At 42.2% G+C, this 576,716-nt stretch overlaps 6 protein-coding genes across 13 annotated transcripts in view; 3 read left to right on the top strand and 3 right to left on the bottom strand.

The window, feature by feature from the left end:
- The window catches only part of LOC140210901 (dynein axonemal heavy chain 8-like), a 1,093,299-nt gene extending 991,383 nt beyond the window's left edge, over positions 1–101,916 (top strand). The window contains exons 81-94 of the mRNA XM_072280167.1: positions 3,925–4,046; positions 19,085–19,203; positions 22,931–23,133; positions 25,791–25,864; positions 34,016–34,168; positions 47,866–48,021; positions 61,897–62,013; positions 74,120–74,221; positions 81,149–81,309; positions 85,969–86,125; positions 89,609–89,761; positions 97,403–97,592; positions 100,353–100,474; positions 101,536–101,916. Of these exons, the coding sequence (XP_072136268.1) occupies positions 3,925–4,046; positions 19,085–19,203; positions 22,931–23,133; positions 25,791–25,864; positions 34,016–34,168; positions 47,866–48,021; positions 61,897–62,013; positions 74,120–74,221; positions 81,149–81,309; positions 85,969–86,125; positions 89,609–89,761; positions 97,403–97,592; positions 100,353–100,474; positions 101,536–101,823 (2,117 nt within the window). The 3' untranslated portion in view covers positions 101,824–101,916. The remainder of the gene's footprint in view (positions 1–3,924; positions 4,047–19,084; positions 19,204–22,930; positions 23,134–25,790; positions 25,865–34,015; positions 34,169–47,865; positions 48,022–61,896; positions 62,014–74,119; positions 74,222–81,148; positions 81,310–85,968; positions 86,126–89,608; positions 89,762–97,402; positions 97,593–100,352; positions 100,475–101,535) is intronic.
- Positions 101,917–109,993: 8,077 nt separating this feature from the next.
- Positions 109,994–130,114, bottom strand: mad2l1bp (MAD2L1 binding protein). 3 transcript variants are annotated; one of them, XM_072277663.1, is made up of 3 exons: positions 130,016–130,114; positions 118,694–119,387; positions 109,994–112,402 (listed from the first exon to the last, which is right to left on the bottom strand). In XM_072277663.1, exons 2-3 carry the CDS (start codon positions 119,210–119,212, stop codon positions 111,866–111,868), a joined length of 1,056 nt encoding a protein of 351 aa, XP_072133764.1. In that variant the 5' UTR covers positions 119,213–119,387; positions 130,016–130,114; the 3' UTR covers positions 109,994–111,865. The 3 variants fall into 3 exon arrangements, with proteins under 3 accessions (XP_072133764.1, XP_072133757.1, XP_072133771.1); XM_072277656.1 differs by lacking the exon at positions 130,016–130,114 and adding an exon at positions 128,084–128,291; XM_072277670.1 differs by lacking the exon at positions 130,016–130,114 and adding an exon at positions 119,889–120,223.
- A 2,088-nt stretch (positions 130,115–132,202) lies between these two features.
- On the top strand, positions 132,203–155,032 carry dnph1 (2'-deoxynucleoside 5'-phosphate N-hydrolase 1). The gene is given in 5 exon segments (XM_072248636.1): positions 132,203–132,462; positions 132,465–132,624; positions 133,312–133,383; positions 138,731–138,841; positions 154,767–155,032. Coding segments are annotated over 5 exon segments (603 nt in total). The 5' UTR covers positions 132,203–132,315; the 3' UTR covers positions 154,880–155,032.
- Positions 154,637–487,614, bottom strand: LOC140191307 (cullin-9). Of its 5 annotated transcripts, XM_072248616.1 has the most exons (41): positions 487,520–487,614; positions 462,293–462,464; positions 454,128–454,745; positions 427,827–427,981; positions 423,831–424,349; positions 400,425–400,566; positions 384,925–385,115; positions 382,768–383,161; positions 378,288–378,688; positions 371,012–371,202; positions 370,337–370,560; positions 367,537–367,774; positions 334,952–335,057; positions 333,531–333,758; positions 332,318–332,447; positions 314,608–314,779; positions 306,263–306,368; positions 287,551–287,646; positions 287,171–287,346; positions 284,045–284,178; positions 283,275–283,460; positions 271,897–272,018; positions 247,259–247,441; positions 241,297–241,454; positions 240,481–240,682; positions 225,904–226,075; positions 222,423–222,568; positions 221,538–221,667; positions 220,444–220,646; positions 218,789–219,057; positions 210,336–210,699; positions 208,558–208,698; positions 206,864–207,028; positions 197,723–197,886; positions 185,835–185,928; positions 184,878–184,952; positions 184,247–184,357; positions 179,347–179,464; positions 177,690–177,823; positions 170,575–170,672; positions 154,637–156,928 (listed from the first exon to the last, which is right to left on the bottom strand). In XM_072248616.1, exons 3-41 carry the CDS (start codon positions 454,732–454,734, stop codon positions 156,739–156,741), a joined length of 7,635 nt encoding a protein of 2,544 aa, XP_072104717.1. In that variant the 5' UTR covers positions 454,735–454,745; positions 462,293–462,464; positions 487,520–487,614; the 3' UTR covers positions 154,637–156,738. The 5 variants fall into 5 exon arrangements, with proteins under 5 accessions (XP_072104717.1, XP_072104708.1, XP_072104689.1 ...); XM_072248607.1 differs by lacking the exon at positions 462,293–462,464 and having other exon boundaries at positions 487,520–487,612; XM_072248588.1 differs by lacking the exons at positions 462,293–462,464; positions 487,520–487,614 and adding an exon at positions 487,361–487,442.
- On the top strand, positions 339,047–347,799 carry LOC140194177 (cullin-7-like). The gene is made up of 4 exons (XM_072251684.1): positions 339,047–339,232; positions 340,814–340,996; positions 346,802–346,959; positions 347,574–347,799. Exons 1-4 carry the CDS (start codon positions 339,047–339,049, stop codon positions 347,797–347,799), a joined length of 753 nt encoding a protein of 250 aa, XP_072107785.1.
- A 13,529-nt stretch (positions 487,615–501,143) lies between the features above and the next one.
- LOC140191293 (serum response factor-like) lies at positions 501,144–566,887 on the bottom strand. Of its 2 annotated transcripts, XM_072248571.1 has the most exons (8): positions 566,245–566,887; positions 554,456–554,722; positions 515,013–515,253; positions 513,001–513,168; positions 510,264–510,410; positions 509,643–509,834; positions 504,643–504,719; positions 501,144–503,822 (listed from the first exon to the last, which is right to left on the bottom strand). In XM_072248571.1, exons 1-8 carry the CDS (start codon positions 566,734–566,736, stop codon positions 503,721–503,723), a joined length of 1,686 nt encoding a protein of 561 aa, XP_072104672.1. In that variant the 5' UTR covers positions 566,737–566,887; the 3' UTR covers positions 501,144–503,720. The 2 variants fall into 2 exon arrangements, with proteins under 2 accessions (XP_072104672.1, XP_072104679.1); XM_072248578.1 differs by lacking the exon at positions 513,001–513,168 and having other exon boundaries at positions 566,245–566,885.
- Between the last annotated feature and the right edge of the window lie 9,829 nt (positions 566,888–576,716).

The following is a 576,716-nucleotide window of genomic DNA, read 5'->3' as shown; positions in this document are numbered from 1 at the left end:
ATATCCTCATAATTCATGCTTTCCAATCCAGGAAGCATCTGGTAAACTTCCTCTGCACCCTTTCTAAAGCTACCATATTCTTCCTATAATGAGGTGACCAGAACTGAATATAATATTCCAAGTATGGTTAAATCAGGGTTTATAGAGCTGCAACATTAAGTCGTGTCTCTTATACAATCTAAACTGAATGCCAACACAACATACGCCTTCCTAACAATCCTATCACTTGCAGAGTGACTTTGAGAGATCTATGGATGTGAACCCAAGATCCCTCTGTTCCTCCACACTGCTAAGAATCCTATCATTAACCCTGTATTCAGCCTTCAAATTTGACCTTCCAAAGCGAATTACTTCACACTTTTTGGGTTGAAATCCATCTGCCACTTCTCAACCCAATTCTGCATCCTATCAATGTCCCATTTTAACTCTTGACAGCCTTCTACACTATCCACAATATCTCCTGATTTCATGTTTTCTGAAAACTTACTACCCCCCCCTTCCATTTCCTCATCCAAGTCATTTATAAAAATCACAAAGAGCAGGGATCCCAGGGCAAATACTTGCAGAACACCAGTGGCAGGCAGAATATATTACATCAACAACCACCCTTCGCCTTCTATGGGAAAGCTAATTCTGAATCCATACAGCCAAGTTCCCTGGATCCTATGCCTCCTGACTTTCAGAATGAGCATACCATTGGGAACCACATCAAACACCTTACAAAAATCCATACACACCATACTCTACCTTCATCAATATGTCTTGTCATATCCTCAAAGAATTCAGTTAGGTCCCTCACAAAGCCATGCTGACTTTCCCTAATCAGACTCTGACATACCAGCATTGGGAGAAGCATGTCTTTAAGAATCTTCTGTAATAATTCCCAACCACTGAACTGAGACTCAACTGGTCTATAATTCCCAGGATTAACTCCTGATTTCTTTCTTGAACAAAGCAATAACATTTACCACCTTCTATTGACCTAGTACTTCTGCAATGGCCAGTGAGAATGTAAAGACCATCACCAAAGGCATAGCAATCTCTTCCCTTGCATCCCATAATAACTTGTAATATATCCCTTCCTGCTCCAGGAGCTTACCTATGGTTTTCAGAAGCACCAGCACATTCTCTTTCTTAATGTCGATATGTTCTAGCTGTTTTATGCTGTCTTCACAAATGGCAAGGTCCCTCTCACCAGTGTATACTGAAGTATTTATTAAGGATCTCCCTACCTCCTCCAACTCCATGCACATTTCCTCTTCTTTCACTGATCAGTCCTACCCTTACTCTAGACATCCCCCTGTTTTTCACATATATGTAGAACACTAGGGTTTTCCTTAATCCTACTTGCCAAGACTTTCGTATGCCACTTATTACTCTCCTGTCCATTCTTAAGGTCCTTTCTAACTGCCTTGTAATTCTCTGTAGTTTGTCTGATCCTTGCTTCCTAAACCTCAAGTTGCTTTCTTCCTCTTGACTAAGTATTCCACATCTTTAATCAACCTTGGTTGCTGCACCCAACCAACCTTTCCCTGCCTCAATGAGACAAACATCAAGCACCCCATGCAAATACACCCTAAACAACCTCATTTATGTTGTGCATTTTCTTGAATACACCTGTTCCCAATTTACACTCTCATTCCTGCCTAATAGCATCATAATTTCCCCCTCCCCCAATTAAATACTTTTCCATAACCATCTGCTACTATCCCTGCCAAGGCTATGGTAAGTCATGGTGTGTTGTGGTGACTGGCTCTGAAATATTCACCCACTGAAAGATCTGACACCTGGCCAGCTTCATTACCTGGTACTAGATCTAGTATGGCCTTCCCTCTAGTCAGCCTATCTACATATTGTATCAGGAATCCTTCCTGGAAACACTTAACTAGTTCCACCCCACCTAAACCTTTTGCTCTGAGGTGCCAATCAATATTAAAATCAACCATTATAACAAGTATGTTATTTTTGCATCTTTCCAAACTCTGCCTCCTGATGTTCCTCAATTGCTATTGGGGGACCTATAGAATACGCCTAATTGAGTAATTACTCCCTTGCAGGTTCTGACTTCTACTCACTCTGTAGACAGTCCCTCCATGATGTCTTCCCTTTCTGTAGTTGTGATACTATTCCCGATTAGCAATGCTACCCCCTACCTCTTTTACCTCCCTTCTGTCCCTTTTGAAACCTCTAATCCCCAGAACATCCAGCAGCCACTTCTACCCCTGCAACGCAAGTCTTTGTAATGGCCACAATGTCATAGTTCCCTGTACTGACCCAATCTCCAAGTTCATTGCCCTTGTTCTTGATACTTCTTGCACTGAAATAGACAAACTTCAATCCATCCTGCAATTTTGCCCTATCAACTGTCTATCCTCCCTCACAGTCTCTCTACATGTTGCATCTACCTGCACACCAACTGCCCCATCCTCTCACCTATCACTTAGGTTCACAGCTCCCTGCTAACCTAGTTTGAATCTTCCCCATCAGCTCTAACAAATCTGCCCACAAAGATATTGGTCCCCCTCAAATTCATGAATTTATTTTTTGTACAGGCCATACCTTCCCCAAAATAGATCCAAATGAGCCACAAATCTGAAACCTAGTACCTTGCACCTATTCCTCACCCATCTGCCAAACCGCTGCCCCTCACTGGTGCATGGCACAGGCAGCAATCCTGAGATTTCTACGTGAGGTTCTATTGTTCAGCTTCCTACCTAGTTCCCTGTATCCTTTCTTCAGGACCTCACCCCCTTTCCTACCTGTTATTGTTAAATATAACCAACTTCTAGCTGCTCAGCTTCCCCCGTTTAGAATGCCATGGACCCAATCTGAGAGGTTCCTGCCCTACCATCTGGGAGGCAACATACCACACAGGAGTTCCTTTCACATCCACAGAATCTCCTGTTTCTTCCTCAAACAATTTAATTCCTTTTCTTCCCTCCTGAGCCACAGAGCCAGACTCACTGCTAGAGACCTGGATGGAGTTCTCCTAGTAGATTGTCTCTCCGCCCCCCCCCACCCCCAACAATATTCAAAGTGATATACCTGTTATTGAGGGAACGGCTACATAGTACTCTAGTTAAAATAATGTTCAATGCAAAAAAAAACACAATCTGAACTATTTCTAATCATCTTAAAATGCATAATGCTGCACTATTTTGAAAATATGCAGGAAAGCAGAAATTCTGACTGTAACATGACAGAGCTGAGCTGTTACTGATCTTCAAGTATTCTCCCCCTCCCCCACACACCCTTTTTTCCATTTAATGGTATTCCCTTTTTTAAAAAAAATCCCTGCTCAGCATACATTTTTAATTAAACATGCACCACTTATAGCCTGTATCTGCTTTTGTCCCCAGTAGAAAGGACAGGCATTGCAAAGGTTTCCCTTGACATTTGAATAACACCATTATTCAGAAGCGAATGCAGCCTCTGCCTAGCTTAATGTTGTGCACAACCGAAGAGTACAACTTTTTTTGTACTCTAAGAAAATTTCAACCATACTGTTATTTATACTGTCTCCCAAAGTCATTCATTTTGGAGGAACCAAGCCTCCATCTCATCTACCTGCCTCTGTCTCCCACCACAACTCCTCTCTCCGCACACCCCCCCCCCCAAACCTAGCTTGGTCTGTTTGTGATCTTCATCTCTCCTCAGTTCACCAAAGAGTTACTAATTGCTGTCTCACCACTCCATCTTTCTTTATACTGGATATCTCCACTCTTAGTGCTGATGTAGAGTTTTAACCCAAAATGTCAATAATTCCTTCCCCACACCCCATGTCTCCCCTTGTGAGTTATGCAGCTGATTGATTGTTGCTCCAATTTCCAGTATCAGCAGACTTTTGTTGTATTCGATGAAAAAAGAATTATGTCAATAAATTGGACATGTGATTAACTACGAACATTCTCCCTAATTGTGCAGGAGGAGCAGCTCTTGATCTTAAAACCAGTCCACAGAAGCCTTTCCATTGGATCCTTGATTTGACTTGGTTGAACTTGGTGGAGCTGAGCAAACTCCCACAGTTTGCAGAAATATTGACCCAGGTATTGTATCCATTTTGTGTGTGTTTGTGCACACACACACCATGACTAGGTTCACCAAACAGGGGGAAAAAAGCAAAACAGAACAAATAAAAGACAAAGCACACAATCTGCCGGGGGAACTCAGCAGGTCAAGCAGCATCTTTAGGGGGGAGGGTGGAAATCCTGCCTCCTATCTCCATCCTTCCCCCTCCAAAAGGACACAGTAAATCCTCAAAACAAACAATGCTGTTTCTAATGGCTTCATATGGGAACCTTGACCACAATTATAGGAATCTACAGAGCAAGACAATGCGCCATATTTTGTCAACAAAATCAGTTATAAAACATAGAAAAGACAGAGTGAAAGGAATAATAAATTTAGCAATGACTTAAATTAACTGTTAACTCTGATTAGAAATAACAGTCTCCCTATCTAAAATGTGAAAAAAAAATTAAAGCAAATATAAGTGTAGAAAACTAGTATGATTCAGTTCACAATTCACATAAAGGTTTAGTTCTAGAGCACAAGGCTGATATTGCCAGCTCAACATCCTCATTATGTAAGGTTGATTTGCAAACAATAGTTTTCACAGATGCCAGTTTAAGTGATGTTAGTTTAGTCCTCAACTCAGGACGTGGGTCAGCAATGCTCTAAATGTAATTAAAGTTGGTTACAAACTGGCTATGTCCTGGGTATGACGCTAAACTGCAACCGGTGATGAGGCTCTGATTGGGGACTTTCAGAGCTTTGGGGAAAGTGGAGTTACCCCTTAGTCATTCATTGCTCCCAGGGCCGCTCTGACTCAGAACGGTAGCACCTGCAAGGGTTCCTGCTCAGGATACAAACGAAGGCCAACGGCAAATCCAGCAGGTTCAGTAACTGAACTTATGACAGAGAAGGCGGTTGAGCTAGGACCTCAAATGTCAACGGCTATAGGAGAGGCGGATGAACACTTGGGAAGAGAAATGGCAATTTCTTTAGTTCACCCAATGGTAGGCAATAGCAAACCACCATTGCTAGATACTAGGTTTCCTAGAATCTATTTGCTAAGAAAACCATAGTCAAACTCACAAAATGTATCACACAACAACAGCGTCAAGAGGATCTTCAAGACAATTTTGAAGATGCTGCGCTTGGTAGAGTTGATTCTGGTCAGCAGGGGATCCCCGACCATCAAGCTACTGCTCATAAAATTCAAGTAACACAAAAGAAAATTATTGCCACTTGGAATGTAAGAACCCTATATCAAGTAGGAAGATTGGACAATGTGATAAATGAAATAGAAAGACTAAAGTTTATCATGGGAATTAGTGAAATTTGTTGGATAGGTACTGGAACATGTCAGAATAGAGATAAAACACTAATTTATTCTTGTGGAACATCCCATACTAATGGAGTAGGAATTCTTATGGATGAAAACATGGCAAAAAGTGTTTTAGGACATTGGGCAATATCAGAAAGAGTGCTCCTTGTTAGATTCAGAGGACAACCTTTTGATTTAGCAATTATACAGGTATATGCACCAACAGATGGAACAAATGATTTAGATAAATTTTATGAAGAGCTTAAACAAACAAAGAATGGATGCAAATCTCAAGATATTCTTATTGTCATGGGAGATCTAAATGCTAAAGTAGGACAAGGTGCTGATGGAAATACCATAGGAAAATTTGAACTAGGGTATAGAAATGAGGGGTGAGAAATGGGTAGAATGGTGCAAGATGAATAATCAGGTCATTATGAATGCCTACTTTAAAAACCTTTCAAGAGGCTTGTGGACCTGGAAAAGTCCAGGTGATAATCAAATTGAATTTATTACTATAAAACAAAGATTTAGAAACTCAGTGACACAATGCAAAACATATCCAGGTGCAGACTGTAATAGTGACCATAACCCAGTAGTATGTCATGTAAAAGTAAAAAACTAAAGCAGCAAAAACCTGAACAATTCCTTGACTACTTGCAATTAAAGAAGAAAATTAAGACAAAAATTTACAATTCAAGTAAGGAAGAAGAAAGTCTAGAAATAGAATCTGTTGAAGATGATAGCAATCATGTAGGAATTAAATTTAACTCTCTAAAGGATGCCTTGGTAGAGTCAAAGTCAGTGATTCCTAAAAAAGAAAAAAGCACAAAGAATAAATGGATGACAGATGAAATCAAAAAATCAAAAATCTAATGGAAGAAAGCAAATCCTATAGAATATAAGTCCTTAGATAAAAAAGTTAAAAGCTTATGTCAAAAAGCCAAAGAAGAATGGTTAAACCAGGAATGTGAGCAAATAGAAAGAATCCCTATAACTGATCCAAAAAGGTTACATCAACAAATCAAGAATATCACTGGTTAAAAAGCTCCTGTTCTTCAGGTGGATGTTTGAAAGTAAAGGACGGTACTATTATTATGGAAAAAGAAGAGATTATGAACAGATGAACTGAGCATATTCAGGAATTGTTTGAAGATGATCAAGGCGAAAAACCAGAAATTAAGAAAAACATTGAAGGTCCAAGTATTTTAAAATCTGAAGTTCGTAATGCAATAAATAAGATGAAGGAAAGGAAAGGCAGCAGGTCCTGATGAATTAGTAATAGAACAAATTATCACCCTTGAAGATTATGGAATTGAAAAACTTATTGATTTAATCAATGACATTTGAGACTGGAATAATACCAGAAGAGATGGAAAAAAAAAAAAAATCAGTATTTATCACTCTTCCTAAGAAATTTGGAGCAATAGAATGTGAATTACATAGGACCATAAGTTTAATGAGTCATATCACCAAGATACTTCTAAGAATTTTGACAACAAGAGCTAAAAGTAAGATACAAGCTGAAATAGGTAAAGAGCAATGTGGTTTTGTGAAAGAAAAAGGTACAAGAAACGCAATATTGATGTTAAGGGTACTATCGGAACGAGCTATTCAAGTGCAAAAAGATTTGTTTGTTTTATCGACTACACAAAAGCATTTGATAAAGTGAAGCACAATAAGTTATTTGAAATATTACAGAAAACTCTAGATCTGGATTCGAAAGACTTCCATCTAATCAGAAATCTGTACTGGGAACAAACTGCCGCTGTAAGAATAGATGGAGAAGTGGGTCAGTTTACAAAAATCAAGAGGCGTTAGACAAGGGTGTGTTTTCTCCCCTGATTTATTTACTGTGTACAGTGAAGCAATATTACAAAAAAAGGGACATCTTGGGAATCAAAGTTGGCAGTGAAAATATCACTAATTTCAGATATGCAGATGACACTGTTAATCGCAAGTACAGAGGAAGAACTACAAAACTTAATTGATATAGTTGTTGAAGAAAGTGCAAAAATGGGTCTATCAATTGCAAAAAGACAATGTATGGTAATATCCAAAAAGAATCCTATCTGCAGGCTGAGAATAAACGGGGAAGAACAAGTACAGAACTTTGGCTACTTAGGAAGCTGGGTGACATCAGATGGCAGGTGCGACATGGACATCAAAAGAAGAATAGGGATGGCAAAAGACACCTTTACAAGAATGAAGAGTATACTGACCAATACTAAACTAGGCATGACAACCCACCTCAGAGTACTGAAATATTACATTTATCCAGTTATATTATATGGCTCAGAATGTTGGACAATATCTAGTAACATGAGGAAACGAATTGAAGCAGCAGAGATGTAGTTCTTGAGGATGCAAAGAATATCATGGACAAAACGAATATTTAACGAGGATGTCATGAACAGAGCAAACACAAAAAGTGAAATAATGTATGAGATCATGAAAAGGCAACGTAACTTCATTGTACATGTGATTAGGAAAGAGGAGTTAGCACGCACGGTAATTATGGGAAAGGTCAAAGGGAAGAAAGCAAGAGGAAGACAAAGACAAATGATGGAGACAGCAGCCAGAGAACTGGAAATGAATACCAATGAATTGATCCACTTGACCCGAAACAGGAGTGTGTGGGCCATGGCAGTCAAAGCTCAAGCTGGGCACGGCACCTGATGATGATGATGATGACGATGACGACAAACTGGCTATCAAAGTTTGTAATCAGTTGAATGAGGAATCAGTGTTGTGCTAGTCTTGAGAATGGGGACAGGAGAGCTCAACTTTCATTCCCTTGTTCCAGATTACTCAAATGAGTGCAAAATTGCTCTGCATACCTGGGAAGATAGTTCAAGAGAATGAAATGTGCTGCATTTAGTAATACTGGTGGAAATGAAGTACCCAGAATACTTAAAAATTTTCACAATCAGATATTCATAATAAGAAAGCTTAAGTGAGAAATTGCTTAGTAGATAGTTTTCAGTAGGAAACTAATAGAAAGTTGAAAATAATAGGATGGATTCCACCCCCTGCCCCCCAAAATTTGTTGGCCTAGTGCTTAGTTTCTTACTGAAAATTTATTGTTTTTTTAAAAAAACTGGGTTTCATTTGCATTCGGGTAAGGTAACTTAGTGGTTAGCATAACACTACTACAGTGCCAGTGACCAGGGTTCAACTCTACCACTGTCTATAAGGAGTTTGTACATTCTCTCCTGACTGTGTATGTTTCCTCTGGGTGTTCTGGTTTCCTGCCACATTTCAAAGGTGTGCAGGTTAGTAGGTTAATTGGTCACATGGGTGTGATTGGGCAGTGCAAGCTCATTGGACTGGAAGGGGCTGTTACCATGCTGTATCTATAAATACATACATATGTACTGCCAGGAGCAGAATCTGAGGATAGCTCTAGGTCACTTAAATATTGAGCATCTAGGCTAGGTTCCAATGGCAGCAGTTCAGTTTGCTTTGATGATCTAAAGGGCTGTGAGAAGCAATTCACAGGGGAAGATAAAGCTTTTCCCAAGCTCTTTTGCCAAGCCATCAGCTCCTACCAGTCAGATTGAAGTCATGGGAAAGAAAACTGTTCATTCAATATGAAATAAACATCTTATGGTCTGTGGCCTTATCAGACAGAAGCAGAATTGGGCCATTCAGCCTATCAAGTCTGCTGAGTCATATAATCATGACTGATTTATTATCCCTTTCAACCTCATTCTCCCCATAACCTTTGATGCCCTTACTGATCAAGAACCTAGCAACCTCTGCTTTAACTTGATCTCCACAGCCATCTGTGTCAGTGAGTTCCACAGGTTCACCATCTTCTGGCTAAACAAATTCCTCCTCATCCCTGTTCTAAAAGGACATCTTTGTACTCTGAGTCTGTGTTCCCCCATTATTGGAAACAGCCTCTCAATGTCCACTCTATCTGGGCCTTTCAATATTCATTATGCCCCCTCATTCTTCTATACTGTAGCAAGCACAGGCCCAGTTATCAAATACTTCTCACACATTAAACCTTTTATTTTGGGATAATTCTCGTGAACCTCCTCTGGAGTCTGCCCAATATTACCATGTTCTTTCTTAGATATGGGGTCCAAAACTGCTCACGTACTCCAAATGCAGTTTGACCAATGCCTTAGAAAGGCTCTGCATTACATCCTTTCTTTTATATTCTAGTCCTCTTGAAATGAATGAATAACATTTCATTCGCCTTCCTTACTACCGATTCAGCTTGCAAGTTAACCGTTAAGGAGCTTCCAAGTCTCTTTGCACCTCCAATTCTTGAATTTGCTCCCTGTTTAGAAAATAGTCTACACCTTTATTCCATCTACCAAAGTGTATGACCAGATACTTCCCTACACTGCATTCAATCTTCCCCGTCCAGGTCCATCTGCAGACTCCTTGCTTCTTCAACACTGTCTGCCTTTTCACCTCCCTTTGTATCATCTGCAAATGTGGCCACAAAACTATCAATTCCTTCATCTAGATCATTGATGTGTAACATGAACAGAAGCAGCCCCAAAACAGACCCCTGCAGAACACAACTAATTACCAGAAGCCAACCAGAAAAGGTCCCCTTTGTTCCAATTCTTTACTTCCTGACAGTCAGCCAATCTTCAAAGTTAAAAATAAATTTATCATATACAACCCCGGGATTCATTTTCTTGTAGTCATACTCAATAAATCTATCGAATAATAACCATAATAGAATAAATGAAAGACCATCCAACTAGGTGTTCAACCAGAGTTCAGAAGCCAACAAACTGTGCAAATACAAAAGAAATACTACTAATAAATAAGCAATAAATATCAAGAACATGATATGAAAAGTCTTTGAAATGAAAGGGCCTTGAAAGTGAGTCTATTGGTTGTTGGAACATTTTAATGTTGGGGTTGAGGGGCAGTAACTGTTCCTGAACCTGGTGGTGTGTATCCTGAGGCTCGTGTACCTACTTCCTGATGGCAGCTGCGAGAAGAGAACATGTCCTGGGTGGTGGGGGTCCCTGATGCATGCTGCTTTCCTGCAACAGCATTTCATGTAGATGCGCTCAATGGTAGGGAGGGTTTTACCCGTGATAGACTGGGCTGTGTCCACTACTTTTAGTAGGAATCAGAATCAGGTTTATTATCACCAGCATGTGACATGAAATTTGTTAACTTAGCAGCAGCAGTTCAATGCAATACATAATCTAGGAGAGGAAAAAAAAATAAACAAGTAAATCAATTCAATATATTGAATAGAATAAAACATGCAAAAACAAATACTGTATATTTTAAAAAGTGAGGTAGTATCCAAAGATACAATGGCCATTTAGGAATTGGATGGCAGAGGGGAAGAAGCTGTTCGTGAATCACTGAGTGTGTGCCTTCAGGATTCTGTACCTCATATCTGATGGCAACAGTGAGAAAAAGGACATGACCTTGGGTGCTGGAGGTCCTTAATAATGGACGCTGCCTTTCTGAGACACCACTCCCTGAAAATGTGCTGGGTACTTTGTAGGCTAGTACCCAAGATGAAGCTGACTAGATTTACAACCTTCTGCAGCTTCTTTCAGTCCTGTGCAGTAGCCCCTCCATACCAGATGGTGATGCAGCCTGTCAGAATGCTCTCCACGGTACATATATAGAAGTTTTTGAGTGTATTTGTTGACATGCCAAATCTTCTCAAACTCCCAATAAAGTATAGCCGCTGTCTTGCCTTCTTTATAACTTTGTCAATATGTTGGGACCAGGTTAGATCCTCAGATCTTGACACTCAGGAACTTGAAGCTGCTCACCTTCTCCACTTCTGATCTTTCTATGAGGATTGGTATGTGTTCCTTCATCTTACCCTTCCTGAAGTCCACAATCAGAATTTTCGTCTTACTGATGTTGAGTGCCAGGTTGTTGCTGCAGCACCACTCCACTAGTTGGCATATCTCACTCCTGTGCACTCTCTCATCACCACCCAAGGTTCTTCCAACAATGGTTGTATTATCAGCAAATTTATAGATGGTATTTGAGCTATGGCTAGCCACACAGCCATGTGTATATAGAGAGCAGAGCAGTGGGCTAAGCCCACACCCGAGGTGTGCCAGTGTTGATCGTCAGCGAGGAGCATATGTTATCACCAATCCACACAGATTGTGGTCTTCCGTTTAGGAAGTTGAGGATCCAATTGCAGAGGGAGGTACAGAGGCCCAGGTTCTGCAACTTCTCAATCAGGATTGTGGGAATGATGGTATTAAGTGCTGAAGATTTTCCATGCTAATATCTTTCCTGTAATACCATAGTTTCTTATTGTGTCTAGCAGCCTCATCTGTCACACCATGTTAAAGGCCTTCTGAAAAACTAAGTAAACAACATCCACCAACTTTCTTTTGCCTATCCTGTCTGTTATTTCCTCAACAAATTCCAACAGATTTGTCAGGCAAGATTTTCCATAAAGGAAACCATGTGACTTTGGCCTATTTTATCATGTGCCTCCAAGTACCCTGAAACCTTGTCCTTTATAATGTTCTCTCAGATCTTCCCAACCACTGAAGTCAGGCTAACTAGCCTAAAATTCCTATCTCTTACTTCCCTCTCTTCTGAAAGAGTGGAGTGACATTTGTGATTTTCCAGTCCTCCAGAAACATTCCAGAACCAGGAGGTACATCGTCCACTGAGGGCTAGAGCTGTCGCATTTAAGTCTGGCGACTTAGCTCTGTATGAGAAAACCAAGTATGACTTGTGGAGGGCTATTTCAAGAGCAAAGAGACAATTGCAAGTGAGATTGGAGGACATCAGATGCACATCAACTCTGGCAGTGTTTGCAAGACATTACTTCCTACAAAGCGAAATCCAATAGCATGAATGGCAGCAATGCAGCACCACCAGATGAGCTCAATGCCTTCTATGCCCACTTTGAAAGGGAGAATATAACTATAGCTGTGAAGATCCCTGCTGCACCCAGTAACCCTGTGATCTCCATCTCAGAGGCCAATGTTAGACTGTCTTTAAGGAGGGTGAACCCTTGCAAGGTGGCAGGCCCTGATGAAATACCTGCTAAAGCTCTAAAAACTTGTGCCAACCAACTGGCAGGAGTATTCAAGGACATTGTCAGCCTCTCAATACCACAGTTGGAAGCTCCCACCTGCTTCAAAAAGGCAACAATTATACCCAAAATAATCTGCAGATGCTGTAAAAGATCAAAGCAACACTTTCAGTACACTGGATGAACTCAGCAGGTCGGGCAGCATCAGTCAGAAACGATGAGTCAACGTTTCGGGCCGGAATCCTTCATCAGGACTGAAGAATGAAAGATGGGGAAGGATTTGAAGAATGCTTGTAGCTTCAGTTGAAAGACCAGTAATTTGAAAGACAAAGGGGTGGGGGAGGGGAAGCATTGACATCATAGCGCTGAAAACAATGGGTGGTAGAAGGAGGCAGAAACATGAGGGAGCTGGGGGAGAGGGTAGAGTGAAATAGGGATAGGGGAAGGGAGGGGGAGGGAATTACCGGAAGTTGGAGAATTCTATGTTCATACCAAGGGGCTGGAGACTACCTAGACAGTATATGAGGTGTTGCTCCTCCAACCTGAGTTTAGCCTCATCATGGCAGTAGAGGAGGCCATGTATGGACATATCTGAATGGGAATGGGAAGCAGAGTTGAAGTGGGTGGCTACCGGGAGATCCTGTCTGTTGTGGCGGACAGAGTGGAGGTGCTTGATGAAGCGGTCCCCCAATCTGCGTCAGGTTTCACCAATGTAGAGGAGGCCGCACCAGGAGCACCGGATGCAATAGATGACCCCAACAGACTCACAAGTGAAGTGTTTTCTCACCTGGAAGGACTGTTTGGGGCCCTGAATGGTTGCAAGAGAGGAGGTGTAGGGACAGTTGTAGCACTTACGCTTACAGGGCTAAGTACCGGGTGGGAGATCAGTGGGGATGGACGTGCGGATAAGGGAGTCGCGGAGGGACCGATCCCTGCAGAAAGCAGAGAGGGGTGGAGAGGGAAAGATGTGCTTAGTGATGGGGTCCTGTTGAAGGTAGTGGAAGTTGCGGAGGATAATGTGCTGGATCCGGAGGCTGGTGGGGTGGTAGGTAAGGACAAGGGGAACTCTGTCCCTGTTGTGGTTGTGGGAGGATGGGGTGAGGGCTGAAGTGTGGGAAATGGAGGAGATGCAGGTGAGGGCATTGTTGATGCGGTAGAAGGGAAACCACGATCCTTAAAGAAAGAGGACATTTGAGATGTCCTGGAACGGAAAGCCTCATCCTCGGAGCAGATGCGGCGGAGACGGAGGAACTGGGAATAGGGAATGGCATTTTTGCATGTGGCGGGGTGGGAAGAGGTATAGTTGAGGTAGTTTTATGGGAGTCAGTGAGCTTGTAGAAGATGTCAGTGGACAGTCTGTCTCCAGAGGTGGAGACCGAGACATCGAGAAAGGCGAGAGAAGTGTCCGAGTTAGAGTAAGTGAATCTGAGGGCTGGGTGGAAGTTTGAGGTAGTGTCAAAATTGATGAGCTCAGCATGGGTGCAGGAAGCAGCACCAATGTAGTCGTCAATGTACCAAAGGAAAAGTTGGGGAGCACTACCAGAATAGGTCTGGAGTATAGACTGTTCCACATAACCAACGAAGAGGCAGGCGTAGCTGGGTCCCATGCGAGTTCCCATAGCTACACCTTTAGTCTGAAGAAAGTGGGAAGAGCCAAAAGAGAAGTTATTAAGTGTGAGAACCAGTTCCACCAACCGGAGGAGGGTAGTGGTGGTGGGGAACTGGTGAGGTCTATTATCCAGGAAGTAGCGGAGGGCTTTGAGGCCTTCTTGATGGAGAATGGAGGTGTATAAGGATTGGACATCCATAGTAAAAATGTAGCGGTTGGGACCGGGGAATTGGAAGTTATTGAAGAGGTGGAGGGTATGGGATGTATCCCGGATGTAGGTGGGGAGGGACTGAACTATGGGTGACAAGTAGGCAGATACAAGTTCAGTGGAACAGGAGCAGGCAGAAACTGTGGATCTACCAGGACAGTCAGGCTTGTGTATCTTTGGGAGGAGGTAAAACTGAGCGGTACGGGGTGTGGGAATAATGAGTTTAGCAGCAGGATGGAAGGTCTCCTGAGTTGATAAGTTAATGCCATTCCCTATTCCCAGTTCCTCCGTCTCTGCTGCATCTGCTCCGAGGATGAGGCTTTCCGTTCCAGGACATCTCAAATGCCCTCTTTCTTTAAGGATCGTGGTTTCCCTTCTACCGTCATCAATGATGCCCTCACCCGCATCTCCTCCATTTCCAGCACTTCAGCCCTCACCCCATCCTCCCACAACCACAACAGGGACAGAGTTCCCCTTGTCCTTACCTACCACCCCACCAGCCTCCGGATCCAGCACATTATCCTCCGCAACTTTCACCACCTTCAACAGGACCCCACCACTAAGCACATCTTTCCCTCTCCACCCCTCTCCGTTTTCTGCAGGGATCGGTCCCTCCGCGACTCCCTTATCCACACGTCCATCCCCACTGGTCTCCCACCTGGCACTTATCCCTGTAAGCATAAGTGCTGCGCCTGTCCCTACACCTCATCTCTTGCAACCATTCAGGGCCCCAAACAGTCCTTCCAGGTGAGATAACACTTCACTTGTGAGTCTGTTGGGGTCATCTATTGCATCCGGTGCTCCTGGTGCGGCCTCCTCTACATCGGTGAAACCCGACACAGATTGGGGGACCACTTCATCGAGCACCTCCACTCCGTCCGCCACAACAGACAGGATCTCCCGGTAGCCACCCACTTCAACTCTGCTTCCCATTCAGATATGTCCGTACGTGGCCTCCTCTACTGCCATGATGAGGCTAAACTCAGGTTGGAGGAGCAACACCTCATATACCGTCTAGGTAGTCTCCAGCCCCTTGGTATGAACATAGAATTATCCAACTTCCAGTAATTCCATTCCCCTATCCCTATTTCACTCTGCCCCCTCCCCCAGCTCCCTCATGGTTCTGCCTCCTTCTTCTACCACCCATTGTTTTCAGGGCTATGACGTCAATGCTTCCCCTCCCCCACCCCTTTGTCTATCGACTGACGCTACAAGTATTCTTCAAATCCTTCCCCATCTTTCATTCTTCAGTCCTGACGAAGGGTTCCGGCCCAAAACGTCGACTCATCATTTCTGACTGAAGCTGCCCGACCTGCTGAGTTCATCCAGCGTGCTGAAAGGGTTGCTTCAACAATTATACCAATACCTAAGAAGAGTAGTGTGAACTGCCTTAATGACCATCACCCAGTAACACTCACATGAACGTGATGAAATGCTGTGAAAGGTTGGTCATGGCTAGAATGAACTCCTACCTCAGCAAGGACCTGGATCCACTACAATTTGTCTATTGCAGGCACAATCTCAATGGCTTTTCACACAGCCTTAGATCACCTGGACAATACAAACACCACGTCAGGATGCTGTTCATTGACTATAGCTCAGTGTTTAAGACTATCATTCCCACAATCCTGATTGATAAGCTACAGAACCTGGGCCACTGTACCTCCCTCTGCAATTGGATCCTTGACTTCCTCACCAGAAGACCACAATCTGTGCAGATTAGTTATAGTATCTCCTCTTCACTGACAATCAACACTGGTGCTGCTCAGGGGTGTGTGCTTAGCCCACTGCTCTGCTCCCTCCACACCCATGATTGTATGGCTAAGTACAGCTCAAATACCATCTCAAATAGCAACTTTGATGAAACAACCAACAGGAATTCTGCAGATGCTGGAAATTCAAGCAACACACATCAAAGTTGCTGGTGAACGCAGCAGGCCAGGCAGCATCTGTAGGAAGAGGTGCAGTCGACGTTTCAGACCCTGACAAAGGGTCTCGGCCTGAAATGTCGACTGCACCTCTTCCTACAGATGCTGCCTGGCCTGCTGCGTTCACCAGCAACTTTGATGTGTGTTGATGAAACAACCATTTTGGTAGAATCTAAGATAGAGATGAGAGGGCATACAGGAATGAGATGTACGAAATAGTTGAGTGGAGCTGCAGCAACAACCTTGCACTCATTGCCGGTAAGACAAAAGAGCTACTTGTGGACTTCAGGAGAGAAGATGAATCAATCCTAATAGAGGGATCAGATGTGGAGAGAGCGAGCATTTTCAAGTTTTTGGGTGGCAAGATCTCTGAGAATCTAACCTGGTCCCAACATATCAATGCAGCTATAAAGAAAGCAAGACAGCAGTTACACTTCATTAAGAGTTCAAAGAGATTTGCTTTGTCACCCAAAACACTCAAACTGACAGGGTGTGTGTGTGTGTGTGTGTGTGTGTGTGTGTGTGTGTGTGTGTGTGTTACTGCAAAGCACTGAAATAAGCTACAGAAAGTTGTAAAGTTAGTCAGCTCCATCTTAGATACTAGCCTCTGTAGTACCCAAAACATCTTCAAGGAGTGGTGCCTCAGAAAGCAGGTGTTCATTAGAGATGCTCTTCTGCACACTACTGTTGTAACTCGTGGTTATTTGAGTAACTGAGTCCTTCCTGTCAGCTTGAACCAGTCTGGTCATTCTCCTCTGATCTCTCATATTAACAAGGTTTTTTCACTACTATACATCTTGGTTCCTTTATCTTAAAGCTCCCTAATCAAAGCTGGTTCATTACACAACACCCAATCCAAAATTGCCTCTTCCCTAGTGGGCTCAACCACAGGCTACTTTTAAAAGCCATATCACAGACACTCTACAAATTCCTTCTCTTGAGATCCAACACTAAGCTAAACTCTATTTAGTTCGAAGACCTTTCCACAGCAATTCCACTGTTAAACCTGCACTCTCTTGATCCCTCCTTCCCAATATGGTGCCAATGTCCATCAAATTCAATCCCTGAAGGTTGATTTGCAGGTTGAATCGGTGGTGAGGTAGGCAAATGAAGTGTTAGGCTTCATTTTGAGAGCACTAGAATATAAAAGCAAGGATGTAATGTTGAGGCTTTACAAGGCACTGGTAAGGCCTCACTTGGAGAATTATGAGCAGTTTTGGGACCTTATTGAAAAAAGGATGCACTGATATTGGAGAGGTTTCAAAAGGAGGTTCACAGAACGATTCCAGGAATGAAATGTCTGTCGTATTAGGAGCAATTTATGGCTCTAGGCCTTTACTCGCTAGAATTTAGAAAGATAAGGAGGATCTCATTGAAACCTATCAGATGTTGAAAGGCTTAGATAGAGTGGATGCAGAGAGGATGTTTCCTCTGGTGAGGGAGTCTAGGACCAGAAGGCACAGACTCAGAATAGAGGGAGGTCCATTTAGAATGGAAATGAGAAGGATTTTGTTTAGCCAGTGGGTGGTGAACCTGTGGAATTCATTGCCACACACAGCTGTGGAGGCCAGGTCATTGGGTATATTTAAGGTGGAGATTGATAGGTTCTCGATTAGGCAGAACATGAAAGGTTGCAGGAAGAAGGCAGGAGAATGGGATTGAGAAGGAAATAGATCAGCCGTGATGAAATGGCAGAGCAGAACATAGTTAAAGCCCATCTACTTCCATATAGCTATAGTCCACCAAGAGAAATTGAAGGTAGATATCCTTGGGCATGGCAAACAGAGTCTGTCAAGTATTTAACTACATAACACCTCATAGGCCTGATTTTTATTCTCATAAGTCAATATGTTGTAAAAAGATCTCTCCCTACTCCGTACATAGTTTTCTTTTGATTGTTCCTTCTTTCCTCTCCTTTCTATAAGTGTATACTTCAGATGAATATTATGTGGAGATTTGTGACAAATATGACTATATGATATATAGGTACAATATCTGAAATATATCTTATAGAAATGTTTGTTTGATGATGAACTTCAATAAAAAAAAATTTACAAAAGAAATTTTTTTAAATGGTAGAGCGGACTGGGTGGGCTGAATGGTCTAATGGCCTCAGAAGGCAGTGGAGGCCAGTTCTCTGGATTCTTTCAAGAAAGCGTTAGATAGAGCTCTTAAAGATAGCAGAGCGAAGGAATATGGGGAGAAGGCAGGAAAAGGGTACTGATTGTCGATGCTCAGCCATGATCACAGTGAATGGTGGTGCTGGCTGAAAGGGCTGAATGGCCTATTCCTGCATCTATTGTCTAATTCTGCTCCTCTGCCTTATGGCTTTAAACTCCACCAGACAGACAACGCAGCCTTCTTGACTCTCTATCCTTGCAACAGAAAATTATGTCTACTCCACTGAATATACTATCCACAATTAAAACTGTTTCTTCTCTCATCCCACCCACCACTCTTAAATGGCTCCATGAACTATGATGCTATAGTTAAGTTGCTCATTCTTCCTAAGGCGCCCCCCCCCCCCCAACAACTCGCATCCTCACAGGAAGCAGCAATCTCTGACCTGTTGGGCAAGGTCAAAGGCTGAAGCTCCTGCAGCACTACCTTTTTAATCCCCCTACCTGCCTCACTCTCAGTTAAACTCTCTTGTCCCTGGCCACAGACTGAATTTTAAAGTAGTTAATCTAATGGGTGTGACTGCCTCCTGAAACACATTATCCATATTCTAAACTCTGGAAGTTCAAATTAGGCCCTAGAAAACACTGTCAGAGAAGTGGAGGAAGACTGATGGCCATCATTTTTTGTATGTTGCTGTAATGCACTAAATGACTTCCTTCTGTACCTGAACTTCCTTTGTGGTTAATCTAGGAAATTATCTGCAAATTTAAATTTAAAATGAGTTTCAAAATAGTTATATTTTATTGGTGATAAGATGTATTCTATCTTCATATTATGTTTTCAGTTGATTTTACAGTTTAGAATATTGTTATAGGTAACTAAGCATGAGAAGGCTTGGAAAGTCTGGTTTGATGCAGAAACTCCAGAGCTGGCAATAATTCCTAATGGGTACAGCGACTCTTTGGAGTCATTTGGCAAGCTGTTGCTGATCAGGTGAGATTAACACTAACTGCAGTACAGTTAATACTTTGCTTCCTATATACAATTTATGGTAAGGATATGGTAACGTAGGAATATAGAAATAGATCTGACTCTTCAGACCTCAGCCCAGCTCTGCTATTCAATTATTCTGTGGGTAACCTACAATAATTTCAAGCACATTCTTTGGTTCCTTTCCTTGTATAACCGATGCTAACAAAAATCTCCCAATCTTGGTTTTGAAATTTGAAATTCATGTTACATCAGTAGCTTTTTAGGAGAAGATTGCCAGTATCACTTTAAATGAAGAAATACCTTAGTTTAGTTAGTTTGGCATAATATAATGGGCCAAAGGGCCTGTTGCTGTGTTCAATACTGTATCTCTTGATTGCTCATGGACAGCCTATTAAAGAGACTTACCATGGGAGGAAATAATTTCTATCTACCACACTATGTACTTTAACCATCCTAATTACATTAAACCTTAATTTTCTGTATACATTATTCACAAACTAAATCTAATTATTGCCTCTACAAATTCTCTAAATTACAGTACACATTCTTAAATTGGAAATACATTGGCTTTCTTTCACCATCACTGAATCATAACATTGAAGCTCAATATCTGTAGAACCAAATTTTTTTTCTTTCTTGTTAATTTTGATTGCATGTGTACATTTTTGCACTTTGGCCCCAGAAATACGCTGTCTCATTCAGCTGTATCCATATATGGTTTAAACGACAATTAAACTTGATTTGATTTTGAGCACCCCACTTTTCTGCAAAGAGCAATTATTAATGTATTAAAAACATAAAATCTATGAGATGTTTAATCCATTATATAAAATAGATCAAAAGATCTTGAAGGATACACTTCTTCTAGTTTATATCCCAAGTAACTATCCTCAAAGATGCTACATTTATTAGGATCTTCCTAACCTAATAATAAAACTTAGAGATATAGAGCAGGGTTTCTCAACCAGGGTTCCACAAGAGGTCGCTAGGGTTTCCATGAGAGAACATGATTAAAAAATAATAAACGTTTTTTGAACTACACAACGCGCAATACTAGTGCTCACAGTGGTGGGCAGTGACTGATCAGCCCTGTTAGCAATCTCATTAGAGGTCTCTCAGCGCAGTAGGACCATGTTTATTCTGTTTTTGACATAAGATAGGGGAGGCTGTTGATAATTGGTGAGCTCTGTATTGCATGGAGGGGAGGATGTGTGTTTTCTGAGTATTGAATAGACTTGCCCAACTTGGGCTGTGACATCAGCCTCTCCCTCCCAAATTACCTCCCCAACTTCCCCTTGCACGCTGCCAACTGATTTATGGGAGCAAACAAACTTTACCGGTGTCGTAGAAAGTTGGAGGGAAATTTTAATTCTAAAGGAATTTTTGTGTGCCACGATTCCACTGCTTGCCTGCCACTTTGCTGTTGTTGTAAACATTATAGGTTAATTGTGTTAGTTAGAAATGAATTGGAATTTTTTGGTTTATTATGCCATTGTTTCATATTTTATTAACCCGTGCTTTACAGTCATGTCATAGTACGATTTTTCACGTCATTTCACTGCACTAGTGCCACAATGGCCACAAAAAGAAAGTCCATCTTTACAATGAAAGCAACTTATCAACAGATTTTATATAGACTTGCTCTATTCCAACATGCCTGGTTCGTGGCAAACAACTTACAAATGGCTCCAGGAAAATTAAAAAGACATTTAACTACAAATCACAGCCATATAACATGTAAAGGAGCTGATTGTTTTAAACAACTATTGGAATATCAAAACAGAGTGAAGCTTTCATTAATGAAGTTAGTCAGTAAAAAAAGATAAGTTATTGGTAGTAGCAGGACTTCTTTTCTGAGTAATAAGTCACACAGCTGGTGAGAACCTAATAATGCCAGCATGAAAATTATAGTGGGTAAAATGTAGTATGAGAAATTGAAAAGGGTTTCACTCTCAAACAGTATGATAAGTCAACATATGATGACATGTTACATGATGCTGAAGAGGTTTTTTGTGATAAACTGAAAAACAACAGCTTCTCTGTCCAAGTTGTTGAGTTATCAGATTTCACCAGTAAATGTCATGTAGCATTTGTAAGATTTGTAAATGATGAAATACAAGAAAACATTTTCTATTGCAAAGAGCTGCCCAAACAAAGGTCAAGATATATTTAACGTTTTGTCTTCATATCTGGATAAAAAGGCCCGTCTTGGAGGAGCTGTTTTGGCAAATGTGTTGCTTGGCTTATAGTTTTTAGTAACTTTACTATTCAACATTGTCAATAAATTCTCATGTTGTAAATAGCATCAATTAAAATCAATTTACAACGTTGATTTAAATTAAATTAAATTCTATGTTTCTATGTAAATCTACCAAGCCTACCTTTAGACAAAATAAATCCCATATTGGCTAGTTATTTAACAGAAATTTATTATGTTTGCCTCATGAGTTTAAAAATTATGAAAGATTAATTTCAAGTAAGGTAAGCTAAGCTTAACCACGGATGATTAAACTTAATCATGTCTATAAAGGTTGGCTAAAAATTCATTCTCTACTCAAAAGAGCATTGACAATTATTTTTGGATTATTATATCCACAACTTACTGATCACACCAACATACTGTGAGCTGTAGATGCAATAATTTTTACACAAGGGTTCCCTGAGACCTGAAGATTATTTCAAGGGCTTCTCCAGGGAAAAAAGGTTGAGAAAGTCTGACATAGAGCTTGGAAGTAGCCATTCAGCCTAGCATATTAATCTCAGTCATTGGGCATCTTTCCATATTAGTCCCATCTTGTGGTACTTGCCCTATTGCCTGCACACAGGCATTCAAGTGTTCTCTAAACACTTCTTAAATGCTGTCAGCAAGTCCACTTCCACCTCCTTCTAAGGCAGTGACTTTTAGATATTCACCACTCTGGGTTAAAAAAAAAAAGGTCTTGCTCCAGTCTCCTGTAAATCTCTTTCTCCTCATCCTAAATACGTTTTCCAGTTTTAATTGCCACTGATAAAGGGAAAAGATTCCTGCTGTGTGCCTTATCTATAGCCCACATCATTTTATGTGTGTCCATTGTGTCCTCTCTTAACCCAGTCTGTTCCAGGGAAACCTGCCCCATTTTCTCTAGTCTCTTATTATTAAAATGCTCCATCCCAGTCAACGTCCTGGTGAATCTGCTTTGCATCCTTTGCTATAGTGTGAAGACCAGAACTGCTCACAATACTCCAGCTGAGGTTTGAGTAATGTTCTATAAAGTTTGAGCATAATTTCCCTGCTTTTGTATTCACTACCTGGACTAATAAAGGCCACCATCCCTTATCAACCACTTTATCTGCCACCATTGAGGACCTTTGGACTTGTACAAGATGGTCCATCTATTCCACAGTGTAACCAAACTGCCCCTCATTCTTTCCCATATATATTCCAAAATCTATGATTGTTATTCCCCAAGTAATTTTTCACCAATACTTAATCCCTAGATTCAGGTACATAACACTACTCATGAAAGTTCCTCCTGTTTCCCCACACCATTGCCCTATGCATTATTACAATCTTGACATGCTGGAATTATGACATGCCCTCACTTTTCTATCGTCTTGGATCTCCTTGCAATTTTCCCACAGATTTGTTCTGCAATATTCCTTTTGCTGTAAAATATACCTAATGGTTCTGTTGAACTTCTACTGCTCCTGAACAGTAACACAGCAGCATTTGTTCTCTATTTCTCAGGTCATGGTGTCCTGATAGAATTTTATCACAAGCTCGACACTACATTTCTGATGCAATGGGATCAAAATATGCTGAGCCGGTGATTCTAAACCTGGAGACAACGTGGGAAGAAAGTGACATACTAACTCCTCTCATCTGTTTCTTGTCCATGGGATCAGATCCCAGCAATCAAATTGAAGGATTGGCCAAGAAACTTGAAATTGGTATGGATATTGTCTAAATACATCTGCTTGGGATGGCAGTATTTCATATGCTCATCTGATTGTTTTCAATATTTTAAACTTTTTTCCAGGTTGCCACTAATAAGCCCCCTTTAAATGTTTTTAATATAACAACTGTCAAAGCTGTGCCAGTGTGATCTTGTTTGGGGTTAAGTAAACTCCTTTAATCATTTCCTGTTGACAATGTCAGTAAACCACTGTGTGTGCACCTGTTTTACAGAGTTAGACCACAAGACATAGGAGCAGAATTAGGCCATTTGGCCCATCAAGTCTGCTCCACTATTCAATCATGGCTAATCCTTTTTCCATCCCTCCTCAGCCTCACTCCCCAGCCTTCTCCCCATAACCTTTGATGCCATGTCCAATCAAGAATCTATCAAGCTCTGCCTTAAATGTACTCAACAGCCTGGCTTCCAGCTTCTGTGGTAATAAATTCCACAAATTCACCACACTGTGGCTAAATAAATTTCTCCGCGTCTGTTTTAAATGGACGTCCCTCTATCCTGAGACTGTGCGCTCTTGTCCTAGACTTTCCACCATGGGAAACATCCCTTCTACATCTACCATGTCTAGGCCTTTCAACATTCAAAAGGTTTCAATGAAATCCCACCCCCCCCCATCCTTCTAAATTCCAGCAAGTACAGACCAGAGCTATCAAACGTTACTCATATGATAACCCTTTCATTCCTGGAATCATCCTTGTGAACTTGCTCTGAACCCTCTCTCATGCCAGCATATCTTTTCATAGATAAGGAGCCCAAAACTGTTCACAATACTCAAGGTGAGGCCTCTCCAGTGCCTTTAAGAGTCTCAGCATCGCATCACTGCTCTTGTATTCGAGACCTCTTGAAATTAATGCTAACATTTCATTTGCTTTCCTCACCACTGACTCTACCTACAAGTTAACCTTTAGGGTGTTCTGCACAAGGACTTTCAAGTCCCTTTGCATCTCAGATTTTTGGATTTTCTCATTTAGAAAATAGTCTGCACCTTTATTCCATCTACCAATGTGCATAACCATGCATTTTCTGACGTTATATTTCATTTGCTACTTTTTTGCCTACTCTCCTAATCTGTCTTAAGTCCTTCTGCAGCCTACCTGTTTCCTCAACACTACTTGTCCCTCCTCTGATCTTTATATTATCTGCAAACTTGGCAACAAAACCATCTATTCCATCATCTAAATCATTGATATACAGCATAAAAAGCAGTCCCAACACAGACCCATGCAGAACACCACTAGTCACTGGCAAAAGAAAAGGATCCTTTTATTCCCATTCGCTGCCTGCTACCAATCACCCAACGCTCTAACCATGCCAGTAATTTTCCTGTAATACCATGCGCTCTTAACTTGGTACGCAGCCTCATGTGTGGCACCTTGTCCTTAACAATTGACTCCAATGTCTTCCCAACCACTGAGGTCAGGCTAACTGGTCCACAGTTTCCTTTCTGCTGCCTTCCCCCTTTCTTAAAGAATGGGGTGACATTTACAATTTTCCAGTCCTCTGGCACCATGCCAGAGTCCAATGATTTTTAAGGATCATTACTATGCTTCCATAATCTCTACCACCATCTCTTTCAGAACCCTAGGGTGCAGCTCATGTGGTCCGGGTGACTTATGTACCTTTAGGTCTTTCCTGGTAGTTTATGGCAAGTAGTCTCTTCTGCTTCACTCTTCTGCCTGTCCAGTACTTTTCCTCTTTCCTTTCAGCAATATAAACTCTTCTTCCTTTGATCTGCCTTTATCTTTTGTTTTTATTGAGAACAATTAATGAAAGGCCAAGTCACATGAGCCAGACTATAAAAAGGGTAAGCTGGTTGTCCACCACCAGAGTCAGCTAAACTTCCAGATCCTCTTCCAGCATGAGTGAAAGGGATAGGTAAATTAAACCACTTGGATGGATATTTTGAACCTGCCGGGCTTACTTACATCTTTTTAAATTCCTTAGAGTTTCTTCAGTTGGAATAAGTAGTGTACAATTTATCCAACCCAGAATCCTTCTTCATCTTGTGACTGCCATGTTTTTTTGATTCACCTATACAGCCTGAAATTTGAATGGGAAAACAGTGGAAGATTTGAAATGCCCACTCTTGCTCCACCTGCTTTGAATGGTCATTATCAGAGACTCTCAGAAGATACAGATGGAAACAGAGCCTTCAGCCCACCAGGTCCACACCAAACATCCATCACTCATTTATGCTATTCCTGCTTTCATCTAATGTAATTTTCTCCACACTCTCATTAATTTCCCCAAATCTACCACTCACCTACACGCTCAAGGCAATTTCCACTAGTTCATTACCTCATCAATTTGCATGCCTTTGGGAAATGGGATGAAGCTGGAGCACCAGTAGGAAACACACGATTAGAGAAAATGTGAATACTCCATTCAAACATCATCTGACGGTTAGATCAAACCCAGATCTCTGGCACTAAAAGGTATAGCTCTACTAGCTGTGCTGCCCATAATCTCCTTGTGAAATGAGATTGGACATCTTACTTGGCATTCTTTAAATCTCATGCATCTTGCAGAGTGAAGGTAGGCAATCATTTTAAGCCATAACCACTTTAACATTTAATATAGTGAACGGCAATTGATACTTAAGTATGTGAAGAGTAAATAATATTATTTCTATAGATTGTCGGGCAATATCCATGGGTCAGGGACAAGAAGTTCATGCCAGAAAGCTGGTGGCAATGTCCATGCAAAAGGTCAGTAAACAAAAAATCTATGAATAGTATAAAATCAAAAATAAATTTCATGCCATGTCATCAATTTTCATTTTCAGGATTCCAAAGATTATCATGAACTTTATATATCCTTAAATTATCCCAGCATTCTCATTAATCAAAACACAGTGTGGTAATTTTTGATTGTCTTGTTACAGGAAGGCCTCTCCCCAAATGCAGTAGGACGTCAGAAGTTAGCAGGTCCATTTCTGTGGTATTGGCTAAAAAAAAAAAACTGAGTCAATATTTTTGTTAATACTATAAGTTGCAATTGTTTCCAATTTTCTATTGTGAATCAAGTGCATATTTTTAATGTAGCTTCTATTACAAAGTCAGTATGGCAGTGGTAGCCAGTTACATGAATTTTGATTTAATGAGAACCATGTCAAATACAACAATCTAGTGACAACTTATTTAGCATTCACAGGATATATATGATCCACCTTTTCCTCTGCTCATACTGTCCTATTTAAAGTATCCTGAGTGACATGCAGTTTTGTTGGGGAGTTGTACATTAATATCTAGACCTTTGTTTGCAGCAGTTTAAACTTACATGGCAACATTGAGATTATATGATAAAGTCAAATCTTCCAATACAACACTGGATGGCTTTTGTCTGTGCTGTATTGGAACAGAAACACTGGTCATCAGACACTGCATTCAAATTGAGATGTAGAAGATCCAGGGTTTAACTGTACATTGTAGGAATTGTATTTCCCCCCTGTCTGCACATTCCAGGTAGAGTTTCAGTTTGGTCTGTCAGCTGTTAGATTGTCACAAACAGTCAAGGCATGGAGAATCTTATGATCATATCAGAAATAAGAAAAATAAGAAAGGTGGAGGGCTGGATTAATAGAGAGAAAGAGACAACAATAGGTGCATACTTGCATCATTTATGTAAAAAGATATTATGATGGTGGGCCAATTAGGATTTTAGAAGACAATTATCAAAAATGATCTCTGTATCACTGTTCTAGTATTTATCAGCACACTTTTCTTAACCTACCTGTATAATTAATGATCATGAGCTACTCCCTCCCATGACAGCCCTCCACCTCTCCAACCACCAATTGCATTTTCTTGGATAGTGTGTCTGATAACAAGTGCAAGCTTTGAGCAGCAGTGTGAACCTTGGAGTGTTGGTAAAAATGTATGCATGCAGGGCACATGAATCTTAAGTGGGAGGGTCCTTACTGATAGAGATATGTAGGTTGGATTGATTCTTGGGTTTTGATGCAGAGTTCTTTATGCTCATCTCCCTAGCTGTGTTGGACAGTCAGGATACTTGCTCTCTGCACTGTTCCTGTATTCCTTCAAGCAAAGTCTTCAAACCCTTGAGGTGATTTTCAGCAGCTTTAATCACTGTCAACAGTGCTTCAGTGTTACCAGCCATCACTAAACTGCACCCTTAGATGAACATGAATGTAATGAAGTGTTTAGCATTGCTGGATGCTATAATCATAATAATCAAGTGAGAGCATGGATTATACAGTGTGTGATCCCTATTGTGCACACTTCCTGTACAATCCACTTTCTTCACAAGTGTACACTTAATTTAAATACCATCTAAAATATCCTCAATATAATGTAGCAATATCATTCTTCTGCCCTTTTTTAACATATAGGTGTTTGATATTCTAACATATAGCATTCATATGGATTATATGCCATCAAGAACCCAGTCATTAAATGTATTATATCCCTTGTTTGTCATGAAATATTTCAGAATTTTGTTTTGAGTCTATTACATATGTGCAGAGCAAGAACAACAATGGAGAAGTGGGATTAAATGTTTTTACTGAGTTATGGTAGCCACTGTACACACTGGGCAATTTAATTTGGGAGCTAGAAGCTGGGCCCTCAGAGACGAAAACATGCACACTCGAAGGCCCCTGCGAAAAGAGGGAGCCCTCAGTGCATAGGAGACCCAATCTATTCACTACATGATCAATCAGATCGCTTGCATACTTGCCACGTTCACGAAATGATCCAATACAGTTCAGGGTCTACCATGGGCATGATGCACACACAGGTTATCAGCTAACATAGCAAGGTCCAAAGATCTGTACATGTTTTGACTTCAAATGTGCAACCAGAACTGTGTACAGCATTCAAGCTATGTCCAAATCAATATTTATATAGTTGTACCACAACTTACCTGCTTATATATTCTATTCCTGGTTAATTAAAGCCTTCTTTACTGCCTTATAAGACCATAAGATATAGGAGCAGAATAAGTAGTTTGGCCCATCAAGTCTGCTCCTCTCAGCCCCAATCTCCTGCCTTCTCCCCATATCTCTTCATGTCCTGACCAGTCAAGAATCTATCAACCTCTACCTTGAATATACATAAAGACTTGGCCACAGCTACCTGTGGCAAAGAATTCCATAGGTTCACCACTCTGGCTAAATAAATTCCTCCAAATCTCAGTTCTAAAAGGACACTCCTCTATTCTGAGGCTGTGTCTTTTGGTCTTAGACTCTCCCACCATAGGAAACATCCTCTCCGCATCCACTCTATCAAGGCCTTTCACCATTCAATAGGTTTCAATGAGGTCACTCCTCATTTTTCTGACTTCTAGTGAATACAGGTCCAGAGCCATCAAACATTCTTCATATGACAAGCATTTCAATCCTGGAATCATTTTTGTGAATCTCCTTTGAACCCTCTCTAGTTTCAGCACATCCTTTTTCAGATAAGGGGCCCAAACCTGCTCACTGTACTCCAAGTGAGGCCTCACCAGTGCTTTATAAAGTTTCGATATTACATCCTTACTTTTATATTCTAGCCCTCTTGTAATGAATGCTAACATTGTATTTGCCTTCCTCACCACAGATTCAACATGCAAATTAACCTTTAAGGGATCATGCACAAGGTCTCCCAAGTCCCTTTGTACCTCAGTTTTTTTTGTATTTTCTCTCTATTTAGAAAATAATCAACCCTTTCATTTCTTCTACCAAAGTGCATGACCATACAATTCCCTGACACCATATTCCATCTGCCCCTTCTTTGCCCATTCTCCTTATCTGTCCTTCTGTAGACTCTACTTCCTCAAAGCTACCTGCCCCTCCACCCACCTTCATAACTTCTGCAAACTTTTCAAAGCTATCAATTCCATTATCCAAATCACTGACAAATAACACAAAAACAGTCAGACCCAACTCAGACCCCTGTGGAACACCACTAGTCACCAGCAGCCAGCAAAGGCTCCTTTTATTTCCACACTTTTCCTCCTGTCAATCAGCCACTGCTCGTAGCTTGTTAAGCAGCCTCATGTAACATCTTGTCAAAGGCCTTCTGAAAATCCAAGTACACAACATAAACCAATTCTCCTTTGTCTATCCTGCTTCTTATTCCTGCAAAGAGTTCCAACAGATTTGTCAGGCAACATTTTCCCTTGAAGAAACCATGCTGACTATGGCCTATATTATCATGTGCCTCATAATCATCTCCAGCACCTTCTCAACCGATTAGGTCAGATTAACTGGCCTATAGTATCCTTTCTTCTGCTTCTCTCCCTTCTGGAAGAGTGGAGTGACATTTGCAATATTTTTAATCTTCCAGAACCAGTCCAGAATCTAGTGATTCTTGAAAGATCATTACTAATGCCTCCATGATCTCTTCGGCCACCTCTTTCAGAACTCTAGGGTGTACACCATCTGATCCAGGTGATTTATCTACCTTCGACCTTCCAGTTTCCCCAAGAACCTTTTCTCTAGTTTCAGACATTTTCTGCCCCTGACACCTGGAATTTCCACCATACTGCTCATGTCTTCAACAGTGAAGACTGATACAAAATACTTATTCAGTTCACCACCATTTCCTTGACCCCATTACTACCTCTCCAACATTGCTTTCCAGCAGTCTGATATCCACTATTGCCCGCCTTATGCTTTATGTATCTGAAGAAACTTTTGATATCCTCTTTAATATTATTGGCTAGTTTATTTTCATATTCTATTTTTATCTTAATGACTTTTTTAGTTGCCTTCTGTTGCTATCTTCTAACTTTCCACTAATTTTTGCTCTATTATATGCCCTCTTTGGCTTTTATGTTGGCTTAGCCACGGTTGTGTCATTTTTCCTTTAGCTTCTTCCTCTTTGGGATGTATATATTCTGTGCCTTCCGAATTGTTTCCAGAAATTTTAGCCATTGCTGCTTTGTTGTCATACCTGCCAATGTTCTTTTCCAATCAATTCTGGCCAACTCCTCTCTCATGCCTCTGTAATTCCTTTTATTCCACTGTAATACTGATACATCTGACTTTAGCTTCTCCTTCTCAATTTTCAGGGTGAATTTGATCATATTATGATCACTTGCCCCCAAGAGTTCATTTACCTTAAGCTCTCTAATCAATCCTGGTTCATTGCACAACAAAGCCATAAGAGCTGAACCTTAAGTGGGCTCAACCATGAGCTGCTCTAAAAAGGCATCTTGTAGGAACTCTAGAAACACCCCCTCCTGTTATCCAACACCAACCTGATTTTCCCCAATCTACCTGCATATTAAAGTACCCCATGACTATTGTAACATTGCCCTTTTGGCATGCTTTCTCCATCTCCCGTTGTAACTTGTAGACCACATCCTTATAACTGCTTGGGATCTGTATTCATCTCCCAACAGGCTCTTTACCCCTGCAGTTCCATAACTTTATCCACAGTTATTCTACACCTTCTGACCCTATGTCACCACTTGCTAATGATTTCATTTTTTTTTTTTTTTAAAAACAAACAGAGCAACAGCACCCTTCTGCCTTCCTGCTTATCCTTTCAATACGGTGTGTACTCATGGACATTAAGCTCCCAGCTATAATCTTTCAGCCATGAATCAGTGATGCCTACAACATTATACCTGCCAATCTGCAACTGTGCTGCAAGTTCATTACCTTATTCTGTATACTGCACACATTCAAATACACCTTCAGTCCTATATTCACCCTTTGCAATTTTGTCCACCTTTTACGTTGCAACTCATCCTGTTGACTGCAATTTCGCCTTATCATCAGCCTCACCTCACTACACATTGCCTCCGTTTGTAATCCAGCTATCTCACCTTCAACACTATTATCTGCCTTTGCTTCTTGTGTTGAAATTTAGGCAGCTTAGGACACTAGTTGCACTAGCTCAACCATTTGATTCTTAACTTTGTCTGAGGTCTTAGCAACATCTACCTTCACAACCTCTCCTGTAACTATTCTGACACTCTGGTTCTCATCTCCTTGCAACTCCTGTTTAAAGTCCACTATGCAGCATTAACAAACCTTCCCACTCAGATATTCGTCCACCTCCAGTTCAGATGCAAACCATCCCTTCTGTACAGGTCCCACCTTCCCTGGAAAAGAACCAATGATCCAAAAATCTTATGCCCTCCCTCCTACACCAACTCCTTAGCCACGTACTAAACTGTATAATTTTCCTAATTGTAGCCTCAGTAGCACGTGGCATGGGTAGCAATCCTGAGATCACAACCCTGGAGGTCTTGCCCTTTAAATTAGCACCCAACTCCCTCTGCAGAACCTTGTCACTCGCCCTACCCACATCATTGGTATCTACTTAGACCACGACTTCTGGCTGTTCACCCTTCCACTTAAGAATGCTGAGGACTCAGTCCAAGATATCATCCTGAGGACCCTGACATCCGGGTGGCAACATACTATCTGGGAATCTCATTCTCAACCACAGATCCTCCTGTCCGTTCCCCTAACTAACGAATCCCCCATCACCACAGCATGCTTCTTCTCTGCCCTTCCCTTCTAAGACTCAGAGGCAGACTCAGTGCCAGAGACTCTTCTCTGTCAAGTCATCTCCCACCAACAGTATCCAACGTGATATTCTTGTTGAGGGGGATGGCCACAGTGATTCTCTGCACTGGCTCCTTAACCCCCTTTCCTGACTGTCACCCATTTTCCTGTATCCTGCACCTTGCGTGTAACTACCTCTCTATACGTCCTATCTTTCACCCCTTCAGCCTCCCAAATGATCCAGAGTAACTCCAACCCCCAAACTCCTTAATGTGGTTTGTTAGAAGCTGCAGCTGGATGCACCTCTCATAGTTGTAGTCATCAGGGACACTGGAGGTCTCCCTGCCTTCCCACATCCCGTAGGAGCATTTCACTATCCTGCTTGTCATCCCTACTGTCCCTAGCTGAGCAAATATAAAGCAGAGAATGGGGAAAAAAAATTTGACTTTTTCTTTGCTTTCAGCGTGAAGCCTCTCTTCTGAGAATTCAAAGAGCTAAAGCCTCAATATCACCACGCTGTCTATGTCCACTCAGACAATGGCCGCTGCGCTTGCCCCTACCTTCCTTTAATTTGTATTTACTAATTCCATATGCCTATTGGTAAAGATCTATTATGCTTTAGCTACCTGCTGCCTTTTATCCTCAGGCAGTGGACCTGATTAAAGGCCCCTCCTCTCCAAATTTTCGATGTCCAGATTGGCCGCTAGTCTAAGCTCTATTACGCTACCTGTGCTGCCACAATCAGAGATCCTTGGACTTATTCACCAAGATCCCTCTATTTCTATACTTCCTATCAGTATAAAAAAAAACTATCTTCTCCCATCACCTCCTGCCTCTCTTAAAAGCACTTGTGGGTCCATTTTGCCAACATGCATTACTAAAGTACATTGAGACAATATCAGCTGTATTGTCCTCATCAGTACAGTTTCCTTTTGATAAAAAGCTTCAAACTTGACCAGACATATTTCTCCCTAAGAAAGCTATGCTAACCATTTTGATTAATCCCTGTTTCTTTTAAAAAACATTGGACATGCTATAGCTGGAATATTGTGTGCAATCCTGCTTATCGTACTGTAGGAAGGACATGAATACAGTGGAGATCATTGCAAAGAAATTCACAGGATATAGAATGGAACATTTCATTTTTAAGAGAGATTTAAGAGGTGTTTAAGAGGTATTTAAACAGACATGTAAATAGGCTATACATCAAAGGATATGTTCCTAGTGAGAACAAACGGGATTAAGTGGAGACAGGCAGGTGACTTGGACGTGATGGGCCATAGAGCCTGTTTCTGTGCTGTACAACTGACTGCAACTATGAGACAGGATAGGCTGGGTTTTTCTTAGATCAGTGGAGGCATAGATAGGGTACAAAGTGAGAAACTGCTCTCCATGGTATAAGATTAAAAGCATAAATTAAAGGTGAGCAGTTACAAGTTTGGAGAGGACTTATGGAAGGAATTTATCATCCAGAAACTGGTTAAAGTGGAATGTACTGCTTGATAACAAATATTCTCACTTTTAAGAATGCTTGGATGACCAATCAAATCAAGGCATAATGGGCTACAGTACAAATTCTGATAAATGAAATTAGTACAGATACTGTAGATACTTGATGTTGACAAAGACATGGCACACCAAAAGGCATTTCTCTGTGCAGCATGGCACTATTACTATAACAGTAGATTAATTATGTTCCTTAGAATATTTTTGGTTAGGTTTCCTAATCTGACGATAGACTTATTGGCTATCAAGTTACTGGCGTATCTATGTTGCTCTTCTTGAATGAAAGTAACATATTTGCTGCCCTCCAGTCAACTGGTACCTTGCCTGTGGCAAGCAATTATTTAAAAATCTGTGACAAAGCCCAAACAAACTCCTCACCACCCACCTTCTTCCCGTAATGCTGGTTGTCTGGATCCTGTTACCTACACAGATGCTGTATGCGCTGTACTTTATAAAGCATTTCTGTCTTTATTTCAGGTTTGCAGCATGTACAGCAGTTATTAATTTTTGGGAGACTTGGTCCAGGAAAATCCTTGAAGCTGCTGCAGCTCCACTCACTTACTTTCCTGGATGTTTGCGGAAAACCCTGTTTCCGTCACCTCCAGGGATAAGATATCAGTCTGATAGGAGCTCCTCAGGGAAATTCCTAGCTTTAGTTATTTCACAAAAAAGTGGCTTTTCTCTTTACACAATATAACCCTTTCAAAACGTCATTCACCAAATCAATCAATTCATCCAAAACTCTAACATTCTGCAGGTTTCAGCATAGTACCACATGCTCTCTTTTTTCTAATCTTTATAGTCATTGAAGTGTTATGAGTGATATACGGTAGTTCCCAAAGTTTTCTTAGTCTGGATAAACTTACTCTTGTTTTACACACCACAGGGTGGATGGGTCTTGCTGCAAAACTGCCACTTAGGTCTGGAGTTTATGGATGAGCTCTTGGAGATTCTGAATACAAGCGAGAATGTGAATGAATCTTTCCGAGTGTGGATCACCACTGAACCACATCCGAAGTTTCCCATCACACTGCTACAGGTTAGTGGCTGTACTGTTAACTAGCTGCAGGTTGGGGAGCAAATAAAGTGAATTAGATTCGCAGTTGCCTTAGATTGCTCTGAGATGTAACCTCTGGTTCAGAATGATATGGAATTTGTTTCTTAAATTTGCTGAGCATCCAAGATACTTGTGTAACCTACGAACCACCAATGGAATTCCAGTTACAACCATAACTGTGGGATTATTTACAGGGCCAAGAGATGCATTAAGGCAGAGTCAAAGGGGTGTCCTTTCCTCAATTCTCATTTGCTCTCACTGGTCAATATAGGGATTATAGTAAATTATACAATTCTAAGAATCCTTCTATTAACCTGGTATTCCCAACTTCAAAGTTTATCTTCCAAAGTGCATCATTTCACACTTTCCTGGATTAAACTGTCTACCATTTCTTTGCCCAACTCTGCATCTTATCCATGTCCCTTTGTAGCCTACAACAGGGGTCCCCAACCCTTTTTGCAGCACGGATCAGTTTATTATTGACAATATTCTCGCGGACCGGCTGACCCAGGGGGCGGGGTAGGGTTGCCAACGGACAAGAGTAGCAGTCAAATACATTATGTTTACCCCGAGACTACAATGACCATGAAGCCTTGCGCGGGCACTAGTGCATGCGTTACCTGCGCATGCATGTATGTGCCGATGTTTTTCTACAAATCGTTTTTGGCCATTCTGTTCAGGGGGTGGGGGGAGAAGGTAGTGATGTTAATCACGACCGGAATATGAGTGATAAGTGGCTAATACACTCAGTTTCATTTCCAAAAGGGTTTATCTGACGAATTTAATATTAAACACACAGCGCATTTTTTCCTCGCATAAATACAGTGATAGGTCAATTATCAGGGGAGGACAGGGGAGCTTGAAGTAAGTGTTGAACGAACTTCCAGTAGAAGTGGTAGAGGCAGGTTCGATACTATCATTTAAAAAAAAAAAAAAATTGGATAGGTATATGGACAGGAAAGGAATGGAGGGTTATGGGCTGAGTGCAGGTCGGTGGGACTAAGCGAGAGTAGCATTCGGCACGGACTAGAAGGGCAGAGATGGTCTGTTTCTGTGCTGTAATTGTTATATGGTTATACAAGTCAATAGCATCATAACATTTTAAATAACGTTTGGATATTAAACACGCAGCACATATTTTCCCCGTATGAACATATAAAATCATTGCAACACACCAATATCGCTGAATCAGTGGGAGCCCTGGGCTGAATACTTGTTCCCTGCAACAAGACGGTCCCATTGAGGGGTGATGGGAGACAGCGATACTCGAAGGGGGTTCCTTATGTCTAATCTATTCTGCAATTTAGCTTTCGTTGCATTCATTGCAGAGATATGTTGGAAATGGAAGCAATGTTTTCAGTGCTTTCATGGCTATCTCAGGGTATTTAGCCTTGACTTTGATCCAGAATGCCAGCAGAGATGTTATGTCAAACATACTTTTCAGCCCGCTGTCATTTGCAAGCTCAAGGAGTTGATCTCCTTCCCGTGCTGACATGGATGACGTGTGGGTAATGACTTCGCGTGCGTTCAAGCTCAACAGTGCGTGACAGGGAATGAGGAAAGGTGCAGCTGACTCCTATCGTTTCCTCGCAGCCTGGTAGCACATGCTTTACAGCCCGGCACCGGTCTGTGGCCCGTTGGTTGGGGACCGCTGGCCTACAACAATCTTCCACATCATCAGCCATATTATCTGCAAGCTTACCAATCCATCCTTCCATATCCAAGTCATTTACAAATATCAGAAAGAGTAGGGATCCCAGAACAGATCCCTGCGGAACAACACTAATCTCCAATCGCCAGGTAAAATATGCTGCATCTATTACCATCCTGTATCCTGTGGGCAAGCCAATTCCAAATCTACACAGCCATGTTTCCATGGACCCCATGCCTCTTGACTTTCTGAATGAGTCTCAAAGAATTCAAGCAGGTTCATGAAGCACAGCCTGTCCTTCACTAAACTATGTTGACTATCTCTCATAAGACTGTGCTTCTCCAAATGCTTGTATACTCTGTCTCTAAGAATCTTCTCCAATAATATGCCCACCACTGATGTTTGGCTCACTAGTCTGTAATTCCCAAGGTTGTTCCTACTCCCTGTCTGGACAAAGGAACTACATTTTCCACCTTCCTTCCAATCATCTGGTACTACTACTGTGGCCAGTGAGCACTCAAAAGTCATCACTGAAGGCTTCCCTCACTTCCCATGATAATCTGGAGTGTATCTAGCCTGCCCTTGGGGACTTAACTGTCCCAATGTTTTTTTCAGAAGCTCCAATACTCCTTCTATTAACCTCAGTATGATCCAACATATTAGCTTGTTCTATGTTGACCTCACATTCAAAGACCCTCTCCCTGGTAAACACTGAAGCAAAGTATTCATTAATGGCCTCCCTGTCTCCTCTTCCTCCAGACACATTTCCTCTTTGAGGTTGCAGTGTTCGCCAAGCTTGGCAATTAGCTTGCAGACATTTCATCATCAGTGGTGATGACATCCCCATAGAAACTATAGAAAAACTACAGCACAGAAACAGGCCTTTTGGCCCTTCTTGGCTGTGCCGAACCATTTTCTGCCTAGTCCCACTGACCTGCACACAGACCATATCCCTCCATACATCTTCCATCCATGTCTCTGTCCAATTTATTCTTAAATGTTAAAAAAGAACCCACATTTACCACCTCATCTGGCAGCTCATTCCATACTCCCACCACCCTCTGTGTGAAGAAGCCCCCCCCCCCCAATGTTCCCTTTAAACTTTTCCCCCTTCACCCTTAACCCATGTCCTCTGGTTTTTTTTCCTCCCCTTGCCTCAGTAGAAAAAGCCTGCTTGCATTCACTCTATCTATACCCATCATAATTTTATATACCTCTATCAAATCTCCCCTCATTCTTCTACGCTCCAGGGAATAAAGTCCTAACCTATTCAACCTTTCTCTGTAACTGAGTTTTTCCAAGTCCCAGCAACATCCTTGTAAACCTTCTCTGCACTCTTTCAACCTTATTAATATCCTTCTTGTAATTTGGTGACCAAAACTGAACACAATACTCCAGATTCGGCCTCACCAATGCCTTATACAACCTCATCATAACATTCCAGCTCTTATACTCAATACTTTGATTAATAAAGGCCAATGTACCAAAAGCTCTCTTTACGACCCTATCTACCTGTGACGCCACCTTTAGGGAATTTTGTATCTGTATTCCCAGATCCCTCTGTTCCACTGCACTCCTCAGTGCCTTACCATTAACCCTGTATGTTCTACCTTGGTTTGTCCTTCCAAAGTGCAATACCTCACACTCGTCTGTATTAAACTCCATCTGCCATTTTTCAGCCCAGTTTTCCAGTTGGTCCAAATCCCAGTGCGCAGTTGTTGGTGTTTCTCTCTGGGAGTCCTCACATTTATATATGCCCCCATTCAAATGCCTCATCCCGAGCTACCAAATTTCACCATCATCCTAAACACATTTTCCCCTTTAGTTTTATGTGATCCTCCCCTCAATCTAGTCATGTTCTGTTCCTCATGTGTAGAACAGCTTGGGGTTTTCCTTAATCCTTCTCCCTCCCCTTCTCAAACCACATGCAAGGAGTCACTAAACAACCTTCACATTTCTGCTGTGTATTTCCTTAAGAACATCTGTTCCCAATTTATGCTCCCAAATTCCTGCCTATTACCATCATAATTTGCCCTTCCCCAAGTAATCACCTTTCCATATCGTCTGTTCCCATCTTTGTCCATAGCTTCATGTGTCTCCATGTGCTTAAGTTCAGGGAGTTGTGGTTACCATCTCCAAAATGCTCTCGCACCAAGAGCTCTGTAATCTAGTACTAGATCCAGTATGGCTTCACCTATTATTGGCCTATCCACATATTTTGTCAGGAATCCTTCCTGGACACGCCTAACAAATTCTGCTCTATCTAAGCCTTTTGAGCTAAGGAGGTGCCAATCAATATTAGGGAAGCTGAAGTCACCTATGACATCAACCATGTTATGTTTGCACCTTTGCAAAAATCTGTTTACTTAGTGCTTCTTCCCGTTTCAGTGACTATTGGGGTGCTATAGAACCCCAATTGCACCCTTCCTATTTCTGACTTCCACCAAAAATCCCTCAATAGATGTTCCTTCTATTATCCTCCCTTTCTGCAGCTGTGATACTATCCCTGATAAGCAATACCACTCCCATCTTCTTTACCTCCCTCCCTATTCCTTTCAAAACATCTAAACGATGAAAATCAAGCAGCCAATCCTGCCTGTGACAACTAAGTTCCTGTATTAATCCATGCTCTCAGTTCACTTTTACTCTTAATACTTCTCACATTAAAGTAAACAATTAAACCCATCCAAATGACTACATTTATGCCCTATCCACATTACATCTACCTTTACCACATCTGTTTCAGCACTTGAACTAACACTATTGTTTCCATCCCTATGACAATCTTGTTTAAAACCACCCCATTAGCTCTAATAAACCTGACCAAAAGGACTTTGGTCCCTCTTTGAATTTAGGTGGAACTTGTCCCTTTTTGTACACGTTATATGTCTTCGCCAGAAGAGATCCCAATGATCCACAAATCTGAAACCTGCACCAAAATCTGGAGTAACTTCTGAAATGCCTGCTTCGCTGCCGCTGCTACTGTGCGATCAAGAATCTCCGGAGACGAAGGCCCCAAATCCTCGGCTTTGCGAATCACCCGTTGCCGGGGCCAGGTTCAAAACGCTCGGCAGAGATGATGCTCGGTGTCGAAGAGCTGGTCGGAGGCTCGGAGTTTTTCGGACGGACTCCGAGTCGGACTATGGTCGGATACTTCCGGGATGCTGCATCGGCAAGATGGCGGCACTGGAGGTTTACCGTCTGCGTGAGATGATGGAACTTGCAAGAGACTTTGAGACTTTTACTGTGCCATGGTCTGTTCTTATCAAATTTCGGTATTGCTTTGCACTGTTGTAACTATATGTTATAACTATGTGGTTTTTGTTAGTTTTAAGTTGGTTTGTCATGTGTTTTCATGATATCATTCTGGAAAAACATTTTCATCATTTCTTAATGCATGCATTACTAAATGACAATAAAAGGGGACTACATGTCCTCATAATCATAAAATTCCCAGCCACATATTTATCTAGCATATAATCCTATTCTTACCCTCACTAGCATGTGCCACAGGCAACAATCCAGAGATTACTACCCTTGAAGTCCTGCTTTTTTGGATTCCTTCTTGACTGCACAACACTCACTCTTCAGGACCGCACAGCTTTTTTTTAAAAAAAAGCAATGGCATTGGTAATGTTGTTTTCTACAACTTTTGGCTGCTTACCCAACCCCTTCTGAATACCATAGACCTCCCACAAGAATATAAGTTTACTTCCATGTCAGGTGCAAGCCATCTCATCTCAACACACCCACCTTCCCTGGAAGAGAGCCTAATGATCCAAAAACATGAAGCCCACCCTCCTGCACCATCTCATTAAACCATAAAACTGTATTAAATGTGTTGAACTGTATTATCTTCCTATTTCTAGTCTCACTAGCACATGGCACATACTCACAATCCACAAGCCAATGGCACTCACAGTCTCAAGCCTGCAAATATCCCACTTGGCCCCAGTTGCTTTTTCAAATCTCATACTCACAATCCACAAACCAACAGCTCTCACAATCTCAAGTCCAAACAGGACACCAACAATCTCCCTGATTTCCCACATCTTGCAAGAGAAACATACCATTGCAATACAAAAGAGACCTCAATTTACCCCTCACTTAGTTAGTTAGTTAGTTAGTTAATTACTTACTTACTTCACCTCATCTTACTGAAACCTCTTGAACCAAAACCTCGGGGCCCCACTCTTACACCAAACCACTCCAACTGAGCTTGTTTTCTTCTTATTGGCATCTGCTGCCCAATTAGCCAATCACCAAGGCTTGGTCTTTTAACTATTTCCTGTTCATGCTCCTGAAGCTTACCAGCAACAAGACTTGCTCATTTAAATGCTACCCGCTGTCACTCACCAACAATGAGAGCAATTCTTTAAATCTTTTCCACTCTTGTTCCTGTGTAGTATGGAACTCACCAGCATCAAAACTTGTTCTTTAACTCCTTCCTGCTCTCACTCTTGCTCCTATCTGCAAGAAATTTGAGCTCCATAAATTTCTAGACCTTAATCTCTAGGATTCAGTAAAGCTAATCACAGAAATCTTTCTTTCTTTTCAAATCTCTTTATTAATTTTCAAAATTATAAACTCAATAACAAAGTTGGTACAAAGAGATTGGAATAATCTTAATCAGCATATACAAAAAGGATTTTAAGTAACATAGGTATAATAGACTTCCAAACTCATAATGAAATTAGTCATAAAAAAAAGAAATAAAAAGAAAAAATATATATATAATCAAAGAAAAATCCCCAAAAGACAAAGAAAAAAAAAACAAAAAGAAACAGAACAAAACAGGGCTAGACCAATATCTTGAATCAGATACGTTCAGTAATGGTGTCAGCTCCGCTCTTCTATTCATATAATTTAAGTTTAAAAAAAGATTCAGAAAGGTCAGATTACATCATATGAAAATGTTGCATAAAAGGTTTCCAAGTTTCTTCAAATTTAACCGCAGGATCAAAAATATCACTTCTAATTTTTTCTAAATTTAAACTTAATATAGTTTGAGAAAACCATTGGAATGTAGTAGGAGGATTAATTTCCTTCCAGTTCAACAAAATAGATCTTCTAGCCATTAAAGTAACAAATGCTATCATCCGACAGGCTGAAGAAGACAAAGATCTATGTTCTACCACTGGCAATCCAAAAATTGCCGTAATAGGATGGGGTTTTAAATCAAAACATAGAACTGTTGAAATAATATCAAAAATATCTTTCCAATATTTTTCCAAAAGAGGACAGGACCAAAACATAGGAGTTAAAGAAGCCACCTCAGAGTGACATCTATCACAAGTAGGGTTTATATGGGAATAAAAACGAGCTAGTTTATCTTTGGACATATGGGCTCTGTGTACTACTTTGAATTGTATTAATGTGTGTTTAGCACATATAGAAGAAGTACTAGCTAATTGAAAATTTTTATCCCATTTCTCTATAGGTAGACAAAGTTGAAGTTCCCTTTCCCATTCATTTTTAATTTTATCAGATATACCTGGCTGTAATTCCATAATTATATCATAAATAATTGCTATTAATCCCTTCTGAAAAGGATTTAAACCTAAAATTTTATCAATAATACCAGCAGGATTTGAAGTCGAAAAGGTAGGCAACATAGTATTTTAAAAAATTCTTATTTGTAAGTATCTAAAAAAATGGGATCTAGGCAAATCAAATTTCTTAGATAACTGCTCAAAAGACATAAAACAGTTATCCAGAAATAAATCACGAAAACATATTATACCTTTCGTTTTCCATATCAAAAAGGCTTGGTCCATTACCGAGGGTTGACAAAAGAAATTAAATATAATAGGATTTGATAACGTAAATTCATTTAGGCCAAAAAATTTACGAAATTGAAACCATATTCACAATGTATGTTTAACTATTGGATTAACCATTTGTTTATTCAATTTAGATAGTACAAAAGAAAGTGACGTTCCTAAAATGGAAGCTAAAGAAAACCCCTGTACAGAGTGGCCTTCAAAGTTTACCCAATATGGGCTTGGAGTTATATTCCAATCTTGCGTTCAAAATATTAAATATCGAATATTAATTGCCCAATAATAAAATCTTAGGTTAGGCAATGCCAAACCACCCTCTTTCTTAGATTTCTGTAAGTATTTTTTACTTAATCTGGGATTTTTATTTTGCTATATTTAAGAGGAAATTTTAGAATCAATAGTATCAAAAAAGGATTTAGGAATAAAAATTGGTATCGTTTGAAATAAATATAAAAATTTAGGTAAAATAATCATTTTAATAGCATTGATTCGGCCAATCAATGATAGAGACAATGGGGACCATTTAGTAATCAGTTGTTTAACCTGATTAATTAATGGTAAAAGGTTAAAATTGAATAGATCCTTATGTCTTTTAGTAATTTTAACTCCTAGAAAAGTAAAATAGTCTTTAGTCATTCTAAATGGAGAATTGCTATATGTGGCAACCTGCATATTTAATGGAAAAAGTTCACTCTTACCTAGGTTCAATTTATAACCAGAAAAACTACTAAACTGAGCAAGCAAAGTTAATACTGCTGGAATAGATTTTCCTGGGTTAAAAATATATAATAGTAGATCATCTGCATATGGTGATAATTTATGAGTCTCATTTCCATGGGTAATGCCAAATATATTAGGGGAGTCACGAATGGCAATAGCTAGCGGTTCCAAAGCAATATCAAATAGTAGTGGACTAAGAGGACAGCCCTGCCTAGTACCATGGAATAGATGAAAAAGAGGAGATCTTTGATTGCTAATAAGTACCAAAGCCAAAGGGGTGAGATATATCAGTTTAATCCAAGATATAAATATTGAACTAAAATTAAATTTCTCAAGGGTATTAAGTAAATATGTCCATTCAACCCTGTCAAAAGCTTTCTCAGCATCCAATGAAATAACACATTCTGGAATTTTGGGTGAAGGCATATAAACAATATTCATTAATCTCCTAATATTAAAAAAAGAGTAACGATTTTTAATAAATCCAGTCTGATCAGCAGAAATAATTTGAGGTAATACATTTTCCAATCTCATTGCCAATATTTTAGAAAAGATCTTAGAATCCACATTCAGCAATGATAAAGGCCTATAAGATGCACATTCAGTAGGGTCCTTATCTTTTTTAAGAATTAGGGCAATAGAAGCTCAATAAAAAGATTGTGGTAATTTACCTATAGATACTGCATCCCTAAAAACACTACATAGCCAAGGAGTCAGTGTAGTAGGGAAAAATTTTAAAAATTCTACTGTAAATCCATCTGGGCCAGGTGCTTTACCTGAGTTCATCGAAAAAATAGGGTTCTTTATTTCCTCTACTGTAATAGGTGCATCTGGTTTTGAACATTCATTAGATGATAATTTTGGAATATTCAATTTCTTTAAAAATTCATGCATTATATTAGGGTCATCAGGAAATTCTGATTGATATAGGGAGGTATAGAATTTTTGAAAGGATTTATTAACCTCGTCATAGTCAACTGTCAAAGTGCCATCTTGTTTATGAATCTTAAGAATCTGTCATTTAACCGAGGCCGCTTTCAATTGATTAGCTAAAAGTTTCCCAGTTTTATCACCGTGTATATAAAATTGACTCTTAGTTTTGATTAATTGAAGATGATAATAAGAGATTATGTTCCATTTGAAGTTCAACTCTCTGTTTATAAAGTTCCTGATTAGGAGCTATAGAATATTTCTTATCAACTTCTTTAATCTTGTCAACCAGTCTAAGTATTTCCTTATTATTTTGCTTTTTTAATCCAGCAGTATATGAAATAATTTGTCCACGAATATATGCTTTAAAAGTATCCCAGAGTGTCCCACTGGAAATATCCTCTGTAGAATTCATTGTAAAGAAAATATTAATCTATTCCTCAATAAACCTAACAAAATCTGAGTCTTGGAGCAAAGTGGTATTAAATCGCCATTGTCTAGAATTAGTAAATGTATCCCTTAAGTTAATAAATAATTTCAACGGTGCATGGTCAGAAACAGCAATAGAATCATATTCGCAACCAGTAACAAGAGGAATTAATCGAGAGTCGATAAAAAAATAGGCAATTCTTGAATAGTGCTGATATACATGTGAAAAAAAATGAGAACTCTTTCTCATTCGGATGCAAGGATCTTCAAATTTCTGAGATTCCAGAGTTGGTCATAAAAGAGTTAATAAGGGTAGCCGATTTTAGATTATGAAGACACGTAGTCCTCTTTTATTGTCATTTAGTAATGCATGCATTAAGAAATGATACAATATTTCCTCCGGTGTGATATCACAAAACACAGGACAGACCAAGACTGAAAAAACCGACAAAACCACATAATTATAACATATAGTTACAACAGTGCAACAATACCATAACCTGATGAAGAAGTCCATGAGCACAGTAAAGTTCAAAGTCTCTCAAATGTCCCACATCTCATGCAGATGGGAGAAGGAAGAAAAACTCTCCTTGCCATGCCGACCACAATCCGACTCTGAGTCATCCGAAAACTTCGAGCTCTGATCAGCTCTCCGACACCGACTACTGAGCACCATCTCTGTCCGAAAGATTCGACCTCCTTCTCTGTCGCCAAAAGCAGGCAAGGCTGGGGATTTTGAGGCCTACCCTCCGAAAGGTTCCTGACCACACAGTAACAACAGCAGCGAACGAGCGTTTCAGAAATTTCTCCAGATGTTCCTCTGTGCTTTCACGTCCATTCTCCATCAAATCAGAATTGTCCACGGCCCCTATTTATCAGATACGACATCATTTTTCTCCAGAGGGCTGCGATTTGTTCGGAAGTACTTGATTGGACTTGGATCTATTCATCAAAGGATTTAAACAACAATTGAAATCTCCACCCATAATCAGCATATAGTCATTTAAGTTAGGAAGAGATGTGAAGAGATTCTTAAAAAAATCAGGACAGTCAACATTTGGGGCATAAACATTAAGCATAGCAACTTTTTTGTTAAATAGCAAGCCAGTAATTAACAAAAATCTGAAATTGTCTCATAATGCAGAAATGAAATTGACAGATCTATAAAAATAGAAATGCCTTTTATTTTAGCCTGTGAGTTCGAGTGGTACTGTTTTTCCTTCCAGAATCTAAAAAAATGCTGATTATCCTCTTTCCGGACATGAGTTTCTTGTACAAAAATAATATGAGCATTCATCCTGTGGAATACTTTTAAAATTTTCTTCCATTTAATCGGGTGGTTTAAGCCATTTGTATTCCAAGAAACCAAATTAATAATCTTATCCATCGTAATGAGCTCGAGCATAAAGGGTTAACTAGAGTACTGACTCATGACCCCGGAAGAGGGAGAAAGGTCCAAAGAGGAACCGGAAATTACAACATTTCAGACATTTTAGTAGTTTCAGGCCAGCCCGTTTAAAAAGCAAAAATGAATTAAAATTAAGAACAAAAGTACCACCCACCTCCCACAAAAACCCAGAAAAAAGCCAGACAGTGGCCAATGTTAAATCTAAAGTTAATCCTAACCCCATCTTTCCAGAAGGCAACCCAAAAGAAATATGCTTATCAAAAAAAGATACCACCCATATTCAAATAAAAGTAAAAAATAGCTATAACAGTAAGAAAAAGCTTACAACGATTATAAGCATTGAATAGTTCCTTCTTACTCATATTTCAAAGAACATCAAACATTAGATCATATTACTATATTAATTTTTCATATATAAATGATCGGAAGTGACGTTAGAGACAGAAAGGATTCTGGGGAGAAGAAGAAAACAATCCACCATATTAAAATATAATATTCCAGTAACATTTCAGAAAGAAAGCAAGCATTAAGGTTGTAACTAAATAACTTTCAAAAAGTATTAAGAGTAAGATATACAAGATCACTAACAGAAAAGCATAATATCATTTAACAATATAAAGTGAACCTACACTGCAAGATCAAGGAAAAAAAAACCCTCGAACTATACAAATCAAAGGCAAGAGAGAAAACAAAACGATACTTTAATTAATCCTCCCCAGAGGGAGGCAGATCATCGAGAAAACTTTGGGCTTCCATCGGATTTTTAAACAGGCTACGCGAGTTGTCCCGCATAGCCACTCTCAGACGGGCTGGAAACAGTAATGCTATTTTATAGCCCCGATGATAAAGTTCTCCCATCTGTGGTTTAAAAGCCATTTGTTTTTTCAGTACGTCTTCGCTGTAGTCTTCAACAATCCTGAACTTGAATTCTCAAAACTGCATCATACCTTGCTTCCGAGCAGCTCGAATAACTCGTTCCTTATCATGGACATAACGAAACTGAATGATGATTGGTCTCGGTCTGGCCACATTTTCTGGATTAAAACGAAAAGAACGATGTGCACGATCTAATAGTGGGGGCTCCTCCAATATATCGGAGCCAAACACATCCAGGAATCTATAATTCTTAATCAAATTTAGTTTTTTTTTTAAACTGTGGGACAGTCCAGATGAGTTCTTGAGTTGGATTCTCTTTTGTGATCTCAGGATACAGACAGGATAATGTTAGTGAATGAGACAAAATTGTCAGTGAAATGCATCAACATTTCACCAGATCAACTTGGAATTTTGTCTCTTCTTGTCCTGTACCATTGCAACCAAATGTTACTCAGCTCATAACATGGTAATCCTGGAGGGAACCACTACCTCCATTCATGAACTTTTCTCTCCTAACCCCACAAAATTGTAGATTCAATGTGCTTGTGCCTCCTCTGGACCTTGAAAGGCTTAAGTTTGTAGCTTCAAGAATGTAAGGCAGTAGATGTGGTCTATATGGACTTAAGTAAATCCATTGATAAGATTCCACGTGATAGGCTGCTATGGAAAGTTATATTTCCTGGGATCCAGGGAGAGCTAGCTAATCGGAACACAATTGGTATGATGGTTAGAAGCAGAGAATGATGATGGAAGGTTTTTTTTGGACTGGAGGCCCATGACAAGTGATGTTCCCCAGGGTTTGGTGATAGGCCTATTGCTACATGTCATGTACCGTATATCAATGATTTAGATGAGAATGTGAATAGCAAGTTTGAAGGTGGCACTAAAATAGGTGGTGTCATTGTCAGTGAAGATGGTTAGGCAACTTGATCAGCTGTGTATGTGGGCTGAGGGATGGCAAATGGAGTTTAATTTGGATAAATGTTGTATTTTGGCAAGACAAATTAAGGTAGAACATTCACAGTGAACAGTAGGGCACTGTGGAGAATTATTGGACAGAGGGACCTTGAGGTGCATGTTTCCTTGAACGTGATTCACAGGTAGAAAGAGTGGTGAAGAAGACCTTTGGCATTCTGGTCTTCATCAGTCAGAGCATCAAATGTAGAAGTTTGAATGTTATGTTACAGTTGCACAATATGTTGGTGAGACCACATTTGGAATATTGTGTTCAGAGGAGATTTATGAGGATGCTGCCAGGACTTGAGGGGCTAAGTTATGAAGAGAGGTTGAGCAGGTGGAGCATAGGAGAATGAGGGGTGATCTTACACAGGTATATAAAATCATGAGGGCATAGATAGACAGGGTGAATGCATATTTTTCCCAGGGTTGAGGAAACAAGAACTACAGGACAGAAGTTTAAGGTGAGAGGGGCAACCTTGACTCAGACAGTGCTTGATATATGGGATGAGCTGTCAGAGGAAGTGGTTGAGGCAGGTAGAATGACAACTTTTAAAGGACAGGAACATGGATGGCAAAGGTTTAGAGGGATAGGGCCAAATGCAAGCAAATAGGAGGAGCTTGGATGGGAATCTTGGTCAGCATGTAGCAGTTGAACTGAAGGGCCCTTTTCCAAGATGTATGACTCTGTAATTCAGTGGTAGCAGTCTCACATTTGAGTCAGAATGAGAGGCTCATAAGATTCAGCTCTGATGAAAAAAATCATAACAAATATTGTTAACTTCATTTTTTCCTCTACTAATGGCGCCTGACCAAGTTTTAAGGATTTTTTTAAATTTCAGATTTCTAACATCTGCAGAATTTTGATTTTGTGCCATCGCTTTCATTGTTAACTGATTTTTAATTTATTTTTTCTATTTTGCAGTCTTCTATCAAGTTCACCAATGAACCGCCTCAAGGTGTGCGTGCAGGACTGAAAAGAACATTTACTGGAATCACACAAGACCAAATAGAATACTCCAACCTGCCCATGTGGAAACCACTACTGTATGCAGTCGCTTTCCTACACACCACTGTCCAGGTAACTGAGCCCACACACAACTGTATTGTACTCTGATTATGTATTCCACATGTACACTTATTGGTCACATTCCTGAAAGCCTACGATTTCATACCGTGAAATATAGTTGGTGGTGTTAAGTGTTTCTGCATATGAAAGCTAATCAGGTGGCTATTACCCACCTACTTCCACTTAATGTGCCTTTCTTGGTTCTGAATATCTAACTGACCCTTCCTTCTATTTGATAACCTAGTTGTACCAGACAGAAAAAAAAAAATAAAATTAGATCATTTGTTCTAAGATAAAATTGCCAACACATTCTAGAAATTCTTTGGCTTTTCCCAGTTACCCCAGTCAATGTGAAATCTTCTATTATAACAACGCTGTTTTCCAGCACATGTTCTATTAATCTCTGCAAATGTGCATACTTTCCATTACATCGTAATTATTATGAGGTATATTGATAACTTCCATCAGAATTAGAAATCTGTCTGTGTTTTTTAACTCTGTCCAAGCTATTGTCACTGCCAAGCCACCTTCATTGAAAGTTTATCTTTCTACTACACAATTTAGTCATCTATTAATATTACAATTACATCAGGTGTCACCACAAATAACACAGGTGTGGGCACAGCATTCATCAAATCCACCAAGATTCCCATGTGCAAATACTGAATTAAGGAAGTTGTCCAATCCTACATGCAGCAGACCTGCATAATGTTTAGGTTTAGATATTGAAGTAACATTTGCAAGCCAAGTGCTGCATAATGATCATTTTCAATACCGCTTCCTTTAACAGTACTCCCATTGCCAGTCCCCACAATTGACCAGAGGCTTATAAAAACCATGGCCTTGGAGTGGTTAAGTGCTAGATATCCTGTAATGAAGGACTTTGATACTGTTTTCTCTATGCCTTCACATTGTTTCCAAGGTACATAGAAGAGAAGTAATAAAATAGGAGCACGTCTTATGAGGAAAGGTTGAGCAAGCTAGCACTTTTCTTTTTGGAGTGAAGTAAGATGAGAGGTGACTTGATAGAGTTTTCTGGAGGCCTTTGTTCTACCTCAGCTTCCAGTGTGTCCAGTTTGACTCCTATAACAAAGCCAGCCTTTCTAATCACCTGTTGGTATCACCCATGTTGATGCCATTGCCCCAGCACAAAACTGCATAGAAGATTGTACTGGTGACAACAGACTGGTAAAACATGTGAAGGAGAGGCCTGCATACTCCAAAGGACCTCGGTCTGCTCAGGAAGTAGAGGCCACTCTGGCCCTTCTTGTACACAGACTCTGTGCTGGTGCTCCACTCAAGTCTGTCATCCAGGTGCACCCCCAGGTACTTGTAGATCCTCACCACATCCACATCCTCATTATCAATAGTAACAGGGAGCAATGCAGGCTTAGCCTTCCTAAAACCTATCACTACCTCCTTTGTCTTACTAATGTTGAGCTGCAGATGATTCAGCTTGCACCATTTGACAGAGTCCTCCACCAGGGCCCTCTATTCATCCTCCTGTCCTCCCTTTATACACCCAACTATTGCTGAGTCTTCAGAGAATTTCTGCAGATGACATGACTCAGTGTTTTATCTAAAGTCTGAGGAGTATAGAGTAAGCAGGAAGGGAGCCAGTACAGTCCCTTATGGGGCCCCAGCACTGCTTATAACCATGTCTGACACACAGCTATGAAGCCACACATGTGGTGGTCTGCCAGTCAGGTAGTCCATTATCCAGGATACAATGTGGCCTAGTGGTCTCGTATTCTAATGTGTTGTAGTTTCTAGTGCAACAGGGTTACGTGCTGGTGATAATTGGGCAGGGTTTTCTTCAAACAACCCTGGTCAAAGTTGCTGACTGTAATTTGAAATGTGTCGGGATGGGCCATTTCTTGCCTGCAGACATCATGCAGTTTCACGAGTGCTTGCTTATAATTGGCCACTGGTGGTACACAAACTACAGTCAGGATCACGGATGAGAACTCCCGAGGCAAGTAGAATGGTCTACATTTAATCATTCAGTGTTCTAAGCCAGGGGAACAAGAAGTAAAGCAACCTTGCCCTGAGATTATCAAGCAACACACATAAAAGTTGCTGGTGAACGCAGCAGGCCAGGCAGCATCTCTAGGAAGAGGTGCAGTCGACGTTTCAGGCCAAGACCCTTCGTCAGGACTCACTGAAGGAAGAGTGAGTAAGGGATTTGAAAGTTGGAGGGGGAGATCCAAAATGATAGGAGAAGACAGGAGGGGGAGGGATGGAGCCAAGAGCTGGACAGGTGATTGGCAAAAGGGATACGAGAGGATCATGGGACAGGAGGTCCGGGAAGAAAGACAGGTGGGGGGGGACCCAGAGGATGGGCAACTTTTATGTGTGTTGCTTGAATTTCCAGCATCTGCAGAATTCCTGTTGCCTGAGATTATCAATCTTATTTTCCAGCAACTATACATTCGCCAACAAGATACTGGGTAGAGGAGGCCTTATCCCTCTGTACTTCAGCCTGGTCAGAATTCCACATCTTCTGCTGCGTTTCCAGCCATGGCAGTAACTTAAAGGCACTGCACTTAACTGCTCCACAGGAGCTCATGACTTTTGCTTTGTATTTGATCGTCAGTCGTGAGATCTAAAGATCATTGATGTAATTTTGTAGCCCATTGTTAAAATGAGATTTACATACTGCAGATTGCAGCAAAAGTAATTCAATCAGTGAATACTTTAGAAGAAAACTGATACAGTTTTCTGCAGCCCACAGAGAGTCATCGATGTACACTGGCACCATCTTCTGAGTCTTTTCCCCCCTTATGGATTTTTAGTTGCCTACTGTTCATTTTAAAAAGTTTCCACTGCTCGAACTTCCCATTAATTTTTGCTCTATTATATGTCCCCTCTTTTGCTTTTTTGTTGGCTTTGACTTCCCTTGTCAGCCATGGTTGCATCATCCTGCCTTTAGAACACTACTTCTTCTTTGGGATTTATCTATCCTGTGCCTTTCAAATTGCTCCCATAAACTCCAGCCATTGCTGCTCTGCCATCATCCTTCTAGTATCCCTCCCAATCAGTTTTAGCCAACCCCTCTCTCATGCCTCTGTAATTCGCTTTACTCCACTATAAGACTGATAGATCTGACTTTAGCTTCTCCCACTCAAATTGCAAGGTGAATTCTATATTATTATGATCACTGGCTCCTAAGGGTTCATTTAACTAAAGTTCCCTAATCAAATCTGGTTCATTACACAACACCCAATCCTGAATACTTTATACTTTATTGTCGCCAAACAAATTGATACTAGAACGTACAATCATCATAGCGATATTTGACTCTCTGCTTCCCGCTCCCTGGATTACAAATCAATAGTAAATATTAAAAATTTAAATTATAAATCATAAATAGAAAATAGAAAAATGGAAAGTAAGGTAGTGCAAAAAAACCGAGATGCAGGTCCGGATATTTGGAGGGTACGGCCCAGATCCGGGTCAGGATCCGTTCAGCAGTCTTATCCCAGTTGGAAAGAAGCTGTTCCGAAATCTGGCCATACGAGTCTTCAAGCTCCTGAGCATTCTCCTGGAGGGAGGAGGGACGAAAAGTGTGTCGGCTAGGTGGGTCGTGTCCTTGATTATCCTGGCAGCACTGCTCCGACAGCGTGCAGTGTAAAGTGAGTCCAAGGACGGAAGATTGGTTTGTGTGATGTGCTTCGCCCTGTTCACGATCTTCTGCAGCTTCTTCCAGTCTTGGACAGGACAACTTCCATACCAGGTTGTGATGCACCCGAGAAGGATGCTTTCTACGGTGCATCTATAAAAATTAGTGAGGGTTTTAGGGGACAGGCCAAATTTCTTTAGTTTTCTCAGGAAGTAAAGGCACTGGTGGGCCTTCTTGGCAGTGGACTTTGCTTGGTTGGACCAAGTCAGATCATTTGTGATATTGACCCCAAGGAACTTAAAGCTTTTGACCTGTTCCACTTGCGCACCACCGATGTAAATTGGGTCGTGCGGTCCGCTACTCCTTCTGAAGTCAACAACCAATTCCTTTGTCTTGCTGACGTTGAGAGATAGGTTATTGTCTTCGCACCATGCCACCAGGTTCTTAATTTCCTCTCTGTACTCAAACTCATCATTACCCGAGATACGGCCTACAATTGTTGTGTCATCAGCAAACTTACATATTGAGTTCGATGGAAACTTGGCTACACAATCATGGGTGTACAGTGAGTACAGCAGAGGGCTGAGTACACAGCCTTGTGGGGCACCGGTGCTCAGAGTGATTGTAGAGGAGAGCTTGTCCCCTATTTTTACAGCCTGGGTCCTGTCTGTGAGGAAGATGAAGATCCAGCTGCAGATCTGAGTGCTAAATGGCGGAGCAGACTCAATGGGCCGATTGGCCGACTTCTGCTCCTTTGTCTTATGGTCTAAGGCCCAGGTTCCGGAGCTTAGGAATCAGTTTATTTGGAATGGTGGTATTAAAGGCAGAGCTGATCCCCTAATGAGCTTAACCACAACTTGCTCTAAAAAGCCACCTTGTAGGCATTCTACAAATTCTCTCTTGGGATCCAGCACCAACCTGATTTTCCCAATCTACCTGCATATTGAAATCTCTCATGACTATTATAACTATTATTATGACTGTTATTATAAGCAGAGTGGTCAAAAGAGACGCAGTGTATATCATTTACTTGGATTTTCAGAGGTGCCACACATGAGGCTGCTTAACAAATTAAAATCCTATGGCTTTACAGGAAAGACACTGGCATGGATGGCTGACAGGCAGGAGGCAGCGAGTGGGAATAAAAGGGGTCTTTTCTGGTTGGCTGCCGATGACTAGTGGTGTTCCTCAGATGTCAGTATTGGGACCGCTGTTTTTCACATGTTTGTCAATGACTTAGATAATGGAATTGACGGCTTTGTGGCAAAGTTTGTGGATGATACGAGGGGTAGGTAGTGCTGAGGAAGCAATGCAATTGCAGCAGGACTTGGACAAATTGGAATAATGGGCAAAAATGTGGCAGATGGAATACAGTGTTGAGAAATGTATGATAATGCTTTTTGGTAAAAGGAACAATAATGCAGACTATTATATAAATGGGGAGAAGGTTCAAACATTAGAGATGCAGAGGGACTTAGGGGTCCTAGAGCAAGATTCCCAGAAGATTAATTTACAAGTTGAGTCTGTGGTAAAGAAGGCAATTGCAATTTTGGCATTTATTTGAACGCAGGGGAGGAGAAGATGGCAGCGCAACGCAGCGCACGCGGCTGCTCCAAAATTATATTGTATTTGTAAGTAGGGGCCGTGCACAACCCTGATTTGATGCAGACAGACGTGAGGAGCATGGAGAAACATCTGGAGAAACTTCTGAAATGCCTGCTTTGCTGCCGTTGCTACTGTCCAATCGAGAATCTCTGGAGGGGAAGGCCCCAAATCCTCAGCCTTGCCTGTTGCCGGGGCTGGGGTCGAAGCGCTTGGCAGAGATGGTGCTCGGTATCGGAGGGCTGGTCGGAGGCTCGAAGTTTTTGGACGGACTCAAGAGTCGGCTGTGGTCGGGTGCTTCCAGGGTGCTGCATCGGCAAGTTTGCAGCACTGGAAGTTCATGGCAGGAAGGGAGTTACTCTTCTCTTCCTTCTACCGTCTGCGTGAGATGATGGGACTTTCGAGAGACTTTGAGACTTTTTTTTACGGTGCCCATGGTCTGTTCTTCATCAAATTATGGTATTGCTTTGCACTGTTGTAACTATATGTTATAATAATGTGGTCTTTGTCAGTTTTTTTAGTCTTGGTTTGTCTTGTGTTTCTGTGATATCATTCTGGAGGAACATTGTATCATTTCTTAATGCATGCATTACTAAATGTCAATAAAAGAGGACTGCATATCCTTATAATCTATCTACTTCAAGGGGGATAGAATATAAAAGCAAGGAGATACTGCTGAGCCTTTATAAGACACTAGTCAGGCCACACTTAGAGTATTGTCAACAGTTTTGAGCCCCATATCTCAGAAAGGATGTGTTATCATTGGAGAGAGTCCAGAGGAGGTTCATGAGGATGATTCCAAGAATGAAGGGGTTAACATATGAACTTTGGGCCTGTACTTACTGGAATTTAGAAGAATGCGGGGGAACTCATTGAAACCTACCGAATGTTGGAAGAACTAGATAGGGTGGATGTGGAGAGGATGTTTCCTATGGTAGGCATATCCAGAACTAGAGGGCACAGCCTCAAATTTTTTTTAGCCAGAGAGTAGTAAATCTGTGGAATGCTCTGCCACAGACTTTGGTAGAAGCCAAGTCCGTGTGTATGTTTAAGGCAGAAGTTGATAGTTTCCTGATTGGTCAGGGCATCAAAGGATATGGTAAGAAGGCAGGTGTATGGGGTTGAGTGGGATCTGGGATCAGCCATGATGGAATGGCAGAGCAGACTCGATGGGCTGAATGGCCTAATTCTGCTCCTATGTCTTATGGTCTTATGGTCTTATAACACCGCCCTTTTAACATGCCTTTTCTATCTCCTGTTGTAATTTGTAACCTACATCCTGACTACTGTACTGTCATTCTTTTCGATTTTGTCCCTCTTTTACACTGCAACTCATCCCACTGTCTTCAAATTTGCCCTGTCATCTGCCTGTCCTTCCTGACAGTTTCACTACACACTGCCTCTGACTCTGACAGTCCTCTCACTCTGATTCCCATACCCTTACGAATTTAGTTTAAACCAGGGGTTCCCAACCTTTTTAATACCATGGACCCCTACCATTAACTGAGGAATCCATGGATCCCAGGTTGGGAACCTCCGCTTTTAAAGCTCCCCAACAGGTAGCAAACTTCCCCATAGGGATATTGGTCCCCCTCAGGTTCAGGTGTAACCCACCCATTATTTTAGTGGCCATACCTTCCCCAGAAGAGATCCCAATGATCCAGAAAACTGAAACCCGGCCCCCAGCACCAGTTTCTCAAACACATATTCATCTGCCAGATCATCCTATTCTTAACCTTAACAGTGCATAGCACAGGCAGTGACCCAGAGATTGTTACCTTGTAGGTGCTGCTTTTCAGCTTTCTACCTAGCTCTCTAAATTCACTCTTCAGCACCTGCTCGCTTTTCCTACCTACAGTGCCGACAAAAATTATTCACCCCTCTTAGAAGGTTTCAGGTTTTATTGTTTGACAACATTGAATTACAGTGGATTTAGTTTGGCTTTTTTAACACTGATCAACAGAAAAAGTCTCCTTCGTGTCAAAGTGAAAATGGATCTCTAAGACGTGATCTAAATTAATTACAATTATAAAGCACATTATAATTGATTGCATAAGTATTCACCCCCCTTTAATATGACACACCAAATCATCACTGGTGCAGCCAATTGGTTTAAAAGTCACATAATTAGTTAACTGGAGATCTGCTTTTGGAGAGCCTTTGTGCAGTCAAGGTGTTTCAATTGATTTTAGTAAAAATACACCTGTATCTGGAAGGTCCAACTGCTGGTGAGTCAGTATCCTGGCAAAAACTACATCATGAAGACAAAAGAACACTCCAAGCAACTCCATGAAAAGGTTATTGAAAAGCACATGTCAGGAGATGGGTACAAGAAAATTTCTAAGTCATTGAATATCCCTTAGAGTACCGTTAAGTCAATCATTAAGAAATGGAAAGAATATGGCACAGCTGTAAATCTGCCTAGAGCAGGCTGTCCTCTAAAACTGAGTAACCATGCAAAAAGGGGACTAATGAGAGAGACCACCAAGAAACCTATGACAACTCTGAAGGAGCTACAAGCTTTGGTGGTTGAGATGGGGGAAGACTGTGCATACAACAACTGTTGCCTGGATGCTTCACCAGTTGCAGCTTTATGAGAGATGGCAAAGAGAAAATCTCTGTTGAAAAAAAAACTCACATGAAAACAAGGCTAGAGTTTGCTAGGAGGCATGTGGGAGACTCTGAAATCAGCTGGAAGAAGATTGTATCATCTGATGAGCTTTTTGGCCATCCAACTAAATGCTATGTTTGGTGTAAGCCAAACACCGCACATCATCAAAAGCACACACCATCCCTACCGTAAAGAATGGTGATGGCTGCGACTTGGGAGAAGATTTGTTTTCCAGCAAAACAATTACCACAAGCATAAAGCCAAAGCTACACAGGAATAGCATAAAAATAACTAAGTTGGCATCCTAGAGTGGCCAAGTCAGAGTCCAGACCTCAATCCAATAGAGAGTTTGTAGCTGGACATGATCCCTGTGCAATCTGACAGAGTTGAGCAGTTTTGTAAAGAAGAATGGGGAAAAATTGCAGTATCCAGATGTGCAAAGCTGTTAAGAGACCTATCCATATAGACTCAAGGCTGTAATTGCTGCCGAAGGTGCATCTACTAAATATTGACAAAGGGCGTGAATACTTATACAATCATTTATTTTGGGTTTTATATTTGTAATTAATTTAGATCACCTTGAAGATGTCTGTTTTCACTTTGACACAAAACATTATTTTTCTGTTGATCAGTGTTAAAAAAACAAAATTAAATCCACTTACAGCGGGACATTGATAGGATGCAAAACTGGGCTGAGAAGTGGCAGATGGAGTTCAGCCCAGATAAATGTGAAGTGGTTCACTTTGTTAGGTCAAATATGATGGCAGAATATAGCGTTAATGGTAAGACTCTTGGCAGTGTGGAGGATCAGAGGGATATTGGGGTCCGATTCCATAAGACACTCAAAGCTGCTACGCAGGTTAACTCTGTGGTTAAGAAGGCATACAGTGCACTGGCCTTCATCAATCGTGGGACTGAGTTTAGGAGCTGAGAGGTAATGTTGTAGCTATATCGGACCCTGGTCAGATCCCACTTGGAGTACTGTGCTCAGTTCTGGTTGCCTCACTTCAGAAAGGATATGGAAACCATAGAAAGGGTGCAGAGGAGATTTACAAGGATGTTGCCTGGATTGGGGAGCATGCCTTATGAGAATAGGTTGAGTGAACGTGGCCTTTTCTCCTTGGAGTGACGGAGGATGAGAGGTGACCTGATAGAGATGTATAAGATGATGAGAGGCATTGATCGTGTGGATAGTCAGAGGCTTTTTCCCAGGGCTGAAATGGCTAGCACAAGAGGGCACTGTTTTAAAGTGCTTGGAGGTAGGTACAGAGGAGACGTCAGGGGTAAGTTTTTTACACAGAGTGGTGAGTGCGTGTAATGGGCTGTCAGCAATGGTAGTGGAGGCGGATATGATAGGGTCTTTTAAGAGACTCCTGGATAGGTACATGGAGCTTAGAAAAATAGAGGGCTGAGCGTAACCCTAGGTAATTTCTAAGGTAAAGACGTGTTCGGCGCAGCTTTGTGAGCCGAAGGGCCTGTATTGTGCTGTAGGTTTTCTATGTTTCTATGTTTCACTGTGATTCAATGTTGTAACACAATAAAACATAAAAAACTTCCGGGGGGGGTGAATACTTTTCATAGGCACTGTATATCATTGGTACCAATACATCCCAAGACTTTGGCTGCTCACCCTCCCACTTTAGAATGAAGTGGATCCGATCTGAGTCATCCCTGACCCTGGCACCTAGGAGGCAACTTACTATCCATCTGGTTGTCTCTGTCACATCCACAGAATCTCGTGTTTACTTCTCTAACTATTGGAAGCCCCTATCACTACTACAGTCTTCTTCTCCCCCACCCCTCCCTGGATAGGTCATCCCCCTCAACAGTATTCAAAATGGTATACTTATTATTGAAGGGAATGGCCACAGGGGTACTCTATGCTCCCTGCCTATTTCCCTTCCCTTTCCTGACAGTCACCCATTTTCCTGCCTCCTGCAACTTAGGGGTGACTACCTCTCAGTAGCTCCTATCTATCATCTCCTCAGTTTCCCGCGTGAGCCGAAAGTCATTGAGCTGAAGCTCCAGTTCCTTAATATGTTCTCTGAGGAGCAGCAGCTTGGTGCACCTGGAGCAGGTGTGGTTATCTGGGAGGCTGGAAGTCTCTGAGAATTCCCACATCTTACACAAAGAATACACCTCCCCGGAGCCATTCTCACTACACTAATTATGCACTAACAGACAGAGAATGAAGAGGGAATAAGAAGAAACTTATCAGATACTTACCTTGCCCAAGTCTCCCCACTCTAACACTGGGTTTAGGCTAGGGTTAAATAGGTAGCTTGTTGGGACAGTTGGGTCTATTCTGCGCTGTGTCTATAAATAAAATAAATGCAGGGTTGATTTTTTTTACCTTGCTTGTGGTGTGTAGAATTGGGGGTTCTAAATAAGGAGTTGATCATTTAGGATCACATTAAGAAAAGATTCATTGATACAGATTATACTGAATCATTGTTAGTCTCCATCTAAGGGACCTTTGGCAGCTCATTTGATGAACACATTCAGGGTCGAACTTCCAGTTATGCCCCCCCCACCTCTCCGTCACCCTTCCCCATCCCCATTTCCCTCTCTCCTTATCTGCCCAGCACCTCCCTCTGGTGCTCCTCCCCCTTTCCTTTCTTCCAGGCCTTCTGTCCTCTCCTATCAGATTACACCTTCTCCAGCCCTTTATCTCTTTCACTAATCGACTTCCCAGCTCTTTACTTCATCCCTCCACCTCTCCCGGTTTCACCTATCACCTACTAACTTGTATTTCTTCACCCCTTCCCCCTACTTTCTTACTCTAACTTCTCATCTTTTTTCTCCAGTCCTGATGAAGGTTTCGGCTCAAAACATCAACTGTTTACTCTTTTCCATAGATGCTACCAAGTCTGCTGAGTTCCTCCAGCATTTTGTGAGTTGCTTGGATTTCCAGCATCTGCAGATTTTCTCTTGTTCAGGAATCAAAAAATGATAGATTTCTAGATATTAAGAAATAAAGAGTTATAGTGTTAGTGCAGGAAACTACCACCAAAGTAAAAAAAAACCTTAATCATACTGAATGGGAGACCTGACATAATGAACTGAATGGCCTTCTATTTCATTTTCTGATATTCTAAATTAATTTTGTTAATACTCTATATTTTCCCTGTATGAATGCCCAACAGCACCCAAGAAGCCCAACATCATCTTTGATTAAACACCAAAGTGTTTAGCTTTCCACTCATTATCCTTAAACAATCATTCTTTGCACTACCAACATACCTGGCTATAATTTGTACCTATCTACAAAATGCTTTGCTGTCATTTGCCAGGTGTAATCTATCAAAACCTCCTAAATACGCCACCCTTGCCACAAAAAAAGGAGGATAAGAACATTTCCTGCAGTCTTCCCTTCAATTCATACACCTGCCTGAATTGGAAATAAATGGCCATTTCCTTCACCATTTTCAGACCGTCTTTATCCTTTCCCATAACTACCTTGAAACTTACAGTTACTATTTCCAAAATGTTCTCCATTGACACTCCAAACACTTACCCAACATCATTCCTTAAGGTTAGATCCAATCAAGTCAAGTAACTTTTTATTGTCATTTCAACCATAACTGCTGGTACAGAACATAGTAAAAATGAGACAACATTTTCCAGGACCATGGTGCTACATGAAACAATACAAAAACTACACTGAACCATGTAAGAAAAAACACAAAAAACTACACTAGACTACAGACCTATCCAGGACTGCATAAAGTGCACAGAACAGTGCAGGCACTACAATAAATAATAATAAATAATAAACAAGACAGTAGGCACAGTAGAGGGTACAATAGGTTGGTGTCAGTCCAGGCTGTGGGTATTGAGGAGTCTGATGGCTTGGGGGAAGAAACTGTTACATAGTCTGGTCGTGAGAGCCATCATCATCATCATCAAGTGCCATGCCCAGTTTGAGCTTTGACTGCCATGGCCCACACACTCCTGTTTCGGGTCAAGTGGATCAATTCATTGGTATTCATTTCCAGTTCCCTGGCTGCTGTCTTCATCGACATTTGTCTTTGTCTTCCTCTTGCTTTCTTCCCTTCAATCTTTCCCATAATTACCGTGCTTTCTAACTCCTCTTTCTTAATCACATGTTCAATGAAGTTACATTGCCTTTTCATGATCTCATACATTATTTCTCTTTTTGTGTTTGCTCTGTTCATGACATCCTCATTAGATATTCATTTCATCCATGATATTCTTTGCATCCTCCTCAAAAACCACATCTCTGCTGCTACAATTCGTTTCCTCATGTTACTAGATATTGTCCAACATTCAGAGCCACATAACATAAATGGATAAACGTTACATTTCAGTACTCTGAGGCGGGTTGTCATGCCTAGTTTAGTATTGGTCAGTTTACTCTTCATTCTTGTAAAGGTGTCTTTTGCCATCCCTATTCTTCTTTTGATGTCCATGTCACACCTGCCATCTGATGTTACCCAGCTTCCTAAGTAGCAAAATTTCTGTACTTGTTTTATGTCTTCCCCGTTTATTCTCAGCCTGCAGATAGGATTCTCCTTCTTTTTGGATATGACCATACTAGATATTAGATCCAATACTACCCCTTTTCTAGTCCGATTAGCTCTAATATTGCTCATGAAGCTCTCATGCGCACTTAAAAATTCTATAAATTCTAATCTTTCATTCTGAATTTGGGTAAGTTGAAATCCCCCAACTAATAAAGTGTAATTATTCTTAATTCAGTCTGATTGGCTTTGACTTTACTTGAACAACACACATCAAAGTTGCTGGTGAACGCAGCAGGCCAGGCAGCATCTCTAGGAGGAGGTACCGTCGACGTTTCAGGCTGAGACCCTTCGTCAGGACTGCTTAGTGCGGAGGGAGTGGAGAGCAGAGCGTTCGGAAGGAGTAAGGTTGGAATGGGAACAAGGTGCAGTGAAGTTGAGACGGTTGATGTCCCGTTGGCAGTTAGCAATAAAGAGATCCGGAGCAGGCAGAAGACCAGAGCGGGGTGTCCATGAAGAGGAGGAGGGTTGAAGACGGGAGAAGGAGTCATCGGTGGGGGTGGAAGAGTCCTTCCCGAAGAAGAAGGCTCGGAGACGGAGATGGCGGAAGAACAGTTCCGCGACATGGCGAATGCAGAACTCGCTGAGGTGTGGGCGAAGGGGGACAAAGGTGAGGCCCTTACTGAGGACAGAGCGTTCTGCCTCAGACAGTTAAAGGTCAGAGAGGATGGTAAAGACCCAGCACGGATGAGAGCTGGGATCGGGGGGGGGGGGGAGGCTGGGGTTGTCAGTGGAGAGGGGAGGGTTGGGGTGAGAGGAAGATGGAGCCTCTGAGGGCTCAGGAGCTGACGGTGGGATCTGAGGGAGACGGAGTTGCAGAGTGGTGGTGGGGGAAGGGGAGACGAGAGTTATAGTAGCAGCACATGAAGACCCGGCCTGGAGTTCAAGGCTGGAGTCGCATTTGGTGGTTGCGCAATCGCTGTGAAGGTGTCTATGGTCGTTGCTGGAGTCCGGGTTTTGAATATGCCCTGAGGTGTTGGAGCCGGTGAGATCAATGGCAGAGGCCGCAATCTGAAGTTCATGCCTGCTAGCATCCGGGCCAGCAGGCTGTAGGGTCTGCAGATGTAAGATCTTGCGATCTTTGCCTAACATGACAAAGTCAAAAAAACGGTGATTGCAGGCATGGATCCAATGGAGGATGAAATAACGGGTAGGACCATTACAGACGGCGAAGAAAGTGTCCCGAAGGTGTGGAAGGGTCTGGGATAGGGACACCAAGTACCTCCTCATGGCGGAGAGAGTCGCCTTCAGAGCTTGACGGGAGAAGCGGCGAGAGGCAGAGTCAATAAAATGTGAGTACCTGGGATCCTCAGAAGGTCCAAATTGACGAAGTAGTCCTGACGAAGGGTGTCGGCCTGAAACGTCGACTGTACCTCCTCCTAGAGATGCTGCCTGGCCTGCTGTGTTCACCAGCAACTTTGATGTATGTTGCTTGAATTTCCAGCATCTGCAGAATTCCTCGTGTTTGATTTTACTTGAATTTGTTTTGTCTTCTTTCCAATTGTCAGGAGCGGCGAAAGTTTGGTCCACTGGGTTGGTGTATTCCATATGAGTTTAACTCCTCAGATTTTACAGCCAGTATACAGTTCATACAGAATCACCTGGATGACTGTGATAAAAAGAAGGTATGTCAAACTGTTTATGTATGATAATAATGATAAGGAAACATTTCAATATTGTGGTATTTCAGAATGAAAGCCAGATGAGGGGTCAGCAAGTGACTGTTTTTCTCTCCAAATATCTTGCATGACCTGCTGAGTATTTCTCATAATGTTTGTCTTTATCTCAGATCTCCAGCACTTATAGTATGTTGATTTTGAATAACAAGCAACACCATTGGCTAAAACTTTAGTTCTGATGTGCTGAAATATTGTGTACAATGGTAGAACTAAATTGTTCCCTCAAAAAGAATGCAGAGTTGGCTAAAGACGTGTGCACAGTGATTGTGTGGGTTCCACCCCAAATTATGTATTATTTGAGATCTGTGCACCAAGTCTTTCACAGCCACTACCCATTCTGCTTTGCAGCATCAGAGATGGGTGTCAACCCTTGAATGCACACTGCCTATGGTAGCTGAATTGTAGCAACATGACGTCTGTCATGGAGGAGAAAGAAAATGGAGAGAGTACCAAGATTATCTGAAAGTGGCATTGAAGTCCTACACTAGATTTTGCCTATTTCTGATATGCTAAATGAAGACATTTGAGCTGAATAGAAAATCACAACATCATTAGATATGTCCTTGTCACTGTGACCTCTACAAGTTTGCAAACATTACTTTTTGATATTGACACTTCCTTAAAAAATACACATGTACTCCTCTCACACTCCCACTTCTTCCTCTCATCACTACCTAAGTTATCCCCACAATCAATCATGAATATAAATTAGGCCTATATATGTATTATATAGCCCTTTTTTGATGCAGGAACTGCTTGAATAGGAAATATGTCATGCAGAAAGGAGAAAATTATGAGGTAATATGCTTCATTGGGCTGGAGGGGAGAGTCCTCCTCTTTGCAATTAGAGGAACTACTGTGACACACTTTCGTGGAACTGGAAACTCCAAATTATGTTGAGGAGGCTTCAAACATGCATTGCATGGTGAAAGACTTGACTATCAATATCATCTCCACCATTAGCATAGGTATTGAACTGAATTGAACTGACTTTATTACTTACATCCTTCATATACATGAGAAGTAAAAATCTTTACGTTGCATCTCCATCTGAATGTGCAATGTGCAATTAATAGTAATTTATAATAAATAGAATGTACAACAGGACAGTCAATATAATATAGAAATACAGTTGGGTCAGCATGAATTAAGCATTTTGAAAGCCTGGTGGAAGAAGCTGTCCCAGAGTCTGTTGGTCTGGTTTTTATACTGCAATACTGTTTCCTGGATGGTAGCAGCTGGAACAGTTTGTGGTTGGGGTGACTCAGGTCCCCAATGATTGTTCGGGCCCTTTTTACACACCTGTCTTTGTAAATATCCTGAATAGTAGGAAGTTCACATCTACCGATGCGCTGGGCTGTCCGCACCACCCTCCGCAGAGTCCTGCGATTGAGGGAAGTACAGTTCCTATACTAGGCAGTGATTCAGCCAGTCAGGATGCTCTCATTTGTGCCCCTATAGACAAGGCTGTGTGCTCCTATAGGCACCTGCTCTACTCACTTTATACCTGCTTGTTTAGCTAGGTACAACTTCAATGCTGCATTTTGCTGACGACACCACTGTTGCTGGCCAAATCAATGGTGGTAACGAATCATCATATAGGAGGGAGATTGAAAATCTGGTTGAATGGTGCTACAACAACAACACCTCACTCAACGTCATCAAAACTCAAGAGCTGATTATCAACTACAGGAGGAAAGACCAGAGGTCCATGAGCCAGTCCTCATTAGAAGGTCAGAGCTGGAGGAGGAGCTTTCAATTCCTTGGCATTATCATTATCAGAGGATCTGTCCTGGGACCAGCGCATAAGTGCCATCACAAAGAAGACACAACGGTGCCTCTACATTCTTAAGAGTTTGCGTAGACTTGGCACATCACCTAAAACTTTGACAGACTTCTATAGATGTACAGTGAAGAGTATCCTCACTAGTTGCATCATGGCCTGGTATGGAAATACTAATGCCCAGTAATGGAAAAGTCTACAGAAAGTGATGGATATATCCCAGTCCATTACAGGCAAAGTCCTCCCCAAAATTGAGCACATCTACATGGAGCGCTGCCACGAGAAAGCAACATCCGTCATCAAGGACCCCAGCATCCAGGTCATGCTCTCTTCTCACTCCCAGCATCGGGCAAGAGGTACAGGAACCTTCAGTCCACACCACTAGGTCAAGTAATGTTGTTACTCAACAACCATTAGATTCCTGAACTGGTGTGGATAACTTTATTCACAACTCTGAACTGATTTCACGTCCTACAGGTACACTTTTAAGGATTCTATGACTCATTTTCTCGGTATTATTTAGTTTTTGTTTGCTCAATATGTCTTCTTTTGCATGTTGGTTGTTATCAACATCATCATCATTATGTGTCGTGTCGTATGATGTGGGTGATCATGGTCTTATGACCATGATTGTTCTTGGCAAATTTTTCCACAAAAGTGCTTTGCTCTTGCCTTCTTCTGGGAAGTGTCTTACAAGATGGGTGACCCCAGCCATTATCAAAATTCTTCAGAGATTATCTGGCGTCGGTGGCCACATAATGAGGACTTGCAATATGAACCAGCTGCTTATACAACTATCTCCTGCTCCCATAGCTTCACATGACCCTGTTGGGGGGGCCCAAGGGTGACCTGCAGGCTAGTGGAGGGAAGGAGCACCTTATACCTCCTTTGGTAGAGACATATCTCCACCCTGCCAGGTTGTTAGTCTTAGATTATGGACAGATATTTTTCATAAATTCTATTGTATTTCTTTATTTTCCTGTAAATCCCTGCAAGAAAATTAGGTTACATATGGTAACATATACATAATGTGATAATAAATTTACTTTGACTTTGACATCACCAAGTGTGGGTATGACCTCATAAAAATGTTGGATGTGGTAACATTAATACCAGTTCCTTCATCTGCAACTACACAATATTTTGTGTAAAAATGTACAACCTGCAAACTGAGCTTTTCACTCAAGGTCCAATGGAGAGCAAAGTCATCACTAATATTGAGCGAATGTGTTTCCACTGGAACATGGATGTCATGCCTCTTGATTGTTGCTGTCTAATCAACTGCTGCTCTACTGGTTGACAGCAGAGCTCTGAGTACTGCTGAGAGGTCAGGATGCTGCCTTCAGATCGGGGGATAAGACAGCTCTCAGGTCAGCAATAGCTGCGCTTTCCCATGCCATCAGGAAGGCAAAATGGGGTTATTCACGAGAAACATAAGCTGCATGTGGCAGGGCATTCAGACCATAATGAATTACAAGTCCACCCTGCGCACTAACAGTATTGATGCTTCTCTTCCTGATAGGCTGCATGTCTTTTACACAGTATTTGATACACAGAATGATGTGCCAGTGAGGAAGGGGCCCCCTTCCCCTGGAGGAGCTGGGATCAACCCACATAAACCTGCATAGCCTGATAACATTCATGCTGTGAGACTGTGCAGCTCAGCTAACAGAAGTCCTAACAGACATCTTCAACATCTCTCTGGAGCAATCTACTGTCCCCACGGGCTTCAAGACAGCCACCATCATCCCGGCGATCAAAAGGGCACCAATAACTGGCCGTAATGATTACTGTCCAATGGCACTGATGTCAACAATAATGAAGTGCTTTGAGTGGTTGGTTATGAATCACATTAAATCCCATCTTCATGCACCTTGGACCTTTTCCAGATCATTTATCACTTAAATCAGTCCACTAATGATCTCATAGCCTCTGCATACCACTCTGTCCTGTCCCTCCTGGAAAATGGTGCCTCATATGCAAGATGTTGTTTATCAACTTCAGCTCAGCATTTAATATAAGACATAGGAGCAGAATTAGGCCATTGGCCCATTGAATCTGCTCTGCCATTTGATCATGGCTGATCCATTTCCATCTCAACCCCATTCTCCTTTCTTCCCATAACCTTTACATCTGAATTACCAAAAATCTATCAGCCCTCACCTTAAATGATCGGACTTCCTCAGCCACTTGTGACAATGAATTCCACACATTCACCACCCTCCAGCTTAAGAAGTTCCTCCTCATCTCCATTCTAAATAGATATTTCTCAATCCTGAGGGTGTGCCTTCTGGTTCTAGATTGCCCCACTATAGGAAACATCTTTTCCACATCTACTCTATCTAGGCCTTTCAACTTTCGATAGGCTTCAATTAGATCCCACCCCCATTCTTCTAAATTTCAATGAGTATAGGCCAGAGCCATCAAATGCTCCTCATATGACAAGCCTTTCATTCCTGGAATCATTTTTGTGAACCTCCTTTTACAATCTCCAATGTCAGCACATCCTTTCTTAGGTAAGGAGCCCAAAATTGCTCACAATACCAAGTGAGGCCTCACCAGTGCCTTATAAAACTTCAATAATACATCCTTGCCTTTAAATTAATGCTGACATTGCATTTGCTGTCTTCAACACCAAATCAACCTGCAAATTAACCTTTAGGGAATCCTACACGGGGACTCCAAAGTCCCTTTGCAGCTCAGATTTTTTGATTTTCTCCCCATTTAGAAAATCGTCTACGCTTTTATTCCTTCTACTATACATAAAGTGCATAACTGTACACTTCTGGACACTGTATTTCATCTGCCACCTCTTCTCCAAATCTGTCTGTCCTTTTGTAGCCTCCCTGCTTCACCAATACTACCTTCCTCTTCACATATCTTCATATAAGATGGCAGTGCGTGTGTATCGCGAGGCTCAGTGTCTTGCCAGATTTCGAAAAATAGTGTTAATTTATCTGCTTGTCTCCTGCGTGTTCGCTCAATTCGGCTATACGAACTACACTTACAACAAACGGTCACTTTTGGACATTAACTATCAATGCACCAGTTTTGGACTATCCATTCAACTTTGACCAACTACCTCCGAGGTTAGTAAGGACACCATGGACCTGCATTCAACTCTCTCTGACCGGAAGGGCCCGGCACCGACGTCGAGACCGTAAACAAAGAAGCATGGAGGTTTGCATGCTAGGCTAAGGCTAAATCCACATCGACCAGCGCTACCTAGCATCTTCCTCGCCAATGGTCGGTCTTAGATGAACTAGCTGGACGAACTAAGGACTTGGACCCTCACACTAAGAAGGGGAGTAGGGGAGGTGGTTTATGCATCTATGTGAATTGATCATGGTGTACTAACTCTACCATTGCTGACACTTACTGCTCTGCTGATCTGAAATACCTGATTATTAAGAGCAGACCTTTTTATCAACCACAAGAGTTTACATGCATCATTGCTGTCGCAGTTTATGTACCACCAGATGCTAATGCTAAAGTAGCCATGAAAGACCTCAGTGCCACTATTAGCAAGCTGCAGACATTGCATCCAGACGGAGCCTTTATTGTTGCTGGGGACTTTAATCATTGTAACCTACGTACCGTGCTTCCAAGATTTTACCAAAATGTATCATGCACCACAAGGGGAAATAAAATAAAACCTTAGATCATATCTACACAAATGTGGCTGATGCTTACAAAGCCACTACCCTCCCCCACCTGGGACAGTCCAACCATCTTTCGTTGTTTCTGCTTCCCAAGTATAGCCCGGTCATTAAACGGCTGAAACCCACATTGAAGACTATTAAGATCTGGCTGGAGGGTGCTGACTCTGCTCTTCAGCACCAATTCCAGCACACAGACTGGAGCGCCTTTGCTGCCCATACCACCAAAGACTCTCAGACTAACATTGACTTATATACCAACTCTGTCCTTGAGCACATCAACAAGTGTGTAGATAGTGTGACATGATCCCTAAACAGAAATCATGGATGAACAGAGAGGTTTGCCTCCTGCTCAAAGCCAGAGATTCAGCCGTCAGGTCTGGAGACCAGGGGGCTTACAGCTCAGCCAGGGCCAATCTGAGGAGGGGAATCTCTCAGGCTAAACACATATACAAACAGAGAATCGAGGAGCATTTCAACTCCTCGGACCCCCGGCACATGTGGCATAGCATACAGGTCATTACAGACTTCAAACCACGTAGCACTGTGCCCGCTGCCAGCTCTGCCTCCCTCCCTGATGAGCTCAATTACTTCTACGCTCACTTTGACCAAGAGAACAAGGAGGTCACCCTCAAAGCGGATCTCCCACCTGGTGAACTGCCTCTCTCACTTTCCACCTCCGATGTCTGCGCCACCCTGAGCAGGGTAAATGTACAGAAGGCAGCTGGTCCGGATGGAATACATGGCCGTGTGCTCAGAGTCTGTGCAGGGCAGTTGGCCGAGGTCTTCATGGACATTTTCAATCTGTCCCTAGCCCAGGCAGTTGTCCCCACAAGCTTCAAGATCGCCACCGTCGTGCCAGTGCCGAAGCATTCCACTGCGACGGGCCTGAATGACTTCCGCCCAGTTGCACTCACCCCCATCATTGCAAAGTGCTTTGAGAGACTGGTTCTATCACATCTGAAATCCTGTCTGCCCACTACCCTGGACCCCCATCAATTTGCCTATCACACCAACAGGTCAACAGATGGCGCCATCTCCACGGCACTTCACTCTGCCCTGACTCACCTGGACAGCCCCAACTCTTACGTCAGAACGCTGTTCATTGACCTTAGTTCAGCATTCAATACCGTGGTCCCCTCCAAGCTGATCGCCAAACTTCGCCAGCTTGGTATCAGCTCATCCCTCTGCAATTGGACCTTGGACTTTCTGACTAACAGACCCCAATCAGTTAAGTTAGACAACCTCTCCTCCTCCACTCTCACCCTGAACACCGGCGTGCCTCAAGGCTGTGTGCTGAGCCCTCTTCTGTACTCCCTTTTCACCTATGACTGCGTTCCTGTACATGGTCCTAACTCCATAATCAAGTTCGCAGACAACACCATGGTGGTTGGTCTGATCAGAGGGAATGACGAGACAGCCTACAGGGACAAGGTTCAGCACCTGGCCGCGTGGTGTGCCGACAACGATCTGGCCCTTAACACCCAGAAGACCAAGGAGATCATTGTGAACTTCAGGCATGCTAGGAGCCACACTTACATCCCCATCTACATCAATGGAGCTGTAGTGGAGTGTGTATCAAGCTTCAAATTCCTTGGTGTCCACATTTCCGAAGATCTCACCTGGTCCCTGAACTGCTCCATCCTGATCAAAAAGGCGCCTTTATTTCCTGCGGAGCATCAAGAAAGCCCACCTCTGTCCCAGGATACTGACAGACTTTTACCGCTGTACCATTGAGAGCATACTCACCAACTGCATCTCAGTGTGGTATGACAATTGTCCCGCAAAGCACTCTAGCGTGTGGTGAAAACTGCCCAACAGATTATCGGCACCCAATTGCCCATCATTGAGAACATCTACCATAAACGCTGCTTGGGCAGGGTGAAAAGCATTATCAGGGATGTATCTCACCCTAACCATGGACTTTTAACTCTCCTCACAGCCGGTAGGCGCTACAGGAGCCTCTGTTCCCGCACCAGCAGGCACAGGAAGAGCTTCTTCCCTGAGGCTGTGACCCTGCTGAACCTCTCATCACAGCGCTATGCAGTATTGCACCCATATTGTACTGTCTCAGTACTTTTATATTTGTGTGCTGTAGCACTTTTTATTCGCAGTTATTTTGTAAATACCACTATTCTTTGCATTTCTCATCAGATGCTAAATGCATTTCATTGGCTTTGATCTGTACTCGGCACAATGACAATAAAGTTGAATCTAATCTAATCTAATCTAATCATCTGTGAATTTAGCTACAAAGCCATCAATTTCAGTATCAAATTCATTGACATACAACATAAAAAGAAACGGTTAAAACAACAACCCCTGCAGAGCAACACTAGAAGATAATCGGAAAAGGCTCCTCTTATTCCCACCCTTTGCTTCCAACCAATTAGTTAATGTTCTATCCATGCTAGTATCTTTCCTTTAATACCATGGGCTCTTACCTTGTTAAGTAGCCTCATGTGCAGCACCTTGTCAAAGGTCTTCTGAAAATCCAAGTACATAACATCCACTGATTTTCCTTTATCTACCTTGCTTGTTATTTCCTCGAGGAATTCCATCAGATATATCAGGCAAGATTTTCCCTTAAGGAATCCATGCTGACTTTGGCCTATTTTATCATGTGCCTCCAAGCACCCAAAAATAATCAATAATTAACTCCAACTTTTTGCCAGCCACTGAAGTCAGGCTAACTGGCCTATAATTTCCTTTCTTCTGCCTCCCTCCCTTCTTGAAGAGTGGAGTGACATTTTCAATAGTCCAGTCCTCCCAAACCATGCCAGAATCTAGTGATTCTTGAAAGATCATTACAATTGCCTTCATAAACTCTCAGCCACCTCTTTCAGAACCCTGGGGTATAGTCATAGAGTCATAGAAAAGTACAGCACAGGAACAGGCCTTTTGGCCCATCTAGTGTGTGCTAAACCACTTAAACTGCCTATTCCCATTGAACTGCACCAAGACCATGGCCCTCCATACCCCTACCATCCATGCACCTATCCAAAATCCATTTAAGATCTCCCCCACTTCTTTTGGCTCCACACATGGATTACCATTCAGGTCTTCTAGAGGATCAATTTTGTCCTTTACGATCCTTTTGCTCTTAACATAGCTGCAGACTCCCTTAGGATTCTCTTTCACCTTGTCATCTTGGTCCATCTGATCCAGGTGACTTACCTATCTTCAGACCTTTCAGCTTCCCAAGCACCTTCTCCCTAATAATAGCAACTGCACTCACTTCTGCCCCTGACTCTCTCGAACTTCCAGCATACTGCTAGTGTCTTCCACAGTAAAGACTGATGCAAAATACTTATTCAGTTCCTCTGCCATTTCCTTGTCCCCCATTGCGAGCTCTGCAGTGCCATTTTCCAGTGATATGATATCTACTCTTACCTTTCTTTGACTCTTTATATATCTAAAAAAATCTTTTGGTGTCCTCTTTGATATTACTGGCTAGCTTACCTTCATAATTCACCTTTTTCCTCCTTAATGACTTCTTAAGTTGCCTACTGTTGGGTTTTTATAAGCTTCTCAATCCTCTAACTTCCTACTAATTTTTATGCCCTCCCTTTTGCTGTTATGTTGGCTTTTACTTCCCTTGTCAGCTATGGTTGTGCCATCCTGTCTTTAGAATAATACATCTTCTTTGGGATGTACCTATCCTGTACCTTCTAAACTGTTCCAAGAAACTCCAGCTATTGCTACTCTGCCATCATCACTGCTAGTGTCCCCTTCCAATCAACTTTGGCTAGCTCCTCTCTCACACCTCTGTAATTCACTCTACCCCAATGTAATACTGATACATTTGACTTTAGCTTGTCTCTCTTAAATTGCAAGGTGAATTCTATCATATTATGATCACTGTCTCCTCAGGGTTCTTTACCTCAATCTCCCTAATCAAATCTGGTTCATTACACAACACTTAATCTAGAATAGCTGATCCCTTAATGGGCTCAACCATAAACTGCCCTAAAACACCATCTCATAGGCATTCTACAAATTCCATCTCTTGGGATCCAATGTAAGCACCAACCTGATTTTCCCAATCTACCTGCATATTCAAATCCCCTATGACTGTCATAACATTGCCCTTTTGACATGCATTTACTATCTCCTGCTGTTAATTTGTAGCCCAAATCCTAGCTACTGTTTGGAGGCCTGTATATAACTCCCATCAATTCCTTGCAGTTCCTTAACTCCACCCACAAGGATTCTGCATCTTCCAATCCTCTGTCATCGCTTTCTAAGGACTCGATTTAATTGTTTACTAACAGAACCATGTTACCCCCTCTGCCTACGTGTCTGTTATTTCTTATTCAATGTGTATCCTTGGATGTTAAGCTCCTATCTATAATCTTCTTTCAGCTATGATTGCAGGCAGTGAGTTGTATTCATCACCCTTTTTGATTTTGTCCCCGTTATACTGCAACTCAATCCACTGTCTGCAATTTTGCCCGATCATCTGCCTGTCCTCCCTTACAGTCTCACTACACACTAGATCTACTTGTATATTAACTGCCTCATCCTCAGCCCTATCACTCTGGTTCCCATCCCCCTACCAAATTAGTTTAAATCCTCCCCAACAGTTCTAGCAAAATGGCCCGCAAGGATATTGGTCCCCTCAGGTTCAGGTGTATACTGTTCCTTTTGTATTAGTCATTCCTTCAGCAGAAGAGATCCCAATGATCCAGAAATCTGAAACCCTTTCCTCTGTAGCAGTTCCTCAACCACACATTCATCTGCCAAGTCATCCTATTCTTAGCGTCACTAGAGAGTTGCACAGGCAGCAATCCAGAGATTACTACCCTGGAGGTCATGCTTTTCAGCTTTCTACCTAGCTCCCTAAATTCTCTCTTCAGGACCTCTTACATTTTCCTACCCATGTCATTGGTCCCAATATGTCTCAAGACTTCTTGTTGCTTACCTTCCCCATTTAAAATGCTGCTGATACAGACAGATCCAGTTCAGACTGAATCATCAAGTTAGCTGATGACGTAACGGTGGCTGGCTACATCAACAACGACGATGAGACAGTGTACAGAGGAGAGGTAGAATAGCTGGTAGAATGGTGTAAGCACAACAACTTGAGGCTCAACGTGGACAAGACTAAAAAGATAATTGTGGACTTTAGGAAGGTGCAGGTTGACCACTCCTCACTGCACGTACTATAAACAGTTCCTCCATGGACAGAGTTAGGAGCACCAAGTTTCTGGTGCACATAACAGATGATTCACCTGGTCCCTCAAAGCCACATCTTTAGTCAAGAATGCATAGCAGCGTCTCCACTTCCTGAGAAGATTGAGATAAGCAAGGCTCCCCCCCTCCCCATTCTAATCATTTTTTACAGGAGCACCACTGAGAGTGTGCTGACCAGCTCCATCATCATCTGGTATGGGAATTGCAAGGCATCTGACCGCAAGATCCTTCAAAGGATTGTGAGTACTGTTGAGAGGATCATCAGGATCTCTATTCCACCTGTCCAAGATATTTGTCAGGAGCTCTACATATGCAGGGCCCTTAACATTGTCAATGATCCCTCTTATCTGTTCCAAATCTCTTTGAATCCCTACCATCAGGCAGGAGGTACCATAGCATTAGGAAAATCTTCTTCTCCCAGGCCATGAGACTACTGAATTCCGTGCTATCACCTAGGTCTCATTATTTTATGAAGCACCAATAGCATTATACTGTTTACTTTTTAACTTGTGACATAAATGCAACCAATTATTACTGTATGTGTTGTGTGAGAGGTATATGTACTGTGTTGTTCACCTTGGTCTGGAGGAACATTATTTCATTTGGTGGTAAATATTACTGTAAATGGTTGAATAACAATAAACTTGAATTACTAATCTGCTTATGCAGACCAGTTCTATTTGATTGACAGCAATTGCTTTTAATCAGAGTTCGTACACCTGATTTTGAAATCATGCACAAGGAATTCTCAAACAGCACAGCTGGAGGAAACTCAATTGCAACTAGCTGGCACAAAACAATAAGTTTTATATTATATAAGTTAGTGTGATAATGGACCTGATTCTTGATCCTGATAAAGGGAAATTTAATTAATTTAGTGTTTTTTTAGGATTTCACCCAAATACACATTAAGACTAAATGCAACACCCATTTAGTATACCAGAAATAGTTGAAGTCCAGTTTTAGTCAGAGTTCACAACCTGTCTAAAGATCTCCATCCTGACAAAGGCTGTGCTGAAGTTTACAGGTACTTGCTATGACATTCTAATAGGTTCACTGAGGAGTTGAGCTTGTTTACCCCTCCCACAAGTGACTGCTTGTACTTTTTATTTCTTATCATCACCCAAACCACACATACATTCGCTTTCTGAATCTATGTCATCCTTCTCTATTGCACTATCATGATTTGTCCTCTTAGTTCATCTGTTTTATTTCAAATTTGTGCATTCTGACTCAGAATCTTAGTTTTAAGTAGTTATATCATAGAACTTAATAGTGAAATTATCCCAAACACTAAAAGTATAGCTAATGAAGAGAATCCATGCCCCCGTGAAAATTAGCATCCTTATATTTTGATGAAACTTTATACACTTGAATAAGAGTGTCCTTTAACTGTATATTTGCTTTCCTTCAGGGTGTGTCGTGGAATACCATAAGATACATGCTTGGAGAAGTTCAGTATGGAGGACGTGTTACGGATGACTATGACAAGCGCCTCCTCAATTGCTTTGCCAAGGTACCATTCTGCTAAACATTCTGCACAGTAATATAAGAAGTAAAGTTTATAGTGAGGGAAGTGGGGGGGGGGTAGAAATTGCCATAACATGCTGATAACCAGAAAACATAAAATACAGAAAAAGTGGACATCATTTGTATATACTACCTAGGGGACAACCAATCACATTGAAAAAGGCACTGGCAAAGAATAGTGGTGGAGTCTGCATCTGTACCACAAGGATTGGTACTCAGCCCTGTGTTGTTCATCATATATATAAACAACTTGGATGAGAACATAGGTATTCTAATTAGTAAGTTTGCTGAATACTAGTGGAGTTGCACAGGGACACGGATTAGTTGGAAAGTTGAGTAGAGTGGTAGCAGATGGAATTTAATCGAGACAAGTGTGAGATGATGTGTTTTGGGACATCAGATACTGGCAGGATACACACTCAGTGGCCACTTCATTAGGTGCCTCCTGTAGCTGAGTGTATGTTTGTGGTCTTCTAATGCAGTAGTCCATCTATTTCAAGGTTCGACATGTACATTCAGAGCTGCTCTTTTGCACACCACTTTGTAACATGGTTATTTGAGTTACTGTCGCCTTCCTGTCAGCTTGAACTAGTCTGACCATAACAAGCAGGTGTATAGGTGTACCTGATAAAGTTGCCACTAAGGGTGTATATACAGTGGATTGCAGTTAATTGGGACACATTGGGGCACTACGTTTTGGCTCATTTAAGTGGCTTCCCCAATTAGCCAAAATTTCATGAAATAGTTAAACAGGTATTAAAAAAAGCAAACTACCGTTGAACTGAGTAACAAATTGTGTATTTAAATGAAATACAAAACAAATTACAACACCAGCAATGCTACTGCAGTATAATAAAATTGTGTATTAGTTCCTAATAGTTATCGATGGAAGAATTCATCCAGTGTATGTTGCTGTGTATAGGGTATCGAGGGAGATGCAGCACCTCTGGTGAAGGGGCTTGTTGTGTCCATTCTGGGGCAGCTCACTCCCCCTTAGGTCCCCACAGGACACAACGCTCATCTGTGGCTCCAAGTAGCTGTTTGCATGCCACAGTTGTCACACTCCATCCCACCACTTCGACAGGCAAACTAAACCAGGTGAGTGTAGCTGATGGGCCTCATACCCCGGTGAAATTGGGATATGCCTGTCCTAGCATGTGAAGTTAGCTACTGTTGACTGGGTGGATGGGATCAACAGTGAGCTCCAATGGCCAAGAAGGTGGTTCTGCAATGCTTCGTGGACAGCGCAGGGCATGATAAGGCACAGAAGAAATCATGGTTATCCATTGCAATCAAGAAAGACTCCAGTTTGTGATGACTACTCATACCACTGGACCCAGACTTCTGAGGTTGAGAGATTGGAACTGTCCCAGTGCAATGGCATCTCTACTTTAAAAAGTGTCCCAGACAGGTTTAACTGTCACCATCGGATACGATGGACAACCAATGTGCTACTGTGCTCTTTGGATTGACTGTAAATGAACGGAATTAGCCCAGACACCTAGTGCAGATAATGGACTGCCTTCAGAAAATGTTTTCAACAAATGCATTTTCCAAATCTTCAGTTTCTTTGTAAAATTCAAGAGTTTTGTCAATACCTTCAAATTATTCATTGTTCCTAACTTGTTGAAGAAATTTCATTGAAACTGTTTCATTTTCACTCCCAGTGCATCTCCAAGCCTGAATGCTTGAAAATGCAATGAGCAAAACAATTCTAATTTGTCTTCTGCTTACTTCTAGCCAACTATCAGGAATGGAAATCACTGCTTTTTGAACACATACACATGCAAAGTTACACAGTTACTTAAAAAATGTTTGCTCTAAGCACGGTGTCGTGTCTAACAGCCACACAAGTATACACAACTGACGCTAGTTAGAAACTGGTTCGGCAACAGTTTTCTGTTCCAATTAAGCAACATAGTGTCAACAACATGGAAGTTCTTATCAGATGGAGTAGCCTCCAAGCTGAAGGAACGTATGGTCTTGAGCCCTGGTCAGAGGGAGATTGGTAGTGGAACCAGAGGCTCCAAGCATTAAATACTTATAGACAAAGCAGTCATGCAAGACTCCAAGACCAGGCAAACCAACCTAAGCACAGCCTGGCTTGACTACCAGAAAGCATACTACTCAATGCCCCACACATGGATCCTGGAATGCCTATCCCTGTACAAGGTCAACAAGACAGGAAGGACCTTCATCAAGAACTTAATTGGCTGTTGGAAGACAATGCTAGAAGTTAACTCAAAGCCAAAGGCACAAGTGGCCATCAGATGTGGAATAGACCAGGGTGATGCACTATCCCCACTGCTGTTCTGCATAGGCTTGATGAACCCCCTCAACCAGATCATCTCAAAGAATGGATATGGGTACAGGTTCAGAGTGGAGTGACCATTAGCCACTTCCTGTGCATGGATGATAACAGGCTGTATGGTAGAAATGAAAGGGACATTGACTCACTAATCCACCTGACAAGGGTATACATTGGGATGTCATCTAGACTGGAAAAGTGTAGCCGGATGATAGTGAAAAGAGGCAAACTCATCAAGACTGAAGGAGTCAAGTTACCTGAAAGCCACATACCAACTGTACCGGACTGCTACAAATACCTGGGGATCCTGCAGGTGCATGGAAACCACAATGAGGACACAAGGAAGGCTGCAACACCTAAGTACCTCCAAACAGTGACTCAGGTCCTAAAAAGCCAGCTGTGTGGAAAGAACAAGATTGGAGCTATCAACACATTCACCCTACCAGTCATCAGATACCCAAACACAATAGTTTCATCAAGGAACAAACTGGAAGCTGCTGATATCAAAACCTAAAAACTACTAATAATACATGGAGGATTCCACCCAAAGTCAAACATCGAGCGACTGTGCACCTGCCGAAATAAAGGAGGATGAGGACTTGGAAGTGTCAAGGCCACAGTCCTGGAAGAAATGCAAAACAGCCATGAGTTTATCAGGAAGATGTTCGCTAAGGATGCCCTGCTAGGAGAACACCTCAGACAGCAGGCAGGAGATATGGAAATGGGAGTGGTTGAAGCAGAGCCAGAGGACCAGAGGCCATGGCAGGACAAGCCACTGTACGGGATGTACCATCGCTGGATATCAGAGGTGGCTACATAAAAAAGTCCTACCAATGGCTAGAAATGGCAGGGCTGAGGGACGGCACAGAAGCGCTGCTCATAGCTGCACAAGAACAGCACTGAGTATAAGAACAATAGAAGCAGGTGCTTATCACACCAGACAAGATCTAAGATGCAGACTGTGCAAGGAATCCACTGAAACCATCCAGCACATAGTAGCAGGGTGCAAGATGCAGGCAGAGACAGCACACACTGAATGGCACAACTAAGTTGCAGGAATTGTGTACAGGAACATCTGCATTAAGTATGGATTGGACACTCCCAAATGGGAAACACCTGTGAAGATAGTGGAGAATGACAGAGCTAGGATCCTCTGGGACTTCCAAGTACAGACTGATATGCAGGTACTGATAATACTAGACAAGGAACAGAAGAAAGCAATAGTAATAGATGAGACAATCATGAATGACAGTAACATCAGGAAGGAAGAATGAGAAGCTGGAGAAATACCAGGGCTTGAAAGAGCAGATAGAAAGGATGTGGGAGGTTAAAGCCAGAGTAATCCTGGTGGTGATAGGAGTACTTGGAGTTGTGACACCTGAAGTGGGAAAGTGGCTCCAACAAATCCCAGGAACAACATCTGAGATCTCAGTCCAGAAGAGCGCACCACTAGGAACAGCAAGAACTATCAACCCTCAAGCTTCCAGTTCTCTGGTAGAGGACCCAAGATTGAGGGAAAAATACACATACACACCACCCATAAGAGGTGAGAAAAAATATGAAAATATGTATATATGTATATATATATTTCTGTAGATATGTGTGTGTATATGTGTATATCAATAGAGTACTAAAGAAAGCATTCTGGATGCTTGCCTTCATAGGCCAAGGCATCAATTATAAGAGTTACAATGTGATAATGCAGTTGATCACCTGGCTGTACTTCTCCCTGAGTATGGGCAGAGATTGAAGACTACAGCACCAGTAGTGAGGACCAAGAAGGTATGGACAAGGGAAGCACAGGAGCACCTGCAGGACTGCTTTGAATCAGTAGACTGGGCTGATTTCAGAGATTCATCTTCAAACCTGGATCATCCTAAACCAAAAGTCATGGATGAACCAGCAGGTAGGTTGTCTGCTGAAGGCTAGATCTACGGCATTCAAATCTGGTGACCCAGGCCTGTACCAGAAAACCAGGTATGATATGCGAAGGTCTATTTCAAGGGTGAAGAGACAACTTCGAATGAGGTTGGAGGCGACATCGGATACACAGCAACTCTGGCAGGGTTTGCAAGCCATTACTTCCTGCAAAGCAAAACTCAATAGCATGAATGGCAGAGACGTTTCACTACCAGATGACCTCAATGCCTTCTATGCCTGCTTTGAAAGGGAGAACACAACTACAGCTGTGAAGATCCCTGCTGCACATGATGACCCTGTGATCTCTATATCAGAGGCTGATGTTAGGCTGTCTTTAAAGAGAATGAACCCTTGCAAGGCAGAAGGTCCTGAGGGAGTACCTGGTAAGGCTCTGAAAACCTGTGCCAACCAACTAGTGGGAGTATTCAAGAACATTTTTAACTTCTTACTGCGACGGGCGGAAGTTCCCACTTGCTTTAAAAAGGCAAAAATTATACTGGAGCTGCCTTAATGACTATCAGCCGGTAGCACTCACATCGACACTGATGAAATGCTTTGAGAGGTTGGTCATGACTAGATTGAACTCCTGCCTCAGCAAGGACCTGGACCCATTGCAATTTGTCTATCCCCACAAAAGGTCAACAGCAGACACAATCTCAATGGCTCCCCACACGGCTTTAGACCACCTGGACAACACGAACACCTATGTCAGGATGCTGTTCATCGACTATATCTCAGCATTTAATACCATCATTCCCACAATCTTGATTGAGAAGTTGCAGAACCTGGGCCTCTGTACCTCCCTCTGCAATTGGATCCTCAGCTTCCTAACCAGAAGACCACAATCTGCATGGATTGGTGATAACATCTCCTCCTCACTGACGATCAACGCTGGTGCACCTCAGGGGTGTGTGACTGTGTGGCTAGGCGTAGCTCAAATACGATCTATAAATTTGCTGACGATACAACCATTGTTGGTAGAATCTCAGGTGGTGACGAGAGGGTGTACAGGAGTGAGATATGCCAACTAGTTGAGTGGTGCCACAGCAACAACCTGGCACTCAACATCAGTAAGATGAAAGAACTGATTGTGGACTTCAGGAAGGGTGAGATGAAGGAACACATACCAATCCTCATAGAGGGATCAGAAGCGGAGAGAGTGAGCAGCTTCAAGTTCCTGGGTGTCAAGATCTCTGAGGATCCAACCTGGTCTCAACATATTGATGTAGTTATAAAGAAGGCAAGACAGCAACTGTACTTTATTAGGAGTTTGAAGAGATTTGGCATGTCAACAAATACACTCATAAACTTCTTTAGACGCACCATGGAGAGCATTCTGACAGGCTGCATCACCGTCTGGTATGGTGGGGGGGGGGGGGGGGGCTACTGCACAGGACCGAAAGAAGTTGCAGAAGGTTGTAAATCTAGTTGGCTCCATCTTGGGTACTAGCCTACAAAGTACCCAGGGCATCTTCAGGGAGCAGTGTCTCAGAAAGGCAGCGTCCATTATTAAGGACCTCCAACACACAGGACATGCCCTCTTCTCACTGATACCATCAGGTAGGAGATACAGAAGACTGAAGGCACACACTCAGCGATTCAGGAACAGCTTCTTCCCCTCTGTCATCCGATTCCTAAATGGACATTGAACCCTTGGACAGTACCTCACTTTTTTTAAATATACAGTATTTCTGTTTTTTGCATGTTTTTAATCTATTCAATGTATGTATACTGTAATTGATTTACTTACTTATTTTTTCATATATTTCTTTTTTTTTTCTCTTCTATATTATGTATTGCATTGAACTGCTGCTCCTAAGTTAACAAATTTCATGTCACATGCCGGTGATAATAAACCTGATTCTGATTCTGATTCTGAGTCTTAGAAAACATTCGTTAGGCTGCATTTGTAGTATTGTGCACAGCTCTGATTGTCACAGTCTAGGAATGATATGGTAGCAATAGGGAGAGGAAAGAAGAGATTCACCAAAACATTGCTTGAAGTGGATAGCTTTAGTTACAGGGAAAAATTGGATAACTTGGGGTTATTTTTGCATCATAGAAGGCTGTGGGGTGACCTGATAGAGGTTTATAAGATGATGAGATCCACAGAAAGGGTTGATAATCAGTTATGTAACCAGAATAAGTGAGCCTAAAATTAGAATGCATAAGTTTAACATGAGGAGGGAGACATTAAGAAGAAGTCTTAATCTTACACTATGGTGGTTATATGGAACAAGCTGGTGGTAAAGGCCAATAAATTATAATACTTAAAAAGCATTTGGATGAGGATACATAACAAGTAATGTAAGCAAATTGGATTAGTGTATATAGGCCAGTCAGCATGGATGATTTGGGTCAAAAAGCCCTTTTCTGTGCTGTCTGTGACCTTATCTAGACAAGAATGTCTGATCTTAAAGGCTACAGCCCGGACTGGTGCAGGGAAGGAAGGAGGAGAAAGGGCAGATATCATCAGCTTTAAGATTTAGTGGAAACCTAATTGCTGGACACAGAGTGGTTAAGAATGATAGGAGAGAAAATATATTATGGAATTCTAAGAGCAGTTGATAAAAGATTTGGTTGTGGGGACCAAAGATGATGAAGATGTAACTTTATTTGGAACAATAAGTTATATTTTATGGCAAAATACATTTGAGGTAGCTGCTTTGTTTATTCCATCTGCAGGTGTGGTTCAATGAGAAGATGTTTGATTCCAAATTCTGTTTTTATACTGGTTATATTATTCCAATATGTCCAAACATCGAGAGTTATCTAGAGTACATTCAGACTCTGCCCATTACTGACACTCCTCAGGTGTTTGGCCTTCACCCAAATGCTGATATCACGTGAGTAGCATACTTGTTAATGCTTATCTATTATTTTAAATATAGGAAAGATTAATCGTTGTTATTATGTTCCATATTGGTGCCTATAACCATCACAAGAGAACAGATTGCCTGAATACTAAACTTGTAATCCACATTTAACAATGAGGTAAGGCTGGTCTCCTCTCTCCCTCTCCCTTCTGCTTGTAGGTGACATACTACCTGATATTAGTCGAAGGTCTGGGCCTATCCAGTCCTACAGAGCAAATTACAATTTGGCTCCGGAGTTGTTCAATCTGAGAGGTTTATTCCCTTTAAAGGAATAGCCAAATCTTGTCACTTCTTAGGAAGGGGAATGGGTGATTTAGACTTCCTCATTTTCTGTTGTCTGAAATGTTTCAGATAGAGGACGGGTAGTTCCATAAGGCTGTGCTCTCTCTGTCCTTCTTGTCACACATACTGACATAAAATGATTTGCAGATCCTTAATACGTCTAGCTTTGAGGACGCTACTGAACTGAAGTCTAAGACCGCTCATCATAGAGCTTTAGGAAGAAGTGTCTCATCCTGTTTCAAAGAATGGATTCTGAATCAGAAATGTGCACGGGAAATCATGTCTCACAAATTTAATTTAGATTTTTGAAGAGATGACCAAGTGGAATAATGAAGGTAGGGTGGTAAACGTCTATGTAAACTTTAGCAAGGGCTTTTCACAAGGTCCCACATGATAGGCTAGTCCAGAAGGTGAGACCATCTGAGATCCAGGGTGAGCTAGCCAACTGGGTACAAATTTGCTTGGTGGAAGGAGTCAGAGAGTGTTGTTTTTCAGATTGGAGACCTGTGACCAGTGGTGTGCCACAGAGATCAATGCTGGGTCCACTTCTTTTGTTATATTTGTGAATGATTTGGATAAGAATGTAGAAGTCCTGATTAGTAAGTTTGCAGAAAACACCAAAATTGGTGTTATAATGGACAGTGAAGAAGGTTGCCTAAGGTTACAACAGGATCTACCTGAATAGTGCTGGAACTAGTGTCCTTACAAGTCACGTAATGAGGGTTAAGGTAGGACTTAAAAACTAATCAGGAGAGTGGAAAGCTTCAAGGATAGCAGATTTAATAAACGAGGAGGAAATGTAGTGGTATAAATTGAGTGTCGTAGTGTGATAGTTCAAAGATCAAAGTAAATTTATTATCGAGGTACATAGATGTCACTGTATACAACTCTTAAGATTAATTTTCTTGTGGACATCCACAGTAAATCCAAGAAACATACTGTAATAGAATCAATGAAAGACCACACCGAACAGGATGGACAAACAATCAAAGTGCAAAAGACAATAAATTGTGCAGATACAAAAGATAAATAAATAAATAAATCAAGAACATGAGATGAAGAGACCTTGTAATTAAGTATATAGGTTTTGGGAAATAGTGATGGGGTGAGCAAAATTATTGGTGTGGGTCTTTAGACTCCTGCACTTTCTTGAATTATGGAGTAAATGCAAAGGGCCAGATGACCTATTCCTGATTCTATTATTACTTGATTTGTGAAAAATTGCAGCATGCTACTCTGAAGGTGTTTGGAGAGATTGAGGTGAAGGAACCCTTAGGAGGCAGTGATCATAACATGATTGAGTTCAATGTGAAATTAGAAAAAGAGAGGCCGAAATCTGATGTGTCGGTATTTCAGTTGAGTAAAGGAAATTACAGTGGCATGAGAGAGGAACTGGCCAAAGTTGACTAGAAAGAGACACTGGCGGGAAAGACAGCAGAGCAGCAGTGGCTGGAGTTTATGCGAGAAATGAGGAATGTGCAAGACAGGTATATTCCAAAAAAGAAGAAATTTTCGAGTGGAAAAAGGATGCAACCGTGGTTGACAAGAGAAGTCAAAGCCAAAGTTAAAGCAAAAGAGAGGGCAAATAAGGAAGCAAAAATTAGTGGGAAGAGAGAGGATTGGGAAGTTTTTAAAACCTTACAAAAGGAAACCAAGAAGGTCATTAAGAGAGAAAAGATTAACTATGAAAGGAAGCTAGCAAATGATATCGAAAAGGATACTAAAAGCTTTTTCAAGTATATAAAGAGTAAAAGACAGGTGAGAGTAGATATAGGACTGATAGAAAATGATGCTGGAGAAATTGTAATGGGAGATGAGGAGATGGCAGAGGAACTGAACAAGTATTTTGCATCAGTCTTCACTGAGGAAGACAGCAGTATACCGGACACTCAAGGGTGGCAGGGAAGAGAAGTGTGCGCAGTCACAATTACGACAGAGAAAGTACTCAGGAAGCTGAATAGACTAAAGGTCGATAAATCTCCTGGACCAGATGGAATGCACCCTCGTGTTCTGAAGGAAGTAGCTGCGGAGATTGCAGAGGCATTAGCGATGATCTTTCAAAAGTCGATAGATTCTGGCATGGTTCCGGAGGACTGGAAGATTGCAAATGTCACCCCGCTATTTAAGAAGGGGGCAAGGAAGCAAAAAGGAAATTATAGACCTGTTAGCTTGACATCCGTGGTTGGGAAGTTGTTGGAGTCAACTGTCAAGGATGAGGTTACAGAGTACCTGGAGGCATATGACAAGATAGGCAGAACTCAGCATGGATTCCTTAAAGGAAAATCCTGCCTGACAAACCTATTACAATTTTTTGAGGAAATTACCAGTAGGCTAGACAAGGGAGATGCAGTGGATGTTGTATATTTGGATTTTCAGAAGGCCTTTGACAAGGTGCCACACATGAGGCTACTTAACAAGATAAGAGCCCATGGAATTATGGGAAAGTTACATACGTGGATAGAGCGTTGGCTGATTGGCAGGAAACAGAGAGTTGGAATAAAGGGATCCTATTCTGGTCGGCTGCCGGTTACCAGTGGTGTTCCACAGGGATCAGTGTTGGGGCCGCTTCTTTTTACATTGTACATCAACGATTTAGATTATGGAATAGATGGCTTTGTGGCTAAGTTTGCTGATGATATGAAGATAGGTGGAGGGGCCGGTAGTGCTGAGGAAACGGAGAGTCTGCAGAGAGACTTGGATAGATTGGAAGAATGGGCAGAGAAGTGACAAATGAAGTACGATGTTGGAAAGTGTATGGTTATGCACTTTGGCAGAAAAAATGGGCAGACTATTATTTAAATGGGGAAAAAATTCAAAGTTCTGAGATGCAATGGGACTTGGGAGTCTTCGTACAGGATACCTTTAAAGTTAACCTCCAGGTTGAGTCAGTAGTGAAGAAGGCGAATGCAATGTTGGCATTCATTTCTAGAGGAATAGAGTATAGGAGCAGGGATGTGATGTTGAGGCTCTATAAGGCGCTGGTGAGACCTCACTTGGAGTACTGTGGGCAGTTTTGGTCTCCTTATTTGAGAAAGGATGTGCTGACGTTGGAGAGGGTACAGAGAAGATGCACTAGAATGATTCCGGGAATGAAAGGGTTAACATATGAGGAACGTTTGTCCGCTCTTGGACTGTATTCCTTGGAGTTTAGAAGAATGAGGGGAGACCTCATAGAAACATTTCGAATGTTAAAAGGCATGGACAGAGTGGATGTGGCAAAGTTGTTTCCCATGATGGGGGAGTCTAGTACAAGAGGGCATGACTTAAGGATTGAAGGGTGCCCTTTCAGAACAGAATTGCGAAGAAATTTTTTTAGTCAGAGGGTGGTGAATCTATGGAATTTGTTCCCACGGGCAGCAGTGGAGGCCAAGTCATTGGGTGTATTTAAGGCAGAGATTGATAGGTATCTGACTAGCCAGGGCATCAAAGGTCATGGTGATAAGGCAGGGGAGTGAGACTAAATAGGAGAAAATGGATCAGCTCATGATAAAATGGCGGAGCAGACTCGATGGGCCGAATGGCCTACTTCTGCTTCTTTGTCTTATGGTCTTAAGAGGGACTTGGGATTGTTTGTGCATGAAACCCAAAAAGTTGATTTGCGGGTGCAACAGGTTATCAAGAAGGCAAATGGAATGTTGGCCTTCATTGCTAGATGGATTGAATTTAAGAGCAGGGAGGATATGCTGCAACTGTACAAGGTACTGATGAGGCCACACCTAAAATACTGTATGCAGTTCTGATCTCCTTACTTGCAGAAAGGGTTTGGAGGTGTTGCAGAAGACACTTACCAGGCTGATTCCAAAGGTGAGGGGTTAGCCTATGAAGAACTATACTTGCTGGAATTCAGAAGAATTCTGAAGATCTTATAGAAATATATACAATTATAAAAAGGACATAAGATAGAGGCAGTTGTTTCCACTGGTACAACTAGAACTAAGGGAGATAGCCTCAAGATTTGAGGGAATAGATTTAGGATGGAAATGCAAAGAAACTGATTTTCCCAGAGAATAGTAAATCTGTGGATTTCTCTGCTCAGGGAAGTAATAAAGGTTCCTTCATTAAATATATTTAAGATACGGTTTGATAGATTTTTGCATAGCAGGTAAATTGAGGGTTATGAGGAAAGAAAGGGTGGTGGAGATGAATCCATGGCCAGATCAGCCATGATCCTATTGAAAGATGAAACAGACTCAAGGGTCAGATGTCCTACTCCTGCTCCTATTTCTTATGTTCTTATTTCTTATTTTATTCTGATATCCCCTTGAGCCAGCTACTAAGCACTGAGCTGTTAATGACTACTACAAAAGTGGGTTCTTGAGCCTAAAACAATCTTCTCCATTTGTTCAGGTATCAGAGTAACTCTGCAGCTGAAATTCTCAACACTATCACCAATATTCAGCCAAAGGAAAGTGGTGGTGGAGGAGGAGAGACTCGAGAGGCCATAGTCTTTAAACTTGCTGAGAGTATGCTGAAACAACTGCCTCCAGATTATATAGCACATGAGGTATATTACTGTTATGGATTCAAGGGCATCAAAGGAATTACTGAGTTCTGTCCTTATTGACCAGTTTTGGAAAGAGTCATAGAGAAGCACAGCACAGAAACAGGCTCTTTGGCCCACCTAGTCCATGCTGAAATCATTTAAACTGCCTACTCCCATCAACCTGCCCTGGGACCATAGCCCTCCATATCTCTACTACCCATGTACCTATCCAGACTGCTCTTAAACTTTGAAATGGAGCTCGTATGGACCACTTGCGCTGACAGCTCATTCTACACTCTCACAACCCTGTAAGTGAAGAAGTTTCGCCTCATGCTCCCCTTAAACTTCTCATCTTTCACCCTTAAGCTTAGATCATAAAACATAGGAGCAGAATTAGCCATGACGTCTGGTTGTAGTCCCACCCAAACATCAGTGGAAAAAGCCTGCATGCATTTACCCTATCTATACCCCTCAAGATTTTGTATACCTCTATCAATTTCCTTTCAATCTTCTGCATCCTAAAGGATACTGTCCTAACCTATTTAATCTTTCCTTATAACTGAGGTCCTCCAGGACCAACTACATCTTCTTGTTTACACCTTTCCTGTAGATGGGTGACCAAAACTGCACACACTACTCCAAATTAGGCCTCACCAATGTCTTATACAACTTCAACATAACATCCCATTTTCTGAACACAATACATTGATTTATGAAGGCCAGTGTGCCAAAAGCTTTCTTTATGACCCTAGCTACCTGTGATGCCACTTGCAACAAATTATGTATCTATATTCCGTGTGTTCTATCACACTCTTCAGTGCCCTACCATTCACTGAGTAAAACCTACTCTGGTTTGTCCTACTGAAGTGCAAAACCTTGCACCTGTCTGCATTAAATTCCATCTGCCATTTTCAGTCCATTTTTTCAGCTGATGCTGATTCCTCTGCAAGCCATGATAGCCTTCCTCACTGTCCATTGTACCCCCAATCCTGGTGTCATCCACAGATTTGCTGATCCAGTTAACCATATTATCATCCACATCATTGATATAGATGACAAACAGCAAAGGACCCAGCACCAATCCCTGCGACATGCCACTAGTTGCAGGCCTCCATTCAGCGAGGCAACCTTCTACTATTATTCTCTGGCTTCTCCCACAAAGCCTGTGTCTATCTAATCCAATTTACTACCTCATCCTGAATGCCAAGCGACTGAACCTTCTTAACCAGCCTCCCATGTGGAACCATGTCATATGCCTTACTAAAGTCCATGTAAACAACATCCACTGCTTGCCTTCATCCACTTGCCCGGTAACTTACTCGAAAAACTCTATAAGATTGGTTGGACATGAACTACCATGCACAAAGCCATGCTGACTATCCTGAATCAGTCCATGTCTATCCAAATATTTATATATCTGGTCCCTTAGAATACCTTCCAATAACTTACCCCCAACTGATGTCAGACTCACCAGCCTATAATTTCCTGTTTCTGTTTAGAACCTTTTTTAAACAGCAGAACAGCATTGGCTATCCTCCAATCCTCTGGTACCTCTCCTGTTGCTAAGGATGTTTTCAATATCTCTGCTAGAGCCCTGGCAATTTCTGCATGATTTGCATAGGGTCCAAAGGAATACTTTGTCAGGCCCTGGGGATTTATGCACCCTGATTTGCCTCAGCGTAGCATACACCTCCTCCTCAGTAATCTGTATAGGTCCATGAAGTTGATGCTGTTTTGCCTCACTTCTATAGACTGTGTCCGTCTCCCAAGTAATTACAGATGCAAAGAATGCATCTAAGATCTCCCTCATCTGTTTTGGCTCCACACATGGACTACCATTCTGGTCTTCCAGAGGACCAATTTGTCCCTAGCAATCCTTTTGCATTAACGTACCTGTAGAATCCCTTAGGATTCTCCTTCACCTTCAAAAGAAAATCTGCAGATGCTGGAAATCCAAGCAACACACACAAAATGCTGGAGGAACTCAGCAGGCCAGGCAGCATCTATAGAAAAGACTACAGTCAATGTTTCAGCCAATACCCTTCTCGGTCTCAGCCCAAAACGTCGACTATACTCTTTCCCATAGATGATGCCTAGCCTGCTGAGTTCCTCTAGCATTGTGTGTGTGTTGCTTCTTCTTCACCTTGTCTGCTAGAGCAACTTCAAGCCTTCTTTTAGCCTTCCTGATTTATTTCTTAACTGTTCTCTTGCATTTCTTGTACTCCATAACCACCTTATTTGCTCCTACTTGTCTATACTTTTCTCTTTTCTTAACCATGGCCTCAATATCTCTTGAAAACCAAGGATAAACACTTGTTATCTCTATCTTTTATTCAGACAGGCACATACAATCTTTGCACTCTCAAATTTTTATTTTTGAAGGTCTCCCAATTTCCAAATGTCCCTTGCTATCCTTTTGCTCAAAATATATGTGTACAAGCTCTTGGGATTTTCCTTCACCTTGTCTGATGGAACAACCTCATATCTTCTTTTAGCCCTCCTGATTTGCTCTTTAACTCTTCTCTTGCGTTTCTTATCTTCCTCAATCTCCCATCACCCCTCGATAGGACCATCTTGTTGCGGGAAAACAAGCCCAGGGCTCTCACTGATTCAGCGATATTGGTGCGTTGCAATGATTTTATATGTTCATACGAGGAAAATATGCGCTGTGTGTTTGATATCCAAACGTTACTTAAAATGTTATGATGCTATTATAAGTGACTTATATAACTATGTAACAATTACGGCATGGAAACAGGCGATCTCGCCCCTTCTGGTCCGTGCCGAACGCTACTCTCACCTAGTCCCACCGACCTGCACTCAGCCCATACCCCTCCATTCCTTTCCTGTCCATATACCCATCCAATTTTTCTTTAAATGATAATATCGAGCCTGCCTCCACCACTTCTACTGGAAGTTCGTTCAACACTTCAAAGCTCCCCTGTCCTCCCCTGATAATTGTCTTATCGCTATATTCATGCGAGGAAAATATGCGCTGTGTGTTTAATAATAAATTCGTTAGATAGACCCTTTTAGAAACGAAATTGAGTGTATTAGCCACTTATCACCTATATTCCGGTCGTGATTAACACACACCGCCACCGCCGCCAACAGAATCGGCGAAAACAATTTTTAAGAAATCGGCACGTAAACGCATGCGCACTGGTGCCCGCGCAAGACTTCATGGTCATTGTAGTCTTAATCGGGGTAAACCCAACGTATTTGACTGCTACTCTTGTACGTTGGCAACCCTACCCCCCGCCCCCCCCCCCCCGGTCGGCCGGTCCGCAAGAATATTGTCAATATGAAACCGGTCCGCAGTACGAAAAAGGTTGGGGACTCCTGCTTTAAATCAACTGGACTTTCTATTACACCTTTAATGTGGTTAATGTATTTGCTGCTGTAAAAAAAATTTACTAAACAAAATTTATACGTCACTTTATAGATAGACGGGATTGAAGCTGATAATAGCATCCTGAGAAAATAAACTGTTTATTTTGGTAGGTGAAAGCTCATCTCATAAAAATGGGTATTTTGAATTCTATGAATATTTTCCTTCGACAAGAAATTGACCGAATGCAGAAGGTTATTACAATGCTTCGGCTCTGCCTGGGTGACTTACAGCTGGCTATAGAGGGGACCATTATCATGAGTGAGGTCAGTATTATAACGTAGTAAGTAGAAGCAAGCGTAGAACATTCAACTGCTCATGAAATCAATAAGAAGCTGCATCTAGTATGTTTAAAATTCTCAGCGGTTTCTGCAGCATCCATGGAAAAAGAAACAGATAACCTTTCAGGTTGAAGATCTTTCATCAAAACAAAGAAACAGAAAATTGGTTTTAACTTCACAAACACAAGAAAATCTGCAGATACTGGAGATCTAAAGCAACACACACACAAATTGCAGGACCTGAAGGAGGGTCTCAGCCCAAAACTTGTTTATTCTTTTCCATAGATGCTGCCTGGCTGGTTCCTCCAGCATTTTGTGTGCGTTACTTTGGTTTTAACTTGCAGTGTATGCAGATTTTTTTAAAGTTATAAATGCCCATTATTCAAAGTTCAACATAACTGAGGTGCAAGTCCTGAGACACCTGTACCTTCTACCTGATGACAGCAACAAGAAAAGAGCATGGCCTGGCTGGTGAGGATCTTTGATGATGGATGCTGCTTTTCTATGACAACATTTCATGTAGATGTGCTCAATATTGGGAGGGTTTTGCTCGTGATGTACTGGGCTGAATCCACTACCTTTTATAGTGGATACACTACCTTATCTGGCAATTACTATGATTTCTCCATTCTCCAATGGTTAATTGTGCCCGTGGGCATAACAGTGGCACATCTAGTAGACTGTACTTCACAACAATAGCAACCTGAGTTCAATCCCCTGAGTGCTAGCTGTGTGGAGTTCTCTCTGTGACCACTAGGGTTTCCTTCAGGTTCTCCAGTTTACTCTAACATCCCAAAGACACATAGGTTGGGAGATTAATTGGCTACTGTAAATTGCCCTGAGTGTGTAAGTGAATGGTAGATTCTGGGGAGTTGATGGGATTATGGAAAGAAGAAAATGTGATTAGTGTAGATGGATGCCTGATGGTTTGCACAGACTCTTCACAGAAGAGCTCGTTTCCAGGTTGTATGACTCTATATGAAACTCCATAACCATCTGCATTTCCTCATTGTAGAAGGTCAAGTTAGCAGCAGGTTATATAGCTCATGATGCTGGTTCAAAAGCCATAAAAAAGTGAAGGGGATAGTTTTGTAACGGTTACATTCCAGAGCCCTGGAGTAAAGCAAGTTCAAATTTGACTGCTACATCTGGGGAATTTAAATTAATACAAACACAAGTAAATCTGCAGATGCTAGAAATCCAAGCATCACACACAAGTTGCTGGAGGAACTCAGCAGGCCAGGTAGCATCTATGGAAAAGTAAACAGTCAACATTTTGGGCTGAGCCCCTTCACTGGGACTCTCCTCATTTTGTGTATGTCCCTTGGATTTCAAGCAGCTGCAAATGTTCTCTTGTTTGTACACAATACGCCAAATTAGGCTGCAACAATGTCCTATACAACTTCAACATAACATCCCATCTCCCGTACTAAGTACTTTGATTTACGAAGGCTCATGTGCCAAAAGTTTTCTTTACGACCCTATCTATCAGTGACACCACTTTTAATTAATTATGGACCTGTATTCCCAGATAACTTTGTTCCTCACTCCTCAGTGCCTTGCTGTTTACTGTGTACAGCCTAGTCTGATTGGTCCTACTGAAGTGCAACACCTTGCACTTGTCTGCATTAAGTTCCATCTGCCATTTTTTCGGCTGTTCCAGATCCCACTGCAAGCCATGAGTCTTCTTCACTGTTCACTACACCCCCAATCTTGCTGTCATCTTCAAATTTGCTGATCCACTTAACCACACTATCATCCAGATCATTGAAATAGAAGACAAACAATGGACCCAGCAACGATCCCTGCAGCACCGCACTAATTGCAGGTCTCCAGTCAGACAGGCAACCATATAATATCACTCTCTAGCTTCTCCCACAAAGCCAATGTCTAATCCAATTAACAACCTCATCTTGAATGCTGAGCGACTGAACCTCCTTGATCAACCTCCCATGCAGGACCTTGTCAAATCTCTTGCTAAAGTCCACGTAGGCAACATCCACTGTCTAGCCTTCATCAACTTTCCTGGTAATTCCTTGAAAAGTTCTATAAGATTGGATAGACACAACCTACCGTGCACAAAGCCACACTGACTATCTTTAATCAGTCCATGTCTTTGCAAATACTCAAATATCCAATCCCTTAGAATACCTTCCAATAGTTTTCCCACTACTGATGTCAGGCTCACTTTCTTGTAATTTCCTGGGTTTTTTTTAGAGTGGAACAACATTGGCTATTCTCCAATCCTCTGGTACCTCACCTGTCAATAAGGATGATTTAAATATCTCTGGTAGAGCCCTGGCAATTTTTGCAATTGCTTCCCACAGGGTCCAAGGGAACACATTGTCAGGCCCTGGGGACTCATCCAGTATAAGTTGCCTTAAAACAACAAACATCTCCTCCTCTGTAATCTGTATAGGGTCCATGAAGTTGATGCCACTTTGCCTCTCTCCTATAGACTCTGTGTCTACCTCCTGAGTAAATACAGATGCAAAAAATTCTGTTAAGATCTCCCCAAACTCTTTTGGCCCCCACCTTGGATTACCATTCTGATCTTCCAGAGGATCAATTTTGTCCCTTACAATCATCTTGCTCTTAACATATCTGTAGACGACCTCAGGATTCTCCCTCACCTTGTCTACTAATGCAACCTCATGCCTTCTTTTAGCCCTCCTGGTTTCTTTCTTAAGTGTTCTCTTGCATTTCTTATATTCCATAAGCACCTCATTTGTTCCTACCTGCTATGAACCTCCTTTTTTCTTCTTAACTAGGGCCTCAATATCTCTTGTAAACCAAGGTTCCCTACACCTGTCCTCTTTAACTTTTATTCTGACAGGGACATACAAACTTTGTACTCTCAAAATTTCACTTTTGAAAGGCCACCTACTTACCATGTACACCTTTGCCAGAAAACAACCTGTCCCAATCCACACTTGCCAGATTCTTTCTAATACCATCAAAATAGGCCTTTCTCCAATTTAGAAATAATGTACAAACTTAATAGGCATTTTGCACCTGTCTTCATTGTGGAAGACACTAGCAGTATGCCAGAAACTGTAGAATTAGGGGGCAGAAGTGAAAGGTCTGCTTTGGGAAGCTGAAAGATCTGAAGGTAGATGAGTTACCTGGACCAGATAGACTACATCCCAAGGTTCTAAAAGAGTTAGCCAAAGAGATTGTGGAAGCATTGTTAGTGATTTTTCAAGAATCAACTGATTCTGAAATGGTTCTAGAGGACTGGATGACATTCCACTCTTTAAGAAGGAAGGAAGGCAAGCTTTGTGGAAAAGAGGGAGAAATATTGAACATATAGTTACGAAAATGCAAGATGGAATTAATCAAGTTGAAGAGTGGGGGACAAAGTGGGGTGTTAAATTTTCAGTGGAGAAGACAAAAGCCATGTTCTTTACAAGGAAAAAGTTCAGGGGACTTAATTTGAATCTGTATGGAAGTAACCTGGAGAGAGTTGAAAGTTTTCCGTTTCTGGGAGTGCACTTTGACCTGAGATTAACATGGAGAGAACATGTTAGATATGTAGTTAGTAAATGTAAAAATGTGATAAGTGTCATGAGGTATCTTGCTGGATTGGAATTGGGTGCTGATTTTGCATCACTGAAGTATGTTTATGTAGCATTAATAAGATCAAGATTAGACTATGGAAGTATTGTATACAGATCAGCAGCAAAATCTGTGCTGGCAGAACTGGATATCGTACAAGCTCGGGCTCTAAGGGTGTGCTTGGGAGCGGTTAGAACTTCCCCAGTGTGTGCACTCCAAGTTGAGGCAAATGAAATGTCATTGGGGCTGTGGCGTAAACAGCTGGAGGCCAATTACTGGATTAATTTAAGGGGGCATGGTGATAGCCATCCTACAAAAAGGGTGTTGCAGACATGCTGGGAGAAGGAGAGGTCACAAAAAGAAAGTTTTGGATAGACAGGAGAACAAACAGCAAAAGATATGGGTGTATACGATAAAGAGTTTTGTCCAAGTGTGATGTGGCCTGAAAGACCTTTCTGGGTGTTAGAAAATCCCTCTATAGATTTGGAATTGCTTAAGATTAAGCACAGTAATAAGACGGCTGATATACTCAGTGAATATCATAGTTACAGGGAATGTAAATATAAAGGCGTACAGATTTTTACTGATGGATCAAAGGATCCAGGAACAGGTGCAACAGGGTCTGCAATTGTTGTACCAAGTTATCGAGTGGAAATTAGCAAGAGAACACCTGATTGCTTGAGTGTATATGCAGTTGAAATGTTTGCCATATTGTCAGCACTAGAATGGAGTGAGCAGGTTGATTGTAATAATTTTGTGATATGTAGCTATTCTGTATCGGCCCTTGCAAGCATTAAGGCGGGTACAGCTAGAGGTCACCAGGATCTGCTTTATGAAATCCTGTTTGCAAATTCAAGACTGGCTAGACAAGGCAAAAATATCGCATTCATGTGGGTTCCAGCACATTCAGGTACTATGGGAAATGAGACCGCAGATAAGCTGGCAAAAGCAGCAACTAAAAAAGGATCTGTAGAGGTCAATATTAAACTATCAAAATCAGAGGGGAAGAGCATAGTGTGGAGAAGAATAAATCAACAGTGGCAGCAGAATTGGGATAGAGCAATAAAAGGAAGACATTTACATTCAATTCAGAACAGAGTAGATATGGGAAGAAGTAGGGGAATAAAGCGGAAGGAGCAAGTAATTATAAGTAGACTGAGAATTGGGCACAGCAACCTTAAGGGCACTCTGGCCATTATAAATAAGCATCCAACAGGTTTTTGTGATCTATGTCAGGAAACTGAAACAGTAGAGCATATCCTTATTTCATGCCAGAAATTTGCACAGGAAAGGCAACAAATGTTACAACAATTACGCAAAATAGGACTGGTAGAGAACAGTGTTAAAGGTTTATTGGAATATGGGGAGAGTGATCAGGGGAGGAAATGGTTGTTTAGTTATTTAAGGGCGACGGGACTGGAAAGACGGCTTTAAAGTGAATGGGCAATGAAGGACAATAAATCCTGAAGATGGCAGTAATGCAACAATGTGGATGCCAATTGCTGTAAAAACTCAAAGAAGAAGAAGAAGAAGACAAGAAATTATAGGTCAGTTGGCCTGACTTCAGTGGTTAGAAATCTAGCCTGACAAATTTGTTGCAATTCTTTGCAGGAATAGCAGACAGGATAGACAAAGTAGAGTCATTGTATGTTTACTTATTTTGACAAGGTGCCATACATAAAGCTGCTAAAAAAGAACCTGTGGTATTACAAGAAAGATACTAGCATCGATATAAGATTGGCTGACTGTCAGGAGGCAAAGAGTGGGAATAACAGGAACCTTTTCTGGTTGGCTGCCAATCATCAGTGGTGTTTCAGAGGGGTCAGTGTTGGGACCACTTCTTTTCACATTATACATCACTGATTTGGATGAAAGAATTAATGGCTTTGTGGCTAAGTTTGCAGCTGATACGACGATATGTGGAGGGGCAAGTACTTTTGAAGAAGCAGGAAATTTGCAGGACTTAAAACAGATTAGCAGAATGAACAAAGAAATGACAGATGGAATATAGTGTAGGGAAGTGTATGGTCATGTACTTTGATAGAAGGAATAATGGCATAGACTATTTTCAAAACGTGGAGAGATTTCAGAAATCAAAGGTGCAAAGGGACTCGTGAGTCCTCATACAGGATTCCCTAAAGGTTAACTTGGAGGTTGAGTTGATGGAAGGAGGTCACATGCAATGTTAGCATTAATTTTGAGAATATAAGAGCAAGGATGTAATGCTGATGGTTTATAAGGCATTGATCAGACTGCACTTGGAGGATTATGAGCAGTTTTGGGCACCTTATCTAAGAAAGGATGTAGCATTGTAGAAGAGGTTCACGAGAAAGATCCTGGGAATGAAATGGTTAATGCATCAAGAGCATTTTATGGCTCTGGACTTATACTTGTTGGAGGAGGGGAATCTTTTTGAAACCTATCAAATATTGAAAGGCCTAGATAGAATGGATGTGGAGGGTATGTTTCCTACATTGGCACAGCCTCAGAATAAAAGGACATCCCTTTAGAACAAAGATGAGGAATTTAATTAGTCAGAGGGTGGTGAATCTGTGGAATTAATTGCCATAGATGACAAGTCATTGGGTATAATTAAAGTGGAGTTTGGTAGGTTTTTAATTAATCAGAGCATCTAAAGTTACAGGGAGAAAGCAGGAGAATGGGATTGAGGATAATAAATCAGCCATGATGGAATGGCATAGCAGACTCAATGGGTCGAATGACCTAATTCTGCTCCTGTCCCCTGTGATCACAAGAGATGCAAAGATCTTGATCGAGGCTCCAGTAATCTCATCTCTTGCCTCTCTCAAGAAATCTTGATTCTCCATTCATGGGGAAAAGACTGAGTGTATTCACCCAATCTATGCCCCTGGTGGTTTTATGCACCTCTGTAATATCACCTCTTATTTATTTATTTTTTAAATTTAGAGAACAGACCCTTTCGGCCCTCTGAGTCACTCTGCCCAGCAACCCACCGATTTAACCCTAGCCTAATTAAAGCACAATTTACAATGACTAATTTACCTATTAACCAGTACATCTTTGGAGTGAGTGTGTGAAGAAACCAGAACATCCAGAGTAAACACACATGCACGCAACTTCCTTACAGAGGACACTGGAATTGAACTCCGACGCCCTGAGCTATAATAGCATCATGCTAACTGCTACACTACCATGGCACCCTACATTCCAATGAATCCTGCTCAATCTCTTTAACTACCTCCTCCAGGTTCTGGTAACATCCTTGTCAATCTTTTCTGCACTTTCCAGCTTAATGATATCTTTCCTAGAGCAGGTTGTCCAAAACCAAACACAATGTTCTATATGTGGCCTCATCCACATCTTGTAAAAGGTGTTGTTTTTCTAGGAATCAACTGCCTTCCTGTACCATCTGTGGCCCTCACCCATTTGCATATGATGCCATTTTAATGTCATCAAGCTATACTTGGCTTGCTGAATGGAGGGAGAACCTCCAGCTGAGACTAAGAGGGGAAACCTATGGGAGGTATTTGTGTTTATATTCCCATCTGTTGCAGTTTTGTACTGGCAAAGTTAACAGGAAACTTCCAGTCCTAATTCCTTATTTTGTAAAGATTTTGTAAATCATTTGAATGAAAATCTTTACTAGATTCCAAAAAATATGGGGATGTTTTCATCGTGGTGATGTTAGGAATTCTAGCAAATATCAGTACTGTTCAAAGAATTTAGAAACAAAAGCCATGTCTTATATCCAGCCAATGACTTCCTGGAAATTAAGGTTGTTGCAGTTTAGGTTGTTGAATTTTAGAAAATCTCTGTCAAAAACCTAAAAGATTAAAAATAAGATAGAACCTTAAGAACGTGTACAACTTGCAGCAGCTGAAGAATACTATCTCATTCCTAAAACACCTGCTTCTTTCTCAACTGCAGGTGAATCTGCTCCACAGTTCACATTTCGAATCGTAGTATTTCTCTTTCTCTTTCTTTCTTTAAAGTTGGTGAAAAGCTGCATAGCGATTGAGTATTACACAAATGTGCAACTGGGAGAATCCTTGATTTTCCTAAAACACAGTGCCTTTATAATTGCAGAACTTAACTGATGCCTTGGACAACATGTACGATGCTCGTGTCCCTCAGGGGTGGAAGAGGATTTCCTGGGCTTCCTCTACCTTAGGATTTTGGTTCACGGATCTTCTCGAGAGAAACACACAATTTTCTTCTTGGATCTTTGAGGGTAGACCTAATGTCTTTTGGATGACAGGTTTTTTCAATCCCCAGGGTAGGTACTAATAATTCAAGGAACAATACATCATGATTTAAAATGTGAAGTGGTGTTGCAAAGGTATTTTTTGCTTACTCTGACTCTTCATCTTTTTTTCTCCAGTCCTACTGAAGGGTCTCAGCCTGAAACATGGACTGTACTCTTTTCCAAAGATGTTGTCTGGCTTGCTGAGTTCTTCTAGCATTTTGTGTGTGTTACATGGATTTCTAGCATCTGCTGTTTTTCTCATAATTATTTTTGCATAATTATTTGTAGTAAATGCTTGGCTTCAGTGGCATCTTTCAAAATGAGACAATGACAAGGTGCATCGAGGTAGGGCAATAGAACACCACAAAGCATTTTACAGGAATGTTACCAAAATTATAAATCAATTGTAATTAAGATAGTATTGGTTTGGGAATTAATGTAGACCTGTGTGAACAGGGGTGATAGATAGAGATAATTAAGAAACAGCAAAGTTTTGGTCAAGTTTATGAAGCCCACAAAATGGAAAAACAATCAGATTATTGCAGTGGTAAAATATACAGATAAAAATGGCCTGAATGAGTTTTGACATTAAATGAGCTGAGTGAATGTGGCTGAAAATTCATTTCAAGAAAATTAGATGCTGAGGTTGCAAACAATCTAATTCAACCATATCAATGGCAGTAAAAAAGGAATGTTTTCAATGCATAAAGAATACAGTTTGTAGCCATATTTAAATTTGTGAGATGGAGCTTGGTCTATGTGAATTGGCTACTGAATTTTTTATGTTGTAAATGGTTATTCTTCTGAAGTCTTTCATTGATTCTGGAGCCTTTGGCTATCCTGAAAGGAACTGAAAAAATAGAAGTCTTCCTTTCTTTCAGTGGAATGCTTAAGTGTAGATGGCCAAGTACAGATCCCCACAGGTTCCAATATGCTGTGGAGAAATTTGAATCTAAATCAACAGAGCTGGAATAAAATTGTCCCAATATCCTATGGCAAAAATTTTCTAAGTGAACAGAACCAACAAGTGTTTGTTAGGATTTCACCAGTAAAAGCAGCAAATCAATATTTAGCAACATTACAAAGAAAATTACAATACATTCATCAGACCTAAAGAGAGAGAAAAACAGAGTTAACATTCAGGATGATATCCTTTGATTAACTGGGAAAAGTTAAAATACAGTAAAACAAGATTTAAATGCAGCAAAAAGTGCAAGGGTAGAGTGAATAAAAAAGGATTTTAGAGCATATAGGAGATTAAATGATTTCAGGGATTATGGTACAAAGCCAAAGAGGTTGGTAATGGGATGTGTCTAACCAAAAATGAATCTTAAAAGGAAGTAACTTGAAATAAGAAGATCATTATTGGAGATTGTTGAACTCTATGATGATTCCAGAAGGCTTTAAGCGTGCCCAGTCAGAAGATGACGTGCTGTGAATAGAGCTCAGGTTTCACAAAAAAAGACAAAGATTAGTTACTTATATCTGGCCTTGAGGTTTCCACCCTTGCACAGTCATTCCCCTTTCTCTGCTCTGCAATATTGGTTAATCTCTTAACTATTTCTAGTTCTAAAAGAATAAAGTTGATTTGAAATGTTAACTGTTTCTCTATTGATATTGCCTAACTTATGCATGGGTGGAGCATTGGCTGGTCAGCAGAAAACAGAGTGGGAATAAAGGGATCCTATTCTGTCTGACTGCCGGTTACCAGTGGAGTTTCACAGGGGTTGGTGTTGGGACCGCTGCTTTTTATGATGTAAGTCAATGATTTGGACTACAGTATTTATGGATTTGTGGCTAAGTCTGCCAATGATACAAAGATAGGTGGAGGAGCCGGTAGTGTTGAGGAAACAGAGGGCCTGCAGAGAGACTTAGATAGTTTAGGGGAATGGGCAAAGAAGTGGCAAATGAAATACAATGTTGGAAAGTGTATGGTCATGCACTTTGGTGGAAGGAATAAACGGGCAGGCTATTATTTAGATGGGGAGAGAATTCAAAATGCAGAGATGCAAAGGGACTTGGGAGTCTTTGTGCAAGATACCCTAAAGGTTAAGTCAGTTGTGAAGAAGGCAAATGCAATGTTGGCATTCATTTCTAGAAGTATAGAATACAAGAGCAGGGATGTGATGTTGAGGCTCTATAAGGCATTCGTGAGACCACACGGAGTATTTTGTGCAGTTTTAGGCTCCTTATTTTAGAAAGGATATACTGACATTGGAGAGGGTTCAGAGAAGATTCACAAGAATGACTCCAGGAATGAAAGGGTTACTGTATGAGGAAAGTCTGGCAGCTCTTGGGCTGTATTCCCCGGATTCAGGAGAATCTCACAGAAACATTCTGAATGTTAAAAGGCCTGAACAGATTAGATATGGCAAAGTTATTTCCCATGGTAGGGGATTCTAGGACAAGAGGGCATAAATTCAGGATTGAAGGATGTCCATTTAGAACTGAGATGCGGAGAAATTACTTTAATCAGAGGGTAGTAAATCTGTGGAATTTGTTGCCACAAGCAGCTGTGAAGGCCAAGTCATTGGGTGTATTTAAGGGAGAGATAGATAGGTTCTTGATTAGCCAGGGCATCAAAGGGTATGGGGTGAAGGCAGGGGAGTGGGGATGACTGAAAGAATTGGATCAGCCCATGATTGAATGGCGGAGCAGACTCAATGGGCCAAATGGCCTACTTCTGCTCCCATATCTTATGGTCTTATTGAGTATTTCCAGCATTTTTTAAATGTCAGCATCATAGCATTTCACTTCTAAAGAAATAAGTTGTGTTTATTTTGTCTACAGGATTCTTAACTGCGATGAGGCAGGAAGTAACACGAGCACATAAAAGTTGGGCACTGGATAGTGTCACTCTGCACAATGAAGTAACAAAACTGATGAAAGAAGATATCAAAGTACCACCTATAGTATGTATGCATTTATTTATGGCCTTGAGTTGGTTCCATGTTTAAAAGTTAAATTCAGATTGCACAGAGAGGAGGAAGCCTGAACATTGTGCTTTAAGTTTTCTTTAATAGAGAACTGTTTGCTTATATCATGGGGCTTTTGAAATGCCAAACACTAAGAAACTGATGCACCAGTTTTGATCTTCCAGAATTCATTCACGGTGGGGGGAGGGTTGTTGCAAGCATCACTTCAATATAACCACTATGTTAGAGAGAGGGAAGAGGAAGAACAGGAAACCATAGGTCACTTAACCCAATATCAACTGCATGGAAAATGCTGGAATCTTATTTTTAATACATTTAACCATCTATAGCCAATTTTGTATTTGTTTTTTCCAAATTGTCTTAGGATCCATTGGTTGTAACCTTTTGAATTAATTTCCCATGAGGAATCATGTCAAAGATGTTACTGAAGTCCAAGTAAATTACATCAATCACACTACCCTAATCAATACATTTTGTTAGCTCTGAAATTTTTAATCTAATTCATTAGAACAGATTTCTCTCAATTATTTTAAATAAACAAGTGACTGCAGAAGCAGGAATCTGGAGCAAAATAATGAAATGTGGAACAAACTCAGTGAGTTGAGCAGCATCTGTGGAGGCAAGAAGATAGCCAATGGGTCACAACATTCTTCAGGATTTGTGACTAATCCCTGCCTTCCAAATGTAAATTAATTCTATCCCTGCTGCCTTCCTTGGAGAAAGTTGCCACTTATTATGTCCTTAGTCATCTGGCACTTCACCTGTGGCCAGTGAATATTTAAAAATGTCTGAAGATGGTGAAAGCAAATTCAGTTTTAATTTTCAAATAAAAATTGGATATATGTGAAGAAAAAAATTGCAAGGCTTTAGGAAAGGAGCTGAGTTACACTATCTGGGTAACTTGTCAAAGACTCCGTGCATGTATGCTGTATTATTCAGTGATCATTAATGGAATAACCACTTTGTAAAGTGTAAATTTCACCAGTTTTCTTTCTCTAGTGTTTTACACATTCAACTTTTGCATGCTTGCTTGGCAGGATGGAGTATATATCCATGGTCTTTACCTTGATGGTGCGGGTTGGGATAGGAGAAACACAAGGCTAACTGAGCCCACTGCAAAGGTTCTGTTTACAATGCTACCCGTCATCTATATATTTGCCATCAATTCTACAGCACCTGAAGATCCCAAACTGTACATCTGCCCAGTCTACAAGAAGCCCCAACGTACTGACCTGATGTTTGTCACTGCCCTTTGCATGAAAACACTTCAGCCACCTGACCACTGGATCCTGAGAGGAGCAGCCCTGCTCTGTGACATCAAGTAGAACAATATGTTTAATTTTGAAATAATTTAACTGTATGGTGTTTGAACTTGAAATGAGTTATTAGCAGTTGCATTTATGACACTATATGATTATAGTAAAGAGAATAACAAATATTATAATTATATTGTGCCTTATAAATGTAAATATAAATACATTGTTCTTTAACATTTAATAAACTACATTTTTGAGCTATACAGTGTTTTAACCCTCAGTCCAGTTATTTTGTGATTCACTGACTTATAAGCAAACAAGAAAAAAAATTGGACAATCACAGAATCAAATCAGGAAAACAAAGTCCAGACAGCTTAGAACTATAGGTGAGGCTGCTTGCCAGAACCTCATTTCATCATTATTTCATCATTACCACTAGGATTTTGCAGAGGTTTTATTCAAACAATGTCCGGGGCTCCAGGTACACTTATTTTATCACAAAATCACAAGTCAGATAGAAGCTATTTCCAGAAAAATACCCAGTTGCAGAAATCTTTTATTTTCGCCACATTCCATAATTTTTTCTTCCTGTGAGTATTTCTAGTTTCCAAACAATCCTTGCTTGAAACAGACCTTGTTATTTAAGCAATCATGTTTGTCAGTGTAAATATTAGTTTTTCTGGACTAATTTTTGAATAAAATATTTACTAACCATTTAAAAAATATACTCTTTCTGAATTCTAACTATATGTACAATTGTCACATACTGGAAATGTCACCATATACTACCTTGAAATTAATTTTCTTGCAGGCATTCACAATAGAACAAATAATTATAATAGAATTAATGAAAAGCTACACACAAAGACTGACGACCAATGTTCAAAAGAAGATGAACAGTGCAAACACAAAAATAAGTAATACTGAGAACATGAGTTGTAGGGTTCTTGAAAGTGAATCCATAGGTTGTGGAATCAGTTCAGATTTGAGATGAGTGCAGTTATCCACTCTAGTTCAGGAGCCTGATGGTTGAAGAGTTTCTGAACCTGGTGGTGTGGAATCAAAGGACTTATTTCTGAGCTCCAACCAAATTACTTCTGTGGATGAGCCCTCCAGTATGAGTACAGTACTGGAAAACTCATCCACAGAGGCAGTTTCTTAATACTGTTCCTACATCATCCCTTATCAGTTGTGCAACCTTCAACCTCTTTTAAACCTTCTCTATTCACATCTAAAACAACAAATCCCAAGAACACTGAGGGACAGCCACTCCTGTCCCAGGCTTCTTTAATGGCAACATCACAATTCCACACACTGATCCAAGTTCCAAAATCATCGTCCTTACCCATAATACTCCTAAATGTTGAAATAAACAAATTTCAGCTCATCACTCCCACTGTGTTTATTAGCCTGTCCCTTGCTGTCCTTTCTTTCAGTCTTTCTTGCCCTACCATTCATACCATTTTTCTTGCCCTCAATGCAACCTGTTGTCCTGCTGTAATGGTACCCTTCCCCTGCCATTCTAGTTTAAACCCTTCAGAGTACTACCAGCAAACCTGGTAGAGATATTGGTTCCCCTCCAGTTCAGATGCAAACCATCTCATTTGTACCAGTCCACCCTGATCTTAGAGAGCCCAGTGAACCATAAATCTGAAGCCCTCCCTCCTACATCAGCTCTTTGGCCACATTTTGAATTGTATAATATATATCTATTTCTCACCCCTAGTTCCTTAACCCACTTTGTCAGAAACTGCAGCTGGTCGAATGAGCTGCCAGATGAAGTGGTAAATGCAGGCTCACTTTTAACATTTAAGAAAAACTTGGACAGGTACGTGGATGAGAGGTGTATGGAGGGATATGGTCCAGGTGCAGGTAGTGGGACGAGGCAGAAAAATGGTTCGGCACAGCCAAGAAGGGCCAAAAGGCCTGTTTCTGTGCTGTAATGTTCTATGGTTCTATGATTGCACTTCTTTCAGATGATCATGAGGTCTCTGACTACCATTTTGTCTACACCAAGTCAAAGGTCACGGACTAAGAGATAAATAAAAAACCTCATTTGATCTTAGCCTGTGCTTCTTCACTGAAGTCTTGAGCCAAAGCCTCAGTTCCCTACTTTTTCACCAGCCTACTCTCACTTCAGCTGCTCTGCTTGATCCTACCATCTTTTTATTGGCTGCAATTCATTAGCTAATTAGCCAAACAACTATTAACAATTAGCTAATACATCTTGAATTATCCCACTCTTGCTCCAAGGTAGTGCTCATGATTATTCAGAAATCTGGTAGCGGATGGAGAGAGGCTGTTCCTAAATCATTGATTCTGGGTCTTCAGGTGCCTGGAAGCCCTCCCTGATGGTAGTAATGAGAAGGGGACATGTCCTGGATGGTGAGGGCCCTTAATGATAGATGCCACGCACTCTATTTTGAAGATGTCCTTCCGGGTGGGGAGAGTGATGGAGCAGGCTGAGTCTCTTACCTTCTGCTGCATTGAACCCTCCATACCAAGCTGGGATGCAACCAGTCAGAACGCTCTCCATTGCACATATATAGAAATGTGTCAGTCTTTCGTAACATATCTCAAACTCTTAATGGTACTCACCCTACCAGTACTAACCCCCAATGAAAACTGGTACATGTTCTCCTAACTTATCCGCCTTCAAGTACACTATCAGTTCCTTAGTTTTTCTGACACTGAGTACAAGGTTGTTGCAGCGCCACTCAGCCAGGGGATCTACCTCATTCATGTCAGCCTCTTCATCGCCATCTGAGATTCTACCCACAGCAGATTATATCCATATCTGTAAATTAATAGATATCATTTGAGCTGTGCTTAAGTGTACAGAAAGTTAAAGCAACGGGCTTTAGCACATCCTTGAGGTCTGCCTGTGTTGATAGTCAGCAGGAAAATGTTACCAATCCACACTGACTGTGGTCTTCCAGTAAGGAAGTCAAGGATTCAGTCGCAGAGGCCCAGGTTTTGTGCTGACCATGCCAAATTAAACCAATCCCACTTCCTGCACATGGTCTATATCCCTCTATTCTCTGACTAAATGCCTCTTAAATATTGCTATCTTATCTGCTTCTACTACAAGACATAGGAGCAGAATTACGCCACCAAGCCCATTGAGTGTGCTTGCCATTCAATCATGGCTGATCTTTTTTTCCATCTCGTCCTCAACCCCAGTTCCCGGCCTTCTCCTCGTAACCTTTGATGCCATGTCCAATCAAGAACTAACGCCCCAGGCAGCACATTTCAGGCACCTCATCTACCACTTCATTTTACCTTGCAAGTTTCCTTCCAACCTTCCCTCTCACCTTGAACATACTGTATCCCCTCTAGTATTTGACATTCCCCCACCCCCCCCCCCCAAGGAAAAAGGCTATATATATATGAATTTGATATAAAAATTTTGGGGTGTCCCAAGATCAGTCAGTCATTGAAGGATACCAAGTCTCTGACCTGCTCCTGGACCCAAAGTATTTATGGGAGTGGACCAGTTACTAGTGAATAGTGAGCAGCAGAACCTTCATGATAGTGTCATCAGAGATGATAATGTATTGAATATCTTAGTGGGTAGTTAGACTTGTTGGAGATGATGAATGTTGGAAATGTGGACTGAAAAGCTTGAGCATATAGACATTAAGAAAGAGGATGTGCTGGAGCTTTTGGAAAGTATCAAGTTGGATAAGTCACCAGGACCGAGAAAAATATACCCTAGGCTGCTGTAGGAGGCGAGGGAGGAGATTGCTGAGCCTCTGGCAATGATATCTTTGCATCATCAGTGGAGACGGGAGAGGTTCCAGAGGATTGGAAGGTTGCAGATGTTGTTCCCTTATTCAAGAAAGGGAGTAGAGATAGCCCAGGAAATTATAGACCAGTGAGTCTTACTTCAGTGGTTAAGTTGATGGAAAAGATCCTGGGGCAGAATTTATGGAGAGCCATAATATGATTAGGAATAATCAGCATGGCTTTGTCAAAGATAGGTTGTGCAATACAAGCCTGATTGAATTTTTTGAGGATGTAACTGAACACATTGAAGGTAGAGCAGTAGATGTAGTGTATATGGATTTCAGCAAGACATTTGATAAGGTACTCCATGCAAGGCTTATTGAGAAAGTAAGGAGGCATGGGATCCAAGAGGACCTTGCTCTGTGGATCCAGAACTGGCTTGCCCACAGAAGGTAAAGTGTGGTTGTAGATGGGTCATAGTCTGCATGGAGTTCAGTGACCAGTGGTGTGCCTCAGCAATCTGTTCTGGGATCCCTACTCTTCGTGATTTTTATAAATGACCTGGACGAGGAAGTTGATGGATGGATTAGTAAACTTGCTGATGACACAAAGGTTGGGGCTGTAGTGGCTAGTGTGGAGGGCTGTCAAAGGTTACAGAGGGACATCGATAGGATGCAAAACTGGGCTGAGAAGTGGCAGATGGAGTTCAACCCAGGGAAGTGTGAGGTCATTTATTTTGGTAGGTCAAATATGATGGTAGAATATAGTATTAATGGTAAGACTCTTGGCAGCGTGGAGGATCAGAGGGATCTTGGGATCCAAGTCCATAGGACATTCAAAGCTGCTGCGCAGAATGACTGTGGTTAAGAAGGCATATGGTGTATTTGCCTTCATTAACCGTGGGATTGAGTTCATGATCTGAGAGGTAATGTTGCAGCTATATAGGACCCTGGTCAGACCCCACTTAGAGTACTGTGCTCAGTTATAGTCACCTCACTACAGGAAGGATGCAAAAACTATATAAAGGGTGAAGAGGAGATTTACAGGGATTGGGGAGCATGCCTTATGAGAATAGGTTGAGTGAACTCAGCCTTCTCTCCTTGGAGCAACAGAGGATGAGAGGTGACCTGATAGAGGTGTATAAGATGATGAGAGGCATTGATTGTCAGAGGCTTTTTCCCGGGGCTGAAATGGCTAATATGAGAGGGCACAGTTTTAAGGTGCTTGGAAGTAGGTACAGAGGAGATGTCAGGGGTAGTTTTTTTTAAATGCGGGGAATGGTGAGTGTGTGAAATGGGCTGCTGGTGACAGTGGTGGAGATGGATACAATAGGATCTTTTAGGAGACTCTTGGAAAGGTACATGGAGCTTAGTAAAATAGAGGATTGTGGGTAACCCTAGGTAATTTCTAAAGTAAGTACATGTTCCGCACAGCTTTGTGGGCCAAAGGGCCTGTATTGTGCTGTAGGTTTTCTATGTTTCGATGTTCTTTGCCTGACTCTTTCATGAATATTGTTATTTGCATTTTTCACGATATGGGAGGCTATTCAGCTTGAGTTCTCATAGCAACCCTTCAGTGCCATTCCTGAAATTATTTCCTTGCAACATGTTCTCTTAAAGATGTCCATCAACTCTTCAATTCTCCTGCAACCCATGTTAATGTAATATATAGTACCCCATTAATCTGCTAATCAGTATGTATTTAGGATATGAGAGGAACTCCACATGCTTACAAGGCAAACATGCAAAACACCATATGAACAGCAGAGCTGGGGATAAAATCTAGGTCATGGATTTTTGATATAGCAAACTAGCCATTGCTGCATGTAGCCATGGGTCATTACATTTGTTGAGGGGTTGTAAATTGTATTGATCATTGTGCAATCATCATGAATAGTTTGTCACACCAGACAGCCAGCCACTCTAGTGTTGTTTGGTTGATGTTGAGCAGGTCAGTGTCAGCTAAATCAGGTGAGAGTGGGCAGTTGCGCAGAACGTGCTCAATGCTCTGCACCCTTTCACTACACTCACAGGATTCGCTGGTCTTTAAACCCCAATTCACCATTTTGTCTCCTGTCCTACAAACTCCTGCTCTCGCTCTGTTGAGAGTGCACCACTTCCGTCTGTCAAGCAGTGCCCTGTCTGGGAACATTTCTGTTGGGTCTTGCACCGTATTGTTTGTTGCCAGAGGTCAATCCTGTATGTTTGGGGGAATGTTCCATGCGGTAGTTCCTCCACTGTAGCAAAGATTTTCCTCGATTTTAGGCAGTTGAAAACCAGCACATGATGGTGTAGTGGGTGCCGTGGATCCGAGTTCTGTTTACCTTTTTCAATTTTTGTTGTAGTGTCTTCAGATCTCTGGGGGAGCAATGCCTGCAAGTCTGTAAATGATGTTAGTGGGTGTGGGGCGCAGTGTGCCCATGATTATTCGGCAGGCTTCGTTAAGCAATGGGTCTATTTTCTTCGCATGGCCTGAACTGCCCCACACAGGTGCATAGAAGAATGCTAGGGCAGTTGATCTAAGTGTGTGAGCATTAGCTCCCCATTTCGTGCCTGCTAATTTTTTTCAAGAGAGAACTGCGAGAGCCAACTTTCCCTCAGAGTTTTTGGATGTGGGTGGCAAATGAGAGCGTCCTATCCAGTGTCACGCCCAGGTAAATTGGAGTCGGATGGTGTTCAAGCTCCTTCCCACACCAAAAGATCTTGAGTTTCCGAGCTGCTTCTCGATTCCTCAGGTGGAATGCACACACTTGACTTTTTGATGGATTTGGGTTCAGGGACCATTTTTCATAATACTGCTTCAAGGACTGCTGTAAGTCGTACTTCAACCTCTTGGAAGGGGTTAGCTTGTGTTGCTATGCATACGTCGTCCGCATAGATAAACCTGCATGTGTTAGGAAAGGTTGGTTGATCATTTGTGTAAACATTAAACAGTACAGGTGCCAGGACTGATCCCTGCGGTAGTCCATTCTTTTGTGGACGCCACCTACTCTTAATTCCATTCATTTCTACATAAAATCTGCGATTTTCTAGGAGGCTTCTTAGTACTTTGACTATGGTTTCATTCTTTAACATTTTAGATAATTTCAGCAGGAGGCCTCTGTGAGTCACAGTGTTGTAACGAATACTGCCCCTGTAACTTGTCGCATTTCAATTTGTGCAATCATCAGTAAGCAATCCCTCTTAGCTTCAAATAGAAGGAATGTCATTAATAAAGCAGCTGAAGATGATTGTTTCTTGGACTCTGTCCTGAGGAACTCCAATGAGGCTGGAGTAATTCATCAAGCAACAATAAACATCTCCCTTCAAACAAGATATTTTGCTGCAACTAGAGCAAAATATTTCAGACGCTGTGAATCATTAAAAAAAACTGTTGGAAGTACCCAGGTTGGCCAAGTCTGAAGGAGGAGGAATAATCAGTAGTTAAAGTCAATTAGCTTTTAAATTCTTATTTTTGGTATCCTTAAATTATAATCCTGTCATGGCTATTACCAGAACTCAGCTGTTTTGTTCTGCCTATAATTAATTTGGCTCCAAATGCTTTATAAGCTCTTTAATTTCAACTTGGCTACTTTTCCCTGCTGTACCTTACACACCAATTCCCACGTGCCCTTTTCTGATACAATCTCCAGTTTCAAACTTACATCTATCAAATTTTGTAAAACATTGAATATCTGAACAGTTCAAAATGACAATTTTTTGTGAACTCACAACAGTGTCTGTACAAAGTAAACAATGTAGGCTGATAATATCCAACGTTTGCTGATAGCAGCTGAATTTTTTCTTAGTCTCAGTCACCATTAACATAAGGATATCTGTTAAAGACAATATCTGTTGGTCACAGAGAGCGAGGTTGATGGATTATTTTTTGCATTCAGGTTTATTGCTTATATATAATATTAATGCTCTCTTGTAACTAAAGGAATGTTAAGTCTAAAACATTGGCGGACTGACAGACAAATGACCATTACAGTGTATATTTGACTTCTAAAGGTATACTGAATATTGTTAATGAATGAGTTGCTTGAATGAAAGAAATCAGGCTGAGTTAATAGCATGAGAACAAAAGATCAAAGAGTTTGTCTGTCTCTCTCTCTTTATATACTTGTGAACTCGTATTTATTGGGGTACCTTCCCCGGGTTCTTTGGATTTTGCTGAGACCAACAATTTTCGATCAGTAACTAGGACCCAAGGTGGTTTCACGAGTGAACCAGAATTCAGAGCTCCCCCAACAACAGTAACCATCAAGTGGTGACAAAGAATCATGAGCCCTGAAATCTTTGTGACTTACTGCATAGTATTTTATGTGTTTTTGTGCTATTTTTATGATAATAAATTAGGGTCAAGTTATTTGTTGTGTTTGTATGTTTGTATAGCCTGGACACTCAAATAGTTTGGGTCTGATCAACCCAGCCCATTACATGTCCGGTAGCACTGTGTGCAAGGTACTGAAATTAATAAACAGAGACCTAGATTATTGACCCAGGGACATGAGCTTTAATTCAAGTAATTAAATAAATGTGAAAGCTAATATTAATGGTGACCAAGAAACCACTGGTTCCCCAACAGCTCGCTGATTTACTTAAGAAGGGGAATTTTCCATCCTTACCTGGTCCAGCTTATATGTGACTCCAAATACATCAATTACAACTAACTCTTAGTTGCCTGATGATGTGGCAAGTCATTCAGTTTAGGACATCGACGATAAGTGTTGTCCTTGCAACATTTGCATCCTTTAAGATATAGTTTATCAAAGTTTTTTAAAAAATGTTTGACTTAATTTACAAATTTTTTTTTAAAGATTTTAAGCTATTCATCTAGCTTAAATTAATAACAACATACAAAAAAGTGCTGGAAGATCTCAGCAGGTCAGGCAGCATTCATGAAAATGAACAAGTAGTTGACATTTCAGGATAAGACCCTTTTTGAGGAAAGGGGAAGACACCAAAATAAAAAAGTGGGGGGGTGGGGGAGGAGGGGAGGAAAAGGAGGATAGCTACAAGGTGATGGGTGAAGTGGGAAAGGTAAAGGGCAGGAGAGGAAGGAATCCCGATAGGATAGGAGCGTGGACCATAGGAGAAAAGAAAGGAGAGGCACCAAGTGGACATGATAGGCAGGCGAAGAGGTTAAAGGCCAGAGTGCGGAATAGAAGAGGGGAAGGGGAGGGATATTTTTTCAAACCAGAAGGACAAATCGATATTCATGCCATCAGGTTGGAGGTTACCCAGATGGAATATTAAGTGTTACTCCTCCTCACCAAAGGGTGGCCTTGTTGTGGCACAACAGTTGGCCATGGACCCACAAGTCAGAACTGGAATGGGAACCTGAATTAAAATGTTTGGCTACCAGGAAGTAGAACTATAGATTCCCAATTTACGCAATTCCCGCAGCTTGGAATTCAAAATCATGGATTGCTGACTAGTCACCAACCTGCTCTCATATGATCTCAATGGACCTTGGAATCTTCAGAGACAAACATACAGCTGGAAAATCTTCCACTTTTAAACTGAATTAATAATTCTAGTTCTACTAGTAACTGCTTTAGTCCTTCCGGTGTTCCAGTTTCTCCCATAGTGCAAAGATGTACTGGTTAGTAGGTTAATTGGCCATTGTAAATTGTCCCACACTTAGGCTAGGGTTAAATCAGGGGTTGCTGGGTGATGTGGCTAGAAAGGACGGAAGAGCCTGCACCTGCCGTATCTCAGTAAATATAAATTCCCACTTAAGCACAGGTTAAATAAGTTTATTTTCTATGTTTTGAAATTTCAAAAATAAATGCACTGATTTTGAGCACCATATATGAAAACTGGATGAAAATGCTATACAATGTCTCACAATGATCTTTCACTAATTTTGCATACTTAAAGCTTCTCCTATATAGTTATTAAATGCAGTGTAAAAAGGAACCTCTTTGGGCAACATCTCACTTTCAAAAATGTTGATTATTCTTAGGATTGGTCCTGAGGCGGCAGCATGCCTTTAGTACTTTAATCAGGATCCATTCCTTATTGTGAGGGGTCGCAGTTTCAAAGCTGAACCTCATCTTGCCCTCCGGAAGCTTTCCAAAAGTTAACAAGCTATTACTACCGTTCAGCAGAGATGTCACTGGCCCACTGCTGCTCAGGAAGCAAGAAATTAAATCAGACATGAGCAATTACAATTATCCTCCACATTAAAGAAATCAGTATTCCTGCCCAAGGTTGCAATCAAACACAGCACACCTCTAAACGTGCACTGATAAAAAAAAAAACAAACTCATTATTTAGAAAGGATTCAAGTTTTTACAGCAGCAACACACCATTGCCACCGGCAGAAGCAGCTGCCCAAACTCAAGCTCTGTTTAAAACCACACAATTATTGTAAATAGATACAGCTAGGATTATTATTGGTACTGAAATCCCTTGATGGTTGTGGGTGCTTGAAACCAGATATAATCATCATGGTTATAGCTTGGTCCCTGCTCCTCAGCCAAAGTTAAACTCATAGTGTCACAGGCCAGACTAATAATCAGCTTCCTGGTTCGATTTGGAACCCTGTAGTTCAGTTTGGGTCGAAACCACTGTACCCCACAATTCCTGTGACCTTGGACAAGAAGCAGAGTATTCATAAGAGGAACAGATTTCAACTCGCTGAAGAGATCCTTGACAAAGAGTGCATGAAAAAGTTGACGGATACATGAGATGGTTTTTAGGCTCTCCTCAGTGCTTCCAAAAGCAACTTTCTCCATGTTGATTTCATACATCTCTTTTGGATTGACCACACTGCCACCCATTAGGATATGCACACAAGGAACAAGTGTCAATGTAAACATTGCCTCCAAATTCTGGAAAACCTCATCCAGCTCCAGCAGCATCTTCTGAGATTTCTTGCAGTTACTTTGCTCATTTTTTATCGATCGTGATAACACAGAGCAGTCATCCTAAGAGGGTAAGATCAAAATGAATGGGTAATCCTTTACATTCAGTTAATGCACTAATATCACTAATAACTGGCACATTTATATTGGGAAAATAGTGTTAAGCACAAAAGCACACCCCAACTTGTCCTTGCTCAGCCCATATCCCTCTAAAAATCCTCTATCCACATTCTTCAAACTTTGTCATTGTACCCTTCCCTACAGCTTCTTTTGACAGTTGTATATATCCCCCATCCTCTGCATGGAAAAAAGGTATTCCTGAGGTCCCTTTTAAATCTTTTTTCTCTGAACTTAAACCAACGCCTTTTAGTTTTAAACTCTCCTATCCTTGGGAAATAAAGACCGTGATCATCCATGTTATATATTATATTCTCATTTTACACTCACTGGCCACATTATTAGATACATCTGCTTGTTAATGCAAATATTTAATCAACAATGCTGCAGCAACCCAATCCATAAAAGCTGACACGGTCAAGAGATTCAGTTGTTGTTCAGACCAAACATCAGAATGGGGAAGAAATGTGATCTAAGTGACATTGACTATGGAATGAATGGGTTGGGATGGTTTGAGCGTCACAGAAACTGCTGATCTCCTGGGATTTTCATCCACAACACTCTCTGGAGTTCAGAGAATGGTGCAAAAAATCAAAACACATCCAGTGAGCAGCAGGTCTATGAGTGAAAATGCCTTGTTAATGAGAGGTCAGAGGAGAATGGCCAGACTGGTTCAAGCTAACAGGAAGGCAACAGCAACTCAAATAACCACGCATTACCTCAGTGGTATGCAGAAGAGGATCCCTGAATGCACATGTTGAACCCTGAAGTGGGTGGACCACAGCAGAAAATGACAATGAACATACATTCAGTGCCACTTTATTTCTTCTATTAGATCACCCCTCAGCCTTCTACACTCCAAGTAAAAAAGGCCCCAGCTATCCAATCTCTCCAGATCTCAAGCCACCTTCCAACTAAATAGAGGAATGGAAAGTTTCAAATATCACTTCACTCTTCAAGAAGGGAGAGAAGCAGAAGAAAAGAAATTATAGGCCAGTCTGATCTCAGTAGATGGGAAGATGTTAAGGACGTGCTTTCGGGGTACTTGGAGATACATGTTCAAATAGGCCAAAGTCAGCATGATTTCAACGGAAATTCTTGTCCGACAAATCTGAAAAAATAACAAGCAGGATAGACAAAGGAGAATCGGTGGATGTTGTGTACTTGGATTTTCAGAGTGACTTTGACAAGGTGCCACACATGAATCAGAATCCTTTATTATCGCCAAGTATGTGGACACATACAGGGAATTTGATACCGGTTTCCCTGAGCTGTCGCTGTACAGAATCAAAAAAACAAAAACAATAGTGCAAATGAGGCTGCTTAACAAGTCAAGAGCCTATGGTAAGATATTAGAGTGGATAAAGCAATGACTGATTGGCAGGAGGCAAAGAGTGGGAATAAACAGAGCCTTTTCTGATTGGCCGCCAGTGACTAGTGATGTTCCACAGGGATGTGTTGGGACCACTGCTTTTTATGTTATATGTCAATGACTTGAATGACAGAAATTGTGGAAATAGAAAGGCAAAGATGTGGCAGATGGAATACAGTGTTGGGAAGTGTATGGTCATGCACTTTAGTAAAAGAAGTACAAAGGTAGACTATTTTCTAATTGGAGAGAAAATTCACCTGAGCTGAATCCTCGTGCAGGATTTCCGAAAGGTTAATTTGCAGGTTGAGTTGCTGGTGAGGAAAGCAAATGCGATGTCATCATTCATTTTGAGAGGACTAGAATGTAAAGTCAGGATGTAATTTTGACACTGGTGAGGCATCAGCTGGGGCGTTGTGAGCAGTTTTGGGCCCCTTATCTAAGACGGGTTGTAATAGTAATAGTAGGCAGCCATCGGTCCCAGCAGATCTTGGGTTTGTGCCTCTGTTGGACTGTGTCCTGTGGGCGGGAAGATTTGAAGAACCGGCTGTTGCCCATGCTGCGGGCTCCCCCTCTCCACGTCACTGATGTAGTCCAAGGGAAGGGCAAGTGCTGATACAGCTTGGCACCAGTATCGAAAGGATGTGCTATCATTGGAGAGGGTTCAAAGGACATTCAATAGGTAAATTTCACAAAAATAATTCTGGGATTGAAAGGTTTGAGGAGCATTAATAACTCTGGGCCACTGCTCACTGGAATTCAGAAGAATGAGAGGTGACATCATTGAAAGCTATTGAATGTTGAAAGGCCTCGATATAGTAAATGTGGAAAGGATGTCTCCTATGGTGTGGGAGTCTAGGACCAGAGGACACAACCTCAGAATAGAGGGTCATCCTTCTAAAATGGAGATGTGGAGGAATTTCTTTAGCCAGAGAGTGGTCAATCTGCGGAACTCTTTGTCTCAGGCGGCTGTGAAGGCCAAGTCATCGGGTATATTTAAGGCAGAGGTTGATAGGTTCTTGATTAGTCAGAGCATGAAAGGATACAGGGAGAAGACAGAAGATTGGGGCTGAGAGGGAAAATGGATCAGCCAAGATGAAATGGCGGAGCAGACTCGATGGGCCAAATGGATTAATTCAGCTCCTATGTCTTATGGTTTTAAAATCCTTGTGAAACATGGAATCTGGGGGAAGTTTCTTGACTCAGAGGATGGTGAGAGTGTGGAATGAACTGTCATCATAAGTAGGTTCATTGTAAAATCTAAGAGAAGTTTCGAAAGGTACATCAACAGGAGGGGCTTGGAGGGATAGTGTCCAGGTACAGTTAGGTGGGACTGAACAGGAGGGTGGGGTAGATAGATGGCAATAGTAGAGGGAGGTAACTCATTTGTGGAGAGAGAAAAGAAATGGGCTGATGGGGGAACGTAGGAGAAACTGGGTAGAGCAGGAAGAGAGAGGAAAGGGACAGAAGTTTGGCAGGTTGCCCAAAACTGGAGAATTCAATACTCATCCCATCAGGTTCAAAACTGCTCAGGTAGACTATGAGGTGCTTTTCCTCTAGTCTGTGTAGACCCTAGCAGCAGAGAAAGCCAATAACAGACAGGTTAACGTGAGAATAGTACAACTGTGGCTGACAAGGGAAGTCAAAGCTATTGTAAAAGCAAAAGAAAGGGCATACAACAAAGCAAAAATTAGTGGGAAGATAGAGGATTGGGAAGTTTAAGAAACCTACAGAGGGCAACTAAAAAAACATTAGAAAGGAAAAGATGAAATACGAAAGCAAGCTTGCAAATAATATTAAAGTGTTACGTAAAAGTTTTTCAAGTATGTTTAAAAAAAAAGAAATGAGAGTGGATGTAGGATCACCAGAAAATGAGGCAGCAGAAATAATAATGGGGGACAAGGAGATGGCTGATGAACCAAATGAGTATTTTGCGTCAGTTTTCATGGTGGGAGACACTAGAAGTATGCCTGATGTATATAGTGTGTGAAGGAAGAGAACTGGGTGCAGTTACTGTTACAAGAGAGAAGGTGCTCAAAAAGTTGAAAGACCTAAAGGTACACAAGTCAATCGGACCAGACGAACTGCACCCTAGGATTCTGAAAGAGGTAGCATTAGATCTTTCAAAATTCAATGAACTCTGGCATGGTGCCAGAGGACTGGAAAATTGTAAACGGTACTCCACTCTAAGAAAGGAGGAATGCAGCAGAACGGAAATTATAGACCAGTTACCCTGACCTCAGTGGTTGGGAAGATGTTGGAGTCAATTGTTAAGGATGAGGTGATAGAGTGCTTGGTGACACAGAACAAGATAGTACAAAGTCAGGATGGTTTCCTTCAGGGTAAGTCCTTTGACAAGGAGCCACACATGAGGCTGCTTACCAAGTTAAGAGTCCATGATATTACAGGAAAGTTACTAACATGATAAGAGCATTGGCTGATTGGTAGGAGGCAGCGAGTGGGAATAAAAGGATCCTTTTCTGTTTGGCTGCCAGTGACTAGTGGTGTTCCGCAGGGGCCGGTGTTGGGACCACTTCTTTTTATGCTGTGTATCAATGATTTAGATCAGTGGTCCCCAACCTCCGGTCCGCGAAGCATGCAGGGGTACAGTGGTAGCCGGAGTGCACCCAGCACATCTTTAAGAAAAAAGCCGAAGTAAACAAGCTAATTAATTAGGTGCCACCCAGAAGCCAGTCATCATTAGAGGAACTGAGGTGGAGAGGGTCAATAAGTTTAAATTCTTCAGCATTAAGGATCGACGTTTCTCTCCCTGAAAAGTGTCAGAGCATCTGTCCTGGGACCAGCACGTAACTGTCATTACAAAGAAGCACGGCAGCACCTATACTTTATTAGAAGTTTGTGTAGATTCAACATGTCACCTCGATCCTGACAGCCCTGTTTTTTCAGCCTGTCTGGGCTAAAGGCTCCAGCTCCCTGGAAAGAGGAGTGAACATCACGTAGAGAAGTGAAATCAGCAATCGCCTCTGATCTGGGCTGTCATTTACGTGCCAGGTGGCACCTAATCAATTAGCTTGTTTATTTCAGCTTTTTTCTTAAAGATCTGCTGGGTGCGTTCCGGCTACCGCTGCACCCCTGCATGCTTCGCGGCCCAGTATCGGTCTGCGGCCCGGAGGTTGGGGACCACTGATTTAGATGTTGGAATAGATGGCTTTGTTGCCAAGTTTGCAGGTGATATGAAGATCGGTTGAGGAAACCGGGAGGATGCAGAAGGACTTGGACAGATTAGGAGAATGGGCAAGAAAGGGGCAAATGAAATACAATGCTGGAAAATGCATGGTCAAGCACTTTGGTAGTAGAAATAACCATGTGGACTGTTTTCTAAATGGAGAGAAAATCCAGGAATCTGAGATACAGAGGGACCTGGGAGTCCTTGTGCAGAACACCCCGAAGGTTAACTTGCAGGTTGAATTGGTAGTGATGAAGGCAAATGCTATGCTGGCAGTAATTTCAAGAGGTCTAGAATACAAGAGCTAAGATGTGATGCTGAGGCTATATAAGGCACTAGTGAGGCCTCACCTTGAGTATCCTGAACAGTTTTGGACCTCTCACTTTAGAAAAGATGTGCTGGCACTGGAGAGGGTCCAGAGGAGGTTCACAAGGAGGATTCCAGGAATGAAGGGGTTATCATACGAGGAATATTTGATAGCTCTGGCTCTTACTCGTTGGAATTCAGAAGGATGGGGGGGCGGGCAGGGATCTCATTGAAACCTTTCGAATGTTGAAAGGCCTAGACAGATTAGATGTGGAAAGGATGTTTCCCATGGTGGGAGAGTCTAGGACAGGAGGGCACTGCCTCAGGATAGAAGGGCGCCCTTTCAAAACAAAGCTGCAGAGAAATTTCTTTAACCAAAAGGCAGTGGATTTGTTGCTACAGGCAGCTGTGGAGCCCAGGTTGTTCGATGTATTTAAGGCAGATTGATAGGTTCTTGATTGGACATAGCATCAAAGGTTACGGGGAGAAGGCTGGGAACTGGGGGAGAAGGCTGGGAACTGGGGTTGAGGAGGAGATAGAAAAAAGGATCAGCCATGATTGAATGGTGGAGCAGACTAGATGGACCAGATGGCCTAATTCTGCTCCGATGTCTTCTGGAATTAAGAGGGGAATTGAAATGGCTAGCAACCTGGAGCACTAGGTGGACAGAGCACAGGTGCACTCATCCTCGCTGATGTAGAGACCACATTGAGAACACTGAATGCAATAAACAAGGTTCAAGGAGATGCATGTGAATTTGTCTCACTTGGAAGAGCTGTTTATAAATTATGTGAGGCACAGGTAGGGTAGAGTATCAAAGTATTTTTCCCAGGATGGAAATGTCAAATACTAAAGGAAATAAATTTAAGGGAAGAGGAAAAAAGTTTAAAGGAGATTTGCAAGTTTTCTTTTTATACCAAGTGATAGATGTTTGAAACATGCTGCAGGCAAGATTGGGGAAGGAGGCAACGTTTAAAAGGGATTTAGAGAAGTACATGTTTAGGTAGGGAATGAAAGGTTATAGACCACCTGTAGGCAGATAGGATTAGTTTAAATTGGTATTTCGATCATTGCAGACACTAGGGCCCTGTGGCTATATTCATCTTTGCGATGTGAGAACAAACAGCAACACACAGAGAAACCCACGCAGTCACAGGATGAATGTGCAGATTCCACAGAGTATTGGATAAGATCCAAGTTTCCAATGCTGGAATACAGTGGCTCTACAAGATGTGTCACCAAAGAGGGCCTGTATTGTGCTGCAGGTTTTCTATGTTTTTTTCAAAGCTTTAGAAAACAAACTCACAGCATACAGTTAAATCTCGAAATGCGAGTACGTATCACATTTTCTGTACATAAGGATTGGCATACTTACAGGGGGGCATTCTCTCTTGGTGAAAAAAGCCAACTGATCGTAGGGGAGCGGCAGTTGCTGCCGCTGGTACAGGACGTGTTTCAACAGCTCGCATACTAGGCGACAGCAGCTTTTCCGAGTCACCTGGCCGGGAAACAAGACCGGCAGCTCCGCTTCCGCCCGAGCCTCAGTGCGGGAGCATCTCCCAGGGACCATCACACTGCGACACCCCAGCTTCGCATCACGCATCGACACTGCCCTTACTTCATGTCCCTCCACGGGTTCCGAGCCTTCGCCCCCTATCGACCCGCCAACATCTGACTCCAAGTCGTCTTTCTCCATCTCGCCGATCCCCATCTCCAGACGCTCTCCTTCCCGTCCAGTCCCGGGCTCCGGGCCTTCTCTCTCTCCCGGTCGGTCGACCCCAAGCTCTGGGCCTTCTTCCTCCCCTTGCAGTTCGGTCCCGGGCTCCTGAAGAGTTCCTGCTTCCTTTCCTCGAGCCGTCGCCTCACAAACTCCGATTTCCGATTCATTCGCCATTTCAAATTTCCCTCTACGTTAAGTACATGCGCAGTCCGGCACCTACACGTTTCAATTGCGTCCGCACTCTGTGCATGCGCAGTCCAGCACCTACACGTTTCAATTGCGTCCGTCCTCTGTATGTGCGTAGTCGTAACAGTAGACCCGAAATCAAAAAAATGAGGACGCTAGACATCTAAAACAGAACAGAAATGTACTGTAAATACTGAACAATTCAGTCAGTAAGTATGTGAGAGAGAAACTTATCCAATGTTTAGGTGACCCACTATGAAAAATTATTCACCCGAAACTCCCCATTTACTGAACGCTAAAAAGAGGGTGTTTGGAGATGGAAGTAGGGAGGTGCTGAGGGCAATACAGAGGGACCTGAAGCCAGGATCAGGGAGGCTAAAGACAGGTACAGGAGGAAGCTTGAGTGGAAACTCCAGCAGAACAACATGAGAGAGGCCTGAAGTGGGATGAGGATCATCACTGGGTTCTGGCAAACTAGCAACAGAGGAGCTGAAGGCAGTGTGGACAGGGCCAGCGAACTTAACCTGTTCTTTAACAGATTTGACATTGTGGCCCCTGCCCATCCCCCACATGATTCATCTGTTGTCGGCCCCCAGCCAACACATATTCCACTCTCCCCTCCTACCCCTCCTCACAGCCCCCCACCCTGCTCTCATGACGATACCTTTTCCCCACACGAAACCACCACGGTGGGCTTCACAGCTGAACAGGTGAGAAGACAGTTGAAACGTCTCAACCCAAGCAAGGCTGCAGACCCGGATGGTGTCAGTACCAGGGTGCTCAAAGCCTGTGCCCCTCAGCTATGTGGAGTATTTCACCATGTCTTCAACCTGAGCCTGAGGCTCCGCAGGGTTCCTGTGCTGTGGAAGACGTCCTGCCTCGTCCCTGTGCCAAAGGCGCCGCGCCCCAGCGGCCTCAATGACTACAGACTGGCAGGAAATTGACCTCCCACATCATGAAGACCCTGGAGAGACTTGTTCTGGAGCTGCTCCAGCCTATGGTCAGGCCACACTTAGATCCCCTCCAGTTCGCCTACCAGCCCTGACTGGGAGTTGAGGATGCTATCGTCTACCAGCTGAACCCTGTCTACGCCCACCTGGACAAGCCAGCGAGCAATGTGAGGGTCATGTTTTTTGACTTCTCCAGTGCGTTCAACACCATCTGCCCTGCTCTCCTGAGGGAGAAGCTGACAGCGATGCAGGTGGATGCTTCCCTGGTGTCATGGATTCTTGATTACCTGACTGGCAGACCACAGTACGTGTGCTTGCAACACTGTGTGTCCGACAGAGTGATCAGCAGCACTGGGGCTCCGCAAGGGACTGTCTTGTCTCCCTTTCTCTTCACCATTTACACCTCGGACTTCAACTACTGCACAGAGTCTTGTCATCTTCAGAAGTTTTCTGATGACTCTGCCATAGTTGGATGCATTAGCAAGGGAGATGAGGCTGAGTACAGGGCTACAGTAGGAAACTTTGCTACATGGTGTGAGCAAAATTATCTGCAGCTTAATGTGAAAAAGACTAAGGAGCTGGTGGTAGACCTGAGGAGAACTAAGGCACCGGTGACCCCTGCTTCCATCCAGGGGGTCAGTGTGGACATGGTGGAGGATTACAAATACCTGGGGATACAAATTGACAATAAACTGGACTGATCAAAGAACACTGAGGCTGTCTACAAGAAGGGTCAGAGCCGTCTCAATTTCCTGAGGAGACTGAGGTCCTTTAACATCTGTTGGACGATGCTGAGGATGTTCTACGAGTCTGTGGTGGCCATTGCTATCATGTTTGCTGTTGTGTGCTGGGGCAGCAGGCTGAGGGTAGCAGACACCAACAGAATCAACAAACTCATGCATAAGGCCAATGATGTTGTGGGGATGGAACTGGACTCTCTGACGGTGGTGTCTGAAAAGAGGATGGTGTCCAAGTTGCATGCCATCTTGGACAATGTCTCCCATCCACTACATAATGGACTGGTTGGGCACAGGAGTACATTCAGCCAGAGACTCATTCCACCGAGATGCAACGTCATAGGAAGTCATTCCTGCCTGTGGCCATCAAACTTTACAACTCCTCCCTTGGAGGCTCAGACACCCTGAGCCAATAGGCTGGTCCTGGACTTATTTCCTAGCATTATTTACACATTACTATTTAATTATTTATGGTTTTATATTACTTTATTTATACTCTATTCTTGGTTGGTGCAATTGTAACAAAAACCAATTTCCCTCGGGATCAATAAAATATGACTATGACTACATGCGCCCCCACGAAATGGTCATACAAACGCTTCGGCCCAAATCAGACATCCAGACCAAGGTGTCTATCTGAGCAACACACATAAAAGTTGCTGGTGAACGCAGCAGGTCAGGCAGCATCTCTAGGAAGAGGTACAGTTGACGTTTCGGGTCGAGACCCTTCGTCAGGACTCACTGAAAGAAGAGCTAGTTAGAGATTTGAAAGTGGGAGGGGGAGAACCGAACTGAAGGGAGAAGACAGGAGGGGGAGGGATGGATCCGAACTGAAGGGAGAAGACAGGAGGGGGAGGGACGGATCCAAACTGAAGGGAGAAGACAGGAGGGCTGATCTAGTCCCATTTGACTGTGTTTGGACCATTTCCCTCTGAATCTTTTCTATCCATGTACCTGTCCAAATGTCTTATGAACCCTGTAATAGTACCCAGTCGTACACCTTCCTCACCTCAGACAACACATTCCATGTACCCACTATCCTCTATGTGAAAAACTTTCTTTTAAATATTTCCCCTCTCACTTAAATCTGTGTTCTCTAGTTTTAGACTCACTACCCTCGGAAAAAGACTGTAACCATCCACCTTATCTATGCCCCTCATAGAATCATAGCACTATGACAGAGAAACAGGCCCTTCGGCCCATCTGTATCTGACTGTTATTCTGCCTAGTCCCACGACTTGCATCTGGACCTTAGCCTTCCATACCCTTTTCATCCATGTACTCATCCAAATTTCCCCTAAATTTTGCACTCAAACCCACATCACCACTTTCCGCATTCCACATTTGTGCCACTCTGAGTGAAGAAATTTCACCTCAGGATCCCCTTTCACTCTTAACCTATGACCTCTAATTCTAGCCTCACACAATCCTGCTTGCATTTACCCCTATCTATACCCTCATAATTTTGTATATTTCCTATCAAATCTCCCTTCATTCTCCTATACTCCAGGGAATAAAGGCCTAACCTCTTCATCCTTTCCCTATAATTCAGGGCCTCAAGTCCCGACAACATCCTTGTAAATTTTCTCTGTACTCTTTCAATCTTATTGATACCTTTTCTGTAGCTAGGTGACCAGAACGGCACACAATATTCCAAATTATTCCCTATTTTTCCAGCTGGTCAAAATTTCACTGCCAGAATTGATAGCTTCACTGTCTACTACATCCCCAATTTTGGTGTCATCTACAAATTTAGGGGACAACATGATAGCATAGCAGTTACTGCAATCACTTGACAGAGCCAGCAATCAGAAGATCAGGGTTCTTTCCCACTCCTGTCTTTACCAGTTTGTCTCCCCGTGACTCTGTGTGTTTCCTTTAGATGCACCATTTTCCTCCAACCCTCCACCATGAGGGTGGCTTCATTATAGCACAATAGGGGACTATGAACTGACATGTCTGAATGGGAATTAAAACGTCTGGCTGTCAGATAAAGTGGAGGTACTCCATGAAGTGGTCCTCCAATTTATGACCTTGTCAAAGGGCTTCTTAAAATCCAAGAAAACAACACCCACAGACGGTCCTTTTTCTCTCCTGCCTGTTATTCCCTAAGAATTCCAACAGATTTGTCAGACCAGATTTTCCCTTGAGGAAACCATGCTGACTTTGGCCTCCAAGTACCCTGAAGCCCCATCTTTGATAATGGACCCTAACATCTTACCAACCACTGAAGTCAGGCTAACTGGCCAATAATCTCAGCAGGCCAGACAGCATCTCTGGGAAAAAGTACAGTCGACATTTGTATGGTTGGTCCTGCCAAAGGGTTTCGGCCCAAAATGTCGACTGTACTTATTTCTATAGATGCTGCGTGGCCTGCTGAGTTCCTCCAGCATTGTGTGTGTGTCTTGCTCAAATTTCCAGCATCTGCAGATTTTCTCTTGTTTGTGGCCAATAATCTCCTTTCTTTTACAAACACAAAATAATCTGCAGATGCTGTAAAAGATCAAAGCAACACTTTCAGTACGCTGGATGAACTCAGCAGGTCGGGCAGCATCAGTTAGAAACGATGAGTCAACGTTTCGGGCCAGAACCCTTCGTCAGGACTGAAGAATGAAAGATGGGGAAGGATTTGAAGAATGCTTGTAGCTTCAGTTGAAAGACCAGTAATTTGAAAGACAAAGGGGTGGGGGAGGGGAAGCATTGACATCATAGCGCTGAAAACAATGGGTGGTAGTAGAAGGAGGCGGAACCATGAGGGAGTTGAGGGAGGGGGTAGAGTGAAATAGGGATAGAGGAAGGGAGGGGGAGGGAATTACCGGAAGTTGGAGAATTCTATGTTCATACCAAGGGGCTGGAGACTACCTAGATGGTATATGAGGTGTTGCTCCTCCAACCTGAGTTTAGCCTCATCATGGCAGTAGAGGAGGCCATGTATGGACATATCTGAATGGGAATAGGAAGCAGAGTTGAAGTGGGTGGCTACTGGGAGATCCTGTCTGTTGTGGCGGATGGAGTGGAGGTGCTCAACGAAGCGGTCCCCCAATCTGTGTCGGGTTTCACCGATGTAGAGGAGGCCGCACCGGATGCAATAGATGACCTCAACAGACTCACAAGTAAAGAGTTGTCTCACCTGGAAGGATTGTTTGGGGCCCTGAATGGTTGCAAGAGAGGAGGTGTAGGGACAATTGTAGCACTTACGCTTACAGGGATAAGTGCTGGGTGGGAGATCAGTGAGGATGGACGTGCGGATAAGGGAGTCGCGGAGGGACCGATCCCTGCGGAAAGCAGAGAGGGGTGGAGAGGGAAAGATGTGCTTAGTGGTGGGGTCCTGTTGAAAGTGGTGGAAGTTGCGGAGGATAATGTGCTGGATCCGGAGGCTGGTGGGGTGGTAGGTAAGGACAAGGGGAACTCTGTCCCTGTTGTGGTTGTGGGAGGATGGGGTGAGGGCTGAAGTGCGGGAAATGGAGGAGATGCGGGTGAGGGTATTATTGATGATGGTAGAAGGGAAACCACGATCCTTAAAGAAAGAGGACATTTGAGATGTCCTGGAACAGAAAGCCTCATCCTGGGAGCAGATGCGGCGGAGACGGAGGAACTGGGAATAGGGAATGGCATTTTTGCATGTGGTGGGGTGGGAAGAGGTATAGTCAAGGTAGTTATGAGAGTCAGTGGGCTTGTAGATGTCAGTAGACAGTCTGTCTCCAGAGATGGAGACCGAGACATCGAGAAAGGGGAGAGAAGTGCCCGAGATAGAGCGAGTGAATTTGAGGGCTGGGTGGAAGTTTGAAGTAAAGTCGATGAAATTGACGAGCTCAGCATGGGTGCAGGAAGCAGCACCAATGTAGTCGTCAATGTACTGAAGGAAAAGTTGGGGAGCAGTACCAGAATAGGTTTGGAGCACAGACTGTTCCACATAACCAACGAAGAGGCAGGCGTAGCTGGGTCCCATGCGAGTTCCCATAGCTACACCCTTAGTCTGAAGAAAGTGGGAAGAGCCAAAAGAGAAGTTATTAAGTGTGAGAACCAGTTCCGCCAACCGGAAGAGGGTAGTGGTGGTGGGGAACTGGTGAGGTCTATTATCCAGGAAGTAGTGGAGGGCTTTGAGGCCTTCTTGATGGAGAATGGAAGTGTATAAGGATTGGACATCCAAAGTAAAAATGTAGCGGTTGGGACCGGGGAATTGTAAGTTATTGAAGAGGTGGAGGGCATGGGATGTATCACGGATGTAGGTGGGGAGGGACTGAACTATGGGTGACAAAATGGAGTCCAGGTAGGCAGATACAAGTTCGGTTGGACAGGAGCAGGCTGAAACTATGGGTCTACCAGGACAGTCAGGCTTGTGTATCTTTGGGAGGAAGTAAAACCGAGCGGTACGGGGTGTGGGAATAATGAGTTTAGCGGCTGAGGATGGAAGGTCTCTGGAGTTGATAAGGGTGGTGATGGTGCGGGAGACAATGGTTTGATGTTTTTTGGTGGGCTCCTGTTCCAGTGGTAAGTAAGAAGAAGTGTCAGCTGTCGTTTTGCCTCAGTGAGGTAGAGGTCCGTCCACCAGACTACTATGGCACCACCTTTGTCAGCAGGTTTGATGGTGAGGTTGGGATTAGTGCGGAGAGAGTGGAGGGCACTGCGTTCAGAGGGAGTGAGGTTGGAACAGGAGAGAGGAGTGGTGAAGTTGAGACGGTTGATGTCTCGGCGACAGTTGGAGATGAAGAGATCCAGTGCAGGTAGAAGGCCTGGGCGGGGTGTCCAGGAGGAGGAGGAGGAGGGTTGAAGACAGGAGAAGGGGTCATCTGTAGCGGGAGGGGAATTCTTGCCAAAGAAGTAGGCTCGGAGACGTAGGTGACGGAAGAAGAGTTCAGTGTCATGGCGGGCACGGAACTCACTGAGGTGTGGACGGAGAGGGACAAAAGTGAGGGGAACAGAACGTTCTGCCTCAGAGAGGGGAAGGTCAGAGGGGATGATGAAGACACGGCAAGGGTTGGGGCTGGGGTTGGAGGATGGTGAAGAGTAGGGGGTATCAGGAGGGAGAAAGGAGGTATCAGAAAGCCCCAAACAGTCCTTTCAGGTGAGACAACACTTCACTTGTGAGTCTGTTGGGGTCATCTATTGCATCCGGTGCGGCCTCCTCTACATCGGTGAAACCCGACGCAGATTGGGGGACCACTTCGTTGAGCACCTCCACTCCGTCTGCCACAACAGACAGGATCTCCCAGTAGCCACCCACTTCAACTCTGCTTCCCATTCCCATTCCCATTCAGATATGTCCATATGTGGCCTCCTCTACTGCCATGATGAGGCTAAACTCAGGTTGGAGGAGCAACACCTCATATACCGTCTAGGTAGTCTCCAGCCCCTTGGTATGAACATAGAATTCTCCAACTTCCGGTAATTCCCTCCCCCTCCCTTCCTCTATCCCTATTTCACTCTGCCCCCTCCCCCAGCTCCCTCATGGTTCCGCCTCCTTCTTCTACCACCCATTGTTTTCAGCGCTATGACGTCAATGCTTCCCCTCCCCAACCCCTTTGTCTATCGACTGACGCTACAAGCATTCTTCAAATCCTTCCCCATCTTTCATTCTTCAATCCTGACGAAGGATTCTGTCCCGAAACGTCGACTCATCATTTCTAACTGATGCTGCCTGACCTGCTGAGTTCATCCAGCGTACTGAAAATCTCCTTTCTTTTGCCTCCCTCCTTTCTTAAAGAATGGAGTGACATTTATGATTTTCCAGTGCTCCGGGATCATTCCAGAATCTACTGATTCTTGAATGATCATAACTGACCTACACAATTTCTTCAGCTACCTCTTTATGAATCCTGAGGAGTAGCTCATCTGGTCCAGCACCTTCAATCCTTTCAGCTTCCCAACATCTTCACTTTAGAAATAGCGACTACGCTCACTTTAGCCCCGACTGTATCAAATTTCTGGTATGTTGCTGGTGTCTTCCACAGAGAATACTGATGGCAAAATTCTTTTTTGTTCATCTACCACCCTTTTGTTCCCCATTACTGAAGACAGACTCAATGTTTTAGGAACAACTTCTTCCCCTCCACTATCAGATCTCTGGATGGACCTTCAATCCATGAAAGCGTCCTCACTTTTGCTTTTTGCACCATTTGTTCACTTTTCATATCCATTTCTTACTGTAACTTAGAGTAATTTTATGTATTGCACTGTACTGCTGTCGCAAAACAAGAAATTGAATACATCAGTGATAATAAAGCTGATTCTGATTCGATTATTACCTGTCCAGACACGAGGAAATCTGCAGATGCTGGAAGTTCAAGGAACACACACAAAAAAGTGCTGGTGGAACGCAGCAGGCTAGGCAGCGCCTATAGGAAGAGGTACAGTTGACATTTTGGGCCAGGACCCTCCCCCTCCTACTTTCAAATCTCTTACTATCTCTTCTTTCAGTTAGTCCTGACGAAGGGTCTCGGCCCGAAACGTCGATTGTACCTCTTCCAATAGATACTGCCTGGCCTGCTGCGTTCCACCAGCATTTTTTGTGTGTAATACCTGTCCACTGTCATTTTCCAGTGGTCTACTCTTGCTTTTCTTTTACTCTTTATGTATCAATTCTTTCGATGTAACTCTGAGGTATTACCTTTGATCTACCCATTCTCCTTCACTGCCCCCCCCACCTCCGGTCACAAAAGAATAGCAGTGCCTCCACATCCTGTGGAGGTTGAGGCAAGGTGGCCCCCCTTCCCTCCATTCTAACCAATTTTACAGGAGCACCATTGAGAACATCCTGACCAGCTGCTTCACCATCAAGTTCGGGAATTGCAAGGCATCTGAGCACATGCCCTTTCAAAGGATTGCAAGGTCTGCTGAACAGGATCATCAGGGTCTCTCTTCCAGCCATCAGAGATATGTATCAGGAGCACTGCCTATGCAGGGCCTTTAGCATTGTCAATACTCTCTTCCATCTGTCCAACAATCTCTTTGACTTCCCACTGTCAGAAAGGAGGTACGGTAGCATTAAGACTAGCACTGTTAGGACGGGAAACAGCTTCTTCCCCCAGGCTGTGAGACTACTGAACTCCCTGCCACCAATCTGGTCTCCTCACATATGACATACCAGTAGTTTACTTTTTAACTTGGGTTGTAAATGCACCTTATTATTTGTGCTAATATTACTTTATGTGTTGTGTGTGAGTTACACGTACTGTGTTATGCATCTTTGTCCAGAGGAATGTTGTTTCGTGATGGTTACATGTATACAGTTGAATGAAAATAAACTTGATCTTGAACTTTACTGCCATTGAAAACTGTGAAAGATACCAATAAGGATTAAATGTTTCTCTTTCCACAGATATTGCCTGACCTGCTGAGTGTTTCTAACATTCAACACACATCAAAGTAGCTGGTGAACGCAACAGGCCAGGCAGCATCTCTATGAAGAGGTACAGTCGACGTTTCAGGCCGAGACCCTTCGTCAGAACTAACTGAAGGAAGAGTTAGTAAGACTCTTCCTTCAGTTAGTCCTGACAAAGGGTCTCGGCCTGAAACGTCGACTGTACCTCTTCCTAGAGATGCTGCCTGGCCTGCTGCGTTCACCAGCTACTTTGATGTGTATTGCTTGAAATTCCAGCATCTGCAGAATTCCTGTTGTTTGCATTTCTAACATTCTCTGTTTTGTAATTGTTGAATTTGACAGACAGTAATGTACCTAGATGGGAGACAGAATAGTACAGGAACAGGCCATTTGGTCCACACTAAAGAGCAAATCAAAAACACCCAAACCCTAATCCCTCCTACCTCCACCATGTCCATATCCCTCCATCTTTTTTACAATCATGTACCTATCCAAACATCTCTTAAAAGCCTCTAATGTATTTGCCTCTACCACCATAACAGGCAGCACATTCCAGGCATCCATGACTCTGAGTTAAAAAAAAACTTACCCCTCACATCCCTCTCACCTTCAATGCATGCCCTCTGGTATTAGACATTTCTACCCTGGGAAACAGATACTCTCTGTCCACTCTAGTTATGCCTCTCATAATCTTGTAAACTTCCATCAGATCTCACTTCAGCCTCTGGCACTCCAGAGAAAACAACCCAAACTTATCCAGCCTCTTGCGATAGCACATGCCCTCTAAACCAGGCAGCCTCCTGGTAAACCTCTTCTGCACCCTCTCCAAAGCTTCAACATCCTTCCTATACTGACTGGGGTGACCAGAAAAGTACACAAATTCTCCAGATGTGGCCTAACCAGAGTTGTATAAGTTGCAACATGACTTCCTGGCTTTTGAACTCAGTGCCTAGACTAATAAAAGCCAGCCTTCCATAAGCCTTGTAACCACCTGGAAGTTACATTGTCTTGTCAGGAAATGCTGGAAATCGGCAATTCGACAGCATCTATGTAAAGAGAGTTAACAATTTCAGATCTGAGTTCATTCACTGGAACTGAAAAGAAAAAACAAAAACAAAACACAAGACACTGCTAGAAACAGTAATTCTGATTAGACTTTTTTTGGCTAGGATTTTTCAAATTTTTCTCCAAATGTCTATGACTATCCAAATGATTATATATGAAAAAGAAATTATTATAGATTTCAGGAGTAATCACAGAGGCCTCTCAATCAACATTGTATCATTTCTTAATGCATGTATGCATTTCTAAATGACAATAAAAGAGGACTGAGTGTTCTCATAATCTAAATCAACACCAAGAAGACAGAAAGCATGGTCATCTCCAGAAAGACAAACATCCCACAATGTGTGATCAAGATCAGAAATACAAACATCAAACAAGTCAACAAATTCAAATATCTTGGCAGCCTAATAACAAGTCATGGCAGATGCGACACAGATGTCAAATACAGAATAGCAATGGTGAAAGAAGCTTTACAAAAAATGAAGACCATATTAACAGACAGAAAGATGAGCATGTACACTAAAAACAGAATACTGCAGTGCTACATTTATTCTATCCTGACTTATGGAAGTGAATGCTGGACTATTTCTCCAGCAATGGAAAAGAGACTAGAAGCAGCTGAATTATGGTTCTACAGGAGAATGTTAAAAATATCATGGACCACACACACATCAAATGAAGAAGTTCTCAGAAGAGCCCAAGCAGTTCAATCACTCACACCAACAATAAGAGAAAGACAACTCAGATTCCTAGGACACATCATGCAGAAAGATGAACTAGAAAATTCAAGCAACACACATCAAAGTTGCTGGTGAACACAGCAGGCCAGGCAGCATCTCTAGGAAGAGGTACAGTCGACGTTTCAGGCTGAGACCCTTCGTCAGGACTAACTGAAGGAAGAGTTAGTAAGGGATTTGAAAGTGGGAGGGGGAGGGGGAGATCCAAAATGATAGGAGAAGACAGGAGGGGGAGGGATGGAGCCAAGAGCTGGACAGGTGATTGGCAAAGGGGATATGAGAGGATCATGGGACAGGAGGCCCAGGGAGAAGGAGAAGGCAGGGGGACCCAGAGGATGGGCAAGGGGTATAGTCAGAGGGACAGAGGGAGAAAAAGAGAGAGACAGAAAAAGAATCTATGTAAATAAATAACGGATGGGGTACGAGGGGGAGGTGCGGCATTAGTGGAAGTTTGAGAAGTCAATGTTCATGCCATCAGGTTGGACGCTACCCAGACAGAATATAAGGTGTTGTTCCTCCAACCTGAGTGTGGCTTCATCTTTACAGTAGAGGAGGCCATGGATAGACATATCAGAATGGGAATGGGACATTGGCGCTGCTTCCTGCACGCATGCTGAGCTCGTTGACTTCATTAACTTTGCCTCCAACTTTCACCCGGCCCTCAAGTTTACCTGGTCCATTTCTGACACCTCCCTCCCCTTTCTAGATCTTTCTGTCTCTATCTCTGGAGACAGCTTATCTCCTGATGTCTACTATAAGCCTACTGACTCTCACAGCTATCTGGACTATTCCTCTCTCACCCTGTCTCTTGCAAAAATGCCATCCCCTTCTCGCAATTCCTCCGTCTCCGCCGCATCTGCTCTCAGGATGAGGCTTTTCATTCCAGTACGAGAGAGATGTCCTCCTTTCTTAAAGAAAGAGGCTTCCCTTTCTCTACCATCAACTCTGCTCTCAAATGCATCTCCCCCATTTCATGTACATCTGCTGTCACTCCATCCTCCCGCCACCCCACTAGGAATAGGGTTCCCCTAGTCCTCAGCTGCCACCCCACCAGCCTCTGGGTCCAACATATTATTCTCTGTAACTTATGCCACCTCCAACGGGATCCCACCAGAAAGCACATCTTTCCCTCCCCGCCTCTCTCTGCTTTCTGCAGGGATCGCTCCCTACGTGACTCCCTTGTCCATTTGTCCCCCCCCATCCCTCCCCACTGATCTCCCTCCCGGCACTTATCCGTGTAAGCGGAACAAGTGCTACACATGCCCTTACACTTCCTCCCTTACCACCATTCAGGGCCCCAAACAGTCCTTCCAGGTGAGGCGACACTTCACCTGGGAGTCGACTGGGGTGATATACTGCGTACGGTGCTCCCGATGTGGCCTTCTATATATTGGCGAGACCCGACGCAGACTGGGAGACCACTTTGCTGAACACCTACGCTCTGTCCGCCAGAGAAAGCAGGATCTCCCAGTGGCCACACATTTTAATTCCACATCCCATTCCCATTCTGACATGTCTATCCACGGCCTCCTCTACTGTAAAGATGAAGCCACACTCAGGTTGGAGGAACAACACCTTATATTCCGTCTGGGTAGCCTCCAACCTGATGGCATGAACATTGACTTTTCTAACTTCCGCTAATGCCCCACCTCCCCCTCGTACCCCATCTGTTATTTATATACACACATTCGTTCTCTCTCTCTCTCTCCTTTTTCTCCCTCTGTCCCTCTGACTATACCCCTTGCCCATCCTCTGGGTTCCCCCCCCCAACTTTTCCTTCTCCCGGACCTCCTGTCCCATAATCCTCTCGTATCCCCTTTGCTAATCACCTGTCCAGCTCTTGGCTCCATCCCTCCCCCTCCTGTCTTCTCCTATCATTTTGGATCTCCCACTTTCAAATCTCTTACTAGCTCTTCCTTCAGTTAGTCCTGACGAAGGGTCTCGGCCTGAAACGTCGACTGTACCTCTTCCTAGAGATGCTGCCTGGCCTGCTGCGTTCACCAGCAACTTTGATGTGTGTTGCTCAGAATGCGCGTTCCCGACGCCGGACCTGCCTCAGCGCATGCGCGTTCCCAACGACGGACCCGGCCTGAACGCATGCGCGTTCCGATCAACGGTCCTGGACTGGAAGCGTGCGTATTCCCGACGCATGGATCCTGATGGTGCCGGTTTCTGCGCGTGCGCGGTCAGCGTGGTATTCTGGGCGCGCATTTGAATGTTTTAGAAGTATTGGCCCGCGTAATCCATCTTGTTTCGATACGTGAAAGATGAAGGGAATAATATGGTACCGATCTTCCGTGATCCTCCCAACCTGCTGCTTGTGTTATCCTGTACCGACCCCCCTCCCCCAGAGTCACTGTCTGTTTCCTCATCCATTGCCCCGTCCGTCAGGTCGTCGACCCGCCGCCATCTTGTGGAGAGGGTGAGGCTGAGGCGGCGGCGGTGGCGATGAGTGTCCGCATTTACTTCTGTGGCAGCATCAGAGGCGGGCGGCAGGATGTGGAGATATACTCCCGGATCATCGGCCAGCTGAAGAGATTCGGGAAAGTTCTCAGCGAGCACGTCGGCCATCCGGAGCTGAATGCGAAAGGTCCTGTTAAACGGAGCAGTGTTACTGACCCCCTTCTGATTGGGGCCGAGCAGCGGTTTTGGGCTGAGAATTGCAGAACATCCTTTTCTTTGAATTGACACCGTTATCACTCGCAAACTCTTCCTACATACTCCATAGAAGGACGAAAGGGGCTCTTTTGGGTATTTGGTGGGTTTGAAGTTGTTGGGGTGCCTGATGGGTCTCAAAATTTGTGTTTAAGCGGACAGCCGTCAGTAAGATGCAGCTTAGAGCAGAACAGGCCATTTCCAGCTAGCAGTCCAGAGTAACAACTGGAGGTGAAGGGGATGCCATATCCTAGGTATATGGCCAGCTGGAAAACATTAAATTATTTATTTAAGCTGCCGGGGGCGGGGGAGAGGGAGGGTACGTGTATTTGAGGAGATGATGACAGGTGTGACCTGCCGAAGGGTTTCGGCCCGAAACGTCGATTGTACTCTTTCCCTAAGTGCTGCCTGGCCTGCTGAGTTCCTCTAGCATTTTGTGTGTGTTGCTCGGATTTCCAGCATCTGCAGATTTTCTCTTGTTTGATCTTGTTCTTTAAATTGGCCATCTCCTGCCTGGCATGTCTCGTGGAGCTAAGATGGTGAACCGATTTCCAGTCCTGTTGTTGATGGGGCTGCGATGTGTCATCATTTAGGATTTACTCACTCTCTGTTTGGCCCACAGGTGAGGGTAGAATGGAAGCTGAAGATAAATGCATACATGATAGAGATTTGGAATGGCTGCGGGAGGCTGACGGTGAGTATGTCAGGGATGCTCGGCTCTGGATATTTAAAAAAGAATAAAACAGCCATGGACTGTTTACAGCAAGTTTAATTCCTCATTCATTTGGAGGGAATAGTGCAAGGTTATTCTCATAGTTTAAAATTGAAACAAACTTGCAAAATGTGCTCTACTAGTCATTACAAAGGCTGCTTCTAATAGTGCAATTTGGAGTAGTATAGCTTTTACTTTTCATTACTAAAGGTGGTGATACCAGTTAGGAATATAAGAATATATAGTGAATCCTTTACCTCAGAGTTGCCTTTCCACAGTGACTTGGTGTCTCTTGCTTCAATATCAAAAATCATTATCTTGGATATATTTAGTAACTAAGCTGTTATTGCATATAACATTCTAAAAATTCGTTATTCTCGAGTGGAGACTTTTTTATTGTCTCTGTCTCGGTGTCCAACCCCTTGTGATTACTGATTCCGTACACCCTGGCCAATGGTAAAATATACAACAACATCTCTCATCAATCCCCATAAGAACTTTGTTTTCAGAACATCTCTCATTCTCATAACTACAGTATATAGTCCCAGTCTGCATAAATCTTTCTTCATAGACAAACTCACTTTCCAGGAATCGGTGTGGTGAACATTTGCTACACTTCCTCCACAGTAAATCTATCTTTCCTTGGGGAAGTGAAATACACTATTCTGGAAGCTTTCTCACTAGGATTCTATACAATTAGAATAAAATTGCTCCTCATGTATTTAAATCTTTCGTAACAAAAGCAGCATACCATTTTTCTTCCTAATTCCTTCTTTATCTGAATGTGGGCAAGGGCATCCAGGTTCCTCTATAAAGCAGCATTTTTGTCCCTCATCATTTAAAAAATTGACTACTTTTCATTCTTCTTAAAGTGGATGACCTAAGGACATAGCAGAATTTTTTTAATGGTAAATTTCATTTGTCGTGCCCTTGCCCATTTGCTTAATCAGTGTCCCCTATGCCCCTCTTCATAGCCCATGCTACCAACTAGCTTTGTAGCATCAACATTTTTACACATTACACTGGACCCCTCCTCATCCAAAGCATTGATATAGATTGTAAATGGCAAGACCCTTAGCACTGACTCAGCAGCCACACTATCCAAAAATGACCCATTTATTCCTGTCATTTTTTTTTTTGTTAATTCACAATACTCATTCTCTGCTAGTATGTTATACCCAATGTCCTGCACTCCAATTTGTGCATTTTTATCTGCCACCATTTTGAAGGATTCTTGAAAATTTTTTGCCCCAGATCCACTTGTTGGCTTTTATCTATTCTCTTAATTACAAACTCAAAAAAAAACTTCAATAGATTTGGGCAATGGTTTCCTTAAATCTGGTGATTCGCCACAATCTTATTATTTTAAATGCTCTACTAATGTCCTTGTTTTTCACGTTTTACTGTATGTTAGATTAGATTTGTGTACCTCTGCTCCAAATATATTTGCTTCCTCTGAATGCTGTCATTTATCTCCAACACAAGAGATTCTGCAGATGTTGGAAATGCAAGTGCATGACACTTTACATGCTTCTGATCACTTCAATCAGTTGCCTATCCCTTGATGCTTGTCCAGTCCCTATATACATCTCTCCCTCGATCAGGAAGACCTTATGACTCCCTGCTTCTTTCTAGACAACAGACCTAACCAATTCTCCTCCAACACGAGCCTCCTCTGTCTGGCAGAAGTGATGCTAACCTTCAATAAATCAATAATTTTTCTTTCGGCTCCTCCCACTTTCCCCAAACCCAAGGCATAGCCATGGGCTCCAGCTATGCCTGCCTTTTCGTTGGCTACATGGAATGTCCATGTTCCAAGCCTACACTGGTAATACACCTCAACTCTTTCTCTGCTACATCAATGGATTCATTGGTGCAGCTTCCTGCATCCATGCTGAGCTTGTCAATTTCATTAACTTTGCCTCCAACTTTCACCCTGTCTATAAATTTACTTGGTCCATTCCCCTTTCTTGATTGCTTATCTACTGATATCTTTTATAAACCTACTGACTCACAGTTATCTTGACTGTACCTCTTCCCACCCCGTCACTTGTAAAAATGGTATTCCATTTACTCAGTTCCTCCATCTCTGTGTCATCTGCTCTTGGGATGAGGCTTTCCATTCCAGAACATCTGAGATATCCTTCTCAAAAAACAAGGTTTCCTTTCCACTACCATCAATGCTGCCCTCATCAGCATCTCCTTCATTTCCTGCACATCTGCCTTCACCACATTTTCCTGTCGCCATAATAGGGAAAGGGTTAAGGGGAACCCTCAAGGGACAAGTGATCCTTATCTACCACCCCACAAACCTCTCTGCCCAGCACATTGTTCTTTGTAACTTCCATCTACGACAAGATCCTACCACAAAGCTCACCTACAGTTGTCTTGACTGAGTTTAAATGCAAAGAGTTTCTTCTTTTATGTTACTGCGTGTTAATCAAAGTGACTTCTTTGTTATGTTAAATGCTGAGAAGGTTCGCTGCAGCTTGCTTGGGTTATCTTACTGATAAGAGAGCGAATGAAACAATGGGTGTCCATGTTATCTTTTGGGGTGATATTCTGTCTCATATGGCTGGGAAATGGTGTTTTGGCGGGCTTTGGGAGGAGAGACTGGGAGGAAGACGGACGTGCTGGGGACACTCTGGTTGATTACTTTGGGTGGTTCCGAGCTGCGAGTCGAGGGGGTCGGAGTAGATCGCAGGGTGAAGAAGGAAGGTCCCGAGCTCCAACTGTGTGCACGAAGAAATTGGACCTTGGTAAGTCTGGCGCCTTTTTCTTTTCCTTTTATATTGTATCTCTATTAATCTCATAGTTCTAGTAAGATTTATAAAGTGTAATCTGTAAAGTGTACATTGTGTGTTGGCTGATTGATGTTTGAGGCTGAACCAGCTGGCACTGCACTGCAACCGACGCAACTGGGAGACAAGGTTGGGCGGCAGACGGGGTTTCCCCTAGATAAATACGAGCCGATATAGCTGAGTGTTACATTTGTGGGGGCTCGTCCGGAATTGAATTTTAGGTAAGCTGTGTAAATCGCCACGTTAAGTAGTGCGGAAATGGATCAAAATAAGATTGTAAGCTGGTGTGAGTTAGAGGACGTACCGGTAAATCATGTGTCCGTGTTAAGTGGGGTGGATTTCCACACTTCGGGAGATGTACTAGTGCGGGGGTTGAGTTTGATCAAAGGTATCGGCCAGGTAGAACTGATAGCTAGAAGGTGCGGTAAAGAAGTGGAATCCAGCTGGGTGTTGGTTCGTATGAGTGTTGACATCATGACGTTGGAACTGCCTGCAACAGTCAGCGTTTTGGGGGAGGCGGGGCTGTGGGCCCTCTGGGAGGAAGAAAGTGAGGAGACACTGGAGGAGGGGCCAGGGGTGGTGCCAGTAGCCAGTGGTGGGGGGGTCAGAGTAGGAAGGCTTGGCCAGGCCCCATCCCCCAGCTAGAGTTGAGACCTCCGAGTTAGCAGCCACCATTGCCTCCCTGGTGAGAAGGGCTGAGGGGCCCCGCCCGAAGCTGAGAATTTTCTCAGGAGCCACTCCTATCCCGGAAGGGGAGGAGGACTATGACACATGGATCGAAAATACGTCCCAGTTGTTAGAGTCGTGGCCAGGCTTGGATGAGGAAAAGAGACAGCAATTGGTGGAAAGTTTGAGGGGAGAGGCAGCCGGTGTTGTCCGGGAGCTGAAAGCTGAACAGCCCTCTGTTTCCCTGGCGGAGTACCTAGAAGCTTTGGAGGGAGCGTTTGGAATGTCGGGAGATTCCTGGGAGCTTTTAGCAGAGTTTCACCACATGCAGCAGGGTAGAGGGGAAAAGCTCTCAGAGTACATTTTTCGGCTGGAGAGAATGCTTACTGGGCTGCGGCGCCGAGGAGTAGTGAAGGCGGACGAGGTGGCAAGGTTGAGGATGAATCAGTTATTTAGTGGTTCCCTGGGGGACGACAAGGTGACTTGGAGTCTCCAGCAGTCCTATAAAAGGAGCCCCCCCCCCCAATCATTCGGGCAGCTGATTAGAGAGGTGCGGGAGGATGAGAGTGCGTTGGGCCGGAAAGGGGGCTCCGGTCACCGGGGATGATCCTCAGTGGTACAGGAGATGGTGGCCAGGTTGAGAACTGAGAAACCCAAGGGGTCCCAAAGGGATAGGGACCCCTCACTTGAAGGGATGGACAGGAGAGTACCCCCTTTGGGGGGCGGCCCACACAGTGGGCTGGGAGTGGCAGGCATCTCGGGAGGAGAGGGGCGGCGGGTAGCATGTGCTGTAACTGTGGGAAAGAGGGGCATTTCCCGCGGGAATGTGAGTGGCTGGGGATGTGCTGCAGCTGTGGGGAAGGGGGTCACTTTTGGAGGAATTGTGAGAGACAAGGCCCCGGGCGACTAAGAAGGGAGAGGTATCGGGAAACTTAGGAGAGACTCAGTGAGGGAACAGACTGGAGCTTCTGGAGGAACACGTTCCCAGAAATCAGCCATGGGACCCCCGAAAGCCCAAGCCCTTATTCTGGATTGATTAGTGGCACCCCATTCCAGCGTGTCCCTACGGATAGAGGGAATTTTTGCAAGGAGCATTGGTGAACTCTTGTTAATGTCATGAGAGCATGACTTTTATTTGGTGGGGGAAGAGAGTGTAAGGGGTTCTTCTTTTATGTTACTGCGTATGTTAATCAAAGTGACTTCTTTGTTATGTTAAATGCTGAAAAGGTCTTCTCACTGCAGCTTGTTTGGGTTATCTTATTGATAAGAGAGCAAATAAACCAATGGGTATCCATGTTATTCTTTTATGGGGTGATATTCTGTCTCATATGGCCGGGAAACGGTGTTTTGGTGGGCTTTTGGAGGAGAGACTGGGAGGAAGACGGATGTGCTGGGGTTACCCTGGTTGATCACTTTGGGTGGTCCCGAGCTGCAAGTCGAGGGGGTTGTGAAGAAAGACGGTCCCGAACTCCAACTGTGTGCACGAAGAAATTGAACTTTGATAAGTCTGGCGCCTTTTTCTTTTCCTTTTATATTGTATCTCTATTAATCTCATAGTCCTAGTAAGATTTATAAAGTGTAATCTGTAAATGTACATTGTGTGCTGGCTGATGATTGATGTTTGAGGCTGAATCAGGTGGCATTGCACAGCAACCGACGCAACCGGGAGACAAGGTTGGGCAGCAGACGGGGTTTCCCCGAGATAAATACGAGCCGATATAGCTGAACGTTACATAAACATATAGTGTATCCTCCTTGTTTGCATACCTTAGCAGCTATTAAAAGGGATTTGTTTTTGTAAGATGTATTCAATTTTTGCTTTTGTTTTGAATTATCTAACGAAACTCGTTTCTCCTTGACAGTCATGGTGGCAGAGGTCACTCAACCATCGTTGGGTGTTGGTTATGAAATAGGAAGAGCTGTAGCCATGAATAAGAAGATTCTGTGCCTGTTCCGACCATCATCAAAGTATGGTGGGTATCTGTGGTATGAGTAAATGGAAAATATTAGAACAAACCTAGGGTCTGAGCCTTCCACTTGGTTTAAAAATGCAAGCTCAGGTTAAAATATACTCCTAAGTGTATCAATTGTTCACTTTCATATCCTCCTTGCTTTATAGTCTTATAATGAGCTCCCCTTGAAAAATTACTACAGATAATATATGTAAATGAAGCTCCCTATCTTGATTCAAATTTAAGAATTTGGATTGCAGGTTCTGCTACTGAAAGTTGAACTGAATTTTTTAAGTAGTACAAGCCCATTTCAATAGGTACATTTAATGTCAGAAATGTATACAATTGTACATCTTGAACGACACACACAAAATGCTGGAGGAACTCAGCAGGCTCGGCTGTATCTACAGAAAAAAGTAGTCAACGTTTCGGGCCGAACCCCTTCCTGAAATCCATCCTGAAATTCTTTTTCTTTGCAAACATCCACAAAAACAGAGTGCCCCAGAGAATGAATGTTAGAACCCCAAAGTCCCCCTCAGCTCCCCCCTTTCCAATGTACAAGCAGCAGCAAAGCAACAACCACCACCAGTAAAAACATTTGGCTTAGCATCTGTGACTATCTGCTTCACTTGCTTAAGGAGACTGTGGAACTAATACATGCCAGTACCCCTGAATCCAAGATAGTAGCCTTCTCTCATCAAGATAGCATGTTGGAGTAGGACATATGAATGGATATTTTGTTCATTTCTGGTTTCATGTTTGAAATCAGAGTTCTGTGTTTGTTAAAATTGGAACAATTTCTGCTAGTGTTTATTTTTTAAGAAGTCCTCTAAAATAGGTTTGTCTAATATCTTGCATTTGGTCTCTGAAACTGATAAGTGCCTAAGTTTAAGATTTAAGTTTTACATTAGATGTTTATCAAACTCCTATGCAGTACTTTGTCAGATGGCTTATGCATATTCAAATGCAACATATCTACTCTCCCTCCTAATTGTGTTACTGCTGCATCTTTAAAAGAACTTCAGCAGACAGAATAAACAGTTTTTTCTGTCTTAAACCCCTGAAGGCTCTGCTCAATCTTGTTCTTTTCATGGTATTATGTTGTTGATTGTTTCTTATCAATTCTGGCATTTTTCGAAACAATTCTGTGAGATCTGTAAATCACAGATTTCTCTCACCCTCCTTTCTGAAGTAGTGGGTTCTCAGTTGCATAGTTGTTTGGATGTTTGATTCTCTAATAAACCTGTCAAGTTTTGTATTTCTCCAATGAAGACAACTTAAAGTAATTATGAATTCCTTTGGCATTTCCCCATTCCCCATTTTGAATTCTCTAAATGCTAAGGGACTTGCCCTCTCTTGTCTTTTTAGATACTGATAAAAGCTCATAGTCATGGTGTATCTCACGAGTCTTGAATTCTTTCTTGACTTTTTAAAGTCAATATCTTAGTCCTATCAAAATCAGGTTTAATATCACCGGCATATGTTGTGAAATTTGTTGTCTTTGTGGCAGCAGTACAATGCAATACATAATAATAGAAAATAATGTGAATAACTAATATATGTTAAATAAGTAGCCCAAAAATAGAAGTGATAATAATGATAATAGTAATAATGTTCATGATTTCAATGTCCATTTAGAAATCGGCTGGTAGAGGGGAAGAAGCAATTTCTAAATCGTTGAGTGTTGCCTTCAGGCTTCTGTACCTACTTCCTGATGGTAGCAATGAAAAAATGTTTCATATCCTCGAGTCTACAGTTAATTTTTTTTTAATTTTATTTTTATTTGGATAAGGAATTCACAAATATCATGTACTTTTTTCACACATATAACCTTTTCCATTTTTTTATATGTATAAAACTACAATTATTTATACATTCTTAAGTACACATTGAGATGATATAAAAGGAAAATAAACATTTAAGTAGATAATTATGTACTGTGGTAAATCTAACCTATTAGGCTAAGTAATGGAATTAGTTGTTAAGAAAAATGGTAATAATAGTTTCCATATAACCCTTCTGGACCATTTCCACTGGTCCAAAATGTTGTATATAAGCCTATGTATCAACCATTGTAGGTGTTTATATCCTAATTTGTTCATGCTTGCTCCTGCCCGCAGACATAATTATCCAATCCCTATGTACTTATTTACTTAATTTTTTCATTTTTTTATCCCTTTCCCAAATCTTTCCCTTTACTTGCGTTAATTCTCTATTTTCCAAAAGAGAACAAAAAAAAAACAAACATTTAGACCAGGGGTGCTTACGTTAGCAATATTACTGTGTTGATGAGAAGAGCAGTATAAATCATTAGGAGAGTCATCTAAAGTCTGCTCGCATTGGGGTTATATATTCAATCCATTTATTCCAGATTTGATAACATTTTTCTTTTTGAGTTTTCAGGGAGTAAGTCAACTTTTCCATTTTAAATATTTCCAAGATAATTTCGTACCAATCTTCTAATGTAGGTGGTATTGGATTTAGCCATTTTCTAGTGATTGATTTCTTACTTGCCGCTAAGAGGGCCTGCAGCAACTTTATATCTTCCTTCTGTTCACGGATCAATACATACCCCAAATAGAGCGTCTCAAAGTTCAGAGGTATCTGGGACGTAAGTACCTTAACTAATGTTCTATGAATACCTTCCCAAAATAGACTTAATTTAGGGCAATCCCAAAAAATATGAAAATGATTTGCCTCCTTGGAGCCGCACCTTCTCCAACACATCACATTTGTATCTTTATATTTTTCCTGATATGGGGTCTTGAAGAATCTTATAATGTTTTTCCAACAATGTTCTCTCCAAGTCAAAGAATTAGTCGAGGACCATTGAAGTCTGCCAAGCCTCCTCTGAAAGTACCAACCCCGCTTCTTTCTCCCACTTCTCTTTAATATCCAGTGTATTTACATTTTTAGCATGGGAGAGTGCATTATATAATCGAGAAACTGATTTACTAGGTATTGAACTGCAAGCCGAATTCAGAATCTTGAAAAATTCTAATTCTACTGTTGATAGGTCTGTATATCTACAACTCTGGTTAACATAGTTTTGTACTTGAAGGTACCTAAAAAAAGTCATTATGTTCTAGGCCATGTTTGTCCTGCAGAATTTGGAAACTTTGTAATACTCTTTTATCTATAAATCAGAGGTAGGTTGTAAGACCTTTCTTTATCCATAGCTCAAATCTTTTATCTCCTCTGTTGGGAAGGAATTCGGTATCATATGCACACCATCTAAAGAGTTTTAACATGTTATTAATTCCACATGAATTAACCACCTTCTGCCATACTTTTAATGTAAGATTTATCCAAGCGTTTTTAAATTTTTCCAACTGGGCCATCAATCCTTTGTCAGCTATTGAGGCCTGAAGAGGAAAACTGTCAACTAATCCAAATTCTATTTCCTTCCATCTAGCCTTATATTCCCTATTACACCAATATAACAGAGGGGTTATGTGTGAGGCATAAAAATAATTTCTCAGGCAAGGAAGAACCATATCTCCTCCTTCCTTCCCTAACTGTAAGGTGTTATATCGAATTCTAGGTTTCTTTCCTTGCCAAATGAAGCGGGAAATCCATTTGTCCCATTCCCTGAATTGATTATCATCCACCTCCACCGGTGAAGTACGGAAAAGATACAATAACCGAGGAAGAATATTCATTTTTATAGTATTTATCCTTGAGTTTAAACTTAAAAAAGGGATAAGATTTCATCTATGCATATCTGCTTTTATCTCTGAGATTAATGGCCCATAATTTACCTGTGACAGTGTTGAAAGATCCTTCGGCAGGGTTATTCCTAAATATTTTAATGATTTAGCTTCCCACTTAAGATCATATGTATCCTGCAATTTTTTGGATGGTGTATAATTTAGGGACATAACCTGCGTTTTCTTTACATTTATTTTATAACCTGATATTTTCCCAAAGTCATCCAACAGTGTAAACAATCCTATAAATGATTTTTCTGGTTCACTCAGATAGACCAAAACATCATCTGCGAATAACGCCACTTTCTGTTCAATCCCTGCCATCTTGATACCTTTTACGATTTCGCTCTGTCTTATTAGTTGGGCAAGCGGTTCAATATATAGCGCAAAAAGGAGAGGAGAAATTGGGCATCCCTGTCTAGTGCCTCTCTCTAAGATGAAGGAGTCAGAGAGGTCCCCATTTATCTTAATTCGGGCTGTAGGGCTGTCATATAGAGTCTGAATTACTTTAATAAACTTTTCTTGAAAGCCAAATCTTCTTAACACTCTGTATAGGAATGCCTAACTAACCGAATCAAAAGCTTTCTCAGCGTCCAATCCTACTACCATTGTCTCTGTCTCGTTCTTATTAACCTGTTCTAATATGTGCAGAGTTCTCCTTATGTTGTCCTGTGTTTGTCTTTGTTGAATAAATCCAGTCTGGTCTAAGTGGATTAGGCCAGGTAAAAGCTTTTCCAATCTGCGCGCTAATATAGATGTAAATAGTTTGTAATCTAAATTAAGAACGCTAATTGGCCGATAATTGCCACATTCTAGTTTATCTTTACCCTCTTTAGGAATAACTGAAATAATCGCTTCTCTCCAGGAAGGTGGATTTTCTCCTCTCTGCAAGATCCAATTAAAGATGTTAAGTAGTAATGGGGCTAACTGTGTCTTCAGGGACTTGTACCACTCTGAGGTAAACCCATCAGAACCCGGGGACTTTCCAGCCTTTAACCTAGAGATGGCCACGTTCAGTTCTTTGACAGTTACTGGTTCTAATAAACTTTCATTTTGTAAATCTGTAAGTTTAGGTAGATCTAAAAAATTCAATACACTGTCTATATAGGGCTCATTGCGGGCCCGGGGTTGGGAGTACAGCTCTCGATAATATGTTTCAAAACTCTCTTGAATTTTCCCTATTGTACTCTCCACAAGCTTTGTCTTTGGATTCTTTATTTTATGAATTGTATTGTCTGCTTGTTGTTTTCGTAATTTATATGCTAATAATCTAGCTGATTTACCTCCTACTTCATAATTCTTTGTCTCAGGTAAAGAAAATTTCTTTGAGTTTCCAACGTATAAATATCGTCAATTTCACTTTGCAATTTCCTAATCTCCTGTTTTCGATTTGAATTACTTTTGTTGCTATCTACAACTTGAAGTTGTTTTAATTTTCCTTGAAGATCTGCTAATTTTTGTGCATTGATTTTTTTCATGTGAGTGGTAATGGAAATAATTTTCCCTCTCAGTACAGCTTTCAATGTATCCCATAAGATCACTGGTGATCTTTCTCCCGTGTCATTAAGGTCTAGATATTCTTTGATTTCTCCCCTTAATCTCTCCATTACTTTCGGGTTATTGAGTATATGTGAGTTTAGCCTCCATAGTGTTTTCCTCATTTTCCTTTCCAGGATTAGAGACATAGAGACTGGGCTATGATCTGACAGATCAATTGTTGCAATGTTACAGTTTTTTATCCTGAGTCTATCTGTATTAAAGATAAAGAAATAGTCTATCCTTGAATAGGCTGAATGAGGGAAAGAGTAATATGTATAATCTTTACTAGTAGGGTGTAATTCCCTCCAGACATCTATAATTCCCAACTCCTCCATCAATGAATTCACTTTCCGAGTCAGAGGTTTATTCTGAGTAACTATTCTTGAAGAATCTAATATAGGATTTAATCTAATATTAAAATCCCCTCCACAAATTACTACCCCTTGAGAACTGACCATTAGGTCAAAAATGTGTCTATAAAATGACCATTCACAACCTGGAGGAGCATAAACATTCAGCAATGTTATTTCTGTACCTTCTATTCTTCCTGTGATTTTACGAACCGTCCTTCTTTGTCTCTAGTCTCTGAAATATGTTCATAATTAAGAGTACTTGATATTAAAGTAGCTACCCCTCTTTTGTGACTCAATTTATATGATGAATAAAATACATGCTTAAAGCCCATTCTTTTTAATTTTCCATGTTCAGATTGGCTCATATGTGTTTCCTGGAGGAAAGCTATTTGTGCCCTCTCTTTTTTCAATTTAGACATAATCTTATTTCTTTTAATTGGATTCAAAACCCCATTAACATTATAGGAAATTATTTTTACCAATTCAGTTTGCATTTTTCTCTAGTAGAAAAAAAAACTCTCCTTTTCTAACCAAACAGTAAGCAATCCCTTCTCAACAGTAAACCAAGACATATAACCACACCCTAGACATTTTGAATGTGCAACATTTGAAAATTTTTCCCGACTTCCCACAGTGAGGCCTGAGCACCGACCCGCCTCAGTTCAGAGGGATAACCTCTATCTTCACCCTGTGTTAGAGGGCCCTCAGCAGTTTGAATAATCATAGAGAATTTTCTCCTATTTATGTCTCGACTATATTGCTATCATTCAAGTTATTCCGTCTAGTTTATTTTCAGTTACCAGTTTTCATTTTACCTTTAAGTCCGATTTACTCTTTTCATCAGTCATTTCTCTTAATTAATCTGTGTTCTCTGTACATTCGTGTCTGAATACTTGCAGCTTTTCCTTGTAGTTTGACACTCTGGTTCGAGTGGAGCGTCCTCGCCCCACTAACTGCCATGACTTCTGCCGAATCCTCTCCAGTAGCGACTCCGGTTGGGTGATAACTTTAATAGGTAGTCCCTGGTCCACCAGGTCCAACGTTGCCTCCTCCACCGTAGCGTAAGTTTTTGTCCCTTCGTCGTAAAAGACTCTCAGCCGAACTGGATACAGGGTCTGGAATCTGATGTTGTTTTCCTTCAGGACTCTCCGTGTTTCCGTATATTCCTTCCATCTGGCAAGAATCCCCGGTGCGTAGTCCTGGTCTAAACTGATTTTGCAGTTGTTCCACATGAAACCTTTCTTTTGCCATGCCCTTTTAAGCACCTCTTCCTTCGTTCTGTAACTGAGAAACCTGACCAGAATCGATCTGGGCTGGGCGCCTGCCGGAGGCTATGGTGCCAACGTGCGGTGAGCTCTTTCTATCTGTATGTCTTTTGCGGCCGGTATATCAAGGTTCTCTCTAAGTAGCTTCTCCACGAAGGGAATCATCAATCCGGGTTTACCTTCAGTTCCTTTGGGAACTCCGTAAATCCTCACATTTTCCCTTCTCGAGCGGCCTTCTTGATCTATTAGTTTCCACTGGAGCTGGTCTTGCAGCTTCAGCATTTCTGCTATCACCTCCTCTGCGTTTTGTAGCTTCTCTTCAATTCCAACAATCCTCGCTTCGGCTTCATCTATCCGCGAGTTAGTTTTTACTGTTTCTCCTTTAATATCTTCCAGCTGTTTGCTGTTATCTTGTCGGAACTCGCGAATTTCTCCGAGAATCAAGGACAGAGTCACCGATTCCCCCTCATTATCTCCGTCCTGGCTTGCCGTGGGGAGCTAGGCCCGTCGCCTTGCTGCGTCTCTTTATGTTTATCAGCCTTCGGAGCGGACTTTTTAATCTTGTTCTTAGACATCATCCTTGCCCCTTTTATTAATATAGTTATGCAATATTAAGTATTTGTCTAAATTCGATTATGGGGCAGTTTACCTTTTTTGTCGAGAGACCTTTTCCTTACGCCGCCATTCCCTTGATGACCCGGAAGTCCGAGTCTACAGTTAATTTTATATGCCTCTTCCTTTAATTTGATACTTTTGAATTTCCCTTGTTTACCACAAATGAAACACAAATTCCTATAACTTTTGTGCCTTAAAGGACATCTTATTGTAACAGATACATTTTTTTAAAATACTGATCATTGCCTGTCCACTATCATGCCTTCCAATGTATTCTTACAATCAATCACAATGAAGCCTTGTTCAAATCTTTGTAGTTCCTTTGTTTAGATTTAAGAGCCAGGTTTTTCATTGTAATTTAAAGTCTTTAATGGTTGTTGTCTTACCTGTCTCACACACTTCTAACTTCCGAACTTACACCAAGCCCAATATTACTTATTATTTCCTAACAATCATTTTAGTCAGATTATCTATATAGATATTTGTAAGCTGTTTGGCAATACTCAGATGAAATCCTTCGGTTGATTTATGGAATAAAGGGATGAAAAGCAGTATTGGTTTAAAAAAATAGATCAAACACAAAGATGAAAATTGAGGTTAATAGTTATTAGGGCAAAAGTTTAGGGGTAACATGAGGGGGAACTTATTTACTCAAAGAGTGGTAGCTATGTGGAACGAGCTTCCAGCATAAGTGGTTGAGGCAGGTTCGATGTTGTCATTTAAAGTTAAATTGGATAGATATATGGACAGGAAAGGAATGGAGGGTTATGGGCTGAGTACAGGTCGGTGGGACTAGGTGAGAGTAAGAGTTTGGCATGGACTAGAAGGGCTGAGATGGCCTGTTTCCATGCTGTAATTGTTATATGGTTATTTTTCATTCCAGGGAAAGGTAGACAGTGTTGTTCCCCCAAAAATCACTGTTGGTGCCATTGCCTCTCTTTGACGTATTAATGCAGGAGTCCCCAACCTTTTTTGCACTGCGAACCGGTCTAATATTGACAATATTCTTGCAGACCGGCCGACTGGGGTGGGGGGGCGGCGGTAGGGTTGCCAACGGACAAGAGTGGCAGTCAAATTCGGGACACTTGTGTTTACCCCGAGAAAGACTACCATGACGATGAAGCCTTGTGCAGGCACCTGTGTGGGCATGCGTGTACGTGCCAATTTTTTTTCTACAAATCGTTTTTGGCGATTCTTTTGAGTGAAACTACACTGTACATACATTATTTCTACTTTATATAGGCTGTGTATTTATCATATCATTCCTGCTTTTACTATATGTTAGTGTTATTTTAGGTTTTGTGTGTTATTTGGTAGGTTATTTTTTTGGGTCTGGGAACACTCAAATTTTTCCCATATAAATTAATGGCAATTGCTTCTTCGCTTTACGCCATTTCGGCACGATCAGTTTCATGGGAACGCTCTACCTTAGCAGGGGAAATATGGGACATGGGCGGTCCTGTATGGGACAAACCAATTTAGCCCAATATACGGGATGTCCGGGCTAATACGGGACAGTTGGCAACCCTGGGGGAGGGGGGATGTTAATCACGACCGGAATATAGGTGATAAGTCAACGATAAGTCACTTATAAGTGGCTAATACACTCAATTTCGTTTCTAAAAGGGTTTATCTAACGAATTTAATATTAAACACAGTGCATATTTTCCTTGCATGAATATAGTGATAAGTCAATTATAAGTCACTTAAGTCAATAGCATCATAACATTTTAAGTAACGTTTGGATATTAAACACACAGCACATTTTCCTCGTATGAACATCTAAAATCATTGCAACGCACCAATATCGCTGAATCACTGGGAGCCCTGGGCTTGTTTCCCTGCAACGAGACGGTCCCATCAAGGGGTGATGGGAGACAGCGATACTCGAAGGGGGTTCCTTATGTCCAGTCTATTTCACAATTTAGTTTTTGTTGCATTCATTGCAGAAAACCCCACTTCGAGAGATTCTGGCAGTTTTGGCAGTTGGTCTGTGTAATCAAATCAATCAAGATTTGAATAGATCAGCAGAAAGCCGTTGATTAGACAATCAAGATTTGAATAGTTCAGACTCAGCAGAAAGCAGCTGATTGGGCAGTCGAGGTCAGGTGACCAAACATTTTGAAAAGCTCAAACAGATAAATAGAGGGATAGCTCGAGCGAAGCGGCCAGAGCGTGAGTGGGCCAGTGAAGGAGTAGAGCTTTGAGGCTTTGACTCGAGAGGCTTCAACAAGAAGAGGTGGAGGGCAAGCTACCTCGCAGTTAGTTTTTACAATGTCTCCTGAGACGGTAATGTGCCTCTCATGTGAGATGTGGCAGTCTTGGGGGAACGCCTCTCTCCCGCAGAGTCACATCTGCCAGAAGTGCATACGGCTGGGCGATCTGGAAGACCGTGAAAGGAATCTGGAACAGCAGCTGGATGACCTTCGACTCATAAGGGAGAATGAGGCAGTCATAGATGAGAGCTGCAGGGAGGTAGTCACACCTAGGCTGTCGGAAGCAGGTCGTTGGGTGACAGTCAGAGAGGGGAAGCGAAGGTGAGCAGACAGGTAGTGCAGAGCACCCCTGTAGCCATTCCCCTGAATAATAAGTTTACCGTCCTGGATACTGTTGGTGGGGATGACCGACCAGGTGTGAGCCACGGTGGCAGGGCCTCCGGCACTGAATCTGACCCTGTGGTGCAGAAGGGTGGGACGGAGAAGAGGAGAGCTGTTGTCATTGGAGACTCTATAGTCAGGGGAGCAGACAGGAGATTTTGTGGACGTGAGAAGGACACCCGCATGGTTTGTTGCCTCCCGGGTGCCAGGGTCTGGGATGTCTCTGACCGGGTGCACGACATCCTGGTACGAGAGGGAAAGCAGCCAGAAGTCGTGATACATGTTGGGACCAACGACATAGGCAGGAAGAGGGTTGAGGTCCTGAAGTGTGAGTTTCAGGAATTAGGCAGAAGGCTGAAGAACAGGACCTCAAGGGTGACGTTATCAGGATTGCTGCCAGTGCTACATGACAGAGATGGTAAGAATTGGAGAAGATGGCAGTTGAATGCGTGGCTGAGGAGTTGGTGCAGGGAGCAGGGTTTTAGATTTTTAGATCAGTGGGATCTCTTCTGGGGAAGGTGGGACCTGTACAGATTGGATGGGTTGCACCTGAACTCCAGGGGGAGCAATATCCTTGCAGGTAGGTTTGCTAGCATGGTTCGGAAGGGTTTAAACTAATTTGCGAGGTGGATGGGACCCAGAGCGATAGAGCAGTGAAAGAAGTGCATGGAGTAAAGTCAGATCTAACATACAGAGAGGCTTTGAGGAAAGAGAAGCAGAATAAACGGTGTAAAGACAGTAAGGTAGAAGGGCTGAAATGTGTGTACCTCAATGCAAGAAGCATCAGGAACAAAGGTGATGAACTGAGAGCTTGGATACATACCTGGAATTATGGCCATTACAGAGACCTGGCTGGCACCAGGGCAGGAATGGATTCTCAATATTCCTGGATTTCAGTGCTTTACAAGGGATAGAGAGGGCAGAAAAAGGGGAGGAGGGGTGGCATTACCGGTCAGGGATACTATTACAGCTACAGAAAGGGTGGGTAATGTAGCAGGATCCTCTTCTGAGTCAATATGGGTGGAAGTCAGGAACAGGAAGGGAGCAGTTACTCTACTGGGGGTATTCTATAGGCCCCCTGGTAGCAGAGATACAGAGGAGCAGATTGGGAGGCAGATTTTGGAAAGGTGCAAAAATAACAGGGTTGTTATCATGGGTGACTTTAACTTCCCTACTATTGATTGGCACCTGATTAGTTCCAAGGGTTTAGATGGGGCAGAGTTTGTTAAGTGTGTCCAGGATGGATTCCTGTCACAGTATGTGGACAGGCCAACCAGGGGGAATGCCATACTGGATCTAGTACTAGGTAATGAACCGGGTTGGGTCACAGGTCTCTCAGTGGGTGAGCATCTGGGGGACAGTGACCACCGCTCCCTGGCCTTTATAATTATCATGGAAAAGGATAGAATCAAACAGGACAGGAAAATTTTTAATTGGGGAAAGGCAAATTATGAGGCTATAAGGCTAGAACTTGCGGGTGTGAATTGGGATGATGTTTTTGCAGGGAAATGTACTATGGACATGTGATCGATGTTTAGAGATCTCTTACGGGATGTAAGGGATAAATCTGTCCCGGTGAGGAAGATAAAGAATGGTAGGATGAAGGAACCATGGGTGACAAGTGAGGTGGAAAATCTAGTCAGGTGGAAGAAGGCAGCATACATGAGGTTTAGGAAGCAAGGATCAGATGGGTCTATTGAGGAATATAGGGAAGCAAGAAAGGAGCTTAAGAAGGGGCTGAGAAGAGCAAGAAGGGGGCATGAGAAGGCCTTGGCGAGTAGGGTAAAGGAAAACCCTAAGGCATTCTTCAATTATGTGAAGAAAAAAGGATGACAGGAGTGAAGATAGGACCGATTAGAGATAAAGGTGGGAAGATGTGCCTGGAGGCTGTGGAAGTGAGCGAGGTCCTCAATGAATACTTCTCTTCGGTATTCACCAATGAGAGGGAACTTGATGATGGTGAGGACAATATGAGTGAGGTTGATGTTCTGGAGCATGTTGATATTAAGGGAGAGGAGGTGTTGGAGTTGTTAAAATACATTAGGACAGATAAGTCCCCAGGGCCTGAAGGAATATTCCCCAGGCTGCTCCACGAGGCGAGAGAAGAGATTGCTGAGCCTCTGGCTAGGATCTTTATGTCCTCGTTGTCCATGGGAATGATACCGGAGGATTGGAGGGAGGCGAATGTTGTTCCCTTGTTCAAAAAAGGTAGTAGGGATAGTCCGGGTAATTATGGACCAGTGAGCCTTACGTCTGGTGGGAAAGCTGTTGGAAAAGATTCTTAGAGATGGGATCTATAGGCATTTAGAGAATCATGGTCTGATCAGGGACAGTCAGCATGGCTTTGTGAAGGACAGATCGTGCCTAACAAGCCTGATAGAGTTCTTTGGGGAGATGACCAGGCATATAGATGAGGGTAGTGCAGTGGATGTGATCTATATGGATTTTAGTAAGGCATTTGACAAGGTTCCACATGGTAGGCTTATTCAGAAAGTTAGAAGGCATGGGATCCAGGGAAGTTTAGCCAGGTGGATTCAGAATTGGCTTGCCTGCCGAAGGCAGAGGGTGGTGGTGGAGGGAGTACATTCAGATTGGAGGATTGTGACTAGTGGTGTCCCACAAGGATCTGTTCTGGGACCTCTACTTTTCGTGATTTTTATTAATGACCTGGATGTGGGGGTAGAAGGGTGGGTTGGCAAGTTTGCAGACGACACAAAGATTGGTGGTGTTGTAGATAGTGTAGAGGATTGTCAAAGATTGCAGAGAGACATTGATAGGATGCAGAAGTGGGCTGAGAAGTGGCAGCTGGAGTTCAACCCGGAGAAGTGTGAGGTGGTGCACTTTGGAAGGACAAACTCCAAGGCAGAGTACAAAGTAAATGGCAGGATACTTGGTAGTGTGGAGGAGCAGAGGGATCTCGGGGTACATGTCCACAGATCCCTGAAAGTTGCCTCACAGGTGGATAGGGTAGTTAAGAAAGCTTATGGGGTGTTAGCTTTCATAAGTCGAGGGATAGAGTTTAAGAGTCGCGATGTAATGATGCAGCTCTATAAAACTCTGGTTAGGCCACACTTGGAGTACTGTGTCCAGTTCTGGTCACCTCACTATAGGAAGGATGTGGAAGCATTGGAAAGGGTACAGAGGAGATTTACCAGGATGCTGCCTGGTTTAGAAAGTATGCATTATGATCAGAGATTAAGGGAGCTAGGGCTTTACTCTTTGGAGAGAAGGAGGATGAGAGGAGACATGATAGAGGTGTACAAGATAATAAGAGGAATAGATAGAGCGGATAGCCAGCGCCTCTTCTCCAGGGCACCACTGCTCAATACAAGAGGACATGGCTTTAAGGTAAGGGGTGGGAAGTTCAAGGGGGATATTAGAGGAAGGTTTTTTACTCAGAGAGTGGTTGGTGCGTGGAATGCACTGCCTGAGTCAGTGGTGGAGGCAGATACACTAGTGAAGTTTAAGAGACTACTAGACAGGTATATGGAGGAATCTAAGGTGGGGGCTTATATGGGAGGCAGGGTTTGAGGGTCGGCACAACATTGTGGGCCAAAGTGCCTGTACTGTGCTGTGCTATGTTCTATATGTTGGAAATGGAAACAATGTTTTCAGTGCTTTCGTGGCTATTTCAGGATATTTAGCCTTGACTTTGATCCAGAATGCTGGCAGAGATGTTATGTCAAACATACTTTTCAGCCCGCCATCATTTGCAAGCTCGAGGAGTTGATCATCTTCCTGCGCTGACATGGATGACGTGTGCATGATGACCTTGCGTGCGTTCAAGTTCAATAGTGTGTGACAGGGAATGAGGAAAGGTGCAGCTGACTCATATCGCCAAATCGTATCGTTTCCTCGCGGCCCAGTAGCACATGCTTTGCGGCCCGGTGGTTGGGGACCACTGTATTAACTAGTTGGATCTGAGGTTAAAGATTGCTGATGACTTAAAACTTGGACATGTGGCACATAGGAGAGGCTAGTAGAATGTATAAACAAGTGCCAGATGAAAATTAATGCACATGTGACACATTTTAGCAGAAAAAGACAAGAAACAAACACTAAATAGCATATTCCAATGCGTATGCAGAATTGAAAGGAATTCCACAAAGCTTTCATTGTAATGTGGCATTCTGTGTTAATATAAAATCCTGAGTTCTAGAAGTAGAAAAGGAGTGCACAAAACCAGAAGGGCTAGGTGGAAACTTCTTGAAATACTTGAGGCACAACAGAATCTGTTAGAGAGCATGAAAACTTGCCCTTTGCACCATCTCATCCTTTTCAACCAATTTCTACCTGGATTAGTCCCATTTACTATGTTTGGCCCCCTTCGAGTATCGCTGTCTCCCATCACCCCTGGATGGGACTGTCTCATTGCAGGGAAACAAGCCCAGGGCTCCCAGTGATTCAGCGATATTGGTGTGTTGCAATGATTTTATATGTTCATACGAGGAAAATGTGCTGTGTGTTTAATATCCAAACGTTACTTAAAATGATCCCTCTAAACCTTTTCTGTCCACGTATCTGCCCAAATGTTTTTTAAAAGTAACAATTATACCTGCATATACCACTTCCTCCAGCAGCTCATTCAACATAACCACCACCCTCTTTGGAAGTTGCCCTTCAGGTCTCCTTTAAATCCCATCTCACCTTAAATCTATATCCCTTAGCTTTAGACTACTCTGGGAAAGTCACTGAGCATTCACTTTATCTATACTCCTCATGATTTTATGTAAGGTCAGTCCTCAGCCTCATATGCCAGGGAAAAAGGCTTCAGCCTATCAGATCTCTCGATTACTCAAGCTGTCCAGTCCAGTACCATGTTCATGAACCTCTTAGAATACAGAATGGTACAGCCCTTCAGTCTACAATATCTGAACTGAACACGAAGCCAAATTAAACTAAATCTCTCTTGCTTGCACAAGTTCCATCTCATTCATAATCGTATCTGCTTCCAGCATTACCCCTGACAGCCTGTTACAGGCACCTACTACTCTGTATTTAAAAATAGAACAAGCCATGCACATCTTTAAACTTTTCTCCCCAATACCTTAAATGCACATCCTCTAGTATTTGACATTTCTATGAAGATAGGTGGCGGGGCAGGTAGTGTTGAGGAAAGAGAGGCTGCAGAAGGACTTAAGACACTTTAGGAGAATGAGTAAAGAGCTGGCAGATGGAAAATAGTGTCAGGCAGTGTATGGTCATGCATTGGCTATTTTCTAAGCAGGGAGAAACTTCAGAAATCAAAGGTGCTGAGGGACTTGGGAGTCCTCTTGCAGGTTGTGTCAGTGGCGAGGAAAGCAAAAGCAGAGTTAGCATTCATTTCGAGGACTAGAACATAAAAGCAAAGATGTAATGCTGAGTCTTTATAAGGCACTGGTAAAGCTTTACTTGGAGTATTGTGAGCATTTTTGGGCCCTTTACCTTCTAATTTCCTTGTGTACGCAGTATCTCTAGGGATCCTCGGGACTTGATTAATTCCAGCTGCCTATACCTGAATATGCCTCCTCCATTTTCCAGATCAGAGGTTCAACGTTTCTCTTATATCACAGTTCTCCAATCCTGCCAATCTTACCCTTCATTTTAACACTAACAAGCTGGCCCTGACCTCTTACAATTTCAATTTTAAGTTTCTCCCTGTCAGCTTTTGCAGTTCACTAGTATCTATTTGTTTGTAGCAGATTATGCCCTCTTTGTGAGAAGTTGATTTATAACTCTTGTGAAGAATAATAGACCCTTAGATTGGGTGTTGTGCATGGAGAACTGACCCTCAGTCTTTATTTATAGTCTGTAACACATCGCAAGTTAATGGTGCAAGTAAAATTCCATAATGCAACAGTTGATTTATTAAACAATTTGCCTTCTAGTTCTCTCCGCAATGATTCGAGGAGCAGCAAATGGATCAAACATCCATGTGAAGGATTACTCAGAGGAGAAAGTGGAAACAATTCTACAACAATATTTTGAACAACACTTATAGGCATAAAAATCACTGCTTACCCAGTTAAAAAAAGGGGATAATGTTAACTGTTGGTGTTATGTACCTGCGTACACAGAAACTGCTTCCAATTAAAATACAAGATTTTTGAAGGACAAATTGTGTCAAGTAAAATAAAGAGGTGTGTTCAAGCTAGCTATTTGTTTTTTCTCTTTCTGGACAAAACTGGATAGTACATAATAACAACCTAACTTCTTTGAGTCCTGAATCCCAACTATTTGCAAATAGTTGAGTTGATGGGGTCAGTGAAAAGCCAAAATGGATGATTAAATGAAAGGAAGGCAAAGCACATCCACAAACATTTAAATGAAATGTTACTTTGTAACTTGGCCATACATATGGGAACTAGTTTGAGATGAGCAATTAATCATTGTAGGATTGGTTGTTTAGGACTTGGAGTGTACATACAAGATGCTAGATATACAAGGCTACACTAAAAATGCAGCACAATTTTTATCGATCTGTTGGAGAGCACAAGCCTGAGAATAAGAAAGTTGAAGTACAACAGTGAGCTGATTAGGGACTTTTGGCCACAGGTCTTGATGTCGTATCATCAGGAACTGGTTTAATCTAAGACTCAAAAGAGCACAAAACTGCTAATTACATCATTATGCCAAAGAGTGAAGACTGGGTTTCTGGAAGTTTACTGTACTCCCATCCTTCTAGTTAACCATTTCCCTCTGATCTGAAATTACCCAAAACATCAACTACCATATGAAGAAAAGTTGTGAAACTTTAAATATAATGAAGATTACAAATGCTGTAACTTACAAGGTGTTTAGTAGGATTCTGCATTTTAACTTGTTACTTTTCAATGAGTTATTTCACACAGAATCTGGCAACAGAAGTTGCTATATTTTTCTCCTCAAGGACAGTACCATAATATTAAAACATATCAACATGCTTTAAGGGAGTGGAAGAGAGGGGTTGGGCATGATAAAGAGGTTCAGGAAAAGATGTAACCTGTGATTGGATTACAGTGGGAATGCTTGGATGCACATGATGGAGTTAAAGGTACCATAACCTGGATTCAGAAAACTGACTTGAAGCAAACAGGAATTGTAGGGGTGTTTAGGAAGGCCTTAGATGAATTAGCCAAGAAAAGAGGAGCTTGGGAGATTGTTAGATAAATATTGTAGACAGTAGAGGTAGAAATAGAGCTTGATGATGTTTAGATGCAGAATTAGTAAAACTGGAGACAGGCCACATTCTGCAAGTTTAGGACTAAATTATTTGACATTGCATTTAAGTCATAGTCATACTTTATTGAAAACCAATTTCCCTCGGGATCAATAAAGTATGACTATGAAATCAAAATTGTTAATTTCTGATTTTAGAAACACTGAATCCAGAACAAAATGTTCAATTTTACTCATTACAAGTATTTTATTTTCATAACTTGCATAACTGGAATTTTTGAAAGATAGAACATAATGTGTGAACATTTGAAGCTTTTATTATGTGCAGGCTTTAGTGCCCTTGGTTTCTTTCCTGAATACAATATATATCTCCCAAACCAACTCAGGAACAGTTTTTCACTAACTCTCCAGTAAGTGAGATATTAAGTTAAGTACATTTAACAAATTTCAAGGGAAAGAAGGATATCAGAATTTTACCTTAGTTGCATTTAAAAAAAACTTAAATCTGAACACCAAAAGAAAAAGTTTTTAAAATAAAGAAGCCAGTTAACCAGAAATGGCCCAATGAAAAAGTAGAGGGTTCAGTCTTCAATGCACACTAGGATATTTTGATCTGACTATAATCAGTTACATTCCTTTTTTAATTGTCCATTCATTCAGTATATAGATATATATAAAAAATCTCATCTTTCATCTCTTTTTTTAGTCATAAACATCATCATCTTCCAAATAAAAGAAATCTCTTTCTAGATTTTCTGATTCATCATCTGAGAAGTCATCTTCATCCTCATCATACGTGTCATGCCAGTCAGGGACATATTCTTCAGCATCGTCATCATCATCATCTTCATAGTCTCCATCTTCTTCCTCTGTTTGGCTGCCTGATTTCTCTCTGTGGCAAACAGGAGAGGAATTTTGGAGTATTTAGGGATTGGTCAAAAGCTGTTATTGGTTGACATGGACACAATGAGCAAATTGACCTGCACTGTACATTTAACTAGTTCTTTGTGTGTATAATAGATATAAAAATTCAGCCTTCTCACCCCCCTTTCCTAAAGCTGCTTTCAATTCAATTAACATACTATTTCTTAAAAAAAACATTTAAAGCATGAAAACTGAAAGGTTAATAGTCAAAATTTGTATTCCTCAAAACTGCATGACAACTATATTATTTTTAGTTATATAACCAAACTTGAATAACTAATTTTACAAATCAATAGGATACAATGCAATGTCCCATGGATAAAGACAATTAAATCCACATACTATTTACATTTTGCTCAGTTTTTCAGTAAAACGAGTAAGCACTTAAACACCTGTCCAAAACCACTCAGTTGTACCATTATTGCTAAGATTAAACAATGAATTGAACTAGATGGATGGATATCAGGCATCAGCTGAGGCAATGAATCGAGAAATGAGTTATTTCTGAGCTGGAAGAGCTGTCCACAGTTAGAACAAGCAACTGCCTGATAGTAATACACACAGAATCATACCTAGAGACAACATGCTGTACCAGGGTCCTTCATCATTATCTATAGGTATGTTTTAACACAATGGCAGAAGTGTCTCACCAGAGGTGTTGGTATTCAGGTATTTGAGGAAAAAGAGTAACCCTGTGATTTCTGAACCTGAGCTTCAGCCCACCAGGAAATCTCATGGGATGAAGAGAAACATGGGCTAGCCTCCTTAGCTAATAAATCCGTTTCTCCAGGTTGAAGAACACCAGACAAAGCACTGAAAATAGCAAGACTGCAGTATACTTTGGATGGAAGATTTAAATGTTTATCATCAAGAGTAGCTTGGTGGTAGTGGTACCAACAAGTCCTAAAGAGACATTGCTGTCAGATTGGGTCTGAAGCAGGTAATGAATGATCTAACACAAGTAATGAACCTACTTTGTCCTTATTAGTCCACCTGTAGAATATGCAACTGTCCATGACAACCCAGTTTTGGTGGAAAGAAGGTACCACCTTCATGTTGAAGATAGAGTTGTGTTCGTGGCAGTACAGTAATGGGATAGATCAGATCTAGTAGCTCAAAATTAGGCATTCATGCAGTACCATGCTCAATAGAAATATGAAACACAATCTATAACTCTATCGTTCTGCATATTGTCATTACAATCAGGCCAGGCCATCCTTCAGTAAGAATAGCAGCAAGGCATGTTGTTATCATCACCAGTCATACTCAAAATGATGTGGCAATTGGCAAAGCTGCAATGCAGAATTAGGAGTAATCCATTCAGTTTAGATAATAGGAAGAAATTTCTTCTCAGAACAGTTAATCTCTAGGAATTCTCTAGTCCAAAGAGCTTTGAAAGTGTAGTCACAGAATACATTTAATACAGATACCTGACAGACATTTAAACTATAAGGGTGTCAAGAGGTTTGCAGTGAGAGCAGCAATATAGTGTTGGGAACTAGCACTGGACTTTCTAAGTGGAGAACAAGTTGAAGGGGCCTAACAAACAGGCCAACACTTGCTCCTGTATCTCCTCTCTATTTTCCACCACACAAATTCTTCAGTGTAGAATTCTGGGTCCAAACATCTTCAGCTGCTTCATCAATGACCTAACTTGCAGCATAATGTTGTAACTGGGAACATTTGTTCATCATAACACACTGTAAGATTCTCTATTTGTGTCTGTAACAAACAAAGCAGCCCAGGGCTGCATGCTTCGAGACCCCGTCAAAATTCAGCCATGGGCTGCTAAGTGGCAAGTAGCGCTTGTGCCACAAAAGTGACAAGACAATTAATTGTGTTTCTCTTTCACCAGATGCTGCCTGACCCGCTGAGTGTTTCCTGCATTTTCTGCACATTATAGCATCTGGAGATTTTTTTCTTTTGATTTTCATTCCATAGTAGATTTCAGTTAGTTGGGAGACATTGGGAACTACACATTTTGACCCAAATTAAGCAGCTGTCCCAATCAGCTGGTTTCATGGAAATAGTTAAAAAACGTATAAAAAGACAAACTACCATTTAACACTATCAAAACTACAGTACTATAAAACTATTAATTCCTAATAGTTATCAATGTAGGAATTAATCCAAAGTAAGCTGCTGTGTTCTTTTTATTGACTATAAATGATCAAAATCAGTGCAGACACCTAGAGTAGATAATGGACAGCCTTCATACAATCCTTTCGACAATTGCATCCTCCAAATCTTAATTTTCATTGCAACATTCAAGATGATAGTTGACACCCTCAAATTATTCAAAGTTCCTAACTTGCTGAAGTAATGAAATCATTTCATTTTCACTGCAAACCTGAATGCTTGAAAAAGCAGTATGCAAAAAAGTTCTGAATTGTCTTAATGCTTATTTCTCACTAACTATGTGACAATAATCAATGCTTTTTGAACATAAAGATACACAACTGATGCTGTTTAAAATCTTCACACTACGGTGTAATGTCTAACTAACAGCCAAACAAATGCATGCAACTGATGCTAGTTAGAAACCATTCAGCAAAAACCTCCTGTCCCAATTAAACAAAGGGAATCTTTGCTATTTTCTGTTAGTTTTTGTCCTTTAAGAGTTGGCCCAAATAAGCAACTGCCACTATTAACCAGAACCCACTGTATCCATTTCTTGCACCTATGTTTTCACCCCCACTCCTGGACAGAGCAAGGAGAAGTTATTCTGGCCCACACTTTCCACCCCAGTAGCTCCTGTATTCAACAGATCATCATAATTTGTACCAAATTCAACAAGATTGCCACCTAACCCCCTTCCCTTTCAAAGTATTTTGAAGGGATTGTTCCCTTCCCAACTCCCATCGCTATAAAAAGCTCTTCCCATTTTAGACCACCTCCCCATGCAACCTCAATGGACACACTTGTCCTTTCACCCCGCTACACCTTCTGTGGACCAAAATAACCTTTGGGGTGAAGCAGGGATTTCTTTGCATTTCCACAAGGTCAGTATGCAGCATCTGGCACTCACAATATTATCTCTACACAGTGACTGGTTTTGCAGAACATCTACATTCAGTCTGCAGGAGTGACCTTGAGTTTCCAGATGCTGAATACTTTAATTCTCCACCCTACTCTGATTTATCTGTCCACTGCCTCCTGCACTATTAAAGTAACACCAAGATGAGCTTGAAGACAACAGCTGCAAGCTGAGCATTTTGTCAACTTCCAGACAATTTTGAATGCTCCAACTTCAGATAACTTGTTTTGTCAGCCTGCAATTAGCAATACAGAAGCATAATACCATCTAACTACTCCACCAACCTATTTCACCTGGTCTTACCCTATCGGAGACTGTCCCCTCCATTGCTCCTGCCACTTTCTCTGGCAGAACTGGAAATGAGGGAAAAGTGACTCTGTTTTCAGTATTTACTGTTTGTTTCAGATTTCTGGCTATTACAGGCTTGTTTTGATTTTCAAGAGAGCTTATCACTATTTAATGGCATTACCAATATCAAGTCACCAACCATCGACATCTGTCAGGTCACTATTGACCAGAACCTCAGTTGGTCCAGACACATAAATACTATGAGTACAAGTGCAGATCAGAGGCTGGGTATTCTGCAATGACTTTCCCCCAACAACCTAAAGCTCTTCCACCATTGCCAAGGTACAAGTGAGGAGTGTGATACATTCCATTCTTCTTGTAGCTCCATCAAGTAGTTCAACACTACCAACAATTAAACACCATCCAATACAGAGCAATTAAACACCATCCAAGACAAAGCACCATAGGCTCACAGTTGCTGCAGAGTGCACCTACAAAATACCCTGCAGTATTCATTCATCTCTGCTTAACAGCATCAACCTTCATTACCAAGGAAAAGGCAGCTGCTGCGTAAGAACAAGTTACACGTTAGCTAAAAATTCTTACCATGTGAAAATGTTTTCAGCAGAAAGACTGCAGGTTGCAACCACCTTCTTAAAGACAATTAGAAATGGACAATAAATGCTGGCCTTAGCAGCAATACCCAGAACCAAGAAAAAGTGCAATTATTTTCGCAAATAGTTTCCACTTTTAATGTGTGTTCAATTCTCATCCTAGAGATTTGTATACATAATCTATATTGATACTTCCTAAGTGTTACCTTTGAGATGAGAGGTTAAACAACCAACTAATCAGAAAAGCTAAATCTAATAACACGTCAAATAAATTCACTCTGGATCAGGAGCAATAATGGAATTTTAAAACATTTTAACAAAAGCAAATTATCTGTTAGTTACCTTACGGCTGTGTGCAAATTGGCTCCCACAATTCTAACAATACCACACTGGCTAAAGTAAAGCTGTTTGGTGGTGAGGAGAATCAATCATACCCTCAGAAGTCTATAGAACCTTTTGCTTTCTTTTCAAATTGCTGTTCCACTGAATATTAGGCACCCTATTGGCCAGGAATACAGGAAGCAGGATATGTTACAGCATGCATCATTTCAGAAGCAGGAGCCTGACAGAAAAGTCAGTGGCACAGAAACCCAGAATTTTTAAAAGGGTTTAAAATATTTAGCAGAATTGTTGCGCATTTGAAATATTTCTTTTTAAAAAAAAACAATACCCTTCCAAAATGATCAATGAAAAATCATGAAATTGTGGAAGATGTATATAAATGGAGTTTTGTCTGAAAAATGTTGCCTTTGCACCTATTCTTCAATGTTTTTAATGAAATGACCCCCATTATCAATTTATAAGTATTTTATTAGTAGAACAAATAAGCACATTTGCCTAATATAGCATTCAGTGTTATGCAGAACACTCATTTCTGCTATATCAGAGAAATCCAATTGAGCATCATTGGCTTTGCATCTTTTTTTTTTACAATTACTTGTCTGAACCATTACTTTCTCAGCGTTCTTCTCCAGCCTTACAATCCCATCACTGAGCTCTCACAACAAATCTCCTACCGATTCCAAGGTAAATATATCCTGCTTTAGATAAATATGATATTCCATTTGTGGTCTCAGAAAAATCCTAATACATCAGAGCGATTCTTCCTTTTTTATGTCAGTCCCATAAGATATAGGAGCAGAATTATGCCATTTGACTTATCAGGTCTGTTCCACCATGCAATCATGGCAAAACAGAATTTTACAGAGTTACCATTTCTCATGTTAGTTTTAAAGGAATGTCCCTTTATTCTGAAGATGTGCCCTCAGTTCCTAGGCTCTCCTACCAATTATCCTCTCCTCATCCACTCTTTCTGTTCCTAATTGCTTATTGTTGCATTTTATTCATTAGACATTGAATGCCCTTTCCTTTAAATTAACTTCTTAAGATATCTATATTCATCCATGATATTCCTAATTGCCCTCTTTTGATTGTAGCTCTTAACAAAAAAAAACTAAGATCACTTGCAGTAATCTTCAAGATTTGAATTAAGCTCTGCCTATTGATGTGTCACTACCAGCCAGTTCATTCTTGCAAAGGATATATATTTTTCATGAACATTATTTTCACCATTTTAGATGTTCAGAGTAAGCATTACCAGCACTTTATCAGTGAATTAGATGGAAGTTCAATAACTCACAGAAAACAGACTATCGTAGACTTAACCAGTCATTAAGTCACAAAGAGTTTTGAAATAGTAGAGAAGGCAGAAATTTAAGACAATTTCTGCACAAAAAACAACACACATAATGCTGGAAGAACTCAGCAAGCCAGACAACATCTATGAAAGGAGAACAGTCAACATTTCGGGCCAAAACCCTTCGGCAGGATTTGTGCGTGTTGCTTGGATTTCCAGCATCTGCAGATTTTCTCTTGTTTCTCCAGACAGAAACGGAAGATAAATAACAACACACAAAATCTCAGTCATTATAGCAGTTTGGTGACCAAGCCTGAGTGATAGGGAAATTATTTAATCATCTTTACTCTAGCCGGGTATAATGTTCTCATCCTGAAGCCTTAAATTTTCCATGCACAAAGCCAAGCACATATCCCCCTCAACCTTTTTATTTCCAAATGTTTGTACATTTTATCCCTCAGAATCCCCTCCAGTAACTTAGCTACCACAGATGCTAGGCTTTAAATGTTCAGGTTCATTTTTTGGGCTTCCATTCTTATTCTCTTTAAATAAGCATTTTATTAAAAATGTGCTTGACTTTCTGTGTCAGTCCTCAGCTGAAACATCAAGATATTTTGATCACCACTGCCTAAGTGGTTGTACATTTTTTGTAGTGCAGATATAATTTTGAGATTTATAATTTCCATAATCATTATTCTACAGCTTTTAATGTTTTATTTCACATATTTTCTTATATAGCTCTTCTGCTTCCATAATATTCTCCAGTAGAAACTGGACAGTGTCTGTGGATTTGATCCAGAGTTTTCAAGGTATCTCTAGAAACGATGTTCAAAAAACATGACTACCAAAGAGCCGGATTAGTTTGATTATTCCCATATTTTCTTTGCTTTCTCTTCACATGGACTGTGTTTCTGTCAATTTGAAGCACCATCCGTTTGTCTGTTACCATCACAGAAACACTGAACTTCCTTCAGATCATTTTATCCTGGAGAATTTAAGTCCAAATTCCTTCCAGTTGCTCAAGCCTCAGGTGTGACCTGAACCCAGTGCTACCAGTTGAACTAAGAAAACCACCTTCTATCTAACACACACAATGCTGGAGGAATGAATGGAGGGGAGTGAACAATTGATGTTTCAGGCTGAGAGTCTTCACCAAGACCTGGAATCTAAGTTATTTATGTAAATCATGATCAATAACATTGCAGAAATATCACTGTCAAATATATCAGTCACCTTGGAAAAATAATGAATCTACAAAGAAGATGAACATCTGTCAGATACAGCAAATACATCATCATGCACAATTTATTCCTTCCTTCAGTTCTCACCTTGGTGTCCATTTTCTCTAAGTATACCTGTCCAAATGAGGAGAAATTCATTTTCTCAGAAAGTGAACACTTAAAACCAAATCACTGAATATTTCCCAAAGACAGAGAAATAGAAGGAGAAAGCTGGAACAGGTTATTGAATTTAGATGCCCAGCCACAATTATATTGAATAGCAGAGCAAACTCAATGGCCAAACTCTGAAGGTTCCTGCCCCCACTAACCTTACACACAGTATAAGTTCCAGATACTCATAACACTTTAGGTGCAAAAGATCCTCATTTACTGCCTAATCCAGGCAATATACAACTCCAGCAAGACAGAGTCTAACCATCTACCCTTGACATTACTGGCAATATCAACATTATCCTGGGAATACCACCAGGTAGAGTCATATAGCCTTCATCCTACCATGTCTATGCTGACCATCTGATACTCATCCATACCAATCCCATTTATCAGCAACTGAACCATGTCCTACTATGCCTTGCCAATTCAAGTACTTACCCAAATGTTCCTTAACTGTCGTGAGAATAACTGCCTCCACAACCTTCTCAGGAAATGTGTTTCAAACATCAACCACTCTCTGGATGAAAAAACTTTTCTTCAGGTCCTCTCAAAACCTACACCCTTCGGTCTGTCATCTGCCATGGGGGAATAAAAAGCTGACTATCTACCCTATCTGTGCCTCTCTTCATTTTATCTATCAAGAGCCTCCCCAGCCACTCTGCTCAAAGGAAAACAAATTCAGTCACTCTAGTCTCTCATAAACTCATATCTAAAACTAATGAGATGCCAGCCTAGTGAAGCTGCAATATTTACACTAAAAAAAATGCCAAGTTCAAAGTCACAACTAACAGAGTAGATTGAAGCTGTAAAAGCCCTATCATGTCCAGTCATGAAACTAGTAGACAATTAAACGATGGCAGGAGGGGACTCTAAGAATATCCATATCCTCAACAATGACTAAAAATTGAATACTACTGACAAGGTTACAAGGTTGAAGCAATGGAAATCAAGTCCCAAGTGGGTGATCCATCTTGATTTCCTCCTGAGACATCCTCTATCATGGAAGCCAGTCGTCAGATAATTACTGAAAGTTGTTTTGGGAAGAAATTCTGCCACAACTGACACTTGTTTATTTTTACTGCTTCAATAATTTCTTCAGCTGCAATAGTGGGAGTTGAACTCAAGTCTCCAGATCAATAGTCCAGCCTTTGATTATTAGCCCAGTAACTTAACCAATGTATCAGTTCTCCATTGGTAGTTCTGCCTGACTGATGACATGTTTACCGAGTGATGGTGTTGGAGAACTGGGGATATTTGCGGAAAGCTGTTATTCTGAGAACATAACTATAGAGTCACAGAGCACTACAGCACAGAAAGAGGCCATTCAACCTATCTAGTCTGTGCTAAACTTTTATTCTGCCTAGTCCCATCGACTTGCACCCAAACCATAGCCCTTAATACCCTGCCTGTCCACAAACTTGTCTTAAATGTTCCAATCTAACCTGCAATCAGCACTTCTGCTGGCAGTTGTTCCACACTCTCACAACCCTCAAATGTTTCCTCTTAAAACATTTCACCTTTCACCCTTAATCCATGCCCTCTAGCTCTAATCTCATCCAACCTCAGTGGAAAAAGCCCACTTGTATTTACGCTATTTAAAGTCCTCAATTTTATATACCTCTATCAAATCTCCCCTCATTCTCTTATGTGCTAGGGAATAAAGTCCTACCTATTCAAACTTTTTGTATAACTCAGGTCCTCAAGTCTCAGCAACATCCTTGCAACTTTTCTCTGTACTCCTTCAATCTTATTGATATCTTTCCTGTAGCTAGGTGGTGACCAGGACTGCACACAATACTCCAAATTAGGCTTATACAACATCAACATCCCAACTCCTGTACTCAGTACTTTGATTTATGAAGTCCAATATGCCACAAGCTCTCTTTACAATCCTAACTCATTGTGACGCCACTTTCAAAGAATTATGAATTATGTGGGAGCAACTCAATGCATAAAAACATGTAGACACGGACATGAGGTTCAGTTGTTGTTCAGACCAAACATCAGAACGGCAAAGAAATGTGATCTAAGTGACTTTGACCATCGAAAAATTGTTGATGCCATAATGATTTGAGTACCCAGAAACTCATGATCTCCTGAGATTATCATGCACAACAGTCTCAAGTGCTTACAGAGAATGGAGTGAAAAGCAAAAAATGTGAGCGGGAGTTCTGTGGGTGAAAGTACTTTGTTAATGAGGGGTCAGAGTCAGGCCGGTTCAAGCTGACAGAAATGCAACTGTTATTAACAACCCCAGTTGAAAATCAATTACTTAAATCTAAGAGTCAATTTTATATACATAGTGATAAATCGGGTAAATTACTGGCCTGCCAATTGAAAGCTGCTTCGGCTAGACATTAGATTATTAAAGTTCATAAATGGGATGGTACTTTGATGGTTGATCACGATGAAATTAATAAATCTTTTCAAGAATTCTATACCTCTTTATACCAATCAGAATTTCTTGACGATTCTACCATAATGCATGAATTTCTAAGAAAATTGAATATTCCAAAATTACCACTTAATGAATGTTTAACATTAGATGCACCTATTACGGAAGAAGAAATAAAGAAAGCAATTTCTTTGATGAATTCTGGTAAAGCACCCGGCCTAGAGGGGTATACAGTAGAATTTTTAAAATCTTTTTCAAGTCTACTTTCTCCTTAGTTATGTAGAATTTTTAAGGATGCCTTATTTGTAGGTAAATTACCACAATCTTTTTATGAAGCATCTATTTCTTTAATTCCTAAAAAACATAAAGACCCCACTGAGGATGCATCATATAGACCTATATCCTTGTTAAATGTGGACTCCAAAATTTTTTCCAAAATATTAGCAATTAGATTGGAAAATGTATTGCCATAAATTGTTTTTGATGACCAGACAGGATTTATTAAACATCGTTATTTGTATTTTAATGTTAAGATGCTGCTGAACATTGTTTATACTTCTTCATCTAAAACTCCAGAATGTGTTATTTCACTTGATGCCGAGAAGGCGTTTGATAGAGTTGAATGGGAATATTTATTTAACATCCTTGAGAAATTAAATTTTTTTATCTTGGATTAAAATGATATATCATATACCTTTGGCTTCTGTACTTACTAATAATCAGAGATCCCCCTTTTTTTAGGCTTTTCAAGGCTGTCCTTTAAGCCCTTTACTATTTTATATTGCCTTGGAACCCCTGGCAATCGCTTTTCGTGATTCACCCAATATATTTGGCTTATTCATGGGAATGAGACACATAAGATATCATTATATGCAGATGACCTGGTACTATATATCTCTAATCCAGAGAAATTCATTCCTGCAGTAATATTATTACTTGCTCAGTTTAGTAGTTTTTCTGGTTATAAATTAAATCTTAATAAGAGTGAGCTTTTCCCATTAAATATGCAAGTTCCAATCTATAGACAATCATCATTTAGACTGGTTACTGATTAGTTTAATTATTTCGGTATTAAAATTACTAAGAAGCATAAGGACCTATTTAAAGTTAACTTTTTACCCTTAATTAATCATGTTAAACAACTGCTTACTAAATGGTCCCCATTGTCCCTATCATTGATTGGTCGAATCAATGCTATTAAGGTGACCATTTTACCTAAATTTCTGTATCTATTTCAGGTGGTACCAATCTTCATCTCTAAATCCTTTTTTGATATTATTGATTCTAAAATTTCTTCATATATATATATATGGCAGAATAAAAATCCTAGATTAAGTAAGAAATATTTACAGAAATCAAAAAAAAGGATAGCGGTTTGGAATTGCCGAACTTTAGATTCTATTATTGGGCAATTAATATTTGATACCTAACGTTCTGGACGCAAGATTGGGATGAAATTCAATGTCCATGATGGGTGAACCTCGAGTGTGAGTCTGTACAGGGGTTCTCATTGGCTTCTATTTTAGGGGCTTCGCTTCCCTTTGCACTTACTAAACTGAATAAACAAATGATTAATCCAATAATTCAACATACAATACGAATATGGTTTCAATTTCGTAAATTTTTTTTGATTGAATAAATTTATCCTTTCAAGTCCTATTATATCCAATTTTTTCTTCCAACCATCCAGAACTGATCAAGCCTTTCTTTTATGGAAAACGAAGGGAATAATATGTTTTCGTGATTTATTCATGGATAATTGTCTCATGTCTTTTGAACAGTTGTCTAATAAATATAATTTGCCTAGATCATATTTTTTCAGATATTTACAGATTAGAAACTTTTTGAAGGTTATTTTACCTACTTTTCCGATATCACATCAAATTGAAATTACAGAAAATTTTTTAGGTTTAAACCCCTATCAGAAGAGTTTAATAGCAATTGTTTATGATTTAATTATGAAAATACGTTTAGATATGTCTGATAAAATTAAGAATGAATGGGAAAAAGAACTTCAGGTATCTTTACCTATAGAGAAATGGGAGAAAATTCTCCAACTAGTTAACACTTCTTCAATGTGTGCTAGACATGCTTTGATACAACTTAAGGTGGTTCATAGGGCCCATATGTCCAAGGATAAGTTAGCTCATTTTTATGGTCATATAAATCCTGTCTGTGACAGGTGTAATTCTGAGGTAGCTTCCTTGACGCATATGTCCTGGTCTTGTCCTCTTTTGGAAAAATATTGGAAAGACATTTTTGATATTATTTCAGTAGTTTTATGTATTGATTTACAACCTCATCCTATTACTGCAATTTTTGGATGACCAATGATAGACTTTATTCATTTATCCCCTTCAGCTTGTCGTTTGATTGCATTTGTTACATTAATAGCCAGAAGATCCATTTTATTTAAATGGAAAGATTCTAATCCCCCTACATTTCAATGGTTTTCCCAAACTATAACATGTTTAAATTTGGAAAAAATTAGGAGTGGTACCACTGATCCTTCGGTTAAATTTGAAGAAACTTGGAGGCCATTTATTCAACATTTTCATATGATGTAAGTTGACCTTTTCCGAATCCTTTTTAATAACTTTTTGTTTGTGTATGGGGGAGTGGAGTTAATGACAAATAATGATTTTAACCGAAATATGGCAGCCCAGTTTCTGTTTTGATTTGTTTCTTCTTAGTGTAGGGGTAAAAACTTCTTTTTGCATCTTTTTCATGTTCAGTTATTAACAGATTGGGAGGTTTAAATTAAATATGTTACTAGGAGTATATGTCTGTATTAACCGTTATTAATGTAATCCCGATCTCTTTGTATCATTATCATTAAGTTTATCAATTTGAAACTCAATAAAAAAGATTGAAAAAGAAAAGAAATGCAACTGTAACTCAAATAAGCATGCAGAAGAACACCTCTGAATGCACAACACGTTGAACCTTGAAGTGGATGGGCAACAGTAGCAGAAGATCACAAACATACAGTACAATGAATGTATAATCCAATCCCCGAGAATGCCTTCTAACACATCAGGCTCACTGGCCTGTAATTTCCTGGTTTACTCTTAGAGCGTTTGTTATACAATGGAACAACATTAGCTATCCTCCAATCCTCCAGCACCTCATCCATGGCTAAGATTGTTTTAAATCCTTAATTTTAATTTAGGGCCCTTGCACCTTCTGGACTAGCCTCCTACAAGGTTCAAGGGAACACCTCAAATCTGTGTCTGATAGTCTATGGGATAATTCTTCTTAGTTAGACACCAGACCCCATTTATTTGTGAGGAGGATTAAACAAAGTCAAAGGAGCTAGGTGTTGCTGTTGACACCCTTGAAGCCAGTGGCTAACTAAATTCCTGTCAGTCCAGTCACACTGATTTTTATGTTTTGTCAGAGTTGATTTGTTGGAACCAGGCAGCTTCTTTGTCCATCTTGGGGTTATTTACTGATCAATCACATTGCTGTGAGTCTATGGTTAAGTTTAGGCTGTGGCAAGGGCAGTTCTCCTTTTCAAGAGAATATTAGTGAAATAAGTGATTTTTATGACAGTCTGCTCATTTCTTGGTCACCATTACTGACAGAAGCTTCAGAATTCCAACGAATTTAACTTCCCTAGCTTCTGTGGAGGTATTGAACTTGTCTCAAACCTTGACTCCATATTACTGCAACAGTAGTCCTTTACTTCAAATACTGAGGTACCATCCCTTCAGGTTGGTAGAGTTTCCTTTCAATTATACCAGGGGAGGTCAGGCAGGTGGGGCTCATCAGCCTTGGACAGCAGCCCACGTAGGAGAAGGAAAATTCTGATTTTAAATCTCTGCTGCCTTGTGGCCATACCCACCTATGGGAAAGACTTTGGGAGTAAACCCCCAGAAAAAAATCTGGAGCCAGAGTCCCTAAGGCAGTTTGATGTTGTTTACAACTTCACTCTGGCAACCCCTGCAATGACCTGGTGCCAAGCTGTATCAGTACTTGCCCTTCCCTTGGACTACATCAGTGACGTGGAGAGAAGGAACCCGCTGCATGGGCAACAGCCGGTTCTTCAAATCTTCCAGCCCAGGCTTGTGCCCTGGAGAGGACACAGTCCACCAGAGGTGCAAACCCATGATCCCCAGGATTGATGGCTGCCTACCACTACTACTATACCAGGGGCAACTTTTTGTTTGCCCTGTCTTTCCCTGTATCAGCCCATGATCTGCATTGTCCACCTTTTACGCATTGTGCCAGGATGCCCTTGGACTTACTCTTTGATGGAATCAGATGTTGCTATGTTTGAATGGTTTCTTGACTGAAATTCATTCTGATCAACTCCTTGCTTTGGCTGAAACCCCACTCGGAAATCCTGAAATAGCAGATTATACTTCAGTTATTTCATTCAAATTATTTTCAAATACTCATAGCATAAAACCCTAGAAACAGCATTATAAACATTCAGACTTGAACGTATCAAATTATATGTAATGATAAGAAGTTGCAAATTTCTCCCCTGGAGCAAATAGAGGTTTCTGTAAACCAAGGGTACCTGTTTCCCACACAAAATGCTGGAGGACAGGGTCCTGTTGAAGGGTCAACTGTACTCTTTTCCTAGATCCTGCCTGGTCTGCTGAGTTCCTCCAGCATTTTGTGTGTTGCTCAGATTTCCAGCATCTGCAGATTTTCTCATCTGTACCTGTTTCCCAACTTGGATCCGGTACTCCTTCAAACTTCCAACATTATTAAGATAGCATAAGTGGTATCACAGGTAGAAAGGGTGGATCAGAAGGCAGAAGGCACTCAGGCCTTCATCAGTCCAGGCACCGAGAACAGAAGTTACACTTCAATATACTATAAGTTGGGAAGTTATACATGATGTTTGTGAGGCCACGGTTGGAATACAGTGTTCAGATTTTGTCAGCATGTTATATAGAACAATGCCATTAAACTGGAAAGAGTACAGACAAGATACGAGGATGTTGCCAGGACACGAGGGACTGAGTTACAGTTTGAGCAGGCTAATACTTAATTCTTTGAAGTATAGGAGAATGAGGGGTGATCTCAGAGGTACATAAAATCATGAGAGGAAGAGATGTGGTGAACACACACATTCCTTTTCTCAGGATTGAGGAATCAAGAAGTAGAGGGCATAAGTTTAAGGCAAGAGGGGACAGATTTAATGGGAACCTTTTTTTAATTCAAGAGGGTGGGTCAGTATATAGGAAATGAATTGCCAGATGAAGTGGTTGAGGCATGCATAATAACAAGATTTAAGAGGTACTTGGACATGCATTATGGATAGTAAAGGTTGAGGTCATGGGCCAAACACAGGCAAATGGGAATAACTTAGATGAGAACAACAGGAATACTGCAGGTGCTGGAAATTCAAGCAACACACATCAAAGTTGCTGGTGAACGCAGCAGACCAGGTAGCATCTCTAGGAAGAGGTACAGTCGACATTTCAGGCCGAGACCCTTTGTCAGGACCCGGGTCTCGGCCTGAAACGTCGACTGTACCTCTTCCTAGAGATGCTGCCTAGCCTGCTGCGCTCACCAGCAACTTTGATGTGTGTAACTTAGATGAGAATTTTGTTCAGGGTGAACCCTGTTGGACCGAAGGGCCTGTTTCCATTCTGTAACAAGTTTATTGGGCAAATGAGGAATTCCACCTAGTTCCTACATCAAACTTTCAATTACTCAAATTTCCCTGACAAACTACACAACAATACAAAACCATTCCAGAATTTGGCATTTTCCTATTCATCTGCAGAGATGCATACTTGACCATTTACTGCTTCCCTTCCCAGAATCGATGGATGTAGACTGTCCTTCCAGGTGAAGCAGCAATTCAAGATTCACTTGCACTTCTTTCTATATAATGTACTACATTTGGTGTTTACATTTGTTCTGCATGGCAGATCCGAGCTTCCAGTTGTCTAGCTCCATCCCACTCTCACTCTGAGCAATGTCTATAACCTCCTGCATTGCTATAATTTAGGCCCTTTCATTTTCCAGTTGGGGATGATACAGTTATGGAACACCACAGCACAGAAACAGGTCCTTCGGCCCATCTAGACTACACCAAACCATTAATCTGCCTAGACCTATCGATCTGCATCCTGACCATCCCCTTCTCATCCATGTACCTATCCAAGTGTAATGTCCTGTTAAAGGTTTCATTGCTAACGTAATGGTCTTTCTGTAGAAGCAGTGTGTGGATTATGGTTAGAGATAATGGGTGCTTTGGAACGTGAGCCGTCCAATCAGGGGAGTGGTGTTTTTTGTGTGCCTGACACCCCTGGTATGAGCTGAGGTCTTTGTTTGTGGGGGGAGGGATGAAGAGGGAAGATGCTAGAGAGAACCGGTCGTAGGATTCAACCTGGTGGGGGACCATGATTCAATACAGCAAGCAGAGGTCTAGTGAGGATCAGTGAATATGACTTTTGGTAGATTTGAGCTCCAACTTGTGCACATTTGACTGTTTAATTATAATGGGCCCTTTTGTTCCCTTCTTTCTTTTCTTTACTAACCCTTTAGTTAAATTAACATTCATAAATATAATCCCTTTAATCGTATGCAGTGTGCTGTCTGTAATTTCTTGGCACTGAGTTGTAACGGTAGCAAATTACACAGCATTCACTCAAACCGGGGTTTGTGGTGGGAGAACCGTCCCAATCTCACGGATTTGGCAGGACCGGTGTACGCATTCTCTAGATGTAATGCAGCCCAAGGAAACTGGGGTTTCATTCTGGATTAATTTTGTGATTAAGATATGTGGTTATGGATGCTGCAGGGGTTGAGAGGTGGTGCCAATCCCCAGGATTACCAGTAACGAGTGTGTGTATATTGAGCGGGGTAGACCCAATGAATTGTTGATGAGGACACTGAGTACCGTTAAAGCATTAGGAACAGTTACCATCATGGAGCGAAGGTTTGACAAAACGGCAGGCAAAGACTTTGTTTAGTTCAGTCTAGTGTTGACGTAATGGTAGTGGATCTGCCTGTTACTATTGAGGCTTCAGGACCGTGGGCTGTCCATACTTTCCGGGAGGAGGGGAGTGTGGACGAGGGTGCCAAATCGGAAGCTGAGATTCCCATAGTTGGGGGCGAAGATTTTAAAGACAAGTTGCTCTCATTTCTGTGGAGCATAGGAAAGGAGTGGCCTGATTTGGAAGGTTTAATGAGTCCTCCAGTGAGGGGTGACCATCCTGAGTTGGTATCAGCCCTTATGTCCCTGGTGAATAAATGGGGCAGATGAGTGGCAGTGGTCTGATGACATGAAAAGACAGTCAGTGACTGGTATAGAGCATGAGAGGTCTGGCTGCTGACATAGTGAGATCCTTAAAGACACAGAACCCTTTGGCTACTTCCACAAGCTACATGCAAGTGCAAGAAAATTTTTCTGATGCGACGGGAAACCCAACAGAATTCATGATGGGGTTTTGGAACATGTTTCAGGAGAAGGGAGAGAAGCTTTTCGCCTGTACTTTTCGGCTAGAGGGACAGCTGAGTTGCTTGCGGTGTAGGAAGGTCATTCAAACAGCTGAGGTGAATTAGTTACAAATGGACCAAGTGGTGAAAGACACACAGTTAAAGGACATGATTACAAACAACAGAAAATCTGCAGATGGTGGGAATCCGAGCAACACAAACAAAATGCTGGAGGAACTCAGTGGGACAGGCAGCATCTATGGAAAAAAATACAGTCGATGTTTTGGGCCAAAACCCTTTGGCAGAACTGGAGAAAAAATGCTGAGCAGTAGATAGGAGTAGACATGGGGGTGGGGGGGAGGAGAGGAGGAGGAGGGTGAAGTAAAGAGCTAAGGTTCATTGGTGAAAGAGACAGAAGATGGAATAAAGAAAAAAGGGGAAGGATGGGCGGGCAAGGAGATGAGGGATGAGGTGAGAGAGAGAAAGGGGGCTGGGAAGTATGGAAGGCAGGGGTTGGGGGGCATTACCAAAATTTTGAGAAATCAATGTTCATGCCATCAGGTTGGAGGCTACCCAAATAGAATATAAGGTGCTGTTCCTCCAGTCTAAGTGTGGCCTCATCTCAACAGTGGAGGAGGTCATGAATGGACATATCACAATGGGAATGGGAAGTGGAATTAAAAAGTGTGGCCACTGGGAGATCCCACTTGTTGTGGCGGATGGAGCATAAATGCTCGACGAAGCAGTCTCCCAGTCTACATTAGGTCTCACCACTTACAGGAGGCGTCAAACACAGTAAGTGACCCCAACTGATTCACAGGGGAAGTGTTGCCTCACCTGGAAGGACTGTTTAGGGGTCTGGATGGTAGTGAGGGAGGAGATGGAGGGGCAGGTGTAGCACTTGTTCTGCTTGCAAGAATAAGTGCCAGGAGGGAGATCAGTGAGGAGAGATGACTAGATAAGGGAGTCACATAGGGAGCGATCCCTGCAGAATGCAGAAAGTGGGAGAAGGGAAGGATGTGCTTGGCGGTGGGATCCCCTTGGAGATGGCGGAGGTTTCAGAGAATTATGTGCTGGACACAGAGACTGGACTCACCTACCACCCCACCAGTCTCCACATTGTAACAGGGTAGCAAATTACACAGCATTCACACAAACCGGGGTTTGGGATGGGACAGCCATCCCGATCTCACAGATTTGGCGGGATCGGAGTGTGTATTCCCTAAATAAACGCAGCCCAAGGAAACCGGGGTTTCACAAGTTTCTCTTAAATGTTGAAATCAACTCTGCAGTCACCACTTGTGTTGGCTGCTCATTCCACACTCTCACCATCCTCTGAATGAAGTTCCTCCTCATGTTCCCCTTAAAAATTTTGTATTTCACCCTTAATCCCTGACCTCTAGTTCTAGTCTCAACAAACCTCAGTGGAATTACCGGAAGTTAGAGAATTATATACCATCTGGGTAGTCTTCAGCCCCTTGGTATGAACATTGAATTCTCCAACTATCGGTAATTCCCTTCCCCTACCGTCCCCCATCCCAGTTTCACTCTGCCCCCTCCCCCAGCTGCCTATCACCTCCCTCATGGTTCCACCTCCTTCTACTACCCATTGTGCTTTCCCCTATTCCTTCTTCACCTTTCCTGCCTATCCCCTCCCTGCTTCTCCTCCCCCACCCCTTTATCTTTCCCCTTACTGGTTTTTCACCTGGAACCTACCAGCCTTCTCCTTCCCACCCTCCCCTCACCTTATTTATAGGACCCCTGCCCCCTCCTCTTCAGTCCTGATGGAGGGTTCTGGCCTGAAACGTTGACTGATCGTTTCCACGGATGCCGCCCAACCTGCTGAATTCCTCCAGCGTGTTGTGAGTGTTGACCTGCCCTGTCTCATTCCCTAACAGGAGATCTCTCTAGTTAGGATGTCTATGTACTGATTACGGAAACTTTCCTGAATACATTTGACAACCTATTTCCCATCCAGCCCTTTTACAGTATGGAACTCTGAGTTAATATGTGGAAAGTTAAAATTGCCTACTACCACAACCTTATGTTTCTTACAACAGTCTGTGATCTCTCTACAAATTTCCTCCTCTAAACCCTGCAGATTTTTGGGCGATTTGTAACATAATCCCTTTAACTTGGTAATACATTCTTGTTCTACCCATAAAGCCTCACTAGAAAAGCCTCTCCAGTCTGTCCTGACTGAGTATTGACATGACATTTTCCGACTAGTAACACCACCCCTCCTTCTTTAATCCCTCCCACTCTATCACATCTAAAACAATGGAACCCTGGAACACTGAGCTGTCAGTCCTGCCCTCCCTGCAACCAAGTCTCACTAATGGGTACAATTGTCACAATTCCACATGTTGATCCATGCCCCAAGTTCATCCACCTTCCCTACAATAACTTCTTGCAGTGAAATATACACAGCTCAGAATATTCGTACCGCCATGCTCAACCTTTTGATTCCTGATCTACGTCTTTCTCCATAACTACTCCACTATCTGGTCTGGCACTGGTTCTCATCGCCTTGCAACTCTAGTTTAGCCGCCACCCCCCCCCCCACCACCACCACCACCATGCAGTACAAATCTTTCTGCAAGGATATTAGTGCCCCTCCAATTCAGGTACAAACTAACTTTCTGTACAACTCCCACCTTCCCTGGAAGAGAGCCCAATGATCCAAAAACCTAAAGCCCTCCCTCCTGCACAACTCTTTAACCACACGTTAAACTGATCTTCCTATTTTTGGCCTACTAGCACTTGGCATGCATAGCAATCCTGAGATCTCAACACTGGAGGTCATGTCCTCCAATTTAGCACCTAACTCCCTGAATTCACTTTGGAGGACCTTGTCACCCCTCCTACCCATGTCACTGGAACTAATGTGAATCTCTGGCTGCTTACCCTCCCAGTACAAGGATGCTGTAGATTGATCCGAGATGACCCTGACCCTGACACTGGGGAGGCAACAACCTATCCAGGAATCTCATTCTTGTTGACAGAACCTTCTTTCTGTAGTTATCAGGGAGACTGGAGGTCTCCCAAAGTTCGCACATCTCACACAAGGAACTCTGGACCCACTATCAGCACACTAGCTATGTACTAACAGAAAAAAAAATTACTGGTAACTTACTTAGAGCCTGCATCTGCATTTGTCCAAGCCTTTTAAACCAAAGCCAGCCCACTTTAACATTATCCACTCACACAACAGCCGCTCCACTTACATCTTTCTTTTTATTGGCTCTAATACTTGACAAGCTATTCGTCTGCATATTATTGAGCTCACTAACTTCAGTTAACTTGCTTTCTCAGTTTGTATCGGAACTGACCAGCTCTGTTGAAGGTCAGCTGTTTTAGTATTTCTCTCTCTAGCAGGTATGGTCTGATCTTCTTGGCATTCCCCACAGCTCTGTATTTCACAGCTTTTACATTCCTTTGGGTTTTTTCTTGCTAGCTGCTCTCATCACATGTATTTACGTTTATGCACTCTCTCTCTCTCTCTCTCTCTCACATTACCCTCATTAATCGATCAACTAGACAGCTTTAACACAGTTTTTACCCCAAAGCAACCCTATCCTCACCCAGTAAAATATCTTTTTATCCCTTCCACTTGTCCCCCACCTACCTGGCAATTTACAACTAACTTGTTTTCTCTATTTCCAGATCTTAATGAAGGGTATTCGATTGTAACATCATCTCTGTATGCCTTTTCATAGAAACTCCCAATTTTTTCCAGCGTTTTCTGTTTTTACTATTAATCCAAGGAAGAGTTCACTTTTGAATATCAGCTAGTTAAGTGTAGGGAGAGCACCTGTTAAACTTTCCTGCCTGATTTGAAAAGTCAGCGAGGGCAGGGAAACACATTTCATTTCCATAAGCAATATTTTAAGGTTAAGTTTCACATCCGAACATCCCTGTATGTGTACTGCTGCTTTACTGCAGTTTTAATTACCTGTGTTGAGTGCTGGAGGATAGCAAGCAGTCTCTCTTGTATCCTGCGGATCAGTTCAAGTCCCGTGTTCAAGTGCTCTGGTTTAAGAAGACGAATGCAAGAAGCCAGGTCTGTGCACTGCAAAAGGGTCTCCTCTAAGAAAGACAAAGTGATGCTTCAAAAAGATACCAGACTCTTCACAATTTCAGTCACTATTTCACAGGGTAAAATGCTGCAGAGTGCTTCACAGGGGCATTAACAAATAAAATTGAATACAAGGATGAATTGGGCCAGATGACTAAAACATTTTTTAAGCTTTGTGAAGCAGTTGGCCTAGAGTTTTAGCCTTGTCAACTCAATCACAAAGTAAGATGAAAACCAAGGTAAGACAAGAGTGTGAAATGAAGGGACTTAATTTAGCATGGGACGTAACCAGGTCAGGATATAATGCCTCTACCTAACAGTCCTTGAGCTAAGTGCTTCCTTGGCTAATTCATACAGCAGCAGAAGGTAATCCAGATACGGGTCTGGAAGCTCTTACTTCGGAGTAGGCAACTACAGGGACAGCGGAGAGCTTCTCCTCAAGGACAAAACTGATCCAAATGGGTTTTCACAGCAATCCAATTTCCATGGTCATTATTGTTATCGAACTCTTTAGTCCAAAATTTATTTACTTATTTAATTGAATCCAGTTGCAGTTTGATCAACAGCTTAGATTTCATTCACTAACAACCACAATGGTAAAGCACAGGACTGTATAGTCATTGAGTTATAAAGCACAGAAATAGGCCGCGTGACCCATCTTGTCCATCCTGACAAAGTCGCTTACCTACTATCCTCTCCAGTCCCATTCAACTCTTTCCTTTCTCAACCTAAACCTCTATCCTCTAAGTATGGACTCCTACCCTGGGAAAAAGAGTGACAACTTGTGATTTTATGATTTTATGATTTTACAGAATCCCATGTACTGTACCTCACTTTAGGTTACTCTGAGGCTGGAGGAGTTTACAAAGATAGAGAAGGGTAAAGCCATAGAGCTACTTGCTGAGAGTTCTCAGAATCAGAATCAGGTTTATTAAAATCGACATGTGTCGTGAAATTTGCTAACTTAGTAGCAGAAGTTCAATGCAATACATAATATAGAAGAAGAAAAAAATGTATAAAAATAAAATAATAAATAAGTTCTCCCTATTATGATTATGGCTGTACTGGAACCGCAATTATTTACACATGGGGGCATCTTGGTTTGGAGGCATGAACCTTGTATTTGGTCTGATGTAATTTTTAAGCTTTTGAATTCCCTATTTTGATTCTCTAATTAGGAGGTAACGTTGACTCAGACCATTAGAAGCCTGCGTCGGGCATTTTCATGCCTTACAAGGCACAGATTGGAAGTCTGTGTGGGTCGCCACTCCTTGCATAGACACTAGAGCAATGTGTGATTAAGTGCCTTGCTCAAGGACACAAACACCCTGCCACAGCTGAGGCTCGTACTAGCAACCTTCAGATCACTAGACGAACGCCTTAACCACTTGGCCACATGCCCACAAATTAAGTTCCCAACAAATATACCACTTTTCATTTTAAAATGAGATATTTTCAGTGACTGTAAATTGCTTTCCTTTCTTTGTAAATTTAAACAAAACTAACAAACTTCGAGTGCCAAATTTCAACTCACCAAGCAGGATCTGCAGGGCATTTGTATGTAGCTCCAAGTTCTCTGTCTGCTGTTCCATTATATCCATCTTTTCTGTGTCCTGATTATAGTAACTATACACACAAGAATAGGCCAATACCTAATAAAATCAGATAATCAATACTGAGCTAACAGCACCACAAAAAGATAATAACCATCTTAAAACAATAAGTTACCTTCACTGAAACCGGCTTCATAAAGCTCTCCTAACAAAACCCTTCCACTCTGGAAATGTAAGAGTGAGGAAGCAAGGTTAAGACTACACAGTGACCTGGGGCATAGTCTAACACATCTGACCCTGGGCAAGGCATGAGGTGAAGAATACTACATCTGGGTCCAACTGCCCAGAATCTGTACCAGGACAAAAACAGGGTCTGGGACCAGTACCAGATACCAGAGGTTCTCCAGATGCTGGAAATTTAAAGCAACGCACACAAAGCGCTGGAGGAACTCAGCAGGTCAGGCAGCATCAAAGGACAGCAACAAACAGTCAACATTTCGGGCCAACCCTTCCTCTCCATAGATGCTGCATGGCCTGCTAAGTTCCTCCAGTGTTTTGTGTGTTACCAGATATAATACTTTGTTTGGAATTAATACCAGTTATAGTACATGGAACAGTAAAGCTGTAAGGAAAAAGTTAAATGTGATTCCTCCTTGGCATATGCTAAAATAAAATGGAAGTCTGTAAAACAAAATGGTGTTTTCTTGGAATGTGATTGTTTTGAAAAGGTATGACAGAACCAACCCACAGCAATGCTTTGAGAAAGTTAAGGGTGTACAAGTCTACAACCATAACTGTGGAAAATTGTGAAAAACATGTTTTTCATGGGAAGGCAAAGTCATTGTGCAGGTACCAAGTGCATGGAAAAGTGCCAGTGTAAGACACTTTGAAGGGTATAAAAGGGGCATATTCTTGGTACAAGGGAGAAGAGAGCTTTGTCTTAGACTGAATAACAGCTGGTGCTGAGATAAGTAACAGGAATCAGAATCAGGTTTATCATCACTAGCATGTGACGTGAAATTTGTTAACTTAGCAGCAATATATAATATAGAAGAAAAAACAAAATAATAATAATAATAAATAACAAATCAATTTACAGTATATGTATATTGAATAGATTAAAATATTGTTCAAAAAACAAAAATACTACATATTAAAAAAGCGAGGTAGTGTCCAAGGGTTCAACGTCCATTTAGGAATTGGATGGCAGGGGGAAGAAGCTGCTCCTGAATCACTGAGTGTGTGCCTTCTGGCTTCTGTACTTCCTACCTGATGGCAACAGTGAGAAAAGGGCATGCCCAGGGTGCTGGAGGTCCTTAATAATGGACGCTGCCTTTCTTAGACACCACTCCCTACAGACGTTCTGGGTACTTTGTAGGCTAGTATCCAAGATGGAGCTGACTAGATTTACAACCTTCTGCAGCTTCTTTCGGTCCTCTGAAGTAGCCCCTCCATACCAGACATTGATGCAGCCTGTCAGAATGCTCTCCATGGTACAACTATAGAAGTTTTTGAGTGTATTTGTCCACATGCCAAATCTCTTCAAACAGGTTGTTGCTGCGGCACCATTCCACCAGTTGGCATATCTCACTCCTGTACACCCTCTCGTCACCACCTGAGATTCTACAAACAATGGTTGTATCATCAACAAATCTATAGTTGGTATTTGAGCTATACGTAGCCACACAGTGATGGGTATAGAGAGTAGAGCAGTGGGCTAAGCACACACCCCTGGGGTGCACCAGTGTTGATTCTCAGTGAGGAGGATATGTTATCACCAATTCCCATAGACTGTGGTCTTCCGGATAGGAAGGCAAGGATCCAATTGCAGAGGGAGGTACATAAGCCCAGGTTCTGCAATTTCGCAATCAGGGTTGTGGGAATGATGGTATTAAATGCTGAGCTACGGTCCATGAACAGCATCCGGACATAGATGTTTGTGTTGTCCAGGTGGTCTAAAGCCATGTGAAGAGCCATTGAGATTGCATCTGCCGTTGACCTATTGTGGCAACAGGCAAATTGCAATGGGTCCAGGTCCTTGCTGAGGCAGAAGTTCATTCTAGTTATGATCAATATCTCAAAGCATTTCATCACTGTCAATGTGAGTGCTACTGGGCCATAGTAATTAAGGCAGCTCACATTAATCTTCTTAGGCACTGGCATAATTGTTGCCTTTTTGAAGGAAGTGGGAACTTCCGCCCGTAGCAGCGAGAGGTTGAAAATGTCCTTGAATACTCCCGCCAGGTTTTCAGAGCCTTACCAGGTACTCCATCGGGACCTTCCTTGTGAGGGTCAACAAGACACTCTCTGACGGAACGGGTCAGAGGGGCAGAGACATGTCTTACACCTATCTAACTGACTGCATTTATGCCCCATCCACTGCCCATCTTTCCTCACAGTCTCTCTACACATTGCATTTACCTTTACACAAACTGCTTCATCATCTGAACTATCACAGTTTCCATAATCCTGCCAACCTAATTTGAATCTTCCCCAACAACTCTAGCACACTGGGCACAAGGACATTGATCTCTCTCGAGTTCAGGTGCACCCATCCCTTTCATTCAGGTCGTACCTTTCCCAGAAGAGATCCCCATGATCAACAAATCTGAAACCCTTCCCTCTACCTGGTAGAGCCTACCAGTTCTTCATCCACACATTTATCTGCCTGATTCTTCTCCACACTGGAGGGTGGCACAGGCATCAATCCCAATATCCCTCTCCTTGACATCCTGCTTTTTAAGCTTCCCTTCTAGCTCTTCAGGACCACATCCCTTTTCCCAGCTACATTGTTGATAACAATATGCACCAAGACTTCTGGCTGGTCTTCCTCCCCCTTAAAAGTGCTGTGGAGCTTATCCGAAATGTTTCTGATTCTGGCACCCGGAAGGTAGAGTCCCATACAGGAGTCTCTTTATGTCCACAGAATCTCCTGCCAGTTTTCTAATTACTGAATCCTCTATCACTACCACGCTCCTTTTCACATCCCTCCTGAGCCAGTCTCAATGCTAGAAACCTGGGCTTTCCCTGGTAGATCGTCTCCACTCCCCCCCCCCCCCACCCACCCTGTAACAGTATCCAAATGGAAACTCTGTAATTATAGGAAATAACCCAGGGATAATCTGCACTTCCTTTTCCCCCTCCTGAGTCACCCAGTGACCTGCCTCCTGCAATTTAGGTGTAACTGGTTCCCTGTAGTTCCTATTTATCAAGCTCTCATTCATAGTCATCCAGCTTCAGCTCCCTAACATGGTTTGTAAAGACCCATAGCCGGATGTAATTCTCGCAGGTATAGTCATCAGGACACTGGAGGTTACCTTGACTTCCCACATCACGCAAGAAGAGCACACCATTGCCCTGGGTTCCATTCTTGCTGCTCTATGAAACTGTCTATTTCACTTCTTTTACATCTTTTTATGTGTTTCTGCTACTGTTTGAGCCTGCAATTTACAGATTGAGTGATCTAGTGTTTTGCTGATTCCGAGAAAATTCCAGGAGGTGAGCAGCCTCTAGGTGAAGAAGCTTAGAGATGGGGCAGAAGCCCATTACCTTCTCCATTTCTTGCCGATTTAAGCACCAAGGAAGATTGAAACACTAAGGTGAATGCAGAAGGCGGGCTGCTGCTGGATAAGGTGCCTGTGTGTGACAGATCTCTCGCTCGCTGCTCCTGAGGGAAGGCCACTGTGTTCCCCGATGCTATTGGAGGATGTTACTGAAGTTCTGCGATTTATGGATTGGACTGTGGACTCTTTAGTTCAAATTGGACACTGTCTGTTTTATGTTTTTATATTCTGTATTTTTGCCCATTCTTTCTTGTTGCCGCTTGGCACAGTTTGTTAGTTTATTTTGAGAGGGGGTGTGGTTTGGGGTTTGATCTTATTGCCAGTTGCATGGTGGGTGTGTGTGTGTGTGTGTGTGTGTGTGTGTGTGTGGTGTGTGTGTGTGTGAGTGTGGTGTGTGTGTGTATGTGTGTATGTATGTGTATGGGGGGGGGGGTCGATAATCATATAGCCATTTGGGGAATTTGCTTTTTTTGTGCAGGGCGGAGGAGGTTAATGATTATGTTGCCATTTGAGAAATTTGGGAATTTTTGTGCAGAGGGGGGTGGGGATTTATGTTTTTCTTTGAATGGCTTCTCTGGTTTTCTTTGATTCACGGCTATCTGGAGAAGACAAATCTCAGAGTTGTATACTGCGTACCTACTTTGATAATAAATGTACCTTTGAATCTTTCTCTACCTGTGCAACAAAGAAAGAATCTTAACAGAAACTCACCTACCCTCCACCTCTTCTCACTGAATCCTCTTGAGCCAAAGCCTCAGCTCCTCCACTCTAACCCTGTCCACTCACACAATGCCTCTCTACTTAAACCTAACTTCTTTTTATTGACCTGAGAAACCCAGAAGCCTTGATACTTGCTTTTTTTATTGCTTCTCACACTTACATAGATCTCACTCTTGCTTCAAATCAAAACTCATATGCAACAGAACTTGCTCTTTTCACTGCCTCCTGCTCCCACTCAATCCTCCAAAGTTAAACTCACAAGCAAGGAGACTTCTCATTTCACTGCCTCCCATTCTCACACATGATCCTTCAATGCCTGAAACCAGTCCCAAGAGCTTCTCAGACCAGTTCTCACTGAGATGAGATTCAAGGACCCATTCTATAGTGAGATATAGTGCACATGATGCATCTGGGTGGGGGTACAGCCAGGGACCCGACCGTGGATTACGGCGCAGTGCCTGGGACCTGACTGGGATTTGGGGCACAGTGCCTGGACTCATATTAGGTCAGGATACCGTGTCAGGCAATCCATAGTCTTTTAACTCTCATCACTATGTATGAAATGAAGACAACAGTTAAGTGTGACCTCTGCTCTCACCTTCCTTGCCTGAGCAAGCATCTTACACGCATCAATAACGAATGTCAATGACTTCATTTGTAAAGCTTCATTAACTGCAGAAACCTTTGCTTCCAAATTCTTAGCAAAGTCCTGGAATGAAAAACAAATACTATTTTGAAATTACTGTTCATCTAGAAAATTTCCAGTTAAATAACGTGACTTTCTTAATGTGGACAGACAAACTGAGTATGAAATTGTCTCAAACAGGTAGGTAATCAATGACCAGCCAAGCCTTTCCAGACAGTGACTTGGAAACTGCTTGGGTTTCCAGATGGTGGAAAGGGAAGACATGAAAGGATAGATGTTGCATATCTAATAGCTACATCAGAAGGTGAGAGGGGAAGTGGTTGGTGGAAATGGAAGAATGAACCAGGAAGTCACAGAGGAATTGGTTTCTTTGGGAGAGATGAGGATTCACCTGATGGTGAGGGAAATTTCACTGCATTTTCTTTAAGTTTGATGCCAAAAATCATGCATGGGATTTTTAGATGGGTTTGGAACCACCTCTAATCTCCAAAACCATTTTCTCTAGAACCAGCTTCCCCAAAGATATAGTTAATCACATCAGAAGTTTTATCTTAGGACTGGAATACAAGCAGAACATACTCACCCGTGCCTGGTGGTGAAAAGTGCACCTCTCATTATAATCATGAAACCGTTTCTCTTGCCGTGCTGCTTTACTGACCTGTGGAATTACAAATATTTCACATCATGCTTTAGGAATAGACCTACAGTAGATAACTGTGCCAGTTCTAAGTTAACATGTTACTGAAAATTCCTCTTTCCTACTTCTTACAATTAATAGGTTTCAACCTGTGCATGCTTCAACTGATGTACCTCATCTTCCCTTTCATTTTTGCCAGCTTTGGGTAATGCCTAGGACCATGGTAGCATTTCTCAATGTAAACAAGGTTATAACAGATAGACAGTGTATATTATCCTGCTGGTTCTCACTAGAGCAGTGGAGACTTAAATCTGCTTGGTACATTGCCTTCTAGAAACACAATGTAAGCAAAAATTTGCCAACTTGAAATAGTTTATTTTAAAAACCTGACTGTATAGTGAATAGCAGACTGTCCTATTTAAACAGGCTATCCAATTATCTCCCACTAACTCTTTTTGATGGCTTATTTGCAAGGTTCTGTATTCAGTAGCATAGATTAAACATAATTAATTTGCAGCTCTGCAGTGACCTCAGTTACTCTGGCTTTTGGGCTTAGCAAGGAATGACTGACTGACCAGCAGTCCACACCTAATTATCGGCACAGGTACCCTCTGTTGTTGAACACTCAAAAAGGCCAAGTACCAGATACCTGAAGGGTGGAAGCAGCTGTACTAAGATAAAAAAACAACAGGGGAGAAAATTAGGAAATAAAAATAACTTGATATTATGACATGTTTATCAAGATGGCAGCTATTTTGGTAGTACTCAACCATAAGGCCTGCAACATTCAGAAAGGCTACATGTACTCACCACTATCCCCAACCCTATACATTCATTCACAGCCAAGGAAAATGAATGTGTTACTATGATTTTAAAGATTTTGGTGATGAAGTTTGATCTCACCATAGCTGAGCAGTTATAGTAATCTTTGTGAGTTGGTTTCCATGGCTTTAGGCATCGCCAGCAAAATCCATGATTACACTTGGCACATGTCATGCTGCAAGAGAAACAGATAATCAGGTCCAAAAGAACTCACCTTAATAATTTAACGACTAACCCCCATTATATCACAGTTCTTACTGACCTCCCTATTAGAATTCCCTATTATATCCAATTATTTTAATTCAGACTCATTCACTTTCAAGCAACCAAAAGTGGCAACCCACTCTTCACAGCCTGTGTTTCAAGCATTGATTATTTAACTGCCCACCCCCTTGGTGGGATACATCAGTTTTGCAGATTCATTACAGCACAAGGCCATTCATCTCAGTAAATCCCTGCCTGTCCTCTATACAGCTGGTTCCATTTCCAAATGACCATCCCTTAAGGATCTTCCCCTGGATTCACTCAAATATCAAGGATTGCAACTCATCTCCTGAAAAGATTGCTGCTTCAAAAGTGAACACAAGATCTGGGGCCATTAGAAAAGCCAACTGGACAAAAGTCAAAAACAGAGAAAGGAACTTGTCTCTGCCTATCTATTGGACTGCAAGCACTCTGATCCTGAGAAAATACCTTGTTTAATACCATACCATTTTAAATTAGATATAACAATATATTTGCTGATATAATCCAAATATGTCTGAATGCTAAAGTGGCAATGGAGATGTGTGTCACTTAAAGCTGCTGGTGCTACTAGGGGCTGGCTATCAAGTGTCTGAGATTAACTGCATTTGGCTATGGTAGCAGAGTGCAGTGCATTAATGTGATAGAAAACACTTTCAAGTATGGCATTGAAGAGAGGTCAAAAATACTAAAGCAAATTAAATACTGGAATTATAAACCACAACAAAGGTGGTTTAACGATAGGGACATCCTACTACAGACGTATTCTGATAGGTTCCACAGAACATCGCTCTGCTTTGTTTACAGATTCTCTACCAGTCACTTCACACTTCTACTGCTTGAAATAATACAAGGAAAAATCAGAAAGAATTTTTTTTAGAAGTTGTAATATGTGAAGTGTTCTTTCCTTTACAGGAGTGGGAGCAAAAAGGATTTAAAAGAGCAAGTCTCATTGCTGTTGAGTTTCACTTTACAACTGTGGAACAACAGAAAGGAGTTAAAGAGCAAGTCTCATTAATTAGCAAGATGGCTAATTGAGCAGCTGCCAATAAAAAGAATGTAAACACAAGTGAAGCAGCCATTGTGAAGTGACCACTGTGTGAGGAAGGTTCACTGTTCAGAGTGGGACCCAGAGGCTTTGGCAAGAAGAGGCAGAGCAACAGACAGGGAGGACTCCTGAAGACATCATCGATGTCTCTCTCCCCTCCACCACACCCCATTCAGGACATACATCAGAAATGCTGCATACGGCACTTGCCTCCAGCATTGTCAAAGACCTCTCCCATTCTTCCTGCAATTTCTTTGACCTCCTGCCATCAGGCAGAAGTTATACAGCATAAGTACTAGAACTGTCAAGCCAGGTAACAGCTCAGTCTCCTGGGCTATTAAGATTTCTTCACACCCTTCTGCCACCCAACACACATGTACACCCTGTCTGAATGCCCTGCATTTGCTTCAGAGGAACAATGTTTTGTTTAGCTGTATACATGTGTATGGTTGAATGAGCAGAGGTTAAGCTAAGGCTCTGGTCTCTTTCTTCTTATTGCACAGGTAGAGTTGTGGGAATGATGTTCCTCTTGCATGATGTGGGAAGTCAGGGAGTCCACCAATGTCCAACACACTATATCTGTGAGAAATGCTTCTGGCTGTAGTTCCTTGCAAACCACAATAAGGAACTGAAGCTGAATGAAATCTGGATTATTCGGAGACTGAGAGATTGTTAGACAGGAGATACAGGGAGGCAGTTACACTTAAGTTGCAGGAGGCTGATAGCTGGATGGCCATCTGGAGATCAAAAGACAATAAACAGCCAGTGCAGGATATCCCTACACCTGTTCCTCTCAATAACAAGAATTCCACTTTGGATACCTTTGGGGGAACACGACCGACCAGGGAAAGCTGCAATATCCAGGTCTTTGGCGCTGTCTGAAAGGGGGAGAAGAGGAGAGCAGTAGTGCCAGGGGGCTTTATTGGTTAAGAAAACAGATAGCAGATTCTGTGGTTGAGAATGATACTCTTGACTGGTATGTTGTCTTCCAGGTGCCAGGGTCAGAGACATCTTGGATCAAGTTCCCAGTATTCTTAAGGAAAAGGGTAAGCAACCAGAGGCTGTGGTACACATCGATGCTAACAACATAGTGTGGAAAAGGGATGAGGTTCTGAAAAGTGAATCCAGGGAGTTAGGAAAGAAGTTAAAAAGTAGGATCTCAAGGGCAGTAATCTCTAAGTTGCTGCCTGTGCCACACGCCAGTGAAGAGAAGAATATGATATGGCAGACAACGCATGGCTGAAGAGATGGTGCATGGGGCAGGGTCTCAGATTTGTGAATCATTGAGATATCTTCTGGGGAAGGTAATGTCATGTAAAAAAGGGACAGGTTACACACGAACTCGAGAGGGACCAATATCACTATGGGTACATTTGCTAGAGCTGTCAGGGAGGATTTAAATGAGGTTCACAGGGGGACGGGAATCAAGAGTATTAGGTGAAATGATGAAGCAGTTGGTCCCAAGGTAAATACAATTATGGAGGATGCAGGAAGGCAAGGGTTAAGGTAATGTCCAGGCAAGGTTAGCTTACAGATAGTGCACAGTCAATCCAAGCAAGAAAGGCCTTTGAAGAAAGATCTTTGAAGAACATAGCTTCCCTTTGCACAGCCATGACAAAAATGCAAATGAAGGATTCTAGGGTGACACTTTATTGGTCAGTTACTTTACTAAATCTGAAGAATTACTGGCCTTTAATGGGGATTCTATTAGCTATTAATACCTGTATTATCATAGCTTGAATGATAATTAGTAATGCAAATAAGGAATCTGAACATACACAAGCTTATAACTGGTCAATATCTCTATTCTCTAACTAATTTCTGTATAAAAATGACATTCTTGTTCAAACTTCAGACCAGTGTGGTGACAGGGGCCATGTTGTTCTCCTAGTGCACAAGTAAATAAAGTAATCAGTTTGCGTTTTCAGAGTCCAGTTAATCAGAGACAACACAAGCAGAGAAACAATGTACAGTGAGGAAGGACAGGCAGAGGATTGGCATAAATATAGCCAGTTGGATGGGTTTAATTCAAGAAATATAAAAAACAAGGATGATGAACTGAGAGGCATGGAACAAAATGCAGTTGTACATGTATATGGAATAACAAAGTTGTGGCCATGACAGAGACTTGGTTATCACAAGGGCAGGATCAGTTACGATGTTCTGGGGTTTAGATATTTCAAAAGGGATAGGGAGGGACATAAAGGAAGTCAGGGTGGCATTGCTAATCAGGGATAGTGTCACAGCTGCTGAAAGGGAGGATGTCATAAAGGGATTGTCCACCGAGTCAGTATGGGTGGAAGTCAGAAATGGGAAGTGAACCATCAGTCTATTGTGAGTATTCTACAAGCCCCCAATAGCTACAGGGACATTGAGGAGCAGAAATATTGGCAAATTTTCTTAAAGTGAAAAAAAAAACATGTCATGGTTGACTTCAACTTCCCTAATATTGTTTGGCACCACCTTAGTGCAAAAGATTCAGATAAAAGAGAATTTGTAAGGTGAATCCAGGAATGATTCCTGACACAGTATGTAGACAGGCCAACTAGAGGAGAGCCATTCTGGCTCTAGTACTAGGCTATGAACCTGATCGGGTAATAGATCTTTCAGTATGAGAGCATTTCAGAGATGGCGACCACAAATCGCTGATCTTTAGCGTAGCATTGGACAAGGGCAGGAGCGGGCAATATGGGAAAGTATTTAACTGGGGGAGAGCTAATTACGATAATAACATACATAAAATGCTGGAGGAACTCAGTAGACCAGGCAGCATCCACAGAAAGGAATGAACAGTTAACACATCAGGCCAAAACCCTTCATCAGGACTCATCCAATATTTTTGTACAGGTTACCCTGGATTTCCAGCATCTGCACAATCTCTTGTGTTACTAATTACAATAGTATTAGGCAGGAACTTGTGAGCATCAACAGAGATCAGATGTTCTCAGGAAAATGCATTGCAGAATGGAGGGGTTCTTTAGGGACCACTTACATGGGGTACCGGTTAGGATTATCTAGCTGAGACAGGGGAATTATGGTAGGGTGGAGGAAGCATGGTTGACAAGAGAGGAGGAACATTTAGTCAAGAGGAGGAGGAAAGCATACTTAAGGTTTAGGAAGCAAAGATCAGAAAGGGCTCTCCAGAGTTACAAGGTAGCCAGGAGGGATCTTAAGTGAGCCAGAAGTGGACACGAGACAGTCCTGATGAATAGGATTAAGGAAAATGCCAAGATGTTTTTCATGTGATGACTAGAGTGAGGATAGCACCACTCAGGGATAAAAGGGGAATTATGTAACACACTAAAAATGCTGGAGCAACTCAGCAGGCCAGGCAGCATCTATGGAAAAGAGCACAGTCAGCGTTTCAAGCCGAGACCCTTCAGCAGGACTGGAGAAAAAAAAATGAGGAGTAGAGTTAAAAGGTAGGGAAAGGAGTGATGTAAAGAGCTGGGAAGTTGATTGGTGAAAGAGATACGGGGCTGAAGAAGGGGGAGTCTGATAGGAGAGGACAGAAGGCCATGGAAGAAAGAAAAAGGAGGATCACCATCAGAGGGAAACAATGGGCGGGCAAGGAGATAAGGTGAGAGGGTGGGGGGGGGGACATTACTGGAAATTCCAGAAGCCGATGTTCATGCCATCAGGTTGGAGACTATCCAGATGGAATACAAGTTGTTGTACCTCCAACCTGAGTGTGGCCTCATCACAACAGTGGAGGAGGCTATGGATTGACATATCAGAATGGGAATGGGATGTGGAATTAAAATGGGTGGCTACTGGGAGATCCCACTTTTTCTGGCAGACAAAGCATAGGTGCTCGGCGGAACGGACTCCTAATCTATGTTAGGTCTCACCAATGTACAAGAGTGCCACACCTGGAGCATCAGACACAGTATATCATCCCAACAGACTCACAGGTGAAGTGTCACCTCACCTGGAAGGACTGCATGGGGCCCTTGTGCTTGTTCTGCTTGCAAGAATAAGTGCAAGGAGAGAGATCAGTGGGGAGGGATGAATGGACAAGGGAGTCGCGTAGGGAGTGATCCCTGTGGAAAGCAGAAAGTGATGGCGAGGGAAAGATGTGCTTGGTGCTGGGATCCCGTTGGAGATGGTGGAAGTAGCGGAGAATCGTGCTGGACACGCAGGCTAGTGGGATGGTAGGTAGGGACCAGAGGAAATTCATATGTTTTATTCCCAGCCCCCCCAACAATTCAGTCTCTTCTTACCTACATCCATGACACTTCACATGCTTTGGATCTTTTTAATTTCAAGTCCCTAGCCCCCATCATCTTATTCTTACTATGGATGTCCAATCCCTATACATCTCCATCCCGCAACAGGCAGGCCTCAAATTTCTCTGTTTCTTTCTGGACTTCAGACCCAGCCACTTTCCCCCCCATCATCACTCTCTTCCTTCTAGTGGAACTTGTCCTCACTCTTAATTAATTTCTCCTTTGGCTCCTCCCTCTTCCTTCAAAGAAAAGGTGTAGCCATGGGCACTCGCATGGGTCCCAGCTATGCCTACCTGTTTGTTGACTACATTCCAAGCCTACACTGGTGGCTGTCCCACATTTTTCCTAAGCGACATCGACGACTACACTGGTGCTGCTTCTTGAAACCATGTAGAACTCGGCAACTTCACCCATTTTGCCTCCAACTTCTACCCTGCCCTCAAATTTACCTGATCAATTTCCAACACCTCCCACCCCTTTCTCAATCTCACTGCCACTGTCTCTGTCTCTGGAGACAGCTTATCTACTGATGTATATTATAAACCCACGGACTCTCACAGCTACCTGGACTATACCACCTCCCACTTTGTTAATTGTAAAAAAAAAAGCCATCCCCTTCTCTCAATTCCTCTGCCTTCACCACATCTGCTCTCAGAATGAGGCTCTTCATTCCAGAACGAAGATGTCCTCCTCCTTCAAAGAAAGGGACTTGCCTTCCTCCACCATCAGCGCTGACCTCAACCACATCTCTTCCATTTCACACACATCTGTTTTCACCCATCCTCCCGCTACCTTACCAGGGATAGGATTCTTCTTGTCCTCACCTACCACTCCACCAGCCTCTGCATCCAGCATATAATTCCCCGTAACTTCCCCCATCTCCAGTGGGATCCCACCACCAAGCACATCTTTCCCGCCCCCCAATATTCTGCTTTCCGCAGGGATCATTCCCTATGCGACTCCCTTATCCATTTGTCCCTCCTGGCACTTATCCTTGCAAGTGGAACAAGTGCTACACCTGCCTCTACACCTCTTCCCACTCTACCATTCAGGGCCCCAAACAGTCCTTCCAGGTAAGGTGACCTTTACCTGTAAGTCTGTTGAGGTCATATACAGTTTGGTGCTCCCAATGTGGCCTCCTGTATATCAGTGAAACCCAACGTAGATTGGGAGACCGTTTCACTGAGCAGCTACGCTCCGTCCACCAGACGTGGGACCTTCCAGTGGCCACCCATTTTGTTTCCACTTCCCATTCTGATATGTCAATCTATGGCCTCCTCTATTGTCGCAATTGCCTCTACCATTCAGGACAGTCTCACAACCTGATGGCATGAACATTGATTTCTCGAACTTCCAGTAATGGTCCCCACCCTCTTTCACCTTTCCCCATCTCTTTTTCCCTTTTTTACCTTATCTCCTTGCCTGCCCATTGCCTCCCTTCAGTGTTCCTCCCCCCTTTTCTTTCTTCCATGGCCTTCTATCCTCTCCTATCATACTCCCCCCTTCTCCAGCCCCGTATTTCTCACCAATCAACACCCAGCTCTTTACTTCATCCCTCCCTCTCCCGGTTTCACCTATCACACTGTTTCCCCTTCTCCTCTTCCCACCTTTTAACTCTCATCTTCATCTTTTTTACTCCAGTCCTGCTTAAGAGTCTTGGCCCAAAACGTTAACTGTCTCTTTTCTATAGATGCTGCCTGGCCTGCTAAGTTCCTCCAGTATTTTGTGTGTGTTGTTTGGATTTTCAGCATCTACAGATTTTCTCATTTGTGGGGGAATCATGTGCCTGGAGGTGGTAGGGGTGGTCCTTAATGAATATTTTGCCTCAGTATTCACCAGTGAGAGGGACTTTGATGAATGTAAATTCAGTGTAGAACAGGCTAATAATGTACAGGAGCATGTCAAAGTTAAGAAAGAGGCAGTATTGGAGCTATTGAAAAATATTAGGATAGGTAAGTCTTTGAAAGGGCCTGCTGGATATACGCCAGGTTACTATGGAAAGTGAGGGAAGAGACTGCTAAGGTGTTGCTGATGATCTTCATGTCCTCGCTGGCCACAAGAGTAGGACCAGAGGATTGGAAGATGGCAAATGTTGTTCCATTGAACACGAAAAGGCAACAGGGATAATCCATTGCGTCTTATGTTTATGGTGAGCAAACTAATGGAGAGAATTTTTAAAGGCAGTACTTATAAGCATTTAGAGAAGCATAGTCTTATTGGGATAGTCAGCATGGCTTTTTGTGGGGCAGGTCAAGCCTCATGAGCCTGAGTGAATTCTCTGAGGATGTGACAAAATACTTTGATAACAGGACAGCAGAGGATGTGGTGGATTTGGATTTTAATAAGGCACTTGACAAGGCTCCCCATCCTCAGGTCATTGAGAATTTCATGAGGCAGAGGATCCACGGAAACCTGGCTACATTGTTTCAGAAATCGCTCACCCACAGAAGGGAGAGAGTGGTAGTAAATATATACTGCCTTGTGGTCAGTGACTAGTGTTGTTCTGCAGGGATTTGCTGTGGGGCCCCTGCTCTTTGTGATTTTTATAAATGTTTGGATGAGGAAGTGGAAGGGTGGGTTAGTAAGTTTACAGATAACACAAAGGTTGGTGGTATTGTGGATAGTGTGTGTTAGAGTGAGTTTTTGGGTAGATGATTCGTTTACACTTAAATGACTCTGGCCACCAGTCTTCTGTTTGACAAAGTACTGTGGACTGAGTTCACAACAATGCATTTCCTAAAAGCTGTGAATATCGGAATACTAGCCAAACGCTGCGGATGGAAGTGTGAAGTTTACAGGTAGTTTCGAAGACAGCCTTATCTATACTTTATATATACTAATTGTCCTCTATGTTAGCACGTAAAATACCAAATAAATGTATTGTGGATTTGACTTATACTCCTAAAGGCTGTGTGTACCAACCCAGACATGTTAGCGTCCGGAGGAAAGGATGAAGTCAGAAGGTGTGATGTTTTGTATGTAGCTTCAAAAGGAAGCATTGTCTATAACCTTGTAAATAGCAATTGCCCTATGCTGCCATTGTATCATTTGTGCACAGCATAACTCTGGTAAGGGCAGAAAGCTGGCAAATCAGCCTCGGCCGAGAGGACCCTGGGAAAACATCCAGTTAGACTTCACAGGGCCCCTGCCAAAAAGCAGGGGGAGAAGCTACCGTCTAGTAATTATGGATCACTTCACCCGGTGGGTAGAGGCTTTCTCAACAAGGCACTGCACCGCCCGCACCACTGCATGGATCCTAGTTCAGGAAATCCTCCCAAGGTGGGGAACCCCAGTCCACAGATCAGGGAGAACATTTCACAGGGAAAGTGATGAAGGAAATGTATCAACTGCTAGGGATTCAACAACGGTTCCACATACCCTACCGCCCCCAGAGTTCAGGGATGGTAGAAAGGATGAACTGAACAATCAAGAATGCGTTAGCCAAAGCTATAGCTGAGACAGGAAAGACATGGGTTGATGGATTACCAGGAATCCTGATGAGATTGCACGCAACCCGGAACTGCACGCTAGGTCTCAGCCCCTACGAATTATTGACGGGGCGAGCAATACGACTCCCTTATGGGGTAATTATGGGTTGTGGGGAGCCTGGGGCTTACAGGGATAAATGACCCAATATGTGAAAGACCTTTGTAACCAACGTAAAGTGTTGAAGGACAGAGCAAAACAACAGCAGCGAATCGCTGATCAGAGAGAGCCAGAGGGAAAGGGGATAGTCCTTTCACAGCCCGGCGACCAAGTTATGGTGAGGGTGCTGCCGGAAAGGCCAGGGTTTGCCCCCAAGTGGATCAGACCACAAACGGTACTCTTAACCAATGATACGTGTGTCTGTGTACAGACTCGGTGAGGCAGCCAGTGAAAACACTGGACTCAGGTTAAAGCATACAACTCGCCCTCTTGTTGCTCCCACAGACGGAGTGGGGAACCAAGTGTACCCAGTAACCATGTAATTACAGAGAACCTAAGAGAGGAACACCAGCCGGCCACGCCAGACCTGACCACAGCTGATGAAAACACACCCGGAGAAAACGCAAAGGCAGAAAATGCTGACAGCGTGACAGAAGACACTGAGAGCGTGTTAGAAAACCATGAATAGCCTGCTAAAGTGTGATGATGATGGTACTCTGTAAAGAAGGCTGGTTGCTGAAGGTAGATGATTAATTTTATAGCATAGTATAGTAAATTATTGGGAAATAGACGGGGAGGGATTTTTGAGTTAAAGCAGAGATAGCAAGTTCCACCACTTTGATGGCATTTCAGACTGCACGCAGCATCTTAAAGCAGCACCCCCCGTCTGAGGAGCTGGGCCCCTTTCAGCAGTTGGGCCAGTGATCAACCGGACAATTTGGAAGGGGGTGCCACCGGGGAGAGGTCCTTGCATACATTTACATCGAGGCAACCCCAACCCCTTCCTGTACATCAATGAGAAGGCCTGTGGGTGCTCCTTGAAGGAGAGTTTCAGCGACCAGAGGATGAAGGACTGAAGACAAAGGAATGTGATTAAGCTGCAGTCAGCCTGCAGGAAAAGAGCCAACAGGTACACGAAAGGAGCCGCATTTCCTAAAGACTTGGAACAGCCTCTCTGCTTAACATTTAGTAGGTAGCAATTAGGGAATGCTAGGATAGATATCGAGGTACATAACACTGGGGGGGGGGGGGGATTTTGAGACAGGGTGTTTTTTGCTGCCCTATTTGAGCAGATCCTCCTAGGTTGGCCTTTCCTGGTAGAAATTTAATTTTTGTCCAGGAGGGCCAAGAGGAGGGACTGCTAGAGTGAGCTTTTGGGTAGATGATTCATTTACACCTAAATGACTTTGGCCACCAATCTTCTGTTTGACAAAGTACTGTGGATTGAGTTCACAACAATGCATTTCCTAAAAGCTGTGAATATCAGAATACTAGCCAGACGCTGCGGACGGAAGTGTGGAGTTTACAGGTTTCGAAGATAGCCTTATCTATACTTTATATATACTAATTGTCCTTTATATTAGCATGTAAAATACCAAATAAGTGTATTGTGAATTTGACTTGCACTCCTAAAGGCTGTGAATACCAACCCAGACACATTGGCATCAGGAGGAAAGGATGAAGTCAGAAGGTGTGATGTTTTGTATGTAGCTTCAAAAGGAAGCATTGTCTATGCATTGTCTATGACCTTGTAAACAGCAATTGCCCATTGTGTTTAGCATATAAATATCGAGCCCACATTGGGCTAGCAGACCTTTCTACTGAAGGCATCTCTGTCTGTATGATGTCTGCTGTACCTTGTTGTGTCGAATAAAGAAGCTGCTTTGTATCTACCAGTGACTCTGTCTCTCTGGTGATTTCATCCACAACACAACAGTGTGGAAAGTTGTCATAGGTTGCAGCAGGATAAACAGGATGCAGAACTGTACAGATAGAGTTCAATCTGGAAAACTGTAGTAAGATGAACTTTGGAAGGTTGAACCTAAAGGCAGAGTACAAGGTTAATGGCAGGATTTTTAGAAGTATGTGGGATCAGAGGAGTTTTGGGGTCCAAGTCCATGGATCCTTAATGTTGGCATGCAAGTAAAGAGGGTGGTTAAGGTTAATGGTCCGTTGGCGATCATTATATGGGGAACTGAGCTCAACAGCCGCGAGCTAATGTAGCAGCTCATTAAAACTCTGGGTTGACCACACTTGGAGTATTGTGCTCAGTTCTGGTCACCACATTATAGGAAGGATGTGGAAGCTTTAAAGAGGGTGTAGAGGAGGACTTACTGGATGCTGGCCAGATGAGAGAATATGTCTTATGAGGAAAGGTTGAATGAGCTAAGTCTTTTATGTTTGGAGTAAAAGAGGGTGAGCAGCAACTTCATAGAGGTATATACAATTAGGAGAGGCTGAGATAGAATGGACAAGCAGTTCCTTTTTCCTAGGGGGACAATGGCTAATGGCTAATATCAGAGGACTAATTTTTAAGGCCAGTGGAGGGAAGTTTAGGGGAAATGATAGATCTCCTCCCCCCCCCCCCCCCCCCCGCCATAGGTGCACGGAACACATTGCTAGAGGCTGATTTAATAGACTCTTGGACACATGGTGTAGAAAAATGGAGAGTTATATAAGAGTGAAGGATTAAACTGCTCGTGAAGTAGATTTATGTAAGTCAGCATAACATCATGGACTGAAGGGCCCATACTCTACTGTACTGTTCTATGTTCTAGAATGGGCTGTTGATGCAAATGAATCTTTGAAGAACAAGTTCAGCCAATACTCACTGAATAAGCTTACATAGATTCAAATCAAGCAGAGCTGATTTGTGGATTAGTCTTGATCAAATGAATGCAGGATAGTGGGGGTTTGGGGGGGAGGAAGGAGGAGAGCTGTTTTCTTGGGCTGAATAGCTTTCTTTAGTATAAAGTGCAAAGTGCTTATATTTTTAAAAATAACCAATGAACACACTGACTCACTGGAGGCAGCCTTCATTCTTCTCAATCTGTGCATGGCAGCTTGGACATCTTTTAGAGATGAGTTTTGCCAGGTGCTTGCTTTGTGCTTCCATAGTCATTCCCTCATAGTACCCTCCATCATCCATCCATTGTGACATGTGGCTGCAGCTGGCAGGATAGTGAGCCTACAACATGAGAATGGAAGGCAGGATCAGAGAATGTTGGCTTAAGTCTTTTCACCCTTAAGAATCATATGACCCAACCTGCCTATACAAATCAAGATTCCCATCCAAGCTAGTTCTATCTTCTCAAGCTTAGCATATATCCCTCTAAAATTTTTCTATCCATGACTATTTAGAATCTAGAAATGACTGCACAAATATAACTCTAAAGTATCTAGGCAACCATAATGTACAAGAGCTGTGGTGTGTGATTCACCTCGATAGACATCTTTAATTAGCAACTACCACACCTTTCTATGATGCAGGAAAAAGGAATTTTGTTCAGAAACACTGCAACAAATGGACCAGATGACATATTTTGTAATATTTTCCCACATTATACTACCTGTTTCCTTACAAAACATTCCTTCCTCCAGTATCACTCATTCTTTTCACTGCCATCTCAAAAGCTACATTCTTATCACTCTTGGTTCTTATCACATCTCATAACTTGCAGGAAGACATTAGTAAGACAGTGGATTTTTGGTTACATTACTGGACAAATACAGCCTGGCAAAAATGAGCATCTTCAGAAGTAACAATAAAAGCAGAAGTCAAAAGGCCATTTCAAAGGCAAAAGGCATTGGTTGGTTACAGAGAGTAATGATTCTATTTAAAATTAATGAGAGTGCAAGGAAAAAGAGACTTTAAACTGATTATTCTGAGAAGAACACAGGAGAACACCAACAGTGTTGAATTCTCTGCCCTATGAAGCAGTGGAGGCTACTTCAGTAAATAGATTTAAGCCAAGGTTGGATGGATTTTTGCATACTAGGGGAATTAAGGGCTATGGGGAAAAAGCAGGTCGGTAGAACTGGCCAGTTTAGCCATGACCTTATTGAATGGCGAAGCAGGCTCGAAGGGCCAGACGGCCTACACCTGCTCCTATTTCTTATGGAGCAGGTAGCATAACGCTATTACAGTACCAGCTGTAAGATTGGGGTCAATTTCTGCCACTGTCTGTAAGGAGTTCTCCCTGTGACCTTTGCTTGGATTTCCAGCATCTGCAGATTGTCTCATCTCCCTGTGACCATGTCGGTTTCCTGTGGGTGCTCCAGGTTCCTCACACATTCCAAAGTTGTGGACATACTGTGTTGGCACTGGAAGTGTGGTGACATCTGCAGGCCACACAGCAAAATCCTCACTGATTTGATTTGACGCAAACGATGCATCCCACTTTATGCTTCAATCTACATGTGACAAATATTGTCATTCGTTATCTTTTTCAGCTAGTCCTAATTTTAGAGGTAAAACTTACATCTATTTAAAAGGGTCCACCAACTCAGATTTTTACACAACATTTTTTTTTAGTTTTATTTTTATTTGGATAAGGAATTCACAAATATCATGTACTTTTTTCACACATATAACCTTTTCCATTTTTTTATATGTATAAAACTACAATTATTTATACATTCTTAAGTACACATTGAGATGATATAAAAGGAAAATAAACATTTAAATAGATAATTATGTACAGTGGTAAATCTAACCTATTAGGCTAAGTAATGGAATTAGTTGTTAAGAAAAATGGTAATAATAGTTTCCATATAACCCTTCTGGACCATTTCCACTGGTCCAAAATGTTGTATATAAGCCTATGTATCAACCATTGTAGGTGTTTATATCCTAATTTGTTCATGCTTGCTCCTGCCCGCAGACATAATTATCCAATCCCTATGTACTTATTTACTTAATTTTTTCATTTTTTTTATCCCTTTCCCAAATCTTTCCCTTTACTTGTGTTAATTCTCTATTTTACACAACATTTTATATTCATTTTAAAATTGCTTTTACAGATGTGGGAATTGCTGGCAAAGCCTATTGCTTGCCTATCCCTAACAGCTTTTGAGTAGGTGCTGATGAATCATTTCCTTAAACCCTGGCAATTGATCTCTCAAAGTACTGCACATTACTTACAAAGTACCCACAGTTTATTGTTCTTCCTTCTTTATATTTACAGTACTCAGAATAATAGAGGTGCCAGGCAGGATAGTGGAATGCTCCGCTTGCAGTATGTGGGAAGGCAGAGAGACTTCTAGTGTCCCTGACGACTAGACCTGCAAAAAGTGCATCTAGCTGCAGCTTCTAACATTTTGTATTAAGGAGTTGGAGCTGGAACTGGATGAACTCCAGATCATTTGGGAGGCTGAGGGGGTGATAGAGAGAACACATAGAGAGGTAGTTACACCAAAGGTGCAGGCCACAGGAAAATGGGAGACAATCAGGAAGGAGAAAGGGGTTAAGGAGCCAGTGCAGAATACCCTTGAGGCCATCTCCCTCAACAACAGGTATACCACTTTGGATACCGTTGGGGGGGGAGGAGGGTGGGCAATGACCGAGACCTAGCAGAGGATAGTCACAGCGGCCAAGTCTCTGGCACTGAATCTGACTCTGCAACTCAGAAAGGAAGGGAGAAGAGACGAGCTGCAGTGACAAGGGATTCATTAGTTAGGGGAAAAGAAAGGAGGCATTGTGGACCAGAACGAGATTCCCGGAAAGCATGTTGCCTCCTGGGTGCCAGGGTCAGGGACATTTCGGATCAAATCCTCAGCGTTCTTAAGTGGGAGAGTGAACAACCAGAGGTTGTGGTCCATGCAGCTACCAATGACATAGGTAGAAAGAGTGACGAGGTTCTGCAAAGGAAGGTAAGGGAGTTCAGTGCTGTTAACGGGCAAGACCTCCAAAGTTGTGATCTCAGTATTGCTACTCATGCCACATGTAAGTAAGGCCAGAAATAGAAAGTTTATACAGTTTAATATGTGGCTAAGGAATTGGTGTAGGAGGGAGGGCATAAGATTTTTGGATCATTGGCTTCCCTTCCTGGGAAGGTGGGAGAGGTACAGAAGAGACAGTTTGCACCTGAACTGGAAGGGGACTAATAACCTAGCAGGAAGGTTTGCTAGAGCTGCATGGTAGAATTTAAGCAAGAGTTGCAGGGGGATGGGAACCAGAGTACCAGAACTGTTAGTGGAGAGGTTGTGGAGACGGATGTTATTAAGAACTCAAAGTCAGGATCAAAAGGTTGAGCATGGTGCGAGTAATGTCCTAAGCTGCATATACTTCAATGCAAGAAGTATCTTAGGAAAGACAGATGAGCTCAGAACATGGATAAATAATTAGAAGCCATTAGCGAGACTTGATGTAGGAGGGGCAGGATTGGCAGGTCAATATTACGGAGTTCCATTGTTTCAGACTTGACAGAACGGGAGAGATGAAAGGAAGAGTGATGGTGTTACTGGTTATGGAAAATGTCACTGTAGTGCTCAGTCAGGACATACTGGAGAACTCGTCTAATGAGGCATTATGAGTGCAACTGAGAAATAAGAACCATCTGACCATGTTAATGGGCTATATTACAGGCGACACCGACAGTCCAAGGAAATGAGAGGAACAAATTTGTAAACAGATTGCAGACTGTTGCAATAAACATAAGGTTACTATAGTAGGTGATTTTAACTTTCTACATACTGACTGGGACTCCCATACTGTAAAAGGACCAGATGGGATAGAGTTTGTCAAATGTGTTCAGGACAGCTTCCTTAATCAGTACGTAGAAGTCCCAAAGATGATACTTATCTATTACGGAATGAGAAAGTGCAGATGACAGAAGTAAGGGAACACTTTGGATCTAGTGATCAGAATGCAATTAGTTTCAAGTAAATATGCAAAAAGATAGGTCTGGTCCATGGCTTGAGAGCCTAAATTGAAGAAAGGCCTACTTTGATGGTGTCAGAAAGGATCTGGCAATTGTGGATTGCAATATGTTGTTTTCTAGCAAAGGAGTAATGAAAAGTTGGATGTCTTCAAATGTGTTATTTTGAGAGTACAAAGCTTGAATGTACCTCGCAGAGTAAAATATAAAGGTAACAGGTGTAGAAAATCTTGGTTTTCATGAGATATTGAGGCCCTGGTTAAGAAGAAAAAAGGAGGTGCATAGCAGGTATAGGCAGGTAGGAACAAATGAGTGCTTATGGAGAATAAGAAATGCAAAAGGACACTTAAAGAAAGAAATCAGGAGGGCTAAAAAAGGCATGAGATTGCCCAAGCAGACAAGATGAAGGAGAATCCAAGGGATTCTACAGATATGTTAAGAGCAAAAGAATTGCAAGAGACAAAATGGTTCTTTGGAAGATCAGGAGCCAAAAGATATTGGGGAGGTAGATTTTTTTGCATCTGTATTTACTCAGGAGATGGACCAAGAGTCTTTAGAAGTGAGGCAAAGAAGCAGTGAAGTCATGGACCCTACACAGATTACAAAGGAGGTGTTTGCTATCCTGAGACAAATTAGGGTGGATAAATCCCCAGAGCCTGACATGGTGTTCCCTCAGCTCCTGTGAGAGACAAGTGCAGAAATTGTCGGGGCCTGAGCAGAGATAATTAGATCCTTAGCAACGGGTGAGATACTAGAGGAATGAAGGAAAGTCAATGTTGTTCTGTTGATTAAGATGGGCTCCAAAAATAAATCAGGAAATTATAAACAGTGAGACTGATATCAGCAGTGAGAAAATTATTGGAAGGCGGATGAGTTGAGGGTGTGGATTGACACATGGAATTATGATGTTGTAGCAATTAGTGAAACTAGGCTACAGGAGGGGCAGGACTGGCAGCTTAATATTCCAGGGTTCCGATGTTTCAGATGTGATCGAGGCAGAGGAATGAAAGGTGGGGGAGTAGCATTGCTTGTCAGGGAAAATATTACAGCAGCGCTCAGGCAGGACAGATTAGAGGGCTTGTCTACTGAGTCCTTATGGGTGGAGCTGAGAAACAGGAAAGGTATGGCCACATTAGTGGGATTGTATTACAGACCACCCAATAGTCAACGAGACTTGGAAGAGCAAATCTGCAGAGAGATAGCAGGCAACTGCAGGAAACATAAAGTTGTGGTGGTAGGGGATTTTAATTTTCCATACATTGATTGGGACTCCCATACTGTTAGGGGTCCAGATGGTTTAGAGTTTGTAAAATGTGTTCAGGAAAGTTTTCTAAATCAGTATATAGAGGGACCAACTAGAGGGGATGCAATATTGGATCTCCTGTTAGGAAACGAATTAGGGCAAGTGACAGAAGTCTGTGTAGGGGAGCACTTTGGTTCCAGTGATCATAACACCATTAGTTTCAATTTGATCATGGACAAGGATAGATCTGGTCCTAGGGTTGAAGTTCTGAACTGGAAGAAGGCCAAATTTGAAGAAATGAGAAAGGATCTAAAAAGCGTGGATTGGGACAAGTTGTTCTCTGGCAAAGACGTGATTGGTAGGTGGGAAGCCTTCAAAGGGGAAATTTTGAGAGTGCAGAGTTTGTATGTTCCTGTCAGGATTAAAGGCAAATTGAATAGGAATAAGGAACCTTGGTTCTCAAGGGATATTGCAACTCTGATAAAGACGAAGAGGGAGTTGTATGAAATGTATAGGAAACAGGGGGTAAAATCAGGTGCTTGAGGAGTATAAGAAGTGCAAGAAAATACTTAAGAAAGAAATCAGGAGGGCAAAAAGAAGACATGAGGTTGCCTCGGCAGTCAAAGTGAAGGATAATCCAAAGAGCTTTTACAAGTAGGTTAAGAGCAAAAGGATTGTAAGGGATAAAATTGGTCCTCTTGAAGATCAGAGCAGTCGGCTTTGTGCGGAACCAAAGGAAATGGGGGAGATCTTAAATAGGTTTTTTGCGTCTGTATTTACTAAGGAAGCTGGCATGAAATCTATGGAATTGAGGGAATCAAGTAGTGAGACCATGGAAACTGTACAGATTGAAAAGGAGGAGGTGCTTGCTGCCTTGAGGAAAATTAAAGTGGATAAATCCCCGGGACCTGACAGGGTGTTCCCTCGGACCTCGAAGGAGCTAGTGTTGAAATTGTGGGGGCCCTGGCAGAAATATTTAAAATGTCGCTGTCTACGGGTGAAGTGCCGGAGGATTGGAGAGTGGCTCATGTTGTTCTGTTGTTTAAAAAAGGATCGAAAAGTAATCCAGGAAATTATAGGCCGGTGAGTTTAACGTCAGTAGTAGCTAAGTTATTGGAGGGAGTACTAAGAGACAGAATCTACAAGCACTTGGATAGACAGGGGCTTATTAGGGAGAATCAACATGGCTTTGTGCGTGGTAGGTCATGTTTGACCAATCTGTTGGAGTTTTTCGAGGAGGTTACCAGGAAAGTGGATGAAGGGAAGGCAGTGGATATTGTCTACATGGGCTTCAGTAAGGCCTTTGACAAGGTCCCGCATGGGAGGTTAGTTAGGAAAATTCAGTCGCTAGGTATACATGGAGAGGTGGTAAATTGGATTAGACATTGGCTCGATGGAAGAAGCCAGAGAGTGGTGGTAGAGAATTGCTTCTCTGAGTGGAGGCCTGTGACTAGTGGTGTGCCACAGGGATCAGTGCTGGGTCCATTGTTATTTGTCATCTATATCAATGATCTGGATGATAATGTGGTAAATTGGATCAGCAAGTTTGCTGATGATACAAAGATTGGAGGTGTAGTAGACAGTGAGGAAGGTTTTCAGAGCCTGCAGAGGGACTTGGACCAGCTGGAAAAATGGGCTGAAAAATGGCAGATGGAGTTTAATACTGACAAGTGTGAGGTATTGCACGTTGGAAGGACAAACCAACGTAGAACATACAGGGTTAATGGTAAGGCACTGAGGAGTGCAGTGGAACAGAGGGATCTGGGAATACAGATACAAAATTCCCTGAAAGTGTCGTCACAGGTAGATAGGGTCGTAAAGAGAGCTTTTGGTACATTGGCCTTTATTAATCAAAGTACTGAGTATAAGAGCTGGAATGTTATGATGAGGTTGTATAAGGCATTGGTGAAGCCGAATCTGGAGTATTCTGTTCAGTTTTGGTCACCAAATTACAGGAAGGATATAAATAAGGTTGAAAGAGCACAGAGAAGGTTTACAAGGATGTTGCCGGGACTTGAGAAACTCAGTTACAGAGAAAGGTTGAATAGGTTAGGACTTTATTCCCTGGAGCGTAGAAGAATGAGGGGAGATTTGATAGAGGTATATAAAATTATGATGGGTATAGATAGAGTGAATGCAAGCAGGCTTTTTCCACTGAGGCAAGGGGAGAAAAAAACCAGAGGACATGGGTTAAGGGTGAGGGGGGAAAAGTTTAAGGGGAACATTAGGGGGGGGCTTCTTCACACAGAGAGTGGTGGGAGTATGGAATGAGCCGCCAGACGAGGTGGTAAATGCGGGTTCTTTTTTAACATTTAAGAATAAATTGGACAGATACATGGATGGGAGGTGTATGGAGGGATATGGTCTGTGTGCAGGTCAGTGGGACTAGGCAGAAAATGGTTTGGCACAGCCAAGAAGGGCCAAAGGGCCTGTTTCTGTGCTGTAGTTTCTATGGTTCTATGGTATTCTAAGGGACTGCATTTAAAAGTACTTGGATAGACATGGACTGATTAAGGATGGTGAGCATGGCTTTGTGCATAGTAGTTCATGCCTAACTAATCTTATAGTATTTTTCAAGCAAGTTACCAGGAAAGTGAATGAAAGCAAGTCAGTGGATGTTGTCTACATGGATTTTAGTAAGATATTTGACAAGGCCCACATGGGAGGTTGGTCAGAAAGTTCAGTTGCTCAGCATTCACGATGAGGTAGTAGATGGTCGCCTCTCTGACTAGAGGCCTGTGATTAATAGAGTGCCATACGGATCAGTGCTGGGTCTGTTACTGTTTGTCATCTGTATCAATGATCTGAATAATAATGATTAACTGGGTCAGTAAATTTGTGGATGACACCAAGATTGGGCGTACAGTGGACAGTGAGGAATGCTATCATGGCTTGCAGTGGGATCTGGGCCAACTGAAAAAATAGGTTGAAAAATGGCAGATGGAATTTATTGCAGACAAGCGCAAGGTGTTGCACTTCAGTAGGACCAACTAATGTAGGTCTTAAACAGTGAATGGAAGGGCACTGAGAAGTGAAGTAGAACAAAGGGATCTGGAAATACAAATCCATAATTCATTGAAAATGGTGTCACAGGTAGATAGGGTCATAAAGAAAAGCTTTAGGCACGTTGGCCTTCATATATCCAAGTACTGAGTACAGGAGATGGGATGTTATGTTGAAGTTGTACAATACATTGCTGAGGCCTAATTTAGAGTATAGTGTGTAATTTTAGTCACCCCTCCACAGAATAGATGTAAATAAGTTTGAAAGAGTACAGAGAAAATTTACGAGGATGTTGCTGGGTCTGGAGGACCTAAGTTACAAGGAAAGATTGCACAGGTTAGGACTTTATTCCTTGGAGTTTGTAGAAGATTGAGAGGAGATTCGATAGAGGTATACAAAATTTTGATGGTTATAAATAGGGTAAATGCAAGCAGGGTTTTTCCACTGAAGTTGGGTGGAACTACAATCAGTGGTCTCGGGTCAAGAGTGAAAGGTGAGAAGTTTAAGGGTACATGAGGGGAAACCTCTTCACTCAGAGGGTCATGAGAGTGCAGAATGAGCTGCCAGCACAAGTGGTGCATGTGAGCCTGATTTCAACTATTAGGAGAAGTTAGGATTAGATTAGATTATCTGTCAGGATTAGATTAGGATAAGCACATGGATGGTAGGGGTATAGAAGGTTATGGTCCCAGTGCAGGTCGACAGAAGTAGATAGATTTAATGGTTCAGCACAGACTAGATGGGCGGAAGGGCCTGTTTCTGTGCTATGCTTATCTATGACTTGATGACTACGTAATTTTGAAATGTAGTAACTCATAATAAAGGTAACATCACAGCCCACCTAAGTAACAGCTGGAGCATCTATTTTTAGCCACATTATATGAGAGCGTATTAATAGGTTGGACTCTCAGGAGAAATCTTTTATACCCATTAAAAGGTCCTTAGGTTAACGTCCATCCCAAGTGGAGAACATCTAATGGTGCAATACTCACTCTGTCTGGATCTCAGGGAAGCAAAGAGCATTAATAAAAGATGTTTACCTCTGGGAAATTACAGGAGAAGCAAGAGGACCAGCAGCACTTGGAACAGGTGCCAACACTGCCAATCCCCTCCTTACACAGGATTTGATCACAACCTTGAGGATTAGTGCACCAGGTCAGGTTCGAACAACATTCCACATAGCCTCGCAGTAGTGTTTTGGAATACTTTTGAAAGAAAATGATAATGACTGTCAGGTATCTCAGCTTGGCAATATCAGTCAGCAATTCTCTAAAGTCACCCTCTATTTAATTTCTACTGAGTATAACCTTCCTCAGGTTTCATATGTTGCTTTGTCTTCCTCATGTCTGTAGACATTATAGTATTAAATCCACATTTTCAAATGAAGAGATACTTTACAACTGATGTAATTAGATAGCAGTGCTGGGCAACAGAAAAAAATAAATGCCTTGTCTCAAAAAGCTTAAAAATGCTTTAAACTAGCCAAGCCCAAAGAAATCAGATTCCAGCAAGTGAATGTATAAACACTATTGCACCATTCTGCTAGAATCCGGGGGTGGGATTGGTGAGAATGTGGGAATAACAGTCTACAGGAAAAGTTAGTTGGGGAATGATTGCTCTGTGAGCCAGCAAAGACTCAACAGGCAGAACATGAAAATTTGTTCAAATAGGCACCAGCTCAAGTCACAACACAGCCAAATGAAGTAGCTGCCATTTGTCAAAACAACTTTTCTCATTCATGGATTAAGCATGTCGTTGGCAAGCTATCATTTATTGCTCATCTTAGTAGTGTTTGAAAAGCTGATGGTGACCAATGCAGCCCTTCCAGGGAAGGTACTTCCAGAGTGCTGCTGTGGAGGAAACACCAAGATTTTCACCCAGTTATAATAAGAACCATGAATATTTTCAGGTCACAATGAGTTTTAAACTGAGAGAAGTTAGGGGTGGTCCCTTGTGGCAATTGCCTTTGGTGGTGAAATTTGCTGGTTTGGATAGTGGGCATTTTATAAATAGTGGCATTGAAGCTGCTATACCTGGTGGTGGAGGGAGAGAGAAGGGGTTCTGAATGCTGAGCTTCTTGAGAGTTATTAAAGCTGCAAATATCTATTTAAGCGGAGAGTATTCCATTGCACCTTTGATTTATGATACCAGTGCTGAAAAGGCTTTTGGGGAATAGGACAATGAGTTCCATACTGTGTTACCAAGCCCCTGAAATACTTGGCCCTGGTGTTTATAGGTTTCTAGAGAGACAAATCAAGGAGAGGTTTTCCTCCAAAGGAGTGTGTACAAACACCAGGACCAGTCCCATCCATTAACAATGGGATCAGTCCCAGAGAAATCTATACAAAGACTGGAATTTGTCTCCAACAGTCTCTATAAACTCTGAGACCAATCTCCAAGAAGCTCTACACGCAGTGGTGATAATAATGGGAGTTGGATTAATCTTGGAGAATCTCTACAAACTGTAGGGTTATTTCAAGTAGTTGAAAAGTTCTCAGGACATACATCAAGTAAACAGAAAATGTTACTGCAACCTTCTGATCAAAAACCAATAAACTACCGAAAGTTTCACAATTCATTTACAGCTATCAATGATCTATAAATCCTTCATTCTTGAAAACCTATCTTCGGTTCTTCCTCAATATTAAACTGAAAGATTGTCTGGATTTTGCAACTACATGAACTGCCTTACTGCTATGCTTTACATTTAATTGCCAATGAACTGATATCTTACCTTGGCTGCAATCTCACTATCGAATATGATAGAACTGATGAACTCATTTGTCGGCTGTGCAGGACAGTCAGAGATTGGACAGGTACAATTCTGCACCAAGTTCTGCTCAATCCTGGTTATTAAATACTCTCTCCAGCAGGACTGAGAACAAGGAAAGACCAAAAGCACATCAAAATACAACCAGTAACCCAAAACTGAGTCATCATCCTGCATCATCCACATCCTACAACTACCAGCAAGAACTAATCACAGGTATCAGAATAAGTAAAAGGAATAAGCCCCTTAAGTATGCTCCAGAATTGCATAAGATTATGGCTAATTTAACTGTAAAATCAACTTTATACTCCTGTCTACTACTGGCAATATTTCACCTCTTTGCTAATTAAGTATTCATCTGCCTCTGCCGTAAAATTACTCAAACACTCTGCTTCCTTTAAGCACGGAAGCTCCTAAGACTTCCAACTGAGAAACAAGTATTGCCTCATTTGTCTTAAATAGGCAGCACCTGACCCTCCCCCTGCCCACACCCCAGTTGTATATTCTCCTAGAACATACAACTGGGGACTAGAGGACACATTCACCCACATTCACTGTCAAGAGCCCTCAAGATCTTTTGCAACTCAATCAAGACCCCTTCCTTCTAAATTACAGCCGATACATACTTAACCTGTCCAAATTTTCCTGATAAGGCAACCTTTCCATTCTAGTATTTGCCTAGCATACCTTCAATGGACTGCTTCCAATACATTAACACCTTTCCTTAAATATTCCAGACATGGTTTCACAAAAGCCCTCTTTAACCAAGGCATCCCCTCCTTAAACTTGAATTCAGACTCCTTAATAATAAAGTTAACTTCCTAATTACTTGCTGTTCACATCTGCAAATCATGCACTAAGATACGTTTTTGCATCTCACACCTCTGCAATCACTCAATTTTTAAATATAATCTTCTTAATTTTTCCTGCCAAAACAATTTCATTTTTCTGCATTTTTCTTGATTTGCCAATCCTTCTCTCCATATACTTATCTACAGTATCACTCTTCATAATCTCATGTTCTCTTCTCAATTTACTGTACTAATCCTTAGTGTCATCAAAATATTTGGCAACCATATCTTCATTGAAAACATTTATATAAATTATAATAATTTGCAGTATCAGCACCAATTCCTGTGGGATTTCCATCTTGCCAACTAGAAAAAGAGCTATTTATACAAAGCGATGTGACAAGATGGGATTCCAATGGTTTCTCACATATTTTCTACAACATTCCATCTCTTCTCACATTCCTTGGTATCAAGACTGTTTTTCAGGTCTATCATTTAGTCACCACAAAGCTGTAGACCAATTTTCAATTGATGAATAGAGACTAATAGTTCATGGTTATCCTCATAGCTTTATTCAGACACCATGAACAATTCTATTTCTGAAGATGGCCCAGCTTATAGCTCAGGGAAACGAGTACTAATTTCAATTAGGACTACACTCTCGTACTCTACACAGGAAACGAGTTTACTCTAGCATGACATTCTGTCCTACAATCTCTTCATCTTCCCTGTATTTTCAATGTGGGCTTAATACCAGACTTCATTTCTCCCATAAAATACACGAGCTGCATGAGCCCATGTTTGGTCACACATGCACTATTCCATGATTTCCTTTGTCATCTTTCTAGTATATTGAACCTGTTTTAATCCTAGACCAACTCTCAGCCAACTCTCTGACAAAATTTCATAAAGTAGAAATAAGATTCTGCAATAGGAAACAAGGGAACTCACCTTACAGCAGTAGTGCATGCAGCAAAGGGTGGGAGCAGCTTCACTATCATTAGTAAGCAGGCTTAGACAAACAGGGCACTGTGTGATAGGGCTGTTGGGAGTTTGCGGATTCCGGACCTTAAGACCCGCTGCCAACAAGAGGTCTTCGTGATCTTCAGCATATCGCTGGACCAGCAAGTCAACATTCCACTTGCTGTACATAAGCAAGTGCTGTGCCACATCAGTGGAGATGCTGAGTGTGTCCGCTACCTGCAGGACAGTCTGGCTCATCAGTTGCTGTACCTCTTCTTGGCTCATGGTCCGCCCCATTGACATGAGCACCGTCTCTAGTACTCCTTCATCTGAACTCTGTGATCCATCAAAGCTTAGGAATAAATCAAACAAAAAACAACCAATTTAACCCAGAAGCACTGGATGATCACAGCAAACTCCAAATCATCTGCCAACATTATTCAAACAGCAAGCAGAATGGATTTCAATGTTTGATTTAAAAGCAGAAGGTCTTGTTTAACTGGGTCCCTATCTGGCAGCTCAGGTGGGTACATGACAGCAGAGGGAATTCTCAAATACTCATTTCTCAGCTGGCATAAACTTCAATGCCATTGATGTAAACTTAAGGTGTAGTACTGCCCTACAAATCGAGATCACTTGATTTTTAACCCTTTGCTGGTGACGCACACTGGGGATGAAAGTGTGCACCATAAGTCATTTCCCTATGCTCTATTTAATCTGTGTGGAAAACTAAAAACTATGGGGCAATTGTGTGACTGTGGACTGAACTGAGGTGGTTCACATTGGCTATTGAAGTTTGAATTTGGGTTAAATTATCATATAGACTAAAGAGGCAAAAGAAACAGAGGTTTACTACAAAGTTTGTCATTTTTCTGTATCAGGACAGAAACAATATGCTTTAAATGGGTTCAGTAATGGATTATGTTAACATGTGCTTACTGGGCAAATGTAGGAACTGTTTCAGCTTTATAAAGAACAGAAGGGATAGAACAGAGACATTTTAATAAGAACATTAGAGAGCAAGTGTGTCGACCCAATAGAGCTATAGGCTAGCCTGTAATAGAGAAGATTTGTGTTTGCAGTTGAAGACAAGTACAGTACTTTGACAGCATTGGGGTACCCAAAACGGAGTCAAAAGTTGGATCATAGTGAAGTGATATTTTAATGGTAGTGATGGATATTGTCACTTCATTGTCAAAGCAATGAGGGATGAGCCTGTATGTGGCATATGTGGCATATTGTCTGGAAGGACCCCTAGATGATATTTGGTTGGTTTTGGTAATTACTTGGGAAGGAAAAGTCCATGATGAGAGTGAACAGCATGTTACTTCAAAGACAAAACTGAAGAAGGACATCCCTCAAGATTTGTTCTGGGGTCTCAGTAAATAAAAGTTGCAGAAGACACCAAGTACAACTTTTAAACAAAAGGAATGGTCACAATGGCATACACACACAGATTAAGTTAATGGGGAGAACTCTGACAAGGTATAATTTAAGTACAAAATAGGCCCTATTGCCCACCAAGTTCAAGTTGACCACTAAGCACTCACTTATACTAATCACATACTAACACCATTTTAATTCTCCAACATTCCCACTGACACCACACCCACAGAATCTACCAGTAAGGACAATTTACAGTAGTCAATTAATCCAAAAAACCTACATATCTTTGGGAAGTGGGAGGAAACCCATATGAACATAGGGAAAACATGGAAACTCCTCATAGATAGCACTCAAGGTCAGGATTGAACAGGAGTCTCTGGAACGCCGAGGAAGCAGCTCTACCAACTGTACCATTTGCTGCCCAGTTATTATTCACACAGGGTTCAAGAAAGTGAATATTTTCTTAATGCACAGAGATATGAAAGTGTTTTAGACTGTCCTGCATTGTGTGAAATTTGTTGTTTTGTAGCAGAACTACAGTGCAAAGATATAAAATTATACAAATTATGAATTAAATATTACAATAAGGAATAATAATGAAACCTAATGGCAGAGGGGAATAAGCTGTTTCTGAGTTATTGAGTATGGGTTTTTAGCTCCTGTTCCTACTTTTTCCTCTTTAAATAATTTCTGAAAAGAAGTTATTATATTTGCAAATGCTTTGTCTATTCAAAATGGATGAGATGTACAGGCCATTACAAGAATCTCTTCCATTTCTTAGGATTCTTCCATTACTTGGTGATTGGGTGAAGTTTGAAGAGTGGTGACACAAACTGCATGTTATTTTTTCAGCTTGACTCAATTTCAAAATCCAAATTGCTCAGCTTTGTTATCTTTATGCATAACCAAAGGAAATTCAAAACTATTAGCCTTTATCTTCATGGTAGAAGAAATGAATAAAACTTGTTTTACAGTGACTTTCAAAAAAAAATTGCTAAGAATGAGCAAAATAACCAACGTTTCATAGAAGGTACATCAAAAAAATCCACATATTATTCTGGGCTTGAATGTTAAACAAATAAACTTTGCATTTTACTCATTTACATTGCTGCTTTTAATATTTTCCTATAGCTGCAAGTGCAAACAAGTGGCACAAAAGACTAGGGACGTGAATGTTCTTGACCAATGACAGAATTTATTGGTGCAGTTCCAAAAGCAAGAGTTCCAAGATTTACAAAATCATTATCTAACATGATGGATCACTTCAGCAACCCCTCCAGTGCATTCACATCTTTTCTATTGTGTGGTGACCAAACAGCATACAGTACTTCAAGTGTAGACTAACTAATCTTTCATATATTTCTATCATTATGAGCAGGGAGGAGCGATCCAGTTTAAGAAGGTAAATATTCTATGTGTCTACATAATCTATCTGCTATTATCGTACATCCTTGGACATGCACAGCAAGGTCACTCTGCTTGTCACTACTTTCTCAGTACTACCAACCTACATTTGCTTTCTCTAATATAAAGGAGACTGCATTATGATCAGCAGAATCAGAATTAGAGGTACTATCACTGTTGTGAAATTTAGCATTTTGTGGCAGCTTCGTAGTGTGAAACATACAAAATTACTACAGGCTACAATAAAAATTAAAAAATAAATAAGAATAGTGAAGTAGTGTTTATGAACCATTCAGAAATCAGATGGCATAAGGGAAGAAGTTGTTCCTAAACCACTGAGTGTGCATTGGAATCTACATACCAGTCAGAATGCTCTCCATGGTACATGTGAAGAAATTTGATAGAGTCTTTAGTACATACCAAACCTCAAACTCAAGTACAGCTGCTAGTGTGCCTTCTTCTTGATTGCATCAATTTGTCGGAACCAGGATAAATCCTCTGAGATGTTGATACCCAGAAACTTGAAGCTGTTCACCCTTATAGTCTTACAATGCAGACCCTTAAACAGGATCAGTGTATGTTCTCCCAATTACCCCTTCCTAAAGTCCACAATCAATTCCTTGGTCTTGCTGATGCAGAGTGTGAGGTTGTTGTTGCAGCAACACAACTCATCCAGCTGATCTATCACACTCCTGTACTCTTCCATGTCGCCATCTGCTATTCTGCCAGCAACTTTTATGTCATCTGCAAATTATAGTTGGCATTTGACCTGTGCCTAGCCACACAGAATCGTAGGGAGAAGAGCACTGGTTGCCTCATCCTTGAGGTGCACTTGTATAGGTTGTCAGCGATTACCAATTCACACTGACTGTAGTGTCTCTGTGTGGAAGTCAAAGATCCATTTGTGGGGGGGGGGGGGAGGGGGGGGATACAGAAGCCTAGATTTTGAAGCTTGCTTGTTAGACTATAAGTGGAAGTGAATTGTTACTTTCATCTGGAAGAACTGTTTGGGTTCCTAGATGGTGGGAAGGGATCAATTAAATTTCATTTTGATGACTTTTCATTGAAATGGAGAATAGAATTTCTTTGATCTGAAATACTATTTCAATTTCTTGTTTCACAGCTACTGTTTGAGCTGTTGAGTACATACATTTTGTTTCATTTTCAGAATCTGAAATACTTTAAATTTCTCAAAATTTTAACTCAAGATAATATAAGGCAGGGAGAAGCTTCCTGGAATTTAGGAAAAAATTGATTTGGAGATTTGAAATGTTAAGGGCAGTGATAAGGGGGGAAAATATTATTTCCACTAGTTGAAATCTTAAAACAAAACCAGGTCTACCAGGAGTGAACTAAGGAAGAATAATGAGGGAATCTCATTAAAACCAACCAAATTTTGTAAGGTCCAGATAGTGGATGTACAGAGGATGTTTTCAATAGTGGGAGAGTCTAAGACCAGAAGGCACAGACTCAGAATATAAGGACATCCCTTTAGAACAGAGATGAGGAGGAATTTCTTTAGCCAGAGTGTGGTGAATCTGTGGGATCCATGGCAAGTCATAGGTATATTTAAAGTGGGGGTTTATAGGTTTTTGATTAGCAAGGGCATCAAAGCTTACAAGGAGAAGGCAGAAGATGGGGTTGAGGTGGAAAATAAGTCCTCCATGATTGAATGGCAAAGCATACTTGATGCTCCTAATTTTGCTCCTATGTCTTATGGTCTTATGTACTTTTCCCCTGATGTAGTAACAAGAAGAGGGCATGTTCTTAATGGTAAGGGTCCTTAATGATGGATGCCACCTACTAGATGGTAGAGAAGGTTGTGGTGTGATGAAACTGGCTGAGTCTACAGCCATATTTAGCCTCTTGCAATCCTGTGCATTGGACCCTTCCTACCAAGTTGAGAAGCAACCAGTCAGAATGTTCTCCACCTACATCTATGGAAATTGGTGACATACCACATCACTCAGACTCCTAACGAAGTAAGGCTGCTGATGTGCCTTGTTCATGATTCCATCAATATATTGGGCTCAGGTCTTCGAAGAAACAACACCAAGAAACTTAAAGCTGCTCACCCTTTCCACCACTGACCGCTCAATTATGACTAGTGCATATTCTCTTGACCTCTCCTTCCTGAAGTTCATAATCAATTCCTTGGTCATGCTGATGCTGAGTGTCAGGTTGTTGTTGTGATACCACTCAACAGCTGGCCTATCTCACTCCTGTATGCCTCTTGTTACCATGTGAGATTTTACCAACAACAATGGTATCATCTGCTTGGTTTATACATGGTGTTTGAGCTATATCATGAATGCAGAGAGAGTAGAGCAGTGGGCTAAGATCGTTGAGGTGTGCCTGTGTTGCTTGTCAGCAAGGAGATGTATTCACTGATACGTACTGACTGCAGTCTCCCCATGAGAAGGTTGAGGATTCAGTACAGTTCAGTTAGAAAGTTGGTGATTAATATTAAAGGGATGATGGTATTAAATGACAGCCTGACAGCCATGCTGTTGTCGAGATGCTCCAAAGTCAAATAGACAGCCAATAAGACTGCATTTATTGTAGACCAGATGCAGCGATAGGCATATTTCAGGGGATCCAGGTATTTTCTCAGGCAGGAGTTAACTCTAGCCATTTCCCTTGAAGCACAGTACAGTAGATGCAAGTCCCACCAGGCAGTCGCTGAGGCAGCTCACCTTGCTGCTTGGTGACTGGTATGATCATTACCCTTTGAAGCAGGTGAAAACTTCAGGCCGCAGGAGTGAGATGTTGAAAAGGTCCTTGAATATGTCAGGCACTTGGTCAGCACAGGATTTAAGTATCCATCAGGTATACCACCAGAGCCCGTTGCCTTACAAAATTTCATCCTCTTGACAGATGTCCGGTCATAGGCCTCCAAGACACAGATCACAGGGTCATTGATGTTGTGTGCATCTGCACAGATGTAGTGCCATTCTCCCTTTCAAAGCAGGCATCAAAAGTGTTGAGATCAGTGAGTGAAGCATCACCGCCCTTTTATGCTGTGAGGTTTTCTCCTTATAGGAAGGCGTGCAAACTCTGCCACAGGTTTCTTGTATATGATGTGTCTCTAAGTTTAAATGGAATTGCCTTTGCTCTCAAATGACCTTCTGTAGGTCATACCTGGACTTCCTGGAAGTGATCTGAGGTCGAAATTTATCCATGGTTATAAGAGTTGGAATACCAGTTCAAATGTACAGAAATAATTGTACAGCTACATTTAATTTTGGGCATCACACCCTAGGGATAATAATACTGACCTTGGCGGTGATAACATACAGAGCAATTGGTTAAAATGGTGGAGACTGGTTGCTTGAACCTCATAGGTTAATGAAGCTGATGGTGCAATCCAGGATCTTCAAAATAAGGACACGACCCACCCAGCCAACACACTTTTTGTCCCTCTTCCCTCTGGGAGAAGGCTCAGGAACTTGAAGACTTGTACGGCCAGATTTGGGAACAGTTTCTTTCCAACTGTGATAAGACTGCTGAACGGACCCTGACCCGGATCTGGGCCGTACCCTCCAAATATCCGGATCTGCCTCTCGGTTTTTTTTGCACTAGCCTACTTTCCCTTTTTTATTTTCTATTTATGATATAGAATTTAACTTTTATTATATTTACTATTGATTTGTACTCCAGGGAGCGTGAAGCACAGAATCAAATATCGCTGTGATGATTGTACGCTCCAGTATCAATTGTTTGGCGACAATAAACTAAGTAATAAGTAATAATAGATACAGGCTGGGATGGGGTTCAATTCCATTTCAAAATTCAATTTCCTGAGTAATCAGCACATCTACAAATGGAACAGCCCTACCTACAACCTATAATCAATTGAAATTATCTGGACCAAGATTTTAGTTAGGCAAAGGCATTGCTGTTATTTGTTTCAAGACGAGCAAACAGTTCTGAAGAATGCACAGTCCGTGATCACACTGAACTACACAAGTTGACAAAGTGAGTGGTTCAATCCTGATTATATTATGTCCTCAAACTGTCTACCATCCTTCAACCCATGAAGTAATGTTGCTCTGGTAAAATACTGCAAGTCCTACAAAATTAAGCCCAACTATTGGAACACTCACAACTAAACAATTTGCTCATATATCAGTTCCAAAGGTCAAGCACCAGTCTGGTCCCATTTCAAATACAAAAATAAAGGTGAAAATTTTTTAAACTGCTTAAAATTATGAGAGGCACAGATAAGATGGATGTTAACAGTCTTTTCCCCAGGGTAAGGGAGTCCAAAACTAGGCAGCACAGTTTTAGGACATTTAAAAGTGAGCTGAGGGGCACCCTTTCCCCAGAGGGTTATGAGTATATGGAATGAGCTGCCAGAGGAAGTGGTTGTGGCAGGTACAATAGTATAACTTAAGAAGCACTTGCATAGGTACATGAATGGGTGGAGGGAAATGGGCCCAACATAGGAAATTGGGACCATAGAAGGCATGGACTAGTTGGGCCAAAGGGCCTGCATTGCTCAATGCCTGTAGGTCAATATTCAACCTGTGTAACCCCAAGTTTTCCCCCAAATCTCAGAATACCTTCAAAACCATCTTATCTTTAACACATTTGTTAATCTATTAAATTGACCAGCTTGAAGAGGAGATCTTATCTCGTCTACCTATGATACTAATAAAATAGAATTTAAAATGAGAGAGGGTGATAAGATGATCAAAAATTTGTTTAAAAAAATGTTTTATTCCATCACTGGTTGAAATGAAACAATCTATTTCCATTTGCTGATACAATCCAGTGATGAACTAACATGAGCTATTTTGACAATCAAGTTCAACACAGCAGTGACAACACTCCTGTTGTTTTGTTTTCTTTTGGTTGGCTTCCAAGATCATGTATCCAATCTACATAAGTGAAAAGTTTTCAGAGATACAATTTTACTCCGATCAGTTCTGCATGACTCTTTTGGATATAATCAATTGTGTAAAGGACTTGTAGGTTGTAGCTAATGGTTATATCTGTAGTCTACTGATCTGTTAACTGCAGCAGCAAGAGATTATATATATTACCATCTGCCCTTTTCCACCTGCAGCGTATACTCAGTAGGAGGCATAAATGTTTTGTTTGTGCCAAATAAGCTGATCTCAGTGAGCAAGTGTTAAAGAGAATATTTAACCTCGTTGTTTCATAGGAGAAGAGAATAAACAATATATCTAGTGTTTCTGCATACATGAATAACAGTGGCTTGCCCTTGGTACAGTGATGCAGATACTGTCAATATATAATTGGAAAACTGCATCTTTTGCAGCTAAAGCATGGAAACCCCTGCATTTTCAGGTGTCATTCTAATCTATTGTGTGGAAATAGCCTACGTTATTCTTGGCAACATTGTATGCCCAATTAAAACACACAAATCTATTTTCTTATGACTGCTAGTGACGGGCTAATCTGTCCTAAAATATGTACCTCCAGTAACAAGATAAAAGCTGGGAAAGTGTCCACTCCAAATGATTTCAAACCCACCAAATGCCTAACTTAGAAGAGCGTCTCCCTTTCTCACTCACTCACTGTTTGCCAGTAAAGGTGAAATCTGGTGAAAAAGGGAAGTAGTCAAAAGTCACATAATGAACATTAATCAATGTGTAGACATGGAACACTGGTGCTTCTGTTACCTAAATACTGATAGGTTCTCTTTGCCATTGCTGTTCGATCCCGTGGCTTTTGAATCAAGTTTTTGAAGTATTATTTGCGCTTGTCCTTTCCGTGGGGTTGTTGGATCCTCAAGTACATACTCCAGAATGTGAGGGTTGTCCTCATTGCGTCTAACATATCCCTTGTTGATAAGGTGCATGATACAGGACAGAACATCCATATTGCTGCAATTGGAGCGAAGGAATTTATTTGCTGAACTTAAGGCCTGGCTTTGACACTTGTCAATCACCTGCAAAAGGTTCAGTATACAAAGTTAGTAATAGCTTTGAGACTACAGTGCAATGTACAGGTTTACTCATTGATCTAAAATAGTTAATTTATCATGAATAAGCAGTTGGTACGAAGCGGGGGACAAAGGCATTTCTCTTTCCTGATTAACAAAGCCTCCCAACACCCTCTTTCCTGTCATTCACCCTTACTATGTTTCCATACCACCTCTCTCCCTGTATTTCATGCTCTTTCTTCCTCTCATAACACATTCCATCATCTTCAGCATTTTGTTACTTCTACTATCAGCTCTCAGCTATTGGCACAATTCACCACTCTTTTCTCTTACATCTGTTGATCACCCTCTTCACCTACATCCACTTATTGCCTGCCAGCTGTTGCTCCACCCCATCTTTCTATATTTTATACAGATTTTTCCAACTTTTTCTTTTCGTCCAGAAGAAGGGTCTCAACTGAAAACATTGACTGTCCATCTGCCCATATATGCTGCCTGCTCAGAGTTCCAGTGGTTCGTGTTTGCATTTTAAACAGCAGGTCAATGTGAAGAGAAAGATAGTTAATAATTCAAATATTATTCATTTGAACTAGGAGACAACAAAAATGAATTGGTGGTGCTGGGGTTGGGGGGATGGATAAAATGATAGGAAGTTAAGATGAAGCCAGGGCTCTTCTAGAGATAATCTTCTAGAGTTAAGATGAGGCCAGGGCTCTTCTAGAGATTATCTAGCTTAGGTCAACAACTACTAATGATAGAGAAAGCAAAAACAAACAATGGGTACAATGGTACAAATAGTAACCTCCCAGCAGATCTTGCAGTATCAGTACAGAGAAGAATGAATAAGTTAACATTACAAATGAAGGACCAACAGCAAAACTAGCATATCCTGTTATGATGCTGAAAGCAAGTCACCTAAAATTAATAATTTCCGATTTAGATTCTAAAGGACGCAAGGCATCCAGATAGATAAGGTTCTACTCCTCAAGCTTGAGTTAGGCCTGATTACAACAGTGTATAATGCCACAAACAGATGGATTGGAGTGGGATGGAGAATTGAACTGACAGACAACTGGAACTTCAGGACACTTCCACAGAGTGAATGATGGCACTGCGTGAAGCCAATCTTCCTTTAGATTCTCCAATGCAAACGCAGTGCACTAGATTGGAAGTGCCAGTGAATGGCTTCTTCTTTTGAAAGGACCATTGTGATTCCTGGATAATCTGGAATTCCCTTTGTTACAATGATGCTTCCTGAGCCCTCTCTGCAACTTAAATGAATTTGTTTTCTTTTATTCCCTGTTCCTCAACCTGAAACATCCACCATTTCTCTTTACATGCTTGCACTGCTGAGTGTTTCCAGTATTGTTTTGTTTTCCTGATAATAATTACCTTGAAAACAAGATTATCAATATGAAGTTCTTTCTCCGATTTCATAATCTGAATAATCATGCAATAGATAACGTTCCTTTTGCGTTCCAATGTGCTGGCAGCATCTTCATCCACGTTTAAATAGGTCTGCTTTGGCAGCAATGTGTAGTATTCTTTATTTGCTGATCCTCTGGCCAACATCTTATCATTCAATCTCAAGATCCCTGAGGAGTAGATTGAAAATAAGTAGAAAAACTATAAGACATAGGACCAGAATTAGGCCGTTTGGCCCATCAAATCTGATCCATTCCATCATGGCTGATTTATTATCCTTCTAAACCCATTCTCCAGCCTTCTCCCAGTACCTTTGACGCCCTTACTAATCCAGAACCTATGAACCCCTAACTCTAAATATACCCAGTGAGTTGGCCTCCACAGCTGTCTGTGGCAATAAATTCTACAGATTCACCACTCTCTGGCTAAACAATTTCCCCCACTTCTCTGTTCTTAAGGGAAGTCCTTCTATTCTAAGGATGTGCTCTCAGGTCCTAAACTCCCCCACTACAGAGAACATCCTCTCAATGTCCACTCTATCTAGGATATTCAATATTTGATGGGTTTCAATGAGATCCCTACTCATTCTTCTAAACTCTAGCAACTACAAACCCATAGCCATTATTCTCTTGAATCTCCTCTGGATCATCTCCATTGCCAGCACATCCTTTCTTAGTTAAGGGGCTCAAACCTGCTCACAATAACTCATCAACATTTTCTTTGCTACAATGCCACCCGTTTCAAGGGTTTCAGGCACTTACTTATTATACATAGGTTAAATACTTATTTCAACACAGGAGGGCATTTGGCTCTCACTGCAGTCCATGCCGATTCCCTTCCAAGCAACCCCATCATCACCATTCCTCTTCACTTGATTTTACTGTACTTGTACCTTGCTGAGATCCATTTAGATGACATCTACTCTATCACCCTCATCAACCTGTTACTTGTAAGAAAATGCTTTTCTTATAGAAACATGACATACTTTGTAATAGACTGGAGCAGCAATACCATGACCCATTTTAGTGACCAATAATTATAGACTTGGGTAATGTACATACCTTTGAGTTTATCTTGATTAGTAACTGGTTGTATAAGGACCTGATTTTCTCCAAACAGAGGTTCCAACGCATGACCGATCAGAACGGGGGACAAGCCAGTCAATTTTATAATGTTTTCCACAGAAACTTCCTAGTAGATGAAAATAAAAATATGTATATTAAAATATTTGAATCCAAGACTCCTCACAGTTATGCAGCTCGTCATGTCCCTGAAATGACTTACAAGTTATTTGTTCCATAATTAACATTTAACTTTTTCCATGATTTTCCCGATTCCCTCTTGAAAGTGACATTAAATCTATTCACCGTTTTCAGATATAAGCTTTGTAAGCTTCCTATGATGCTCTAGGAAACAAATTTTCCCCCTGCATTTTATACCTCACCCATCCCTGGATCAAAGTGGGACACTACCCAGATCAAAGAAATATGCCCGACACTCCAACTTCCGCATTCTCCTAATGATCCAATACACAGATGCACAATATCCACAAGAAATACTGCAGAAATTCATTAGGGCTCCTTAACAGCACCTCCCAAATTCCTAATTTGTGCTACCCAGAAGGATACAAGCAAGAGAAGCTCAAGAACAACATTACCATTTCCTTACAGACCACATGCCATACTGATTTAAAATATTTTACCAATCTTTAAAATCAATATTTAAATTCCAGGAAATTAATATCCTGGAACCCAAGCTTAGATTTTCAGCAGGTCTTTGTCAAAGTGTCGATCATGAGGCTGCTAAATAAACTCTATATAAAATATACGAGCAGAAAGTGCCAAATTCTTAAATGTTATGGTCTTTAGTTCTAAGGTGAGCACAAATGTAGGACACAACAGCTGGATGGAGCAGCAACTTCAGCATATTGGACCTTCCTGGCTTACCTCCTGTTCATTAAACTGCAGAAGAATGTACATTTGCAGAGTGGACACGTACAAGGTCAGTGATCCATAGGAGATGACCGCATGCCCCAACCACGTCCATTGTAACCGCCGAGGCTTTGTGCTACTAAACCCATATACATTCTGATCTAGGAACAGAGGACAAAAAAACAATCAGAGACTGAATTAAGTTATCAAGAAACACAGAGTAAGTGAAGCATTAGGAGGCCATTTTGCTCTACCATTTGATATGATCACTACTGATCTTCTCTTATCACCTCATAATCTGATCCCCAGGTCTCCCAATAATCTTAAACTTAAATACATTCATTAGGTGACTACAAACGCCACAGGCTTACAAGTGGAGAATTTCAAAGATTCATAATCCTAAGAATTTTCCCCCTATATCAATCCTAAAAGACTAAAGGCTAATCCTGAGAATATGCTCCATAGTTCTGGACTCTACAGCCTGAGAAAACAATATTTTAACACGCACTCTCTAAAAGTTTTCCATCTCAATAAGATCATTTCAATAAGCACAGACCAAGCTTACTTGATTTCCTCAGCAGCTCCAACATATTATTGCAAATTTTTGCACATTGGTAAATTATTGTCTATATTATTATTCTGTACAGGTTTCCCCCACCATCCGAAGGTACAGCATTCCTATGAAACGGTTCGTAAGCCAGAATGTCATAAAGCGAAGAAGCAATTACCATTTATTTATATGGGAAAAAATTGTGAGCGTTCACAGACCCAAAAATAACCTACCAAATCATGCCAAATAACACATAAAACCTAAAATAACAGTAACATATAGTAAAAGCAGGAATGATATGATAAATACACAGCCTATAAAAAATAGAAATACTTCTCTACAATCATTGCCTGCACTGTTCTCTGTAGCGAAAATCTCACGCAAGCACTTTCGGCAAAAACACGGCGCAAGCGCTCTCGGCAGAAACACTCACTCCAGTAACTTTTAAGCTATGAAGCTGTCAAATCATACCAAATAATGCATAAAAAATACACAGCCTATATAAAGTTGAAATAATGTATGTACAGTGTAGTATCACTTACAGGAGTTGGGAAGACAGCGCCGAGCACACTGATGATGGTGTGTTAGGTTGAGTCGTCGGAAGTTGGGGTGGTGCAGTGGCTCCCAACCAATACCGATTCGCGGAGAATGCAGTGGTAGCTGGGACGCACCCAGAACATCTTTAAGAAAAAAGCCGTAATAAACAAGCTAATTAATTAGCTGCCGCCCGGCACGTAAATGTTGGCCCAGATCAGAGGCAACGCAATCGGCAATTGTTTCTGATCTGGGCCGACAATTACGTGCTGGGCCGCACCTGATTAATTAGCTTGTTTATTTCGGCTTTTTTCTTAAAGATGTGTTGGGTGCCTCCCGGCTACCGCTGCATTCTCCACAAATCGGCATCTGTCCGCAGCCTGAAGGTTGGGGTGGTGGGACACTGAGGTGTCATCTGTTTCCATCAGGGCAGGCAGGTCCATCTTCTTTTATGTCTGCCTGCCTCGATGTTGAAGGTCGAGGTTCGTCGTCTGCTGTGGCTGATGTGGAAGGCTAGAAAAATGACAGTATGCTTGTCTGCTAGCCTCGCGCATTTTTCTATCATACAGTTCTTTGTAAGCACTCAAATCATCCTGCAAATATGCCCTAAGCCGACGCACCCTCTCAAAATTAAAGTCGTATTTTTCTGCAATAATTGCAGTGAAAATCTCACGCAGTTGCTTCACGTTCAGTTCCTGGACAACTTCACTTTCAGTCCGTTCGCTACTGCATTCGGTTTCAATTGTTATCCTTTCCTCTTCCAATTGCATCAGTTCTTCAACTATCAGTATTTGGTCATGGGATGCCAAAACCTCTTCAACCTCATCTTCGTCAACTTCCACAAGCCAAACTCACTTTGTCCTTGCTTCGTTCACCACGATTGAAAGGCTTAATAATGTCTAGTTTTATGATAAGTGTAACACCCTTATAAGCTCTTTTAGGCTTTTCCGGTACCTTAGAACTCATCTTGCTAACGGCTGCTCACAGGCACACGTTTAAGGAATGCCGGCTAGAATGCAGTTCTGAATCTGGGGGAGGAGCTTGGCTGCTTGGGGCACACGCTGCTTTTTTCCGCGCGCTGCCTTTTTTCGTAACAGTGAAAACACCTTCTGTTAGCGAAAACAGTGAACTAATGTAGGTCTTTCGTAACAGTGAGGTTTCGTAAAGCGAACGTTCGAAAAGCAGGGGACACCTGTACTTTATTATTAGTTAAATCTGCAGATTGCTAAGTGTATTTTTAAATGTTCCTGCTATAATGAAAGAGTTTCCCACTCCAGATCAATGAAGTATTTATTATTATTATTAACAATTTACTGATCTATTTTGCATTGACTGCAAAAATTCTTAGTCACTTGCTGGGCACAGAGGCACAAGTCAAAGTATTCAGAACGGGAGTGAAAGAACTGCAACTTTCCAAAAATGGGAAACAAACCTGAACAGGCTTGGAAAAAAAAATCACTTCTTGGAACTACTAAGCCAAATTTTTCATCAGTACACTGGAGTAAAATAATCTGATGAGTTTTATTCCCATGCAGTACTTAGGTTAACTATTTTCATTGCTGTATTAAAGAACCCCAATGTTAATAGTGTGTCCGAACTGCATGCAGTATCTGCTGAATAGTGTGTCCGAACTGCATGCAGTATCTGCCCAAATTCAAAGTCACTGAGCCAGACTTAAGTGCAAATCTCACCATGGCACCTGGGAAATTTATTAATTTAAATAATAGATTTCAAATCAGCTGGCCTCAGAAGCAATACTGATGATCTGTTATTAAAGCCCAATTGACTCAGTCATAATCTTTTGGGAAAGGAATCTTCTGCCCTTACCTAATGTGGTATTCGTGTGATTAGTGGTTCCAGAAACACAATGTGACTGACTCCTAATTGCCTGCTCAATTCAATCAAAACTCAATGTAAATCAAAACTCATGCTGCTGTTGGTAATATTTAAGATGTGGACAGAAGATTGGCTGGTTATCAAAACAGGATAGACATAATTGAGTATTTCTGATTTGCAAGATGTAACAAGTGACGTTTGCTGCAATCACTGCTTTAAATAATAAAAACAGGGGTTTTGTTTACCAGATGCAACATGAAATATAGAAAAATACTTGAAACCTACCACAAGGACCAGTAAATAATATGAGATTATACAGCACAGAAAGGGGTCGCTGGCCAGCCATGCCTGTCACCTCTCTGGAAGTAATAATTGTACGTGTCCTTCCTTCTCTGCAGAGAATGTACTCTTTTTCAAGTATCTTTATCTTATCTCTTGTACCAGAGAGCAAAATGTAACATGACTCTGGGCAGAAGTTCTCAATTAATTTTCCCTTAGTTGCTGAAATTAAGCCTTTTTTCTTTGGTTATATGTGCAATAGATTTTTTTTAACGTAACAACATACAGTATACTAACTATGAGCACAGAAGTCAGAAAATTCCTCAAGGAAGTTGCTGAGCGCAGGTGGAAAGCAGGTCTTAGGATCATCTTGATGGCACAGGGGAGATATAGTCCAACAGCGGGGAGAAAGCACAAGAACTTTCAGATCTGTTTCTTCCTCTGATATGAATGGCTGATCTTCCATCATCTGTATTACAAAAAAGTTCATTGTAAAATGTGAACAAACTACCTACCTTTATATTAGCAACTTCCACACAATGAAATGTTCAAAAAGCATATCACTTGCCAAAAAAAGATTCAACATAGAACTATAAGACAAAGGAGCATAAGTCGGCCATTTGGCCCATCGAGTCTGCTCTGCCATTTTATCATGGGCTGATTCATTCTCCCATTTAGTCCCACTCCCCCGCCTTCTCACCATAACCTTTGATGCCCTGGCTACTCAGATACCTATCAATCTCTGCCTTAAATACACCCAATGACTTGGTCTCCACTGCCGCCCGTGGCAACAAATTCCAGATTCACCACCCTCTGGCTAAAAAAATTTCTTCGCATCTCTGTTCTGAATGGGCGCCCTTCAATCCTTAAGTTATGCCCTCTCGTACTACACTCCCCCATCATAGGAAACAACTTTGCCACTTCCACTCTGTCCATGCCTTTCAACATTCGAAATATTTCTATAAGGTCTCCTCTCATTCTTCTAAACTCCAAGGAATACAGTCCAAGAGCGGACAAGCGTTCCTCATATGTTAACCCTCTCATTCCCGGAATCATTCTAGTGAATCTTCTCATTTTCATTTTTAAATCTTTTTTATTAATTATTATTGAAAATTAACAACAAAGAAAAATACATCAAGATAATCAAGATAACATATCCATATGTAGAATAAGAGTTAAACTATCAACCAATCAACCAAACTGAACAGTTTATCAATAATAATAAAAAAAACAAAATGTTAAAGCTTTTTTTTTGGAAAAAAGAAAGAAAAAAGAACCCCTACTAACTAAAACAAAAAAAAACCTCTAATAACAGAAAAACACCCACTTGGAGCACAAAACTGGAGCTATACGCCATACAAGCTTCCATAAAAAAGACATCAATCCGCCAACCAAATCCATGTACCCAAGCATCAGAAAAGGGCCATCTTAATTACTCAAATCAAATGATAATAACGGGCAAAAGAACCCCACCTTTTCTCAAAGTCAAATCTAGGATCAAAAGTTCGACTTCTAATTTTTTCCAAACTAAGACATAACATCACCTGAGAGAACCATTGTATCAAAGTGGGAGCAGGGGCATCTTTCTAATTTAATAAAATAGCCCTTCTAGCCAATAATGTGACAAATGCAATTACATGTTGGTCTGGTATAGAAATACCGTGAATATATTGAGGAATTATACCAAACAAAACTGTCAATTTATTAGGTTGTAAATTGATTTTTAAAGAAATTGTAGAAAAAATAGATTTCCAAAACTGTTTCAATACAGAACACGACTGAAACATACGTGTCAATGTAGCTATCTCAGTTTTACATCTATCACATTGCCTATTTACATCAGTGAATCTTCTCTGTATCCTCTCCAACATCAGCAAATCCTTTCTTAAATAAGGAGCCCAAAACTGCACACAGTACTCAGTGAGGTCTCACCAGCGCCTTATAGAGCCTCAACATCACATCCCTGCTCCTATACTCTATTCCTCTAGAAATGAATGCCAACATTGCATTCGCCTCCTTCACTACCGACTCCACCTGGAGGTTAACTTTAAGGGTATCCTGCACGAGGACACCGAAGTTCTGTTGCATCTCAGAACTTTGAATTCTCTCCCCATTTAAATAATAGTCTGCCCATTTATTTCTTCTGCCAAAGTGCATAACCAAACACTTTCCAACATTATATTTCATTTGCCACTTCTTTGCCCATTCTTCCAATCTATCCAAGTCTCTCTGCAGACTCTCTGTTTCCTCAGCACTACCGGCCCCTCCACCTATCTTTGTATCATCAGCAAACTTAGCCACAAAGCCATCTATTCCATAATCCTCCAAATCATTGATGTACGAAGTAAAAAGAAGCGGCCCCAATGCCACTGGTAACCGGCAGCCAACCATACATTTACAAGGGATGGAACTGTCAAAGTACATAAGGGTCACGAAATAATTACAATACAAAATGCCAGAGGAACTCAGCAATTCAGGCAGCATCTATGGAGGGGACTAAACAGTCAATATTTTGAGCCAAGAACCTTCATGGGCGTTGGACAGGATGGGATAGAAGCCAGTAAAAAGGTGTGGGGAGTGGAAGGAGCACAAGGTGGCAGGTGATACATGAAACCAAGAGATGGGGGAGGTATTAAAGTAGGGGTGTGGGGAATCAAGTAAGTGACTGGGAGGTGAGAAATGGAAGTAGCAAAGGGCTGAAGAAATAATCTAATTGGAGAGAACAATGGATCATGGAAGAAAGGGAAAGAGGAGCATCAAAGCGAGATGGGCAGGTGGATGTGGAGAGAATGTTTCTTATCATGAGTGAGTCTAAACGGCTATTGAATTTATGAATGATGTCTAATGATAAGGTTAAACGTGCTTGGGAATTGGAACTTCAAGAGTCACTTTCAGATAATCAATGGAATAAAATTTGTCATTTAGTTAATAATTCATCTATTTGTGCCTGTCACTCCTTGATTCAGATCAAGGTAGTGCACAGGGCGCTTATGTCAAAAGATAAACTAGCGCGTATTTTTTCTAATATAAATCCTACTTGTGATAGATGCAACACTGAGGTGGCCACTTTAACTCATATGTTTTGGTCCTGCATAAAGTTAAATAATTTTGGAGCGATGCTTTTAGAACGTTATCAAAAGTCATAGGTTTGGACCTACAACCTAATTCACTTACGGCAATCTTTGGGATTATTCCAACAGAAGCATGAGATGTTCCTGCTGCCGCTCAACGCATGATAGCTTTGTCAACTTTATTGGCTAAGACAGCTATTCTATTGTGCTGGAAGGACCCCAATCCACCTACTGTTTTTTTTTGGCTCTCCTCCATTACGTCTTGTTTAAGTTTGGAGAAAATAAGGAGTCGAACGTTTGATACATCTTTTACGTTTGAGGAAATTTGGCGACCTTTTATTCAATATTTTCATATGATCTAATTCTTCTAACTTTTCCAGTTATTTGTTTTCTCTCTGCAAAGATTTAGATTTAGTCAGAAGGATTTTCCCTCTTTTTTAAAAACTGTATTCTCAAAATGGACTGCCCAGTCCCCTTTTTTTTGTTTTAGGTTAGTTTAGTGGGTTTTTTTTCTCAGTAACAGGAAATTTTGAGCCTTTTTTTTCCTATGAACTGTTAAGAGGAGAAGTGGTTCTTTTCTCTCTTTATATTAGCTTAATACTATATATAATTTTGACAGTGTATATTCCTTTGTACTATTATTGAAATATGTATTTGAGATTACCTCTCCTCTGGTTTGTATTTATCCTTATTCTTTTAAATCAATAAGAAAAAGATTGAAAGAGAAAATCTAAGACCAAAGGGCACAGCCTCAGAATAGAGGGACGTCCATTCAGAGCGGAGATGAGGAATTTCTTTAGCCAGAGGGTAGTGAATCTGCGAAATTCATTGCTAATGACGGCTGTTATTGAGTATATTTAAAGCAGAGGATGACAGCTTCTTGGTTAGTCAGGGCATTGAAGATTATGGGAAGAAGGCAGAAGAATGGGATTGAGAGGGATAATAAATTAGTTGTGTTGGTATGGCAGAGCAGACATATGGGGCAAATGGCCTAAGCTCCTATGTCTTATTGTTGCTCCTCCAACCGAAGAGTGGCCTAATCATGGCAGTAGGGGAGGCCATAGACCGACAAGTAGGAATGGGAATTGGAATTAAAATGGCTGGTCACCAATAAATGCTGAATTTTGCTACACCTGCTCATTCACCTCTTCTCTCACCTCCATTCAGGGCCCCAGTCATTACAGATGAGGCCACACTTCACCTGTGAATTTGTCGGTGCTGTCTGTATCCAGTGCTCCCAATGCAGCCTCCTCGTGACCCCAATGTACTGTACATTGGAGGACTGCTTTGTCAAGCGCCTTAGCTCCATGCACAAAAAGCAGGATTTCACGGAAGCCAACCTGAGGCCACTCTCAGATTGAAGAAGCCAATCCTCATATTTCATCTGGGATTTCTCAATCTTCTGGTAATTTTCCCCTCCCCCTTCTCTCATCTTCAATTCCCCACTCTGGCTCCCCTCTTGCCTCTTCTCTTCATCTGTCCATCACCCCTCCTTGATGCCCCTCCTCCTTCCTTTCTCGCATGATTCACTCCGGTCAGACTCCTCCTTCTCCAGTTCTTTATTTTTTCTACTCATCACCTCCCAGCTTATTTTATCCCCCCTCCTCCAACCAGCTGGCTTCACCCATCGTCTTCTAGCTTGTACTACTTCCCATTATTCTGACTACTTCTCCTCCCTTTCCAGTCCTGATGAAGGATCTCAGCCTGAAACATCGACTGTTTATTCATTTCCATAGATGCTTCCTGACCACTGAGTTCCTTCAGCAATTTGTGTATTACTTGGATTTCTAGCATCTACAGAATTCTGAGTTTACGAACTCATTTTTAGAGCCAAACATTACACAGAATGGTACAGCACAGTATAGACCCTTTAGTCTACAATGTTGTGCTGACTTTTAAAGCTACTTCAAGATCAATCTCACCCTTCACTCCCACATAGCCCTCCATTTTTCTTTCATCCATGTCGCTATATCTGTCGGATGGGCAGACCTGCAATGGCGCTTAACAGGAGCTCCTTTGAGCTCATCTGCCGAAACAGCTTAATTTCTACCTTTGATGCCTCTCTTTTTCCTTTTCAGGGTGGATGGGGTTGCTGAGTTCCACCAGTGTGTTGTGAGTGTTGCTTTGACCTCAACATCTGCAGAGTATTTTGTGTTTACAGGGTGGATGGGGTACTGTCAGAGTTCCTAAACTGGAGTTAACCTGCGACTTCAGTTCTTTGTGCTGGTGGGACCTGCTCCTGGGGCTCACGACTGGCCACTTTTTGAAATCTCAAGGATGTGGCCTAGAAGACATGCATGCCTTCGGGGTTCCAAGGCTTTACAGCCCTGTGGACAAGCTGATTCTATGCCAGTGCCACTGAAGTGTCGCAAAGGAAAACATAACATCAGGAACAGTGGACCAGCTGTCAGAGGCTCTGTATTCAGTGAAACATGTGCTCTCTCTCTCTCTCACTGATAGAAGAGAGTTTCTTGTTAATTCTTGAGTTGGAGAGTTCTGAAAAAGTCACATGGCAGACTTTTTCCATCGCAAGTCAGCGAGTTGTTTTATTATGTCTCCCCTCTCACTGAATGGGGGACACCTCTCTTTCCCTTTATTAAGGAAAGAGAAAGCATGTGGTATGTCGAATTGTAGGGTGAATGATTAGTTTTTATTTACTTTATTTCATGAGATACAGCATGGAAGGGGGCCACACCACCCAGCAATCCCCTGATTTAATCTGAGCCAAATCACGGGACAATTTTACAACAACTAATTAACCTACCAACCAGTATGCCCTTGGACTGTGAGGGGAAACCGGAGCACCCGGAGGAAGCCCACATGGTCCCAGGGAGAACGTACAAACTCCTTACAGGCAGTGGTAGAAACTGAACCTAGATCATCTGTAATGTAAAGCTAACCACTACACCACTGTGCCAACCCACTGTTCTACTGCAGATCATGGTCTTTCTTGGGGGCTTTGCTATTGCTTGCTTGGTGGGTGAAATGTGCCTTCCCACCGATCTCCCTCCCGGCACTTATCCTTGTAAGCGGAACAAGTGCTACACATGCCCTTACACTTCCTCCCTCACCACCATTCAGGGCCCCAGACAGACCTTCCAGGTGAGGCGGCACTTCACCTGTGAGTTGGCTGGGGTGATATACTGCATCCAGTGCTCCCAGTGCAGCCTTCTATATATTGGCGAGACCCGACACAGGCTGGGAGACCATTTCATTGAACACCTATGCTCTGTCCGCCAGAGAAAGCAAGATCTCCCAGTGGCCACACATTTTAATTCCGCGTCCCATTCCCATTCTGATACGTCTATCCACGGCCTCCTCTACTGTCAAGATGAAGCCACACTCAGGTTGGAGGAACAACACCTTATATTCCATCTGGGTAGCCTCCAACCTGATGGCATGAATATTGATTTCTCTAACTTCCGTTAATGCCCCTCCTCCCCTTCACACCCCACCCCTTATTTATTTATTTAATATATTTTTTTATTCACCCCCTTTTTTCTCTCTTTTTTCTCCCTCTGTCCCTCTCACTATAACTCCTTGCCTGCTCTCCACCCTCCAGGCTCCCCTCCCCACTTCTCTTTCTCCCCAGGGTTTTCCGTCCCATGATCCCCTCCCTTCTCTAGCTCTTAGATCCACCCCTGCCCTCCTGTCTTCTCCTATCATTTCGGATCTCTCCCTCCCCCTTTCAAATCTCTTACTATCTCTTCTTTCAGTTAGTCCTGACGAAGGGTCCCAGCCCGAAACGTCGACTGTACCTCTTCCTATAGATACGATCTGGCCTGCTGCATTCACCAGCACTTTTTTCGTGTGTGTTGCTTGAATTTCCAGCATCTGCAGATTTCCTCGTGTCTGTGAAATGTGCCGATGCTTTTTTTGCTGAAGTGGGGTTGAAGGAGGGTTGTTGCTTTGTTGCTGCTTGTGTGTGGAAAAGGGGAGTAGGGGGGCTTTGGGGTTCTAACATTTTTACTGTCACTCATTCTTTGAGGCAATCCTCCATTTTTGTGGATATCTGCAAATAAGAACTTCAGGATGTATATTGCATAATTGCTCTGATATTAAATGGAACTATTGAGCTATATTGAACTATCTAAGAGTTCCTTAAAATTCTCTCCCTCCATCACCAGTCCTGGCAGGGTATTCCATGCACTCACCACTCTGTAAAAAATCTACATCTCACATCCCCCTATACTTTCCTCCAATCACTTTAAAAGTATGTCCTCTCATATTAGCTATTGCCACTGGGAGAAGGACACAGCCTGTATACTCTCTGCCTCTTATCTCTGTCAAGTCTCCTCTCATCCTCTTTCGCTCAAAAGAGAAAACCCCTAGCTCGTTCAGCTTTGCTCATAAGACATCATCATGGTAAATCTCCACTGCACTCAATCTAAAGCTTTCACATCCTTCCTATAATGAAACAAGCAGAACTGAACTCAATATTCCAAATATAGTCTAACCAGAGTTTTATAAAGCTGCAATATTACCTTGCAGCTCTTGAACTCAATCCCTCTATAAATGAAGGCCAACAAACCACATACCTTCTTCGCCAATCATTCAAATTACATGGCAATTCTGAGGGATCTGTGGATGTGGATCCCAAGATCCCACTGTTCCTCCACACCGCTAATAATCCTGCCATTAACTTCATACTCTACCATCAAATTCCACCTTCCAAAGTGTATCTATCACTTTACACAATCTGGATTGAACTTCATCTGCCAATTCTCAGCCCAGCACTTCCACTACTACTTCTTCTATCACCACCAACTCCAAGGCCAGTCTTTCAAGTTGTCCCCAGGGGTAACCCATCTTCTTGGTGTCTGCTTCAAGGTCACATTGCCAGGTGATTTTCGGCCAACCTCTCTCCCACTTTCCCTGAAGATTCCATATTAGTACTTGCTTAACACAGCATGTGTCCTATCCATCCTTGTAATCCTGTCCTTAATTATTCCTCCGCTGGTAGCTGGTGTGTTCTCTGCCATTAATCAGTGTTGCTTAAGACTTACAGCCAGCAGATCCACAGGATTTTTCTTAGAGAGCTATTAACAAAAGTTTGCACTTTCCTGATGAAAGTATTTGTTCTCCTCCAAGTCTCTGCCCCAAAAAGAACTGACTTCACATTGGAGTTGAACAGCCTAACTTAGTGCACTGTGGCAGCTCCTTGAAGCACCAGATGATCTTGAGCTGGATTAAGGCTGCCGAGCTTTACCAATCCCTGCCTTGACATCCGTATCTGTTACACCCTGTCTGTTGATGCCACTACCCAGATAGATGAAGGCTTCTACCTCGTGGACTTCCCTCAAGAATGACAGGGTCGACAGAGGTCGAGTTGATCCTGAGGACTTTAGTTTTCCCTTTGTGGATGTTAAGGCCAACTTTCCTTGGTGGTTGCCAGGTCTGTTGTCCCCCCGACAGCAGTTCTGTACTCTATCAATGTCCCATGGTAACCCTCAACAACATTCTACACTATCCACAAGTCCACCAACCTTTGGGCCATCTGCAAACTTACTAACCCACCCTTCCATTTCCTTATCCAAGTAATTTCTTAAAAAAATCACAAAAAGCCAGGGTCCCAGAACAAATCCCTGTGGAACACCACAAGTCATGGACCTCCAGGCAGAACATGCTCCATCTATTCCCATACTCTGCCTTCTGTGGACAACTCAGAATTCACACAGCCAAGATTTCCTGGTTCCCATAGCTTCTAACGTTCTGAATGAGCCTACCATGGAGAACCTTGCTGAATGTCTTAATAAAATCTATATACATGACATCCATTGCTCCACCTTCATGAACTTGCTTTGTCACCTCTGAAAAAGCTTGTAAGGCACAAACTGCCTCTTACAAAAGCCATATTGACAATTCATAATCAAGCTTGTAAGGCACAAACTGCCTCTTACAAAAGCCATATTGACAATTCATAATCAAGCTATGCTTCTCCAAATGCTCATAAATCCGATTTCTAAGATTACTCTCCAATAGTTTTCCTACGACTGTTGTACGACTTACTGGTCTATAATTCCCAGGATTATCCCTGAAATTATCCGTCCTGACGAAGGGTCTCGGCCTGAAACGTCGACTGCACCTCTTCCTAGAGATGCTGCCTGGCCTGCTGTGTTCACCAGCAACTTTTATGTGTGTTGCCAGGATTATCCCTATTACCCTTCTTGAGCAAGAAATAACATTTGCCATGGAACATTCACCTGATACTATCTTGTGGCCAGTGAGGACACAAAGACCTTCGCCAATGGCTCACCAACTCTTCCCTTGATGGCCACAATAAGCTGAGGTATATCCCAGCCAGACTCGGGGACTTACCTATCCTAATGTTTTTTTCCATAAGACAATAAGACAAAGGAGCAGAAGTCGGCCATTCGGCCCATCGAGTCTGCTCCGCCATTTTATCGTGAGCTGATCCCTTCTCCCATTTAGTCCCACTCCCCTGCCTTCTCACCATAACCTTTGATGCCCTGGCTACTCAAGATACCTATCAATCTCTGCCTTAAATACACCCAATGACTTGGCCTCCACTACTGCCCGTGGCAACAAATTCCACAGATTCACCATCCTCTGACTAAATAATTTCTTCGCAATTCTGTCCTGAATGGGCGCCCTTCAATCCTTAAGTCATGCCCTCTCGTACTAGACTCCCCCATCATGGGAAACAACTTTGCCACATCCACTCTGTCCATGCCTTTCAACATTCGAAATGTTTCTATGAGGTCTCCTCTCAGTCTTCTAAACTCCAAGGGATACAGTCCAAGAGCAGACAAACGTTCCTCTATGTTAACCCTCTCATTCCCAGAATCATTCCAGTGAATCTTCTCTGTACCCTCTCCAACGTCAGCACATCCCTTCTCAAATAAGGAGACCAATACTACCCACGGTACTCCAAGTGAGGTCTCACCAGCGCCTTATAGAGCCTCAACATCACATCCCTACTCCTATACTCTATTCTTCCAGAAATGAATGCCAACATTGCATTCGCCTTCTTCACTACCGACTCAACCTGGAGGTTAACCTTAAGGGTATCCTGTACGAGGACTCCCAAGTCCCGTTGCATCTCAGAACTTTGAATTCTTTCCCCATTTAAATAATAGTCTGCCCGTTTATTTCTTCTGTCAAAGTGCCTAACCATACACTTTCCAACATTGTACTTCATTTGCCACTTCTTTGCCCATTCTTCCAATCTATCCAAGTCTCTCTGCAGACTCTCTGTTTCCTCAGCACTACCGGCCCCTCCACCTATCTTCGTATCGTCAGCAAACTTAGCCACAAAGCCATCTATTCCATAATCCAAATCTTTGATGTACAATGTAAAAAGAAGCGGCCCCAACACGGACCCCTGTGGAACACCACTGGTAACCGGCAGCCAACCAGAATAGGATCCCTTTATTCCCACTCTCTGTTTCCTGCCAATCAGCCAACGCTCTATCCATGTATGTAACTTTCCCGTAATTCCATGGGCTCTTACCTTGTTGAGTAGCCTCATGTGTGGCACCTTGTCAAAGGCCTTCTGAAAATCCAAATATACAACATCCACTGCATCTCCCTTGTCTAGCCTATTGGTAATTTCCTCAAAAAATTGTAATAGGTTTGTCAGGCAGGATTTTCCTTTAAGGAATCCATGCTGAGTTCTGCCTATCTTGTCATATGCCTCCAGGTACTCCGTAACCTCATCCTTGACAATCAACTCCAACAACTTCCCAATCACCGATGTCAAGCTAACAGGTCTATAATTTCCTTTTTGCTTCCTTGTCCCCTTCTTGAATAGCGGAGTGACATTAGCAATCTTCCAGTCCTCCGGAACCATGCCAGAATCTATCGACTTTTGAAAGATCATCGCTAATGCCTCCGCAATCTCCACAGCTACTTCTTTCAGAACACGTGGGTGCATTCCATCTGGTCCGGGAGATTTATCTACCTTTAGACTATTCAGCTTCCTGAGTACTTTCCCTGTCGTAATTGTGACTGCGCACACTTCTCTTCCCTGCCACCCTTGAGTGTCTGGTATACTGCTGATGTCTTCCTCAGCGAAGGCTGATGCAAAATGCTCGTTCAGTTCCTCTGCCATCTCCTTATCTCCCATTACAATTTCTCCAGCATCATTTGCTATGGGTCCTATATCTACTCTCACCTGTCTTTTACCCTTTATATACTTGAAAAAGCTTTTAGTATCCTCTTTGATATTATTTGCTAGCTTCCTTTCATAGTTCATCTTTTCCCTCTTAATGACCTTCTTAGTTTCCTTTTGTAAGCTTTTAAAAACTTCCCAATCCTCTGTCTTCCCACTTATTTTTGCTTCCTTGTATGCCCTCTCCTTTGCTTTAACTTTGGCTTTGACTTCTCTTGCCAACCACGGTTGCATCCTTTTCCAATTCGAAAATTTCTTCTTTTTTGGAATATACTTGTCTTGCACCTTCCTCACTTCTCGCATAAACTCCAGCCACTGCTGCTCTGCTGTCTTTCCCGCCAGTGTCCCTTTCCAGTCAACTTTGGCCAGTTCCTCTCTCATGACACTGCAATTTCCTTTACTCCACTGAAATACCGACACATCAGATTTCGGCTTCTCTTTTTCAAATGTCACAGTGAACTCAATCATGTTATGATCACTGCCTTCTAAGGGTTCCTTCACCTCAATCTCTCTAATCACCTCCGGTTCATTACACAATACCCAATCCAGTACAGCCGATCCCCTAGTGGGCTCAACAACAAGCTGTTCTAAAAAGCCATCTCGCAGACATTCTACAAATTCTCTCTCTCGAGATCCAGTGCCGACCTGATTTTCCCAATCCACTCGCATGTTAAAATCCACCACAATTATCATAACACTGCCCTTCTGACAAGCCTTTTCTATTTCCTGTTGTAATTTGTAGTCCACATCACTGCAGCCGTTTGGAGGCCTATAAATAACTGCCATCAGGGTCCTTTTACCCCTGCGATTTCTTAGCTCAACCCATAAAGATTCTGCACCTTCCGATCCTGTATCACCTCTTTCTAATGATTTAATATCATTTCTCACCAATAAAGCCACGCCTCCCTCTCTGCCTACCTTCCTATCCTTCCGATACACTGTGTATCCTTGAACGTTCAGCTCCCAGAGACATGCATCCTTTAGCCATGTCTCAGTGATGGCCACAATATCATACCTGCCAATCTGTAGCTGTACGGCAAGATCATCCACCTTATTCCTTATGCTGCGTGCATTTAAATATAACACCTTAAGACCAGTGTTTGGTACTTTTCGCTTTGATTTCACTGCAACTTTATTGCACTGCAACTCATCCCAATGGCTACAAATTTGCCCCATCACCTGCCTGTCTTTCCTGTTCACTATCTTAGATTTATTTCTGTTTTCCCCTTCCTCCGCTCTGTCATTCCGGTTCCCATCCCCCTGCCAAATTAGTTTAAACTCTCCCTAACAGCTCTATTAAACTTTCCCGCCAGGATACTGATCCCCTTCGGGTTCAGGTGTAACCTATTCTTTTTGAACAGGTCATACTTCCCCCAGAAGAGATCCCAATTATCCAAGAATCTGAAGCCCTGCCCCCTGCACTAGTATCTCAGCCATGCATTCATCTGCCTGATCCTACTATTCTTGCCCTCGCTAGCACGTGGCACAGGTAGCAATCCCGAGATTACTACCCTGGAGGTCCTGCTTCTCAGCTTCCTTCCTAACTCCTGGAAATCTCTCTTCAGGAACTCCTCCTTTGTCCTATCTATGTCATTGGTACCAACATGTACCAAGATAACTGGCTGCTCACCCTGCCAACAGTGCCTCTTTCTTAGCCTCGACATATTCCAGCACATTAACCTATTCTCATTAGCCTTGATCATTCATGCCAGTCATCCTCCTGTTCTTCATGTACTTGTAGAACACCTTGGGATATTCCTTAATCTTACTCGCCAAGGAATTCTCATGTCATCTTCTAGCTCTCCTAAGTCCTTCCTGGCTACCTTGTAACATTCAAAGGTCCTGTCTGATCTTTCCTTCCTAAGCCTTTAAGTATGCTTCTCTCTTCCTCTTGACTAGATGTTACATCTCTCTTGTTAACCACTATTCCTTCACCCTAGCATCCTTTCCCTGCAACAAACCTATCCAGAACTCCTGCAAGTGCTCCCTAAACAACCTCTACATTTTAGTTGTACATTTCCGAGTACCTCTGTTCCTACTTTATATTCCCAAGTTCCTGCCTAATAGCATCATGATTATCTCTATCTCAATTAAATACCTTTCCATACCATCTGTTCCTATCCTTGTCCAAGGCTAAGCTAAAGGGTCAAGGAGTTGTGGTCTCTGGCCGAAATGCTCACCCATCGAGAGATCCATCACCTGAGCAGGCTTATTGCCCAGTACCAGATCCAGTATGGCCTTTCTCTAGTCAGCTTGTCCACATACTGGATCAAGAATCCTTCCTAGACATACCTAACAAACACTGCCCCATCTAAATCTCTTCCACTAATGAAGTGCCAATTAATATTAGGGAAGCTGAAGTCACTCAAGACAAAATAAAACCCTGTTATTTTCGCACTTTCCAAAATTTGCCTACTGGTTTACTTATCAGGCTGTTAGGAGACCTATAGAATACTCATGATAGAGCGATTACTCCCTTCCTGTTTCTGACTTCCACCCACACTGACCAGTAAATGATCCTCTATAACGTCCTCCCTTTCTGCAACGGATTAGCAATGCCACTATCCCACCTCTTCTGGCTCCCATCCTGACCCTTTTGAAGCATCTAAACCCTGGAGCACCCAGCAGCCTTCTCTGCCCTTCTGACAGCCAAGTCTCTGTAGTGACCACAGCACTGTAGCTCTAAGTATTGATCCATGCTCTTAAGTTCATCACTCTTCTTATTGATACATCTTGCATTAAACATATTTCAGCCCATCAAACTGCAATGCATTATGCCCTATTTACTGCCTATCCTTCCTGACAGTCTCTCTACACGTTGTATCTACCTTTACACCAACTGCTCCATCATATGACTGTCAACTCAGGTTAACCCCACCCCCCCAACCCCATCAATCTCATTTAAGATTTCCCCAACAGTTCCAGCAAACTTCCCTGCAAGGACATTGGCCCCTATCAAGTTCAGATGTAACCCGTCCCCTTTGTTCGGGTTATATCTTCCCCAGAAGAAATCCCAATGACCACAAATCTAAAACCTAGATTTTTATATTCAATGGCAACAAAACTCTTTCACTGCTTTTTCCACCTGTACTGCCATCTTCAAAGCTTTATTCAAAAATACCTCCTAATCTCTGTTCTTCAACACGTTATGCTGAAGGATCAAGGCAATCTATTTAAATTACCATCACTTTAAATTTACATCAGGCCCACTGGAAGCCTCTGATGTTCATAATTATGACACCTCATTGAATCCAGAAGATTCCTTCATGACATTTATAATTTCGTACCTTCTAAGCAGAACACACCAAGCTAAGGTAACCTAGGAGTACTTAGTAAAAACAGAAAAGTATGAAAGTCAGAAAGTACAGGAAAATGGTCTTAATAAATATTGCAACAGGGAAACCCCTGAAATAATTCTGCAACCTAAACTGAAAACTTAAGGACAATGCTTGACCTCAAGTTACATTGTTAACGCAGGAGATTTCGGTGAGATTTCAATGAAGGCAATTTCTATCAACAACTGCAAGCCATTTCGTTCTGCAACAAATGTTCTTAAAGAAATAAAATAAATATACTAAACTGCTACAGATTGGTTTTGAGAGGACTGATCATTACAAAAACTGTTTCCAGTCACGCTTACAAGTGTCAGTTGGACACACAACAACTTACTTCGTCATCCAGGCTCTCAAGTTTCCTATCGAGCTGCTGCAGCCTGTAGAGGTGAAACTCCTGCTGTAGATCATTTGACTCAGTGAGATTCTTCAACATCTGTTGAGGGTACCTGCTAGGGAAACAGGTCCCAATATGATCGATCACAGCTCGCTCCAGCCACACTTTGCCCTGGGCCAGTAGCCGATCAGCCAGATAGTACCTATGAAAGAGAAACAGCAGCTGAGAGAGAGAAAAAAAAACACAAAAATGTACTTTTGGAGTGGCTGTTAATATTTAGTAGTAAAAGTAGGTAAGAGCTCCTCAAATCAATGCAACTCACATGGTAAATGTGCTCCTACAATCCACAACCTCTGTCAGGGACAGCAGGTATGAGGGAACCTCACCCCAGTTCCCCTCCAATTTGCACAAAATCCTGATCTGGAAATTGCTGAAGTGAATTCTGATACCCAACTGTGGGAACACCTCAAGGACTGCAGCAGTCCAAGGCAATGACACACACCTTCTCAAGGACAGTTAGGAAGGGCAATAAATGGCAACAATGCCAAATCCTAAAAACTAATATTAAAAAAATCCTCTCAATTCAGGGTCATTGAATTTTGACCCAGAAACATTTAATTTTAACTGGTTAAAAAATTTAGAACAACAAAATTGAAAGTGATGGCATTCTTAACTGATGGTAGTGATTTGGAAGTTGTTGAAGAAACCTTGGCAAGTTGCTGCAGCACATGGTCATCTGAGATAGTGATGAGGGCTGTGCAGGATGGTTGAAGAATCAAATAGTAGATATGCATTTTTATAATCCATACAAATTACCTGTAGAAATGTTCAAAGGTGTTAGCAAGTTCAAGTCCTGAAAGGAACAGCATTGGCTCCAAGACCTGCTGCAGCTGGTTTAGCGTTTCCACATTACTTATGTTCATTTCACTTTCTTGAATCCGTCGATCAATGTACTGTGCAAATTGCTCACTAACCTGAAGAATAGAGTTACATTTAGAGCAAGATCCTTTACATGAAAGTTGCCAACTTTGTTCACATCTCTTCCAGCTTCCTTTACTCGATTCCTGATAGACTGTTCCTTTCCTGACCCCATTACAAAAATTGAAGATGCATCCCAAAGAATTCTTGGCATCCTCCCTTTCATGACTACAATAAGTCTTCCCAAAACACATCCCTTTTCCCTGCAAACTGCTACTGCATCTTTTTTTTTTACAAATACCCTGACTGCAGCAATGCTGCTCAAATCCTAGCCTGTTACTCAAAACTTTAAACATCTCCTATCAGGATCTCATCCTTAATACAGCAGTGGAAAGATTTTCCATCTGTCATAATAATTCAGGATGCGCTGGAATTTCTCCTAGTTAAATATGGGATAAACTGAAATGACTACTTCCATCCCGACTGATTTTATCCTGCTCCTCTGCCACTTTCACCCAATACCCAGGTATTGTTAACAAAATCTGTCTTTGAACATAATTTCTTCTCCATCACAAAGAACCCATTATTCCACCCCTGTAACAGAACGCTACCTGTCAATGCTCCTACCTCAGCTTATGACTCATACAAATTTTACCTAGCTAAGGAACTGAAAATATCAACACTTACTTACTTAAACATAATCCTTTTATTTATGCATAAGATGTAGCTGTATCTAGCATTTAAAGCAGAGAAAGTTAGAAATTAACAACACTGGTTGGTCAGATTTGGTGAAAATGGTAGATGTGTTTTCCTGAAGGACAATAGTGAGAGGATCTTTTCAAAAACCCTGTACTTTCATAGTTTTCATTGCAGATAACAGTTGTCCTCACCTAGGTTTCTTTAATTTCTTGAATTTAAATTTCCTGGCTGTGGTTGGTGATATTCAAACTCCAATATGTAATTCAATCAACCTAGATACTTGTCCATTAACTTAAGCAGAAAAACCCTTAAGTAATAACAACTTTCAGACCAGTCCAACAATTCCTTTATTTCACATCTTAGCCTTCTAATGATTTCCATATTTCTCCAATTATTTTTCCGCCTTCTTTGGGCTCATACACCCCATTTGCTCTTAGACATCTTTTCATTTCCTCAAAAATTCCCTATCCCTCAACCGGGCCATCACCCTTTCTTCTCAATAGTATAGTTTCATGTCTAAGCTTTCAGTCATTCCAAATAATATTTTTTATCGTTAATTTAGTTGAAACCAATTTCACAATAAACCAGGAAAAAGAATGGTGAAGAATACTGTACATACACTGAAAGGAAATGACTTACAAAATATAATTGAAAAAATAGTTCTCCAGCAGAGGTAACAAGCGCAGCTGATGTATCCGAGTCTGCACCAGTGGAAGCACAATAGATGTATGTCACTCCAAGATTTTGTGTGACACTACAGAAGGTCAGTGTCACTCAGGCTTTACCAGTGACAATACAGACCATCTTTGGAAAGTCAATCTTTATTTTTACCATCAATATTTTTATAAAGGTCCTTCATTTGAGAATATGTCATGCTGCTAGCTGCAGGTTTAGGGTGAAAGGTGATATATTTAAAGGGAATCTGAGGAGGAACTTCTAAACCTTCTCTCTCATGTACTAGAATGATAACAACTCACGACTTCCCTAGTTCTAACATGTTTACATTTTCGCTTACCATAACGTTGTAATATTCCTTATATGCTATCAATCTCCAGAGCAGAGATGCAGGACTGTAGCATTAAAATTTGGAAAAATAATTCATATAATATCAACACGCAGAAATTTATCTATTTCTAACCACCAGAACTACTAGTCAAACTCAGCAGAGCAGATTCTGTATATTCACACCATCTTGTTCCCAAGGTTGAGAATCAAGAACTTGAGGAGAAAGGTTTAGGGTGAGCAGGGAGAAAATTAACAGGAACCTGAGAGGCAACTTTCTTTCCAGCCAGAAAGTGGTCAGTATATGGAATGAGCTGGAAGTGGTTGAGGCGAATACTAAAAAAAAACACTGGACGGATACATGGATAGGAAAAAACCTTAAAGGGATATGGGCCAAATACAAGCAAATGGGAGTAGCTGAGATGGGTTTCCTTGGTCAACATGGACTTGCTGGACCAAAAGACCTGCTACCATGTTTCGATGACATATTTCTTTCCAACACATCTCTTTCCAATTTCATTTTTCTCACATAGGCATTGACTTTTAGTTGTATTGTTTTTATTAAACATAAGTGGAGGCCTAATAATAATCCAACGTCTGTGAGACCGAGTTGGTCTTAATTGCTATCAATTCTCATCCTTTCACCGAATAAGATTCTGTGAAGTTGAACGGTTGGTAAATGTACAGTAGCTGAACAAGTCATGTGTTTTTCTGTATGTATGGTAACACTGGCAAGGTCAGCATTTGATGCCCATTCTTGCCCAGAATTCCTATAAAGTGATTAGTTGGACAACATTTAAGAGACAAGCATATTTCTTTGGATCCAAAGGCCAAGGCAATAGCAGGAGAAAGAGTTCAAAAAAAGCGAGTGGGTCAGTCAAGACATTCTGCCACCACAATTTCTGAAGAGACCTTGAATTGCATAGCAAGACACAGTTCAAAAGAAGCAAGTGGGGGCAGTCAGGGCGTATTGCACGTCACAGCTCCCATGGAGATGTTGCAGTGTGCGTAATTATAAAAAGTTAGGTTTAGAAGCAGCATGGACATTGTGTGAATGGGCCAGTGTTAGAGTGGGCTGTTTAGAGGCTTCGGTAAGGAGAGTAGATTTTTCTTTCTTGCTTTCTATTGCACAATTAGAGCAGTGGGGATGCCAGGCAAGGTAGTGAAATATTCTTCTTACAGGATGTGAGAAGGCAGACAGACCTCTGATGACTACACCTGCAAAAAGCGCATCCAGCTAAAGCTTCTTTCAGACTCTGTTAAAGAATTGGAACTGAAACTGCATGAACTCCAGATCATTTGGGAGGCTGAGGGGTTGATCAGCAAGGCATACAGGGAGATTGGTACACCCAAGGTGCAGGACACAGGTAACTTGGTGAATGTCAGTAGATGGAAAGGGGATAGGCAGCTAGTGCAGAGTACTTCTGTGGATGCTTCCTTCAAAACAGGTATACTGCCTTGGATACTGCTGGGGAGGATGACCTAGCAGAGGAAACCCACAGCAACCAGAACTCTGGCACTGAGTCTGGCTCCGTGACTCAGAAGGGGAAGAGGAGAAGAGTGCAGATTCATTGCTTAGGGGAAGAGACAGGAGGTTCTGTGAGCAAGAACAAGATTCCCTAATGGTATGTTGACCTAAAGATGCTAGGTTAGGGACATCTTGGACCTAGTCCACAGCATTCTTAAGTGGGAGGGTGAGCAGACAGATGTCATTTTCCATGTCTGACCCAATGACATGGGTAGAAAGGGTGATGAAGTCCAGCAAAGTGAGTTTAGGAGTTGGATGCTAAACTAAAGGACAGGACCTCCAGCATTGTGATCTCAGGATTGTTATCCATCCAACATGCTAGTGGGGCCAGAAATAATAAGAAAAGACAATTCAACACAGGGCCAAGGAGGTGGTGCAAGAGGGAGGGCTTCAGATTTCTGGATCACTGGGGTCTCTTTCAGGGAAGGTGTGACCTATACAGAAGGATTGGTTTGCAGCTGAACTGGAGGAGGACTAATATCCTTGTGGGAAGGTTTAGTAGTGCTGCACGGAAAGGGGCTTTAAACTAGAGTTACGAGGAGTGGGTGGGAACCAGAGCACTAGAGCAGATAATGGAGTAGTTGTGGGGAAAGATGTTGTTAACTTACATGCATACCAAGTCACAAATCCAAAGGAGCATGGTGGGACTAATGTTCTGTGTTGTGTACATTTCAACACAAGGAGTATTGTAAGAAAGGCACATGAGCTTAGGGCATATTCAGCACCTGGAATTATGACACTGTGGCTATTAGTGAGACTTGGTTGCAGGAGGAGCAAGACTGGCAGCTCAATGTTCCAGGGTTCCACTGTTTTAGATGTGTTAGAGTGGGAAGGATTAAAAAGGGAGGGGTAACATTACTAGTCAGGGAAAATGTCATAACAATGCTCACAGGACAGACTGGAGAGCTCATCTACTGAGGCTACCCGGATCGAACTAAGCAGCAAGAAAGGGATGACCATGTTAATGTGGCTATATTATTACCGCCCAACAGTCCGTGGGATTTAGGGGAGCAAATTTGTAGAAAGATCGCAGGTTGTTACAAGAAACATAAAGTTGTGATAGGAGGTGATTTTGACTGGACTCCCATATTATAAAAAGGCTGGATAGGCTAGAGTTTGTCAAATGTATTCAAGAAAGCTTCCTTAATCAGTACATGGAGATTCCAACTAAAGAGTGCAATACAAGATTTGTGTAGAGGAACGCCTTGCGTCTAGTGATCATAATACCATTAATTTCAAGATAATTATGGAGAATAATAGGTCTGGTCCTCAGGTTGAGAATCTAAACTAGAGAAGGGCCAATTTTGATGGTATCAAAAAGGATCTGGCAAGTGTGCATGGAACAGGTTGATTTCTGACAAAAAGTGTACTTGGTAAGTGGGAAGCCTCCAAAAGTGAAATTTTGAGAGTACAGAGTTGTATGTTCCTGTCAGAATAAAAGGCAAGGATAACAGGTTTATGGAACTTCGGTTTTCAAGAGATATTGACGCCCTGGTTAAGAAAAAGGAGGTATACAGCAGGTGTGGGCAGGAAGAAGCAAATGAGGTATTTGAGGAGTCCAAGAAATGCAAGCGAAGACTGTACGAATTAAGGAGGGCTAAAAGAAGGCATGAGATTGCTCTAGCAGACAAGGTGAAGGAGAATCCCAGGGGTTTCCACAGATATATTAAGAGAGAAAGGACAGCAAGAGACAAAATGGTCCTCTGGAAGATCAGAGTGCTCATCTATGAATGGAGCCAAAAGATAAGTGAGAGATCATAAATGGAATTTTTGCATCTGTATTTACTTGGGAGACACACAGCGTCTACAGAAGTGAAGCAAAGAAGCTGTGAAGTCATGGACCGTATTCAGTTTACAGGGGAGGAGGTATTTGCTACCTTGAGGCAAATTAGGGCGGATAAATCACTAGGGCCAAACAAGGTTTTCCCTCAGACCCTGTGGGAGGCTGGTGCAGAAATTGCAGGGACCCAAGCAGAGATATTTAGAACATCCTTAGCCACTGGTAAAGTGCCGGGAGGTTTGGAGGATAGCTAATGTTGTTCTGTTGTTTTTAAAAGGCTCTAAGGATAAGACAGGTAATTATAGGCTGGTGAGCCTGACATCAATAGTGGGTATGCTATTGGAACATATACTAAGAGACCAGATATACAAGTATTTGGAAAGAAAGGGACTGATTAGGGATAGTCAATATGACTTCATGCTTGGTAGGTCATGTTTCACCGACCTTACTGAATTTTACGAGCAAGTTACCAGGAAAGTTGATGAAGGCAGAGGATGTTGCCTGCATGGACATAAGATATAGGAGCAGAATTAGGTCATTCGGCCCATCACGTCTGTTTTGCCATTTCATCATGGCTGATCCGATTTTCCCCTCCCCCAATTTCCTGCCTTCTCCCCGTATCACTTCGAGCCCTGACCATCAAGAATCTATCAACCTCTGACTTAAATATACATAAAGACTTAAAAGGGCTGTGTTGAATATTAATACAAACAATGGCAGATGGATGATTAGTCTGGTTCAATGCTGTAATTTTGAAGTCAAGCTGTCAATATTTGGTGAGGGTTCAGCAAGCCACTGCCATCCTAGAGAACAGGATTTCAACACAGTTACTTTAATGGTGATTAACCTACGTGCATAGCAGTGAGGTGGGATAGCTGGAGAAATGCTGCAGAGAAGCCCTTGCGCAATGCCAATACAAAGGCAGTCTGTTGCCCAAATAGTTCTTCCATAGCATTCTTCAGCTTTAGGTATATGTCCCGGTAGCGTTCAACAAAATTAGGGGAATTCCATGCTCCATCCAGGAATCGTTTAACCTAGTGAGGGAAAAACAAAGCAACAAATTATGAAATGCATGCATTCAAAATGTGCAGTCTGTCATTTAATGAACATGTGAAATTTTCCTATCTCCTCCCCATTCCACTACCATGCAATGAATTAAAGCACCATTTTTTGATCTGAAATTACATGAAGGAAACAGTAGGACAAAGCACCGTCTAATTCGTTCCACCACCTGATCTCTGCTAATCTGATCATAGCCTCAGATGTACTTTTTGTGAATTCCTCCACATTAAACACTTCCAATAATTTCTCCTCTACAGAACTATGAAAAGGTAGAAAATTCCAAAGTTTTGAAAAGAAATTCCTCCTTATCCCAGCTTTAAATGGGTGACTTCTAATTCTGAAACTATGCTCTTTAGTTCGATTCCTCCAAAAGTACAAACATCTCATTATTAACTCTATTATGATCCCTCAGCATACTGTATGTTTAAAAAAATCACTTATAAACTCTGATTAGCATTGACCCAAACTGCTTCACCTCTCCTCATAAATCAATTCCTTCATGGAATGAAACAACCATGGAAGCTCTTCTGAAAAACTTCAAGTGCACTGTTCTTTAAATTAAGAGGCCAAAATGGTATGCAGCCCTCTAAATACAGACACACCGATGTCCTGTCCACCTGCAGCATCTTCCTTATGTTTGGTACAACACACCTTTTACAATTAAATCCAACATTCTGTTTTCAGTTGCTGTAACTACAGGCTAACTTTCTGAGTTTCATGTACAAGGACAGCCTCAGCAATGTGTAGTCAATCTCCATTTAAACAATATTCTGCTTCTTCCAATCTTTATACAAAAAAGAGGTATCCTCATATTCCATTTGGCAAACTTTTGCCCACTCACCAAGTAAAAGTCTCCTTACAGATTCTGTGAACTCCTCAAAAGTCAGTTTCCCAACTTGGTATCATCAGTAGATTTGAGAATGATACACTTGCTAACTTTACCCAAATAATTAAAATAGATTGTAAAAAGTCAGGATCCCAGCACCTTCTTGGGATACCCAAGTAGTTAAAAAAATGATCCATTAATCTCAACTATGTTTTCTGTTAGTTGGGTAAATGTTCATTCCTCGTAGCATTGCTGTGTATGTGGCCATTTACACAACAATATCATTAATAAAAATGCTAGAGACTGGAGCTGTTAACAGGGGCTTTTACTTTCGGAACCCGAACTGAACACATGTTTACAGATCAATACAAGCCCAATAGCGCATGCTCAATAATGTGTTACTACAACATAAAACAGTCTCATATTATACAGTCGGCTATATGGTACACTCCTCCCCTTTTATTTTAAAAGTGTATCAACTTTTTTTTTAGGGACACTACTCTAAACAAATACTGTTACAAATACTGGATGTGTACCCTTAATATACAAATGCCCACCAACTGTTTAATTAGTAACTTATTACTATGAAATTATAACAAAGTAACGTAGTAATAATAATAATTATTATTATTATAGCTGAAGTCTCTGGGGAGAGGGGGCTTCTCTGCCTCTCTGGGTAATGACTGCCCTGCAACGTTTGATTTGGGGAATTAGTCTCCACAGGTACATCAAGCGGGTCCTCAGCACTAATAACAGGCTTATCTGCGGGCGAGGCTGATATGGTCACATCAGGGGTGTTTGCTTCTATGTCCAGGGAGTCAGGGCAAGATGTTGTTGTGTTTTCCACCTGAACATCCAAGACTTGATCCACATGACGTCTCCATACATTCTCTCCCACCTGTACTCTATACATCAGTGGCCAGTCAATGGCGGAAATTATACCCGGCTGCCACTTTTCAGTCCGGTAATCCCGTGCAAGAACTGACTGTCCCACATTGAAGCTCCATGTTGGTTTGAGAAGATCCATGCAGGACCTCAGGTTCCTGTTCAGAAACATCATCGCTGGAGTCTGGTTAGTTGTTGCATGTACTGAATTACAATAGGCAAAGAGGAAGCTGTCTATCATGTGTTGTAGTGGTCGATTTTCACTGTCCCTTGCCTTGAGGGCTATCTTGAATGTCTGTACAAATTTTTCTGCCAAGCCATTTGTAGATGGATGGTAAGGAGTCGACGTAAAGTGTTTGATTCCATTGTTCTTCACAGAACTTTGGAATTCTTCAGAGACAAATTGTCGTCCATTGTCTGTGCAGATTTGCTCTGGTATGCCATTCCTGGTGAACATGGTCTTCAACACTGTAATGGTCTTTTCCGATGTGGTTGTCTTCATTTTGATTACCTTTGGCCATTTGGAATGTGCATCAACGGCAATTAAAAAGATAAGAGTCCATGAATGGTCCAGCAAAGTCGATGGGCGCTCGCTGCCATAGTGATGAAACACAGAAATATAGAAACAAGGTGCAGGAGTAGGCCATTCTGCCCATCAGCCTGCACCGCCATTCAGTATGATCATGGCTGATCATCCAACTCAGAACCCTGTACCAGCCTTCCCTCCATACCCCCTGATCCCTTTAGCTACAAGGGCCATATCTAACTCCCTCTTAAATATAGCCAATGAACTGGCCTCAACTGTTTCCTGTGGCAGAGAATTCCACAGTTTCACTACTCTCTGAGTGAAGAAGTTTTTCCTAATCTCGGTCCTAAAAGGCTTCCCCTTTATCCTCAAACTGTGGCCCCTCATTCTGGATTTCCCCAACATCGGGAACAACCTTCCTGCATCTAGCCTGTCCAATCCCTTTAGGATTTTATACATTTCAATAAGATCCCCCCTCAATCTTCTAAATTCCAACGAGTATAAGCCTAGTTGATACAGTCTTACATCATATGAAAGTCCTGCCATCCCAGGAATCAATCTGGTGAACCTTCTTTGTACTCTCTCTATGGCAAGGATGTCTTTCCTCAGATTAGGGGACCAAAACTGCACACAATACTCCAGGTGTGGTCTCACCAAGGCCTTGTACAACTGCAGTAGTACCTCCCTGCTCCTGTACTTGAATTCTCTTGCTATGAATGCCAGCATACCATTTGCCTTTTTCACCGCCTGCTGTACCTGCATGCCCACTTTCAATGACTGGTGTATAATGACACCCAGGTCTCGTTGCATCTCCCCTTTTCCTAATCGGCCACCATTCAGATAATAATCTGTTTTCCTGTTTTTGCCACCAAAGTAGATAACCTCACATTTATCCACATTGCCATGAATTTGCCCACTCACCTAACCTATCCAAGTCACCCTGCATCCTCTTAGCATCTTCCTCACAGCTAACACTGCCGCCCAGCTTCATGTCATCCGCAAACTTGGAGATGCTGCATTTAATTCCCTCGTCTAAGTCATTAATATATGTTGTAAACAACTGGGGTCCCAGCACTGAGCCTTGCGGTACCCCACTAGTCACTGCCTGCCATTCTGAAAAGGTCCCGTTTATTCCCACTCTTTGCTTCCTGTCTGCCAACCAATTCTCTATCCACATCAATACCTTACCCCCAATACCGTGTGCTTTAAGTTTGCACACTAATCTCCTGTGTGGGACCTTGTCAAAAGCCTTTTGAAAATCCAAATATAGCACATCCACTGGTTCTCCCCTATCGACTCTACTAGTTACATCCTCAAAAAATTCTATGAGATTCGTCAGACATCATTTTCCTTTCAGAAATCCATGCTGACTTTCTCTGATGATATCACCACTTTCTAAATGTACTGTTATCACATCTTTGATAACTGACTCTAGCATTTTCCCCACCACCGATGTTAGGCTAACCGGTCTATAATTCCCCGGTTTCTCTCTCCCTCCTTTTTTAAAAAGTGGGGTTACATCAGCCACCCTCCAATCCTCAGGAACTAGTCCAGAATCTAAAGAGTTTTGAAAAATTATCACTAATACATCCACTATTTCTTGGGCTACTTCCTTAAGCACTCTGGGATGCATACCATCTGGCCCTGGGAATTTATCTGCCTTTAATCCCTTCAATTTACCTAACACCACTTCCCTGCTAACATGTATTTCCCTCAGTTCCTCCATCTCACTGGACCCTCTGTCCCCTACTATTTCCGGAAGATTATTTATGTCCTTCTTATGTTCCCTGCCAGTTTTCTCTCATAATATTTTTTCCTCTTCCTAATTAAGCCCTTTATCCTCCTCTGCTGGACTCTGAATTTCTCCCAGTCCTCAGGTGAGCCACTTTTTCTGGCTAATTTGTATGCTTCTTCTTTGGAATTGATACTATCCCTAATTTCCCATGTCAGCCACGGGTGCACTACCTTCCTTGATTTATTCTTTTGCCAAACTGGGATGAACAATTGTTGTAGTTCATCCATGCAACCTTTAAATGCTTGCCATTGCATATCCACCGTCAACCCTTTAAGTGTAATTTGCCAGGCTATCTTAGCTAATTCACGCCTCATACCTTCAAAGTTACCCTTCTTTAAGTTCAGAATCTTTGTTTCTGAATTAACTATGTCACTCTCCATCTTAATGAAGAATTCCAGCATATTATGGTCACTCTTCCCCAAGGGGCCCCTCACGACAAGATTGCTAATTAACCCTTCCTCATTGCTCAATACCCAGTCGAGAATAGCCTGCTCTCTAGTTGATGCCTTGACATGTTGGTTCAAAAAACCATCCCGCATACATTCCAAGAAATCCTCTTCCTCAGCACCCTTACCAATTTGGTTCACCCAATCTATATGTAGATTGAAGTCACCCATTATAACTGCTATTCCTTTATTGCACACATTTCTAATTTCCTGTTTAATACCATCCCCAACCTCACTACTACTGTTAGGTGGCCTGTACACAACTCCCAGCAGCGTTTTCTGCCCCTTAGTGTTATGCAGCTCTACCCATATCGATTCCACATTCTCCTGGCTAATGTCTTTCCTTTCTATTGTGTTAATCTCCTCTCTAACCAGCAATGCTACCCCACCTCCTTTTCTTTCATGTCTATCCCTTCTGAATATTGAATATCCCTGAATATTGAGCTCCCATCCCTGGTCACCCTGGAGCCATGTCTCTGTGATCCCAACTATATCATATTCATTAATAACAATCTGCACTTTTAATTCATCCACCTTGTTACGAATGCCTCTTCCACTGACACACAAAGCCTTCAGGCTCGCTTTTACAACACTCTTAGCCCTTATATAATTATGTTGAAAAGTGGCCCTTTTTGATTTTTGCCCTGGATTTGCCGGCCTGCCACTTTTACTTTTCACCTTACTACTTTTTGCTTCTACCCTCATTTTACACCCCTCTGTCTCTCTGCACTGGTTCCCATCCCCTGGTTATGAACTAACCTCCTCTCTCCTAGTCTCTTTGATTCCCACCCCCTAACCATTCTAGTTTAGAGTCACCTCAGTAGCCCTCGCAAATCTCCCCGCCAGGATATTGGTCCCCCTAGGATTCAAGTGTAACCTGTCCTTTTTGTACAGGTCACACCTGTGCCAAGAGAGGTCCCAATGATCCAAAAACTTGAATCTCTTCCCCCTGCTCCAATCCCTCTGCCACGTATTTATCCTCCACCTCATTGCATTCCTACTCTGTCACGTGGCACAGGCGGTAATCCCGAGATTACTACCTTTGCGGTCCTTTTTCTCAACTCCCTTCCTAACTCCCTATATTCTCCTTTCAGGACCTCTTCCCTTTTCCTACCTATGTCATTGGTACCTATATGTACCACGACCTCTGGCTCCTCACCCTCCCACTTCAGGATATCTCGGACACGATCAGAAATATCCCGGACCCTGGCACCAGGGAGGCAAACTACCATCCGGGTCTCTGGACTGCGTCCACAGAATCGCCTATCTGATGAGGGCCACTCCCACAGATGGAGAGGAGCTTGTGGTGTGTTCTGGATCTTTTGACATCCAGAGCAGTTCTTGATCACGTTCTCAATTTGTTTATTGATTCCTGGCCACTACACATAGGCGCGGGCAAGACCTTTCATCTTCACGGTACCCAGGTGCCCCTCGTGCAGTCCCTCCAGCACTCTGGTGCGTAACTTGGGAGGAATCACAACTCGTGAGCCACGCATTAGTGTTCCCTGACACACTGACAACTGCTCCTTTCTCGATGAGAAGGCTGGAAAGAGTGTGTTACCCCACGCTGGCCATCCCTTTTCCATGATGTCATACACTTTTGACAATGTAGGGTCGTTGCGTGTTTCCCTTTCAATGAGGCTGTTTGTTACTGGTAATTGTTCAACTATTGTTGTGTGAAAGATCTCTGCTGAATCCATTTGCATAATTACCTCAGAAGTGGGCAGTGGTAAATGTGACAAACCATCTGTGTTGCTTGGTCCCCTTGTGTTCGATGTTGTACCTGTGACATCCTAAGAAAAGGGACTATCACTGTAGCCTTTGCGTTGTCATCACTGGAATGCCTTTTCTTGGATTGAAGATTGACACGAGTGGCTGATGGTCAGTCAACAGAGTAAACTTTTGGCCATACAGATAGTGACTAAATTTCTTGACCCCCCACACAAGGCTTAGGGTCTCTCTGTCAATCTGTGCGTAGTTGCGTTCAGCTGAAGTTAGGTGTTCTTGAGGCAAAGGCTATTGGTCATTCGGAGCCATCAGGAAACTTGTGCAATAACACGGCTCCTATCCCATGGGGCAAGGCATCACAAGCTAGTCAGATAGGAAAGGAGGAATCAAAGTGCGTGATCACCCGGTCTGAAGTTATGAGTCTTTTAGTTTCTTGAAACGCTTTCTCACAGCTCTCAGTCTACTTCCATTGTGTCCCTGCCTGTAATAATGCATTTAGTGGGTGTAGTACTGTGGATAGGTTAGGGAAGAACTTGTGGTAGTGGTTCACTGGACCAAGATATGTTCTCAGCTGAGAGACATTTTCAGGTGGTGGTGCTCTAAGCACCGCTTCTACCTTGTCTTGAGACATGTGTAAGCCATCCTTGTTGATCGCATGCCCATGGTATGAAATTTCCTTTTTGAGAAACTCACATTTCTATCCATTAGCTCTGAGCCCAGAGCCTTGTCGTAACCTGGGAGCACTTGTTTTAGGTTAGAAAGGTGTTCGTCGTCATCTTTGCTGGTGACAATGATGTCATCCAGGTAACACTGAGTCCCTGGAATCCCCTGCAGAACCTGGTCCATTGCAATTTGCCAGATTGCAGGAGCTGATGCTATCCCAAACACCAACCTGTTGTACTAATAAAGTCCTTTGTGTGTATTTATTGAAGAAGTGACGGCGGAGACCTCAAGGTGCCCCAGACACTTCTCCGGAGCGACTACCGTAAAGCCCTGTTGGTGGCCATCCACAGTTGCCAGAAGTGAGACCTCTGTTGCTGACCTCCGAAATCGAGCCCGAGGCTCGGCTGGAGCAGAGGCCTCCGCAACCATGACTCGGTTTACGGACTTGTTTCAGCAAGGAGCCCGGCCATCTGGGATTAAATGTCGGCTTCGGGGCCCGACCCAATCGACAGCCCGGGCCCCCAACAGATGAAAGTGGCAGTGGAGTCTCCACCATTACTCGGTCCGACCTGGCGCGCACGACGACGCGACCGGCCGATCGATTCCCGCGGGACACGTCCTCCAACCTCAAAGAGCTGACAACAACACACTGCATCGATGGAGACCTGGAAAGATGCACTACTTACCGAGGAAGCGTGGGAAAAGAGCTGGGCTGCTGGTCAGATTGAAGCTGAGGGGCTTCAGGGTCCCTATGCCCACCATCCTACTGGCTAATGTGCAAGCCATAGAGAACAAGGTAGATGATCCTAAAGGGAGACTCACCTACTGCAGGGAGAAGCAGAACTGCTGTGTATTCTGTTTCACTGAGACCTGGCTCTCCCCTGCCACCCCCAATGGTGCCATCCCACCGGAGGGATTTTCGATCCATTGGATGGACCGCACGGTGTCTTCAGGCAAGACGAGGGGAGGTGGTGTCTGCCTACTGATCAACACTGGGTGATGCTCGGACACAGTGGTACTGACAAGCTCCTGCAGCCCGGACCTGGAACACCTGTCGGTGAAGTGTCATCCCTACTATCTGCCACAGGAATTCACCTCGGTCATACTGACAGCGTTCTACATCCTTCCCAGGCGGACGTGGAGTGTGCTCTGAACATACTGTATGCCAAAGTCAATGAACTTGAGACCAGGTATCCAGAGGCTTTGCTCATTACAGCCAGGGACTTTAACCAGGCCAACCTCAGAAAGGCGCTGCCAAAGTTATATCAACATGTCCCCTGCCCCACTAGAGGCCCGAATATACTTGACGACTGCTACACAGCAGTCAAGGATACCTACGGTTCCGTCCCACGACCTCACTTTAGAAAATCAGACCATCAGGCCATACTCCTCCTCCCGGCATACAAACAGAAACTGAAGCGGGAGGTCACGGTGTCAAAAGTAGTGTCACATTGGATGGAGGAAATGGATGAGGTCCTCCGTGACTGCTTTGAATCGGTGGACTGGTTAGTATTCAAGGGCTTGGCAGCTAACCTCAATGAGTATGCCTCAGCTGTCACAGACTTTATTTGGAAATTTGCGGAGGACCGTGTGTCTCACAAGACAATCCGGGTATTCCCCAACCGGAAACCTTGGATGAATTATGAGGTCAAGTCCCTTTTAAAGGCTAGAGCTGCGGCTTTTAGGTCCGGGGGTACCAGTCGCTACACAGAATCCAGGCGTGAACTCCGGAAAGCCATTATGGGCGCCAAGGGGCAATATCAAGGCAAGTTGGAAGCCCAGGCTAACCAAAGGGATGCCAGCAGACTATGGCAGGGTCCAAATGAGATCACTGCAGGCAAAGAAAAGGCTGGGAATATCAATAACTGTGGTGCTTCTCTTCCTGACGAAATTAACGTATTCTACGCAAGATTCGAACAGAAGAGGAGCATCCCGCTCCCTCCGGATGAACCGGACTTGGTGGCATCGAGATTCATCGTCACCGAGGACGTTAGAAGGGCCTTCCTGAATATAAATCCAAGGAAGGTGACGGGTCCAGATGGCGTCCCAGGATGCGTTCTCCGGGCCTGTGCAAGCAAGCTGCTGGAGCGTTTGCTGATATCTTCAACTGCTCCTTGTTTCAGTCTAAGATCCCCTCGTGTTTTAAGAAGGCAACGATAATCCCAGTGCCGAAGAAGAGCAAGGTGGCATGCCTGAATGACTATCGACCTGTGGCTCTGACATCAATTGCTATGAAGTGCTATGAGAGATTGGCTGTGGCACACATCAACCACAGCCTACCGGTCAACCACAACGCTTTGCAATTCGCCTACTGGAGCAACAGGTCAACGGCAGATGCTATCTCTCTGGCCCTACATTACTCCTTACAACAATTGGAGAATAGAGACGCATACGTAAGGCTCCTTTTCATTGACTACAGCTCTGCCTTTAATACCATCATTCCAAATAAACTGATTCCTAAGCTCCGGAACCTGGGCCTTAGCACTCAGATCTGCAGCTGGATCTTCAACTTCCTCACAGACAGGACCCAGGCTGTAAAAATAGGGGACAAGCTCTCCTCTACAATCACTCTGAGCACCGGTGCCCCACAAGGCTGTGTACTCAGCCCCCTGCTGTACTCACTGTACACCCATGATTGTAAAGCCAAGTTTCCATCGAACTCAATATATAAGTTTGCTGCTGACACAACAATTGTAGGCTGTATCTTGGGTAATGATGAGTTTGAGTACAGACAGGAAATTAAGAACCTGGTGGCATGGTGCGAAGACAATAACCTCAACGTCAGCAAAACGAAGGAATTGGTTGTTGACTTCAGAAGGAGTAGAGGACTGCACGACCCAATTTACATCAGTGGTGCGCAAGTGGAACAGGTCAAAAGCTTTAAGTTCCTCGGGGTCAATATCATAAATGACCTGACTTGGTCCAACCAAGCAGAGTTCACTGCCATGAAGACCCACCAGCGCCTTTACTTCCTGAGAAAACTAAAGAAATTTGGCCTGCCCCCTAAAACCCTCACTAATTTTTATAGATGCACCGCAGAAAGCATTCTTTTAGGGTGCATCACAACCTGGTATGGAAGTTGTCCTGTCCAAGACTGAAAGAAGCTGCAGAAGATCATGAACACGGCGCAGCACATTACACAAACCAATCTTCCGTCCGCGGACTCACTTTTACACCGCACGCTGTCGGAGCAGTGCTGCCAGGATAATCAAGGACACGACCCACCCAGCCAACACACTTTTCATCCCTCTTCCGTCCGGGAGAAGGTTCAGGAGCTTGAAGACTTGTACGGCCAGATTTGGGAACAGCTTCTTTCCAACTGTGATAAGCCTACTGAACGGATCCTGACCCGGATCTGAGCCGTACCCTCCAAAAATCTGGACCAGCCTCTCGGTTTTTTTGCACTACCTTACTTCCCATTTTTCTGTTTTCTATTTATGATTTATAATTTAAATTTTTAATATTTACTAATTTTAACTATTAGAATATTTTTAATATTTAATATTTGCAACCCAGGGAGTGTGAAGCGCAGAATCAAATATCGCTGTGATGATTGTACGTTCTAGTACCAATTGTTTGGCGACAATAAGGTATAAAGTACAAAGTACTGTCAGGTATTTCTTGGATGCTTCCTCGATTTCCATTTGAAGGTAAGCCTAGGTCAACTCAATTTTTGTGAAATGTTCCCCTCCTGACAGGGAAGCAAAAATATCCTCAATATGAGGTAGAGGATACTGTACTGTGCGGAGAACTGGGTTAACAGTCACTTTAAAGTCACCACATATGCACACCTTACTTGGTTTTCCTGGTTTTATGCTGGAGGTTTTCTTCATCACTGGAACAATAGGGGTGGCCCATTCACTCCAATCCACCTTTGACAGGACCCCACTCTGCTCCAGATTTTTCAGCTCTGCCTCCACTGTAGGACGGATTGCATATGGCACTGGCCTGGCTTTGTGAAAGTTTGGTCATGCATTTTCCCCAATCTCAATCTTTGTTTTCATGCCCCAAAGTGTACCTATTCCTTTCATGAACACTTCCCCAGAGTCAGCGAGTATTTGCGACGGTCTCTTAGATGTAGCCTTGCTGCCCTCCTTTGCTGACACATTTAGTGTCTTGATGGTGTGCCAATCCAACTGAATTTTCCTGAGCCATTCACGTCCCAGCAACGGTGGTCCTCCATTTTTCAGTACATAGAGGTTCAGTTGCTGTGTTTTACCTCCGTGGGTCACTGTCACTTTAACTTTGCCTTCGGGGCCGCACTTTCTGTCCTGTGTAAGTCTTTAGCAGTAGCTTAGTTCGTTTTAGAGGTAGGTGCGAAAACAGTCATTTGTAGTCGCATACACAGATCACTGTTAAGGCTGAGCCTGTGTCCAACTCCATTTTCATTTGTGGAGTGATCCATATTATTCTTCCATCATCTGTCTCCTCCACACTGTGAAGTGGCAAACAAAACAGTTCACTTTTGTCTGAGTCACTTTCATCAGAATTGCTTTCTTTCATCTTGTGCACATTATTGTATTTTCCTATCTGGGGTTTCTTCTTTCTCTGTATTTTGCCCTTTTCCTGCTGTTTACTAGTTTTGCATACTCTGCCAGTGCGGCCCTGTTTGCCATGGTTTCCACATTCTTTATCTTTAAACTAACAACCATCAGGGTCATGTGACCTGTTTCCACAATGGTAACATTTCTTTCCTTCATTTCTGCGGTGACATTTTACTTGTAGCATATTCCCGAAATTTTTGTTGTATCTCTGAAGCACCTCGTGCGGCTGTTTCTAATGATATTGAGATGTTTAGCGCTTTCTCAAATGCTCTTTTTCACACAGAAGCTTCTTCTGTGTGGTTTCACAGTACATGCCTCACAGTAACCTACCCCTCAACGCGTCTGATAGACCAGCTCCAAATTTACAATGTTCTGATAATTTGCGCAATTCAGCACAATATTCAGAAAAGCTTTCATTTTTGCTCTGATTCCATTTATGGAATTTAAATCTTTCAGCAATGACCAGCGGTTTGGGGTATAAATGCTGTTGGAGAGTGTCTACTATTTGCTTGAAAGTTTTGTCAGCTGGCTTTTCAGGGGTTAACAAGCTCCGTAGTAGGCTGTATGTTTTCACACCCATTACACTAAGTAAGACACTGGCTTTCTTTTCTGTATTAACATCGTTAGCATCACAATATACCTCTATTCTTTCAATAAGTTGCCCAGTCTTCGGCTATGTCCACACTACGGCGGATAATTTTGAAAACGCCGGTTTCGAGTAAAAACAACAGGCGTCCACACTAAGCGTTTTTCAAAATATCTCCGTCCACATTAGGCGGATATTTGGGCGAATCTCCTCCTACTGGGCATGCGCAGGACACGCAGAAAACAAGCGAAGAGGAAACGGTGTACTTAGTGCGTGCTTGCCCAGTTACAGAGTAGAAAAACTTTAAAGGAATTGCTCTTGGCTCTCGCGCAGGAGGACTTAAAACTTAAAAAAAAACAGATACTGGAGCGTATGGAGGCAACCGACAGGGAGTTCACGGACAGTATGACCCAGCTGACAATGAACATTAAAAAACTGACTAACTCTGTTGCATTGATAAAGCACCCTGTTAAATGTATAAAACGTCTGCATCAGTGTTATCTTGTACTTCCATACATTACATTACATTAGACTGTTACACATCTATTGTCAGAGAAGTACTTGCATAAATAGGTAAACCACCTTCATACAAGCAAGGACAGAAAACAGGGCGAAGTAACTATTCTTATTTATTTAGTAAGCTATGGGTCAAAGTATTTGGTGAGTACATAACTGTTCTGGCTTCAATCTCGTTGCCATCTGTTCTGAAATTGTTAGGTGGTGGCGTTCAAGAAAATAACGAACATCTGTTCCGGCACGTCATGACAGTGTTTTTAAATAGTCAAAAAAGCTCACTTTACAATTTAACTCTCACGCCGTTCACACTGACTGCACGTTATGTGCATACAAGTTAACTGCAGAGAAAATTTACAATACTGATGTTTTTTACACCAGGTTCGTTGGTGTTCACATCCCAGAATGATTCCTTCATTATTCCCACATCCAAATCCCTGACAGATTTGGGAAAGAGGCTGGAATTAGTCCCAGGTGATCATAACAGCTTGCGCAGTACCAAGCAGAAACAGAAAAAAGCATTGTTGTTGTGGTGTTGTCATGACAATGTTTTTAAATCTCTCTGTTTACCCTGTACACACTACACCGAATATTAAGCGTTTTCAGATTAATTCACTCTGGAGAGCGTTTTCGAAAATCTCCGTTTTTGGGGGCTGAAAATGCCGGCTCAGTGTGGACGGGAGGACAAAACGAAGAGAAAAAGGTTCGTTTTCAAAATTATCCGACGTAGTGTGGACGTACCCTTCAATACCACTATCAAACACTGTAATGATTCCAATTAATGCCATCCTTGTTGTGTTAATTTATCCTTGTTATGTTAATTTATCCCTGGTCCCTTGTTAATTTAACCCCAGTCCCTTGTTTTCTTTTTGACTCACGAGACCTTTTTTCTTACTAGCATCATGAGCGTACTCTGGTTAGATTTATCTCCCTCCTGAGGCAGGCAGATCCTCAGCCCTGGGGTTCAATGTCGGCTGTGGTCTCGCCTGGACGCGCCGCGGCTCCGACTGCATCTTTCGGTCTCCCGACGTTCCTGACTCCGACTGAACTCCCTGTTTTTGCAAGGAAATGTACTAAGGACATGTGGTCGATGTTTAGGGATCTCTTGCTGGACGTCAGAGATAAATTTGTCCTGGTGAGGAAGATAAAGAGTGGTAGGGTGAAGGAACCATGGGTGACAAGTGAGGTGGAAAATCTAGTCAGGTGGAAGAAGGCAGCATACATGAGGTTTAGGAAGCAAGGATCAGATGGGTCTATTGAGGAATATAGGGTAGCAAGAAAGGAGCTTAAGGGGCTGAGGAGAGCAAGAAGGGGGCATGAGAAGGCCTTGGCAAGTAGGGTGAAGGAAAACCCCCAAGGCATTCTTCAATTATGTAAAGAACAAAATGATGACAGGAGTGAAGGTAGGGCTGATTGGAGATAAAGGTGGGAAGATGTGCCTGGAGGCTGTGGAAGTGAGCGAGGTCCTCAATGAATACTTCTCCTCAATATTCAGCAATGAGAGTGAACTTGATTACGATGACGACAGTACGAGTGAGGTTGGTGTTCTAGAGCATGTTAACATTAAGGGAGAGGAGGTTGGGATATTTTCAAAAATGCAATAAAAACAAAAATCTGTGATATGTTAATTCACGTGAACCTTTATTTAACTGACAAAAGTACAAAGAAAAGATTTTTAATAGTTTTAGTGACCAACTTATTTGTATTTTGTAAACATACACAAATTTAGAATTTGATGGCTGCAACACACTCAACAAAAATTGGGACAGAGGCATGTTTACCATTGTGTTACATCACCTTTCCTTTTAATAACACTTTTTAATTGTTTTGGAACTGAGGATACTAATTGTAGTAGATTTGCAATTGGAAATTTTGTCCATTCTTGCTCGATATAAGACTTCAGCTGCTGAACAGTCCGTGGTTTCCGTTGTCTGATTCTCCTCTTCATGATGCGCCATACATTTTCAATAGGAGATAGATCTGGACTGGCAGCAGGCCAGTCAAGCACACGCACTCTGTGTCTACAAAGCCACGCTGTTGTAGCCCGTGCAGAATGTGGTCTGGCATTGTCCTGCTGAAATAAGCATGGACGTCCTGGAAAGAGACATCACCTTGATGGCAACAATGTCTGTCTAAAATCCTAATATACCCCTCACAGTCAATGGTACCTTCACATACATGCAACTGGCCCATGCCGTGGGAACTGATGCACCCCCATACCATCACAGATTCTGGCTTTTGCACCTTTCGCTGATAACAACCTGGATGGTCGTTTTCATCTTTGGCACGGAGAACTCGACGCCCGTTTTTTTCCGAAAACTAGCTGAAATGTGGACTCATCTGACCACAGCACACGGTTCAACAGTCTTTCGGTCCATCTGAGATGAGCTCGGGCCCAGAGAACTCGCCGGCATTTCTGCATAGAGTTGATGTATGGCTTCCTCCTTGCGTAATACAGTTTCAAGTTGCATTTCTGGATGCAGTGACAGACTGTGTTGAGTGACAACGGTTTTCCGAAGTACTCCCGAGCCCAGGTGGCTATAATTGTCACAGTAGCATGACGGTTTCTTAGGCAGTGCCGCCTGAGGGCTCGAAGGTCACGCGCATTCAACAGTGTTTTCTGACCTTGCCCTTTACGCAGAGATGTCTCGAATTCTCTGAATCTTTTCACAATATTATGTACTGTAGATGTTGAAAGACCTAAATTCTCTGCAATCTTGCGCTGAGAAAGAAGGGGTAGAGTCAGGTAATAGAGAGTACCCTGGTGGCTGTACCCCTTGACAATAGGTACTCCTGTTTGAGTACTGTTGGGGGGGACAGCTTACCTGGGGGAAGCAACAGTGGCTGTGCCTCCAGCACAGAGTCCGGCCCTGTAGCTCAGAAGGGTAGGGAAAGGAAGAGGAGGCAGTTGTAATAGGGGACTCGATAGGAAGGGGGTCAGACAGGCGATTCTATGGACGCAGTCCAGAGACCCGGATGGTAGTTTCCCTCCCTGGTGCCAGGGTCCGGGATATTTCTGATCGCGTCCAAGATATCCTGAAGTGGGAGGGTGAGGAGCCAGAGGTCGTGGTACATATAGGTACCAATGACATAAGTAGGAAAAGGGAAGAGGTCCTGAAAGGAGAATATAGGAAGTTAGGAAAGGAGTTGAGGAAAAGAACCGCAAAGGTAGTAATCTCGGGATTACTGCCTGTGCCAGACAGTGAGAGTAGGAATGCGATGAGGTGGAGGATAAATGCGTGGCTGAGGGATTGGAGCAGGGGGCAGGGATTCAAGTTTTTGGATCATTGGGACCTCTCTTGACACAGGTGTGACCTGTACAAAAAGGACGGGTTACACTTGAATCCTAAGGGGACCAATATCCTGACGGGGAGATTTGTGAGGGCTACTGAGGTGACTTTAAACTAGAATGGTTGGGGGGTGGGAATCAAATTAAAGAGACTAGGAGAGAGGAGGTTAGTTCACAACAGGGGGATGGGAACCAGTGCAGAGAGACAGAGGGGTGTAAAATGAGGGTAGAAGCAAAAAGTAGTAAGGTGAAAAGTAAAAGTGGCAGGCCGGCAAATCCAGGGCAAAAATCAAAAAGGGCCACTTTTCAACATAATTGTATAAAGGCTAAGAGTGTTGTAAAAGCGAGCCTGAAGGCTTTGTGTGTCAATGCAAGAAGCATTCGTAACAAGGTGGATGAATTAAAAGTGCAGATTGTTATTAATGAATATGATATAGTTGGGATCACAGAGACATGGCTCCAGGGTGACCAGGGATGGGAGCTCAATATTCAGGGATATTCAATATTCAGAAGGGATAGACATGAAAGAAAAGGAGGTGGGGTAGCATTGCTGGTTAGAGAGGAGATTAACACAATAGAAAGGAAGGACATTAAGCCGGGAGAATGTGGAATCGATATGGGTAGAGCTGCATAACACTAAGGGGCAGAAAACGCTGCTGGGAGTTGTGTACAGGCCACCTAACAGTAGTAGTGAGGTTGGGGATGGTATTAAACAGGAAATTAGAAATGTGTGCAATAAAGGAATAGCAGTTATAATGGGTGACTTCAATCTACATATAGATTGGGTGAACCAAATTAGTAAGGGTGCTGAGGAAGAGAATTTCTTGGAATGTATGCGGGATGGTTTTTTGAACCAACATGTCAATGAACCAACCAGGAAGCAGGCTATTCTAGACTGGGTATTGAGCAATGAGGAAGGGTTAATTAGCAATCTTGTCGTGAGGGGCCCCTTGGGGAAGAGTGACCATAATATGCTGGAATTCTTCATTAAGATGAAGAGTGACATAGTTAATTCAGAAGCAAAGGTTCTGAACTTAAAGAAGGGTAACTTTGAAGGTATGAGGCGTGAATTAGCTAAGATAGACTAGCAAATTACACTTAAAGGGTTGACGGTGGATATGCAATGACAAGCATTTAAAGATCGCATGGATGAACTACAACAATTGTTCATCCCAGTTTGGCAAAAGAATAAATCAAGGAAGGTAGTGCACCCGTGGCTGACAAGGGAAATTAGGGATAGTATCAATTCCAAAGAAGAAACATACAAATTAGCCAGAAAAAGTGGCTCACCTGAGGACTGGGAGAAATTCAGAGTCCAGCAGAGGAGGACAAAGGGCTTAATTAGGAAGGGGAAAAAAGATTATGAGAGAAAACTGGCAGGGAACATAAAAACTGACTGTAAAAGCTTTTATAGATATGTGAAAAAAAAAAGATTGGTTAAGACAAATGTTGGTTCCCTACAGACAGAAACAGGTGAATTGATTATGGGGAGCAAGGACATGGCAGACCAATTGAATAACTACTTTGGTCCTGCCTTCACTAAGGAGGAGATAAATAATCTTCCGGAAATAGTAGGGGACAGAGGGTCCAGTTAGATGGAGGAACTGAGGGAAATAAATGTTAGTAGGGAAGTGGTGTTAGGTAAATTGAAGGGATTAAAGGCAGATAAATCCCCAGGGCCAGATGGTCCGCATCCCAGAGTGCTTAAGGAAGTAGCCCAAGAAATAGTGGATGCATTAGTGATAGTTTTTCAAAACTCTTTAGATTCTGGACTAGTTCCTGAGGATTGGAGGGTGGCTAATGTAACCCCACTTTTTAAAAAGGAGGGAGAGAGAAACCGGGGAACTATAGACAGGTTAACCTAACATCGGTGGTGGGGAAAATGCTAGAGTCAGTTATCAAAGATGTGATAACAGCACATTTGGAAAGTGGTGAAATCATCGGACAAAGTCAGCATGGATTTGTGAAGGGAAAATCATGTCTGATGAATCTCAGAATTTTTTGAGGATGTAACTAGTAGAGTGGATACGGGAGAACCAGTGGATGTGCTATATTTGGATTTTCAAAAGGCTTTTGACAAGGTCCCACACAGGAGATTAGTGTGCAAACTTAAAGCACACGGTATTGGGGGTAAGGTATTGATGTGGATAGAGAATTGGTTGGCAGACAGGAAGCAAAGAGTGGGAATAAACGGGACCTTTTCAGAATGGCAGGCAGTGACTAGTGGGGTACCGCAAGGCTCAGTGCTGGGACCCCAGTTGTTTACAACATATATTAATGACTTAGACGAGGGAATTAAATGCAGCATCTCCAAGTTTGCGGATGACATGAAGCTGGGCGGCAGTGTTAGCTGTGAGAAAGATGCTAAGAGGATGCAGGGTGACTTGGATAGGTTAGGTGAGTGGGCAAATTCATGGCAGATGCAACTTAATGAGGATAAGTGTGAGGTTATCCACTTTGGTGGCAAAAAGAGGAAAACAGATTATTATCTGAATGGTGGCCGATTAGGAAAAGGGGAGATGCAACGAGACCTGGGTGTCATTATACACCAGTCATTGAAAGTGGGCATGCAGGTACAGCAGGCGGTGAAAAGGCGAATGGTATGCTGGCATTCATAGCAAGAGGATTCGAGTACAGGAGCAGGGAGGTACTACTGCAGTTGTACAAGGCCTTGGTGAGACCACACCTGGAGTATTGTGTGCAGTTTTGGTCCCCTAATCTGAGGAAAGACATCCTTGCCATAGAGGGAGTACAAAGAAGGTTCACCAGATTGATTCCTGGGATAGCAGGACTTTCATATGATGAAAGACTGGATCGACTCGGCTTATACTCGTTGGAATTTAGAAGATTGAGGGGGGATCTTATTGAAACGTATAAAATCCTAAAGGGATTGGACAGGCTAGATGCAGAAAGATTGTTCCCAATGTTGGGGAAGTCCAGAACGAGGGGTCACAGTTTGAGGATAAAGGGGAAGCCTTTTAGGACCAAGATTAGGAAAAACTTCTTCACATAGAGTGGTGAATCTGTGGAATTCTCTGCCACAGGAAACAGTTGAGGCCAGTTCATTGGCTATATTTAAGAGGGAGTTAGATATGGCCCTTGTGGCTAAAGGGATCAGGGGGTATGGAGGGAAGGCTGGCACAGGGTTCTGAGTTGGATGATCAGCCATGATCATACTGAATGGCGGTGCAGGGTCGAAGGGCCGAATGGCCTACTCCTTCACCTATTTTCTATGTTTCTATGTTTCCTTTTCAACTAACAATTCTCTCACGAATTTTGGCACAAAGGGGTGAGCCACGACCCATCCTTGCTTGCAAAGACTGAGCCTTTGATGGACGCTACTTTTATACCCAGTCATGATACCTCACTTGCTACCAATTAGCCTGCTTAATGTGGAGTCTTCCAACCCGGTGTTACTTGAATATTATGTGCACTTTTCAATCTTATTTTAACTCTGTCCCAACTTTTGTTGAGTGTGTTGCAGCCATCAAATTCTAAATTTATGTATGTTTACAAAATACAATTAAGTTGGTCAGTAAAACTATTGAAAATCTTTTCTTTGTACTTCTGTCAGTTAAATAAAGGTTCACGTGAATTAACATATCACAGGTTTTTGTTTTTATTGCATTTTGGAAAATATCCCAACTTCTCTGGAAATGGGGTTTGTGTGTGTGTGTGTATATATATATATATATATATATATATACACATACATATACACACACACACACACACACACACACACACACACACACACAGAGACAGACTTGCCTTTTCATCTATTCCACAGCTTATTTAAGTACACTCTAGAGTCACACCTTTGTAACTATCTTTTTAAGTTGAAGCCACTTGTTTTAGACCCGAGTTAAACCTGGTAGCCTTCATCTGCTCCTATTTCTTAAATAATACATTACAATCTAGAGCATAAACTAAAATTGATACTTTAAAATAGGTTAGTTTCTCTAAATTACTAAGCCAGTTGAAAAACTTAACTACTATTTAAGTTACTGGCACTTTACAAGGCAGATGATATATTCAGCTGCAAACAAAGAACAAACCTTTTAAAATGGTCAGGAAAATTACAATACTCACCAGCCAATTACCTAACTACTGCTCTGTCAGGTCAATCCCCATTTTTCAAATTTTTAACTTGAGTTGCCGTTGTTGGTATTATTTTAAGACTAATTTGTCATTCAAACATGAGCACATCATGTCTTTCTCCCACTTCACCACAGTCTTGTGAAATGCACACAATGTGTTCATACACTCTCCATAAGCCCCACAAATAATTTTAGGTTATTGCCAAAGATGTGAAGATGAATATCACAGGCTTTTCATGTGTTGACTTGCATTTCTCAAGTGTTTTTCCACACATTCATGCCATCTTCATTCTAAAGTATGGACTGGAAGTAGCTATAGTGCAGAAGGAAATTATGAAACTCAAAAGACAAATGCTTGCATACAATAAACACCTCCTACCTTCAATAGTCATGTGGAATAAATATGTTCCCCTTCCATCAAGTATCTCACATTAGCCTGAATTAGTACAATCATGGTTCAATCTCCACTTATGCATTCATAGAACATAGAACAGTACAGCACAGTACAGGCCCTTTGGCCCACAATGTTGTGCCGACCCTCAAACCCTGCCTCCCATATAAGCCCCCACCTTAGATTCCTCCATATACCTGTCTAGTAGTCTCTTAAACTTCACTAGTGTATCTGCCTCCACCACTGACTCAGGCAGTGCATTCCACGCACCAACCACTCTCTGAGTAAAAAAACTTCCTCTAATATCCCCCTTGAACTTCCCACCCCTTACCTTAAAGCCACGTCCTCTGGTATTGAGCAGTGGTGCCCTAGGGAAGAGGTGCTGGCTATCCACTCTATCTATTCCTCTTATAATCTTGTACACCTCTATCATGTCTCCTCTCATCCTCCTTCTCTCCAAAGAGTAAAGCCCTAGCTCCCTTAATCTCTGATCATAATGCATACTTTCTAAACCAGGCAGCATCCTGGTAAATCTCCTCTGTACTCTTTCCAATGCTTCCACATCCTTCCTATAGCGAGGTGACCAGAACTGGACCCAGTACTCCAAGTGTGGCCTAACCAGAGTTTTATAGAACTGCATCATTACATCGCGACTCTTAAACTCTATCCCTCGACTTATGAAAGCTAACGCCCCATAAGCTTTCTTAACTACCCTATCCACCTGTGAGGCAACTTTCAGGGATCTGTGGACATGTACCCTGAGATCCCTCTGCTCCTCCACACTACCAAGTATCCTGCCATTTACTTTGTACTCTGCCTTGGAGTTTGTCCTTCCAAAGTGTACCACCTCACACTTCTCCGGGTTGAACTCCATCTGCCACTTCTCAGCCCACTTCTGCATCCTATCAATGTCTCTCTGCAATCTTTCACAATCCTCTACACTATCTACAACACCACCAACCTTTGTGTCGTCTGCAAACTTGCCAACCCACCCTTCTACCCCCACATCCAGGTCGTTAATAAAAATCACGAAAAGTAGAGGTCCCAGAACAGATCCTTGTGGGACACCACTAGTCACAATCCTCCAATCTGAATGTACTCCCTCCACCACCACCCTCTGCTTTCTGCAGGCAAACGAATTCTGAATCCACCTGGCCAAACTTCCCTGGGTCCCATGCCTTCTAACTTTCTGAATAAGCCTACCATGTGGAACCTTGTCAAATGCCTTACTAAAATCCATATAGATCACATCCACTGCACTACCCTCATCTATATGCCTGGTCACCTCCTCAAAGAACTCTATCAGGCTTGTTAGACACGATCTGCCCTTCACAAAGCCATGCTGACATCAGACCATGATTCTCTAAATGCCTATAGATCCTATCTCTAAGAATCTTTTCCAACAGCTTTCCCACCACAGATGTAAGGCTCACTGGTCTATAATTACCCGGACTATCCCTACTACCTTTTTTCAACAAGGGAACAACATTCGCCTCCCTCCAATCCTCTGGTACCATTCCCGTGGACAACGAGGACATAAAGATCCTAGCCAGAGGCTCAGCAATCTCTTCTCTCGCCTCGTGGAGCAGCCTGGGGAATATTCCTTCAGGCCCCGGGGACTTATCTGTCCTAATGTATTTTAACAACTCCAACACCTCCTCTCCCTTAATATCAACATGCTCCAGAACATCAACCTCACTCATATTGTCCTCACCATCATCAAGTTCCCTCTCATTGGTGAATACCGAAGAGAAGTATTCATTGAGAACCTCGCTCACTTCTACAGCCTCCAGGCACATCTTCCCATCTTTATCTTTAATCGGTCCTACCTTCACTCCTGTCATCCATTTTTTCTTCACATAATTGAAGAATGCCTTGGGGTTTTCCTTTACCCTACTCGCCAAGGCCTTCTCATGCCCCCTTCTTGCTCTTCTCAGCCCCTTCTTAAGTTCCTTTCTTGCTTCCCTATATTCCTCAATAGACCCATCTGATCCTTGCTTCCTACACCTCATGTATGCTGCCTTCTTCCACCTGACTAGATTTTCCACCTCACTTGTCACCCATGGTTCCTTCACCCTACCATTCTTTATCTTCCTCACCAGAACAAATTTATCCCTTACATCCCACAAGAGATCTCTAAACATCGACCACATGTCCAGAGTACATTTCCCTGCAAAAACATCATCCCAATTCACACTCGCAAGTTCTAGCCTTATAGCCTCATAATTTGCCTTTCCCCAATTAAAAATTTTCCTGTCCTCTTTGATTCTATCCTTTTCCATGATAATTATAAAGGCCAGGGAGCGGTGGTCACTGTCCCCCAGATGCTCACTCACTGAGAGATCTGTGACCTGACCTGGTTCATTACCTAGTTCTAGATCTAGTATGGCATTCCCCCTGGTCGGCCTGTCCACATACTGTGACAGGAATCCATCCTGGACACACTAACAAATTCTGCCCCATCTAAAGCCTACAATATGTGATCAAGCCAATGAGCATCAGCAATATATGGAGATGGCAATATAAACCCTCAGACTTGATCTATTCAAAAAATTCTGGCCGATTCTCTACCTTAAACTCCAACTTACGAGGCAGGTTCCATAACCCTTTAATTCATTAGTGTCTGAAAATTTATCAATCTCAGTCCTGAACTAGCTTGACAGCCTTCTTGGGTGAAAAATATAGAAAGATTACAATCCAGAAAGTGAAGCATCTCTTCTTTAATTCCTTATTCTGGAACTGTGCCCCTAAGCTTTAGACGATCCATCTGGAAGAAACTATCCTACAGAATATTATATTTTCAAAAGATCACTTCAGATTCCAAACTTCAATGTGTATGCCAATTTTATTTCATGTCTCCTCCATCTAGGCTGGCATTAGAAATCCAAAAAGGAACTGACTGCTTTGTGCAAATACCTAGTTAAATCATCCTCAATCCTTCCTGACTCCACAAGACGAAACTGAAACCGACTGTGATTTTTTGGAGGCACAGAGCAAATACTTACAAGATGGGAGAAGTATTACATCAATGAATTTTTCTCCATGATATTTTTTCAGCTCTATTTTTTTAATATTCCTATTTTCATAATCAGGTTAACAAAATGAAAACAAACCCATGCTTTTATTTTTAATTAAGTGCAATCGTGAACAATAGCCAGATCAGAAATGCTGATCAAGTCAACTAGTTCCCAAGGAGAACTCTGATAGGCCAATCAGATGGTTCAGTGCTGCTCAGCGATAGAACAGAAAAAAATCATATGTACAATTAAGAAACATTAAAAAATAGTAGAAATACTGGAGTCATGAGGATCATGATGAAGTCTGCCGGAGAGAGACATTTATACACATGCTGACCTCCATAATTCAAAGAGATTGAAGGATAAGGTTGTAGGATGACAAAATGTGGCAGGAGCACTTGGAACTAAAAGCTAATCCCTACTGGGAGAAAACAGCACCTACTCTTTCCATACTGTTCTCCAGCAGTTTAAGGACTAAGTCCAGTGGGAACATAACTCACAACCATCCTGGTCCCCTTCATGACAGCTTATAAAGAAGCATGTGACTTCCCTCCCAGAGATGATAGGTGTTTGTGCACCCAACTCTTGAAGGCTTGAACCCCATCGTCGCAGATGTTTCCAACCACAGCATCTGGAAGGCTGTTCCAAATTCTGATAGCACAGTGAAGGAAGCTTCTATCCAATGTGTAGGTTCTCACATCAGGCAGAGAAACAGCATGAGCAGGCATAGATAAAATTGATCGTGTGGTGCATCATCTCTCATAAGATGAAGGCAGCATGGCGTGAAGGTCTGCAGGGCTGTGGCTGGTGTGCATTTTGTATAACATAGTAGCTGCAGAAACCTGTCGTCTGTGGTGCTTAATGGACCACTGTTACTTTAACTTTGGAAAAAAGCATACCTGTTGAATAGCACCAATTTGCTGTTGTAGTTTTACATTCACCCAAGTTTTGCTAAGAGACCATTTGCAAAATAGGGCTGCATATGAGTCGTGAGGACATTCCCATCCCTATTCCACAACACTGGATCTTCCCATTCAAGTTTTACAGCTACGTCATGACATCATCACACTCCTAGGCTACAAGAGACAATTTGAAGATGTGCTACCGACCACCCTTACCTGTTGCTGTACCACTCCGTGCCAGCATTGTGCTATCCCAGAGATGCTACTGGGCTTGTTCACTGCTGCCCCTTTTGCAGATGCGGAAGTGCTACTGCTGTCTTTTGATTTATTTTTCCCATCTGTAATATCAAGACAACACATTTACATAATACCATCCAATCCTAGCTGACTAAGTTCTCATTTTAAAATTTCTCTGAAACCATATATTCTGCGAGAAGGCAACAGGGTCAGTCCTCCTTCTGCAGCTCAACCAGGCTTGATCTGCTGGATTACCCAGGCATCTTTTCTGGTCAATGACAAGAAGTATTATACCATAAGATTAGGAAGAGAATTGGCCCATCCAGCCGATCATGTATGCTTTGTATCAGGGGAAACTCACAGCAGGAAAAAAATTGCAAGCAAGTAGAAAGACTGTGGCCCAAGACAAAATATATTTGAAGGTGAAGTGGAAAGAATGCACTAATAACTGAAGGAAACAAAATCACAGAAAACTCAAACAGCTCCTTCATAGCATTACTCTGTATAGTATCTAATTCAAGTTTATATCCAATTTGAGATCCACTCAGGCTCAGGAACTGGCATGGATAACTTCATTTACCACCACGCTGAACTGATTTTGCAACCTATAGGCTCACTTTCAACGACTCCCAACAACTCATGTTTTCAGCTTTTTTTTTATTTGCACATTTGTCTCCTTTTGAAGATTGGAGATTGTCAGTGCAAGTTTTCAAAAACTATTGTATTTCTTTAGACAATTTCTTTGTATTGTGTTTCCTGTCAGAAAAAGGAAGAGGGCAAGAACTCTACTGAGTGTTTTTTTTATATAAAGATCCCCTCCCCCAATAGTAACAGAGACATCGAGGAGCGGATAGAGGGGCAGATTCTGGAACGGTACAATAAGAATAGGATTCGTGTGATAGGTGATTTTAATTTTCATAATATTGACTGGTATCTCCTTAGACCAAGGGATTTAGATGGGTGGAATTTGTTAGGTGTGTTCAGGAAGGTTTTCTGGCGCAATATGTAGATAAGCCAACTAGAGGAGAGGCTGTACTTGATGTAATATTGGGAAATGAACCTGAGCAGGCATCAGATCTCTCGGTGGGAGAGCATTTTGGAGGTAGTGATTACTACTCTATCTCCTTTACCGTAGCACTGGAGAGGGATAGGAACAGACAATTTGGGAAAACACTTAATTGGGGTGGGGGAAATATCAGAATCAGAATCAGGTTTATTATCACCGGCATGAAATTTGTTAACTTAGCAGCAGTTCAATGCAATACATAATCTAGCAGAGAGAAAACAAATAAAATAAAACATAATAATAAATAAACAAGCAAATCAATTACGTATATTGAATAGAGTATGAAAAAAATGTGCAATAACAGAAATACTGTATATTAAAAAAGTGAGGTAGTGTCCAAAGCTTCAAAGTCCATTCAGGAATAGGATGGGAGAGGGAAAGAAGCTGTTCCTGAATCACTGAGTGTGTGTCCTCAGGCTTCTGTATCTCCTACCTGATGGTAACAGTGAGAAAAGGGCATGCCCTGGGTGCTGGAGGTCTTTAATAATGGACTCTGCCTTTCTGAGACACCACTCCTTAAAGATGTCCTGGGTACTTTGTAGGCTAATATGATACTAATAGGCAAAATCTTGGGAACATAAACGGGAGCAGATGGCAGAAATGTGGCAAATATTCAGAGAACATTTGCATGGTGTTCTGAATAGGTATTTTCCATTGAGACAGGGAAAAGATGGTAGAGTAAAAGAACCAGGGTGTACAAAGGATGTAGAAAATCTAGTTAAGAAGAAAAGACAACCTTACTAAAGGTTCTCTAGAAAATTACAAAGGTGCCAGGAAGGGACTCAAGAATGAAATTAGGAGAGCTACAAGGGGCCTCAAGAAGAACTTGGCAAGCAGGATTAAAAAAAACCCCAAGGCATTCTACAAGTATGTGAAGAGCAAGAGGATGAGCCATGTGAGAATAGGACCAATCAGGAGTGATAGTGGAAACATGTGCATGGAACCGGAGGTGGTGGTGGTAGTACTTAGTGAATACTTTGCTTCAGTATTCACCAGTGAAAAGGGCCTTGGCAATTGTGGGGATGACTTACAGCGGGCTGAAATGATTCAGTGTATAGACATTACGAAAGAGCATGTGCTGGAGCTTTTGAAAGGTATTAAGTTAGATAAGTCACCAAGACTGGACGAGATATATCCCAGGGCTCTGTGGGAAGTGAGGATGGAGATTGTTGAACCTCTGGTGATGAACTTTGCATCATCGATAGGGACAGGAGGAGTACCAGAGGATTGGAATGTTGCAAACGTTGCTCCCTTGTTCAAGAAAGGGAGCAGAGATAACCCAGGAAATGAAAAACCAGTGAGTCTTACTTCAGTGGTGGGCAAGTTGTTGGTGAAGATCCTGAGAGGTCGGATTTATGAGCATTTGGAGAGACATAATCTGATTTGGGATAGTCAGCATGGCTTTGTCAAGGGCAGGCCATGCCTTAAGAACCTGACTGAATTCTTTGAGGATGTAACAAAACACAATGATGAATTTAGAACAGTGGATTTAGTGTATATGGATTTCAGTAAGGCATTTGATAAGGCTCCCTCAGAAAGTAAGGAGGCATGGGATCCAAGGAGGCTTTGCTTTGAGGATCCAGAACTAGGTTGCCCACAGAAAACAAAGGCTGGTTGAAGATGGCTATTCTGCATGGAGGACAGTGATCATTGATTTTCTGCACGGATCTATTCTGGGAACCCTCCATTTTATAATTTTTTTATAAATGATCTGGATAGAGTAGTAAAAGGGTGGGTTAGTAAGTTTTCTAATGACACAAAAGTTGGGGTGTTGTGGATAGTCTGGAGGGGTGTCAGAAGTTACAGGAGGACATCAATAGGATGCAGAACCGGGCTGAGAAGGGGCAGATGGAGTTCAACCCAGATTAAGTGTGAAGTGGCATATACACTACATACTTTGATTATAAATTTACTATGAGATCCATCCCAGACTATACATTTTTCTGCATTCCCTGCTTTTCCATCATTATGCCACACCCTTCTGTTCCATTTTATGCTACGGCTCAGACTCTGTCTGACCCTCCTTCTTCTTCTTCCAAGGAGTTTCAAAAGAAATTTGAGCAGACACAAGCTTGATCTACGAGGGGTGATTGATAAGTTTGTGGCCTAAGGTAGAAGGAGTCAATTTTAGAAAACCTAGCACATTTATTTTTCAACATAGTCCCCTCCTACATTTACACACTTAGTCCAGCAATCGTGGAGCACACAGATCTTGGACCTCCAGAAAGTGCCCACAGCAGGGGTGATTGACAAGTTCGTAGCCTAAGGTAGGAGGAGATGAGTTATACAGCTCTGGTTACATGCACATGCAGTTCAACTGAGTCATTATGCAGAAAGTTTGAGTAATTGACAAGTTTGTGGCCTAAGGTAGAAGGAGATGAGTTATTAACTTCAAACTTTCTGCATAATCACTCAAAGAGTTGAACTGCATGTGCATCTAACGAGAGCTGTATAACTCATCTCATTCTACCTTAGGCCACACACATCAATCACCCCTGCTGTGGGCACTTTCTGGAGGTCCAAGACCCGTATGCTCCACGACCACTGGACTAAGTGTGTAAACGTAGGAGGGGACTATGTTGAAAAATAAATGTGCTAGGTTTTCTAAAACTGACTCCTACCTTAGGCCACGAACTTAGCATTCACCCCTCATATACACCCACGCTTACTACTCCAAATGCTCCCCAAGTATCTAGGTTACCTTGGTACCTTATTTAAAATACTCTTGTGTTGGGCAAGACACCATTTTTAGAAAAACAAACAGAAAATGCAAGGAACAGTGTTGCACTTTGGGAAGAAAAATGAAAGTAGGACTCTCACAATAAACCAATAAACCTTAGGACCCTGGGGAGTGTATCAAAGCTGAAGTTTCCCCTCAGAATGATTTGTGCTTCTCCTTGCTCTAGTAAAGAAATCAATCATTCCCAACAGAGATGGACACAAGGGCATAACTAAGAAGCAAGTTTGATAAAACCAGTTGTGCTGGGTGATAATAATCAGTGAGCAAGGACATGGTGCTATTGCAATCAAAGTGATGAATCAAGAGAATATTTAAAGATAATAATGAGAACATCCCTCACAATTGAGTGCAGTTTTAATCACATTATGGGAAGGGTGCATTTGGGATATTTGGAGAAGGTGCAAATGAGGTTCACCAGAATATTGCTTGGGATAGAGAATGCTAGCTGCAAGGTTGAACATTATTGAACTGTTTCCTCTGGAGCTTTGGAGGCTGAACGGTGACCTGATAGTATCATATAAAATTATGAGAGGCAGAGATGGGCTAGCTGGTCAAGATCCCCCCCCCCCCAAAGCTTGAAGGTTAGAGGAAAAGTGAGAGAAGTTTTAAAGGTTTATGAGGCAAGTTCTTACTTACACAGAAAATGGTACATGGAGTGCACTGCCAGGAATGGCAGGGGCATGATGGAAGCAGGTATGATAGCAACTTTTCAAAGGAATTTATATAGGCACATGAACAGGCAGTGAATGGTTGAATATAGACCATTGTCATGCAAATAAGATATGTTTAAATTGGGAATGTGGTCAGCAGAGACATTGTAAGTGAAGTGCCTGCTCATGTGCTGCACTTCCTTATATGATAAAATACCAAAGTGTATTGCAGTGACTGTAAATGAGGGAAGTTGAAAACAAGTTCAAGATGTTAATAATACATTTACCTGAAATAGGCTGAGTGGGCAAAGCATACCTTATAAAAGACAGGGTATTCCACGCAAAAGTTTCTCCAAAGGTAAGAGCAAGGAGGGTCAAGTGGAATTATGAAAATGGCAGATGAAAGGAAGGATTGGGGAAATCATTAAAATCAATGTTTGCTACTAGAAAATTGAATGAGGGAGCTTCGTACACTACTGCCAAGCAGCGAGAACCCATCCCAGAAGGAATGACTACAGAGCAGACAAGAAGTATTAAACTGTGAATTGATAAGGATGGATATGGAAAGGAAGCAGAGGGGGCTAGAAAAAAATGGAGACAGGAACGCTCACATCTGGAGTCACAGCCCCAAATAAATGTAAAGCTGTATGTACAAAATTTAAGGAGAGTATAACTGAAGCAACATCGACTTTTTAAAAAAATAGAAGTCAAAATTTAAAAAAAAAGACCAATACAATTTAGCCTACCACAGACAACTGCAGTGATACAAAAACTAAGAGAAAGAGCAGACCAATAATACAATATGTGCTACTGGTTCCTGGCAACTACTACTAGATGTCCCATTCTTGTATGTAAGAAGCTTAAAATTCAATGTGTAAGTGTAGGATGTACAATAAAACTAATTTGTTTGGAGCCCAGAGTACAACAAATTGACTTCCACAAGGGATTCATGAACAAAATTCATTTTGCAGAAAGACATCCCTTAATCTACACTGCTAGTTATAAATCCATCACTAATAGTAATGTTTTGGATGGGAATACAGGTACAACAAAGTAATGAGATATGGAGATATCTCTTGGAGATATGATGTGGTAGCCATTACAGACACTTGGATGGCTCAGGGACAGGAATGGTTACTTCAAGTGCCGAGTTTTAGATGTTTCAGAAAGGACAGGGAGGGAGGCAAAAGAGGTGGGGGCGTGACACTGTTGATCAGAGATAGTGTCACGGCTTCAGAAAAGGTGGACACTGTGAAGGAATTGTCTACGGAGTCTCTGTGGGTGGAGGTTAGGAACAGGAAGAGGTCAATAACCTCACTGGGTGTTTTTTATAGGCTGCCCAAAAGTAACAGGGGTATCGAGGAACAGATAGGGAAACAGATCCTGAAAAGGTGGAATAATAACAGAGTTGTCATGATGGGAGATTTTAATTTCCCAAATATCGATTGGCATCTCCCTAGAGCAAGGGGTTTAGATGGAGTGGAGTTTGTTAGGTATGTTCAGGAAGGTTTCTTGACACAATATGTAGTTAAGCCTACTGTGAGATCTGTATAGTCATCAAAGATCTCACCATTAAAGGAGTGGAAGTCATCATCGGATTTCGATGGACAACCGAGGAGAGAAGAGATAAGCCTACAAGAGGAGAGGCTGTACTTGATTTGGTATTGGGAAATGAACCTGGTCAGGTGTCAGAACTCTCAGTAAGAGAGCATTTTGGAGATAGTGTTCATAATTCTATCTCCTTTACAATGGCACTGGAGAGAGACAGGAACAGACAAGTTAGAAAAGTGTTTAATTGGAGTAAGGGGAATTATGAAGTTATCAGGCAGGAAATTGGAAGCTTAAATTGGAAACATGTTCTCAGGGAAAAGTACAGAGGAAATATGGCAAATGTTCAGGGGACATTTGGGTGGAGTTCTGCATAGGTACGTTCCAATGAGACAGGGAAGTTATGGTAGGGTACAGGAACCGTGGTGTACAAAGGCCGTAATAAATCTAGTCAAGAAGAAAAGAAAAGCTTACAAAAGGTTCAGAGAGCTAGGTAATGTTAGAGATCTAGTAGATGATAAGGCTAATAGGAAGGAGCTTAAGAAGGAAACTAAGAGAGCCAGAAGGGGCCATGAGAAGGCCTTAGCGGGCAGGATTAAGGAAATTCCCAAAGGCATTCTACAAGTATGTAAAGAGCAAGAGAATAAGACCTGAAAGTATACAACCTATCAAGTGTGACAGTGAGAAAGTATGTATGGAACCGGAGGAAATAGCAGAGGTACTTAATGAATACTATACTTCAGTATTCATTATGGAAAAGGATCTTGGTGATTGTAGTGATGACTTGCAGCAGACTGAAAAGCTTGAGCATGTAGATATTAAGAACGAGGATGAGCTCGAGCTTTTGGAAAGCATCAAGTTGGATAAGTTGCCGGGACCAGATGAGATGTACCCCAGGCTACCGTGGGAGGCAAGGAAGGAGATTGCTGAGCCTCTGGCGATGATCTTTGCATCATCAATGGGGACGGGAGAGGTTCCGGAGGATTGCAGATGTTGTTCCTTTATTCAAGAAAGGGAGTAGAGATAGCCCAGGAAATTATAGACCAGTGAGTATTACCTCAGTGGTTGGTAAGTTGATGGAGATGATCCTGAGAGGCAGGATTTATGAACATTTGGAGAGGAATAATATGATTAGGAATAGTCAGCATGGCTTTGTCAAGGGCAGGTCGTGGCTTACAAGTCTGATTGAATTTTTTGAGGATGTGACTAAACACATTGATGAAGGAAGAGCAGTAGATGTAGTGTATATGGATTTCAACAAGGCATTTCACAAGGTACACCATACCAGACATTGAGAAAGTAAGGAGGCATGGGATCCAAGGGGACATTGCTTGGTGGATCCAGAACTGGCTTGCCGACAGAAGGCAAAGAGTGGTTGTAGACGAGTCATATTCTGCATGGAGGTCCGTCACCAGTGGTGTGCCTCAGGGATCTGTTCTGGGACCCTTAGTCTTCGTGATTTTTATAAATGACCTGGATGAGGAAGTGGAGGGATGGGTTAGTAAGTTTGCTGATGACACAAAGGTTGGAGTTGCTGTGGACAATGCGGAGGGCTGTCAGAGGTTACAGCGGGACACTGATAGGATGTAAATCTGGGCTGAGAAGTGGCAGATGGAGTTCAACCCAGGTAAGTGTGAAGTGGTTCATTTTGGTAGGTCAAATATGATGGCAGCATATAGTATTAATAGTAAGACTCTTGACAGTGTGGAGGATCAGAGGGATCTTGGGGTCCGAGTTCATAGGACGCTCATAGCAACTGCACAGGTTGACTCTGTGGTTAAGAAGACGTATGGTGTATTGGTCTTCATCAATCGTGGAATTGAATTTAGGAGCCGAGAGGTAATGTTGCAGCTATATAGGACCCTGGTCAGACCCCAGTTGGAGTACTGTGTTCAGTTCTGGTCACCTCACTACAGGAAGGATGTGGAAACTATGGAAAGGGTGTAGAGGAGATTTACAAGGATGTTGCCTGTATTGGGGAGCATGCCTTATGAAAATAGGTTGAGTGAATTCGGCCTTTTTTCCTTGGAGCGACGGAGGATGAGGGATGACCTGATAGAGGTGTATAAGATGATAAGAGGCATTGATTATGTGGATAGTCAGAGGCCTTTTCCCAGGGCTGAAATGGCTAACACAAGAGGGCACAGTTTTAAGGTGCTTGGAAGTAGGTACAGTAGAGATGTCAGGGGTAAGGTTTTTACGCAGAGAGTGATGAGTGTGTGGAATGGGCTGCCGGCAACGGTGGTGGAGGCAAATACAATAGGATCTTTTAAGAGACTCCTGGATAGGTACATGGTGGTTAGAAAAACAGAGGGCTATGGGTAACCCTAGGTAATTTCTTTAGTAAGTACATGTTCGGCACAGCATTGTGGGCCAAAGGGCCTGTATTGCACTGTAGGTTTTCTATGTTTCTATAATAAACCTCATTCTGATTCTGAGATCACAAAATATTTGTGGTAAGAGCTGGAGATACTCAGTGGCATTGGAGAAGAGGATTGAGGTTACAGTTGGATTGCCTCACACTGAGAATGTAAATTGCAGATGTGGTTGGTCCATAGGAGAATTTCCAGCACTTTTGATTTTTGTTTTAAGGCATCTGCTGTATTTTTCTAAGCTCCATGTATCCATCCAGGAGTCTCTTAAAAGACCCTATCTTTTCCGCCTCCGCCAGCAGCCCATTCCACGCACTCAACACTCTCTGTGTAAAAAACTTACCCCTGACATCTCCTCTGTACCTACTTCCAAGCACCTTAAAAATATGCCCTCTTGTGCTAGCCATTTCAGCCCTGGGAAAAAGTCTCTGACTATCCACACGATCAATGCCTCTCATCATCTTATACATCTCTATCAGGTCACCTCTCATCCTCCGTCGCTCCAAGGAAAAAGGGCCGAGTTCACTTAACCTATTCTCATAAGGCGCACTCCCCAATCCAGGCAACATCCTTGTAAATCTCCTCTGCACTCTTTCTATGGTTTCCATATCCTTCCTGTAGTGAGTGAGGCGACCAGAATTGAGCACAGTACTCCAAGTGGGGTCTGACCAGGGTCCTATATAACTGCAACATTACCTCTCAGCTCTTAAGCTCAATCCCATGATTGATGAAGGTCAATGCACCGTATGCTTTCTTAACCACACAGTCAACCTATTGACTCGGACCCCAAGATCCCTCTGATCCTTCACACTGTCAAGAGTCTTGCTATTAATGTTATATTCTGCCATTATATTTGACCTACTAAAATGAACCACTTCACACTTTTCTGGGCTGAACTCCATCTGCCACTTCTCAGCCCAGTTTTTCCATCCTATCAATGTCCTGATGTAACCTCCGACAGCCCTCCACACTATCCACAACGCTCCCAACCCTTGCGTCATCAGCAAATTTACTAACCCATCCCTCCACTTCCTCATCCAGGTCATTTATAAAAATCACAAAGAGTAGGGGTCCCAGAACAGATCCCAGAGGCACACCACTGGTCACCGGCCTCCATGCAGAATATGACCCGTCTACAGCCACTCTTTGCCTTCTGTGGGCAAGCCAGTGCTGGATCCACCAAGCAATGTCCCCTTGAATCCCATGCCTCCTTACTTTCTCGATAACCCTTGCATGGGGTACCTTATCAAATGCCTTGCTAAAATCCATATGCACTACATCTACGGCTCTACCTTCAACAATGTATTTAGTCACATCCTCAAAAAATTCAATCAGGCTTGAAAGTCACGACCTACTTTTGACAACGCCACACTAACGATTCCTAATCATATTATGCCTCTCCAGATGTTCATAATTCCTGCCTCTCAGGATCTTCTCCATGAATTTACCAATCACTGAAGTAAGACTTATTGGTCTATAATTTCCTGGGCTATCCCTATCCCCTTTCTTGAATAAGGGAACAAAATTCGTAACCCTCCAGTCCTCCGGAACCTCTCCCGTCCTCATTGATGATGCAAAGATCATCGCCAGAGGCTCAGCAATCTCCTCTCTCGCTTCCCACAGCAGCCTGGGTACATCCCATCCGGTCCCAGTGACTTATCCAACTTGATGCTTTCCAAAATCTCCAGCACATCCTCTTCCTTAATATCTACATGCTCAAGCTTTTCAGTCCACTGCAAGTCATCCCTACAATCGCCAAGATCCTTTTCTTTAGTGAATACTGAAGGAAAGTATTCTTCTGCCATCTCCTCCGGTTCCATACACACTTTTCCACTGTCACACTTGATTAGCCCTCTTCTCTTACGTCTTATCCTCTTGCTCTTCACGTACTTGTAGAATGCCTTGGGGTTTTCCTTAACCCTGTCCACCAAGGCCTTCTCATGACCCCTTCTGGCTCTCCTAATTTCATTCTTTAGCTTCTTCCTGCGAGCCTTATAATCTTCTAGATCTCTATCATTACCTAGTTTTTTGAACCTTTCGTAAGCTCTTCTTTTCTTCTTGACTGGATTTACAACAGCTTTTGTACACCACGATTCATGTACCCTACCATCCTTTCTGTCTCATTGGAATGTATCTATGCAGAACCCCACACAAATATCCCCTGAACATTTGCCACATTTCTTCCGTACATTAGGGTCCCTGAGAACATCTGCTTCCAATTTACGCTTCCAAGTTCCTGCCTAACAGCCTCATATTTCCCCCTTACTCCAATTAAAAGTTTCCCTAACTTGTCTGTTCCCAATTAAACATTTCCCTAACTTGTCTGTTTTTAATTCAACATTTCCCTAACTTGTCTGTTCCCAATTAAACATTTCCCTAACTTGTCTGTTCCCAATTAAACATTTCCCTAACTTGTCTGTTTCTTAGACCGAAGAATCAACGATTTCCACAGAGAATGGTGGAGATACAGAATGAGCTGACAGAGGAAGCTGCACAGGCGGATCCAATTACAGCATTTAAAATACATTTGGACAGGAAAGGTATAAGGGGATATGGGCCAGACACAGGCAATGTGACTTGCTCAGGTAATTGAGCAGAAGGCCCTGTTCCATTCTGCACACCTTTATGATTTGGAACATCAAAAGTGATTACACTTTTAAACAATTAATTTCACATCAAACTCTTTGGGATGTTCCTTATTCTTAGACCGAGGTTTAGGCACTGGACTAGATATTAGAGGTTATAAACTGAAATCACATCAAGACACATGGGGAAATTTGTGAGATGGAACCAAATAAAATCTTCCAGATTATAAGAAACCTGGAATGGTTCACACTCATCTTCCAAAAATAATGAGATTTTACTCCTGTTCATACTATGGCTGTGTCTGAATGATAAAGCAATTAAAGTTGTGCTCAAAATAAGGCCTTGGTAGTGGAAAAAATAGAAACAAAAAATCTCATTAAAATTTATGACCTTACCAGGTTTAATGGTTAGTTTCAGCTCCTCAATTTCTATCTGGCTGGTATCTACATGAACCAAAAGATGACAGAGACGCCGTACTCTGGAATTGAATATGGCTGCATGGCCTCTTCCCTGTTTCAAGATCTCGGAGTTCTCCAGGTATTCAGTCAATAGCCAGAATAATGGACTAGGATTAATATTGTCTGAATCAAGATAAAAACTTTTTATAACCATGGCATCAAGATAAATATGCAAGAAAACAGTTTTTTGGGTACTTGGTAAGAATCGATTGATCAACTAATCCATTGGTCACCAACAATCAAATACTCTGCAGTCATGGGATATATTTGCTTAACAGGCATCAATACACTTTAAACTACCTTTCTAGCAATGTACAATAATATACAGTATCTGTAATTTGTAGTAATTTTATGTCTTTGGAACACCTATGGAGAGAAATAAACAGTCAACGTTTTGGGCTCCCTCCCTTGCCACTTTTTCCCTGGTTTTCCATTGTCTTTCTCACTGCCCACCTGATAACTTTTAACTTATTGAAACAACTATATTATTCTCGTTTGAACCTTTAGTCTACATGGCTTTCCCTTTAAATCCAGCTTGCCTCAGTTTATTTATCTTCCCAATCACTCTGCATTAAGGCAGGTTACTTGGAACCTCTACTTTTCCATTTTTGGGAAAGGTATCATGCCATGAAGATAGCACAAGGCAATTAAAAGATATCGCTGATATCAATATGTTATGAATGTCCAAATTGCTTTGGAATACACACCCAAAGCTGTGATACTGAATACAATTGGATTGATCAAGGCCTCCCAACAGGTCCGCCCTAATGCTTCAGCTGCCTCCGCATCTGGAAGGAAACGATCAGCAAACATTTGTTCATGTCGTAAAGCACTGTTTAACCTGCAACGAGAAAAAGCCATCATTTTCACAGAGTCGGAGTATCACTGCACAAAAGCAGGCACTTTGGTCCATCCAGCCCATGCTGACCTGATCTTCTGCCTAGTCCATCTACCTGCACCCAATTTCCTTATTAATATTTGTAATAGGTCTCTAGTTGCTTGAAGATTTTGACGAAGGAAATTCCTCAATTGAAAGTGATGTGTTCTTTCTTGCTTTACTAAAAGTTAAACAATGCCTCAAGTAAGGAAGCTAGAAATATTTTGTAGAGGTTTTCCCCAATTAAAAATTGACACACAATTACATGTTTTCACTGACTCTTTGAAAAAGTCAATGAGATAAATCTTCTCTATTGACTACAGAAAAACTGCCCGTTCACTTGTAGAGCATTACAAAATTTTATCTTTTCTATTGTATAGTATTTTTCTTGCTTTACACTATCTATTGGCAATTAATGCATTATTCTAGAAGTTTAAATAAAGCTACTTATTTTCAAATCTCACTGTTCTTTGAAATTGAAGCAGTCTATGTTTGCATGTAGGAAAACCAGGCAAGACTCACAATTAGAGCACAAAATTAGAGCTACACAAGTGCCAGGTAATGACCCAGCTATTTGCCATTGACTTTCAATGCCTTTACTATCACCAAATCCACCCACCATTAATAAATGAATAAGCCTCACTAACACTGCAGTTGCCTTGACTGAAAATGGTGTAGTAAAGTACTCAGATAACTCTTAACTCATTCCATCATGCACACTTGTAAATGTTGTACTTCTACCACTTGCTAAGATGAGTGCAACTCCAACAACAGTTATGAGCATTAATAAAATCCAGGACAAGGGACCTTCTTTAGTGGCAATTTATCCACCACCCTAAATATTAACATTCTCCATCACCGTGCATTATAATTGTAGTCCATTCTATCTACAAAATGCACAAATACTTGCCAAAGCTTCATCAGTAGTAAACTGCTTGACCTCTACTACTAAGGAGGATTAAGGCAGCAGGGCACAACAACATCACTTACAATAAAAGCAAAACTTGCTAGAAATTTTCAGCAAGTCAGGCACATCTGCAGAAACAGAAACTGAACTGTTGTCGTCATAGGAGTCTGGGTGGGAGGAGGTGTAGTTAAAGTAGCGGTTGAAATCAGTAAGTTTATAGTAAATTTTGTCAATTTTAACAACTTCACTACTTACCCATCCTGCCCTTAAATTCCCTTGGACCATTTTTGACATCTCTCTCCTCTTTTTTTCATCTCAGCAAAGTATCAGACAAATAATATAAACCCACCAGCACCCACAGCTATCTTGGCTACACCTGATCCCACCCAGTTTCTTGTGATAACTCCACCCTTTTTTCTTGGTTTCTCTGTCTCTGCCACATCTGTTCCCTAGATGAGAGTACTTGCTCTGGCACTTCTGAAATGCCCTTTGTCAGGGAACATGGTTTCCCCGCCACTGTAGTTGATGGAGCCTTCACTTGCATTTCTCCCATTTTCCATCCTTCTGTTCTTATACCCCTCCACTCAGACAGCACAGAGAGCGTTCCCTTGATTCTCACCTTTCCAGCCTACCACCCTCTTCATTCAACGTATCATCCCGTTCACTTCCACCAGTTACAAAAGGAACCCACAAGTTACATCTTCTCCTCACCACCCCTTTCTGCAGGGCTCACTCTCCATGTAATTTCCTGGTTAGCTCATCCCTATCCATCTCCTGGTATTTTATCCTGCAGAAGGTGCATCACTTGCTTAAACACCTCTGCAACTCCTTCCCCACAACCATCCTGGGACACAAACAGCCCTTCACATCATACGAAGATTCACTTGCATCTCCTCCAACCTGGTTTAATGTATTCAGTGCTCTCAATGTGACACCTACATTGGTAAGGCTAAATGTAGACTAGGCAGCCATTTTACAAAACACCTGTGCTCCACACAAAACGGCCACTTTGACCTCCCGGTTGAATGCAACTTCAATTCCCCTTCTCAGACTGATCCATCAGTCCTTAGCATTCTCTACTGCCACTGCTAAAAGAATTGGTCCTCAGTTTTGCCTAGGTAGTCTGCAACTAAATGGTATGAACACTGAACATTCTAATTTTAGGTAACCCACACTCCTTGTGCTCCTCACACCTTCTGATCTCTCCACCCTCTTAACCCTACTCACTTGGTTCCATCTGTCTATCACTTGAACACTACATTACCTGCTTCTCTTATTTCCATCCCCTCCCCACCACATCCACTTGATCCATCTGCCTCTCATCCTTCCATTATCTGGTTCCACTCAACATCTTCCTTATTTGTCAAATTCCAGCATCTGCAGCTTCAGGTTCCACTTATCACCTTCAAGACTGACACTACCTCCATTCTCCCCTCCTACCACCTGGCTCCATCTGCTCTCCTTTCTCTCCACATGTCTCAACATATCAACCACTAGCCATTGTCCCTTGACTCCACTTCTTCACTCCTCCATATCATCTCTTTATACTTGCTATTTGCTTTCTACATTCTCAATCCTAGTGCTGGGTCTCTATCTGAAACTTCTACTCACACTTTGACCCCATTGATGCTGCACGAGTTCATCCAACAGACTGGTTTTTGATTTAGATTACAGCATCTGCAGTATCATAAGTCTTCAAGAAACCACAGTACACATGAGCAAAACAGCTGACATGAACAAAGTGGGCCCAACAACTAGTTATTTGTCATGGACAACTCGATGACAATGGATTCTGCTAATGCAAAATAAACCCAAAGGAAGAAACTAGACTTTGGCAAACTAAAAGTGACCAGGTCTACGACTCTACTTGTGAAATTCTCAGCAGGCCAGAGAGCATAAGAACAGACAAATCCTTTGTCAAGAGACTTAAAAACATAAAACCTTAATTCATCTCTCTTTAGATATCATCCATTCAACATTTTCTGATTCTGAATATGGTGTAAATGCACCAGTGAAACGCTATGGTCCCATACTTAACAGATCACTTACTTGCTAAAAAGCTGCAGCAACTGCATCCTGTCCTCCTGAATCTCCTGACACCAGGTGTGTGCCTTCGTGGTGTAGAAGAGATAAGTTCGACAGCAAAGCTGCTCCTTGAACACTGGCCAGAAGGTCGGCTTTGGTCCCAGAACTTCAAATCCATGAACTCGAGTATCAATACCACCCTGATTTGAGGAAAAAAATTAACCAGATGTAAGGGTCAGCTCTGGCTATACATTTCAATTACATTTCTGAACATGCATGCAAATGGAAAAAAATAATCAGAACACTTGAAAGAATCTTTTTTGACAAAATTTGATAAGGAAATCCTTCATTGCGTCTTCAACAATTATCACATAACTAGGCTCCAAGCAATTGTAAGATACTACCTGCTGGCATCGCTTGATCCGAATCTGGATGATTGCCCAGTATCGAGTCATGTTTTCCAGGAGTAAAACACGGCTAGCAGTGGGGACCACATTCACCTGCAGAGCAAAGGTAGGATCATCAGGTAAGTTACAGTCAATGATGAATATTCAACAGCACTGCTGACTACCAAATGTTAAAGGTTAATAGCTCACTACTTATTTCAAACTTACTGATTTAAACAATAAAATGATTTTAGTTCAGTGACTCATTCAAAGAAATACTGCAGGTATTATGTGCCTGGTAGGATCCAATCAGCAGAACTGACACCAAAGCCTACCACTTACTTGTTGATAGATGAAATGATAAAAATCAAATTTATTGTCATATGCACAAATATACTAATACACAGGTGCAATCGAAAACTTACTTGCAGCAGCCTCACAGGCACATAGTATCATGTTAAGCACTGTTCACAAGAAAAACAAATTATACAATTTTTTTTTACAAGAAAACACAAATAGAATTTTCAAAAAACATTTCAGTGCAAAGTGCCTGGGAATCCAAGACAATTATCTTCAATTCTTGCATTAATCAGCAACCTCACACTACCTGACTAGACCAACACTTCCCTAGATCCCAATGGATCAACAAACTTTTAATGAAGGGTTTCAGCTCAAAATATCAACTCTTCGTTCACCTCCATAGACATCGTCTGACTTGCTGAGCTTCTCCAGCATTTTGTCTGTGTTGTTCAAGATTTCCAGCGTTTGTAGAACCTTGTGTTCAAAATCAGAAAGTGACCTTGTTCCCAATAACGAATAGACATACCATTCTTGATTAGCATGCTAACCACCACCCCAAAATGTTTGATCCCTCCATCACCAATGCACAGAGGCTACAATATTTAGCATTAACAAAGTGCATGGCAGTTACTTGCAAGGCTACTCTGAGAATACTGCTTAATCCACATGATGGACATATGAATCTCATTCTCTCAAATCCAAATTAACTAGCAGAGAAACCAGAAGAACAACTTTTCTATGAATACCTTTCATCAAGGGTATCCACATTCCATGCCATACTCTTACAGCTACCATCGCGCAGGGGGTATAGAAGCCTGAAGTCACACACCACCAAGTTCAAGAATAGATACTTTCCTTCGACCCTTTGGTTCTTCAATCAACCTGCACAACGCTAATCACTATCTCAGTATAGCAACTACAATAGACTGTTTTCCTTGCTATGTAACTTATGGTTAGTTTTTCTACATATCAATATTGTGTCATTATTCACCTGTGATGCCGCTGCAAGTAAGGTTTTCATTACAACTGTGCAGACTTGTGCATATGACAATAAACTCAACTATATTTTGCATCTAGTTGTAGAATACACTTCTGGTGCTACTTGGACACGTCTTCAGTGATTAACCCGGGGTCATAGGGTGTTTCTTTAATTATCAGACAACCTCGACCGGGTGAGCCAGCCGGGGGTGATCAGCCCTCGACTTGTGTCCAAGTGGTGAACTAATCCACGGATTCCCCCCTCCAGATCCATAGCCACCATGAGGCCTTTACAGCAGCCTCCAGAATGCTCTTGGTGGCTCTTCTGCATTGCAGTCCTTTAAATCCAAGGAGTTTTAGAGTCCGCTGTAATGAATGACCAACAAAGCCCCGGCACCCAACTTCGACTGGCTCACAGCGAGCTCTCCAGCCATTGCTCCAGCATTCTGCAACAAGATCTGTGTATCTAGCCCTCTTGTGCTCGTTGGCCTCTTCAATCCGGTCTCCCCAGGGGACAGCAAGTTCCAGCAGGACCACTTGCTTCGTAGACTCCAATATTAACACCATATCTGGGCAGAGCGGAGTGGCTGCGATGTTCTCTGGGAACTTGAACTGCCTCACTACGTCGACTTGGAGCTGCCAGTCTCGTGCAGTGGCAAGAAACCCTCCCAAGGAGCTAGGCCGATGTTGAGCCTTCTCCCCCGCTCTAATAAAGGTGATGGACTGTTTGGGAGCGTGCTGATTTTTGCTGTCTTGAATCGCTGTGCTGATTGCGTCCGCCATAGGCCTTAGGACTTGGTCATGGCGTCAGCGGTATCGCTCCTCCGCCAATGCCTTTGGGCAGCAACTTAGGATATGCTCCAAGGTGCCCCTCTTCTGGCACAGTTGGCATGCTGGAGTGTTTGCCATGTGCCACCTGTGCAGGTTGGCCGGGCTTGGGAGAACATCCTAGACTGATTGGATGAGAAACTTGATGCGCAATGGTTCGGCTCTCCAGAGCTCTGTCCAAGTGAACTTGCGAGGTTCCGCATGCTCCCATCAAGTCCTGGCCCTTGTTTGTACATGCCGACCATCTTGCTGTATCATTCTTCCTCCACTTCTGGATGTATCTCATTCTGAACCGTTGACGCTTCTCCTTTCCATGGGTTTTGTTGTAGTGTGGTTTGGGAAAACTGCCCAGTCCTGCCCGCCCCATCGCCACAGTGCCCACCAAAATGTTGTGACGCAGCTGTGCCTCCACTCTGTTGACAGCTTCCTGTGCCTGCCACTTCCTTCCAGTCTTTACGCGGATTCCTGCCAAAACAACTTTAACAACAGAGGAATCTCGGTACCTCATAGCCTCCCTGGGTCGAGTGACTTTGAGTTCCTCTGACAGTCCACTGATGGGGAGCTGCAGCTTGTTGGAATGCCCATATAGGGCAATGCTGCTTAAGGTCTGGGGGAGCCCCAACCACCTCCGCAGAAACTGACTGATGGTCTTCTCTAGAGCCTCCACTGTTGACATTGGCACCTCGTAGACTAGAAGGGGCCAGGGTAGCCTTGGCAGGACTCCGTGTTGGTACATCCAGGCTTTGAATTTTCCTGGAAGCCCCGATTTATAAATCATGGTGAGCCAGGTTATCAAGTTGCTCCTGGTTTGTTGATGTGCGGCTGTGTCCTTCAGGGAACTGTCAAAGATCTTGCCCAGGCTCTTGACTGGTTTTTCTGTCACCATTGGAATCTGGATCCCTCCCAGGGTAAAGCGGAACCAGTCGGCCACTCTTCCCTTCTTCAGGACCAGAGACCTGGACATGGCTGGTTTAAAGCTCATCCTTGCCCATGAGATGAGCCGTTCCAGCCCTTGAAGGAGCCATCTGCACCCAGGGACGGATGTTGCCATCACTGTCAGGTCGTTCATGAATGCTCTTATGGGGGCTGCCGAGTACCAGATCTAGCCACGGGGCCTCTACATTTCACCTCTGCTGGCTTGACAATCATGTTCATGGCCAATGAGAAGATTGACACCGAGATTGTGCAGCCAGTGATTATGTCCTTCTCCAGCCGATGCCAGGTGGATGTTAGTGACCCTGAGGAGACTCTCAACCTGAAATTGCTTTAATAGTCCAGAATGAGGTTTCGGATCATCTCTGGGACATGGTGTCTTGTTTCAATGAGTTTTTCTACTTAACAATGTTGTATCAATATTCACCTGTGATGCCACTACAAGTAAGGTTTTCATTGCAACTGTGCACACTTGTGCATATGACAATAAACTCAACTATATTTTGCATCTACAGTACAGTGCCTTGAAAAGTATTCAGCCCCCACAATTATTTTTACATTTTACTGTCTCATTTTCTAAATTTAAAACATATTGAAGTAGGATTTATTAAGCCAATCTGCAAATCATTATGCATTTATGTCAAATCAAAACAAAAATACAAAACCCTGTTAACAATTTACAAAAAAATCAAAAATCAAAATTGAGGCTGAAGAAGTATTCATTCCCTTTGTAATTACTACACTAACTTTCCTCGGGTGCAATATACTATTGCCTTAGCTACCGACCTAATTTGTTGATATAGAAAATTAGAGGATCACCTATTTTCAATGAATTCATAAGAATAAATACTCCCTCTCTCTGTAAGGTCCAACAGAATGATAAATTTTCAACGGCCAAACAAAAATGAAGACCAAACAGCATTCAAGATAAGAGAAATGATAATAAAGAAACATAAATCTGAGGGAGGATACAAGACCATCTCAAAGGCACTGAACATACCTTGAGCTCAGTGTAGTTCATCATGAAAAAATATGAAACTACAGCTACATTGACCAAGTCAGACTGCCCCTCTAAACTTAGTTGTTGAAGAAGAATGGTACTTGTAAGAGAGGCTACTGTGACACTAAAAGTCACTCCGAGTGAACTGCAGAAGTCAGCGGCTACAACTGGAGATGAAGTTTATGGTTCCACAATCTCTAAAGGCCATGCACAAAAAGAGCATTTATGGAAGAGTGGCAAAGAACAAGCCCCAGCTTAAAGAAAATAGCATATCCTTGCCTATAAAGACTTTGCAAAGCATCACTTGTAAGATATTGTAAAGGTGTGGAAGAAGGTCTTATAGTTGAATGAGACTAAAGTGGAATTTTCTGGCCTCAACATTGAGCTGTATGTGTGGCATAAATCTCATACAAATAATCGAAAATCTCTGACAAGACCTCAAGGGAGATGTCCCCAGCAGCTCCCCAACTAACCTGGCACAGCTTGAGCAACTTCGAAAAGAGGAATGGACAAATCTTGCTCCATCTTTTTGTGCAAACCTAAGAGAGACTTATCAAAAAAGACTACTGGCTGAAATAGTTGCAAGAGGTGGTTCAACTGAGTACTGAGCAAAGAGGGATGAATACTTTTAAACTGCTGACATTCTAGTTTTTTAATTTTTCGTTCTTTATGCTTTCCAATTTTCCATGTTTTTAGGGCTCTGCTATGAAAAAGAAGCATGGGATTCATAATTAAAACTTCTTAGTTAAATTAAAATCCCTAGTTGTAATACTCATTTATGTGAACAAAGGGTTGAGGGCTCAATACTTTTACAAGACACTGTATACAGCTCAGGATAGGAAGAGAAATTGAGCCACGTTACAGTTGTTCCTTAGTCTCATACAACCATCCTGAGAGAATCTGCAAATTGTAGGCTGTGAGGATATCAGTAGGTTCAAAATTTATGTTGCTCACTGTCTAAACAGAGTTTGGAGCGCCAACTGTCAAAACTTACCAATGTGAAATGGCTGCCATCAAACAGGTCATTTGATCTGCTTTGCTATGTTCTACCAGTAATGGTACCAGCTGAAGAGGCAACAGTGCTCAATTTGAATTAGCAGATCTCTTATGGTTCCAATAAGCATAAATTAGATTAATGTAGATAGGTACAACAAGTGGAATGAACATGAAGCAAAGGGTTTGTTTCTGTGCTGTAGGACCCTGTGACTCATGGGTTAACAGAGGTTCAAATCCCATTAATAACTGAACAGTGGAAATTGGAAGAGATACCAGTTCTTCATAATACAGGATGCACCTGCTAAAATGGGTAGTAGTTCTGGGAAAAGATGACACACCAGTCCGTATGAGGACCCCAGGATACAATGCTGAACTTTAAAAATCTGCAGACAAAAACCTGAAGCCTCTGAGTCAAATATCTGGATTTTTTTTTTGCTTTCTGTAAGGTTCCATGGGAGAATCCTGCAATGGATTCCATCTGCAAAATAAATGCTTCATAAAATCCACTAAAAGGCCCAACTTAGCTCTATAAAGGTCTCTGTGATTTTTAGTGATAATAATACCCAAATATTTAAGAATCCGTAACTTTAAAAGGAATGTCATCATATATAGAAGCAGAATCATTTAGGGGAAATAATTCACTTTCATGAAGGTTTAGTTTATATCCCAAAAACTTTCCAAATTCATTTAATAATTTCAAAAAACTAGGAATGGATTCTTTAGGATTTGAAACATAAACTAAGAGATCATCAGCATAAAGGGAGATCTTATGAACAGTCCCATTTATGAAAATTCCATGGATATCTTTAGCTTCACGAAGTGCGATGGCCAAGGGTTCCAGCACCAAATTAAGTAACAGGGTACTTAACAGACATCCACTTTCACTTTCGTTAGCTGGCCGAATTCATGCAGTTAAAATGATGATTTTACCAAAACTTTTATATATATTTCAAAGTATCCCTATTTTTTTAACCAAGAAGATTTTTTGATCAGGATGATTCTATTATTTCATCTTTTGTTTGAAATAATAAAAGACCAAGAATTGGAAAATATCATTTACAAAAATTAAAAAAGGATGGAGGTCTTGCTCTGCCTAATTTAAGAATGTACTATTGGGCTGTTAATATACGTTATGTGTATTCCTGGTTATATTGGGCTGATAAAAGTGAACAACCACCTTGGGCTGATTTGGAATTGAAAGCTGTGAAACAATTTTACTTAACCTTGTTATCAGGAGCTTCATTACCTGTACAACTGGCCAAAATTTCTAATCTAAATTTATATCCTATGATTAAGCAGTCATTACAAATTTGGTACCAGTTTTGCAATTTTTTAAATCCCAAAAAATTTAACATTCTTAGTTTAATTTATCGTAATTATTTATTTAAACCTTCATTAAGTGATCCTACCTTTTTTCTTTGGAGGAATAAAGGAGTCTATTCCTTCATTGATCTGTTCCAAGAAGGCTGATTGATGTCTTTTGAGAAATTTGTAACTAAATACTCTCTCTCGTACTCACATTTCTTGCAATATCTTCAGGTCAGACATTTCTTACAAGAATATTTAAGTAATTTTCCATATATACAGGATTCTGACCTGTTAAGACATTATTTTAAAAATGAATCCTTTAGTGAAAGGTTTTATTGGGAAAATTTATAATTTACTATTACAACAGTACAATTACCCTTCACTTAAGATTAAGCAAGATTGGGAAAGAGAGCTTAACATGACCTTGATAACAGAGGATTGGTTGCGAATTGTGAAGTTGGTTAACTCTTCTTCGATTTGTGCCAGTCACTCTTTAATTCAATTTAGAATTGTACATCGTTACTACTTGACAAAGGAGAGACTGCCTAAAATGTTTCTTAATGTTGATAGTGTGATAGATGTAAAACCGAGACAGCTACACTAACACATATGTTTTGGTCGCGTTCTGTATTGAAACAGTTTTGGAAATCTATTTTCTCTACAATTTTTAAAGCTTTAAAAATTAATTTACAACCTAATAAATTGATGGTTTTGTTCGGTATAATCCCTTAACATACTCAAGGTATTTCTATATCAGACCAACATGTAATTGCATTTGTTACATTATTGGCCAGAAAGGTTATTTTATTGAAATGGAAAGATGCCTCTGCTCCCACTTTGATACAATGGTTCTCTCAGGTGATGCTATGTCTTAGTTTGGAGAAAATCAAAAGTCAAACTTTCGATCCTCCATTTGACTTTGAAAAAAGGTGGGGTTCTTTTGCCCGCTACTATCATCTGATTTGAATTAATTAAGATGGTTTCCTTCTGATTCTTGTTTAAATGGATTTGAGTTGGCGGATTGATTTTTTTTTTAATGGAAGCTTGTATGGCGTATAGCTCTGGGGTTGTGCTTCCAATGGTTTTTTTTGTTAGCAGGGGTTTTTGTTTTAGTTAGGAGTTCTTTTTTTCCTTCTTTTTTCAAAAAAAGTCTTAAAACTTTATTTTTTCTTCTTATTATTGATATATTGTTTAGCTTTGTTAATCAGTTATTTGGTAATTTAATTCATCACTGTACATATTGCCATGTTGACTTGATTACTTTAATGTATTTTTTTTGTTGATCTTCAATAATAATTAATAAAAAAGATTTAAAAATGAAATGAGAATCCTTCAATGGGACTTGGAGATCTGCTCAATGCATCACTGGAACATGTACACCAGAGATAGAGTCATAGAAGAGTATAGCAAATAAATAAGTCCTTTGGCCCATTAGTCATGCCAAACTATTAAAACTGCCTGCTCCCATTGACCTCTATACTTCTACCATCCATGTATCTATCCACACTTCTCTTAAATGTTGAAATCAAGCTTGCATGTACCACTTGCATTGGCAGCTTGTTCCACATTCTCACTACCCTCTGAGTAAATGAGTTTCACCCAATGTTCCCCTTAAACTTTTCACCTTTCACCCATGACCTCTAGTTGTAGTCCTACCCAACCTCAGTGGAAAAAACCCGCTTGCATTTACCCTACATTTGAAAAGTTGATGATAAATTAATAGCATCACAGAAATTTATGACTCTAAGCATAGGTAGTTGTTCATGCATAACAAACAAGCTTTAAAACAGAAAATAAAACATAAGAACGTAAGAAATAGGAGCAGAAGTAAGCCATCTGGCCCATCGAGCCTGCCCCGCCATTCAATAAGATCATGGCTGATCTGTCCGTAAACAGGGCTCCATCTACCTGCCTTTTCCCCATAACCCTTAATTCTCTTACTATGTAAAAATCTATCTAACTGTATCTTAAATATATTTAGTGAAGAAGCCTCAACTGCTTCCCTGGGCAGAGAATTCCACAGATTCACCACTCTCTGGGAAAAACAGTTTCTCCTCATCTCCGTCCTAAATCTTCTCCCCTGAATCCTGAGGCAATGTCCCCTAGTTCTCGTCTAACCTACCAATGGAAACAACTGTCCTACTTCTATCTATCCCTTCCAAAATTTTGTATGTTTCTATAGGATCCCCCCTCATTCTTCTGAATTCCAGAGGTATAGTCCCAGGTGACTCAATCTCTCCTCATCCCCTTCATCCCTGGAATCAATCTGGTGAACCTCCTCTGTACTGCCCGCAAAGCCAGTATATCCTTCCTCACGTATGGAGACCAGAACTGCACACAGTACTCCAGGTGCGGCCTCACCAGTAAGCTGTATAGTTGTAGCATGACCTCCCTGCTCTTGAACTCAATCCCTTTAGCAATAAAGGCCAACATTCTGTTTGCCTTCTTAATAACCTGTTGTACCTGCAAGCCAACTTTTTGCGATTCATGAACAAGCAGTCCCAAGTCCCTCTGCACAACAGCATGCTGCAATCTTTCACCACTTAAATAATAATCTGCTCTTCCATTATTCCTTCCAAAGTGGATGATCTCACATTTACCAACATTGTATTCCATCTGCCAGACCTTGGCCCACTCACTTAACCTATCTATATCCTTCTGCAGACTCTCCACCTCCTCTATACAATTTGCTTTTCCACTCAGTTTAGTGTCATCAGCAAATTTTGCAACACTACACTCAGTCCCCTCTTCCAAATCGTCAATGTAAACGGTAAACAGCTGCGGGCCCAGCACCAACCCCTGCAGCACCCCACTTACCACCGACTGCCAACTGGAGAAACACCCATTTATACCAACTCTCTGCCTTCTATTGTTTAACCAATCCACTATCCATGTCAATACACTTCCTCCAACTCCATGCATCCGTATCTTATTTATAAGTCTCTTGTGCGGCACCTTATCAAATAGCTTCTGGAAATCCAAGTATACGACATCCACCTGTTCTCCTCTATCCACTGCACTCATTATGTCCTCAAAACAACTGAAACAATCAAATTAAGCAGTCAGCCACCCAACAATGAATGGCTTCCTGTTAATGTTCATATGAATTTTAAAGAAAGGTAAATGACAAAAATTAAACCTTAGATTACATTCAAGAGTCATAATCATAGAGCACAGAAAAAGACTCTTAGACTCAGAGTCTGTGCTCTCAACCAACCATCCACTGCATTAAGCTTAAGTAAATTAGCGCACCTTGGATAATTGGCTGAATATTACCAAATAAACCAAGATACAGTGAAAAACTTTGTTTCTCACATCTTTCTTTTTCTAATATTTTTATTAAATTTCAGATACACAAATACAGAATTCATAAGGATACTTACTATAAATCAAAAAATAAGATAGCACAAAATGTACTATATATAAATCACACTGATACAATCCCGGTATCCCATATTCATGATCAATCAAATAAAATAAATTGAATTATGAAAACAATAATATGGTTAATTATATTATTTAAAAAATCTACACCCACTACCAAGACAAAGCTGGTTGGTAAGAAAACAAGAGAAAAAAAAAGAGTACTTTACCATATAGTTTTATAATAATAACACAGATCTATATTTTAATAACAATAACAATTCAAAGATTTTTTAAATAGTTCAGAAAAGGTCCCCATAGCATTTGAAAATCTTGGTTAGAATCAGAAATCGAACAATGAATCTTCTCCAAATTTAAACATGACATAACATCGCATAACCATTGAGCATGTGTGGGGGGGGGGAGGGGTAACCTCCTTCCATTTAAGCAAGATCACCCTCCTAGCCATAAGAGAATTAAAGGCCAGTACCCGCAGATGAGAAGGCTCCAAAATTATAGCTCTTTCCTCAACAATACCAAATAAGGCAGTCAAAGGGTTGGGCTTAAAATTAACTTTAAAAAGTACAGAAAAGGTTTGGAATACATCTTTCCAATATTTTTCAAGGCTCGTACATGACCAAAATATATGAATAAATGAAGCCTCTCCATTATTACATCTGTCACAATAAGGAGATATATCTGCAAAACAATGAGAGAACTTGTCTTTAGGCATATGCGCCCTATGTACTACTTTAAATTGAAAGTGTCCTTTTCACATAATTCATTAAGGTTAGAAAATTTTCTTTGAATAGATCTTTATAATTCTTAGTGATTGTTACATCCAAATATGTACATTGTTTTCTTATAATTTTAAAAGGAAGGTTAATATCGGTTGATATCAAATTATTTAAAGGAAACAGTTCACTCTTATGTAAATTCAATTTATATCCTGAAAACTGACTAAAAATAGTCAGTAGAAGAAACATAGAAGGTAAAGGAGTTGTAACAGTAGATATAAAAAGCAATTGGTCATCAGCACAAAGCGAGACTTTGTGAATAGTACCTTTCCTTAAGATACCGGTGATATCTTTAGACTCTCAAAAGTCAATTGCTAAAGGTTCTAATACCGAATCAAAAAGCAAAGGGCTCAACGGACATCCTTGTCTGGTTCCACGTTGGAGTATAATTGGATTAGAATTCTGAAAGTTAGTAAGGACCCAAGCAAAGGGAAATAAGTAAAGTAATTTAATCTAATGAATAAAATTGGGCCCAAAATTAAATTATTCTAAGGTTTTAAATAGGTAATTCTATTCAACTTGGTCAAAAGCCTTCTCCACATCCAGAGAAATCAAATGTTCCGATATTTCCTTGGATGTAGAATGCATAACATTTAACAGTCGTCGTATATTAAAATGGCAATATTGAATTTTAATAAATCCTGTCTGATCATCAGATGTTATAGAAGGTATAGTATTTTCAAGTCTTTGGGCCAAAACTTTAGATAGGATCTTAGCATCAACATTGAGTAAAGAGATTGGTCTATATGAAGAGCATCCAGTGGAATTCTTATTCTTTTTAAGAATAAGTAAAATGGAAGCTTCATAAAAAGACTGTGGCAACCTACTCACCTTGAAGGAATCAGTAAGGGTAGAACATAAATAAGGTATAAGCAATGAAGAAAAAGCCTTATAAAATTCTCCAGAGAATCCGTCAGGTCCTGAAGATTTCCCAGAATGCAATGCATGTATAGCCTCAGTGTTTTCCTCCTGAGAAACAGGTTGATCCAACTGCTTTTGTTTATCAACCGAAGTTCAGAAATATTTAAGTGGTCTAAAAAATTGTTCATTGGAATATTATCTTCAACAAAATCAGAACTATATAGTTTAGAATAAAATTCTCTAAAAGTGTCATTTATTTCAAAATAGCCAGTTGTCATATCACCATTGGTTCTGCAAATTTCTTTAATTTGTCATTTAGCTATGAAGATCTTCAATTGATTAGCCAATAGGTTACCAGTTTTTTCTCCATGTATATAGAATTGGCTTCTATCTTGTAAAAGTTGGCTTTCAATTGGATACGTTATAAGAAGATCATATTTAGTTTTAATTTCAATACATCTTTTGTATAGTTCAGGGTCTGATGCCAAAGCACATTTCTGGTCTAAATGTTTTAATTGATTACCTAAATCAGTTCTCTCCTTATTAGCTTTTTTCTTAATATATTCAGTATAGGAGATAATTTGTCCTCTAATATATGCCTTAAAAGCATCCCAAATGATAAGACTAGAAGTCTTTTCCAACACATTTTCTTCAAAAAAGAGTAATTTGATTCTCCAGAAATTTTAGAAAGTCCTTAATCAGATAACAAAGTTAAATTAAAACGCCAGGATCTGTTCATATGAGTGAAGCCAGGAAGATTTAAAGATAGAAATACAGGAGAATGATCAGATACAGCTATTTCTTTATATTCAATGGATCGAACTAATGGAATCATTTGACTATCAATAAAAAAAAATCAATCCTAGTACAGGAATGATAGACATGAGAGAAGAATGAGTACTCCCTTTCTGCTGGGTAAAAAAAAACTCCAGACATCAACAATATCACATTTCGTTAGAAAGGATTGAATAAATAAAGCTGATTTATTAGGTGTGGCTGATTTAAGAGAAGAACGATCTAATACTGGGTCTAGACAACAATTTAAATCTCCTCCCATCACTAAAGAATAAAGACTCGAATCTGGCAGAAATGAAAAGAAACACTCAAAAAATCCTGGGTCATCCTCATTGGGGGCATACACATTAGCACATACAATTAATTTATTATCTAGTTTCCCTGACACTATGACAAATCGCCTATTAGGGTCAGAGACAACTTTATGTTGAATAAAAGAAATTGTATTGCCTATAAAAATCGAGACCCCTCGAGATTTTGCTCTGAATGAAGAATGAAATTATAGACCCCTCCACCGATTAAAAAGGCGTGCGTTGTCACAACTACGTACGTGTTTGTTGTAGAAAAATAATGGGGGCACTTAACTTTTTAATATAAGCAAAAATCTTATTCCATTTCACAGGATGATTTAACCCTTTCACATTAAAACTAAGTAAATTAATATTTCGATCCATTTTAAATACTAATTAACAGAAGTTAAAAGATCTGTCCGTAAGTTATTAGAACCAGAGAACAAACTGTAAAATAAGGTACTCAAACAGAAAATTTGGATGGTAGCCAAACTCAGCTTGCAGAGAAAAAATAAAAAAAGAGACCCCACCCCTTCCCCCTCCCAAAGCCAAAGAGCCGGCCAAAGGACAGTCGGCATGCTAAATCCTAAAGACAACCCTCCCGAAGAAACCCTGCTGGCAAAACTCCAATCATTCAAGGTTATTATGTTCCTACCAAGACAAAACAGGCAAAAAAAAAACTTGGATCAGAAATCCAAAACATAAGAGGATTCATTTTAACAATTTAAAAAAATACAGAAAAACCTCAAAAAAGTAGTAAAAAATAAAGAAAATATCAAAAAACAAGATATATAAATGGTCAAAACGCAAGTTTATTAAAACCTTATTTTATCCAACATTAAAAAGATAATTGTTCTTGTAAGAGATATTACGCAATTAATTTTCTGCTTTCAAAAACTTTTGTGCATGTTCAACCAATCCCAGCCATTTCTGCACACCACTTTTCAGAACGATTCTAAGACGTATGGGGAAGCAAAGGGAGGGCTTAAACCATATTATAAAGCAGTGACATGACCTCTTTATACTTAGCACGTTCAGCCATGACCTCCAGTGTATAATCTTCCACGAATCTGATCATCTTCCCATTGTAATCGATCATTCCTACTCAACAGGTATGACGGATTAAAAGCTCCTCAGTATGAAATTCATGAAAACATAAAATAACCGACCTAGGTCACTCTCCCGACTTAGGTTTGGGGGCCAGCGACCAGTGGGCACAGTCCAACTTAGGCACAGACGGCAATAAATCAGGGAATAGCTGTTTCAGAAAGCTTGCAAAGAACTCCGTGGGGTAAGCAACTTCAATTGATTCTTCAAGACCCAGAATACATAAATTGTTCCTTCTGTTTCTGCTTTCCAGGTTGGTAATCTTCCTTGTTAATTTTTCATTAGGTAATGATAATTTTTTGCAGAGCTTACTCATATCTTCTAAGTCCGCTTCCAGTATCGACAAAGTTTCTTTATTCTCCTTAATTCGTTTTTCATGTTCGATTAGAGTTTGTTGAATAGTGTCCAACTTGACATTAAGGTGTTGAATTCCTCAGAGAGTTCTGTTCTTTGTTTTCTAAGGAAATCTCCAATTGATTACAAGGTAGTTGGAGAATGAATTTCTTTTTCTTTTGCAGAGGCTTTAGTCTTTCTCAAAGCAATATTGAGTTTTATAATAAGGTTTCAAAAAATTGGTAGGAAACAGAAAGATAGATAAGGTAGGAGCAAGTTCAAAAAGATGTTACCCCATCGGCTGCCAGCAGGGCTCTCCTGTCTTGCACATCATCCATACAGGTAATTTCAAAATGTAAGTACATCGCGGTAGTATAAAGGGAAAAGCAATAACAAAATACAGTATACAGTGTTAGTTACAGAGAAAATACAGTGCAGATAGGCACTAAGATGCATGTTCCATCACAAGATAAAATGAGGTCAAGAGTTCACCTTCATCAAAAGGTCTGTTCAAGAGTCCTAACAGCAGGACAGAAGCTATTCTTAATCCAGGTGGTGCAGGTTTTCAAACTTTTGTATCTTCTGCTTGATGGAAGGGGGTAAAAGAGAAAATGACTGGGACCTTTGATTATACTGGCTACTTTCCCACACAGTGGAGACTGTTACAGAACAAAGGGGGCCGAGAGCCACAAGTACATATTCCCCTGAAAGTGCAATACAAGTACACAAGATTGTGAAGACGATACGACAAGCTTGACTTAACTGAACTGGGCACAAGTGTACAAGTCACTGGCGAGACTGCTCCTAGAGCCACCCTATGGGAAGAATATAATTGAGCTTAGGCAGGTTCCAGGAAAGATCCACAAGAATGCTGGGACTGGAGGGCTTGAGCTATAAGCGACTGGACAGGATGAGGCTATTTTCCTTGGAGTGGAGGCAGCTGAGGGGTAATTTTAGAGGTTTATAAAACCATAAGGGCAGAGATAAGGTAGCCTTTTCCCCAAGATAAAGAAATCTAAAATTATGTTTAATGTTTATGGATGTTTACGGCAATATAAACATTGCACATGTTTAAAGTGAGAGAGAAAAGATTTAAGGGGAACTTCAGGCAAGTTTTTCCAAACAGAGTACATGGAACAAGCTACCAGGTGAAGTAATAGAGACGAGTATGATTACTATGTTTAAAAGACATAGATCGGAAATACTTAAAGAGGGAAATTTGCCAAATGCAGGAAAATGGGGCTAGCTCAGGAAAGCACTATAGTCAGCATGGACAAGCTGGCGAAAGCAGAAAAACAAAACTGTTGCAGGAACTCAGGGGGTTAGACACATCTGTGGAGGGAAATGGAATGTCAATTTTTCAGATAATTTCTGTGCTATGATTCTCTCATCAATTTCCTCAGATTTTATAAACCCATCCATACACTAGGGACAAATGCGGAGCTGAATTAACCCCTCCCACTCCCATGCCTTTGGGATATGCGAGGAAACTAGAGCACCCAGAAGGAATCCAAACGATCATAAGGAAAACATGCAAACAAAATTGTTTCAGTTCATCAATATTTCGGTGATACCTTGCAAGAACAGGTATCTTCAGGTCAAGCCACAGCATCTCAATTGGGTTAAAGTCTGGATTCTAAAACATAAATTTTTTTCTTCTTAAACCATTCTGTTGTTGATTAATCCTTGTGTTTCAGATTATCGTCTTGTCGCATCATCCAACTTCTATAAAGCTTCAGGTGACGGACTGCTTCCTTGACATGCCTGGATACAATTTTGAAATAATTGTTCCCTCAACAATTGCAAGCTGTCCAGGCCCTGAGGTAGCAACGCAGCCCCAAATCATGATGCTCCTTCCACCATGCTTCACAGTTGGGATGAGGTTTTGGCATTAGTGTGCAGAGCCCTTTTCTCTCCAAACACAGCGATGTGCATTTCTGCCAAAAATGTTCAACTTTTGTCTCACCTGTCCACAGAACATTGTTCCAGAAGCATTGTGGAACATCCAGGTGTCTTTCTAAACTTCAGGTATGCAGCTTTTTTTTTTGAGAGCAGTGGTTTCCTCCACAGTGTCCTTCTATGAACACCATTCTTGTGGACACATGAACAGAGACTTTAGTAAGTTCTAGAGATTTCCGCAGGTCTTTTGCTGTTATCCTTGGGTTCATTTTCACCTCCCTCAGCGTTGCACGTTGTGCTCTTGGTGTGTGTTTTGCAGAATACACACTCCTAGCGAGAGTAGCAACAGTACTGAAACTCCTCCATTTCTCTTACTGTGCACTGATGAACACTCAGGTCTTTATAGAACATAGAATAGTACAGCACAGTACAGGCCCTTCGGCCCACAATGTTGTGCCGACCCTCAAACCCTGCCTCCCATATAAGCCCCCACCTTAGATTCCTCCATATACCTGTCTAGTAGTCTTTTAAACTTCACTAGTGTATCTGCCTCCACCACTGACTCAGGCAGTGCATTCCACGCACCAACCACTCTCTGAGTAAAAAAACTTCCTCTAATATCCCCCTTGAATTTCCCACCCCTTACCTTAAAGCCATGTCCTCTTGTATTGAGCAGTGGTACCCTGGGGAAGAGGCGCTGGCTATCCGTTCTATCTATTCCTCTTATTATCTTGTACACCTCTATCATGTCTCCTCTCATCCTCCTTCTCTCCAAAGAGTAAAGCCCTAGCTCCCTTAATCTCTGATCATAATGCATACTTTCTAAACCAGGCAGCATCCTGGTAAATCTCCTCTGTACCCTTTCCAATGCTTCCACATCCTTCCTATAGTGAGGCGACCAGAACTGGACACAGTACTCCAAGTGTGGCCTAACCAGAGTTTTATAGAGCTGCATCATTACATCGCGACTCTTAAACACTATCCCTCAACTTATAAAAGCTAACGCCCCATAAGCTTTCTTAACTACCCTATCCACCTGTGAGGCAACTTTCAGGGATCTGTGGACATGTACCCTGAGATCCCTCTGCTCCTCCACACTACCAAGTATCCTGCCATTTACTTTGTACTCTGCCTTGGAGTTTGTCCTTCCAAAGTGTAACACCTCACACTTCTCCGGGTTGAACTCCATCTGCCACTTCTCAGCCCACTTCTGCATCCCATCAATGTCTCTCTGCAATCTTTCACAATCCTCTACACTATCTACAACACCACCAACCTTTGTGTCGTCTGCAAACTTGCCAACCCACCCTTCTACCCCCACATCCAGGTCGTTAATAAAAATCACGAAAAGTAGAGGTCCCAGAACAGATCCTTGTGGGACACCACTAGTCACAATCCTCCAATCTGAATGTACTCCCTCCACCACCACCCTCTGCCTTCGGCAGGCAAGCCAATTCTGAATCCACCTGGCCAAACTTCCCTGGATCCCATGCCTTCTAACTTTCTGAATAACCCTACCGTGTGGAACCTTGTCAAATGCCTTACTAGAATCCATATAGATCACATCCACTGCACTACCCTCATCTATATGCCTGGTCACCTCCTCAAAGAACTCTATCAGGCTTGTTAGACACGATCTGCCCTTCACAAAGCCATGCTGACATCAGACCATGATTCTCTAAATGCCTATAGATCCTATCTCTAAGAATCTTTTCCAACAGATTTCCCACCACAGACGTAAGGCTCACTGGTCTATAATTACCCGGACTATCCCTACTACCTTTTTTCAACAAGGGAACAACATTCGCCTCCCTCCAATCCTCCAGTACCATTTCCGTGGACAACGAGGACATAAAGATCCTAGCCAGAGGCTCAGCAATCTCTTCTCTCGCCTCGTGGAGCAGCCTGGGGAATATTCCTTCAGGCCCCGGGGACTTATCTGTCCTAATGTATTTTAACAACTCCAACACCTCCTCTCCCTTAATATCAACATGCTCCAGAACATCAACCTCACTCATATTGTCCTCACCATCATCAAGTTCCCTCCCATTGGTGAATACCGAAGAGAAGTATTCATTGACGACCTCGCTCACTTCCACAGCCTCCAGGCACATCTTCCCACCTTTATCTCTAATCGGTCCTACCTTCACTCCTTTTTTTCTTCACATAATTGAAGAATGCCTTGGGGTTTTCCTTTACCTTCTTGCTCTTCTCAGCCCCTTCTTAAGTTCCTTTCTTGCTTCCCTATATTCCTCAATAGACCCATCTGATCCTTGCCTCCTAAACCCCATGTATGCTGCCTGCTTCCACCTGACTAAATTTTCCACCTCACTTGTCACCCATGGTTCCTTCACCCTACCATTCTTTATCTTCCTCACCGGGACAAACTTATCCCTTACATCCCACAAGAGATCTCTAAACATCGACCACATGTCCATAGTACATTTCCCTGCAATGCTCCTGTAGCCTATTCTAGCTTCATGTATCTCTACAATTCTTCTAAGGTCCTCTGAAAGCTGTTTGGATCAGGGCGTAGTACACACAAACATATCTATCTTGAGAAGAGCAGGCTCTGTCAGTCACCTGATTTTGTGTGTCTTTTTTATAGGGCAGGGCACCTCCAATCTCATCTCATTGATTAGAACACCAGACTCAAAATAGCTTTTGTAGAAGGCATTGCCCCAGAGGTTCACATACTTTTTTTGAACCTAGACTGCGATCGTTTAAATGGTGTGCCTAGTATTGACAAGAAGAACAACTGTTTGTGTTATTAATTTAGATAAATTGTGTTTGTCTATTATTGTGACTTTGATGAAGATTCAACCATATTTTATGAGTAATTAGTGCAGAAAACCAGGTAATTGCAAAAGGTTCACAAACTTTCTCTTGCAACCTCATAGGGTTTATTCAGTTGGATAGAGATCTTGCATCTTACTACTCACTGTATTTAGTTCTGTATTGATGTTACTGGGGTCATCTCCACCCATAACCACCACACGAGCTGGCATGTAACTGGAGTCTTCACTTGCAACCACTAAGGTCAGCTGTCTGTAAAAAGATAAATGTATCACAAAATCACACAGATTTATAGTAGAGAAAGGAAATTGTTTTGCGCATATCCACAGTGACCACAAAGTAAAGATCTATCTTTATTCTAGATCGAACACACTACCATGTTCTTGGTCTGTGGCTTTCTAGGTTCCAACTCTTTAAGTGCTCATCCAAGTAACCTTTTAAATAGGACGAGGTATATGGCTCCAGCCCTGAAGGCTAGGATTTCCAGACTATGAATGATGCTTAGTCCCCTCCCCCAATCTGTTTACAAATTAAATAAAATCCATGTCCATGGATTATTGGCCTTTCTGCTATGGTGCCAGTGCCCTTCCTCCTTACTACTTCCAGAAATTTAAGAATTAGTAGAGTTGAATATCATCCGTCATCTTCACAGCAAATAAAAGACATTTGGACAAATACATGGGCAGAAGAGGTTGAGAGGGATAATAGCCCAAACATGGGCAAATGGAACCAGCTTAGATGGGTATAGTCATAGTCACACTTTATTGATCCCAAGGGAAACTGGTTTTTGTTACAGTTGCACCAAACAAGAATAGAGTATAAATATAGCAATATAAAACCATAAATAATTAAGAAGTAATATGTAACTTATGCCAGGAAATAAGTCTAGGACCAGCCTATTGGCTCAGGGTGTCTGACCCTCCAAGAGAGGAGTTGTAAAGTTTGATGGCCACAGGCAGGAATGACTTCCTATGACACTCAGTGTTGCATCTCGGTGGAATGAGTCTCTGGCTGAATGTACTCCTGTGCCCGACCAGTACATTATGTAGTGGATGGGAGACATTGTCCAAGATGGCATGCAACTTGGACAGCATTCTCTTTTCTGACACCACCATCAGAGAGTCTATCACTGGACTTACAAATGAGTTTGTTGATTCTGTTGGTGTCTGCTACCCTCAGCCTGCTGCCCCAGCACACAACAGCAAACATGATAGCAATGGCCACCACAGACTTGTAGAACATCCTCAGAATTGTCCGACAGATGTTAAAGGACCTCAGTCTCCTCAGGAAATAGAGACGGCTCTGACCCTTCTTGTAGACAGCCTCAGTGTTCTTTGACCAGTCCAGTTTATTGTCAATTTGTATCCCCAGGTATTTGTAATCCTCCACCATGTCCACACTGACCCCCTGGATGGAAACAGGGGTCACCGGTGCCTTAGCCCTCCACAGGTCTACCACCAGCTCCTTAGTCTTTTTCACATTAAGCTGCAGATAATTCTGCTCACACCATGTGACAAAGTTTCCTACCATAGCCCTGTACTCAGCCTCATCTCCCTTCCTGATGCATCCAACTATGGCAGAGTCACCAGAAAACTTCTGAAGATGACAAGACTCTGTGTAGTAGTTGAAGTCTGAGGTGTAAATGGTGAAGAGAAAGGGAGACAAGACAATCCCCTGTGGAGCCCCAGTGCTGCTGATCACTCCGTCGGACACACAGTGTTGCAAGCACACGTACTGTGGTCTGCCAGTCAGGTAATCAAGAATCCATGACACCAGGACAGCATCCACCTGCATCGCTGTCAGCTTCTCCCCCAGCAGAGCAGGGCGGATGGTGTTGAACGCACTAGAGAAGTCGAAAAACATGACCCTCACAGTGCTCGCTGGCTTGTCCAGGTGGGTGTAGACATGGTTCAGCAGGTAGACGATGGCATCCTCAACTCCTAGTCGGGGCTGGTAGACGAACTGGAGGGGATCTAAGTGTGGCCTGACCATAGGCCAGAGCAGCTCCAGAACAAGTCTCTCCAGGGTCTTCATGATGTGGGAGGTCAATGCCACCAGTCTGTAGTCAATTGAGGCCGTTGGAGCGTGGCGTCTTCGGCACAGGGACGAGGCAGGACATCTTCCACAGCACAGGAACCCTCCGGAGCCTCGGCTCAGGTCGAAGACATGATGAAGTACTCCACATAGCTGAAGGGCACAGGCTTTGAGCACCCTGGTATCTTGGTAACACAAATGAGTGGGGCCAAATAGCCTACTCCTATGCCACAAGACTCAATGACTCTGCAATAATCCTCCCCAGTAAATCTATTTAACTAAATTTTTCATCATAAATTGACTCATCACTTTCTCCAATGCTGGCACATCCTTCTTGTGGCAATGATGACCAGAATTCACAGTAATCTAGCCATGGCCCAACTAATGCTTTATGCAGTTCAACCATAACTTCACTATTCTTCTCCCCGTTACCTCATGGGTTTCCTCTGGGTGCTCCGGTTTCCTCCCACAGTCCAAAGACGTACTGGTTGTTAAACGGTCATTGTAAATTGTCCCATGATTATGCTGGAGTTAAATCAGGGTTTGTGGTGTGGCATGGCTCGAAGGGCCGGAAAGGCCTACTCCGCACTACATTTCAATAAATAAATAGTATTCTAAGTTTAAGCCAAAATGACCAGTATATTTTACACACACGGTAGTGAGCCATTCTAACCTTCTGGCTTGCTCTGCCGTCCAATAGAATCATTGCTGATTACTGATATCAATACCATATTCTAGCTCTTTCCCCTTAACGCCATGATACATTTTGCATCTAGAAATATATCTTTAGTATTTTCAGCAATTTTACCTGTGCTGCTCTCAGTCATAGCGAAGTCCATGCTTGTATTCTTTAACAAAAATATATTATCCAAGCCTTAAACTTCTTGCATTGTAATCTGAAACAGTGAACCCTCATCCAGTGGAAACAGCTAGCCTGCCCAGCCATGTTAAATTCTTTTAAACTTCCACTGCCATGGGTAATGGTGGAAGCAAATACAATTGTGGCTATTAAAAGGTTGTTAGATATACACATGAATATGTAGGGAATGGCGAGATATAGATCATATATAGACATACGGAACTTAAGCTTAATTTGGCATCCTGTTCAGTGCTGACATTGTGGGCCAAATGTATTGTCCCTATACTGTGTTGTTCTAAGCAGAAGTCAATGAGATTCCATCCGATTCTTTTGTGCTCTTGCAAATACAGTCCTAGTTAACTTTTGCTCATACAGCACTCCCAACATCCCAAGAATCAGTGTGGTGAAACTTTACTACACTCTCAATGGCATAAACATCCTTTCTTAAATTAGAGGGCCAAAACTGCACACAATTCAGGTGAGGTCTCAACAAGGCCCCATATCAATGTAGCAAGAAATCTTTATTTTAGCACGTGGTTCAAAAAGAGCTCAGGTACGTTTCAGCTTTTATTTTAAAAAAATATTGGTGAGCAGCAATCAGCACAGGGCCAATAAAAAGGAAGTGTAAGCGGAGCAACCATTGTTGAAGAGGTGCATTGCAAAAGGCAGAGGTTCCAGTAAGTTTTTTTTCCCTGTTACTACAGAAAAGCTTACGAGTTAATATATAGTTAATGCACTAAGAATAGATACAGAGGTAGTGCAATATTCCTTGTGTAGGATGTCGGAAATTTGGGACACCTTCAAGCTCCCTGATGACTACATCTGCACAAAGTGCATCGAGCTGTTGTTCCATAGAGACCATGTTAAGGAACTGGAGCTGCAGCTTGATGACCTTTGGTTCATAGAGTAAAATGAGGTGATAGATAGGGGTGACTATCTCCCCATAGCTCCCAAGTTGCAGGAGGCAGGTCCCTGGGTGACTGTCAGGAGAAGGAAAGGGAATAGGTAGCCAGTGCAAGGTACCCCTGCAGCCGTTCACCTCAATAATACGTATACCACTTTGGATACTATTGGAGGGGGGGCAACCTACTGCAGGAAAGCCGCAGCAACAAGGCCTCTGGCTCTGTGGCTCAGAAGGAAAAGCAGGAGAAGAGGAATGCAGTAGTGAAAGAGGACTCCATAATTGGAGCAGAAAGCCGACTCTGTAGATGTGAAAGGAACACCCAGATGGTATGTTGCCTCTTAGATGCCAAGATCAGAGATGTCTCGGATCAGATCCACCACACTCTAATAAGGAAGAGTTTACAGTCTGAATTCATGGTACATATTGCTATCAACAGCATAGTAGGAAAAGGGAATAGGTCCTGAAGAGAAATATAGGGAGTTAGGCAGAAAGTTACAAAGCAGGACCTCCAGGGTAGTAATCGGTGAACTACTGCCCATGTCATGTGCAGTAAGGATAAGAATAGGATGACTTGGCAGATGGATGCATGGCTGAAAATTTGGTTCAGAAGACAAGGTTTCAGATTTTTGGATCATTGGGGTCTCTTCTGGGGAAGACATGAACGGCACAAAAAGGACGGGTTACACCTGAACCTGAAGGAGACAATTATCCTTGAAGGAAGGTTTGCTAATGTTGTTGGGGTAGGTTTAATTTAATTTGGCAGGAAGATTGGAACTAGTTTCAGGGCTGAGGATGCGGCAGTTTGTATACAAGTAGATACAGTGTGTACTGAGACTGTGAGGAAGAACGTTATGATAGGGCCATCAATGGGATGAGTTAAAATGTAACAGGGTGCCAAAATCAAAAAGGCTAATAAATACACGTGGAAGATGCTATATTTAAATGCACACAGTATATGGAATAAGGTAGTTGATCTTGTAGCTCTTAGAGATTGGTAGGTATGATGTGGCTGAAAGGAGGCCTTAGTTGGGAGGATACACATTATATCAAAAGGATGAGCACGTAAGGTAGAGAGGGCGGTATGATTCTCTTGGTATTAAATGGTATCAAATCCTTGGAAAGAGGTGACGTAGAATAAGAAGATGTAGAATCCTTGTGGGTAGAGTTAAGAAACTGCAAGGATGAAAAGACTCTGATGGGAGTTATATACAGGTCTCCAAACAGCAGCCAGGATCTGGGCTACCAATTACAGAGGAAGATAGAAAAAGCATGTGAAAAGGGCAACATTACAATAATCATGTGGAGATTTCAATAAGCACATAGATTGGGAAAATCAGGTTGGTGCTAGATCCCAAGAGAGGGAATTTTTAGAATGCCTACAAGGTGGCCTTTCAGAGCATCTTGTGGTTGAGCCCACCAGGAGAACTACAATTATTGGCTGGGTGTTATGTAATGACGCAGATTTGATTAGGAAGCTCAAGGTAAAGGAACACTTAGGAGGCAGTAATCACAATTAAACCTGCAGAGATGACAGCAGAACAGCAATGGCTGGTGGTCCTGGGGAAATTTTGGAAAGTGCAGGAATGATTCATCCCAAATATGAAGAGGTATAATAAAGGGAGGATGAGGCAACCATGGCTGACAAGGGAAGTCAAAGACAACATAAAAGCAAAAGAGAGAGCATATAACAAAAAATAGTGGGAAGGCAGAGAATTGGGAAGATTTTAAACAACAGAAGATAACTACAATATAAAAGCCATAAAGAGAGAAGAAATAAAGTATGAAGACAAGCTAGTCAATAAAATAAGAAAGGATATAAAAAGTTTTTTCAGCTATTTAAGGAGTAAAAGAGATAAGAGTGGATATCGATCACTAGAAAATGGGGTAGGGGGTATAGCGGGTAGGGGCAAAGAAATGGCAGACCAACTTAAGCATTATGTGTCAGTCTTCATTGCAGAAGACACTAGCAGAATGCCAGATATGCAACTGTCAGCGGCAAAAGTGAGTGTCACTGTTATTACTAAGGAGAGGCTTGGGGTAGCTGAAAGGCCTGAAGGTAGACAAATCACCTGAACTAGATTGACTACATCCCTGGGTTCCTAAAGAGCAGGGGGTCCCCAACCTTTTGTGCACCGCGGACCGGTTTAATATTGACGATATTCTTGCGGACCGGCCAATGGGGGTGTGGGGGGGGGGGGGGGGGTGTTCAAGTTCAACAGTGCGTGACAGGGAATGAGGAAAGGTACAGCTGACTCATATCATTTCATATCACCAAATCATATCGTTTCCTCGCGGCCCAGTAGCACGTCTTTGCGGCCCGGTGGTTGGGGACCATTGCTAAAGAGGTAGCTCAAGAAATTGTACAGGCCTTTGTAATGATCGTTCAAGAATCATTAGATTCTGGCATGGTTTAAGAAAGGAGGGAGGCAGAAGAAAGAAAATTATAGGCCAATTTACCTGACTTCACTGGTTGAAAAGATGTTGGAGTCTATTATTGAGGTTTTAGGGTACTTAAGAGGCACATGATAAAGTAAGCCAAAGTCAGTGTGGTTCTCTAAAGGGAAAATCTTACCTGACAAATCTGTGGGAATTCTTTGATGAAATAATAGGCAGGATAGACAAAGGAGAGTCAGTGTATGTTGTTTACTTGATTTTCAGAAGGCCTTTGACAAGGTGCTGACATGAGGCTGCTTAACAAAATAAAGAGCCCATGGTCATATGGGAAAGATGCTAAAATGAATAAAAAATTGGCTGACTGGTAGGAGGCAAAGAGTGGGAGTAAGGGGCAGGACCTTTTCTGGTTGGCTGCCAGTGACTAGTGGGTTACCACAGGAATGGGTGTTGGGACAGCTTCTTTTCAATTTGTATCAATGAACTACATGAAGGAATTGATTGACTTTGTGGCCAAGGGGGAAAGACAGGTAATGTTGAGGAAGCAGGATGCCTGCAGAAGGACTTAAATGGGGGAATGGGCAAAGAAGTGGCAGATGAAATATAATGTAGGGAAGTATATGGTCATGCACTTCGGCAGAAGGAATAAAGGTGTGGACTATTTTCTAAATATGAAGAAAATTCAAAAAATCAGAGGTGCAGAGGGACTTGACACTCCTCATGTAGGATTCCCTAAAGGTTAATGTGCAGGTTGAGTCAGTGGTAAGGAAAGCAAGTGCAATGATACCATTCATTTTGAGAGGACTAGAGCAAGAAGGTGATGCTGAGACTTTATGAGGCATTGGTCAAACTGCATTTGGAATACTGAGAGCAAGTTTGGGTCCCTTATCTAAGAAAGTATGTGCTGACAATGGAAATAGAGGATGTTCACAAGAATGATCCCAAGAATAAAAGGCTTAACATATAAGAAGTGATTGATGGCTCTGGGCCTGTACTCACTGGAGTTTAGAAGAATGAAAGGTCTGGATAAAGTGGATGTGGAGAGGATGTTTTCTATAGTTGGAGAGTCTAGGACCAGAGGGCACAGCCTCAGAATTGAGGAATGTTCATTTAGAACAGATGCGAGAAAAAATGTCTTTAGCAAGAGGGTGGCGAATCTGTGGAATTCTTTATCAAAGACAGCTGTGCGGGGCAAGTCATTGGGTATACTTAAGGAGGAGATTGATCGGTTCTTGATTAATCTAGTCAAAAGTTATGGGGAGAAGGCAGGAGAATGGAGTTGAGAGGGATAATAAATCAGCCATGATGGAATGGTGGAAAACTCAATGGGCATAATTTTGCTCCTAGGTCTTATTATTCCCCTACTCAAATCCTTTTGCAATGAAAGACAACATACCATTGCTAAACCTTTATATTTGCTTTTAGTGATGGGGTACATAAGCACTTGTATATAAATGCTTCAAACATGACAAAACTTTATCCACCATAAGCTAAGTTTTCTACCTCCAAGTTAATTTTGGAAATAAGTTGATACTTTTCCCTGGTTCCTATAGATCTTCATTTTCCTTTGTCAAACAATTCACCAAAATTGTGTTAATGAACTTGACTAATATCTTTTCAAAAAAATCTAAATCAACTTGGTCAGACCAGACCTTCCCTTGTAATAAAAGGTCATTAAAATCATACTATAGAAAGCATGCAACAGCACAGAAGGCACAGAGGAGATTCACCAGGACGTTGCCCAAGATGGAGGTTTATTATGAGAGTCTAGAGAGGCCAGGTCTGATACAGCATCAAGTGTCCAGAAGAACACTTGAATCATTGAGGCAAAGAAGGTTAGGCTGGAAGCTGAGCTTAAATCAGCCCGATTCCATCCTGTATAACAATGAACTTAAATGTTACCTATGTTTCCCGCTTATTTTTAATCTGCACTTCTATAAATGTTGACAAACTGTATACTGGAGTTCTTTTTAAATTACAAATTTGCCAAAAGTTAACATTATAATCAGAATGGACCCTAGTGATTTAAGCACTTTAAACATGCTACTCATCTTACTTCGTCCTCTTACTATGTGCTGATCAAATCCAATTGTTCAATTCCTTCTCCTTCATATCAAGGGTTACAAAGATAGAGTTGTACAGCACAGAAACAGACCCTTTAATCCTACCTTCATGGAAGACAGATTCAAAATTTTAAGAGAAAGGGAGAGAAAGTGTACATTAAAATGGTGTAATAGTGACACTGTATAGTACACAAAATAAGCTAACTGAATCCTCCAGTTTGAGCCAATGCAGAGACATACCTGATAACCACCCCTTTGTGCATGTATATGTTAATATAGTGAGACCCTGTGCTACCATTCGATTCCCAGTACGTTTTGGTATTCTTGTCAGTTAGCTTGCTTGCTCTGTGATGATTGGAGGACACCTCCACTTTCTCCCAACATTTGTCTTCTTTAAGCTCCACATTGGAACCTATGCAAGAAAGGAAGAAACATAGTAACTGCCAGGCAAGGAAAGTATGCTAAAGAACATTGTTGTAGGATCCAAATACATTCAGGATTGAATAAAGTTTCCCAAAAACTCTATGAAGGTTTTAAAGATTACCAACAAGAATCAAATCAAATGGTCTGCATAACTTTCTAATCTAGATCAACCCTGCTCCAGTGATTCATCAATGACACCACAGAACTGTTAGGTTTAAGAATATGCCCTTAGACATGAGGAATTTACTTTAGGATTTATTAATACTTCACAAAATAAGACACACTTATGCCAATACTTTGGTATATTGCTCTGAAATAATGTTCCTACTGCCACCATTTTCCCTGTTGAAATAAACATTTTTCAAAATCATTAATTCATTCTTAACTCAAAGTGACCACACAAATTCTCCAAATCAACATTTTGTTACAATGTAGAATCATAGATATTGCAACTAATTATGGCTGTACAAAGGAGGCTTATTCTTGGGCTATCCCAGCATTTTCTCCTCCACCTACTTCTGGTTATTATTTGTTCTTAACCTGTTCCCTTAAGAATCAAGAATACTCCCTAGGACATCTCTTCTACAGAACAAACAATCCAGAAGTTCCTCTAAGTATCCTCACAACCCACCATTTAGCTATCAAATTAGTAATTTTTTGGTGCTCTAATACTCAAGGATACCGACTGCAAAGTAATAAACAAAATTGTACATTGACAATGTGAACACATGGACATCTTAGAGACTTTTCACTTCTAACTCCATCAGACTGATGATACATTTTAGACCTACATTATCTTACCTTGCTGGTGTCCCATGCTGTTCTGTTAATTCTCTTGAGAGATCCCTCAAAACTATACTTCTGCTTTGCACTGACAAACCTAGAGATACTTCATGCATGTTCATAGAGACACCTGGCTCTGTCTATACCTCCTGCTGCTTCAGAAAAGAAACAGCATATTCAAAAACCTTTTCCACTACAGTCAATCTCTCTTCTCCCCCAGGCAGAAGATACAAAAGTTTGAACACACACACCAGGTTCAAGGACAGCTTCTATCTCATTGTTTTAAGATTCTTGATCAAATCTCTTACTAAAGATGAACTGTTGATCTCATCAACCACCTGTGACCCTTACACATTATTGTCTACCTGAACGGCACAATGTATAACTGTTAAACTTGTCAGCATTGTTATTTTTTTACTACCTTGATGTACACAAATGACAAAACAATCTGAATAGATGGCTTGCAAAATAATTTTTCACTGTATATCTGCACATTTGACAATAATAAACTGATTACTTCATCCATTTCCCTTCCTTACTCTTGTTTCTTGTATTTATTCCTTTCAGTGCTATGTGCAGTCATAAAAGTATCTTCCAACCTACTTACAACTTAACACTCCAGACATTGACTTTGCAACAGTAAAGCCTTGCCAATTTGTCACTAACTGGAAACCTCGGTTTTCTTATATGCCCAACTGTAAGAGCTGAAAAGTAACAGCAACAAAATCAGTAACTTTTTTTTCCAGTATGTCTATAAAAATACAAAGGGAATCTATACTAACAGTTTCACATTTCTCTAACTGAAAACTACAAGTCAAGTCCAAACTCTGTATTTCTGCCCTTCACAAATCTAAATAGTTAATCTTGATTACAGATATTACAGGTAAAACCATGCTATACGCTGTCGTGTCATACAGCATGGAAAAAAGGCCTTTCAACTCAACTGTTTCAGTAAGCTAGTCCCATTTGCCCATTTGGCCCATAACCTCTAAACCTCTTCTATCCACGCACTGATCTAGATGGTTTTTAAATGTTGCTAATGGGCCTAACTCAACCACTACTTCTGGCAGCCTATTCCAAATATACAGTACCCTTTACTCAAAGAAGCTGCCCTGATTCCCCTTTAAATCCCTCATCTCTGATCTTAACCTATGCCCTCTTTTTAGCATCCCCTCACTAGGGAAAAGACTGTGCTTTCACTTTTTTTATGCCCCTTATGACCTTATATACCTCAAACTGGTCACCCTTCAATCTCCAGTTTTAAAAAGCAAGCCAGGTTTATTGGGAGCTGTCCGTGGAGCAGATTGCAGAGTGAGTTAAAGACATTCCTTGTGGACTTTACGTGCTTGTTTTAATAAACAAGTTGGGTGGGCTTGTCGGGACTTGTTTATGGAGTGGGAGATTCCTTGGGTTATTAGTAACTTAGCAAGGGCCAATTAAAAGTAGTAAGTTGCATGTGGAGTGGCCATTGTGGGAGCAAGCAGAGATAGAGAGGGAAGCTTTGCCTCAACAAGCTCTGGTGGCAACAGGCAAAGGCTATGGGTGCCGAGTCTTTTGGAATCATTTAGTTGATTGTTGAACTTAAGCTTAATGAGTTAGAGCCAAAGGTATAACAAGTGTAAGCTGTATGGTAGTTAAGGCACTTTAATGCTCCTCTTGTAAGAAGTGGGATTTCAAAGTATCTAACAGTGTCCCTGATGACTACATCCACAGGAAATGCACTCAACTTCATCTCCTGACAAGGTCAAGAAGCTGAAGCAGGAGCTGGATGCACTCAGGACCATCTGGGAGGTTGAAAAAACTCCTAGATGAAACTTTTACTGAAGTCATACCCAGAGTACAGGCTTCAGACAGTAGATGGATGACAACCAGAAGTAAGGGGAGTAAGCAGTTAGTGCAGGGTTCTCCTGCGGCTATTCCCCTCAGTTACAAGTATATTCCCTTTGGATATTGCTGGGGTGGGGATAACCTATCAAGGCACAGCAACAACAGCCGGACTAGTGGCAACTGTGGCTGCCTCGCAGGTTCAGCAGGGAAGGGTAAAGTCAGGCAGAGGATAGTAAGAGGAGACTCAACAGTTAAGTTGATGGACAGGAGATTTGGTGGCTGCAGATGGGTCCAGGATGCATCAGAGTGGCTGCAGAATATTCTCGGGGAGGGAAGGTGAGCAGCTGGAGGTTGTGGTGCACATTAACACCAATGACATAGGAAGAAAGGGGAAAATGACATAGGAAGAAAGGGGAAAAGGTCCTGCACAGTAAGTATGGGAGTTAGGGAAGAAGCTGATGAACAGGACCTCCAAGGTAATAATCTCTGTATTACTCCCAATGCCATGTGCTAGTCAGGGCAGGAATAGGATGATAGTATAGTTGAATGACTGTCTGAGAAACTGGTGCAGGGGGCAGGGGTTCAGGTTCTTGGATAATCGGAACCTTTTCTGCAGGAGGGGTGATCTCTACAAGAAGGCCGGGTTCCAACAAAACTGGACAGGAACCAATATCCTGGCCGAGAAATTCACTCGTGCTACTCAGGAGGGCTTAACGCAGTTTGGTGGGGATATGGGAACCAGAGCACATGGCCAGAAAGTGGAGGGATGGAGAGAGGTGTAGATGTCAGGACCAGTAAAAAGCACCAGGAGCAAAGTAATAGATATGATGAGAGGGATAGTTTAAAGTGTCTGTATTTTAATGTTAAGAACTTAAAGCATGCAGCACTTCAACTTCACCAATATAAGCTGGGACCTTCTGAGTTCAAGATGTTTAGATGGGGCAGAATTTGTTAGGTGCACCCAGGAGGGTTTCTTAAATCACTATGTAGATAATCCAACAAGAGGAGGGCTGTATTGGACCTAGTGGGTGATTGACCTTTCAGTGGATGAACATTTCAGGAACAGTGACTACAACTCCTTAAGTTTTAAGATAGCTACAGGGATAAGTATGGACCTTGTGGGAGAGTATTAGATTAGAGCAGGGCAAATTATGACAGCAAGGGAGAGTTAATTGGGAACAGCTGTTATTGGGCAAGTCCACCTCTCTCAGGTGGAGGGTATTTAAAGACCAACTGCACAGAGTACACAACAGGTATGTTCAGTAAGTAGAATGGGCAGGGGTAGTAAGGTAAGAGAACCTTGGGATGTCAAAAGAGATGATGAATTCAGTTAAGAAGAAAAGGGAAAAGTATGTAAAGCTTAGGAAGCTAGAATCAAACAGGGCCCTTGAGGATTATAAAGAAGCCAGAAGAGAATTCAAGAAGGGAATTAGGAAAGCCAGGAAGGTGCATGAAAAGTCCTTGGCAAGTATGATTAAAGAGAATCCCAAGGCACTCCATAACACACATCAAGAGAAAGAGGATAGGCACACTCAAGGATAAAGGGGGGAAACATTTGCTTGGATGCAGAGGATGTGGGTAAGGTCCTCTGAGAACTTTATATCAGTACTTACTAAGGAGAGGAGGTGGAGGATAGGGAAATTAGTGCTAAGAGTATTGATATACTAGGGCAATTCAAGATAAAGGAGAGGTAGTGATGAGAGCATTAAGGTGGACATCCCCAGGGCCTGAAGGGATATATCCCAGGCAATTGAGAGAGCAGGAGGTTGCTGGGGCCTTGACTATTATCTTTGTATCCTCTAGCCACAGGCAAGATCCCAGAAGATTGGATTACCTGGATTGGAGGGCGTACCTTATGAGAATAGGTTGAGTGTATTTGGACTTTACTCCTTGGAGCGGCAGAGGATGAGAGGTGACCTGATAATGGTATATAAGATGATGAGAGGTACTGATCATGTGGATAGACAAGAGGCTTTTTCCCAGGGCTGAAATGGTTAACACGAGGGGGCATAGTTTTAAGGTGCTTGGGAATAGGTATCGAGGGGATGTCAGGGTAAGCTTTTCACACAGAGAGTGGCGGGTGCATGGAATACACTGCCGGCAGCAGTGGAAGCAGATACAATAGGGTCTTTTAAGAGCCTCTTATATAGGCACATGGAGCTTAGAAAAATAGAGCTATGCGCTAGGGAAATTCTAGGGAGTCTCTAGAGTAGGTTACATGGTCAGCACAACAATATGGGCAAAAGGGCCTGTAATGTGCTGTAAACTTCTATGTTCTATGTTCTAAGACTGGCATGTAGAATTTATGAACATTTGGAAAACCATGGCCTAATTAGGAAGAGCTAGCATGGCTTTGTGCAGGGCAAGTCATGACTTACTAACTTGATTGAGTTTTCAGAGGTGATGAGGGTGACCCTTGAAGAGCTGTGAGATGTTGTTTACATTGATTTTTGTATCGTCTTTGACAAGGACCCTCCTGAGAAATTCATCCAGATGATTAAGGTGAATGGGATCCACGGTGAATTGGCTATTTGGGTTCAGCACTAGCTTGGCCATAGGACAGGGGTCCCCAACCTTTTTTGCAGTGCGGACCAGTTTCATGTTGACAATATTCTTGCGGACCGGGGGGGGGAGGGGACGGTATGGTTGCCTACGGACAAGAGTAGCAGTCAGATACGTTGCGTTTACCCAGAGAAAGACTACAATGACCATGAAGCCTTGCGCGGGCACCAGTGCGCATGTGTTATTCGTGCATGCGCGCACATGCCGATTATTTTTCTACAAATCGTTTTTGGCGATTCTGTTCGGAGGGGGGTGTTAATCACAACCGGAATATCGGTGATAAGTGGCTAATACACTCAATTTCGTTTCTAAAAGGCTTTATCTAACGAATTTAATATTAAACACACAGCGCATTTTCCTCGCATGAATATAGCGATAAGTCATTTATCAGGGGAGCTTGAAGTAAGTGTTGAACAAACTTCCAGTAGAAGTGTCAGAAGCAAGTTCGATATTATCATTTAAAGAAAAATTGAATAGATATATGGACAGGAAAGTAATGGAGGGTTATGGGCTGAGTGCAGGTCGATGGGACGAGGTGAGAGTAGCGTTTGGCATGGACTAGAAGGGCAGTGATGGCCTGTTTCCGTGCTGTAATTGTTATATGGTTATATAAGTCAATAGCATCATCACATTTTAAGTAACGTTTGGATATTAAACACAGCGCATATTTTCCCCGTATGAACTTATAAAATCATTGCAACGCACCGATATCGCTGAATCAGTGGGAGCCCTGAGCTTGCTTTCCTGCAACAAGACAGTCCTATCGAGGGGTGATGGGGGACAGCGATACTCGAATGGGGTTCCTTATGTCCAGTCTAATCCACAATTTAGTTTTTGTTACATTCATCGCAGAGATATGTTGGAAATGGAAGCAACATTTTCGGTGCTTCCGTGGCTATCTCAGGATATTGAGCCTTGGCTCTGATCCAGAATGCCGGCAGAGATGTTATGTCAAACAGACTTTTCAGCCCGCCGTCATTTGCAAGCTCGAGGAGTTGATCTCCTTCCCGCGTTGAAATGGATGACGCGCGGGTAATGGCTCAACAGTGGCCGTGCCAGGGAATGAGGAAAGGTGCAGCTGACTCATATCGCCAAATCATATCGTTTCCTCGCGGCCTGGTAGCGCATGCTCTGTGGCCCAGTACCCGTCCGCGGCCCGGTGGTTGGGGACCGCTGCCATAGGAGACAGAGGGTAGTGGCCAAAGGAACTTATTTTAGCTGGAGGTCTGTGGTTAGTGGAGCTCCCCAGAAATCTGTACTGGGACATCTGCTATAAGTCATGTATTTAATGGCCTGGATGAAAATGTAGATGGGTGGGTCAGTAAATTTACAGAAGATAGGAAGATTAGTGCTGTTGTGGATAGCGTAGAAGACTGGCAAAAGATACAACAGGATATAGATCAGAGTGTTGCTGTGCTATGTTCATTCCACACTAACAAATGAAAGCGGATGCTGGAGAATATCAAAGCAAAATGAGCTAGGACTCGAAGCTGCAAAAGTGTGGTTTTTGAGAAGAATGATGAAAATATCATGGAAGGACAAAGTAACAAATGAGGAAGTGTTGTGAAAAGCCATAGGAAGAGAGCTGATATCATTAATCAGGAAACAGCCATTGGAATTTTTAGAACATGTACTGCAGAAAGAGAAGTTCAAACATCTTGTAGTGACAGGAGAGATCAACAGCGCACGACATTCATGAGTTACATCAAGGGATGGACAGGCAAAAGCTTTGAAGAGCTTATCAGAACTTCTCAGATTTAAGAAAGATAGAAGACTATGATCACCCATATCATATGACATGGCACATTAATATGATGATAGATCAGCTGCAGATATGGGCGAAGAAATGGCAGGTGGAGATTTACCCGGCCAAATGTAAAGTGATGCATCTTGTAGGTCAAATGTAAAGATCCTTAACATTGTTGATGAGCAGAGGGATCTTGAGATCCCTGAAGGTGACTATACAAATTGATAGGGTGGTTAAGAAAGCCTATAAGGTGATTGCATTTAATAGTAAAGGCACTGAGTTCAAAAGTCAGTAGATTATGTTGCAGCTTTAGAAAACCCTAGTTAGGCCGCATCTGGAGTATTGCATACAGTTCTGGTCACCCCACTATAGGAAGAATGTCAAGGCTTTGGAGAGGATGCGGAAGAGGTTTACCAAGATATTGCCTGGATTAGAAACGTGCAAAATTAAAAGGTTGAACAAGCCTGTGTTTTCTGTGGAGTGGCAGAGGTTGAGGGGAGATCTGATAGATATTTATACGACTAAGACTAGCGGATAGAGTGGAGAGAGAATATATGACTTCCTGTCAGATTGCCAGCAGGTGGTGAGAGTGGACTCCTTCACCTCCACCCCTCTGAATCTCAACACAGGAGCCCCTCAGGGCTGTGTACCAAGTCCCCTCCTTTACTCCCTGTATACCCATGACTGTGTCACCACCCATGCCAACGACACTACATTGATTGGCCTAATCTCAAACAATAACGAGGTGGCCTACAGGGAAGAAGTCATCTCTCTGACGCAGAGGTGTCAAAAAAACAACCTCTCCCTCAATGTCGCAAAAACAAAGGAGTTGGTTGTGGGTTACATAAGTAATGAAGACAGGCTAATCCCTAGTGACATCAATGGATCTGGGGTCGAGAGGGTTAACAGCTTTAAGTTCCTCGGCATCCAGCTCACTGAGGATCTCACGTGATCAGTACACACCAGCTGTGTGGTGAAAAATGGCTCAACAGCGCCTCTTTAACCTCAGACGGCTCAGGAAATTTGTATGGGCCTCCAAATCCTAAGAACTTTCTACGGGGCACAATTGAGAGCATCCTGACTGGCTACATCACTGCCTGGTATGGGAACTGTACCTCCCTTAATCACAGGATTCAGCAGAGAGTGGTGTGGACAGCCCAGCGCATCTGTAGTTGTGAACTTCCCATGATTCAGGATATTTACAAAGACAGGTGTGAGAAAAGGGCCCGAAGGATCATTGGGGACCCAAGTCACCCCAACCACAATCTATTCCAGCATCCGGGAAATGGGACCACAGCAAAAAAGCCAGAACCAACAGGCTCCGGGACAGCTTCTTCCACCAGACATTTAGTCAGTCATGTAAATGTGAGGGAAATGGAAGGATATTAGCCACTTGATTACTAATTTAATTGGTTTGGTACAACATTGTGTGGTGAAGGGCCTGCTCCTGTGCTATACTGCTCTTATGTTCCATCTTCCTACATTCCAGGAATTAAAGTCCCTCGTCTACACAATCTTTCCTCATAACTCAAGCCTCCAAATCTAGGCAACATCCTGGTAAATTTTTCCTGCACTCTTGCGAGTTTAGTAACATCTTTCCTAATACAAGGTGGCCAAAACTGTATACAATAATCTAAATGTCTTATATAACTACAACATAATTTCACAACCCCTGTACTCAGTGCCCTAAATGCTAAAGATTAGTGTGCTAAATGCCCTTTTCACCACTGTCACTTTCAGAAACTATACACTGCACTCTTAGGTCCCTCTAGTCCATTACACTCCCTATGGCCCTTCCATTCACAGCACATTCTACACTAGCTTGCTCGCTCAAAATGCAATACCTCACATTTTTTTGCCAGTCCCCAACCAACAGACCAAGCCACTCAAGGTGTCTCTGTAATGTTTCATAACCTTCTACATTATCTACAACTCCTATTTCAGTATCATCTGCAAACATCCTAACTATATTTTGTATAGTTGCACCCAAATCATTTATATAAATTACAAAGGTCCAAGCATCGAGCCCAGTGGCACACCATTAGATGCAAATCTCTAGTCTGAGAAAGAATCCTCAACTGTCACCCTCTGTTTCCTAGCACTAAGCCAATTATGAATTCAAACACTGACAGTCTCCGGGGATTTATCCACTTTAATGCACTTTAAAGCCTCCAATACCTCCAAGGTTGGTCATGAACCTCACTGAATCTGAAGATACTGTTATTCGAACAGTGCTCCCCCGCCCCCTTGTGGCAACGAGGAGGAAATGGACACCGTGTGAAGCCATTCAGAGTGCTAAGTCTGCTCTTCGCTTCAGGGATGTGGTTGGCCAAGTCCAACATGGGAGAGCAGGGCTCGGGCTTGTCCCAAAGGCTCCTCAATGGCACAAGGCAACATCAGTGCAGAAGAGATGACTCGTGGTGGAGGAGTTGAGAAGACAGGAGGAGGCAGAGTGATAAGCCAGGGCCATGTCAATGGCCAATCAGGGCCAATGGACTAATTAGGAGAGCCAGTAAAAGAGGAAACTTAGCTGGCGTGACATCTGGGAGATGGAGGGATCTCGGCTAAGTTTTGTCATCAGAGTCACTTATGACCTCCTACCCACACCTCAGAACCTGAACCAGTGGTGGGGAGAAGACCCCGCTTGCTCTCTTTGTCAAGCATCTGGATCACTAAGGCACATTTTAACAGGATGCACCACGAGCCTCACCCAAGGGCTGTATACTTGGTGGCATAACCAAGTTCTCAGACACCTGGCATCAATCTTAGAACAGAGTCGAATCACCACAAATGCTCTCCCACAAACATCGGCAGGAAATGTCCACATCACACAATTTGTACCAGCAGGCCGACCTCCAGAGCACCATATAACATCAAAAGATGTAAGCATTCTGCAGGTTGCTCGGGATTGGAAAATGGACGTGGACTTGGGAAAAAAAGCTTGTGTTTCCCCCAGACATTGCGGCTACAACACTCCGGCCAGACATGGTCCTGTGATCCACAACAGCCAAGCTGGCATATGTTGTGGAATTGACAGTACCATGGGAAGATGGTGCCGAAGAAGCTTATGAGAGGAAAAAGACCAAGTTCTCTGAACTGGCAACTGAAGCTGCCCAGAATGGCTGGAAGACCAAGATTTTCCCTGTAGAAGCGGGATGAAGGGGATTTGTTGCTACATCTACGACCAGTCTATTGAAGAAGATGGGGGTGAGGGGTCACTCCCTCCAACAAGCAATCAAGTCCTTGTCAAACGCAGCAGAAGAAAGCAGCAATTAGATTTGGATTAAAAGGAAAAAAGGAAAGACAACAACTGGGCTGCAAGATGAAGACAGGAGGGTATGGAACTGAGAGGGGTGTATCTGAGATGCCAGGTAGCACCATTGAGCCCTCTGGAGATGTCGTGGGCTTATCAACGAAACGTCAAAGAAGGAGGGTGCGTCAAACAAGGAGGGTGCCCACCTGATGACCCTGATGATGTACCTACCCTCCCTTGTCACCACTCCAAGCCCACTGCCAACATCGAGAGTGCCAACTTACTATAGGGACTGAAACATCAAGTCCCTACTTCCACGCTATTCGTATGTGGTTGAAGGCAACACTACTCATCCTCCCCATTTCCTTAACTTCCATCACTTTCTCCATAGTAAAACAAAAATCGAACAGAAATATTAAAAATATCTTCCATTTCTTTTGGTTCCACACATGCAACCATGCTGACCTTTTAAGGGATAAAAGATTCTCTTATTCTATGCTTCATCTTGCCTTCCAGGTCCTCAGCCTCTCTTTTTGCCCCCCCTAACTTAACCATATAACAATTACAGCACGGAAACAGGCCATCTTGGCCCTTCTAGTCCATGCCGAACTCTTACTCTCACCTAGTCCCACCGACCTGCACTCAGCTCAAAGCCCTCCATTCCCTTCCTGTCCATATAGCTGTCCAATTTAACTTTAAATGATAACATCGAACCTGCCTCAACCACTTCTGCTGAAAGCACATTCCACACAGCTACCACTCTCTGAGTAAAGACGTTCCCCCTCATGTTACCCCTAAACTTTTGCCCTTTAACTCTCAACTCATGTCCTCTTGTCTGAATCTCCCCCGCTCTCAATGGAAAAAATCTATCCACGTCAACTTTATCTATCCCCCTCATAATTTAAAATACCTCTACCAAATCCCTCCTCAACCTTCTACGTTCCACAGAATAAAGACCCAACTTGTTCAACCTTTCTCTGTAACCCAGGTGATGAAACCCAGGTAACATTTTAGTAAACCTTCTCTGAACACTCGCTATTTTGCTGACATCTTTCCTATAATTCGATGACCAAAACTGTACACAATACTCCAAATTTGGCCTCACCAATGCCTTGTACAATTTCAACATTACATCCCAACTCCTATACTCAATGCTCTGATTTATAAAGGCCAACATACCAAAAGCTTTCTTCACCACCCTATCCACATGAGATTCCACCTTCAGGAAACTATGCACCATTATTCCTAGATCCCTCTGTTCTACTGCATTCTTCAATGCTCTACCATTTACCATTTATGTCCTATTTTGATTAGTCCTACCAAAATGTAGCACCTCACATTCATCAGCATTAAACTCCATCTGTCATCTTTCAGCCCACTCTTCTAACTGGCCTAACTCTCTCTGCAAGCTTTGAAAACCTACTTCATTATCCACAACTCCACCGCACTTAGTATCATCTGCATCCTTACTCATCCAATTTACCCCCATCATCCAGATCATTAATGTATATGACAAATAACATTGGACCCAGTACAGATCCCTGAGGGACACCACTAGTCACCAGCCTCCAATCTGACGAACAGTTATTCGCCACCACTCTCTGGTGTCTCCCATCCAGCCACTGCTGAATCCATTTTACTACTTCAATATTAATACCTAACGATTGAACCTTCCTAACCAACCTTCTGAGTGGGACCTTGCCAAAGGCCTTACTTAAGTCCCCAACCTTTTTCGCACTGCGGAACGGCTGACCGGGGGGGGGGGGTTGCCAACGGACAAGAGTAGCAGTCAAATACGCTGGGTTTATCCCGAGAAAGACTACAATGACCATGAAGCCTTGTGCGGGCACCAGTGCGCATGCATGTATGATTTTTTTTCTACAGATCGTTTTTGGCAATTCTGTTCGGGGGGAGGGGAGGGCGGTGTTAATCACAACCGGAATATAGATGATAATTAGCTAATACACTCAATTTTGTTTCTAAAAGGGTTTATCTAACGAATTTAATATTAAACACATATTTTCCTCGCATGAATATAGTGATAAGTCAATTATCAGGGCAGGACAGGGGGGCTTGAAGTAAATGTTGAACAAACTTCCAGTAAAAGTGGTAGAGGCAGCTTCGATATTATCATTTAAAGAAAAATTGGATAGGTGTATGGACAGGAAAGAAATGGAGGGTTATGGGCTGAGTGCAGGTCGGTGGGACTAGTGAGAGTAGCGTTCAGCACGGACTAGAAGGGCAGAGATGGCCTGTTTCCGTGCTGTAATTGTTATATAGTTATATAAGTCAATAGCATCATAACATTTTAAGTATCGTTTGGATATTAAACACGCAGCACGTATTTTCCCTGTATGAACATATAAAATCATTGCAACACACCAATATCGCTGAATCAGTGGGAGCCCTGGGATTGTTTTCCTGCAACAAGACGGTCCTATCGAAGGGTGACGAGAGACAGCGATATTCGAACGGGGTTCCTTATGTCCAGTCTATTCCGCAAATTAGTTTTCGTTGCATTCATTGCAGAGATACGTTGGAAATGGAAGCAACGTTTCAGTGCTTTCATGGCTATCTCAGGATATTCAGCCTTCACTTTGATCCAGAATGCCAGCAGAGATGTTATGTCAAACATACTTTTCAGCCCACCGTCATTTGCAAACTCGAGGAGTTGATCTTCTTCCCACGCTGAAATGGATGACGCGCAGGTAATGACCTCGCATGCGTAATGGGTCAACAGTGGACGTGACAGGGAATGAGGAAAGGTGCAGTTGACTCATATCGCCAAATCATATCGTTTCCTCGTGGCCCGGTAGCACACGCTCTGCGGCCCAGTGGTTGGGGACCACTGATATAGACAACATCCACTGCTTTACCCTTGTCAACATTTCTGGTAATCTCTTCAAAAAATTCAATGAGATTTAACAAACATGACCTTCCACGCACAAATCCATGTTGACTGTTCCTAATCAGACTCTGTCTATCCAGATAATGATACATACCATCTCTTACAATACTTTTCATCAATTTACCCACCACTGACGTCAAACTCACAGGCCAATAATTGCTAACAGGAACATAAAGATTCTGTACTCTTTTCAAAATTTCACCTTTAAATGACTGCTGTTACTCTACTACATTCTTCCCATAAAACAAATTGTCTCAATCCACTCCTTCTAAAACCTTTTGCTCTCCTCACAGTTAGCCTTTCTCCAAACAAAAATCTCAACCCTGGGTCCAGACCTATCCTTCTCCATAATTACATTGAAATTAATAGCATTGTGATCACTGGACCCGAAGTGCTCCCCAACACAAACCTCCGTCACCTGACCTATCTCATTCCCTAACAGGAGATCCAACACCGCCCCTTCTCTCATTGGTACCTCTATGTAGTGCTGCAAAAAACTATCTTGCACACATTTTACAAACTCCAAACCATCCAGCCCTTTTACAGTAAGGGCTTCTCAGTCTATGTGTAGAAAATTAAAATCTCCCACAATCACAACAATAGACAATAGGTGCAGGAGTAGGCCATTCGGCCCTTCGAGCCAGCACCGCCATTCACTGTGATCATGGCTGATCATCCAGAATCAGTATCCAGTTCCTGCCTTATCCCCATGACCTTTGATTCCGCTATCTTTAAGAGCTCTATCCATCTCTTTCTTGAAAACATCCAGAAACTTGGCCTCCACTGCCTTCTGGGGCAGAGCATTCCACATATCCACCACTCTCTGGGTGGAAAAGTTTTTCCTCAACTCCATTCTAAATGGCCTACCCCTTATTCTTAAACTGAGGCCTCTGGTTCTGGACTCACCCATCAGCGGGAACATGCTTCCTGCCTCCAGCATGTCAAATCCCTTAATAATCTTATATGTTTCAATCAGATCCTCTCTCATTCTTCTAAATTCCGGTGTATACAAGCTCAGTCGCTTCAATCTTTCAACAGTCTCGCCATCCCAGGAATTAACCTTGTGAACCTACGCTGCACTCCCTCAATAGCAAGAATGTCCTTCCTCAAATTCGGAGACCAAAACTGCACACAATACTCCAGGTGTGGTCTCACCAGGGCCCTGTACAGCTGCAGAAGGACCTCTTTGCTCCTATACTCAATTCCTCTTGTTATGAAGGCCAGCATGCCATTAGCTTTCTTCACTGGCTGCTGTACCTGCATGCTTGCTTTCAGTGACTAATGTACAAGAACACCCAGATCTCGTTGTACTTCCCCTTTTCCTAACTTGATTCCATTTAGATAATAATCTGCCTTCCTGTTCTTACCACCAAAGTGGATAACGTCACACTTATCCACATTAAACTGCATCTGTCATGCATCCGCCCACTCACCCAGCCTGTCCAAGTCACCCTGCATTCTCATAACATCCTCCTCACATTTCAAACTGCCACCCAGCTTTGAGTCATCTGCAAATTTGCTAAGCACAACCTTGTGCTTACTACAAATATCTGCTAACTCCTTACAAATTTGCTCCTCCAATTCTCGCTCCCCATTTGGTGCTCTATAATACACCCCTATAAGAGTTACTACGCCTTTCCCATTCCTCAATTCCACCCAAATAGCCTCCCTAGACAAGTCCTCTAATCTATCCTGCCAGAGCACCGCTGTAATATTTTCTCTGACAAGCAATGCAACACCTCACCCTCTTGTCCCTCTGATTCTATCACACCTGAAGCAATTAAATCCAGGAATATTTAGTTGCCAATCATACTCCTCCTGTAACCATGTTTCACTAATAGCTACCACATCATACTTCCAGGTATCAATCCATGCTTTAAGCTCATCCACCTTTCTTATAATGCTCCTAGCATTAAAATAAATGCATTTAAGAAATTTTCCATCTCTGGTTATCACTAACTGTGCAAACAACTTTACTATTTTCTTTTTCTTCCTTCTTCCCTACATCTGTTCCTACACTCTGGTTCCCCTCCCCCCTCGTATCTAGTTTAAATCCACCGGAACCTCTCTAGCAAACCTACCTGCAAAAATATTTGTCCCCCTCCAGTTCAGATGTAGACCATCCCGCCGGAACAGGTCCCACCTTCTCTGGAAAACTGCCCAATTATCTATAAATCTGAAGCCCTCCCTCCTGCACCATGTCTTCAACCACATGTTAATCTGCGCTGTCTTACTATTTCTAAACCCGCCTGCAGGCGGCACGGGTAGCCATCTTGAGATTGCTATCCTGGCTGCCCTGTCCTTTAACTTGGCGCCTAACTCCCTAAACTCACCTTTCAGGACCTCCTCACTCTTCCTACCCACGTCATTGGTCCCTACATGGACCGCGACATCCGGCTGCTCACCCTCCCTCTTGAGAATACTGAGAACTCGATCTGAAATATCGCGGACCTTGGCACCAGGGAGGCAACAGACCATCCGGGATTCTCAATCTCTTCCACAGAACCTCTTATCTGTCCCCCTAACTATCGAATCCCCTATCACTACTGCTCTCCTCTTTTCCCTCCTTCCCCTCCTTCCTTCTGAGTTGAGGGTCCCATCTCGGTGCCAGAGACGCAACCACTGCAACTTGTCCCTGGTAGGTCATCCCCATCAACAGTATCCAAAACAATGTACTTATTATTGGAGGGAACGGCCACAGGGGTGCTCTGCTCATTCTGTCTATTCCCCTTCCCTCTCCTGACAGTCACCCAGCTACTGTCTCCTGACTCTTAAGGGTGACTATCTCCCTGTAACTCCTCTCTATTTCTGCCTCTGCCTCCCGAATGATCCGAAGTTCATCCAGCTCCAGCTCCCTAACTTGGTTTGTCAGGAGCTGCAGCTGGATGCATCTTTCACAGGTGTAGTTATCAAGGGCAACTGTGCTCGCCCTGACTTCCCACATCCTGCAAACGGAGCACTCAACTGCCCTAACTGCTGCCTCCATGACCTTCTTTTAAGGTAACTAGATTTATTAAAGGAACTTACCCGGCCTCACCTTACTTGGAGTGAAGCTCTTCCTCAGCCTCTGCTCGCCGAAACCTCAGGAGCCAAAGCCTTCCTACTCTGTCTCCCTCTACTCTGTCGCCCACTCCGTTAATCTGCTCTCTTTTAAATACTCCCGCTACCTCACGGTCCGACTTACACGCTCTTAAGTGCACTGCTATTCTTCTTCTAGTCAGAGATTCACTAGTTCCCAATTACTTATGCACAGTGTACCAGGGCCTCAATATCTCTCGTTATTCAGGATTCCCAAAACCTATTATCCTTATCCCTCTCCCCAACAAGGAACATGTGGGCCCTGAACTTTTGATATCACACATTTCGAGTCCTCTCACTTGACAGTTACTCCTTACCTACATGCACTCTCACCCAATCAACCACTGCAAGATGCCAGCTAATGGCTCCAAAATGAAAGGAAGTGGTGTCATTTGCAAATGGACATGTTTGCTTCAATGAATTTTTGGATGTTTCTTTATAAACTTAGGTCATCTCCATATTTTCTCTTTAAATTTGCAAGTTCTTTAAATTTCAGCATATAAATTCTGATAGCAATTCCAATTAAATGACCATAAAACCAAATAATCCTTCAGATGCAATCCCTTACATTAGAATATTAGTTAAGAATTTATTCTTTCATTCACAGGCTGTTGGGAGCTGTAGGAAAGGCCTAAATTTTAATGTCTATCCCCGAATCCCGTGGAAGTATTGCTGAATAGTTTTGTGTGGCTGGTGCCACTGAAATGGTCAACATTAGCACAAAAGATGACAGTCTGAGCTGGGCACTCAATGCCAGTGAGGACCTGTTACACTTTTTTTGCGAGAGTAGGTCATTTCCTCGAACTCACCCACTACCTTATATCGTGTGGATTTCACTAAGGTTGGTCCCTATGATCACAAAGGCTGAAGAAGGCCAAGATGGATCACTCTTTAATATTTGAGTTGCAAATGCTTCAGCCTTCCATAATAGATTTATTCAGGTTCCTCCATTGTTGAGAAAGTAAACAGTTCCTCATTAGTTGTTTAGTCATCTATCAACACTCAGGACTAGGTAAGTCAAGACTGGGGAGCTTTGATCTGATTGTCTGAGTGTACTATTGTCTGGCTCCATCTATAGCCTGCTACTTCTGGGAGTAGTCCTACTGCATTATCACTAGCTTGTGGAACAAATTACAAATGCATACATGAAATACCACTTACCAATTTGTTCTGAGATAGCACTTGTTTTGCCTCCCAAACATTCAGGAGTCATGCTCCATAGAATTTAATGCAAGATTGATTGAATTAAACTCTGTGCTGCAATGAGTTTCAACTACATATTTCTGTCAGCAATATTGTTTTTAAGTTATCTTTACTTCAGCAAAAAACCAGATGCTTTCTTTTAGCTCCACACATAATTTAAACTTGCCGTGATTCAGTCTGTTATCATTGAGCCGCTCGGACAGACCTTGACAAAGGTTCCTCAGGAATACATCAAAGAAAGGGATATTGATTGGTTGATGACTACGTCTATGTTCCTCAATTTGTCCCAAAACCATCTGCAAGAAAAAAACAACAAACATGCGTGCTTAGGGTATAAGGAAAGTTCAGTCTTCTTAATCAAAGGTGCTCAGGAATATAACTGATATTGGGCATCTTAGATTCCAATTTGCAGGGGAGGAAGGAAGGTCAGTGCTCTAAACTCACATATGAAGTAACCAAAGATACTACTGTGAAATATCACTGCATGTGGACCATGTAGTATAAAGCTCAAAACTTTCTTTCCATCTTCGTCAGGCCTAAGTTTATAAAGTACCTTTGCCACAATGGGCTTAGGTGAGAAAGAAATGTCTTTAGAACCATTGCCATACTGGTCATATTGGGAGAAAATAATTTATTGGGAATGGAAATTATAGAAGTTATTTATATCCTTGCATGTCTCATATAGGACACTAGGGAAATACCAACTGTGTAAAGGTATATTCCCAAGTGAGACAGATAGCAACATCTTTTTTTTGTCTACAGCTATATCATCTATGATTTTACCTCAGATAACAGTGAATTAATCTAGCAGGAAATAAAAACTCAAATTCAAATTTCTGTGATAAATACTTTAAGGACTTGCTGAATTCCAATTTAAACTGATTAAAAAAAGAAGTAAGGGCAGCAGAGATAATAAGCTCCCAGAGAAGTATATTACAGTTCAAACACTGAACCAACCCATCTCCTCTGGAATGCTTAGTGGGCAAATGCACTACTTGGTGTAACACAGAGCCACATCACATGGAAATGTTTCAATTGTGGGTCTGTAGGTCTGTTATTGCAGTTCAGCCAGGTTTGGAAATAAGGTCTCTGAGGCAAGTAAAGAAGAAAACAGCAATTATCCATGATGCACTCCACATCTGGTGCTAATCGAGTCTCCACCAATTCATATTGAAGACATACAGCAGATCAGGATAAGTTCAGGCTTGACTCAATGATCAATCAATTTTTAAACATATTCCTAAATTCAATCAAGCAATTGCTGGAAGGTCCACCACTTGTTGCATAAGTGTGCTCCACTGCAAGAATCAACATTTTTATCATAAAATGGTGAAAAGTATTTCACTGGACGAGGAGCCACACAGAACCACTTCACATACCTGTATACATCCAGCAAGGATACTAGTGGTCATTTTCTTGTATAGGCTGGCATATTTTTCACAGTCACTGACCAAATCTCGGAGCTCTGCAGCCAGTAACAAAGCTGAACTGTGCTTGTCTAATGCCTTAGACAGTGCTTCCTTTGAACCAAGCCGACACATAACTACTGCGTAATCTTTGTTCACTGTAGCTAGCCTGTGTAGAAACCGTATAAAATCTTGCAACACCTGTAGGAAAAAAGGACAACTTCAATCACCTGGAACTGGGAGGTTTACTTGCTGAATTAACAGCACCTGCTGAATCAGTGAACTACCTCATAAATTTACACAAACAAGGAAAATCTATGATTTTACCTCAGATAACAGTGAATTAATCAATTTCAGCCAGGGCATATCGATGGACAAATTCCTATCCCATCTCAACTTTTTCCTTTCTTTCTGAACTTCCATTTTGTTGTCTTCTGCACACTGGTTGAATGCCCAAGCTGGTGCGGTCTTTGATTTATTCTATTTATTGATTCTATTTTGGTTATTATTCTATTACAAATTTATTGAGTATGCCAGCAAGTAAATGAATCTCAGGATTGTATATGGTGACATACATTTACTGTGATAATAAAAGCACTTTGAACTCTCATCCCTCTTTCACCTTGCACTCATCCTCCCCGTCACTCAATCAGATTTTCCCTTTTGTTCTCTCCTCCCCATTTATCCCATAAAATTATTTTTATCTCTTTTTTCATTTGTGAAGAACAGCAATCTGAAATATTAAACTCTATTTCCCTCTATCCTGATCAATTCCATTTAACTTCAGATTTACAGACTTTGTACCTTAAAATTACTTACTTGATTTGTACAAAATATTTATTCAAGTAGAAGCAAACAGCAATTATTCCATCTGGTAAATCACTTGTTACTTTCTGGTATCAATTATCTAAATCTGTGGAATATCTGCCATCTCTAATGAACAGCATAAAGCTAACAGTTAAACTATTTTAGTTAGAGCTGGTAACAAATAATTCAATTTTGTACTACAACTTTACTAATGATAACACTGCCAGTTACACAGATATCAATCCTTGAATATTGATATAACTGAGCAATGTGAGTCAAGGATGAACACAAAAAGCAATTTAATGCTAAGACCAAAAGGAAATAAAATGATGCAAATCAGTGGTAAGTCGATGCCAACATTCAACTGTTTATACTGAGTTGAAAAGAATGCAAAGACAGGAATCCAATCTGTAACAGACACCCAGGAAAAACATCATGAATTAGAAACACAGCTTGAATCCTGTTCTAGCAAAGTGCATGTATTGATAAAAGAGGTGAACAGTGAAAAATATTGTGCCTTAGGAAGAACAATCAATTGATATCAACTGCATTAGTAACACAATAAACTAGGAATCTAGGCTTCATACCTCTCGGTCATTACTGAAGGCAGTCATGGATGACAAACATGGTTCAATACTTTCATGCCAGGGCAACAAGTCTTCCTGATAATTATCCAAAAATTTGCTCAGAATTCTGAAAAAAACAAAAATAGACAACATTTAGATTATTGGTCACTAATTTGTTTCGTTCTCATAGAATTATTGAAGACAGCAATTTTGAATCAAAGGATGGTTTTTAACTTCTTCCAACGATTGTGGCAAAATCCAGTAAAAGGTCACACAGACCAGAAGAATAATAAACAAGTCCCTGCTGGCAGTGAGCTGATCACTGAGATGCAACTTATCACAGCATTGCCGTATAAAAAGATGCTGAGCAGCAACAGGTCTGCTAACAGGATCTTTAATCATGATCCGTTTGCATGGTCAGCACACAGTAGATCTCAGCACAGTGCATGAGTGATGTACAAGGAGACTACTGCCATCTACTGGACAGCAGTGTATAACAGACTCAGCAAACGAGCAACAAAATCACATTTAAGACACCAGTGGACTCTGGCAGAGCTCAGGAAACAATCCCTTTGTGAATTTCACAGAATAGGGTCCCCATGTTGCATTACATGCATTACACAGTTTATTCACTCCATGCAGTCTCCATTGCACCTGAATCTAGAGTTATAATTATAGATGCAAGATCAATCTTCTGGATGGTGAACCGATGGAAAGCATCAGGACTGGATAATGTCCCTGGCCATGTCATTAGATCCTGTGATGATCAGCTGGCAAGCGTATTTGCAAACATTGTTATCCTTTCCCTGCTTGAGGCTGTGGTTCCTGCCTGCTTTTAAGACCACTATCACCCAGATACCCAAGAAAAACAAAGTAATACAACTTAATGACTACTGCCCTGACATCTACCATCATGAAGTGCTGTGAAAGGCTGGTCACATGAATCAACACCAACCTTCCAGACAAACTCACCCACTAGAATTTGCCTACCACACTGAAACAGATCTACGGCAGACACCACCTTCCTGTCACTACACTCATCACTGGAGCATCTGGAAAGTAACAACATCTACGTCAGACTATTGTTTATTGCCTACAATTCTGATGTCAATACTGTTATTCCAAACAACTCATCACCAAACTCTAGATCCTGGGAGTCAACAGCTTGCTCTGTAACTGGAACCTTGACTTCCTGACTAACAGACCACAATCAGTAAGGATAGGTATCCATACCTCTACCATGAGTATTCTAAACACTGGTGCTCCACAAGATTGCTTCCTCAACTGCATATACTGTGTACACTCATCCCTGCACAGGCAGATGCTGCTCTAAGTCCGTTGTTTGCAGACAATACCACTTTAGTTAGCTGTTTTTTAAATAACAATGAGTCACAGAATAGTCAGGTAGGGAATGATATCGCGAAAAAATGTGGAGTGTTTGATCTGAGGATAAGTCTTTCAGTAGTTTATCCGGTGGTAGCTCCATGGAAGCTTGTATGGCCTGACATAGACTAGCATTTGTTAGAGGTAAAAAGAAAAGAAAGATATAAAACAGATTTGGTAAATGCATTTAATTGTCATGTGATGGAAAAGTATAGTGATTATACTCACATTTATACAGATGGAGCGAAGGAACCTGAAACAGGAGTGACAGGGTTTGGGGTGGTAATACCAGCAAAAGAAATTGGAATCAGCAGAAGAACATCTAATAAGTTAGGGGTAACACACATAAAAGTTGCTGGTGAAAGCAGCAGGCCAGGCAGCATCTCTAGGAAGAGGTGCAGTCGACGTTTCAGGTCGAGACCATTCGTCAGGACTAACTGAAGGAAGAGTGAGTAAGGGATTTGAAAGTTGGAGGGGGAGGGGGAGATCCAAAATGATAGGAGAAGACAGGGGGGGGGGGAGGGATGGAGCCAAGAGCTGGACAGATGATTGGCAAAAGGGATACAAGAGGATCATGGGACAGGAGGTCCGGGAAGAAAGACAAGGGGGGGGGGGGGGAGAGAGAGACCTAGAGGATGGGCAAGGGGTATATTCAGAGGGACAGAGGGAGAAAAAGGAGAGTGAGAGAAAGAATGTGTGTATAAAAATAAGTAACAGATGGGGTACGAGGGGGAGATAGGGCATTAGCGGAAGTTAGAAAAGTCAATGTTCATGCCATCAGGTTGGAGGCTACCCAGACGGAATATAAGGTGTTGTTCCTCCAACCTGAGTGTGGCTTCATCTTTACAGTAGAGGAGGCCGTGGATAGACATGTCAGAATGGGAATGGGATGTGGAATTAAAATGTGTGGCCACTGGGAGATCCTGCTTTCTCTGGCGGACAGAGCGTAGGTGTTCAGCAAAGTGGTCTCCCAGTCTGCGTCGGGTCTCACCAATATATAAAAGGCCACATTGGGAGCACTGGACGCAGTATATCACCCCAGCCGACTCACAGGTGAAGTGTTGCCTCACCTGGAAGGACTGTTTGGGGCCCTGAACGGTGGTAAGGGAGGAAGTGTAAGGGCATGTGTAGCACTTGTTCCACTTACACGGATAAGTGCCAGGAGGGAGATCAGTGGGGAGGGATGGGGGGGACGAATGGACAAGGGAGTTGCGTAGGGAGCGATCCCTGCAGCATGGAGAGAGGCGGGGAGGGAAAGATGTGCTTAGTGGTGGGATCCCGTTGGAGGTGGCGGAAGTTACGGAGAATAATATGTTGGACCCGGAGGCTGGTGGGGTGGTAGGTGAGGACCAGGGGAACCCTATTCCTAGTGGGGTGGCGGGAGGATGGAGTGAGAGCAGATGTACGTGAAATGGGGGAGATGCGTTTAAGAGCAGAGTTGGTAGTGGAGGAAGGGAAGCCCCTTTCTTTAAAAGGAAGACATCTCCCTCGTCCTAGAATGAAAAGCCTCATCCTGAGAGCAGATGCGGCGGAGACGGAGGAATTGCGAGAAGGGGATGGCGTTTTTGCAAGAGACAGGGTGAGAAGAAGAATAGTCCAGATAGCTGTGAGAGTCAGTAGGCTGATAGTAGACATCAGTGGATAAGCTGTCTCCAGAGACAGAGACAGAAAGATCTACAAAGGGGAGGGAGGTGTCAGAAATGGACCAGGTAAACTTGAGGGCAGGGTGAAAGTTGGAGGCAAAGTTAATAATGTCAACGAGCTCTGCATGCGTGCAGGAAGCAGCACCAATGCAGTCATCGATGTAGCGAAGGAAAAGTAGGGGACAGATACCAGAATAGGCACGGAACATAGACACAAGTTCGAGGATAGAGGGGAAGCCTTTTAGGACCGAGATTAGGAAAAACTTCTTCACACAGAGAGTAGTGAAACTGTGGAATTCTCTGCCACAGGAAACAGTTGAGGCCAGTTCATTGGCTATATTTAAGAGGGAGTTAGATATGGCCCTTGTGGCTAAAGGGATCAGGGGGTATGGAGGGAAGGCTGGTACAGGGTTCTGAGTTGGATGATCAGCCATGATCATACTGAATGGTGGTGCAGGCTGATGGGCAGAATGGCCTACTCCTGCACCTTGTTTCTATATTTCTGTGTTTCATCACTATGGCAGCGAGCGCCCATCGACTTTGCTGGACCATTCATGGACTCTTTATCTTTTTAATTGCCGTTGATGCACATTCCAAATGGCCAAAGGTAATCAAAATGAAGACAACCACATCGGAAAAGACCATTACAGTGCTGAAGACCATGTTCACCAGGAATGGCATACCAGAGCAAATCTGCACAGACAATGGACGACAATTTGTCTCTGAAGAATTCCAAAGTTCTGTGAAGAACAATGGAATCAAACACTTTACGTCGACTCCTTACCATCCATCTACAAATGGCTTGGCAGAAAAATTTGTACAGACATTCAAGATAGCCCTCAAGGCAAGGGACAGTGAAAATCGACCACTACAACACATGATAGACAGCTTCCTCTTTGCCTATTGTAATGCAGTACATGCAACAACTAACCAGACTCCAGCGATGATGTTTCTGAACAGGAACCTGAGGTCCTGCATGGATCTTCTCAAACCAACATGGAGCTTCAATGTGGGACAGTCAGTTCTTGCACGGGATTACCGGACTGAAAAGTGGCAGCCGGGTATAATTTCCGCCATTGACTGGCCACTGATGTATAGAGTACAGGTGGGAGAGAATGTATGGAGACGTCATGTGGATCAAGTCTTGGATGTTCAGGTGGAAAACACAACAACATCTTGCCCTGACTCCCTGGACATAGAAGCAAACACCCCTGATGTGACCATATCAGCCTCGCCCGCAGATAAGCCTGTTATTAGTGCTGAGGACCCGCTTGATGTACCTGTGGAGACTAATTCCCCAAATCAAACGTTGCAGGGCAGTCATTACCCAGAGAGGCAGAGAAGCCCCCTCTCCCCAGAGACTTCAGCTATAATAATAATAATTATTATTATTACTACGTTACTTTGTTATAATTTCATAGTAATAAGTTACTAATTAAACAGTTGGTGGGCATTTGTATATTAAGGGTACACATCCAGTATTTGTAACAGTATTTGTTTAGAGTAGTGTCCCTAAAAAAAAAGTTGATACACTTTTAAAATAAAAGGGGAGGAGTGTACCATATAGCCGACTGTATAATATGAGACTGTTTTATGTTGTAGTAACACATTATTGAGCATGCGCTATTGGGCTTGTATTGATCTGTAAACATGTGTTCAGTTCGGGTTCCGAAAGTAAAAGCCCCTGTTAACAGCTCCAGTCTCTAGCATTTTTATTAATGATATTGTTGTGTAAATGGCCACATACACAGCAATGCTACGAGGAATGAACATTTACCCAACTAACAGAAAACATAGTTGAGATTAATGGATCATTTTTTTAACTACTTGGGTATCCCAAGAAGGTGCTGGGATCCTGACTTTTTACAATCTATTTTAATTATTTGGGTAAAGTTAGCAAGTGTATCATTCTCAAATCTACTGATGATACCAAGTTGGGAAACTGACTTTTGAGGAGTTCACAGAATCTGTAAGGAGACTTTTACTTGGTGAGTGGGCAAAAGTTTGCCAAATGGAATATGAGGATACCTCTTTTTTGTATAAAGATTGGAAGAAGCAGAATATTGTTTAAATGGAGATTGACTACACATTGCTGAGGCTGTCCTTGTACATGAAACTCAGAAAGTTAGCCTGTAGTTACAGCAACTGAAAACAGAATGTTGGATTTAATTGTAAAAGGTGTGTTGTACCAAACATAAGGAAGATGCTGCAGGTGGACAGGACATCGGTGTGTCTGTATTTAGAGGGCTGCATACCATTTTGGCCTCTTAATTTAAAGAACAGTGCACTTGAAGTTTTTCAGAAGAGCTTCCATGGTTGTTTCATTCCATGAAGGAATTGATTTATGAGGAGAGGTGAAGCAGTTTGGGTCAATGCTAATCAGAGTTTATAAGTGATTTTTTTAAACATACAGTATGCTGAGGGATCATAATAGAGTTAATAATGAGATGTTTGTACTTTTGGAGGAATCGAACTAAAGAGCATAGTTTCAGAATTAGAAGTCACCCATTTAAAGCTGGGATAAGGAGGAATTTCTTTTCAAAACTTTGGAATTTTCTACCTTTTCATAGTTCTGTAGAGGAGAAATTATTGGAAGTGTTTAATGTGGAGGAATTCACAAAAAGTACATCTGAGGCTATGATCAGATTAGCAGAGATCAGGTGGTGGAACGAATTAGACGGTGCTTTGTCCTACTGTTTCCTTCATGTAATTTCAGATCAAAAAATGGTGCTTTAATTCATTGCATGGTAGTGGAATGGGGAGGAGATAGGAAAATTTCACATGTTCATTAAATGACAGACTGCACATTTTGAATGCATGCATTTCATAATTTGTTGCTTTGTTTTTCCCTCACTAGGTTAAACGATTCCTGGATGGAGCATGGAATTCCCCTAATTTTGTTGAACGCTACCGGGACATATACCTAAAGCTGAAGAATGCTATGGAAGAACTATTTGGGCAACAGACTGCCTTTGTATTGGCATTGCGCAAGGGCTTCTCTGCAGCATTTCTCCAGCTATCCCACCTCACTGCTATGCACGTAGGTTAATCACCATTAAAGTAACTGTGTTGAAATCCTGTTCTCTAGGATGGCAGTGGCTTGCTGAACCCTCACCAAATATTGACAGCTTGACTTCAAAATTACAGCATTGAACCAGACTAATCATCCATCTGCCATTGTTTGTATTAATATTCAACACAGCCCTTTTAAGTCTTTATGTATATTTAAGTCAGAGGTTGATAGATTCTTGATGGTCAGGGCTCGAAGTGATACGGGGAGAAGGCAGGAAATTGGGGGAGGGGAAAATCGGATCAGCCATGATGAAATGGCAAAACAGACGTGATGGGCCGAATGACCTAATTCTGCTCCTATATCTTATGTCCATGCAGGCAACATCCTCTGCCTTCATCAACTTTCCTGGTAACTTGCTCGTAAAATTCAGTAAGGTCGGTGAAACATGACCTACCAAGCATGAAGTCATATTGACTATCCCTAATCAGTCCCTTTCTTTCCAAATACTTGTATATCTGGTCTCTTAGTATATGTTCCAATAGCATACCCACTATTGATGTCAGGCTCACCAGCCTATAATTACCTGTCTTATCCTTAGAGCCTTTTAAAAACAACAGAACAACATTAGCTATCCTCCAAACCTCCCGGCACTTTACCAGTGGCTAAGGATGTTCTAAATATCTCTGCTTGGGTCCCTGCAATTTCTGCACCAGCCTCCCACAGGGTCTGAGGGAAAACCTTGTTTGGCCCTAGTGATTTATCCGCCCTAATTTGCCTCAAGGTAGCAAATACCTCCTCCCCTGTAAACTGAATACGGTCCATGACTTCACAGCTTCTTTGCTTCACTTCTGTAGACGCTGTGTGTCTCCCAAGTAAATACAGATGCAAAAATTCCATTTATGATCTCTCACTTATCTTTTGGCTCCATTCATAGATGAGCACTCTGATCTTCCAGAGGACCATTTTGTCTCTTGCTGTCCTTTCTCTCTTAATATATCTGTGGAAACCCCTGGGATTCTCCTTCACCTTGTCTGCTAGAGCAATCTCATGCCTTCTTTTAGCCCTCCTTAATTCGTACAGTCTTCGCTTGCATTTCTTGGACTCCTCAAATACCTCATTTGCTTCTTCCTGCCCACACCTGCTGTATACCTCCTTTTTCTTAACCAGGGCGTCAATATCTCTTGAAAACCGAAGTTCCATAAACCTGTTATCCTTGCCTTTTATTCTGACAGGAACATACAACTCTGTACTCTCAAAATTTCACTTTTGGAGGCTTCCCACTTACCAAGTACACTTTTTGTCAGAAATCAACCTGTTCCATGCACACTTGCCAGATCCTTTTTGATACCATCAAAATTGGCCCTTCTCTAGTTTAGATTCTCAACCTGAGGACCAGACCTATTATTCTCCATAATTATCTTGAAATTAATGGTATTATGATCACTAGACGCAAGGCGTTCCTCTACACAAATCTTGTATTGCACTCTTTAGTTGGAATCTCCATGTACTGATTAAGGAAGCTTTCTTGAATACATTTGACAAACTCTAGCCTATCCAGCCTTTTTATAATATGGGAGTCCAGTCAAAATCACCTCCTATCACAACTTTATGTTTCTTGTAACAACCTGCGATCTTTCTACAAATTTGCTCCCCTAAATCCCACGGACTGTTGGGCGGTAATAATATAGCCACATTAACATGGTCATCCCTTTCTTGCTGCTTAGTTCGATCCGGGTAGCCTCAGTAGATGAGCTCTCCAGTCTGTCCTGTGAGCATTGTTATGACATTTTCCCTGACTAGTAATGTTACCCCTCCCTTTTTAATCCTTCCCACTCTAACACATCTAAAACAGTGGAACCCTGGAACATTGAGCTGCCAGTCTTGCTCCTCCTGCAACCAAGTCTCACTAATAGCCACAGTGTCATAATTCCAGGTGCTGAATATGCCCTAAGCTCATGTGCCTTTCTTACAATACTCCTTGTGTTGAAATGTACACAACACAGAACATTAGTCCCACCATGCTCCTTTGGATTTGTGACTTGGTATGCATGTAAGTTAACAACATCTTTCCCCACAACTACTCCATTATCTGCTCTAGTGCTCTGGTTCCCACCCACTCCTCGTAACTCTAGTTTAAAGCCCCTTTCCGTGCAGCACTACTAAACCTTCCCACAAGGATATTAGTCCTCCTCCAGTTCAGCTGCAAACCAATCCTTCTGTATAGGTCACACCTTCCCTGAAAGAGACCCCAGTGATCCAGAAATCTGAAGCCCTCCCTCTTGCACCACCTCCTTGGCCCTGTGTTGAATTGTCTTTTCTTATTATTTCTGGCCCCACTAGCATGTTGGATGGATAACAATCCTGAGATCACAATGCTGGAGGTCCTGTCCTTTAGTTTAGCACCCAACTCCTAAACTCACTTTGCTGGACTTCATCACCCTTTCTACCCATGTCATTGGGTCAGACATGGAAAATGACATCTGTCTGCTCACCCTCCCACTTAAGAATGCTGTGGACTAGGTCCAAGATGTCCCTAACCTAGCATCTTTAGGTCAACATACCATTAGGGAATCTTGTTCTTGCTCACAGAACCTCCTGTCTCTTCCCCTAAGCAATGAATCTGCACTCTTCTCCTCTTCCCCTTCTGAGTCACGGAGCCAGACTCAGTGCCAGAGTTCTGGTTGCTGTGGGTTTCCTCTGCTAGGTCATCCTCCCCAGCAGTATCCAAGGCAGTATACCTGTTTTGAAGGAAGCATCCACAGAAGTACTCTGCACTAGCTGCCTATCCCCTTTCCATCTACTGACATTCACCAAGTTACCTGTGTCCTGCACCTTGGGTGTACCAATCTCCCTGTATGCCTTGCTGATCAACCCCTCAGCCTCCCAAATGATCTGGAGTTCATGCAGTTTCAGTTCCAATTCTTTAACAGAGTCTGAAAGAAGCTTTAGCTGGATGCGCTTTTTGCAGGTGTAGTCATCAGAGGTCTGTCTGCCTTCTCACATCCTGTAAGAAGAATATTTCACTACCTTGCCTGGCATCCCCACTGCTCTAATTGTGCAATAGAAAGCAAGAAAGAAAAATCTACTCTCCTTACCGAAGCCTCTAAACAGCCCACTCTAACACTGGCCCATTCACACAATGTCCATGCTGCTTCTAAACCTAACTTTTTATAATTACGCACACTGCAACATCTCCATGGGAGCTGTGACGTGCAATACGCCCTGACTGCCCCCACTTGCTTCTTTTGAACTGTGTCTTGCTATGCAATTCAAGGTCTCTTCAGAAATTGTGGTGGCAGAATGTCTTGACTGACCCACTCGCTTTTTTTGAACTCTTTCTCCTGCTATTGCCTTGGCCTTTGGATCCAAAGAAATATGCTTGTCTCTTAAATGTTGTCCAACTAATCACTTTATAGGAATTCTGGGCAAGAATGGGCATCAAATGCTGACCTTGCCAGTGTTACCATACATACAGAAAAACACATGACTTGTTCAGCTACTGTACATTTACCAACCGTTCAACTTCACAGAATCTTATTCGGTGAAAGGATGAGAATTGATAGCAATTAAGACCAACTCGGTCTCACAGACGTTGGATTATTATTAGGCCTCCACTTATGTTTAATAAAAACAATACAACTAAAAGTCAATGCCTATGTGAGAAAAATGAAATTGGAAAGAGATGTGTTGGAAAGAAATATGTCATCGAAACATGGTAGCAGGTCTTTTGGTCCAGCAAGTCCATGTTGACCAAGGAAACCCATCTCAGCTACTCCCATTTGCTTGTATTTGGCCCATATCCCTTTAAGGTTTTTTCCTATCCATGTATCCGTCCAGTGTTTTTTTTTAGTATTCGCCTCAACCACTTCCAGCTCATTCCATATACTGACCACTTTCTGGCTGGAAAGAAAGTTGCCTCTCAGGTTCCTGTTAATTTTCTCCCTGCTCACCCTAAACCTTTCTCCTCAAGTTCTTGATTCTCAACCTTGGGAACAAGATGGTGTGAATATACAGAATCTGCTCTGCTGAGTTTGACTAGTAGTTCTGGTGGTTAGAAATAGATAAATTTCTGCGTGTTGATATTATATGAATTATTTTTCCAAATTTTAATGCTACAGTCCTGCATCTCTGCTCTGGAGATTGATAGCATATAAGGAATATTACAACGTTATGGTAAGCGAAAATGTAAACATGTTAGAACTAGGGAAAGTCGTGAGTTGTTATCATTCTAGTACATGAGAGAGAAGGTTTAGAAGTTCCTCCTCAGATTCCCTTTAAATATATCACCTTTCACCCTAAACCTGCAGCTAGCAGCATGACATATTCTCAAATGAAGGACCTTTATAAAAATATTGATGGTAAAAATAAAGATTGACTTTCCAAAGATGGTCTGTATTGTCACTGGTAAAGCCTGAGTGACACTGACCTTCTGTAGTGTCACACAAAATCTTGGAGTGACATACATCTATTGTGCTTCCACTGGTGCAGACTCGGATACATCAGCTGCGCTTGTTACCTCTGCTGGAGAACTATTTTTTCAATTATATTTTGTAAGTCATTTCCTTTCAGTGTATGTACAGTATTCTTCACCATTCTTTTTCCTGGTTTATTGTGAAATTGGTTTCAACTAAATTAACGATAAAAAATATTATTTGGAATGACTGAAAGCTTAGACATGAAACTATACTATTGAGAAGAAAGGGTGATGGCCCGGTTGAGGGATAGGGAATTTTTGAGGAAATGAAAAGATGTCTAAGAGCAAATGGGGTGTATGAGCCCAAAGAAGGCGGAAAAATAATTGGAGAAATATGGAAATCATTAGAAGGCTAAGATGTGAAATAAAGGAATTGTTGGACTGGTCTGAAAGTTGTTATTACTTAAGGGTTTTTCTGCTTAAGTTAATGGACAAGTATCTAGGTTGATTGAATTACATATTGGAGTTTGAATATCACCAACCACAGCCAGGAAATTTAAATTCAAGAAATTAAAGAAACCTAGGTGAGGACAACTGTTATCTGTAATGAAAACTATGAAAGTACAGGGTTTTTGAAAAGATCCTCTCACTATTGTCCTTCAGGAAAACACATCTACCATTTTCACCAAATCTGACCAACCAGTGTTGTTAATTTCTAACTTTCTCTGCTTTAAATGCTAGATACAGCTACATCTTATGCATAAATAAAAGGATTATGTTTAAGTAAGTAAGTGTTGATATTTTCAGTTCCTTAGCTAGGTAAAATTTGTATGAGTCATAAGCTGAGGTAGGAGCATTGACAGGTAGCGTTCTGTTACAGGGGTGGAATAATGGGTTCTTTGTGATGGAGAAGAAATTATGTTCAAAGACAGATTTTGTTAACAATACCTGGGTATTGGGTGAAAGTGGCAGAGGAGCAGGATAAAATCAGTCGGGATGGAAGTAGTCATTTCAGTTTATCCCATATTTAACTAGGAGAAATTCCAGCGCATCCTGAATTATTATGACAGATGGAAAATCTTTCCACTGCTGTATTAAGGATGAGATCCTGATAGGAGATGTTTAAAGTTTTGAGTAACAGGCTAGGATTTGAGCAGCATTGCTGCAGTCAGGGTATTTGTAAAAAAAAAAGATGCAGTAGCAGTTTGCAGGGAAAAGGGATGTGTTTTGGGAAGACTTATTGTAGTCATGAAAGGGAGGATGCCAAGAATTCTTTGGGATGCATCTTCAATTTTTGTAATGGGGTCAGGAAAGGAACAGTCTATCAGGAATCGAGTAAAGGAAGCTGGAAGAGATGTGAACAAAGTTGGCAACTTTCATGTAAAGGATCTTGCTCTAAATGTAACTCTATTCTTCAGGTTAGTGAGCAATTTGCACAGTACATTGATCGACGGATTCAAGAAAGTGAAATGAACATAAGTAATGTGGAAACGCTAAACCAGCTGCAGCAGGTCTTGGAGCCAATGCTGTTCCTTTCAGGACTTGAACTTGCTAACACCTTTGAACATTTCTACAGGTAATTTGTATGGATTATAAAAATGCATATCTACTATTTGATTCTTCAACCATCCTGCAAAGCCCTCATCACTATCTCAGATGACCATGTGCTGCAGCAACTTGCCAAGGTTTCTTCAACAACTTCCAAATCACTACCATCAGTTAAGAATGCCATCACTTTCAATTTTGTTGTTCTAAATTTTTTAACCAGTTAAAATTAAATGTTTCTGGGTCAAAATTCAATGACCCTGAATTGAGAGGATTTTTTTAATATTAGTTTTTAGGATTTGGCATTGTTGCCATTTATTGCCCTTCCTAACTGTCCTTGAGAAGGTGTGTGTCATTGCCTTGGACTGCTGCAGTCCTTGAGGTGTTCCCACAGTTGGGTATCAGAATTCACTTCAGCAATTTCCAGATCAGGATTTTGTGCAAATTGGAGGGGAACTGGGGTGAGGTTCCCTCATACCTGCTGTCCCTGACAGAGGTTGTGGATTGTAGGAGCACATTTACCATGTGAGTTGCATTGATTTGAGGAGCTCTTACCTACTTTTACTACTAAATATTAACAGCCACTCCAAAAGTACATTTTTGTGTTTTTTTTTCTCTCTCTCAGCTGCTGTTTCTCTTTCATAGGTACTATCTGGCTGATCGGCTACTGGCCCAGGGCAAAGTGTGGCTGGAGCGAGCTGTGATCGATCATATTGGGACCTGTTTCCCTAGCAGGTACCCTCAACAGATGTTGAAGAATCTCACTGAGTCAAATGATCTACAGCAGGAGTTTCACCTCTACAGGCTGCAGCAGCTCGATAGGAAACTTGAGAGCCTGGATGACGAAGTAAGTTGTTGTGTGTCCAACTGACACTTGTAAGCGTGACTGGAAACAGTTTTTGTAATGATCAGTCCTCTCAAAACCAATCTGTAGCAGTTTAGTATATTTATTTTATTTCTTTAAGAACATTTGTTGCAGAACGAAATGGCTTGCAGTTGTTGATAGAAATTGCCTTCATTGAAATCTCACCGAAATCTCCTGCGTTAACAATGTAACTTGAGGTCAAGCATTGTCCTTAAGTTTTCAGTTTAGGTTGCAGAATTATTTCAGGGGTTTCCCTGTTGCAATATTTATTAAGACCATTTTCCTGTACTTTCTGACTTTCATACTTTTCTGTTTTTACTAAGTACTCCTAGGTTACCTTAGCTTGGTGTGTTCTGCTTAGAAGGTACGAAATTATAAATGTCATGAAGGAATCTTCTGGATTCAATGAGGTGTCATAATTATGAACATCAGAGGCTTCCAGTGGGCCTGATGTAAATTTAAAGTGATGGTAATTTAAATAGATTGCCTTGATCCTTCAGCATAACGTGTTGAAGAACAGAGATTAGGAGGTATTTTTGAATAAAGCTTTGAAGATGGCAGTACAGGTGGAAAAAGCAGTGAAAGAGTTTTGTTGCCATTGAATATAAAAATCTAGGTTTTAGATTTGTGGTCATTGGGATTTCTTCTGGGGAAGATATAACCCGAACAAAGGGGACGGGTTACATCTGAACTTGATAGGGGCCAATGTCCTTGCAGGGAAGTTTGCTGGAACTGTTGGGGAAATCTTAAATGAGATTGATGGGGTTGGGGGGGTGGGGTTAACCTGAGTTGACAGTCATATGATGGAGCAGTTGGTGTAAAGGTAGATACAACGTGTAGAGAGACTGTCAGGAAGGATAGGCAGTAAATAGGGCATAATGCATTGCAGTTTGATGGGCTGAAATATGTTTAATGCAAGATGTATCAATAAGAAGAGTGATGAACTTAAGAGCATGGATCAATACTTAGAGCTACAGTGCTGTGGTCACTACAGAGACTTGGCTGTCAGAAGGGCAGAGAAGGCTGCTGGGTGCTCCAGGGTTTAGATGCTTCAAAAGGGTCAGGATGGGAGCCAGAAGAGGTGGGATAGTGGCATTGCTAATCCGTTGCAGAAAGGGAGGACGTTATAGAGGATCATTTACTGGTCAGTGTGGGTGGAAGTCAGAAACAGGAAGGGAGTAATCGCTCTATCATGAGTATTCTATAGGTCTCCTAACAGCCTGATAAGTAAACCAGTAGGCAAATTTTGGAAAGTGCGAAAATAACAGGGTTTTATTTTGTCTTGAGTGACTTCAGCTTCCCTAATATTAATTGGCACTTCATTAGTGGAAGAGATTTAGATGGGGCAGTGTTTGTTAGGTATGTCTAGGAAGGATTCTTGATCCAGTATGTGGACAAGCTGACTAGAGAAAGGCCATACTGGATCTGGTACTGGGCAATAAGCCTGCTCAGGTGATGGATCTCTCGATGGGTGAGCATTTCGGCCAGAGACCACAACTCCTTGACCCTTTAGCTTAGCCTTGGACAAGGATAGGAACAGATGGTATGGAAAGGTATTTAATTGAGATAGAGATAATCATGATGCTATTAGGCAGGAACTTGGGAATATAAAGTAGGAACAGAGGTACTCGGAAATGTACAACTAAAATGTAGAGGTTGTTTAGGGAGCACTTGCAGGAGTTCTGGATAGGTTTGTTGCAGGGAAAGGATGCTAGGGTGAAGGAATAGTGGTTAACAAGAGAGATGTAACATCTAGTCAAGAGGAAGAGAGAAGCATACTTAAAGGCTTAGGAAGGAAAGATCAGACAGGACCTTTGAATGTTACAAGGTAGCCAGGAAGGACTTAGGAGAGCTAGAAGATGACATGAGAATTCCTTGGCGAGTAAGATTAAGGAATATCCCAAGGTGTTCTACAAGTACATGAAGAACAGGAGGATGACTGGCATGAATGATCAAGGCTAATGAGAATAGGTTAATGTGCTGGAATATGTCGAGGCTAAGAAAGAGGCACTGTTGGCAGGGTGAGCAGCCAGTTATCTTGGTACATGTTGGTACCAATGACATAGATAGGACAAAGGAGGAGTTCCTGAAGAGAGATTTCCAGGAGTTAGGAAGGAAGCTGAGAAGCAGGACCTCCAGGGTAGTAATCTCGGGATTGCTACCTGTGCCACGTGCTAGCGAGGGCAAGAATAGTAGGATCAGGCAGATGAATGCATGGCTGAGATACTAGTGCAGGGGGCAGGGCTTCAGATTCTTGGATAATTGGGATCTCTTCTGGGGGAAGTATGACCTGTTCAAAAAGAATAGGTTACACCTGAACCCGAAGGGGATCAGTATCCTGGCGGGAAAGTTTAATAGAGCTGTTAGGGAGAGTTTAAACTAATTTGGCAGGGGGATGGGAACCGGAATGACAGAGCGGAGGAAGGGGAAAACAGAAATAAATCTAAGATAGTGAACAGGAAAGACAGGCAGGTGATGGGGCAAATTTGTAGCCATTGGGATGAGTTGCAGTGCAATAAAGTTGCAGTGAAATCAAAGCGAAAAGTACCAAACACTGGTCTTAAGGTGTTATATTTAAATGCACGCAGCATAAGGAATAAGGTGGATGATCTTGCCGTACAGCTACAGATTGGCAGGTATGATATTGTGGCCATCACTGAGACATGGCTAAAGGATGCATGTCTCTGGGAGCTGAACGTTCAAGGATACACAGTGTATCGGAAGGATAGGAAGGTAGGCAGAGAGGGAGGCGTGGCTTTATTGGTGAGAAATGATATTAAATCATTAGAAAGAGGTGATACAGGATCGGAAGGTGCAGAATCTTTATGGGTTGAGCTAAGAAATCGCAGGGGTAAAAGGACCCTGATGGCAGTTATTTATAGGCCTCCAAACGGCTGCAGTGATGTGGACTACAAATTACAACAGGAAATAGAAAAGGCTTGTCAGAAGGGCAGTGTTATGATAATTGTGGTGGATTTTAACATGCGAGTGGATTGGGAAAATCAGGTCGGCACTGGATCTCGAGAGAGAGAATTTGTAGAATGTCTGCGAGATGGCTTTTTAGAACAGCTTGTTGTTGAGCCCACTAGGGGATCGGCTGTACTGGATTGGGTATTGTGTAATGAACCGGAGGTGATTAGAGAGATTGAGGTGAAGGAACCCTTAGAAGGCAGTGATCATAACATGATTGAGTTCACTGTGACATTTGAAAAAGAGAAGCCGAAATCTGATGTGTCGGTATTTCAGTGGAGTAAAGGAAATTGCAGTGTCATGAGAGAGGAACTGGCCAAAGTTGACTGGAAAGGGACACTGGCGGGAAAGACAGCAGAGCAGCAGTGGCTGGAGTTTATGCGAGAAGTGAGGAAGGTGCAAGACAAGTATATTCCAAAAAAGAAGAAATTTTCGAATTGGAAAAGGATGCAACCGTGGTTGGCAAGAGAAGTCAAAGCCAAAGTTAAAGCAAAGGAGAGGGCATACAAGGAAGCAAAAATAAGTGGGAAGACAGAGGATTGGGAAGTTTTTAAAAGCTTACAAAAGGAAACTAAGAAGGTCATTAAGAGGGAAAAGATGAACTATGAAAGGAAGCTAGCAAATAATATCAAAGAGGATACTAAAAGCTTTTTCAAGTATATAAAGGGTAAAAGACAGGTGAGAGTAGATATAGGACCCATAGCAAATGATGCTGGAGAAATTGTAATGGGAGATAAGGAGATGGCAGAGGAACTGAACGAGCATTTTGCATCAGCCTTCGCTGAGGAAGACATCAGCAGTATACCAGACACTCAAGGGTGGCAGGGAAGAGAAGTGTGCGCAGTCACAATTACGACAGGGAAAGTACTCAGGAAGCTGAATAGTCTAAAGGTAGATAAATCTCCCGGACCAGATGGAATGCACCCACGTGTTCTGAAAGAAGTAGCTGTGGAGATTGCGGAGGCATTAGCGATGATCTTTCAAAAGTCGATAGATTCTGGCATGGTTCCGGAGGACTGGAAGATTGCTAATGTCACTCCGCTATTCAAGAAGGGGACAAGGAAGCAAAAAGGAAATTATAGACCTGTTAGCTTGACATCGGTGATTGGGAAGTTGTTGGAGTTGATTGTCAAGGATGAGGTTACGGAGTACCTGGAGGCATATGACAAGATAGGCAGAACTCAGCATGGATTCCTTAAAGGAAAATCCTGCCTGACAAACCTATTACAATTTTTTGAGGAAATTACCAATAGGCTAGACAAGGGAGATGCAGTGGATGTTGTATATTTGGATTTTCAGAAGGCCTTTGACAAGGTGCCACACATGAGGCTACTCAACAAGGTAAGAGCCCATGGAATTACGGGAAAGTTACATACATGGATAGAGCGTTGGCTGATTGGCAGGAAACAGAGAGTGGGAATAAAGGGATCCTATTCTGGTTGGCTGCCGGTTACCAGTGGTGTTCCACAGGGGTCCGTGTTGGGGCTGCTTCTTTTTACATTGTACATCAAAGATTTGGATTATGGAATAGATGGCTTTGTGGCTAAGTTTGCTGACGATACGAAGATAGGTGGAGGGGCCGGTAGTGCTGAGGAAACAGAGAGTCTGCAGAGAGACTTGGATAGATTGGAAGAATGGGCAAAGAAGTGGCAAATGAAGTACAATGTTGGAAAGTGTATGGTTAGGCACTTTGACAGAAGAAATAAACGGGCAGACTATTATTTAAATGGGGAAAGAATTCAAAGTTCTGAGATGCAACGGGACTTGGGAGTCCTCGTACAGGATACCCTTAAGGTTAACCTCCAGGTTGAGTCGGTAGTGAAGAAGGCGAATGCAATGTTGGCATTCATTTCTGGAAGAATAGAGTATAGGAGTAGGGATGTGATGTTGAGGCTCTATAAGGCGCTGGTGAGACCTCACTTGGAGTACCGTGGGTAGTATTGGTCTCCTTATTTGAGAAGGGATGTGCTGACGTTGGAGAGGGTACAGAGAAGATTCACTGGAATGATTCTGGGAATGAGAGGGTTAACATAGAGGAACGTTTGTCTGCTCTTGGACTGTATCCCTTGGAGTTTAGAAGACTGAGAGGAGACCTCATAGAAACATTTCGAATGTTGAAAGGCATGGACAGAGTGGATGTGGCAAAGTTGTTTCCCATGATGGGGGAGTCTAGTACGAGAGGGCATGACTTAAGGATTGAAGGGCGCCCATTCAGGACAGAATTGCGAAGAAATTATTTAGTCAGAGGATGGTGAATCTGTGGAATTTGTTGCCACGGGCAGTAGTGGAGGCCAAGTCATTGGGTGTATTTAAGGCAGAGATTGATAGGTATCTTGAGTAGCCAGGGCATCAAAGGTTATGGTGAGAAGGCAGGGGAGTGGGACTAAATGGGAGAAGGGATCAGCTCACGATAAAATGGCGGAGCAGACTCGATGGGCCGAATGGCCTACTTCTGCTCCTTTGTCTTATGGTCTTATGGGTGCAGAAAGCCAGACAAGCCAAAGCATTGATATGTTCAGATTCATCCTCAGTTCTAGCAAGTTTAAGGTCTTTTCACACAAACAGTCGGCAAGATGTACTTTATGAAGTCCTTCAGTTAGTTACAAGAATTGCAAATCGGGAAGGTCAGGTAAAATTTCTGTGGGTTCCAGCACATGTTGGGGTCAAGGGGAATGAGAGAGTGGATGAGTTGGCAAAGAGGGCATTAAAGAAAGAAAATGTGGAAATGCACATTAGTATCAGTAAAGCAGAGGTTAGGTGTGTAATCTGGGAAAAAGTCAACCGAATGTGGCAAGAAAGATGGGACAGGGAGGGGAAAGGGAGGCATTTATATCAAATATTAAAGCGTGTTGCAGGTACTAGGGTAGGTAATGAAAACAGAAGAGAGGAAACTGTGTGGACTAGGTTAAGGCTGGGGCATTGTGCATTAAACAAAACATTGAAAATGATAGGGTAACACCAGACAGGATTGTGTGAGGAATGTCAGGAAGAGGAGTCAGTAGAACATGTAGTTTTGTGTTGCAGGAAGTATGGGATACAGAGAGAGATGATGAGAATTAAATTAAGGGAGTTGGGGGTGCAGGGATTCACATTAAAAGGGTTGCTGGGCATGGGTGAGAGAGCACAAGTCCGGGTATTTTTAGCGTTTTTAAGGGGTACAGGGCTTTTTTATAGGATATGACGGATAAACAGGAATAGGGTACTAGGATGGTCAAAGATGGGAGGGTGAAGTAAGTGTGTGTGTGTGTGTGTGTGTGTGTGTGTGTGTGTGTGTGTGTGTGTGTGTGTGTGTGCGCGCGCGTGCATGCGCACGCGCGCGTTTGGGTAAAGGGATTTAGAATATATGTCTAGTGCACATTCCGGAGCAGAGGGTGGCGGTAATGCACCATTAAGCTGGATGCCAACCGCTATAAAACAAGATACAGACAGACAGAAAGGTGATAGAGCTTAATAAATGGTGTCATAGCAACATTCCCCAAAATATCAACAAAGCAGCTAGTCATCAACTTCAGAAAGGTGGGCAGTGGACTGCAACTGTCTAAATCAATGGTTTTAAGTTGAGGGTTGAGAGCTTCAACATCCAAAGTTTGAATATTGCTAATAGCATGTCCAGGTCAAAAGCATGCTGATGTCACAGCCAAAAAGATCACCAATGCCTCTATTTCCTCAAGAGGTTAAACATACCTGGCATATAGCTGGCAACCCTTACCAATTGCTATCGATGTACAATAGAAAGTATCCTACCTGGATGCATTAACGGCTTTATATGGCAATTGTTCTGCATATGGCTGCCAGAAATTGCTAAGAGTTGCGAGCACAGTTCATGCACATTACAGAAACTAGCCTGCCCTTTAAGGACTCCACTTTATACTTTTCGCTGCCTCAGTAAAGTAACAGCATAATCAAAGACCCCAGCAACCCCATACATTCAGAATCAGATTTAATATTACTAGAATATGCCAATGAAATTTGTTGTTACGTGGCAGCAGTACATTGCAATAATAGTAATAACTGCAAACTGCAGCAAATAATGTGTGTGTGTGTTAAATAAATAGTGCAAAAAGAAAAGAAAAAAGTACTGATGTAGTACTCAGGGGTTCAATGTCCATTCAGAAACCTGATGAAAGAGAGGAAGAAGCTATTTCTGAACCGTTGTGTGCGTGCCTTTAGGCTCCTGTACCTCCTCCCTGATATTAGCAATGGGAAGAGGGCATGTCCAGGGTGATGGGGGTCCTGAATGGGGATGCCTTCCAAATAAAATATATTCTTCCTTGCCTGGTATTTCCTCAAAGAATTCCCAAAAGATTTGTCAGGCAAGATTTCCCCATGCTGACTTAGGCCTTCTTTATCATGTGCCTCCAAGTACACCATAATCTCATCCAACATGACTCTTAACACCTTTCCATCACTGAAGTCAGGCTAACTGGCATACAATTTCCTTTCTTCTGCTTCCCTTCTTTCTTAAAGGAGTGACATTTGCAATTTTCCAGTCCTCCAGAGCCATTCCAGAATCTAATGATTCGCGAAAGATCATTACCAATGCCTCCACAATCTCTTTAGCTATCTCCTTCAGAACCATGGGGAATGGTCCATCTGGCCCTGGTGACTTATCTACATTTAGACCTTTCAGTTTCCCAAGCACCTCAGAAACAGAATCCCTGCAGCACAATACAGGCCCTTCGGCCCACAATGCTGTGCCAAACACGTAGTTACTTACGAAATTACCTAGGGTTACCCATAGCCCTCCATCTTTCTAAGCTCCATGTATTTATCAAAGAGTCTCTTAAAAGACCCTATTGTATCCACCTCCACTACCATCATCGGCAGCCCATTTCACACACTTACCACTATCTGTGTGGGAAAAAAAAACTTACCCCTGACATCTCCTCTGTACCTACTTCCAAGCACCTTAAAACTGTGCCCTCTCGTGCTAGCCATTTCAGCCCTGGGGAAAAAGACTCTGACTGTCCACACGATCAATGCCTCTCATCATCTTATACAAATCTATCAGGTCCCCTCTCATCCTCTGTTGCTCCAAGGAGAAAAGGCCGAGTTCACTCAACCAATTCTCATAAGGCATGCTCCCCAATCCAGGAAACATCCTTGTAAATCTCCTCTTCACCCTTTCTATGGCTTCCACATCCTTCCTATAGTGAGGCAACCAGAAATGAGCACAGTACTCCAAGTGGGGTCTGACCAGGGTCCTATATAGCTGCAACATTACCTCTCGGCTCCTAAATTCAATTCCACGATTCATGAAGGCCAATGCACCGTAGGCTTTGTGCAACCACACAGTCAATCTGCGCAGCAGCTTTTGAGTGTCCTATGGACACAGACCCCAAGAAAGATCCCTCTGATCCTCAAGACTGCCAAGAGTCTTACCATTAATACTATATTCTGTCATCATTTTGACTTACCAAAATGAACCACCTCCATTCATCTGGGTTGAACTCCATCTACCACTTCTCAGCCCGGTTTTGCATCCCATCACTGTCCCGATGTAACCTCTGACAGCCCTCCACACTATCCACAACACCCTTAACCCTTGTGTATCAGCAAATTTACTAACCCATCCCTCCATTTCCACATCCAGGTCATTTATGAAAATCAGGAAGAGAAGGGGTCCCAAAACAGATCCCTGAGGCACATACTGGTCGCTAACCTCCATGCAGAATATGACCAGTCTACAACCACTCTTTGCCTTCTGTGAGCAAGCCAATTCTGGATCCACAAAGCAAGGTCCCCTTGGATCCCATGCCTCCTTACTTTCTCAATAAACCTTGCATGGGGTATCTTATCAAATGCCTTGCTGAAATCTATATACATTTACTGCTCTACCTTCATCAATGTGTTTAAGTCACATCCTCAAAAAGTTCAATCAGGCTCATAAGGCACAACCTGTCTTTGACAAAGCCACGCTGACTATTCCTAATCATATCATGCCTCTCCAAATGCTCATAAATCCTGCCTCTCAGGATCTTTTCCAACAACATACCAACCACTGAAGTAACCCTCATTAGTCTATAATTTCCTGGGCTATCTCTACTCCTTTTCTTGAATAAGGGAACAACATCTGCAACCTACATTCCCTCTAAGCTGTGCGCATCTGCACGCACACACACGTTTTTCAACCAGCGCACAAAGGAAATTAATGTGTGCACAGAAGGTTAGTTACCTAAAATAATGTAGTAATTAATAATTATACTTATCGAAAATAAGTTTTTATTGAAAAAGATCAGTCAAATGACCCTGTGGCTAAATACTGTTACAAGAAATTGATAAACATCACATACAAAGTAGCCTTACAGGTTTTAAGTGATGTTTTTGATGAACTGGCTGCACTGTGCAAGATTCTGTAAAAGAGTGGCCTGACGCTGATTGATTCACTTCATTTTGCGCGAGGCAAAATTAACAAGATAAGAAAGCAGTATCTGGGAGACAATGTTTTGTGGAGTGACAAAGTTAAAGTTTTGCTAAGTCAACAAAGTGAAGAAAACGTTACAGTGGATACAAGTTCGCTGTTGACTTTTATAAATAGTCTTTGTGTTTATTTAGAAGAAAGGTTTCCTGAAGATGAGGTATAAGAATGGTCAGTTTTTGATTTCTTCGCAATTGCAGATTGTGACTTCACACTTGGTGATGGACAAGTTAATGCCTTATGTCTAAAATATGACTTTCTAGCTGAAAATACTGTAATAGTTAGACAGTTTAATGATTTCAAATTTTTCGTGCAAGAAAAAATTAAATCCAAACTGATTTCAAACTTTGCTCAAATGGTGGCATTTGTACTTCAAAATGAACAGTTTTGCCACCTTGCACAGTTGATGGACACTGGAAGAACCTTTCTTGCGTCTAGTGCGGACTGTGAGCAAGGTTTTAGCCTAATGAATCAACTCAAAAACAAGCTGAGAAACCGCTTTGGTGAATGTCATTTGGATATGTTAATGAGAATCAAAAGCAATCAATTGACTGGAAGTTCTATTAGTCTAGACACAGTTTACAAAGAATGGGTAAATGTCAAAGACAGGAGAGAGAAAAAAATAACTGAGTGACTTAAATATGTATGTTATTTTGTTGTTATTCTGTGCAGTTTTATGTCAAATATTTTGTAAACCTACATAAACTGTGCCATGTGTGCATATACTTTTGTCACAGGAAAACTGCACAACGTAAGATTTTTGCGCACACTGACTACTAAAAATTAGAGGAAACATTGCCTGCAACCCTCCAATCCTCCAGAACCTCTCCCGTCCCTACTGATGATGCAAAGATCATTGTCAGAGGCTTTGCAATTTCCTCCCTCGCCTCCCACAGTAGCCTGGGGTACACCTCATTCGGTCCTGGAGACTTACCAAGTTGATGGCTTTCCAAACGCTCCAGCACATCCTCTTTCTTAATGTCTATATGCTCAAGCTTTTCAATCTGCTGTAAGTCATCCCTACAATTGCCCTTTTCTGTAATGAATACTGAAGCAAAGCATTCATTTAGTATCTCTGCTCTCTCCTCCGGTTCCATACACACTTTTCCACTGTCATACTTGATTGGTTCTAGTCTCTCATATCTTATCCTCTTGCTCTTCACAAACTTGTGGAATGCCTTGGGGTTTTCCTTAATCCTGCTCGCCAAGAACTTCTCACGGCCCTTTCTGGCTCTCCAAATTTCATTCTTAAGTTCCTTCCTGTTAGCCTCATAAATCTTCTAGATCTCCACCATTTCCTAGTTTTTTGAACTTTTCGTAAGCTACTCTTTTCTCCTTCACTGGATTTTCAACAGTCTTTGTACACCACAGTTCCTGTACCCTACCATCCTTTCCCTGTCTCACTGGAACGTACCTATCCAGAATGCCATACATATATCCCCTGAACATTTGCTACATTTCTGCCGTTAATTTCCCTGAGAACATTTGTTCCCAATTTGCTTCCAAGTTCCTGCCTGAATGCTTCATATTTCCCCTTACTCCAATTAAACGCTTTCCTAATTTGTCTGTTCCTATCCCTCTCTAATGCTATGGTAAAGGATATAAAATTCTGATCACTATCTCTAAAATGCTCTCCCACTGAGAAACCTGACACCTGACCAGGTTCATTTCCCAATACCAGATCGGTACCAATGACATAGCAAGGAAGAGTGAGGAGATCCTGGAGAATGAGTATAGAGAGCTTGGTAGGAAGTTGAAAAGCAGGACCTCAAGGGTGGTAATCTCAGGATTGCTACCTGTGCTAGGTGCCAGTGAGGGTAGGAATAGGATGCTCTGGAGGATGAACAAGTGGCTGAGGAACTGGTGTAGGGGGCAGGGTTTCAGATTTCAGGATCATTGGGGCCTCTTCTGGGGCAGGTGGGACCTGTACAAGAGAGACGGGTTACACTTGAACTACAGGGGGACCAATATCCTTTCAGGGAGGTTTGTTAGTGCTATTGGGGAGTCTTTAAACTAGATTTGCAGGGGGATGGGAACCAGAGTGCCAGAGCTAACAGTGTGGCTGGGGTGAAAATAAATGACGTTAAAAGTTCAAGCAAATCCACTGATAGAAAGGTTGAGAGTGGTGGTAAAAATCTCCTGAGGTGTATATATTTCAATGCTAGGAGTATTGCGGGGAAGGCGGATGAGTTGAGGGCATGGATTGACACGTGGAATTGTGACATTACAGCAATTAGTGAAACTTGGCTACAGGAGGGGCAGGACTGGCAGCTTAATATTCCAGGGTTCCGAAGTTTCAGATGTGATCGAGGCAGAGGAATGAAAGCTGGGGGAGTAGCATTGCTTGTTAGGGAAAATATTACAGCAGTGCTCAGGCAGGACAGATTAGAGGGCTTGTCTACTGAGTCCTTATGGGTGGAGCTGAGAAACAGGAACGGTATGGCCACATTAGTGGGATTGTATTACAGACCACCCAACAGTCAACGAGACTTGGAAGAGCAAATCTGCAGAGAGATAGCAGGCAACTGCAGGAAACATAAAGTTGTGGTGGTAGGGGATTTTAATTTTCCATACGTTGATCAGGACTCCCATACTGTTAGGGGTCTAGATGGTTTAGAGTTTGTAAAATGTGTTCAGGAAAGTTTTCTAAATCAATATATAGAGGGACCAACTAGAGGGGATGCAATATTGGATCTCCTGTTAGGAAACGAGTTAGGACAAGTGATGGAAGTCTGTGTAGGAGAGCACTTTGGTTCCAGTGATCATAACACCATTAGTTTCAATTTGATCATGGACAAGGATAGATCTGGTCCTAGGGTTGAGGTTCTGAACAGGAAGAAGGCCAAATTTGAAGAAATAAGAAAGGATCTAAAAAGCGTGGATTGGGACAGGTTGTTCTCTGGCAAAGATGTGATTGGTACGTGGGAAGCCTTCAAAGGGGAAATTTTGAGAGTGCAGAGTTTGTATGTTCCTGTCAGGATTAAAGGCAAATTGAATAGGAATAAGGAACCTTGGTTCTCAAGGGATATTGCAACTCTGATAAAGAAGAAGAGGGAGTTGTATGAAATGTATAGGAAACAGGGAGTAAATCAGGTGCTTGAGGAGTATAAGAAGTGCAAGAAAATACTTAAGAAAGTAATCAGGAGGGCTAAAAGTAGACATGAGGTTGCCTTGGCAGTCAAAGTGAAGGATAATCCAAAGAGCTTTTACAGGTACATTAAGAGCAAAAGGATTGTAAGGGATAAAATTGGTCCTCTTGAAGATCAGAGTGGTCAGCTATGTGCGGAACCAAAAGAAATGAGGGAGATCTTAAATAGGTTTTTTGCGTCTGTATTTACTAAGGAAACTGGCATGAAGTCTATGGAATTGAGGGAATCAAGTAGTGAGATCAAGGAAACTGTACAGATTGAAAAGGAGGAGGTGCTTGCTGTCTTGAAGAAAATTAAAGTGGACAAATCCCCGGGACCTGACAGGGTATTCCCTCAGATCTTGAAGGGGACTAGTGTTGAAATTGCAGGGGCCCTGGCAGAAATATTTAAAATGCCGCTGTCTACGGGTGAGGTGCCGGAGGATTGGAGAGTGGGTCATGTTGTTCCGTTGTTTAAAAAAGGATCAAAAAGTAATCCAGGAAATTACAGGCCGGTGAGTTTAAAGTCGGTAGTAGGTAAGTTATTGGAGGGAGTACTAAGAGACAGAATCTGCAAGCATTTGGATAGACAGAGACTTATTAGGGAGAGTCAACATGGCTTTGTGCGTGGTTGATCACGTTTGACCAATCTATTGGAGTTTTTCGAGGAGGTTACCAGGAAAGTGGATGAAGGGAAGGCAGTGGATATTGTCTACATGGACTTCAGTAAGGCCTTTGACAAGGTCCCGCATGGGAGGTTAGTTAGGAAAATTCACTCGCTAGATATACATGGGAGAGGTGGTAAATTGGATTAGACATTGGCTCAATAGAAGAAGCCAAAGAGCGGTGGTAGAGAATTGCTTCTCTGAGTGGAGGCCTGTGACTAGTGGTGTGCCACAGGGATCAGTGCTGGGTCCATTGTTATTTGTCATCTATATCAATGATCTGAATGATAATGTGGTAAATTGGATCAGCAAATTTGCTGATGATACAAAGATTGGAGGTGTAGTAGACAGTGAGGAAGGTTTTCAGAGCCTGCAGAGGGACTTGGACCAGCTGGAAAAATGGGCGGAAAAATGGCAGATGGAGTTTAATACAGACAAGTGTGAGGTATTCCACGTTGGAAGGACAAACCAAGGTAGAACATACAGGGTTAATGGTAAGGCACTGAGGAGTGCAGTGGAACAGAGGGATCTGGGAATACAGATACAGAATTCCCTAGAAGTGGCGTCACAAGTCGATAGGGTCGTAAAGAGAGCTTTTGGTACATTGGCCTTTATTAATCAAAGTATTGCGTATAAGAGCTGGAATGTTATGATCAGGTTGTATAAGGCATTGGTGAGGCCGAATCTGGAGTATCGTGTTCAGTTTTGGTCACCAAATTACAGGAAGGATATAAAGAGTGCCAAGAAGGTTTACAAGGATGTTGCCAGGACTTGAGAAACTCAGTTACAGAGAAAGGTTGAATAGGTTAAGACTTTATTCCCTGGAGCGTAGAAGAATGAGGGGAGATTTGATAGAGGTATATAAAATTATGATGGGTATAGATAGAGTGAATGCAAGCAGGCTTTTTCCACTGAGGCAAGGGGAGAAAAAAACCAGAGGACATGGGTTAAGGGTGAGGGGGGAAAAGTTTAAAGGGAACATTAGGGGGGGCTCCTTCACACAGAGAGTGGTGGGAGTATGGAATGAGCTGCCAGACGAGGTGGTAAATGCGGGTTCTTTTCTAACATTTAAGAATAAATTGGACAGATACATGGATGGGAGGTGTATGGAGGGATATGGTCTGTGTGCAGGTCAGTGGGACTAGGCAGAAAATGGTTCGGCACAGCCAAGAAGGGCCAAAAGGCCTGTTTCTGTGCTGTAGTTTCTATGGTTTTTAAGTATAGCCTCTCTTGTTGTAGGCTTTTCTAGGTACTGTGTCAGGAAGCCTTCCTGAACACACCTAACAAACTCCGCCCCATCTATACCCTTGCTCTTAGGAGATGCCAATCAATATTTGGGAAATTAAAATCTCCCACCATGACAACCCTGTTAATATTACACCTTTCCAGAATCTGTCTCCCTATCCGCTCCTCAATGTCCCTGTTACAATGGGGCGGTCTATAAAACACACCCAGTAGAGTTATTGACCCCTTCGTGTTTCTAACTTCCACCCACAGACACACAGTAGACAACCCCTCCATGACTTCTTCCTTTTTTGCAGCCCTGACACTATCTCTGATCAGCAGTGTCATGCCCGCACCTCTTTTGCCTCCCTCCCTGTCCTTTCTGAAATATCTAAAGTCTGGCACTCTAAGTAACCATTCCTGCCCCTGAGCCATCCAAGTCTCTGTAATGGCCACAACATCATAGCTCCAACTGCTGATCCTCACTCTAAGCTCACCTGCTTTGTTCATGATGCTTCTTGCATTAAAATAGATACACCCCACACTATCAGTCTGAGCACATCCCTTCTCTATAATCTGCCTATCCTTCCTCTTGCACTGTCTCCAAGCTTTCGCTATTTGCGAACCAACAGCCCCTTCCTCCATCTCTTCAGTTTGGTTCCCACCTACCAGCAATGCTAGTTTAAGCTCACCCCAATTGCCTTAGAAAAACTCTCTGCCAGGATATTGGTTCCCCTCGGATTCAAGTGCAACACGTCCTTTTTGTACAGGTCATGCCTGACCCCAAAAGAGGTCCCAATGATCCAGAAATCTAAATCCCAGCCCCCTGCTCCAATCCCTCAGCCACACAATTATCCTCACTCTATTCCTATACTGACTGTCACGTGGCACAGGCAGTAAGCCTAACATTACTATCTTTGAGGTCTTTTTCCTAACCTTCTTCCTAACTTCCTGTCGTCTGTCTTCAGGACCTCCTCCCTTTTCCACCTATGTTGTTGGTACCAATATGTACCACGACCTCTGGCTGTTCACCTTCCCGTTTCAGGATATCAGGGACGTGATCAGAAACATGCCGGACCCTGGCACCTGCGAGGCAAACTACCATCAGTGTTTCTTTCTTGCATCTACAGAATCGCCTGTCTGACCCCCTAACTATAGAGTCCCCTATTACTGCTGCCTTCTTCCTTTCCCTACCCTTCTGAGCCACAGGGCCAGATTCTGCGCCAGAGGCGCAGCCGCTGTTGCTTCCCCCAGCTAGGCCAACCGACCCCCCCCACAACAGTACTCAAACAGGAGTACTTAGGGGGACAGCCACAGGGGTACTTCTAGTATCTGACTCTTGCCCTTCCCTCTCCTGATTGTTATCCACTTATCTGTCTCTTGAGGCGCTGGTGTGACTACTTGCCTGTAGCTCCTATCATCTCCTCACTTTCCCTGACCAGACGAAGGTCATCGAGCTGCATCTCTAGTTTCCTAACCTGATCCCTAAGGAGCTGCAGCTCGATGCACCTGGCGCAGATGTGGTCATCCAGTAAGCTGGGAGTCTTCCGGACTTCCCACATCTGACACTCAGTACAGAACACCACCCTCACAGACATACTTCATGTTTCTATTCTTCACAGGTAATCTACCTTGCCTCAACCCATTATTGCCAAAGCCCTGTTGAGCTAAAGCCCTCCTACTCTGTCTACCTCTACTCCCATCACCCGCTCTATAAACTCTCCACACTGGTCTAACTCACTGACATCCATGCGCTTGTGCAGTCATCCCTCGATCACCTTCTCCTTAGTAATACAACTACACTTACTCCTGCCCCCTGACATATTCAAATTTCTAGCATACTGCTGGTGCCTTCCACAGTGAAGTCTGACATAAAATAATAATTATATTCATCCACTTTTTTTGGCCCCTATTACTACCTGTCCAGCATCATTTTCCAGTGGTCCAGTACCCCTCTAGACTCTCTTTTAATATTTATATATCTCAAAAACTTCGGGGTTTTTTTATATCATTGAATAGCTTTCCTTCCTTTCATCTTTTCTCCCTTTATTGTCTTTTAGTTGCCTTTTGTTGGTTTAAAAGCTTCCCAATCATCTAGCTTCCCACTAATTTTTAGTATATTGTACACCATCTCTTTTGCTTTTATGCAGTCTTTGACTTCCCTAGTCAGCTATGGCTGCCTCATCTTCCCTTTAGAATACTTGGGGACAAATCTGTCTTGTGCCTTCGAATTCTTCCCAGAAATTCCAACAATTGCTGTTCTGCCATCATTCCTGCTGGTGCCCTCTCCCAATCAACTTTAGTCAGCTCCTCTCTCATGCCTCTGTAGTTTGCTTTGCTGTATTGTAATACCAATACATCAGATTTTAGCTTCTCCTCAAAATGCAGGGTGAATTCTATCATATTATGACTAAGGGTTCCTTTACCTTCAGCTCCCTAATCAAATCTGCTTTATTACACAACACCCAATCCAGATTTGCCTTTTTCTCTAGTGGGCCCAACCACAAGCTACTAAAAAGCCACCTCATAGGCATTCTACATATTCCTTCCCTTGAGATTCAGCAAAAACCTGATTTTCCCAATCTTCCTGGACATTGGAATCCCCGTGATTATCGTACATTGCACTTTTTACATTCCTTTTCTACTTCCCATTGTAATTTGTAGCCCATGTCCTACTGTTCAGAGGCCTGTATACAACTCCCATCAGGGTCTTTTTACCCTTGTTGTTCTCGGTATAGACAAGGCTTAGAGTCAGCAAGCTAAAAGCCTTCAGTCCAGCAACACCTTGGTGAATTTCCCCTACACACTTCAGCACAATCATATTCTCATACAGACATAATACTCCAAGAGAGGGCCTTAAAAGATGAACTTGAGCTGCTGGGTAGCATAAAGTCTTCTTTCAGCTAAGGAATTGCTCCTCAAGAACTGTCATCTCTCTATCTCCATATTAAACTTGACTGGAAAATATGAAAGAGTAGAAGTTCTGCAGATGCTGGAAATCCACACCAGCACGCACAAAATGTTGGAGCAACTCAGGCCAAGCAGCATCTATGGAAATGAGTACACAGTTGACATTTCATTCCTGAAGGAGGGTCTCAGCCAGAATATCAATTGTTCATTCATTTCCAAAGATGTTGTCTGACTTGCTGAGTTCCTCTAGCATTTTGTGTGTGTTGTTTTGGAAAGTATCAGCCAGGCTTTTGGTGCCTAGAAACCCAGATTTAGCTACTCAAAAGCTAAATGGTTCATAGCAAGAGGATTCGAGTACAGGAGCAGGGAGGTACTACTGTAGTTGTACAAGGCCTTGGTGAGACCACACCTGGAGTATTGTGTGTAGTTTTGGTCCCCTAATCTGAGGAAAGACATTCTTGCCATAGAGGGAGTACAAAGAAGGTTCACCAGATTGATTCCTAGGATGGCAGGACTTTCATATGATGAAACACTGGATCAACTAGGCTTATACTCATTGGAATTTAGAAGATTGAGGGGGGATCTTATTGAAACGTATAAAATCCTAAAGGGATTGGACAGTCTAGATACAGGAAGATTGTTCCCGATGTTGGGGAAGTCCAGAACGAGGGGTCACAGTTTGAGGATTAAGGAGAAGCCCTTAGGACCGAGATGAGGAAAAACTTCTTCACACAGAGAGTGGTGAATCTGTGGAATTCTCTGCCACAGGAAACAGTTGAGGCCAGTTCATTGGCTATATTTAAGAGGGAGTTAGATATGGCCCTTGTGGCTAAAGGGATCGGGGGTATGGAGGGAAGGCTGGTACAGGGTTCTGAGTTGAATGATCAGCCATGATCATACTGAATGGCGGTGCAAGCTCGAAGGGCCGAATGGCCTACTCCTGCACCTATTTTCTATGGTTCTATGTTTCTATTGGTGAGACTGACAGTGGGGGGAGCTGCGTTGCCTCAGTTGTGGTGAAGCCGCAGGGTCGCCTGTTGGCAGCTGCCCAGCAGAAATGTCATGCTGGATTGGGTGCTGCCCTCTAATGTTCACTAAGTGGAAACGCAAGCTGAACCAGCACAATTGCACATGCATTATTGGCCATGCCATTCAGGGACTCATTTTTTTAGATTATGAGGACACGCAGTCCTCTTTTATTGTCATTTAGTAATGCATGCATTAAGAAATGATACAATGTTCCTCCAGAATGATATCACAGAAACACAAGACAAATCAAGACTGAAAATCGGACAAAAACCACATAATTATAACAGTTACAACAGTGCAAAGCAATACCGCAATTTGATAAAGAACAGACCATGGGCACGGTAAAAAAAAAGTCTCAAAGTCTCAAAGTCTCTCAGAAGTCCCATCATCTCACGCAGACGGTAGAAGGAAGGAAAAAAAACTCTCCCTGCCATGAACCCCCAGCGCTGCAAACTTGCCCATGCAGCACCCTGGAAGCACCCAACCACAGCCAACTCGAGTCCGTCCGAAAACTTCGAGTGTCTGACCAGCCCTCCAACATTGAGCACCATTTCTGCCAAGTGCTTCGACCCCGGCCTCGGCAACAGGCGATAGGCAAAGCTGAGGATTTGGGGCCTTCCCCTCCGGAGATTCTCGATCACACAGTAGCAGCGGCAGCAAAGCAGGCATTTCAGAGGTTTCTCCAGATGCTCCTCTGTGCTTCTCACGTCTGTCTCCATCAAATCAGGATTGTGCATGGCCCCTACTTAACAAATACGATATCATTTTGGAGTGGCCGCACGCGCTGCCATCTTCTCCTCCCCTCCTTGAGATATATTATTTTGTTTGTGATTGTATGTTGTCTGCTATCATCATATGTGCTGTTGGTAATGTGTTTGCACCTTGGCCCCAGAAGAACATTTTTTCATTTGGTTATATTTCTGTATGGTTAAATAATTAAACTTGAACATGAAATAGATTATTAGCATGGCAAATGTACAGGACAGAGCAATAGAAAAAATGCATCATTTACGTTGGAGCAGGCATCTTTGTCTGCCACTAGAGATTAAAGATTAGCTTTATTTGTCACTTGTACATTGAAACATACAGTGAAATGTATGGTTTGTGCCAACAACCAACTCATTCAAGGATGTGCTGGGGGCCATGGTTCCAACACCATCATAGCATGCCCACAACTTACCACTTGCACACAAGTCTTTGGAATATGAGAGAGAAAACCAGAGCATCCAGAGGAAATCTATGCGGTCACAGTGCGAATGTATAAACTCCTTTCAAACGGCGGCGGGAATTGAACCACGATCACTGGCGCTGTAAAGCATTACACTAACTGCTACACTATTGTGGCTTTAATTTGTATTTGGACACAACTAAACACACAACCACAGTGTTCCACTACATACCTTGTGATAGCCTGCTGCACAGCCTTTTCAGAACGGAAATGATCCAACCCCTGTACCAGTGACTGAAAGGCTTCTTTATCCTTCATGATGTCAGCAATCTGAGATTCTAGGCCAGTTGACTCATCGCAAATCCAGCGCTCCAATGAGAGAATGATTTCTTTGGTGCCACTCTGCTCTTTTAAGCTCACTAACAGCATCTTCAACTCAGCATCCTTCAAGTTTAAGGCTTCTTTTGATTCTAGAACATTGGAAGCTTTCAGGATTAGTCAAGAAGACCATGTCATTTTTGAAAATCAATAAATACTAAGTACTTTGGGTCTGCAATTAAAACATTGATCAAGGATAGTTAGTCATTTTAGTTCCTCCCCTTCATTAAAACAGATTATTATCTGAATGGTGGCCGATTAGGAAAAGGGGAGATGCAACGAGACCTAGGTGTCATTATACACCAGTCATTGAAAGTGGGCATGCAGGTACAGCAGGCGGTGAAAAAGGCGAATGGTATGCTGGCATTTATAGCGAGAGGATTCGAGTACAGGAGCAGGGAGGTACTACTGCAGTTGTACAAGGCCTTGGTGAGACCACACCTGGAGTATTGTGCGCAGTTTTGGTCCCCTAATCTGAGGAAAGACATCCTTGCCATAGAGGGAGTACAAAGAAGGTTCACCAGATTGATTCCTGGGATGGCAGGACTTTCATATGAAGAAAGACTGGATGAACTGGGCTTGTACTCGTTGGAATTTAGAAGATTGAGGGGGGATCTGATTGAAACGTATAAGATCCTAAAGGGATTGGACAGGCTAGATGCAGGAAGATTGTTCCCGATGTTGGGGAAGTCCAGAACGAGGGGCCACAGTTTGAGGATAGAGGGGAAGCCTTTTAGGACCGAGATTAGGAAAAACTTCTTCACACAGAGAGTGGTGAATCTGTGGAATTCTCTGCCACAGGAAACAGTTGAGGCCAGTTCATTGGCTATATTTAAGAGGGAGTTAGATATGGCCCTTGTGGCTACGGGGGTCAGGGGGTATGGAGGGAAGGCTGGGGCGGGGTTCTGAGTTGGATGATCAGCCATGATCATAATAAATGGCGGTGCAGGCTCGAAGGGCCGAATGGCCTACTCCTGCACCTATTTTCTATGTTTCTATATTACACATTCACTGAACTGGAGGAATAGTACATCAGAGTCCCCTTGAAGACCTTCAGAAAAATTCCACGTTGGAAATAATACTTTCTCATAAGCAATACAAGTGAAACAAATTTTTAATGTGGTCAACAACAGTAGACATCTTTAAATCTAAAAAGCCTACTTTGAACATTAATTAACATTAAGAAAATACACTGAAAGGAAACAAAATTCATACCTTAGATGGCAAGTAAATAACTTTCTACGGTAACTAATTTTTAAAAGACACAAAACTGCATTTGTTTCAATAATGAAAAAACTTCCTAGATGCATGATCAGCCAAAAAAGACAAGATCCAAGCAGGGGGGGTATCCAAACACTTGGTAGAAAAAGTAGGATTTAATAGAGGAGCCTGTTAAAAGAGTGGATGGAGGTACCTAGCCAAAGAGGTTTAGATTTAGAACTTCAGAAAACTGGTGCTAGGTTGCTGAAGACACCAGAATGAGGATCTTTGAAAAGACAAAAGACTAGTGATAGTTTTCCAAAGTCTAGGAGCTATAGGGTTACAGGTAAAATAGGTCTCTAGTCAAGGATGAGAATATTAAACTGGCTGACTTAGAGCTCAGATAGTTCAATGAGTATAAGGGATGACTAGGCAAGATAGTGCAGAAAGAGGGGAACCACAAGTTTCTTGATCACCACTACCGAAACTAGATTTGGAGTTTAAGAATGAAATGCTCTCGGTGACTAAAATAAGATCATGAGCAAGACTGACATGATAGATGCTGAAAGGCTGTTTCCTCTGGCTAGTGTGGAATTGTGGAATGGTCTCAAAACAAAAGGTCAGCCATTTAGGACTGGGATATGAGAAATTTATACATGTGCAAATTAATGCAATGTTCTGCCTCAGGGCTGTATATTCAGGCTTTCACTTTATTCATGATGGCAATGACAGAATCTTAGACACCAATCAGACTATACAGGGACAGACAGGAAATGGATAAAGTGCAGGATTACTATCTTACAGAACAGCAGAGCAAGCTCTGGGAGTCAGTTAGTCTATTCCTGCTTGTATTTCTTATCCTGACAAAAATATCCCTAACTCCACCATTCTAATCAACTCAGTGTCAATAAAGAATGGAAATCAGCATAGAAGAACAGCACACAACGCTGATAAAAATGAGGTGTCAACCTAGTGAAGGAGGAGATTGAGGGGTGACCTGAAAGAGCCAGGGTGAAAGCACAGTCTTTTTCCACAGTAAGGGGGTGCTACAAACAAGAGATTATAGGCTTAAGATCAGAAACAAGAAACTTAAAAGAACATCCGGGGCAGCTTCCTCAAGCAAAGTTGGTGTACATTTGGAATGAGCTGGCAGAAATAACTGTTGAGGTGGACACATTAACAACATTTAAAAGCCATCTAGCTAAGTACTTGAATAGGAGAGACTTAAAGAGCTATAGAGTAAATACTAGCAGATGGGACTAGTTCCTTGGGTAACATAGACAGCATAGATTATTTGGCCAGAAGGCACACTTCTGTGATGTAGAACCATGGCACATGAATACTCAACAGTAAAAGTAGTATTTTATAAATGGAATTGTGATCCAAAATAAAGATCGAAAAGAAATATAATACTACATGGTTATTCTGAGCATGTTAAAAGTACCACTCATTACCTTTATTTTCAATTCCAGTGGAAAGCTTATGGTTCAAAGAGATATTACTGAGGGCCATGATTGCCAACATCTGTTGATGACTGCCAGTGGAGCTGCTTCCATTTCCAATGCAACTATACAGAATTGGACAAATATCACAAGATACCAACAACTCCGCTAGGCTTTTGTGATTAGAAACCAGCATAATGACAATTAGCAAGCCATCTTGCACCGCAGAGGAACATCTGGAAAGAATTATAAGGGTAAAATATGGTTGGGAAAAATGTGCATTCACAAATATTAATTATTTCACCACCACCCACCACCCCTTCCCAATACAAAATGTCACTTTTACTGCCCTTTGAGAAAATTCAAAGATCAAAGGTCCTAATTAAATCACTGGTGTCACTGATCTGGCTGATCTCAAACGGGTATTACAAGTCTTGACAGGAGGAAAGTTGAAGAACAAGACTCTTAACATGTTCCTATTCCAAACATTATCCAGTAATTTCCACTGGAAACCATGTGCATAATGTCCAGGGACAAAAATTGGTTTGGTCTTTCCAGATTAGAATAGCCTGAATAGTTGCAGAAAACACACTACTAGAAGATACACAAGGATTAAACCTGAAAGGCATTGTGATGGAGAGAGATAAAAAGCCCAGGACCAAGCACATCTGGTGAAACTCTCCTTACCCACAAGTGTTCATCATTTTTGCTACAGCTGCAGGAATAACACTGAGCAGGCCTTGTGAATTCTGGGTGGAGGCTGAGCCAATACTAGCAAAGATCTCAAGGATGACCTGAGCATCACCGTCAGCAAGGTGAGGTCGAACACTTTTTGTGCGCATGTCATATTTGCTGGCTCCCGTCAGAATCTTCAGAGTCTGCAGAGACAAATTTGTAACTACTATTATTAAGCACAGCAACAAATAAATAAAACCTATAAAATGTACTTTCATTGACTTTGTGACCTTATTTCTTTCTACTAAAAATACTTTCTAGTCAATAAAGGACAATGCAAGAGTATACAATGTTGTCACAAAGGAATATGCGCCCAATTAAGTTCTCATAGATATCAAACGTTATATTAAAAAAAAATCCAGAATTGTAATGCAACTTGAAGCAAATATTGGCCAAAAGCATCATCAGAACTCCTCACGCCCACCTGAATGGTGGTTGGGGGTGCGGTTGATTGGGTGCTGTGGGGGGAAGGCCTTAGTTTACAAGGCCATCTGAAATATGACAGCTCTCAGTAATCACTAGACTGAACTCATTAAAGAAAATGTGCTCACATCACTGGACTTTAACCCATGTTGATTCTGTACCACCCAAATCGCAGCTACTACACGATCAGCTACCCTTGCTGAATGAGGCATAACTGAATGACATAACAGTTAGCAATGCTGCCTCACAACTCCAGAATCCCAGGATTGATCCTGTCCACAGAAGCTGTTTGTACATTCTTCAAGTGACTGTGTGGGTTTCTTCCAATTGCCCATGTCCCATCCTACACTCAGATGTACTGATAAGTAAATCGTAAATTGCCCATGTCCCATCCTACACTCAGATGTACTGATAAGTAAATCGTAAATTGCCCATGTCCCATCCTACACTCAGAAGATATACTGATAAGTTTACTGGCTGTTGTAAATTTCCCCTAGGTATACTAATTAGCAAAATAATTACACAGGAAATCCAGCGTACATGTTCATGTGAGGAAGAAAGTTAAGGGTGGCAATGTGTGGAGACCTCAAACATCAAGAGCTACTGTAAATTTATTCATAAAGGAAAAAGTATTTATAAGGTTTAGGAAACTGAAATTGGTCAGGGCCTTTAAGGAAAATAAAAGAAGCCAGGGGATCAGGAAGGCTAAAAAGGACATGAAATGTCCTTGGGAAGTAGAATTTATAAAAATCTGAAGGCATTTTACATCTACAGCAAATATAACCAGGTAGCTAGGAAAAGCGTGACTGCTGAAGGATAAAGGGAAGAATTTAGGTCTACAGCAGGTGGAAGTGGGTGAGGCACTAAATGAGTGTTTTGCTTTGGTACTCACCTGGGGTTTTGGAAATATGGCAGTGAACTTGGACACAACAGCCTCAATGGGCCCAAACAAAGAGTAACTGTTCATTCTCCACGTCTTTTTCACAATCTCAAGATACTATTGGACGTTAAGAGCACCAAGTACTGCAGGTCTGCCCCACGCCGAGTTGATGGATAGAGATGGAGCTGGACTTGTGCACACAATGTTGCAACCTGTTTCAGTCACCCATGGAAGCAGGCATCAGAGGCGGTGCATGGTCCACAGGGTGGTACAAGTGATTCTTGTATTTTTGCTGTGATTAGAAGACCCTATTAATCATAGGTAATGCAGAACACTGTGTGGCCGATTCACTAGTTCATCAGTGAGATCGACAGCAGGGGAACTGCATTGCCTCGGTTGTTGTGCAGACAAGGCCCTCATGCCTTGGAATTACCTGGTATGAGCACCAGGGAAGGAGACGCCAGAACTGGTATGCTGGATTCCACGTTGAGTTGGGGGGGTTTGCCCTTCCCATCAGTGCTACCCTGCACTGTTCGCTCAGCGGAAGGCAAGCTGCACCTGCACTTGCGCAAGATGAAAAACTGCTGTGCTTGTTCTTGCAAAAACTGGTGCCAGGACAGTTTCCATGCACCATTAATCTACAGGTCATGACACTCAGGGACTTGGATTATATACTTCTTAAAAAATTTTTTGCTATCATAATTAAATGTGCTATATATGCTATGTGTGACTGCTGGTACTGTGTTTTGCACCTTGACTGCGCTGTTTCATTTGGCTGTATTCATATGTATGGTTGAATGATAATAAAACTTGAACTTGGGAGAGAACGCAGAGGATAGAGAAAACAGAATACTGATACTCTAGGGCATGTTGATATCAAAGAAGTTTTGGTATTGGGTCTCTTGAAGAACATTAAGGTAGATAAATTACCAGGGGCTGATGAGATTAATCCAAGTTGATTAAGATCCCAGAGGACTAACGCAGAACTAATGTTGTTCCTCTATTTAAGAAAAGCAACAGAAGAAATCTATCAAATTATAGGCCAGTGAAACTCTTATTAAGTGGTAAGAAAAGTACTAGAGAATTCTTCAGTGATAACAATCTAAATTGGCAAATTGGTTTAAAATTATCACATGCACCAAAGTACAGTGAAAAACTTGTCTTGCATACTATCTATACAGACCAATTCATAACAATAGTGCAATAAGGTAGTACACGAGAAAACAATAAGAGGGCAGAGTAAGGTGTTACATTTGCAGAGAAAGTGCACCACAGACAGTAAATTGCAAGGTCATAACAAGGTACATTGTGAAATTAAGAGTCCATCTTATTATGACTACTGAACTACGGAATAGTCTCATAACAGCAAGACATCTGTCCTTGAACCTGGTGGCACGTGCTCCCTGATGGGAGGGGAGGTTGGTTTTCATGATGTGCTGAGCTGTGTCCACAACTTTCTACAGTTTCTTGTGGTCACAAATAGAGTAGTTGCCATACCAAGCTGTGATGCATCTAGAGAGATACCTTCTATGGTGCATCAATAAAAATTGCTAAGGGTGAGAAGGGGAAATGCCAAATTTCTTTAGCATCTGAGCAAGCAGGTGCACTTGCGATCATTTCTGGTCATGGTGTCAAAGTGGTTGAACCAGTTCTGGCTATTGGTGATGTTCACTCCTAGGGGACATCAGCACAATTGATGTAATCGAGACCACTTGGTTAAACCACACGTGCTCAGTTCAGATTGCTTTATTATAGGAAGGATATGGAAGCTTTGGATAGGACACAAATTCACCAAATGCTTTATGGATTAGAAAGCACGTCCTATGAGGATAAGATAAGCGAGTTAGGCCTTTTCTCTTTGGAGTACAGAAGCATGAGAGAGAAGACTTGATAGAGGAATATAAGATGGCAAGAGGTATTCATCGAATAGGCAGCCAGAAACTTTTTCCCCCAAGCAGAAATAGCTAATACAAGGGGGTATAATTTTAAAGTGTTGGAGGAAAGTATCGGGGGGGGGGGGGAGGGGGAAGAGATGTCAGAGGCAAGTTTTTGCAGAGACTGGTGGGTGTGTGCAATGCACTGCCAGATGTGATGGTAGAGGTAGATATATTAGGGACATTTAAGAGACTCTTATATAGACATATGGATGATACAAAATTGGAGGCCTTTGTGGGAGGTGAGGGTTAGATTGACCTTAGAGTAGGTTAAAACCCCACATCATCATGGGCCAAAGGGCTTGTACTGTGCTTTAATGTTGTATGTATAATAAGTGATTCCCAGAGGTTACCTCCACACAGTGGGTACTTTATTAGATACATCTGTACACGTGCTTATTAATGCAAATATCTAATCAACCAATCACTTGGCAGCAACTCAATGCATAAAAGTACGCAGACATGTTCAAAAGGTTCAGTTGTTGTTCAGACCAACAGAAAATTGAGATCCATATGCCTTTGACCGTAGAATAATTGTTGGTGCCAGATGTGGCAGTTTGGATGTATGTCAGACACTGATCTAGTATTTTTTTTATTTTATTTTATACAAAAGAATGGTGCAAAAAACAAAAAAAAAACATCCAGAGGGCAGCAATTCTGTGGGCAAAAGCTCCTTGTTAATTGGAGAGATCAGAGAAGAATGGCAAGACTGTTCCAAGCTAAAAGGAAGACAACAGTAATGCAAACAACCGCACATTACAACAGTGATGTCCAGTAGAGCATCGCTGAGTGCATAACACGTCAAACCATGAAGTGTATAAGCTACAGCAGAAGACCATGAATGTACACTCAGTGGCTACTTTATTTAGGTATAGCAGGCCAACAGACAAAATCACCTTAAGTATTGGAAAATGTTATCAGAGAAAAAAAAAATCTAAATACTGATTTTGAATTTTTCCCACAGATTCTGAACTTTAAGCCCTCATCATTACAATGAAGCCAACTTTCACTAAGCCAGTAAAGATCTGAAATAAAACACGTGGCAAAAATCAATATCTATTAAAGGGATAAGCTCTGAAAAAGATATTAAATCAACACACATTTCCAGCAGCTTGTATAAAACAAATGTAACAATTTGGAACAACCTTTTGGTCCACTGTCTCCATGCTAGCTCTCAGTAGATTTTTTTTGAGTTGGTCCCCTTCCTACAGCCCTGCTAATTATTTTTCCATTAAGAGCCTATGCTAATTTTGTTGCAAACCCTGATCGATTCTGGGCCTACCACTTGCAAATTCAAGGTTGCAACAACTTTGTATCCTCACACCCTACCATAGTTTTTGCCATCATTTTGAATCTGGTATTCCCTTGATTGCTGGACCACCTGACAATACACATCTATCAAATCGTCTCTTAACTACCTTCGATCAAAAGAGGACCACCACAATGTCACCAACCTTATCTTAAAGCTTAAATCTCTCATTCATGAAACCATAAAACTAGATTGATCACGAGGATAAATTGTAAACAAGATTATTTAAACCAGTGGTCCCCAACCACCAGGCCACAAAGCATGTGCTACCGGGCTGCGAGGAAACGATATGATTTGGCGATATGAGTCAGCTGCACCTTTCCTCATTCCTTGTCATGCCCACTGTTGAGCTTGAACGCACGCGAGGTCATCAGTCGGTCATTAACCTACAATTACTCGATGAGTGAAAAACAAATGTTGCTTGAGAGTTTTTTTGGAAGAAGTGGTAGGGGACATACAAGGCCTAACGATGATGATAAAGTACAGACAGCTGAGGCCAAGACTGCAAAAAAAACAAAAGCTTCCTTCAACAGAACATACGACGAGTCGTGCATAAAATGTGGCTTTATTGCGACCGGTGACTCGCACGTTCCAAGCCCCCTGTGTGTGATATGTGGAGACAAGCTGTCTAATGAGGCAATGAAGCCCTCAAAACTGCTTCAGCACCTTGAGTCCAAGCACCCTGCACTTAAAGACAAACCCGTTGAGTTTTTTGAGCAGAAAAAACGTGGGCAAGTGGGACAGAAGCAAGTGCTTATAAGTGACTTATCACTATATCCATGCGAGGAAAGTATGCGCTGTGTTCAATGTTAAATTCATTAGATAAACTCTTTTAGAAACGAAACTGAGTGTATTAGCCACTTATAAGTGACTTATCACCTATATTCCGGTCGTGATTAACATCCCCACATCTTCGTTGGCCGGTCCGCAAGAATATTGTCAATATTAAACCAGTCCGCGGTGCAAAAAAGGTTGGGGACCCCTGATTTAAACAATTGGAGAGACAGCGAATGTAGACAAAAGAACATAAATAACTTAATACAGGAGTTGCAAAATGCAGCAAGGAAAGACATGCTTGTCAGGTTAGGCTGCTCTCCACTCCCAGAAAGAAAAGAAAAAGGAAAATCAAATAAGCTGAAATAAAGTCAGATATAAGCAGAGAAATCAAGTTATTTTAAATTTTAGAAATCAGTATTGAGTCTAAAAGGCTGCAATATTGCAGATGGAAGGTGTGATCCCATGCCTCAAGCTTGCATTGTGCCTCATGCTAACAGTACAGAAGTCCACAGATCAAATTGGGAGTAAAATGGAAAATTAAAGTGGCAGGCAATGAGAAGCTCAAGATCCCCCTTGCAGACTGAATGCATAAAATGGTCATTTAATCCACACTGATTTCCCTGATGCACAGGAGACCATATTGTGAACATTGAATTCAGTACACTAGATTGGAAGAAGGGCAAGTGGATTGCTACTTCACCTGGAAAAACTGTTCAAGTCTCTGGGTTGTGGAAAGGGAAGAGATGAAAGGACAAGTGTTGTATTGCCTTAAGTTGTAAAAAAAAGTGTGGAAGGAAAGGGAATGTGGATGGAGGAAACAGAAAAATGCGCCAAAGAACTTCAAAGGGAACAATCCTTGTTGAATCTCTGAAATAAAAATAAAATAAATAAAACTGGTGGTGGTTGTCTGGTGGTGGATTCGCCTTAGAGGTGATGGAAATTGCAGAGAGTGGTCCGTTGAATGCAGCGGCTCAGAGAATGAAGGTGAGGACCCAGGGAAGTTCAGTCCTTGTTCTCTAACAAAGGAGGGAGGGTGAATGTGAATAAAAATGAATGAAATGCCTTCAAGGTCTTTGTTAACAACGGTAAGAAAGAGGCCACAGTTCAGGAAGACATTGCAGAGGTACATTTATATTTCATATTTCAGATTTATCTATTTTGTTTTCAAATACTAATATTAGAATATTTTGTTACATTTAGGCAGAACACCAAAAAAATCACAAATCCCTTGAAGTTATCTAAATCATACACTCCTATGGTTTTCCACATAAAAAATAATGACAACAAAAATAAGGATTATGGAGATAGAGCTGGAAAATGGCACCAAGGTAGAAGATCAGCAATAATCATAAAAAACAATGGAGCAGGTTTGAAAGCAAAACCTGGCCTGCTTCCATTCCTATTTTTCAGAACTCCTAACACTCTAACAAACCCATCCAGTGCCAATGCAATAGAAACATTAGTTAACCCAAAAGAGATTACTTAACAGCTTTTGATTGCAGTAAATCAACAGTGTACCAAATGAACAACATAAAGAATGCTCGTGATCTGTTGGTAGATTCCAAACAATTTAGAGTATGTCATTTCATAAGTACAAGTTTTACAGATTTAGAGAATTGAAAATTATTGGTGAAAGTACTTTGTACTTTGAATGCATATAATAAAGTCAGCTGTTTCATGGGTGGATTTTTAAATTTATGGAGGACAGACCGCTGATTCAAAGCAGCAACTCTGATGAAACTAGTATATAGGCTGAGAGAGAAAACCACTGCTTCGTTAGAAGGCCATGCTCATATTATATTTTAAATCAATCACCATTTTCCTAGATGAGGATTTGCAGGGGGTCAGTATCCTTCAAGAGAGGAAAGGGAAAATTTTTTTAAATGAATTAAGTGTTTAACTTACTGCCAGAGCAGCTTGCTGGATGAGTGGAGAATTCTTGTGTTCTTGCATGCAGGACAGAATACTCTTAATTCCCCCCTCTGTTGCAAACAATACTCTCCAGTCATATCGTTGCATCAGAATGTACAGTAGCTGCAAGCACGTGACGACCAAAGTTTTCTCCTTGGACAGATTGGTTAGTTCTTCCACCAGTAGCTTGATCAGCTTATCCCTTTGGTTTAGACTGGAATCCACTTTCAGAGGTAGCTTCTCTCGTGAACCATCCTCCTCCAACATCTTAGTGATGAACTTAAAACCTGCAACTTGCAAACTTATATCACAACTTGATTTCTTCATGATGTCCATAACATCCCCCATTTTCTCCAAATTTGTCTTACGTCCAGTCACTTTGGGGCAGTTGAACACTAATAAAACAAAAATGTTTTAGTTTGAAAACTCTCCATATTTCACTACCTGAATGATGAATCACAAAATTAACTAACAGCTTATCACTCCCTGCCATCCATTGTTGCAGGAGAAAGAATATTGAAGGCTAATAACTTGAAATAGGGATATAGATTGTGTTGATGTTGTCACAGGGAACCACAGACAACATAGAGAGAATAGAAACATAGAAAATAGGTGAGTAGGCCATTCGGCCCTTTGAGCCTGCACCGCCATTCAGTATGATCATGGCTGATCATCCAACTCAGAACCCTATACCTGCCTTCTCTCCATACCCCCTGATCCCTTCAGCCACAAGGGCCATATCTAACTCCCTCTTAAATATAGCCAATGAACTGGCCTCAACTGTTTCCTGTGGCAGAGAATTCCACAGATTCACCACTCTCTGTGTGAAGAAGGTCTTCCTCATCTCGGTCCTAAAAGGCTTCCCCTTTATCCTCAAACTGTGACCCCTCGTTCTGGACTTCCCCAACATCGGGAACAATCTTCCTGCATCTAGCCTGTCCAATCCCTTTAGCATGTTATACGTTTCAGTAAGATCCCCCCTCAATCTTCTAAATTCCAGCGAGTATTAGAAGATACTAGTTGATCCAGTCTTTCATCATATGAAAGTCCTGTCATCCCAGGAATCAATCTGGTGAACCTTCTTTGTACCCCCTCTATAGCAAGAATGTCTTTCCTCAGATTAGGGGACCAAAACTGCACACAATACTCTAGGTGTGGTCTCACCAAGGCCTTGTACAACTGCAGTAGTACCTCCCTGCTTCTGTACTCGAATCCTCTTGCTATAAATGCCAGCATACCATTCGCCTTTTTCACCGCCTGCTGTACCTGCATGCCCACTTACAATGACTGGTGTACAGTGACACCCAGGTCTCTTTGCACCTCCCCTTTTCCTAATCGGCCACCATTCAGATAATAATCTGTTTTCCTGTTTTTGCCACCAAAGTGGATAACCTCACATTCAGCCACATCAAATTGCATCTGCCATGAATTTGCCCACTCACCTAACCTATCCAAGTCACCCTGCATCCTCTTAGTATCCTCCTCACAGCTAACACTGCCGCCCAGCTTCGTGTCATCCGCAAACTTGGAGATGCTGCATTTAATTCCTTCGTCTAAGTCATTAATATATATTGTAAACATCTGGGGTCCCAGCACTGAGCCTTGCGGTACCCACTAGTCACTGCCTGCCATTCTGAAAAGGTCCCGTTTATTCCCACTCCTTGCTTCCTGTCTGCCAACCAATTCTCTATCCACATCAATACCATACCCCCAATACCGTGTGCTTTAAGTTTGCACACTAATCTCCTGTGTGGGACCTTGTCAAAAGCCTTTTGAAAATCCAAATATACCACATCCACTGGTTCTCCCCTATCCACTCTACTAGTTACATCCTCAAAAAATTCTATGAGATTCGTCAGGCATCATTTTCCTTTCACAAATCCATGCTGACTTTGTCCGATCATTTCACCGCTTTCCAAATGTGCTGTTATCACATCTTTGATAACTGACTCTAGCATTTTCCCCACCACCGATGTCAGGCTTACCAGTCTATAATTCCCCGGTCTCTCTCTCCCTCGTTTTTTAAAAAGTGGGGTTACATTAGCCACCCTCCAATCCTCAGGAACTAATCCAGAATCTAAAGAGTTTTGAAAAATTATCACTAATACATCCACTATTTCTTGGGCTACTTCCTTAAGCACTCTGGGATGCAGACCATCTGGCCCTGGGGATTTACCTGCCTTCAATCCCTTCAATTTACCTAACACCACTTCCCTACTAACATGTATTTCCCTCAGTTCCTCCATCTCACTAGACCCTCGATCCCCTACTATTTCCGGAAGATTATTTATGTCCTCCTTAGTGAAGACAGAACCAAAGTAGTTATTCAATTGGTCTGCCATGTCCTTGTTCCCCATGATCAATTCATCTGTTTCTGACTGTAAGGGACATACATTTGTCTTAACCAATCTTTTTCTTTTCACATATCGATAAAGCTTTTACAGTCAATTTTTATGTTCCCTGCCAGCTTTCTCTCATAATCTTTTTTCCCTTTCCTAATTAAGTCCTTTGTCCTCCTCTGCTGGACTCTGAATTTCTCCTACTCCTCAGGTGTGCCGCTTTTTCCGGCTAATTTGTATGTTTTTTCTTTGGAATTGATACTATCCCTAATTTTCCTTGTCAGCCACAGGTGCACTACCTTCCCTGGTTTATTCTTTTGCCAAACTGGGATGAACAACTGTTGTAGTTCATCCATGCAACCTTTAAATGCTTGCCATTGCATATCTACCGTCAACCCTTTAAGTATCATTTGCCAATCTATCTTAGCTAATTCACGTCTCATTCCTTCAAAGTTACCCTTCTTTAAGTTCAGAACCTTTGTTTCTGAATTAACTATATCACTCTCCATCTTAATGAAGAATTCCAGCATATTATGGTCACTCTTACCCAAGGGGCCTCACACGACAAGATTGCTAACTAACTCTTCCTCATTGCTCAATACCCAGTCCAGAATGGCCTGCTCCCTAGTTGGTTCCTCGACATGTTGCTTCAGAAAACTATCCCGCATACATTCCAGAAATCCTCTTCCTCAGCACCCTTATCAATTTAGTTCACCCAATCTATATGTAGATTGAAGTCACCCATTATAACTGCTGTTCCTTTATTGCACACATTTCTAATTTCCTGCTTAATGCCATCTCCAACCTCACTACTACTGTTAGGTGGCCTGTACACAACTCCCAGCAGCGTTTTCTGCCCCTTAGTGTTATGCAGCTCTACCCATATCGATTCCACATCCTCCTGGCTAATGTCCTTCCTTTCTATTGTGTTAATCTCCTCTCTAACTAGCAATGCCACCCCACCTCCTTTTCTTTCATGTCTATCCCTCCTGAATATTGAATCTCCCTGAATGTCCAGCTCCCATCCTTGGTCACCCTGGAGCCATGTCTCTGTGATCCCAACTATATCATATTCATTAATAACTATCTGCACATTCAATTCATCCACCTTGTTATGAATGCTCCTTGCATTGACACACAAAGCCTGCAGGCTTGCTTTTACAAAACTCTTAGCCCTTATACAATTATCTTGAAAAGTGGCCCTTTTTGATTTTTGCCCTGGATTTGCCAGCCTGCCACTTTTACTTTTCACCTTACTACTTTTTGCTTCTACCCTCATTTTACACCCCTCTGTCTCTCTGCACTTGTTCCCATCCCCCTGCCACATTAGTTTAAATCCTCCTGAACAACATTAGCAAACGCTTCCCCCTAGGACATTGGTTCCAGTCCAGCCCAGATGCAAACCGTCCTGTTTGTACTGGTCCCACCTCCTCCAGAACTGGTTCCAATGCCCCAGAAATTTGAATCCCTCTCCCTTGCACCATTTTTCAAGCCACGTATTCATCTGAAATATCCTCCTATTTCTACTCTGACTAGCACGTGGCACTGGTAGTTATCCAGAGATTATTACCTTTGTGGTCCTACTTTTTAGTTTATCTCCTAACTCCCTAAATTCACCTTGTAGGACCTCAATAAAGACAAGGAAAGTAGCAGTGACAACACCCAAGTTTCAGGAATTTAATTAATTATAGCATGTACCCAATGTAATAGGAAATTGGATTAGCTGTTAAGACCGGTTGATAATCATTTTATTCTGCAATCAAGAACTAACCTGTTAGTTAATTAAGTCTTCCTGTAACCACCATTCTCTTATCAAAATAGTTTTACTGGTAATCTCATCAACTGAGAATGTAAAAGCTGTACCTAACTCGTATTCCGATAGATCAGCTTTGACTGGTGTCCTGGTGCATACCAGTTTTTAATAAATTGCCTGCTGTCTTGAACACCAACTCAGTGTGGCTTTCAATTTGCTCCTATACCACCCGATTGAATCACAGTCAATAGTCTGTCACAATTTGTTGCTCAATTTTTCCAGAACCAAGACCACAATTCAGGCTAGTGGACTACGTCAGCCACTGCTGTGATTGAGAGAGAAAACGTGATGTTTACCCCCTATTTACAATGGATACACTTACCTTCGAGCTTCTCATCAAGATCATCTGGTAATTCCAATTCTTCCATTCTGCCCATCTCTGCCTGCTGCCCAGCACTGATTTTGCTTGAAGTGGGTGCAGTGTTTGTCAATTCTGGAGGTACTTCTTTCTTGGCTTTCTTTGACTGAGAAGCGGATAATGCAGACGATGAGCCCATGGCAGGTTGGGATCCATACTCGACACTTGTTAATGTACCAGAGAGCTGGTCCTGATCCAGCACTTTTCTCTTCAAATAATGTTTGGTATAAACGTGAGAGCTCTCCAGGTCATTACGATAGGGCGCTGGACAATATGGATTCAAAAAATGAAGCAGTTTCTGTGCTAGTTCCACAGGTACAGTCAATTGAATCAATACACTCTCATCCATTACTGAAATCTGTGAAGAAATTAAATGGGGTTGTCAAGATTATTAGCATTTGTTATTTTATATAGATATCTTTTTATGACAAGATTAATTATATTTCCTATCATTGTTCACCATCTCACCAACATTTTAACTATTTAGATTATTGTTTATTTCATTACTTTGAACTACATCTATAGTTAACCACTTAGCCAGAGAAAGCCATTCTGATAGTTTGCAACAACTAGTCTCAAGTGAATAATTTTCCTTTAAAAAGTGGATAGTGAGAAAGAGGGAAAGTCAGAGAGAACTTGACAATACACAAAAACCTCATTTCAGAACACATGTTGCTACCAATCTTTTACATTTAAAGAATGAGTGAAAACCGGATAAGACTTAGTGAAATATCCAGTAAAACAGACTGCAAAAACTCATTTACTAAAGAATCAGGGTCAGAAAATAATGGTGGAATTGAACGTAGACCAAAGGGGAGAAAATCAAAGCCATAAAATTAAGAGGATCGCCATAGCCTGAAAATCAAAATCTGCCAGTGAGAAAAAAAAATAGAAAATAGTGAAACATTTAGGTCATAATGTATTAAATCAATTATAAAATATTAAATAACATGAAATCAAATCCAGATTACTTCAAGTTAATTCAATAAAGACCAGAGGACCTATCAATGTGAAAATAAAATCACACTGACCATAAACACACCAAATAAGTTGTGACAACAAACAACTGCTATAACAGCAAAGGTTAGGCACAAGACACCCCAAAGATGATGAGTAATTTCAGATGAGTGCCCATATGTCCAACTTCTCATGCACCCAGAAATTTCATTTCCCCTCATCATAAAACAAAAACACTGCAAGACTAGGTCTGTCTGAGATTCATCTTTTGGGAGCAGAGATGCTTCAATAGTCAAATTAAACTTTTCACGTCATTTTAAAGATCAGGAGGAGGGGTACACTCTAGAACTGGGGTCCCCAACATTTTTTTGCACTGCGGATTGGCTTAATATTGACAATATTCTTGCGGTCTGGCCAACCGGGGTGGGTGTTCAAGTAGGGTTAAACTCACCTCAACATGTCTTTTACAGTTAGGGTTGCCAACTTTCTCACTCCCAAATAAGGGCCAAAAGTAGCAGTCAAATCGCGGGACACGTTACCCTGGGAAAAGACTACCATGAAGCTTTGCGCGGGCACCTGTGTGCACATGCGTGACGTGCGCATGTGATGCACGCATGCGTGTAGTGATTCCCCCCCCCACAAATCGGTTTTGCCTTCATCTTCCCGACTGTACTGTACATACATTATTTCTACTTTATATAGGCTGTGTATTTATATCATTCCTGGTTTTACTATATGTTAGAATTATTTTAGGTTTTATGTGTTATTTGGTATGATTTGGTAGGGTTTTTTTGGGTCTGGGAACGCTCAATAATTTTTCCCATATAAATTAATGGTAATTGCTTCTTCGCTTCACGCCATTTCGGTACGAAAGCTTTCATAGGCATGCTCTACCTTAGCGGGGGAAATACGGGACAAACCAATTTAGCCCGATATACGGGATGTCCCGGCAAATACGGGACAGTTGGCAATCCTATGTTCAAGTTCAACAGTGCGTGACAGGGAATGAGGAAAGGTGCAGCTGACTCATATCGTTTCCTCATGGCCTGGTAACACATGCTTTGCGGCCCGGTACCAGTCCGCGGCCTGGTGGTTGGGGACGGCTGCTCGAGAAGAATTAATATATAGTTTAACCCCATGAGTACAATCTACTCGCTCACTAACCTGATCTTCTAGACTCTGTCTGATGATTTCGACAGCCTCCTGTTGCTGTTTTGGCTCCAACTTCTTGATGAAGAAAAGTACTTCCCACCATTCTGAGCGTCTGAGGATTGAGGAATCTTCAGGAATGCTCTCCGACAGATAAGGAAGAGAGTATAAGCCACCAGGTGGCTTATGGAAAAATGTCTGAGCAACTAAAATACAAACATGTCATGTAATATGCTGTCATCGTAGAAGAAAATTAATCACATTTCAATAGAAAAATAATAATTCACTTTTTCAAAAAATCCTTGGGGATGTGCCAGATTTTTTTAAGATCATGTTCTTTGTTCTAGCATAAACTAAATTATTTGCAATGCTTCAGTCAAAACTGTTCACTACACAAAAAGTTCACGCACTGAGGAATCCACAAAAAGTGAAACTGCTAGATAGGTAGAACTATGTTAAGCAAAGTTCAAGAATAATTTATAAGAAAATTCAATGAAACACCAGTTTAAACATTAAAACCACAACCAAATTTTGAATCAAGTGAAAAAATAAAGTACTCTTTCTTTTAGGATGTGCCCTTAATCTTCCAGACATCTACAGGGGTTTCACAACCAATAATTACGGTCAGTTAGGCAGGCAAACGTAGTAATTAATTATAATACAGTAATGTATTACATATATATATTTGGTTTTCACAGGTTCCTAAAAGTTTAATGGAGGCAGATTTGCCCCACTTTAAGACCACAAAACTTTTCTCGACTTTCAGAACGTCAAATCTGAAAGCCAGACAATTACATGAAGCACCATGTACTCTTCTCTAATTGATATAGATTTACAGGCATTAAGGTATTGCTCAACATCTAACATTTCAAAAGTCATACTGCAACTTCACAGCATGGTTTAAATAACTATCTAAAGGTACACAGACAATCCAATACTGCTTCAATGGTGTTTGGTACGATAATGCCAGTATAGGCCATTGCACACAGAAGTAATGTTAAACAGAACTACAGCAAGACACACAAAAGGTTGGAGGGTTTCACCTATCACCTTATGTTTCTCTCTCCCCTCCCATATCTTTTAAAACTACTCATCTTTTTCACCTCCAGTCCTGCCAAAGGGTTTCAGCCTGAAACGTCGACTGTACTTTTTCCATAGATGCTGCCTGGCCTGCTGAGTTCCTGCAGCATTTTGTGTGTTACTTGGATTTCCAGCATCTGCAGATTCTCTGTTTTTAAAATAGGATTTGCTTATACATATCCTAATTAGCACCAAGTTCACAAGGTAGAATGAAAACAGATGGCTAGGAATATTCTTGGCCGAAGTCAGCTAAGGCACAGATAGAAATTTCAGCCAGAGACACAAGCCAGAGCTGATGTGCTTTGTGATAAAAGCAGAAAAAGGTGGTTTTGAAATAGCATAAATCAAAATTTCAAATCTTCATTAAGTCTCAGGCCAATAACAAGTCAGTTGTGAATAATCAGGTTTGACTTTAGGCTATAGCCAGGATGAGTGACAGGATTTGGGGTAAGACTAAAAATAATCATTTCAATCCTCCAATATTAATTTAGAGGAAATTTCTAAGTATCCAGTATACATATCAACAAAAATAGAAAACAGAGTTGGTGGAGGGAATGAAAAGAGTTTAAGTAAAGCTGTGCGTTCTCCTGCACATGGAAATGGATGCTTTGTTTTTGAATAATGCCAAGAGGCAGCATCTAATTGCTAAATAACAGAGAGTCAAGGATAGATCCTTGGATGACACAGAAGATAGTAGTATAAGAAAAGAAGCAATTATCAGGGACTCTTTGACTGCTAGTGTCCATTTCTAATCAATTTTGGCCAGCTCCTCTCTCATACCTCTGTAATTCCTTTTACTCCACTGTAATACTGATACATCTAACCATCTTTTCCTTCTTAATCTGCAGAGTGAATTCGATCATAGTGTGATCTAAAGTTCTTTTACCTTAAGCCCCCTAATCAAATCTGATTCATTATACAACACCCCATCCAGAATTGTCTTTCCCCAAGTAGGCTCAACCACAAGCTGCTCTAAAAAGTCATCTCATATGCATTCTACAAATTCCCTTTCTTGGGATCCAGATCAACCCTGATGAACCAATGTGCCTGCATATTGAAATCCCCCGTGATTATCATTATCCTTAGTATGTGTCCTTTCTATTTCGTGTTGTAATTGAAGTTCCATGTCTTGGCTACTGTTCAGAGGCCTGCATATAATTCACATCAGGGTCTTTTTACTCTTGCACTTTGTTAACTCTAACCACAAGGATTCTATGCCTTCCAATCCTATGTCACCTCTAAGAATTTGATTTCAATTTTTTACCAACAGAGCCACCCCGCTCCCTCTGCCTACCTGCCTGTCCTTTCAATATAATGTGTATCTTTGGATTTAAGCTCTCAGCTGTAATCACCTTTCAGCCACAACCCAGTGACGCCCATAATGTCAAATCTGCAAATCTCTAACTGCACTACAAGATCGTCCACTTTATTCCATACAAAGTGCTCAGGTTTTCTCAAACAACATGTAGATAAGCCTACAAGAGGAGAGGCAGTACTTGATCTGGTATTGGGAAATGAACCTGGTCAGGTCTCAGATCTCTCAGTGGGAGAGCCTTTTGGAGGTAGTGATCACAACTCTATCTCCTTTACCACAGCACTGGATAGGGACAGGAGCAGACAATTTGGGAAAACATTGAATTGGGGTAGGGGGAAATATGATGCTATTAGGCAGGAACTTGGGATCATAAATTGGGAGCAGATGTTCTGAGGGCAATGCACGGCAGAATGTTGCAAATTTTCAGGGAACATTTGCATGGCGTTCTGCATAGGTATGTTCCATTGAGGCAGGGAAAGGAAGGTTGGGTAAAAGAACCATGGCGTACAAAGGATGTCGAAGATCTAGTTAAGAAGAAAAGAAAAGCTTACAAAAGGTTCAAGAAACTAGGTACTGTTAGAGCTCGAGAAAATTACAGGGTTGCCAGGAAGAAGCTTAAGATTGAAATAAGGAGAGCTGGAACGGGCCATGAGTAGACCTTGGCGAGCAGGATTACGGAAAACCCCAAGGCATTCTACAAGTATGTGAAGAGCAAAGAGGATGAGCCATGTGAGAATAGGTTCGATCAGGTGTGACAGTGGAAACGTGTACATGGAGTTGGAGGAGGTAGCTAAGGTACTTAATGAATACCTTGCTTCAGTTTTCACCAGGGAAAAGGACCCTGGTAATTGTGAGGATGACTTACAGCAGACTGAAACACTTAAGCACAGAGACATTAAGAAAGAGAATGTGCTGGAGCTTTTGAAAAGCATGAAGTTAGATAAGTTGACAGGACCAGACAAGATATACCCCAGGCTACTGTGGGAAACGAGAGAGGAGATTGCTGGGCCTCTGGCAATGATCTTTACATTATTAATAGGGACGGGAGAATTAGAGAGTTGCAAATGTTGCTCCCTTGTTCAACAAAGGGGGTAGAGATACCCAGAAAATTTATAGAACAATGAGCCTTACTTCAGTGGTTGGCAAATTGTTGAAGAAGATCCTGAGAGGCAGGATTTATGGCATTTGAAGAGACACTATTTGATTCAGGATAGTCAGCATGGCTTTATCAAGGGCAAGTCTTACCTTACGCGCCTGATTGAATTCTTTGAGGATGTAACAAAACACATTGATGAAGGTAGAGCAGTGGATTTAATGTGTATGAGTTTCAGTAAGGCATTTGATAAGGTTCCCCATGCAAGACTTATTCAGAAAGTAAGCAGGCATGGGATCCAAGGAGACATTGCTTTGTGGATCCAGAAATGACTTGCACAGAGAAGGCAAAGGGTGGTTGTAGGTGGTTCATATACTGCATGGAGGTCAGTGACCAATGGTGTTCCACAGAGATTTTTATAAATGATCCGGATGAAGTAGATGGGTGGGTAAGTAAGTTTGCTGATGACACAAAGGTGAAGGGTGTTGTGGATGGTCTGGAGGAGTGTCAGAGATTACAGGGAGACATTGATAGGTTGCAGAACTGGGCTGAGAAGTGACAGATGGAGTTCAACACAGATAAGTGCGAAGTGGCTCATTTTGGTTCAAATTTGAAGGCAGAATATAATAATAATGGTAAGACACTTGGCAGGGTGAAGGATCATAGAGATCTTGGGGTCCATGTCCATAGGACACTCAAAAGCTGCTGTGCAGGTTGACAGTGTTGTTAAGAAGGCATATGGTTTGTTGGCATTCATGAACCGTGGGATTGGGTTCAAGAGCCGTGAGGTAATGTTACATTTACATAAGACCTTGAATAGACCCCACATGGAGTGGTGTGTTCAGTTCTAGTCACCTCACTACAGGAAAGATGTGGATACTACAGAGAGAGTGCAGAAGAGGTTTACAAGGATGTTGCCTGGATTGGAGACCGTGCCTTATGAGAATAGGTTGAGTGATACTTGGCCTTTTCTCCTTAGAGCGACACAGGATGAGAGGTGACCTGACAGAGGTGTATAAGATAAGGGACATTGATTGTGCAGATAGCCAGAGGCTTTTTCCCAGGGCCGAAATAGCTAACACGAGGAGACATAATTTTAAGGTGCTTGGAAGTAGGTACAGCGGGGATGTCAGGGGTAATTTTTTCCACACAGAATGTTGGGCGCATGGAATGCACTGCCGGCGATGGTGGTGGAGGTGGATACAACAGGGTCTTTTAAGAGATTCTTAGATAGGTAAATGGAGCTTAGAAAACTAGAGGGCTATGCAGTAGGGAAATTCTAGGCAGTTTCTAGAGTACAACATTGTGGTCGAAGGGCGACATGGTTGGCACCACATTGTGGGCCGAAGGGCCTGTAATGTGCTGTAGGTTTCTATGTTCTATATACTGCATGCATTTAAAATGTAACACCTTCAGTCCTGTATTTGATTTTACCCCCATGTTACATTTCAACTCCTCACACTAACTACAATTTTGCCCTAATATCTGCCTGTCCTTCTTCACAATCTAACTACATATCAATTTGTATACCAAATGCCCCATCCTCAGCCTTATCACTCTGGTTTCTAACTCACTACCAAATAAGTTTAAACCCTCCCCATCAGCTCTAGCAAATCTGTCCAGAAGGATATTGGTCCCCCTCAGGTTGAGGTGTAACCTGTCATTTTTGTACAGGTCATAGTTTTGTCAGAAGAGATTCTAATGATCCAGAAATCTGAAACCCTGCCCCATGCACATGTTCTTCATTCAGTCAATCATCTGTAGTATCATCCTATTGAAACCTGATTCGCATGTGATACTGGGAGTAACCTAGATTACTACTTTGGAGGTCCTGCTCTTCAGCCTCTTCCCCGATTCCCTGTACCCACTACACGTAGCCTCTTCTCCCTTCCTACCAATGTCATTGGTGCCAATGTACATCCTCTCCCTTGAGAATCTTCTGCAGCTGCTCTGAGACATCTTGGACCCTAGCATCTGAGAGAAAACACACAAGCTTGGCATTTCTTTCACGACCACAGGTTCTCCTGTCCGTGCCCCTAACTATTGAGTCTTTTCACTATCACTCTGCCTGACCTTACCCTTCCCTGCTGAGCCTCAGTCTGGCCACAGTACCACTGGCATGGCTGCTGCATGTTGATATTAAGGGAGAGGAGGAGTTGGAGTTGTTAAAATACATTACGATGGATAAGGACCTGGGGCCAGATGGAATATTCCCCAGGCTGCTCCACGAGACGAGGGAAGAGATTGCTGAGCCTCTGGCTAGGATCTTTATGTCCTCGTTGTCCACGGGAATGGTACCGGAGGATTGGAGGGAGGCCAATGTTGTCCCCTTGTTCAAAAAAGGTAGTAGGGATAGTCCGGGTAATTATAGACCAGTGAGCCTTACGTCTGTGGTGGGAAAGCTGTTGGAAAAGATTCTTAGAGATAGGATCTATAGGCATTTAGAGAATCACGTTCTGATCAGGGACAGTCAGCACGGCTTTGTGAAGGGCAGATCGTGTCTAACAAGCCTGACAGAGTTCTTTGAGGAGGTGACCAGGCATATAGATGAGGGTAGTGCAGTGGATGTGATCTATATGCCTGGTCATTTGGCAAGGCATTTGACAAGGTTCCACACGGTAGGCTTATTCAGAAAGTTAGAAGACATGGGATCCAGGGAAGTTTGGCCAGGTGGATTCAGAATTGGCTTGCCTGCCGAAGGCAGAGGGTTGTGGTGGAAGGAGTACATTCAGATTGGAGGGTTGTGACTAGTGGTGTCCCACAAGGATCAGTTCTGGGACCTCTACTTTTCATGATTTTTATTAACGACCTGGATGTGGGGGTAGAAGGGTGGGTTGGCAAGTTTGCAGACGACACAAAGGTTGGTGGTGTTGTGGATAGTGCAGAGGATTGTCAAAGATTGCAGAGAGACATTGATAGGATGCAGAAGTGGGCTGAGAAGTGGCAGATGGAGTTCAACCGGGAGAAGTGTGAGGTGGTACACTTTGGAAGGACAAATTCCAAGGCAGAGTACAAAGTAAATGGCAGGATACTTGGTAGTGTGGAGGAGCAGAGGGATCTCAGGGTACATGTCCACAGATCCCTGAAAGTTGCCTCACAGGTGGATAGGGTAGTTAAGAAAGCTCATGGGGTGTTAGCTTTCCTAAGTCGAGGGATAGAGTTTAAGAGTCGCGATGTAATGATGCAGCTCTATAAAACTCTGGTTAGGCCACACTTGGAGTACTGGGTCCAGTTCTGGTCACCTCACTATAGGAAGGATGTGGAAGCATTGGAAAGGGTACAGAGGAGATTTACCAGGATGCTGCCTGGTTTAGAAAGTATGCATTATGATCAAAGATTAAGGGAGCTAGGGCTTTACTCTTTGGAGAGAAGGAGGATGAGAGGAGACATGATAGAGATGTACAAGATAATAAGAGGAATAGATAGAGTGGATAGCCAGCGCCTCTTCCCCAGGGCACCACTGCCCAATACAAGAGGACATGGCTTTAAGGTAAGGGGTGGGAAGTTCAAGGGGGATATTAGAGGAAGTTTTTTTACTCAGAGAGTGGTTGGTGCGTGGAATGCACTGCCTGAGTCACTGGTGGAGGTAGATACGCTAGTGAAGTTTAAGAGACTACTAGACAGGTATATGGAGGAATTTAAGGTGGGGGCTTATAGGGGAGGCAGGGTTTGAGGGTCGGCACAACATTATGGGCCGAAGGGCCTGTACTGTGCTGTACTGTACTATTCCATGTTCTATAGAGCATCCCTCACCCCACCAGTATCAAAAGGGGTATACTTGTTGCTGAGGGGAAGAGCTACAGGGGAACTCTGCACTGACTGCTTTCTCCCTTACTTCTCTTGTGGTCACCCATCTACTACCTGAAGCCTGCACTTCGGGTGTGACCACCTCAGTAAAAGTCTCATCTATGAAGTTTTCAGCCACCCAGATGGTCCTGAGTACATAGAAGCTCCAGCTCCTTGACCCTGTTGGTCAAGAGCTGCTCTCGGATGCACTTATCGGGTACGCTGAAATCCTTAATCTCACAGGAGGAGCATTACACTTTTTATACCTCTCACTTCCCAAGCTTAAGTTCAAGCCTGCGACTGACTGTTCTCGCCTAAAGCTGTTGAGCCAAAGCCTGACCACTTTAACACCGTACACTCTGCTTACACCCCTGTTCTTTTTGTTGGTACTTCCAAATGCTGAAGAGATTGTTATGATTACAGCTCACCAAAAGGTTCTGAAAGGCCACAGCTCTTTTTAAATCTGATCTGTGAAGTCCACAAGGAACAGTCTCCAACTCAATCCATGATCTCCCATTGTGCAGACAAGTTCTGAGAACACGGACTGGAACATGTTCCCGGAGGTGACTACTTACAACCATCATACTAACATCGATGAATATGCAAGATCTGTGACTGGCTACATAGAGAAGTGCACTGAGGACATCATCGTTATAAAACAAAAGCCATGGCTGACAGCAGAGGTCCAGGTACAGCTGAGAGATCAGGATGCTGCCTTCAAATTGGGGGATAAGACCGCTCTCAGGTCAGTAAGAGCTGTGCTTTTCCAATACCATCAGGAAGGCAAAGTGGGATTATACACAGAGAATATACAGCCATTTCTGTGACACCAGATATGAGGTATGGAAGAGAATTCAGTCCATAACAGACTACGAGACTGGAGTAGCACAGTAGTGTAGTAGTTAGCACAATGTTTTACAGTACCAATCACCTGGGTTCAATTACTGCCACTGCCTGTAAGAAGTTTGTACATTCCTCCTATGACTGCGTGGGTTTCTCCCACAGTCCAAAGACGTACCAGTTGGTAGGTTAATTGATCATTGTAAATTGTCCCAGGATTTGGCTCAGATTAAACTGGGGGACTGCTGGGCAATGTGGCTCGAAAGGCCAGAAGGGCCCTATTCCATGCTGTAACTCAACAAATAAAGTACATCGTGTGTGGTAACAACAGTGACACTTCTCCACTTCTCTTCCTGATAGGCCGAATGTCTTTTACACTCAGTTTGATGCATGTAATTAAGTGCCAACGAGAAAGAACTGCCTTCTCCACTCCACCTCCCCCACCCCATCTGGCCGCAGCTGATCCGAGGAAGACCCAAGCCAAGGTCAACCCATGTAAAGCTGTAGGGCCTGATAACTAAGGTTCTAACAGACATCTTCAACTTCTCTCTGGAACAGTCCACTGTCTCCTCAGACTTCAAGGTGGCCACCTTTGTCCTCGTGCCCAAGAGGGGAACAGTACCCTGCCTCAATGTCTACCCAGTGGCAATGACCTCAACGACAATGGAGTGCCTTAAGCAGCTGGTTATAGATTCCATTAAAACCCACCTTCTTGCTACATTGGACCCTTTCCAATCACAAACAAGAGAAAATCTGCAAATGCTGAAAATCCAAGCCACACATACAAAATACTGGAGGAACTCAGCAGGCCAGCAAAAACCAAGGAAAAGAGTAGTCGACTTCTAGTAGTAAACTTCTTCACACAGAGAGTGGTGAATCTGTGGAATTCTCTGCCACAGGAAACAGTTGAGGCCAGTTCATTGGCTATATTTAAGAGGGAGTTAGATATGGCCCTTGTGGCTAGGGGGGTCAGAGGGTATGGAGGGAAGGCTGGTGCAGGGTTCTGAGTTGGATGATCAGCCATGATCATAATAAGTGGCGGTGCAGGCTCGAAGGGCCGAATGGCCTACTCCTGCACCTATTTTCTATGTTTTCTATGACATTTCATGCCGACATCCTTCATCAGAACTGGAGAAAAAAAAAGATGAGGAGTCATAGTATTGGTTACACGTTTTGCATGCGTCCCAGCTACACCCGACTTTTTGTCAGCTACGTGGAACAGTCTATGTTCCAAGCCTATATTGGTACCACTTCTCAACTTTTCATATGTTACATCAACAACTGCATTGCTGCTGCTTCCTGCACCTATGTGGAGTTCATCAACTTTGCATCCAACTTCCACCCTGCAATCAAATTTAACTGCTCCATTTCATTCACCTCCTTCCCCTTTCTCGATCTCTCTCTATCTCGGGAGATAGCTTATCTACTGATGTCTATTATAAACCTACTGGCTCTCACAGCTACCTCGACTATACCTCTTCCCTCCCCTCCTCTCCCACACAGTTAACTGTAAAAATGCCATCCACTTCTCTCAGTTCCTCTTTCTCCACTGCATCTGCTCTCAGGATGAAGCTTTTTATTCCAAAACTCAAGAGATGTCCTCCTTCTTCAAAGAAGGAAGCTTCTCTTCCTCCACCATCAATGCTGCCGTCATCTCTTCCATTTCGCACATGTTAGCCCTCAACCCATACTCCTGCCAACCCACCAGGGGTAGGGTTCCTCGCTCTCACCTATCACCCTGCCAGAATCTGCGTCCAGCACATAATTCTCCAGAACTTCTGCCATCTCCAATGGGATCCCACCCACCAAGCACATCTATCCACCCTTCCCCCGCCCCCCCCACTTTCTGCTTTCCACTGGGATCGCTCCCTATGTGACTCCCGTGTCTATTTAACTCTCCCCCGCTGATCTCACTCCTGGCACTTAGCCTTGTAAGCAGAACAAGTGCCACACCTGCCCCTACACCTCCTCCCTCACTACCATTCAGGGCCCCAAACAGTCCTCCCGGGTGAGGCAACACTTCACCTGTGAGTCTGTTGGAGTCATCTACTGTATCCGGTGCTCCCCGTGTGGACTCCTGTATGTCAGAAAGACCCGACGTAGGTTGGGAGACTGCTTTATTGAGCACCTACACTCCATCCACCAGTAAAAGCAGAATCTCCCAGTGGCTGTACATTTTAATTCCACTTCCCATTCCCATACCAACATATCAGTCCATGGCCTCCTCTACTGTCACAATGAGGCCACACTCAGCTTGGATGAGAAACACCTTATATTCCATATGGGTAGCCTCCTATCTGATGGCATGAACATCAATTTCTCAAACTTCCCCAGCAATGCCCCCCTCCCCCCACCAATCCCCTCTCTCACCTTACCTCCTCACCTGCCCATCACCTCCGGTGCTCCTCTTCTTTCTTCCATGGCCTTCTGTCCTCTCCTATCAGATTCCCCCTTCTCCAGCCCTGTACCTCTTTCCCCAATCAACTTCCCACCTCTTTTCTTCACCCTGCCCCCTCCCAGTTTCATTTATCACCTTGTGATTCTTCCTCCCCTCCCCTTACTTTGACTCAACCTTTTTCTCCAGTCCTGATGAAGGGTCTCAGCCCAAAACATCGACAGTACGCTTTTCCATAGTTGCTGCCTGGCTGTTGAGTTCCTCCAGCATTTTGTCTGTGTTGCTTGAACCCTTTCTAGTTCACTTATTGCTCAAATCGGTCCACTGATGATGCCATAGTCTCTAAATTCCACTCTGAACTATCCCACCTAGAAAATGGTACCTCATATCCCAGGATGCTGTCTATTGACTTCAGCTTCGCATTTAATACGATCATCCCTAAGAAGCTGATCTCCCTGGGTGCCAACACATCTCTCTGTTACTGGATTCTGGGCTCTTGACAGAAAGGCTACATGTGCGGGCAGTGGGAAAATCATCCTTCTCATACATCTTGATATTGTCACTCGAAACTCAGTGTCACACAACCTTGCCACTTAGATCTGGCCCACGTCTTCATTAACCAAGTCCAAAAATTGCCTTTATTGGATCTTGCTCTTCATTACACAAATTAGATCATTTGTCGGGGGCATGGCCAGGTTTAGTTGGGGTGTGGTCCAGGTTAGTTGGTGTGTATGGGCACCTGGGGCAATAGGATTCAGGTTAAGGGTGGTATTGGGGGATGTATATGTGGGGCTGGGGGAGATAGGATTATGGAGTTTAGAGTCAGGAGGTATGTGGGGCTGTGGCAGATAGGGTTGCAAAGCCACTTGAATCTGGCCCATTGCTTTCATTAACCTAGTCCAACACCACTTGGCTTAATTAACCAGTTGTGCACTGGGACACATCAGTAATATAACCTGGGGTTTTCAGGTATTTCGGGTCTTTAATCACCAGACACCCTCGCTGAGGCAACCCCACTGTACAGTCAGTCTGTTTTAGCAGAAACATTACTTGAGCCATCACACTGAGCACTGATGCTCCCTAGGGATGCATGCTCGGTCCCTCAACAGCTTTTTGGTCACTTCCTGAGTGAGGCTCAACCCCACCTCATTTTAACCTATTTTTACAGGAACACCATCGATTGTCTTGACCAGCTACATCAACACCAGATAAAAGGAATTGCAAGGCGCCTGATCACAAGTCTCAACGAAGGTTTGCAAGAACTGTTCAGAGGATCAATGTGGTCTCAGTTCCACTCATTAGAGACATTTATCGTACACAGGAACCTTAGCATTGTCAATGATCCCTTCCATCTGTCCAGCAATTTATTTGACCCCTGACCGTCAGGCAGAAGGTACTGTAGTTTTAAGATAAGAACTATATGGATGACAAACAGCTTCTTCCCCAAGCCGTAAGACTACTGACCTCCCTGCCACCATGTGAAAATCTCATCATATGGTTTCATGACATATGAATGGCCAGTAGTGTTTTTTTTTTAATTTGATTTGTACGTAACACCCTGGTAAAGGTTTCACTGTTAACGTAATGGTCTTTCTTCAGAAGCATTATGATTAGAGATAATGGGGGCTTTGGAATGTGAACCATCCATTCAGGCGAGCGGGTTTTTTTTGTGTGTGTCTGACACCGGTGTGAGCTGGAGTCTTTGTTTGGGGGGAGAGGAGGGGAGAGGACAGGACACTGGAGAGAACCGGTCATAGGATTTGACCCATGGGTGACTGTGATTCGATGGAACAAGCAAAGGTCTACTGAGGATCGGTGAATATGACTTTAATTGAGCTCCAACTTGTGCACATTTGACTGTTTAATTATAATGGCCCTTTTTTTGTTCTTTTTGTTACTAACCCTTTAGTTAACATTCATAAATATTATTCCTTTAACCATATGCAGTATGTTGTCTTATTGCTCAGCGCCGAGTTGTAACAGGGTAACAAATTACACAGAATTCACACAAACAAGAATTTGGGGTGGGAGAGCCGTCCCAATCTCACGGATTCGGCATGAGCGCAGTGTGTATTCCCTAGACCAGGGGTAGGCAACCTACGGCCCGCGAGCCAGATCCGGCCCATGAAGGTATTTTGACCGGCCCATGAAGGTATTTTGACCAGCCCGTGAACAAATATTGAGAAACTATGCTTATCTGGCCCGCAAGCGATTTTTCTTTATTCTGAGTATTTCACGCAACCACACTGATGGACATGCATGGCGTCTTGTTACACTGGCCCCAGGTTCCGTTTTGTTCCAAACCAAACACTGGCATATACGAATGACGGGAAGGCAGACTACTTTATTAATATGTATGAGATACTCTTCGTGCACGCGCAGGTTTTCAGATGGGATCATTCAAATTTGTAAACAGAAACAGTGTCACTGTGTTTTAACAAGAAATCACGCTAAATATCCAGATATTTACATGTGCTACAATACTTGTTGAATAACTCGCGTTTCGAAATAAAATCAAAGAAAAAAATTCCAATGGCAATGAATGCAAAACGCAGGGAGGTAGACACTGAGTGCCGAAAAAGCAGTGAAAATGAAGGAAGTACCCGTGCCAGCTACGAAGTCTCAAAACATATTACAGAAAAGATGAAGCCTTTTACAAATGGAGAGTTTGTCAAAGAATGTTTACTGGCAGTGGTGGATATTGTTTGTCCTGAAAAGAAATCTTTATTTGCATCTATCAGCCTGTCAGCAAGAATGACCACACGGCGAATTGAAAGAAATGTCAGCAGATGTCAAACATTGTTTAAGGGATGCCTGCAATGAATTGCATTTTTTTTTCCAATTGTGCTTGATGAGAGTGCAGACTTGAGAGACACTGCTCAACTTGCAGTGTTTGTGCAAGGAGTGACCTCAACTTTTCAAATTTTTGAAGAGTTTATTCAATTAATTCCTATGAAGGACACGGTTACTGGAGCAGACATTTTCGAAGCTTTGCTGAAAATGATGTCAGAAATGAAACTTAATGTGTCGAAGCTAATTGACATCACAACTGATGGGGCACCAGCAATGGTGGGACAGAAAATCTAAACTGAGTTCTTTGATTACTAATTGGCATCCTTGGTTAAGCACAAATGATTTTCTAACATGAGTTATTCATTAATTTGAGACAAATCATAACTAGATGTATTTAAATGGATAATTCCCCTATTCTAAGTTTTTTATGGCATTTATCTAGCCCACCGTCTGCTCACTAATACGCGATCTGACCCACAGAGGCAAAAAGGTTGCCGACCCCTGCCCTAGACATACGTAGCCCAGGGAAATCAGGGTTTCATGTACAAGCACTTTTTTATTTGTGGGCAATATTACTTTGTGTTGTATGTGAGTTATATGCACTGTGCTGTGCATCTTGGTCCAGAGGAACGTCATTTCATTTAGTGCTATACATGTGTAGTTAACCGAACTTGAACTTGAGTGTTGTGTACGGACGACAATGAAAACAAAGACAGTCCTGTGGTTAAACATATCAAAGGCTGCAAGCTGGACAAAGAAGGGTGTAAATGCCAGGAATGGCAATGTACGGAAAGAAATTAAGGAGAATAATCAAGGGAGGAGATAGCAGATCTTGTATACAAGATTATTTTGTTCATTTCATTAAACCCTCAGCAAACTTATGTGAGGAAGTAGCACAACTTCAGTTAATGCTGCTATGCTGTAATCTTTGAAAGATACAGCAACAGCTTTCAATTATTTTAATGGCACCAATACATACATTCACAACTTACAAACGTTGGTACAATGAATGTTCATTTTAATAAATATATGGGATTCAGTCATACTTGGATACTGAACGACATTGAATGTTACAGCATGGTAAAAAGGTTGTGAATTATAAATAATATATGCAATGGAAAGGGTGAGCAATTCAAGTTCCTGGGTGTCAACATCACTGAAGATCTATCTTGAACCCAACACATTGAGGCAACTATAAAAACACACCAGCTGCTATATTTCATTAGGAGTTTCAAGAGATTTGGTGTGGCACTGAGGATACTAACAAATTTCTACAGATGTACAGTGGTGAGCAATCTGGTTGCATCAACATCTGGCATGGAGGGGTGATTGCACAGGATTGAAAAAGAATGCAGAAGGTTGCACACTCAGCTGGCTCCATCATGGGCACTAAACTTCTAAACATAGAGGACATCTTCAATAGGCAATGTCTCAAAAGGAAAACATCCATCATTAAGGAACCCCGCACCCAGGACATGCTCTCGTATTACTACCATCAGAAAGCTGGTGAAGACACACAATACTTCAGGAAGAGTTTCTTCCCTTCTGCCATCAGATTTCTGAACAATGAACCAGCCCACGGACACTTCCTCAGTATTTTTGCACTACTTATTTATTTTTTTTAATTGGTTTCTTTTTACAATTTGTGGCATTTTTGTGTTGCACTGTTTGCAATCACAGAAAAATACATTTCATATGTCAGTGATAGTAAACCTGATCCAGATATGGCTTCTCACACAGCATTACTCAGCCAGTGTCACTTCATTATCCAGTCCTGATACTCCTCTCAAAAGAATATACCAACGTGCAATCAGTTCCATTTTCTTGCTATTCTCTGACTAAACAGCCACCAGTTTAGTACCATCTCATGTCAGAACACATCAACAATGAATTCAGTTTCATTCAGTACTCATTTCTTTGCAAATGTGAAAAATATTAACACTTTGCCACTTACATTAGGGCGATATCTATCTTTGGGGCCTGCCACAGAAGAAAAACCACAACCACTAGGATACAAGAAAGTTGCAGGTGGGAGAGGAATTCCTGAAAGCTAAAACATTTCTGCAGGACTGATCTGCAAGTTGTAGATCAGTCCTGCAGACTCAAACTGTAGTTTCAACTCAAAACTTTGAGTTCAAAACTGTAGTGCAACCATTCAAAAGACTGATTTACACACACTGCTCAAACATGTGCTTATATATGCTCAAATTTACCTGTCGTAAGTTTAAGATTTTCAGCAAGAGATGAAGCTTTCTCATGCGATTCCTTCTCCACGTGCCCACTTGATCCATCCCCAATGATCTCAATCATGTGCCAATGTACCCAGTATGTTCTATTTAACTGGTACCAGAAAACCTGGAAGTAAAAAGGACATAGTAGAAATCAGAGCAAGTCTAATCACTTCTACTCCTACACAACTTCCCACAAAGTGAGAGTTTCAGTAGGAAAGAATAAAAACAACGTACACACTCATAACATCAAAGGCAACATATTGCAGATGCTGGAAATCTGACAATAGAATGGAGAAACTAGAAATATTCAAGATCAAGCAACATCTGTGGAGAGAGAAAAACAAAATCCAACAAAAGCTCAAATAATTATAAATAATAGAACATCTTGAAGAGAACAAAATGGAGCAGTCAGCATGATTTATCATCACGTTTAGCTCATCTACTGAAATTCTTTGAGAATATGTCAAAGGAAACATTAAGTATTGAACTTTCCTCACAGGCATTCTTAAATGTCCAACATAGAGAAAGACAAGGACAGTAGACGTTGGAATCTGGAGTGATAAAACAATCTGCTGGAAGCACCAAATGGGTCAAGCAGGGAAGGAAAGAAATTATTGAAATTTTGGGTCAAATCCCTGCATCATGACCACAATCGGACTGATCAATGAGGTCAGAGCATAGATTTGGGATAACAATGATGTGCATTAAGAATTGGGTACAGAACTGTAAGAACGGGTATTAACAAACCTTTCTCATGTTGGCAGACTGTAGTTAACGGGAAGTGTCACCTCACCTGCAAGGACTGTTTGGGCTCTGAACGGTAGTGAGAGAGGAAGAGTAGGGGCAGCTATGTCTCTTGTTCCATTCGCAAGGATGAATATCAGGAGGGAGATCAGTGGGAAAGAACAAATGAGTCACGTAGAGTGTGATCCCTGCGGAAAGCGGAAAGTTTGGGGGGGACGGGGACGGAGACGTGCTTTGCGATGAACCCTAAACAGTCCTTCCAGGTGAGGCAACACTTCACCTGTGAGTCCATTTGGATCATCTACTGTATCCAGTGCTCCCAGTGTGGCCTCCTGTATATCAGTGAGACCTGATGTAAATTGAGAGACATCTTCACCAAGCACCTACGTTCTATCTGCCAGAAAAAAAAAGGATCCCCTGGTGGCCACCCATTTCAGTACGTCCCTGCTCTTTATTTCACCCTTCCCCGTCTCCTGGTTTACACCTATAACCTACCACAACCTGAGTGCGACCTCACTGCAACAGTAGAGAAGGTCGTGGATTGATATATCGGAATGGGAATGGAAAGTGTATTTAAAATGGGTGGCCACTGGGAGATCTCACTTCTTCTGGTGGACAGAGCATAGGTGCTCAGCGAAGCAGTCTCCCAACCTAGGTGGGGTCTCACTGATATACAGGAGTGCCACACCTGGAGCACCGGATACAGTATATGACCCCCAACAGACTCACAGGTGAAGTACTGCCTCACCTGGAAGGACTGTTTGCAGCCCTGAAAGGTAGCAAAGGAGGTGGTGTAGCACTTGTTCCACTTGCAAGGATAACTGCCCTGAGGAGATTGGTGGGAAGGGATGAATGGACAAGGGAGTGATCCCTGTGGAAAGCAGAAAGTGGGGCGGTTGGGGAGTTGCTTCGTGGTGGGATCCTGTTGGAGGTGGCGGAGGTTCCAGAGAATTATGTGTTGGACACGGAGGCCGTTGGGGTGGTAGGTGAGGACAAGGGGAACCCTATCCCTGGTAGGGTGGCAGGAGGATAGGGTGAGAGCTGATGCGTGTGAAATGAAAGCGATGCGGTTGAGGGCAGCATTGATGGTGGAGAAAGGGATGTCCTTTTCTTTGAAAAAGGAGGACATCTCCTTCATTCTGGAATGAAAAGCCTCATCCTGAGAGCAGATGCAGTGGAAACGTTGGTATTGAGACAAGGAGATGGCATCTTTGCAAGTAACAGTGTGAAAAGAGATAAAGTCCAGATAGCTGAAAGAGTCCATGGGTTTATAACAGACACCAATAGATAAGCTGTCTCCAGAGATAGAGACACTGAGAAAGGGGAGGGAGGTATCGGAAATGGATCAGATGCATTTGATCATCACTTGATAAGCCTTGCAATTTTCTCGATTCATTTTCGTTCTTTAAAAATTGTACCAAATTAGCGATTGCTCCCAAACTAACCAATGGCACAATTAAATGGAATCCACTGTACTTGGAGTTCTAGAAGGCGCAGATAGGGTACCGTTTGGGAGACTTATCAATTAAATAAGGATGTATGGAATCGGAGGAAATATATTAGGGTGGATGGAAGATTGGTTAACCAAGAAGAGGCAGACAGAAAGTTAAGATAAATGGGTGTTTCTCAGGTTGGCAGTCAATCTTGAGCGGTGTGGCACATGGTTCAGATCTAGGCCCATAACTGTTTGCAATATATATTAATGATTTGGAAGAGGGGACCAAGTGTATCCTATTTAAGTTTACTGATGACACTAGATTGAGTAGAAAAGTAAATTTAGAGAGGTACAGATAGGTTAACTGAGTGGACAAGGCATGGCAGATGGAGTACAACATCAGTAAATGCGAGATCAGCCACTTAGAAGCAAATATAAAGTACAGGATTATTACTTAAATAGTGCAAGATTGCAAAGATTGTGCAGAGGAACTTGGGATTACTTGTGCATGAATTGCAAAATGCTGACTTGCAGATGCAACAGGTTACCAAGGTAAATAGAATGTTGACCTTCATTGCTAAAGAGATTTAACTTGAGAACAGGGGAGTTATGCTGCAACTGTACAGGGTAATTCTTTTCAATATTTTTATTAGTTTCTACATAGAAGAATACAGAGTACAAGTACATATAAAAGTCAAAAACAATAAAAACTACCAATTACATTCTATCTATTCATAATAACAATCTCATTACTCCGTATTCATGTAGGTTAGTCAACAGTTATATTGAAATATACTAATTTATTACAAAAATAGAATCTAACCCCTACCAAGACCGAAGTTGTTTATTAAGGAGAAAAAAAGGCAAAATACCTTCTCATATAATAAAAATTAATAATAGCCAACATCTAAATTTGAACAACAAACTGAGGGTTTTGAAAGTTTTGAAAATAATTCAGAAAGGGTCCCCACAATGTTTGAAAGTCTTGACAAGATTCAGAAATTGAACAAATCTTCTCTAAATCTAAGCATGACATAATGTCGCATAACCATTGAGCATGAGTAGGAGGAAAAACATCTTTCCATTTAAACAAAAGCATCCTCCTAGCTATAAGAGAGCTAAAGGCCAAAATATGTAAATCAGATGTCTTCAGCTTGATATCTTGTCCTGCAACAATACCGAACAGGCCCGTCAGAGGATTAGGCTTAAAATTGACTTTCAAAAGTAAAAAAAAAAGTTTGAAAAACTTCCTTCCATGATTTTTCAAGACATGGACAAATCCAAAACATATGAATTAATGAAGCTTCTCCATTATTACATCTGTCACAGTAGAGAGATATATCTGAATAAAAACGAGATAGCTTATCTTTAGTCATATGGGCTCTATGTACCACCTTAAATTGTACGAGGGAATGGCGAGCACATAGCGATGAAGTATTAACCAGTTTAAAAATTTCATTCCAAGTTTCCTCAGATATTGATATCTGTAAATCTTGTTCCCAGAGATTCTTAGTTTTGTCTAAAGGAATATTCCTCATCTCCAGTAACATACCAAAATATTAGATATTGAACCTTTATGAAAAGGTGTCAAATTAAAAATTATGTCTAGTAAGTTCTTATCTGAGCTTATATGAAATGTGCATAATTGAGATTTTAGGAAGTCTCTGATTTGTAGATATCATATTTAGCTGATTATTGCTCAAATGAAAAAAGGTTTCCTCCAACAAGCAGATCCTAAAAACATTTAATACCCAACCTGTCCCATTCTTTAAAAACTAAATCAGTCATGGAAGGTTAAAAAAAAAATTAAAATAAATGGGGCTAGAAAGGGAAAATCTCAATAAACCAAAATATTTTCTAAATTGTATCCAGATCCTCAGAGTATGTTTAACTACTAAATTATCATTTAGTTTACTTACAAATAACGGAAAGTGAAGATCCAAGAAGAAAAAATAGTAGGTGATGTATTAACAGAGTTAGCTTCTAAAGAAACTCATACCAGACAGTCTACACGATTAATATAATATAGCCAAAACATAAGATATCATATATTAACTGCCCAATAACAGAACCTAAAATTAGGTAAGGCTAAACCTCCAGACTTTTTAGGTTTTTGAAGATGAACTTTATTTAATCGAGGACGTTTATTTTACCCATATATAGGAGGATAAAATAGATTCAAGAGAATCATAAAAGATACATAAATTTAGGTAGAATATTCATTTTAATAGAATTAATTCATCCAATCAACGATATTGAAAGAGGTGACCAATTTAATGATATCTTTTTTACATAGTTCAATAAAGTAAGAAAGTTTTCTTTAAACAGGTGTTTGTAATTCTTAGTGACTGTTACACCCAAATAAGTAAATTGATTCCTTACAAATTTAAAAGGGAGATTAGTATTAATTGATACCAAATTATTAAAAGGAAATAATTCACTCTTATGTAGGTTCAATTTATATCCTGAAAACTGGCTAAAACAGGAGAGTAAAGGAAGTACGCAAGGTAACGAGGTCTCAACATTAGAGATAAAAAGCAATATATCATCAGCAAAAAGCGAGATTTTGTGGGCGATACCTCTCCTTAAAATACCACAGATATCATTAGATTCTCCAAAAGCAATGGCAAGGTGTTCTAAAGCTAGATCAAAAAGCAAAGGACTCAACGGACAACCTTGTCTAGTTCCACAGTGAAGTTTAAATGGTTTGGAATTTTGAAAATTAGTAAGAACCCGAGCAGGAGATAAATAGAGTAATTTAATCCATTTAATAAAATCTGGTCCAAAATTAAATTTTCCTAAGGTTTTAACTAAATAATTCCATTCAACCCGATCGAAGGCCTTCTCAACATCTAAGGATATCACACATTCCAAAACCTCCTGAGAAGGAGAGTAAACATTTAATACACGGCGTATATTAAAATGTGAAAATCGGTTTTTAATAAATCCAGTCTGATCATCAGAAATAACAGAAGGTAAAATATTTTCAATCCTACAAGCCAAAACTTTAGAAAGAATTTTAGTATCAACACTGATCATTCTGTTGGGTCCTTGTTCTTTTTCAGGATAAGCAAAATAGAAGCTTCATAAAAAGATTGAGGCAAACTACCCAATTTGAAAGAATCCAAAAAGACTAAGTGTGACTGCGGTATAATTAATGAAGAAAAGGCCTTATAAAATTCTCCAAAAAATCCATGTGGACCCGGAGCCTTCCCCGAGTGTAATGAACGTATAGCCTCGGCAATTTCCTCATAAGAATTGGGTTGATCCATCTGTTTGCAGTTATCTGCAGAAAGTGCAAGGATATTTAATTGATCTAGAAAATTATTCATTACAGTATTATCTTTAGGGACATCAGAACTATAAAGTTTAGAATAGAATTCTCTAAAGGCATCATTTATTTCAGAGTAATCAGTTGTCCTATCAGCAATAGTTTTGCAAATTTCTTTAATTTGTCGTGTAAGGGGTTTCTTCTTTTATGTTACTGCTAAGGCTAATAAAATGGCTTCTTTGTTATGTTATAATAAAAATGGCTTTTCTGTAATAACAACTGCGATGTAAGGAGTTCTCTCTCTCTCCCTGCTTGTTTGGGTTATATTATTGATAATAGAGGGAACGAACCGATGAGTGCCCATGTTATTCTTTTTTTGGGTGATATTCTGTCTCATATGGCTGGGAACCGTGTGGTTTGGCCGGCTTTTCGGGAGGAGACCCGAAGAGGAAGGAAGTGCTGGACGCGCTCTGGTCGACCACCGTGGTTGGTCCCGAGCAGCGAGTCGAGGGGGTCGGAGAAGATCGCATGGTGGAAAGAGGACCCCATTAATTGAGCTCCAACGGTTGTCCATAAAGTGGTTGAACTCTGATAGTTTGGCGCCTTTTACTTTCCCTTTTATATTGTATCTCTATTAATTACATAGTTCCATTAAGATTTATAAAGTATAATCTGTAAATCGTACATTGTGTGCTGTCTGATATTTGATGTGTGAGTTTCTACCAGGTGGCATTACACAGCAACTACGCAACCATGAGACATGGTTTGGCGGGTGGACGGGGTCTCCCCTAGATAAACACGAGCCGATAGCCCTGAGCATTACAGTCGTTTAAGTACAGAAGTTTTTAACTGTTTGGCCAATAATTGCCTGATTTATCTCCAAGAATGTAAAATTGAGTTTTATCTTTAAGAAGTTGAGTTTCAATTGGATATGTTAACAAAAAATCATATTTAGTTTTAACTTCAACACATTTTTTATATAAAACAGGATCTGGAGCTATAGCATATTTTTTTATCTAATTGTTTCAACTGATTGGCTAATTAAATTCTTTCTTTATTAGCTTTACTCTTAACACTTGCAGTATAAGAAATATCTTGTCCTTTAATATAGGCCTTGAAAGTATCCCATACAGTAAGATTAGAAGTCTCGTCCTTTCTATTCTCTTCAAAAAACAAAATAATATGCTTCTCTAGAAATTTAAAAAATTCCTTTATCAGATAACAAAGTTGTATTAAAACGCCAAAATCTGTTGGTTAGAGGAAGACCAGGGGGTTTTAAAGGTAGAAATATAGGAGCATGATCTGAAACAGTAAACTCTTTATATTCACAGGAATGAACTGATAAAATCATCTATCGATAAAAAAAATCAATCCTGGAACATGTGTGATGAACATGGGGGAAAAAAACGAATATTCCCAATCTAAAGGATGTAAAAAATGCCAAATATCAACTATACCACACCTCAATAAAAAGGATTGAATAAACAAAGCTGATTTATTAAGAAATGCTGGTCTAGAAGATGATCGGTCTAAAATTGGGTCTAGCCAACAATTAAAATCTCCTCCCATCACCAAAGAATAAAGATTCAGATCTGGTAAAAGTGAAAAAGAACACTCAAAGAATCCTGGATCATCTACATTTGGGGCATTCACATTGGCAAATACTATTAATTTATTATCTAGTTTTCCAGAAACTATAACAAAACGTCCATTAGTATCAGACACTACTTCATGTTGGACAAAGAAAGTGTATTATCTATAAGAATTGAAACTTCTCTAGATTTGGCCTGAAAAGAAGAGAGAAAACAAAGTCCATTCCAACGGCTAAAAAAACAAATTATCACATTTGCGTGTGTGCGTTTCTTGTTAAAAAAAAGGGACCTTAAATTTCTTAATTTAAGCAAAAATCTTATTACGTTTAACAGGGTGATTTAACTCTTTCACGTTAAAACTAAGTAAATTAATAGCTTGGTGCATTTTTAATATTATTTAAAGGAAGGGTTAAAATGTAAGTTAAAAACCAAACCATAAACCTTGAGAAATGGTAACCAAGCAACAAGTTGGCTAAAAATTCAGAAACAGCTTCCAGGGAAAAAAAAACCATACTCCCGCCCACCTCCCAAAGAAAGAAAACCAACCAAAAGAAAGTCAGCATCTAAAAAACTACAGACAACCCCCAAAAAAACATGGTGATCGCTCCAATTAGTTTCAAGGTTATTTATATTCCAACCTAGACTAAACAATATCCAAACAAGAAATTCAATTGTCGTATATCAAAAATACAGTATTAAAAAATACGAAAAGAAATCAGTTACAACGGTTTACCAAAAGTAAAAGATACAATTATTCATACAGAAAGACATTAAACATTAATCTTATACCTTCATGGAAAAACAGACTAAGCAGTTAGCCTTCAAAGTTAAAAAATCTTTGAGCTTCAACATTCAAACAAAACCATTCGAAGGATCCATCTTAATGAGATTCTCAGTTAATCTGCGTAGCCAAGGGACGGGTTAAAACCCTTATTTAAAAAATTCCAACAGAGCTTGTTTAAATTTAGCACATTCCTGCATAACCTCAAGCGAATAATCTTCGAGAATCTTAACATTCCACCCTATAACCAATTATGCCCCTTCGACGGGATTTGCAAATTAAAAGTTTAATCGTGTGTCTTCGTGTAAGGAGAAACTAAACAGTTAGCTTTTGGATTTTAAAAACTTCTGTGCTTCAACAGATGAGCGAAACCATTCAAAAGAACCATTTTTAAGTGTGATTCTGAGTTAGGCTGGGCAGCGAAGGGAAGACTTGAAACCCTTATTAAAAAGCTCCAACATAACTTCTTTGAACTTAACCTGTTCCTGCATAACCTCAGGCAAATAATCTTCCACAATTCTAATCTTGCGACCATTATAGTCAATCATGCCACTTCAACGAGATTTGCGAATTAAGAGTTCCTTTGTTTTAAATTCCTGAAAACAGATTATTACTGATCTTGGTCTCTGATTGTTAGGAGGACTGAACGCAGGAGATCTGTGAACTCGATTGATCATAGGCACAAACGTCAAAATCTCCGGAAATAATTCTCGCAAAAACTCCATAGGATGATTACCTTCAACTAATTCTTCGAGACCCAGAACCCATAGGTTGTTCCTTCTACTTCTATTTTCTAGGCTGATAATCTTGTCCTATAATTCATCCACTTCCATTTCCAAAACCAACAACATTTCTTCATTATTTTTAATACATTTATTGTGTTCATTAAGAGTTTGTTGAATAAAATCCAGTTTACCATCTGTTCGTTTAAATTCAGTGCTGAATTGTTGAAACTTCTTAGAAGCTTCTCATGTATGGATTTGCAGCAAATCCATAATAGAATCCAAAGAAGTGGGAAGATAATCTTTTTTAGTACCTCTGGCACTCCATCCAGCCATAATGAAAGAATATCACACTTAAAAAAGTTTCAAGACAGGTTGGAAATAGTAAGATAATTAAAGTTGGAGCAACGGCAGAATGCTGTTACTCCATCAGCCACCACCAGGAAATCTCCCAGGGTATGTAGCCGCACCAAGAGTATTGGATGCAATTCTGATCTCCTTACTTGAGAAAAGATATACTAGCTTTGGAGGCAATGCAAAGGAGGTTCACCAGGTTGATTTGTAGATGAGGGGTCAGATAGGAGAGATCGAGTCACCTGGGACTATACTAACTAGAATTTATAGAATTCAGTGGCAATCAATCCCTTTCATAATGTCGTATGAGAAATTGAGTGTAATTTCTCATACAAGATTATGAAAGACATAGATAAGACAGACACAAGGAGGCACTGCCTCAGGATTCGGGGCAATAAAATTAAGATGGTAATGAGGAGAAGCTGCTTTTCCCAGACTAATGAATTTGTGAAATTCTCTGCCCAGGGAAGCAGTAGAGAATACCTCGAGAAATGCACTTAAGACGAGGTTAGATTTCTGCATAGCAGTAGAATTAATGGTCATGGGGAAAAGGCAGGTAGATAGAGCTGAGTCCACTCTCCCCCACTGATCTCACTCCTGGCACTTAGCCTTGCAAGCAGAACAAGTGCCACACCTGCCCCTACACCTCCTCCCTCACTACCACTCAGGGCCCCAAACAGACCTCCCGGGTGAGGCAACACTTCACCTGTGAGTCTGTTGGAGATGAGTCATCTACTGTATCCGGTGCTCCCCGTGTGGACTCCTGTATGTCAGAAAGACCCGACGTAGGTTGGGAGACTGCTTTATTGAGCACCTACACTCCATCCACCAGTAAAAGTAGAATCTCCCAGTGGCTATACATTTCAATTCCACTTCCCATTCCCATACCAACATATCAGTCCATGGCCTCCTCTACTGTTACACTGAGGCCACACTCAGCTTGGATGAGAAATACCTTATATTCCATATGGGTAGCCTCCTACCTGATAGCATGAACATCAATTTCTCAAACTTCCCCAGCAATGCCCCCCCCCCCACCAATCCCCTCTCTCACCTCACCTCCTCACCTGCCCATCACCTCCGGTGCTCCTCTTCTTTCTTCCATGGCCTTCTGTCCTCTCCTATCAGATTCCCCCTTCTCCAGCCCTGTACCTCTTTCCCCAATCAACTTCCCACCTCTTTTCTTCACCCTGCCCCCTCCCAGTTTCACTTATCACCTTGTGATTCTTCCTCCCCTCCCCTTACTTTGACTCAACCTTTTTCTCCAGTCCTGATGAAGGGTCTCAGCCCAAAACATCAACAGTACTCTTTTCCATAGATGCTGCCTGGCTGTTGAGTTCCTCCAGCATTTTGTCTGCGTTGCTTGAACCCTTTCTAGTTCACTTATTGCTCAAATCGGTCCACTGATGATGCCATACTCTCCGAACTCCACTCTGAACAATCCCACCTAGAAAATGGTGCCTCATATCCCAGGATGCTGTCTATTGACTTCAGCTTCGCATTTAATACGATCATCCCTAAGAAGCTGATCTCCCTGGGTGCCAACACATCTCTCTGTTACTGGATTCTGGGCTCTTGACAGAAGGCTACATGTGCGGGCAGTGGGAAAATTATCCCTCTCATACTTCTTGATATTGTCACTCGAAACTCAGTGCCACACAACTTTGCCACTTAGATCTGGCCCACGTCTTCATCAACCAACTAATGGTCATGGGGAAAGGGCAGGTAGATAGAGCTGAGTCCACCGCCGTATCAGCTGTGATATTGAATGGTGGTAAGCACAAAATAATCTGCAGATATTGCGGTCAAAGCAACACTCACAACACGCTGGAGGAACTTAGCAGGTCAGACAGCATCCGTGGAAAAGATCGGTCGACGTTTCGGGCCGGAACCCTTCATCAGGACTGCAGAGGGAAGGGGCAGATGCCCTATAAAGAAGATGGGGTGAGGGTGGGAAGGAGAAGGCTGATAGGTTCCAGGTGAAAAACCAGTAAGGGGAAAGATCAAGGGGTGGGGGAGGGGAAGCACGGAGGTGATAGGCAGGAAAGGTGAAGAAAGATTAGGGGAAAACACAATGGGTAGTAGAAGGAAGTGGAACCATGAGGGAGGTGATAGGCAGCTGGGGGAGGGGGCAGAGTGACATAGGGATAGAGGAAGGGTGGGGGAGGGAATTACTGGAAGTTGGAGAATTCAATGTTCATACCAAGGGGCTGGAGACTACCTAGACGGTATATGAGGTATTGTTCCTACAACCTGAGTTTAGCCTCATCATGGCAGTAGAGGAGGCCATGTATGGACATATCTGAATGGGAGTGGGAAGCAGGGTTGAAGTGGGTGGCTACTGGGAGATCCTGTCTGTTGTGGCGGACGGAGCGGAGGTGCTTGATGAAGCGGTCCCCCAATCTGCGTCGGGTTTCACCGATGTAGAGGAGGCTGCACCGGGAGTGCCGGATGCAATAGATGGCCCCAACAGACTCACAAGTGAAGTGTTGCCTCACTTGGAAGGACTGTTTGGGGTCCTGGATTTCATTGTTTCAGGTGTGATAGAATTGGAGGGGCAAAAGGGGGAGGTGTTGCATTGCTTGTCAGAGAAAATACTACAGCAGTGCTTTGGCAGGACAGATTAGAGGACTCGTCTAGCGAGACTATTTGGGTGGAATTGAGGAATGGGAAAGGTGTAGTAACGCTTATAGGGGTGTATTATAGACCACCTAATGGGGAGCGAGAATTGGAGAAGCAAATTTGTAAGGAGATAGCAAATATTTGTAGTAAGCACAAGGTTGAGAGCGTGGGAGATTTTAGTGTTCCACACATAGACTGGGAAACCCATTCTGTAAAAGGACTGGATGGTTTGGAGTTTGAAAAATGAGTGCAAGATAGTTTTTTGCAACAATACGTAAAGGTAACAACCAGAAAAGGGGCAGTGTTGAATCTCCTGTTAGAGAATGAGATAGGTCAGGTGACGGAAGTATGTGTTGGGGAGCACTTCGGGTCCAGTGATCACAATGCCATTAGTTTCAATATAATTATGGAGAAGAAAAGGACTGGACACAGGGTTCAGATTTTTGATTGGAGAAAGGTTAACTTTGAGGAGAAACGAAAGGATTTAAAAGGAGTGGATTGGGACAATTTGTTTTATGGGAAGGATGTAATAGAGAAATGGAGGCCACGTAAAGGTGAAATTTTGAGGGTACAGTATTTTTATGTTTCTGTTAGGTTGAAAGGAAAGGTTAAAAGTTTGAGAGAACCATGGTTTTCAAGGGATATTGGAAACTTGGTTCGGAAAAAGAGAGAGATCTACAATAAATATAGGCAGCTTGGAGTAAATGAGGTGCTCGAGGAATATAAAGAATGTAAAAAGAATCTTAAGAAAGAAATTAGAAAAGCTAAAAGAAGATATGAGGTTGCTTTGGCAAGTAAGGTGAAAATAAATCCAAAGGGTTTCTACAGTTATATTAATAGCAAAAGGATAGTGAGGGATAAAATTGGTCCCTTAGAGAATCAGAGTGGACGGCTATGTGTGGAGCCAAAAGAGATGGGGGAAACTTTGAACAATTTCTTTTCTTCAGTATTCACTAAGGAGAAGGACATTGAATTATATAAGGTAAGGGAAAGAAGTAGGGTAGCTATGGAAACTATGACGATTAAAGAAGGGGAAGTACTGGCGCTTTTAAGGAATATAAAAGTGGATAAGTCTCTGGCTCCTGACAGGCTATCTCCTAGGACCTTGAGGGAAGTTAGTGTGGAAACAGCAGGGGCTCTGACAGAGCTATTTCAAATGTCATTAGAAACAAGGATGGTGCTGGAGGATTGGCATATTGCTCATGTTGTTCCATTGTTTAAAAAGGGTTCTAAGAGTAAACCTAGCAATTATCGGCCTGTGAGTTTGACATCAGTGGTGGGTAAATTGATGGAAAGTATTCTTAGAGATGGTATATAAATTATCTGGATAGACAGGGTCTGATTAGGAACAGTCAACATGGATTTGCATGTGGAAGGTCATGTTTGACAAATCTCATTGGATTTTTTGAAGAGGTTACTAGGAAAGTTGATGAGGGTAGAGCTGTGGATGTTGTCTATATGGACTTCAGTAAGGCCTTTGACAAGGTTCCACACAGAAGGTTAGTTAGGAAGGTTCAATCGTTAGGTATTAATATTGAAGTAGTAAAATGGATTCAGCAGTGACTGGATGGGAGATGCCAGAGAGTAGTGGTGGATAACTGTTTGTCAGATTGGAGGCTTGTCATATATATTAATGATCTGGATGATGGGGTGGTAACTTGGATTAGTAAGTATGCAGATGATACTAAGGTAGGTAAAGTTGTGGATAATGAAGTCGGCTTTCAAAGCTTGCAGAGAGATTTAGGCCAGTTAGAAGAGTGGGCTGAAAGAAGGCAGATGGAGTTTAATGCTGATAACTGTGAGGTGCTACATTTTGGTAAGACTAATCAAAATAGGACATACATGGTAAATAGTAGGGCATTGAAGAATGCAGTAGAACAGAGGGATCTAGGAATAATGGTACATAGTTCCCTGAAGGTGGAATCTCATGTGGATAGGGTGGTGAAGAAAGCTTTTGGTATGCTGGCTTTTATAAATCAGGGCATTGAGTATAGGAGTTGGGACGTAACGTTGAAACTGTACAAGGCATTGGTAAGGCCAAATTTGGAGTATTGTGTACAGTTCTGGTCACCGAATTATAGGAAAGATGTCAACAAAATTGAGAGAGTACAGAGAAGATTTACTAGAATGTTACCTGGGTTTCATCTCCTAAGTTATAGAGAAAGGTTGAACAAGTTGGGTCTTTATTCCTTGGAGCGTGAATGTTGAGGGGGGATTTGATAAAGGATTTAAAATTATGAGGGGGATAGATAGAGTTGACGTGGATAGGCTTTTTCCATTGAGAGTGGGGGAGATTCAAACAAAAGGACATGAGTTGAGAGTTAAAGGGCAAAAGTTTAGAGATAACATGAGGGGGAACTTCTTTACTCAGAGAGTGGTAGCAGAAGTGGTTGAGGCAGGTTCGATGTTGTCTTTTAAAATTAAATTGGATAGCTATATGGACAGGAAAGGAATGGAGGGTTATGGGCTGCGTGCAGGTCGGTGGGACTAGGTAAGAGTAAGAGTTCGGCATGGACGAGAAGGGCCAAGATGGCCTGTTTCCGTGCTGTAATTGTTATATAGTTATGAAAAAAAAAATAGCAGAAAAAACAATTCATAGAATTAGGGATCCAAGAACAAAAGTAATAAAAAATAAGCTAAGTGAAATTCAAGAAGCTTTTGAAATGTTTTACAAAACTCTATATTCCAAAGTTCCAGGGGGAAGCATAACCCAGACTGACACCTTCCTGAATTCTTTACAGTTACCAACTTTAAGCAAGGAACAAAATACAACGATGATTGTTGAGATAACTGAAGCAGAACTAAAAACTGCAATTAGTAGGCATAAAAGAAGCAAGTCACCAGGATCAGATGGATATACGGCAGAGTGTATAAGGAGTTGAGTTAATCCCTGTTTTACTCCCCACACTGAACTGGGCTCCAATGCGCAAATGCCACCCAGCTAGGAGGACGCGATAATCTCAACTATATGAAAAGAAGGCAAGGATAAAATGAAATGTGGGTCATTTAGACCAATATCTGTTCTTAATGTGGATTATAGAATATTTACCTCCATCATGGCCAAATGATTAGAAGAGTTTCTACCCACACTGACACATAATGATCAGACAGGTTTTATACACAAGACAATATACAACGGACACTTCACATTATGGATCCTATACAAAAAAATGAAATTGAAGCAATAGTGATAAGCGTGGGTGCTGAAAAGGCATTTGATTCGGTTAATTGGAATTTTCTCTACAGAGTTTTACATAGATTTGGTCTACATGACACAATTACTAAAATTATACAGGCATTCTATGACAATCCTACTGCTAGGATTAAAATTAATGGATTTTTATCTAATAGTTTTACCCCAGAAAGGGGCATGAGACAGGGTTGTGCATGGTCACCTCTACTCTTCGCATTATATCTGGAACCATTAGCTCAATACATCAGACAAAATGAAGATAGCAGGGAAATTACTATTAAAGGAACAGAGCATAAACTGGCCTGTTACGCAGATGACATTTTGATCTATCTAGGGCAACCAATGTACTCTTTACCTAAATTGATGCAGTCCTTTGGACAATATGGTCAATTATCAGGATACAAGATCAACATAGATAAAACCCAACTACTTTCATATAACTATAGTCCACCAAGGGAAACTGAAAGTAGATATCTTTTGGCATGGCAAACAGAATCTGTCAAATATTTGGGCATCAAGATTTGGCAAAACTATCAGAATGCAATTATCAGCCTATATATAAAAAAAAATTAAGGAAGATATACCAAGATGGAACCTAATTCCTTTTCTTGGTCTCAGTTCAAGGATTGAATCTATTAAAATGAATATACTGCCCAGACTACTATATCTCTTTCAGACCCTACCAATAGAGATTAACCAAAATCAATTCAATGGATGGAACAAGATGCTATCAAGATATAAATGGCAAAGTAAAAGGCCTAGGGTTCATCTCAAAACTTTGCAATTAGCCAAGGAAAAGGGAGGATGGGACCTACCTTCCCTTAGAGATTATTATTTATGCTTTATACTTTATTGTCGCCAAACACTTGATACTAGAACGTACAATCATCACAGCGATATTTGATTCTGCACTTCCCGCTCCCTGGATTACAAATCGATAGCAAATATTAAAAATTTAAATTATAAATCATAAATAGAAAATAGAAAATGGAAAGTAAGGTAGTGGAAAAAAACCGAGAGGCAGGTCCGGATATTTGCAGGGTACGGCCAGATCCGGGTCGGGATCCGTTCATCAGTCTTATTACAGTTGGAAAGAAGCTGTTCCCAAATCTAGCTGTACGAGTCTTCAAGCTCCTGAGCCTTCTCCCAGAGGGAAGAGGGTGTTGGCTGGGTGGGTCGTGTCCTTGATTATCTTGGCAGCACAGCTCCAACAGTGTGCGGTGTTAGTGAGTCCAAGGACGGAAGATTGGTTTGTGTGATGTGCTGCGCTGTGTTCACGATCTTCTGCAGCTTCTTCCGGTCTTGGACAGGACAACTTCCATACCAGGTTGTGATGCACCCTAGAAGAATGCTTTCTGCGGTGCATCTATAAAAATTAGTGAGGGTTTTAGGGGACAGGCCAAATTTCTTTAGTTTTCTCAGGAAGTAAAGATGCTGGTGGGCCTTCTTGGCAGTGGACCCTGCTTGGTTGGACCAAGTCAGGTCCTTTATGATATTGACCCCGAGGAACTTAAAGCTTTTGACCTGTTCCACTTGCGCACCACTGATGTAAATTGGGTCGTGCAGTCCGCTACTCCTTCTGAAGTCAACAACCAATTCTTTCGTCTTGCTGATGTTGAGGGATAGGTTATTGTCTTCGCACCATGCCATCAGGTTCTTAATTTCCTCTCTGTACTCAAACTCATCATTACCCAAGATACGGCTTACAATTGTGTCATCAGCAAACTTACATATTGAGTTCGATGAAAACTTGGCTACACGATCATGGGTATACAGTGAGTACAGCAGGGGGCTGAGTACGCAGCCTTGTGGGGCACCGGTGCTCAGAGTGATTGTACAGGAGAGCTTGTCCCCTATTTTTTACAGCTTGTGTGAGGAAGTTGAATATCCAGCTGCAGATCTGAGTGCTAAGGCCCAGGTTCCGGAGCTTAGGAATCAGTTTATTTGGAATGATGGTATTAAAGGCAGAGCTGTAAGTCAATGAAAAGGAGCCTTACGTATGCGTCTTTATTCTCCAGGTGTTCTCAGGAGGAATATAGGGCCAGAGAGATGGCATCTGCCGTTGACCTGTTGCTCCAGTAGGCAAACTGCAAAGCATCAAGGTTGATCAGTAGGCTGTGGTTGATGTGTGCCATAACCAATTGCTCGAAGCACTTCATAGCAATTGATGTCAGAGCCACAGGTCGATAGTCATTCAGGCATGCTACCTTGCTCCTCTTCGGCACCGGGATTATCGTTGCCTTCTTAAAACATGAGGGGATCTTAGACTGAAGCAAGGAGCAGTTGAAGATGTCAGCAAACACTCCAGCTAGCTCGCTTGCACAGGCCCAGAGAATCCGTCCTGGGATGCCATCTGGGCCTGTTGCCCTCCTTCTAACGTCCTCCTCAGTGACGATAAATCTCGATGCCACCAGGTCTGATTCGACGCTCTTCTGTTCGAATCTTGCGTAGAATACGTTAAGTTCGTCAGGAAGAGAGGCGCCACAGTTATTGATATTCCCAGCCTTTTCTTTGCGCCCAGTGATCTCATTTAGACCCTGCCATAGTCTACCAGCATCCCTCTGGTTAGCCTGGGCTTCCAACTTGGCTCGATATTGCCTCTTGGTGCCCTTAATGGCTTTCCGGAGTTCACGCCTGGATCCCATCTAGCGACTGGTATCCCCGGACGTAAAAGCCGCAGCTCTTGCCTTCAAAACAGACTTGACCTCATAATTCATCCAAGGTTTCCAGTTAGGGAATACCCGGATCGTCTTGCCAGACACACAGTCCTCTGTGCATTTCCAAATAAAGTCCGTGACAGCTGAGGCATACTCATCGAGGTTAACTGCTGAGTCCTTGAATACTAACCAGTCCACCGATTCAAAGCAGTCACGGAGGACCTCATCCATTTCCTCCGTCCAACACGACACTACTTTTGACGCTGTGACCTCCCGCCTCAGTTGCCGTTTATAAGCCGGGAGGAGGAGTACGGCCTGATAGTCCGATTTTCCGAAGTGAGGTCGTGGGATGGAACGGTAGGCATCCTTGACTGCTGTGTAGCAGTGGTCAAGTATATTCGGGCCTCTAGCAGAGCAGGAGATATGTTGAAGTAACTTTGGTAGCGCCTTTCTGAGGTTGGCCTGGTTAAAGCCCCGGTTGTAATGACAAAGCCTCCGGATACCTGGTCTCAAGTTCACTGGTGTTGGCATACGGTATGTTCAGAGCACACTCTACGTCTGCCTGGGGGGGAATGTAAACCGCTGTCAGTATGACCGAGGTGAATTCCCGTGGCAGACAGTAGGGACGACTCTTCACCGACAGGTGTTCCAGGTCCGGCTGCAGGACCTTGTCAGTGCCACTGTGTCCGAGCACCACACAGTGTTGATCAGTAGGCAGACACCACCTCCCCTCATCTTGCCCGAAGACACCGTGCGGTCCATCCGATGGATCGAAAATCCCTCCAGTCGGATGGCACAGTCGGGGGTGGCAGGGGAGAGCCAGGTCTCGGTGAAACAGTATTTTGCAGCACAGTTGAGAGCTGTGATATGCTGGTGCAACCCATCATATGATGCTCAATGATAAAACATTGAGGAGAGAATACTTTTCATTCCCATACATGCAATTTTGGCTGATAACAATCTACAAAGTTACATAAATACTATTGATAACCCGCGGGTGAAATGGACTCTTAAAATATGGAAAACTATTATAAAAGAATATAAACTAGAGAGAGACCTTGAAATTCTTAAATGGTGTGCACATGACTCGGATTTTACACCGAATAAACTGGATGCTAGATTTAAGGACTGGACAGCTAAAGGAATAACAGTTATTTGCAATATAATGAAAGGAGGAACACTGTTCAGTTTTGAAATACTCAAAGAGAAACACTTATTAGAAAAACAAGACTTTTACCGGTATTTACAGATGCGATAGTGTGTTAATAGGACAGTTAAAAATATAACCAAGGCAAGTACATGTCCAATAGAGCTATTTAGAAAAGCATATAATTCAGACAACGGTAGTAGGATCATTTCAAGCGTGTATAAGGGTTTGTCAAATCTTAAAACACATTCGACTTCATATATTAAAAAATGGGAGAAGGAAGGAGGGGTAATAATATCTGACAAAGACTGGACAATAATATGGAGGTATCAATGGAAGTGTACCAGTTTACAGAAATGGAGGGAGTTTGGGTAGAAAAACCTGATAAGATATTATATTACACCCTCTCAGAAATCTCATTATGATAGTAACCTCTCTGTTTGCTGGAAAAATTGTGGAAGTCAAAATGCAAACCATTATCATATTTTCTGGGAATGCCCCGTGGATCAAAGACTATTAGAGTGGGATACATAATGCCCTACAAGACATCTTTAAATGTGAAATACCCTTAGAGAGTAAGACTATATATTTTGGGCATATACCCCAAGAATGGTTGAAAAGAGATAAATATTTAATGAACGTACTGCTGGTGGCTGGTAAAAAGATCCTTACCAGGAAATGGTTATCACAGGAGAGCCCAACTTTAAATGTACGGATGGAAATTACAATGGACATTTACAAAAACAGCAACTGTTAATCATAAGCTGGAACAATTTTATTCATACTGGGAAAAATGGTTTAACTACATAATACCTCATAGGCCTGATTTTATTCTTGTAAGTCAGCGGTAACCAACCACCGAGCCGCGGACCGGTACCGGGTCACAAAGCATGTGCTACCAGGCCACGAGGAAACGATATGATTTGGTGATGAGTCATCTACATCTTTCCTCATTCCCTGTCATGCCCATTGTTGAGTTTGAACGCACGCAAGGTCACTACGCATGCGAGGTCATTACCCACACGTCACCATGTCAGCGCCGGAAGGAGATCAACTCCTTGAGCTTGCAAATGACGGCGGGCTGAAAAGTATGTTTGACATAACATCTCTGCTGGCATTCTGGATCAAAGTCAAGGCTAAATATCCTGAGATAGCCACAAAAGCACTGAAAACGTTGCTTCCATTTCCAACATATCTCTGCAATGAATGCAATGAAAACTAAATTGCAGAATAGACTGGACATAAGGAACCCCCCCTTCAAGTATCGCTGTCTCTCATCACCCCTCGATGGCACTGTCTTGTTGCAGGGAACAAGTATTCAGCCCAGGGCTCCCACTGATTCAGCAATATTGGTGTGTTGTAATGATTTTATATGTTCATACGGGGAAAATATGTGCTGTGTGTTTAATATCCAAACGTTACTTAAAATGTTATGATGCTATTGACTTATAAGTGACTTATATAACCATATGACAATTACAGCATGGAAACAGGCCATCTCTGCCCTTCTAGTCTGTGCCAAACGTTACTCTCACCTAGTCCCACCGACCTGCACTCAGCCCATAATCCTCCATTCCTTTCCTGTCCATATACCTACCCAATTTTTCGTTAAATGATAATATCGAACCTGCCTCTACCACTTCTACTGGAAGTTCGTTCAACACTTACTTCAAGTTCCCCTGTCCTCCCCTAACAATTGACTTATCACTATATTTATGCGAGGAAAATATGCGCTGTGTGTTTAATACTGAATTTGTTAGATAAACCCTTTTAGAAATGAAATTGAGTGTATTAGCCACTTATCACCTATATTCCAGTCGTGATTAACACCCCTTCCACGAACAGAATCGCCAAAAACAATTTGTAGGAAAAAATCTGCACGTACACGCATACACAAGTCATGCATGCACACACAGGTGCCCACACAAGGCTTCATGGTCAATGTACTCTTTCTTGGGGTAAACACAACGTATTTGACTGCTACTCTTGTCCATTGGCAACCCTACCCCCCCAACCCCCGGGTCGGCCGGTCCGCAAGAATATTGTCAATAATAAACTGGTCCGCAGTGCAAAAAAGGTTGGGGACCCCTGTCATAAGTCAATGAATATGTTGTTTAAAAAAAGATCAATCCCTACTCTGTACATAGTTTTCTTCTTTCGATTGTTCTTTCTTTCCTCTCCTTTCTATAAGTGTATACCTCAGATAAATATTATGTGGAGATTTGTGACAAATATGATATGATATATATGTACAGTATCTGAAATACATCTTATGGAAATGTTTGTTTGATGATGAAATTCAATAAAAAATAAATTAAAAAAAAAAGAAAATGATGCCAGAAAACCCTACGACTTCTGTCCTTCTAATGTCAAGTACATATATATGTGTAGGTACATTAAAAAATTTACTTGCATTAGCATCACAGGAATGAAGCATCATATAAGCAGCACTCTCAAGAAAAACATAAATTGAACACAAATTATATAAAACTTTTACAAGAAAACACAATTAGAACAAAAAATGCAATTGCACAAAAATGCACTTTTATGCGAGGTGGTTGAAGCAGTCACTGCTTTTGCAGTGACTACCCTCTGCCCTCAATGCATTCGCTCCAATGAACCACCATTTCTATCATAGTAAGGGGAAAAGATGTTTTCTTGCAAGACTGAAAATATGCTGCAGAACCAACCGCTCTAACAACACTGTTCAAGACAGCTACACTTGCTGCAGCAACTACATGAAAATTGCTGAAAAATGCATGACTTGTCAACAACAACCAGGACACGTTCAATCCAGTCAAATACTCAACTCATTAAAACTCAAGTACACACTAAGGCATCATGGATTGCAGCAGCTTAAGGTGGTTCTCATCAACACCTATTCGAAGTATTTGTGATAAACAAAATCTCAGTAATAAAACGTGAAAAAAATTAATTCAAAAGTTTGAGAATTACCCACAACAATGTTGGTGCATGAATAGGCTCAACTTAGCAAAAGCTTGGTAGTACAGGTGTCCCCCCCCCCCCCCTTTACAAAGGTGGAGCGTTCCTATGAAACCTTTCCTAAGGCGAAATGGCATAAAGCGAAGAACCATTAATTTATATGGGGAAAATTTTCGTAAAAGCGAAAATCCTCTTTGTAATGTGAAAATAGGTTACTAATGTAGGTCTTTTGTAAAGTCGAAGTGGCGTAAGGCGAACATTCGTAAAGCAGAAGACACGTATAAACACCTTCCCCATGAGGTGAAACTCATTAACAGATGTTAAACAAAGGTCCAACTGCCCACATAAAAATAGTTGGATAGAAAATTGGTTGGCAGACAGGAAACAAAGAGTAGGGATTAACGGGGCCCTTTCAGAATGGCAGGCAGTGACTAGTGGGGTACCGCAAGGCTCGGTGTTGGGACCACAGCTATTTACGATATATATTAATGATTTATATGAAGGGATTAAAAGTAACATTAGCAAATTTGCAGATGACACAAAGCTGGGTGGCAGTGTGAAATGTAAGGAGGATGTTATGAGAATGCAGAGTGACTTGGACAGGTTGGGTGAGTGGGCAGATGCAGTTTAATGTGAATAAATGTGAGGGTATCCACTTTGGTGGCAAGAACAGAAAGGCAGATTACTATTTGAATAGTGTCAAGTTAGGAAAAGGGGAAGTACAACGAAATCTAAGTGTCCTTGTTCATCAGTCACTGAAAGTAAGCATGCAGGTACAGCAGGCAGTGAAGAAAACTAATGGCATGTTGGCCTTCATACAAGGGGAGTTGAGTATAGTAGCAAAGAGGTCCTTCTGCAGTTGTACAGGGCCCTGGTGAGACCATACCTAGAGTATTGTGTGCAGTTTTGGTCTCCAAATTTGAGGAAGGACATTCTTGCTATTGAGGGAGTGCAGCGTAGGTTCACGAGGTTAATTCCCGGGATGGCGGGACTGTCATACGTTGAAAGATTGGAGTGACTGGGCTTGTATACACTGGAATTTAGAAAGATGAGAGGGGATCTGATTGAGACATTTAAGATTATTAAGGGATTGGACACGCTAGAGGCAGGAAACGTGTTCCTGATGTTGGGGGAGTCCAGAACCAGAGGCCACAGTTTAAGAATAAGGGTAGGCCATTTAGAACGGAAAAACCTTTTCACCCAGAGAGTTGTGGATCTGTGAAATGCTCTGTCTCAGAAGGCAGTGGAGGCCAGTTCTCTGGATGCTTTCAAGAAAGAATTAGATAGAGCTCTTAAAGATAGTGGAGTCAAGGGACATGGGGAGAAGGCAGGAACGGGGTATTGATTGTGGATGATCAGCCATGATCACAATGAATGGAGGTGCTGGCTCGAAGGGCCAAATAGCCTACTCCTGCACCTGTCTATTGTCTATTGTACTAATTTCCTTGAGTAACACAATTCCCCAATGAACTGCTGATTCACCTTATTGAATTTAGCCTACTTTGCTGCCCAGGTGTGACAAAGTGAAAACAGAGACCACCACTCAAAGGAGGAAATTTGAAAAATCATTAAAGACACTCCTTATGCATTTCCTTTGACATGATCATATAGAAAAATTCCAAATTATTTCAAAACCTGTTAGATCATATAGTACATGTACATAAGTCTGCATTTCTTTTACTTACTATTAAGAAATTTTTAAGCAGAATTATTATATGACTAAGAAAAATGTGTCACCAGCAATCTAAAACAAATTAAGTCTGATGAAAATGACAGAAATGGACTATTGACCAGTCAATAAATTTCCACCATTGTCCCCTTAAGTAAATTCCAAAACAGTCCTGTTATTTCATGAACGGATGAAAACATTTTTTAGTCAGGTTGCATCTCCTCAAAGTACATTATGATTGTTCAAGGACATTCTTACCTGCACAGGTGGTGTCCCATCATTGCTGTATCTAAATTCCCCTTCATCTCCACAACTGACTTGTTCATAATCCTCCAGCATCTTCACAGTCATGCCTGCCTTCAAATTTTCCTGAATATATTCCACATAACTGCCTCGACTGGCAAAGTTTGAGCGAGATTTATAAGCCGTAGCAATTTTTTTCCGAGGTTGCGGTATCAAAAGGCTATTGGTGGTCATACTCCGTGGCTGAAATATTGATTTTATGTTTCTGGGCAGCGCTTCACTTGTTGACCCCATTACATGATCAGGTTGTTTATTCCGATCCCAGCCCATGACACGAACTAACTCAGAGATCAGATTTGCCATTGCCATGGTGAACTCAAACTCGCGTGACAGTCGAGTCTGTTCTGGTACATGCAAGGCAGCACACTCCTGGCGCTCTCCACTCACATCTTGTCCACTATTATTTAACTTGTCCATCAGCGAAGTGACACATAGATAACGTTTTACCAAAGAAAATAAGAGTTTACCAGGAATCTGAAATAGAGAAAGAAAGAGCATGTAACCATCCAGTTAACACTTCATTTACTGTTCAAGCCACCTGTGATAATCAAAGTTGAAGTTCAAAGTAAAATTATTAATATACACACATTACTATACTACCATGAAATTCATTTCCTTGCAGATATTCAATCAATACAAAGAAACACAATAGAATCAATAAAAAACTGCACACAAAGACAGACAAACAACCAATGAGCAAAAGACAAATTGTGCAAACACAAAAACGAAAAATAAAAATAATACAACCAATGTGCAAAAGACAAATTGTGTAAATACAAAAACAAAAAACAAAAATAATATATTAATAAGTAATATAAATATCAAAAACATGAGTTGGCGAGTCCTTGAAAGTGAGCCCAGTTCAATGTTATCTACTCTGGTTCAGGAGCCTTGATGGTTGAGGGGTAATAACTGACGCTGAACCTGGTGGTGTGGGACCCAAGGCTCCTGCACCTCTTTCCTGATGACAGTGGTGAGAAAACATGGCCTGGACATAGGGTGCCCTTGATGATGGATGCTCCCTTACTGCGACAGCACTCCTTGTAGATGTCCTTGATGGTGGGGAGACTTTTACCCGTGATGGACCTGGGCATATCCACTACTTTTCAAATCATGAAATTCATCAGGAATCATGAAATTCAGCTTACTTCCACTCTCTGCAGATTCTGTCTGGCCTGAATGGTACTTTTAGAATTTTCCAGCTTGAGTTCACATTTCCAGCATTTCTTATTTTCAAGCATTGAAGAAGGGTGAAATAGTTGGTGGGGAAATTTGAGCACTGAAAACTGGGTAGAAGGAACCAATGGAAGCCACTGTGCTGGTGCCAATGGATAGAAGTAACTGTGTGGCATGAGCTGTGGAACTAAAGATAATACTTTAAAGGTGAGCTTATCGAAGAAGCAGCAAGAGGATTTCTGGTTCTCTATACTGAACATTTCATAGCATGCGAAGCAAGTTATCACTTAGTTTAGGATAGCTCTAGTGCTCTGGTAGACTGATTCTGGAGTGATTAAACATGAAAATGCAGAAAGGCAAACAATTATTTCGGTGATAACCCAGCAAAAAACCTACTTGAACTGTTCCTTACCTAAATATCCATGACAAAGGTATCGGTCTATGGTAGCACCGACAGAAATACTCTGCCACTGTCCTCACGGAAGGCACTCCCATCTTTGCACTGAGGACACCATCATATTGTGTACTTTTTAATATGCTACAAGACCATCTCAATAGCACTGAACATACCTCAAAGCTCAGTGCAGTCCATCGTGGAATAAGTGGAAAAAATATTAAACCACAGCCACAATCCCCAGCTCAGGCTGCACCTCTAAACTCAGTCGCTGGAGAAGAATGGCATTTATAAGACAGGCTACTATGATGGGCAACAGTCACTCACAGTGAGCTGCAAGTCAATGGCTGCAAATGGAGATGAAGTTCATGGCTCCACAATCTCTTGCACAAAAAGGGTATTAATGGAAGAGTGGCAAGAAGACCTGGCTGAGGGGAAAAAAAAGCATATACTTGCCCATAAAGACTTTATAAAGCATCATAGAGAAGATACTGTAAAGATGTGGAAAAAGGTCTTGTGGTCAGATGATGCTAAATGGAACTTTTTGGCCTCAACACCAAGTGCAAATCTAATACTGCACATCAGCCAGGTAATACCATTCCAACTGTAAAGTATGTGTAACATACTGTAAGGTTTCACTGTTAATGTAATGGCCTCTCTGTAATGTTTCACTGCTAATGTAATGGTTTCTCTGTAGCAGCACTGTTTGGATTATGACTAGAGATAACAGGGTTTTGGAATGCAGGGGCTATCCAATGAGAGAAATGTTGTTCATTCTTGTGAGTCTGGAAGAGAGATTTTCATGGTCTTTTACCGGGGAGAGATGAAGAGAGAAGACGTGAATGGAGAGAGTTGGTAGACCGCCGGACGGAGAGGACTTTGAGTGAGGGTCTGAAGGTCAGCGACGATTGGAGGTTGATGGTGGACGACCATCTTATCACTGAGCTCCAACGTTTGCGCATTAGACTATTTCATGAGAATGGGCTCTTTTTCTTTTATCTTTGTTTTCTTTACTAACCATATAGTCAAGTTAAGATTATAGAGTTCAATTGTTTAATCACATATTTGTACTGGTTGTTATTTCGTGGTACTGATTTATAACAGGGGACACATCGCGCAGCATCCACACAAATGAGAGTTACATATGGTAGAGGTAGCATCATACTATGGGGATGATTTTCAGCATCAGGGACTAGAAATCTGGTCAGGATGGTTGGGCAGATGAACGCTACTAAATATAGAGCGATCCTAGATTAAAAACCTGCTAGCCTCTGCCAGAGTTTAAAATAGGGAGGAAGTTTGTCTTTCAGAAGAACAACAACCCAAAGCACACAGCCAGAGTAACCACTGTGTGTCTTCAAATGAAGAAAATTGATGTTATTCAGTGGCCCAGAGTCCTGACCTTAACCCGATCAAACACTTGTGACAAGGCCTCAAGACTGCTGTACACCACTGCTCCCCAACCAACCTGGCACAGCTTGAGCAATTTTGCAAGGAGTGGGCAAATTTTGCTCCCTCACATTGTGCAAAGCTAATAGAGACATCCAAGAAGACTTTTGGATGTAATAGCTGCGAGAGGTGGTTCAACTAAGTGCTGAGCAAAGTGTGTGGGGGGGGGGGGTGAATACTTTTGAAATGCTGACATTACAGTTCTTGAATTTTTTGTTTTCCATGCTTTACAATTTTCCCTGCTGTTTGGACTCTACTGTGGAAAAGGAGCATGTGATTCACAGATAAAAATCCTCAGTTAAAATAATCAAAATTCCTGGTGGTAATATTCATTTATGTAAACAAAGGGTTAGGGGCTGAATACTTTTAACAAAGCACTGTACTTGAAGCTGCAATGTAGAATTATATGCATTCTAAACACCAAAACAATCTCTATACAATCCCAATACAGCTAAACAATTTAAAGGCCCAGCAGATGAGTGAAAACAAGTTTGAAGCATTTGAAAACAAATTCAGAGGTGCCATATGGATGTTTCATCCCAGCTTGCTCCCGAGATCCCCAACAACATAAAAACCACAATTCTTCTACCTCATTTCACTCCAGATAATATCAAAAAAAATGGCTGAGGGATCTAGATATAGCAAATGAAACAATGAAAGAGGGAGAAGGAAGACATACTTCTATTGATATGCAAGGTGCTGCCATCAGAAATACAGTGGAGTTAGAAAAGCTTTGAAGTGCTCATAGACACATGATTTTTTTTTTTTACTTATTTCCAGATTATGTTTTACCAGAAAGATTTAGCACCAAAGTTAAACCTTATTCTGTAATTTACCTTAAATTACATTATTCTGTAATTTTTGGACAAGATTATAAATCCAAGATTTTTTTTTACAGTTAAGGATGCAAAATGAAGAGGAAATCAGATTACCTGAGGAAGATGAATTCCCTCAAATGAAATTCCATGTTCTTCAGATGAGGTGGTTTCTGCAAACAATTCCAACAAGGTGTAACGATTGTCAAAATCCATATGTTGTTCAATCCCATCCTGCTGGCTCAGTGAAAGGAGAACATAAGCTCGGCTACCTGTTGCAGAACACAATGGCACATATTATTCAAGAGTCTTAAGTCATAAACTTCGAAACATATTAGGTTCTTATTTCATTAGTTAAAATATACTTAACTTTTAGACAGTAATTTACCACAGAAAATTAAAATTCTAGAGAAATCCAAGCTTCTTTTCTACTTTTTAAACCAGATAAAAATACAAGTCCTTTGCTCTTCAAGTTCAAGGCTTATGATAAAAGGCAAACTCAACAGAAAATACAGAGCAAATTCAACATGTTAAATATCTCAAGTCAGAGCCTTTATCAAAACTGAAACTATATAGTTAGAATATACTAGGTTAATTTCTATAAGGATTTGTTGGTTTGGACTGTATAATTGTTATTTTCCTTGTAGTTTAACATTCTGATACTCGTTTGTATATTTATATAATTACCTATATACATGTAATTGTTCAGTCTGTTTTTTAGTGGTTGTTGTTGCCTCTATTTTTCAGAGACAGGTATTGCATTACCTAATAGGTGCTGTCTTATTGGTTAATTCAAATAAATGGAATTTTAATGGATTGTGTCCTATCTGGTATAAGACGACCAAACTATGCTGGTTTGGTGTCTTTGTTTTCATCTTTCCCCTTGCTTTACTTCTGCTCCTCGCCATCTTCCTAGAACCTCAGTTTAAAACAATCAGGATCCAGCAGCCATATCCTGACAAGGCAGTATTTGCAAAGCGATTGATATGACTGTAGAAAAAACTCTGATAACCTGGCATCCAAATGTTCAGAAATCCTGATGGTCCTGCATCTGCCTCACTAATCTGGAAAATAATACAAGGGTTCTGAGTGCAAGCATGATGTGCAGCCAGAACCAGGTGTTCACAGCACATCCAAAATTAGGTTTACTCCAAATTATTGAAGTAATAGAATTTTAAGCCCCCAGATTCAAGGTGTGATTCAATCACAGGAGTCCAGAGATGGCTATTTACTCAAATATGTTTTCTTTCTCAGTTCTGTTGAGGGATCTTCAACCTGAGTTGTTAACCATTTATCTTTCCATTAATGCTGTCTGACCTGTTCAGCTTTTGCAGCATTTTTGTTTTTTTTTTTAATTAGCTCATAAATTAGACACAGTAATGCCAACACCAAAAACAAGACGACTTTAAAAGGTTATAATGATATAACACATATAGTTTCAGTCATGGATGATTCGTAACCTAATAAAGCTAGCTATAAAGAAATGGCAAGGAAGTGAGAATGATTGGTACTACATGGATAGCAGCAAAAGTACCCAAAGACTTATGGCTTAAATTCTACCTCGACATGTCATTTAATATCCTCCAGAGGGCCACAACCTCAATGCCTCAATGACCCAGAGAGCTATGTTGGCTGGAGTCAGGGCTTTATGCTTTGGATCTTGGCAGGGTCACCCATGCCAAACAGGTCAAAGGGTAGAGGACAAACAAAGAGTAGTCCACCTGTCCTCCAGGTTCGGAGGTTCAGCTCAGGGATAACAATCCTGACTGATAAAACAAAATTATTACGGAAACAGCAATTAGATTCCTTCTACTTCTGAGTGCAATGGTATTCCTGAGTCTCCACCCAGGACCTGCATGACTGACACTAGTGAAAACTACTATCACAATGAAGGAAGCCTTGAACACTGCCAGAGATAAAGGACCCTCTGTACCGCCCTTAAGTGCCAATGGCATAGCAGACAGCAAATGTCATTTAATAAATCATACTATCTGTAGGAAAGCATAAAAACCTTGTTCCCAAGTAGTCACAAGAACCCAGTTGATTAAATACTTTACAAAGGATGCTCATCCAATGTGATCCTAGTTCCACAAAACATGGTTGACATACTATATTTGAAGTAACCTAAGTTGTTCAGTTGTAAAGTACAGCATCTCACTACCCTCCAGAATATAGGTAATTAACAGAGCTTTGCCAGCATCACTCCATTATATAAAGATTGTGACGTGGAGTAGGAAACAAATGGTTGACAGTCAAAGATTCATAATACAGACATTGTTCATGTCCACATTGGAAGGTATAATTGAGGGAAATTCACCTCAAATTCCACTGAATGCAAAGAGCAGGGACAGAAAAGAGCACGAGACTTTTTCTGAGCACTGTAAACTCCCCACCTGTAATGGCAGGTTTCACTAATGTACTACAAAAACAAACTTACCAAGCAGAAGTGGTATCTTAAAAAGTGCGTCAAAAAATTCTATGAGATTCGTCAGACATGATTTTCCTTTCACAAATCCATGCTGACTTTGTCTGATGATTTCACCGCTTTCCAAATGTGCTGTTATCACATCTTTGATAACTGACTCTAGCATTTTCCCCACCACCGATGTCAGGCTAACCGGTCTATAGTTCCCCGGTTTCTCTCTCCCTCCTTTTTTAAAAAGTGGGGTTACATTAGCCACCCTCCAATCCTCAGGAACTAGTCCAGAATCTAAAGAGTTTTGAAAAATTATCACTAATGCATCCACTATTTCTTGGGCTACTTCCTTCTTCGAGGCCAGGTAGGTTATCTGTTTAAAATAAAGACAAAGTATGTGTGTGAGGCCGGTTTTCTGTGCTCAGTGTCAGACGTGGGAGGTCCTGAAAACTCCCGGCCTCCCGGACAACCACATCTGCACCAGGTGTGTCAAGCTGCAGCTCGATGACCTTCATCTGGTCAGGAAGAGTGAGGAGGTGATACAGAGGAGCTATAGGCAGGTAGTCACCCCAGGACCACAGGAGACAGAGAAGTGGGTAATAGTCAGGAGAGGGATGGGCAAGAAGCAGGTGCTAGAGAGTACCCCAGTGGCAGTCCCCCTTAACAATAAGTATTCCTGCTTGAGTACTGTTGGAGGGGACGGCCTACCTGGGGGAAGAAACAGTGGTTGTGCCTCTTGCACAGAGTCTGGCCCTGTACTCAGAAGGGTAGGGAAAGGAAGAGGATGGCAGCAGTGATAGGGGACTCTATAGTTAGGGGGTCAGATAGGCGATTCTGTGGATGCAGGAAAGAAACGCGGATGGTAGTTTGCCTCCCAGGTGCCAGGATACGGGATGTTTCTGATCGCATCCACGATATCTTGAATTGGGAAGGAGAACAGCCAGAGATCATGGTACATATTGGTACCAATGACATAGATAGGAAAAGGAAGGAGGTCCTGAAAACAGACTACAGGGATTTAGTAAAGAAGCTGAGAAGCAGGACCTCAAACGTGGTAATCTCAGGATTACTGCCTGTGCCACGTGACAGTGAGTACAGGAAAAGAATGAGGTGGAGGATAAATGCGTGGCTGAGGAATTAGAGCAGGGGGCAGGGATTCAGATTTCTGGATCATTGGAACATCTTCTGGGCAGGTGTGACCTGTACAAAGAGGACGGGGTTGCACTTGAATCTGAGGGGGACCAATATCCTGGCGGAAAGGTTTGCTAAGGCTGTTAGGGAGAGCTTAAACCAGAATTGCTGTGGGGTGGGAACTGAACTGAAGTGACGGAGGAAAGGGAGGTTGGCTCACAAATACAGAAAACTTGGAGACAGTGCGAAAGGGAGGATAGGCAGGTGATAGAGAAGGGACGCGCTCAGACCAATGGTTTGAGATATTTCTATCTTAATGCGAGCAGTATTATGAATAAGGCACATGAGCTTAGAGCTTGGATCAGCACTTGGAGCTATGATGTTGTGGTCATTACAGAGACTTGGATGATGCAGGGGCAGGAATGGCTACTTCTAGTGCCAGGCTTTAGATATTTCAGAAAGGATAGGGAGGGAGGCAAAATAGGTGGGGGCATGGGACTGTTGATCATGGATAGTATCACGGCTGCAGAAAAGGAGGAGGTCATGGAGGGGTTGTCTACGGAGTCTCTGTGAGTGGAAGTTAGGAATAGGAAGGGGTCAATAACTCTACTGGGTATTTTTTATAGACCACCCAATAGTAACAGGGACATTGAGGAGCAGATAGGGAGACAGATTCTGGAAAGGAGTAATAATAACAGGGTTGTTGTGGAAGATTTTAATTTCCAAAATATTAACTGGCATCTCCCTAGAGTGAGGGGTTTAGATAGGGTAGAGTTTGTTAGGTGTGTTCAGGAAGGTTTCTTGACACAATACGTAGATTAGCTGACACGAGAAGAGGCTGTACTTGATCTGGTATTGGGAAATGAACCTGGTCAGGTCTCTCACTGGGAGAGCATTTTGGAGATAGTGATCACAATTCTATCTCCTTTACCATAGCACTGGAGAGGGATAGGAACAGATAAGTTAGGGAAACGTTTAATTGGAGTAAGGGGAAATATGAGGCTATCAGGCAGGAACTTGGAAGCATAAATTGGAAACAGATGGTCTCAGGGAAACATACGGAAGAAATGTCGCAAATGTTCTGGAGATATTTGCGTGGGGCTCTGAGTAGGTACGTTCCAATGATACATGGAAAGGATGGTAGGGTACAAGATCTGTGGTGTACAAAGGCTGTTGTAAGTCTAGTCAAGAAGAAAAGAAGAGCTTACAAAAGATTCAAAAAGCTAGGTAATGATAGGAATCTAGAAGATTATAAACCCAGCAGGAAGGAGCTTAAGAATGAAATTACGAGAGCCAGAAGGGGCCATAAGGCGGCCTTGGAGGATAGGATTAAGGAAAACCCCAAGGCATTCCACAAGTATGTGAAGAGCAAGAGGATAAGATGAGAGAGAATAGAACCAATCAAGTGTGACAGTGGAAAAGTCTGTATGGAACCGGAGGAAACAGTGGAGGTACTTAACGAATACTTTGCTTCAGTATTCACTATGGAAAAGGATCTTGGCGATTGTAGGGATGACTTGCAGTGAACTGAAAAGCTTGAGCATGTAGATATTAAGGAAGAGGATGTGCTGGAGCTTTTGGAAAACATCAAGCTGGATAAGTCACTAGGACCATACGGGATGTTCGCCAGGCTACTGTGGGAAGCGAGGGAGGAGACTGCTGAGCCTCTGGTGATGATCTTTGCATCATCAATGGGGACGGGAGAGGTTCCAGAGGACTGGAGGGTTGCGGATTTTGTTCCCTTATTCAAGAAATGGAGTAGGGATAGCCCAGGAAACTATAGACCAGTGAATCTTACTTCAGTGATTGGTAAGTTGATGGAGAAGATCCTGAGAGGCAGGATTTATGAACATTTGGAGAGGCATAATATGATCAGGAATAGTCAGCATGGCTTTGTCAAAGGCAGGTCATGCCTTACGAGCCTGATATTAAATTTTCTGAGGATGTGACTAAACACAATGATGAAGGTAGAGCTGTAGATGTAGTGTATATGGGTTTTGGCAAGGCATTTGATAAGGTACCCCATGCAAGTCTTATTGAGAAAGTAAGGAAGCATGGGATCCAAGGGACATTGCTTTGTGGATCCAGAACTGGCTTGCCCACAGAAGGCAAAGAGCGGTTGTAGACGGGTCATATTCTGCATAGAGGTCGGTGACCAGTGGTGTGCCTCAAGGATCTGTTCTGGGGCTCCTACTCTTTGTCATTTTTATAAATGACCTGGATGAAGAAGTGGAGGGATGGGTTAGTAAATTTGCTGATGACACAAAGGTTGGGTGTGTTGTAGATAGTGTGGAGGGCTGTCAGAGGTTACAGCGGGACATTGATAGGATGCAGAACTGGGCTGAGAAGTGGCAGGTGGAGTCTAACCCAGATAAGTGTGAGGTGCTTAGTTTTGGTAGGTCAAATATGATGGCAAAATATAGCATTAATGGTAAGACTCTTGGCAGTGTGAAGGATCAGAGGGATCTTGGGGTCCGAGTCCATAGGACACTGAAAGCTGCTATGCATGTTGACTCTGTGGTTAAGAAGGTATACAGTGCATTGGCCTTCATCAATCGTGGGATTGAGTTTAAGAGCCGAGAGGTAATGCTGCAGCTATATAGGACCCTGGTCAGACCCCACTTGGAGTACCGTACTCAGTTCTGGTTGCCTCACTATAGGAAGGATGTGGAAACCATAGAAAGGGTGCAGAGGAAATTTACAAGGATATTGCCTGGATTGGGAAGCATGCCTTATGAGATTAGGTTGAGTGAACTTGGCCTTTTCACCTTGGAGCAACGGAGGATGAGAGGTGACCTGATAGAGGTGTACAAGATAATTGATCGTGTAGGTAGTCAGAGGCTTTTCCCCAGGGCTGAAATGGCTAGCACAAGAGGGCAGAGTTTTAAGGTGCTTGGAAGTAGGTACAGGAGATATCAGGAGTACGTTTTTTTTACTACGCAGAGAGTGATGAGTGCGTGGAATGGCCAGGCGGCGGTGGAGGTGGAAACGATAGGGTCTATTAAGAGACTTCTGGATGGCTACATGGAGCTTAGAGGGCCATGGATAAAGCCGAGGTAGTTCGAAGGTAGGGAGATGTTCAGTACAGCTTTGTGGGCTGAAGGGCCTGTATTGTGCTATAGGTTTTCTATGTTTCTATGAAGACTACAGCTCCAGCCCCACCTTTGATACTATAATTTCCAGAAAACCCATTCCCAAACTTTTGGTTGTGCAACGCAACAGGCTAATAGATACAATAACAAATTTTAAAAGACATTTGGGCACGTGTGTGGATAGGAAGGGCTTAGGAGGGTTGTACATCATACAGAAAAATAGGACTAGTTTGGATGGTCACCTTGATCAGTATGGACCAGTTGGGCTAAAAGACTTGCTTCTATGCTTTATGACTCTCTAGCTCTAACACAATTGTCAATGGATCCTTGACCTCCCAAAAGACAACAATCAGTAAAGATAGGCAGCAATATCACCGCTACAATTATACAGGTCCACAATCCCTTATCCGAAATCCTTGAGGCCAGTTGCATTTCGGAATTCAGTATTTTTCGGATTTCAGCCCACCCCCCCTCCCCGATACCAAAAAAACACGTACTGTATGCTCAAGTCCCTTATTTAACCTGTCTCAGTGTGGTGGACTTTAGGACACGGCGGCGCACCAACCCTACGCACATTCTCCCGTATACTTTAATTCATCTCTAGATTACATATAATACCTAATACAAAGTGAATGCTATGTAAATAATTGTTATACTGTATTGTTTAGGGAATAATGACAAGAAGAAATTTTATTTCCAACAAAAACATTCAATAAAACAAAAATATACAGCTTCAAACGAACCGAATTAAACACATGGTAAATGACTTATTGGAATAAATGTAGAACGTCACTGTCACAATAAAACTTCAGTAACTTGTCTTTACTTAAAATCATATACAGCGGTAGTTCCGACACTATTTTCTTCAGTAAGACGCCACACAGACTCACCATGATTAAGCTTCTGCAATAACTCCACTTTCTGCGTTATTGATAACGATAAATGTTTCCTTCTCGTTTTCTCATTGTTACCCATAGGGGTATCTGCAGCTCTTTTTGACATTTTCACAGTGAAACTAAACACAAAGCGAAGAGCAAATGCACGTGTAACCAGTACGAGCGCTGAGCCACAACTGGCATCTGGCAGCCTCTGCTAGTGCTGCCACATCACACCTGAGTAATGTCAGCTGTTGGTGAAAAAACTTCGGTTTTCGAAGCTTTTTGCATTTCAGAGTCTCGGATAAAGGAATTTGCACCTGTACTGAACTGGTGCCTGTTGAATTAGGGTGTAGATTTGTTAATGTTTTAGTATTTTCCTTGTAAAGAATCACAGAATCAGAAAATCAGAGTAATCTCATGCTTTCCAGCTGAATGTACGAATCCAAAGCATGTTCACCCTCGCAGAGCAGACAAACCTTTTAGCTAACAAGACCATTTCCCCTCCATTAGTTCCAGGCTCAGTTTGAACTTAACTTCTCAGTGGCCACAGTATTGGCAAAGCTGCTTCCTTTAGCTTTAGAACAAAATTGTGACTTAATTTTGTTCACACCTTTGTTTAATTCTGGTGATGTAGCACCCTGTATCTTCCCAAACACTGCGTGTATCAATCTTTATTTGCATTTCTATAAAATCAGTGTCAGTGAAAGTAATCTTACAGTTGTGTCTTTCTTGCAGTTTACAGACTACCATTCTCCATTTATCCCTAAGCATATACTTTATACTTTATTGTTGCCAAACAATTGGTACTAGAACATACAATCATCACAGCGATATTTGATTCTGCGCTTCACACACCCTGGATTACAAATATTAAAAACATGAATAATAGTTAAAATTAGTAAATATTAAAAATTTAAATTATAAATCATAAATAGAAAATAGAAAAATGGGGAGTGAGGTAGTGCAAAAAAACCAAGAGGCAGGTCCGGATATTTGGAGGGTACGGCCCAGATCCGGGTCAGGATCCATTCAGCAGTCGTTTCACAGTTCGAAAGAAGCTGTTCCCAAATCTGGCCGTACGAGTCTTCAAGCTCCTGAACCTTCTCCCGGAGGGAAGAGGGACGAAAAATCTGTTGGCTGGGAGGGTCGAGTCCTTGATTATCCTGGCAGCACTGCTCCAACAGCATGCGGTGTGAAGTGAGTCCACGGACAGAAGATTGCTTTGTGTGATGTGCTGCAGCTTCTTTAGGTCTTGGACAGGACAACTTCCATACCAGGTTGTGATGCACCCTAGAAGAATGCTTTCTGCGGTGCATCTATAAAAATTAGTGAGGGTTTTAGGGGACGGGCCAAGTTTCTTTAGTTTTCTCAGGAAGTAAAGGCGCTGGTGGGCCTTTTTGGCAGTGAACTCTGCTTGGTTGGACCAAGTCAGGTCATTTGTGATATTGACCCCAAGGAACTTAAAGCTTTTGACCTGATCCACTTGCGCACCACCGATGTAAATTGGGTCGTGCGGTCTGCTACTCCTTCTGAAAGTCAACAACCAATTCCTTCATCTTGCTGATGTTGAGGGATAGGTTATTGTCTTCGCACCACGCCACCAAGTTCTTAATTTCCTCTCTGTACTCAAACTCATCATTACCCGAGATACGGCCTACAATTGTTGTGACATCAGCAAACTTATATATTGAGTTTGATGGAAACTTGGCTACACAATCATGGGGGTACAGTGTGTACAGCAGGGGGCTGAGTACACAGCCTTGTGGGGCACCAGTGCTCAGAGTGATTGTAGAGGAGAGCTTGTCCCCTATTTTTATAGCCTGGGTCCTGTCTCTGAGGAAGTTGAAGATCTAGCTGCAAATCTGAGTGCTAAGGCCCAGGTTCCGGAGCTTAGGAATCAGTTTATTTGGAACGATGGTATTAAAGGCAGAGCTGTAGTCCATAAGACCATAAGACAAAGAAGCAGAAGTCGGCCATCCAGCCCATCGAGTACTCCGCCATTTTATCATGAGCTGATCCATTCTCCCATTTAGTCCCGCTCCCCCGCCTTCTCACCATAACCTTTGATGCCCTGGCTACTCAGATACCTATCAATCTCTGCTTCAAATACACCCAATGACTTGGCCTCCACTGCTGCCCATGGCAACAAATTCCATAGATTCACCACCCTCTGGCTAAAAAAATTTCTTTACATTTCTGTTCTGAATAGGCACCCATCAATCCTTAAGTCGTGCCCTCTCGTACTAGACTCCCCCATCATGGGAAATAACTTTGCCACATCCACTCTGTCCGTGCCTTTTAACATTCGAAATGTTTCTATGAGGTCTCCCCTCATTCTTCGAAACTCCAAGGAATACAGTCCAAGAGCGGACAAACGTTCCTCATATGTTAACCCTCTCATTCCTGGAATCATTCTAGTGAATCTTCTCTGTACCCTCTCCAACGTCAGCACATCCTTTCTTAAATAAGGAGACCAAATCTGCCCACAGTACTCCAAGTGAGGTCTCACCAGCGCCTTATAGAGCCTCAACATCACATCCCTGCTCCTATACACTATTCCTCTAGAAATGAATGCCAACATTGCATTTGCCTTCTTCACTACCGACTCAACCTGGAGGTTAACCTTAAGGGTATCCTGTACGAGGACTCCCAAGTCCCGTTGGATCTCAGATCTTTGAATTCTTTCCCCATTTCAATAATAGTCTGCCCGTTTATTACTTCTGCCAAAGTACATAACCATACACTTTCCAACATTGTACTTCATTTGCCACTTCTTTGCCCATTCTTCCAATCTATCCAAGTCTCTCTGTAGACTCTCCGTTTCCTCAGCACTACCGGCCCCTCCACCTATCTTCGTATCATCAGCAAACTTAGCCACAAAGCCATCTATTCCATAATCCAAATCGTTGATGTACAATGTAAAAAGAAGCAGCCCTAACACGGGCCCCTGTGGAACAACACTGGTAACCGGCAGCCAACCAGAATAGGATCCCTTTATTCCCACTCTCTGTTTCCTGCCAATCAGCCAACGCTTTATCCATGTATGTAACTACCCCATAATTCCATGGGCTCTTATCTTGTTAACTAGCCTCATGTGTGGCAGCTTGTCAAAGGCCTTCATAAAAAGATTGTGGCAACCTACTCAACTTAAAGGAGTCCAAAAGGACTGATATAAATGAGGTATAAACAATGAGGAAAACATCCGTACACTTTCTGATGATAACCAAAAACAGTTGGATCAACCTATTTCTTCTGAGGAAATTGCCGAGGCTGTAGGTTCATTGCACTCGGGGAAGGCTTTGGGTCCTGATGGATTTTCCGGAGAATTTTATTAGGCTTTTTCCTCATTGGAAGAATGGGCAAAGAAGTGGCAAATGAAATACAATGTTGGAAAGTGTATGGTTATGCACTTTGGCAGAAGAAATAAACGGGCAGACTATTATTTAAATGGAGAAAGAATTCAAAGTTCTGAGATGCAACGGGACTTGAGGAGTCCTCGTACAGGATACCCTTAAGGTTAACCTCCAGGTTGAGTCGGTGGTGAAGAAGGCAAATGCAATGTTGGCATTCATTTCTAGAGGAATAGAGTATAGGAGCAGGGATGTGATGTTGAGGCTCTATAAGGCGCTGGTGAGACCTCACTTGGTGTACTGTGGGCAGTTTTAGTCTCCTTATTTAAGAAAGAATGTGCTGACGTTGGAGAGGGTACAGAGAAGATTCACTAGAATGATTCCGGGAATGAGAGGGTTAACATATGAGGAACGTTTGTCTGCTCTTGGACTGCATTCCTTGGAGTTTAGAAGAATGAGGGGGGACCTCACAGAAACATTTCGAATGTTGAAAGGTATGGACAGAGTGGATGTGGCAAAGTTGTTTCCCATGATGGAAGAGTCTAGTACGAGAGGGCATGCAGGTCAGTGGGACTAGGTGAGAGTAAGAGTTTGGCACGGACTAGAAGGGCCGAGATGGCTTGTTTCTGTGCTGTAATTGTTATATGGTTATATGACTTAAGGATTGAAGGGCACCCATTCAGAACGGAGATGCAAAGAAATTTTTTTAGCCAGAGGGTGGTGAATCTATAGAATTTGTTGCCACGGGCGGCAGTGGAGGCCAAGTCATTGGGTGTATTTAAGGCAGAGAACCCTCCTTAAGCACTCTCTTGGGCTGCTCCGGGTGTCTCTGGCTTTTGAAGCAAACACAGTGCTTTTTATACATATGCAGTCACGTACACAGATACAGGTGGGTTCACCCCCTTAGTTTCTGTACAGATGAGTATTGTTTAACTTATCAGCCATAAATTGTTCGTGTAACAGCTTAAATACCCTTATGTCTAGGAACACCAGACATAAACTTACACCTCGGAGCTTCCCACCCTTGAAACAGGCATTCCTTATAATGCTTATCTAGCAAGCACTATGTTTCTTAACAGCAGTTAATCAAACAGTGGTACAAGTTGTTCTTAGTCAAGGACTGAAGTTACATGGGTTGCATAACAAGAATAATATCACCCACTCAGCTTATCTTGTGAGAAACACTTGTGCTTCTACGCTTTTCGTCAAAGTCTTAGCCGCTATGACCCTTACAAAATAGCCAGGGTCACAAGAGGCCTGCGAGATGCTCACTTCTTAACGTTATATTACATTCCCTCCTTTTATCATTTCATGATAATACATTCAGACTGGGGCCAAAAATAAATTTCTTAGCTCATACAGACACATCTTGCAACATGTATTAATACAAACTAATAACACACACATAGCAGTAACAGCAATTGTAATTGTAATAAGCCCATGCAGCAAATGGGAACCACAGGAACCGCCTAATAGCCAACCTGACCACCCATTACCTGGTTTGGGACTTTGCCTGAGATCATCTAATTGTTTCTCAATGGACTGAATAGCATGTGTTATATTATATGATTCGTCTGTGACGTGGGTGATACACTTGTCCCTTACTAAGGTACATACTCCTTACTGAGCCAACTGGTAGTCTACAGCATACCAGGTCTGTTGGACGTACAGTCGCAACTCTGCAAGCTCTTTATTTATGGCCTCCAGTCCTTCCATAGTACTGTTTCCCAGCACAGTCAGCCCACAAATAAGGTAGTTCTGATTTTTTGAGGCTATGGTCCCTGCCGAACCCCCTAGAGAGAGTACTCAGAAACCCATAACTGACTTCTGCATATCTGTCAAACCACAAAGAAGACTGCTTCCTTCTGTTTGCACATGTTCTGTAATAATTAACAACTCTTTGTATGGTATAAAAGCCAATCACGCAGTTGGCAGTCACGCGGGGCAGGTATTACACAAGTCATGCTGCCAAAGTGCAAAGTTCTAAAAATCATTCCCTTTTTCCCCAACACCCTTAAACCTTCATCACAAGTATATCAAAGCATGGAATTGGTGCCAACAAACCTATAGTTGGGGATTGCAAAAGAAATTAAAACTAAGGCTAACTAATTGAAAGTCTTCAAAGGAGTATGATATAAATGTGAACAAAATTAAAGTTTTAGTACCATAAATTAATGATCTTATGAAAATTAAAGAAAATGCCTCGCAAATTTGACGTTGGTAGTAGGTAAATTATTGGAAGGAGTACTGAGAGATAGGATCTACAAGTATTCGGACAGACAGGAACTTATTAGGGAGAGTCAACATGGCTTTGTGCGTGGTAGGTCATGTTTAACCAATCTATTAGAGTTTTTCGAGGAGGTTACCAGGAAAGTGGTGAAGGGAAGGCAGTGGATGTTGTCTACATGGACTTCAGTAAGGCCTTTGACAAGGTCCCGCATGGGAGGTTAGTTAGGAAGTTTCAGTCACTCAGTATACATGGAGAGGTAGTAAATTGGATTAGACATTGGCTCAATGGAAGAAGCCAGAGAGTGGTAGTGGAGGATTGCTTCTCTGAGTGGAGGCCTGTGACTAGTGGTGTGCCACAGGGATCAGTGCTGGGTCCATTGTTATTTGTCATCTATATCAATGATCTTGATGATAATGTGGTAAATTGGATCAGCAAATTTGCTGATGATACAAAGATTGGAGGTGTAGTGGACAGTAAGGAGACTTTCAAAGCTTGCAGAGGGATTTGGACCAGCTGGAAAAACGGGCTGAAAAATGGCAGATGGAGTTTAATACAGAAAAGTGTGAGGTATTGCACTTTGGAAGGACAAACCAAGGTAGAACGTACAAGGTAAATGGTAGGGCACTGAGGAGTGCAGTAGAACAGAGGGATCTGGGAATACAGATACAAAATTCCTTAAAAGTGGCGTCACAGGTAGATAGGGTCGTAAAGAGAGCTTTGGTACATTGGCCTTTTATACTCAATACTTTGATTAATAGAGTTGGAATGTTATGGTGAGGTTGTATAAGGCATTGATGAGGCCGAATTTAGAGTATTGTGTACAGTTTTGGTCACCAAGTTACAGGAAGGATATTAATAAGGTTGAAAGAGTAGAGAGAAGGTTTACAAGGATGTTGCCAGGACTTGAGAAACTGAGTTACAGAGAAAGGTTGAATAGATTAGGACTTTGTTCCCTGGAGCGTAGAAGAATGAGGAGAGATTTGATAGAGGTATATAAAATTATGATGGGTACAGTTAGGGTGAATGCAAGCAGGCTTTTTCCACTGAGGCAAGAGGGGAAAAAACCAGAGGACATGGGTTAAGATTGAAGGGGGAAAAGTTTAAAAGGAACATTGGGGGGGGGCTTCTTCATACAGAGAGTGGTGGGAGTTTGGAATGAGCTGCTAGATGAAGTGATAAATGCGGGCTCACTTTTAACATTTAAGAAAAACTTGGACAGGTACTTGGATGAGAGGTGTATGGAGGGATATGGTCCAGGTGCAGGTCAGTGGGACTAGGCAGAAAAATGGTCTGGCACAGCCAAGAAGGGCCAAAAGGCCTGTTTCTGTGCTGTAATGTTCTTATGGTTCTAAGTGCAATCTTGTTATGAGGACTTTACATGTTTCACCTTTCATCAGAGATGTCCCTCAAATTACAAGGCATGTTTTGACTATACATATACCAGAGCACCCATGAGATGACATAGGCCCACATGGCAGTGTGTCAAATGTCAGTGCACGAAATCCTGTTTAAGGCAGAAAATCTTCTGTATCTACTACCTCTTCTGCACACATTTTTTAAAAAAGAGCCTTCATTAATCATATGTCGATGATTATTGAAGGACAAATATGCACTGGAAGAGCAAAAAGAGCATCTATGGGAAAGGAAGGAGCAGCTTAAGTTGGAGGAAGAAATTGCTGCACACATAGCTAATGTTAATGTGCTAAGAGCTTTAAGTGAAACAAGTGCTAAAAGTGCTCCAGCAGGACAGTCTTCTGGTGTGAGTTCCTCTATTGAAAAGGCACAAAGAAAAACAAAAGCACCCATGTCAATGTTGATTTATTTATTCCTCAAATGTTTGAAACATGAACAAGACCCCCAACATTTTGGTAATGAACAGAAAATTGCACCCGCCTACATCCAAAATGCTCTTTCTTCAGTACCTATCAAATCTGAAAAAGTGAAAGCTCTTTAAGGCTACAGTCTTTTTTTTTTTTAAAAGAGGCTGTTGTAATGCCATGGAAGAAGTGCAGTAGTGCAGTACGTGCGTGAGCTGGACATGCCTGCTAATGTCGACTGTTGTAAAGAAGTTGCCCTGTGCAAGCGAGCTAGCTGGAGTGTTTGCTGACATCTTCAACTGCACCTTGCTTAAAGTCTAAGGTCCCCTCGTGTTTTAAGAAGGCAACAATAATCCTAGTGCCGAAGAAGAGCAAGGTGGTATGCCTAAATGGCTATCGACCTGTGGCTCTGACATCAATTTCTGTGAAGTGCTTCGAGAGATTGGTTATGGCACACATCAACCTCAGCCTACTGGTCAACCTCGACGCTTTGCAATTCGCCTACTGGAGCAACAGGTCAATGGCAGATGCCATCTCTCCGGCCCTACATTCCTCCTTAGAACACCTGGAGAATAAAGATGCATACGTAAGGCTCCTTCTCAGTGACTGGATTGGGTATTGTGTAATGAACCGGTGGTGATTATCGAGAATGAGGTGAAGGAACCCTTAGGAGGCAGTGATCATAACATGATTGAGTTCACTGTGACATGATTTGAGTTCACTGTGACATTTGAAAAAGAGAAGCTGAAATCTGATGTGTCGGTATTTCAGTGGAGTAAAGGAAATTACAGTGGCATGAGAGAGGAACTGGCCAAAGTTGACCGGAAAGGGACACTGGCGGGAAAGACGGCAGAGCAGCAGTGGCTGGAGTTTATGCGAGAAGTGAGGAAGGTGCAAGACAGGTATATTCCAGAAAAGAAGAAATTTTCAAATGGAAAAAGGATGCAACAGTGGTTGACAAGAGAAGTCAAAGCCAAAGTTAAAGCAAAGGAGAGGGCATACAGGGAAGCAAAAATTAGTGGGAAGACAGAGGATTAGGAAGTTTTTAAAACCTCACAAAAGGAAACTAAGAAGGTCATTAAGAGAGAAAAGATTAACTATGAAAGGAAGCTTGCAAATAATATCAAAGAGGATACTAAAAGCTTTTTCAAGTATATAAAGAGTAAAAGACAGGTGAGAGTAGATATAGGACCGATAGAAAATGATGCTGGAGAAATTGTAATGGAAGATAAGGAGATGGCAGAGAAATTGAACGAGTATTTTGCATTAGTCTTCACTGAGGAAGACAGCAGTATACCGGACATTCAAGGGTGGGAGGGAAGAGAAGTGTGCGCAGTCACAATTACGACAGAGAAAGTACTCAGGAAGCTGAATAATCTAAAGGTAGATAAATCACCCGGACCAGATGGAATGCACCCACGTGTTCTGAAGGAAGTAGCTGTGGGGATTGCAGAGGCATTAGCGATGATCTTTCAAAAGTCAATAGATTCTGGCATGGTTCCGGAGGACTGGAAGATTGCAAATGACTCTCCGCTATTCATGAAGGGGGCAAGGAAGCAAAAAGGAAATTATAGACCTGTTAGCTTGACATCCGTGGTTGGGAAGTTGTTGGAGTTGATTGTCAAGGATGAGGTTACAGAGTACCTGGAGGCATATGACAAGATAGGCAGAACTCAGCATGGATTCCTTAAAGGAAAATCCTGCCTGACAAACCTGTTACAATTTTTTGAGGAAATTACCAGTAGTCTAGACAAGGAAGATGCAGTGGATGTTGTATATTTGCATAAGAGAACTTTGGAAAGGTACGTGGATGGGTAGGTAGTGGCAAAAGATGAGAGGTGACCTGATAGAGATGTATAAGATGATGAGAGGCATCGATCGTGTGGATAGTCAGAGGCTTTTTCGCAGGGCTGAAATGGCTAACATAAGAGGGCACAGTTTTAAGGTGCTTGGATGTAGGTACAGAGGTGATGTCAGCGGTAAGTATTTTTTAAAATAAACGCAGAGAGTGGTGAGTGCGTGGAATGGGCTGCCGGCAACGGTGGTGGAGGCGGATACGATAGGATCTTTTAAGAGACTCCTGGATAGGTATCTGGTGCTTAGAAAAACAGTGGGTTATGGGAAACCCCAGGCAATTTTTAAATTAAGTACATGTTCGGCACAGCATTATGGGCCGAAGGGCCTATATTGTGCTGTAGGTTTTCTAGGTTTCTATGTAGTCTGTGCCTAACCATTTAAACTGCCCACACCAAGACCATAGCCCCCCATATACCTACCCATCCACGTACCTATCCAAAGTTGTCTTATGCATTGAAAATGAGTTCGCATGCAATACTTGCGCTGACAGCTCATTCCATACCCATAGCCCTTTAAGTGAAGGTTTCCCCTTAAGTTCCCCTTAAATTTTTCACCTTTCACCCTTAAACCATGGCCTCTAGCTATAGTCCCACCCAACCTCAGTGGAAAAGGCCTGCATTTACCCTATCTACCCTCAATTTTGTATACCTCTATCAAATCTTCCCGCAGTCTCCTACATTCCAAGGAATAAAGTCCTAATCTATTCAATCTTTCCTTGTAACTAAGGTCCTCCAGTGCCGGCAGCATCATTGTATATTTTCTGTATTCTTTTAACCTTACTTACATTTTTCCTGTAAGTAGATGACAAAAACTGCACACAACATTTCAAATTAGGCCTCACCCATGTCTTATACAACTTCAACATAATGTCCTGTACTCAATACTTGATCTATTAGACCAATGTGCCAGAAGCTCTTTTTACAGCCCTATCAACCTGTGATGCTACATTCAATGAATTATGGACCCAGATCCCTTTGTTCTACTGCACTCCTCAGTGCTTTACCTTTCAATGTGTAAGACCAGTGGTCTTACTGAAATGCAACAACTCTCACTTGTCTACATTAAATTCTGTCGGCCATTTTTCAGCCCATTTTTCCAGCCGGTCCAAATCCCGCTGCAAGGCGTGGTAGTCATCTTGGGTGTCCACTACACCCCAATCTTGGTGTCATCCGCAAATTTGAAGTAAGAGCCAAACTGCATTCAATTCAAATTAAAGGAATAGGTCACGTTTATTTTAAAAATATCAGCAGTTTGATGCAATACTTTGCCATTTTGTCTACTGCTTTACAAGGGTGCCAACCATGCTGCACTTACCCATATTTCCATAGGCAGCTGCTTGGGATCCATCGCTTTGCATTTAAATCTCCCAATTTAGTCCCATGCTTACAACAGTTCCAGCCAAGATTCCCACAGGCTCGCTAATCTTTGGAGCTCATAGAAGTTAATGAGAGGTTTAATTGATGTGAAAAAGGTGGTCTTAATGGAACAGATATAAATAAATTATTCTCATTGGCAGAAGTCAGGAACAGATAAATGGGCAAAGAATTAGTATTATGGTTGAGGAGCATAGAAAAGAATTAGTGTCCTGGAACTAACTGGATAGCACTCAGAAATAGACAAAGGGCCAAATGATCACATAGGATTCCTTGAAAAAGTGGAAGTTTGTATAGATCAGACTACTTACTCAATATAAATATTGAATATATTGGCTTGTAGGTTATTTTAAATACTGATAATACTGAATTTAATGTTAATCGCAAATTGCACAAAAACATCAATAAAAAGCATTTTGTATGCTTGAGCAACCAGAGAAGCAATGGAGTATTGGATGTAATATTAAGAGATCACGTGTTGGAGGTAACACATTAGTATGGACAGGGGATTGGTTAATAGGCAGAAAATAAGTAGAAGTAAAAGGCCATTTTCATGTTGGCAGCATGTGACCATGGGGATCATTGTTGAAATTACAAAGGTTTAGATATGACTTGGAAGAAGCAAGAAAATGTATGGTCGCGGACAAGACAAATCTAAGTGGAAAAGCAAATAGACAATTTTTCTAGAGATTGGTTTATGCAAGTGGTCAAAGTATTGGAATTCAATGTGGGAAAATATGAGTTAGTTCATTTTGGAAAAACAGAACAGATCCATTTCAATGTAAAGAGGGAAAAAAAGGCACAGATGGAGCCAGGTGAGAGGAGATTGGAGATAGAGACAGAGGCTGAATAGGTGACAAGAGAAAAAACAGCCCACATATGCTAGAATCCAATAACTAACAAAGATGATGTAGAACCAGATAAGGGAGTGATAAAGGACAATTAGAACCATTTTGAAAAGGAGATAAGAGAACCAAAAAGTGTAGCATATGATAGACAGAGAAAAGAGCACATTGAATGTGGATTATCTGTAGTTGAAAAAATTGATGTTAATACCAGTGGTCCCTAATCACCGGGCCGCGGACCGGTACCAGGCCGCAAAGCATGTGCTACCGGGTCGCAAGGAAACGATATGATTTGGCGATATGAAACAATATGAGTCAGCAACACCTTTCCTTATTCCCTGTCACGCACTGTTGGACTTGAAATAACCTTCCAAATCATACCAAATAACACATAAAACCTAAAATAACACTAATGTATAGTAAAAACAGGAATGATAAATACACAGCCATTCTCCAGATGGCGCTCACGCAGTGAGGTCACTTCTCAGCTTCGCTCCGTTACTTTTTCATTTTATATCTATAATCACCTTTATTTAATTCTACTTTTAACTCTGGATTTTGAACTTCGAAGAGATGAGTAGAGAACCAGCTACAAAACCGAAAGTTCAAGACGCTAAACTTGCAAAAGACGCCGATGGTGACGGAAAAAGAAACTCGATCCTAAACATCCTGAGATAACTTACGAAGTGTTGATGAATTTGTTTCAGGATCATGCTGATGAAATACGCCGAAGCTTTAAAGAAGAGATTACGGCAATTTTGCAAACTTTTGGTGCGCTTGATCATCAAGTTCAACAGCAACAAAACACTATCACTGAATTGAAGGAAGATGCACGAAAGAAAGATGAAAAAAAATCCAGAGTTTGGAACAAAATGTTTTTTTGACAGATAAACAGTTGGCGAGTCTTAAATTTAAGATTACTGATTTGGAAAACCAATCCAGAAGAAAGAACTTACTTTTAATTGGTTTCCCCGAGGGAGTTGAGACAGGAGACCCTTCAGTATTCTTCTCGAAACTTTTAAAGACTGCGTTTAGCTCTGAGTTCCCGGATGACCCTCCATTGCTTGACAGTGCTCACAGAATTTTTCAGAATAAATCAGATTCTGAAGCTAAACCGAGGCCAGCAATCATCCAATATCATTATGTTCATGTTAAAGAGCAACTCATACGAGTAGCCCGTCGGCAGGGAATGATTAAATTTGAAAACCATCAATTCCGGTTGTATGAGGACTTCAGCCCTGAGTTAATGAGAGCACGATTGACTTTCAAACCTCTGATGATGCAATGGCTACTAAAAAGATCTTAAACCAGCGTTACAGTATCCTGCTCGCTTAAGAATTTCTCCTCTGAACAGCTCGTGACTTTTTTTTCATTTTTTCAACTCTACAAGTGCTGCTCGAAGCTTTCTGGAAGAATTTGAATCAGCCGCCACGGTTTAGCTAATATACGATCTTTGTGATATTAGCTTTGGCTTCTCATGTTTTTTTTTCCAATTTCTATTAATCATACGATTCATTTTTGAAAATTGACTTTTATAAGTCTAAGACTTTCAGTTTTGAACAGTAGTGTTGCTATTCTTTATAGTTAATTTTACCGTTATTATCGGTTATTTTCTACTTTTTTTAATAATGTATGCAGGGGAATATTATGTTTTTTTCCCCCCGTGGCATAATTAAGATGGCGTTTTGTTTTCTTCTTTCCATTACACTTTTGTTTTTTCACCACGCCATCTTTTTGGGTTCTTCTCCCTATAATACTTCTCTTTCCGGTTACGCCTTTTCTTATACTTAACTGTTTTGCCTTACAAATATTTTACATTGAATAATATGTATCGGTATCTCTTTTCTTTTTATTTTATTAGCATGTTAGTGATTATACTGCTAAGGTATTTTATTTTACTGTATTTGTTAAGTTTATTGTTTTTTTGCTGTTATAGTGTAGTATTTTCTTAGGTGGTCTTTTTACCAACATATACTTGGGAGCTGCCTTCTGGAGAAATGGGGGTAGATTTAGTCTTAGCTTGCTTTCTGGCCTCTCTTGGCTCAGTTTTAGGGTTTCTTGGGCGGTAGGCAGGGAGGCTTTTTCTTTTCTCCCCCCCCCCCCCCAATCGAGCTAATTCTGAACTACAACAATGTCTGCTTTGTCGCAACTTCCGTTTCCTTTCTGAATGCTGGTTCCTCTTCCGGTTACATGGGTTTATACTCTGGTTAACCCTTTATATACCAAAAGACTGATTTATGGTTAACATGGCTCAGAGGATTAACTTTGTTTCTTGGAATACGAATGGACTAAACCATCCAATTAAAAGGAAAAAGATTTTTAAAGTATTCCATAGAATGAATACCCATATTATTTTTGCCCAAGAAACTCGTGAGGAAAGAGGATAATCAGCACTTTTTTTTAAGTTTTGGAAGGAACAGCAGTATCACAAACTCCAAAGCTAAAGTAAGAGGAGTTTCAATTTTCATAGATTCTTCAATGGCTTTTGTACATCACAACACCTTCTCTGACCCGAATGGTAGATTCTTGTTAATTACTGGTTTACTTTTTAATAAGAAAATTGTTATGGTTAATGTTTATGCCCTGAATGTGGATTACCCTGAATTTTTTAAACAATTATTTACCTCTTTTCCTAATTTAAGTGACTATGTTGATAATGGGGGGTGACTTTAATTGTTGCTTAAATCCTTCAATGGATAAATCTGTACCAACTCAGGTACTACCGAACAAGTCGGCCTCTCTTATCAATTCGTTTTTGATCGATTCTGGAATCTCCAAGATTTTTACATCCTAAGGATAAAGAATTTTCCTTTTTTCCCCCACACATACATCATACTTATTCTAGGATCGACTATTTTTTTTATAGACTCTCGTCTAATTCCATCTGTAATTGAGTGTAACTATGATATCATTGCCATATCTGATCATGCACCATTGAATCTCTCTATTAAGTTATGGGATATGCCTTATAATACCAGACAATGGCGTTTTAATTCTAACCTACTTCAAGATTCAGATTTTGTAAAATTTATCAAGGATCAGATTGACTTCTTTTTTTTAACCAATACTATGGATGAAATTTCCAGCAGTGCTACATGGGATACTTTTAAAGCTTATATCCGTGGTCAGATCATTTCTTACTCGGCTGCATTGAAAAAACACACTAAGATTGAAATATTGGTGTTGATTGACAAGATTAAAGACATCGATAAACAATATGCCATTACTCCCAATGAGGAGTTTTATAAACAGAGAGTTGAACTTCAAATGGAACATAGTTTATTTTTAACATCTTCAATAGAAAATCAATTAATGAAAACAAGAAGTGAGTTTTATATACATAGTGATAAATCTGGTAAATTATTAGCCAATCAATTAAAAACATCTTCGATTAAACATCAAATTAATAAGATTTGTAAACCTAATGATATTTCTACAGTTGATCATGATGAGATTAATAAATCTTTTCAAGAATTTTATACATCTTTATATCAGTCAGAACTTCCTCATGATCCTGGAGAGACGCAAGGTTTTTTTTAGGAATTTGAACTTCCCAAAATTAACACCCGACGAACGTTTAAAGTTAGAAACACCTATTACTGATGAAGAAATAATGGGTGCTATTTCTTCAATGAATTCTGGTAGATCACCTGGCCCAGATGGTTATACAGCAGAATTTTTTTTAAGTTTTTCTCTACTATTCTTTCTCCACAGTTCTGCAGAGTTTTTAGAGATGCAATTATTATAGGTAAACTGCCACAATCATTTTATGGAGCTTCCATTTCCTTAATTTTAAAGAAAAATAAGGATCCTACTGAATGTGCATCATACAGACGGATATCATTATTGAATGTTGATTCCAAGATTTTTTCTAAAATACTAGCATCTTGGTTAGAAAAGGTATTACCTCAATTTATTTCTGTGGATCAAACTGGATTTAGCAAAAATCGCTACTCATCCTTTAATATTAGGAGATTAATAAATACTATTTATACTCTTTCACTGAGAACTCCAGAATGTGTTATCTCATTAGATGCTGAGAAAGCTTTTGACAGAGTTGAATGGCCATATTTATTTACTACGCTTGAGAAGTTTAATCTTAGCCCGATGTTTATATCCTGGATTAAATTGATATATCATACTCCCTTAGCTTCAGTTTTGACTAACAATCAAAGATCTCCCTTTTTTCGATTATTTCGTGGCACTAGACAGGGCTGTCCTTCAAGTCCTTTATTATTTGATATTGCTTAGAACCTTTAGCAATTGCAATTCGAGATTCATCAAACATTTTTGGGATTACTCGTGGGAAGGAGATACATAAGTTATCATTATATGCAGATGATTTACCATTATATATGTCTGACCCAGAAAAATCTATTCCTGCAACTTTATCCTTGTTGGATAAGTTCAGTAAATTTTCTGGTTACAAACTGAATCTTCATAAGAGTGAACTTTTTCTGTTAAATATGATGGTTCCAATTTATAAATATTCACCATTTAGATTAGTTACTGATCAATTTACTTATTTAGGAGTTAAAATTACTAAGAAGCACAAGGATTTATTTAAGGTTAATTTTTTTACCCTTACTTGATCAGATTAAAGGTTTGATAACTAAATGGTCACCAATGTTTTTGTCATTAATTGGTCAGATCAACGCTGTCAAGTTGATTATTTTACCTAAGTTTCTATATTTATTTCATGCATTGCCAATTTTTACTCCAAAATCCTTTTTTGATAACGTGGATTCAAAAATTTCCTCATACATATGGCAGAATAAAAATCCTAGATTAGGTAAAAGACACTTACAGAAGCCCAAAAGGGAGGGTGGCTTAGCATTGCCAAACTTTAGATTCTACTATTGGGCAATTAATATTCATTATTTAAAATTTTGGACATGGAATTCGGATACAGTTCCAAGTCCACAATGGGTCAATCTTGAATGCAATTCTGTTTCAGGATTTTCGTTGGGTTCTATTTTAGGGACCCCACTTCCTTTTGACTTTTCTAAACTGGACAAACAAACGGATAACCCAATAGTTAAATATACTCTTCGAATATGGTTTCAGTTTCGAAAATTTTTTGAACTGAATCAATTCATTTTAACTAGCCCTATTATATCTAATTTTCTTTTTCAACCTTTTTTGGATTAAGCATATCTGGTTTGGAAAACAAAGGGTATAATACATTTTTCTGATTTATTTTCAGATAATTGTTTTATGTCTTTTGAACAATTATCTAATAAATATAATTTACCTAGATCACAATTTTTTAAGATATCTACAGATCAGAAACTTTTTAAATACTGTTCTTACTACCTTTTCGATTTCATATTCTATTGATACATTGGAAAAAATTTTGGATTTAAACCTTTTTCAGAAAGGTTCAATAGCAATTATTTATAATATGATAAGGAAAATAAATCCAGATGTTTCCAATACAATTAAGAATGACTTGGAAAGGGAACTTAAGCTTATCTTACCTACTGAGAAATGGCAAAAAATTTTTCAATTAGTTAATCTTCCTCTATTTGTGCCAAACATGCGTTGATACAGTTCAAAGTTGTACATAGGGCTTATTATATGTCTAAGGATAAATTAGCTCGTTATTACTCTCATATAAACCCTATATGAGCCGTCTCTATTTCCTGAGGAGACTGAGGTCCTTTAACATCTACCGGACGATGCTGAGGATGTTCTACGAGTCTGTGGTGGCCAGTGCTATCATGTTTGCTGTTGTATGCTGGGGCAGCAGGCTGAGGGTAGCAGACACCAACAGAATCAACAAACTCATTCGTAAGGCTAGTGTTGTTGTGGGGATGGAACTGGACTCTCTCACAGTGGTGTCTGAAAAGAAGATGCTGTCTAAGTTGCATGCCATCTTGGTCAATGTCTCCCATCCACTACATAATGTACTGGGTGGGAACAGGAGTACATTCAGCCAGAGACTCATTCCTCCGAGATGCAGCACAGAGTGTCATAGGAAGTCATTCCTGCCTGTGGCCATCAAACTTTACAACTCCTCCCTTGGAGGGTCAGACACCCTGAGCCGATAGGCTGGTCCTGGACTTATTTCATAATTTACTGGCATAATTTACATATTACTATTTAACTATTTATGGTTCTATTACTATTATTTATGGTGCAACTGTAACGAAAACCAATTTCCCCCGGGACCAATAAAGTACGACTATGACTATGTGATAGATGTCATTCAGAGATAGCTTCATTAATTCATATGTTCTGGTCTTGCCCTTTATTGAAGAAATACTGGGATGATATTTTTGATATTATTTCCACTGTCTTGAACATTGATTTACAACCTCATCCCATTACTGCCATTTTTGGTTTACCAATGATTGAAAAACATCATTTGACCCCTTCAGTTTGTCGGATGATCGCTTTTGTTACTTCAATGGCTAGAAGATCTATACTATTGAATTGGAAAGAGATTAATCCTCCTACAACATTTCATTGGGTTTCTCAAACTATATCTTGTTTAAATCTAGAAAAAATTAGAAGTGCTATTTTTGACCCATCTATTAAATTTGATGAGACTTGGACACCATTTATTCAATACTTCCACATGATGTAATTTGTCCTGCCAATCTATTTTGTGATTTCATTACATAGGGAGAGGAGCAGAAGTGGCGACACTATTGGTTCTATCTGAGATATCATAATAGCCCTTCCTTTTCTTTTTTTTTCCCCCCGTAATTTTCTTTAGTTTGGGTAGATTATTTTTTTAGGGTATTTTTTTCTTTTTCTTACGATATTTTATATTTTATGTATACTCTTTTTATATTTTGTTGTTAATCTGTGTGATTTTGGGATGTTTCTAACTATGTGCGACCTGACTGTAAACTTTAATAAATATCAATTAACATAATCTTAATTATTATGTACTTTTTGTAACATGTTTGTTGTTGAAACTAATAAAAAGATTAAAAAAGATAAATACACAACCTATATAAAGTAGAAATAATGTATGTACAGTGTAGTTTCACTTAACAGAATCGGGAAGATTAAGCCAAAACTGATTTGTAGAGGGAAAAAAGAAATCAGCACATACACGCATGCACATGTCACACATGCACACACAGGTGCCCACGCAAGGCTTCATGGTCATGGTAGTCTTTCTCAGGGTAAACACAAGTGTCCCATATTTGACTGCTACTTTTGTCCCTTATTTGGGAGTGAGAAAGTTGGCAACCCAACTTGAACACCCCCCGCCCCCCCACCCCCCGGTCCGCAAGAATATTGTCAACATTAAACTGGTCCGCGGGCAAAAAACATTGGGGATCCCTGTTAATACTATTGAGTTGTACTATCCAGGCAGAACGTGTTCTTCTAGTCTGCATTCAGACCTTTCCAAAATGGAATTACCAAGTCATACAGTGGTTGAAATTTTGTTGAACAATGAACATCCTACCTGCATCATGTGAAGCAAGGGCTCGAAGCATCTTTCCAGCACTCCTGCGAGTTTGTGTTTCCTTGTTACAGAGTAATTCCATAAGCACATCCAAAGCTCCTGTCTCTTTAAACACCCCAACTAGTGAACCAATACTAGCATAGGCACTCAGAACATGAATTGTGTGCGAAATATTCAGGGATGAGTCTGGTCCAGATTTGCGAGACATCTGCCGTCTTGCTCTTTGCACCAAGTGTTTGACATCTTCCTTCATGTCAAGTAACTCTACATCATCAAATGTGACATCAGAATCAACATTCACTGGCTCCTGTTCAACTTTCACTCTCTGACTCTCAGGTTTCCGTTTCCCCAGGAGTGTTGGACAGTTGGCATATACATCTTCAGCTGACATCCACATTAAAATATTGTCTGCTTTGTTGTCACTAGAACTGCTTCCTCCATTGCTGCTGCCTCCACCTCCGCTGTCATCTATACTCAGCACGTTCCAGCGAATTAGGTACTCTGTAAGACCATCATGTGAACGGCGCTGTCGGATCAGCTCTTCTGGATATGCCTGCATTTTTGGCCCAAGCTGGACCAGGAGGTTTTTGCTACGCCGTTCACCCATTTTGTTAGTACCTGAACAAAAAGTTACAATTATTTTTTTGCAGTAAAGTTTCTTTAATACTTCATAATCCAACAGCTGCAAAATACTTACTCAGATCCCAAGTTTAACCACTAGTCGCACTTTCTGGAATAATTCTACTGTAGTAGGGCAATTGTGTCTTAAAATGCAATGACTTTGTAGTTCTTCTGCAGATCTAATAGTCGCAGTTGTGTGTAGATACTTGAAATGCACATTAGGAATAGTTAAATACATTAGCAATCATGTTAAGGATACACTGAATAACTAAAAAAGCATACAGTCATACCCCAACTTGACAACTGTTTTTGGGTTCTGATTTTGGCAACTGCAATTTATCAAGGCTCAGTAGATGAGATGACTGTAATATTTATATCTATCAGGAGTCTAATCGTACAGAAAAAACAAAGTTTGGCCAACCTATTCTTGTAACTAACACAGTCCAACAGAGGTAACATACTAGTGAACCTCCTCTGCAAGCACTCCAAGTGTGGTGACCAAAACGTGCACAGAAATCCCAATTGATTGCAGCTCAGTGTTGAACACCATCATACCCTTAGTACTAATCAACACGCTCCAAAATCTAGGCTACTGTACCTCTGTCTGCAGCTGGATTCTTGACTACTATACTGGGAGACCACAGTCAGTGAAGACTAGAAATAACCCCTCCACCTCACTAACGATCAACTCTAGCGCACCTCAGGATACACGCTTAGCTCACTGCTCTACTGTCTCTATACCCATGACTGTGTAGCTAGGCACAGCTCAAATCCATCTATAAATTTGCCAATGACTCAACCATTGGCAGAATTTCAAATGGTGACAATGTGGTGTATAGGAGTGAAAGAAATCAGCTAGTTGAGTGTGTCACAATAACCACCTTGCACTCAATGTCAATAAGACCAAAGAATTGATTGTGGATTTTAAAAAGAGAAAGTCAAGGGAACAGACATCAGCCTTCATTGAGGGATCAGCAGTGGAACAGGTGAGCAGTTTCAAACTCCTGGGTTTCATCATCTCTGAAGATCTATCCTGGGTCCAATATATTGATGCAACTACAAAGGCAGCAACAGTAACTATATATTAAGAGTTTGAGGAGATTTGGCATGTGATGCGGCCTGGAAGACTAGCACACTTTCAGGTTGCCGGATTTTTGTGGCACTGGAGACGGGCTGATTCAAGACCCATGCCTCTGACTGAGGAGTCGCAGGAGAACAAGGAACATCAAGAGCAGCGGGTTAGCTGCTGGCTGTGTGTCCAGAGACTGAGCCTCAGAGGCGATTCACTGGGCGTGGAGCTCAGAAAAAGCGATGCAATGGACTTTTAACATCATAAGTCAGCCAGTTGTTTGTTATGTCTCCCCTCTCGCTATGAAACGGGGACATTTGCTTCCCTTATTAGGGAGAGAGAAAGCCTTTGCTATGTCGAATACCAAGTGAACAAGTAGTCTTAGAGATGCTGCAAGTCTGTGTCTTTATTGATGCTTTGCTGCACACTTGAATGCTCGGTGGATGGAGCCAATGCTTTTTTTTGCTGGTGGGGGGGGGGGGTCATTGTCTTTCTGCTGCTTGTGCGTGGGAGGGAGGGGCTCTAACTTTTAACTGCCATTCAGTCTTTGGGGCACTCCTCTGTTTTAGTGGATGATTGCAAAGTAGTTCACGATTTATATTGTATACTTTTCTCTGACATTAAATGTACCTATTAAACCTATTGATGTCACCAAAGACTCACAAATTTCCACAGATGTATTCTGATTGGTTATCTCACTGTCTGGTACGGAGGGACCACTGCACAGGATCGGAAAATGTTGCAAAGTTGCACATCACGGGCACTAGACTCTCCAACATTGAGGCAATGCCTCAAAAAGGAAGCATCTACCATAAAGGACCCAAGACATGCCCTCTTCTCTTTGCTACATCAAGGTGATATTATGGAGCTCGAAGACACACAATGTTTCAGGGACAGCTTCTTCCTCCTCCTCCATCAGATTTCTGCTGAATGGACAATGCACTACTCATTTTAACCTAATTTTTAATATACATTTCTTCATGTAATTTAGTATTTTTTAAAATTTTGTATTCCAATGTACTGCTGCCATTAAACAGCAAATTTCATGACATATGCCAGCAATACTAAACCTGATTTTGATTTAGCCTAATGAAAGCTTTTAAAGCTGCAACTTATGGATTTTTATACTCATTCTCCCGATGGAAAGAAGGTGTATGCCATACACCTTCTTTACCATTCTATCCACTTGTATTGCCACTTTCAAAGAGCAATGGCAGGGTTGAAAAACACTAGACTTATGGACACCACTACATACAAATGAGCTTCGATAATATAGAGTTCAAATAGCTGGCATAAATATATTCTTACAGGCAGAAGAACTCGTTATTTTCTTCCCACTTTCAGTAATTGTTCTTTTTTTAAAAAAATTAGTCGTACATATTTATGATAAGTCATTACAATATTGTAGAGGGATAGTTACTACAAAGTGAATTTGTTTATTTTTTGACTTACTGTAAAAGTGGAACCTGTTTGCTAATAGAGGATGGCCTATAGTTTCATCTTGCATTTGACTTCTCAAAATGGGTTAACTTATGCTTGTCAGGATTAAACTCTTATGTTCTACTACTCTACCTGAAATTCCAACCATATTACTAATGTGGTCCCAGCACTGATCTAAACACCACCACTTTCAGTCAAAAAACAACCCCTCTACCACTACCCTGTCTTCTTTGACCAACCCAATTTTGGATCTAATTTACCTCACATTTAACTTTAGCTTCCAGACAAAATTACCAGTATCTGCCACTTCCTGCAACAGTACCACCATTTGGGTGTATGAATAAGATCCAGACAACAAGAAAAAGATGTAGTCTCACCCTGTAAAGAAAACTGTAGCTGCAACTCCTCTGAAACTGCACAGATCAATAGGAACTACACTTAGACTCACAAAGAGCCCATTGGAAGCAGAAAGTATCAAAGATAAGAACATTAATAAAATGGTCACACCACAGATTCAGCCAGACAGCAGACAACATCAGGAAGGATGGGCAGTGCAGGACACCAGTGGCTATTCCCCTAACTGGATATTAGTTGGTGGTGGTATTGGGTTGGGGGAGGTAGAGAGAGCAGTAGAGCTAGAGTTTACTCTTACAGAGGAAATCAGCAGCCGCTGCACTGATGGCATCATAACTTACTCTGTTACACACCACAGGAGGTAATAAAGACTAGATGAGCAATAGCAGCAAAAGACCCAACAGTCAGGGGGACAGACAGAGATTTCTGTGACTGCAAGCAAGACTCCAGTATAGTATGCTGCCTCCCAGTTGCCTGGCTCAACATTTCTCAGAGCAGGTACACAAGATTCTCAAAGGCGAAGGTGAGCAGTCAGGGGTCACAGTCCAGCTTGGTATTAATGACGTAAGTAAGAGGAGAGATGTGATCCTGCAAAGCAAATGTAAGGAGTTGAAAAGCAGAACCTCAAAGTTTGTACTCTTTAAACTAGCAAAACACAATACTGGGATCCCAAATAACAGTGAGCAGGTAGAAACACGAGAGACTGTAAATACTGGCAGAATAAAAAGGTGGGGCAAGGTGTAGGAGCACTAGCTGGCAGGAGACAGGAAAATCCCAATGAGAGGAAAGCAGCAGATAGGTAGGTAGGGAGGGGGAAGTGGCAATAATGACTCGTACATAGACAAGACCAGTGGAAAGTTCCGACAAACAGAAGGGAGAGGGGCAGCAGGCTGAACTGCATTTGCTTTAATTCAAGTAGCCACACAGGCAAGACAGATGAACCAGGAGCTTGGATCACCATGTGCGATTATCATAATGTTGCAATTATGGAAACATCTTTGAGGGAAGGTCAGCTGAGAGCTTAATGCTCTAGTATATATATGTTTCAGACATGACAAAGGGATGTTACACCATTGATCAGGAAGATCATTAAAGCATTACTCAAGGAGGATATCCTAGAGGTATCATCTAATGAAGGTAGACCCTAGGAATAGGAAAGGGACAGTCACTTTGAAATCAAAACTACATGCCTCCCAATAGTCAGCAGTAATTAGAAAAACAGACTGTAATAAGATTTAAGAGCAACAATATCATATTAGTGGGGACAGGAATTAAACTTTTGCATTGTTGAACAGGATTCCCTTAGCACTTTGATGAGATGGAATCCATAATACATATCTAAGAGGGTTTTTGAAGTATGTGGTGAATGCTACTCAGGAGGGGGCTGTACTGGCATGCATCTTGGGAGCAAGAGGATGCGCAAATGATAGAAGTGCCTGTGTAAGAACCCCTTGCGAACAGTGACAGCAGTTTAGTTAGCTTCAAGGGTGTGACAAAGCTAGAGAAGATGCAGAAATGATTGACAAGGATGTTGCCTGCACTGGAGGCTTTGAGTTATAAAGAAAGACTGGAAAGGCTTGGAGCCAACAGGCTGAGGGATGACCCCTTATACAAGTTTATAAAATTATAAGATTAAAACAAAGATAAGGTAAAGAGGACCTGACAGAGGAATATTGGGGCAGCAACCAAAATGGAAAAACAACACCTGAGAAGTGGAGTGGCATTTAAAAACCAGAGAATAAGAATTCAGAGTCACCATGTAAGAAGCAATGTTGACATATTGAGATTTGACTTTGGAAAAGAAGAAAGCAGATGTCACGTATAGGAAATTGGTAATGCATGAGGTTTAGAGGGAATACAGTTGAGGGGGTAAAAAAGCAAAAGAGGTCAGGAATTGTATTTATAAATTGGATTAAGGAATCTCCAAAGACCTCAGCATGGATGACAGAAGCCAAAACAGCCCATTTCTGTGCTATACAATTCTATCAAAACAATGATTATTTTTCATCAAAGGAAACCTAGAGGAAGTTTTACCAAAATGTTTCCTCAGTATTTATGATCTACTCTTACAATACATAAATCCTGTCAACAACTGAATTCTCTTTAATGAAAGAGTAATGTGCTCAATCACATATGAACATAGGAAAACTAAAACTGCACCCATGCTTGATCTTTCCTTTTTTCTCAGTCACAACCTCAAGCAATGACAATCTTAAATATAAATGGAAACTTCTGGAAATAACTAAGACAGAATTTTTTTGCAAGAAATTAGAGTTAACATTTTAGGTCTATGCTCAATTATTTCCAACTTTTTTGATCTTATTACAAAAGCAGTTGCTAGGTTTTGATAAGTTTCTACTTTCTGACACATTAACTCTACTGGTTGGTAAATTCCTGGCAACCTTAATTCACCTCAGAATCTAAGACTTTAGCCAATCACCAATGTGAGTGCAATTGTGTTTGCAGAAACTATGCAAAGATGATTGGACTCACATGTTTTAACAAAATGCTAGATAATAATTACTATTTCTGGCAAAACATTTAGGCCCAGGATTTTAAGAAGTTCCAGTCAGAGTTCACATCAGGAATGGATTTTGCAAAGTTTATTCCTCAAGGATTTTTGGCACAAATTCAAAAAAAAAGAGGGAGAAAATTTGCAAGGGAACAATTCTGAACCTGAACAAGGAACAAATCACCTTCCAGAACAATTCAAATCACGTAACAGGGAAGGTAACTATACAAGTAACAAAATGCAATGTTCATGTGATTATGCTAATCAAGTTAGCAGATACTGTGCTAGAATTAGAGACTTTGAGCTAAATACCACGTTAATTTTCTACGGCACAAGCTCCTTGTTTCACCACAAAAACAGAAAATAATAGGAGAGAAATCTGAAAGTTAAACAAAAAATACTGATAATTTGGTCAGGCCACATCCTGTAGAGGAATTAAGAATTAACATTTAAAAATCAATGTTCAACAATTTCCACACTTTTTGCTTTTATTACAAAAGCAAGCAAGAGGACTACAGGAGAAAACCAGAGGTCCATGAGCCTGTCCTCATCAGGGGATCAGAGGTGGAGATGGTAAGCAACTTTAAATTCCTCAGTATTATCATTTCAAAGGTGCTGTCCTAGGTCTATGACACCAGTGCTATTACAAAGCAGGCATGGCAGTGCCTCTACTTTCTTAGAAGTTTGCAAAGACTCAGCATGCCATCTGAAACTCTGACAAACCTATAGTTATATGGCGGAGAGTATTAAGACTGGTTGCATCATAGCCTGGTATGGAAATACCCAATACTCTTGAACAGAAAAGCCTACAAAAACACTATATTTAGTGGATACAGACCAGTCCATCTCAGGAAAAGCCCTCCCCCCACCCCCCGCCCCCCCACCATTGAGCACATCTATAAGGAGCGCTGTTGCAGGAAAGCAGCACCCCACCATCCAGGCCTTACTCTCTTCTCACTGCTGACATCAGGAAGGCGGTAAAGGAGCCCTGGGTCCCTCACCACCAGGTTCAGGAACAGTTATTACCCTTTATCCATCAGGCTCTTGAAACAGAGTGGATAACTTCACTCGCTGAACTGATTCCATTACCTATGAACTCACTTTCAAGGACTCTACAACTCATGTCCTCAATATTACTTTTTTTTTAAGTTAGTATTTTGCCCTCTTTCTTTTTTGTCTTTCCAAAATTTGTGGTCTTTCATAATCAACTGTTTGTTTATCTTTGCTGTGTGAAGTTTCTCACTGATTTCATTGAATTGCATTTACTGAGAATGCCTGCTAGAAAATCTCAGGGTTAGTATATGGTGATATACATGTACTTTGATAATAAATTTACTTTGAACTTTTAAGTTTTAATACTTTCTAATTTTGATATATTAACTCTTTGCCAGCTGAGAAGTTTCACTTTGCTTTCAATACCTCTCTCAATTGAATCTTAGACAGGAAATTTTTGACTGAGAGTTCCTGACCGTCTGTCACAGTTGAAATAAAAGTTATTTTGTCCCCATTCTTAAACATGCAGCTGAGTGAAAGACACTTCAAGGATAGCAATAGCTAATCCAACCCAAATCAAAAATCTTAAGCCTTCACCATTCTAAAATGAAAAATTATTTCAGAGCCACAGGACCAAAAAAATCCAACCATTAAACTCAGAGGAAGTAAATTCAGAGGCCAACTGTATTTGCCTCATACTTCGAATGGAGGCCCAAAATTTTCATTTGATGAATTTTTCATTCAAAAATGATGGCATGATCATGTTTGTTCACTATTGCTTTGCAGCACTTGGTAATAATTTCTGTGATGATTTGTGCATATTGACTCATATCCTTGTAACCACAGTCCACAGCTGTGAGACTATGAAGAATCCTGTAAACATATTTTCTTTGGTCAGCAAACATCAAGAGTTTAAGGAACTTTGGGAGGAATCAGGAATCTCTATGAGCGACTGCTTAAGTTTTGAGAAAACCTCACATTAACCACAACTGTGAAGCAAGTTCCAAGAACAGTTGAGAATTTTTACTTTGTTTCTGATCTTTGATCATTGTTAAGATCTATTAACCCATTATAAATTATATTATCCACTCTATCAAACATAATCACATCAATGTTGAGATAGGTCCTCAACTTATCCAACAATATTTTATTAATAATATGTTAAGTCATACCTACCAAAAAGACTCAGTTTCTGTCATATTGCACAGGTCAGATGATACCACATGGAGGAACAAAGCTATCAGTTTGCTTTTCCAACAAGTTCCCAATTGGATTTCAGCTTTCAATTCCTCTCCCAAAATAAGCCAGATTGTTCTCAATTCCAAATTCAGTTTCTGACACTGGGAATCTGGGAAAATCAGGTCATGCACTTCAGTATGTTACGTACATGCAACTCTAAAAATCTCTCTGTAACAAGTTGTTTGTGCTGCACAGCTTTCTCTTTCCCATAGGCAGAGTTCTTAAAGGCACGGTCCATAATGAGTAACATTTAAGATTCCATCACATCTCCCTCCTGTCGGGAAAAATTTTGATCTAGGAGCAAATTTTTTTCTCTATCTATAGATTACAAAGCATAGAGCAATATGTATGTAATTATCAGGTACCATGTTACGTTTCTTTGAAATGTAAGCTAGAGGATGTTCAATATCATCATCACTCCTTTGTAACAATACTGCCCCGGCAGCTTCATCACTGGCATCTACAGCTATAGAAAATGGTTTTGTAAAATCAGGTGCTTTGAGTACAGGTTGATAACATAGAATAGTTTTCAGTTGTTCACATGCCTCTTGAGAGGACCCATTCCAAACAAACATTTCGCCCTTTTTTAGTAGGTTCATTAGGGCAGCGGTCCCCAACCACTGGGCCGCAAAGCATGCGCTACCGGGCCGCGAGGAAACGATATGATTTGGCGATAGGAGTCAGCTGGACCTTTCCTCATTTCCAGTCACGGCCACTTTTGAGCCATTACGCATGTAAGATCATTACCCGTGCGTCATCCATGTCAGCGCGGGAAGGAGATCAACTCCTCGAGCTTGCAGGTTATGGCAGGCTGAAAAGTATGTTTGACATAAGATCTCTGTCGGCATTCTGGATCAAAGTCAAGGCTAAATATCCTGAGATAGCCACGAAAGCACTGAAAACGTTCCTTCCATTTCCAACATTTTTCTGCGAAGCGGAGTTTTCTGCAATGAATGCAACGAAAACTAAATTGCGGAATAGACTGGACATAAGGAAACCCGTTCGAGTATCGCTGTCTCCCATCACCCCTCGATAGGACCGTCTTGTTGCAGGGAAACAAGCCCAGGGCTCCCACTGATTCAGCATTGTTGGTGTGTTGCAATGATTTTATATGGGGAAAATATGCGCTGTGTGTTTAATATCCAAATGTTACTTAAAATGTTATGATGCTATTGACTTACTTATATAACCATATAACAATTACAGCACGGAAACAGGCCATCTCTGCCCTTCTAGTCCGTGCCGAACGCCACTCTCACCTAATCCCACCGACCTGCACTCAGCCCATAATCCTCCATTCCTTTCCTGTCCAGATACCTATCCAATTTTTCTTTAAGTGATAATATCGAACCTGCCTCTACCACTTCTACTGGAAGTTCGTTTAACACTTACTTCAAACTCCCCTGATAATTGTCTTATCACTATATTCATGCGAGGAAAATATGCGCTGTGTGTTTAATATTAAATTCGTTAGATAAATCATTTTAGAAACGAACTTATCAACTATATTCCGGTCATGATTAACCCCCCCCCCACCCGAACAGAATCGCCAAAAAGGATTTGCGCGGGGTTGGGGGGGGGGGGGGCGGGAATCGGCAGATCACGACGCGCATGCGCACTGGTGCCCGCGCAAGGTTTCATGGTCATTGTAGTCTTTTTAGGGTAAACACAACGTATTTGACTACTACTCTTGTCCGTTGGCAAGCCTACCCCCACACCCCCCCCCCACCGGGTCGGCCGGTCCACAAAAATATTGTCAATATTAAAACCGTCCGCAGTGCAAAATAGGTTGGGGACCCCTGCATTAGGGGGAAGAGTGATATCTGCGAAGTTTTTATAAAACTTATGGTAATACCCAACCACACCCAAAAACCGTCTTACAGCTTTCTTGCCCATCGGAACAGGAACCTCAACGATGACCTAAACCTTGGCTTGAACAGGAGCCAATTGGCCCTGGCCTGCTACATAGCCAAGATAAGTAACAGTGGCATGGCCAAATTCACTTTTAGCGAGGTTAACAGTAAGCTTGGTCTTGGGAAGTCTGTCAAACAGTTTCTCTACTGCCGAGATATGCTCTTCCCACGTGTCACTCTGTACAATCAAATCATCAATATAAGCCTTCTGTATTTTCTAATCCTCGAATCACAGAATTAATCGGGTGTTCCAATAACATAATTCAGCACACTGACACATTCTCTCTGATCAGACCACTGCTCTCTGAGCAAGGTTAAGCGTCCTCTGGCCCTGTGACCGAAAACAAGCTCAAATGGGCTAAACCTTAAAGATTCCTGGATCGTGTCTCAGGTGGTAAATAAAAACAAATGCACCCCCTCATCCCAGTCTCTTTTATTCTCAACACAGTATTTTCTAATCATTATCTTAAGAGTAGAATGGAATCTTTCTAATACTGCTTGGGATTCTGGGTGATATGTGGACAATATAATTTGCTTAGCTCCTAGTTCACAAACTATCTACTGAAATACTCCCGATGTAAAAAGTTACTACCCTGGTCGGATTGAATCTCTTCGGGCAGACCAAAAATAGTAAAAAAAAAAACACGATGCGAGCTTTCACCATAGTTTTAGTCTTAATATTTCTGAGAGGAGCTGCTTTGGGGAACCTAGACACAGCACACATAATGGTTAACAGATACTGATGGCCAGCTGCAGTCTTTGGCAATGGGCCAACACAATCCACTACGATTCTGGAAAAAGGTTCACCAAAAGCAAGTATCAGTCAAAGTGATGCTACTGAGATGGCCTGATTAGGTTTCCCCACAACGTGGCAAGTGTGACAAGACCTGCAAAAAGTCACAACCTTAAATTTGGCCAGTAGGATTGTCATAATCCGGTTCACTGTCTTATTCACTCCAAAATGTCCACCTAAAGGCTTATTATGAGCCATATTCAAAAGTTCAGCCCTATAAACTTTCGGGACCACAACTTGATAATCGGTGGCCCAATCCTCACTTGCAGGCACAGAAGGTGGCCTCCACTTCCTCATTAACACCCCGTCCTTTAGATAAAAGCCCACTGACTTCCTCTGAACCTCACCATCAGAGAGAGCTGTTTCTTTTAAAGCTACAATTTCAGGATCTTGGTTTTATTCCACTATAAATTCTTTCCTGGACAAAGATAAACCTTTCTCATCAGCCTTATTACCCAAGTCCTGTTGAAACATAGTAGGTAGAAAAGTCTCTGATAAATCATCACAATCTCAACCCCTAGTTCAGCTAGGAGCAGAATCCCCCACCTGGAACTACCTGCATCGACAGACCTTTGAGTCATGCTTCAGGTTACTGCACATGCAGGGTAAACATCAGTATCCATGTGGAGGTCCATTATGAAGAATCCCAAACAATCCATTTATTCTATTTCTACGACCTTTAGCTCGATCTATCTCCACAGTAACCCCTGAAGATGGCCTTTCCAAACCAAATCAATCCTTTCTCTCCACAGCACAATCGTGAAAAACAACTCCACAACCCTGAGGGTGTTTACATTCAAATGTCAGAGCAAAATTTAACTAACTGGCACATAATTCAGCAGGCCATAGAACCATAGAAACTACAGCACAGAATAGGCCCTTTGGCCCTTCTTGGCTGTGCCGAACCATTTTCTGCCTAGTCCCACTGACCTGCACACGGACCATATCCCTCCATACACTTCCCATCCATGTATCTGTCCAATTGATTCTTAAATGTTAAAAAAGAACCCGCATTTACCACCTTGTCTGGCAGCTCATTCCATACTCCCACCACTCTCTGTGTGAAGAAGCCCCCCCAATGTTCCCTTTAAACTTTTCCCCCCTCACCTTTAACCCATGTCCTCTGGTTTTTTTCTCCCCTTGCCTCAGTGGAAAAAGCCTGCTTGCATTCACTCTATCTATACCCATCATAATTTTATATACCTCTATCAAATCTCCCCTCATTCTTCTAAGCTCCAGGGAATAAAGTCCTAACCTATTCAACCTTTCTCTGTAACTCAGTTTCTCAAGTCCCAGCAACATCCTTGTAAACCTTCTCTGCACTCTTTCAACCTTATTTATATCCTTCCTGTAATTTGGTGACCAAAACTGAACACAATACTCCCGATTCGGCCTCACCAATGCCTTATTCAACCTCATCATAACATTCCAGCTCTTACACTCAATACTTCGATTAATAAAGGCCAATGTACCAAAAGCTCTCTTTACGACCCTATCTACCTGTGACGACACTTTCAGGGAATTTTGTATCTGTATTCCCAGATCCCTCTGTTCCACTGCACTCCTCAGTGCCTTACCATTAACCCTGTATGTTCTACCTTGGTTTGTCCTTCCAACGTGCAATACCTCACACTTTTCTGTATTAAACTCCATCTGCCATTTTTCAGCCCATTTTTCCAGCTGGTCCAAGTCCCTCTGCAGGCTCTGAAAACCTTCCTCACTGTCTACTACACCTCCAATCTTTGTATCATCAGCAAACTTGCTGATCCAATTTACCACATTATCATCCAGATCATTGATATAGATGACAAATAACAATGGACCCAGCACTGATCCCTGTGGCACACCACTAGTCACAGGCCTCCACTCAGAGAAGCAATTCTCTACCACCACTCTCTGGCTTCTTCCATCGAGCCAATGTCTAATCCAATTTACCACCTCTCCATGTATACCTAGCCACTGAATTTTCCTAACTAACCTCCCATGCGGGACCTTGTCAAAGGCCTTACTGAAGTCCATGTAGACAATATCCACTGCCTTCCCTTCATCCACTTTCCTGGTAACCTCCTCGCAAAACTCCAATAGATTGGTCAAACATGACCTACCACGCACAACGCCATGTTGACTCTCCCTAATAAGCCTCTGTCTATCCAAATGCTTGTAGATTCTGTCTCTTAGTACTCCCTCCAATAACTTACCTACTACTGACGTTAAACTCACCGGCCTATAATTTCCCAGATTACTTTTCAATCCTTTTTTAAACAACGGAACAACATGAACCACTCTCCAATCCTCCGGCACTTCACCCGTAGACAGCGACATCTTAAATATTTCTGCCAGGGCCCCTGCAATTTCAACACTAGCTCCTTCAAGGTCCGAGGGAACACTCTGTCAGGTCCCGGGGATCTATCCACTTTAATTTTCCTCAAGACAGCAAGCACCTCCTCCTTTTCAATCTGTACAGTTTCCATGGTCTCACTACTTGATTCCCTCAATTCCATAGATTTCATGCCAGTTTCCTTAGTAAATACAGACGCAAAAAACCTATTTAAGATCTCCCTCATTTCCTTTGGTTCCGCACAAAGCCGACCACTCTGATCTTCAAGAGGACCAATTTTATCCCTTACAATCCTTTTGCCCTTAATATACTTGTAAAAGCTCTTTGGATTATCCTTCACTTTGACTGCCAAGGCAACGTCATGTCTTCTTTTTGCCCTCCTGATTTCTTTCTTAAGTATTTTCTTGCACTTCTTATACTCAAGCACCTGATTTTACCCCGTTTCCTATACATTTCATACAACTCCCTCTTCTTCTTTATCAGAGTTGCAATATCCCTTGAGAACCAAGGTTCCTTATTCCTATTCAATTTGCCTTTAATCCTGACAGGAACATACAAACTCTGCACTCTCAAAATTTCCCCTTTGAAGGCTTCCCACCTACCAATCACATCTTTGCCAGAGAACAACCTGTCCCAATCCACGCTTTTTAGATCCTTTCTCATTTCTTCAAATTTGGCCTTCTTCCAGTTCAGAACCTCAACCCTAGGACCAGATCTATCCTTGTCCATGATCAAATTGAAACTAATGGTGTTATGATCACTGGAACCAAAGTGCTCTCCTACACAGACTTCTGTCACTTGCCCTAATTCATTTCCTAACAGGAGATCCAATATTGCATCCCCTCTAGTTGGTCCCTCTATATACTGATTTAGAAAACTTTCCTGAACACATTTTACAAACTCTAAACCATCTAGACCCCTAACAGTATGGGAGTCCCAATCAATGTATGGAAAATTAAAATCCCCTACCACCCCAACTTTATGTTTCCTGCAGTTGCCTGCTATCTCTCTGCAGATTTGCTCTTCCAAGTCTCGTTGACTATTGGGTGGTCTGTAATACAATCCCACTAATGTGGCCATACCGTTCCTGTTTCTCAGCTCCACCCATAAGGACTCAGTAGACAAGCCTTCTAATCAAGGCCATTGCGAGAGAGAGCGAGACTTGTAATCCAAGTAGACAGGTGTCGTCAATCCTCTTCGATGTCCTCCCAAACTTCCAAGTTAGCCAAACGTGACCAACTTAAGAGCGCCGTCTTCAAGTGATAATCTACCACGCCAGGCAAGGGTTAGACACACAGGTAGACTCCACAAGGTCGCTCTTTCACGCATTAATAATTACAGATCGATTCCTCTTAATCGATCCTCAGTCCCACACTCGTGGGCACCTGGAAGTGCAGTGGTAATTTTGCCACACCTTAGTGCACCTGTGTGTCCTGCCAAACAAGCAACTACGCTGGTTTAAATACTGTTGTGCCGAACACCAGCTGTCCATCATGTAGCTCCTCCCCCCTCTCTCTCTGTAGGAACTCAGAAGCTGGCAGTGTCCTTGCATAAATCCCAAACACACACACACACACACGCTGTTTGTGTTGTATAGCTTTCTCTTTCCCATAGACAGGGTTCTTAAAGGCACGGTCCATAATGAGTAAAATTTAAGACTCCATCATGAGTAAAATAAATCAAAAGAACAAACTTATATAAGTGGAAAGTGAATGCAAATGAATAGTTGAATACAAAGGAATCTAAGTGTTCTTGTGCATGCATCACAAAAAGTTAGACAGGTGCAGCAAACAGAAAGGCAAATGGCATAGTGGCCTTTCTTGCAAGAGTGTTAGAGCTACAGAAATAGCAAAGTTTATTTACAGGAGGTCAGTGAGCCCACAAGTATTATACTGTTTTAGTCCCCTAATTTAAGGAAGGATATAACAGTGTCTAAGGCAATCAATAAGGAATTTACCAAGCTAATCCTTAGATTGAGCAAATTGTATGACCACAAGCAGCTAAAATTCCATTTTGTTTGGACTTCAGAAGAATGGAAAATACAACCACCTAAGGAGCATGACAGGGTAAATACATAGAACATAGAAATTATAGCACATTACAGGCCCTTCGACCCACTATGTCGTGACCATGTAACCTACTCTAGAGATGCCTCAAATTTTCCTAGCGCATAGCCCTCTGTTTTTCTGAGCTCCAAGAGATGTGCCTGAGAGAGAATACAATTAGGCTTATTTCCCAAGGAAAAAGAGGAAAATTGTAAAAGCCCTAACTAAGTTTTCAACCTTTGAAGGACCTGTTAGTTTGACTTTGATCAAGTCTTCACCATGGTAAACAGACCAGTTACAATTTTTTTTATGGATGAGAACAAGATTATATACTGTAGTTACAAAATAAGAACATAAGAAATAGAAGGAGTGGGTCAACTGGCCTGTTGAGTCTGCTCCGCCATTCAATATCATGGCTGATCTGACCATGGACTCACCTCCACCTACCTGCCTTTCCCCCATAAGACTCAATTCCCCTACTATGCAAAAATCTATCCAACCTAGTCTTAAATATATTTACTGAAGTAGCTTCCACTGCTACATAGGGCAGAGAATTCCACAATTTACCATTCTTTGAGAAAAGCAGTTCCTCATCTCAGTTCTAAATTTACTCCCCCAAATCTTGAGGCCACGTCCCCTAGTTCTAGTCTCACTTACTTGTGGAAACAACTTTCCTGCCTCTATCTTATCTATCCCTTGCATAATTTTATGTCTCTATAAGATCCCCTCTCATCCTTCTGAATTCCAGTGAGTACAGTCCCAGGCAACTCAATCTCTCCTCATAGTCTAACCCCCTCATCCCTGGAATCAACCTGGTGAACCTCCTTTGCACCAATTCCACAGCCAAGTAAGGAGACCAGAAATGCATGCAGTACTCCAGGTGCAGCCTCACCAGTACTCTTATATAGTTGCAGCATAACCTTCTTCCTCTTAAATTCAGTCCCTCGAGCAATGGATGCCAATGTTCCATTTGCCTTCTTGATAGCCTGCTGCAACTGCAAACTAACCTTTTGTGATTCATGCACAAGCACTCCCAAGTCCCTCTGCACTGCTGCTATCTTTTACTATTTGAATAATAACCTGATCTTCCATTTTTCCTTCCAAAGCGGATGACCTCGCATTTACCAACACAGTACTCCAGCTGCCAGACCCTTGCCCACTCGCTTAACCTATCTATATCACTCTGCAGGCTCTCGCTATCTTCTACACAATTTGCTTTTCCACTCAATTTAATACCATCAGCAAACTTAGATACACTACACTCAGTCCTCTCTTCCAGATTGTTAATGTATATCATGCACAGTTGCTGAATCCATGCTGCGTCTGCCTGATGGATCCATTTTTCCCCCAGATAACCCGCTATTTCCTCTTTCACGATAGCTTCATGCATTTTCCCAACTACAGATGTTAAACTAACTAGCCTATAGTTACCTGCCTTTCGCCTACAACCTTTTTTAAACAGTGGCATGACATTCACCTTCTTCCAATCTGGCAGGACTGCCCAGAAGCCAAAGAATTTTGGTAAATTATCAGCAAAACCTTTACTATAACCTCTGCCATTTTTTTTTTTTCAGTACACTGGGAAGCATTCCATCAGGACCTCGTGACTTGTCTATCTTTAGGCCCACAAATTTCCTCAGCACTGTGTCTTTAGTGATAGGTATTGGATCCATCGAATCCATATTACCGCTCTGTGGCATGTTGGACATGTCCTCCATCATAAAGATCAACACAAAATAGTCATCAAAGCCTCGGCCATTTCCTCATTACCCAATATAAGTTCCCCCTTCTCGTCCTCAAAGAGGCCCACGTTCACTTTAGCCACCTTTTTCCACTTTATATGTAATGCCCTGGTAAAGGTTTCACTGCTAGCATTGTACGGTATTTCATGTAATGATCTTTCTGTAGAAGCAGCGTTATTAGAGATAATAGCTGTTTCAGAATGTGGGCCATCCAATCAGGAGAGAAGGCTGGGGGGCAGGGGGAGGGATTTTTTTTTTGTGCCTGAGACCTGTTTGAGCCTTGGTCTTTGTTCGGTGGGGGATGAAGAGAAAACACACTGCAGAGAACCAGTTGTAGGATTTAATTCAGTGGGGACCATGATTCGATGAAGCAAGGTGCAGGAGTCTACTAAGGCTCAGTGAATATGACCTTCCGAAGAGTTGAGCTCCAACCTGTGCATTTGACTGTTTAATTATAATGGCCATTATTGGTTTTTTCTTTCTTTTCTGTACTAACTCTTTAGTTAATATTCATAAATATACTTACTTTAATTATACGTAGTGTGCGGTCTGTTATTTCCTGGCAACGAGCTGTAACAGGGCAGCAAATCACACAGCATTCACACAAACCAGGGCTTGGGTGGGAGAGACATCCAAATCTCACTGATTTGGCGGGACCGGAGTGTGTATACCCTAGATGTATGAGGCCAAAGAATGGTGGGTTTCTCATTGCTGAGTTGGGAGACTGCCATTGAGGGCTAACAAGCCATTTCCTGAGATGTCCAGGAAGATAGGGGGCTCATATACAATTATAAAAACTTTTACAATCTGCTTTGTATTTTGTGCTAGTTTATTTTCATAATCTATCTTCCCTTCTTTATTGATCACTTAGTGGTTGCTCTTAAAAGTTTTCCCAATCTTCCAGTTTCCCACTACTCCTGGCAACTTTGTACACGAGCTTTTAGTTTGATGCCCTCCTTTATTTCCTTAGTTATCCATGGCTGGCTCCCCCCATCTTTACTGTCTTTAGTTTTAACTAAAATATACTTTTGTTGAGCACCGTGAAAAATCTCTGAAAATCTTCCACTCTTCCTCAACCGTCCCACCATATAGCCTGTGTTCCCAGTCTACCCTGTCCAACTCCTCCCTCATTCCATTGTAGTCTCCCTTGTTTAGGCATAATACTCTGGTTTTAGATCAAACTATTGCACCCTCTATTTGTATGAGAAACTCAATCATATTGTGATCACTCTTTTCAAGAGGATCCCTAACTACAAGATTGCAAATTTTACCTGTCTCATTGCATAGGACCAAATCCAAGTAACATGTTCCCTTGTAGGTTCAGTAACATGCTGTTCAAGAAAGGTATCATGTATGCATTCCATGAAGTCCTCAAGAATGCCTCAACCAACTCAATTCACTCAATCTATGTTCAAGTTACAGTCCCCCAAAATAACTGCTGTTCCATTCTTACATGCCTCAGATATTTCTTGGTTTATTACCTGTGCCACTGCAATGCTATTATTCACTGACCAATAGACAACTTCCACCAGTGATTATTTTCCCTTTACTATTCCCAATCTCTACCCAGATGGATTCAACATTCTGCTCCTTATATTGCCTCTTACTATCGCCCTGATCTCACACTATCTCACCTCCCTTAACCTCCTGCCTATCCTTCTGTATTGCCTGATATCCCAATCCTCTCCACCCTGCAAACATATTTCTATAATGGTCACTCAATCATACCCCTTTATACCGATTAGTGCCACAAGTTCACTGACCTTGTTTCAAATATTATGGGCATTTAGATACAGTGCCCTCACATTCATTGTGCTTTTAAAATCTAGTAATCAAGGAACTCCGCCTGCTGCCTAATGGAGTGACACACATTCTGTGTGGCTGAGTTTAATTCTTCCTTTTCCCCAGTTTAAACTTTGAATTTTTAACTTTTATTTGTCAATCTTAGAGAGGAATAATTGTTACTATGTCACAATCTTTAAGAAGTGGAAAGCAGCTCTCTGAATCCAGCAATGGAAAGGGAAAAACTTTGAAAGAAAAATCAGAGGATATGCCTGTTTGGGCTGAGCGTTTAGAACATGCGTTGATGGCTCTCGACAAGAAAATAGATAACACTTCTGAGGTGAAGTCGATTCGACAGAGTTTTCAATTTGTAGAGGAAAATATTATTTCCTTGAATTCTGAATTTAAGAGAGTTGGAGCGTCAGATAGCAGATATTTCAGCCCGCTTGAAACAATCTCAACGTAAGATTATCGATCTGGAAGCAAGATCTCCTCGGAATAATATTCGAATTGTTGGACTGAAGGAAGAATCTGAGAGTGGGGACTTATTGGACTACTTTGCTAATTTGTTTCAATCACTATTTCTGGATATTTTACTTCAGCCTCCCGATACTGAAAGAGCGCATAGAATTTTCACTTCGAAATCTCAAGATCCAAGTAAACCAAGGTCAATTTTGGACTGCTTTTTTCATTGCAAGGTAAAGACCAAATCATGAAATATGCAAAGAAACACAGAGTTTTTAAATTCAAGGGTTCCGAGATTCATTTTTATGAAGATTATCCATGGGAAGTTATGGAACAGCAGTTCAAATTCGTTCCAGCTTTGAAGAGAGCCTATGATAAGGGATTATTCCCATCACTTGGCTATCCAGCCCGATTAAAATTATTTCCTAAAGATTCGAGTCCACATGTTTTTCTGGATCCCAAAGCGGCACTGGACAATGTTAATTCTATTTTGGAGGTGGCCGAGGTTTGAATGGCTTTAGGTCTGCTGAATAGCTGTTATTTTCTGAAAGAAAACAAGCTTTGAAGATTTCTGATATGTTGAAGATGTCCTTTGATCGATGGACCATTTAAAGAAGATGTGAATTTCTTGATCTGACTGATGCATAAGTTTTCTGAAATATCTGTTTGGTATACTGAGTGAATTAACACAGCGGACAGATTGTTAACCGGTTTGATTATCTGTTTCTATCCTTCTTTTTTCATTAATTAAGTGATAGTTTTCATAGCTTATAAGTGTGTGTGTGTATTTATTTATATAAATCTGTGAGAGAGAGAGAGAGAGAGAGAGCGAGCACGCGCGCGGAGTGCTTAGTAGATAGATAATTAGTTTCAGTTTTTCTTCTAAAAAGTTTTTTTTTAAATTGGGCATGTAAGTCAAATGGATAATGGTGCCGATTTTTCTTCATTAGAGATTACACAAACATTTTTCTTTGTTTAATTTTATTGTTTTGACGTCTTTGGAGATTGTTTTTGCATTCCCCAATTTATTTTTAATGATTTAAGTATAAACATCTTTTTTCCTCTGCAGAGCTTTCTTATTTTAGGGCCGTGTTTTTTCATAAATGGGGGGGGGGGGGGGGGCGCGCGGCAGAATTAAGGAAAACTTTTAAAATCACTACTGTATTATAAAATGGGCAGCTCGCAGAGTTGTTTCTTTTTTCTATTTCTATGGGGATGCATTTCAGCTTTTTCTTTGCCGGATTTCTGGCTTTTGGGGTGGTGGAAGGATTGCGTTAGTTTTGAGCTATAGGATTCATTGTAGGATCAATTTTAGTCTTTTTATTATTGTATTTTTTCCCATTACAGAGTTCCAGAGCATATGTGTTTTGTATATGGTTATATTTATCACCGCCCTTTTAGATTAGCCCGCATTGGTATGCGTGTATTTATGTGTTAAACAGATAAACGTTATTAGTTGGAATGTACGTGGCTGGAATCATCCTATTAAGCGAGAGAAGACTTTTAAAATTATTAATCGATTCCAACCCCGATATAATTTTTGCTCAAGAAATGCACATCAGAACGGGCGATCAAAATAGATTTTTTAAAATGTGTAAGGGCCTTCAATTTCATGTCACTTGTCAAAATAAAACAAAGGGAGTATCTATTTTTATTAAATCTAATATTCTATTTATCCAAGAAGACATTGTGTCAGATACTAATGGTAGATTTTTAACTGTCATAGGAACAATTTGTAATAGAAAAATTGTCCCGGTTAATCCATATGGACCTAATGTAGATGATCCTTCTTTTTTTAAAAATGTATTTGCTTTATTGCCGGATTTAAATGAATACATGTTGTTAATGGGTGGTGATTTTAACTGTTGTTTAAATCCTTTGATTGACAAGAGTTCAACCAATCAGTGGCTTCCGAGTTGTTCAGCATCACTTATTAACTCTTTTTTAAATCGATCATGGCCTGGTGGAAATTTGGAGACACCTACATCCTAATGACAAAGATTATTCTTCCCGCCCCCCCCCACATGTTCACAAAAAAATATTCGAGAATCAATTATTTTATAGCTGATTTCCAATTTTTGTCCAAAGTCCAGAAATGTGAATATGATGCTATCGCTGTTTCGGATCATGCGCCTTTAAGCTTAGTTTTTGAATTGAATGATGTCAGTATTGCAAATTTGCCTTGGCGTTTTCCAGAAAATTTATTACAAAGTTCAGACTTCGTCAAATTTATTGAAACTCAGATAAAAGATTTTTTTTCTTTTTAACAATACGAGAGATGCGTCAAAATTGATTATATGGGATACATTTAAAGCATATTTGTGCAGTCAGATAATCTCATATTTAGCTAAGCTTAACAGAGAAAAATAGAGTTAGATAAGATTTCAAAACAAATTAAAGATTTGGATAATATTTATGCAAACTCTCCTAACATTGAGTTATTTAATCACAATATAATTTACTATTAACTTTTCCTATTGAAAGAAATTTGCTTAAATTGAAAAGTCAATTTTATGAGTTTGGAGATAAAAATAATAAGCTATTAGCATCTCAATTAAAAGCAGCTAGAGCCAAAGACAAATTTTAAAAATTTGTAAGGGAGACAGTAGTTTAGCTTATAATTATGAAGACATTAATAAAATTTTTCAAGACTTTTACATTGAACTTTATAAATCTCAGTTTCCAGCTGATCCTTCTAAAATGAATGCCTTTTTGCAAAAGATTGATTTTTCTAGAATTTCTGTTGAAGCTCAACAAACTCTTGATACTCCTATTACTGAAAACAAAATTCAGAAAGCTATTCTTTCAATGCAATCTGGTAAAGCTCCTGGATTGGATAGTTATTCTGTAGGATTTTATAAAAATTTGAAAAACTGCTTTCTCCATATATGTTGGAAACGCTTAAAGATTCTTTTTTGATAGGAGAGTTACCTCCCACATTTTATGAAGCTTCTATTTCTTTAATTCTTAAGAAAGATAAAGACCCTACTGACTGCACTTCATATAGACCTATTTCATTATTAAATGTGGATGCTAAAATTCTTTCAAAAATAATGGCTAATCGACTGGAGAATATTCTAGTTAAAATTATCTCTCAGGACCAAACAGGTTTTGAAAAGGGCCGTTATTCCTTCTCTAATATTCGGAGACTGTTATATGTTATATACTCATCCTTTTCTAAGGCTCCCCAATGTGCTCTTTCTCTGGATGTTGAAAAGGCATTTTAGAGTTGAATGGAAATACTTATTTAACGTTTTAGAGAAATTCGACTTCGGTATTAATTTTAGTAAGTAGATTAGAATGATATATAAAATCCCTATTGCTACTGTTACTACTAATAATTTCACATCTCCTTTCTTCGACTCTCGCGGGGTACGAGACAAGGACGTCCTTTAAGTCCTTTATTATTTAATTTGGTGCTGGAACCCTTGGCCATTGCACTTCATGAAGCTAAAGATATCCATGGAATTTCCATAAATGGGACTGTTCATAAGATCTCCCTTTATGCTGATGATCTCTTAGTTTATGTTTCGAATCCTGAAGAATCCATTCCTAGTTTTTTGAAATTATTAAATGAACTTGGAAAGTTTTTGGGATATAAACTAAACCTTTATAAAAGTGAATTATTTCCTCTAAATGATTCTGCTTCTATATATGATGACATTCCTTTCAAAGTTATGGACTCTTTTAAATATTTAGGTATTATCACTAAAAATCACAGAGACCTATATAGAGCTAATTTGGTTCCTTCAGTGGATTTTATGAGGCAGTTATTTTGTAGATGGAATCCACTTACACTTTTGTTAATTGGTTGAATTCATGCAGTTAAAATGATGATTTTACCAAAACTTTTATATGTATTTCAAAATATTCCTATTTTTTAACTAAGAAGTTTTTTGATCAGGTTGATTCTATTATTTCATCTTTAGTTTGGAATAATAAAAGACCAACAGTTGGAAAATATCATTGACAAAAATTAAAGAAGGATGGAGGTCTTGCCCTGCTTAATTTAAAAATGCACTATTGGGCTGTTAATATACGTTGTATGTGTTCTTCGTTATACTGGGCTGATAAAAGTGAACGACCACCTTGAGCTGATTTCGAATTGAAAGCTGTGAAATAGTTTTACTTAACCTCGTTATTAGGAGCTTCCTTACCTGTACAACTGGCCAAAATTGCTAATCTAAATTTATATCCTATGATTAGGCAGTCATTACGAATTTGGTACCAGTTTCGTAATTTTTTAAATCTCAAAATATTTAACCTTCTTAGTTTAATTTATCAAAATTATTTACTTAAACCTTCATCAATTGATCCTACCTTTCTTCTTTGGAGGAATAAAGGAGTCTATTCCTTCATGGATCTGTTCCAAGAAGGCCGATTGATGTCTTTTGAGAAATTAGTAACTAAATACTCTCTCTCGTACTCACATTTCTTGCAATATCTTCAGGTCAAACATTTCTTACAGGAATATTTAAGTAACTTTCCATATATACAGGATTCTGACCTGTTAGATATTATTTTAAAAATGAACCCTTTAGTGGAAGGTTTTATTGGGAAATATATATAATTTACTGTTACAACAGTACAATTACCCTTCACTTAAGATTAAGCAAGATTGGGAAAGAGAGCTTAATATGACCTTGATAACAGAGGATTGGTTTGAATTTGAAGTTGGTCAAGTCTTCTTCTCCTCCTCCTCACAGAGGGTGGAGAAACTCTGGAATTCTATAAAGCACAGTGTTGTGGATATTAGATCATTGGAGGTTAGAAAAAAAAAGGGGGAAGCAGGTGTTTTTTCTCAAAATTTCAGAAAACTGATGAATATGGGAAACTGGCATCACATACTTGGTCCATTCAAACTGTACTGTATTTCGAATCAAAATCTTTCTCCAAACACTTTTCAACTATTCCAAACTGGCCCTTTTGTCTCCCATCTCATGTCATTTTTGTTAAATATCATTTACTAACTTCAAGTAGTATTATAACCTATGATTTCAACCTTGGGATTCAATTGCATTTCCTCAAACATTGCCAAAACTAATGCCATTACATTGATGATACAAGACTTTTACAAATTGATATATATACAGTTAATAAAGCTGAAGAAAAAAACTTATCAAAAAAATAATGTATGATAATGCAAAAAAAATTTTAATAAAGAAAAGCAGGAAGAAAAGAGAACCTCAACTAAAAGAAAAAACCCCTTTAACTACAAGAGAAAGAGAAAGAAAAAAGAACGAACCATTAGGAACCAACTCCCAAAGCAACATGTCTTACAATCATATATATAAAAAGAAGAAAAATCATCAACCCTCAATTCACATTTATATAAAATAAGATCGGAAGGAAACCATATAAATTAATTCAAATTTAATGATAATATTTGGCAAGATAGCCCCATCTTCTCTCAAAACTGAATAGAGGATCAAAAGTTCTACTAATTTTTTTCCAAACTAAGACATAACATTACTTGAGAAAACCATTGAATTAATGTAGGGACAGAGGTATCTTTCCATTTCAATAAAATAGCCCTTCTTGCCAACAATGTAACAAATGCAATTACATGTTGGTCTGAAGATGAAATACCCTGAATACAACGTGGAACTATTCCAAATAGAACAGCCATTAGGTTGCAAATTAATTTTCAGAGCTTTAGAAATTGTAGAAAATAAAGATTTAAAAAGATTTTAATGAAGAACATGAGCAGAACATATGTGACAAAGTGGCTACTTCAGTTTTACAGCTATCACAATAGTTGTCTATGTTAGGAAATATTTTGGATAGTCTCTCCTTTGTTAAATAATAAGTGAACAATTTTAAATTGAATTAAACAGTGATTGGCACATATCAAAGAAGAATTGACCATTTTCAGAACTCACAACCAATCTTCATTAACAAAGGTCATATTAAGTTTTCTCTCCCAATCTTGTTTAATCTTTAGTGAGAGGTTATCTTTTTGTCATTTAAAATAAACTATAAATTCTACCAATGGAACCTCTCACTAAAGGATTCATATTCAAAATAGTATCCAACAAATCAGGTTCTTGCATATATGGAAACTTGGATAAGTATTTTTGTAAAAAAATGTCTAACCTTAAGATATTGCAGGAAGTGTGTATGAGAGAGAGAATATTTGCTAATTAACTCTTCAAAAGTCATCAATCAACCATCACTAAATAAATCTGCAAAAAAAAAAAAAAATCCCCTTATTTCTCCATAAGAGAAAAATGGGATCGGTTATTGAAGGTTTAAATAGAAAATTTCGATATAAAGAGCTAGATAATTCAAATTGTTTAAAATTAAAAGAGTTGCGAAACTGAAACCAAATCCGTAAGGACTGTTTAATAATAGGGTAGAGAGTTAAATTTGGAATTTTAGCAAGTTGTAAAGGTAATAGAGCTCCTAATAATGAGGTTAAATGATAGCTTTTAATTCCAAATGAATCCAAGCTGGTTTTTGGCTCTTGTCGAGCCAATATAGCCAAAAACATAATTGTTGAATATTAACAGCCCAATAATACAATCTTAAATTAGGTAGTGCAAGTCCACCATCTTTTTTAGATTTTTTGTAAATGATACTTATTAATTTTTGTCTTTTATTATTCCAAATGAAGGACAAAATAATAGAATCAATTTGATCAAAATATTTTTTAGTTAAAAAGATAGGTATATTTTGAAAAATATAAAAATCTAGGTAAAACAATCAGTTTCATGGCATGGATATGACATATTAAAGAAAGTGTAAGTAGAAAATTATTGTTTCAGAGTCCATTAAAGGAACTACATTAGCTTTATAAAGATCTTTATATATTTTAGTAATGATAATACCTAAATATTTAAAAGAATTAACAATTCTAAATGGAATATCGTTATATATAAAAACAGGAGCATTTAATGAGAACAAAGCACTTTTAAGTTACGTTTATATCCTGAAAATTTTCCAAAATCATTTAATATTTCCCAAAGATTAGGAATAGGTTCTTCAGGGTTCGAAATATAAACCAAAAGATCATCTGCGTAAAGAGGAATCTTATGTATGGTCCCATTTATAGAGATACCATGAATACTTTTAGCTTCACAAAATATTATAGCCAAGGGCTCCAGTACAAGATAAAGGACTTAACGGACATCCTTGTCTAGTACCTCGTGAGAATGAAAAAAAGGGGACCTGAAATTATTAGTAATAACAGTAGCAACAGGATTCTGATAGATCAGCAGTCCCCAACCACCGGGCTGCGGACCGGTACTGGGCCGCAAAGCATGTGCTACCAGGCCGCGGGGAAACGATATGAGTCAGCTGCACCTTTTCTCGTTCCCTGTTACGCACTGTTGAACTTGAACATAGGGTTGCCAACTGTCCCGTATTTGCCGGGACCTCCCATATATTGGGCTAAATCGGTTTGTCCCATGCAGGACCGCCCTTGTCCCGTATTTCCCCCGCTAAGGTAGAGCATTCCTATGAAACCTTTCGTGCCAAAATGGCATAAAGCGCAGAAGCAATTACCATTAATTTATATGGGAAAAATTTTTTGAGCATTCCCAGACCCAAAAAATAACCTACCAAATAACAACAAAACTGAAAATAACACTAACTTATAGCAAAAGCAGGAATATGATAAATACACAGCCTATATAAAGTAGAAATAATGTGTGTACAGTGTAGTCGGGAAGATGAAGGCAAAACCGATTTGTGGAAAAAAAATCGGCACATACGCGCATGCGTACACAGGTGCCCGCGCAAGGCTTCATGGTCATGGTAGTCTTTCCTGGGGTAAAGTTTCCCAGGATTTGACTGCTACTTTTGTCCCTTATTTGGGAGTGAGAAAGTTGGCAACCCTAACTGTAAGAGACATGCTGAGGTGAGTTTAACCCTACTTGAACACCTCCCCTCTCCCTGGTCGGTCGGTCCACAAGAATATTGTCAATATTAAACCGGTCCGCGATGCAAAAAAAAGTTGGGGACCCCTGTTATAGATCATTTGAATCCACCTATTAAAATTATTACCCAAGCCAAATTTTTCTAATACATTAAACAGTTATGTCCATTCAACTATCAAATACCTTTTATGCATCGAGAAATAACATCGGGGTATCTTGGATAGTGATGAGTATATAATGTTCATCAATCTCTGAACGTTGGAGAAAGAGTAACGGCCTTTAATAAAGCCTGTTTGATCCGTAGAGATAATTTTAGTTAAAATATTTTCCAAACGGTTAGCCACTATCTTAGAAAGAATTTTTGCATCCACTTTTAATCACAAAATAGGTCTATATGATGAATATTCAGTAGGATCCTTATCTTTCTTAAGGAAACAGAAGCTTCATAAAAAGGAGGTAAATTACCCTTCCCAAAAGATTCATGAATTATTTCCAAAAGATATGAAGAAAGTAATTTTTCAAATTTTTTGTAAAATCCTACCGAATAACCATCAGGTCCAGGAGCTTTACCTGATTGACAACATAGCTTTCTGAACTGCATGCTCAGCAATTGGAGCATGAAGGAACTGTTGATTTTCAACAGTAATTTGAGGAAATTTAATCTATGTTAAAAAGCCTTCATTTTGGAGGAACCTGCAGGAAATTGAGATTTATAAAGATCAGAATAAAAATCCTGAAAAATATTGTTAATATCTTCATGATTACTTATGATATCTCCATTATCTTTACGAATCTTTAAAATTTGTCTTTTTGCTCTAGCTGCCCTTAATTGGGAAGCTGAGTTTATTCCCAAAAATATAAAACTGACTTTTCAATTTAAGTAAATATCCTTCAATAGAATAAGTTAATAATATTGTGATTGTAATTCCACTCTTCTTTTAAACAAATCAGCATTTGGAGAGATTGTATTGACGTTATCTAAATCTTTAATTTGTTTAGAAATTTTATTTAATTCCATTCTTGTCTGTTTCTTCAGCTTAGCTAAATACGAAATAATCTGACCACGTAAATAATCTTTTAATGTATCCTAAATTACTAACTTTGAGACGTTTCCTGTATTATTAAAGGGGAAAAAACTCTTATCTGAGTTTCAATAAACTCAACAAATTCTGAGCTTTGTAACAAATGCTCTGGAAAACACCAAGGTGGTCTTGTAGAAGCAACATCTTTCAAATCAAATCTTAGGTTTAAGGGGGTGTGATCAGAAATAACAATTGCATCATATTCACATTTCTGAACATTAGATAGAAGTCGAGGGTCGACTATAAAATAGTCGATTCGCGAATATTTATTATGAACATGGGAGAAAAAGGAATATTCTCTATCACTAGGATGCATATGCCTCCAAACTTCAATTAAGCCATAATCAATTAAAAAGGAATTAACAAGTGATGCAGAGCAATTAGGGAGTTGATGTTTGGATGATGACTTATCTATTAAAGGATTTAAACAAGTATTAAAATCACCACCCATTAATAACATATATTCATTTAGATCAGGTAATAGAGCAAAAACATCTTTAAAGAATGAGGCATTTGGTCCATATATATTAACCAAAACCATTTTCCTGTTGTAAATTGTTCCTTTAACAATCAAAAATCTACCATTAATATCAAATATAATATCCTCCTGGTTAAAAGGAATATTGGAATCAATAAAAATGGAAACTTCTAATTTTACTTTGAGAATTTGCATGAAACTGAGGACCCTTCCAAAATTTAAAAAAATTGATTTTAATCACATAACCTGATATGCGTCTCCTGTGCAAAAATTATATCAGGTTGAAATCGGTTGACAGTTTTAAACGTTTTCTTACGCTTAATAGGATGATTCCAACCATAAACATTCCAACTTAAAACACTTAACTATTTAAATATCATCATAAGACTTTACATCTAAAGAAAGTAGTTAGACGCATGTCAGGATAAGGTAGTTGAGAATGGCGGAGATGAACAACAATAATAATTTGCGTACGCACCGGAATTCCACAATGGGAATAAAAAATAAGAAGAGAAAAAAGGAAAAAACCCACCCAACCTACAAAGCCCGGAAATAAGTCAATATCAATCGACGCAAGCCCCAAGAATGCATAAGAAGCAATTATAAACTCCACCTGCCTGAATAAAAGGTAAAAATGAAAAGAGTAATCTCTGTCTCCCTCTTCCAGATATACACTCATTACAGTCGACATACAGCTCATTACAGTTGAGTTGAAAAGAACAGTTATTAGAAACGACCTTCAGTTTTGAAAGTAACCTTCATAATATTAGATAAGGAAATATAACATTAGATAAGGAAAACAACACGTCCAAAAAAAATTCTTGAAATATTTCCTCAGGAAAAAAAACAATCGCCATCTTTAAATGATTAAATCTATCTTTAAAACGTAAAGAAACCCGAATAATTACTTAAAAGTTCTTAGCAAAAGCATACAAAGCAAAAAAGCAATTAGTTCATTTAAATGCTGCAAACAGAAAAAAATTCTAGAAGTTTCAAAGTTATCTAGTCTTTCAACAGATCCCTCATTATGTCTTCTGAAGTTAAAACCATCCAAACCAGTCTATTTCAGAGATAAAGGTACATTTTAAGGCAAAGACTTTCTATACCCATCAAATCTTCCGACCTTATCACTCCTTACGTCATGAGACAATCAAACAATTGTAAATCATTTAAACTTCAGCCTTGTTAGGGAGAGAATTAATATAACGCATGTTTCAGCTGGGTCCTCAAAAATACGAACCCCAGAATTTTTGACGAAAAGCCTTAACTTAGCTGGGTATTGAAGAGATGGATGCAACTGCCTTTGATAAGCCGTACGCATTACGGCAATGAATCCAGAACATTTATGAACAATTTCACGTGGAAAATCTTCGAAGAAACAAATCTCAGAGCTTTGAAATTTAAACAACCTTTGTTTTCTTGCAAGCTTAATAATACGGTCTTTGTCTCTAAAACGAAGAAAATGCATAACGACATGTCTGTTTTTAACCTTGATCTGAGAATTTTAAAGCACCAACTCTTTGAGCCATTTCAATCTCTGGCAGTTGTCGGCAAGCCTCCAGAAATAAAGATTGAAACATCTTAGCAAAATAGTCCAGTGGTTCGGTGGATTCTGATTTCTCTTTTAATCCAACAATTCGAATATTGTTCCGACGAGAGCGGGCCTCCAAATCCACAATCTATTGTTGAGCCTTCTCCAGACGAGAAGAAATATCAGCCACATTTCAACTCATCTCTTTAAGATCAAGGCTCAGAGAGTCAATTTTTACCTCCAAAGGGAGAAATCTTTCTTTTAGTTGAGTTAATTCAGCAAAGATATAGCTGATTCGAGACTCCAATCTATTTACCCAGGGTGGCTCCTCTAAAGTCTCATCAGCTTTTTTAAGTTTACCATTGCCTGCTTCAGGATTTCTTTTGGTGCTTCTTGTGTTAGACATAATTATAACTGTCACTCTACAGGATCCGACTGAATAAAGTTAAAATTTCAAAGTTTGAGTCGGGAAAGGGAGAAATTAAAAGCAGACAGAAAGAAACTGTGTCTTACATGTCCACAGGCGGAAGGCGGAGCCCTGAGAGTTTCGATCATGTTCAGAAGCCTAAGATCTTGAGGCTCTGGAGACGGGCAGATCAAGGGTCGGTGTCACAGCGGGAGACTCATGTGTATTCGGGGAGGCTGGAAAATTTTTCGCTGTGGGCCCGAAGACCCGAGGACTTTGTGGTCTTAGGACACAGAACTCCAAAAAAGCAACAAAACGGACTTTTAACATCGTAAACCAATGGATTATTTTTATGTCTCCCGCTCGCTGTGAAAATGGGGTCACCTCCTTCCCCCTTGCCAGGGAGAGAGAGAACCTTTGGTTTATCGATTGTCGGATGAAACGCGAAGCCTTTGGGGTAACTTTGATCCGAGTCTTTGCTATTGCTTGGCACACGCTTGGGTTCGGTGACGGCACCGATGTGCATTTTTTTTTGCGGTGGGGGAAGGGGGATCATTGCTCGCTGCCGCTTACGCGCGGGGGGGGGAGTTGGGAGGGACTTTGGGGTTCTCACATTTAACTGTCGTTCATTCTTTGGGGGCACTTCTCTGTTTTCGTGGATGTTTGCAAAGAAAAAGCATTTCAGGATTTATATTATATACATTTCTGACATTAAATTTGATGTTTGAACCTTTCATACAAATTGATGATTATTTCAGGGATCATCTAGCAACCAAATATCAGAAATGGAAAATCTGATCAGGTGAGCAATCAAATATTAGTCTAACACAAAGAGAAAGCCGGAACAGGCACAAAGACCATTTCCAGAAAAAAATCTCAAAGGTCATTTGTATTGCAACAGTAGACCATTTTAAATTATTTTGAAGAATAAACTGAACATACACATACGTACACCTAAATATTGTGCTCAAATTGTTGATTTCATTTAAGTCAAAGTTCCAGTTGGAGAATGTGCTTTATGATGCAAGAACATTTTCTCCACTACCTCATTCCCTTCTTACCTAGGAATACCAACTTATCGTTAAAATAAATTCAGAAATGCCTCCTGTCCTTCATCCTGCAATCAAACAAGTACAGCTGAAAACAAATCCATGTAACCTAATGAGAAAGATCTACCTGTCCTCAAAATAGTTTGTTGCTCATCATCTTATGACAGACACATTTCATACCAAGTGCTGTATACAGTCTTGGCTTTACCACTGCTGAGAAGGACTTCAAAGTTAATAAATTATTGATAGTTCTCTTAGTTTTAAAGATAAGGAAAAATAACATACACCAAGTAATCATTGATTCAAAAAGAGTTGGTCCTGGGGCCGTTTCTTTTTACATTATATGTCAATGACTTGGATGATGGAATCGATGCCTTTGTGGCCAAGATACACAGAGGTGCAGGTAGCATTGAGGAAGCAGGAAACCTGCAGAGGGACTTGGACAGATTAGGAAAATGATATTGCTATGTTGTTGATTAGTAAGGGCAAAGATTACAAGGAGGATGGGTTTGAGAGAGAAAAATAAATTAGCCATGATGGAATGGCAGAGCAGACTTAATGGGCCAAATGGTCTAATTCTGCTCCTATGTCTTACAGTCTAATAGTATCAAGTTGCTATCCAAAGAATATAGTTTCATGCACAAGGCCTGATGGCAAAATGTGACAAGATAAAGATTTTAAAATGTGTTGCATGTTTTCAAAATACCAAATGCTGTTTCTTATACTTTAGCAGCATCTCAATACCCAAACCAGCTGAAACACAACGAATTTGTGTAATTTTCTCAATATATTAAAGTTAAAATCTATAATTATAACTCTACTCCATGAAGTTTAGAATCAAAGTTAACCTTATGATGCGTATAACATAAAATCAACCTTTCTTAAATATTCCTCTCTCCAGGGGCCCCTCCCTCCCCATTTCTCTCTCCCCCTCCCTGGCTCCCACTCTTGTCCCCACCTCCCTCCCCCACCATTCCCTCCCTTCAGGGGATCTCTCTCCCACACCCCCATTCCCTCCCTTCCCCCTCCATTCCTTCCCTTGAGAACCTCCTGCCTCCATTCCCTCCCTCCTCCAGGGGTCTTCCTCCCTCAATTACCCCCCTCCCCCTCGCCATTCCCTCCCAAGGGACTTCCTCACTCAATTACCTCCCTACCCCCAATTCCTTCCAGAGGACCTCCTTCCCCTCACCATTCCCTCCCTCCAGGAGACCCTCCCACTTCAGGACACTCCCTCCTCCCCCTCCCTCCAGGGGATCCTCTCTCCCTCTCCCTCCAGCGGTCGGTCGGTCTGTCTCTCTCTCTCTCCCCCTCCCCCCACCCTTCCTCCAGGGGACGGACCTCCCTTCCTCCCATTCCGTTCGTGCAGAGAATCTCTCTTCCCCCCTCCCCATTCCCCGTCTCGCTCCTCCCTTTGTAGACCTCCCTCTCCTTCCTCCAGGAGCACACTCTTTCTTTCTGCCCATCTCCCTCCAGGGACTCGTCTTCACTGTCTCTTCCTCACCCTTCAGAGGCGCTCTCTCTCTCTCTCTCCTCCGCTCTCCCCGTAACCTTCCGAACTTTTCCTTCATTTCCTTCTCTCCCTCTCTCTCACACACCCCACGCCACTCTCTTTTCCTCGCTCATCCTGAACCCACCACCGCCCCGTTTCGGGCCCACTCACCAGGCCCCGTTCAGTCGCCGTTCGATTCCACGCATGCGCTCTATCTCCGGTGCGGCCTCGCGCTCTCTGTGAGGTAACTTCCACCTCGGTACGTGGCGCAAGATCGGACGCCAGGCTACTTCCGGATCCCGCGCTACGGGCGCGGTCCCAAACTGAGGCCGAGGTCGGCTGTAGACAAGCGATGGAGGGTCAATTGACGTCAGCTCATCATTCAATATCATACTCCCTACAAAACTAATCAGTGAGCTTCAGAACTTAGGCCCCAATACCTCTGTGCACTGGATTCTCAGTTTTAAACTTAAATGCTGTATTTAAGTTCGCTGACGACACAATTGTGGCCAAATTAAAGATGGTGGGGAATCAGCATATAGCAGGGAGATAGAAAATTTGGCCGACTGGTGCCACAACAAGTCTTTCACTCAATGCCAGCGAAACACGGCCTGTATGTAAGCACCAATGCCCTTGAACAGAAGAACCTACAAAAAATAGTGAATACGGCCCAGTCCATCGCAGGTAAAGCTCTCCCCATCATTGAAGAGATCTATATGGAATGCCGTTGCTTGAAAGCAGCATCCATCATCAAGGATCCCCAACATCCAGGCCATCATTTCTTCTCTCTGCTGCGTAAGGACCCACACCACCAGGTTCAAGAAGCTATTACCCCTCAATCATTAGGCTCTTGAACCAGAGGGGATAACTTCACTCACCCCATCTCTGAACTGTTTGCGCAACCTATCGACTTACTTTCAAGGACTCTTCATCTCACGTTCTTGATATTTATTCCTTTTTTTTCTTTCTTTTGTATTTGTAGTTTGTTGTCTTTTGAACATTGGTTTCTCCTGTGTTGGTGCAGTCTTTCATTGATTTTATTGTGTTTCTTGTATTTAATGAATGTCAGGGCTGTTAATGATATGTATGTACTTTGAAACTTTGAACTTTTGAGTATCTCTTACATTTTCTGTTTTTTTAACAGAACCACTGTTTAACCAATAATTCTTCATCTGCACCATTACATTAGAGCACATGAGAAAGTAGGCCATTCAGAATAAGGTTTATTATCACTGGTATGTTGTCATGAGATCTGTTAACACAGCAGCAGCAGTTCAATCCAATGCATAATATAGAAGGGAAAAAATAAACCAATTACAGTATACATAGATTAAAAATCATGCAAAAAACAAATAGTATATATTTAAAAAGAGAGGTAGAGTTCAATGTCCATTTAGGAATCGGATGGCAGAGGGGAAGAAGCTGTTCCTGAATTGCTGAGTGTGTGCCTCAGGCTTCTGTACCTCCCACCTGATGGTAACAGTGAGAAAAGGGCATGCCCTGGGTGCTAGAGGTCTTGAATAATGTACACTGCCAGGACATTTTCAAGGAGACACCGCTCCTTGAAGATGTCCTGGGTACTTTGTAGCTAGTACCCAAGATAAATTTACGACCTTCTGCAGCTGCTTTCGGTCATGTGCATTAGCTCCTCCCCCATACCAGACAGTGATGCAGTCTGTCAGAATGCTCTCACGGTACATCTATAGAAGTTTTTGACTGTATTTGTTGACATGCCAAATCTCTTCAAACTCCTAATGAAGTATAGTCACAGACTTGCTTTCTTTATAACTGCATCAATAAGTTGGGACCAGGTTAGGTCCTCAGAGATCTTGACACCCAGAAACATGAAACTGCTCACTCTCTCCACTTCTGATCCCTCTATGAGGATTGGTGTGTGTTCCTTTGGCTTACCATTCCAGAAATCCACAATCAGCTCTTTCATCTTACGAATGTTGAGTGCCAGGTTGTTGCTGCAACACCACTCCACTAGTTGGCATATCTCACTCCTGTACACCCTCACATTACCATCTGAGATTCTACCAAAAATGGTTGTATCATCAGCAAATTTATAGATGGTATTTGAGCTGTCTAGCCACACAGTCATGTGTATACAGTGAGTAGAGCAGTGGGCTAAGCACACACCCAAGGTGCACCAGTGTTGATAGTCAGTGAAGAGGATATTTTATCACTAATCTGCACAGATAGTGGTCTCTGGTTAGGAAGTCGAAGTTCCAATTGCAGAGCGAGGTACAGAGACCCAGGTTCTGTAACTTCTCAATCAGGATTGTGGGAACGATGGTATTAAATGCTGAGCTATAGTCGATGAACAGCATCCTGATGTGGGTGTTTGTGTTGTCCAGGTGGCCTAAAGCTGTGCGAAGAGCCATTGAGGTTGCTTCTGCCGGTGACCTATTGTGGTGATAAGCAAATTGCAATGGGTCCAGGTCCATTCAATGAAATCATGACTATTCCAGTATCCTCCACTAACCATTGGTTCATGATTCTCTAATACCTAACATGTCCATCTGTGCCCTAATTTTGCTCAGCGACTGAGCCTCCACACACCTCTCAGGAAGAGCAAGGTAAGGAAATCTGTTCTCGTCTCAGTCTCATAGGAAGTCTCTTTATTTTGGAACTGTGAACTTGTAGGTATCCCAGATGTAGTACTACAGTTTGGTATGCCAAATGCCTTACCCAATACCACAAGAAATTGCAGAGTTGTGAACACAGCTCCGCCCATCCCCTCAATTGTTTCGGGAAGGCAGCCAACATAATCAATGTCCCTGTCCACTCGGGTCATTCTCTCTTCTCCCTCTTGGAAGGCAATATAGCTTGAAAATATACCACCAGATTCAAGGGCAGCTTCTATCCCAATATTACAAGACTTTTGCACAGACATTATATATGCGAAGGACAAGTTCTGATCTCTGAATCTAACTTGTCACTTTGCACTTTATTTACCTACCTAAAAGTGTACTTTTTCTTTGACTAGAACACTACATTCAGTGTTATTGTATTTCAGGTCGGCACTGGATCTCAAGAGAGAGAATTTGTAGAATGTTTGCGAGATGGCTTTTTAAAGCAGCTTGTTGTTGAGCCCACTAGGGAATCAGCTGTACTGGATTGGGTATTGGGTAATGAACCGGAGGTGATTAGAGAGATTGAGGTGAAGGAACCCTTAGGAGGCAGTGATCATAACATGATTGAGTTCACTGTGGAATTTGAAAAAGAGAAGCCGAAATCTGATGTGTTGGTATTCCAGTGGAGTAAAGGAAATTATAGTGGCATGAGAGAGGAACTGGCCAAAGTTGACTGGAAAGGGACACTGGCGGGAAGGATGGCAGAGCAGCAGTGGCTGGAGTTTACACAAGAAGTGAGGAGGGTGCAAGACAGGTATATTCCAAAAAAGAAGAAATTTTCGAATGGAAAAAGGATGCAACCGTGGCTAACAAGAGAAGTTAAAGCAAAGGAGAGGGCATACAAGGAAGCAAAAATTAGTGGGAAGTCAGAGGATTGGGAAGTTTTTAAAAGCTTACAAAAGGAAACTAAGAAGGTCATTAAGAGGGAAAAGATGTCAAAGAGGATACTAAAAGCTTTTTCAAGTATATAAAGAGTAAAAGACAGATGAGAGTAGATATAGGACCGATAGAAAATGATGCTGGAGAAATTGTAATGGGAGATAAGGAGATGGCGGAGGAACTGAACGAGTATTTTGCATCAGTCTTCACTGAGGAAGACATCAGCAGTATACCGGACACTCAAGGGTGGCAGGGAAGAGAAGTGTGCGCAGTCACAATTACGACAGAGAAAGTACTCAGGAAGCTAAATAGTCTAAAAGGTAGATAAATCTCCTGGACCAGATGGAATGCACCCTCGTGTTCTGAAGTAAGTAGCTGTGGAGATTGCGGAGGCATTAACGATGATCTTTCAAAAGTCGATAGATTCTGGCATGGTTCCGGAGGACTGCAAGATTGCAAATGTCACTCCACTATTTAAGAAGGGGGCAAGGAAGCAAAAAGGAAATTATAGACCTGTTAGCTTGACATCGGTGGTTGGGAAGTTGTTGGAGTCGATTGTCAAGGATAAGATTACAGAGTACCTGGAGGCATATGACAAGATAGGCAGAACTCAGCATGGATTTCTTAAAAGAAAATCCTGCCTGACAAACCTATTACAATTTTTTGAGGAAACTACAAGTAGGCTAGACAAGGGAGATGCAGTGGATGTTGTATATTTGGATTTTCAGATGGTCTTTGACAAGGTGCCACACATGAGGTTACTTAAAAAGATAAGAGCCCATGGAATTACAGGAAAGTTACATAGAGTGTTGGCTGATTGGCAGGAAACAGAGAATGGGAATAAAGGGATCCTATTCTGGTTGGCTGCCGGTTACCACTGGTGTTCCACAGGGGTCCGTGTTGGGGCCACTTCTTTTTACATTGTACATCAACGATTTGGATTATGGAATAGATGGCTCTGTGGTTAAGTTTGCTGACAATACGAAGATAGGTGGAGGGGCCGGTAGTGCTGAGGAAACGGAGAGTCTGCAGAGAGACTTGGATAGATTGGAAGAATGGGCAAAGAAGTGGCAAATGAAATACAATGTTGGAAAGTGTATGGTTATGCACTTTGGCAGAAGAAATAAGCGGGCAGACTATTATTCAAATGGAGGGAATTCAAAGTTCTGAGATGCAACGGAACTTGGGAGTCCTCGTACAGAATACCCTTAAGGTTAACCTCCAGGTTGAGTCGGTAGTGAAGAAGGCGAATACAATGTTGGCATTCATTTCTAGAGGAATAGAGTATAGGAGCAGGGATGTGATGTTGAAGCTGTATAAGGCGCTGGTGAGACCTCACTTGGTGTTCTGTGGGCAGCTTTGGTCTCCTTATTTAAGAAAGGATGTGCTGACGTTGGAGAGGGTACAGAGAAGATTCACTAGAATGATTCCGGGAATGAGAGGGTTAACATATGAGGAACGTTTGTCCGCTCTTGGACTGTATTCCTTGGAGTTTAGAAGGATGAGGGGAGACCTCATAGAAACATTTCGAATGTTGAAAGGCATGGACAGAGTGGATATGGCAAAGTTGTTTCCCATGATGGGAGAGTGTAGTACGAGAGGGCACGACTTAAGGATTGAAGGGCGCCCATTCAGAACAGAAATGCGAAGAAATTTTTTTAGTCAGAGGGTGGTGAATCTATGGAATTTGTTGCCACGGGCGGCAGTGGAGGCCAAGTCATTGGGTGTATTTAAGGCAGAGATTGATAGGTATCTGAGTAGCCAGGGCATCAAAGGTTGTGGTGAGAAGGTGGGGGAGTGGGACTAAATGAGAGAATGGATCAGCTCACGATAAAATGGCGGAGCAGACTCGATGGGCCGAATGGCTGGCTTCTGCTCCTTTGTCTTATGGTCTATGGTCTTATTTTCCTTTTGCACTACCTTGATATACTTATCCATGGAATGATCTATCAAAATGGAACACTTCTTGTGACAATAATTTACCAATTATCAAGGTGACATCATCCTTGGAGTTACCGTTGAACATCATTAAAAACTGCATACTTCAATCAGGTTAACTTTAATTCATCTAAATTTAATCTGCTCAAAGATTGTTACTTCAGGTTCCAACATCTTCAGTCTCTTGTACCTCCAGAGCAGGGGTTCCCATCAAGGGGTCCACAGACCTCTCCATTAATGGTAAGGGTCCACAGCATTAAAAAGGTTGGGAACCCCTGCTCTAGAAAGTATGGGCCCAGTTTTCTTAATGTGCCCTCATATGAAATGCCCACCATCCCCATAATCTAATGAGCCTTAACTTTCTCATTGCATGTGTATTGTTCCTCAGGTGGAGGGACTAGACCTTTACTCTTTATTCCCCATGTAATTTCACATGGGCACTGAAGCAAGATGTCTCTTCCTTTGCATTCAGATCATCTTGCATTCCTGTACAAATATCTCCAACTCTTAAAAATGTCATTGTTCAATCTCTTACAATTTAAAAATAGTCTCTCTTTCTTTTTTTTAAAATCAGAGTACCTCATAATTACCAAGAACACAAAAAGAAATAAAGGCTAGATTAAGATACCTTCTGCCTCAAGTCTCAACTCTTCTTCTTTGCCAATTTAGCATTATGTTTTAACTCTTGTCCTTGCCCATTCACGTAATATTAACTGGTAATATCCATCTACAGCCTCTTTCTCACTTTCACACAGCTACAATGCGCCCATAATGTTTGTCATCAACAACTACTGTATTATGTGCTCTTGCCCTCCTAACTGTTAACAAAGATAGTGAACAGATAAGCCCTCAGCACTTCTTATCGCTCCTTGTGGATGTGCTTCTTTATATTTATTGTGATAGCCTACAATAAAATGAATCTCAGGGTATATATAATTACATACATGTACTTTGATAATAAATTTACTTTGAACTTTGAAATTCTTTGGGCAGCAGCTCACTAGTTATAATCTCCTAGCCTGAAAATATGGCAGTAGACAAACACGTCCCTTCTGGTCAAAACTTGCATAGAATGTGTAAAGCTCATCAGGAAGCATGTGAACCCTGCCCTAACTACCATCTAGTCTGGGACACACCCCATCTACACTTCAGTAAACCAGACCACCAGGTTGTGCTCCTACTCGTTGCACACAAGCAGAAGCTGAAATGGAAAGATTCAGTGTAGAAAGTCAATTGCCATGTCTTTCTTCATCATTCAGCAACATTATAAGCCTTTTCCTTTGATCTTACAATATCTGTCTCTTGGCTACTTTTCCTTTTAGATGTTTTTTTTTCCCTTCAGAGTGTTTACATTACTTGTAAACTATGTATTATCTGTTTACATTATTTATTTCTGTGCATTAATGTAGATTTCCAATGTACAAGGAACATCTTTTGGGTTCAAGGCTGGTATTTTGGGCAGTGGGTGCACAGAAGCAGATTTAAGACGTGTTTCATAGAAGACTACCACTTAGCCCTTTGGCCCACAATGTTGTGCCAACCCTATAGCTTATTCTAAGAACAATCTAACTCTTCCTTCCTACATAGCTAATCACATTTCTATCATTCATGTGCCTATCTAAGTTTATGCCTCTATAATCACCCCGTGGCAGGGCATTCCACACACCTACCACTCTCATTGTTAAAACCTTACTTCTGACGTATCCCCTATACTTTCCTCCAATCATTTTAAATTATGACCCCTCATATTAGCCATCTCTGCCCTGGGAAAAAAGTCTTTGACTATCCAGTCGATCTATGCCTCTTATAATCTTGTTCACCTGTGTCAAGTCACCTCTCATCGTCCATCGCTGCAAAGATAAAAGCCCTAGTTCACTCAGTGTATTCTCATATGGCATGCCCTCTAGTCTAGGCAGAACCCTAGTAAATTCCACTGCATTCTTTCAAAGCTTATTCATCGTTCCTATAATGAGGCAAACAGAACTGAACACAATATTCCAAGTGTGCTCCAACCAGGGTTTTATGAAGTTGCAACATTACCTCCTGGCTCTTGAACTCAATCCCCCAATTTATGAAGGATAACAAACCATATGAATTCTTAACAATCCTATCAACTTGCACAGCAAATTTGAGGGATCTGTGAACATGAACCCCAGTATCCCTCTGTTCCTCTGCATGCTAAGAATACTGCCATTAATCTTGTACTCCACCTTCAAGTTCAACCTTCCAAAGTGAATCATTTCACTCATTTCCAGGTTGAACTCTATCTGGCACTTCTCAGCCCAACTTTGCATCTTATCAACCCCTTGTTTAATGTACGAGCTTCTACACTCTCTTCAATTCCACCACCCTTCCTGTACCTGCAAACTTACTAACCCACTTTTCCACTACCTCATCCAAGCCATTTATAAAAATCACAAAGAGCAGAGCTCCCTGCAAACACCACTGCTCATCAACTTCCAGGCAGAAAATGCTCCATCTACAACCACCCACTGCCCTCAATAGGCAAGCAATTCTCAATCCACACAGCCAATTTCCCCTGGATCCCATGCCTCCTGACTTTATGAATGAGCCCACCACAAGCAATTTTGTCAAAAGCCTTACCAAAATCCATATACCCCACATCCTTTGCCCAACATTCGTCAATGTGCTTTGTCACTTCCTCAAGTCTGCGGAGATTTGGCATGACATCTAAAACTTCAACAAACTTCTAGAGATGCATCGTGTAGAGTATATTGAATAACTGCATCATAGCCTGGTATAGAAACACCATTGCCTTTGAATGGAAAATCCTACAGAAGGTAGTGAATTTGGCCCGGTACATCAGGGATAAAGCCCCCCCACCAAAACCTTTGAGCACATCTACATGAAATATTGTCATAAGAAAGCAGCGTCCATCATCAGAGATCCCCACCTCCCAGGTCATGCTCTCTTCTTATTGCTGCCATCAGGTAGAAGGTACAAGTGCCTCAGGACTCAGAACACCAGATTCAAGAACAGTTACTACCCCTTAACCATCAGGCTTTTGAATAAAAGGGGATAACTACACTCACTTGCCCCATCATTGAAATGGTCCTAGAACCAATGATCTCACTTTAAGGACTCTTTATCTCACTATCTCATGTTCTTGTTATTTATTGCTATTTATTTACACTTGCATTTGCACAATTGTTGTCTTCAGCACTGCAGTTGATCTTTTATTGATCCTATTATAGTTACTATTATTCTATAGATTTGCTGAGTATGCCCACAAGAAAATTAAGCTCTGGTTGTATATGGAGACATATGTACTTTGATAATAAAATTTACTTTGAACTTTGAAGGGAGGGAGGCAGAAGAAAGGAAATTATAGGCCAGTTAGCCTGACTTCAGTGGTTGGAAAGATGTTGGAGACTATTAGCGAGGATGAGGTTTCAGGGTACTTAAGAGACACATGATAAAATAGGCCAAAGTCAGCATGATTTTCTAAAGGGGATATCTTGCCTGACAAATCTCTTGGAATTCTTTGAGGTAATAACAGGCAGGATAGACAAAGGAGTCAGAGCATGCTGTTTATTTGGATTTTCAGAAGGCCTTTGACAAGGTGCCACACATGAGGCTGTTTAACAAGATTACAGCCCATAGTATTACAAGTATGGTACTAGCATAGTTAAGTGACTAGCAGAAGGCCAAGAGTGGGGAAAAAAGGGGGCCTTTCTGGTTGGCCGCTGGTGACTAGTGGTGTGATGCAGGGTCAGTGTTGGGACAATTTCTTTTCACATTGTATGTGAGTGATTTGGATGATGGAATTGATGGCTTTGTGGCCAATACAAAGATAGGTGGAGGGGCAGATAGTGCAGAGAAAGCAGGGAGGCTGGAGAAGGACTTGGGGAATGATGGAATGGGATAGAAAATGAAATAGGTGGAATTGGGAAAGAGTAGGGAATGAAGGGAATTGGCAGAAGTAACATGTGAGTACTGACAAACGCTAATGAAAGGTGATGATCAGGGCACAAATTTGTACACTGGCAAACCTGCCCATAAAGACGGTCAACAATTAGAAATGCGATGGCAAGTCTCACAATACTCAAAGAGATGATATTATTCACCCCAGCATGCAGCAAAGCCTGGACAACATTTCGACAACTGCTTAAATATTTGCAGCACAGGTAGTGACCATCTACAAATGAAGTCTAATCACACCTTTACACGCAGTCATTCTCATCACTGAGAATCCTACCAATACTTTGGGGACACTACCAACCAGAAACTCAACCGGAGTAACCACATAAATACTGTAGACAGAAGCTCTGGTGAGTGATTCGTTTCTTGACTCCAAGACCTTTCCACCAACTGAAATTGGGGACATAGTGATTTTATGGTAGAGTGGTTCCAAAACAAGCCAAAATTCCTTCTACATCTGCTGCAAAATATAAGTTTTTGTAAAAAAAAACATTGCTGGAGGATCTGAAAGGGTAGAGCAACATCTGTGGGGAGAGAAATTGCTGATGTTTCATGTCAAGACCCTACAACAGGATTGAAGCTGGGATGGGAAGATCACTCAATGTATGATGGATGAGCTTAAATTCCCTCTCCAGTCAGTCTTGATGCAGGATCCCAACCCAAAATGTCAACAATTCTTTCCCCACTCCCACTACAGGGGCTGCTTAATCCACTGAGTTTCTCCAGCAGTTTGATTTTTGTCCCTATAATTCTTGGTGGCAATTTATTTGACAAACTGTACACAACAGAGAATGGTGGAGATACTGAACAAGTCATTCATATGTATGGGGGAAAACAATTAAAAATCCAGGTCACTGACATTTCATCATCAATCCAAAATATTAACACTTTCTCTCCTGAGACGCTAACTGAACTGATGAATATTACTGGCATTCTCTTATTTCACAACACTAGCATCTGCAGTGTTTTTGTCTCTCTGCTCTATGACTTAAATCTGGTCCATGTTGTGTTACAAAGTCCAGCAGATGGCAGTGTGTGCACCCTCTCCACCACTTGTAACCAGAAGGTTTGAACACCAACAGGCTGTGCAGAGAAATGTACCAAGTCTAATTCTTTTTCATTTCAAAATAAACTTTATTGATAATAAGTATCTATACAAAGAATAAGCCATTCAAAACATTTACATTTTTGATCAATGCATGCTTAAAATATACCCATAACTTTGCCACTCATGCAGCCTCTGGGATGATACACCATTTCAATATAGCATTAAGGGGCATTCCCACCTATCCCAACCCCTCCATGTCAGATAGCAGAAGGGGCCGAGACAGAGCTTGTATTGGCTGCACTGAGCTTTAGTGCATCTCTCAGCATGTATTCCTGCAGCATTCCCTTATAGACATAGTGTAGGACTGAAATGAGACAAGGGCCCTTGCATCTTTCTCAACACACCCATCGCAAAGCCAGTCTTTAAAGAGGTGGGTGACCGTCCATCACATAGCCAGCGTAGTTATCCTTGGGGAAACACACATTGGGAGTTACACCGAGCAGGAAGGATCTGACTGGGAGCATCTCTTTTCATCACCAGTCAAGTGACGTCTTGGTGCTTGTTGGTGACTTCTGATGATGAGAAATTCTGCAAGACGGCCAGATCAGTCTGCTCAGGGAATCACCCCCGTCCTGCAATATCTCCAGGACATTCTGTACTGACCACTGCTTGATAGACTTGTGGTCAAAGGTATTGGGCTGGCAGAACTTTTCCACAAAGGACAGGTAGTGTGGCAATGTGCAGCTGATCGGGGCATTATGTGGCAATGGGGTCAAGCCCACCCTTCACAACACTCAGGACAGATAGAACCAGCACGAAGTTACACTTGATCCTCACTTATTTGGTTTCTACACATAACCAAATGTAACCACACACAAACGTGATCATTGGGAAGAGAGTGACATCGGGTACACTTTTCCCTCGTTGGCCAGGGACTTGTGCATCGCAACCTGTTGGACTCATACTGTCTTGGATTCCAGATGAACCGGGAGACACTGGGTAATTTCTAAACCAGAGGGGAGGAAAGATGAAAGTAATGCAGCTGATGACCAAGTTCTTCCCGGTTATTAACAGGGAACACCATTCCCACAGTCCCAATTTCTGTTCCACCTTTCTAATCCACAGCAAATTCTTGTTACGTGCATCAGCCCCTCTAAACCAGATCTCCAACACCATCAGGTAATTAGACCAGACACCAAAGAGATCACTGGATTGGTTGGGTCAGTTTCCAAAGGACATGACTTCAATATGTGCAGTTGACTCCGGCCCGATGCTGATTCAAACTGGTCGCAGGTGCTAAACCATCTATGAACTGATCTTGGATCCGAGTAGAAAATGTCACCATTGTCCACATACGTGGGCGTTTTCACCTGGGTGCCTCTATTACTTGGCAACATCACTTCTCTTAAGCTTTCATTCTTTCAGTTCTATGCAACACACAAACAGGATTGGGGTAGGTGGCCAACCCTGCCTGACTCCAGACAAGATGAGAAATGCTGTCATAGATTCTGACATGCTGCCAGCCAGAAGCATGGAACTGTGCACTTTGCAGCTCCAGCCCATCAGTCCCACAGAACTGAGCACAACTCAGGACAGTTAGCCATCTCTTCTGGGAGTTTTATTCAAATTTTAAAAATGAACTCAGTCGGTCAACTCCTTTAGGGGCAGTTCATCCGCTCTCCCACCTGCTGTCATCTAAAATCTCTGTGATAAAGGTTCTGGGAGGCTGTGCTACCTGTGGCCTTTATGTTGTACAGATTAGCACAGAAGGATCTGCAGCTCCTCAAGAGTCTGTCAGTGAGGATTTTACTGAGTTGCCCTCTTCCTTAAGGCCGTGGATTACAGAGCTCCCACTCTGAACCCTTTGGAAAAATCCTGAGCATGTCCCATCCCGCTCCAGAGTAGACACCGGATTGGAAAATAATATTGGAGGATTCAGAAGCAAAGAGATAGACTTACCAGATCATAACCTGTCCATGAAAAGGACTTTCCTCTTATAAAGATATGAAAAGAATTTATATCTAGCAATAATAAAGCAGGGTGCATATGGAAATCAACTCTTTTAGACTCAGAATAGCCTTAAATAAGGAAAAGAAAGAACTGTGTATGCTGGCAATCATTCTACAAAAAGAATTATGTAAATGCTCAGCAGGTCAAGCAGCACTTATGGAAAAGGTTGAGGAAGAAGAAAGAGGCAATGATTGTGGAAATTCTCATCAGAGCAGATAAAAGTGAGGTGAACAAACAGGCAGATGGAAGTATAGTTGGGATTTCCATGGGCTTGTAATCTGATTGTCATTAACCTGTCCCATGAGTTCAAACATAAAAATGTATAGCACATCATCAAGCTCTTCAGCCCACAATGTTCTTCTTGGAGATTCTGGTGCAGATAAACTAACATCGAAATAAACTAGTAATGAAAAATAAAACAAGAGAAACTCCGCAGATGTTGGAAATCAAAATAATACACACAAAATGCTGGAGGAACTCAGCAGGTCAGGCAGCAGCTATGGAAATAAGTAAACAGTCAATGTTTTGGGATGAGACCCTTCATCAGTACCGGCAATGAAATGCCTAACTAATCCCTTCTGCCTACGGAATGCCCATATCCCTTCATTTTCTGCACATTTATGTGCCTATCTGAGAACTTTTTAAGACCTCTAACTTAAAGTTTGTATTTACCTCCATTACCATCTGTGCAGCACATTCCAGACACTCTCCATGTAAAGAAGTTTATCCCACACATCTTTCAACTCACCCTCTCCCCCACTTTAAATGCATTCCCTCTAGTATCAGACATTTTGACCCTGGTGTCTCCTCCATGTGCCTATCGTAAACTTCTATCAGGTCTCACTTCAGGCTCTGCCACTCCAGAGAAAACAACCTAAACTTGTCCAGCCTCTCCTTATGGAACATGTCCTCCAATCCAAATGGAGGCAGAGACCCAGAGAGGGAAGTGTCAGAGATACTAAACCTGGAAAATCTCTGCAGACGATACTCAAAAGTGGACATGTGCACCTATACACATGGTGAGGGCAATGGGACGAGAGTGCTGAGGTCACACGGCACCTGTCACAATTGGCTGCATAATTTATTCAATTTATTTCAAGGCAATTTTTAACTCTGTATCTGTACACGGTACTCTTCGTATGCACAAAGTTTCCAAAGAATAAATAGAATCCAAACACTGAAAACAAAACAATAAAAATTTGTTTCTTTTATTAAAAAGCTTTCACTGTGTAAATCACACCAAAATCAGGCATGTCAGGGAACCATCTGCTTGGTGACACACACCGCTCCTTAAATTGCAACTCATGGCAATAGTTTTATACTGTGAAAAAATTTGTTAAAAAACACACAGCCCTCCCCTGCCCCGCGTGATACAAACTCATACACATAAAAACTGCAAATACAATTTACAAGTGTTTTTCTCTTCTTCTCTGTAATACATAAATACTGAATAAACACCTATAAAAATAAACTCTCTCTTTCAAGGCATTTTATAAAAAGTAGTGGCCGCTTCCTATGAAAACGCCTCCCTTCATAGCACCAAAAAAGCAGCAGCTTGCAATTGGGCCAATCACTGAAGGAGCCAAGAAAGGCAGGGAAAGTCAGGTGCCAGGAACAGGTCAGCGGCCATGGTTTCAAGGCTGGTATCTTGGGCAGTGGGTGCACAAAAGCAGATTACCCCACAAGCATGTCGTGTTGGGATAGGGGAATGCCAGAGTTGCTGCTCAGCAGCCCAGTCAGGAAGAGTCAGCCTTGCCTCTCCCTTTCAACTGCATGATGAATGATCCCAGGCCACAAGCTTCACAGTAGCAGCAACTTCCCTGCCCACCATATTGATCAGCTTATCAGTTCATTCAACAAATCATGATACAAATAGCAGGGCTCCTTCCAGGATCACCAATCCTCGAAACACAGATACAAATCATGGCCAACATCTCATGCACCGAGAGGTCTGTGCAAGCCCCTACCCTCTTATCCCAGGCAAAGACCAACCCAGGGTCTAGTGTTCTAATCAGACTTTAGAACACTAAATTATAATTCTACATCCAATAGCTGGGACACCAAGGACAAGCAGACTATGAGCTAGACTTTTTGCACTAAACTTTACAGCCAGCCTTGTTCCTGTCCTGCTCAAAAGAGGAATTGCAACTAATCTTAACGCTACTTACTCCTTTAAGTGGGTGGAGTGAAATACAGCCAATACTGATCCTGCCTTCACCCAAATGAGCGTGAGCTGCAACCAATCCCATTGCTGCCTTCTTCTCATAGAGGGGGATTTAGAACATCAAATGATACAGTACAAGAGTAGGCCATTCAGCCCCTAATTAAGCTAATGATGCCTAATTACATCAATTCCTTCTGGCTGCAGATGATCTATACCCCTACACTCTCTGCACATTCCTGTGCTTATCTAAGAGCCTCTTAAAGGCCTCGATTGTATCCGTGTCCAACAGCAGACCTGGCAGCCTGTTCCAAGCACCATCATTTGCTGTGTTAAAAAATACCTGACCTGCACATCTCCTTGGAACTCCCCCCCTCACCTTAAATGCATGTCCTCTATATTAGACATTATGACCCTGGGGAAAAAGATACCAGCTGTTTATCTGTGCCTCTCATAACCTTATAAACTTCTATCAGCCTTCATTGTTCCAGAGAAAACCCAAGTTTGTCCAACCTTGCCTTATGGCACCTGCTCTCTAATCCAGGTAGCATCCTGGTAAACCTCTTCTGCATCCTCTTCAAAGCCACTACATCCTTCCTATAATGGAGCAACCTGAACTGAATTGAATACTCCTGACTTGAACGTGATGATTCGCGTGATGAAGGCAAGCGTACTATGTGCCTTCTTTATGCCCTATCAACTTGTGCAGCCACTTTCAGGGAGCTATGGACTGGAACCTCCAGATGCCCCTATACATCTGAGTAGCCAATCTCATTTACCTGACTGTTGTTGGGTGTGGGGGAGATGGGAAGACTTGCATCCAATTTGGATCCTGCCCCGATCTAGCAATGGGAATGTGCAGCCAATCTGATCATTGCTGCTGTACTGTGCGCTTGGCTGCTTCTTCCAGCTGGGTTTCAGTCATTGGAAACCACCAGCAGCAGTAAGTGCCTTATTTACATACCTCTACCACAAGGATGAGACCATTGACTCTGTTTCCCGTCTGTCCCCCCACCAAATGGCCACTCCAATAGGTCAACCAATTTAATACAGATTACCAATCAAAATTCACATAATCTCAATTAAAAGCATATTCTAAATACTTGTGTGTGTGGTATGTATACATGAGCACACGTGTGCATACGTGTATATTATATGTGTGTATTTCATATATACATATATAAAATACACAGAAACATACATATATTATACACACACATAGATCCCTCCAACAATTTTATTTTCAGTACAAATATAACAACAAAATAATTGTTGGAGAATTGTGGAAACTTTAGTGCCCATAGTCTGCAAAGTTAAATTGTAGCCCGGAGGGCAGGCACCAGAAATCCAAGAGAACCAGACAGATCCAGGCCTGGACACAGTCCCCACCCAGCCACATTCAAAATCTGTAGCTAAAAGCTGAGTTGCCACAAAACTAAACACATTTGCAACAAAGTTCATCAGAAGACTTTGTCCCTCCAAGGAGCAGGGAGAGGAGTGAGGTTGTATTTACACGGCCTTCACAACAGTGTGAATCTTTGGCTGAAGCCTGATGTGGGTCCACAGCGTGCAAATCGCTTTCAATTATGAAAAAGATAAACCTCAGGCAGTCAATAATTTCACATTGATTTAGAAAAAAGCTCCATTCATCCTTTCTGAATAAAGCAGGGCTGAGGGAAGCAAAAATAAATAAATATAGCAGGCAGTTTCTAGTTTAAATAGATGGTGCTCCTCTTGGGTCCTTGCCAGCAGTCGTCAGTCATTCTGGGCCAGCTTGTTGTTGTGTGTGGTCTCCAGGCTGCTCACCTGAAGCTCTGTCAGACTACCAGTGCTGGATTGTTGGCCAATCACTGTCATCTGTGGGGGGGAGAAAAAAGAGGACAGGAGTCACCACCCACCTGGTTCCTGGTTTGGCATCAGGCAACACTCCTCCCTCTCAAGCGTCTGAGCCCTGGGATGGGATAACACCCCCTCCACCCATACCTTCCTTCAAATCTGGCCTCAAGAGTCACCCAACACCTACCAGGACACAGCCCTACCCCCCACTCCATCAGGTCTGAGTCCTGGGATAAGCTAACACCCACCCACCCAGTTCCAGGCCCACAAATCACCCAGCAACTAACTACCCCACCTGCAGCAGATTCAGGTTCTGGAATCACACAGCTGTCCCTCCCATTCACCCTGTGCTCCCCTCCTACCCCAACCCTCTCTAGAGAAGCCTGGGATCACCCTGCCCACTTCTCCACCTCTTTTCCCCTTCAGGACTGGGAAACAGGGTCATCCACTGGTAACTGTTTTGGACTTTCACTGCTGCTGGTTCTCACCCCGGGCTCTGTCCCCATTCTGTGACCCGGTACTGCCAGACATGATCAACCCATCCCAAGGGGGCGGGGAGCCTGTGTGTGCAGTGTAAACATTTCCCTGACTCTCTGGGATGGGAGACTTTTCAGTTTAACAATCACCATTTACTAATATTTCAGCCCAGAAACTAGTAGTGGCACTGGCCATCTGTGTTTCTCTGGTCAGCTACTGGCTGTCACTGTCACCTAGTAACAAGACACCTAACTGGAGAATAACACCTCCAAACCTTCTTTCAGGGTGACAGCACGAGCGTGAGGGTGTTATCGAGGGACAGCCCACCCCGCTGCCCGCAGCTGGCTGTCCGTGTGCAACATACCTGGTGAAGCTGGACAGCTGACAGTGGGATTTGGACAGTGCCCGTGGGAGCAGTCAGCACAACCTGAGGTACACCACCTGCAAGAGACAGCAAGCAGCAAATACACGCTCAGTCATTGCACATCACCCATGCACCTCGAGTCCCAGTACCAGACCAACATCCAACGTATCCCTGCCAACTCTGACGATTGCCACCTCTAATTTCCCACTTCACCTGAGCCAAAACTCATTCCCTTCATCTATATCTGAGAATCTCATCAACATAAACAGTGCCCAATTCTTCCTCCTCTAGATCTTTTCATAACACAAACCAAATCTGTTTAAATCTTCCTTCCCTGTCACCAAGCCCACTCTCACATCCTGTCCATTTCTTACTTATCTTAGACTGCTAATCCGAGTATCCAACTCAGTAATAGGACACTGGCTTACACTCTCTCCAACTACATCACTACAACTGTCAGCACACTTCACAAAGCACCACGGTGGACCAACAGACAGAGAGCAAGACCACTGACCAGCAGAGATAGACAGCTGCTGAGAAATGACCCCAGCAGCCCCTCCCCAATGTTGTTAATCCTAGCCACACTTCAGTTCAAGGACAATTAATGTAGTGGTCACCAAAAAATTCACGTCCTGTCAACAAGTAAATAAAACAAGTTCCCTTTGTGTGGTGTCGAGGTAGAAGGGCAGCTGGTTGCCGCCACATCCAGACTGAGGAGTAACTGTTAATATCATCCCTGAACTATTCGCCTTTTTTTTTTTTGCTCAGCATAACAAAAGTTTCAATTTCCAGGTGCATTAACATTTCTTCCCCTCACAGATATCAGCTATCAGAACACTTCCATCAAAGTATAGACATCACCACCACATCCTAAACAAAAGCCCTTATTAGTACAGCAGACAAGTTTACATCTACACATTGTAGAAAAGGTTGCCATGTTTTATGGAAACTTTGTTTTTGAGTGTACCATACATGTTAAAAAGTCCAAAGGAATGTATTCCATGATTAATTTACGCTAACCAGAAAGTCCAGGGGCCTTATCAGATATCCAACAAAGTAAAATGTTCTTCCTCACACAAAAAGTCAGGATATGACTGCTGGGTAGGCCTAAGAGAAAAGACACTGGGTCCAGTTCAAGCTCCATCTTCAGAATTTTTTCCATTTCACCCAAAATATCACATCAGTATGCCTGAAGTTTGGGACAAGTCCAAAAACAGTGGGTGAGAGTTCCAGTATTTCCTTTACATTTAGAACACATTGAAGAAACCCCCGTCTTAAGTTCTGAGAGACGATCTGGAGTCATTTGGGCTCTATGCAGAATTTTGAGTTGCAATGCTTAAGTTCTATTAAAAACCAAAATTTTCTTTGCATTATCACAAATGTCTTCCCATGTTTCAACTGTAATTTCTACTCCCAGCTCTTCCTCCCAGACCCTTCCCAGCTGCTCAGCCTCTCCACCAGAACATTCCCACAAGATGCTGTAAATAGTACTGATGGAGACTTCACCCTTAGAACAAAACACCCTCTTTTCTATGTCAGAACTATAGAAATCAGTTAATAATGATGTTTTTTTTCCTGAATATAATCTCTCATCTGAAGGAAATGAAAAAGATCCTTGCTGGGTATGTTGAATTTCTGTACTATTTGACTAAAAGACATCATCGTTCCTTCATCAAACAAGACTCCTAGATGGAAAATCCCCTTAGAAATCCAAAGTTTAAATCCAGGATCCAATAAGCCAGGCTGAAAATCTGGACTGCCGGTTATTGGAGTGAAGGGTGATATTTTCACTGCGTTGCCCTCAATTTGTCGCACCGCCCTCCAAACCCTGACTGTATTAATTGTTATTGGATTGTGACAATATTCCTTAACTAGTTTCATTTTATTGAGGAAAAACAAATTAATAAGAGGGCATTTTACTTGTAAAGCTTCAATGTCTAGCCAAATTGAGGAAGGGTCCCTGCAAACCCAGTAAACCACATAAGATAAAAAGGAACTTAATTGATATTTTTGGTGTCTGGAAAATCCAGATCCCCTAGACTACTGGGAAGCTGTAACTTAGACATTTTACTTTGTCTGTTGGGTGAAAATGACTGGAATCATTCGTATTGGGTAGAGCAGACGAGGAAGAATGTTCATTTTGAGCAAGGATATTCGGCCAAGCCAGGAAATGGGAAGAGTGCTCCATCGTTCAAGATCCTGTTTGATTTTGTCAAATAACTGTGTAAAGTTAGCTTTGAACAATTGATTAAATGTAGGTGTGATAAATATGCCTAAGTAAACAAAACCTGTCTGTGATCACTCAAAGGGGAAAACACCCTGAGTGTCAGGTACCTGCTGCAGGTTCCCCAGAGGGAGAGCCTCTGATTTAGTAAAGTTGATTTTATAACCTGAAAAGGCGCTAAATGAAATGATGCATTGTATAAGGTGGTGCACTGATATAGCTGGGTTTGATAAGAAAATTAGAACATCATCCGCATACAATGTAATTTTACGTGACTTTAGTCCTCTGTCTGGAGCAGATATTTGGGGTCTTGCCGAATAGCCTCTGCCAATGGCTCGATCACTAGTGTGAAAAGTAGTGGTGACAAAGGGCAGCCCTGCCGGCTGCCCCTGAAGATACTAAAATTATCCGACCTAATACCATTAGTAAGAATCGTAGCCGGAAGGTCATTGTAAAGAACCTTCACCCACTTAATAAAATTATTGCCCAAACCAAATCGTTCTAAAGTTGAAAAAAGGCACGGCCATTCAACACCATCAAAGGCCTTTTCTGCATCTAAGGAAACCACCAAGCCATCCATTGCCTGTTGTTGACATGCCTGAATCACATTACATAATCTACTGATATTTTTAGATGATCTATGGCCTTTTACAAAACCCATTTGATCCTCTTTTATGATAAAAAGGTAACAAAGTTTCTAATCGCAATGCTGAGGTTTTAGATAAGATTTTAAAGTCAACAGTTAACAATGAAATGGGCCTGTAGGAGGCACAGTCTTCAGGGCTCTTTCCTTTTTTAAGAATTAGGGAGATATTAGCTTCTCTCAGTGATGATAGGAGGAGACCACAGTTAAATGCATGATTAAACATGTTTAGCATAGGCTCTGATAATAACCCTGTGAACTCTTTATAGAATTCACTAGTGGATCCATCAGAACCAGGGGCCTTCTCACTTTGAAGCCGTCTACTATTCTTCATTTTATTAGCACTGTGCTCATGATTCAGACTTTTCAAGATCAAGTCCACAGCAATCACCAATTTGTCTGCTGTCTTCCTGTTTTTAACTGAGATGGTGTCCTATGCCTGACCTTCATTTGCGGACAGACCTCCTGTGCACTACCTTGACCTTTCATCTTCCTTCTGACATACTGCACATGGACCTGACCTCTCACCTTCTTTCTGACGCCCTGCACACGGACCTGACCTCTAAACCTTCCTTCTGACATCCTGAACATGGACCTGACCTCTCACCTTCCTTCCAACATCTGTACATGTGCCTAACATAGTTTCAGCTTGATAAGTTGAGCACGGGCCTGATCATTCACCTTCAGTCTGGCATCCTTGCATTATCTCAAACTTTTACCTTCTGTCAGACATCCGTCCATCAAATAGCAGCCCTTCCCCAACTACATCTGTCAGGGACACACCGCCTGCAAGCCCTCCTCACCCAGACAAAGCTGGTAGAGCCATTCACTCACAGCTCCAGCTGTCAGGGACACACCGCCTGCAAGCCCTCCTCACCCAGACAAAGCTGGTAGAGCCATTCACTCACAGCTCCAGCTGTCAGGGACACACCGCCTGCAAGCCCTCCTCACCCAGACAAAGCTGGTAGAGCCATTCACTCACAGCTCCAGCTGTCAGGGACACACCGCCTGCAAGCCCTCCTCACCCAGACAAAGCTGGTAGAGCCATTCACTCACAGCTCCAGCTGTCAGGGACACACCGCCTGCAAGCCCTCCTCACCCAGACAAAGCTGGTAGAGCCATTCACTCACAGCTCCAGCTGTCAGGGACACACCGCCTGCAAGCCCTCCTCACCCAGACAAAGCTGGTAGAGCCATTCACTCACAGCTCCAGCTGTCAGGGACACACCGCCTGCAAGCCCTCCTCACCCAGACAAAGCTGGTAGAGCCATTCACTCACAGCTCCAGCTGTCAGGGACACACCGCCTGCAAGCCCTCCTCACCCAGACAAAGCTGGTAGAGCCATTCACTCACAGCTCCAGCTGTCAGGGACACACCGCCTGCAAGCCCTCCTCACCCAGACAAAGCTGGTAGAGCCATTCACTCACAGCTCCAGCTGTCAGGGACACACCGCCTGCAAGCCCTCCTCACCCAGACAAAGCTGGTAGAGCCATTCACTCACAGCTCCAGCTGTCTGGACTTGATCCCAACCTCCGGTTCTGCCACGTGGAGGTCACACGTTTTCCTGTCCGGATTTCCTCCAATGTCCCAAAGGTGTGCACGTCAGCAGGTTAACTGGCTATTGTAAATTGCCCCTCACTATGCAGGTAAGTGGTAGAATTTGGAAGGAGAAAATTACTTTGGAAATGGAGTCGCTATGTGAGCCAGGTTAGACGTGGCAAGTGGAAATACTCTCATTCTATCTTATGAGGAAATATAGAATTTACAAACATTATTTAGAAACACATCAGCGTTTAACTGGATCAAAACTCTGGAAATGCCTCCCGAACAGCTATGTGGGAGCACCTTCACCAGAAGATTGCAATAGTTCGAGAAGGTGGCTCAACCTTACCTTCTCAAAGCTAATTAGGGATGGTCAGTAAATGCTGGTTTTACCAAACATGTCCAGATCCCAAAAAATGAATAAATTAAAATAATAACTGCATTGGCAGGAGCACCTGAACCCAAACTACAGGGATAACATTGTCAACAGAGGCAGAACCATCACAGTAAAGGAATATGCATGTCCTCTCTATCCGACCTCACATGTCCAAACGACGTGTCAGCACCACCGCCTCCGCTCGGACCACCTTACCCTGCTCCTGCATCTGGCTGTGCGATACTTGCATCCCCGAAGATGGCTGCGAAAAGGCATTGAGAACAGCAAGTCCGTCTGACAGGCTGGGGCTGGAAGTGTACATAACTGTGCCGTGGGGACTCGGGTACATCACGTGACTGGCCATTGAAGTGGGTGCAGACGAAGTGACGATTGTTGCTGGCAGCGTCACTGGTGGAACAAGAGTGAAAGGGAATGATCACAGACTTGCAACTCGGAGAGAAAGGCTGGGGCAGGGATGGGGGGAAGGGGTGATGGGTTGGGAAAGGATGTGGGAGCTAGATAGGGAATATGCAGGAGGGCTGGGAAGACAGTGAGGGCAGGTATGTTAGAAAGGAGGGAATGGAGAAGGGATAGGGATGAAGGTGTGAGGAGAGGAGTAACAGCCGTGGAAGAATGGAGGGAGTAACAGTGGGAAGAATGGTGGTGTGCGATGGAGTAGACAGCCTGGGGGAGGTGTGCAGATGTCCAGGACAGAGGATAGGAAGGGTGTGTTGGGCCCGGGGGCAGAGAGCATGGGAGAGGGAATATGGGTTCAGTCAAAGTCTATATGTGCAGGGGCTGGGACAGCAAAGAGAAGGAGGAGGCAGCAGTCCTTACTTGTCCCGCTAGTTGAGGCCTGAGAGATCTCGGAGTTGCTGTCACTGATGGTGGCCGTGTGCTGCGTTGACTGATGCACGCTGACCTGAGCCGGCGACTGGTGCAGCTGGATCGTCTGCAAGGGGACCTGCTGGGCCACGGCACCTCCTAGGCAGAGAGAAAAGCAGATGAGCAGCCATCAGGATTGACACCTCCCCCCAGGCGTGGCCTGTCCCCAAGAGGGATGAAGCACTCCTAAAGCTTTGGCTTTTCACTCCATCCTCCCTCACACATCAACATGACAGGAAAGGAGAAGAGCTGACAGGCACAAACTGCACACGAACTCACACCGCACTCTGCACAGCACACTCACACCACACTCTGTACGCCCCCCGCACACGCACTCTGTACGCTCCCTGCACACCCTTCCAATGCACAGTGTGCATCCTGCACTTGCACAACACATCGGCTAAACCTTTCCTATCCATGTACCATCAAAATCTCTGCTGCTGTTTAAAGTTCATATTCCTTTACAATTGTAAAGTAAAACCACAGAGGGGGGATTTCCTCCTAAGCCTGAGCTGCCTGCCTGTCTGTTCACCCACACTCCCTCTTTACACACATAATCCTGCCATTTTTCTTTCACGTCAATATCCCTTTCAAAAGGCGGCAATGACTCCATCACCCTTCTAATCGTTATTATAATTGCCTTCAGAGACATTCTCTCAACTCCCTCAGGTTTGCTGGTCACTTACCTTCAATCTATGCACTCAGCATTTCAACCCAGCCACAGAAAATGGCTTCTCTTTACCCTAAATCAGGGACTCTCAACCTTTTTTATGCCATGGATCAATGCCATTAAGCAAGGAGTGCACGGACCCCACTGCTCTAAATGAATCCTCCATGAACTTAAATACTTCAATCAAAACTGTCAGGTGTTTCCTCGAGAACAAAACTCTCAGTTTCTAGTCTATCCCAAACCCAAAACCCTAATCCAGGCAAGGAGTGCACTCCTGGCTTTGCTGCCTGTAAAATAGTTGGCTCTGTTTAAAATTATCAAGAACACAGAATGGGTCAATGCCCGCAGTTTGACTTCGCAGGACTGGGGAATCAAAAACTAGAGGGCACAGATTTAAAGTGAGGACGAAGAGATTTAACAGGGATCAGAGGAACAATTATTTCACTTATAGGGTGGTCAGTGTCTGGAATGAACTGCCAGAGGAAGTGGTTGATGCAGGTACATCGATAATTTACATAGGTACATGGACAGGAAAAGTTTATATGGATACAGGATAAACACAGGTAAATGGGACGTGCTTAGAGGGGAATTTTGGCCAGGGTGGATGAGATGAGCCAAAGGGCCCGTTTTCATGCAGTGTGACAATGATTGTGGCCCTTCCATTCCCACAGGCACAGAGTATAGAAACGGGCTTCAGCCCATTCGGTCTGTGCTGCCCATGGAGCACCTGTCTGCACTAATGACATTTTCCAACACGACGCCTGCTGCTGTGGTGGAGCATGAAGCAGCAGGTCTGTCAGTGAGAGTCTCTGCACAGACCACTCCCTCAAGCAGTGAATTCCAGGTACTAACTGCCCTCAGATGTAACAAAAATTTCTTCAAATCTTTTCCAAATCCCCTCTGTCAACTGGTTTTAATCTCCTGGGCAACGGGCTCATCTGCCCTATCTGTATCCTTCATAACTTTACGTAGCTCTCCATCAGGTCACCCCCACCCGCGCCCCCCCCACTCGAGCCTCTTCTGCCACAAAAGAAAACAAACCCAGTCTCTCATGACTGACTGAACCATTCCATGCCAGGCCACACGCTGGTGAATCTCCTCTGCATCCTCTCTGCAGTGTTGTGATCACAATGCACAAAGTCTGCAGCCGTGGGCTGAGGCTTTAGAGGAGCAGTGGCGTTTCTGACATTGCCAGACTCAATTCCAGGCCAACAGATTCCAGACTGCAGTTAAACTCGGTGCCTGAGGCAGGGGTTCAAACCCAATGCCTGGATGCTCAATACCAACGGGAATCAGGACGCTCCCTTCTGACAATCAGACACAGGATCTCTGACTGCTCCTCTCTCTGTGAATGCTGACTGGCCATTTCCAATATTTTCTGTTTTTGTGCCGAGCCCAGTGGGACCCTCTCTTTGTATCAGGCTCCCGCCCCCAACTCGAGCAAATAAATGTGGCTGTCGCACCAGTGCAGTGCTACCCAGTTGGAGATGCCATTTTTCACACCACACAAAAATCCAACGCCCAGCATGCCCGGCTGCTTAACTCTGCTCTGTAGAGACTGGGAGAGGCAGCCCTGGGTCCAATCCCTGTGATTCCAGCAGTCAGCACCTGTCACAGACATCACACTAGAATCTTGCTGTGCAAATACAGCGCCACTACCACAGGACTGTGTAACTCAAGCACAAGAATGCAGTGGTAAAAATGCAAATCCTTCCCTAGGGCAGAAGCAGGGCAGCTGGTTGAGCGGGAGTGGGCACTAAAGGAGGTGGTACTCAGTAGTCAGACGGAGGTCCCATTATCAAACAGGGGTAGGGAGTGTCTATTACAACTGCGAGTCACCAGCTGCTCACAGGCTGATGTCTGCAGAGGCCTCAGTGCTTACACAGTATAGGACTCTGCTGGGGCAGGGCTAGGATTCCCTGGTGGGACAGGCCTGAGATTCTCTTCACTGCTCCCATCCACTCCCTGACCTAGCTCGGCCCCATGTCCCTCCCCCGCCCACCTGGGAACAACACTCGCCTGCAATGGAGACAATCTGACCGCTTGCGGACGCTGGGAAGCGAAAGACCGTCTGCTGTCCTGGCTGCGACTGCCCGCTCATCATCTGACCCTGCTGACCCTGGATGGTCAGTGAATGTTGCTGCAACTGACCAATCGGGATGGAGGGCGTCCCTGGCAGTGATGTGCCTGTCAGAGGGAAAACAGACAGTGAACCGAGCAGCTATGGAGGCAGCTCAGCTGGGGCAGGCAGGGGAAGGGGGCACAGTGGCACACTGTTAGTGAGGGGGTGTTTGGCGCTAAGGGAGGGGGGATATAATCACTCCCCAACCCCTACAACTTTACTGAGGGAACGTACAACCACTGCGGCTGAGGAACTGGGTTACTAACAGATCCCAAACCAGGAGATAAGCACAGCTTGGTACGGCAATTCACAGAACACTACAGCACAGCACAATCCCTACAGTTCACGATGTTGTGACAACTATTTAAAATAGTCTGAGATCAATCTAACACTTCCCTCCTGTATACCCTTCCATCTTTCTATCATCGATAAGCGTATCTAAGAGTTTCTTAAAAGTCCCTAATGTATCCAGGAATGCAATCAGGTGCAGAGGGTAGTGGACTACAGCCTGACCCATCACAGGCACTGTCCTCCCTCCCCACTATCGACAGAAAACCCTGGCTCAGGGCAGCAGTTATCATCAAGGATTCCACCTGAGTCACGTCTTCTTCTCTCAGCTACTATCAGACAGGAGGTACAGAAGCCTGAAGTCCCACACCAATAGGTTCAGAAACATGCAATCCTGCACAACCGAACCCTACCTCTGCAAAGGAAGACTATTGATCACCTACTGCACTACCAAGGACTCGTCTCTGACTGTCTTTATTTCTACAGCAAATCATTCATGATGGATGATTGAGAGGACATAGGGAGAGAGGAGGAAATGTGAACTAATCTCCATCAGTAGAGGAAAACCTCTGGGCAAACCGATGAGAACACTGACTCTCGGCAATTCAAGACGTGTTAAAGCAAGTGGTTGCAAAGGTTACGGACTAAATGCCTCTTAAACATTGTATATCTGATTTTATCACCTCCCCTAGCAGTCCATTCCAGGCACCTAACATTCATAATTTAAAAACTTGCTTTCTACATCATTTTTAAACTTTTCTCCTTCTCACTTTAAACTTATGCCCGCTAGTATTTGATGTTCCCACACTAGGAAAAGGACTGTCTCTGTACCCGGTCTCTGTCTCTCATGATTTTATATGAGGTCTCCCCTGAGCCTCCAGTGCTCCAGAGAAAACAATTCAAGTTTGTCCAGTCTCTTGGAGCTAACACACTCCAATCCCAGCAACGTGCTGGTGAGCTTCCTCACACCCTCTTTAACTTCTCATCCTTTAGTGGTGATTACAATGACCCACGACACTCCGAATGACACCTGAACAAAGTTTCATTTCTCTGCAACTTGACTTCCCAATTCAGAGCTCTGACCAATGAAGACCAGTTTGTGATATGCCTTCTGTATCACCCTATCCACCGGAGTTGTCACTTTCAGGAAACTATGGACTTGAACCACATCAGTGCTACCAATAGTCTATTTACTGTAAACTTTCCTGTGTTTGATCTCCCCAAGTGCAACACCTCACATTTGTGTGGATTAAACTCCTTCCATTTCTCCACTCATGGGGATGGGGGAGGGGGCAGAGGGGGGTTTCACTTGACCCTCACTGACATCTGTACATCCACGCCACACCGTCCGACCCACAGCACCAGCTCCAACACCCTCCCGCCTCCATTCCACACAGTCACAATCAACATGCGCTCTGGCCTGGCTCCCCCCACTCCACCCTTTGCTGCTCTCGACCTTCCCTCGTTGTGCCCACGGAGTGCACACCCCATCGACCATATCCTGCCAGTCGTCAGCCACCCTCCCCATCGCTCACACCCACCTGACATGAGAGTCTCCCTACAGCCCCACCTTCCCACAGCCTGCCGGTCGTCAGCCACCCTCCCCATCGCTCACACCCACCTGACATGAGGGTGAACCCGCTGGGAATCTGCACCATGCTGCCAGAGGTGCCGGTGACGGCAGGTTTGAAGACGGTGCCGTTGCTGTTGGTGATGGCGGTAACTGGAGCCAGATAATTGGTGATGGGGAAGCTGTGGCCAGTGCTAACCTGCAGGTTGGTGGAGGTGTTGGAGGCCAACTGGTTGACCCCCTTTGACCCGGGAACATTGGTCACAGTGAAGGTGGTTGGCTTCAGACTGTCCTGAGGGAGAAAGAGCAGCGTTAGTGTTGACCTGGGGAGAGATAGAGAAGCACAGACAAGGGAGGGAGGAAGTGTTTACCTCAAGGGCAATCTGTCTACAGTACAGAGCATTGCTCTGACTCACACAAACCCACCAACACACAAACTACGGCTCTTCGCCACCCAATGCCCCAAATCCCACCACAACACAGAGTGTAGACTCCCATGCAGGGTACAACATGGTGATACCCCAGAACGAAGCCCAGTCCAGAGTCGCAAACACCTGCTCACTCCTGTACCTGCATCCTTCAGCACTGTGCCCATAACACCCATGGGTGCTCAAAGTTGTGCACCAATATCCTCAAGATCTGCTCACACAGTAGTCATGGGTACCATGGGTAGCCCTGTAACCATGTGATACAGGTGCATGCACACCCTGTAACCATGTGACACAGGTGCACACACACACACACCCTGTAACCATGTGATACAGGTACACACACACTCCCTGTAACCATGTGACACAGGTGCACACACACTCCCTGTAACCATGTGACACAGGTGCACACACACCCTGTAACCATGTGATACAGGTACACACACACCCCATGTAACCATGTGACACAGGTGCACACACACTCCCTGTAACCATGTGATACAGGTACACACACACCCTGTAACCATGTGACACAGGTGCACACACACACCTCATGTAACCATGTGATACAGGTACACACACACACCCTGTAACCATGTGACACAGGTTCACACACACCCCATGTAACCATGTGATACAGGTGCACACACACCCCCTGTAACCATGTGATACAGGTGTACACACACCCCCTGCAACCATGTGACACAGGTACACACACACACACACACACACCCTGTAACCATGTGATGCAGGTACACACACACCCTATAACCATGTGATACAGGTGCACACACACCCCCTGTAACCATGTGACACAGGTACACACACCCCACTGTAACCATGTGATACAGGTGCACACACACCCCCTGTAACCATGTGATACAGGTACACACACACACACACCCTGTAACCATGTGATGCAGGTACACACACACCCTATAACCATGTGATACAGGTGCACACACACCCCCTGTAACCATGTGACACAGGTGCACACACCCCCTGTAACCATGTGACACAGGTACACACACACCCCCTGTAACCATGTGACACAGGAGCACGCACACCCTGTAACCATGTGACACAGGAGCACGCACACCCTGTAACCATGTGACACAGGTGCACACACCCCCTGTAACCATACGATACAGGTGTACACACACACACACACACACACACCCTGTAACCATGTGACACAGGTACACATACCCTCTGTAACCATGTGACACAGGTACACACACACACACCCCCTGTAACCATGTGACACAGGTACACACACACACACACACACACCCCCTGTAACCATGCAACACAGGTGCACACATACCCTGTAACCATGCAACACAGGTGCACACACACCCTGTAACCATGCAACACAGGTACACACACCACCCTGTAACCATGTGATACAGGTACATACACACCCTGTAACCATATGACACAGGTACACACACACCCCCTGTAACCATATGACAGAGGTGCACCCCCCCCGTAATCATGTGATACAGGTTCACACACACACCCTGTAACCATGTGACACAGGTACACACACACACACACACACACCCTGTAACCATGTGACACAGGTACACACACCCCACTCAAACCATGTAATACAGGTACACACACACCCTGTAACCATGTGATACAGGTACACACACACTCCGTAACCATGTGATGCAGGTACACACACCCCCTGTAACCATGTGACACAGGTACACACACCCCACTGTAACTATGTGATATAGGTACACACACATCCTGTAACCATGTGATACAGGTACACACACACCCCCTGTAACCATGTGACACAGGTACACACACCCCACTGTAACTATGTGATATAGGTACACACACATCCTGTAACCATGTGATACAGGTACACACCCGCGCCCCCCCCCCCGTAACCATGCGACAGAGGTTCACACACCCCTTTGCCCCAATATTGGAAGAATGTCTCCGTCATCAGCACTACCCAGCAGCCCATCTCCGTACCACCAGGAGCAGAGGAAGATTTATCCTCCCACCCATTTACAAAGTATCATTTAACAGTGCAGTTTAATCAAACACAGAGACAGTAATTTTTTTATATGTTTGCATCTCAACACCAAATGAACCATGGTTTTGAATTGACTGCTCAGCGCTGCAGTCAGGTGACGTATGTGAAAGTTCTCACTAAACCATTGACAAATCAACTCAGAATCACAACACCGTACTTGAAACAGGAAAATGCTGGAAACACTCTGCAGATGAGAACACATTGTCAATTTCTCTTTCCAGACGCTAGCTGGCCAGTTGTGGGGTGACAGCAGCCCCTGCTTTTATTTCTGGTTCCCAGCATCCACACATTGTTTTTCCTTGAATTGCACGGCCCACAGACCACCAGGCCCACGCACGTACAGTCCGTAGGCACGGACAGATTTATTTGCTTTTTAAAATTATAATTTTATGCTCAAAAGGATGGTTTTAGGGACACAGAGGGGAGTTAGGGGTCAGTTTAACATTTAGGGACAGGGATAGAGGTCAGGCCAGAGTCCAAGTCTCTACCCCGCAGTTGAAGACCAGCAACACCAACATGGGACATCCATGGTGGGAGGTCGGAGGTCGGAGGTCAGAGGTCAGACCAGCAGAGAGAGAACGTTGAAGGAATATGTATGTATGTGACAGCCCAGGACCAAGGCAGACTCTGCTCTTTGCACACATAACATTCCATGTTATTTTTCCAGCAGCGGAGTGGTTTTATGATTTCTGCATCTGGAAAGGTCCAGATGTAGGAGGCTGGGCTTTTCTACCTGTGGAGAAATCTCTCTTGTGAACGGGACAAGTGGCTCAATAATGTAGATTCAAATACATGCACACACGTACACGCACACCAGTGGCCACGAGGTGTCTCAGACTACAGTAACATTTCCAAGGACACACTGGTTGATGGCCTTGCCTCTGGAATAATAATGGGTGGAGATCGCGTAACTGAGGGGCAGGTCAAGGTCAAAGGCCTCCTTTGGCCACTGTTCCTCCTGGGTCAGATTATCCTGGCGTTGACAGTTGGAGCAGCAGTCCTTCAGCACAGTGAGTGGCCAGTCTGGTCCTGACGGGACCACAGTGCCCTGGAAAAGCGAGTGATCAGTGGGTTGGTCAGTGCTGTGTCCAGGGTAGACAGGGGCATTAGGGCAGTGCTGAGTGACCCTGCCCAGCAAACCGAAACAGTGATTGGTTCTGACATTCCAGCCCAATGCCAATCTTCCCCCGGACATCAGGATCCTGGGCAGCTGTGGGCTGGTACTCCAGAGCACTTTTGGTGGTGGTGGGGGGGCAGGGGTGCAATGAGAAAAATCACTGGTTCAATACGAAAGCAGACAGAGGAATTAATGTTTCCCGTGGGAAACTCCAGCACAACAGATCCAGACCTGTCAGCATCATCATCAGGAAGTAAGTACTGAGAAAGGAGAGAATCTGGAACCTTCCACACCCCCCCCCCCCACTGAGAGAGGGTGTCAGGTTATATTGAACCCTGAAGGTGTATGGAGTGGGGTACCAACACCCAGGGCCAGTCACCAAGTGCGCTGCACTGCACAGGGACAAGGTTGCAGACGATGCCTGCTCCACACCAGAGGGACAGGGTAGGAGCTGACATTTGGATCGAAAACCCTGATTACAGAGTTAATCATTCCCCTAAAAGAGAAATGGAAACCTACATCTGTCTGGCACTTTTCTCAGCTTCAAAACACCGCTAGGCAACGGATGGGATTCCTCATCACGGAGTAATCTGGTGTGGGACAGGACCTGACTGCACGGTGGGTGCCAACACAGTCGGTCGACTCAAATCACTGCCCCCCCAGACAGCAAGGAGACCCACGAACCACAGTGTTCCCCTCAGACATTCACCCTGGTGCAGGTACAAACCACCCTGCAAGATCTCATGCACCCTGGCTGGTCGAGTGAGATGTTGGGCCAGGCCAGGGGAAAGATTATCTGGACTGCCTTCTCCTTCTGTGACAGCAATATAAACCAAGGTCGCCCAGCCCTTGACTCTGCTCTAGCATTCAGTAAGATTACAGCTGATCCAACCTTGGTCTCAGCATCATTTTCTTACTTCCTCCCTCAAGTCACCTGTCGTTCAAATATCAACCAGTCCACCGTGCATTATATTCACAGACTTCCCGGGAACAGCATTCCAAGTACAGTAGGGTGCAGCTGTTAGACCATCAGTTAATCAGGGCAGCCACTTATTTGGGACAACTTTTAAAGAACAAAAGCTAATTAAGAAAATAGCCAAGATTCCCTTAGCTTATTTGGGACACTCAGCTGCTTAATTGGGACAGCAGACTGCTGCCAAACAGTTTCCAACTAGCATCAGTTGCGTGCACTTGTGCAAATTGGACACTTCATCGTGATTAGAGCAAACACATTTTAAAAGCGTCACTTGCATGTGCTCGTTTGGGCCTACGGACACTGATTGAAAAACCAGTGATTTTTAATCATTTAGTTTTTTATTTTGACTTAAAAAAATATCAGAACCCTTGCCAAAATGCCACAAAAAGTTTTGACACTGGCTGAAGGCAGTCCATTCTCTGCACTAGGTGTCTGCTGATTTTGTCCATTTACAGTCAATCAAAACATCACACCAGTGTTCACTGGATGAGTTTCTCTGTCAATAACAACTAGGAACTAATTCAGTTTTTTTTTTAAAAACAGTAGCTCTGGTGGTGTTCTAATTTGTTCATTTTTTTTCTTCAGCAGTTTGATCGAGGCACAACTGAGCAGTGTTCTGTACTGGGTGTCGGCTGTGGGACGTCCAGGAGGCTCCCAGCCTGCCGGGTGGCCACATCTGCGTTGAGCTGCAGCTCCTTAGGGACCACGTTAGGGAACTAGAGAAGCAGCTCAATGCCCTTCATCCGATCAGGGAAAGTGAGGTGACAGATAGGAGCTATAGGCAAGTAATCACACCAGGGCTAACAGTACTCCTGTTTCAGTACTATGTAGGGGGGGGGGGGGAGAGAGAAGAAACAGCCTACCTGGGGGAAGCAACAGGGTGGTTGTGCTGGGAGATTTTAACTTCCCAAATATCGATTGGCATCTCCCTAGAGTGAGGGGTTTAGATGGGCTTGAGTTTGTTAGGTGTGTTCAGGAACATTTCCTGACACAATATGTAGATAAACCTACAAGGGCAGAAGCTGTACTCAATCTGGTATTGGGAAAAGAACCTGTAGGTGTAAGGTCTCTCAGCGGGAGAGCATTTTGGAGATAACAATCACAATTCTATCTCCTTTCCCATAGCATTGGAGAGGGTTGGGAACAGACAAGCTTCTCCTCTACTATAATGCCTGTCCACGGCCTCCTCTACTGTCAAGATGAAGCCACACTCAGGTTGGAAGAACAACACCCTGTATTCTGTCTGGGTAGCCTCCAACCTGATGGCATGAACATTGACTTCTCTAACTTCTGCTAATGCCCCACTTCCCCCTCATACCCCATCCGTTATTTATTTATATACACACATTCTTTCTCTCACTCTCCTTTTTCTCCCTCTGACTATACCCCTTGCCCATCCTCTAGGTCCCCCCCCCCTTGTCTTTCTCCCCAGGCCTCCTGTCCCATGATCCTCTCATATCCCCTTTGCCAATCACCTGTCCAGCTCTTGGCTCCATCCCTCCCCATCCTGTTTTCTCCTATCATTTTGGATCTCCCCCTCCCCCTACCACTTTCAAATCTCTTACTAACTCTTCCTTCAGTTAGTCCTGACGAAGGGTCTCGGCCTGAAACGTCGACTGTACCTCTTCCTAGAGATGCTGCCTGGCCTGCTGCGTTCACCAGCAACTTTGATGTGTGTTGCAGGAAAGCATTTAATTGGAGTAAGGGGAAATATGAAGCTATCAGGCAGGAACTTGGAAGCATAAATTGGGTACAAGTTCTCAGGGAAACGTCCGGCAGAAATATGGCAAATGTTTAGGGGATATTTGCGTGGTGTTCTGCATAGGTACGTTCCAATGAGACAGGGAAAGGATGTTGAAAATCTGGTCAAGAAGAAAAGCTTACGAAAGGTTCAAAAAAAAAAAAGCTAGGTAATGACGGAGACCTAGAAAATTATAAGGCTAGCAAGAGATCGAGAATCCTGGATGGTCTGTTGCTTCACTGATGCCAAGGTCCGTGATATCTCAGATCGAGTTCTCGGTATTCTCAAGAGGGAGGGTGAGCAGCCGGATGTCGTGGTCCATGTTGGGACCAATGACCTGAGTAGGAAGAGTGAGGAGGTCCTGAAAGGTGAGTTTAGGGAGTTAGGCGCCAAGTTAAAGGACAGGATCTCCAGGACAGCAATCTCAGGATTGCTACCACTGCCACATGCAGGCAGGTTTAGAAACAGTAAGATAGCGCAGATCAACACATGGCTGAAGACATGGTGCTGGAGGGAGGGCTTCAGATTTATAGATAATTGGGCAGTTTTCCAGGGAAGGTGGGACCTGTTCCGGTGGGACGGTTTACCTCTGAACTGGAGGGGGACAAATATTCTTGCAGGTAGGTTTGCTAGAGAGGCTTTGGTGGATTTAAACTAGATACAAGGGGGGAGGGGAACCAGAGTGTAAGAACAGATGTAGGGAAGAAGGAAAAAAAAGAAAATAGTAAAGTTGTTTGTACCGTTAGTGATAAACAGAGAGTAAGTGGAGGAAAATTTCTTAAATGCATTTATTTTAATGCTCGGAGCATTATAAGAAAGGTGGATGAGCTTAAAGCATGGATTGATACCTGGAAGTATGATGTGGTAGCTATTAGTGAAACATGGTTACAGGAGGGGTGTGATTGGCAACTAAATATTCCTGGATTTAATTGCTTCAGGTGTGATAGAATCAGAGGGACAAGAGGGGGAGGTGTTGCATTGCTTGTCAGAGAAAATATTACAGCGGTGCTCTGGCAGGATAGATTAGAGACCTAGTCTAGGGAGGCTATTTGGGTGGAATTGAGGAATGGGAAAGGAGAAGTAACTCTTATGGGGGTGTATTATAGAGCACCAAATGGGGAGCAAGAATTGGAGGAGCAAATTTGTAAGGAGATAGCAAATATCTGTAGTAAGCACGAAGTTGTGATTGTGGAAGATTATAATTTTCCACACATAGACTGGGAAGCCCATACTGTAAAAGGGCTGGATGGTTTGAAGTTTGTAAAATGTGTACAGGGTAGTTTTTTTAGCAGCAATACAGAGGTACCAACTAGAGAAGGGGCAGTGTTGGATCTCCTGTTAGGGAATGAGACAGGTCAGGTGACAGAGGTTTGTGTTGGGGAGCACTTCGGGTCCAGTGATCACAATGCTATTAATTTCAATATAATTATGGAGAAAGATAGATCTGGACCCAGGGTTGAGACTTTCGCTTGGAGAAGGGCTAACTTTGAGGAGATGCAAAAGGATTTAGGAGGAGTGGATTGGAACAATTTGTTTTATGGGAAGAATGTAATAGAGAAATGGAGGTCATTTAAAGGTGAAATTTTGAGAGTACAGAATCTATATGTTCCTGTTAGGTTGAAAGGAAAGGTTAAAGGTTTGAGAGAGCCATGGTTTTCAAGGAATATTGGAAACTTGGTTCGGAAAAAGAGAGACATCTACGATAAATATAGGCAGCATGGAGTAAATGAGGTGCTCGAGGAATATAAAGAATGTAAAAAGAATCTTAAGAAAGAAATTAGAAAAGCTAAAAGAAGATATGAGGTTGCTTTGGCAAGTAAGGTGAAAATAAATCCCACGGGTTTCTACCATTATATTAATAGCAAAAGGATAGTGAGGGATAAAATTGGTCCCTTACAGCAGGGGTCCCCAACCTTTTTTGCACTGTGGACTGGCAAACCTGGGGTGGGGGGGGGGGTGTAGGGTTGCCAACGGACAAGAGTAGCAGTCAAATACGTTGTATTTACCTCGAGACTACAATGACCATGAAGACTTGTGCGGGCACCTGTGTGCACATGTGTGACTTGCGCATGCGTGTACGTGCCGATTTTTTTCTACAAATCGTTTTTGGCGATTCTGTTCGGGGGGGTATTAATCACGACTGGAATATAGGTGATAAGTGGCTAATACACAATTTTGTTTCTAAAATGAGTTATCTGACAAATTTAATATTAAACACACAGCGCATATTTTCCTCACATGAATATAGCGATAAGTCAATTGTCAGGGGAGGACAGGGGAGCTTGAACTAAGTGTTGAACGAACTTCCAGTTGAAGTGGTAGAGGCAGGTTCGATATTATCACTTAAAGAAAAATTGGATAGGTATATGGACAGGAAAGGAATGGAGGGTTATGGGCTGAGTGCAGGTCGGTGGGACTAGGTGAGAGTAGCGTTCGGCACGGACTAGAAGGGCAGAGATGGCCTGTTTCCCTGCTGAAATTGTTACATGGTTATGTAAGTCACTTATCAGTCAACAGCATCATAACATTTTAAGTAACATTTGGATATTAAAACACAGAGCACATATTTTCCCCATATGAACATATAAAATCATTGCAACACACAAATATCACTGCATCAGTGGGAGCCCTGGGCTTGTTTCCCTGCAACGAGACGGTCCCATCGAGGGGTGATGGGAGACAGCGATACTCGAACGGGGTTCCTTATGTCCAGTCTATTCCGCAATTTAGTTTTTGTTGCATTCATTGCAGAAAACTCCACTTCGCAGAAGTAAGGTGGAAATGGAAGCAACGTTTTCAGTGCTTTCGTGGCTATCTCAGGATATTCAGCCTTGACTTTGATCCAGAATGCCGGCAGAGATGTTATGTCAAACATACTTTTCAGCCCGTCATCATTTGCAAACTCAAGGAGTTGATCTCCTTCCTGCGCTGAAATGGATGACACGCAGGTAATGAGCTCGCGTGCGTTCAAGCTCAACAGTGCGTGACAGGGAATGAGGAAAGGTGCAGCTGACTCCTATTGCCAAATCATATCACTTCCTCACGGCCCGGTAGCATTTGCTGTAAGGCCCGGTAGTTGGGGACCACTGCCTTAGAGAATCAGAGTGGATGGCTATGTGTGGAGCCAAAGGAGATGGGGGAAAATTCTGAACAATTTCTTTTCTTCGGTATTCACTGAGGAGAAAGATATTGAATTGTGTAAGATAAGGGAAACAGGTAGGGAAGTTATGGAAACTATGATGATTAAAGAAGAGTAAGTACTGGAGCTTTTAAGGAATATAAAAGTGGATAAGTCTCCGGGTCCTGACAGGATATTCCCTAGGACCTTGAGGGAAGTTAGTGTGGAAATAGCAGGGGCTCTGACAGAGATATTTCAAATGTCATTAGAAACGGGGATGGTGCCGGAGGATTGGTGAATTGCTCATGTTGTTCCATTGTTTAAAAAGGGTTCTAAGGGTAAACCTAGCAATTATCGGCCTGTGAGTTTGACATCAGTGGTGGGTAAATTGATGGAAAGTATTCTTAGAGATGGTATATATAATTATCTGGATAGACAGGGTCTGATTAGGAACAGTCAACATGGATTTGTGCGTGGAAGGTCCTGTTTGACAAATCTTAGTGAATTTTTTGAAGAGGTTACTAGGAAAGTTGACGAGGGTAAAGCGGTGGATGTTGTCTATATGGACTTCAGTAAGGCCTTTGACAAGGTCCCACACGGAAGGTTAGTTAGGAAGGTTCAATCATTAGGCATTAATATGGAAGTAGTAAAATGGATTCAGCAGTGGCTGGATGGGAGACACCAGAGAGTAGTGGTGGATAACTGTTTGTCAGGTTGGAGGCTGGTGACTAGTGGTGTGCCTCAGGGATCTGTACTGGGTCCAATGTTATTTGTCATATACATTAATGATCTGGATGATGGGGTGGTAAATTGGATTAGTAAGTATGCAGATAATACTAAGATAGGTGCAGTTGTGGATAATGAAGGTTTTCAAAGCTTGCAGAGAGAGTTAGGCCAGTTAGAAGAGTGGGCTGAAAGATGGCAGATGGAGTTTAATGCTGATAAATGTGAGGTGCTACAATTTGGTAGGACTAACCAAAATAGGACATACATGGTAAATGGTAGGGCATTGAAGAATGCAGTAGAACAGAGGGATCTAGGAATAATGGTGCATAGTTCCCTGAAGGTGGAATCTCATGTGGATAGGGTGGTGAAGAAAGCTTTTGGTATGCTGGCCTTTATAAATCAGACCATTGAGTATAGGAGTTGGGATGTAATGTTGAAATTGTACAAGGCATTGGTGAGGCCAAATTTGGAGTATTGTGTACAGTTTTGGTCATTGAATTATAGGAAAGATGTCAACAAAATAGAGAGAGTACAGAGAAGATTTACTAGAATGTTACCTGGGTTTCAGCACCTAAGTTACAGAGAAAGGTTGAACAAGTTGGGCCTTTATTCTTTAGAACATAGAAGGTTGAGGGGGGACTTGATAGAGGTATTTAAAATTATGAGGGGGATAGATAGAGTTGACATGGATAGGCTTTTTCCATTGAGAGTAGGGGAGATTCAAACAAGAGGACATGAGTTGAGAATTACAGGGCAAAAGTTTAGGGGTAACGTGAGGGGGAACTTCTTTACTCAGAGAGTGGTAGCTGTGTGGAATGAGCTTCCGGCAGAAGTGGTTGAGGCAGGTTCGATGGTGTCATTTAAATTTAAATTGGTCAGCTATATGGACAGGAAAGGAATGGAGGTTTATGGGTTGAGTGCTGGTCGGTGGGACTAGGTGAGAGTAAGAGTTCGGCACGGACTAGAAGGGCTGAGATGGCCTGTTTCTGTGCTGTAATTGTTATATGGTTATAGCAGGAAGGAGATTAAGAATGAAATTAGGAGAGCCAGAGGGGGCCATGATAAGGCCTTGGCAAGCAGGATTAAGGAAAACCCCCTAAGTACGTGAAGAACAAGAGAATAAAATGTGAGAGAATAGGACCAATCAAGTGTGACAGTGGAAAAGTGTGTATGAAACCGGAGGAAATAGCAGAGGTACTTAATGAATACTTTGCTTCAATATTCACTATGGAAAAGGATCTTGGCGATTGTAGGGATGACTTACAGAGGACTGAAAAGCTTGAGCATATAGACATTAAGAAAGAGGATGTGCTGGAGCTTTTGGAAAGCATCAAGTTGGATAAGTCGCTGGGACCGGAAAAGATATACCCCAGGTTACTGTGGGAAGCAAAGGAGGAGATTGCTGAAGCTCTGGCAATAATCTTTGCATCAACAACAGGATGGGAGAGGTGCCGGAGGATTGGAGGGTTGCAGATGTTGTTCCCTTATTCAAAAGTGGGAGGGGGAGAGGGAGATCCGAAATGATAGGAGAAGACAGGAGGGGGAAGGGATGGAGCCAAGAGCTGGACAGTTAATTGGCAAAGGGGATATGAGAGGATCATGGGACAGACGGGGCCCATGATCTTCTCATATCCCTTTTGCCAATCACCTGTCCAGCTCTTGGCTCCATCCCTCCCCCTCCCACTTTCAAATTTCTTACTAGCTCTTCTTTCAGTTAGTCCTGATGAAGGGTCTCGGCCCAAAACATCGACTGTACCTCTTCCTATAGATGCTGCCTGGCCTGCTGCGTTCACCAGCGGTTTTTGTGTGTGTTAAATGAAAAACCACACACGATAAACAAACCAATGTGCAAAAGAGACTGAAAATACAAAAAGAAAAAACTAATAAAAATAATAAATAAATAGGAATTAATTTCAAGAACACAGGCTGAAGAGTCATTAAAATGAGCCCATAAGTTGGGGAATCAGTTCAGTGTTGGGGTGAGTGAAGTTCTGTACACAGTCCATCACATCACTGCTGCTTTGCCTCGCTTTTATAGACCGTGTCCGTGTGTATTACTGTTAGAATAAAAGGCAAGGATAATGCGCTGAGGGAACCTTTATTTTTGAGATATTGAGGCCATAGTTAAAAAGGAGGTACATAGTAGGTACAGGCAGAAAAGAGCAAATGGGAATTTGAGGTCTATAAGAAATGCAAGAGAACACAAGAGAGAAATCAGGAGGGCTAAAAGAAGGTACAAGGTTGTTCTAGCAGACAAGGTGAAGGAGAATCCCAAGGGCTTCTACAGATTTATTGAGCGAGAAAGAATAGCAAGAGACAAAATTGGCCCTCTGAAAGCCCAGTGTTCATCAATGCATGGAGCCGAAAAAGATGGGGATTTGGAAAAATGGGCTTTAAAAAAAAAAACAGCAGATGGAATTTAATGCAGACAAGTGTGAGGTGTTGCATGTTGGGAGAACAAACGAGGGTAGGACTTGTTTGGTGAGAGGTAGGACAATGAGGATTGCAGAACAGAGGGATCTGGGAACACAGATCCATAATTCCTTTAAAGTGGTGTCACAGATAGATATGGTCATAAAGAAAACCTCTAGCATGTTAGCCTTCATAAATCAACCGGAACATTATGTTGAAGCTGTCTGGTCTCTGCAAAGAGTGATTAATCATTTCTACACCCTCTCTACCTTAATGTGTAATGATGAGAACCGTAGACAATATTCCAGGTCCAGTCTCACCAATGTTTTGTACAGCTGCAACATGACATCTCAACTCTTGCGCTCAGTGCCCCCAGTCATGAGGAAGATTGTCCAAGGATGCAGCAGAGTACAGATTAGGTGGGGAAATGGAAGGAGTTTAATCCACACAAATGTGAGGTGTTGCACCTGGGGAGATCAAACACAGGAAAGTTTACAGTAAATAGTCGGACTATTGGTAGCACTGATATGGTTCAAGTCCATAGTTTCCTGAAAGTGACAACTCCGGTGGATAGGGTGATACAGAAGGCATATCACAAACTGGTCTTCATTGGTCAGAGCTCTGAATTGGGAAGTCAAGTTGCAGAGAAATGAAACTTTGTTCAGGTGTCATTCGGAGTGTCGTGGGTCATTGTAATCACCACTAAAGGATGAGAAGTTGAAGAGGGTGTGAGGAAGTTCACCAGCACGTTGCTGGGATTGCAGTGTGTTAGCTCCAAGAGACTGGACAAACTTGAATTGTTTTCTCTGGAGCACTGGAGACTCAGGGGAGACCTCATGTAAAATCATGAGAGACAGAGACAGTCCTTTTCCTAGTGTGGGAACATCAAATACTAGAGGGCATAAGTTTAAAGTGAGAAGGAGAAAAGTTTAAAAATGATGTAGAAAGCAAGTTTTTAAATTATGAATGTTAGGTGCCTGGAATGGACTGCTAGGGGAGGTGATAAAATCAGATATACAATGTTTAAGAGGCATTTAGTCCGTAACCTTTGCAACCACTTGCTTTAATATGCCTTGAATTGCCGAGAGTCAGTGCTCTCATCGGTTTGCCCAGAGGTTTTCCTCTACTGATGGAGATTAGTTCACATTTCCTCCTCTCTCCCTATGTCCTCTCAATCATCCATCATGAATGATCAGAACTGTCTGTACTGGGCTAAACACCTAACAACAGAGGGATACAGACCATTTGCAGGGAGATGAGATTACTTTATATTAACATCACAGTCAGCACAGACATGAGGTCTGAAGGGCTTTTTCCTGTGCTATACTGTTCGAGCAAATGGCAACCCTTTCACGTGTGGAAACAACCTAGTGAACCCGCCTCCAATGCATCAACATTCTTCTTTAAATTGATGCAAGTCTACGGCATGCTGTGATGCTGCATTAAAACCCCCTCTTCTTTTAGAGCCCAACTCTACAGTAAAGGACATCATTCCCAACAGCCTTCCTAATTACTCACTGTACCTGCACAATCTTTTTGTTCCAGGCGTTAAGACTGCCAGATCTTTGTACCACAACATTGTCATCTCACACCCTTTAAACCATCACTTGCTTTTTCCATTCTTCCTTCCAGATAGCAAAAACGTTACATTTACCACATAACACTACAATTGCCAATTTCTTACCCATTCATTGAACCAATCTGAATCCTTCTGCATCCTTCTCAGGACTTGCTACCTTCTAGCACGAGCACCAGTCCACCTACACCCTTCATCCAAGTTAAGGCCCCTATCACTATGGCACCCACTAGCCAGACTGCCAGCCCAAAAATGTCCTATTGATCCCGATTCTTGCTTCTGATTGTTTTTCATGCCAATATTGCTCCTAGTCCCATGCACTTAAACCTTGAACATGGCACACCCATAGTGAATGACTTCAGGAAATACGAATATATCATACCCACTGGTTTTCCCCTTCACTGTTACATCCCCAAACTACAGAAAGATTCATGCAGGAACAGTCTAAATGGGTGACTGATGCTTTCTGTGGGCTAAAGATCCTGTTTTAATAGTGTAGAACTCTACTATTCCAACTGCAGGAAATTGTCAGAGTTTCCCTTCCCAAAAACCATGCTGACTATACCTTGGAGTTTGCACAATGCTCTTCGAGTAATAAATTCCTACAAATGTTAAGCCACCTGCCATGAGCTTTCTCATCGTCTCCCCCTCCTCTCTCATATGGTTGTCACATTTGCCACTTTCCAGACCCCTGGCTCTTCTCCAGACTCCAGGGAGATGATCACCAACATATCCACCATCTCTGCAGCCACTTCCTTTAACACACCAAGGCACGATCATCAGTCCAAAGTATGTGGACAGACTTGGAATGTTTTCTTTGTAGCATTGAGGGGGCTGAAGGACAACCAAATACAAAATTACAATTGGCATGAATAGGGTAAATAGTATTTTTCCCAGGGTAGAAATGTCAAATTAAGATGAGAAGGGAGAAGTCTAAAGGAGATATGAAGGGCAATTCTCTTTTTCATCACAGCAGAGGGGAAGAGCGAGCAGATTTCTAAAAAGCATGTGATTGGCTAAGTGTGTGGCACCTCAGCTAATAAAACAAAGGTAGGGTACGGCAGAGTGGCCATCGTGAGTGGCAAGGAGGCATGGGTTAGTAGCAGATAAAATGGCATCTACAGAGAGGAATAAAGTCAACATTTTGGGCTGGGAACCTTCATCAGGATTGGAGAGGAAGAGGGAAGAAGTCAGAATAAAAGAGTGGGGGCAGGAGAGGGGGAAAGGAATTAGTAGGTGATAAGATGAACCAGGTTGGGTGGGGGGGAGGTGGGTGGGTAGGGAAGGGGAGATGAAGTAGGAAGCTGGGTGGTGATAGGTGGAAGGGCTGAAGAAGAATGAACCTGATAGGAGAGGGCAGTGGACAATGGGAGAAAGGGAAGGAGGAGGGGCACGAGAGTGAGGTGATGGGCAAATGAGAAGAAAAGGGGCAAGAAAGGGAGGCAAAATAGGGAATGGAAAAAAAGGCAGGGGGAGAAGAGAAATTACTTGACGTTAGAGAAATTGATATTCAAGTCACCTGGTTAGAGGCTACCCAGATAGAACAAGGTGTTGCTCAACACGAGTAGCAGCTGAGTATGGACTGACATATCAGAATGGGAACGCAAAGTCAAATTGAAATGCATGGCCATCAGAAAATCCTGCCTTTCGTGACAGACAGAGCAAAGATGTAGAGGAAGCCACACAAGGGGTGCTGGATACAATAGATGACCCGGACAGACCTGCAGCTCTGTCTCCTCACCTGATTGGTCTGTTTGGAGCCCTCAATAGTAGTGAGAGGGTAGGTGTAGGACCTGACCCACTTGCAGGGCTAAGTGCCAAGAGGGAGGGGCATATAGGCAAAGGAGTCATGGAGAGCACGAACCCTGCAGAAAGCGGAGAGTGGAGAGGTGCGTAGTACGTGCTTCATTGTCGGATTCCATAGCAGATGGCAGAAGTTACAGAGAATGATGTGCTGGATATAGACGTTCATGGAATAGGTAAAGACAAGGGGAACCCCACCCCTGTAATGGTGGGGTAAGTGTGGGGTGAGGGCAGATGTGCAGGAAATGGAGATGTGGGTGAAAGCAGCATCAACCGTCATGGAAGGGAAACCCAGTTCTTCATAGGAAAGCATCTCGGATCTGCCCTCACCCCATTCTCCTGCCAGTAAGGCTTCCAGGCTTCCATATCCATCCTATGATGAGGGCACCAGAATTGAATACTGTACTCCAAGTATGGCCAAAGCAGGGTTTTATAAAACTGCAAAATTACCCCATGGGTCGTGAGTTCAACCCATGACTAATAAAGGCCAATGCACCATATGCCTTCGTAACCAGCCTATTAACTTGTACCACAACCCTGAGGGATCTATGGATGTGGAGCCCGAGAGCCCTCTGTTCCGCCACACTACCAAACATCCTGCTGTTCACCCTGTCCTGGGCGTACAAGTTCGACCTTCCAAACTGTATCACTTCAGTCTTCCAGATTGAACTCCATCTACCACTTCTCTGCCCACTCTGAATCCTATGAATGGCCCATTTTAATCTAAAACTAGCTCCGACACTGTCCACAACACCAAATGATACAAAGATAGGTGGAGGGGCAGGTAGTGTTGAGGAAGCAGGGAGTCTGCGGAAGGACTTAGACAGATTGGGAAAATGGGCAAAGTGGCAGATGGAGTATAGTGTATGGTCATGCACACTGGTAGAAGGACTAAAGGCGAAGACTGTTTTCCAAACAGGGAGTGGATTCGGCAATCAGAAGTGCAAAGGGACTTGAGAGTCCTAGTACAGGATTCTCTAAAGGTTACCTTGCAGGCTGAGTCGGTAGTAAGGAAGGCAAAAGCAATGTTAGCATTCATTTCAAGAGGACTAGAATACAAAAGTAAGAACATAATACTGAGGCTTTATAAGGCATTGATCAGACTATTTAGAGTGTGGTGACCATTGCTGGGGTGGCACAGTGGTTAGCACAACACTTTACAATACAGGTGACCCAGGCTCAGTTCCCGACGGTGCCTGTAAGGAGTTTGTATGTTCTCCCTGTGACCACGTGGGATTCCTCCAGGTACTCTGGTTTCATCTCAAGTCCAAAGATGCAGCAGTTGGTAGGTGAATTGGTCATTGTAAATTGTCCCGTGATTAGGCCAGGATTGTGGCTCGAAGGACAGGAAGGGCCCTACACCACAGTGCATCTCAATAGATAAATAAATATCAAAGAAAGGGTATTGGAGGGTCCAGAGGAAGTTCACAAGAATGAAAGGGTTAACATATGAGCGTTTAATGGCTCTGGGCCTGTACTAGCTAGAGTTTAGAAGAATGAAGGAAATCTCAATGAAACCTGTCAAATATTGAAAAGTCTGGATACAGTGGACATGGAGATGACATTTCCAATAGTGGGACAATGTTGTGCCTTCTGACCCTACACAGAATAGAAGGCATGCCTTTAGAACAGAGATGAGCAGGAATTCCTTCAGCGTGAGGGTGATGAATCTGTGGAATTCATCACCACAGGCAGCTGTGAAGGCCAAGTCCTTGGGTATATTTAAAGCAGAGATTGATAGTTTCTTGATTAGTAAGGGGGTCAAAGGTTATGAGGAGAAGGCAGGAGAATGTGGTTGAGAAAGTAAATAAATCACTCATGATCGAATGGCAGAGAGAGCTCAATAGGCCATATGGCCTAATTTAATTCCAATGTTTCACGGTCTAAGTGCCTGTAACACACTGCCGGGAGTACTGCAGAAGCACACAGAATATCAATGTATAAGTACTTTTTAAAATCACAGTCATTTTGCCAAGGCAGTGGAGTGAAAAACTCAAAGATAAGGATGTAAAGGGAGATGTAAAGACTTTGAGGGAAGCTGAGGGGGCAACTTTTTCATCCAGTGGGTGGTGGGTATTTGGAATGAGCCCTGATACAAGCAGGTATGACTACAACATTTAGAAGATATTGGACAGGTGCATGGAAAGGTTAAAATTGAGAGGAATATGGGGCTAACACAAACAAATGGGACAGGCTTAGTTCAGCAAATTGGTTAGCATGGATCAAATGGGCCAAATGGCCTGGCTTCCTTGCTGTATAACTCTATGATTCTAACTGCAGTGGCTGAGAAAACATCCCATTTTATAATCCATCTTCAAACAAGAGAAAATCTGCAGATGCTGGAAATCCAAACAACACACAAAATGCTGGAGGAACTCAGCAGGCCAGGTAGCATCTAAAGTACAGTTGACGTTCCAGACCAAGGCTCTTCGGAAGGACTGGCCTGCTGAAAGATCCTGACCTGAAACGTTGACTGTACTTTTCTCACACACCCCCACCCCCACAGATGCTGCCTGGCCTGCTGAGTTCCTCCAGCATTTTGTATGTGTTTCTTAAAATCCATCTTTCCAACTTACCACATAAAATTTAGTCAGCAAACTGGTGCACTTCTTAAAATTTCATAAGGTTTTGAAAGTGCACTGTACATGATCCTGTTTCTGTGCTGTAATTGTTATATGGTTATAGCACAGAAATAGATGGATGCCAATGCCGACCAAGATGTTATCCCATTAGCCAGCATAATTTTCTGAACATTTCCAATCCATGTATCTATCTAGCAACTGCCTTTTAGAAGTTGTTATTGAACCTACCTCAACCACTTCCTCTGGCAGTTACCACCCCCTGTGCAAAATAAGTTAAGTCTTTCCCCTCACCTTAAACCTGTGCCCTCTAGTTCTTGAGTTCCCTGCACTTCTGTCTAGGATTGGGTTTTGACTATAGACACAGCCATCAATCCAGAAGGATAAATTTAACAATTAGCTGGCCTTCACCGGAGCTGGAAAGAAATTGGTGTGAGGGAGGTAGCAGTAGGAGTTGTAAGCTCTGAGGGGGAATAGGGGGCTACACTACCCTGCTGCTCCACAAGAGACAGCTGTAGTCACCTGGACTGCAGCAGCACAACCCAGACACAGGCCCATCATGTCAGATCCTCAATACCATCTTCCTCACGTGTGCATATTTACTGATTTGCCAGGAATATGCAGGTTGAGTGAGGAAGAAGCCAATACCTACAGAACCATTTGAAAAACAATAACAAAGAACAAGAACAAGGGCAGCAATAACCAGGACTTGGACACATGGAAATTGAGCAGAGAACATCAGAATGGATTTGAAGGTGGAAAGTCTTGTCCAACTTGATAAATTTTGCTGCAGTGACAGAGGGGGAAGTGTGATTGACATGGTCATATAGAGATTCACAAGGCATGCAATAAAAATGCCACGTAATAGTCTTGCCCTCAAGACTGACGGTCACCGAATGAATGGGGCTTTGCAGTTAACCTTCCTGTACTCTAACCCCCTTTTCACTTACACATGACAAGGCAACAGGAAACTGAAGGAAAAGTTTGATTTCCCAGAGCAGATTTGGTACACAGCAGAGTTCACCGGGGGCAGGATGATGGCTTTTCTTAACCCAGTTAATACTTGGGCATAATTTGGAGGTGACCAGCAGCAGAGCTGGAGATCAAAACACGTTGGCAAAAATTAATGCTGCAAAGCATAGAGTGTTAAATATTGGGGTGGAAGCACAAGAAGAGTAGAGCTGTAGAAGTGGCAGAAGGAAAACAATGGGGGAGACCATGAATAGTTTGTTGGCAGAAAAGGCTGTGAAATTGGTTAAAGATGCACAGGACACATAGCTTTATACACAGAGTCCAAGAGCAAGTATTGGTGATGAATCTGACTGTGGGCTGGAGACACACAAGAGCAGGGCAGTTGGCAGAGAAAATGAAGGAGTAAGCAAAAGCAACACCGAGTAAAGAGGAACGGAGGCCAAAAAGAGTGTGAGAGTTCCGAACAGATGGTGGGACATTGGACAGGATGTCCCTGGTTTGTTCTCCTCTTCCATCGGAGGCCTTCCAGCAGACCTGCTTAGTGAGTCTCAGAGATTGTTCTTCCTTTCCTAGGAGGTGACAAAGTCCAGAGAGGAAGCAACCTCACTGGAACAGACACCCGTCCCAGGAGGCTACACAAATGTCACTTTACCAAGATCCTTGCCTCTGCTACCCTCTCTCCTGCCAAAGTTTTGGTTACAAATTCATGCTCTGGTATCCAATCACAGCATCTCCATCAGTTCTTTAATGTTATAAATATTCTGGGAGTATGTCCCTTGGTGCAACAAAGGAAGCTGATCTTTGTTTGACTACCACCTGCTATATGAGAGGAGGGGATGGAGTGGGGGGAACTCGGTGAGTGAAAGCAGCTGACAAGGGTGGTGACTGAAATGTGATCAGCAAACTGACCGCCAAGCCCCAACGATATCTGACGGCTTGTGCTCAATCCCAATGGAGTCAACAACTGTGTTCTGAAACAGCTGGCACCAGAAACACAACCACCTCAAAACATTAACCCTTTCATCACTGTCCCACACACACCCCACATCAACAGGAAATCAGTGTAGAGGGCGATACCCTGAATGCCCCTAGTCCAAGGCCTCCCTTTAGCTGGAGGAGGCCTTTTCAGCCAACACCATCCAGGAAGATGATGGCTGAATTGCCTGAAAACCCAGCACTCAAACAGCCAGCAGTTGGCCATCCTGAAAATCATCTACAAGGCCATCTCCCCAGCATCTCTCCACATCAAGGGACATCTGTAGTAGCAAACCAGAGCTTCAAAATAGGCAAGCTTGAGTACCAAAGAGTATAATCTAGGTGTTTCCTGCTGACATCTTTAACCTTTCCCTGCTTCAACCTGTGGGCCCCTCCCTCTTTAAGGCCACTGTCATTCTGGTACCCCCCAAAAAACTAAATAATTGCTTTAACCACCCAGTGACTCTGACATCTACCATCATGAAGTGCTTTGATGGCAACATCAAGTCTAGCTTGCCAAATAACCTTGACCTATTGCAACTAGCCTGCCACTAAAACAAGCTTATAGCGGCTGCCATTTCCCTGGCCCTACACTCATCATTGAATCTTAACCTCTAAATCTACCTCATTACTTTTTTAAAAAAATAGTATTAACATTTTAAAATCAGCATTGACTTCCTTATTCTAGCTCAATGATTTGATCTGTGTGCAAGACAAGCTTTTCACTGTATTTTGGTACAATAATCAACCAATAAGAATACTTCACGGAGAGGTGGGGGGGGAGAGGGGAGAGGGGAGAGGTGGGGGGGGGAGAGGGGAGGGGGGAGAGGGGAGAGGGGAGAGGGGAGAGGTGGGGGGGGAGAGGGGAGAGGGGAGAGGGGAGAGGGGAGAGGGGAGAGGGGAGAGGGGAGAGGGGAGAGGGGAGAGGGGAGAGGGGAGAGGGGAGAGGGGAGAGGGGAGAGGGGAGAGGGGAGAGGGGAGAGGGGAGAGGGGAGAGGGGAGAGGGGAGAGGGGAGAGGGGAGAGGGGAGAGGGGAGAGGGGAGAGGGGAGAGGGGAGAGGGGAGAGGGGAGAGGGGAGAGGGGAGAGGGGAGAGGGGGAGAAAAAAAAACAAAAAAAACACAAAGATTTGAGCTCAGAGTTACAGATTATGCAGCCTGGGTGGCAGACTGAGTTGGGACTTCTACCCTCAGTGCAAGTGGCAGTTTCGCTGGGGAGGGGAGACTGACTGGGAGTGGATGCTGCACTTTACCAAGCCTGCATACGGCAGGTTTACAAACTCTCAAAAACATAGTTTGCAGCAGAGTCATTACTTAGTGAATCACGCCAATAAAACCAGTGTTTGCATGGAAGTTTCACAGCTTGCCCTTTTATGGAGAAGGAGCATTCCCCAAGAAGGGTGCCGAGCAGTCAGGACCCAGTGACAATCACAGCGATTCACTGTCATTCTCCACCTGCACTGCACCAACACATTAAACTGCCTTTGGGGATTTCAGTACAGCCTCCTCGTCCATGAGCTTCAAACCACTCAATATTTATCTCCCACAACCAGACACCCTTCTAGTAGTCTGAGTCTATTCCCAAATGCTCCAGACCCCCACCTCCCAGGACTGAGAATTGCTACTCTGCTTTACAAGAAACACCTTTCACCAATTCAGGACGCCCTCAAACACTACACAGCTGATAGAAGTTTCCTTGCTGATGTAACAAATGCAACAAGGCAACCAAATTGTGCACAGCAAGCTCCCACAAGGGAGCCAAGATAGTGCTGGTGAAACACAGCAACGTGCTGCGGATGGCTTAAAAAACTTCTAAATATACTTAACTGCCCTCATTGCAATCTGCAATTTCCCTTTAAGTAATGTACTTTAGAACCAACTTAAAGAACTAGCAATATCACTATCTTCTGAAGGACTCAAAGGACTTAACTCTAAAGCAAGTAATACAGCACCTTTAAACAGATGAAGGTACATCACCATAGTCAAAAGAGAGAAGGTGAGGACTCCAAGCCAGACTGAAATGCCGGGGAATGAAGCTTCCTCTACCCAACATCTTGTTAGCAAATGTACAGTCGCTGGAGAACAACACTGAGGACCCAGGGGCAAGATTGCTGTAGCAAAGGGAAATGAGGGACTGTTCTGTTCCATCCTTCATGGAGACATGGTTCAATCCAGAGAAGTGAGTAGAGAGCGGGCTAAGCTCAAAGCCTTGTGGTGCTCATGAGCGGTGTCAATTCTGGACTAAACTCGAATTAATGAAGGATGTTCAACAGCTATGGCAGAACTTGAATGCTATTTCCTCCTACAAAGTGAAATCAAGCAACAAAGGTGACAACAGGGCTTTGCTTCCTGATGAGTTCAATGCCTTCTATGCTTGCTTTGACTGTCAAAACATGAAGGAACCATCACAAACTCCCACAGCCACCAGTGATCCTGTGATTTCAGTCTCTGAGGCTGACGCAACAGCATCCTTCAGGAGGATGAACCCACAGAAAACATACAGCCCACACGGAGCATCTGGTCAAGCACTAAAGACCTGTGCTAATCAACTGGCTGGAGTGTTCACCGATATCTTTAACCTCTCACTTCAGCAGTCCAAGTTACCCATCTGTTTCAAGCAGGCTTCAATTATGCCAGTGCTCAAGAAGAACATGGTAACCTGCCTATATGACTTGTCCAGTTGCACTTACATCCACAATGGTAAACTGTCTTAAGGGGTTAGCGATGAAACAGTAACTCCTGCCTGAGTAGTGACTTGGATCCACTCCAATTTGCTTACCGGAGAAACAAGTCCACAGCAGATGCCATTTCATCAGCTCTTCACACAACCCTGGAACATCTGGATAGCAAAGATGCATACATCAGGTTGCTCTTTATTGACAACAGTTCAGTATTTAATAACATCAACCCCTCAAAACTAATGAGTAAGCTTCAAGACCTTGGCCTCCATGCCTCCTTGTGCAATTAGATTCTTGATTTCCTTACTTGCAGACCCCAGACAGTTTGGATTGGCAACAACATCTCCACGATCTCCATCAGCACAGGTGAACCACAAGGCTGTGTGCTTAGCTTCTGCTCTACTCACTTTACACTAATGACTGTATGACTAAGCACAGCTCCAATGCCATATTCAAGTTTGCTGAAGACACCATTGTTGAAGACTGAATCAAAGGTGGTGGCAAATCAGCACTTAGGAGGGAGATTGAAAATCTGGCTGATTGGTGTCATAACAACCACCTCTCGCTGAATGTCAGTAAGACCAAGGTAATGATTATTGACTGCAGGAGGAGGAAACCAGCGGTCCATGATCAAGTCCTCATCGGAGATGGAGAGGGTCAGCAACTTTAAATTCCTTGGTGTTATCTTTTCAAAGGACCTGTCCTGGGCCCAGCACGTAGCTGTAAGTGCAATTCCAAAACAAAAGTACAGCAGCACTTCTGCTTCCTCACGAGTCCGCAAACATTTGGTGTGACATCTAACACTTTGACAAATTTCTATAAATGTGTAGTGGACTGGTTGCATCACAGTCTGGTATGGAAACACCCATGCGTTTGAATGGAAAATCCTACAAAAAGTAGTGGACACGGCCCAGTCCATCACGGGTAAAGCCCTCCCCACCACAGAGTACATCTACATGAAGTGCTGTCACAGGAAAGTAGCGTTCATCGTCAGAAACCCCCACCACCCAGGTCATGTTCTCTTCTCACTGCTGCCATCAGGAAGGAGGTACAGGAGCCTCAGGACTCACACCACCAGGTTCAGGAACAGTTATTATTCCTCAACCATCAGACTCCTGAACTAGAGGGGATAACTTCACTCATCCCATCACTGAACTGCTCCCACAACCTACTCACTGACCTTCAAGGACACATCATCTCAAGTTCGATATTTATTGCTTTTGTTTTGTATTTGCACAGTTTGTCTTCGGCACATTGGTTGTTTGGCAGTCCTGTTGAATGTAGTCTTTCACCGATTCCACTGTTTCTCGTATTTACTATGAATGCCCGCAAGAAAATGGACCTCAAGGTAGCACAGGGTGATATGTCTATTTTGATAATAAATTTACATTGAACTTTGAACACAAGAGCAATGAAGGCCCATGCAATATCTTAGTTATGCTCACTGAGTGAGAAATGTTGGCAGGTTATCAAGAGAATCGAGGGACACATGATGACAGCAACAAAATGGCCTGACATAAACCACACTTCAATAAACCGAATTACCAACATAATTTCACTAAATAATAAAGCAGATTTTAGGGGCTAAGTGGCCTGCTTATGCATTTATTTATATTCTCCATCCCTCCGCAGGTCTCCCACATTCACAAAAATAAACGGACAGACTTTCAGGTTAACCTGGACCACCACACCCCATCCACGTAAAAGACAGCATCCTTGTTCACCCTGCAACATGGTACTGAGGGAATGCTGAACTTCCCTCTCAAGATCGTTTGTCCAAAGGACAGGAGAGGGATCGGAGTTCACGAGAATTAGCACTGGTACAATACAGACACGGAGTTGGAGGTCAGAGTGAAGTCCCAGCTACAGAGACAGCTTGGCCCAGGGTTGAGGTGAATGCCAAATGACGCAAGGATGTGATTCTGCCCAACCATTGATTGCAGGCATCACCAATCACCAGTGACCCTCTCCCAAATCAAACACACAACCCCACCCCACCAAAACACAAACACTCCTTCAAGGTGGCAACACTGGCTCCCAATAATGGTGCTAGCTTTAAATTCTTCCACAGTGTTTCAATGTTTCTGGTTGAGAATTTCAGCAAACCAGAGCTTTACAAATACAGCGTTCTTTGATAAAATTGTATTTAATCCACTGGCAGCAGAGTTATCTGTGGCGCTTGGTGAACTGGAACTTCGACAGACATCAGACCTGGTTGGGAGCTGGTCTGACCAGGCCAACAGTGCCATTACTTTGCCTGGCCAATGGCCGCCCACTGGAGAATGGGGTGGACTCACTGAGACAGACCACACAGGAGATGAGAAACTGCGCATTCTGGTTTTCACCGAAGTGTAGCTGGGAGACAGCATGCCCAACTCAGCACTTCAGCTCAGTGGGACAGACCATAAGACATAGGAGCAGAATAGAGCTTGTCCACCATTCCATCATGGCTGATTTATTATCCTTCTCAACCTCACGGGAGCTCCCTGTTGGGGATAACCGGAGAGGTGGACTTGGTGTGTACATTGACCAGAGTTGATGCACGAGCAGTCACAGTTCTGTGGAAACTGAAAGCCTCAAGTGGAATGCCAGTCACACTGCCTACTCAGGGAGTTTACTGATCCGTTCTGCACCACTGTCTACATCCTCCTCATTATACTGAAGAATGACAATAAGCTGTCTTAAAACATGAAACTTCACTGATACAATGTACCACGTAAGGACAATTTCTCCAGCCTCGCCTTCACTCTCCCTCAGCAAACACTCACTGAATCGCCCCCTTGCACAGTCTCCCAGGCCTGCTGCCATGTACTTCATACTGTACACCCAAGACTGCAATAATGGAGACCCTTTTGGACAATGAGTTATGCGTCAGGGCAAGGTAGGGCAGCTGTCTGTTTGTCAACCCTAGCGGTCTTGGGATGGGACAGGGTTCTGATTAAGAACACAGTTGAACGAGTTAGCTACTCACCATTTCAAACCAGCTTCCCATACATCCCTCCCACCTAACCAGGGCTCATAGGTGAGTGAAACACAACTGGACACTTTAAAGCAACCATCGACTGCAAGAAACTGCTGAGAGTTGTGGGCAACACACACAAGATGCTGGAGGAACTCAGAAGGCAGCTTGAAATGTCAATTGTACTCTTTTCCATAGATGCTGCCTGGCCTGCTGAGTTCCTCCAGCATTGTGTGCGCGCTGCTCTGATTTCCAGCATCTGCAGATTTTCTCTTGGCTGAGAGTTGTGGACACATTTCAGCATGTCACATAAACTAGACACCCCCACCACCCCCCACTCCATGGAACCATCTACTCTTCTCTCTACCTTGGTAAAGCAGCCATAATCAAAGATCTCACCCACCCTTGACATTCTCGCTCCTCCTCTTCCCACTGGGCAGAAGATACAGAAGCCTGAAAGCACGTGCTTAAAGACAGCTCCCATCCCAGTTATTAGACCACTGAATGATCCCCAAGTACAACAAGATGGACTTCTGAAATCACTATCTACTATGTCATACACTTGCACCTCATTGTCTCCCTGCACTGCATTTTCTTTCTAAACTGTAACAGTTTATTCTGCTTTGTTATTAATTTCCCCTTGTACAACCTCGATGCATTGTTGTGACAAAATGATCTGCAAGGCAAGGCACAAGTGACAACAGTAAACTATTTACCAAATCATACATTAAGCCTTCCATTCTTAGGATGGGAATGATAATTGCCCCTTTGTACTTACTCGGAATGAGCTAAATGAGCTGCTCAATCATCTGTGAAACTAGGGCCAGATTTCAGTTCAGAGCCAAGCATCTCAGTCTCTCCACACACAGAATGACTCCCACCTCACTGAAAAGAGCATCAATGAGGATTTTCTGTAGTTGGGTTTTGTGGAACAAAGCCAATGGAAACTTAATCAAGAACCCCCCCAAAAAAAAATTGGCTGGGAAATTATCAGTAGAAGCAGTTTCTAATGAACTGACAGAAGTCATATGATATGGCTCTGTACATTGTTTGCTAAAAAAAATGGATGAATTGAAAGCAAATTATTGGCCTCATTATGCAACAGAGTAAAATTTAATGGCTCTTTACAAAAGTGCAACCACCAAATAGTCAAATATTTAATATGTTTATTGATAAATTGGATACCTCAATAGAAAGCCATCTAACAGTGACAAAGACGGGAGATAATAGTAAGCAATGTAAACAGGACCATAAATTTACACACGGACAGGCCAGATCAATTTAACGTGTTTGAAAATACCAAATCAAGGATTTTCCAGTCATGAACAAAACAGGGATAAATTTTAAGAATGAATTGAATAGAGATCAGGTAGAGAGAACTGAGGAACAACAAAATTCAATGATGTATCCTCTCCAATCACTGAAAAGTGATGATCAGGTTTAAAAATAATCAGAAGGACCAAAGGAATGTTATCTGTTATGAAGTCAAATACAAGCAGGAGGCCCGCTGTAAAACTCTTAGCTTCATTTTGTTTATTTAAAGGAGAGGAGCCAGCAGCTAGGAAGTGAGATTAACCTAAATTTCATCTTTAGCCACAACAGCTATCAGGAGCTGAAGGGTCTCCTGTGACAGGAATTGCTCGAGTTTGTGTCAGTGCTGCTGCAATAACACTTGTTGCACGTTAATGGCTCAAAAGGAGCTCCTGTGCTGCCTTTCCCAAGCAGGCAGATCTCACAAGTGGTCTTATCGGAACTGAAGAGGTGACGCAAGGGTGGGCACAAGGCAAAAGCCGGCGGTATGGCGGACAGTGACAAAGGTTATCTAATATTACAATGGGATTTAGATCAACTGGGAATGCCAACAAAAGAACGACAGATGGAACTTAACTCAGACAAGTGTGAAGTAAGGTACCTTAGGTGACGAGTATGGAATTGGGCAAAGGTCCCATCTTGGTGTTCAATAACTCTTCCATCACACACTTGACCAGAATATGGAAAGGTCTTAAGTAATTCAGCACAAGACACGCAGCCTTGGCCCTACTCGAGGACACAGCATTTAGTCGTGTGATCATTGATAACCACCTGTAAACCCCACTAGACGTTCTTGCTAAAGGTCTTCACCAAGGCAATGTCATTCAGTTTTACTTTGGTTGGTGTGGGTTGAAAGATAGAAGAAATAAAAGTGGTTTGCCGCTGATCATAGTTGCTGGTGCCAAACAATGTTGGTTGTTACTTTCTCCTCAGTCCTGGGAGCTGTGAACATTGCACAAGCCACATCAAACATCCCCATTTCTGACACACGGAAGGAAGGTCTTGGATGAAGCAAAAGAAGTAGGTTGTGCCCAGAAAACTGCCCCAAGGAATTCCTGGTCTTTCTGTATTAGGTACGACTCCAGGCACTGGAGTGTTTGCAGAGATAATTTTGGGGAGAAAGAGGGGAGTTAGGAATCAGGTGAGGGCTGAGGGACAAGGATGTGGGGAGTTAAAGGACTAGCACAGTCTGAGCCTCTGCACTGCATTTAAAAGGGCAGCAACATGGATGCGGTTGGAGGTCAGCAAGGAACTGGGGCCGGTGACTCTCTAGGTATGCAAATCGCAAGATCAAAGCTCAGGGCCTAGTGTTCAGGCCCCCATTATCAGAGAGTTCAGAGTTTGAGGGCTGGAGTTCGGGTCCCAATCCACCTTTGTCGTCACTGGCACACCTGAGTGGACAGAACCGGAGCCCCAAGTTTGCGAGTTTCTGAGAGTTCATTGTGGAAGTCGAAGGCCCAATGTCTGCGATACCACAAGTTCGCTGGAGGCCGAAGGCCGAAGATGACAGCCTGGCCTGGAGGTTGCAGGAGAGAGTGTGTGTGTGCGTGCGGAGGGAGGGGGCTTGTTTTGCTGTTGCTTTGTTGCATGGTATATTCACTCAATGTTGTTCTGTCGACATGCTGGGCATGATGTGTTGGCTGTTATTTCACTTGACGTGTCAAAGTGCATGCAATAAATAAATCTGAATCTTAACACCCACATCAGGTTCCTCCACAAAATGGACCCTCGACCCCCACCCATCTCTGGATTTGAGCACTTTGGTCAGTGTTTGTACTGATTGAGTAGAATGTCATGGTGAACTGAGCACTGATGACCAAGTTAGTGGGGAGCAATGCAATGACACGGTTGGTAACATCATCCACTCTGTAACTGAGAGTTGGGCAATTAGCATTTTACACATTTACATTAGTGTTTGTCTGGGGAGTAGGCACCAGTGTCAGGACCGCACTGGAATAGCTTGGCAGCTATTTTCATTACTCTGCAGCCTGAGAGTCTTTTCTGCATCCAATTCTCTCAACTAAAGACTGGCTTCTGTAACGATGAGGATCTCAGTTGGAGGAGACGGCAGTTCCAGCTGAACACGTTTGCAAATGCTTTTGCTTCATCTTTGCCATTCACAATGGGTCAATACAGAGCAGCGAATATTCTTGGAGCCTCTTCCTCCTGTCAGCTTATTAACTGCCCACACCATAGGCCTCTAGTTGTAGTGTGTCTGCAAAGGTTTAGTTTGATCTGTTGGTTGCAGTACAGAGGAAGTGGAGAGGCTGGTGGATTAGTGTGAAAAAAACAACCCAAGCCTGAACATGGAGATCAAGGACATCATTGTGGACATCAGGAAGGTGCAGACCATCCCCCTCTGCGAATACATGCCTCCTCCGTAGAGAGTTAAGTGCATCAAGTTTCTGGGAGTTCCTATCATGGATGACCTCACCTGGTCCCTTATTATTACCTCCCTGAACAAAGAGGCACAGCAGCAGCTCCACTTCCCAAGATTGAGGCAAGGAAGGCTCCCACCCCCATCGTAACTGAATTTTACAGCAGCACCATTGAGAGCATCCTAACAAGTTGCATCTCTGCCTGGTATGGGAGCAGTCGAGCATCGGGCCAGAAGTCCCAACAAAGGATTGTGAGAACATCTGAGAGTATCATAGGAGTCTCCCTACCATCCATTGGGCACATTTATCAGGAGCGCTGCATACGCAGGGCCTTTATCAAGGATCCCACCCATCCATCCAGCATTCTCTGACCTTCTACCATCAGGCAGGAAACTGGTGCAGAAAAACAAGAACGATCTAGTGGGGAAACCGTTTGTTCCTCCAGCCTTCCGAATTCCCGGCCGCATCGTATTCGAAGTGTCACTGGTTAATCTGTTCCATACCTTACAATATTTAAATTTATACACATTAGTTTATTTATATGCGATTCATCTGTACATTTTATCCATACCTTCACAAATTATCGTGTGTTATGTGTACCACTGTGCTTTACACCCCGGTTCAGAGAAGCGTTGTCTCATATATAATGTACATAGAAACGTGTATGTAATTAAATGACAATAAACTTGACTTGACTTGTGTTAGCAGATACAGACCCACCAGAAGGAAATCTTCAATGTTGACTGTCAGCTCCTGTAGATTTTCATGGCATTAGATCAGACATGGCCATAGTCTCACCCTCTATCCGTGGAGTGTCAGTACTACACCGCAGGCAGAATATACACTGGGTGGGGTTGGTACACTAACCAGTGCTTTGACGTACACAGCTGCTGGATTACCTCTGATCAGATGGCGAGGAAACCACAAATGATCTCATTACTGCAGACAACGTCCGTCCAAGTGTAGAACTGTCGGTACAAGGCCCAGCAAAGACCAGGCTTCCAGACGACACAGGTGGACCCAGATTGTTCTGTTGCACGGTCACCCCCGATACACTTGGATTGTAAAAGCAACTGCTGTGGTGAGGTTTAAATCACCATCCCAGGCTGCTGCCAATCAGCACCATGTCCTGGGCTACTGCACCCTGACGTCCAAAAGGATGCGTGGGCAACATAGCCCAAATTCACCTCACATTAACACAGCAGTTTGCAGACACTGATCTACATCAGCCAGGCAGGAGGAAAGCAGCAGCTGCCAAGGCAGGTGGACAGGCGATGTTGTGTTGAGATCCTGTCAACTGCCCATTTCCGTCCCAGATCCTCCAGCAGTTTTTTTGTGTTTGCCTCCAGTATCTGCAGTTTCATGTGAATACACTGACCAGCCTCATTTCACAGAAGTGCTCTGGGCATGGTTCTGGGATTGTGGAAAGGCAGATAGAAACAACTATTAAAACAAAATCCAGAATGAGTGTGAGATATTAACCCAGGGCCAGAAATCAGGAGGAAAACAGTCTTATTCAATAATGCTAATCTTTCCCAAAAATAACATCTGCTCAAGTAACAAGTTTTAAACCCACATAGGGCTGTAAACTGTGTCAACAGGGTCAGATAGGAACCTTGATTAAACGAGCGAGCAGTCACGGGGGTGGAGGGGGAAGAGAGAGAGAGGAGTGTGGTACTTGTTAGTTTCCACCTGTTAACTGCAAAATTACAACACTGCCTTCTGCCAAACAGCTGATGTGAAAAACCGTCACTTGAAGGTACCCAAGAGGACAGCTGCAGCCAAAAGAGAAAGGGTGCTGCTGTGGGAATGAGCTCCCCTCATCACCCTGCTGAAATAACACCCCCCAGCCCCCTGCCCCACATACACAAATTTAAAAAAAACAGACCAACACTGATACCCAAGTGTCTGAAAGGGTTAATAGCCTGCAGTGCTGAAAGAGTTACAAATCTGAAAAATACACTGCGGCCACACAAACAGCTCGACTTCAAAACATGCCGATTTGACTGGGAGATAAACACAGTGCACAGGCAGGCTAGTTCGGCTGCATTAACCCGTCAGAGCAGGGGAGGGTCAAACCAGCAGGGGATGGGGCGTGCTGAGCTGACGGGATCAGGGAACATCTTTACCCCTTGGCAGCGGAAGTGATTGGCGGAAGAGCAGGATTGAGCCAGTTGGACAAGTCACCTTCAGAGGTCAACAGAGAGCGGCCTATGCAGACGAGAAAACCAGGTTGTGAATATCTGGTCTGGCAGTGCTTAACGTTCAGAGTTCCAACGAACCCTTTCCCAACAGTGATCACACACGCAACCAAGGACAGGACGAGTTTGGCAGTACGAGGTCAGCAAGTGGTGGGTTAAGGGCAACATCACTTGGCCGCAGGGCTGGGAGTGGCGGCTTCCCTCCCAGGCAGGGGCCAGTTCACACTTTGTGCAAGATACCACTCTAAACAGCTCCCCATGTCACAGCCAGAGATGTCAACACTCCGCATGACGTGGATCCAACCCATCAGCAAATCACAACCCACGCCACTACACAAAACTCCCCCCACCCCCCACTCACAGCTAAGCCAGGCTCTGGGACAGCTGCAGCTTATAAGGAATATCAGAGGGCCCTGCCAAGGGCTATAGTCAGGGAACCAAGCCATATATGGCCATGATGGTCACACAAACTTTATCAATGAGAGAAAGGGTAGAGAAAAGGGGGTGGTGCAGAAGAGGGTGGATGAAATCAGCCCCAGAAGTATAGCACAGGATGGGGGAGGGGCAGGGGGGAGGAGGGGAGGTAAGAGACAACGAGACAGGGGCATGCAGACAGAGACAGGGACGCGCTGACAGAGAGACAGGGGTGGGAAGAGTGACTGACTGCACTCCTGCCCTCGACTCCCCTCTGTCCCCTACCCCCTGCATAACAATTGGTGAGGAACTTTCTGCTCTCTGGATCAGAGGGACTGATAATGGGCCTCAAGTGATCCCACTACAGTACAAGATTAAACCGTAAACTTTGCAAACTTTTATCTGTTCAAAAATAAAGATCAAACTGTACTGTTACTCACTGTCTATACATTATTCTCAACAATGATAGTTGTGCAGGATAAGCAGAGTCTATCTCATTTCATTCTGTGCAGACCACAATCTCCAGGGAGTGAGTAGATTTTTTCCACTGTACCAGGCAAAATGAATAGCAAAGGACACCAATATCAGACCAAATTAATGTTGTCCCAGTTGGCATTGAGATTGCCAACAGTAACAACTATGTTCTACCTGGTGACAAACTTCACCTCATACCCTCTTCAACCCAATTTCAAGTTGCTGCTACACAAACAAAATGCTGGAAACACTCAGCAGACCAGACAGCATCTGTGGAGACAGAAAGCGAGTTAACACATCACAAACCAGACTTTATGCTGCAATGAAAGCAGACAGAGTGAATTTCTACAGGATGGCAAGGTAAGGTCAAATGGGCTAATGAGGCTGGTGGATGCTTAATATGCCTCTCTGGGTGCAAGGCATCTTCCCTTCTAAACTTGTGCAGTTCTGCTCAGCCTGAAGCAAGTCCAGTCACAACAAACCGACCAACAAGAGTAGGGGGGTGCTGTTTGGATACAGCTAACTGACCTCCAGCTCAAGCCTCAAATCTACTTCTGGACCATGAACATCAGGCCCAAATATACTCAGCTCATCCCTCTGTAACTTCCAGCTCTGTTGTGTCCTGGGTCCACAGTCTCCTCCTGCCCAAAATTCCCAAGTGAGATTATCCTTTGTTAATCTACTCAGTCCCCGCTGTGGCTAAGGATGAAGAGGAAGACGTCTGAGACATTTGTGCAGAAATGCCCCAATCAGAACAAACAGGAAAATGGTATACAGTCTTTCCCAGAGGAAGCATGGTCAACAGAGCTGTGAGTAAGAGCTTGGAATGGACGTTGGCGGCAGTCCTCACCCCCCTCCCCCCAAGACAGATAGAGTTGCAAATTGGAAAGGGAAGTCACGTTGTGAGGGTAAGAGCAGGGGGAAAAACAGCAGTAAACATGGCAAAATTTGACTGCTTTCTATTCTGGTTCCTCCAGTTACCTGACTTTCAGCAGAGTATGGCTTTTTTTCCCCTGAACTAAGGCTTCCCTTCTCCCCTCAATGGACAGAGCCATGGTCACGGCATTTCCATTTCCTGCACCTCTGCTCTCTTCCCTTCTCCCCCCCAGACAGACGAGAACAGGCCCCTGGACCTCCTCCAACACCATTGGGACCTGAGGAGTGCTTGATCAATGAAAATGCCGAATTACATAGGGATCGCATTAAGCATAATCAGTGCCGGATGATTGAAGGAACCGGAATACAGGTAGTCTGATCAGTGAAGGTCGACTTGTATTACTTCCTTGAGAAGTTTCTCGAAAGCCAATGAAACTACACACCAAACTGCCAAGGGAACTTGGGAAAATGCCACATTTGTAGAGGCAGTGGAATGGTCAACGTTTGGGTTGGGACCTTGCATCCACCATGTGCAGAAGGAAGATAGTCAGTACAGGGGTAAGGAAAAAAGGCACGGCACGAGCTGGCAGGCAATAGGTGGAACCAGGTGAGGAACCCTGAACTTTTCTAGACTCCTCCCACTTCCTGCAAATTGAAGGGACAGCCATGAGCACTAGCAGAGGCCTGAGGTACACGTCTTTGTGGTGGCTACGTTGAGCAGTTCCTGTTCCAAACCTACTCTGGTACCACTTGCCAACTCTTTTCTCAGCACTGGGATATCTGCGGGATGATGCCCACCATACTCACACTGAATTCAATTTTATCATCTTTGTTACTAACTCACTCTTGCCTTCTAATTCACTTGGACTCTTTCTGCCACTTCTCTCCATCTTCTGATTCTATCTCCAGCTCAGGAGACAAACCATTCACTGACTTTTACAATAAACCACCAACTCTCGCTGCTACCTCAGCTATACCTGTTCCCACCTTCTCTCTTGCAAAGGACACCATCCGTTTTTCTCAATTCCTCCATCTTGATTCCATCTGTCCATGAGATGGGGCTTTCCATTCCAGGACATCTGAAATGTCTTTCTTTGCAGTGACCTCAAAGGGCAGCACTCTCACACAGTAATCAACCAGCAGGCCTCTCTGGCTCAATAAGCATGCAGCAGCAATAGTTGACCTGCCTGAAAATGAGGTCCCAGTCCAGTGAACTGTTTCCGAACAGCATACTTGGCTCTGCACATCTCATCATTAAACAGTCCCAGGAACACCCCCAAAATCAATGGCAACAAGGGCCGTCTGTGGCAGCCAGAAAGACGAACACCATCTCCTGCGCGTTCCCTTCCAAGTCCCATTATGGAAATCACCTTTCCTACATTGTCACCAGAGGCTGCAACTATTTTATCAATACTAATTCGAGGTGGACAATAAATACCAACTATACTAATTCCAAATTCAGATGCACAATATAATCACCAGTTTACTTGCAGATCGAAGCCAATTTTTTCAGGAACATAGAATAGGACTAGCTATCAACTTCTGTGGATAAAGTTAATTCATGATTAACTCAACATCCCCAAAACAAAAGATTCTCCACACTCTGCATAACTTGTCCTCAAACAATGAAGAGCCTTAGAAAGACCTTGGGAAATAAGGATCACTTCCCATACTCAAACCAACTCACATAAAATTCACCATCACCTTCAATGTGCCAGCGTGGCTTCTGGTCACTTTAGGAAAGAGTTTGAAGATCGGGAATCAACTTGTGGTTTATTCAGAATGATCTCCTTCTGCCTCGCGCCTCTCCAGAACAAAAAAAGAATGCATTTATTTTTAATGCTGCAAGGTTCTCACTCCACAAACTCTAACTCCACCTCACACCTCAGAGAATTCGGCAGCAAAGACTTGCTTTTCAAATGCAGTCACCCTGGCTTTTGAGCCCCAAATCAGTATACAGCCTTTCCCCATACATCCTCAAAAAACAAAAAAAAGGGTTTAAGTGACCAGAAGGCAAACTTTGAGAAATAACCAGTTAGCAGGGAACCAAGATTTTCCTTGAAGTGGGACCAGGGCATTTGTCCTCCTCCCCCATTCTGCACATTTCATGCCTCCCCCAATTTCACATTTCCACTGTTTGTGGGAAAACAGATTTCCAGCTTCTTTCTAACATGGGATCTACCATGTTTATATGCACAAGAAACACTTCTCCACTTACCAAGTCCTCCATTGTTCAGGCGTGAATTTTATCCTATTTTCTTTACTTGATAAAGCACAGGCCATTCAGCCCACTGTGACCAGACTGGGCTTTCACAGAGCAATCCCAGCTGAACCATTTCTACTCATTTCTGTGCAGCCCTGAAACTTATTTCCTGCCTTATTTTCATTAAATCCCCTTTCATTCTTTTGCCACTTACCTACACAAAACATATAGTTTACAATAACCAACTAACACGTTTCCAGGAATGTGGGACGAAAGCAGAGCACCAGATGGAGACTGTCCAAAGAACACACACATCACCCAAGGTTAGAGTCAAACCCAGGCCCCCATCTGGCAACAGGACCAACTACAGCACAATCACACAGCGATTATTTTATTGCTGTTTACATACATGTTCAGAAAACCACACTCAATTGCATAAACATTTGATTTATTTTAAGCAAGAATTACAGCAGTTTTGGCTTTGCCACAATTATTCCTTCATTTTCCTCTCACCCATCACAAACACCTTTAACCCTTTTCCCCATTTCTGCGTCTCTCCTTTGACCAGCATCTCTCACTGACAAGTCCTCCGAACCGCTACAACCTTTGAGAGCACAGAGCAGCAATTTTAAAAGCAAAATGGAAATATAAATTCTGACTTGTTGACATTTATAACCCAAGAATTTTAGGAGCAGGAAAAATAAACAGTAGGACTTGGGATTTCTTTTTATAAAAGTTCCACATCCAAACACCAGGATTCAATCACTTTTTCCAAACTTTCGAACAAATGCAGGTAAGATTATGCAGCCTGCACCCTTTGATATCAACAAGGAGGCAGGCACAATGACGAATGCAAGCAGCAAGACTGGGAGGGCACTGGCATCGCAGGAGAGACTTACCAGACTCCGTAGAGATGTGGAGGGAAAAAAAGTGTAACTGCCATTCCAGGAGGGTACTAGCAAATTGGACTCATATTCTCTTGTTAAAAGAATACAAGGTGATCTCACTGAAGCAGACAAAATTCTTACAAGTTCCACCAGGTATATACAAGAATAAAGTCTCTCCCATCCACCAACTTGATAAACAAGAGTCAGTCCCAAACTAAAGGGTCTACGATTTAGAGACAAGATGGAAAGAAAGAGGAATGAAGGGTTTTGGGGTAGTTGCAGGAAAAGAAGTCCAAAGTGAAAGACCAGCCAGCTACGACTGTATTGAACACAGTATCAGCTGTACACTGCCTGTTTGGCTTGATGTGGAAGTGGGAGCCTAGACCATCAGAGGAGTCTCCTTAACCTTGTACCCCTATATTCTCTGTCCACTATTAACATAGGAGTTGTTGAAGGGCGGGGGTTACTTATGGGTTTCTTTGTTCACCAAGACCTTGCAGTCAGTGAGGAAGCTTCCCACTTAACTGTCACACTGCCTGCTCTAACAACTGGAACAAACTCTACCAGCTGTAACAAACACATTGGACAAACCTGATTCTGAAGATCTGATACAATGAAAGGAATAAATAGGGTAGATAGTCAGTCTTCCCCCCACTCAGAGAAAAACTGAAATAATAGACAACATGCACTGAAGACAAAGGGGTGAAAGGTTAAGGAAATTCACAGGGCAAAAATTTTTTAAAGACACGTGTGCACACGCAAACAGATGCTTCACGATAGGTACCTGGAATGGGTAGAGCTAAAAGAAGAAACAGTGGTGTTTATAGAGGTTTTTAGAAAGACATGAATATGCAGAGAATTAAGGGATAGAAGAGAATTTAATTTAGCATCTTCAGGACCACATGGCTATGCTGCTGAACACACAATCCAAGGGCTGCTCACAAATGTCCAAATAACTAACCTGTAGAGCCAAAGTACCACTGAACTAAGATGAGATCAACCCACCAAGATCAAGCACCTTCCCAGATCTCCCACCATCACCAGCCCAGTCAAACAACAAGCAGTAATAAAAAAACTCTCAACTAATGTTTAACTCTAACCATGGCGGGGTTAGTTCCAATCTGGATAAGATTAAGGACTTGGCAGCTGATTTCACTCTTCTGTGTTGGTGGGAAATAGGAGATTGAGAAGGGGAAAAGGCTCGGATTCTGGAATGCATCACAAACTGCTCCCTGGAGGCAACCCCGCCCTGCCTATGGTCTGGTCACTACCCAGTTCCCAAACCAGGAAGCAGCAGGTCCTCAATTTGTGCATTTTGTTCTGTCTGAACCCTTAAGGCCACAGAACACATTCAGAAGTCAGCGTACAGTCTCCAAGATGGATGACTGACAAACGGTTAGAATAAACACAAGCTGTTTTCTGGCAGCTGTTGCTGTCACGTGTGAGGATCACAGGCACAACCAGAGAAACTGCCTCCTTTACCCATCCAGTGTCTGGTGGGGGCAAGCCTGCCGCTGCTGGGACCCAGCACCACAGGAGGAACAGTGTCAGGGGAAGCTTGTAGGTTTCACAAGTTCTCCCAATTCAATAATGCCGAGAACTTAGCAATCAATATTTGAGGTATATTGACTTGACAAGTATAGCTTCTATGATCATGGTTGAACTGCAAGTTTTGTTGCTGGGATGACAATGGAATAAACACAATTCCAAATCAGAATGACACACAACTCAAAGATTACACACATCTCTCAAACACAATCACAAAACTGCTCTGTGTGAAAACACTTCTGAAAACACATCTATTGATGTGAGTAAAATCTAAAATGAGAGAGAAAAAAAAGCAAACTGCCAAACCAAAATTTTTAATTATTTTCTGTTCTAACTGGACAGTTCAACATCAAACATCTGAACTCTGCCATGGGAAGAAATGACCAAGACAAAGGAAAAAAAGATTCAATGTGCTCAATACATCTCCAACATTGCCACCAAATCATGGGGCTGTCGAGCCCAGGACACTCCAAATGAAACAGCAACACTGCCTGGGATTCCACTGAGAAAGGCAAGGCCCTGCAACAGAAACCGGGTATCCGTGGTGGGTGGAAGGAGCAGACCCCTTCAGACTGCCCACCTGGTCTGCTGTCATCTGCCCATCTGTGGTTGAGCTCACAGTTCCCACAGAAAGCCCAGACACCAAGAAATTGAGTGGGGAAAAAAGTCAGCCTCGATACCGGAGCCCAACAAAGGAGAATGTGTCAGGACACGGGAGATGACAAGTAGTCTGTCAGTAGAACTTAGTGCGTCAAGCAGCATCTACACGGAAAGGGAATTAAAGTTGTCAGGACTGAGGCAGAGTTCCTACCTGAAATGTAGACAGTTTCTTCACCCCACCCCCCCAGCCCCGCACCAAAGAAGCTGTTTGACCCACGGAGCTCATCGAGAGGCTCTAGATTCCTGCAACTAGTCTCCAGTTTCTACAGGAACATCATATGTATGGCAGCCCCAGTAGAGCAAATATTATGCCCATTCACCTATCCTGAAGAGTGCAAGGAACCCCTCATCATACAGACCCACAAAGCAATGAACCAGCTGAACACTTACTCCCCACAAACAGTCACACTGCACCATGGTTTTACCTTGTTTTCTCCACTGCTGTCGGTCTCCGATACCTGATAGGTGAGATCAGTTTCCTCAAAACCTGTGGCACTCATCCGTTGATCCGTAGTGGGGTCAGAACGCGGCGGGGAGTCTGGGGAGTTTAGACACGTCTGAATCAGTGCCTTGCCCGTCTCACTGGTGATCATCGGCTGCAGTTTCTGGGTGGCAAAGGTGTACACGTGCCCGGTCTCACTCGCCACCAGGAGAAGCACCTGCGTGCCTGTCAGCGTGGAAAGCTCATATGCCTGTACGTGGACAGAAAAAGGGCAGGTTGCTTTATAATGGCTTAACAGGAGCAATAACCACATCGGCAACACTGGGACACCGGTCTGTACCGGAGGGCAGTGGTTAACGAGGAACAGTCCACTGGGACACCGGTCTGTACCGGAGGGCAGTGGTTAACGTGGAACAGTATACTGGGACACCAGTCTGTACTGGAGGGCAGTGGTTAACAGAGAACAGTACACTGGGACACCAGTCTGTATTGGAGGGCAGTGGTTAATGGAGAACAGTACACTGGGACACCAGTCTGTACCGGAGGGCAGTGGTTAATGAGGAACAGTGCACTGGGACACCGGTCTGTACCGGAGGGCAGTAGTTAACATAGAACAGTGCACTGGGACACCGGTCTGTACCGGAGGGCAGTGGTTAACGGAGAACAGGACACTGGGACACAGGACACTGGGACACCGGTCTGTACATCACAGCACAGTACCTGAGAAGTTGCACATCTGACCCAAGCCCAACATGGCCATCATTGAGCCAGTATTTACAAGTTTGGACAAAGAGCTTCTATTAATAATTGCACTGTCGCTCCAAGAGAGATTGTTAGAAGAGCAGGTCAGGTCAGGTCAGGAGTGGAAGATTGAGTACTCAGCTGTTGTCAGGGCTATCATTCGAATCTTGAACATCCCTCATCACTACCTCGGACTAGCAAAACTATGTCCACTTTGTACTCATAAAATGGACTGTTTTTATTTGTTCAAATCATTTTCTTTAATGATGTACAATTTATGTTTTCTTGTAAATATCGTGCATCTCACATTACGTGCCTGCAGTAACATATTGGCTGATCTTCTATCTCAGCTCCACAACTCTGCGCCATAGGTTCCCTTTAATATCTAATCTATACATCTCTGCCACCATAACACCTTGGGTAAAAAATTCAAAGATCAACTACACTGAATAAAGCAACTTTCTCTCATTCATCCTGAATGACCAAAACTCCTTGGTCTAGCCCCGGTAAACATGTCACTGCACAGGGCACACAAGACAGTCATCATCCTGAACTCCAGAGGAAAGAAAGGCTCAGTGGGTTTCATCTTTATTCACAGGATAAATCTGACATCTCCCAAAGCTGGCAAACTTTCAATCACTCCCTTGATTACTTCTCTTAGAGTCAGTGAACACAGTAACCCTGTGTGGTCTCATCTCAACTCTGTAATACGACCAAGTAACATCCACTCTTGTTCCCCAGCTGCCTACCACCTCCCTCATGGTCCCAGCTCCTTCTACTACCCATTGTGTTTTTCTCTATTCTTTCTTCACCTTTCCTGCCTATCACCTCCCTGCCTCCTTCCCCCACCTCTTTATCTTTCCCCTTACTGGTTTTTCACCTGGAACCTACCAGCCTTCTCCTTCCCACCCTCCCCCCACCTTCTTTATAGGGCCTCTGCCCCCTTCCCCCTACAGTCCTGATGAAGGGTTCCAGCCCGAAACATCGACTCATCGTTTCCACGGATGCTGCTCTACCTGCTGAGTTCCTCCAGTGTGTTGTGAGTGTCACTCTTGTTCTAAGTCCTCTTGAAAAATTAGGCAATACAATTTGCCTTTGAATTGCCTGTTATCTGTATACTAACCTCATAAGATCCCTCTAAATGCCATTACTTTTCAATTCCTCACCATTTAAAATGCTAAATTTTCATAGTTTTTTCTACAAAGATCTCTAACACATTTAATTCCTCAGTAGAATAAAGAAAACTGGCATTTTTAAAAAATCAGCATTGTCGACTTGTTCTGGTGTTAGATTTTCATCAGCAACAATCTTGGCAAACTCAATGAAGTTCTCTGCTGCTTCGGGACCAGCAGATGCCATGTATTTTCTTAAATTTCTGCAACCAGTCTGCTGAATATTCACAACTACCTTCAATTTTCAGTTTGCTGTGATAGATCTTTGCTTGTTACATGATCAGCATGTGTTCACTCTGACACTGACAAATCCACTCTTTCAATACACAATCAAGATCATTATTTCTCACTTTATGCAGTGTTTCTCTATTTTTTGCTAACTTCTGTTCATTACATATCCGAGGTCCCTTCTCAGAACTGTCTGTGGTGTGCCTCACCTGGGATCCATGTGGAATTTTCCATTTGTGAAGTCATATCAGTGTTCAAACAAACTTCAGATTTTGGAGGTTTTTGGATAAGGAGTACTCAACCTGTACTACTCCTGACTTCTAGTCAAGCCTCCAATCCCAAGTAGTCCCTATACTCCCACCATTTGTTGTCCATTAAATTAATTAACACAAGTACATTGAACAAAATTGGAATGAATTGATTGAAGCAGTGGGCTCCATGTGGTAACTTACAGGGACGAATCACCATGCGTTTTCCTTGTATCTATTCAGCTGCTTACAACTCAGATTTATCAAATGCAAATACTCTTTCAATAATTCATTCAAATTCTGCCCAATCCAGCCAAGTGGCAGTTGGCAATTCTGTATGTCAGACCAACCAGTCAATAGCTTGGTCTTATCTTAAAATAGCTACATTTGCTAACTTTCCTTCTATGGGAACAGTTCCACAATTTATGACATCCAAGCTAACATTTCATTAGCCAGTCAGGGCTAGGATTTTGTGCTTATTAAGGGATTATATACAGATTAGTTATGTATTAATTCTTTAAAAGTTAGCTTCTGTCATATTTTAAATGTTTCCCAACTCTTGCCTCACACCTTTGTAGTTTGCATTAAGATCTCCATTTCACACCAAGACCAACACTTTCAAAATATTATAAAAAGTTAAGATCGTTCTTCCCCAAGGCCTCTTAACCACCAGATTATTAATTAGCCTTTTCTCAATACAGATGGGGTAATAACACAAGTAACAAACAATAGTCTGGAAAATCTGACAAGGACCCAAGAAAGTCGGATTATCCAAGTGACAGTGAAGTGAAGTGCACAAAGGCCTGGGTGAATAATCCAAATGCCTACCAATGTAGCTGCCTCCCAGGGAGTTAACCATGCTCACTCAGAGGTTGATTAAATTTAGCTCAGACCATCAGGGGAGGGTTATCTCCATATAACCCACCCCAATGGTCTGAGGAAATAGATGAACTTCTAAGCAGCTGCTTTGAGTTTGTAGTCTGGTCTACATTCCAAGACTCAGCTTCCAGCCTAGACCATGGGCCATCAGCAAAAGTAGTAAAACTACCCAGGAGACAAGCACTCTGGGAGAAGACATGAAATTGAAGCAGAGGTCAATATTGGATTATCCACAGCCTTACTGAATAGTGCAGCAGGCTTGAGAAGCAGCAGAACTACCTTTGCTATGGGACAAACCTCTTGCTCCAATGATCAAAAATCTTCAATGCTCTTTAAATAGAAAAATCAACCGTTAGCAGTTTTCCAGATACAGTCTCACCAGTGGCCTATAAACCCGCACTAAATCCTCCCTACTTCTATACTCCACAGTAAAGGCCAACACCCCACTGGCCTTCCAAATCACTTGTTGTCCTCTACACTAACTTTGTATTTCATGTACAAGGGCACCTAGAACCTTCCGTACAGCAGCATTTAAAAAGCTTTCCACCATTCCGAGCTTCCTCTCAAAATGTATAATCCACTCCCACATTACACGCCTCCAATCCGCTCCCACATCACACTCTAATCTGCCAGATCTGTACCCAGTTGCTCAATTTCTATTCCAAAGGCCTGCTCACAATTGCCATTCCCATTTCAGAATTATTCTCCAGTTCAGTTGCTTCATTTAAAGATTGTATAACTGCAGAGGCCCAGCATGGATGTCCGTGGCACCTCACTAGTTCCAGCCCCCCCTCACCCCAAAATGATGCATCTATCCCAAATGGATTTTGTTTAATACTGTATCATGGTAATATATACTCCAGCGTGAAGAGCTCCCTTCTCATCATGTATTAAACTTTCAGCATCTGATCAAATACCTGGTTTCCCATTATTCATCCTGCTTGTTACATCCTTAAGCACCAAGATGTATCAAGCACCATTTCCCCAGCACAGAACCAAGTTGATTCTACTTCACTGTCTCGATCAACTCCCTGTGCTGCTGTCCCAGTCCTGCCCACCTAATCCGGAACATCGCACAATCAAGCATCGTCCATTTTATCTGCTGTGGGAGTTTTCAGCCACAGTGTACATCCCATCAACAGGCACAAAACAGCTCACCCTCATGTCTTCTCCATCACCAGACCGGCTTGAAAACGTCTCTGAACAATTATTACCAACATATCACCTGCAGAAACAGAGGAGTCAACACACTGGACCACTGTTATATCACCCTCAACGGCACTTACTGTGCTACTCCATGCCCACACATCGCAAAGTCTGATTATCCGGCTGTACCTCTGCTTGCTGAGTACAGGCAGAAATTGAACTCCACACAGTACCACGTGAGCACCAAGGCAGCAAGGACAAGGGAGGCACAAGAACACTTACAGGGCTGTCGAGTCAGTGGACTGGACTGTATTCACGGATTCACTTTCAAATCAGAATAAGTAGGCCACGGTTGTCACGGACTTAATGAAACCTTGTGTGGATGAGGGTGTGCCCATGGGAACATACTGCACCTTCCCAAATCAAAAGCCGTGTATTAACCAGGAGATTCATAGTCTGCCAAGAGCTAGTCCAGGGATCCCCCACTCTACAAGGCGGCTGGGTAGAACTTACGGAGGACTTTCAAGAGCAAGAGAACAACTCCGAAGATGGTAAGAGACAGAATCAGCAGGGTTCAACTCTGTCAGTGTTTGCAGGCCATTACTTCCTACAAGGCAAAACCTAACAACATGAATGGCTATGATGCTTCACTCCAAATGAGCTCAAAGTCTTTATTGCTCGCTTTAAAAGGGAAAATGAAACTACAGCTATGAGGATTTCTGCAACACCCAGTGACCCTGAGATCTGTCCTAGAAGCTGATGCAAAATCATTTTTCAAGAGGGTGAAGGTGATGGGCCCTGATGGTGTACCTGGGAGTTCTCTGAAAACCTATGCCAACCAACTGGCAGGTGTTCAAGACATTTTCTATCTCTTATTATTACAGTCAAAAGTTCCCAGTTGATTCAAAAGGGCAACAATCATATCAGTCCCCAAGAGCAGCAAGCTGAACTGCCTTAAAGACTCACATTTACAGAGATGAAATGCTTTGGAGTTGTTTATGGCCAGAATCAACTCCTGATTCAGCAAGGACCTGGACCCACTGCAAACTGCCCATCACTGCAACAGGTCCACAGCAGATGCAACCTCACTGGCTCTTGGATCACCTGGACAATACTAATAATTATGTCAGGCTGCTGTTTATTGAATTCAGGTCACCATTTAATATAATCATTCCTATAGTTCTGATTGAAAAACTCCAAATCCTGGGCCTCTGTACCTCCCTCTGCAACTGGATCCTCGACTTCCTCACTGGAAGACCACAGTCTGCGGATCAGAAATAACATCTCCACCTCGCTGATAATCAACACTGGTGCACCTCAAGCATGTGTGCTTAGACCACTGCTCTACTCTCCCTCTACTCCCACATCCGTGTGGCTAGGCACAGCTCAAATGCCACCCAAAAATTTGCTGACGATACAACATTCATTGGCAGAATTTCAGATGGGGATGAGGTGGTGCACAGGAGCAAGGTATCAGCTAGTTGAGTGCTGCCGCAACAACAGCTTTGCATTTAACGTCAGTAAGACCAAAGAATTGATTGTGGACTTCAGAAAGGGCAAGACAAGGGAACTTATAGCAGTCCTCAGGGGGATCAGAAGTGGAAAGGATGGGCAATTTCAAATTCCTGGGTGACATTTCTGAGTATCTATCCTGGGCCCAACAGCAGCTACATTTCTTTAGGCGTTTGAGGAGATTTGGCATGTCACCAAGACACTTGCAAATTTCCCTGGAGAGCATTCTAACTGGCTACATCACAGTCTGGTTTGGGTAGGGGGCACTGCACAGGATCAAATTAAGCTGCAGGAAGTTGAAAACTCAGTCAGCTCCATCATGGGCACTAGCCTCCCCAGCATCGAGAAGAGATGTCTCAAGAAGGCAGCATTCATCACTGAAGACCCCCATCACCCAGGGCATGCCCTTTCCTCATTGCTCCCATCAAGGAGATACATGAGCCTGAAGGCACACACAACGGTTCAGAAACATCTTCTTCCCCTCTGCCAAATTTCTGAATGGACATTGAACCCATGAACATTATCTCACTACTTACTGAAAACTTCTTTTTGCTGCTGCAAAGTTAACAAATTTCAGGACATACACTAGTAATATTAAACCCGATTCGGATTCTTCATAATAATGGATTCCAGCATTTCCCCAAGACCAGATGTTGGGCTAACTGGCCAATAGTTGCTGACTTCTAACTGGCTCCTTTTCTCAAACAGTGGTTTTGCACCAAAGACAAAATTACTATAAATTATCCAATAAACAAACAAGTAAATAATGCTTACAAACAGTATTAATGAGGTATTGTTCAGGAATTTTTTGGCGGGGAAGAAGCAGTTTCTAAATCGTGTAGGTTCCTGTACCTCTTCCGGGTGGTAGGAAGGAGGAGGCATGTTGCAGGAGGGGAGCTTCCCTAATGATGGATGCCTTCTTCCTGAGGCATCACATCTTGATGTCCTCGATGGCAGGGAGGGTTATGCCCGTGACTGAGTCTACAACCCTCGGCAGTCTCCTGCGATCCTGTGCACCAAATCCTCTATGCCAAGCTGTGGTGTAACTAGTCAGTATAGATCAGTAATAACATCTCACTGACAGGTGTACCTCAAGGTTGTTAGCTTAGCCCACTGATCCATTCCCTTACATTCATAACTGTGTGGCTAGGCACAGCTCAAACACCATCTACAAATTCACCTATGACACAACTGAAGTCGCAGATGGCAACAAGGAGGTATAGAAGAGAGTGACAGATTGGCAGGTTGAGTAGTGTCATCTTACATTCAATGTCACCGAAAACAAGGAACTGACATTGGATTTAGAAAGGGGAAGTCAGGAAAACACACCAACCTTGTTGAAGGGTCAGCGGAAATTGTGAGCTTTAAGTTTCTGCGTCAACATCTCAAAGGATCTTTCCTGGGCCCAACACATTGATGTAATCATCAGGGAGGCATGAAGAGTTTGAGACTTAGCATGTCAAAGACTCTATGTAGATAATGTGAAGAATAGACTGATTACATCACAAGCTCCACTGCAAATGCCGCCAAGGGTCGTAGACTCAACCAGCTTCATCACAGGCAAAACTGCCCAAACTTCCTGCTCATGCACCCATCACTGAGGACCCTCACCATCTGGGCCATTCCTCCTTCTCTTTACTACTGTCAGGGAGGTGGTACAGGAGCCCGAGACTCACGCTGAAAACTTCCAGAACTTCAGCCCCATCAGACTTTTATATGATCAGAATCAAGGCAATGTTTAATATCACTGGCACATGGTGTAAAATTTGTTACTTTGCACCAGTACATCACTACAAATTACAACATATAATATAAATTAAATAATTAGCATAAAAAGACAACAAAACTAAAAGTGAGGTAGCATACATAGTTTATTGTCCCTTCAGGAATCTAATGGCAGAGGGGAAGAAGCTGTTTCTGAAATGTGAAGGTGGCTTCAGATCTGCAGTGACTTGTCTCTCAATGAGAAAACCAAGGATGGAGTTGCAGAGGCCCAGGTTTTGGAGCTTTTTGATTAGAACTGAGAGGACTGTGTTGAACGCTGAGCTGTAGTCATTAAATAGCATCAAACCTGATGCAGGTACCACCACTGTCTAGCTGATCCAAGGCCGAGTGAAGAGATAGTGAGGTTGCACCCAGTGTAGAATTATTGCAGTGATAGGCGAAGTCCAGGTCCCTGCTGAGGCAGGAGTTGATTCTGACCATGGCCAGTCTCTCAAAGCATTTCATCACGGTAGATGCGAGTGTAACTGGGCTATAGCTGTTCAGGCAGCTCTTCTTGGGCACTGGTATGTTTGCCACCCTTCTGAAGCAGGTAGAAACCTACAACTGCAGCAGTGAGAGATGCAATATGTCCTTGAGTACTCCTGTCAGTTGGTTTGCACAGGTTTTCAGAGCCCTACCAGGTACACCATCAGGGCCTGACACCTTCTTGAAAGAAGTTCTGATGTTGGTCTCTGAAACAGAGATCACAAAGTGACCAGATGCTGCAGGGATTTGCACAGGGTGGAGTTTTATTCTCCCTTTCAAAGTTCGCATAAAGGAGTTGAGCTCATCTAGCAGTGGTGCACCACAGCCATTTACAATGTTGGGTTTTGCCTTGTAGAAAGTAATGGCCTGAATACCCTGCTAAGGCTAAAGTGCATCTGATTCTGTCTCTAACTTCAAATGGAATTGTGTTTTTGCTCTTAAAATAGCCTTCCATAGGTTGTACCTAAACTTCTTGTATAATTTTGGATCATTGGTCTCGAATGTCAGAGCCAGCCGTCGGCAGACTGTGAATCTCCTAGTTCATCCACAGCTTTTCATCTGGGTATATCTAGTATGTTCTCGAAGGCACCCACTCACACACACAGATCTTATGGTGTTTTCATTCACATTCAAGGATGAATCCCTGAATATCGTCCAGTCCACCAACTCAAAGCAGTCCTGCAAGTGTTCCTCCGCCTCCCCTGACTGTACCTCCTTGGTCCTCAACACTGGTGCTGCGATCTCTAGTCTCTGCTTGTACACTGGGAGAAGTACGAGGTACAATCAGACTTTCCAAAGTGTGGACATGGGATGGCACAAAAAGTCTTCTTGATGGTGGTGTAACAGTGCCAAGTGCTTTGGCTCCTCCAGTTCCACAGCTGATATGTTGGTGGTAGTTGTTCAAGTTAGTCTGGTTGTAATCCACTGCAATGATAGGAAAGGCATCAGGGTGACTGCTGATCACAGGGTGCAGCTTTTGCAGTGCCTACCTGATGCTGGCCAGGGGTGGAATATACACCACTACCAAGATGACAGCAAAAACCTCCCTCAGTGCGTAAATAGTACAAAACTTGACCACTAGATGCTCTTGGTCAGGTGAGCAGGATTGAGATGGAAACACCACAATGAGTTAATCGTAAAGCATGCTCCACTTCCTTTACTTTTAAAAGACTGAGCTATTCCATCATTGTGGTGGAGCGTGAAGCCTGCAGACTGCAGCACTACATCTGAAATGGCCAGGGGTAAGCCATGCTTTCATGAAGCAAACTACATAGCAGTCCCTGATGTCCCTCTGGTACTGCAATCTTGCTGAGGTCTTCAAATTTATTTTCTTGAGTCTGTACATTCAGCAGCAGGACAGTCAAGAGTGGAGGTCTAAGAGCTCTGTGTTTCAATCGTACATACAAAGCAGCTTGCCTCCCCACTTTCTCTTTCTCAAAGGGGAACTGCATTTGCGTCCCAAGTCTGCCACCCATAGTCCACGGAATTTGAGGATACATACTTCTTTTAAAATCATCCTAAAATGATGTTGCTTATTGATGCTCCCATGGCTGTGACTGAGGATTTCAGCCAGTGATCCTAAACGAGAATATTCGATGATTTCCATCGCAGCTGCACGTACAGTCACAATTATCAGTGCCACCTTGACCAGAACCATGAACACTGCTTCATTTTCCCTTGTTTTGCACGAGTTATTTTGTAATTAGCAATTATGTCTTCGAACCACACTGCTGCTGCAGAACAGATTTAATGTCAGTAAACCCGATTCTGTGGAAATTTGCAAAAGTCTCAGCTGATATACCAAAACTCCTCAAACCCCTAACAAAGGAGAGCTGCTGGTGTGCATTTGTGACTCATCTACTAAATGTATCTACTGTGGACCGACTGCAGTGGTCGGCAAGTTACAATGACACTCAGGCTCCTGTTAATTTGAAGCAGAGCTTGATAGCTTTTGATTGGTAAGGGCAGCAAAGGCAAAGGGGAGAGGGCAGATTTGAGGGGGAAAATAAATTTGTTATGGCAATGTAGCAGTTACCGTTAGGCTATGAGAGCACCTGTGACCCGGGGTCAATTCACCCACTGTAAGGAGTTTGTACGGTCTCCCTGTGGCCACGTGGGTGCTCAGCTTTCTCCCACACTCCAAAGGCATACAGGTTAGCAGGTTAATTGGTCACAGGGGTGTAATGGGTGGTGCTGACTCACTGGGCCAGAAGGACCTGTTACCATTCTATATCTCAAAATAACAATAAGCCACGGCAGAACACGCTCGATTGGCCAAATGGCATACTTCTGCTATGTCACGTGGTCTGAATTCTAGCCATTACCCAGCCTCAAAGCAGTGGATGTGTGCTGCTGGGTGACAGAGGCAGCTCCCCTGCTTTTCTTTGTCAGCAGCAGGTGGGAGCCTCTGACTGCAGCAGTGAGCAGCTGAAGATGGCCAGGTTTTCAATACCTGGCCAGAGCCTAACACGTTGCCACGGTTCACCCACTCAAAGTTCTAACATCAGGTTCTGAGGCAGATGTGAAAAAGGATAACAGAGTGCCACTATAGTCCCAGTAACCACTGGATGGTATCAAAAGCTTCCAGAAGTCCACTTCACAACAAAAGGTTTGTAATTCATAGCTCCTGCTCAACAGCATATGACCCCTCACACCAAGTACATGTCCTATGCTGAGCACTGATGGACACCAGGCCACTGGACAGATACCTTGGCTAGCTGCTCTCCCCTCCAAGTCCAGGGGGAGTTGAGCCTAACATACTGTATATCCTGCCACACACATCAAAGTTGCTGGTGAACGCAGCAGGCCAAGCAGCATCTCTAGGAAGAGGTACAGTCGACATTTCAGGCCGAGACCCTTCGTCAGGACTAACTGAAAGAAGAGCTGGTAAGAGATTTGAAAGTGGGAGGGGGAGATCCAAAATGATAGGAGAAGACAGGAGGGGGAGGGATGGAGCCAAGAGCTGGACTGGTGATTGGCAAAGGGGATAGGAGAGGAACAGATCAGGCTCTTCACATCGCGAGAGGACTCCCAACCACTGGAGCACCAGGAAGTAAACTAGCTTGAACTGGGGAGAAAAGGAGAGGGAGTGGAACGGGGGCGCTATCGATCCACAGTCCCAATAACAGCTCTAGGTGCAGACACCAGCAAGGTTGGCACCATCACTCTGCAAAAGGTCACCAGGTTACAGTGCATCTGCTATTTTACACCACGAGGTAAAAGAGACAGCTTCAACAGGGCACTCATTCCGCAGAGCAGTCGCGGCGGACACTAGTACCCGCAGAAAGCAGGCTGGATTTCCAGCAACCTGTTGAGGTATCCCGGCTGCAATATTTTTGCAACTCCGATTGTCCCCGCCGCGCATTCAACAAGTTATCTTAACCAACCCGCCCACAAGCACGGGGGTTAACCTGTCCCCATCAATACAGAAGTGGATCCGGATAGTGGGGGAGGGAGAGAGGAGAGGAAGAGGTGGGAGAGAGAGAATAAACAGCCCACCCCACCACCCGGCCCCCTCTCCGCCTCATTTAACCCAGAGCTTGCCAGCGAGCTGTCAGCCGAGGCCGGCAGCGTCAGCGGCGGCCCGGGCCGCTCACCTTCTTCATGATGCCCGTCTTCCTCTTGCTGAAAGTCGTGTATCTCCTCAACTTGTTGTCGATGAATTCCATTTTGATCTTCACTCTGCCTCGCGTTTTCTTGCCCGGTTTCAGCCCGGCCGCTGCAGCTGCCGGGCCTCCCGCTGCAACCACCCCGTAAGCCCCACCGCCGCTGCCCGCTGCCAGACCCGGGCCGCCACCGCAGTCCAGGCTCGGGTCGTGTCCGGTCAAGCCGACTGCTGCCTCCATGTCCGACACCCGACGCTTCACCCCGCGCCTGTCAACCGGGGCCGGGGGCACCACCAGGTCATCCTCGTCGTCGCTGCTGCCCTCCGAGCCACTGTAGGCGGAGCTGAGGGGAGGCTCCCGTTCCCGGTTGCGGACGCTACCCGGTGGCGGGGGCGCTGCGGGTGGTGGTGGCGGCGGAGGCGCCTGCTGCAGGTTGCCCACGGTCGAGACGCTGTCGTTAACTCCGGCCTGGCTCTGCAGCATGGTGCGGGCTCCGGTCCGTACGGAACCCGCCGCTGCTTCTCACTCCCGCCACCAACTCGCTACACCGGCAGTCGCAGCACAGCGCGGCACTCTGTTCCACGCCCAGCAAATAATCCCGCGCTCACCCACGAGCCCACATCACCCGACCCACCATACCCGCCCTGCCAAAAGAACCTATCTCTCCCCCAATCACACCACTGCTCCAGAAATAAATCAATGACTGGAAACTCCGGCGGTCGAGGATTCCCTCAATGGCGGAGGCAGCGCGACTCCGGTGCCCGGCGCTACTTTCTCCTCCCCATATAAAGAGACAATGTTTCCTTTTATGGCGCGAGCTGCCCTTATATGGTGAGTCACCGCTTCGCGCTTTGATTGGCTGTCCGGTATCGTCACCCCCGAATAATTTACATACCAGCGCGAGCTTCTAATTACATCATGGGTGGGTACAGAATGGGAGAGGGGCACATGAGTGGGGGAGGGATAGGGCTTCGGAGACGACTTGATGGGCCGAATGATTTGATTTTGCTCCTATATCTTATGAGGGAGTGGGGGAAAGAGTGGGATTTATGAGGAAAGGTTAGAGTTGAGGAGAGAATAACTGGGGAGAGGGAGATTGGGGTTGGAAGGAGTGGAGCTAGGAGGGAGTGTGAAGGAATTGGGTGAGATAGGGCCAGGGAGTGAGGGGAAAGAAGATGAGGGTAACTCATTTCTCCATCTCCCCATCAACAGTTCCCTTCTCCCTCTCTCCTTATCTGTCTCTACCTATCACCAGCCCTCATCCCCCAATTCCACCCCTCCTCTTCTAACAGTTCAATTGACCTACTGTTGCTCTTTTTGTTCTCCTTCCCTCTTCTTTCTCTCCTACCCCTTTCACCACACTCCCCTATTTCTCTTTCAGCTCTCATCTTCCATTCTTCCTTGCTCCCTGCCCTCTCCTTTCGTCCTTACTCCCTCCTCTCCTTCACTGTTACTCGATATTAGGATAATAATTTGCCCTACTGTTTTCCCCACAACTGGATAAACTACTTTATCCACATGAAAATGCATAAACCATCCACTTGACACTCACTCAACATGTCCAAATCACAATCCCAGCCAGCTCTGTATTGGTAGATGAAACAAACAACTCATCATAGCAGGAACGTTGTGAACTGCACTGATCTGAAATACCCTGCTTGGAATAGAACAGTACAGCACAGAAACAGGCCCTTTGGCCCATGATGTCTGTGCCAAGCACAAAGTCAATCTAAACCTTTCTGCCTGCACTTGACTCATATCTGTCCACCATGAATATTAATATATCTGAACCCCTCTTCAGTGATACAATGCTATCTGCTTCCATCTCCACCTCTGCTGGCCTATACCAGGTATATTAAAAAAATGTCCCACACGTAGCCTCCAAACTTTTCCCCTCTCATGTTAAAGTTATGCTCCCTAGTATTAGACATTTCTCCCCTGGGAAAAAGAATCTGACTATCTCATCAAAGGTCTGAATTTCTATATGTCTGGATCTGTATTGTAAGTTAACACGTTATACCTCAGAAATATTGTCTTTGTTCACTTATTGTCGATAGAATACAGTGACACCTTAAAATGCTGGGAGGAAACTGTGGAAGGTATGAGTCTGGGTGTCATTGGTCGTTCTCGGGACAGATCGGACATTGTTATCCACAAATGGCTCTTCCTCTCTGAGGTTGTTGGCATAATCAGTAAGCAGACCGAGGAAGCTCCTATCACCTGTAATGAGCAAGAACACAAGATTTGAAAGATGCAATGACCATCAGCCAAGAAAATGGTGGAGGAGACAAAGTTAAAGCTCACCTTGTGAACTTAACCTAACTGACTAGGATGTAGATTCTTTCTGTTGGCCTCCATTCCCCTCTTGACCTTGCTTCCCATCGCCTTTCTCTGTGTCTTGTCCGAGTCTTTTTTTTGCTTTCAATGATCATTCCATCTTCCCTTCCTTTATGATTTTTCCCTTCTCCTCTTCCTCTGCTTGCCTTATCTTCATCTTCATCTTCTGCTTGTCTAGTTCTACTCTTATTCCATTTCCCTCGGCCCTTCTGGCTTTCCCATCTCAATCTATGCCCTTCTCCCCATCCCCTCTCTCTGTCTTCCTGGCCTCTCTCCCTATATCTGTTTATCTCTTCCTCTACTTCTCCCTGTCTGTCCTCTCTGCCTCTATGCCTCCTCCCAATTTCTCTTCTTCTATCTCTGCCTTGGCCAGATTCTTTCCTTCTCTCTCTCTGCTGTTCTCCATCTCTCCTTTTCCTTTCCATCCATTTTGTATTCCATTCTTTATCTTGGCCCATTTTATCTTCCTCTCTCCACCTTGATTTCCTCACACTCTCTCTTGCCATCTCCTCTTTCTTCTTATTGCCTTCACTGTGTTCAGTCTTTCTGACCCTCTCTGGTGACATCTTCCTTTCTTCTCTCTTCCAAATCTTCCTCTCCTCCTCATTATCTTGTCTTCCTCCCTCTCTATCATCGTATGATCGTGACGTTAGTTTCTGTGACCTTCTCACTCTCTCTCTGCGTCTCTCCAGTTTCTCTTCCTTCTCTCTCATCAGCTGGTCTCTCAGCTTACATTCTTGTTTCCTCTCTTTATCTCTTTCTGTCTCCTTAAATCTGCTAATTTTGCCTGCCTCCCTCACTCCTCTATCTTCCCATACTGCTTTCCTGCTCTTCTCTTCCTCCCCTCCCCCTTGCCTGTGTATCTTTATCTGTTTCACTTTAGCTCCCATTTTGTGGAAATACTCTCCCTTTCTCTCATGGATCTCTCTGCCCATTTCATCTTTCACTCAATAAGTTGTGAGACCTTCTCCATCCCGACCCTGCATTCCTCTCTTATTAAAGCACGTCAACGGAAGAAACCTCCACTGAGATCCAAACGGCCAATGGTCCACTGTGCAAAGCTGTGAATACCTCAGCAACTGAGCTCAGGTATGTCATCGGGAGAGATTATGAGAAATGCCATTGTCACCAGGACAGTGACCGTGTAGGCAGTAGGTGCAAGGAAGGAAACCCAATCACTTGCCACCTGCAGAGAATTGGCAACATCAATGACCACAGATAGCCTACACATTTTTTTTTCCTCCGCCAGAATTCTTCCCATTTCCTCCCTGCTCTTGGGACCAACAGTCCTGACTTCTTTCCCCACCGTGACCACAGCACCACAAGGACACAACAGCACAAAGAAAAAGACAGTGAGCACCACCAAGAGCACAGGTGCCTGAGGCAGCGTCATCCCACCCAAGCATCAGTAAACTGGTTAGAGTACATAGAATAATGCAGCACAGAAACAGGCCATTCACTCCAACTGATCTGTGCTGACCAAGATGCCCATCTATGTGTTACCTGACTTGCTCCAATTTTGTTGGCCTATTTCCTTCATTCTAGGTCTTGATCCCTCTGCCAATGGAAACAATTTCTCCTTTTCATGATCAGAATCATTCACAACCTCCTCTGTTCCAACAAAAAATAACTCCAACTTCTCCAATCCCTCATTGTTGGAATCAGTCCAGCAAATTTCTTCCACCCGCTTCAAATTCTTTCCCTCTTTCTCGAACTGTGGTGCTCAGACTGGACATTACTCCAGTTGTAAAGGAATCATACATTTGATAATCAGGATGGGTGGTAGAAATGGGGGGGGGGGGAAGAGATGTGAGAATAAAAATTGGGATTAAATATATCATTTGTGTTGATGATTGGCATGGACTTGGTGAGCTGAAGAACATGCTTTCAACCTATATCTCTGATTCTGACACTGTCCCACTCTCTGTCAATACACAGAGTGACCCCTCTAAGTATCATTGTAGGGCACGTCCTCTTTAAACATGAGGATATACAAAATAGAAACTGCAGTAGACCAAGTCTGCTTCATTCCACTGCAAGATCTTTTACCTCAGTTCTGCTTCCATGCATTAATCCCATATCTCTCGAACCCTTTAATATCTAGAAGTCTATAATTTATGATCTAATGACTACCCATAATGGTTCTTCCAGAAATTTACCATCCTGTGGGTGAAGAAATTTATCCTTATTTCTGGACTGCCAACCCCTTATTTTGTAACTGAACTAGATTCCCCAAGTCAGAGGAAGCTTCAACTCAGTTTGTACCTAACTATACTTAACTAGGGGTTTGTACATTTCAATAAGATCACTTCTCATTCTTCTAAACTCCTGAACGTGTTAACCTAATCTGCTTAACCTATCCTCATATGACAAACCATTTATACGAGGAATCCAACTGTCTAAGCTGTAAAGATAGGTACAATTACAATGTTTAAAGGAGAGCTGGATAGATGCATGGATAGGAAAGGATAAATGCAGGTAAATGGGACTAGGTTAGATGGCATCTTGGCCAGCAGAGATGAATTGGGATAAAGGGCTTTTTGCATGCTGTGTGAATTTACGATCTTTGCTTTCCCAGCATCTGTTCCTGGGGAGACCAGACCTGTTCATAATATTCCATTTGCAGTCTCACTAGAACCCCATGTAATGGAGAAAGACATTTCCTGTCCTCAAATATCTTGCACTAAAGGTCAACATACTTTTGCCATCTAACCTGCATGTTAACGTTCATTGTGTACAAGGAAACACAGGCACCTCTAAACACCAACAATCTCTCAACATGTTTCACCTTTATGTTTTTACAATGTGTATGACCTCACCTTTCTCCTCATTACACATCATCAGGTATCTCCCTGACAACATCAGTGGGAAGTGAGCCCAACTTCAGCACCTGACTGATGGGGTCAAGGAGTTGGACATACTCAGGATCATTCAGCAGGCTGAAGATATTATAGATGAGACTTTTGAAGAGGTAGGGTCACAATCAGAGTACAGGCTTCGAACAGTAGATGCATGACCACCAGGAGAGGTAAGGGGTTTAAAAAGTCAGTGCAGGGTTCCCCTGTGGCCATTCCCCTCAGCAATTAGTCTACCCCTTAAGATACTGCCGGGGGGGATGAGCCATCAGATCACGACAGCAGCTGCCAGGCTGGTGAACCTGTGGCTGGCGAACCTGTGGCTGGCTCAGGGAAGGGTAAAATCAGGCAGTGCAGCAGTTATAGGGGACTCAATAGTTAAGGGGACAGAAAGGAGATTGTGGCCACAAAATATACCCCATGATGGTGTGTTGCCTCCCAGGTGTGAGGATCCATGACGTATCAGAGTGGCTGCAGAATATCTTCAAAGGGGAGGGGAAACAGCCAGAGGTCGTGGCGCACATTGGCACCAATGACATGGGCAGAAAAGGGGAAGAGGTCCTAAGCAGTGAGTATATAGAGTTAGGAAAGAGACTGAAGAGAAGGACCTCCAAGGTTGTAATTTCCAGGTTACTCCCAGTGCCATGGGATAGTGCAGGTAGGAATAGTGTAATAGCACGGACGAATGAGTTGCTGTGGAGAGGTTGCAGGGGACAGGGTTTCAAGTTCTTAGATCACTGGAACCTTTTCTGGAGAAGGAGTGACCTGTACAAGAGGGACAGGTTTCACCTGAACTGGAGGGGAACCAAATCTTGCCCAGGAGGTTTGCTGATGCTACCCAGGAGAGTTCAAACTAGTCTTGCAGTGGGCTGGGAACTGGAACCCCAGGTCATTAAGGAAAAGATCAGACCGGAAGGTAAATGTCAGGAAAAGTACTGAAAGGCATAATCAAAATAACAGGTATGATGGGTCGGATAGTTTGAAATGTGTTTATTTTAATGCTAGGAGCATATGGGTAAAGGTGATGAACTTAGAGCATGGATCAATACATGGAACTACGATGCAGCCATTACTGAAACTCCATTGAGAGAAGGGCAGGAATGGGTGATTAATGTACCAGGTTTTTTCCAAAGTTTTAGAAAAGCTAGAGGAGGTGGTAAAAGAGAGGGTGGAGACACACTACTAATCAGGGACAATATCACAGCTGCACTGGCGAGACATAATGGAGGGGTCGGACACAGAGTCCATTTGGGTGGAACTCAGGAATAGGAAGAATTCAGTTACACCAACGGGATTGTACTACAGATCTCCTCCCCAATAACCACTGGAACATTGAAGAACAGATCTATAATTAGATTTAGGAATGTGCAAAAATAATAGGGTTGTTGTTATGAGGGAGTTCAGCTTCCTTAATATAAACTGGAACCTTCTTAGTGTAAGAGGTTTAGATGGGGCAGAACTTGTTCAGTGTATCCAGGAAGGTTTCTTAAATCAATATGTGAATGGTCCAACAAGAGGAGAAGCCATACTGGACCTGATGTGGGGTAAAGAGCCTGGCCAGGTGACTGACCTTTCAGAGGGTGAACAGTGACCACAACTCCTTAACTTTCAGGATAGCTATAGAGAAGCATGGATATGGTCCTTGTGGGATGGTTTTAAATGGAGTAGGGAAAATTACAAGGGCATTAGGCAGGAAATAAGAAGTGTTAACTGGGAACACCTTTACTCTGGCAAGTCCACATCGGACATGTGGAGAGTGCTTAAAGATCAATTGCACAGAGTACAGGAAAGGTTAGAAGGAAGGATGAGGACGGAAAGACAAGAGAACCTCGGGTGTCCAGCGAGGTGGTGAATTTAGTCAAGAAGAAAAGGAGAAGTAACTAAAGCATTGGAAGTTAGGATCAATCGATGCACACTAGGAGTATAAAGAAGCCAGAAAAGAACTAAAGAAGGGAATTAGGAAAGCCAGGAGGGACCACGAAAAGTCCTTGGTAAATAGGATTAAGGTGAATCCCAATGCATTCTATACATGCATCAAGAGCAAGAGAATGACTAAGAAGAGGGTGGATAAAGGGGAGAACATTTGGTTGAATGCAGAGAATATGAGTGAGGTACTTAATGAGTACATTGCTTCAGTATTTACCAAGCAAAAGGACCAGGAGATCAGTGCTGAGTGTATAAATACATTAGGGTGTTTGAGACCAAGGAGGAAGTATCGAACCTACTAATGAGTATTAAGGTGGATAAGTCCCCAGTGCCTGATGGGATTTACCCCAGGTTATTGAAGGAGTCAAGAGACGAGACAAGATTGCTGGGCCATTGACCATTATCTTTGTATCCTCTCTAGCCACAGGCATGATCCCAGAGGACTGGCAAGTGGCTAATATTGTACCCCTGTTTAGGAAGGGAAGAAGGGAAAATCCTGGAAACAATAGACCAGTGAGTTTCACATCAGTTATAGAGAAATTGCTGGAGAAAATTCTTAGGAATGGGATACATGAGCATTTGGAAATCTATTGTCTAATTAGGGAGAGCCGGCATGGCTTTGTATGTGGCAGGTCATGCCTTACCAACTTCATTTGAGCTTTTTTTTTGACCAGGTGGTGAGACAGACTGATGAGGGTAGGGCAGTGGATGTTATCCACATGGGCTTCAGCAAGGTGTTTGACAAAGTCCCTCATGGGAGGCTTTTCCAGAAGATTAAGATGAATGGGGTCTGGGGCAAAATGGCTGTTTAGTTTCAAAACTGGCTTGTACATAGAAGATGGAGGGTAGTGGTTGAAGGGACTTATTTGAGCTGGAGGTCTGTAATTAGTGGAGTTCCTCAGGGATCTGAGCTGGGACTCTGCTGTTTGTAATATAAACAAATGATCTGGATGAATATGTAGATTGGTGGGTTAGTAAATTTGCTGATGATACTAAGATTAGTGGACTTTGAGGATAGTGTAGAAGACTGGTAAAGAATACAGCAAGACATAGATCAATTACATATATGGGCTGAGAAATGGCAGATGGATTTTAACCCAGATGAATGTGAGGTGTTGCAGCTTAGTAGAGCAAATGTGAGGAGACAGTACACTGTTAAGGCTGAGGCTGAGCAGAGAGATCTTGGGATGCAAGTTCACAGCCCTTAGAAAGTGGCTACAAGGGTCAATAAGGTGGTTTAGAAGACTTATGGAATGCTTGCCTTTATGAGTTGAAGCATGGAGTTCAAAAGTCAGGAGGTTGTATTGCAACTTTATAAACTCTGGTTAGGCCACATCTGGAGTATGTATGTATTTCTGCTTGCCCAACTATAGGAAGGATATTGCTTTGGTGAGGGTGCAGAATAGGTTTACCAGGATGCTGCCTGGTTTAGAGGGCATGTGCCATCATGAAAGGCTGGATAAACTTGGGTTGTTTTCTCTGGAGCACCAGAGGCTGAATGGAGATCTGATAGCGGTTTACAAGTCTATAAGGGACATAGATAGAGTGGACAGAGAGCATCTGTTTCCCAAGGTTGAAATGTCTAATACCAGAGGGCATGCATTGAAGGTGAGAGGAGGAAGGCTCAAAGGGGATGTCAGGGGTAAGTTTTTTTCTCTCAGGAAGCAGTGGATACCTGGAATGCGCTGCCTGGTATGGTGGTAGAGACAAATACATTAGAGATGTTTGGATAGGCGTATGGCTGTAAGGAAGATGGAAGCATGTGGACATGGTGTGGGTTGGAGGGAATAGTGTTTGGGTGTTATTGATTTGCTTTTTAGCTGGTTTCTGTGCTGTACTCTTCTATGTTAACTTGCCTGTGAAGTCTAATCCATATGCCATCCATCTCTCTGAGACATGTTCCTCTTGGACAATCAGGTGGTGCCCCAGCACCGTACTGGTTACACCCTGCGAAATTGCAATGTTTATAGTGTTCAGGTCTCTCAGTGTTGGACTCTGCACTGAGGAGTGAAGTTGTGCCAGGGATGGCCGTCATGCACTTGCTCCACATGGACCTGACACGGTGATGTCCTCGTCCATGGGCCACGAGTACTGTGAAGACAGAACTCTGCTCTACTGCCCTGATGCACACACAACAACTCAATCTTATCTGGGTTCAGTCATAGACTTCGGTTGTGGTCAGACATAGACCACCATCCATCCCTTCACACCTGTATTGTCTCCTCCTTTTCCCAAATCTCCACTCACCCTCTACACTTGTCGCAAAACTAATCACCTCCCACTTCTCCTGTCCCTCTGCCACCACCTCCCTTTCTCTTCACCACTCACCCCTCCCTTATTCTTTCTTCTAACCTCACTACACCCTCTTCAATTCCCAGGTCCTTCCTCACTCTGCAAAAAGAAAAATTCAGGGAATGGTTTTCCATAGTGAGTGAATACACACACACATACACACAGAACCTTGCACATACGTAAACACATTCACACGTCAGAATCTGAATCAGGTTTAATATTGCTGGCATATGTCATGAAATTTGTTAACTTTGGAGCAGTAGTACATTGCAACACATGATATAGAGAAAAAACAGAACTACATTAAGTATATATTATGTATATTACATAGTTAAATTATAAGTTATGCAAAAACAGAAATATATAGTAGTGAGGTAGTGTTCATGGGTTTAATGTCCATTTAGAAATCGATGGCAGAGGTGATGAAGCTGTTGCTGAATTGTTGATTGTATGTCTTCAGGTTTCTGTACCTCCTTCCTGATGGTGACAATGAGAAGAGAACACGTCCTGGGTGCTGGGGATCCTTAATGATGGATATCACCTTTCTGATGCACTGCACCTTGAAGATGTCTTGGAAATTATGGAGGCTAGTCCCCATGGTGGAGCTGACTAATTTTAGAACTTTCTGCAGCTTACTTGGATGCTGTGCATTAGCAACCCCCCCCCCCCCCCCACACACACACCTCTCTGCCCCCTTTCCAACCTGTTAATGGTGCACAATTGGTTGCTGGGGTTACCAAAATTCCTGCTGGTGGAAGTGCTGAAAGGATGTTGAATCTATCTGGATTCACACTTTCACTTTCATGAAACTCAGCTGCAGACAAGCTCTGTTCACAAAAGCCAGCTTCAGACCAAGAAAGGAGCAAATACCAGAAGAACTAAATCTGCCCTGTGCAAGTTGCTCATAAATCATTTTGGTTTCTGAGAGATTAACACATGTGCAATGAACAAAAGAGGATTTACCTTTCTGTGAAGGTACAACTTGTGGCTTACCCTTCACCCAATTCTTGTTACCACACTCCCTCTCTGAAGCTCAATGGAAAGGATTCAGAA

Source organism: Mobula birostris, chromosome 2 (assembly GCF_030028105.1).
Source record: "Mobula birostris isolate sMobBir1 chromosome 2, sMobBir1.hap1, whole genome shotgun sequence".
NCBI lineage: Eukaryota > Metazoa > Chordata > Chondrichthyes > Myliobatiformes > Myliobatidae > Mobula > Mobula birostris.
This window is presented reverse-complemented; position numbering and strand designations above follow the sequence as displayed.

Excerpts from the sequence above, each read along its gene's own strand:
- LOC140191293 (XM_072248571.1), bottom strand. The coding sequence starts at position 566,736 with ATGCTGCAGAGCCAGGCCGGAGTTAACGACAGCGTCTCGACCGTGGGC. Across the intron at positions 513,169-515,012 it reads CGGGTTCACCCTCATGTCAG|GCACATCACTGCCAGGGACG; the intron begins GTGGGTGTGAGC and ends TCCCTCTGACAG. Across the intron at positions 503,823-504,642 it reads CAGCTGTCCAGCTTCACCAG|ATGACAGTGATTGGCCAACA; the intron begins GTATGTTGCACA and ends TCCCCCCCACAG.
- LOC140191307 (XM_072248588.1), bottom strand. The coding sequence starts at position 487,427 with ATGAAGGAAAAGTTCGGAAGGTTACGGGGAGAGCGGAGGAGAGAGAGA. Across the intron at positions 306,369-314,607 it reads CACAAAGGGGTGGTTATCAG|ACAGCTGACCTTAGTGGTTG; the intron begins GTATGTCTCTGC and ends ATCTTTTTACAG. Across the intron at positions 185,929-197,722 it reads AAGAATGAAGGCTGCCTCCA|CATGACATGTGCCAAGTGTA; the intron begins GTGAGTCAGTGT and ends TTTCTCTTGCAG.
- LOC140194177 (XM_072251684.1), top strand. The coding sequence starts at position 339,047 with ATGTATAGAGTACAGGTGGGAGAGAATGTATGGAGACGTCATGTGGAT. Across the intron at positions 340,997-346,801 it reads CCCACCTCACTGCTATGCAC|GTTAGTGAGCAATTTGCACA; the intron begins GTAGGTTAATCA and ends TCTATTCTTCAG. Across the intron at positions 346,960-347,573 it reads ACCTTTGAACATTTCTACAG|GTACTATCTGGCTGATCGGC; the intron begins GTAATTTGTATG and ends TCTCTTTCATAG.
- mad2l1bp (XM_072277663.1), bottom strand. The coding sequence starts at position 119,212 with ATGGCGAATGAATCGGAAATCGGAGTTTGTGAGGCGACGGCTCGAGGA. Across the intron at positions 112,403-118,693 it reads CCAAGAGAGAATGCCCCCCT|GATGACTGCTCTGTGTTATC; the intron begins GTAAGTATGCCA and ends TTACCCTCTTAG.